Source organism: Balaenoptera musculus, chromosome 15 (assembly GCF_009873245.2).
Source record: "Balaenoptera musculus isolate JJ_BM4_2016_0621 chromosome 15, mBalMus1.pri.v3, whole genome shotgun sequence".
Classification (NCBI taxonomy): Eukaryota; Metazoa; Chordata; class Mammalia; order Artiodactyla; family Balaenopteridae; genus Balaenoptera; species Balaenoptera musculus.
This window is the reverse complement of record NC_045799.1, coordinates 36,038,135-36,501,250: the sequence shown is the minus strand read 5'-3', so window position 1 is coordinate 36,501,250 and position 463,116 is coordinate 36,038,135. Positions and strand designations below refer to the sequence as shown.

Below are 463,116 nucleotides of genomic sequence, written 5' to 3'. Positions count from 1 at the left end.
ATCAAAGAAACGGTAATGAGATTCCAGGCAGATAAACGATTGATTTGGTCTGAAGCAGCTACGAAATGTACAAGCAGGAGCAGTTCTGTGAAAGTGACACGATACAGTACAAATCCAAATTGTGCAGCAAACCCATCAACGTAAGCCTTGAAATGTGTGCATTTTGAGTTAAGTGAATAGATGACCTTAGTGTGGGTTCTGCCAAAAGGAGAACCTAAGACAGACACACAAGTACTTCCTGGAAGATGATCCCAGGAAGCTCATTCAACATTGCAGAGTAGAGACATGAGACCAAGAGGGACAGAAATTTGAAAAAAAAGGTGGGTATTAATGAATGGGTCACCACTATGGGTGCCTGGGGCTCAGTCCCACTGGAGACCTTCTGGGAGAGATGCTCCAGAATCGTCCTTCTAGCAGTGAAGTGGCTGGGGCATTTATCCACAATCTCCTATCCCTGGTTTGTTGAGAGCTGCTCCTAGGGCATCATCCCCCAGAAGGTCCATCTTGCCCTGTACATGGGCAAAGTTTGTTCCCTCCAACTAAGAGGGAGGGAAACACGGGGAGCCGTGGGCATGTACAGAAACTGTCAGCAAATGAGCTCCAGGAAGGACCGAGGGAACATGGGTGGGACCCCAGCAACGTCTCCTATATAAATAAATCTGACGAAGGATAAAAAGGGGACTTGACAAAGTCTGAGGGTTCCTGATTTCTGAATCAAAATATACTATTTTAAAAGCAAAGGGATTCCTTATCCTGAAAGGTTTGCCCACATAGCAACTGCTTTGATAATTATGCTTCATCATCATTGGCAGCATTTTGAAAAAAAATTAAAGCTAAAAAGGACTTCAAGGTCACATATGGTCCACTTTAACTGAGCCTAGCCAAGTCCCCAACAACTTGTTCAATGACAGCACATGAATCATGATACCTGAATACACCACACACACACACACACACACACACGCACACACACAGAGTTCTCTTCCATGAGGGCAGGGATTCTTACCTATTTCATTCACTGATGTGTCCCCAGCACCCAGACCAGGGTCTATAAAACACAAGATCGGTGCTAACAAATACTTATCTCATTTGTCACATAAGCCTTTGTGACCTTCCCCAGAAGACAACCTGACAGGTTCCGTCACTTTAAATGACAACTGAAGTAGCCATCAGCCCTGGAGTTCTTAGCCTAATTTTGCACCCTGGACCCTCTTGGCTGTCTGACGCCTATGGAGTCCTCAGAAAAATGTTTTAAAATGCGTAAAGTAAAATACATAGGCTTACAAAGGAAACCAATTAAAGCATAGTTATCAAAAGATATATTTTAATGTTATGGTTATAATGCATTAAATAACAAGATCTGTGATGGGTCTAATAACTGCCATAATTTCAAATAAGGAATATAAATGATTTTTGGAGGTAACTCCAACAAGTATAATGTGGTAATTTCTGCTGATGACCTATACGTAGGTCCTACTTATACTATGGTGGTTTGGTGTCTATGTTCATAATTGAAGGAGATGCTACCTTTCATTTGAGGTTAGTAAAATTGAAGGTGTAGTTTTTTCTCATCCAAATTCATGGACTCCAACCGTCTCCCCGACACCCCCAAACTGACAACCTCCTGAGCAGTTCACTGGGCTGGGGATGGAAAGAATCCTTGCATAGAAACATACTCTGAATTCAAAATAAGCTGACACAGAAAACTGGATCCCAGATTAAACAAACAAATGAACAAACCCTGCATTAGTCTTTTTGGGTCTTTCATGAACATGTATGGCAGGTAAAATTTGAACACACATTTTAAGAAGGATGCTAGAAAAATATCATTAGTAATACCTCTTATGGAGCATTTCCAGTGTGCCAGGCACTGTGCTAGAGACTTAAATGTACTATCATGCATCCTCAAATAACTTTGCAAGGAGAGGGCAGTGAACTCCATTTTCAGATGAGAAAATGAGCACAGAGAAGCCCAGTAATTTGGCTAATGTTGCAGGTAGGCTGATAGCAAAGGCTTTTTTAACCAGAAGTTGTCATACTGCTAAATCAGAATTACCTGGAGAGAGCAAGTAGTCAGAATACCAATTCTAGGGTCTCACCATAGAGATTCTCAATCATTGGGTTGATGCCCTAGAACTGACATTTTTCAACGACCTCCTGAGATGATTCTGATACAGGCTGCTTGCAAACTGCACTTTGAGACACACATTGAAAGCTGTGTCTGTCTGGTTCAGGTTGCTTGGGTGTTTGTTCCAGGGAGGTGTCTGTGCCCAGTGCTGGTTTGGACTACCCTCCCCTGTAAACAACCCCAGTGCACGCACTGCCTGCTACCTCCACCAGGCGCTGCAGGTCATTCCTTCCATCTTCCTCCCACTTCTCCATTCTCTTATCTCTGCTGTCTCCCCCATCCATGTGGCTTTGCCAAGCTTTTGTTAATGGAAAGATTAGAATTGGTGAGAAAAGAGTGGTTATAGTTTAGAGGGCTTTCTTGGGCTGGGGAACAGTCTTCCCTGTTCCCTGAGGCAGCTTCACCGGGAGCTATTTGCCGAGAATGGGGGAACCCTGCAAAGAACCACGCTCAGAATTGAAATCAAACTCCTCCTTCCCCCAAAGAAACATGCATATGGTTCATCCAGCCTGGCTTTTCCAGGCCAGCAGAGCAGCAACCAGAAACAGCATCCTTTTGTGCCCAGAGACGTTTGTGTTTAAAACTCCAGTAAAAAAGAAAAATGACAGTTAAAGGGGTAATTGAGCATCTGTGGATTATCTGTTTGTTTTCTTTCCCATCTCTGAGCTTGGGAAACAATGCAAATAGACGAGCCACCCCCCAGCTTGTTCCTGCTGCAGGAGCCTCCGTGAAATGCAGGACAATGGCAATGAACATGAATCATCCCTCTGGGCACCTTGCCTTGTCCACCCATAGACCACTGGCCCTGCCCTCATCAGGAGGCCCCCTTTTATTCTGCTTAGTTGATGATGACGATAAAAAGGGGCTAAGAAAAAATAAGGCAAGGTTCATAGAAATAAGGCTGAACTTGAGACCTAATTTTAGGACTGCTAAATAAAGATGCCGCAATTAATAATAACAATAACAGCCGTAGTAATAAGGCATTTTATACGTACTGCATATCACAGGTGAAAAAAAAATCACTCTTAATTTTGAGAATTAAGAAATTTGGATTCTAGAAAGATTTAGTTAGCTTAGACACAGGTACGTGGCCATATGGCAACACTTTGTAAAGCGCCAAGGCACTTTGTTCTGTTTAGAATGACGTGTGTGTATGCGTGTGTGTTTTCTTGTCTGTTCTCCCACTATAGACTCCCAGTTGTCGTTTACTACTGTAACCCAGCACTGAGCCTGCACTCAATAGGTGCTTAAAAACTGTTTGTTGAATGAATGAATGACAATTCCAAAAATAGTAATGAGTCCTGTCTTGTGAAAGCAAAATTTTTAAAAAATATGAATTTACTTTTGTAAAAGTAGATTAAATTAAGTAAAGATGGAGTTTTCAGAAGTACGACTCAGAAAGCCTAAAAATGTTTTCTAAAGGGGATACATCTAAGTGTCTGTTTCTCCCCAGATCCTTGGATGGTTCCAGATAAATAGGAAGTTTCCTAAAAATACATGAGATGCTAAAAAGGAAAAGGCTTGTCATATTTGGGGCGTGGGGGGTGAGATGATCACAGATGACAGAAGGGTGGAGGACACGTGGGTGGGGTGGGGGTTGTCTGCCTCCGCTGGCACCAAAGACGTCTCTTTTTTCTTGTGCAACAGGCAACTTTCATGAGGAATCAGGGCTTGTTCCTCACTGACCAGGCAGACACTGAGAATAAGTCATGCAGGGAAAGACTGAGGTTGCCAGAGCAGCAAACAAATGGATAATAGGAGAGCAACTGGCTGATAGTTATCAAGATTTGCTGGTATAATGAACTTCGAAGGATGTGCTACTGTCAACAATTGAAGACTTGGGGAGATAACTCATGAGCTTCCTCTCATATGGTGATGATTTTACAGGGGTAAGGGGATTCCCACCCTAACACCAAAGAAAAGGATTTCCCCTAACCCTGCTCAGATCTTCTGAAAAATGACTATGTAGAGAGTGAAATCCAAACTATGTACATTTCTCTAGGGAATTTCAGTAAATTACATTTTATCACAAATAAAACTCAACCTAAGCTATTATGTTCAGTCTAGCTTTTTAATCCAAAGTGAAATGCCAGACTCAAGGCCAAGAAGCACCAGAAGCTATATTAGACCAATCGTTCAAGAGGTGCCATTATTAAAACTACTTATACTTGCCAAAATAAATCCATGTTTTTTCACCTGGAAAAGCCAACTCCCCACCCCCACCCCCACATTGTTTCCTTGCTCTTTCTTTGCTTTTCCTCTTGCAGAAATGAAATCCCGTCTTCATCATTCCCCTCTCTCCTCTGGATGCCCCAGAAACCATTTTAGTTTGTTTTCTTGTTTCAAGAAAGCATTCAAATGTTAGACAGTAGTGTGTTTTAATTCATTTTGAAAAACAAACTCACATGGATTGATTCTTCAGGTCCCCTTACTTGGACCTGACACACTATGAAGTCCAAACAACTCTGCATAGTTACATTAAACAGGTTCTTGTGCTGTGAATTCACTGGGTGCAGGTAGCAGTGAAACACTCCCAAGACAATCACTAGACATGCAAAACGCCAGCCAGAAGCATGGATCACTTTCAGGGGTCTTGCTGCAGCGAGCATGAGGCTGTATTTTGTGTACGTTGACAACAGTATAGGGTAAGCCATCTGTGTTCAAGGGAGCAAAGCCTCCAATATTCCTCTTGAACCTTAAGGGGTGTCTTTCCGAACGAAGTGTGGTTTCAGTCTCTAAACTTCAGAGTCAGATACCCCTCCGAGTTTTATGAGTTGCTCCTTGGAGAGTCAAAGCCAAGCCACCATGAGTGTGAAAGCTGGCTGACCCCTCCCTCCCATTCCCCAGCAACTGTCCTTCACCCCATGAATTTGAAAGAATCCCCCCATCCCGGGGTTTAAGCATGGATGCAGGCCAAGCAAGCCTTGAATACCCAGATCTGTTTGATTGCAGCTATGTTGGTATACCCCATGTACAGGTGGAAAGTGCTTTTGTTTCTCTACCTGATCCAGCCAGTGGAGGGGGGCCGGGGGCTGTCTGCCTAATAGTTTCTAGCCCATGTGCTTATATTGGGATCGGTCCCTAGGGATCTGGACCTGGTTGGCAGTCATTTTGTGGTGGAGATGGTAAATCACCAGTGTTACCACAATGACGAGGCCCAAGATGAGCCCCAAAATCAGAGGCAAGGTTTCCTCCAACTGCTCCCGCTCATCCACTGGGCATTTATGCTCTGAAATGGGAAAGAAGAAGAAAAGCAATGAGCTCCTGCCAAAATATTCTGAATCATAAGTCTGCTCAAGAAAACTAAAAGGCAGATAGAGATGAGAAGATTTCTCAAGGAAACTTCAGAGATATTTTCTTTTTCAGAAACAATATTTCCCAACCAAACTTAAGGCCTAATCCCTTAAAATTTCTGCATAGTGTAAAATAAAAATACATCAGTTAAATAGGGCAACATTCAGGTTATTGGATTCCTGGCTGATGTCAATACAACTTCCAAACGATTTATGCAAATTTTCAGAGTTTGGGCATCAGGCACAACCACCATCATTTTTATTGTTTATTTAATTTTTTAAACTTTTTATTGGTGTATAATGTACATAGAATCGCAGACAAAATACACCTTTTAGAAAGTCTGAAATTACCAAGTGTTGTCAATGATACAGAGCAATTGGAGCTCTCGTCCACCGTTGGTGGGAAATGGTACAATCACTTTGTAATAAGGTAAGGGTAAATATACACCTACCTTATAACCCAGCATTCCACTCCTAGGAATTTACCCAAGAACAATGAAAACATATGGACACAAAAAGCCTTGAACATAAATGTTCACAGAAGCTTTATTCATAATAGCTTAAAACCAGAAACAACCAAAATGTCCATCAGAGTAGAATGGATAAATAAACTGTGGTATATTCATACAATGGAATATTAATCAACAATACAAAGGAATGAACTATGGCTGCACATAACAAGATGGATGCATCTCAAAAATATTATGTTGAGTGAAAACTGTCAGACACAAAAGGGTACATGTTGTATGACTCCATTTATATGAAGTTCAAGAGCAGGCAAAACTAAGCCTATGGTGATTGAAGTCAGAGAAGTGGGGAACAGTGTGTCTTGGAGAACAGGACACAAGAGAACTTCAGGTGTGATGGAAATGTTCTGAATGTTGATTTAGGTGAGGGTTATGTGGCTGCAAGTATAGGTAAAAACATATTGAGTTAACACTTCAGATTTGTGCATTTTGATGTATGTAAATTATACCACCATTTAAAAAAGAAAGTGTAGAGTTTATGGATTTACACCACACACATCAGAAGTGGTATCAGAATTGTGGTGCCAAAATTATTAGCTTTAATAACTAATAAATAATAACTTTGGTATAGTTATGGGGAATAATATCTAATACACCATCCTTTAAAGAAGATAGAGGAGAAAAGCATGGTGTATTTTGGCAAAAAATTATGGTTAAAATATTATTAGAGTTTATTTCTTTAAAAATTGTTTTGTTGCCTTAGGAGAAAACCTGAACTAAACACACCACTGGAAGAAGAATATAAAGGGAGTATTAAACTATGGACAAGTCCAAAGTAATTATGGGAAAATAAGGGGATGTCAAAAATTATCATGAAAAATACTGAATCCCCTTCCCCACCCATCCCCATTCATTAAGTGGTCAAAGAAAGGGGAATTCCTGAGTTCTCTTTCCCTTACCCACCATTCCAAAATCCACAAAGCTCTAGAAACCACAAGTACTTTGTATCTTCATTTGGCAGCAAAAGCTGGCTGCTCTGATTCTCATTTCTCCTCCTTAGCATGAAGATTCATGTGTTTCACTGCAGGAAACAGATCCATTAATCTGTTTGATTACAGGAGCTTCCCTGAGTCTTCTGGGTCTTGTATAATATATGGACAATGCACTGTATTATCTTCCTGAAGTCCAAAATTATTCTGAATTCTGAAAAACATCTAGCCCCAAGTGTTTTAGGTGAGAGATTGTGAACCCATAAAAAAAAAGACACACATTCCCCTCTCAGGCTTAAGCCACTGTCTTCAAACTCTGCCTTTGACCCGCAGGAAAAACAATATTTTACATTACAACCCAGGACATACGTATACATACATAACTAAAACCAAAGTTTTATAAAACAATGGTTTTCCTTACTTTGTGCCTCTAATAATTTATCCTCTATTCTATTCTCTTTCATTTAAAATAGTGCTGGTCATGACCCACTAAAGCAGAGGTTATAATCTTTTTAGTGTCAGTGTGATGAAACTGTCCACCCTTCTCAGAATACTTATAATTGCATAAAAATAAAATACATAAGATTACAAAGAAAGCAAACTACACTGAAGTTCAGCTATTAAAATATTTTAAAATAATGTGAGGGACAGTTATATATATATTTATTAGTACACAGGTATACTGGCTGTGATTGCAAAGTAGGGAGAAGCATAATTGTTACTTTGCAAGCTCTGGACAAACATGTGGGAAGAGAAAGACTATTATTTCTATTGGTGACAAAGTCATAGGTATGACTAATACTACTGTGGGTTGTTACCTTTATTTATAATCAAAGGAAATGTTAAACATTAATTAGAAATTAATGAAAATAAAGATGTAAATGTTTCCCATTGAAATTTACAGACCCCCTGAATTCTATACACAAACCCTATGGACTCCAGGGTTAAGATCCTGTGCAATAAACTGATTATACAACCCACAGATTATAGAACAAGGATGGCTGGCCTGGATCTCTGCCTGGGAGAAGAGCATCCCTTGGCTTAGCCCAGCTCAGCATCTGGCTTTGGGTGCTCGGAGACCCCTGACTCCCTGTTCATCTCCACAGGTCTTGGGGTCCCTCACACCTCTGCCCTGGCTGTACTTACAGTTCTAGAGAACACAAAACAGAGGCCCAGGGTGGATGGCCCATGATTGGAAAAAGCAACAACCAGCCCAGTCATTGCAAAGAACCAGATGAAGACAGATCAGACAAAATTGTGTAACTGCCAGCTGCCAGCTCAAGTCCCCTCGACCATAAACCTGGTGTGCCCATTGCAATCCTGAATCATCTTAGGTTCTGTTTGCTAGACATGTGTTCTATTTTGTTTTGTTTGATGACCACAGCATTTTAAAGTTGTATTTACTCCCTGAGGCAAACAAACTGTAAAAGCTCTTAACGAAAAGCAGCTCCAAACGAACAGCACTGAGATGGGCCACGGACCAGGAGGCAAGCTGATTGCTTTCTCCAGCTCTGCTAGTGCCACAGAATTTTCTTGTTGGAGAAGATGGGCAAGACTTTTGCTGGCCGTGCTTCCCTCTGCTGTATGATAGGGCAACTGGAGGGAGGGGTTTGCCCCTCTTTCCATATCTTCTCTGGACTGGCTTGGGACTCCTGTAACCTCAGCAAAATGTATTTTGCGTACTGAGAAGCTGTTAAGATGAGTGGGCTTTGGAGATCTTTGGCTGGAGACAAGCAGATACTCTCACCAAGATGTAAGCACAACAGTAGATAAGAAAACAATTACTGATTGATGCCACTGTGTGCCAGGAACAACCCTGCGCACAAGGAAGAACTGTATAAACTCTTTCCCACTAGCCTGTAAGCTCCACCAGGGCAGGGAAAGTTCCTATATCCCAGTACTGGGTGTACTGGTGTACAGACACCAACAGGGTCCTATGACCTTGGTATTCACCATTCCCACCCATTCCAATGGGCTTTGACTACAAGGCAGGTTAGACATCCTGGAAAGTCAACGCCCCCCCTTCCCCACCCCAGCAGCCATCAGTGGCGGATGGGAGTTGGAGGGTAACTCAGGTGGGTACCACACTCTTTCCCAGAAGTTCCAGCAGTGTGAGCCCCGGTGCCCACAGTGGTAACCTGCTCACTTACACACCTGTACCAGCTTCCTTGCCTTCCCACCTCACTTCCCCACTCCCCTAGCAGTGCCTTCTAGAACCACCTAAATAAACTACTTGCCCTTACATACTTATAGAGGATGTGCTTCTTGGGGAACCCCACCTAAAACACTAGGCTCCAGGGCAGTAGCAAGAACACAGAATTCTACGACTGGCTGGCTACGCGGCCCTGCGCTGGGCCTCCGTATTCCAGCCCTCGACACAGTTCTCTGTGGTGTTAATAACAGGATTGTCTCCCTCTGGATGCTTCCCCAGGAGGCTCTGAGAAGGAGCAACTACTCAGGTGGTATGTTTCCTGGCTAGGAGGTGCCATGCAAACCACAGGTGTACACGGCACTCTGGATCAGCATCGGCACACCACGCCCTGGTTTGCAAGCACGGCAGCCAGTCTTGGGGCGCTCAGCTGGGGGCGATGTACATTCATTTCCACTAAAACACAGATCATTTGTCCTATAGATCTGGGAAAAATACAGATCAGGTGGTATCTCCCAAACACACTGCTAGAAACAATGATAAGTTCATGAATTCAGAGCACCCGACAACCTTTCTGAAGATGGCCCCCTGCATTCACATGTTTGGTACAGTTGCTCAGCTGCAGCAGCTGAGGTTCGGAGAGGCTACGAGCACAGGATCTGATACCCAAAGACAGGTTTCTGTCCCAGCCCTGGCAGCCACAAGGAGCACAGTCTTGGCCAGCAATGTCACCCCTAAGCCTAAGCTTCTCCACTGTAAACAGGGATCTGAGTACCTTCTTCACAGGTCTCTTTATTTGTTTGTTTCCCTCCCTTGAGAATTAAGACGGGCCCAGTCTATATGTGGCAACTTAAATGCCCATTAAACCTGAGTGTTTAACAAAGGGCCACAGAGGCACCTTCGTGTTCTATTATGTTTCGTTTGTCTTTATGCGTGAGAGTCGCCTTTAATTCAAGCCATTAAAATACTCAGGCTGCTCTGTTCCCTCCCAGTGATGCATCCTCCATGCTATCACAGAATTCTCCTGGGGCTTCAAAGGGAGGAAGTGGAAGGACAAGTTACCCAACACCAGCTGAGACACATGGGCTGCCTTGAGCTGCAGGCTGAGAGTTGCCACACCAAGTGTACCTGTTATAGAAATAAGCTGGCCTCCACGGATTGGCCCCTCGGTGGTTTATATTTTCACTGCAGGCTGAGACCCACATCCAATTATTTTAAAAAAAAACAGCCCAAACAGACACGTTTAGCCATTTAGGGCCTGTCTGCTTTGCATACAGATCTCACCCAACAGCTGTTACCCACTGATAGGATAGATAAGGCCCTAAGCTTCTGCTCCCCACCCCCGAGCTCTCTGACCCAAAGACTCCTCCCCGTGCTGCTGAGTGACATCACCTAGACCCATAAGCCCCCTCCTGACACCCCTCTCCCTGCCAGGAGATCCCTTATCCTCCTTTCCCTTGGGATAGTGGTCCCCAGGGTGCTGTAAGCCTTCTTCTGGACAGTCCCATGCTGTGAGGGGCTTTCCTTACACAACCTGCCCAAGTGCCACCCAATGAAGCTTGTGTGTTTCTGCCTCTCATGGTCATATCATATTCCTTGATCAGCTCAAAATCCCTCAAATCCCCCTACCGACAGTTTGCCATGGACCAGCGGTATCAGCAAGGAGCTTGCTAGAAATGGATCCTCTTGGGCGCCGCCCCCAGACCTGTGGAACCAGACTTGACTTGGCATGTTAACAAGATCACCAGAGCTGTGCACAGTGATCTGGGGCCTCTGGGCTACTTTCACTGGGGATCAGTGTAGTAGCCAAGCCCAACGGTCTAAAGGGATTTGTGTGATAAAGATGTCATCCCCATCTGGGCTGCTCTCAGCCTCTATGAGTGTCCACTAACCCATTTCACTGACCCTTCCTTGCTTTTCTCAGAATCTATGAAGGAGGCAGGTGGGAGACTGCAGACTGCCAGGCATGACCCCCTTACACAGGGAATAAGCTCTTCATTGGAAGCCCTTATGCTGCAGGTCCTGCTTGCACATGACAGAACGCATGTACACAGCCCTGCAGTGGGCGTCAGACATATGACCAGATGCCCTCCCCACCACCACACAGGCAGGCTTCACTCACCCACACGGGCATTAGCAACACATCAGAGTCTCTTTCTAATCTGGGGAGTGGGGTCCAAGTTCCAGGTCCCGAAAAGGCACTCCAAACGGAATCTTTCAGATTCCACCAAATTAAATAAAATGATCTCTTACAAAACACACTGGGGGCAGGTGCTGAGAGGCACAGACAGGAGGAACCAGGAACAAAAGGAGCCCTGCCACACAAAGGCACATTGATTCAGTGAGTGATCCTGAATGAGGCTTGCCTCCTCCCAGGAGTGTCAAGGCTTGCGCCCCAGGGCACCATACAGGAGGCAACACCCTAATTATTCCCTAGAAAAGCCTGGGTGAGACAAGTGCAATTTACTTGTGCTTAATATATCTGCATTTAGGAAGTTATACATGCTTACAAACTGTCTAAATCTATCCATTTAAGCCCTGGAAGTGGATAAAAACTGCTTTTTATGCAAAAACATCATTAAATCTATGCCAAGAATATCACTGATTTTTAGGAAAATAGCTCTGGTCCTTATTCAGTACTCATTTACTCTTATTTTGTACACAATTCTAACATCTATGAGATCTGCTTTCTCCATTCATAAATGACTATAAGCAACAACTTAGAAATAACCCAGAGAGGGTTAGGGTGAGATTGTGATAAGGAACTAGTAAAAGCAGCAATTATAGCACCAGTGGTACCAAGAAGTGAAGAAGTGTCTAAAAACAGTTGACCAGAGAAACACAAAGAGTAACTAGAGACTACTGAAAGTACCTATACAAACTCAAAAGTATCTATGGTAGGAACCCTGGGGACTACGTGATCCAATATTTTCAAAATGAATTCTGGGCCATCCATAATCATAAGTCCAATTACTTTTAATTACATTTAATATTTTCAGTTTAAGAAAGACACTGTTACATTTTATAAATACTTTCATAATCAACAGTATCTTTTAGTGTTAAGATCTTGGCATTTAGTTTAGTTTCAATTTTGTAGAAAACACATTAAGATGGAATAGCCCATACAGGTAAGAGCCATACAGGTAGGTATAGCACTGCTGTACTAAATCTATTAAATTCTGATTTGCTTGGCTTTGAAGCATTTGCAAGTCTCTATTAATTGAGCCCACAGCTTCGGAATATCAATTCAGCCAAAGTTAACAGGGCATCTGCAATGTGCCAAGCACTGTATTTGGTGTTAAAAATACATAGATGAATAAGAAGGAGGCCTTTCTCTTAAGGACAGTTTAACTTAGGAATTCCCAAATGCCTTCTGAATAAATCATGGGGGGAGGGATTCTATTCCATATACTTTGAATGGGAGGGGCATTTAATGAAAGCTGGACTCCTTGGGACTGATTTAATGATTTGTGTGTGACCCAGGTGGGGATTCCCTAATATCCTACACATTCGAATGGTTTTATTCACCTGGGGATCGCCAGACCAAAGGTAGGCATCCATAAAGCAGTCAGAATCTCTCCCCATTTCTTAACCACAAGGAATAAATGAGAATATCAAACTGCCTTTAACAACCTCCTCCAGACAATAGAGAGAGGGAGAGAAAAAAAAATGAATGGAAGAATTCACTTACTCCACTTGCCCAGAGTAAATTGTTGCTAGATTTGGACAAATTGCAGAATGTGAGTTCCTCTCCTGCCCTTCTTCTGGGATGCAGAGAACCAGGAGGATATGGATGCCCTGAACCTGCCCCAGCTGGATCCTGCCTGATCCCCTTCCAGGGCTCGCACAGACTGAGAAGAAGCCTTCTTGTATGCCCCAGAGGGAGCAGATCAGGGACCTTGCCTCCTTGGAACCACATGGGTGTCTCTCCACACAAAGGTGAGAGCTGGACAGAGGCAGGTCTTCATGAGTCTATGTAACCTGTACACACACACACACACACACACACACACACATACACACACTCACCTCTATTGCATTCTGGTCACACAAAAACTTAGACTCACAGTGGTAGAACCTAGGGCTGGAAGTGTCTAGAGACCATGGTGAAACTGAGGCCCACACAAGCAAAAGTCCTTCTCCAATCCATGGCTCTCTCGATAGCTGCTTGGGATTTTTAGCTGTCTTTTCCTTGGGAAACTTGCATCAAAATTATATATTTTTTTCAGCTGACTTTCTTATCTTTCTCCCTATCCAGTTTCCTTTTTTGGCAAAGGAGGGGAGGAAGGGAAAGATGAAAAAATAAGGGAAAAAAGGAAGAGAGGGAGGAAGGAAGAAAACAGAGAAAAAGAAGGGAGAGAGAGAAAGAGAGAGGAAAAGAAGGAAGTGAAGGAGGAAGAGAGAGAGGGAAGATGAAAGGGAAAGCCATTGAAGTTGATACAATTCAGTTTGTTGCCTTTAGTCTTTGAAAAATATTATAGAGGGAGGCAGCGCCATGATATCCTAGAGAAAGTCCAAGTGGTAACAGCCTGGTACCCTGGCAGGTTGCCTTCCACATCCATCTTGAGGCCAGCCTTTGCTTCCTTCCTCTCCCTCTCCTCCTGCCTCCCCACCGACCTACCTTCACTGAAGACAAAATCAGAGATGATGTCAAAGGGCTGGATGTGGACCGCAGACAGGATCATGGTGACTGTCTTCTGCGGATCACTGGAGGCTAGTGAAATGGTCTGCTGAGCTTGACATTCATAGGACTTTCCAGCTGGGGTGACCAAGGCAGAGAGATGATGCGAGTTGGCTGTGTGCTTCCCGGCTGCAGGGAAGTCCCAAAGCAATGGTTAGGCCCCTAGGGCTGGCAGAACTCTCCTATGGTGATCCAGATAGTTGACCTTTGCCTCTTAGCCCAGACCCCCCACTCTGATCCTCTGCTGACATGCCCCGTTGCCTTGCCCGGCTGGGGCTATGCAAATGTGAATGCACCCATTCTTTCATGAGCATGGATTTCTTAAATATTAATTTGGAATTTCCTTTTGGAAGAATAAAGTGATACATAAAACCCCAACCCTTTTACTATATAAGACCTAACAACAGAGATTCCAAAGATCCACAAAGAACAGTGACTTGGTATCCTACACCTCACACTGGCCTGCAAAATATAAAATATCTTCCTCAGCAAAGCATGTCTGCTCTGAGCAGATGCCCTTGTACGCATACATATTCTTTGGAAGCCTGCCTCACCCCTTTTCCTCCTTTTCTGGATTAAAGTTTTTTTGTTTTTGTTTTTGTTTTCCTTTTTTTGGTCTAATTTAACTGTGGGAAATGTTTGAATATGAATTTTGATGAAGAAACAAAATTGCGCTTTTTACTGCGATGATAAGGGGTGAAATGGAAAAGATGACATATGTATTCTTGTACATGTTCAATAAAAGCCTTTTCCCAACTCAGGTGCCCAGGTGATGGAAGGCTTCATTATGAGTAGATCAGACAATTTACAAAATAAATACATAAATTTAAATGTGGTCTTTGATGGTGCCTGCAGATCCCAGCATTGTTATTTGGAGCCTGGATATCCCTTGCCACAGTATTTTTGGAGGATCTGGGTAGTTGTTGGAGTGATGGGCATGAAAAGCTAATAAATAAGGGCATGGTTCAGAATCCACTCTGGGGTGGCTGCAGTGGATGACTGAAGATTGCGGTGAGGCCTGAGCAATGCACCAAAAGATCTGAAGGCCATCAGATTCTGAGCCAAAATGAAAGTCATACTGTCCCCCTTGAGGTTTTAGCGCATAAGAATAAAAACCGGGGTGCAGAAGAAAATAAAAATACAGCTTTGTCCTTCTCCGTGCTTCTTTAAAGGACAAATCATAAGAAAGCCATCCTGAAGCAGCCACAGGAAGACAGTCCCTCAAGAGACATCTCATCCAGGATCAGGTGATGGGTGACAGGCTGGTCCTCAGGCCCTGGGTTTCTTGCGCATCTACAAGGCCTGAAGGCCAGAGGACCCACCCGCACTCCCGCTTGCTTCCTCCACCTTGCAGAGCAAGCCCAGGGCTAACCTGGCCTGGGAGCGCAAGGCCCTGACCCTGAGGAATTCGGCCTCCAAGCCTGAGATCCCTGCAGTGTCTGCGCTTCCCGAGCTCCTTCCCCAGCCCTGCTGTTCTCTACTCACCACTGACCGCGTCTTTAAAATGGGTCTTCTCCGAGGAGTCATAGACAAACTGGACCTTGCTCAGCCTCCACGTTGCCTCGGGTCCCTTGGACGTGTTGTGACTTTCCTGCCGAGCAGGGGAGGCGCGCGTTAACCGCCCGAGCAGATCTGGGTGGGGAAACGGAGGGGAGGACCCTACCCACACCCACCCGGAGTCTGCAACCCCTCTGAGCGCCCCACTAGCAGTTACCTTTACAAACAGCATTTTGAGCGCGTACGCGCGATCCACCCAGAACACCTGCAGCTCCGACTCGTTGTGGCCACAATGGCCCTTCACCTCAGCTCCCCGGGTCAGTGAGATATCAGCCTGTTCCGTGATTAGCTGGGAACACAGACGCCCCGCACCCCCTCAGCGCGAGAGCCCCAGTGGGGGCTGTAAAGGGCAGCGCGTCCAAACTCCGGGTCGCACGCCTGGGCACTCCTTTGAGCGCGCGCTCCCAGGTCCAGGAACATGCGGTTAGATGCTCTGCGTGCAGACCCGGCCGTTAGGGAAGCAGAGAGAGGGATTTACTTTCAAAGCAGGCGGGGCGAACAGAAGGCATTACAAGCCGGAACCCCCATGCAGCATTTGGGAGCAGCCTGCAGGGTGCTGGGGGGAAGGCGGGTGACCCAGGTCTTCACAGGGTCTTGAGGGAAGGTGCCCTTCGTCCCTGGAGCCCTAGGAGCAAGCTGGGAGGGAAAAAGTGCCTTACATCTACATAATTGCTGGCCCACACATCATAAGGGACAATAAATTTGGCTGCAAACTCTGCCATGAGACACGTCGTCCCATTTTCCCGCACCACAAATATATCTTTTTCAGGGTTAGTGGAAAGGCCTGAGAGATTCTCCACTTCTTGTTCTGCCATGATTCGAGCCATTGTATCTGCAGAAAACAAACAAAAAATCCTATCGGTTAGGGGCTCAGCGAGCCCACGCGTCTCGGGCACAAGGGTGGAGAGACATCGTGGTCTGCGGGCTTTGGGCTGACAAAGTTCCTTGCCGGCTGCAGGGCGCTCTGCGAGCCATTTCGCTGACCTAGCGCCGACAAATTCGACTTCGTTGCTGTTAATTTATAATAAAAATAAAATTAAAAAACATTTAAAGCCTTACTAGTTTGTAATCCGACTGGCCTTTTTCTTCATCTTAGGCTTTTAAACCAAAGCTTTCTCGCCCGTGCTCCGAGTCCACGAAGCAGGCCTGTGCAGCATCGTGTCTGGGATTGGCATACAGGTGTGTGGCTCTCTGGGGAATTCCCTGCCACTGAAGGGAAGGTCCTCCCCTCCTCCGCCCAAAAAAGAACAAACCCGCTAAACATTAGGGCCATGTTTTGACCTTAAGCTAATGGCTTTACTGTGCCAGTTCTATTCTCTGCAAAGAGTGCACCCTGCTCTGGCGGTTGCCTAAACGCTACTCACGGAAGAGCATCAGAAGAACTCGAAGTCTATTCACGCCGAGAACGGCTCTTCCTCGGAGATCCATCCTCGCGGAGCAGCGAATAAGGCCAGTGGTGCTGCTGCAGAGGCCGCCTGAGAGGGAATCCCTCAAAGTCGCCGCTGGAGTGAGCCGGAGTGAGCGAGGGGCGGGGGCACCGAGAGGGCGGAGGGAGGGAGCGCGCGTTCCGTACGCGCTGGCGGACTTGGTGTGGATGGAGTACCGCACCGACCCGGGCAGGGTGAACGCGAGTGTGCTCACTGCAGAGGAAAGGACCGCGTGGCGAGGGAGCTGTCCACGGCTGCGAGTGCTGAAAGGATTCGGTTGTATTGCTGGAGTGATTGTGGCTGGGCTTGTGCAGAGCTCCAATGAGATTTGGGAAGGCTAAAATTCTCCCTGAGTCTGTTTCCTGCGCTGCAATTGCATCCGCAAAGATGATTCTATCCTGAGAAACTTAATAGCACCCTCTGACTTATTCAATATCCCTACCAGTACAGTGATTAGGTGGTGAAGACATCACACCACTGGAGTCCTGGCTTCTGAAAATGCATCCAGTTCCTGAAGGAAAACGGTGGAGCACAAATTGTTGCTGCTTTGGGGGAGGAGGCGTAGGCAGGAATAGAGAAGGAAAATGCTATGGCAACAGCTTCCTGCATTTGGAGACATCCCCTTCTCTCCCCTGCTCTCACGAGCTCAGGGTTTAAAGTTAAACTGATGCCTCCTCAAACGAGGCCGTTAGTCAATGCAGTATGTCTATTTGGGCTTGTTTCTTGTGAGTTCTGTTCTCTGACTGCATGAGGACTTTGAACTCTGGGGTCACCTACCCTCGCTCATTATATTGTGACTACTCTGCTAAGAGGAATGTAAGTGAACCCGAAGTTTGTGAGGGTTATGTAGCATATTTTAGGACAGTCATAATTATATACACACACACACGCATGCACACATATATTACTCTACAGCCTCTAGTGGGACAGAAAAAACAAATACTACTGGGCTAATTCCTATATTTACACTTTTAGTAGCTTGATTGATTTTTAAATTTTTTGCTCCATAAATCAGAATACAGCACTTTCAGCAATAGGCATACTGTCCTAATCAATTGTAGTGATGTCCAAATATTTTATTTCTTAGTGGCTATTTCATTATATGAAAAATCAACAATATAATGTCATAAAACAAACAATGTCATAATAAGGGGCAAATTGCAAAGTATTTTCATGTGCACTGTCAAATTTTATCCTCCTTACAACCTTAGAAGGTAGGCAAGGGAAGATATACCTTATTGTGGTTGTACATACCCCAAAATTGAGGCTCAGAGAAATTAAATGACCTTCCTCAATGTCACATGTTAGTAAAATTAAAATAGAAAAATCACATGATTTCACTTCATAGGGATCATTTTCATTTTTCCTTATATAATACTTTGACTCTAAAATATACCATATGTTGATTTCCATTAAAAAATCTTTATTCAGTGACCAAATAACAAGCTAACACCTAAGATTTCTAGCTCACATTCCTGAAATGTATAGAGTGTTGTCTTAAGTGTAATAATATTCTGACATTATGCTTGCCACAAAGTGTTTATACAATTATTTTTTCAAACCTATTCCTATATCAATAATTAGATCAATAGCAGTTCAAATTATGAAGTAATGTTTAAATCAATACTATATTTTTACATCTTTATTTTTATCTCTGTATTTTGATATTTCATCCAAACATTTCTCAATAACTTTACATAACTGAATATATATAGAAGCACTGAGGCAAAATTGTGATTGATACAAAGGCAATTATTATCAGTTGAGAGTGGAATTTGTAAAATTTATATATGCCTAATGATTTGTCATGTTAGCAATTGTTAATAAACACTTATTTTCCTGTAGCACTGTAAAAATTAGAAAGCAATGAGATATAGGTAATGGAACATTTATATATTCTCTTTCCCTCTCTCCCTTTAGTAGTTAAATGAGGAAAGAAATGAATGGGTTTCAGTCCAGGATTCACTATTTATTTTTTATGACGTTGTACAGATTTTAGTGTTCCTCACCTAAGAAGCTGGGATAATAGCTCAGGGGATGTCTGGTTAGGCAAAGTGAGCCAATGATTATAAAAGCATTTTAAAAAAAAAGACAAATTAATTTAGACCATAAGCATTAACTGAGTACCCACTACTTGCACTATGTTTGGTAATTTGGAAACCCAAAGATAAACAAATACCATTATAAAGTAGAAGAGATATCTGTAAAAGTTAGGACACTTTCTCTTGTGACACATTATTGCAGATATCTTAAATTATAAGTTGTTAAAAGAGCAACTGAATTAATTGATGATTAGCTGCTTTAATAATAAAATATTAGATGGGACATAGCATTGGTCATGAATCTTAAGTTGTTGTAGCTGATTTACAAATCAAATGGTGGTTCCTTTGGAAAATGGTTTCTTTCCATACCTGACATAAATGATCTCTTTGTTGACCAGCACTTGAATGAGTCAAAAGAAAAAAAAAGGAAGCAATTTTAACTCCTCTTCTTGGGAGAATCATCTTCAAAGCATAATTAATTTAAAATCCCTTTAGGTATTTAATCTCAAACATAGCTTTACAAACACCCATTAACTTATTTGTCTATCTGTAGTGACTCTTACGTTGCAATAGGATTCGGGTCATTATACCTACAACTTGCACCAACATTAATTAAATACTTTCTAATCATCCTTAAAAAAACTTCAGTTCTTTTAAATTACTAAAGAGATAATAAAGGAGAAAAACTTACCATTAAATCATAGTAACAAAGTTTTCCAGGATCCATTCCATTCTTCATTTCTTGAGTGGGAGAGAAAGTAGGAGAAAAAATGACATAAACATGTACACTCATGTGGATGATAGCTGGGTCAATTTTCATCAATGCTGCTGGCAGTCAATACAAATGTCACCCAAGTGCACTGGCTTTTGAATCTCTTCTAGATCCTCTAAGTCCTTCAAAGGATTCTCTTCAATTCTTGTATTTGCTTATTGAATTAGTCTTTATGAATCTCATGCAGTCATTGAGTGGTTACTGTTTCATGGATGTGGAAGAAAAGACCCACTGCATGTATAGAACTTTTAGTTTGGATGAAAGAAAATGAGAAGAAACATGAAGATGTATGGTTGCCTGGCACAATGTGTGCACAGATGTTTAAGGAAAGAAAAAGTAAGATAGCCACCCCAGGGCGGCGTGGAATTGACCAAGGAGGCCTCTTGGAGAAGGAGATCTTAAAGAAGGGAACAAATTGATCTAAGGTAAAAGATAAAGAAGGGCCATGCAGATGGAAGAAACATATATTAAGTAGGAGAGTCAGTGCAAAGATGTAACTCTTCATTCCTCCATATTTATCAATTTGCAATAAAGAAGAAATTAGACCCCCAAATCCACAGTGTCTTATAGCATTGATACATAACCTTTATTTAACTTCCTTATTTGGTAATTTACACATATATGGTATATGCAAAAGAATGGCATATGCAAAACATTCTAAATAAAATTAAATATTCAAATTATTAGGTGTATCTCTTTATACTTGGTTGCACAAGCAATTGACTTGTATCTGTAGAATCAAAAGTGGAAAGTGGAAAGCTAAGCTTTGTTGCAGCTGAAATTTGGCTTGTTGATGTTTTAATCCACTTTACAGTGAAATGTAAAAATGTACTCTGGTGCTGCTTTTCCCACCACCACTAGTGCTCTCCCCTGACCCAGCACACACACACACACACACACACACACACACACACAGATAAGGAAGCACACATGGATAAAAGAAGCAGGGATAACTGAACTGGACAAGACGCACACAGCACTTAAGCCCAAATTACTAGTTACCAAAACCTTTTCTGTGTTCAACTTAATCACTGAACAATTATTTCATTTAATTTAATCACTGCCTTTGAAAACCTTTGAAATCCTTTTGGGATAGGAACTGAAAAATAAGTAAACATAAGAATATTTTGTGCATATATTGGCAAACCCTAGAATATGTGGAAAGAATCAGAAAATTAAGTTTGGCCCTCTGATGTACTCAGCTTGCATGACCTTGATGAAATTTCCCTCATCCTTTCTGTCATTGGTCTCTCCTGCAGTTACTTTAAAGAAACCAAGCTATTTCTGCAATGACGGTAACCAGTGGAGAAGACAAGGCACCAGAATAATAGCCCTTTCACTGGCAATGTATCTTCTTGCTAAGTTCTTAGAAAATGTCCTTTTATGAGCTCATTTAGGATAAGTGCCTTCACATAGGAGGGAATGCAGGGGACAAAGTCTCTCTTAAAAAAATACCTGAATGAGCAGATGGTGAGGCCAGGTAATCATTCCTGAAAGGTTCAAGAGCAAAGGAATTATTTTTATCTCTTGAGCCAGTAATTAGTTAACTGTTTTTAAAACAGTTTATGATAGCTACCACTAGCTTCAATGTGTAAAATTTTAGGCTACTGAGTACAATCAGTCCTCTTGGCTTTCCTGGCAGTGAGGAAAGTCTTAACACAGGGCGGACCCGGGACTTTTCTGTAAAAGACAAGAGTCAATTGAGAATTTTTAAAAGTCCTTTAAGAAGTTTTTTTCTCCAAGAAATACTAACAGCTATCCCAGTGGGCTTAAGGTTAGACAAGCTGTGGCTCATTTACAACAGTTTGCTATGTGAGTTCTGAGATAATGCACTTCTTTAAAATTTCTTTTATCGTGTATCACAGGGGTTCCTTATTCCTAGTTAACTACTCTTTAAGTTCTCTATTTGCAGTTTTCTGCATATTCACCTGAAGATGTGTTGGAACTAAGGGAAATTTATATTAATTGCCATGAGGGGGAGGGGGAGAGTGGGGGCGGCCAGTCAGCTGAGCTTGGAAGGAAGCTTTGCTGGTGCAGACCTGGAGCCCCGGAGTTGCCCTGGGGTGTTCTGATGTTGTAAGTTTGGGATATTTCTATGGCTGTTTATTTGAAACCATTGCAAGACGCTCCCTCTGGTAACCAAGAAAGGGAAAGAGGAAAGAGTCTTCAGTGTATTGGAAAGACGACTGGTGTGGGAATCTAGGAAGCAATATGTTAGCTTTATTACTCCACTAACAAAAACTTCTGGGAGGACTGGCTTCACCTCTCTGGTCTTCAACATGCCTTTCCTACAGGATCCTTCCAGGACTGCATGTCCCGCTTCTATGGGTGACCTTAGTTAGGAAGTGATCTGAGCAATTCTTTCTAGGAAAAACAAAAAAACAAAAGCAAAACCAAAAAACCAACCAAACAAACAAACAAAGAAACCGCTGAGGATTTCCATTACTAAAGCTTTCTATCCCAACGTGCAAGAAGCCTGCACAGATCTAGACTCACGGATTGAGGCCCTCGGCGTTACCTTTGGGTGACACCGAGGCACATGGGCCCGGTTGCTCGCGGTCTGGAGCTTGGCGGGACTGGGGCTGCGGACTCCAGACCTGTCTGCTTCTGCCCGAGAGACAAGAGATGCGCGCTGCGGCGGTGCGCCCAGCGGCCCGCACGCGGAGTTCGCGGCAACCTCAGCAGGGGAAGACGTCGGCGCCAGGCACCCGGGTTGGACTTCACCTTACGTTCGCGAAGCTGCTCCCGGTGTGCAGGTGAGAGAGGAACCTTGCAGATGTGTGGTCCAAGCCGGCTCCAAAGCCGGGTAAGAAGGATCAATTCCGAGGGTGCTGGAGTTGGGCGAGTTCGGGCCTCGGCTGCTGGACAGAAGCTCCGGGCTCTTTTGTGTTCTGGTGTCGAGGGGAATTAGGACTAGAAAGGGAGGAAGTAAGTTCCTGGCAGAGAGTGTTCTCTGGCTCCCCGCGACTTTCTTTGGAGCTTCCAAGGCCGGGAAGCGTTGGCAAACCCCACGCTGGGGCGGGGAGGTTGGGCTGTGAGACCCCGGCGCTCTGCCGGCCTCGCGCCTCTCGGGTCCCTCCCCGCCCGGAGGAAAGCCGGCGGTGGGGGGGGGGGGTTTGAGCCGGGGGGGCGGTGTTACACAGAGGAGGGGGAAGAGGCCAGGTTGCAGAGGCTTCGCGTCTCTTCTTTTCTCTTCTTTTTTCTTTTCCTTTCTAACCCTCCAGGGTGGCATCCGCATTGGAGGGAAATGCCCCCGATGGGCCCCAGAGGTCCAGCTTCCAGGGCAGAAGTCGGGAGGACGCTGCGCCGCAGGGCCAGGGGCGCTCGGGCATCCTCGCAGCGCGCGGTCCTTGGACCACTCTGAGACGTGGGCAAGGTTTTGAGACTCTGCCGAGAGGAGATCGAGGCTGAGGTGGCCGAAGAGGCTCAGAGGGCGCGCACTCAGGGGGAAACGGCTCTGCCTGAGGGGCTGGCGGCCTGGGAACCGGGCGGGTCCGGGCCCGGGGACAGGACGGTGGGAGGGTGGACTGACCCACTGGGGCCTTCTGCTAGGGTCCCTGGTCGCTAAGTGAGGCTCCTGACCTGGTGGAGAAGTGGGACCGAAACGCTCTCCTCCTCCCACGCACGAGTCTTCTGCCCCCTCGGGGCGTCCCGGGCTGCTGGAGGCCCAGGCCTGTGAGGTTAGGGTGAGAGATTTTTTGTTTGTTTGTTTTTGTTTTCCAATCTGGGGCTGGGAGCGGGAGCGGAGGTTATTCTGTACTCTAGGTCGCAAATGAGAGAAAACGTCCAGGGACAAACCAGGGGCCGCCTCTCTGCGGAAAGCCCCAGTTTCCGAGACTGATCCCGCGACCCCGGGGATGCGGTGCCACGCAGCTGGCAGAACGCGGAGCCGGGGACCTGCGGCTCTGCTCTTCTCCGGTGACAAGACCAGATACGGACTCTGGGAGGCCCCACCCCTGAGAAACACTGTGGGGACCCTCCCGATATTCCCTTTGAAATAAAAATAACATTAAATCCAAGATTCAAAGAACACTAAATCTCGCATTCTAACACTAAAAAAACCCCACTAACGCTCGGGATTTTTCTCCATGACGGCTCCATGGTTACTTTTTAGCTCAAAAGCAAATTTGTGGGTGCAGGCCTCTGCTGCCCCAGGTCTGTCTGCCAGAGGTGTCCCCGGCCCAGCCGCCCCGGTGGCACCTGCACGAGCGGTCTAGGCCCAAATCTATCTCACTGCCGCGCCCCCATCCCCGCCCCCGGATGTTCTTTGTGTTTCTAATTCTCCCCCCACACCCCCTTTTTTTTTTTTGCTTGTCAGCAAAACAGCAGGGCCTGTAGAGGTGGTAGCCCCCGCCTCGTCCAGTCTCCGGAGTCACAACCCAAGTCACACGGGCGTTCGAGCTTAGGGCGCTGAAGCCACCGCGAGCAGCGCACCCCAACCCCTGTCACCCGGAGGTCAGGAGCCTGGGTACCGCCGCCGCTACGCGCTTCATCGCCGGTGACTTTGTGGGGAGGCGCACAGATGGGGAACGCCTCGGGCCGGCACTCAGGGCCAGCTGATGGATCATCTCATTTCCTGACTTGATGGGCCGGAACCTGGGCTGGCCGGGCTGGCCGGGGGGAGCGGGGGGGGGGGGCGTAGGGACCCAGCCAGACGCACGGGCGCATAGGCGTGTGTGTGTGTGTGTGTGTGTGTGTATGTGTGTGTGTATGTGTGATACATATCTTAGAGAAAGACCCCCAATACCCTCCCTCCCCCAACGCGAAGTTATCCCTCCTCCGGTTTTCTGTTCTGGACACAAGCGCCTTGGCCCCGGTCTCCGAGGACCGCGGGGCTGTGAGTGCAGTGGCGGTTGTCAGAGCTCCAGGTGTCCCCTCGCACCGTGCTGGCAGCATCCTTTTCCGCGGGAAGCTGAGGAGAGCAGGACTTGGCCTTCAGTCCAGTCCCCGGAAAGGGCTGTGGGTGGGGGAACAGGTCATGAAAGCCGCAGTGTGGAGGGGGTGGGGAAGCCTCCATTCTGGGTCCATCTAAGGTCCGCCTCTCTGGGAAACTTGGAGGGAGACAGGGGACTGGCCTTGAGAGTCAGGCAGCGGTGAGGAATGCTGTAGAAAGGTGGGTGGGAAAATGCACATTGGAACGCTCGCTTCCGGGGCGGTTGGACACCCCAGCGAGTACAACAAAGCCGTGTGTGCCCCTGGGGTGGGCAAGGTTGCTGGTCCCTGTCCCAGCACCTCGCCCTCAACTCAGGAAGGAGCTGGGAGGAGGAGAGAAACCCAGGAGGGAGCCAGAGGCTGAGCTCAGATGAGAGGACAGCTGAACCAAAGAAGGGTCAGACACTGGGGTTCCTGTTTCTAGGCCATAAGTGTGGGGTTTTCTTTTTCAGCTTCCGGGAATCCAGAATCTTCCTCCAGGTCTCTGGGAACTTGAACTCTGACTCTACTTGGAAGCATTCATCCTAGGCTGGGCCTTGGAGAGGCCTGAGAGGATCAGGCCTGGGATCTCAAGGAGTCCCCAGCCGGGTGTGCACCTGGGCAAAGTAGCCCACCCACTACCCGACTGCCTTCTGGGAAAGTGGCCACTCTCTAGGGAGCCAGGAAAGCATCACAAGGGTCAGGGCATCTAGACAGTGCACTGCCCAGAGACTGAAGTGTGGTCCATGGACCAGTAACGTCACCCTCACCTGGCTACTGCAGAATCTCAGGCCCCACCCAGGCCTCCTGCATCAGAAGCTCCATTGAAAAAGGGGGTCTAGGGGGCTTAACGAACATCTAAGCTGGAGAAGCCTAATTTATAGAACCTCAGTTTAGCCACTGCCCAGTTCTTCCACCTTTTGTCTCCCAGCCTCATCTCCATCACCTGTCAAATGGGAGTTGTTTCTGAGGTCCTGGGGTACTCTTAAGCACCCCTGGAGCCACTTCAGACCAGTGAAATTAGAATCTCTAGTTGGGGGAGTCCAGGCAGGAATATGGTTTTAAGCGTCCTCAGATGATTTTAACAGCAGCCAGGAATAACTAGCATAGAAGTACCCACTTTACAGATTAGCTGAGATAGGTCTGGGCTCTATGCAAGACAGTTAAGGCCCCTGGGCTCTGTAGCCCGATTCATTCTGGCTCCAGCAAGTGTGGCCTTGAGGCAGCTAATTAATCTCTCTGTGCCTCAATTTCCTTACCTGGAAAATGGAGTTAATAATGCCTTCCACAAAGGGTGTGGGGCAGATTTAGAATCAAATGTTTAGGATCAAAGTCAATAAATGTTCACTTATAGGCCAAGTCCCTCAATCTTGTTTTAACCCAGAATGGCAGAAAACTTATCTCACTCCTTTTCCTGCCTGCCACAAGCAGTCCTCTTGTAGAGCTTGTTTTTGCTTAAATATTCATGTTTATTTTGCAACATTTTCAACGTGAAAACCAATACTTTTAATTGCTTAGCAATTTAGTAAACCTGACCCTATGCAAAGATAGGTCCATTCCTAAGCCATTAGTTCTAGAAACACTAGTGAAGTGTGCTTCTAGTTCCATGTCTCGCCAAGGCAGCCACAGAATTAAGATACCTGGAGGGCTTGTTAAGACACAGAGGAAGGGTCCTGCCCAGAGATGCTGCTTCTGTAGGTTTGGGAAGGGGCAGAGTAATTGCATATATGACAAGTCCCCCAGTAGTGTGGATGCTTCTGGTCAAAGGGAACCTCTTTGAGAACCACAGTAATGGTCTGCTCAGAGCATCACAGAAATCTCAACAGCAGCACTGTCCAATAGAAATGAAAAGCAAATCACAATTGTAATTTTAAATATTCTGGTAGCCACATTTTATTTACTTATTTTTATGTATATATTTTTATTGAAATATATCTGACATATAACATGGTGCACATTTAAGGAGTAGAGCATGTTGATTTGATAATTTATTTATTGTAATGTGATTGCTATTGTAGTGATAGCATCTCTATCACATCACACAATTATCATTTCTTTCTTTCTTTTTTTTTTTTCTTTTTGGTGGAGATAGTTAAGATCTAGTCTCTTCGCAAGTTTGATGATTATAATACAATATTGTTGTCTATATTCACTACATATTCCATTAGATCAACGAGACATTTACCTAACAGTTGCAAGTTTGTACCCTTAAACGATATCTTTCCTATTCCTCCAGCCTCTGGTAACACCATTTTACTCTCTGTTTTAATGAGTTTGGTAGCACATTCTTAAAAAGTAAGAAGAAATGGGTAAAATTAATGTTAATAATAAATTTTATTTAACCTAATATATTCAGCATATTAATATTTCAACATTTAATCAGTAACAAAAAGTGATTAGCTATTGAACATTTTGTATTAAATCTTTGAAATCTGGTCATTTTAACCTGGGATAGCCACATTTCAACTGCTTAAGAGCCACAAATGTCTGGTGGCTTCCGTAGTACATGGTGCAGGTCTAGAGAATTCTTTCAACTGGAAAGTAGAAGACATGAATTTCATTGTTCCCTTGGAAATGGCCCAGAGATGCACAAAAGCCAGAATGTCCAAATAGTTTTGTCTTTGTATGGTGTTTCTTTGTGTGTAGATGGGACACAGGGGTTTTAAGGAGAAGGAAGAAGGGATACTAGGGTAGGAGTCATTTGGGAGCTGTGAGGTATGGGGCCATCACCCTAACTGGTGTGATGATCAATCCGGTTCATGCTTTGAAAGAAAGTTTAGTGGACATGTCTTGCTTTGCTCCACCCACCCCCAGCACCCACTTCTACTTCCTGTAACTATACCCGGTTTTCCTTGGAGGAAACCCTATGTCCAGTTCTTTGACCATAGAACTCTTGCAATATTGAATCTGCTGTTGATCCTTGATTTAGGGATCAATATCTGACCTTATGAGGCAGGATGAGGTGTTTCCTAGGTCTTGCAGGAAAGGTATTCTTGCTCTTCACTGGACTTGGCTAAGAGGATGTAAGGTCTGGAGCTACTAGAAGGTGAAAACTTCAACTTCCACCATGAGGAAACAGACTTTCTGGTAACATGGAGAAGATCAGAACTGAGAGAGAGGGAAGCCAGAACCACAGGGCTTGGGTCGCTGACTCAGGTACACTTAAAGGCAGCTGTGAATCAGCCTGAATCCCTTACCTCTTAAAAGATGGGAGAGGAGGAGATCCATTTCATGGGTTAGTAGGTATCACAAGTCAGACCAGAGTGGCAATTTGCATTTGTTGGACAGCTTGTTCTAGCATTCAAGCTTTTTGATGCATTATTATTTTTAAACAACATTGGTAGCAGGACACATAACTTTTACAGTAGCAGCCCATTTTTTGGATCTCATTTTTTAAGATTGTCCTGCAACCTATAGTACTTTGACATTGGAGACTTGATAAAAGGTCAGGATCTACAAACAGTATGGTAGATGTACTTCTCACAGCAAATAGTTCAACCCAAGTGCTGCTAAAAGGCTGGTCTTAACTTCCCTCCAAGAGCATGAAATATGAAATAGACCTTGACGGGAGTATGAATGAACACAGATATTGCTCCTTCTTAAGTGGCTATAACAACACATTTCACACTCCTCTGACTATACCTTAATAGCATTATTTTGTGGTTATTTTTCTGTTTTCCCTGCTAGTGGAGGACTCCTTGAGGGCAAGGGTCACATTTTTAAAAATTAATTAATTATTTTATTATTATTTTTTTGGCTGTGTTGCATCTTCGTTGCTGCTCCCGGGCTTTCTCTAGTTGCGGTGAGCTGGGGCTACTCTTCGTTCTGGTGCGCAGGCTTCTCATTGTGGTGGCTTCTTTTGTTGCGGAGCACAGGCTCTAGGCGCGTGGGCTTCAGTAGTTGTGGCATGCGGGCCTCAGTACTTGTGGCTTGTGGGCTCTAGAGCGCAGGCTCAGTAGTTGTGGCGCATGGGCTTAGTTGCTCCACGGCATGTGGGATCTTTCCGGACCAGGGCTCAAACCCATGTCCTCTGCGTTGGCAGGAGGATTCTTATCCACTGTGCTACACAGGGAAGCCCAAGGGTCACATTTAATATGTCTGTATTTTTTTTTTTTTTTTTTTTTTTGGCTGTGTTGGGTCTTCGTTTCTGTGCGAGGGCTTTCTCTAGTTGCGGCGAGCAAGGGCCACTCTTCATCGTGGTGCGCGGGCCTCTCACTATCGCGGCCTCTCTTGTTGCGGAGCACAGGCTCCAGACGCGCAGGCTCAGTAGTTGTGGCTCACGGGCCTATTTGCTCCGCGGCATGTGGGATCTTCCCAGGCCAGGGCTCGAACCCGGGTCTCCTGCATTGACAGGCAGATTCTCAACCACTGTGCCACCAGAGAAGCCCTATGTCTGTATTTTTATATGTCTCCCAAACACCTATCATGAGGTTTGGAACACCACCAATGCAAAGTAAGGTTTCCTTTCCCGAATTTACACCTACTTGTTAAGGCTTTGTTATTTCCAGGAGTCACTATTGCCCACATGTGCATGAAGTTAAAATATTTTGTAATCATCATGTCTACAGGTATCCATACATTACCAATGGTTGAGGTTCGTTATATCAATATAAACAAATGTTTATGGGTATTTATCAGACACTGTTCTAAGCTCTGTTCTAAATAGATTGAGACACCAGGCATTTTCCTGTCCTTAGAACTTTGCCCCTGCTGTTCCTTCTGCCTGGAAGACTTTTCCTACCCCCTCCATATCCCCACCTCCCTCAAGTCTGTCTTCACATGTCATCTTCTCAATGAGATCTTCCCTGGGCATCCTATTTCTAAAGATACCCTCTCTGCCCTCATAGTTACATTCCCCATCCTTTCTCCTTGTTTGATTTTTTTTCCCCCTTTATAACATATCATGTTTTTAACCTTTCTGTATTTCATCAAATCTAAGGTGCCACCTTATTGTAAGACACACCATTATTTTATGTACTACTAAGGAAGGAAAAAATGCTGCCCATTAAGCCATGATATGGCATCAACTAAGACTCATTTTGACTTCAGAATACTAAAAGTGGGAGAAAAAAAAGCCATACCTGGGGCTTCCCTGGTGGCGCAGTGGTTGAGAGTCTGCCTGCCAGTGCAGGGGACGCGGGTTCGAGCCCTGGTCTGGGAAGATCCCACATGCCGCAGAGCGGCTAGGCCCGTGAGCCACAACTACTGAGCCTGCGCGTCTGGAGCCCGTGCTCCGCAACAAGAGAGGCCGCGACAGTGAGAGGCCCGCGCACCGCGATGAAGAGTGGACCCCGCTCGCTGGAACTGGAGAAAGCCCTCGCACAGAAACGAAGACCCAACACACCCAAAAATAAATAAATAAATAAATTTTAAAAAAAAAGCCATACCTGGCTTAGAATGAACACTATAATACTATAAAATGCATTCATTTATGTTATTTATTGTCTGGCCCCTTTCAGTAGAGAAAAAGATTTCAATCTTTTTTTTAAACTTCTAATTCCTCAGGGTCTTGAATACTCCATGAAATATAACAGACATTTAAAATTTTGTTGAATGTGGAGGATAAAATTCATGTCTTCAGGAATGAGACCAGAGATCCAGTAAATAGTTATTAAACAATATAATAAATGCTTAAATAGAAGGTGGTAGGAAATTTTCTTTGCAAGCTGAGAGGGGCGTATGTCCCTTCTCCTGGTGGGAGGCCTCCCAGGGAGATGATGGCCAAGATGGTCTAGAGGGAGTGAGAGGCAGGCACTGTAAGGGGCAATTTTCCAAGCAGAAGGAACAGCATCGAGGCCCAGGGATATGAGTATGAAAAGTTAGGAGAACCGGATATTATGTCTGAAGCTGCGATTCTCAAACTTCAGCATGCATCAGGATCACCTTGGGGAAGGGACAGGGATTCTGATTCAGTAGGTCTGAGCAGCAGCAAGAGAATTGTGTTTCTACTGGGTTCCTAGGTGATCCTGATGCTGCAGGTCCAGGGACCACACTTTAAGACCCGCTGGTCTAGGGAGATGAGGTTGGATGGTTAGAGAGGGGATCAGCATTTCAGCTCGTGTATATTGTGGGCTCAGCCTTGGAGGGATGACGTAAGCTGACACAAGGCTTAGAGGTGATTGGGGGTGAGGAGAGGACAGCAAGGGGCTTTTAATTTCCTGAATATAGCTTTCTAAGATGTGAATGAAATAGAATACAGAAACTTTTATATAGCTACATAAGCCCAGGGGAAAGTAAACACATTTTCTATCTAAGGCTGCTCTCTCTTTCCTTAGAGGAGCCTGGGGTAGACAAAATGTACTAGGTTTGTTCTTTCAGTCTTGTCATGGGAAGAGGCCAAGATGGGGTTAAATGTGATTTTGACAAAGGCCAAGGAGTTTAAAAAAGTAAATGTTCTGAGAACCAAATGTTTATGCCAAACAAAAGTTATGGAACTGTTTTAAAGGCTGATTTAGAATCATGAGGTCACACAGCTGGAAGGAAGAATTTCTCTAGCCAAATTGTCATTCCCATGAGGAAACCGAGGTCTGTAAGAATTAAATGCTGGGGCAAACTCCCATGCTTCCAGCTTTTACATCCCCATCAGTAAAGGTGAGACCAAGGCACTGGGACTGTTACCAAGTCCAAGCTCATACTGCTCACTGCACGACAAGCCAGTAAATCTGAGAGATGAATTGTTGGGGCAAGGAATAGTGACTTTATTCAGAAAGCCAGCAGACCAAGAAGATGGTGGACTAGTGTCCCAAAGAACCATCTTGCCCGGGTTTGGATGCTAGTTTCTTTTATAGCACAAAGGGTGGGGGAGGTGAGGAGGTAAAGTAAAAAACCAAGAAGTTGTTGCAAATACTTCCTGGTTCTGGCCGGCCTCCAGAGGGGATGTGTTAATTTCTTCTCTCCTGCAGCCTCCGCCCATGGCTGAGAGTTCCAGCTTGTCCTACCTGGTGGCCTAGCTAGCCAAGCTCCACAATTACATTAGCCAGTTCTTTTCTATAAATCTCTTAATATATATTGCCTACCAGTTCTGCTTCTCTGGTTAAACCTTAACTCATACATGAGGTTATTCATGATTTCCAAGTTGCCAAATCCAAAGATGAATTCCTAGATTCTTTGACACAGTGATCTTTTCCTCATCTTGGAAGCACTTTGTTCCTTGGCTCTCCTGGTGACTCTAATGGATCACTGGCTACTTCCCAGTTCCCTTTTGTGGTTCCTCCTCACCTGTCCTTACTCCTTTTTTTTTTTAAATCTAGGTAACATTGGTTTATAACATTATATGTTTCATGTGTACAACATTGTATTTCTACAACATCATATTTCTGAATACACTACAGCAGGCTCACCACTAAAAATTTGGTTTCAATCTATCACCATACAGTTGATCCCCTTTACCCATTTTGTCCCCCTCCCCCTTTCTGGTAACCACTACGCTGTTCTCTGTATCTGTGTTTGTTTTTGTGTCAATGGTGTTTTGTATGTTTTCCACATATGAATGAAATCATATGGTATTTGTCTTTCTCTGTCTGACTTATTTCACTTAGCACAATACCCTCAAGGTCCATCCATGCTGTTACGAATGGCAAGATATTATTGTTTTTTAATGGCTGAGTAGTACTGTCTTAACCCTTAAAGTTAGAATGCCCAGTTCTCAAACCTCTTCTCTTCTCTTCCTGAACTTGATTAAATCATTTAGTCTTGTTTCTTTAAATGAACTGCATATGTTGATTATCCAAAATTCTCCCCTCAAATAAATCAACTGCTTAGTATCTCCACTGGGATATATAAAGATATTTCCAACTTAACAAGTCCATGATTGTTAATTTTATGTATCAACTTGGCTAGGCTATGGTGCCCAAATTTTTGGTCAAAACCAGGTTAGATGTTGCTGTGGAGGTGTTTTTAAAATGTGATCAACTTTTAAATCAGTAGACTTTGAGTAAATAGGTTACCCTTCATTAATGTGGGTGATCCTCATCCAATCAGTTGAGGCACTTAAGAGAAAAGACTGAGGTCCTCCAAGAAAGGAAGGAGTCTACCTTCAGACTGCCTTCAGACTTGAGCAGCAAAATCAACTCTTTCTTGGATGTCCCACCTGCCAGCCTGCTCTGCAGAATGCAGACTTGCCAGCGTCCATAATCACATGAGCCAGTTCCTTAAAATAAATCTCTCTCTACACACATTCCATTGGTTCTGTTTCTCTGGATAACCTTGATTAATACAATGTCCAAAACCAAACTTCTCATTTATCCCCTGCCTCCACCTCCCAAAACCCTGCTTCTTTTCAGCCGTTACAGTTAGCAGAAATTCCAGTTGTTCAGACCAAGAGCTTCTAAACCACCACTGACTTCTCCCATCCCCTCATGCCCCACATCTAATTCATCAGAAAATCCTGCCATCCTTCCCTTTAAACCAGATCCATGATCTGACAACTTCTCATCATCCTTATTGCTCTCACCCTGGTTTTTGCTCCTCTTATCTAGTTAAAAAACTTCTAGTTAGTCTTCTGTTTCTTCCTTGGCCCTCTTGTGGCTTTTTCTTCACATGCAGTCAAGAGTGATTCCACAGTGTAGATAAGACCATGTCAGTCACTCCTTCCTCCAGACTCTGCAGTGGTTTCCTCTTTCATTCAGATGAAAAAGCCAAGCCTGTAAGGCTGTCTATGTTGTGGCAACTGTTACATCTTCTACAATCCCTTACCCCCTTCACTCTGCTCACATTCTGGACATGCTGCTGCCTCAGGCCCTTTGCTCTAGCTGATCCCTTTGCTGGGAGCTAATTAAGGATTACATTTGGCTGTGAAGAATGGAAAACCCAAAATAACAGTGACTTAAACAAGATAGCAGTACATTTTTCTCAAAGAAAAGTCCAGGAGCCATTGCTCCAGGGTTGGTAGGCTGTTCCATGGTCTCAGAGATTCAGACTTCTCCAACCTGGAAAGGCCTTCATTCTCAATGACCCCTCATAGTCCAACCAGTAAGGAGCAAAAGACACAGGAAGAAAATTGGTCAAGGTCAAAGGAGAGACAACTGTTGTCTTTTAAGAAGATGCACTAAAACTTCCCCTGGGCTCCTGACATTCTGTTGCCAAGGATGTAATCACGTGGTCCTACCTTGCTGCAAAGGAACCTGGGAAATGCAATATTTATTCTGGGAAGTCATGCACCTTGCTCAAATTCATAAGTTCTATTTCTGAAGAAGATGGGCAGAAGGATATTAGAAAGAATGACAGCAGTCTCTATCTCAGCATCTATTACAAAGACAAAGATGTCCAGTGTGGCTTGGGCAGACTGAAAAAAGTGCAGAGTGGTTGTCTGGAGAGATAGGAAGGTGTGGAAGATTATTTCAAAGATGGTTGCCCCAAATTCCTCCCATTGTTGAACATTTATATCCCTCTGATCAAGAGGCAGGTCTATCTTCTTCTCCCTTGAGTCTGGGCTACCCTTGTGACTTGCTTTGATCAGTAGAATGTGGTGAAAGTGATGTTGTGTGTTTTGGCTTAGGCTTTAAAAATACTGGCAACTTCCTCTGATGTACTCTGGAGATTCAGCTTCCAGGAAAAGAAGCTTAAACTTGACCGCTAAATGCTGAGAGACCATGGGGAGAGGGAGAGGCCCAGGTAGCCATCCTGGCTGAGGCACCAGACATGTGAGTAAAGCATATTAGACATTTCAGCCTCAGTTGGGTTCCCAACCAAACGCAGCCATACAAGTGACCTCAGCCAATACCAAATGGAGCAGAACTGGCCAGCTGTTCTGCTGAACATCATGAGGAATAATACACTGTTGTTGCTTCAAGCATTGTTTTAGGATGGTTTGTTATGCAACCATAGATAAATTAACTAGCAGGGGCCAGATCATGGGAAGGTATATAGGCTCAGGAAAGAAATATGGCTTTTATTTTTAATGCAGAGGGAAGAATTAGAGGATTTTAAGCAGATGAGTTACACCATCTGATTTACACTTCAAGAGGCTCACTCTGCTAATGTGTGGAGAAAGGGCTGTAGGGGCTCAAGAGTGAATGGAAATGAAACCAGGAGGCTGTAACAGTTGTCAAAGTGAGGGGTGATGGAGGCTACAACCAGGATGGTTTTCCCAGTAGTGTTGAGAAGTAGTTCCATTCCAGAAATAGCTTGCAGAAAGAGCCAATAATACTTATTGATTAGACCAAGTGGATGAGAAAAATAGATAATCAAAAATTATTCTTAGAATTTTAACCTGAGCCTGAGAAGGTGGAGATATCATTAGTAACTGAAAAGTGGGTTAAAAAAAACAGCAACAGGAATTCTGTTTTGAATGAGCTAACTTTGAAATGCCTATTATATACCCAATGGCAGGTTTATGTGGGGATCAATGAGGAGGAACTGCCAGACATATAAACTTGTGAGTCTGATTACTAGGGATCATTTTTGCTACTTCGAGGGAGGGCTGTGTTGCTTTGCCCCGCCCTCTTGTGCAAGGTCCACCTTCTCATACAAATGCAAAATATTAGTGAACCCAAATAGTAGTCTTTCACACTGAAAAGTAAATTTAGAAAAGCACACCGTCTTTGAGACAGTCTCATGGCTTCCTTGGCACCTGGCATGCACATGCCGCGGACCTGGGGTGATTAATGGATGAGACTGTTCGTGACCCACTTATGGGCTGTTGCTTCCATTATAAACCCTTTGAAATCTGGAAGGCTGGCTGGATTCCATTCCAACTGGACACACTGTCATCTTTTGTATTTATTTTTAAATCATAAGATGAAACAAAACAAAACAAAAAATACCCCTCACGACACACCCACTCATATCTCTAGAGATTTGTTGCTACTAAAATATAGTGCATATGATAGCATCTGTGTACCTGTCATGTTTTTTGTCCTATTTGTTAAAACATTCGAGATTAGATCCAGTGCTGATTAGTTCTCACCGGTTTTGGTGATCAACATTGATCATTTAAGAATAACATATTGCAGGCTATTCATGACTTTCATCGTTATTATTGTTGTTTACATTTCTCAGCAGTCGCCTCCATACCAGAATACAGGCAGTGAAAGAGAAAAGACAAAGCAAAACCTTCTTAATATTTTTTCTTGATTGACTAATCCATTAAGCAAAGGTCAAGACTCATCTTTTGCATGACATTGAGGACTTTGCTGTCTCATAATAAAGTTGACACATACGTGGGCATCTGGCACACTCTGGCAGCTGGAAGTACCATTTCTTTATTTTTTAAAATCAAAACAATTCTAATCTGAATGTCCTCCCGCAATCCCATAAACTTTCCAAGGTTGAGGGGAAGTCTAGTGCAGCAGATACTCTTGGTGTCCGTTTATTCCCCTGTGGCCCCCGGCAGCTTAAGGACATGGTGGTGTTCGTGCCTCCTGCCTCAAGAACCCGTGGCTTTTTCCTGAGGGCTTTCTCTGGCCCCTGGAACTTGCTCAGCTCACAAGGGGCAGGCTGGAATTGTGAGGAGTTACTACCCTCAGGAACAACTGTCACCCAACAAGACGAGAAAGAGGATGAATAGCCTCGTCTTCACCCATGGTGGGACAATCCTGAGAGGAGTGCTACACTCTCTCCATCACAGAGTCCCCAGCGGGATGGAGCCCCAGTTGCCCACAGCAGTAACAGTGACCATTATTATACCGCTAGTGTTCTATCCACCCCCACTCCAATCTCTTATTATGTTTCCTGAGATCACCTCCAAAATAGAATACTTGTACCCAAATTCTTGTCTGAGGGCCTACTTTTTGGAGACCTCAAGTTGAGACATCCAGCATCACCTAATTGCCTTTTTCCCCTTCTTTTGAACAATGCAAAGATACTGGGAGGCCCTGAGGAGTAAGGGAGGCACCCACTCCTCAGTCCCAGAGGGCACTGCTGCCATTGTTTCTTGTCCCAGCCAACATGGACTGGACTACATGTCCAAGGCAGCCATCTTTCTTGTTAGCTCCTTTCCTTCTATAAAGGCTGGCAAAGCAGTCAGGTAGCCTTCCCATCTGAGGTTCTGCCCCTGCCCAGACCCTAGGTTTCAAAAAGCCTGTTCTTTGGGGGCTCCAAGGGCCCTTTATTGCTTCTCTTCTCCAAAAGCTAGAGAGCTGTGTTTTCACCACTCTGCTCCTCAACTCTGGGGTACTTCAATCCCCTTCCCTCTTGTTTACTCAGCTCCAGTGGGCTACATCAAGGGCTGGCAAATTTCCTCTGTAAAGGAGAAGATGGTAACTCTTGTAGACTTTGTGGGCTATGCAGTCTCTGTTTAAACTTGCTGTTTTATGTAGCATGAGAGCAGCCATAGGTCATACATAAATTGACAAGTGTGGCTGTGTTCCAATACAACTTTATTTATGGACCCAGAAATTTTCATTTCATATAATTTTTGCAAGTCAAAAATAGTTTTCTTTAATTTTTTCCCCCAACCACTTAGAAATGTAAAAGCATTCTTAGCTCGTAGATCATCCAAAATCAGGTAGCAGACTGGATTTGGCTAGTTTGGCCAGGGGCATAGTTTGCTGGCTTGTAGGCTAGACTTTCAAAGAAAAAACCTGTTTAGATTTTTTTATGCAGCTAAGCTCCTTTTTGATTGATATTATTTGAATCTAATTAAGGTTAGGAATGCATTGGATTTATTGGATTTATCAAGCTTTGATGTATTATCAACAAATAAATCCTTCTAGGTCAGGGAAATATCCTTTGCATTTTTCCCAGAGCACCCCTTGTGGTTGTATACATAAATTAATTTATAATAGCACCAAAGCAGAGAGCTTATTATTTGTTCTTTATTGTGCTATACACTGTGCTGTGGGACTCACTCAATCATTTTCTCATTTGAAGAAAAGATGATAAAACCCACAGTAATAGGTTGCCATGACAATTAAATGACATTGTGTCTGTGGCAACGCTTTGTTAATTGTAATTGTAAAATGTCAGGTGGTATTGTGATCATGCTTTTTAGGTATAAGATATGATGATCTCTGTTACAGGGTGGTGATTCTGTAGGCAAGAGGAATTTGGAAGCTGGAGAATAAATGTATTTTATTCCTTAATCTCCCATTATGTGGCTTTGTGACCTTGGATTCAATAATTTCTCCATCTGTGCAATGGTGATAATGTTCTTGATTTGCCTGTAACATGGCAATTAAATGAGAGATTGTTAAATGCTATAAACATGTAAGATTTAACTTTACCATTTGGTTTCAGACCCCTTTAAATTTTTAAGAAACTCAAAGGATTTTTATTTATGTGAATTAAATGTCAATATTACCATGTTAGAAAGGGAAACAGAGAAAAGTCAAAATAAAAATAATAAAGCCATCATATATTAAGATATAACTAAAGTATTATTAAAATAGCATATTTCAATAAAAATAACTATGTTTTCTAAATATTGGTGGGAAGGGTGACATTGTTTTACATTATTGCAAATCTCTTTAATGTCCGGCTTCATAGAAGTTATCTGAGTTCTGGTGTCTTTTTCTTCATTCAGTCTGTTGTGATTTGCCGTTTTCATTGAAGTATATGAAGAAAATTTGGTTTCCCACAGAGATGGGTTTGATACAAGATGACCTGCCAGACCCTCTGAAGGGCTCTTGGGGACACACTGGTCCACAAAGAGGTCCTTGATGCACACTTTAAGAACTAGTTGTAGAGACTATTCCCATCATTCCAGAAGGTTCCCACAGGAACCACTATCCTGGCCTTCAAGATAGGGATTACCTCTTCTTGAGTTTCATATACATGGAATCACAATGTGAGCACTTTTGTGCATTCCACTGTGCATCAGATATACCAGATTTTACTGATCCATTCTCCTATTGGTGCACATTTGAATTGTTTCTAGTCTTTTACTATTATGAGTGAAGAACATATTTTTTGGTGAACATATGCACTCATTTCTCTTGGAGCAGAATTGCTGAAACATAAGATGAGCAGGTGGATGTTTAGCTTAATAGATTTCCAAGCCATAGAAAATATTTTTATTTGTTGAATTTTATTTCAGTATATATCATTTAACATAAATTATTTCATAATTTTCCTATTAATATATAATCTATTCTTCTATATCTTTCTTTTAAAATGTTGCTTTAAAAATCCATGTAATTTCCCAATACTATACAATTCCATTGCTAGACTATTAAATAAAAAAAAAAAAAACTGTTTCCTTTATTTTATGGACAAGGTTATGTAGTAAAGTAGCTCCCCATTTACCTGAATGTCTTCCATTTTTCTGGAAACTTTAGGATTCATAACTCAGACAACATATCTAAAAACAACTAATGAATATCAGTAGCTAGGGTTGTTCACATGATATAATTTTATTGACCGAGGAGCCCAAAGGAAAGAAAAAGAAGGTTTAAAAACAAACAACAAAAAATAAGAAAAGAAGGAGGGGGAAGTAAAAGAAGAAGAAAGAGGTGTATGTTAAATGACAAGGTTGAAAGCATCAGCAGTCCAAGTTAGAAGAAGTGAACAACAGACCCTCAGAACGTTCCAAAAGAAAATAGACCCAGACACAATGAGATGTGAGACACCAAACATGGCGGCTTAATAGATGGCATGGTTCAGTGGAAGAGAAAACTATGTCCCACTCACATCAGTGATTCCAGTGGCTTTATTTATGTGCAGTCTCTGGAATTCTGAGATGACACTTTTATCATCTTCATATTCCCAAGACTTGGATGTATTAACTATTGCCACATAACAGACTAACCCCAAATAACATCTGTTTACTGTTTCTCATGAGTTTGTAGGCTGGCTGGGTGGTTCTACCGGTTTGGGAAAAGTTTGGCTGGTCTTAGATGCAAGCTCACGCATCAGCTGTCATCTAGTAAGGTAGACAAGATGACTCAACTCTCTGTGCGTCTCCCCCACCACCAGCAGGCCAGCCTGCATTTGTTCTCATGACAGTGGAAGAGATCCAAGGGAAGAAACAAAAATGTGCCTCTGCTTTGACAAGTTTGCTGCCATCCCAGTGACGGAAGCAAATTACATGACCAAGCCCAAAGTCAGTGCAGCAGGGTGCTACCAAAGGCAGGGATACAGGAAGGCATGACAAATTGGGGCCATTAATGCAACCCATCTGTCATACTGGCATGGCCTAAAACTATAATTACAGATAATTAAAAAAATAGTATATTACTAGTTAAAAACTATTGGATTGGCCAAAAATATCATTCAGGGTTTTCTGCAACATCTTATGGAAAACCTGAACGAACTTTTTGGCCAATCCAATATTTGAACATATAGAGGACTACAGTGGGCTCCTAATAAATATTTGATCGATGAATAAAATTAGTTCAATGCTGAGAATGTGTCCACTACAACCATTCATGTGTCAGTCAAGGTATATAAGAATTCATAATTTAGTCTTATAGTCTATAGGGTTCAATATGCTGCATTATGAGCACCACTCTCTAACACAAACACCAAATTTTTTCTACGGAGAAGCAAAAGGTAGAGTTTAAAAGCTGTGTGTGAGAAAATTAAGCATATATATTGCTTGAAAAGGGTAAACAATAAGTATTTTGAGCAATAAGTATAACATTTCCTCATTCAAGTTATATAAGTTTAGAAACAATCAAGGGTCAAATTCTTTTATCTCCCTTGTTATGTTTTAAATACATTCGACTCACCTAAAGCTATTGGGTCATGGTGCGAGTGATTAGGTATACAATATTAAACTGGCCTCCTTTGGAAAAGTTTTCCAAATTTTATCTTGGTGGAGACTTTAAGGAGTCTCAAAAATTTCCAGGACGAAGTAGCTTGGGGACTGTCCCTTGCCCCAAATTTCCAAGGAAATATCATGAGGAGAGGAGAGGAAGAGGCATTGCTTCATTAATCAAGTAAAGTGCTGCCACCTATTTTTTCTTTTAATGTAAAAGCAATAATACTGCTATTTTTAATCATCTCCCTGCTCCCTTCCTAATATTTTTGCATTATTCTAACCTATGGAGCAGAACGCTTTTCATGATATATTATTAAAGAAGATGGCTCATAAAAATTCATCCCAGAGGCACTACCCAGGATTTATTATGACATTAAAGTTGTGCTTAGGATTCTGTTAAATGCCAAGCATCAAGGGAAAGTTGTACGGAAGAGTGGTCTTCTGCTAAACTTTCACATGTGATGATAAAGAGAAGCTACTGAGGGCTTGGAATGAGGCATCTCTAAGACAACCTCAGCACTGAAATAATGCAGGGTGTTCCCTCTTCACTTTCCATAATCACACAGTGTTGATAGAGCCACGTTGCCTGTTAACTATTGTAAGAGTCCTACTGCTTTGAAAGGATGCTAACAATATGAACTGAGGAGAATTGTTTTTCTTGAAATTGTGAAGGAAACTTACTTTAGCCTTTCATTGAAAGACATTGCACAAGAGGCCAAACAGATAGTTACAAACCCTTCATTCATAGAAAACAACTTAAATGGTCATTGGGTAGTTACTGACTACCTGGTCTCTGCAAATCAAATAAACAAAGCCTGAAAAGAAATTAGTCTGGGCTGGTGGAAAAGTCTATGCTTAAACAACTTTTAAAGTATAAATGGAGGGCTTCCCTGGTGGCGCAGTGGTTGAGAGTCTGCCTGCCAATGCGGGGGACACGGGTTCGAGCCCTGGTCTGGGAAGATCCCACATGCCACGGAGCGACTGGGCCCGTGAGCCACAACTACTGAGCCTGCGCGTCTGGAGCCTGTGCTCCGCAACAAGAGAGGCCGCGATAGTGAGAGGCCCGCGCACTGCGATGAAGAGTGGTCCCCGCTTGCCGCAACTGGAGAAGGCCCTCGCGCCGAAACGAAGACCCAACACAGCCAAAAAAAAAAATAAATAAATAAATAAATTAATTAATTAATTAATTTAATAAGAAAAGTATAAATGGATACATTCAGAAGGGCAGATGATTTCTTGCTTGGGGGAATGAGGGAAGTTTTGGAGGTGGCATTTTTGGAGGTTGCTTTTAAGAATTGATAGAACATCATCATGTGACGTGACTAGAAAGGAGGTGTGCTACGTGTGTGAACAGAGAATAGTGATAATCCAGATTGGCTAAGTGAGGGTGCAGGCTGGGGCCAAAGCTGAATGCTGATATCAGTAATCTCAACATTATTCTTTAGGTAGTGGATAGGAACTCAGGCTTTACCAGCCAGATAGTAACATGATCAGAGCTGCTGTTGGGGAAAATTAACCTAGGTGTAGAAGAGATTTGAGGGGCAAAGAAATTCAATAGGAAGTTACTAAAAATTCTGGGCGTTGAAGAATGAGAAAAGTTGTAAGGGAGAAGGCAACTTCCAAGACAGGGTAGAATTCATGCGTTTTATAAACAGATAGAGTGTGGAAGCACCCAAGGTTTAGCGCCTGTTATGGACTGTTAAACAGGGAGGACAGATGGAGGGAGGATCTCTTTTTTGATTAATTACATACAATGTGCATGTGGGCCACTTGTTTAACTGAAAATCTAAGAGGAAGAACCAGAGCTTAGGAAAAGTAAGAATTATGTGCAGAGAAGTAGAAATTGAAGGCATGTGACTGAATGAAACAGCTAAGGGAAAATACACATAAAGAACATTCTTTGAATTGATGGTGAGAAATAGATTTCTTTCCACTTTTGAACTGCTTTCCAGGAAGCTCACTGCTAAAGTTCAAACCCAATAGTGTAAGTGCCCTTTAGTTTAGGTTTTCTGATATAAGGTTTCTCTTGTGCTCTATCTTTAAAATTAAGAAGTCTCCCCCGACCCCCATTAAGACTTGGGATTTGAGTAGCTTGTACAGTATTTTTTGAAATACTATATATTTCATGGATTCCAAGCTTCACATATTTTCTACATTTTAACATCCCTGAAATTGAGATGTGTCTTATAATCACTGGATGGTGTGTCATAGTTTAACTGGCAGCATGCTTTCATTCTTTGTGGAATATAAAATAGTAATGGGCATGTTCTAATCAAAGATGTCTTGGATTTGATGAAATATGGTACTTCCCGATGGGTTTCCCTATCTTGTCAATCTGCTTTTTTTTCCATGAAGCCTTTTATCCCCCCAAAAGGGGAAGAACAATCTACTTAGGGAAGAAGTCCAGTCCAGTATGAGCATTCCAATCAATCATCCATGAGCGGCTGAATATCCTTTCAGGGCTGATAGGAGGGAGAAAGGTAAGAATTGAGTCAAGTGCCTTGATCCCCAGATTGGGACAAAAAATCCTGGAGGTGGTTGAAGGAAGATGTAGTAGAACCTCTATAGGCTTGCTTCTTGCTTCTTGTGGCATAGCTCTAGAAAATTACAAGCCTCCTGGAGAAACCCCCGTGGTATTGGAACAGCATGGCGTTAGCAGCTGACAATGGCCAAAGGAGGTATTTAAATGGATGGACCTGAGCTAGCACCTCTGGTTCCCACTCCCAACAAAATCCAGAAGTTTCTGTGTATCCCTGAAGAATGTTGGAAAAACTGAGCCCCGGGTGAAAACTCCTCAGAGCAGAAACCTTGAGACACTGGGATGGAAGGGCCCAACTTGCAGGCAGTTAGGACCACCCAACAGAGGAGACCAGATGCTCCTCCCCATTGTCAGAAGGACACACAAGAGGCCACCTGGGGAAAGAAGCAGGGAGACCTCCTTAATGGGGAGGGAACTCTAACTGCGGGTTTGACTTTGAAGTAATTTAATATGCCTCTGAAATAGGCGTTTGTTTTTTATTTTTAAGTTGGAAGAGACTGAGTAACTGTAATTGGCAAGATTTTTTTTCCTTCATAATAAGTGAGAATGCAGGATTTGAGTGCAGTATGAACTTACAATGGAAAATAAACACATCTTTTTGTTGTACATTTGAGCTGTGTGTACATTTTCATCCTATTACAATGGATCCTTTCAGGGAGTAAGATGTCTCAAATACTGAAAGTAATCTGGGTTAAAGAAAAAACTGGCTCTGGATTTAAGCTGGACCACAGAAATATTTATGGCAGTGTAGGAGGATGAAAAGCCAGAGAAGAAATAATCAGAAAAATGGGAAAAGTAGGAGTTTGCTCCTACTTTTTCTGCTTCTCTCTCAGAAGCAAAGAGCAGGGGAGTGATGGATTCAGTCAAGTGCTACAGAATGGTGAGCTCAGCTGAGCGCTGGGAAGAAGCTATTTGATTTGATGAGGGAGCCATTTGGAATCTCTGAAAACTGGCCATCCAAATGTGGTACCATTTTAATAGCCATCATTTTTCATGGGATGTTAGTGTTGAAAGATACATAGTCTAATTCCACTGTCTTACAGATAAGGAAATTTGGAACCAGAGAATTTCACAGAAGCCAGTTCAAAGGATAAATATGAGAAAAAGAAAAAACAAGTACTTTACATTGGGAGTCAACTAGAATCAGCCTGTTTTGTGTCAGGAGCAAAATGTGTTGGGTCATGCATAAGCCCCCTTCAATGAAGAGATCTTTTATGAAACAGGAAAAGTACACTGGAAAGCATCCTTGGGAGCAAATACTCTGACGGGTGTTAGATGTGTTTTCATTTTTTTATTAGAGAAGTTGGAAGTTTAATTTCAATATTGATGGTAACATAATTTTCTCTGCTTTATTCAGAGGAACACACAGAATCAATCTGTACAAGCATATACAACAATTCAGTCGGTGGTTTGTGCCCTATAATCAGTAATCTGATTAGCTCTAGATTACGGTTTCCATGCACTCCTCTGGGCTTTGGGGCATGGCTCCATTCCCAGGGGGGACTTCTTCATGCACTCTCTGCAACACAACTACAGCAGGCTTAAAGACCATGCAGATTAACACTGTAGCAAATTGTTTTGATATTTAACAGACATAAAAAGGTTATTTCCTGATATGAAATTCTGAAAATCTGCATAAATATTTTTGTGTAAAATTAAATTAGTTATGTATTTTTTTTGAAACTAGAACTTGAAGTATCAAGAATGCCCACATAATTCATATACACATATATATAGACTTCTTCATTATGCTAAAAGTCTTGAGAGTCAAATTATATTCTGTGCCATACATTTACTTAACCGGTATTTATTTGCATTAGTTAACCGTGTACGGATTAGTCGTAATTGGTGCTTGTGTATCATGCAAACATAGTTCTAGTATTCCTGTTTACTAATCTTGTCATGTGGCAATACTTAGATGATTTTGCTCTCTGACAGTGAGAATTAGGAGTATAAATACTTTATACACGGTCACATTTACAAACGTTTGCCAATAACCACTTCACAATCTTTATGGTGTAAGAGTGAGCTGTAATAATCTGGAATTGGCAGAAGCAATTCTTAGAAAGCAATGTCAGATGTCAACTTTCTTAAAGGTGCCTGACAGAGTTCTCCTTTTGAGCACTGATGGGTTTTGGCACAGGGACACTGTTCTTTTTTTATTTTTTTCTATTGTTCTAATAATTTCCACAACTGTTACAGGAAGTTAGCTTCTTATGGCATGGTGGAGACATGGCACTTACTGATGAGGTAACTTAGATGTAGAAAAATTCCCCCAAATTATTTGTCTAGCAGATCACCACTTCTGCTGATAAATTTGTAGACAGAGATTTTTTTCCCCCTAGCGCATGCACTTACTATCATCACATGGCTAATACACTATTTTTGCTGTTGCTCAAACATGTCCTAATGCATCACAAAGCAGAGGTGTTAACACCAAGCTCATTTATTTGTGATGGTACTTTATAGCAAACATGTTTAAGTGGTATGATCAATGGGTAAACTCTGCCTTATTGGAATCGTAATTTTTGGGGATTTGTAGCTACTTTTGGTTGGCCAAGGAAATTCAGTATTCAAAACATTTAAGAGAAGTACGTAAGTCTCTGTGGTTTCAGGTGACATCTTGTCTACACATAAAGGAAACGCAAAAGACATCAGCTTTCTTCTGCGGAATTTGTGTTCAGAACTTTGGGAGTGCTCTTTTGATGTGGTGGTTCTGCGGTTTCAGTTTGCATCCTGCAGTTTCACACAACTGTTGCTGGTCTGCGGTCCATCTCGGCTTCCAATTTCACCATCTGCTGCATCTCCTTCGCCTGTAACATCAGAAACGTGACCTTACATGTTGAAATCCTCTCCTGAAGCCATAGAGCAAAACCCAACCTCTCTTCTCCCGTAAATTTGATGCTTGTCACTATGTCCTGGCTACTTAAGTGTGGTCCATGGACCAGCAGCATCAGCATCGCCTGGGATCTTGTGAGAAATGCGGGATCTTGGACTCCACCCCAGACCTACTGACCCAGAATCTGCATTTTAATAAGATCCCCAGGAAATTTTTATGCACGTTAAAGTCTGAGGAGGACTGGTCCACACAGTACCAGAAAAACAACTTGAGAAGAGGCTACGCCTGTTACTCATAGATTATGTCATGTCTAACTGTTTGATTTCGTTTCTACAGATTGACATGCCTTGACTGTGTGTAGATAATTTGATCACTTTTAGAATAAGCATTGCTTATGCACGATTTATTCCCCAAATAGCCTGAAATTTAATTAAAAGTAGTTGCCTAAGAATTTCACTGATGGGGAAGTTCAGGTGGGAGCATATCACATTGGTTTGGTTGGAGTATGCTGCAAACAGAACGTTACAGGAATATGTAGGGTTCCTGGAATGCTATTGTCCAAAAACTATCCTTATAGGCTCTCACTTCTCTGGAGTAATTCTTTTTTTTATAGTCCACCCCAGGAAGTAAGCCACGGTGAACTCAATTTCATGAATTAAGACTGTCAAGAAGACAACCAGCTGATTTGGGAGGTGGAAAGGCGTCATATGGGGACAGGTTCTGATGACAAATCATTGCCTGGCAAAATAGGGAAAATCAATTGGTTCATTTTATATTTTACTTTCCAACCGTATGCTTTTTTCCAACCCAATACACGGATCTTTCAGAGGAACAATAAAGCACCCTGTCCTCTTTTAGTGACACATCATTTTGAAATAAAGGGCATTTAAGAATGGAAACATGGATATAGAAAGATATAACTCAAGAGGAGGACTCTCATGAGCTCTGATGTTACTATTCATGTCTACTTAGGTATTCCAACCAAATGGAAGGTCAGTGGGAGAATTTGGTCAACTCTGCAGATCATACTATGAGCATCTAAATGTCCCAAATGAAGTCCTGCTACAAAATTAGTTTAACCCACAGACCATAGAGTGATTTCCTTCTTATCGTTATTTTTATATTGTGGCTTTAAATTTCATTTTGGTGAGGATGGATATAATAACATCAAAGATGATAACTTTCTGCTTACATTTGGGATGGATGGTTCCCCCTCCCCAGATTTTTTTTATGCCTGAAATATAATAATGCTCTAATAGAGAAATGAAGAAATGGAGAAAAATATACAAACATGAAACTATGACACAAACAGTATTCATAAGAGATGACAGTGAAACATTATCAGCACTGGAAATTAAATACGTTTATATTCACTAAGTAGTAATAAAGGATTCCCTATGCTTCTCCCCCTCTAGCATTTAAAGACAATATTGAACACTGTTTAGAAAGGAGGATTATATTAACACTAAAAAAGGATTCCAAGAGCCAGCTTCTCGTATGAGCAGGGTGACCATTCATGCCCACTTGTCAGGGACGGTTCCAATTTATGCCCATGGTCTTGGCTATTATGAACAGCTTCCCCTTTCACTTTCAAAACTATCTTGTTCAAACAATAAATTATATGGTCACTTATAAGGGGTGATTAAGGTCCCTGGCAGATTGGATCTAACACAAAGCATGCCAAGAGTCATTGTATAATGACATTGTATAATGTTTCTGCAGGCAGACCATAACTCTTTGTCATTAAAAACCACCAATGAATTTTTACCGGGGTGCTTTAAAAATTAATGGCAGTCATATTAATGTTTGTGAGAGATCTGACTCTGTGACCCAGTCTTAGCTGTGGTCTGTCCAAACAACAACCATATATCACTGTTTTTGATGCCTGGGTACATCTTCATTAGCATGACTTGAGTTTCCCAGGTCTGCAACTGGAAAGGCTACTAAAACTCCATCAGAAATAATTCTCTCAAGATGTTGGCCATTTTGGTTTGAATGTTACATCAGAAATCCAAGCATCAAATAGTCAAACTTTTAAATCAAACCCTTGCGATCTTAACTAGTCATGAGCAGATGTGAATCATCAAAGCACCAAGAATACAGATGTAGTTGAGCAGGAAGGCAATGTCTTGCTTATCAGAGTTTTCAGTCCTACCTTGAGTTTGGGACACTGCATGACAGGATTTCAAAAGCTGTTTGTACAAAAATAGTAATGTCAAAATTGAGTCATACATACAAAACAAAGAAAATAAATGAATACTGAGGTGACTTTGAAAAATGAATGCAAAACCATACACAGAAAAGCAAAAAGCTAAGAGTAAAACATGTATACAACTGTCAGTGACAAACTTCCCCCAAGTTGATCTCAACAGAAAAAAAAAGAACAAAACAAACGACCGATGCCTATTAGCCCAGACTGTGCTTCTCTTGTGGGGCAGTGAGTGGGGGAACCCTCCCTTGAGCAAGACCCCCTCACCTCTCTTTATTAAATGATAGGATTGATGGCAAAAATCAATTTTTAAAACTTGGGTGTGACAGTAATGGAGCATTTCATGTTTGAAATGGTGCATGTCAAGATGGATGAGCTCCTGTGTGGCTGGGACGTCGATGGGAAATAGCAGCAAAAACCCTTTGGAGTTTTAAATGAATAACTGGCTGACCAAGTAGACATGGCCATTAGAAGGCTTTAAAAGGCCATATGAAGTCAGGATCCAGAGTCAGGACCCAAATATATTAAAACTTGAGTTGTTTCTACCAATGCCCTCAACACTGTCTAGCTAATGAAGTAGATTGATTCCAGGCTTTTCTTTGGGAGTGACTGGGAGAATTTAGGCGATTAGGGTCACAGGAAAGCAGGTAAGAAACCTTAAAGGGAGATATTATGGGAGAATGTTAAAATTCATTTATTTTTGGCTTAGAAACAGAAAAAAGTCTTGGGGTTTAATAGTAGTTTGGGAGATTGTTATACAAGTTTGGGATTGCCTGGAGACAGGAAACTGTTTTCTGCCAATGAAATATTGGTTATAAAGGGAGCTCTCCAAATGGTTCCAGACCTCGCCTATTATGAGGGAAGAAACAGAGTCACTATGTCTTTTGCCCTGTGTCTATGACAGTGTTGAAACACACCGAGTAACTGAATTGAGAGATCTCTGACCTTTAAATTCCAAAAAAAAAAAAGTATACCAGAAATACCTGAGATTGAATTTGCTATAGAATAGGCCATATTTGTAAAGCAAAGCTTAACAAAGAAATTCAAGTCCACATTCTACATTTGCTGGAAGTGTCACTATATCTTGAATTTCTTTTCATGGAATCTCATAAAATCTTCATTAAATCTCAAGCCTTCTCATGTTCTTTCCTAAGCTTCTGTGACTCAAAGTATCAGGTGTGGGTGGTGGACATTACCTGTGACCCATTGAAAGGCATTATATGAATTTTTGGAACAAAAAGTCACTATTCTCCCAATATGATCCAATCAATACAGTTATCACTAATCCAGTATTTCAATGCAAGAACTCTGGTGTGATTTGAGTTACACGTGTATTAGGATAAAAGCCCAAAGTGATTTTTAAATTATGCACTTTAGCTCTCAAACTTAAAACACTAGGTAACTGTATTCTCTAGCTCTGATATACACCACTATTGTAGTGATGAGTAATTTTTAGCACATTTATATTCTTTAGTCAAACTTGTTGCCAAGCAACACAATGATTTCTAAGTAGTTTCTTAATTTAGCTAACTGAAACATAACTGCATCTCACCTCCATTGTGCCTTCTTCTAAGGCATCCTTATCCCCACCCAGTCCTGATTCACTAAAGTGGATTCTATTGTTTTGGAGATGGTGGCTCTACCCTTACCCACTGTCCCATTTCCCCCTGCCAGGAGCACTTTCTGAGAAATGCTTTAGGAGCAAAATCATTAGTAACTTGTACCAGAAGGTGATGAATCTATGAGTTGGTCAAATGAGTTGGACCCGTGGGACAATAAACACTTATTGTCCCCCTTAGGGATCTGTGGACTGTTCATGAATAGAAGCATTTAGCTGGAAAGGAAATGGGAAACATAACTCAGAAGTATGCCCATGAGTAAAACTTCTATCAACCAAAAAGTAAAGAATCTGAAACCAGAAGTTGGATTTATTTGTTACCCAATTGCAATACAAAAAAAAAAAAAAAAAAAAAGATTTTATGGTTTTGTTTTACTTTCTCAAAGGTAGTTTTCAGTGTAATTTCCACTTACGTGTTCTTCAACGGAAGCCGTTTACTCTTAAAAAATATACCTTAAATAGGATTACTTTATATATGAAAGGAAATAGGAAAGAATAATGTAGTACACGTACGTATTTCAGCAAAACCTCTTTACAGCTTCTATATTGAAGTAAATTATCTAGAAAATTCCAAACCAGCTACACCTAAAGAGATGTATTTGGACTGAGACAGACTGAAATTTTAACTGCTGCTGAGGGTCATTTTGCCACATAAGCTAGAAGTATTTCCATCAAATTGAAATGAGAGTGTGGATGGCCGATGGGCTATAGCCCATCTATCTGTACTGCTCGAGGTAAACACACATTTATCCTGGCGTTGGTATATGCCTGATAGCTACTAAATAGTTGGATTTTGGATAACTCTTTTTATTTGTGTATATTTTTTGTGTTTATTTTTATTTGTGTACATTTAGCGTTTAGCACCAAGAGTATGGTATCCATTCACTTTCAGTGGTTTGTAGAATTATGGTGGCTCATGCCTCTAGGTTTCACTTGTAAGGCCTAAGAAGGTTCTATAACTTCATTTTTAGATTGAGGTTGAAAGTAGGTGGTCTCTCTCATTTGCTTTTAAATACAACCTCACTTGTCTCTAGGGTACAAGTGATAAAACTCTACGTGAAAATGAAGAAACAATTTGTAACCTGTTTTCTCCTCCTCTCAGTAATGTCCTTCTTAGAATCCCCATAATCTAATCAAAACATGACTTTTGATTCTTTTCTCCCCACAGCCACATTCCTCTCCCACTCCTAAAAAGAATACTTTTTGTTCTTGGTGGATGAAATGGGGAAAGTACAGTAGGCACCAAATTTTTCTAGCTATCTTTCCGTGCCACTACTCAGGCCACGGGCTTTAGCAGAAGGGTGACTCTGGCCCACGGCATTTGCCTCCCGAAGCTGGTTGGCTGCCTACAACTTTTTATGCTTTTTAGGTGAAATACCTGCTCGTTCTGTTTCTCTAGGAATTCGAGGTGCTCAAGTTGGACTTTTTTCAACTGGTCCATTTCTTTGGACTGCTTCATTGCGAGCTGCAAAAAAAAAATCTGATCAACTTTGGGTTGTAATCTTAAAACTTATGGATGAAGGTTGGTAGTTTGCAATTTAAGTGACGGATATAAAAAAAATAAAGAAAAAAGAAAAAAGAAAAATAGCCTGAAAACTGGGAGAGTTTAAACCCGTAATTTTTACTGGCAAGATAGTTCCTGCCAAAATCTTAGAAAACAAAAGAGTACTTGTGCACGATTAAAATCTGGCTTCATTTTCTGTATAAAATGGCGCAAATAATTACCTTAAAGATTTTAGTGAGAGATTAATTTAGCTTTCAGGGAGCAGAGAAGCTAGAATGTTTAACGTACAGAAAAATCAATTAAGCAAATTAGCTAGTAGTCTGATTTCTAAGCATGAGCTACTGTTTATAGTTTTTTAAAGGAAAAGTGTCAAGGAAATTATAAAATACTTACTCGCTTTCTTTCTTCCAGAAACTTTTTAGTGTTGCTGCTGTTTAACTCCCTGACCCGCCTAAAAGCAACAGGTACAAACAACAGTTGGTATGACGTCGGTTGGGATTACATGATATTAAATAAGAAAGGGTCATATTCCATTTAATTATTTGGATGGGATTATCACTTCCTTTTCCTAATTTTTATTGAGGAATTTTGAAATGTACAATGTACAGAGAAAAAGACAAAAAACATCTGTGTACCCATCACTCAGATTAGTCAACATTAATTATGTTTTACCATGCTTGTCTCATATTTTTAAAGGAAATAAAGCATTGTAGATATAAATAAACCCCCCTTTGTATTCTTCCTCACTCCACTTCCCTCCTTTCTCTCTCTCCAGAGGTAACCACTATTCTGAATTTGGTGTGGACCTTCCTATCTGTGTTTTAATATTTTTATTACATATGGATGTATCCATATGTAATATACACAAATGTTTCTCAAACTTTCACATGCACACAAATCACATGGAGATACTATCAAAAACACAGATTTCTGAACCCACCCCCAGAGGGTCTGATTCAGTGGGTCTGGGGTGGACCTGAGATTCTGCATTTCTAATAAGTTCCCAGGTGATGCTGATGCTTCTGGACTACACATATACTGTTTTGTATGGTTTCCAAATTAACCTAAATGCTAACATACTCTGGGTTTCTTTCTATAACTTAAAACTTAGCCTTATGATTAAGAGATACAGCTATGTTTCAAACGATTCCATTATTTTCATCTGCTGCATGGATTTTTCTGTTTATGAGTAGATTACAGTATTTTCATTTTGCCATTAATAGAAAGTAGGTTATTTCCCAACAATGCACAATGGTTTGGTGCATAGGGTCCTGAAATGCTTGGCACACCATCTGTTGGCTAAATAAATGAAGTGTAGGACGTATCCTCTTGTGCGTATGAGCAAAGGTTTCTCCAGGGTGTAAACCTAGACTTGCAGGTTGGTAGGGAGTGAACAACTTCATCTTTACTCCAAAGTACCTGTCCCAGTTTGCACTCCCACCCATGGTGTCTGGGTGTTACCCTTTCTCCATATCTTTGCCTACTCTTGTTACTATCAGACATTTCCTTTTCTGTCAATTGCTGGTTTTTTGAAATGGCATCATGCTGTTGTTTTAACTCACATTTCCCCTGATTATTGGTGAGGTGAAGTGTTTTTCATGACTGAATAGACGTATAACTGATTGAATTTCTATAATAGTTATAGGTCTATTCAGGTCTTCTCTTTCTTTTACAGTCAGTTTTAGATATTTTAGTTTTTCTAAGCAATTGTCCATTCCATCTAGGTTTTCAAGTTCATTAGTAGTATTGTTTATAGTAGTCTTGGTTTCCAAAAATATTTAATGTATTTGTAGTTATTTCCCTTTTCATCCCCAATATTACTAATTTGTGGTATTTCTTTCTTCTTTATCGGTGTTGCTGGAGGTTCACTGATTTTTTTTTTTTTTTTTCAAATAACAAGCTTTCGCTTTTGCTTTTTTCACTTTTTTACTTCCATTGATTTTTGTTTTCTATTTTAATATTTTTTGCTTCTTAAATTTTTATTTCTTCCCATCTGACATCTTTGGATTCAGTTTATTTTTCTAATTTTATGTCCTCTTTGAGCATTTTCTTATTAATTTTCATTTCTTTAAAAAAATATATGCATCTAGGCTATAATTTTCACTGTAAATATCACTTTAAGATCTAGGGGCAGGAAAGGAATAAAGACGCAGACATAGAGAATGGACTTGAGGACACGGGGAGGGGGAAGGGTAAGCTGGGACAAAGTGAGAGAGTAGCACTGACATATATACACTACCAAATGTAAAACAGATCACTAGTGGGAAGCAGCCGCATAGCACAGGGAGATCAGCTCGGTGCTTTGTGACCACCTAGAGGGGTGGGATAGGGAGGGTAGGAGGGAGACGCAAGAGGGAGGGGATATGGGGATATATGTATACGTATAGCTAATTCACTTTGTTATACAGCAGCAACTAACACAGCAATGTAAAGCAATTATACTCCAATAAAGATGTTAAAAAAAAAAAAAAGATCTACTCTCTTAGCAACTTTCAAGTAATATACAGTGTGAGCTACAGTCACCATGCTGAAATTAGATGTCTAAAACTTATTAATCTTATAATTTCAAGTTGGTATCTTTTAATCAATGTCTCCCCATTGACTCCCCTACCGTCAGCCCCTGGCAATCACCATTCCACCCTGTTTCTATGAATTTGGCTTTTTTTTAGACTCCACAAATATACAGTATTTTTCTCTGTCCGATTTAGTTCACTTAGGATAATGTTCTCAAAGTTCATCCATGTTGTCCCAAATGGCAGGATTTCCTTCTTTTTATGGCTAAATAATATTTTATTGAATAGACATCTCAAATTTTCTTTAACCATTCATCTGTTCATAGACACTTAAGTTGTTTCCATGTCTTGGCTATTGCAAATAATACTGTGATGAACATGGGGATGTAGGCATCTCTTCTAGATAGTGTTTTCATTTCCTTCAGATATATACCCAGAAGTGGAATTGCTGGATCATATGGTAGTTCTATTTTTAATGTTTTGAGGAACTTCCTCCATACTGTTCTCCATAGTGGCTGCACCACCAATTTACAAACCCACCAAGAGTACACAAGGGTTCCTTTTTCTCCACATCCTTGCCAAAATTTATTATCTCTTGTTTTTTTGATAATTGCCATTCTAACAGATGTGAGGTGATATCTTATTGTGGTTTTGATTTGCATTCCCTGATGATTAGTAATGTTGAGCATCTTTTCATATACTGTTGGCCATTTGCATGTCTTCTTTAGAAAAATGTCTATTCAGGTCCTCTGCCCACATTTAAAATCAGACTATTTGTTTTATGCTATTGATTTGTTGATTTGCTTATGTATTTTGGATATTAATCCCTTACCTGATATATGTTTGCAAACATTTTCACGCATTTGGTAGGTTGCTTCTTTATTTTGCTGATTATTTCTCTTCCTGTGTACTTCAGCTAACTCTGACACATTGATCAACAGTGTTTATGTTGTCATTCAGTTATAAATATCATGTCATTTATGTTGAAATGTCTTCTTTGACCCAAGAAGAGAAGTATTTTTCAGCTTCTGCATGTCTTTCTTAGCTCTCTGATTATAAATTTTTAATTTTATTTCTCAGTAGTTTGATAAGGTGGATACACACAGCATGTGTTTAAAAAGGTAACCATTTGGCATAAATTATTTTTCAAGAGACCAGCCATTTGTAGATGTTTGAGAGTCACCTAACCACTGGATACTGAGTTATAATAAATAAGTATAAGAAGTCAAAATAAGGAAATTAAATAAAAAACTTTTCTGGTTATCAGTAACTCATAATTTAAGATAACTTGATCTCAACTGGGTTAAAGTCCATTTTGCAACATAATTAAAAAAATATGATAAAGAGCTATTTAATAATTAGCACATTTATCATGTTGAATTCTATATTTCAGTTTGGACAGTCTAAGATAGTTTAACGAGGTTTTATCATGGCATGAATATTTTGTGTTTTTCAGCTAAAGTGGACAATGTCATTTCCATGTACACAAGGCCATTAAGCAAAGTTCCTTGTCTGAGAATAACGTCCAGAGGGTGGCACTTTGTTAAAATAAACAAGAACCAGATAACTACCCCAAAATGATGGTGTAAATGAGCATTGATTAAATTGAGTAATAATCTCCCTAGAGAGACACAAATGACACTCCATGTTTAGTGGGAAATTTCTTGGCCAAAGTGTTGAAAAGGCAATTCATTTCCAGGTCAAATTACTGTGGAATTCCAAATCCTATTGCTGGCTAGTTAATTCCAAACCATATTTAATCTAACAAAACTTCAGCATAAAAATGCACTGGATGGTATTATGCTTTATATTTTGTCCTATTTCAAGTTTAACTTTAATTATGGTTAATCAATGAGATGCATTTTAAAAATCAACAGTATTGAAGTAGTTGGACAGCAGTTACTGCTGTGTTCAAGACAAGGAGGAAACATCAGGTATCAACTAAGCGTCCGAAAAACCCCGTGTAGACAGGGGAATTGAAACAGGGGTACTTTGCTTGTAGCTGCAAAGTCTCCTAACAGCTCAGCCTATGGTCAACAGCTGAATGACGTGAAGCCCTAAACTTCATGCTCACGTTTTAATCCCCAAAGCTATCTTCACTTTGCTCTGAATTTTGTTGAGCATAAAACACAGCCTTTGTGTGGGTGGTGAACTCAGCTGGCAGCCACATTCTATCCAAGTCTATTTCTCCGAGAGACGCAATCCTGCCATGCTTGACCACTGTTGTATGAACCTAGTTCTCAGTTCTGGAGTAACCAGCATCTGTGTTCTTAGAGGCTTTCGGGGCAGCCATGAACATCACAGGTGAAGATGCTTTTTGGGATCACTGGGAATCAAGTGCTGCTAACTTCCTCTCTTGGATACTATGACTACTGATGCCCTCTCAGATCCCCTTTACCAGCTTTGGCTAAAAGGCTTGCACCTGGGATCTTCTCTGGAGGTTACACAAACCTTCCCCCAACTCTATGTGGCCAATGACTGATTAACATAGAAGTACAAAAGCCAGACACCTGTGGTTCAAAGGGACAGATCATGGTACAGTTTACAATCCAGAGCTTGGGATCAGGCTGAAGAGGAACTCCAGCCGAGACCATATCCTTACTTATTCCCTGCCCTGGCCCCCTCCTGCTTCCTCCTCTCCCCTTCGCTGAAGATCCTTTCCTCAGTAAATCATATGCACCCAAATTCCTGTTTTTGTTTCTAGAAACCCATTCTAAGACAAGGATGAACCAGAAAACCTGTGTGTGTGTGTGGGGGGGGGGGGGGGTTTGAGATGATGCCTGGTGTCAAGGACAGCACAAGCCCAGTCAGGGGAAGAAGACTATCCTACATGCTGTTATATAGACTGTAAGTCCATTCAGAATGGGCTTAACACCTGAGCAGATGAGATGCTTAAGGATGACCCAATGGGATGTGGGAAGGATATCTTGCCATATTTTATATAATTTTGTTTGTAAATTAGCACACATATATTGACTGTAAATCTGTTTTACTAGTGGTAGTAAACAATCAGAAGATGTTTTACAGCAATAATAATACATCTTCTAGCAGTTATAATAGCAGGATTCTAAACCAGAACTCACAGGTTTTTTTATATCTCAAATGTGAGTATGTGTATACACACAGAAATATTGTCGAGTCTGTGTCTTCAAGTCAATGTTATATTCTGGCAGTGAGCGTTCTGACTCACCTTTCCCGTTCTGCTTTATTCTTGATAGATTTATCTTGGCTGATGGCTTTGCTATTTTCCATAGAAATCTTAGCCTGGTGTGCTCGCATTTCCTTGCTTTCCCTATGTATTAAAAATAAACAAACAGGTGGTGATCATTTTGTAATGTATAGAAATATTGAATCACTATGTTGTGTACTAACATAGGAACTAACATAGTGTTGTAGATCAATTATACTTCAAAAAACAAAAAACGAAAAACAAACCTAACCAAACTCCTAGAAAAAGAGACCAGATTTCTGGTTACCAGAGGCAGGGGTGGGAGGAGGGGGAATTGGAGGAAGGTGGTTAAAAGGTACCAACTTCCAGTTATAAGATTAATAAGTCCTAGGGATGTAACGTACAACATGATAAATATAATGAACACTGCTGTACGTTATATATGAAAGTTGTTAAGAGAGTAAACCCTAAGAGTTCTCATCACAAGGAAAACATATTTTTTCTTTTTCTTTTCTTTTATATCTATATGAGATGATGAATGTCCACTAAACTTTCTGTGGTAATCGTTTCATGACGTACGTAAAGCCAAAGCACTATGCTGTACACCTGAAACCATACAGTGCTGTATGTCAATTACAACTTAGTAAAACTGGAAAGAAGAAAAATAAATTAGGGGAGTGGAGAGCTAGTGTTTAGTGGGTATAGAGCTTCAGCTGGGGAAGATGAAAAAGTTCTGGAGATGGATGGTGGTGACGGTTACACAACAGTGTGAATATACTTCATGCCACACATTTTAAAAATGGTTAAATGGTAAATTTCATGTTATGGATATTTAACTCTAATTAAAAAAAAATGAAAACGTAAACAGAAAACACATGTAACAACGGGACTAGGTTCACTTTTTATTTCATTATTGGGCCCATCAAGTTGTTTTGTACTCTGTGGAAAGGAGGGCAGGAGCCCCGATCCACGAGGATGCTTCTCCTGGGGGCAGTGGGTCACTGTGAAGTAACAGTGGTGGGCTGGGAAGAAGTGACATTATGTGTGTCTAAGCTAACCCTAACCACACAGTGATCTTATTCAGCTGCCCAGGGTAGGACACTGTCATTAACATGCCATAAGAATTCTGAAGAATAAAAGCTACAAATCCTAAGTTATATACAAATATCTCAGGCAATCATGTTTACCAACCTATATACAATTTTAAAAAAGTAAAGAGTGAATACAGCATGAGAGTAATCAAAGAATGCACAGGGACAACCACTTATGGTCAGTAAAATATAAGGATTTTTTAGCTTTGCCCCACGTTTTTTGGGATCAGATGGCTTGGAAGAGAAAGGATGTTCTAACACTCACAAGTGACCATCCTGTTTTCTGACAGCCCAGGGGAAGGAAGGGGATGAAATGGTTTCAAATAAGCATAGGAGATAGGGGGGAAAAAGGATGTTTACAGGTGACTGATCACTGTGTGTGTGAATGAGTGTGTGTACCACAAAAACTCATATCTTTAGATTATTGATGAGTAAATTAAAAGCATACAATTTAGAATACTAAAATGAATATTATTAACAAAGAATCTTCCCTGGAACCTGTGGCGATCTCCTTGAAGCACTGCCTGGAAATGAGGGACCAAGGAGTGAGGTTGTTTAAGTAGTGTTTGTACTTCAGGGAAAGGGATGGACAAAGCTGAAACAGAGAGTTCTTCAGTCAGAGACCTTAGGGCCCCAGAGGCTGGAATATGTATAGAAACTCCGGGGCCCAAGAAAATGGCTCTCAAAATTTTTCATAACTTGTTATTAAATTGACCATCTCTTCTTTCATTCAACAAGCACTTATCAATAACCAAATAATGCTGCTGAATGTTAAGAAGGCAAGATTTTTTAACCGAGAGCAACAGCTGTGATGGTGACAAAGAAACACAACCATAGGATGCTTGAGAAAAAGCTTCGACGCTGCTGTTTTTTTGAAAAATACCCCTGCCATCGATCTATTTTTTAAGGTAAGTTAGTAATAAGGTTATGGTTCCTTCAAATGACTTCCTAAGTCATGCAAGAATTCATTTCCTTTTTTTTTTTTTTTTTTTTTTAGACAATGCCTGCTGTTGTGGGCTAATTTTTTCCCTTTATTCAACTTCAAAAAAAATTAGAATAGAGTACTTTATTCTTTGAAGTATCTTTGAATAAGGGTGGACACCTAAAATCTGGTATTGTAGCAATGGTCAAAGGGAGGATAATGAACAGACCTTTCTGTGTACTAAATCAAGAGCATTTCTAAGGGAAAAAAGACAACTTTTAATCCTATACAAATAAGTAGAATACTTGAAAATGGATAGGGTCTGGAGCCTTAGCCCACAGGAAACTCAGCGTAGTATACCTCATTTAGCTGATTCATGTGAGAATCAGAAACTATGGCAAAAATACTTCATGTTCTTATGGCCGTATATCACTCCAAAATAAAGTTGGAAATCTGAGAATGTGCCTAGATAATTCATGCAGTTAGATTTTAAAAGGTTTTTTTGATTTGTTTGTAAAATGTTTCTGTTTTCCACTTTTTTGTGTGTATCATCAGACCATAACTGTGGCATACAGTTGGCACTAAGGAAGATGCAGGCGAGCTGCAACAAAGCTGTGATAAAAAGACATAACTGACCTAAACACTCTTCTAACCTGGGAAAAAGTCCAGCTCATCATCTGCAGTATGCAATTTGCTGAAATGGGGTGAGACCAAAATAAACAGATACTTTTTGCTGTTTCTTGATCATGCCTGCTTTTCTAGAATTCATAGAAGTCCAGACAATGGAAAGAAGGGTCTTTCCTCAGGTACCTCTGAGTGATCAGAACCAATCCCTCTAGGAGCTCAACTGCTTGGTCTTTATCTCCTTCTATGTCTTCTCTTCTAAGAGGCTCCAGATCATTTTTCAAAGGCCACCTCCAGCTCTATCATTCTGTGAAGCATCTGGGACCACTTGGAGGCGGTAGAGCCTGTGACACTTTTTAGTATGTATCATACTCTACTTGTAATGTGACTTAATTTGTCATGGGAGTGTGAGATCTTGCCAACGCTTGGAAGCCCTTTGATGGCAGAGGCCATTTCTTATAGTTCCTCTTGCTCATGTCAACTGTACAATAGGATATATGTAAAAGCTCAATGTTGTATGTCAAGTTGACTTTCCTTACTACCTTGACAGGTGCACACACACACACACACACACACTACACAAAACTAGTCTTTTTTAAAAATTAGGAGTTTCTTCTGGAGCTAACTCTCCCACCTGTCATGGGACAGTTTCAACTGCTGGGTCTGCTGCTCGTGGGCGTTGATCAGGAGCTTTTTGAGCAGCTCGCACTGCTGGCTGAGGTGCAGGTCCCGGATCTCCTGCTCCTCCGCACTGTGGGTGTTGATCATGTCTGACCACTCTTTTGTGTGCTGCGCCACGATCTCCTTGACCTGCGTGGGGAAAGGGGGTGGTGCCACCTGGAATTCTCACAGGTCAGGTAGGAACTGAAAGCACAATATTAGCCATGCATTTCAGATCCCTCCCACCAATTTACTTGGTCAATCAGTAGACACCCATATAACCTGCAAAAATATGTACTAATCAGTGGGAATCAAGAAGTCATTGCTTATTAAAATAGAGTAATCACTTTGGCTCTAAATACTTAATCATGACCCGTTATTTCAACTGCCTAACTCGCCCACACTCTGGTTTGTCTGGGCTTTGGGCTCCTTTGCCAATTCTATCAGAATTCTCTTCATCACCTCATAATTTTCCAGTTTCACTTCCACAAGGCCACAGATCTGAATAGAGAGCTGTGTGCTCTCTTATTCCTGGATCATGACTTATTGTGTCATTTTAACAGACGCTGGGGTAGAAAGTCGTCCCCTGCAAAGAGTATCCATGCTCTTCACACTGTGGTTTTACAGCTCATCAATAGCTAGAGTCTCTTTCTCCACCTCCTTGAATCTGGTTGACCTGTGACTTGCTTTAGCCACAAGACAGTAGCAAATGTGATGCAAGCAGAAGCTTGGAAAGTACTTATCCTTTTCTATGCCTGGAACCCTGAGGCTAACCTGTGGTAAAGCCTGTGCTAGTCTGCTGGAGGATGAGAGGTCATGTAGGAAAAAACAACCAGTAGTCAGCTACCCACCAGAGAGCTGAGTGAGGCCATCAATCCCAGCTGACTTTTGACACACACATAAGCCCAGCCAAAATCAGTAGAACTGTCCAGTGGAGTATAGTCCAAATTCTAACCTACTGAACTGTGAGCTAATACATGGTAGTTGTCTCACACCACTAAATTTCGGCATGGTGTTTCATGCAGCAAAAGCAAATTGATACAGTGGCCAACGTTTCTGCTTTCCTATTTATGCAAAGCATTTAAAAATCATGGCATGTTGCATAGTTGTTAATTCTCAAATATTCCAGCTAAGAAGAGAGAAAGAGAGAGTGGGGAACAACTCTCAAAGATACACAGCTTACTGTCTCTACAGACTGCATGGCAGAGTGGACACAAAATACACAGCACCAAAGAGAACTTCGGCTTAGATGCCTGGCTGGCCCAGGTGTGTGGCAGGGTCGCTGGCTGGATGACAGAGCTGCATGTAGACATACGGAGGCTGGCTGGTTTGACCAAAAGCTATAGTTGGAAACTTTCTTTCACAGTTTCTTTTCTTTCATAATTATTATAATTATTTATGTTCTTGATGGCAACTTGGTGCTCAGTTCTCCAAAATGTCCATAATCTTAATTAATGTCCCCTAAACTATTTCTTGTGTCTTTGGGGGAATCCAAGTAATTAGCTCATCTCCTAGAATCTCAGCTCTGGATTTTTTCCCATCCCAAACTTCCACAGCAAAGTTAGGACGGAATAAGTATCAAAGAGCTACTGAACCCTCAAGGTGGGTGGTTTTCTGTCCTATGAGCAATGTTACTTCTATAGGGAATCATATTCTGTATTTTATACACTATTTCCTTTTAGTCCATTTATTGTTTCCCTTGATGCCTCTGAGGCAGACAACATAGATATTGTGAGCATATGTTTACAAATTAAGGAAAAGGTATTCCATGAAATGGCTCTTCTCCAAGCCAGTGAGCCCAGACCAGCCCCAGGCTACTGTTATTTCTGATTTAAACTGGGTGCAGCTTCTAAAAAATTACAGAGTATCTTCTGTAGTTGCTGCTGTAAAAATAGGCATTTTCTTACCTTAGATTTGTGATCTGATGTCAGCGTCTGAATTTTAATTTCTGTTTCTTTCTTCATTTCGAGACAATTACTTCCCCTGAAAATGGAAAACCACAAATGCATGCCAGGCATTAGATATCTTTCCTCTCCCAGGAACCTTTGCTCCAAAGCCTCCCAATGAAGACAATTTGTTCATCAAACATGAGACGCCATGGCTCACTGGGCAACCTCGGTTCTTCCAGTAATAGATGCACACCTTACAAAATATCTGTATCGTGATTACTCAATTCAACCACTACACAAAGAGACATTTCAGACCTAACAATTATTTCATTGTTAAAGGTTTGTTGTCAGAGTTTCCATTTTGGTTCCTGCTTTTCTTCAAGCTATTTTTTATTTATTCAATAATACACTATTTAGGATGAGAACTGAAAAATAGGACCTCAGCCTTGAAGCGAGTTTTCAATTCTTCCACTTTGGTTGTAAAGCCAGATTTTTGTCTTTGACACATGCCAGCAAGGGAGAAAAATAGCATTTCTTGGCAGTGCAGGGTAATTTTTGCTTCTTACTCTATTGTGAGTAGGAAATATATACTAGGCAATTGCCCAGCAACTATTACTGCTTATTTCAGTGATTAATTTTTCCTTTTGGAATATCCATATCATTGCTGAAACCAGAATAGGCCCTGAGCTTCTGTCTTCAGCGTATATGCTCTGATTTATTATGGCCTAAGTCAGAGTGCTTCATCATATTATTAATAGAGAGTGTCTCTGAGAGGCACATTCTAAACATCCAACTTATCAATTCTCCATGGCTGGCACTGAGTGTGTTTCCCTCCTACTCTGTTATTCAGTGAACTTGCAGCATCACAGAAACATTCCCCTAGCTTAATTCTATCAATAGATAAAATCTTTCAAGGTAAATGCAGTGATAGGTTTTATTCAACAGTTTCATCTGTTGGCATAAGCTAAGGATTCTTGTAATATTAAACATCAAAATTGCATTTTTTTTCCTTGAGTGTATCAACCTTATTATTTATTACCTGGCAATGCAAAATTATTTCTGGAATTTTTCCAACTGTAATTTGTCCTTCCTTCTCCCCCTCGACCCCCATTCACCTTAAAGGTACCATGAAAGACAGAGTTATTATTTCATTAACCAACAGCCTGCAGAACTTGAATAAAGCTCCTCTTTTCCACTTCAGTCACTCCCTTCAGCTGAGTGAGTCGCTTATTTTCCAGGAATCATTGTTAATGATGAAAACACAGTTAAGACTAAGTTCTTCCTTGGCCTAAACAGGCAGTTGAACTGTGGGAAAAGACAAAACATAAAAAGGCAAAAAGCCTCCAGAAGGACATAAACAGCATTTACCCCTTCTTCTTCATTGCCTTCTCTAGGATTTTCTCATGAGTTGACTTCTCCTTGTCATACTGCGCCACAATTTTGTCAACTTGTGTGCAATGTAGCTTCTGCATGGTACTGTGCTCCTGAACAAGAAGAATTTGTAATGACAAGTTAGACTTGTAGTGTAGCTGATAAACTTTATCCCATGTTGGGCTGGCATAATTTTCACCAGCTCTTTCAGAGTCCTGGTTTGAAAATCAAGGAGTAACTGAGTCTGGGAGCTGGAAAGACTTCCAATCTCCCACCCAACCCAAGAGTTTCTTGTATTCCCATAAGGTCTCTCCAACAAGGGGGTTTCCAGCCTCAGTCTATTGAACATGCCCACCTCAAAAGGCAGCCCTGCCACTGCTGAGCAACACCAATCATCCCAAAGTTCTTTCTTCTGCACATAGATGTCTCCATAGAACTTCCACCCATCCATCTTTGTTCTGCTGAGTCATCTAATTAGTCCACTGCCCCTTCCACAACCTAGTCCCAAAAACCCAAGTTCAGCTGCCATATTTATTCTCTTTTACATGTTAAATATAACTATTCATTATGTGGAATGGCTTCTAAACACCGGGCACATTTTGGAAGGTCTTGAATACCATCATTACACAATGAGAACCTCCACTGTGGTTGTCAACATCAACTCATTTTGAATCCCCATCAATTGATATTTTTGCCAGCTTCCTAATCTAGATGCACTCACAAGGATGACAGAATGTTCAGGAACCCTGGTCTTCAGCTTTACAGATAGTTAAAATATTTCTCCATCTGCTTCCTTCAATCACTGAAAATGGGGCTGCAATGCTTTGAAAATAAGTATTTCTTTATAAACATTATTTTTCCTGATAATTTGGCCACAGCCAGGGACTTAACTGAAATCAGATTTCTTTAGCTGCTCAGCCCCTAATCATAGAGGAAAACAGTTCAATCAGTAATATCCACTCTAAGATGATGCTTAATGTTATACCCTAGTCTTACTCTTGAGAAACTTAGAGAAATGAGATGATACTAAAGTCTGGAATGGATAGACTTTGTTCAGGTTATATAACTACCCTCATGGTCATGTTTCCTTTTGCTTATTTTTTTAAGTGAGTAACAAAAGTGAGTGACTTATTTTTTAAAAATTAATTTTCTTCCTAAGGTAGGCTCACCTTTAACCTAATTCATGAATATCTTAAAAGATTTCATAAAATATAAATGGGGGAGGGATTTTGAAATTTCCCAAGATTTTCCTAATTTCCCAGTGCTGTTAGCAGGTTAACACAGGACTTGATCTACAGTTCATTTATATATAAATTCTTCAGAAACACATCTGTGCACATGGTCTCAGCATTCCTGTCCAGTGAATAAATGCCTCTGGGAGAAGGCATGGAGGAAGGTGGTGCTAGGCAGGAAGGTTCTCGGAATAGGACCTGATAACAGGGACAATGAGTGCTCCAAGGTGATGTTACCTTGCTCTGGATTTGGGGTTAGGGAATTATATGTAACAATGTCCTGCTTATTTGTGATAACCTGGAACACCTCATAAATCCAGTCCTGTTACCAATATCTGTGCCCTTTTTTGTTATAAACTAGGGGTTCTTCATTGGGTTAAGGACGTGGACAGTCTCAGGTCTTAGGACAAGCTACTTACCCTCTCAGTCTGTCCATCTTTATAATTGGGAGAGTGATACCTTCTTCAATCTTTATAATTGGGAGATTGTTGCCTACTTCATAGGGTTGTTAGGATTAAATACAAGAGAAATCATATTTCAAATGCCTATTATACCTTATTTAAAATACAATGACATACAAACCTACTTATATTATTCAGTACTCATGAAAACATGCAGGGAGTAACTTGGGAGAAGGGAGAACAGCCTGAGAAGTTAAATCAATAAACTTTTCCTCCAAGCTTAACCTACTGCCGCAGGAATGGATTGACACATTGATGTATCCTTATTTAAATGGATTTAGCTACTCTTGCATTGTTATGGGGGAAAAAACCCACTAAATCACCCTACTACTAGCCTTCCTTCTAAGATTTAGTAATCATCATGCCTGTCTGGCACACGTATTAATTTTCCTGGACAAATAAGGGGCTCTACGCAAGTCTAGAATAAAACATTTCAGAGGTGCCACATTCCTATGTCTTTTGCAAATATCATTGAAAGGAGGGTGGAGAAGATTGTTTCTTTAAATATTCTAGTGCAGCACAAGAAAAAGAAAAAAAAAAAGAGGCTCTGAGGATTGGAAGTAAGCTGACATAGACTATTGCTTAAGGAAGTATTCTGGTGAACCTTAATTAACCCAATTAGATATGAGGAATGAGGGTGATTGTACCATAAAGGCATAAAGTTCACGATGGCTTCAAGTATATAAGATATGTTCTACAAGGGCAGGGAAAACCTCTTTTTTTCACCACTACATGGCCCAATGCTTGGTACAAAGTAGATTCAATAAATATTTGTTGCATGAATTAAAAAAAATTAGCATGGGAAAACAGTAAGAGGACTTGGATTCCGGTCCCAGCTCATCTTAGTGGCCTTGTGCAACATACATAAATCTTTCCAGGCTTCAATTTCTTTATTAGAAAACTGAACAGGACCTTGTTTGCCCAACCTAATTCATGGTTATGAGCTGCAAGTTACCTAATGTATATAGAATTTAAAAAATTAGAAGCATATTGAATTAAAATGATTACAATGAATACACATATCAAGAAAGTTCACCTTGAAAAATTATCTCTTGTGTTTCTCTCTGTGCTCAAAACTATTCCTGCGTGGTAGGTAGCAGGTATTGAAGTTTTGGGATAATCTGGTTCCCAGACACCACTTCCCCTTTCACAAAGGAATGGGGACCTAATTACTGATCCTCACGTGATGGGCGTGGCAGTGTGCTCAAGCCTCAGCTTCCTGTTGTACAAACCAGAGGAGCCAGGAAATGATCTCTAAGCCTATTTATACTAAAAAAAAAAAAAAAAAATCTATCATTGATTTTATTCTTTTGGTCCTTAACTGAGTCATGAGACCCTATGGAAGAGGTAAGTCCTTTTTCATTCTTTCAGGTCAAGAGAACCAAAATTAAATATATTGACTTAAAAGTCTATCTTAATTGGGACATTTTGGGGAAATAAATGTATGGCTTTTAGCAGGATTTGTATATGTTTCTATCAAAGTTAAGAGTACCTGCTGTATATATGTATATATATAATTGATTCACTTTGCTGTACACCTGAAGCTAACACAACATTGTAAATCAACTATACTCCAATAAAAAAAGAGAACTGTCCACCACCATCAACTGCTAAAGGAAAAAAAATCAATAGTAACCTCAAAAACTACAGTATATCTATTTGCTCGTGGAAAAAAAAAAAAAGTTAAGAGTAAATTCAGCTTCTTCTGGGAAAAACTTCTGCTGCAATTCATTCTTGTGGCTGATGTGACTCTGGGCATAAATTCTCACCCCACAGATGATGCTGAAACATCTGAGTAAATCGCGTTTGCTCAGCATGCACCTCTGAGATTACCAGTAAGCTGCCTTTGTGGGTGGTTGCTATGTCTCTGCCCATTTCTACTTCATGACAGAGTTGTAGGTCTGTTACTGACTTCTTACCACGAATTACATTTGATGAGTTTAACAGTAGTCTTGGTGTTTGTTATCAGCAAAACTGCTTGCATAGCAAAAAGCATATTTTCCATTAGCAGCTTTACTGAAATGCCAAATTTTAGTCAGATTCTCAGGCATTTTATTTGACTCATCTAGCAGTGATGCTGCAAACTGGTGGTCCAAGGGATGCATCCAGTTTTTGTTATTTTTTTTTTTTTTTGCCTACACGGTGTTTCAGAAAAAGACTGAATTATTGGCCAATATTAAAAGAAGAGGAAATTCATGTAAGATTTCAGGTTCTGTGATTCTGCTTTAGAGAATGAAGCTGGCCCACAGACTCTCAAGGCACCAATGGTGGGAACTGAGTCTGACTTGCCCTTTGGACAAGAATGAGTGCTCCCTGTTTTCTACATGGGGCCAACTTCCTTCATTTACTTCTTTTACCTCATTTGAGTTGGAATTCTTCTGCTGATGTGTTATCGGGGATATTTACTTAACTTTGGGTTTAAATTTTTTGCTCTAAGGATTGGACCACATCTGATAATTGAAAAGCATGCTTGTCTCTTAATGAAAGCAACCCTAGCTCTGGACCCAGATGAGCCCTGTGCTAGTGTGGGATCACAGTTGCTTAGTTCTGCTCTTTCTGTGTCTCATCTAATGGACACTTGAAAAATAGTCCACTAGTTTCCATTTCAAATTGAGAAAGTGAGAGACAAGTAGCAGTTTGACTGTCAACCGCATTCAGAGGATCAAAAGCAATTGACCATTGCCATTTTCTGAAAACTAGCCATGTTAGCTAGCATCTCGATCCCATTTGGGGCTCAAATGGTCATTACCTATCTTTTCTTCCCACTGTCCTAACAGCAAATCTCACAACTATTTCTTTAGGTCTCTTTCATATATGGTAGATCCTCATTGTCACAACACTATTCCTTCGCCATCCTGCAGCTAACCTTTAAGTTTGGAAATAAGCTCTCTTATGGACCATACATTTCTTAAGCCACTAGGTTAAGTAAACCACATTTTCTGCTTCCCTTTCTGAGAAGTGGCATGATTTACTCAGGCTGGTATGTAATAGCTGAGAGTGCCCTAAAGTCACTGATCATGGACTAAGTACTGGTCTCTGCTCTTGGCTACCATGTGCCATGGTTGACCCATGGGTGCTGTGATTGGAAGGTACAGCATAGGCCACCTTCCCTCCTCTGTAGGTTATTTTATAACCCAAAGCTTTGAGGTAGCAAACCTTAGCCCCATCTTAGGTAGCACCATAACTGTTAGAAAGGGTTATATAAATGTTGTTTCACAGAAAGGCTGGGGTAGTTAATCCTTACTATTGCTTGACAACAGGGCAAAACCCATTTTTCAGGGAGGCCTGCTCTGCATCTTGCAGGCCTTTAGTGGGGTTTTCACTGAGGGACAGTAAAGAGTGCTAAATAATATTCGTAAAGAAACAGTTTTCAAAATTTAGTGTGCATAGGAGAGGAGCTTATTTAAAATGTATTTCCTAGACTTCTCCTTGGAGATGATAACAAAGTCTCCAGTGGGCACAAGAGTATGCAGTTTTATGAAGCCTCCAGTTCTTGGCCCAAGGATCATGTGTTGAAAAAGAAATCCTAAAGGATGCCAAGATATCTGTGCCCTGCAGACTCATGACTGCTCTTAAAAACCTTTTACTAAGACCATCAAGATGTGTGGAAATAAAAACTAATGTGGGAAAACTCAGAGGCAGCCCAATATAGTGATGAAGAGCTTGAGTTCTGGAGTCAGATAGAATTTGGTCCAAAGCTTAGCTCCACCATTTAAAAGCTGGGTGATTTATTCAAGCTGTGTTTCTTTGAAGTGTAAATTATCTCATCTGGCAAATGGTTGGTAGACTGTTTGCAAAAAGGGCCACAATGGTTTCTCTTTCTGTATCCAATCCCCTCTGCAATCTGACTTTGTGGTTCCTCCTGCCAAGAAATAGTGTCATCATCCCTTGAACCTGGGACAGCCTCGTGACCTGCTGTAGCCAAGAGAAGGAGGTGGAAGTGATGCTGTGCCAGTTCTGAGCTTGGTCTCTTGGGACCCCTACCATGTGAACAAGCCTGGACTACTGCTGAAGATGAGAGACCACAGAAAGCAGAGGACTTCCAAAGTCTGCCAGCCCCCCACATCTGCCCACCACCTGACAAACTGGTAGTGACAGCAGATGTACAAGTGAACCCAGATGAGACCAGGAACATCATCCAGCTGAGCTACAAAATTGTGGGCTAAATAAACAGTGGCTGGTTTTAGTCACTACATTTGGGGATAGTTTGTTACTCAGCAAAAGCTAACTGCTACAAGTTAATATAATTATAATACTCCTTTACATAATTGTTATAAGAATACCAAATAATAAATGCTTATGTATATATTAGCTAGTTTTACCTTTTGAAAAGTATTGACAGATAGAAAAACAAGTGTTAGGATAAATAAGATCAAATGGGATCAGGCACTAAGTGGGTCCAGTGGTAATAGATTCACCACATCCTCTCACCTCCTTCACCAGTGTTTCTGTTTTTCAGTTTTAAAGACAAGTGCATTAGTTGAGTAGACCTCAGTATATATTGGGCAAGTAAATATTCCAATATATGCTTAATCTTAAAAGTTGGCTCAGATGAGACAGTGGAAAGAATTAGGGAAGTACTATAGACTGAAAAATTACAGAAACTTTATAGAGAGAAAGGTCTAACTGTTTGAAAATAATTATTTGCAAAGCCTTTGGACAGTTCAAATAGATGAAAAGCACTTTAATTATAACCAGCATAATGAGTTATATTGCTCTAGGCACTTCTCTGAATTTCATTTTATTCATGTCTAAAATGTGGATAGTACCATTTGGGTTTCAGGGATATTGTGAGAATTTAAGAATGTATATACAATGTGTAACACAAAAGTGGCACTAAATAAATGTCAGCCTTATTAGTAGTAGTAGTTCTATATAAAAAGATTATGGAATTAAGAGTTTGTAAATTATACTGCCAAAGCAGGCTGAATAGAAAAGTGGGCCCCCTGTGTATTTAATGTGGGAGAAGGAATTCATCATAAGCTTATAATCATACATTTGTGACTTGAACTTCTGAAGTACATGAGGATATGGAAAACAAGCCATGAAATGTATTTGCCTGCTAAGAAATGCTTTCAAAAAGCATCTGAAAAGCAACAGGCAAGCACTGTATATTTTACTGTGCAATTTGGCTCTGTTACTTGACCGAAGGCATTTTGAAGGCTTCCTCCAAAAAATGTACACTAAAGCTGTTACGAAAGTCCACACAAATTTAGATGGTAGGATTCAGAGAGATTTAAAATCTCCTTTTAAGTTTTGGTTCTATTAGAATGTGGGGCTCCAAGAAGCTTGAAGTTGTTTCTGCAAATGAAGGCAACTTGGATTCTAGTCAGCCATATAGGATTTATTTGTTACTAAATATTAATATTTCCTCACCAATAAGCATGAAGAAAATGGAAGGAATAAAGGTCAGTGGCATCATAGGTGGAGGGGAAGAGTTATCAAAGCTACCTCTAAATTCTCTCATGGAAAAATAATTTTTCACTTGCTATTGACTGAATATTTGTATCCCTCCCCACTCTGAATTCATACATGGAAGCCCTAATCCCCAGTGTGTTTGAAGGGGGTGCCTTTGGGAGGTGGTGAGGTCATGAGGGTGGAGCTTTCATGAATGGGATTAGTGCCCTTATAAGAAGATACAGGAGAGAAATAAAAGTTCTCCACACCATGTAAGGAGCAGTAAGAAGGAGGCTGTCTGTAAACCAGGAAGGGGGCCCTCATCAGACACTGAATCTGGTGCACCCTGACCTTGGACTTCCAGCCTCCAGTACTATGAGAAAGAAATTGTTGTTTAAGCCACCTGGTCTATGGTAATCTGTCATAGCAGCCCAAACTGACTAAGACACCATCTTTGCCACTTTTCCGATTAAGCAGATAGGCCTGTTAATAGAACTGAGACAGTCTGAACTCGAAGGTTTAGATAGGGAACCAACAGACAATTCTGATTAGTGTTATATAGGTCAAGTTCTAAAGAACCAAGGAGCAACCTTCCTCAGCAGCTGTCCAGGTAACTAGTATATTGACACTGTCCAAACTAGATGGAGATTTACATATTGTCCCATGTGCTGTCACTGCCTTTGATGCAACGGGGGAACTTGTTTACTTACTGAAGCATCCAATATCCTTCACAGAATAATGCAATAAGAGTATGGGTTCCAGACTCAAGACAATTTGGGTTCAAATATTGGCTCTGCTACCCTCTAATGCTGGGGCATTAGTTACATGGCTTCACCTCCCTGATCTTAACTTCCACATGTGCACAATGGGGACTTAGAATTTATCTTATAGGGTAGAGAGTATAATATGAGGTAATAAATATAAAGTGCTGAGCACAGCATCTGGAAAATACTTCACATACAAAACTCCTAGATGGTATATTATTCTTATTATTATCAGACATGGTATATTTCCTGGTCATGCCTCAAGGAAATATTAAATGAGACTCAGGCCAAAATGTTTAAATTTCCAATCAGTCCAAAGGCCATTGAGATGCCTACCTCAATAACAGAGATCCAACTTAAACAGAAGGAAAATCTGGTGGATGACGCCTTGACATATGGCTACCAATGCCATTCCTAATAACCAAAGTCATTGAAAGTGAATTTGAATTTCCTTTTCTCTCCCTTTTCTGTTCCCTTTCCATATTCCAGCTTGTTGCCAATGACCAAGAAAATGGAAATCCTTACTTGAGCTCTGTCTCCATACTTATAAACATCTGTGGTGAGTTTCCCACGTGGGCAATGAAAGGAATTCCATTGAATAGAATTGCAATTCGAGCAGTCTTTGAAGTGACCTCTATATCAGCAAGTCCATGAAGCCAATAATACAGGGACTATTACTAGGCCAAGATTAGGCCAAATTTCTCAAAGGAGCACAAACCATTAAAGAGATGACAGAGTTCCAGGCTGCACTCTTTGCATCTTCGTATTTGAAGTGACTCAGAGGTTCATCACTCAAGTCCAGCTCTGCAGGCTGTGCCTTGGTTTGAGGCTGGGGTCAGGGTATAAAGAAGTGGGATGGCAACATGAGCTTAAAAGAATTCAGAAGTCCTTTCAAGTTAAGAAATTAAAATTTCTCTTGCTCTCCTTACCCGTAATGGAAGAGGATATATTTACCCTTCCAGCAGCAGCAGCTGTTGTGATACATCTTAGGAAGGAAAAAGATATCACGTTTGTCTCTTTTCCCTGTGAGGGGAGACTTGAAAGCAGGATGGTGTCTGGGTGCTGTGAAGTTTTTCAACCTACATGAGAATTCCTGCTATTCTCTTAAATTTGTAGCTAACTTAGAATTTCTCATGATCACTGTTCAAAGACCTCTTCTTATGGGTAAGTAGGAACAACAACTATATTCCATAAGTAGGCCAGCAAGCAGAGTTTACATAATGGGGGAAAGGTGAGACAAGATCTTTCTCTAGGTGGCTTGGGTGAGAAGTTTGGAGCTGGCCAGCATCTCCCCTGACACACCGTGTATGGCAAACTATTTGCCAGTGACTAAGGGAATTTCGATACCCAGAGACTAAGACTATGTGCTGGTTTTCAATAGTCAGATGACAGCCCACTCGTTTAGATAAAGTCAAATTATGAAACAATTTTGAAATGGGTGAAGCTTTGTTATGCTTTTGAAATAAATGTTAGAAACACAGATCACAAATCAGTGACAACCAATCCCAAATGGATTCTATTTTTAAATTTCATTTCTAACCAGTTAAAATGAAGGTCCTTCTGCCCAGTTGGCTGGTATCAGTTTCTAAGTAGTGTTTTTGGCTGTGAGGTTTCATCAGAGAGCTAAAAGGAAAAAAACACACAAACAAGCAAACAAAACTACACACACATATTGCTTGCCTACACAAAACACTGTACCTTTGCATGTTTCTTCTTTAAAGAATTGAGCTCCTTCTGTTGTTTCTTTAAGTGCTTCAAGTAAGCCTGTGGGGGGAGGGGATAAAGAAAAACAGGATCCCAAATAAGTTTGTGTAGTACTACCACAATGATTACAGTTGGTGAGAAACAAAAATAAGTCAGTTTCACCAACAGGCAGAACACAAGAGTGCTGGCAAAATGATGTAGTAATTTTACCTTCATCTGCTTTAAATCTTCTATCCTCACTTGAGGGATCAGTTCAATACCTGAAATAAAAAGTCACTGTGTATATTAAAAATGAGAGAATAAGTGATCATATCAAATTCACAGTTTTGAAATCGCATCTAAAGATGCTGACGCAGCTTTCCATGTAATGTTATGGATATAAACATCTTAGTTTCCTATTACAGAGCAATTAATTAGACACTTACCCAAAACGTTTATTGTCTTAGGTCAGGTTCCCTACTATCAGAGCCTGAAAAGGGGATTTGTGTACACACGATTTATCAAGGGAAGGCTCTCAGGAGAAACCCCTTAGAGGGTGGGAGAGAAGCAGGATAGGGCAGAGGAAGAAGCTTGAGTGTCTTTCTAGCTGAAATCCAGCCTCGGTCTGATCCTACAGGAAATTCTTTAGCATAAATGGCCCTCTGGTGTTGTTCTATCTTGAGGTAAGGAGACTGGGCTTTTGTAACCCCATATCACTCAGGTAAGGGTGTCAGAGGTTTTACAGAACCTTCCTTTTCGAGGCAAGAGAACTCCCATGGTCTGAGGGCAACTCTAGGGAGAAAAGTGCAGCTGTGATTTGCAGTCAGGCAGTATTCCTAGACACCGAGTGTTGCAGCACCAACCCCATAGAGGAGATCAGACCAGGCACAGCAGAATCTATTACAATTACCTTTATCTTTGTATTTGAAGGCTCATCCTATCAGTCCACTAACTACCAGCTCTATTCCCAGCTTAACCATCATCAAAGAACAAAACATTTTTTCAGCCCCTTTCTTTAATTGAATTTAATTTTAGCATTTAAGTGATATGCTACTGAGCCCAAGAACGCCTTTAACAGACAGAAAATAATGAAAATAATGAAATCAAACCATCTTAGAACAGGATACTGTCATGAGGACCTAGAGTAATGTACTAAGTCATCCTGTTACTGGAGTGATGCTAAGCCAGGTGTTGTCATGGCAACCACATTTATAGGCGAATCCCAAAACATGTTCTGTTTGACTGCAGATTTTCATCTTAGGCAAACAAGACGAATGTGCACTCTGTACTATAATTGATTTCCATTAGAATTCCAAAGGCTAGGTATGAAATATTCAAGAAAGATAGGTGTCAAGTTCTAGGCTCTTGTTTTTCAGCTGTACTCATTTTAAGAAGATGTGCACATCCAGTGTGAGCGTGGTAAGGACAGAAAAAAGGAGAGTCATGGCGGAGAGAAATCAGTCTTCTGATTTATAACATTTTGTGATAGGGATGTCAAGGGATCATGGGGCTACTCTCTAATCTCTTAGATCTGACATCACAAGCTAATTCCCTGCTTTACTGCAGGGCAGAGGAGTCTATCCTGGCATCACTAAGAGCTCCCTATCTTTGGGTCTCTTTTCTCTCTTCTATAAAATGAACACACAGAATTGGGGGGCATGCAAGGTCCTCTGGAGATCTAACAAATACTAAGAGTTTGACCTAGTCTGATGAGACTCTTTTTTGGTGTTTGTTCAATGAAATCTTGATTAACAGGACCCTGTGAAAACATAAACATTTTGCCTTTTTTGGAGAAAGACACATTGAAAAAATGTTAGTTCCTATGAATGATTTAGTTAGTTAGGAAAAAAACACACTCTACAGAACAGGAACTGGTACATGCCTGGTTCCATCTATATGTCCAAAGCAGCTTGTCTAATAGGACTTCCAACAAGAGTGGATATATTCCATCTGTGAGCTGTCCAGTGGATGGCCACGAGTTACATGTGGCTCTTGAGCACCTGAAATGTGGCCAGTGTACCTGAGGAACTCAAGTTTTGATTTTTAAGCCTAAATAGCCACATGTGGCCAGTGGTTTCTATATTGGATAGTGTAGGTCTCCAGGCTTCTGGTGTGAGAGTAGGGGTGAATTTGTACATTTTGGGCCCCAAAGATTTTGACTAGTTGAAGGTTCCGTATATAAATTTTTTGTTTCTATCAATGCAGCTCATTAAAAATGACTTGTTTTCTCTCAAACCGTAATTTGGAGATCAACTAGTTGAGTTTCCTTAATTCTTTATCCTTAAAATTAAAGAGAAAATCAAGCAGCATTGGTGCAGTTATTGCTATTTGGCTGTGTGTCTAAGAGAAATCATGTAGAACTTCAGGACTCCTCTCCTTTACAGATGTTCACAGCAAATTCTGTCGGGTTCCACCCTGATGGCTTCCTTTCCACCCTGAAAATTCTCTTCTTGGCTCAGACAGGACACCTCTCTTCCCTCTTTATGCAGCAGGATCGTTTCCTTTCTCTTGATTCAGCTCTTCCTCAGAGCCTGTTTCACTATATGCCTCTCTCTTGCATTTTCCTTCTCTTTCTCTTCACTGGTTCCTACCAACATGCTACTGTTCTCCACAACAACCATTTTATATCTTAAATCATCAATTTTTCTAACCTGGTTTCCATTCTCATCACCCAGGCATCCCTGATTACACGGTAATTATGCAGTCTTAACTTCTCTGGACTGTTTATATTACCTTCCAAAACTCATTCTTCTTATAATATAGATCTCTCTCTCTCTGTTTTTCTTTGTTTTCATTCCTGCTATCTTTCTAAGCATTCTCACATTCGCTCTATCTCTCTCTTTCTCTCCCTTCTCCCTCTTCTTTACCTACCACAGCTCTGCTGTTGCACGTTTCCACCCAGATGTACCACCAACAGCTTGAACTTGATGATGTCCAGGACCAGAATCATCTTACTCAAAGCTTTTCTTCCTCTTGAGTTCTCTACTTCGCTCAATGGCACCATCTCTCTCTGTGACCTGACCCTGAAGTTGCTGAGTTACCTCCTAAGTCCCATATCCAAGCCACCAACTGATTTCCATCCTTCCTTTCCCTCTGAGTACTTCCAGCCTAATTCAGGCCCTCCTCGCCATTAGTATGGCTCATTCGTTCATCAGCCATTTACTTCCTAAGAGAAGAGACTTTAGATCTTTACTAGGCATCATTCCAGGGACACATTGAATGACAGAGGGGTGGTCTTGTCGGCAATAACCACTTTCTCTGGTTGTTATCACGTCATATAAATATAATGTGAATAAATATATAATATAAATATAAGGTGATAAGTGTTATAGTAGAGGCACAAATACCCTAATTCTTCACTTGCCCTTAGCATCTATTCCTTCCTTTTAAAGAATATTTCTGCCAAGACTGTTTTAATCTTCTTTAAAAAATCCTCTAATGTCATTTCCCATTCTCAGGTGGTCCCAGATCCTTTCCAGACCAGGACTGGCCCTGCCCCCTTTCCTACCCCTGGCTGCTTCCTATGTGGTCTCCTCCTGGGCTCCTCCACCTTCTCTTCCTGTTCACATCAGACCTTCGTTTCAAGGCCCAGCTCAGTTAGGAGGTCATCCTTAAGTCTCCTCTGAGCGCCAGCTGGAAGGGGCCCTCTCCTTCTTGTTTCTGAGAGGTCAGCGCTCGTGAACACTGCCTGGCCGAGGGGTGGTAACCTGTCCCATCTTACCCCCCGGGCCATGTGAGGTCCCCGAAGGTGCGAAGGCATTTCTCGTAGAACCGAGTACTGCCACTTAGAGAAGGCTCCCAAGTCTCTTGAACAAAAGGTCAAAATGAAAGTGTGTAGACCCTCTTCCTCAGGGCGTCTGCCGAGGGGACGAGGGAAAGGGAGAGCTTTCTTCCAGTGGCTCCTTCCTGTGTAACCTCATTTGGAACCAGGAGTGAAACAGTTCAAAACACAAACATGGTCCCTTCTAGAACTAGGATCACTTCTATCCTCTGAAAGCTAGTCACACTGCTTTTGCAGGCCACTTAACTCACTATAATTACTAATGTCTTTATGTGCTGGTAGGCACGACACAAGAACTTTAACTAAACAAAAACTCTCCCATTTTCCACTCTCTATCTCTATCTGGGTGAGTGATGTTAAGAACGACCAGTGCTGGACAGAATGCCCAAATCCTGTATCATTACCTTGTTCCGTGTTCTTTCCAGGGAGAAACAGACATAAGTTGCAAAGTACAACTGGGGCTACTTTTGTGCCATCTCATTCTCTAATTTGTTTCACAAAGCTCAGTGCACACTTAGTTTCCTGCTAAATTACAATGCTGCTTTGGTTAAGGAAAGTCTGTCATTTCTTACCTTTAACTGCAGCACTGTATGTATTTAAGTACAGAGACAACTTGATCTTCTTACACCAAAGATGCTGAATTCATATATAAATGGGAGATATATATACTGAGTAGAAAACCATTAGGAAAAGCAGAAATTCTTCTTAAAGAAGAGCGAATTTAGTAAATGATTCAGGTCAAGGAGAATATTTAAAATATTTAATTATCATATGGGATGGGGACCATCTAATCAGAATGGAGGCCTGGACAATAAGAATGGAAGTTCCCTTTATATCAGTACAATTGCTCCCCCTACACACCAGCACACAGGACACATAATTCTTTGCAATGCCACCTCTAATGATCTTTCGTTTCATTCATAGGTAACCACACAGAACTGGCCTTCAGATGCCCGTCTGATAATTTTACAAATAAATAGTCACGGATGCTAAATATCTACAGATGGGGGGAAATTATCAATAAAGGAATCCAGGAATGTCAGAACAATCATGATTCTGTTGGTTCATAAGCTCACTGCCCATCCCTATGGTAGTATCTGGAGGAGAGAGGGGATGAGTTCGCTAAGTTCACTCTGTGAATGTTTTTTCCATAAAGGACACCGAATGTAAGCATTTCTAGGTCTATGAATATTGTACGCAGTATGACTACAGTGCAGGGGATCTAGCAGATGAAACACTGACTTCCTGTTAACCACTCAGGGAAATTAAGCTGTTTGTTCAACCCACAAGAAAACCTGCTGCTCTTGAGATTTATGGAACCATAAAAATTGGCAAAATTAACAATTCTAAATACCTGCATCAAAGATTCTAAAATTGCCAGAAGAGACAAGGAGCCCAGACAACTCTCCTTTACCTTTCTTGGCCTCCAGGCCAGCTCCTAGGGCGGCCGTGGTGGTGGGCCTGAGCTCTGAGCTGCTCTGAGGGGTCACACTTGCTTTCGCCGTGTTGGCTTTCCCTTTCTTGTCATTCTTCGACGTGTCACTGGGTACGTCGGCAATGTCACTCTGGAACAGAAATGTTTATACTGACCCAAATGAATGCCACCTTGAGATCAAATGTCTTGCACATTCTTCCTTTTACTGAATCCAGTCTGTACCATCAACTTCTCCCCTTCTGCATCCTAGCCTCTACTCCTTAAATAAATCTTTGCTTGGCTGGAGTAAACACATGGTTTCCTCAGGCTTGAGCCAAATGATGAAGCCAAGGAAAGCAGATGTAGCTCCTTTACAAGCAGGGTATACCTTCTTTTTGTCCAGCTACTGGAGAGATTTCCGTTTCCATTCTAAACTGAGGAGTAATGGGAGCTTTAAAAACAAAGAAGCAAACACCACAACTGTGCACTGAAATTGAAGGTTGGATGCAAGACTAGTAAAAAATAAATGATAGTAAATGCCAATTTCATTAATACACTGAATAAGGGTAGCTGGTATTTCAGTGTCTCACAAAAGCATCCTATATTCTAAATGTTCCTAAAAGCATCATGAATGTTTTCCATTTCATTTCTAATGGGGCCAGGATCCCCGGATGTGAGTGAAGCCACAGTGAGGAAGTGGGCCACATTTTATTAAATATGCTACGCCCTCATAGACTTTTGAAACTCTTTTGTTGAATTGATAAGTTCAGTTTCAAAAACCACTTCTGAACTTGTTCTATTAATTTATTACTTTGTCTTGCTCTTGTAATCATTGTTAGACAACCAAACTTCCCCAACTCGGCTGTCTTTAATTGACCATTGTTACTTACGGTTTCAATGCCCATAGCTCTCATTTGGTCTGCTCTCTTTTCCGTAATGGAAAGAAATTTCTTTGGATCTGATAAAGCATCCACAATATCTGGGGGAAAAAAAAAATATCACTGAGCTGTGAATTCTCTGTTTTACTGAAAACATCTATGAAAATTCAGCTAACAAACTGTTTATAATCTCCGACCCCTGTGATGCCTTCTGTTAAGTACCTTCTCCTAGGACATAAGACAAGGTTAGAAAAGCACAGCTAGTTGCTGAAAATCAGAAATAAGAAAAGGCTAGAATAAAAGGCCAGATGATTTTCTCTTAGTTTCCCTTTATTTTTTTTTTCCCAAATAAAGAAGATGGGGAGGCAGGTCAAGCTAAGCGAATTGCCTTGGGGTCTCTTTACTTGTGTGACTTTTAACAAGTTGATCAATATTTCCAGCCTCAGTTTCTTCATAGAAAATTAGAACTGATACCACCCACCCTGCAGAGGCACTATGAGCATTCAATGAAAAAGTACCTGGAGCACAGTAGACGCCACTAGCACTAGCCTTATTTTTAGATACAGAAGGAAAACGCATATTTAAAGCCAATTTTGGTACCATGTAGATAAAGTGGGTGCAAATTACAGCTGAGAAAACACTGGAGAAATATTTCAAGATTTCATCTTTTAGGGAATTCCTTGGCAGTCCAGTGGTTAGGACTTGGTGGTGGCCCAGGTTCAATCCCTGGTCAGGGAACTAAGATCCCATGAGCCTCCCGGTGTGGCCAAAAAAAAAAAAAAGAAAATCGTCTTTTACATAACATCAATTGAAGAGTTCCAAGTACTTTCAAATGGAATTTCATACAATTTTGTATAATTTATCAAAATTACAGAAGGAATCATTATTCTCATACCCTTAAAGCAGTACATAATTTACAACTTTTAAACGTTGTATGTTTTTAAGTTTACCCCTAGCAGAATCACCTTCCTAAATACATTCATATGATTTTTAAATTTTTTCTTAATTTTTTTCTCTTTTATAATAGAAAATAATATATGCACATGATAAACATTCAAATGTATAAAATGAAAAGTAAACATCTCCTCTTCTGCCCATCCCAGACAAAATTCAACACCCATTTATGATAAAAACTCTCCAGAAAGTGGGCATAGAGGGAACCTACCTCAACATAATAAAGGCCATATACGACAAACCCACAGCAAACATCATTCTCAATGGTGAAAAACTGAAAGCATTTCCTCTAAGATCAGGAACAAGACAAGGATGTCCACTCTCACCACTATTATTCAACATAGTTTTGGAAGTCCTAGCCATGGCAATCAGGGAAGAAAAAGAAATAAAAGGAATACAAATTGGAAAAGAAGTAAAACTGTCACTGTTTGCAAATGACATGATACTATACACAGAGAATCCTAAAGATGCCACCAGAAAACTACTAGAGCTTATCAATGAATTTGGTAAAGTTGCAGGATACAAAATTAATGCACAGAAATCTCTTGCATTCCTATACACTAATGATGAAAAATCTGAAAGAGAAATTAAGGAAACACTCACATTTACCACTGCAACAAAAAGAATAAAATACCTAGGAATAAACCTACCTAGGGAGACAAAAGACCTGTATGCAGAAAAGTATAAGACACTGATGAAAGAAATTAAAGATGATACAAACAGATGGAGAGAAACACCATGTTTTTGGATTGGAAGAATCAATATTGTGAAAATGACTATACTACCCAAAGCAATCTATAGATTCAATGCAATCCCTATCAAATTACCAATGGCAGTTTTTACAGACTAGAACAAAAAATCTTAAAATTTGTATGGAGATACAAAAGACTCCGCATAGCCAAAGCAGTCTTGAGGGAAAAAAACGGAGCTGGAGGAATCAGACTCCCTGACTTCAGACTATACTACAAAGCTATAGTAATCAAGACAATATGGTACTGGCACAAAAACAGAAATATGGATCAATGGAAAAGGATGGAAAGCCCAGAGATAAACCCACGCACCTATGGTCAACTAATCTATGACAAAGGAGGCAAGGATATACAATGGAGAAAAGACAGTCTCTTCAATAAGTGGTACTGGGAAAACTGGACAGCTACATGTAGAAGAATGAAATTAGAACACTCCCTAAAACCATACACAAAAATAAACTCAAAATGGATTTGAGACCTAAATGTAAGACCCGACACTATAAAACTCTTAGAGGAAAACATAGGAAGAACACTCTTTGACATAAATCACAGCAAGGTCTTTTTTGATCTACCTCCTATAGTATGGAAATAAAAACAAAAAGAAACAAATGGGACCTAATGAAACTTAAAAGCTTTTGCACAGCAAAGGAAACCATAAACAAGACGAAAAGACAACCCCCAGAATGGGAGAAAATATTTGCAAATGAATCAATGGACAAAGGATTAATCTCCAAAATATATAAATAGCTCATGCAGCTCAATATTAAAAAAACAAACAACCCAATCCAAAAATGGGCAGAAGACCTAAAGAGACATTTCTCCAAAGAAGACATACAGATGGCCAAGAAGCACATGAAAAGCTGATCAACATCGCTAATTATTAGAGAAATGCAAATCAAAACTACAATGAGGCATCACCTCACACCGGTTAGAATGGGCATCATCAGAAAATCTACAAACAACAAATGCTGGAGAGGGTGTGGAGAAAAGGCAACCCTCTTGCACTGTTGGTGGGAATGTAAATTGTTACAGCCACTATGGAGAACAGTATGGATGTTCTTTAAAAAACTAAAAATAGAATTACCTTATGACCCAGCAATCCCACTACTGGGCATATACCCAGAGAAAACCATAATTCAAAAAGACACATGCACCCCAATGTTCATTGCAGCACCATTTACAATAACCAGGTCATGGAAGCAACCTAAATGTCCATCGACAGACAACTGGATAAAGAAGATGTGGTATATATATATATACAATGGAATATTACTCAGCCATAAAAAGGAACGAAATTGGGTCATTTGTAGAGACGTGGATGAATCTAGAGACTGTCACACAGAGTGAAGTAAGTCAGAAAGAGAAAAGGAAATATCGTATATTAACGCATATATGTGGAACCTAGAAAAATTGTACAGATGAACCGGCTTGCTGGGCAGAAATTGAGACACAGATGTAGAGGACAAATGTATGGACACCAAGGGGAGAAAGCAGCAGGGGGTGGTGGTGGTGGTGTGATGAACAGGGAGATTGTGATTGACATATATACACTAATATGTATAAAATGGATAACTAATAAGAACCTGCTGTATAAAAAATAAATAAAATAAAATTTTAAAAAAGTAACATGATCATCTCAATAGATGCAGAAAAAACATTTCACAAAATTCAACATCCATTTATGATTATAAACCTTCAACAAACTGGGTATAGAGGGAACATACCTCAACATAATAAAGACCTTATATGACAAGCACACAGCCAGCATCATACTCAATAGTGAAAAGCTGAAAACATTTCCTCTCAGATCAGGAACAAGACAAGGATGCCCACTCTTGCCATTTTTATTCAAAACAATATGGGAAGTCCTAGCCACATCAATCAGACAGGAAAAAGAAATAAAAGGAATCAAAATTGCAAAGGAAGAATTAAAATTGTCACTGTTTTCAGATGACATGATACTATGCATAGAAAATTCTAAAGATGCCACCAAAAAACACCAGAACTCATTAATGAATTCAGTAACATTGCAGGATACAAAATTAATATACATAAATCTGTTGCTTTTCTGTACACTAACAACAAACTATCAGAAAGAGAAAGCAGGAAAACAATCTATTTACAATCACATCAAAAAAAAAAAAAAAACCTAGAAATAAACCTAACTAAGTAGGTAAAAGACCTATACTTGGAAAAGTAAAGACACTGATGAAAGAAATTGAAGATGACACAAACAGATGGAAAGATATACTGTGTTCATGGATTGGAAGAATTAATATTGATAAAATTGACCATACTACCCAAGGCAATCTACAGATACAATGTAATTCTTATAAAAATACCAATGACATTCTTCACAGAATTAGAACAAATTATTCTAAAATTCATATGGAGACACAAAAGACCCTGAATAGTCAAAACAATCTTAAAGAACAAAGCTGGAGGTATCACACTCCCTGATTTCAAACTATACTAAAAGCTACAGTAATCAAAATAGTATGGTACTGACACCAAAACAGATACATAGATCAATGGAACAGAATAGAGAGCCTAGAAATGAGCCTGCACTTATATGGGCAATTAATCTGTGACAAAAGAGGCAAGAATATACAATGCAGAAAAGACAGACTTCAATAAATGGTATTGGGAAAACTGGGCAGCTACATACAGAAGAATGAAACTAGATTACTCTCTCACATTATGCACAAAAATAAATTCAAAATGGATTAAAGACTTAAATGTAAGACCTGAAACCAAAAAACTTCTAGAAGAAAACATAGGCAGTAAGCTCTTTGACATCAGTCTTAATAATATTTTTTCGGATATGACTCCTCACATAAGGGAAACAAAAGCAAAAATAAACAAATGGGAGTACATCAAACTAAAGACTTTTGCACAGTGAAGGAAACCATCAACAAAACAAAAATACTATCTACTGAGTGGGAGAAGATATTTGCAAACGATAAATCTGACAAGGGATTAATATCCAAAATATACAAAGAACTCATACAACTCAACATCAAAAAAACAAACAACCTGATTTAAAAAAAAAGGGCAAAGGATCTGAATAGACAGTTTTCCAAAGAAGACATACAAATGGCCAACAGACACATGAAAAGATGCTCAACATCATGACTCATCAGGGAAATGCAAATCAAAGCCACAGTGACATATCACCTCACACCTATCAGAGTGGCTATACAAAAGGTACAAACTTCTAGTTATAAGATTAATAAGTACCAGGGACGTATGTACAACATGATAAACATAATTAACAGTGCTGTATGTTAAATATGAAAGTTGTTAACAGAATAAATCCTAAGAGTTTTCATCACAAGGAAAAGGTTTTTTTCCTATTTCTTTAATTTTGTATCTATATGAGATGATGGATGTTCACTAAACTTACTGTGATAATCATTTCATGATGTATATAAATCAAATCATTATGCTGTACACCTTAAACTTACATAGCGCTGTACGTCAATTATATCTCAATACAACTGGAAGAAAAAATTATATAATATGCTTTTTAGATGTATTAGTTTATATCTGTAGAACTCTGAAAATTATCTTTAGTGAGTAGACAATGTTCCATTGAGTTTATGTATAAAACTACTCCCCACTGCTAGACATTTAGATGGACTTTCAATTTTTCTATAAAAGATGACTTTGCAAGGAATATGTTAGTGCAAAAAATGATTTCTTCATCATTTTTAAATCAGAAATTAGCAGTTCAGATATATAATATAACAACCTATATGCCTGATGGGCATTCCTAACAAACTTTGTTCCTAATAAGCTTTAAAATAGTTATTGAAGAATAATTAATGGAAAAAATGAGTATCGAGAAAATAAAGCAGAATCAAGAGGGCTCATTGGGTTGAACACTGCCTCCAAAAATTCATGTCTGCCCAGAACCTCAGAATGTGACCTTATTTATAAACAGGGCCTTTGCACATGTAATTAGTGAAGGTCTGAGATGAAACCATCCTGGATTAAGGCTGGCCCTAAATCCCATGACTAGTATGTTTATAAGAAGAGGACAGGACACACAGAGACAAAGAGAAGAAAGGCCAGGTGATGATGGAGGCAGATTGCAGTGATACAGCTACAAGCCAAGGAACACTAAGGGCTGCGGGCAGCCACCAGGAGGGTCTGGGAAGAGGAAAGGAAGGATTTTCCTAAGAGTCTCCAGAGGGAGCATGGTCCTGCTGACTGCTTGATTTCAAACTTTTAGCTTTCAGAACTGTGAGAGAACAAAAGTTTCTGTTGTTTCAAGTCTACCAGTCTTACTTATTTATACTTTTTAAAAATACCAACTATTTTGGGGTTTAGTGCCATTTCCAAAATGCTGGGCTCCTGATGAAGAATTTCCATGTATATTCCTGTTTTTCTCCTCCCTCCTTCCTGCCCGTGTTTTCTCACTTCCATATAGAGTTGAAAGCATCAATTTAGGTATCCCCAAGAACTGCAAAGAAGATGGCGGTTCCTTAGTACAGACTTCCAGATACTTATTGGCTTTTTAGGAGAACTCTGGGTTTTGTTTGTTTGCTTGTTTGTTTAACCACTGTTTTTCAAGGCACGTGGGTGCCTCAGTGGTGAGCACCAACCATGGCACCTGTGACACCCTCCCCTCCCTCCATGTGCTCACTCCTGGCCCAGGTTCCCTTCCATTCCCCACTCTACTGTTTCTACTTCATCAACAGGTAAAGGCAGCAGAAAAATACATGTTCCCTGTTGGCTTCCAAGTGATGCTAGTAAAGATCAACGAATTCTATAACTATGATTTTGGATTAGCTTCTACCAAATGATTGATCATTTCCCAAACTGCATTTCCAGGAATGCTAGAAGATACAGAAGGTTCAGAGGCCAGAAGATCTTGTGGTTGAATAAGATTGGGAAATGCTCATGTCTCCCCTTTTCTCAGACATTCACAGAGCATCTCAAGGAACTATGCAATAAATACATGTATAAATTCACTTAGCCTAGCAACTCCCAATGTATTTCACCATAATCCATCCTGCTCCCTTCCCACTAGAGCTTTTCTTCTTGGTGTTCTAACTAATATTTTCTGTAGTTCAGAAGAGGTCATAAAAATGGATATCACTGCTATGTGAATCGCTTTTTCAACAAATATTTGATATAAATAATGAGACATTTTAGCATCCACGAAGGACAGGACAAAATGGTAAATCTTTAAATTGTATTGGGAAATTCTGAGGTCATACCCCACAAATGGCATATTAATAAAGGTTGCTCCTCCTCTGGAACCATCTGATGTAAGAAATGGCCAGTTATCTTTGCAAAGAGGTTGGAAAGCAACCCTGTGAAGATACTGGGCAAGTGAACAAGAAACACCCCCACCCCATGCTGTATCTTTAATCATAAGGGGGGCAGAAAGGGGAATTGGGCGAATAAACAAAGAACCACTTCGTCTTTGCTGACATAAAATTAGCCTAGTTGTAGAAGAGAGAGAATTTACAGCTGTGGAAGCAGTGATAAGCATTGCTCAAGGGACAAGGGACAAGTGGCTCATGAAACACAGCTTGTAGTGACACAAATACCACACTGGTGATCCATGAACTCTGGAAGCATGGCTTTGACTCTCTTATTTGTTCTCCTCACTACCACTCAGTAATGATAAAAGAAATACAAACAATAAAAACCATCAAAGCAACAGTGGGCGGGAAAAAAAGAAATACTGACACTCATTTAATTGTCATCAGCTTTGGAACTGTCTCCCATCACCAACAGCAGTGGCTAACAGTGGCAAAGTTGCTGCAAAAGGTAAAAGCCATTGTCAGTGGTGTCTGCACCTACGGAAAAAGCAGCAAAGACAACCCACCACACTGAGTCTCACTGGATTTGACAAATGAAAATGCACCTTAGCACCCAACCTAGTACTTCTACTGTGTGTGTGTGTGTGTGTGGAAGTGAACGAGAGGACTGTTTTACTCTATGTTCAATAGAAAACTAATATTACAAAAAATTAAACTCAGGCTTGATTCATGCCTAGTCATTCTTCTTCTAAATGTTACCATTTTTTTTTTTCACGTTCAAGTTTAGTTTCTGAGAGCTGAGAGACTTCATCTCTGTTCTTCAGCCCAGAGATACTTTACATCTAGGCAGCTCAGGAACAGAAAGATCTATGAAGAGTTCAGAATCTTCCAGAATCATCTTTGTTTGCTTATCTCTTTGTGTATCTTGGGAGTTGTTATAGTAACGAGAAGGAAAAGTGGAATTCCCTGCCTCTGTCTCCCGAGGGGGTGAGGAATGAAAACAGGGAACTCACAGGAGTGCAAGAGGGTCAGGGTGGAAAATACTGGTTCTGGACCTATCTCCCGTTCCAGAGGGAATGGGTCAGCTCAGAGTTCAAGGCATCTAAAGAGTACTGCATGCAAGAAAGTAGAAGTATTTTGAGTAATTGCAGAAGTACCTAGTTGCCTCATCAGTAGAGATTCATCATCATATGGTGACCTCATAGCACAGAAGCCCAATAAATAAGTGACCAGAGGCTCCTGCAAAAGCCCAAGCCCTCCCTAAAGAACTGCCTTAACTTGGAAAAGCCATTTAAGGACATTTTTCTTATTGCTATAAAATGATACCACCCACCTGACATTACTGAGATTTAAAATACCTTTAAAAATCATGTAGAATACAGAGTTGCTGGTGCTTAAAGACAATCATGGTAACATTACTAATACATTAGAATTCTGAAGCTTCTTAGTAAGCCCAGGATTAAGAGATTTTTCCTAGGATGATGAATTACTTATGACAAAATAACTTACTGCAGCCAATTAAAGGGTAAAGTTAGGGAGAAGAAAATAGAACCAACTGAGTTTTCTTTAACTCATTAGAAATAAATAAAATGAAAAAAAAAATTAATGGAGGGCTGCTATGGTCAGGTACTATTCCAAGAGCTCATTTGATCTTCACTTATGAGGAGGGTACTACTGTTATCCCTGAGCTGCAATGAGGACACTAAAACAAAATGTTATGCTAAGTCATCCAAGGTTAGACAGCAACGGGGCTCTGTCAGTGTTCTTACGTACCTGTTATGTGGCCTCAATGAAATAGCATTCTATCGGGCCAAGAAAAATAGACAGTCTTTGAATCTCCAACCATTACATTCATAGAACTTTATCTAGACATTAAAATGTATATGAGACCACTTTGGAAATTAATAGGAAGAGATCTTATGAGTAAATTAAAATTTGATTTAAACAATTACTTAAGAAAAAGAGGAACAGCCCAATTTAAAACAAAATAAAACCAAACCAAAGGCACTAGAGTATTTTGCAGGCACAGGAATATGTGACAAAAAAAAAATACAAAATGAGCTCAATCTGACTCATAATTGTAAATACGTGATTTGAAATGATGAGATGCCACTACCACAGTCCAGAAGTAATAAGTGGAGTCCTGCCACACTGGACAGGGAATTCTCTGTGATGTTCCTGGATGCTGTCCAATATCATGGGGAAGCTCCACTAAACCTTCACTCCTACTCTCAGATAGTGGTTACACTATTAATGTTAGGTATGTATCCTTCTAGAATTTTTTATGCATTTTATGTACAAGTATAAACAGAGAGTTATAAGGCTTTTTGTAAATAATAATGAGATTGTTTTGCAATTTATTTTTTCACGCAGCAATATATCACTGTCATATTCCTATGTTCAAATACTGAGAGCCAAGTTATTATTTTTAATGGCTATTAACACAGTATTCTATAGAATGGCTGTAATGTATTTAACCAATCCCTAGCGATGGATTAGGCTGTTTCTAATCTTCTTTATACAAATAATGCTGTATGCCACTGCAGTATAATTTAAAAAATTGTTTGCTTTTAACAATCTGATTAAAAAAATAATTCCTAGGGTAAGTATTTGGTGGACTCTAAAAGCTGGGACTTACTTAGCTTGGTTAGGCCTAAGAGGTCTTACTTCTGTAACTGGATCTAAAATTATGGAGTGATTTTAGACAAATTGACCCACCTAAAAGCCGAGAAGACATAATTTACCAAATTACTTAGTGCCCTGACAATGAGAATATTTTCCTAAAGGTGCCCAAACTATTCAAAAGGAACAGCACACTGTTCTTGCTGACTAACACTAGGTTTTGAGGACACATCCTCAAACAGGAACCAGATCTTTTCAGTTTTAACGCCAAACACACTGTATATCAGCTTCTTCAGAATGAATCAGTAAGTCCAGCACTTTCCTTATCAAAGCCTTGGCCTGGGCTGCTTCCCTATCTGGAGAGAAATCCAGTCTACCTCTCTGCTGTGATGTATTATGCATCTTTCAAGGCCCAGACAGCTACTGAAACCTCCCTACTCTGATTAATCACTCCTTGGTTCAATGCTCCAAATACCATCTGGCTACTGCCCTTGGGGCATTTATAGAACAGGTTACACTTATCTATGTATACATATATGCCTGCTTACGAAAATGTATATGAGTACAAGGTTGGAAAATTCTTGAGGTTAAGTGTACATGACTTTTTCAACTTTACATCTCTTACTCAGGCTATTCATAGAGTAGGTACTAAATAATTGTTGAAAATATCTATTCCTTTGAGAAAAAATATCTTAAATGAATACATGAATGGTATACCATTTTTACTTTTTAAACTAGTAAATGCTAACAAAAGTTATGGCTCATACACTGCTGATGGGTTATTTGTCAACCTGTATCTAAAGCTTTAAATATGCATACACACTTTGATGCAACAAATCCATTTCAAAGAATTCTTCTTCAGGAAACAATCACGAATATTTCCAAAGCTTTACATTTAGGGTTCTTAGATGCAATATTGTTTATAAGAAAGAAAAATAGAAATGACTTCAATATTTCAATAACATGATAAATTATAGAATACATAAAATGGAATCTCATCTAGCCAATAAGAATAATTCATGACATGGAGAAAATACTCTCCATTATGTGAAAAAAAATTAAGTCTCTGAAATATGAATCCAACTGAGTATGCATAGTAAGATTCAATTTTATTAAAAATAAAGAGAAGAAATGAGATTGGAGGTAAAGGGACCAATATGGTAACAGAGTTCCCTCTGGGCAGTGGATTTATGAATGACCCTTTAAAAATTTTTTATGTTGTCAGAATCTTTTTCTGATACATATTGTACCTACTTTGCCTTTTACAGAATAAAACCTGCTAAACACATTTGTGGAATGAATATGAATTCATATTATCTCTCTTTAGCCACATAAAAATCTGATGATGTATATCGACCACTTTCTTCTTTTTTCCCCAGAAAATGCTGGAGTGCAGTGGTGTAGAATTTCATTTTGAACTCTTTCCTGTAGAATCAACAAATATCAATGTTCTAGGCAACAGAGACTCTGTAGATTTCCTAATGTGCTGGCTCAGTACATAAATGTTCAGATCTGAATGTGGTTGGTTAGTTAAGCAGATAAAATACAAATGCATTTTGGAAATCAAGAGGCTGTAAAGAAGATCAGAAATGTGGAAAAAGTTCTCATATTCTTATTTTGTTACTTTCAGGTAAGTCCCTTAAATAAACCCTCATAATGTCTGCCCTCGGTTTCTTCACATATAAAAGAAATGACTGATAATTCTGAAAAAAACAGTCTTCGAATGTCACATCTGAGGTTAAGATGTCAACTGCAGAATCCCATCAAGGATAACGTAGTAGAGAAATTTCTGATGCTTCTGATAGAAATACTACAATGACATTGTTAGGAAAGAACACTTGCAAGATGATTTTTGGAGATTTGAATCAATACTTACATAAATATTGACACTAGTAATAAGCCACATGATAAACACAGATATTTCTTCAGCATACACCTACATATGTTCACATCCATTCTGAACAGTTTCACATTTCTGGACTCTATGTAACGTGCTTGGCACAAAGTAGGAGCTCAACAAACTATACCTTTTCCTTTTCTATTCAAACAGCCCATTTCCCTGGAATAAATTAGAGTTTCATTTGAAAAGGAACACATGTAAAGGCAAAACCTTTAAATCTTCCAACATATTTGTTTATACAACTATCTTTAAAATGTATTAGGTATTACGCACTGCCTGCTTCCTAAGTGCAAGTATGTGGAACCTGATTTAATCCATCTGCTGATGCCCCGTGGCCATCACATGCTCCTCAACACCCACGCAGATCTCCCTGGCTCTTTTCTGACCCGTTTACCCAGCCCCACAGCACCCCGTCCCAGACTCCTCCATGTGCTCATATCTGTTACTCTGTGTTGCAGTTTCTAATAGACTTCCTTTTCCACGAAAAACAAAGGGAAGGAGGAAGGAATCTTTACTCTTGATTTCGCAACTGAAAAATCCTCGTGGCTGACTTTACTTTTTGAACCTGCAATCAGGTTGTTAACGTTGAGCGTTAGTTGCAGAAAATCTGCCCTCCAGAGAAGTCTGCATTGTTAAAAACACACAACAAAATAACCTAAAGTTCCCCAAACAAGACTGTGATGTGTTCCAGTATAGCATAGAAACTAGATCTTCATCTAGAGCCAGATACATGTGTGTGCATATATGCCTTGTTATGTTATATACTGTAATGATGAGCACACACTTCATAAGGATGCTATGAGGGAGACAGTAGTGGTACCTTTACTCTACAGGCCAGGAAATGAGGGGTTTGAAAGGTGATGTCACTGTCTCATGGTCACTCAGCTAGCAGTGGAGAGTCAGGACTTGAACCCTTGTTAATTTGATGTACTTTGTGTACTGTTTCCTGGTTCAATAGACTCTGAAAATATAGAGGATCTTTGTTTTCTTTTAATGTTCTTGGCACACTTGGGGGTTATAAAAAATTAATATGTTTGGGTTTAAGCAAAATCCTATGACTTTGTCCAACTTTTGATTCTTGCCATTGATTTCCTTAGTATAACCAAAGGTGGTCTTTTATGGACTGATGACTGGATTTTGTGCGAAGATGAACTCTCCTGTGATTCGGAAAAAAAAAAATCCAGGCATGTTGATAGTTGAGTTCAATTTAAATCTTTTTAGTGAAACCAATTGACAAGATATCTAAGGTTTTACATCATTCATGTCTTTCTCCACTTTGAGTGATGGTGTAAATATATTTTTCACAAATGTATTTGTGAAAATTGAAAAACAACATAAAATTACAGTATTTTAAAATAAGAAAGAACCTTAAAGATAATCTAGACTTGCCCTTTCATTTCTTACTAGGAAACCTGAGGTTACTAATTATCCCTGATTTCTTCAATACTATAGGAGTTGGCAGCATTGTCAGCAAAAGACTTTTTTAAACAATTGTTGAAATAGCTTATAATCGTGCAATTTAGGGGGAAATATATATATATATACACACACACACAAAAAAAAAAATTCTAAAAGTTTAACTTACCTCCAAATCCATCAGGCACATATGTTTTAAGAACAATATTGCAGAAAATTGTTGGCAGTGATAAAGGTTTATTTCCCTCATTTCGAAGAGAAATGTGTCGATAGCCTGCCTGGAGGCCATCCAGTGGCAGAATCCTCTGGCCAATCAGCTTGTTGTTGTCATCATACACTGCAATTCTCAAGACTGCCAGGTCAGGGAGGATCACCTGCAAACAAGAAATGGTACTTTTCGTTGCTTTTTGGAACACAGCTCCCAAGAATTACAACTCTAGGAATCTGTAGTATATTCATACTGTTCTGAAAGGCTCCTTTATGGTGAAAATAAGCCAATGGTCAATTTGCATTCTTAAAGCATACTGTATAAGCTACAATGCCCAAACCATTGAGAAAGGCAATTGGAACAGGTTGGAATTCATTTCCTGGAAATCATTTCCTGAAAATTTTAGATGGAATGAATGGATGTGAAAGATGACTACTCCAACCCTTGGCATCTTTCCCCGTCCCACCCATGTAATGGATGAGCAAAAGGAGACCCTGAGAAATAAACTGACTTTCCTTTATGTCAGAGTTGGTCAGTGACAGCTGGGCCTGGATACTGGGGTTCCTGATTTCTAATCCTGTGATCTCTCTACTACCTGGGCTGCTTCTGACATCAAGCTCTGTTTTTAAGTATATGGAAAGTATCTTTGAAGAAACACCTCATGTGTAAAAGACAATCTAGATATAAATTTAGATTTCCCCTTTTCCTTGCACACCTCAGTTTTTAACACATTTTGGGATATTAAATAGAGTAAGATGGGGCAGCTAGAAGCATTAACATAGGGAATTCCCTGGCAGTCCAGTGGTTTGCACTCTGTGCTCTCACTGCCAAGGGCCCAGGTTCGATCCCTGGTCAGGGAACTAAGATCCTGCAAGCTGTGCAGCACAACAAACAAAACAAAACAAACAAACAAAAACAAAACAAAACAACAAAACAACAAAACAAAAACAACATTAACATATATCCAAGACATCTACTCTTGCCATCCCCAAACCGAATACATGGCCATAACATCTGAGTTCAGATAGCAGAAGCCCTATTCAGATATTAAAGAGCAACATGACAAAAAAAAAAAATCTGATGTTTTTTAATCAAGAATGCCTATTTATTGGCTATGAGCTGCTAAGATATCTCATCTGATTTGAGCACTATGTCTAAAGCTAGACAATGAACTGGCTGCTTATTTATGCCTAGAGGTTATAATTTAATTCCAACTTCATGAAGATGAACAGGAGAAACCAAGATGAAATGCATCCAACTTCAGTCACTATGTTGTTCCTCACGTGGTGAATGGGGGCTTACCTTGTGAGATTAGCGCAATGAACAAAAACAATACCAGCAAGAAGGAAAATAAAGTTAAAGCACTTGGTATCAATGAAAGGCAATGTATTGTAACTTCTGAAGAACAGGGAAGGACCCAAAATTGGCATCTTGTTTCTGGGGCCAGTAATACTGCATGAAAAACCAAGTTTGATATTTCCCTATGCATCTAAAACAATGCCTGAAGCCAACTTTCTGAATTTCTAGAAATGTGTGTAGGGATTATTCATTATGCTCCAAAACACTGACCATACTGACAACAGATCCAGCTATAACAAATTGAAAAACATGGGAAGAAAAAGAAGACGCATCACAGCTGTGTATGCAATTCACACTACACTCTGATTGTAGAAGAGAAGGTGAAAATGCGGGGAGGGTGTTTCATGGATAATGGTATTCACATAACAGGGAGTGCCTACATGTCAAAATGGCTTGATTTATTGAACTATATTGATCTTCTGTAATATGCTTTCTGTAAACAGGTTAGCCAACTCTGAAGTTGATAATCCCTATTTTTGTTAAGATAAAAAGCTGATTATCTGTGTTGCATGACATACGTATGTCATGCAACACTTGGAGAACCTGTGCCTGAAGAAGAAGCAAGAAAGCATTTTGGTTGGATGACAGAACAAGTGAGAAAGAAACACAGGCATTTTTGAGATAACACTGCCAATGCATGGATTTTTCAACACATCTTCCATTGATGAAAGAGAAACAACTGGAAAAAAATGGTTACAAGATTAAGGGCCTCCCCGATGGTTCACTGGTTAAGAATCCACTTGCCAATGCAGGGGACACGGGTTCAAGCCCTGGTCCAGGAAGATCTCACATGCCGCGGAGCAACTAAGCCCATGCACCACAACTACCGAGCCTGCGCTCTAGAGCCTGTGAGCCACAACTACTGAAGCCCGCGTGCCTAGAGCCCGTGCTCCACAACAAGAGAAGCCATTGCAATGAGAAGCCTGCGCACCGTAACAAAGAGTAGACCCCAGTCGCCGCAAATAGAGAAAGCCTGTACGTAGAAAAGAAGACCCAACACAGCCAAAAAAAATAAATAAAACAAATTAAAAGAAAATGGTTACAAGATTAAAAACTGCATCATTACAGAGAATGACTGATTGGTCTTAGGATCAAGGTATAATAAGGAGATAAAAACCAAAAAGACAAAAACAGCACATGACACACAGGACCTGTGGGTAGCAATGGGGACCACACTTTCTGGAGGCACAGGACAATACCAACTGACCCATTTAAGGACATTTATTGGCCTCAGTCTAGGTGCAACATCCTACCCATCCTCTTGGCTAAAGGAACAGTGCAAGTCACCAGCTGCCACCAGGGCAGAGAAGAGCTCTCCCACATGTGATGCTGCCCACCTGTGGGGCTCCCTCTGAGTAGCCTGCTAACCTGGAGCTTGGGCACTGCCATGTGGGAAGTGGGCTCCTCCAAGGAGGAAGGAGAGCCAAGAGGAGGACAGGGACAAACTGAAACAACAATCATATGATGGCTGCAGAACTCATGCATTAGAAGAAGACATCTAGCATTGAATAACTGTCCCTATATCATGTAGTACCTCTACACTAAAATGTGGTTCCCAACTTAGCAGAGTGAGTCTGACACAGTGAAAATACCCTACCTTCCGAAATACAAATGATTCTTCATTGTAAACTGGATTGAGTCCATTGTTCATCACCATGCGTGTTCGGAATTCCTTCCGGATAGTGTCGGTGGGCAACCCATACATATCCACTTCTACGTATGTGCCAATTTTTTTATCTGATAAGAACTGACCTGATATGACCTATAGAAATAGGATGAGAGAGAAGTAAAGTCAGTGTAATCATCAGTAGCAAAGAATAATCTGGAAGGAAGAGATTCTCTGTTCATCTTTAGAAATTTTAATTATCTATGGAAATAATGTATTCATTCCTTATTAAACTAAAACATGGTTGAGCAAGCACTATATGCAAAAAACTATTCTATTCTATCAGTTTTGCCTCTGAGAACTGCCTAGAAAAAGAAAGAGAGAACTATACATGAATCATCTATTACAAAAAAATACTGTCCACAGCATCTTCACCTAAGTGCCCACACCTATGAAGTGAAGCAATGGATTCAAATATGCCCTAAGGTCACTTCATAGCTCTGAAATTCTGTCACGCCACACTTTTACTGAATTCTTTCAAAAGTCTTGAGACACACAGAAAGAAAAGCAATGCTAAACTGATGTTGACAATCTTCATATAAGACAGTGTTATTTTTTGTAAAGACCAGTATTAAATTTTATCTATTTTAAAGCTATGGAGAGACTATTTGTCATTTATTTTCCAAATGACTACAGCCATTTATTAGGTTTTTTCACGTTATCTAATAGCTAATAATTGTGAAACAGTTTTTCGAGGTATAACTGACATAAAATAAACTGTACATGTTTAAAGTGTACAATGAGATCAGTTTTTACACATGAGCACATCTGTAAAACTATCACCACAATTAAGACAATAAATATTTCCAACAACTCCCAAAGTTCCTTTGTGCCCTTTTGTAATCCATCCCTTCTTCCATCTCTGTCTAGAGGAAACAACTGATTTACTTTCTGTTACTATACATTAGTTTGCATTTTCTAGAATTTAGTATAAGTGAAATCATATAGTAGATATCTTTTCATTAATAAGCTTTATTTTTTATAGCTGTTTTTGTTTCACAGCAAAGTTGAGAAGAAAGTACAGAGTTCTCATATAACCCTGTCCCCACACCCACCACTTCCCCCACTATGTGTATCGCACCACAGTAGTATACTCGTTACAATCAGTGAACCTACATTGACACTTCGTTATCACCCAAAGTCCATAGTTTACATTTAGGGTTTACTCTTGGTGTTGTACATTCTATGGATTTGGAAAAATGTATAATGACACGTATCTACCATTGTAGTATCTTACAGAATAGTTTCACTGCCCTAAAATCCCTTGTGCTCTGCCTGCTAATCCCTCCCCCCAACTCCTGATCTTTTTTACCATCTCCATAGTTTTGCCTTTTTCTGGAATGTCATATAGTTGCAATCATACAGTGTGTCACTTTTTCAGACTGGCTTCTTTCACTTAGTAAGGTACATTTAAATTTCATCCATGTTTTTTCATGACTCAGTAGCTCATTTCTTTTTAGAGCTAAATAATATTCCACTGTCTGGATGTGCCACTGATTATTTATCCATTCATCTACTAAATGGCACCTCGGTTACTTTCAAAATTTTGTCAAGTATGAATAAAGCTGCTAAAAACATCCCTGTTAAGTTTTTGTGTGGACATAAGTTTTCAATTCATTTGGATAAATAACAAGGAATACAACTTGCTGGATCATATGGTAAGAGTATGTTGAGTTTTGTAAGAAACTGCCAAACTGTTTTCCAAAGTGGTTTTATCATTTTGCATTCCCACCATCAATGGCCAAGAGTTCCCGTTGCTCCACAGCCTCTCCTAGATACTTTTTGATCTGGTGTTTTTCATTAAAAGCAGCTAATAATGTCACTAGTAGAAAAACATGTTTCTCAAGAAAAAAAGTAAGAATTTAAAATCAAAGTTGAGAGCCACACACGGATCTTGCAACTTGACATTAATTTTTTTTGTTTGTTTTAATTTGGCTGCACCGGGTCTTAGTGGGCATGCGGGTTCTTAGTTGCGGCATGTGGGATCTAGTTCCAGGCATTGGGAGCATGGAGTCTTAACCACTGGACCACCAGGGAAGTCCCAACATTAAACATTTTAGTTGTAATTTCTTAAGACTTTTCCAAGACCACCTGCATATACATTTATACTATTCTGTGAAAAGCAAGCACCTTACCTGCACTGAGCAAGTGGCTGCAATAACCCCATCAACAGGCGTTTCAGAGAAGGGATCAAATGTTCGATCAGGCCGTCTCATGAAATCTGGTTTGAGAAGGTACCTGATGGGACAAAAGTGCAGAAGGAGTTTATTTTGTTAGTTACTTTTATAAAGACTAAGAAAACCACTATTCAAGATACTGAATACTTATTTATCCCCATTTCTAACTTAGGAGCTAGGCTGTTAGGTAGAGGATCTCAAGGACTGAAGAGAATATCCCTGCCCTCTGGATAATCCTAATGAGGAGCAAGGAAGAGCAAATGTTCTCTAGATTCCAGGCTCTGGGACATCTATGACTTCCTGACACTACCATCTTCTCTGGAAATTGTTTATGTTCTTACATGCACAAAATAATAATGAAAAATCAACTAAATGAGCTATAGTTATCAAAATATAGGAAATATGTGATATTATTTATTGTTTGAATTAATGTATTAAATTATGGGATATAATGGCAAGTTTGATAACTACATAGTTTCAAAGTGCTGATAATCATAAAAATATTTTGAGAGATCTCTAACAAAATTAATGAGATATCTGTGATTTATATTGGTGTCAGAGTCAGAGGTACCACTAACATTACTGTAGATTGTTATCTATTTTCATAATCGAAGGAAATGTAAAGTTTCAGTTAGAGGTAGGTGAAGATAAAGATGTTATTATTTCTCCAATTCTAGCCAGGTTAATTAGGTAAGAAAATGAAATAAAAAGGCATCCAGACTGGAAAGAAGTATTTAATACTATTTCTATTCTCAGATGATATGATCTTATATATAGAAAATCCTAAAGAATCCACTAAAAAGCTATTTGAACTAATAAACGAGTTCAGCAAGCTTACAGGGTACAAAATCAATATATAAAAATCAATTTTATTTCTATGCACCAAGCAATGAACAATCCAAAAATGAAATTAAGTAAACAATTCCATTTATAACAGAACCTAAAAGAATAAAATACTTAGGAATACATTTAACAAAATAAGTACATATACTTGGAAAACCACAAAACATTGTTGAAGAAAATTTTAAAAGAACTAAATAAATGGAAAGATATCTTGTGTTCATGGATCAGAAGGCTTAATATTGTTAAGATGACGCTAGTCCCCAAACTGATATACAGATTCAATACAATCCCTATCAAAATCCCAGCTGGCTTCTTTATAGAAATTGACAAGTTGATCCTAAAATTCAATTGGAAACTCAAGGACCAAGAATTCCCCAAACATTCTTGATAAAGAAGAACAAAGTAGGAGGTCTCATACTTCTCAACTTCAAAACTTTCTACAAATCAACAATAACCTAAGCATCTTGGTGCTGGCAAAAAGATATATAAATCAATGAGATAAAATTGGGAGTCCAAAAATAAATTCATATCTATGCTCAACTGATTTTTGACAAGGATGCCAAGACTAATCAGTGAGGGAAAGAATAGTCTTTAAACAAATGATGCTAGGACAACTGGATAGCCACATGCAAAAGAATAAAATTAGTCCCTTCTTTTACGTCATAAACAAAAATTAACTCAAAATGGATCAAAGACCTAAAAGTAAAAGCTATAACTATAAAACTCTTAGAAGAAGACTTAGGGATAAATCTTTGTGACTTGGAATTTGACAATGGATTCTTAGACATAACAACAAAAGCACAAGCAACAAGCAAAAATATCAATACATAAACTTCACTTCATCATAAAGACTTTTACACTTCAAAGAACACTCTCAAGAAAGTGAAAAGACTAGTCATAGAATGAGGAAAATATTTGCAAATCATTTACCTGATAAGAGGCTTGTATCTAAAATATATGAAGAACAAATAACCCAGTTAAAAAATGGGCAAATTATTTGAATAGACAGTTCTCCAAATAAGATATACAAATGGCCGGCAAGCACTTGAAAAGATGCTTAATATCATGAGTCATCAGAGAAACGCAAACCAGTACCACAATAAGATACCACTGCACACACACTAGGTTGGCTACAATAAAAAAAAAAAAGTCAGATAATAGTAACTACGGACGAGGAGATGGAAAAATTGGAGCCTTCATACGACATTGCTGGTGGGAATGTAAAATGTTGCAGCCACTTTGGAAAACAGTCTGTAGTTTCTCAAACAGTTAAACATAGAGCTACCATATGACCCAGCGATTCTACACTTAGGTATATACCCAAGAAAAGTGAAAACATCTGTCCATACAGAAACTTGTACATGAATGTTCATAGTGGCATTATCTGTAATAACCAAAAGATAGAAACAATCCAAATGTCCATCAAAAGATGAATGGATATACAATATGAGGTATATCCATATAATGGAAAATTATTCAGAAATAAAAAGAAATAAAGTACTGATACACACTACAACATAGGTGAACCTTGAAACCATTATGCTAAGTGAAACAAGACAGTCATAAAAGGTCACTTATTATATGAATCCATTTACATGAAATGTGCAGAACAGGCAAAAATATAGTGACTGTGTAGATTAGTGGTTGCTTAATGCTGGGATGGGGGCAGGGGATGTTGGAAGGTGATAGCTAAAGGGTATGAGTTTTCTTTTTTGTATGACTAAAATGTTTTAAAATTGATCTCCAGCACTGTCTGCCCCTTATCCCCACTGTGTATGGTCACAGAATCACACCTTGGCTAGATTCCATAACTTTCCTGAAACTTGTGTTAAAGAACTTCATCTCTCTAAAAGAAATATTTTTTGTTAGGAATGACTATAACCATAGATAAGAAAATTCCACACTAATGTGATCAGTATATAAAGGAAAATAAGAACACTTTCCCCAAAACTCTAGGTTTGCTTTTAGATGTAAAAGAATCACAATTTGGGATCAAATCTTTTGTATTCCTTAGGAGTATAACTTTTACTAGTTTCAACTCTAGATGATGTCAAATTTATTACTATCTTTTAAAATACAACCAAAAAGGAATCCCAAGGCATACTATTTTTCCTTAAAGGAAAGTTTAAAGTCATGTTTTTTTGGTTTTGACAAAGTTGCCATTCTTTGCTATCTTCAAAGTCTGAACAAAAAAGTGTTAAAAAACAAGCCCACATTCCACTTGGATATAATAATCAATAAAAAACCCGAGGACAACACTGACTTTTAAATCAAGGATATAGAGAGTTTATAGAATAGTTCAAATATTAAAGATGACTTTGAACATTTACCTGTCTCCAATAGAATGCAACCCATAATATTAATATATCAATACAAGGTCTCTGCATAGAAGATATTGTTTTCTATGATTATAGAGTTTTAGACTTGGACCTTTTTTGTGGCAAGTGTTAACCATTGGAAAATAAGATGATACAGCAAAAACTCAAGACTTAGGATGGGAAGTAGATGAGTGAATACAATTCTACACACACTTCTCCAAGGGAAGCCTACTAGCTTTGCCTGGCCAAGCATCAGACATCAGCTGTGAGGTGAGGTCATGGATCATGGCTCTGGCTTTCACATGGAGGCAGTATTTGGATTCCAGTTGTGTGAAATGAGGGAATCTGCCTTCTGCTAAAGGTGTGACTCAGGGTCCATAAAGGACTGTAGTCATACGTCCTAGGGCAGTGGCTGTAGAGATTCAGGACTCCCTGTGGTGCCCCTCAGTCATTTCTGAAGGGTCAGGAGCCCCTTCTCACCAAAAACAGAGAAATGTCCTATTGATGATGTTTCAGTACCAAAAACATTCTTCCACATTCCCTGCTGCTCTCAGACCTGCTTAGAAAAAAACTAATCTGTGAGAGCGTGATCCAAAATAAAAAATGTCAGGAGAAAACGGCAAGAAATCCAAGTCCGATTCCCCAAAGTTGGCAGCTTGCTAGTGTAATGTGTTCATTTATATACTTAAAAAATAAAAGAGACTGTGTAGAAGTGATACCGAGCAGGACCCTGTGGGGCTCCTGGGCACAAAAGCCTTTCTGTGCCCCCCATTTTTTGTTTGTAGGAAATAGGCTTCATTCAGCCTCCACCACCTTTCCTGAGTTCCAATGAGCAGGTTCAAACAGTTGCTAATCAGGGAAGGGAGGAAATGCGGAGACAAAGGAAGAACAGTCAAGAAACAATAGTGCAGCCTTGGGGCAAGGTCCTGATCCTCCCTCAAGGGATACACAAAACAATATCTTTGAGCTGTTTTGCAGTTACTGAACCCGCACCAGGTGGGAGAAGTTAACTGTATGCTGCCCGCAAGTACCAGACCCCAGACCGGTTGGAACCAAGAGGTTGATGATGCTGACTCCCAATTACCACCAATCAATCAGAAGAATATCCACGAGCTGATCACACCCTCTTTGAACCATTTCTATAAAACTCCTCACTACCCCCTCTGGGTTAGGACACACAATTTTGAGGGCATTAGCCCAGTGTGGCCCCCTTTGCCTGGCAAAGCAATAAAGCTACTCTTTTCTACTTCACCCAAAACTCCGCCTCGAGATTTAATTCGGTGTCAGGGTACAGAGGCTGGATTTGGCTACAGAAGTCTGACAGGATCCCTGGCTTGGGGGTGACACTTAGCCAGCTTGTCTTGAACAAGTGTCTATTTTGGGCCTAAGGTGGCAGAGACTGTCACTCACAGACCTGGAGGCTGTGTAGGTCCAGGGACCCTGGGCATAGATGGGGAAGCAGAAGCTGGAGCCCTGGCTTTATGGGGGTGGGGTTTGTGCCACTGCAGGCCTAAAAGGCACAGAATGTCTCTGTACAGAAACACAGCCCTCAGACACAGCCCACAAGGATTTTTAAATTTTTTATTTATTTTAATTTTTTTAACATCTTTATTGGAGTATAATTGCTTTACAATGGTATGTTAGTTTCTGCTGTTTAACAAAGTGAATCAACTATACATAAACATATATCCCCATATCTCTTCCCTCTTGCATCTTCCTCCCACCCTCCCTATCCCGCCCCTCTAGGTGGTCACAAAGCACTGAGCTGATCTCCCTGTGCTATGCGGCTGCTTCCCACTAGCTACCTATTTTACATTTGGTAGTGTATGTATGTCCATGCCACTCTCTGACTTTGTCCCAGCTTACCCTTCCCCCTCCTCGTGTCCTCAAGTCCATTGTCTACATCTGCGTCTCTATTCCTGTCCTGCCCCTAGGTTCTTCAGAACCATTTTTTCTTTTTTAGATTCCATATATATGTGTTAGCATATGGTATTTGTTTTTCTCTTTATGACTTACTTCACTCTGTATAACAGACTCTAGGTCCATCCAGCTCACTACAAGTAACTCAATCCACAAGGATTTTTTAAAAGTCCTTACAGGTGGGCAGGAGAATGACAAGGGTAGTGCAGTGAAAGCCATCGGGTGCCTCAGATGCCCTTGCTCAGTGGTTGGCCCATCTCCACCAGCTATGACTCCTCAGGGGCACAGCACACTCTTGAGAAAGATTGCCTCTCTCTGCCCTGTTGGTGACAACCTCTTCCTCCAGGCTGGGTGTGGGGAAAAGGGAAGGGGCTGGGGGACACGAGACTGAACAATACTGTTAACGTCTCTTGTAGTCAGGCTGCCCCAAGGAACAATTATATTTTTTAGTCCCCCTGATGGGACTTCGGCTTTTGGTCACATCACCTCAAACACATGAGCACAGAATTCAGGCTAATGTAGCACCATCCTTGCTCATGAACATATTTTAAAATACACAGTGGTGTGGAAGGTGAGACACTGAGCATGTGAACTATGGCAAATCAGAAACTCCTGAAAAGAAACATAGTGAAGGCGTAGAACTCCTGTTGGTGTAACAGAGCAGGACCCTATGGGGCCTTCTTGGGACAGACTTCTCCGCTACATCCTCTGCCTTATCTCCTCTCTGAAGTACCTAGATAATAGTATCTGATGCATATTTCCTGAGTTTTTCAGATGCTAAAACCACCACCAAATGGAAGAAATTAATTACTTGCACGTGGCCCCCAGACCTACTGGAGCCTAAGGATTGATAATATGAACCCCTGTGACACTGCCCTGTTACCTCACCATCAACCAATCAGAGAACTGTGCACAAGCCCAATTGTGTGTGCCCTGTGACACCCTCCCCCCGCCCATCATCTGGCCTTTGAAAATGCTTTGCTGAAACCCTTCAGGGAGTTCAGGGGTTTTAGAGCACTAGCCACCCGTTCTCCTTGTATAGGGCCTTACAATAAACGCTGCACTTTCCTTCACCACAACGTGGTGTCAGTAGACTGACTTTACTGCGTGTGGGCGAGCAGACCCAAGTTTGGCTCAGTAACACTGGGACCCCTTTTACGTGGAAACAACTCCCCTCCCCATGTCAGGGCAGGACAAGCCATCAAACAGCTGAGGGGAAAGGCAAAGCTCCTTTGGCATCTGTGAGCCACAGGAAGTTTCAGGAAGTGAGCACAGCCAGGTGTGAACCATGAGGGCTGTCTCTTGGGCTCCTTACAGGCCTGGTGTGAGCAGACCGCTCAGTTAATCTTGTGTGATTCCTGCCTGTGATCGGCCACATGGGCTTAAGTGTTTTTGCAACCTCACTTTTTCGCAGAAATCTGAAGTTCATGAAGTACTTCAAATAGACTCAGTTCAAACCCACTGAGCTGTCACAGCAAACCCAGGGTGGCAGACATTACCAGCTTCATTTTATCAGCAGGAAATTGAGGTTTAGGGTCTGACACACCTGCCCAGGGCAACAACAGCATGTGGCGCACCCAGGGCTCAAACCCGGGTCAGGCTGGAGCCGAGGGCTTTTACCCCCTGCGTCACAGCTGTCCCTGGGGTCTCATTGCCTAAGCCTCCACTGGGGGTCCACCCATCAATTTACCTACACAATCTTCTGGTTCTGAACACTTTGCACTAAATAACAAAGTAGCTTATAAAAAAAAAAAAAACAAAAAAAAAAAAAACCTCTGAAATGTCTATTTAGCTGTTTTCTTCTGACCCATAATTTTCTTTTTCCCCCTGTTTTATTGAGATATAATTGAAATATAAAATTGTATTAGTTTAAGGTGTACAGTTTTTATTTCTTTCAAAATACACAGTAGAGGCAAATATCCTGTAAGCTGCAATATCCTGATTTGGGTAACAGTGTTGTCACCCGTGGGTGTAGGTGAACTGGCGGGCAGGAAGAGGTGGGAGTGGGCATTTTGAAACTGTACTTGCTGAAAATTTTATCTTGACTGTTTTTAGTGCTGGAAATTAAATATCCAACCAGGGAAGCCACGAACATCCTGACAGTAGCATGTTGGGATGAGACAGTACTCTATTGGATTAGTCTAGAGGTCTCTGGGCAGTGGTTTGTGATTATTTACCTGCAGTGCTGCTTGGGGACATTTGCGTGGAGAAAAAAAATGGCCACACAGTTTTTTTTCATGTGTATAGAATGTTAACTTCATATTTTCATTTAACCTTTCAGTGTTTCAATGAAATGAACATTTCCTATTTCACTACTTGGTTTGCAGATTTTAGGGAGCTCTATTTAAGTAACTGGAACAACATTTATAGTGTTATTTTTTGGTAACTGCTATTTACAAGACATGCAAAACATGTCCATAAAAAGAGGACAAAGCCTTCTTCCTAGCTGAAATAAATTCCACTTGACACCTAGGACTTCATAATATATTAAACCAACTTCATTCCTCTCTAGGTCATATGTAAAATACACATATTTAATGTCTTTGTCTACCACTGATGTCCAAATGAGCAGATTCATTATCTGTCCTAGCTATAAAAACCTCTGCTACTGAATTTAAAGTGAGAGCACTAAACTCTAGAGTGTGTATAATAAACTGCTTAACTAGTCGTTAATTTTTTTTTTAAATCTGCTTATTAAAACAGGGGTCCTGTGAAGAATGTATGTTGCAGATGTAATTTACCTGGGGATTTCATTTGTTTCTATCCCATCCCTCAAACCCAGCTTAAATTCAGCAGCTCCTAATTAAAAATGACACGGTTTCATTACAGCTGTAGTATGGAACACAGTGACCACAGTTTAAATCATATTACTTACCCGCACGATCCATTATACTCAAATTTTCCCTGATTCAATTGCATCGCTAAATCTGTTAAGAGACAAAAATAATTTAGCATCTCGTCTTCTCGGACAAAGAAGATCTTGATGGGGTGATTTCAAACAACGGAAATCAGATACTGATCCCTGGCTGAAAGGTCTTTTTTTAACACCACAAGGTATTTCTGGGTCTGTTTAAGGCATACAACTCTCTCTTCCATGTTGAAATGACCTTGTGTTTAAACTAAACAAAAAAATCTGTGTTCATAGAGATCATGTTGGCAATGCTTTAAAATTTGGATTCAATATATGCGTCATATGATTGTTGAATTAGTGTTGAGAGTACAGTTGTCCAAGCTGATAAATGGTTAGAGGAGATGTGCCTTACCACCCCAGAGGAAGGGTATGCTGGACATACCCAGTAGGGTCATGTGAATATAAAACTCGATTAAAATAAAAAATAAACTAAGTATCATGTAAAAATTGACTTAAGGTGACTTCAGGAGAATTCTTCTAGTGGGGTCTAGAGGCAGGGCATGGCTTATGGTTTTTCTCTTGCAGGCAAACACAATCTTCTTTCTTTTCATCCGCAAAAGAAATGGGTAGCTGATGGATTTTTTTTTCTTCTCAAAGTGCTGTGATTAAACCTAACATTATAGAATACAACATAAGCTGACCTAGATCATAAGCTGCCTTTGGATCCTTTAATCCGTATAACGGAGTCACTGACAACAAAGAATAAAACTTGACCCCTTTTTAAGTAAATAAAATCAGCAGTGCCTTTTAATCTTACTTTGCCTCTGTTAGAAACACTCCAGGGTTGTGCTGGTACCTGGTCATAGTTTAGCAGAGTGAGAACTGATAAGGATGTTGAGCAGAAATCTGAATCCAGCTCCTGATCACTGAGGTAGCGTCACCAAGGGGTGGGAAACACAGTTAGGTCACATTCATGCCAAAGGGATGCAAGTCATAGGACCTTTCGATCAGTACAGATCGTAGGTAGCAAGGTGGATTGAGATTCACAAAATATGGCGGATGGACTTGAAAAAGAAAATGCCTCCCAAATTGGGAAACATGGGAGGTACCGTCATAGAGCAAAGAACGGCACAAGAAAGGTGTTTTTTTGTTTTTTTAAAACAATATTAAGGACCATGCTGTGGCATTAACCACAGAAAGTGAATAGGTTTTGTGGCATATTTCTCACCTGCTTTAGGTGAGTAACTAGAGCCTATTATTTTTCTATTTTTAATTGTAATCCCAGGCCCTTAAGCAAACTTTGAAAACTTTACAAATTTTGTTTATGCATTCACAAAAATTGACTGGTCTTCTTGCAGGGAAAAAAAAAAAAAAGGATTATACACTGGAAACTTGCCTCAGAATACACTTTGGAGGAACAAGTTATACATTAGTACCTCTAAGGGTATAGAACTCCTTAAACACCATTTTAGCAGAATCTCCTCTATAATATTCTGCACTTTTATGGTGAGATGCCACTATTTTGCTGATCTCCTGCTGAATATTAACAGTGGGAAGGGTACTTTCCCAAGGAGAGATGAGTCATAGTTACAAAGATGCTCAAATACTTCTCATTTCATTCTGTCTCTGGACAAGAAGGTAAGTTTGATCCAAAAAGAAGAAAAATTAGACATATTTTGGAAAAAGGGACAATGTTTAGCAGATTAGTCATGGCATTTCCAAAAGGATATTCAATTGAAATCAAAATCTATTATCTTCTACCATTGTTTTATTGCTCTAGTTTGCATTTTTAATTTCTCACCATTCTATAAATCCAACAACACATTGTGTTGCCATATGTCTGCTTCCATGAAAAAAATGCCCACAGCCAACTGATGGCAACTGTTGGCACTGTCCTGTCAAAGCGTTCTCGTGGAATTCGAGGTCACTGGACATCAGATCCTACCTGGGGTTTGATAGTTCAGCGAAACCATCTGGCAGCCAGCGTTCCAGAAAATCTGAGGCATGTAATTACTGGAATCGACTCGGCCTCCCTTGGGGTAAATGCGACTCATTTGCCGTTTGTTATAACTGTGTAACATATTAAGGAAAATGGCAAAAAGAGTATTCCAGCAGTGACAAAGAGCTAAAACAATGAAGATCTAGATCAACAATGACACACATGTGACAACAGAGAACAAATTTCACATGTATAAAGGATGCTTAAGAGAAAAACCACAGTTCACCATGTGGATTATAAAAACAATCCACACTTGGGCAGGTTTTCCCAGCTGCTGTGGTCTTTCACATACATTATTTTATTAGTTCTACAACCACAATAATATATTAGCCATTTTTCTATTTTAGAGATTCCTGCCAAACCCAAAGTTCACCAACCACTTATTCCACTTAATACATAAGGATACTTCACAAATTCAATCGCATGTGTCTTCAAGTAGCCTAGACCAACTGACTCATTAAAAGAAGACATGTTATAATGAATATTGCGTTCTGTAAAAGAAAGCAAAGATGCACTTAGAAACCCTGCCATCAAACCCTCACAGAAAGACAAGCGATAAATATAATTACAACCTGAATCATGAGGCCTTGGAGGCAGATGTTTCCTTACTATATCAGTAGCTCCTAATTTCATTAACATCCTGTAGATGGAGATGGCTGACTTAAGAAAAGTGTGATGAATTAAATTTGGAGTTATTAAACCAATTATGTGTATACCAATTGCCATTCACAGCCACCCCTGAAATATGTATTTTCAATGAGGATGATAGCTTCTCCAGTCCAGAAATAATTATGAAAAGTCTGAAAATACTTGATACGTTTTTGGAGACCAGCTTTCGACAGAAAGCAGTCTTATAAAAGTATATCTAATGCAAGAGGCTAAGCTCTTGGATTGCTACCAAATCCATAGTCTGTCAGAGCCACCTTGTGGACGATGTGGGGAATGACAACAAAAGGCCCCTACATGCCAAGGACATGTCACTACGTGTTCTATGCAATGAAAATAAGGTGGAATGTAACAGTCCACGTGCCCAGAAAAGAAAATGGCAGCAAGTCAGATCACAGCTCACAGTATAATGTAAGAAAAGCAGACAAAAAAGGCAATAGCATTTAACCTTTGGTGTTACCTTCAGCCACATGGAAACCTTGAAACTTTACGGGCTGTGCATAGTTGATCATTGTGGACAAATATGGATGGATATTAGTGGTAGCACCTACATATTTATAAGATGCCATCCATGCCTGCTCATCTTCTATAGTAACCAGGCCCTACGAGCACAACAAAGGGAATACGCACATCAGTGACTTCAGCAGGACTCTCAGATTTATGCTTCAGACTGCCCCACTAGTGATAATTTGCACACACACAGATGGAAAGATAAAGACTTTTTTCTTCCTCAGTTATGTTAACTAAAGGATAACTTTAAAAGTTAATGTCCACTGTAGCTCCAAATAATGCAAATGGAGATAATAGTAAAATATGAAGTTTACCTTACATTTGGGGGACATTTTTTAGATTTTCAAAGGACTTTATTCTGGAAACTATACTGAAGTTCAGAGCAATGCTATGAAATATGTGTAGTAGGTATTATCATTCATAATTTCACAAATTGTGGCATAACGTCAAAAACAGTGGTCCTTCAATTTTAGTGTAAATCTAGGCTTGTTAAATCACAGATTCCAGGGCTCTACTCTCAGAGTTTCTGATAAAGTGAGTCTGGGGTGAGGCCCAATAATTGGCATTTCTAACTAGTTCCCAAGTGCTAATGATATGGGTGGTCTGGGGAACCACACTTTGTTTAACACTGCTTTGGAAACCAAGCCACATACATAAATGGTTTATGGTATTAAAAAAAATGTTTATTCTTAAACTAATGTGAGAACCCACTATACAGGACCTATTAAAACTGCATTGTTTTGCATAGAGGCAAAGAGAAACAACTTATTGTAGTTCATTTTGTAGTAAATCAGAACAAAAGCAACAAAATCAACAGCAAAAATAACGCCTTCAAAAGCGATCAACATTTAGTTGAGATTGATACTGAGGAATGAACTGCTGACTCATGAATCAATTCATTGGTTAAAAAAATGGCCAGGCCATTTGTTTATCTGATAACTTAACATTCTAGATCATCAAACTGATTGCACCAGTAAAAGTCTGAGATAAATAATCAAAGAACGTAACTTGGGATTTTTTAAAAATAAATTTTTCATATGTCCTGACTCCCCAAATAAGGTCAGAGGCATGTCTAATTCCTTTCTTGTGTGTTTAATGATAATAATTAACACCATACCATAAGCTAGGTACTGGGCTGAGTCCCTGCATGACAACCTCATTACTGTCAGTCATCATGTGTTACAAGGATTAGAGTCTAACCCACTGACCGCGTGAGAAGACTGAGTCCTTAAAGATTAAAATAACTTGGTCACAGGTACTTAGCTAATAAATATCAGTGATCACAGGTCAACCTGTCCTTTGTTGACCCCAATACCTTACGAAATTCTAGTAGGAGAAAATTTCACAAATATCTTGGGAGAAGACCGGGATCAGACTTAACCAGAATTATTCTAAACTTAATATTTAGACAGTAAGAAGATAGGGTTTTACTCCAAATAAGATAAGACCCCATACACAACAAGATAGTATTTTCTGAAGCTCTGAAGTGTGGGAATCAAATGACAAGGTAAATTTTTGCATCTCACTACTATAATAAACCACACACATTTACTAAAAAAGACCACTTTGATATCATGAACTGTGAAGAGGATAAAAGAAACTAAAAATGTAACTTTACGTTCCTTACAATAAAATCAACATCGAATAATGTTAGATAAAACTCCTAGAATGTGCACAATGTGAAACTGACAATTTTTCAGAATGTCAATATAGTCAGAACCAAGATCCCCTTCCCATTTTACTATACAATGAATTTGTTGACCTATAGGTCATTTTTATTTTAAAATTCAGTGTGTTGATGATTATGTTGACTCTTATTCTAGGAATGAAATCTCAAATTCCAACTACGAAAATGCCTAATTGCACTAAACACTTATTTTTAGGAAAATAATCTTATTTGCCTGCCCTCTGTTTTGTGATTTTATCAGGATATAATCATTTCATCACTGTGATTAATTATTTCTTTTGAAGACTCATATGTAGATGCATTGAGCATGTAAATATTATACCTATAATACCTATAAACAGTCTGATATTTCATGGGGCAGTGGGTGGGGGAAGATAGAGTAACAACACTTAGTACAAAATGTTCAATATTAGAGGCCCACGTACAGTGTCTTATAATTAAAACAAAATGCACAATGAAATTATTTTGTTACCTTTTTGTTGTTTTCATGTTCAAGGTCATCTGAAGCCTAAATTAGAGAAAGATAAAAATAATTTACTTCTCTAAAGGGCAAAATTCCAAATTTACTAGCCATACATATATAGATATTTAAATAAATTCATGTACACTTGTTATTCTATTTATTTGTTAAGATGGGAAATTACTGGTAACATAAAGCCATAGATAAAGTGAGAACTGAAAAGATATCATGGCATAGCTCTCTTTCACACCATAAAAGCTCATCTTAATGCTTATCTCCCTTCTTTGTTGATAGTCTTTGCCTATTTTGATGCTTCCTTATGGTAATTTAGTACATGATTTAGTGATGGGGCTTGGGAAATAATCCATGTGGCCACCTCCTCCGGTATGTAAAGGGTCACTCTTCAGCTATTCAACACTCATGTCTTGTGTTGATAAAGGCAGCATAAAGGTAAGCGCTGAGTCTTAGTATGTTATCTATTAGTCTGAAGGTAACTGCAATTCTCTATATTGGAAAAGGTAGGGGTAATGGCAATATTCCCTTGGCTTTGTTCGGCAGACAAATTTGCTTCCACTTTCTTAGCACCTAAGGCATACACCTACCCGCAACTGCATCCTCTGTCTTAATGATCAAGTACTGCTGCTCCCATCAAAGACCACACCCTCACATCACCATCCTCCCACCCACATCCAGGAATTCATTTATCACTCCAGATTCAATCATCCTAAAAATAATACTCCCTGGACTCCTCGGGTTCCCTTTAGCCACCAGTTCCCCTTTATAGCAAAACTGCCCAAAAGTATAGTGTCTCCTCACTCACATCTGTCTGCTACAGGGGTCCCAACCTCCGCACTGAAACTCCTTTCTTCAAGGTCGCCAATGACTCCTAGGCCAATGACTCTTGCATCTTCTTACTCAATCACTCAATAGTATTAAAAAAATCAACCACTTTGCCAGGGGATAGCAGGTGGGGGAAATGAGATGTTGATCAAAGGGTACAAACTTCCAGTTATAAGAGGAATAAGTTCCTGGGCTCTCATGTACAGCATGGTGACTACAGTTAGGAAGACTGTATTGTATACTCGAAAGGTGCTAAGAGAGCAGATCTCAAATGTTCTCAGTGCACACACACACACACACACACATCACTATACCCCACACACAAAGGTAATCATGTGAGGCTACACTGCCCCGTTTCTTTAAACTTTTTCAGTGGCTTCACATTTCACTTAAATTAACATTTGAGTGTCTCACCGTGCCCCGCCCCCGGTCACATCCTTCATTCTCTAGTTCCCACCTGCCTGTCTAATCTCATCTTGTTTCACTCGATCTCTCACTCAACCCACTCTGTTCACCCTGCCCTTGTTGTTGCTACTGCTGTGGTCCCTCTCTGGGCAAAGCAACACCTCTATTCCTGTGCATGGCCAGTTCCTCTTTATCCTTTGGGTTCTCATCTCCTTGTTTTATTCTCTCCGCCTCTTTTTTTTCCATCTGAGCACTCATTCTTAGTTTTGTAATAGCACCTATCACAAATTGTAATCATATAAATGACTGTTTACTTGTTTGTTGTCTGTTTCCCACCCCCTTCCAATAAACTCCCATCAGCCTATCAGCTCCATGAGGGCAAAAGCCAAGTGTGTTTTGACCCTTTGGGGTTGTTATGGCCTAGAAAGTGCCAGACACATAGTGGGTACACAGTTACTATTTTTTTGGCTGAATGGTTGGATGGATGGAAATATTTTTAGGCTTATTCTACATTAAGAGGGAGATGAGATATCAATGAGTATGACTGGTTTTCTAATGAGGGCTTGCTGGGGTGATCGGAGTCATTTTCCTGAGATATGAATAGGTTAACCTTTGCTGCTGGGGTGCTGCTGTTTTCTCACTGCTCACCGATAATAATGCAATAAATAACAACATCTGAAGGACATGGGCCAAAGAGGTAGGGGTCAACACTGGGCATGACTAATCAGTCACTTAAATGTCCTTTCTAACTTAGTATTGTGCATGCCTCGAGTTCGGGTACTGATTGTGGCCACCCAATTGAGAAGGGGAATTACAGGCTACTTATTCTCTTGTGGCTCTCACATTTCTGAAATGCTATAACTAACAGCTGCTACCTCTTGCAAGTCATGAAAGCAAAGGGAACCAAGACTCTGACCTTCTTAACACTATTGGCAATAGCTTCCTTGTGACCCAAGTCGTCTGCAGAAAGTTCATTTCCATATTTGTATTCAGGGTGAGCTTCCTCCTCTTGCTCAGCTGTGTGAAAGACAAAAGGAAAATCCATGAAGCCAACTTACCACCAAGGGGTCAGGCCTCCTCTATAATCTTGGGTAAAATATAAGCACTTTTAGAGAGGAAGGAAGCTAAATGAAAATGGGAACATTTAAATAAACAATTGTTTTTTCAAATAAAACTCTCACTAAACTCTTACCTACTCAAGGTCAAGGAACATATCTTGTTACTTCTCTTGCATCCAGCATGACTTTTTAAATTGAATATAGCTGATTTACATTGTGTTAGTTTCAGGTGTATAGCAAAGTGATTCGTTATATATATATATATATATATTTCTGATTATTTTCCATTATAGGTTATTACAAGATATCAAATATCGTTCTTGTGTTACACAGTAAATCATTGTTAGCATGGTTTTTACATGATTGATGCTTAACAAATTTTTCTTAAGTGAATGATTACTTCCATTGCAGTATACTAACCTTAAAAATTAAAGCCTCAAACACCTCAGGAAGATCTGTGACTCATAACAGTGTATTTTGATCCTCTATGACACCCAGAGGAAAAAAAAAAAGATACAAGAGAAGGAAAGTACATTTGATAATTCTGAAAAAGAGTCAAAAATGTCCACTTGAATTTTATGGGCATAATGACTTGTGGTCGGGAGTGGTGTGATATAAAAAAGATAGAGCTTGGAAGGACTTACTGCTCCCGTAAATCATTTGCCAAATCTGGCTGCTGTTTAAAAGACTCTGAAATCATTCCTTGGGCTCATGGTGGGAAGGGAGCAGGAAGTGGGTGCTAAATCAAGCTGGTGACCCAGAAGCCTGGCCTGGCTATATAGGGAGGCACAGATGCCATCACCCGGCCCACCAGTCCAGGAAATGACAAGAACCCTGGTATCCACCCAAGGCTGCAGGTGGAAAAAGGATTACCCGTTGGAAAATTAGGCACATGCTGGTGTGAGATCTGTATTCCCATGATGCCCATCCTGCAGGGGCTCCCAGGAATTTGCCTAAAAACTAGCCAGGATCAGGAGACACCCACAGGCCACAGGACAAGGCCAACACAAATCCACACTGTCACGATACTGGGCATGAGGGACCTTTACTATTTAAAAAAAAAACAGTGAAAATATTTCTGAGGGAGGTGTACAGACCCATAAGAATTAGACATTTTTTTGTTTTAAGTACCTTTAAAAGGTGGAAAGGAGAATTCAAGAACAGGAGTAAATGAAAAACTTTCACCGATTCTAAGGTGTATTTTTCCCCGTGTTGTAATATATCTAATATGGCAATGTATCCTTTAATCGATGGCATTTTATGATTCACTGGAAGCAGTTTTCTTTCTTAGTCAATAAAATAGTAGTGCCTTTCAACTGACGGTGTCTTAGATTCAGAATTTTAGATTGCTCTTTGCAAAGTGCTATTCCAGGGAAGGGATAAAGGTAAGGGAAACGAGTCAGACACCCTCCTCTTCTGGAACTGATATCCTGATGAGGGGGTATTCTGGAGGCAGATGATTTTTTTTTAAAGTAGGTCATATAGGCCTTGGGCAAGAAAAAAGGATTTGAGAAGCTGAAAGAGGTCTTAAAAGAATCTAGTCCAGTGTCTTCACTTTAAAGGAAATAGATTCACAGATATGATTTGACTTGTCTGAGGTCACAGAGTTAGAATATGAACCTAGATTTCTCAGGCTTCTTAGCCCAATGCTCTTAATGTGACGCTGGGTTTTCGTGACCTACAGCCTGTAACCAAGATTTTGAAACCTCCCACCATCACTACTGAATTTCAATTTTATATCTAGTCTAACATGCCTAGCCAGATATAAACTACTTGAATTTCCAGGCATATACCCCATAGAAGGGGGAGAGACTTAGTAACTGCTTTAAAAGGGTTGTATGACTAAAGGTTAGCATCTCCTGAGTGTGTATGTATGCATAGACACACCCGCAACCACACACAATGTTGCTATTCCCCACTGTTTGTCTGAATCTACATCCAGCCTAATGACTGGGTACACACTTCCACTGATGGAGAGCCTTTTCTATTTTCTACAGCCTCCAGGCAGGCCTGCCCTCTTGAACTATGCTTGGTTTCCTCTTGCCTGCTGTGTTGAAGTACTTAAATGAGAGACTCTAGTCATTCAGGTATAGTAGGATCATACTGTGATAGCAGGGTAATTACAGCCAACTGGTTGACCAGAGCTGAAGTCAAGTATGATTGAGGAAACGTGAGACTCACATATGTAACTGGTATAGTAGAAACCTCTATGGCCTTAGAGAGAAATTCAGGTGCATATGAATCCATATATTTCTGTTAGAACAATCAAAATTTTATCTCAAACTTTTTTGGAATAACATGGGAGTCACTAGAGGTAAATTTATTTTGTCTATAGGAATAATTAGCATTTGCATAAAAGTTGGGAAAGTACCCCTAAGGACAGTAAGTGGAATCCTGCTGACCCCTCATTTTAGATTAATGTGCGTGTGTTCAGGAAACTTCACATTTTTGACTCACATCATTTATATTTTTTCTCCTTTTTATAAAGAAAAATATTTTTACACATGATTTTGCATATTTATGTTCTCTTTATATTCCTATACATTAGAAGGACAATATTGTAAGGTACAGAAGGTCTTGACCCTGGACTCAAGGCAATTCTGGGATTGAATCTTAGTGGCATTGCTCATCAGCTGTGGGATTGCATGTAACATATGTTACCACTCTAAGCTTCAGTTTCCTCATCTGAAAAATTAGTATAATAATACCTATTTCTTTGGTTGCATAAAGATTAGATGAGGAATTGATGTAAAGTACCTAATCCACAGTTGGTACAAAAATCGTAGTTATTATTATTATTTTCTTAATGTATTCCATTATTCTGCAGTTTGTTTTACTGGATTAGAGTATCTAGTAACACCTTACATGTGTTTGACTATCATCTATGAAACTTAACCTAAGTTAAGGGACAGTTTTTATATAATATTCAGACTTTCAAATTTTAGAAGTATTTTATTGATGTTTTGAAATACTGGGTTGGCCAAATTTCCATAGGATGTTATGGAAAAACCTGAACGAACTTCTTGGCCAACTCAGTATATTCCTTTCAAGATTTTATTCTTAAATCTTGTTTGGGTTTATTATTTGCAAAAAATGTGAAATAATATAATAAGCAATGTGGCAGACTGTATTTTCCAAAGACAGCTGCAATAATATCAGCTTCCCACTGATTCTTCTACAATGTGATCTTGCCGCTCACCCACCCCCTGGAATGTGGGTGGGTCCTAACTAAGACTGCTTGGATGAATAAAATATAGAGGAAGTGATGATGTGCCAGTTCCAAGCACAGCTCTTAAACAGTTTAGCAGCTTCTGTTTTCTGCCTGTTGGAGAACTGGCTCTCAGGACGCTCTGTCAAGGAGCTTGGCCACCATGCTGTGAAAAGCTCAAGCCACGTGGGGAGGCCACATGGGGGTGCTTGTGTCAACTGAGCTCCCAACAGCCAGACAGCATCAACTGTCAGCCACGAGTGAGCCATCTCAGACACCCGGCCCAGTGGAACCTTCAGATGACTCTAGCCCCCGATGTCATCTGCCAGCAACCTCATGAGAAACCAAAGGGAGAGCCCTCAACCTGAGCCCAGGTGACCCATAGAACTAGGAGAGATAATAATAAAGTGTTTTGGGGTGGTTTGTTACACAGTAATAGATAACCACAACAGGCATTGATTAAATACTGTCAGGTATCTCTGGCCTCCCAGACCCTCCCTGACATATAAAACATATGGAAGTAAGTCATGTTCCCAGGCAACATAAATCATTCATAAAGTCTCTTCCATAGTCAGGAGTCTTTATTAAGGGGTTGTGAATACGATTAGTTGATTCTCACAGCTTTTAGGTTTTTACCTATAATGTCAAACTTTCCTAAAATCTACTCATCTATTTCAGATGTTTATATGAAAAACAGAGTTTCTACAAGTGTTTCTAAATTACTTAGCCCCAAGCCACTATCTAAATTCAAGGCACTAACCAACAGACACTCAATGCATGTCCAAACTATTCTGTTAATCAACTCTCATGTCATTTTGTTAATCAATTCTCATGATACATAATGAACAAATAATTTTCTAAAAACATTCCAAACTTTTCAAATGACCCATGTAAAACCAAAGATTATGGTTGTGGCTATATGGCCAAAGTAAAAATAGAAGCTAATAACAAATATTAAAATATTTTGAGCAAGGCTGCCTTTGCAAAAATTATCTACCTGTAAATATAGATATAGATATAGATATAGGCAATTCTGGTGAGCTGGTTATTTGAAGGAATTTGAACTTGAAAGTTTAATTCTGGCTTTGAGTTTCTAGTTCACTATAAGTGCACACAAATCAAGCATTTACTGAGGGTCTCTATCCAGGTTCCTTCCCTTTTAACTCGCCTTACTGCTGTCATCAGTAACAGCACTGATGTTCAAGTTTTGTTTATGGGAAAGAACTGCAGAAATGTTCTTTTTATTCCAAGCCCGGCCTTCTACAGCAAGTGCTTCAAGGATTCTCTGGCTGTGAGTTTCTGCTGAATAGCTGAATGCACAGCAGGAAAGGAGATGACTAAGCTACTAAAATCCAGTGTGCAGGTAAATTCTAAGTCATACTATTTGGAAAAATACCGCAAAATATCAAAAGATTAAGGTTGGTACATGTACCTGACTATTAGGAATTAGAATGTTGTGTTATATAAAAGGGTTCATTGAGACAAATTCATGTTTTTCTTATTTTAAAAAAGTATTTTTTTGTGATGTGTAAATTAAAAAAAAACAACTCACCACTTTCTATTTCCTCTTCATTGTCGTCCTCTAAGATGTTCACTGGGGCAGCGGATTCTCCTGCTTCCATCATACTTTTCAAAGCTTCAAGCTGTTCTTTTATGAAAAATAAACAAGAAGGAGATGGAGACAGGTGTTGGATCACTTATAAAATAGGCTTGAAGATCAACGTGGAGAAGGAAATGAAAAGGGAAGGGAAACCTATTGTCGAGGCTCCTGAGGCTCAGCCACGGCCATTGTCTCCCCAGTCCTGGTGGCCTTGAGTCCTTAAGGCAAGTACAACAACCCTCTTATCTATGCACACTGAGCCACTATTGGAACGTGAGGGAAATGCCCCATATCCTGGTCACCAGGTTGAGAAGTCACAGCTCAGTCCCTGTGAAGGATTGGAAGCTTGATAACAAAAGCCCAGAATTTGGAGCATCTGGCACAGACCAAGGTTTATGGACTGTTATGGTGAAGTGACAGAATAGAGACTGAAAAAGCTTCAGGAAAAAATATTTTTCTTTTAATAGTTGTGAACACATATAAAAGATGCCTAACAGCCAGCATTAAGAACATTGTTGGGGGGCTTCCCTGGTGGCGCCATGGTTAAGAATCTGCCTGCCAATGCAGGGGACACGGGTTTGAGCCCTGGTCCAGGAAGATCCCACATGCCGTGGAGAAGCTAGGCCCGCGCGCCACAACTACTGAGCCCGCGTGCTGCAACTACTGAAGCCCACGCACCTAGAGCCCATGCTCCTTGACAAGAGAAGCCACCGCAATGAGAAGCCCAAGCACTGCAATGAAGAATAGCCCCTGCTCGCCACAACTAGAGAAAGCCTGAGTGCAGCAACGAAGACCCAATGCAGCCAAAAAAAAAAAAAAAAAAAGAATATCGCTGGGAAACAGGCACTCTTCTTATATTATAGTGAGGGTATACACTGGTACAAATTTTCTGAAGGTCAGTATAACAAGATACATATGATATAAAATGTGTACATGCTTTGGCCAACCAACTCTAATTGTACCAAGGAGAAGGCTGCATAAATGTACAAAATGAACAGCCAAACATGTTTACCGTTGTTGTTTTCATAGCAATGAAAATCCATCAACTTGGATCTGGTTAAATTACACTATATGCCACATAATAAATTCTGTACAGTGTTTCATACACTAGAATCAAAAAAAAATTTTATACATAAGAATTAAAGTTAGTATGTAGATTTATATCCTACTGGATATGAGTATACTTCATTGGTTGAATTAAAATTGACTAAAAATCAGTATATTTAACATGATCCCAGTTTTGTTAAAAATGCGTGTATATGTTAAAAGTGTACGTGTGTACATGTGTCTCTAATACGCGTACATGTGTGTAAAATATATAATTTAGTGCTATTTTATTATTTTATTATATTTTTCTTTGTTGTTTTCATTTTCCTATAGCATTATTGCTTTTGCAATAAAAATAAACTGGAGCTAATATAGTTAAAAATTTTTAATTTAGAATGACCAAGGGGAAAACCACAATGCAATCATACCAGTATTTGATGCTATTCATTCACTGAACTAAGAGATTTGTTGGAAGAAAATATTTTCAAAGAAAATGTTCTGGGAAAACACAGTGGGGGCAATGTCTAGATAAAATCATCTCCCCCCACTCCCCAACCACACACACATTCACACTCGCGTATTACCTAGGATCCGTAGATATATATATATCACAGGGAAAAGTGCAAAGGGGAGCTTTTAAAGAAGGCTTTAGAGTGTATAAAATGATAAAGTGCTAGTTCCTTATATCTTGACAAATTCTAAAATGCTTCTTTCGTTTTCTTCTCATCTTTCCTTGGGACTCCTCCAAACTGTGATCTATGAATATATGAATATGTTTTCCCGCTGCAGGAAGGGGTTGATGTGGAACCTAAACTTGAATAAAAATGTGGCAACTTTGCTCTGCACAGTATATAGAACATCACCACTAGACCTGCTTCCTCCCCAATCTGTGGTGTTAAAGTATATTTCATTCTAGATAGCTGAATTGTCTCAACATGCAACATACGGATGCTTCTGCCATAGATGAGTGTATTTGACTTACTTTTTTCAACCTCAGGTTTCAGCCGTTTATTTTTGATGAGTATTTTTCTTTTGAGGTCATTTGGGGATGGCAAGGGCCTGCCTGGTTCCAGCTGGAGACAAAGAGAAAAGGTTGAATTCATCACGACAGGGTCGTACTTCTCCCTTCTCATTCCCAGCCCAGAATGAGCAGAAGGCCTGTGAGTTACACAACCAACATCCACTAGATGGCAGTCTGCACAGTTTTATACTTTCATTCCGCAACCCAAACTAGCCCGAGCTTTGCCTTACACTAAGGCAGCAAACTTGGCATCCACAGGGTCTCTAGAGGTTTGCAGAGCTGCCCCACCCTCCCCAGGCAGTGGGGTCTGACCTACAGTGGTCTTGGGGAAAGGGGTCCAGCTCAACCCCAGACCTTGCCCCCTTTAAGTACCTGGTAAAGTACAAGAGGTGACGGGGTCAGCTGGGGTCAGAGGTGCCCCCCCAGGCAAAGTCAAGAGGCTCCCTGAGCCCCCCACAAGTGTTGGGCTATACAGTAAGCTGGTCTACTCAGTAGGGTGATCCATCTTCAATGCTTGGGATTGTGGCTTTGTGGGTTCAATAAGAGAATTAAAAAGGAAGTGGTCCTAATTATTGAAATCTGAGCTCTACTATGGTTTCACTGGCTTGGATTAATGTCTGCAAAGGGGATGTTCCTTTATTCGATTACTTCTGATCCACAGAACTGTGTTATATCCGGTCACCCATTCCCCAACCCCCCACCATCCATCTATATACCCAGCTACCCTTCCACGTGTCCACTCATTTTCCAAACTAATTTTTATACTATTTGTACACACAAGGCACTGTGCCTTCCTATGTCAGTGCTGACTCAAATGAAACCCTCTGCCGAAATTCTGCTCCCTTTGGGAAGCCTGCTGTAACCAGTCCACTCCCAGTGATCTCTTTTGCACCTGGATATTGGCAATAAATATTCACCACACTATAGGCCATCTTTTTTAGTTACGGTTTTACATTTGTATCCTGTGCCCTCCTTCCAGGACTGAAAGTTCTGTCAGATCTTAATCTCATTTATATTGCCTATACTTCCCATAACCTCTCATGTATGTGCACATCACAAAGAATGCAGAGATATTTCCGTAAAAGCCAGCACCTTAGTCTAACAAAGAAAATAAAACAAACAAAGGGCTTAAGTAAAAAATAAAATAAATCAGCGATGTTTCTTAGTTTAGGTTCCCTTAGAATCAGTCTGAGACAAAGAGGAAAGCACCAGTAATTTATTTGGAGGGCAGCTCCAGGGAACTCCAGCAGAGGAGTAGGAAAGTGAGAAAAAGAAGACAGGTAGCCAATGAAGGGTGTGCTAGTAGGCAAGCTGTCACTGTGGACGGAAGCATGATCCCGCTGGGGAACTTGGGGGGAAAGTGGGGACCATGTGCCCGGAGTCATCCCTCCTGAGGAATGAGGAAACACGGGGCGGGGGGTGGTAATTCTCTGGTACTTCTGGCCTGACTTTCCTGTGTGGGCAGAGCTCCAGGGACCAGAGCGTCCCCCCAGGCAGCAGCTGCAGGTGCTGGCGGTGGAGATCAGGCCAGTGTGCAGGGAAGCAGGAAGCGCTGCCAGGATGTGGACGGGGCCCCTGCAGCCAAAGCTTCAGCAGGCTGCCAATATCCTCCTATATTTTTTTTCAGTTCCCAAAGATGTACTTCTGCAAAACTCACTGTTAAACTACCTGATGTGTTCCCAGGTAGCACAGAGCACCTTCCCCCTTTAGCCATGGTGATGTTCTATTGCTGCTTCGTGCTACCGTGTTTGGGCCTATCAGCTGCTCGTCAACAGTGGGGCAAAATATTTCACTACTGTAGAGTGTTTCATACTTTCACTCCAGTAGCTTTCTTGTTACTCCCAACATCTTGTGAGTGGATCTTAACCACTTGGGCGTTATGGATCCTGGTAAAAATCTGATGAACTCTCTGGAATGACTGTATACAAAACAGCAAACTGTATGCAATTAGAATGAGTTCACAGACCCCACAAAGCCTATCTGTGGGGAACAGGTTAAAAATTATTTGTTTGATGAAGGAATTAGTAAGTGTAAAAATGAAGCTCAAAAACGTGCATATAACATTGCCCAAGAGTTTATTTTGGACTTAGGAGCTTGAACTTCAGGCTTCTGTGACTTGATCCAGGGAGCTTCCCATAGCAACAGGCTCCCATGGGTGCTGAACCCTGGTTGTACATTTGATTTACCTGGAGAGCATTTAAAAAACACCATGATCCGGCTGACCTTGAATCAATTTCAGAATCTCTGAGTGGGGCTGTGGCAGAGGTATGTTTCACAGTTCCCCCAGGTGATTCTAACCTGTCACTGAACTTGAGAATGATCACCAACTCTAGACTCCTGGCCAGTGCACACTTTGTGAAATTTTAGGACAGAGGTCTCAGAAGCCATAAAGACCCCATGATCTTCTGAACTAAACTGAGCCAGATGTTTACTTTGTGCCTCTCTCTACACACCCCTCTGAAGCACAATGGAAGCTTCCCATACCAGAAAATTGAAACACACATGAAGATCTTTAACATTAGTCCTCCAGAACTACTTGACCCTTCAGAAATGAATTTCAAAACAGATCCATTCATGTTAGAAATATGGTTTGCTAAAAATACATACTGAGATGTGATTCAAGTGCTTGTTTCAACAGGAGATCTCCAAATAGATCTCGCAATATTTGGACATCTTGTACTGTTGATATTGCTAGAGGGAAAGACGGACATTTGTAAATTCAAACATCCATTAAACTGTCAGAATAAGAATAAGAAACATCCATTCCTAGTGATTAAAAACTCCCACTCTGCAAAATGTTTGATTGTCCTCTTGATGCTAATGGGTTAACCAGTGTAGTTTAAAAAGAAGTCGATTCTGCCCCCAAACTAAGAGCTGGTAAGCAGAATAAAAAGTGTCTTTCAAGTTCATCAGGTCTGACTACAAACATACTGCCAAGTCTTCCAACTCAATGGAACTTTGAGCAAGGTGTCCTGCTCTCTGACCTTTTGTTTAGAGGAAGCATTTCTAAAACACATTAACATGACTTTTTTCTTTCTTTTTTGGAAGTGTTGAGAGGCAGTGGTTTGAGTTTCTTCTCTTTTTTTTCCCCCATAAGACTATGTGTACTTACCACTTCACAAAAGAAACTATTCGGTTATTCAAAAAGATGTAGAGCAGGGGTGGGGAGTGGGGATTAGGAAACAACACTTAGAGACTTGGAGTAGAATGAATCATTATACCTGCAGTGATTTTCAAAGGAGAGAATTACAGGATATTCAGATGTGACAAATGCAGTTTCCTTGATGGCTTGAATAACATCCTTTAAAGATAAAGAGTGTTAATGAGAGAGGAGAGAAAAAAAATTAAGGTACCTGAAACCAATTGGAGACTATTAATTTGAGCTTTTCAGAAAGTCAGTTCTGGCAATTAAGACCCGGAGAACCCATTTACTGCTACAGACTGAGTCCCCTGTGGTTAGACCCAGGCACAGTTCATGGTTAATGACACTTTTTTTCAAAGCTACTTTTACTTCTCCAAAATTAGGGTGCTAGTAACTGACAAGATATTTCACCTAAATGGCAGTGCAGTTCCTTGCTCTATAATCTGCCAAGATGGGTTCAGAGCTCACCTTTCTCACTGAGGAGCAGGTGAGCTTTCTGCACAGAGATTTTCACAGCGGACCCCTCTCCTTCCCCTCTCGCCTCGAGGAGAAATGTGTTGGTAAAAACCTCAGGACTGTTAGAAAGCTTTTATGACTTCCTCTGCCTTTTGGCACCAGAGTGGGCTACATTTCATTAATTCAATGAAGACTCCTGTGAATTGATGTGACATTGCAATATCCCTTGTTTTGTATCACCCTGGTAGTTAACCATGGGGCAAGTTCCCATCATTCTGTTAGTTGGGAAAAATATTTGACAATAGCTATCTAGGGAAGTCCATTGGAAAGAATAATGGCCTAGGCTAGACAATCTTGGAGTATTTTACTGAGCATTCTCATGGCTCAGGTGGTCCTTTAGCTATTCTTGCTTGAAGTTTCTTCTTAGGCGAAAATGCCTTCAGTCACTTCCCAAGTGACCTTGATTATCTACTTGAGTGACCTAGAATTACTCCTTTAGGAGAATCTTGGCTCTGCCATGGTTTCTTCTTTGCTCAGCTCCAAGCTGAGAGGGAAGAACCTCCTTTAGAGCTTAAGCTTCCCTATTAGGCTCCTTAATTCTATAAAAAAAGATGTCAACCCTTGCTGTCAGTTTGGTGGCTATGCAAACTCATGGCTTCCCACTTGAACATACTCTTGGTACTTCTCAGGAAATGTAACCTTGAATTCATCGATGTTCAAAACTCACCAACATCTTGGCTAAGAGAAGTGATATGTATGGAGGGTCACGGGACTAGGGTCTAGGTGTCTGTTTTTAAAAACACTCCTGGTGGGACTTCCCTGGTGGCACAGTGGTTAAGAATCTGCCTGCCAATGCAGGAGACACAGGTTCGATCCCTGGTCCGGGAAGATCCCACATGCCACGGAGCAGCTAAGCCTGTGCACCGCAACTACTGAGCCTGTGCTCTAGAGCCTGTGAGCCACAACTACTGAAGCCCACGTGCCTAGAGCCTGTGCTCCGCAACAAAAGAAACCACCGCAATGAGAAGCCTGTGCACCGCAACAAAGAGTAGCCCCCACTCACTGCAACTAGAGAAAGCCTGCACGTAGCAACGAAGACCCAACACAGCCAAAAATAAGTAAATAAAATAAATAAATCTATTAAAAAACAAAACAAAACTACCCCAGTGATTTTCCACATGTTGGCAGAGTTGAGAACCATTGATCCAGAGGCTGAAATAACTCTCCTGAGTTATACAAAACTGACAGAGGTTGACGTATTTGACATAGTGTCCAACCACAGAATTTCATTTTTTCACTTGTCTTTTGGCAGGACATCACTGGAGCATACTGAGGAACTTGCTAAGAAACCAACCTTCATATTGTACATAGAGATCACCAAAAGGCCATGACTGAAATCCAATTTATAAAAGTGTAGATTACATTCTGTGAGGATCTTGCGGGGGGCGACTTCTATCTGGTGTCAGTACTGGAATAACTGTGCTTCTCTGGACTAACTACTCTGTAGTATTTTACAAATCCTGTGAATTATCATGTTTCTCCTCCTTGCACTGAATTCAAAAAAGTTTGGAGCCCAATTTGTCGTATGGCTTGAAAGTTCATAGGATTTCTTGACAAGCATTCATAAAACTCTAATCTCACTATCTTACTTTCTTACCCATATAGGCACTATTTATAATCTATTTTATTTCCTGTATTCTATTTATCTTTTTATTCCACTTTGAAAGTCCTTCAGAAAAAAATGCAAAGTAAGTAAGCACAAAAATAGATAAGAAAATGAAAGACTGTTTTTAAAGTAAGTGGAACAAGGGAGGTTCTGCCAGAGAAATCTCATTATATGGCACCGTCACCATTTGAAAGCAGAAAAAGTAGCATGAAGGAAATATTAAGTGGAGAAAACATTTTTCTTGACTTTCTCTGAAAACTGGAAGAAAGGAATATAAAGGTAAGATGCTTGAGAAGATGAATAATTCGTTTTCTCTACTCCATCTCTCTGTTTCCACAACAGTTTGGAAAAGGCAATGGTGAGGTAATTTTAAAACTTACCTTGGAACCCTCCTACACTGTGGTTGGGAATGTAAATTGGTGCAGTCACTATGGAAAACAGTATGGAGGTTCCTTAAAAAGCTAAAAATAGAGCTACCATATTATCCAGCAATGCCACTCCTGGGTATATATCCGGAAAAAACTCCAATTCAAAAAGATACATGCACCCCAATGTTCATAGCAGCACTATTAACAATAACCAAGACATGGAAGCAACCTAAATGTCCATCGACAGAGAAATGGATAAAGAAGATGTGGTACATATATACACAATGGAATACTACTCAGCCATAAAAAAAGAATGAAATCACACCATTTACAGCAACATGGATGGACCTAGAGATTATCATACTGAGTGAAGTAGGTCAGAAAGAGCAAGACAAATACCATATGATATCACTTATATGTGGAATCTAAAATAGACACAAATGAACTAACTATGAAACAGTTTTTTCTATGTCTGTGAGTCTGTTTCTAACAGTTACCAAAGGGGAAAGGGGGTGGGGAGGGATAAATTAGGAGGTTGGAACTAGCAGATATAAACTACTATATATAAAATAAACAACAAGGTCCTACTGTATGGCACAGGGAACTATATTTAATATCCTATAATAAACCACAATGCAAAAGAATATGAAAAAGATATGTATATATATGTATAACTGAATCACTTGCTGTATAGCAGAAACTAATACAACATTGTAAATCAACTATACTTCAATGAAAAAAAAAGAAAACACTTACCTTAAAAAGGATATCTGTGCACATTGCTTTTCCATGAGTTATTATTGGTTCTTGGTCCTCACCTTTTCCATCCCAACAGTCAAGTTCAACACATCTAGGAACATTGTGATTTACCAATATTGAACCTTTACAATAAAATAGCGTGTGTACAAATGAAAAGACATCAGAATACGTTGTTTTCTATAGAAGTAGAAAATGGAATGAAGGAAGTAACACGATTATTTTTTGGAGAATGCAGGTTAAAATCGCACCAGGTTGGTGTCATCAAAAAGGGACTATTGGAGATTAAGAGAGACAAGAGATGTAACAAGCAGTGAGGTTCTGGATGAAATCCTAGTTGTGACAAAGCTGTAATAAAGGACAATTTGGGGACAACTGGGAAAATTTAGATATGGGCTGGGTTTTAGAGGATGTTAAATAATACTGTAAAAATTTTGTAGGTGTGATGATGTTACTTTGGCCATAAATTAAAATGTTCTCATTGTTTCAGTGACTCATATTTAAGTATTCAGAAACAGCTGTAGTGATGTAGTTAAAGTCTTTTAACGTATTTCCATACATACAGAAAATAGTGAGTTGAAAAAGTAAGTATTGGTCATTGACAATCAAGAAAACAATCATAATGTAACTACATTTCTTATTTTTCACTTTCAGCATTTTCACCATATTTTAAACCTCAAATATTTTCCAATTTCTGTAAAATTAAAGCCATTTAAAATAATCTTTATTGTCTGAGAATGAAATTTTAGAACTTTGAACATTAAGTAAAGCTAAATTTGCAAGTGCCTAGGACCAACAGGAAACTTAGCATGACTTCTTAAAATATGCCATTTTTTTGGTAATGTTGGGGGAATATTTTAAATTTACAGTAAAAAAACATCTTTTGACCCATAGGAGGACTCTAGACCTTTCTGGAACAGATACCAATTTTCCTTTCTCAAGGTTAAATGGCCATCGTAATCCATTAAAGAGAAAGACAAATGTCCTTTTCACTCTGAATGCTACTTCTATTTTTCAGAGAAAACTAAATTCAATTGAAGAGCATCAAATCCAAAGAAGAAACAGTGTATTGAGTTTCTGACCTGCAACCAGCCAGGAGGACCTGTCTGTACATTTCTACTGAAGACTTCCCACCAAACTGTCTGCCAGTGAGATAGGTGTTGTGGGAAGAGCTGATGAAGTAGTGAGCCAGAGGGTGGTCCATTTCTTGGTAAAGCTCTAGGCGATCTAGGAAGACTGGGGCATTTTCATCTGACATCAGGTATCTGCAAAACCCATCACTTGATATTTGGCCTGGGGGGAAAAGGAATATCATGGAGACTTATGGCTCTGAAGATACACATCTCATGTTTTATTCATGACGTTTGAGGCAACTTAAACAGGAGGAGTAAAAAATTCTTCATAGTCTCTTTCCCAAGAACCTTCCTCTTTCAGAAGTTGAACGAAGTACCCACATTGCATAAGTAATCTAATGCTTTCCACAAATAGGAGGCATCTGCTTTCACATCCATGATGGCAAAACACTCAGTTCCCTAAGTTCAAAAGTGCAGCACCAGGAGCCAGATTCGAGAAGGGATGAGTGGCCTCTCTGGATTCAAATAGTTCCATTTTCCTATTTTATCTAAAAAATAGGATATGGGACCAGTGAGATGAGTATTCAGTGGTCATTGAAACGTGATCCCAAGAGCCACCACTCATCTCAGTCACACCTTTGTGACATGGGACAGGGCCGGTGTCAATATTTCTGCATCTTCTCCTACCCTGTCAACCATCAACAGCTTCAGCTTCTTGCATTTACTTAAGCATTTCCAAGTTACAAGCTGGTTTCAAGCTTACAGAAAAGTACAGATAATAGCAGGATAAACAGCCATGGATCTACACCACAGCCTTGTTAGATCTTAACCTTTCCTATATTTGCTTTACATTTTTTTAAAGAAATGCATAACTACAGATGCCCAAGAAGCACCCTGTGTGCCCCACTTCAATTCCATTCAATTCCATCTTTTTATTCCTAGGTAGACAGCCAATAATCTAGTTTTTGTGTTTAACATTCCCAAAATGGTTCTGTAACTTTATATGCATTTATCCAAAAAATAGGTAGTTTTGACTATTTTAAAATTTATATAAAAGTTACCCCATTATTTGCATTTGCAGCTTGCCATTTTTCCTGTTTTTTTGTGACCTATCTAGTTAATATAAGTAGCTCTTGTTCATTTATTTTTCACTGAGTAATGTATAGTAGAAGTATGCAGTGTGTAGAGTGTAAAGTAGTCCATATGTGAATATACCACAATTCATTATCCATCATTCTGTTGATGGATATTTAGGTCATTTCTACTTATAACTAAACGAACTGCAGTAAAAATTTGTGTGCCTATCTCCTTGGACACACACATTTATACTTTCCCAGGCACTGTGATAGATGCAGGATAGAAGAAACAGACAAGCCCTGCCTTCATGAAACTCATATATTATGGGTGAGAGAACAAATAAATTAACAAATAAATATAATGTTATGAAAATGCTAGAAGGAAATAGAAAGCAGGGTATCAAAGTGATCAAGAATGACCAGGATGTTGTGTTTGCTACATGGCCAGCAAAAGCCCTTCTGACGAGGTCACATTCACGCATGGGGAGCAAGCCCCATGCACCCCTGGGGCTGCCCCATCCTAGACAGAAAGATCAGCAAGTGCAGAGACCATGTGATGGAGGGGAAAGTAGCTAGAAATGAGGAATCCAAAGGCTACATCGGTTGGACTTTAGTCTTCATTAAGTACTTTGGATCTTATTCTAAGTGTGCTGGGAAGTCTTTGGAGCATTTTGAAGAGTGGAAGAACATGATTAGATTTGATTTTAAAAGGTTTACTCTGGCTGCTGTGTGGTACATAAATCGTAGGGCATTGAGGAAAGAAGAAGACTAGTTAGAAGTCAGCTGGCCTCATCTAGGGAGAGATGATGTAGGATCCGATAGTCCAGTAAGTGTGGAGACGGTGAGAAGTGATTTATTTTCAGGATAGATCTTGCAGGTTTTGTTGACGGATCAGAGGTGATGTGAAAGAATAAACAAGTCAAGGATGACTCCAAGAGTTTTGGCATGAAAAGCTGGGTGAGTCATGGTACCATTTTCTAGGCTGGGAAAGGGACAGGTCTGTGGATGGGGACAATCAAAGCATATTGTATATATATATATATATATTTGAAATGCCCACTCAGCATCCAAATGGAGAGGTCTACTATACAGGTCTGTAGTTTAAGAGACAGATTAGGAGTGGAGAGTTTAATCTGAAAGTCATGTGTGTATAGAAGAAACTTAAAGCCATTGGCTTGGATGAGCTCATTCAAGGAGTGAGGATAGAAGGAACAGAGATCTGAGGACTGAGCAGGGCCACTCTGACACCAGACTCGCGAAAGACACGGGACATTCTCTAGGGTACGTACTTGGAAGTGAAGAGGCTGGGCTGTAGGAGAGGCATATTTTCCACTTTATTATTGACAAAATATTCATCAAGGTGGTTGTTTGTACCCATTTACACACTCAGCATAGTTGATAAGAATGTCTTTGGCACCACATTCTCACCCATACTTGATAATGACAGACTATAACATTTCTGTCATATGTGAAATGGTGAAGCTATGCTTTTTAGATTGTCAGTGGTAATTTCATAGACTTTTAGGACCTGGGAGGACCTTATACAGAATAAAACACACCTCTATCATAACATTTATCAACCACCAAGGCACTACTGAGTCATAGGTCTTTCTCCTTCAGTAGATCACAACCGCCTTATTTCATTTTGAATACCCAGCACCTAGCACAGTGCTTGGCTGTGCCTATAAGGATTGAAAGCAGGGGACAGAAATACTAATTGAATGACTGCATGAACCCCACCATCTTACAAGCAGGGAAACTGAGGCCTACGAATACAGTTCCTTGCTCAAGGTCACACAGCAACAGGGGATGCAACAAAAATCACATCACCTCCCACCACTGCAAAGTACTAGATTTTCTGCCAAGCCACTCCTCCCTTCACTTAAATCACATGCCATGTGGACTTAATTATGATACTCAGGATATTGATAAAGAGATAAGTGATGAAGCAGTCTTGCTGAAAATAGATATTTGAGACCCTGCAGAAAAGTGTAAATGTATGACTATAACGAAGGGAAAACTCTGTTGGGCTTGGAAAAATATCAGGGGTAAGGCCACATGGTATGGTGGGCCAGGCATGTGTATAAACAGGTTCTATGTGGGTCCAGAGAACGTACAAATCTTTCAGCCACACTCACTGAGATACAAAAAAAAAAAAAAAGAACCTCTATTCTAAAGAGAAAGCCATGATACTCATGGGCAGATGGGACAGAAAGAACTTAACCTAGCTCTCCCTTCACTCTCCACTGAGACATAAGGCCAGAGGCTCCAGGTCAGTTATCTCCTGGCACTCCCTGGAGATACTATATTAGCATCATCACTCCCATCCTTTGCAGGTGTTTCTCATGGCTATAGAACGAATCAAATTTCCTCTCCATACCTTTCCTTTGTTAAATGTTGGAATGAACAACACATTGTTTCCAAAGTTTCACTGAAAGAGGCAAATGCTCAGAAACCCCAACAATTTGCTAAATTGATTCCTATTTAATTTCATGTCAATTGCATTTATCTTCCATACCAGAGGTCAAATGATGAGTAAAAAGGCTGCTTAAACCGTGTATTAAATTTAGTTAGCTTGCAAAACTAAAGGAAGAAGAAGAAGGTGTCAATTTTTGTAGCAAATGCCATTGTTTTCATAGATGGCAAACAGAGACTATAATTGGCATTTTTACATTTTAAGCACTATGCAATGCTAAAGATAAGAAAGTACATGGGGAAAATATCACTATAGTTTAATAATAAATTTATCATTACACTTCAGGCAGCACGAACAAATTTTGGTGTAAGGTAAAATTTATACTTAGAGCAAGGAAAAAAAAAAAAATCAGTCAGTTATCAATCCTTGCCTCTAGATAGCTCCAAAGCATTTAAAGATACCTTTAACTAAAAATTCAAGGACTTTAAAAGTTGTATATGTCCTTGATTTTTTTAAACAAAGAAAAATTCTCTCTTTTTTCCCTTTTCTTACCTTTTTTCTTCAAGTCTTCATCAGGCTCATACATCTCAATGATCTGCATTGCCCTTTTAGCATCATAAAATGGGAATAAAATTTCATTCAATCGAGGGTCTCGTTGATGCTATGATGAGAAAATAACTCCATTTAGGCTGACATTCACCCTTGGGCAAGTACACATCACTAAAGTATGTAATTTCTAATATAAGATATATCTAGAATATCATGTTTACAGTTACAAAGAGAAGATTTCACTTTTTTCCTGTCTTTCTTCCTAAAATAGACTTCAGAAACGTCCAAATTTGGTAGTAGTTTGTTGGTTCCCCTCACTGAACTGAAGAGGGAGAAAACAGAAGATACTTTCTTTCTTCAAAAGTTGACGGACAGAGAAAACGGTATGGCATTGCCATACCACAGGCAAGACATTTGGCATAAGTGCTTATAAAAAGTGAGATCAAAAATCTTTAAAAAAAAAAAAAGGATAAACAAAAGCAAAAATCCAAAAAAACCCCAAATATATAACATACCCATTTAAATGCCAAACCAAAAACAACAATAACAAAAAACCCCCTCCAAAACCTGAAGTTAGACAGGCAATATCACTTTATTTTCATTATGTCTTTCTACATGAATAAAAGATTTCTTGGGAACTGCAAACTTCATTCTCTTGAATCAATATTTATCAAAATGAACCCATTGTAATAGTTGAAAATTAATCAGCACAAGGATATTTACAAGCTCTAAACAATATGAAAATTTGTGTTTAAATATCAGTAGTTCAGAAATTCTATTTCACTATGAAATCTAACTTGGTTTGCCCCGAGGAAATTCTCTGGGCAAAAGTACATAAATAATTTGGAGGTTGGTGATGTCATTCTTTCAAATCAGCTCCTATAGGCTCCTGGTGTTATGTTATATGAGGCACCAGGAGCAAAGCTATTTCTGCAGTTCTGTCATCCTAACTTACAGGCAGTGATGAAAAAAGTCCAACTTACTAACTGACTCAGCTACAATCGTGTGTATGTGTGTCTATCTGACTATCTTTTCTGTACCTAGAGGTAGTGGGGCCGTTAAACTTCCTTATTGTTCGTGGTAGATTAGAGGACCAACACTGCATCCCTGGTCATCCATCAATAAATAAATAAGGAAACTTCAATGGAATAATGGCATATAAGCAGATGTGAGCAAAACTTGGTCAGTATGTAGGACACCGGCAACAACTCTTTACCCAAATATATGCACAGACTTTGAAAAGCACTATTGAAAAAGTATTGAAGAAACAATTGTTAAAAGTTCATATGGATCTCCCTTCCCCATTTGTTTTGAAATGATCATTTGAAGAGTGGGGCACACAGAATGAATGCCTTTGGCCAACAGAACACTTGATGTAATTTCCTCAAGCACTTGTGGCCTAGCCTGCTCTGATCCTCCCACCTCCCCACCGAGTTAAGAGTGTTAACTCCTAAGGAATCAATATCTCTTTGTCAATTTATCCCAATGAAGCATGCTTCTGTTGGAATCTAAGAAATTACGGCTCACAACAGCTCACATCCATGCATGTGCTAGAGCAGAAACTGTTATATGAGCAACAGGCCTCGAGACCACAAAGAAGAAAAGTCCTGGGGTATGCAGAGAGATGGTGCAGTGGACCACAGAACGCCAAGCAGGTGAAGGCATGCTACAAGACATCTTGTTTAGGAAATGGATGCTGTCATGCAACTCCAGAGCCCCTACCCAAGGGAATGACAAGCAGAGCTCTCTGGTGAGAAAGCATTGTTTTCAAAACAAACAAACAAACAAACAGTACATTTTCTAGGCACTTTCCTTTTCAGTCTCTGAAAATAATACCATGGAAGAAGATGGATGTGGCAGGAAAAGGGCCTTTTGAGACCCCACTGCAGTTATGTTCATGGTTGGCCACTATACTAATAAGGTTTTCTGTCTTATTATAATTAAGTCTTTTAATCTAAAGATATGCTTTTGGTAAGTGTTCTGGACTCATGGAGATCATGGGGCAAATCCATATGAATTTAAAAGTGAGAGAAAGAAGAGACTCAGCTAAAGAAGAAAGAGGCAAAGTTGGGAAAGGAAGAGAGGGAATCCAGGTATTCTTAGGTGCTTTTTATGTACAGAGGTATGTGGGTTCTAACCCGGTGCCCCCTGTAGTGTGACCTGTGGATGGCAGCAGTGACATCACCCTCACCTGGGAGCTTGTTAGAAATGCACATTCTTGGGCCCCACTCCAAATTTACGAAACCTGACTCTCTGGGGTGGAACCCATGAATCTGTATTTTCACAAGCTTCTCAGGTGATTCTGATGTGCTCAAATTTAAGAAGCACTACTCTAATATGTAAAGGTTTGCATTTCAATATATTTGCATATCCGTAGAAAAAAAAAAGTACCTAAGTTCTGCAAAGGATAGAAGAATGCTAAATGTTTGAGATGTCCTCCCAATTAACCCCCATCAAAATTTATCAGAGGGCATGATATTCACTAGAAGAACATCCCCCTATCAGAAGCAATAGCCAGGAAAACCGAGTACTTAAAATGGATGTATCATAATCCCCTATTCTACTTTTGCAGCAAATAAGCATTAAGAGAAGACAATATGAAATTTCACTTGTCTTCACATCTGCTCCACCAGATAACTTAACCTTTTACTTTCCTGAAAATGTCCACGTTTCAAAAAGGAAGCACAGTGTAATCTGGATAACCCAAAGGCAAGGAAAAAATGGTAAAACTTGTATTGAGTCACAAAAATATAATTTTATATGAGAAAACAAAGAGGAGAAAGATCATTTCCACGTAATCTCAGAGTAATAAGGTTGCAGAAGATTTCCACATGGACATAAGGACAGTGGGGCAAGTGCTTCACAGCTCTGAGGGAGAGACCTGGGTTTTCAGTTGGGATTTGGGGTAGCAATGTACAGAGGGCATCCACCCCGTGATGGCCAGGGCTTTGTAAAATACGATACTGAACAGCTTCCGAAAATAGTTCACAGAACTGTGCCCAAGTGAACAAGAAGATAATGAACACGCCTCCTTTATTATGTCCTTACTTTTATTGAGAAAAGACTTCAACTGGCTTCAATCCAAGCAGCACTGGGAGAGAGATGTTGACATAAATAATATTCAAAAGAGATACAAAAAGATAAGGGAATAATTGGTAAGGTTTATAGCACCAAATACTTCCGCTTCCGTCTCTCTTTGCTCATGCATTAAAGAATAAAGATATTGTAAATGGAAAGCAATCTTGAGCCCTTTATTACATTCTTTCAACTGCAAAATAAAAAATAAAATAACAAATCAGGTTTAGCTCTAACGTGATCCTATGATATATGTGAGGCGGGGGAAAGATTACCAGCAACAAGAAAATAAAGCTAATTCTTGATTGTTGTGGTTATCTAAAATATCTTCCTCTCTTTCTTAATTTGACCTCTTTCTCCAGCTCTTCATGCATCTCTCAATTCTGCCAGCCCTCAGTTGCTGTCATCTTTGTAAGAAGTCATATGGAGAGTGAAGGCAAAACTAAAATCAATTTAGCTTCTCATTAGGAACAGGGAAAGAGAGGTGAAACTAACTGAAGCCAAGAAGCTTTAATTAGCCCTGATACATAGAGAACTGAGTTGGTGGCAGTTTCCAACCATGTGCCAGCTCATAGTGACGGCCCCCACCAGCTCTCCTGGACTCCAGTTTGCTATTTCCATAATATAGGCAAAGAAAGTTTCCCTCAGCCCACTGGATGGGACCAAGAGACATAGCTGTGGCAAAATTTTAGATCCGAGTGGAGGATTTCCATGACTAAGTTCATTATGGAGAATAATAGGTTTATGCTGCTCTCACATTCTTTCCATTCACACTAAGCATTCCAAGGAGGAATCCAGCACTTCACAAACTCTAATGTGCAGACAAATCACCTGGAGATAATGTTAAATGCAGATTCCAACTCAGCAGGTCTGGGTGGGACCTGAGATTCTGCATTTCTAACAAGCTCCCTGGTGATGCCGATGCTGCTGGTCCCCAGATCACACTCTGGGGAGCAATGAACACGGATGTACGGAGAAGCAAATGAGCAGATCTAAAGCTACTAGTGAAAAGCTAGTAAGTGGTGACGGCATGGGTAGAGAGCAGGTGGTACAAACCCCCACACGGCGACCAAGGCAGTAAATGATAGTCTCTCCTCACCTTCCAAATTCCTGGAGATACACATTAGTACACTGAACAGAAAATTTCATATAAGGAATAAAGGGATTTACAAGCTGGAGGGTGGTGGGTGGCAGCATGGCTTTTGCTAATATAAATGGCATTTTTTTCCTGTTACCTATTCTAATTGGTTAATGCTAGTGTACGTGTGTGTATTGACTTTTCTTTGTTGATCACTTATTTGGTTACCTTGTTGAACTCTCTATCTGTTCAAAGAGTTTTTCAGTTGATAGTTTTTGATATTCAGGTTACATAATCATCATCTGCAAATAATGAATAGGGCCTTGTCCTTTTGTGTTCCTGGGATTCATTTATTTTTTCTTGTCTAATTGCATGATCCAGGTCTTCTAATATAATGTTGAATTCCAGCTTGTTGAGACTATATGGCTAAGGCATTTTGAAAATGTTTAGGTCTAAGCTTTTCAAGTCAGAGACCCTTACATTCCAATGCCTGCTCCCTTCCTGAGTGAACTCTGTCTCCTTTCATTATGGGTTTTGACGGTGCTCTGCCCAAGGGGTGCTTTCGACTTTGGAGCAATGAGAGGGACAATGGTAGGACTCAAAGAGAGGGTGCAAGGCGCTGGCAGAACGTTCTCTAAGTTTGACAGCCTTCTTCAAGGAGACATTCAGATATCTGTCTAGTTCTTCCAGCTGAGTTCACTAGGACAGAAAAGGAAGAGATTCAGGGCAGACACTGTGATTAAAAATAAAGGCTGTACACTTTCCTGGACTGTCTTGTAGTTTCTGTGACCTAAAGAAATCTAGAATCACACTGATTCCATGAGTCCCACCCCCCCAAATTAAAGGTGCCACCTTACTGTTAATGAGAAGCCAAACAGAAGGAAACATAAGTAAATGAACACTACTGGCCAGTGTAATAGTGATAGATAAAAGCTTACCAAAGAGTAAGTATTTTGAGAAAGAATTTGGATGTCAGAGCCAGAAAGTATGGGTGATCATACCTTTTAAAAATTAAATTTTTTGTCATAAGACTCATAAGAATGACAAGAGTAGTTATCGGGTAGGTCTACAGAAACCACCCAAAAAAGAAAAGGCATGAGATAAGCACCCATGAATGCAGCACCTATTCTGAGGACTTCAGAACTGTTTCCTCATTTGAACAGTACAATGCATATTAAGTCTCTGTCATGTTTAATAGATGGCTGGGTACCAGCTTCATCCCAGAGCGCCCAAGAGGCCTTTTTCTAGGCAAACTGATGAGGTGGTACATCTTCTCTCCACTAAAGCACCTTCCCTCTTTAGTAGAAAGCAAGATTTTTGCCCGTCTCACCAAAACATAAGGTGACCAATGACCCAAAGTACATGAAGAAGCTGAGGGAGATAACACAATACATTTTTTAAAAGAAGCAGAAGATGGGGAAAGGGTTAAGGAGGCAAAGCAAGGCAACTTAACTTCCAAGCAACGGTGGCGTAAGAATGTGGATAATATCTGGGTAAAGATTATGAACATAGTATTCGCATGATCAAAAACTAGTGGAGTGAAAAACTTGAAATGTTTTCAAGTAAAATAAATATTGCAATGTACTGAAAGGATTATTTAAAAGTGGAGGCATCTGCACTGCTATATGGGGGAACTTTTCTCTCCTGCATCGGTGCTTCTAGGCTCTGGTTACCATAGCTTCTCAAGTGCAACCCTACAAATTGGGAGCTACTGAGCCCTGACAGGGAAAGAAAAGAGAAGCCCTTTGGCAAAGATGTGATCTGTGTCTGCAAACTGGCAAATCACAGTCTACCTGTGGTCTTTTCTTGAGGCAATACCTCATATCTGGCATGATACTGCCTTTCCTAAAGTTTTCTCTTTATAAGGTATAATGGCTAACATCAATTGTTTTGAAACAAAAATATACTGTCCATTCCTCACTTAAAGTCTTCTTATTATTAATGTGTTAGACAAAAAGTGAGTTTCCCTTTTTGGATTAACAAGAGCTTCAATGGGTTTCACTGAAGAGAAAACACTTTTTTGAACGTGTAGAGGAAAAAAGAAGTTAATTTTAGTTGTAATAAAAATTGCAACCTTTACGTGTTCTGAAATATCTTTCTCTTGGGCTTAAGCAAATTTTGTCAATCAGTTTTGGTTGTTAAGTGAATCACGTTCTAAAATTAGCTCTGAGCTTGTTATAAAAATAAAAAGGAAAAATTTAACCTGCCGTCTCATTGGCCTAATATGCACTATATTTTCACCCAGGAAGTCCATGTTGTGCTTGTTGTCTAAATATTCTATTCGAACCTACATATTTTTCTTACATGCAATCCATTAAAAGACAAAAATAAAGCTTTTCTAGTCCATGCAAAGGTATGAGGAAAAGTTAGCAATGGAGAATCCAACTATAGTGTGGTAAACTCAATCCATTCTCTTTCTATTTCTTATAAGTAAATAGAAAAAAATAAGTACCTTAAATATCACCTTGCAAAAACATAGACACATTTAATTAAATAAATATATTATCAAATTCACACGCACACACAGAACCGGAGCTACACATCACAGCAAGAAACCAGCAAAAAAGCAGTGTGCAAAGCCAATGAAGAAGTGCATGGACACACGAAGGCAGCAGCTGATTTTTGCACCTGGAAAAGCCATCATGGAAAGATCAGCAGGTCAGAAGCAAAGCGAATGAAGGTGTAGGATGCAGGCATGCAATGAGGATGCTGGAGGAGGGCAAGCCACTGCACACAGACTGATGGAGTTAATGTATGAAAAAGCTTACTTCATTTAGAAAGCTCACTAATTGGTCTACCGTTAAATAATCAGTTTTGTCTCCATTGCTGAAAAGAAATTTATTAGAAAAAGTAAGTTTTGGTATATGATGCTACAGGAGGTACGATTTACATGTTGACATTTGTTGATGATAATTCTACACTTATTTTCTAACCCTGAAGTAGTGGTGAACTCTTAAAATGGCCAGAGACTGTTTGTGAGGGGGAAAAGAAAATAACCCAACAACAACAACAAAGGAAAGAAATCATTCCCACTAGCTTACAGAAAATGTCTGCAATCCCTCTTTTGCATTATCCACAGGCATTATTATAAAAACAACATGTAAGTCATCCATTTGAAATAATTGGAATGAATGGACTTTTCAACAACATAATAACATTCCAAATCGAATCTTGTTAGTTCACATAACGGGTTAATACCTAAAGGAGCAAGTTAACATTGTAGGTAGTTAGTAAAGCCAATGCAGGGAGGGGAGGGGGGGAAGTTCCAGGTGTTACAACTAACTTACGTAAAAGTTTCTCAAAAAATCAGAGCGAACTTTTACACCAAATAAACTAAGGGGTGAAAATGTAACCCTGGCTAGATATTCCTAGATACTATCAACATACTATTTGAAAATATTAGGACAAAAATGTTTTTAAAATCTAAAAATACAAGGATAACATTGATGTGACACTTTCTCATAAATGGAACTTACATTTTTTTAAAAAGATCCTCTATATCTGTCCGAGGACAAATCTTTTGTGTCAGTTCATAGAACTTTTCATAAGTAAATGCTGCAGGTTCAATTTCATCATTCTGGAAAGAATAGAAGCGTGTCATAAATCAGGGCACATTTTTCTCTCCTTGGAGGATCTACAGAATCTACAGGTTCATAAAGCAAAGTGATGACACTTGGAACTCCAGAGCCTTCATCTCTGATTCTTGCTGATAGGAGCCAGGAGGTCCAGCCGTTGGCCAGGCCTCTAGAAGGTGGCATGTGTAAATGAGCATTTCTAGTTACCATGCATCCATGGTTTGCATGTTCAAACACTGGCCACAGCTGGGCTTGCTCTGGGAGACACTCCACAGAACAAATACAAAGAAACATTTTTTCCTTCTCTCCTTGAAGGAGAAAAGCAAGTGCCTGCCTAAAGGATGCTGACTAAACCAAGCCCAATGTTTTCTTATGCTTATTTTGTGAATTTTCACAAGACCACGTGAAGGGGATCCTATAAGAGTTTACTTTTCATACTGAACTTCATATTTCAAATCGGATTTGTTAAGGCAGCAACAGGCTTAAATCTTTCTTGCAGTTAACACGTTAATTGCAATTATTTTAAATCCAAAGGGCCACAAACACAAATGGTATGTTTGGGGAGAGGTGCTTCATAAAATATCGCACAGCCATCCTGAAGAACTGAATTTATGAGCCATTTTTCATGCTGACATTGTACATGGTCCAGGCAATGTTGATGGGTTTCTGTAAAATAAGCTTTCCATAAGCTGTGTGAAAGAGCAGGCTGGCTGTCATTTCCTTTTCTTAATAAAGTTGACAACAACATTTGGAAGTACACTATTTGAATACTAAAACATTTAGGTTAAAATGCCCAGAAAACAAAAGGAAGGAAGGACAGAAGGAAAGAGAATAAAGGAAAAATTGACTGTACTATGTGTGACTGAATCTAATTCTGAATCTAATTGAATCAGTTTAATACAATCTTGTTTATTACATGAAAACATAAATACACAAAGTGGTTTTAGAAACACATTATTAGATTAATGAATACCTTTCCACTGGGAAGACCTAGCTCCTTGAGTGCTTGAAAGATAACCTTTTCTGTTTTCCCCGATGCAAAGGTTCTGGTAATACTAGGGCAGAAAGAAAAAGAAATAAAGTTACTATTAATTCTGTTTCCTCTGATGCAAAGATCCCATTAAAACTAGGAATGGTGGGATAGGGGAGAAGAAAAAGGCAAATAAAATTACTTTTCATTTTTAGGTATTTTTCACTTCCCAAACTAGCTCCTGCAATGTCCCTCTGGTTATCAGAGCTGGTTGTGCCAGTGTGGTGACTTGATTCTAAGACAGGCGGTCTCTCTGGCTACTTGTGAATGTAAGATGCACCAGGGATACAGACCATTGGACAATCACAATAATAAATTTCGATCCTATCAAACTGCTTTCTTAGGAAAAAGGAATGTGGCAGATGGAACAGCATGTCTAGAATAAAACCTCATGGTGACAATATCTTGACTTGGGGAAAGGAAAAAGGTCCCTTAGGACACAGCATGTGCCTGCGATTGCCCTTACCTGGCTTCATACTACAGCTGACATGCATTATCAGACATATATATATATATATATATATTTTGAGCTAAGCACCCTTTAGCTACTCTGACATGTCAGCTGCCTCAAGGATTGGGGACTTTATTATGAAAGTGACAGGTGTCAGGGAGAGGGGAGGCAGGGGAACAATTATTCAATGTTTCAGCAGAATCTTGCCATTCCCCTGAGACACAGTATTTTTGAATAATGGTGGTGCCTTTGAATTAGTACTGTGTTCATCAAGGCTAGTAAGATGGATAACACCTTAAGGAGCATATTTCCGGATGATGATAAAAGTAGGAGAGAGACTCCTGATAAATGAATTGGTGACACTCAGAACGAACACTATTGAGGAGACGACTTGACCCTGAATCCATACTTGACTCTGGGCCATGTCTTGGCCACCCAAAGAGCCTTCATTCACTCCCTGAATGGAGGCCCAGGTGATTTGTCACCATAATAACTTAAAGTCTAAATCAGAAGTCCAGCCTCCGCTGGAAGACAGAGCTTACTTTCATCTGTGAAGCTTGGCTTTGGACCGCCTTCCCTGTGAGCACAGGAGGATCTGTACCAGCACCTCCCATGCCCAACCTTGTCATGCACTCCACTGTTTGCGTTTAAGTGGAAGGCAAGCTCTCAATGTAAGCAGTGACCGCCATTTAATCTTGATGAGTGGGAGAAAGCACCACTTCAACTGCAGAGTACAACTTCCCAGAAGAGATTGGGAAGAACTAGCTGTAGGTAAGCGAATTGCTATGTGTTCATTTCAAAGCTTTATTGTTTCATACGTGGTCTAAGAATACTTCAAGAAGTACAGTTTTAAAAAGGTTTGAGACAGTTGTATTCAAATATAGGGAGACCTATGAATTCTCTTTAACAAATCTGCAGACATGGTACAGCATATATGTATGACATTAAGTAAACCAGCTTCTAGGGTCAAGGGTGCTATGCCCACATTTTCCCACTTCTCTAGAGTTCATGGAATTTTCATACATTGGACTGAGTTGAGAAGCACTTTATCTGCTCTTTATAATAGAGGAAAGTGGCTATTCAGTGTGTCTTTTTTTTGAAACAGAGTATGTATGTGTTAATGTGAGGGCTGCAGGTTCCAGCAGGATTTGGGATGTCTGGCACCTGTAACCAGGAGGAAACTCTCTGAATAGCAATCTCAGGGGAATCTCAGCTAACTCGAGCTTGTGTTAGGTTTCAACAGGCCTCATAAAGGAGATGAAAACTGATGAACATGGTCATGAATGTAGCAGGTGTAGGGCCTGAGCCTTTCTGGTGAAACAACCTGGTGTTGGGGAGGGGGTGGAGTGGGGAGGAAAGGGAGAGTTCGTGGAATAGAATCTTGGCTGGGGCTTGGGGAAATGCCAAGAAATAGGAAGCAGAACAAGGACATCTTTTGGGAGTAGTCTGTCCAAGCATTTGTGGGAGATAGAGAAACTGAGAGAAGGAGAAAATAGGGTGTCCAGGGCCAGGAAGGAGGGAAATCCACATGGGAATATATCAGTGAGGGCAAAGTCAGAGCCCAGAGACATGACAGAAGATAATAAAGGAAAGAGGTGGGACTTCCCTGGCAGTCCAATTGTTAGGACTCCGTGCTTCCACTGCAGGGGGCACGGCTTCGATCCCTGGTCAGGGCACTAAGATCCCACCTGCTGAGGGGCCAAAATAAATAAATAAATAAAGGCAAGAGGTGGTATGATGGTCAGAAGGGCTCGTTCTCAGGCCCATCTTTTCACGAGGGGCTCGGGCTGGGCAACCTCAACACAGATTTGCCCCCCTCATTCTAAGAGAAAATAGGAGCAAGGAAGGAGAAGAGACCATTTCCCTGGAGGTGGGGAGGAGCGGGGATGGGGTTCCTTTATTGCCTTCTCTCCAGGCAGCTTTCAGAGTCATTCTTGGGCCTCAAAATGGATTCGGCTTAGGGGTGAGTGGGTTGTGGTGCAAAGGTGAATTCTCTGAGTTTCCACTTGCATCGGAGGCCCAGCATTTAACCAGGGTCCTGAGAGAAAGAAACACACTTATCACAGGCTGGGGGCATTTCAGACACCATCGAGGGCGTTTCATGGGCACCTAGAGTGTGTATAAGGGACTGCAATTTATTCAACCCTTTATACACAGCCCCAAAGAGTACAGCTTAGTGCTTCGTAGCTACAGGTGCTCAGAGTTTCTATTGAAGCAAAACACACTACCTACCCCAAAGGAAATGCCAGAAAAGCAAATACCCTTAAGTGGTACCCAGTCCATCTGATTAAATTCCCTGTTCCAGCAGACCTTACAGGTAACCAAGACAGCAATGACCCTAGAAACTCAGGGAGTCTCACTCTGCCCTCAAAGGGTCTACAATCTATCCAATGGTTTTAATACCATCTTCTGAAACAGTCAAGGAGTGTTCATGAAGTGAAGCCCCCTGCAGAACCAGACCCTCGTCATAGGCAGGCTGGGCCTTCAGGATGTGGATGGATTATGAGGGAGTTGGGCTGCTATGACCACCCCTGAGGTCTTAGCCCTCTTAACACATCTGTCTCCCTTGGGACTCCTTCTACTCATAGCCGTTGGTTCCAACTCCGTGTTACAAGGAATGGGAAATGGCAATTAAAAAAAAAAAAAAAAAGAGTGACCTTCAAAGCTTTGGTCTGAGTGGATAGGTAAATTGAGTGTGAGTTTGTAAGTTTGGGAGAAAGGCAGACTGCATAAGATGATGTACAAAGAAAGAAAAGAGAAGAGGGAGGTAAAGACTTTCTTCCCTTATTCTTCCTGCAGCTTCCTGGACATTAAATTTTGGTTACAGCTCACAAGGAGGGGCCACTCTCAAGCTGATCTAATGACCCTGAAGCCAGATCCCCTCTAATATTACACACACACTACACTAATAGTTTCCATTTTAAAAACTCCAGAATGATAGTGATGAAATGACATTTTAAAGTGTTTATTCTTCATATCCATTAAAACATTCAGAACAATTTCCACCTCGCCCTTGGCAGCTCATCCACATAAAGATTTATCCACTTTTTGCTGACTTGGTATCAATTCTCCATCAACTCTGACAAGCTGCCCCTGGATCACAGATGTCTTGTGTCAAACACCTGTTAATGCTGGCAGGCACCAAAGAGTTCACGTCAGAGAAAGCTAAAGAAGAAGACAAAATATCTAGGCTATTTCTACAAAAAAGGGGGTAATAATTTTGTATGTGAACATGCTGCACAAAGATCTTTGGAATCAGCAAAGGCTTCCAAGCTTGTGTAACAATGGCTTGATTCATAGGATGTGTACAGATGACACCAGAACTGCTCGTTAGGAGTGCTTTGATTACAATCTATGTGTTTCTATTTTGTCCATTTCCTGAACCTTATCTTGGGAGAAAAATCAGGAGAGCAAGTTATGTAAAAACCGATTCAACCTACATTTCTGGTCTTCACACTGCTATCTGTGCTAAGTTTGGACTTATTACTTCAATACTGATTTTTAAATAAATATGCACTATATATCTGGCAATAGCTGTAGGATGCTGAGATACATTAAAATAATTGTCCTGCTATTCTCAACAGAGCAAAGGGCTTTAAATAAAATAATGATCAGTGTTAAGTGACTTTGCCAACAACCATCAGTCAAGGGTGTTAGTGGGGCTTTTTTTAAGCTTCTAAAGTAAACGCAAAATTGACTTGCTAGTAAGTTATTAAATAAAAAGCAGAGAATCCTACATATAGATTTGTAAAGACCACAACAGATGCATGAGGTCAATAACCCTGGAAGCCCTCAATAAAATGTTAAATAAAAAGAATATTGCCATGGTCTTCTTTATGATGTGTATGCTTTTCGTTTGCCCATTGATACATCAGTGTCACATGGATACCTTAGTCCATGAATGTTACAATACATGGAGTTAAGGAAAATGATGACCTCTAGGATAGTTCTGACAAATATGAAAAGAATGACATTGAAGGAGTATGGAGATACTCTCAGAGGGATGCAGAATGGAAGCTTCAAGTCTGGGCAGAGACAGAGGGAAAGGAGAGGCAGAAAGGGCTGAGTGTAATCAGTGGGTCTTGGCTCCAGTGCATTCCCTCAAATGCTGTGCAGCTGGTGACCTGTCCACCTCATCTCTGAAAGATAGAGCGGTTCTTAGACACGACTCCACCCAGTAGTTCTGGGTTTTGTCTGTTATTTGTTGTTGGCCTCTTTGCTAAAGTTCCCAGGAAGAGGTCAACGTGAATGCGAGTTGGGAGAATTCTATAAGAGTGGGTCGGTATCTGGGGGACTCATGTTTAATTCAGGTTCCTGAATCCTAATATACCCCTGGTTTCATGTGGGCAGCAGATGCTCTGGGGCCCAGTTCAGCTTCTGGAATTTTCATGAAATGCTTACACAAACACCAACGAAAAAAAAAAAAACTTGGGAAGCTGAGCAAAGAATTCCCATCACTACTGTCACAAGAGCTTCCAACTGGACCCACAGACCACGACCCTAACGCTGGAAGGAGTGGAGAGGCAGAAAAAAGGGGAGTGTGAGAAATCCTCAGAGGGTGAAGCACATCAGCTTAAGTACTGAAGCACAGGTGTGAAGGCCGTTTCTGGTTCATCTTCCCTTCATTCTTGACTCCACCCAGGCTTTCCTGCCATTTTCTTCCTTGTCTCTGTTACCTTGGGCAGGGTGAGGAGGGAAGTGACATGGGCACTGAAGGTCATGTGGTGTCAATGATAGCATACCCAGACACCATGTCCACTCGTCCTGGGCACCAGAGGACCAGCGAAGCCCAGAATGAGATGCACTGTCTAGAGGCATCACACTTCCTAAGACATGTCCATACACTTCCACTGTAGGTGCACAATATAAACTTCTTTAATTGTAGTTAAAGGTTGTTCAGGGCAAGTAGGTGAAATATACCTGAATCCTGAAAACCCACTTAGTTGAAGATTAAAAAATACTGCTACATTTTCAGATGTTCTTTAATTTATCAGAGTTAATGCTACCCGTTCGGAGGAAAAATGCAACTTTACGTCCATAAGTGGTTTTTACAAACTGAACACAGCCTTTGATGATGTGATTCAAACTAAGCTTCCAGAAATATCTTTAGTTAAAGAAATTAACAAGTCCTTGTGGGGGGCTCTCTCTGTGGGCTGGTATCACAAGGGCTGACCCAGGCTGTGCAGAGCAGACAAGAATAACTGACTTACCTCCTAACTGGAATTTTCCCATTTGTGTTGGTCATAAATGCCAATTTCATCCAGCTGGAAAACAACAGTAACAACTGTTTTAATGTTTCTCAGGAGAAACAGCTTCAATCTGGTTAAGAACTTTAAAAGAAAGTTCATTCAAACAAAGAACATTTATTTGGAAAACCAGAGGCAATTTACACACTGTGAGATGAATTTACTGTTGTCAGATTTAGCAAACAGAAATATAGGACTCTGTTAGATCTGAATTTCAGATAAACAACAAATAATTTTTTACTACAAGTATGTTCCAAATATTGCATAGGACGTACTTATACTAAAACATTATTTGTTACTTATCTGAAATTCAAATTTCACTGAGAGTCCCATATTTTATCTGGCAATCCTAGATGAATCAGAAAATTGGGAATTTGCATGAGCAAAGCAAATTGTAGGCACTTATTTGGTGACTGGTTTCGTCCTTGATTGTTGCTTTTTAATAATCTACTAAGGGGGTAAGAAATGCAAGTGCATGGTAACACCAGCCAGCCTAGTCTTGAGGACAGTGGGGACCCCCTCCGCCCCAGCCCCAGAGGCTGCTCTCAGTGTAGTGAAGTACAGATGGAGAAGCAGGCAGGTGTGAGCCCTTAGTGACCTAATCCTCACAGCAACTGGTGGATGGGTGGACACCAGCTCCATAAAGGGATCTGGATCCTTAATTTGTAATAGTCAGAGAAGTTCATCAACTCAAACTGATGGTGAAAAATGCCTTGCTTTCCCCAGGGGTTCATGACACATGGAGACCCAGAACATATATTTGTCCTTTGGTGCTTGGACTATTCTTAGCTACTGACTCCCATTCTCACTGTTTCCAGTTAATAACATTCTAACAATCTGCAGAACATGATGATTTGGTAAAGTTTCTGTCTTAAGTCAAGCTTCCTAGAAGCACACGTGACTACTTTTAAGGGGATGGTTTCAGGACCACAGGAGTGAGGGAAGCAGACAGGCAGGGAGGAAGTTACACAAAGCTGGGCTCTCAGCTGGAGCTTTGTCCTGACGCCACAGGGAGCTCTGGAGTGTGATCTGCACCAGGCTTGGTGGCAAGGGGGCTGGCCTCTTGTATACTGTCTCAGCCTGTCATTGGCCATGGGCTTCCTTCCAGAAGAAGGGAGGAGTCTAGGGTCAGCCCTCCTTATCCGTGGGTTCTGTATCCGTGGACACGAAGGGTCAACTCTAAGGGACACGCATCGGTGGATTCTGGTATCAGCAGGGTTCCTGGAACCAATCCTGCAGAGACGCCAATGGAGGACAGTGATCTCCCGGGCTCGGTGACTCCCCGTAGGCAGAGGGCAATTCTCTGGAGAAGCAGGCAGGTGTGAGCCCTTAGTGACCTAACCCTCCCAGCAGCTGGCGGATGGGTGAACACCAGCAACAGAAAGGGCTCTGAGCAGGACACCGATGAAGGCAGATAAGATCTGGTGTCCAGATACAAGGACTTGGGTCACTCAGGCATAAGTGGGCATGCCAAAAGTCTGACGCTCTATAACTTCAAAGTATCTGTTGGGTTGCTCTTTATTTTTAAGAAAACATGCCACAGCAACTGCAGAGGACAAGGAGAAGCAGCTGCACAAAAAAATAGGAATGTACAAGACTAAATAACTCCCCTCTGATAAGACAATGGGAAAAACACCGGAGGGATGATATCAAAATCAAAATAACTAATACTGAACGAGGAGGGATGGGGAGCCAGGCACCGGGGTAGGTGCTCCCCATGACCTTATTTCTTCTGCGTGGAATCTTATGAGTGGTGTCACCACCTCCATTCACAGATGAGGACAGTGAAGCACAAGGTTAAGAATTTGCCAAGAGGGACCCAGCAACGAAGTGGCCAACCTGGGATTTACAGCACAGAGTCCATGCTGTTAAAGCACCTGCCAAAGGGACCAGAAGTAAAAAGCAAAATGCCCGAAGGACTGATCTCTCCTCCCATCGCCCAGAAGTCCAAGGAATCCCACCCTTGGTGCCGGACCTGGGCCTGGCTAAGAGATGCAGGCTTATCCCTGCAGATTCTCAGTGTGGTTCTCTCCTGCACCTCATAACTGCCTGCCAAGGGCCCTGTCATAACAGGTGGCCCCACTCCTCCATGGATCACTGCTTTTCAAACAGGCTGATTTGGGCTTTAGCTAGAATTTCTACTCGAGTAACTTTCTTGTCACCTGGAAAGAATAACTTCGTAGGGTTAAAACCCACCATGTCATGCAGGTCCTCTCTGAATTTTGAATACAGTGAGCTGGAGTAAGGAAGGCCTGCTTTCTGAATTTCAGAAGTACCTTTGGATCCCTGATTGGGTGCTAAACAGTCCCTGGGGCCAGTGCTCCTTTTCCACTGGAGCCATCGGTGCTTTTGCAAAAGTGCTTCTCTTGGCCACACTCCCCATTTCTCAGTGTCGTGCAACAGAGACTCCAGCTACATCAGCACCCAAATATGGCCCCAGGCATGCAGAGCTATTTATCAGTAGACTCAGTCTCGGGACACAAAGGACAGGGCCCACAACCCAGAGGATACTGGGGAGCTGAGGTTCCAGCACCTTTCTGCCATCAACTATTCCTTTCAAATAGGTTTCAGGCTGTGGGCTTATCACACATGCCCTGCCAGGTGGCATGAGGAGTACAGGTGCGTATTGGTCAACATCTTCTCCAAGGTCAGGAGCATAGAGGTGAAGGCAAGGAAGATGCTGCCTGGTCCATATACATAGACTTCATCTCCTAATCTGACTGTTTGTTTGATAACCGCCAAGAACAAAGGATCATGCAAACAAAACTCACTGTTTCTTGAGGCATGTCATGGGACTGACATTGTTGGCCCTGAAGTTGTGTATGATGGATCTCAGGCCTTCGACCCATTGCTGAAAGAGAAAGAAAAAAGTTTTCTTGGTGAGCAAATCTGCCAGAGCTAAATTGGGTGTTTTTTATTAGACAGCTCGTATCCATTTTGTGTAAGAATAATATAAACTCTTCTTTATCTCCTTCCTGCCACTCAGCCGTCCTCATTCCACACGCTCATATTTTATGCTTTAATAAACAGCTTTCATTCTTTCCATGAAGATAAATGTGGCATCTACAGTGTCATTAAACACTGGGTTGTCACAAAGCAATGCTGCCCACTGATTGACTTGTTAAGCCTTCTATTTGCAGCCTGTTTAAATATAAGCCCCTTTCAGTTGCTGGCAATATTAATTATTTCTAAAGCAACATTATACAGTACATGATGACATACTTAGCTACTCTCATTTTAGAGGATGAAGGCATTCGAGGTTCACCCATTTTATTGTGTGATTCTATTTCAATGTAAGAATTTGTTACCTATCTTACCTGTCTGTGTTTTCCAGCAAAGCCTCAAAAAGTAAAACAGGCATCGATGCCAGGGTACCCAGAGCAAAGAGCAATGTGCTTGCATGATTTCTGTATAAGGACTTGGACTTCGGTTTTAGTTCATAACATCACTCCATGGATTTACAAGGAAACGTGAAGAAGACTGTGCGTGGCAGTAAAGGAATTGGGGTTTCCAAAGGGCATTTTACTAGAAAAGGCTGGCCCATGAATTAAGGCCCACTCTGCCCTTGGGTCCAATAACTGATGGCAGTGAATGCCATACCAAATTGCTAAAAATGAGAGTCATACTCTTGGCAAAATGCTTTGAAGCAAATTGATACTGAGGGTTCAAACAGAACTTGAACCCACACACAAGCCAGCACCTTACCTTCTTAGGTTTTTAGTCTAACTGCTGTAGCTCTGTGCTGAGGAAGGGAAACTATTTTGGAATAGACAGTAATGTAGACGTACAGTCTTCCTGCCCTGTCCAGCATGGCAGCCACTAGCCGCGTGTGGCTAAATTAAACTGAATAAAGATTAATTAAATTAAATTAATTAAATTTAAACCTAATAAAAATAAAATTCAGTGCATCTGTCGCACTCATCACACTTCAAGTGCTCAAACCCAACATGGGCTTAGCGCCTAACATATCAGACGGTGCAAATAAAAAACATTTCTGTCATCACCGAAGTTTCCATTGGACACCACTGCATAGTATTACCAGCTTTAACATGGTCAAGGGATTAAGTCACTTGCGAGGGCCAGAGGTGATGACTGGGTTCTATACGTGTGTGTGGTTTTAATTTTAATTGTGATATAATACATATAACATAAAATTTATCATTGTAACCATTTTTAAGTGATTGGTTCAGTGGCATTAAGTAACAGTCACATCGTTGTGCAAGCATCACCACCATCCATCTCCAGAACTCTTTTCATCTTGCAGAAATGAAACTTTGTTCCCATTAAACAACCACTCTGCATTTCCCTCTCCCCACAACCCATGGCAACCATCATTCTACTTTGTTTCTCTGAATTTAACTACTCAAGGTACCTCATGTAAGTGGAATCATGCAGTATTTGTCCTTTGTGACTGGCTTATTTAACTTAATTTAATGTCCTCCTCAAGGTTTATCTGTGTTGTAGCAGGTGTCAGAATTTCCTTCCTTTTTAAGGCTGAATAATAATCCATTGTATGTATAGGCCACATTTGGTTTATCTGTTCATCTATCAATGGATCCTTGTGTTGCTATTATGACTCATGCTGCTATGAACACGGGTGCTCCAGTATCTCTTCAAGAGTCTGCTTTAGATTCTTTTGGATATATACCCAGAAGTGGAATTGCTGGATTGTATGGTAATTTTATTTTTAAGTTTTTGAGGAGCCGTCATACTGTTTTCCACAGCACTTGCACCGTTTTACAATCTCACTAACAGTGCACAAGGTTTCCAGTTTCTCCACAGCCTCACCAAACTCCTTATTTTCTGTTTTGCTTGCGTTTTGATAGTAGCCACCCTAATGGATGTGAGTCTACCAGCGAGTTTGTGCTTTCCTCTTTGAGCCCCAGTCATACCTAACAGAATTCTGAAGGGGGACTTGGGAGTGATAAGAGGAAAATTTCCTTTCACAAAGAGAAAAGGCCATTTTCTGAGGACAGTAAATAGCACTGAAAGCCTCAGCAAGCCTGATGGTGAAGTCAGGGTTCTGAGGGAGGAGGAAGAAATGAAATAGCAGCCTTGAAGAAATGCCTCAATTATTTTCCTCATCAGACCTCACTTCCTCTGTCAGGATAAATATGGGACTCTAACCCCTGGGGACAATCAAATATCCTGTGATTGGCCTAACAAACCACAGGCCCACACAGAGTTTCCCAAGAAGAGACAGAAGAAGCACAAATAATTTGGTTGGCATGAACTGGGAAGCACCGAAGCCTTGTTACGTGTTCCAAAACACAAAACGAAGTCCATGGTTTCCTGGGGCAAAAAAGTGGATCATTTCTGAGACTGTTTGCTGGTTCTTTCTGATCATTCTGATTTAGTTGTTTCTAAAATAAATTACAGAGATATCAGGCTTTGAGGGGGCTTCAACAACATTCATCCATCTTTTGAAAATACAGTGTGGAAAATAATTTGTTTGTTTATTGTGATGGAACAGTCCTTGAGTGTGACCTTTAAGGTCATCACACCAGTGACTTGGCTTATGCTTTCGTTAGTAGAAAGGCCCCCGAATCCCCACAACCTCTAAAGGGCATGGGGAGGGACCTGAAGCTTCTCCTCTTGGTGATGCTGAAAGTGAGGTAAACAGCCTTGTCCAAGGTCACTGAGCAGCCGGCCTCTGCCCTTTGTGTCTGGGAAATTTGTATTCAGGGCTCGTCCAAATGTCTCCTTCCCATCAGACCTTTCCTTCTGTCTGTTATCTTAGTGTACACCTGGCATAATAAGGCCAAAAGACTGTGGGAAATATGTTAAGCATTTTGTTTTGTTTTTAACATAAAATAGATGAAATGCCAGAAGGTGTCAGTAGAACCCTAGAATTTAGTCGGAAAGTTGTGCCAGAAGTGAGCTACATACATATCAACTTCTTTGATTGTTTCCAGATTAACAAAATCAGAAAAAACTGACTTAGATTTTTTTTTTTTTGAATTGCTGAATAGAAGCACATACGTTAATAGTCTACGTAACGCCCCATGAGGTGTGTCTTCAAGCCCCAGGATGCGTGTTTCTAGATCATTCCCCGACACACGTTGAGCTCACACACTGTTCCATGGTGACACAGGGTATGGTTCCTACTACACTGGGTGTCTTCCCTCTGGTCGGCTGTCCTGAGTGGGCACACGCAGCCTGGATGCAGGGGAACCAGCCCACAGGATCAATTCGGTTCCAGTGTCCAAATGGGCAGTTTCTGCACCTCCCCAGGAGGCTGTAATGGTTATTGTTCTCTCATTTTTCAATATTTTCCAATTCTGTCTAAATTAACTTAAAGCTTATTTCAGCCCTTCTAAGAAAAGGTCCTTTGAGGAACTCTTGGGGGCTTGTGCTGGATGGTTCGAGGGGAAAGGAGTGAGGAATGGGAGCTGCCCCTAACTCTCTCCTGGGAACTTTCACCCTCTCCTCTGGGATTCCTTAAACTTATTTTCATCATGCAGGTGGTGTCCATTTTCCAGGTAAAGGGCTGGGCCTCACCCTTAAACACTAGGACTCTCATAGACAAAATAATCCCTTTCCTGTTAAAAAGCAAACATATAGAGTAACACAAAAGAAGCCGACACACAGACATAGAGAACAAACCAGTGATTACCAGTGGGGAGGGGGGAGGGGCAACATGGGGTTGGGGAGTGGGAGGTACAAACTACTGGGTGTAAGATAGGCTCAAGGATGAGTTGTACAACACGGGGCATACAGCCAATATTCTGCAATCACTGTAAATGGAAAGTAACCTTTAAAAATTGCATAAAAAATAAAAACAATAAAAAAATTAAATTAAAAAATACTCTCTACAGAAAAAAAACAAAAAAACAAACAAAAAACTCCCCAAGTGTATAGAGACACAGACATAACAAAACTTAACTGAAAAATATGTGAATTTACAGAGCACATATCTTGCTTTTTCCTTTAAAAACATTTGGAAATTTTTTTAAGGTTATGAAAGCAATATTTAAATGCCCTGTGTAGAAAAAGGTAAAGCAAAAAAGCATAAAGCAAAAAGTCAACATCACCCCATATTCCATTACCGATATTCAGAGCTGACAACACTTTGCTATCTGCACCTCTAGCCTTTTTCTATGCACATAGATTTGTCCTCCTAAAATAACTAGTTCTGTTGTTTTCCAGTCAACACCACTTCAAGCAGAGTTGTTTTTCCTTCAACTCAATCTTATCTCTAGATTTTGTTCCAGAAGCATGCTTCTTAGTTTTTAGTCAAAGTAGCATACTGTCAAAGCAAAGAATAACAGAAACTCAGTGACACTCTCTAAATCTGCTGTGTAATTTTCTCTAAAGGGAAGACTCAGTAGCAACCTCCCTAATCATCTGGTGTTTCTTTTCAAAGAGGAGGCTACGGTGGAGCCAGTGGAGGCATCTTCAACTAAGTTGGCTCAGAAGTTAGAGACTTGCCACCTAAGGTGTAGTCCAGTGACCAGCAGTCAGGCCCTCCTGGGATCTTTTACAATGCAAATCATCAGGCCCCATCTATGAAATCTGACCCTGGGGAACAGAAACTTGTGTTGAAATGAGCTTTCCAAGTGATTGTTTTGCAAACTCACTTTTAAGAAGCTCTGCTCTAGACTCAGGCCACTCAGAGGAGTGGCTAACTTCATCAAGATGTCCAGGAAGCATCTTCGGGCTCACCCCAGTCCCACAGGGTTAGAACCTGCATTTGGTAAGATCCCCATGTGAGTTGTATGCACGGTCCAGTCTGAGAAGCACAGGGCTATGAGGGGGCCTTCCCAGCTTGAGCACCTCTTCCCACTGCCCACTGAGGAAGAGCTGATATGGTTTCCTAAGGGAACTGAAGTTTTTGCACGTGCCCTCAGCTGGGATATCCGATCTTCTAGTGAGGGCCTTACAGAGCCCAATCACTATTTGGTTTTGCCAATGCCCTCCCAATCTGGGCTGAACAAATCTGCACTCACTAGAATAGAAGTTCTGACCTGAACGTTTAGGGGACTGAAGTGAAAGGGTAGAAACAAGATGAGGTGAGATGCTGTAGGTAGTGACTTTCATCTTCCCCCTGTCTGAGCTGTGAAAATCATCAATGGATGGGCCATCTGAAATACCTACAACATGGGAACGTCGTGGGACCTGTAACTCATAAGCCTTGATCCATACAGGGTTTGTTTGTTTATGTAAATGGAGACAAAAAGTCAGGGCATATTTCAATTGGTTATTCTCAAGGTGCCTAATTGCTTTACTAATTACAGTCAACCCTTGAACAACACGGGTTTGCACTGCATAGGACAACTTATAGGTAGATTTTTTTTCTACAGTACATATGACAGCACTACATGATCTGTAGTTGGCTGAATCCACGGATGCTGAATTGTGGATACTGAGGATCCGTGAATAAGGAGGAAATATGGATTTGGAGGACGAATTATAAATTATACATGGATGTTTTTCGATTGCAGAGAGGATTGGCGCCCTTAACTCCTGCATTCTTCAAGGGTCAACTGTGATTAGTTTTCATCTGCTCAAACAACATAAGCCAGGAATTGATATAATTCAAAAATACATCTTTTGATCCCTTTGTACTGTGAATTCTTGTAAGACTACAGGGCATTGAAGAAGGGCAATAAGACTCATTTACATGTACTTGGGGTATACTATGAGGCTTTTCAAGTGAAGATTTCCTTCCACAGGGTCTTAGGGTGTAAAGTTGCAACATTTCACAAATCTCCAGATTAATAATATTCAATGTATAAAGATATCTTTATATGAAACTAGAAACTGAGTTTTAGGACAGTATTTGGGCTTTAGACTGCCACTGAATATAGGCAGTGGCTCAGATTCTAAAGTAAGGATACTGTAGGTATCTCTTATGGGTCTATATAACTGAGGCAAATGATATCATTTCATTTTGGTTAGGATAAGGTATTAGTTGGCATTAAATTGTCAGCATTTAACTTAGAGGGCAGGCCAAGGGGAGGACACTTTGAGCTGGTACACTGTTGAAAGCAAACTATGTGGATGGCATGCAGAGACTAGATTAGCAGTTCCCAGAGGCTGTTGTACAGTAGAATCCCCCAGGGAATACTTCAGAAGCCTCAACATCAACCACAGAGATTCTAATTAACCATCTGAGTGTGGCTGGGCCACCAATTTACTTTTTTAGACAATGTAGATAATTCTAGTATGAACCTACAACTGAGGACCATTAAACTAGACCATCTGCACTAAATTTGGCTCAGGTCAGTAATTTTCAAATTTTAATGTGCATTTAGACTACTTCAGATTTTGTTAATGTACAGATTCAGATTCAGTAGGTCTACTGTCTGCTGGAGATTCTGCATTTCTTACAAATTTCCAAGAGATAGCATGTAGGCATCTGGGATTGCTCAAGTTTTGTGCCCTGTTCACACAAGGGTAGCAGTGCTGGTACATTATTTCTAGACAAATTGTAGAAACTGACACCACTAAGAAATTCATCAGTGGAAAAATAGTTCTACTCTCCATTATGCTAGCTTTTATCAAGTGGTCCCCCATCAGCAGAAATAGCATTTATTAGAAATGCCAATTCTCAGGCCCCACCCAAAACTTGTAGAATTAGCCACACTGAGGGGGGGGGGGCCAGCAATCTGAATTTTAACAGGTCCTCCAGGTGACTCTAATTTATCAGAGCATTTGGTACTAAAATCAGAGATAAAGAGCCTTGAAGAAGGTATAGAGGGGGCCACTGGAGAAAAGACTTGTCTGGTTTTGTTTTTAATCAATTTTATTGAGGTATAATTTATATATAATGAATGGCCTATGGACTTTTGAAACTGAGCAGGACCCTGTGAGGCTCCTGGGCACAGAAGCTTTTCTAATTCCCCTATTTCTTGTTTGTAGGGAATAGATTCCAGCCTCCATGATCTGCACGGAGTTCTAAGGGCAGATTTGCATAGTTGCTAAACAGGGAAGGGAGGGGATACAGAGACAAGGGAGGAGCAGCCAAGAAACAATAGTGCAGCCTTGGGGCAGGGTTGTGGCTCCCTTCAAGGGATATGCATAACAATGCCTTTGAGCTCTTTACAGAACCATAACCCCCAACAAATGGAAGATGCTAACATTCTTCATTCCAGACTAAAGGAACCATAGAAGCTCATTAGGAGACCACCTGAGGCCAGATTAAAGGAGTGCAGGCCCTGTACACACCCTAATCCTTATTAGCAACCCCACCTTTGAACAACTGCTATAAAACTCCTCACCAAATCCTCCCAGGAGAAGACACACAGTTTTGAGATTCATGAGCCCACTGTGTTCCCCCCTTTGCCTGTTAAAGCAATAAAGCTATTCTTTTCTACTTCACCCAAAACTCTGTCTCAGAGATTCAGTTCTGCGCTGGTGCACAGAGGCCAAGTTTTTGGCATCACTTTGGATTCAAGCTTTTCAAATGCTAACTAACCACCTTGAGGGTGAGTACTACCAATTGAGACACTTCAAATTTTAAATTCTCATTCTTCTATTTTGGATTAAAATTCACACACACATATCACTGTAGATGCTAAAGTATTTTGAAGAAAGTTACAAGCATTATAAAAGCAATGCCAGCCACCATAGGGAGATGGGCTAAAAGGATGTTCCACAGACACTGGAAACTTGGGAGTGGGTGAAGCTCCAGGATCTCATCAGGCAGCAGTAGATGGCCCCACAGAAACCTGCCAGAAGTAGCAGCACCCCACCCCCTGGTTCTGAGAGAGGTGAGCACAACATCAGGACAGACCTGGTCTGAAGGGTCTGGGCTTCTTGGGAGAACATTTACTAGATAATCTGGTACAAAAACAAGAGAGAGGTCTGATTCCCAGAAATGGGGTACGTGATGATAGCACAACTCAGGGCACCAAATGTCAGTGATCAGACCTCAGCCTCAAGGCTGGAGCCAACACAGTGGGCAGGAATGATGAGAGGCTAAGTGCCCCTGTCTTTAACGTCTTGGTCCCTGTACTATCCAACCCTGGACTGAGGCAGGGCCTGGCTCAGGAATTAGAAAACCCCAGGGGTAGAAGCAGGAGAGTGAAGAGGCTGGCGATTTAGGCAGGACTTGACAAAAAAATTTAACATTTTACCCTTTGAATGTGCTCATAGGGGATGGGATGCTAAAGCCATTCTAAAATTAAGTAGCAGATCTACCGATGTTTGTTTATATATCACAGACTGACTTCTATATCATGTTAAAAAGAAAAAATAAAACAAATTTTCTCTTTCATGTCAACTACTTTCTCCTGGCCCTAATAAGGAGAGAAAGAAGTAGAGGTAAAATGTACTAAGTGTCAGCCTGGCAAGAGATCAATGTCAACATTGAAAACTCCCTCATGGCCATGGGACAGAAGGCCAACAGGGAGGCAATGACAGTGGTGACAATGAGAACAAATCAGGCAAAGAAACCTGAAGGTCACCTTAACCGCTGCCTCAGAGAAAGAGGGCAAGGTAACAGAGACAGAACAGAACTGCATGCATAATAAAGGAGCTATGCTTGCAGTCCTAGACAAAGTCAGTTGATAAACCCAGGATGGAAGGTTAAATTAATGAGCCTGTGATAATCACACAGTAGCAAACTATTGAAGTAGGTGGCCAAACAGCAATGTGGGTTTTGTAAAAAAAAAAAAAAAAAAATCAGCAGACAGACAACCCAATAGTGATCTCAAAGCCCTTAGGAAGTCAATAATAGTTCTCATGAAATTTTCAAATCTAAAAGAGAATTAGGGGAGAAAAAAGGAGCGATGGGAGCCTTTTTTCCTTGACGTAGTCTGAGTGTCCTCCAGAAAATACGTGTTTTTCATCTGCTGTGCTCTGCTCACAAAGAATACTAAGTCGCTGATAAAGGGAATGCATTAAGCATTAAGTGCCACCTGATTCTTAACTCACCTTCACAGCACAGCGAACCAGTGTTTGGGCAGGAAACGAGCTGCCAAGTATGAGTACGGGTGGCTGTGTTTGAAAGATTGATTTTGATGGGCCTGGATAATATTTATAACTTCCCTAGTCAAAATTAGTTTAGTCACTCACAGATAGTCAAAACAGTCTGTCAGCCTGGCTGGTTATCTTGACAACACTAGGTCAAAAAGAATCTCTAAATAGTCACAGCAAGGAGGGGACACTGTGCTATTTTTGGTCATTACCCAGAAGCTGAAGTGTCAAATTCCCATTCCAAATGGGTTTCTGTTCACTATCATTTCTAAGAGACAATTTTTTGCATCGCCCAAGCCTCACTCAACCTGTGACAACCTGGTACCTTGTAACAATGTTCTTTTGGACCTATAGAATCTTGCCCCAAATAACCACATCTAATTCCAAATACTTACTCCAATAAATATACTGTTGAAGAGAATCAGGATATGACACCCCAAAATATGCCACTTTGGCATAAGAATTATTTGGAGCTGAAGGCATCTGAATTCCTGAAATTCCTTATCTGCCTAAAAGCAGAGCCTCCCAACAGAACTCAGTTGTCATAAATCCTCTCCCCAGAAGCAACACTAATCTCCTCTTCTGGAAAATGAAAAGTTGGCACCACACCCAAATAGAAATTGTCACAAGACAATCATACCTCCTCCTGTCTATTCTCCTAAGGGCCCATTTACCTTCCTTAAAAACCATCTACCCTTCGCCCCCTCTCCTTCCGCTATTAACGTGCTATATAAACTCTAAAATCTCACTGCTCCTTTGGGTATTCACTTCTTTCTGTGATGCCCCTGTTCACATAAAATGAAAACTTAATTAATTTGTGTGCCTTTTCTCCTGTTAATTTGTCTGTTATCAGTTTATTTCACAGACCCAGCCTAAGAAATCATACATACATATATACATTCAGAATACATTTATGCCTTGTGTTCACTTGTGTTCACTCTACATAAACAATAAACAGTAAGCAATAAGTGATGTTCTTTAATGCCTCAAAGTTCACAGAGCAGCTCCATTCCTACAAACCCCAGAAATCATTTAAAAAGAAAATGAGATATTTGGTTTATTTTATGTAACACGTATTTGACATCCATATAGAGAACTCTAAAATAATTGAAGAATTTTAAGAGTTTAAGAAAACCAAGAGCATCATTTTATGCTGGTCAGAAACTACCAGTTTTGTAAGAGTGCATTTTTGGTCTCGACTGTCAAATTTGCAAAACCCTGATGGTAAGGGATGAGTGAACAGCTGGTGAATTAAAAGGTGTTCATGAAGTTGTTTCTTTGGCTGACTCCTGTACTTAAGATCCCCGAGGTCACTTTCCTCCTGACATGTGTCCGTTGACAACGCTGGCAAATTAAGCCATGCCAAAATGAGCAGAACTCAACATGCAGACAAAGCCGCCTGCTGAGGGTCTGGGATAAGCATCATCAATCAAGGAGCCGCTGGCTGCCCTTTTCTAGGCAGCACCACCTATCAGCTCAGGCAAATCAAATCTATAGGTAATCCTACAAACTAAACATGACTTTCAAGATACGAGGTACTAAAAAGAATCTAAGTCAATGGGTTTGAGTTTCACTGTCTAATTTCCTATCATTTATGGAAAAGATTCCACACTTCCCCTGTTCTTGCCCCCCAAAAAAGGGGGAGGGAAGGAAGAAACATGGCAGCAGGAAAACAAGGACAATAAAAAGAATGTTAATGGCAAAGATGAATAAATGAAGGTCTAGATTACATGGTTTTGATACATCTGGAAAAATATTGGGCTGAACAATGCCTCTATGACATCATTGCTGACTTTTTTTCTGTAAAGTAGTAGTTCTGAAAGATTTTGTGTCCCTTCAGTAGGCATAAATGAATGAATGAATGAATGTATGTATGCTTGGGAAATAGCTGAATATCCCCCCTCCTTGCTGAGACTGGTATGAGAATAATTCTGCTTCTGAGAGTGCTATAGTAAAGAAACCCAACTAAACAAGGCTTTCTCGTGCTCATTTGACCAGAGAACCCCTTTTATATGTGGACTTTTTTTGAGGAATCCATTTTGTGGGCCACCAATTTGGGAAGTGCTGCTCTATGACTATACCTTCCAGAAATAATGACATTAAACATTTACCTGAAAAGTACAGTAAAATCATGCAGTGTTACAGGTGGAAGAGGCTATTCCTCAACTTGTGAGCTGCAGCAGAGGGTGTGATAGAACACAGGATCTGGAGTGGCCCAATGCCTGGGTTCAAGACACCAGCTGGCCACCTACTGGCTGTGTGACCTTGGGCAAGTTTCTCAACCCCTCTGGACCTATTTCTTTCTCTGTAAATGAGAATAATCCACCTCACAGGACGTTGTGAGAATTAAATAAGATAATGCAGGCCAAGCACTTTGAACAGTGTCTGGCATTCAATATAAAATAAAAAGTTCACTGCTGCTGCTCTTATTATCATTATTAGGGGCCAGCAAACTTTTTCTGTAAAGGGCCAGGCAATGAATACTTTAAGATTTGGGGGCCACATATGGTTCTCTGTTGCACAGTTTTTATGTTTTGTTTTGTTTTAATAATCCTTTAAAAATTTAAAAGCTATTCTTAGCTCACTGGCCCCACAAAATCAGGCTGAGGGCTGGATCTGGCCTGTGGGCTGCACTATTATGATTATGATTATTAAATGATTTGCTCCAGATCACAGCGCTCAGAGGCAAGAGTCTCATCTCAGGCAAGGTGTCTGACCCACCGCCTCATGTGTCCCATCTTTCAATTATACCCCAAAGATTAGAAAACATACAAACACATGTAGCCCCATGTTACACATACATTATGTTCACAATGACATTTTTTGCTAGCAGTAAAAACTGGAGCTATGTGGTAAATGGAGAAGCAATTTAAAGCTAGTGACATTTTTCTGTCCCAGGGGCCAAAAGGTGAAATCCAAACTTCTGGTGCAATTAGAGTAATTCATTCTGCATTCCCTTGATGGAGTCATTTGATAACACTTGCAATTAGGGCAAACCGAGCAGCTGTGGACTGGGCCCAGAGTGGAGTCTCTGCTTAGGAAACCTTCAGGTTCATGAAACCCTCAGCAGTGAGAACATGTCCCCTGTGAAGATCACAGCATTCTGAAAGAAGTACCTAAGAGGCTGGGAGGTTTCTAAAGAAGCAAGAGTGGGTAACAACCAAAAATGCCCACCTCAAAGGTCATGGGGACTTGCACTGAAGCCCAAGAAAACTTTTAAAGACCAAGAAAATGCACATGATAAAAACTATTAATGATAAAATACAGTACTCTATTAAACTCTATAAACAGCATGAGCCCAACTTCGTATAAAAGAAAACTGTGTGCGCATTAAAAAGACACATTAGAGAGGGGGTGGGGGTTTTAGGAAGGGGAAAAGGGGGACACGGGGCTTCCTTTCTTTTCACTCTTCCATGCTTTCAACCAGCATGTGGTGGAAGTGCATGCCTTACCATGAGCAACACTCCTTTTGCATTCAGGAAACACTGGAGAACTGTATAAACGTGCATGGGCCGCGCAAACGTTGAAGACGACTTCAGCCTGCTCAGTGTGGCTGCGGACAAGGTCACCACGCCTCACTCAAGGCTTCTTTCTCACTTTGCTCCTCCCCCACCCCAAGGAAACCTACCTGATGAAGGTGACAAAGGTCCTGAGAACCACAGCGAAACCTCCTTTAGCTCCAGGGACGGGCTCCTGCACATGCATTTTGATAAGGAGCTTTACTAAGGAAAAATGGCACTAAAAACCCACATATGACTACTTAAGAAAGTCCGGGGTTTTGAAAGAAAATAAAGATAGTCGTCTTGGAATGTCAAGGGGTTTAGAGATGGGGAACACAGAGACAGGTGGCCAGGGCCAGTCCCCAGAAGAGCCCCCAAGGGCCCCTGAGTAACAGGTGATGTCCTTCGCACTGCGTGACCACAGCAGATCTCATGACACGCACACTCTTCAGAGAACATATTTTAAATTCACTATCCCTTCCCCTCTCGCCCCAGAGTAACTAGGCCCTCAATTTCTGATAACTAGCATCATACTCTCAGTTAATCAGACTTAAAATCTCTTCTAACTTCACTCAGGAACAAAGCCTCTTGATTTCAAATGTTTCTCAGGTCTTCCTCCTTGTGTAACTAGTTGAAGCCAAGAACAACTGATTTTCTTGTATCCTATCGCAGTACAGTTGGCCCTCTGAGTCTGCTGATGTGGAACCCACAGATGTGAGGGCTGACTGTACTATGCCATTTTATACAAGGGACTTGAGCATAGGCGGATTTTGGTATCTTCAGGGGTCGGGGTTGGTTCCTAGAACAAATCCCCTGTGAATATTGAGGTACAATTGTACTTGTTAAATTTTAATGTGTAAAGGAAGTACCTAGGGATCTTGTCCAAATGTAGACTTTGACTCAGCAGGTCTGAGAATGGGCCTGAGATCCTGCATTTCTAAAAAGTTCCCAGGTCATGATGACCCTGCTGGTCCAGACCATACTTTGAGAAGCAGTGCTCTGGGCCACATGTCATTACCATATTACCATCCTTTTAGAATGTCAAGATCATGTTGCATCCGCCCTACAACTCAACTCATGACCTTCCTTACATCCATAGAACCTTCAGAATAGATTCTACAAGGATCTCAGTCTGGCACTCAAAGCAGGCTACAGTCCAAGCCTCGCTCTCCGAGTTTCCGATAAAAAAGTGTCCTTTCCAGTCTTCTCACTGGACCAACATGGCAGGCCCAACATTCCTCTGCTTCTGAATCTCTGCTCACGTCCCAACTCCCAACTGCAGAGCCTTCTCTCTGGTGGACTGTGCACTGTGGACGCCACCATAATGTGACCAGCCAGCCCTCCTTCTCCCGGGTACAATATTCTGCTTCTTTTATGGAAGTACTTCCCTCTCCTCTCCAACCACAGCGCCCCCTAGCTTAGCAATCTGACGACTGACCCAGGTTAGGCTTCTGTGTATTCAAGTGTCCTGTCCAAGCAACTAACCTGTACCCTCCTTAGTGTCTAGTACATGTTTTTTTGCAAAGAAATTCTGTCTTTATAGGAGCAAGTAACTTCAAGGGTTATTCAGTACAACTCCCTTTTACAAATGAGGATAAGAAAGCCCTTTCTACGCAGGCCTGCTGAGTAGAGGAAATGATTTGTCCAAGTTTATAATTCACCCAAAAATAATTCTTGGATAAAAAGCTGAATGAAGGAAGGAAAAAAGGTAAAAATGGGCATCTTCACTTAAAATGTCAGTGAGGTGAACACGTTAACTAAATATTAGTGTTCACCTTAGTGTAAATACATTCATGCTGCATGCTGGTTGATGTCTAGGGCTGAGGTTCTAAATGACCCACAGACATGTTTGTCGCATGGCACACACAGCGTGTACAAAAATGAATATATTTGTCAACATTTTAACATCAGGAAATTTCATACAAAAAATCCAGATGTCCAGTATCTCATGGAAAAAACACCACCACCACCAACAATCTAGCAACCTCATGGTCATGCTCTGATGGTTGGAAAACTGGCAGGAAATAAGTGCCCCCAGATGGCCACCACCAACAATCTAGCAACCTCAGGGCCATACTCTGATGGTTGGAAAACTGGCAGGAAGTAAGTGCTCCCAGATGGTATATGCACACCCCACTTCACTAAATTCCACTCCATCCCTATCTGTCTCCTGCCACCTTTTATTATTCACATCATCTCCCTGGCTCCTGCAGGCATCTCTGAGTCCACAACTTCTGGTCTAAGGGAACTACAGTTTTTGGAAATACAGAGATAAAGAAATAATTCCGGAGTGCAGAGAGCGCCACCATGGGTCAGACACTGAAGTACTGGATCCTGGGACAAATGATCTGGCAAGAGCAGCATGAGAACTGAAGGAGGAAGGAAGAGAGAGCAAGAGAGATGACAGGTGGTCGTGGGAGGCCCCAGGAGACAAGTGCCCCCCGCTCCACAGATTCACTGATGAACCAGAGTTTGATGGCCTCCACGTTCAACCCAGCAATTAAACAAATGAACCCCATTATCTTTATTTGGCAAGAAGAAAACACCTAGGTGAGATGGGGACATTTAAAGCTCACAAATACGTACCCACGCATCTGCTCTGATTCACAGCTCTGTCCTTAAGATGGCTTTTTACTGCCCCTCACTGATTCCTTTCCCATGCATTCCGGAAGGTTTAAAGAAGAAACAAAACAAGAACGTGCCAACTTTCAGTCTTGGAAACATGAAACACACACACACACACACACACACACCATCCCAGACATGAGCCTCAAAACACCATGAGGCAGTGTGGTGAAGAACTTAAATCAATTAGTATACTGGGGCTTGGACTCTGGGTAGAAAGTTCAGATTTACAATTTAGCTCCTTTAGCATTCAGCAGGCATTGGCTCAGGTGAGTCTGGGCAGCAGAGCAGTTAATGTAAGTTCTTCAAGACTTCTGAAAGAGAAGCAGGATATAATCGCTCCTTATGGAGCTTCTCTGCAGGGCAGTAGTTCTCACCTTGAGCCTTTATCTGGAGGGCTATTTAAAACACGGGGTACTGATCCCGCAGGCCTGGGGCAGGGCCTGAGAATCTGCATCTCAGATTAAGTTCCCAGGTACTGCTGGAGCTGCTGGTCTGGGGACCACACTTTAAGAATCACTGGCATATATAATACAATTAAAACTGCATTTTAAGAAATAGCTTTTTTTCTAGAGTCATAGAAACGAATTCATTTTAATCGTGCTTTCTGTGTTCTCAGTGAATTCTAACCAGTGATCGATAGGTCTACAGATTTACCTGCATGCTGCAGTCAATCAATTTGGTAAAAACTTGTTTGGGTTCAAAATCACTATGATTTTTGGACCAAGTCCATTTGTATGCTAAACCAACGGGACTCAAAACTTCAACCAGCATCAGAATCACCTGGGAGGCTAGTTAAACTATTACTATCAAAATACTGAATCACTATGTTGTATCTCTGAAACCAATATAACATTGTAAATCAACTATACTTCAAGTAACAAAAACAGAAGCAAAAACAGATAACTGGGCTCCATCCTGAGAATTTCAGGTTCATTAGGCTGGCATCAGGCGCAAGAATTTGCATTTTTAAGAAGGTCCCAGGTGAGGCTTCTAGTTTGATCCCCTGAGTAGGTCTGTGCCTGACTAGGGGTAGAGGAACTAGTTGAGGGGAGCGGGGCTCTGCAGGGTGTTAGCAAAGCCAGTAGGAGGGACTGACTAAACATGAACTTGATTTTTTTTCCCCATCAAAATGAAGAATAAATCCTTTCTCCAAGAACCTTTGCATAAATTCTTCTACTCAACATAATTCAAGTTCAGCAGAGCGATTGTGACATTCAACTCAATTGACTAAAATAAGATTTTATCCCCTGTAATAAACTACCTGACCTTATCTTTTTTGTCTACAAGAATAACACATAACATTTTTGTAATTTAATTTCTATAGTACCCGGTCATGAGCTTATTTGTTTACTTGGTTACAAAGCATAATTTATGGAGTGTGCCAAATATTTGCAACCCGCAGAAAGTATAATGAGCAGTCTGGAAATTGTCTGAACTTAAATCCAAATCTTTGCATTTTGAACTTCATAGTAACAGCTTATTTTTGTAATCAAAGTAAAATTCAACTTGGTATAAAATAACAGACTTATTTGTGGAGATTTTCAATGATGGTTGCCTTTCAATCTGATGTACAGTGACTGTGTTTGCAGTTTGCTGTGTAGCGCCAGCTGTAGCTTAATGAAAGACATCTGAACTGCCTTCAACACACCAGGGACAAAATCCTCCCCAACTAGTTGTATCCCAAGAGAGAAAAAAATACATCAGAGAGACTGAGTTGCTTTTCTAACTAAAGAAGGTTGTTACAATAGTTGGTATTATTTGTAGAGTTTATGGTAAAACAGTGGGCAGAGAGATGAGTAGGATTCAGAGAAAAAGCTGTATTACACACAGTTTAGAAAAAATTGGGAAATATCTCCTTCATGTGGCTGCTTTTTCATAGATGTTTTAAGTTATGTGACCAATCAGACGCACCTATTACCCAAAGGCACACTGGGTTTGAGCGAAAAGTGCCAGCAATTTGTTAGCAATTTCTTTTCACAGAAGGTTTTTAAGGAGAGGAAATGAAAGCTGAATTTTCTAACTGGAATGACAGGAGGGATTTAGGGAAGCAGAAAATAATGATCTAAATTGGAAAGACGCCAAGACACTGGGGTTACAACCTCCAGGCTTGTCATGGATTCTTAGCAACAGTCCCATTACATCCTGAAAAGTGACTCTAAAAATAACGCCATGGAATCCCAGACCTTTTGGACTATCACTGAATCACATTTTCTTGGGCTTCTCGTCCAAAGATAATTCTCTTAGCTTTTCTTTGAGCAAAACTGTAAAAAACTTGAGGGTTATACCTATTTATCGCCTAGGTTAGAATTTATGGCTTCGGTCAACATAAAGACCTCAATAAAACAAGTATGTATTGAGCATCTACTAAATGTCAGGCACTGAATGTTCTAGATGTCGGGGATGCAGCAGTGAGCAGGATGTTGCCTTCAAGTACAGGGAGGAAGGCAATAAATGAATGTATGGCATGAAAATAGTGGTAAGTGCAATGAAGATAAATACAGCAAGATAAGGAGCTAGGATGTGCTGAGGGGAGATGATGCAGGAAGCTAAGGTGATGTTCCAGCAGAGATTTGAGAAATGTGAGGGAGAACGCGCTGCATGTAACTGGGGAAAGAGTATGTTCCAGGCAAAAGGAACGGCACATGCAAAGTCCCTGAGGCTGGAAGGAAATACAAAGGAGGGAAGAGGGAGATGAAGGCAACATGAGGAAGGGAAGTGAGAAGGGATTCTTGTTGGGCCCTGTGAGCCTTGCAGGATTCTGAGCAGCAAAGTGATGTGATCTGAATTACATTTCAGAAACATCCCTTCAGCTACAGACTGCAAGGGGCAAGGCCAAGGCACAGATGCCAATTAGGGGGGGAAATGGTATTGGCCTGGAGAATGCTGTAGTGATGCTGGTGGTAGAAGCAGCTAGATCCTAGATACAAGAGTGTTTGTTAATGGACCGATCAGGACACTGGAGGCGGGTGTTTGTGGACTCAGCAACTGGAAAGATGTGGGTGAAATGTTTAGATACTGTTAGACATTTATTTTGTAGGGAAGAAAGGTCTATAGACTTGAGCTCAAATCTTGTAAAGAGGTAGAGTGGCAAGGCAAGCTTATTTACTCTTTAAGCAGAGGGGGTGATTGAAGAAAAGACAAGCTGAGCTACAAAGATGTCTTTTATACTGGTGACATCTTATATTGAAAAAAAGTAAAAGCACAATCATTTTACTGTCCTGTGTGCTGTGAAAACATTTTGTATTTATTTGAAAGCTTAACTCTAAGAAAGTCAGATTTCATGTCAAATTTTATTGATTCTTAACACGCCTCCTTGAAATAAGAAGAAAAAATACCAGAGAACCCTTTTAGGAAGTGGATGAACAAACAAAGTAAGATGGCTTTCTCAGAGTCAGGAAAGATTCCACGTGTAAAAGTTGGTCCTCCATGGAGAGGACATGAATTGAAGGTTGGCCCATCTGCTTGGATTAAATGTTTAGTTAAGTGAATTTTTCAGAATCATTGGACTGTAAGTATCATAAAAGCCTGGGAATTAAGAACAGACTCAAGAATCTCAAATAAATACTCCTAAGCAAGTGCTGTACTAGAAACCCTCTTAAAATTTCTATTTCACTGGTCAGACCAAGACTTGTCAGATGGCATAAAAAAACCAAAACACTCTGACCACCCAGGGAATGCCAAACCCTTACAGTTAATAAGCTATTTTCCAACATGTTGTACCTTTTTGCTCTCGCCCTGCATGCTTACCATGAGTTACTTACATTTGTTTCCATACCTGTCTACGTATGTAATAAAAATTACATGAACCAGTGAAATAAGCTTGTGGAAAGAAAGAGGGTTGTTGTTTCTTTCGGTGAATATTTGGGAAGATTTCTTTAAAGGCAAGTTGCTAAAATTTTTTTCTCAAGCTCAATGTAAATAAGACAACTAAAGGATTAGGGAAAGAAGTCATGCAGTTGTAGGATTCTGTATTTTGATTGCTCCATGAGTGTCTTTAAAGTCTCACTTGTACTTTAAAGAAACCAAACTGGATTATTTCAGGCAATGCATTATGGGTAAAGTATGGGCAAAAAATACATCAACCCCTGTGGTACATATCTACAATGGAATACTACTCAGCCATAAAAAAGAATGAAATAATGCCATTTGCAGCAACATGGATGGAACTAGAGACGATTATACTAAGTGAAGTAAGTCAGAAAGAGAAAGACAAATACCATATGATATCACTTATATGTGGAATCTAAAATATGACACAAATGAACCTATCTAAGAAACAGAAACAGAATCACAGACATAGAGAACAGACTGGTGGTTGCCAAGGGGGAGGGCGTTGGGGGAGGGGTGGCATGGGAGTTTGGGGTTAGCAGATGGACGCTTTTATGTATAGAATGGATAAACAACAAGGTCCTACTGTATAGCACAGAGAACTATATTCAATATCCTGTGATAAACCATAATGGAAAAGAATATTAAAAAAAGAATGTATATATATGTATAACTGAATCACTTTTCTGTACAGCAGTAATTAACACAACATTGTAAATCAACTATACGTACTTCAATTAAAAAGAAAAAAATACATCAACCCCAACCTACAGACCCATACTGAATGCAAAGACCTCGGCCCTAACATTAAAAGACGGGTCAACAATTAAACCACATTTATGTGCTTCAAGTTAAAATAAAGCGTTTAAGGTCTGTAAGCGTTATTTTTAAAAATGATGACTTGCTTGAAATAGAGACACAGATGTAGAGAACAAACGTATGGATACCAAGGGGGAAGTGGGGGTGAGATGAACTGGGAGATTGGGATTGACGTATATACACTATTGGTACTAAGTATAAAATACATAACTAATGAGAGCCTACTGTATAGCACAGGGAACTCTGCTCAATGCTCTGTGGTGACCTAAATGGGAAGGAAATCCAAAAAAGAGGGGATATATGTATAGATGATTCACTTTGCTGTACAGTACAGACTAACAACATTGTAAAGCAACTATACTCCGATAAAAATATTAAAAAAAAAATGACTTGCGTTAACTGACTTTTGTTATAAAGGGACCAGAATACAGTTAGCTAAGAGGACAGATAGCATATTCCATGGTCCCATAATTCTATTCTAGGCTCCTAAGCTGTACTCAGGTGAAAGTGATACCACAGGCTGAGTCCCAAACACCATTTCAGGCACACTGGGAAATCTTTACATTTCTCACTTGACCTGATGTAATTTATGAATTCTGCCATCATTTTGATCTGCGGTAATTACATCTGTATTTTATATAAATCCTCTCACTTTGATGGCTTGTGTGTTCTGTTAGGGGTAGTAACATATATAGAGGCATAGGAATAAGGCAGTGGTGATGGGGAAAATGTCAGTGCTGGAGGTGGTAAGTATTATGATCTGGATGCAGACAGTTAAGTTTTGAAATCAGGAAGTAGGCAAGATTATCCACACACATGTATACATAAGTGAAAAATTTGTTCAATATCTTCCAAATATCAATTAACCAAAAGGACATGCTCTAATAAGCATGGGCTGTCTAGTTTGGACAGTGAGATTAATATTTACATATTACACTATTAATGAATTATAAAATTGTAACTAATAGTTCCCAGAAGCTGAAACATTTAGTTTATTTAATAAGAGCAGGCTCAAATAGTATTGAGTTTGAATTAAAAATCCAGTACAGAATTATTTTATAGTCCTACTTGTTTGGCCAGCTAATCTTAAATTCATTGGAAATGCTACTGCAAAAACACCCCAAATCTTATCTTTAAGTATAAACTTCCGCCTGGAACATACACATATATACCATGTACTCATGAGTATAGGTTTCACACCATGACTTTTAAACAAAAGGAACCAAGACTGACAACAATCAAACCATGGAAAGTAAGAACATTATGGGCTTACTGATCTGAGCCACCTTCCCAGGACTGTACTTGCTCAGGGATGGGGGGTGGTGGACAGCATCACTCGGGAAATCAGAAGGCCTGAGCTTTAGGCTGGACTCTGGCCTAGCCTGTTGTGTAACTGCTTGGCTTCATTTGCCACATCTGACCAATGAGGTGGTGGGAAGCTCTGCTTAAGTTCCATCTCCAGCTCTAAAATTCTAGGACCCTGTGATCAGAATAGCAGGCACACATTGAGGGCTTTGGATGAGAAAGGCCGTGCACTAAGCACTTTCCATGTAACAACTCGTAATCTATACAACAATCCGAAGAGCAGGCATTTTGGTATTGTTCTTATTTTATGGATGCAGAAGGTGACGCTCAGAGAGGCCAGTTGCATGTCTCAGTCACACAGCTGGGAAGAGAAAGAGCAAGGATTTAAGCCCAGGCAACCTGGTCCCAAGCCCAGGTTCTTAGGCTCATAGGAGTCATACTGTTTCTTGTAATATGACGCACTGACAAAACCCAGGGCATACCGGTCTACAGAACTGTGTTTTTCCAAAACTTCAGGCAGCTAAATATCTCTGTCCAATTAACAAGTCTTTTTCTTCCCAGGTGGTCAGCATGGACCTCTGGGATTGAACGTTGTTATTGCAAATAGCAACCAGAAAGACCTCTGTAGCAAATAACGTAAGCATGAACTCTAAGAAACGATGCTTGTTTAGATCAGCAGGGTTCAAGAAACCATTCAAACAAGGTGTTGATCTGAGCACAATAATGAAGGAACTTGAAGGCAAAATCTGTTTCCCCAAAGTGAGGTGATCTGGGAAAACAGCATGAAACCAACCAAACCACCACAAGGACAGAAGCAACGGCTCTCATGTCACATGGAATATCCATTCCTGGACCCAAAGCCACAGCTGGGAGCTTCTCAAACTTAACTGCACATGAGTCACTGGGGGGCCTTGTTAGAAATGAAGATTCTGAATCAGTAGGTCTGGGTGGACCCAAGACTCTGATGTGTAAGGAGCTTGCAGGTGAGGCCTATGCAGCTGGAATGTGGACCACACTTTGTGAGTGAGGGTGAAAGAAAGACGGTCTTGGAATCTGCAGAATTCAATTCCGTACCCATTAGCTCTGGGCCCAGGGTTAAATCTTCTCATCTCCGTTTCATCAAATAATCTTACCTATATATTCCCTTCAGGCTCTAAATTTCAATATTTCTAATGATGGCCTTTCTCATTTGACCCTGCACTGAGCTTCTACTTGCAGGATCAATGGGAAAATAAAATGCTCCCCCTCCCAAACCCCTAAAGCCAGGTTTCTGCAATGGTAGAGCAAAGGCTCAGGCCTCTTCAAACATATTATGCAAAGATAATGGGTGCTCCATCCACAGGTAAAACCACCCTGAAGACAAATGACTTGCAGGAAAGTGATTTGAATTTGAAGCTTTCTACTTTGGCCAAAATCTCTTTGAGACTCACTTGCCAGGGCAATAGTAGGCTGGTTACGGTATTATGATGGATTATAACCCAATACTTTAATAGCTTATGGTGGGGGGTTAGATATCTTAATCATGCAGACCTGCACTGTCCAACAGGGTAGCCATTAGCCATATGCAGCCACTGAAATGTGGCCCATCTGAATTGAAAATACACATCAGATTTTGAAGGCTTTGTATAAACAGAAGAATGTAAAATATGTTAACTGATTTTGTATTGATTTCATGTTAAAATGACCTATTGGGTTAAAATATGATATATTGGAATTCGAAAAGGTACATGCACCCCTATGCTCATAGCAGCACTGTTTACAATAGCCAAGACATGGAAACAATCTAAATGTCCATCGACAGATGAATTGATAAAGAAGATGTGGTAGATATATACAATGGGATACTACTCAGCCATAAAAAAGAATGAAATCCTGCCATTTGCAGAAACATGGACGAACCTAGAGATTATCATACAAAGTGAAGTAAGCCAGAGAGAGAGAGACAAATATCATATGATATCGCTTATATGTGGAATCTAAAATACTGAAATTAATTCTACCTGTGGCTACTGGAAAGATTTAAACTACATCTGTGGCTTGCATTATTTTTCTACTGGGCAGTGCTGCTACTCAAAGTGTGGTTCTCAGACCAGCAACATCAGTACCAACTGGGAACTCGTTAGGAAGGGAGAATTTGTCCTCACCTCAGACCTACTGAATCAGAATCTGCATTTTTACAAAATCCCAGGTGATTCCTGTGTACATTCCAGTTTGAGAGGCTCCTACAACATAATATAGTAGGTGTTCGGGCTGTTGGCATACGTGAGGGGCATGCTAAAAGGGTACTGTGCTTGCTGAATTTTCGAGACCAACATTCCAGCAAGGCAAAGGAATCATTTTTTAAAATTTAAATTAAATTATTTTACAATGTAAAATATCTATTACAATTATATTATACATGAAAAATTATGTGCACCACATATGTACATATGGGGGGAAGGGAAGGAGGCTGTTTCACAGAGGATACCTTAGTTACTTCTGAATTTTCAGCCACCATGTATGTGAAACTGATGTTCACCAGATCTGTACCACTGCAGACACAAACTACCCGCCCTTCCAGGTCATTTTCTGATTTTCCAATAGCTTCAAGAGCAGCCAAAATTTTGGGATCCTATTGAGGTAGACAAATAGGAAAAAATACATTAGATCACAGAGCATTGCAGAAAGATGGTAAAAAGAAACTATGTTTGATGTAAAAAACATACATTAGGGCAATTTTTTTTTTTTCTATCTAAAAATGCCCAGATATCTGGCGTTATTCTAAAGCTCCTGGAGGTAAAATCTGTAACACTACCCATGACTGAAACTCATTTGGTAAGAAAAGTATTATAAAATTGTCGGTTTAGAAGACTGGGAGGGAGGGTCTTTCTTTCGATTTCTGGTTGCAGTTATCGGAGGACCCGGACTATGGCAACAGGACAGAAAGGCTCTGACTGGGACCTGCTTGCATCCACAAAGGTCAAAGGGATCTCTCACAGAGAACAGTCACTGAGGATTCAGGCAACTATGCAGGGCATTGCCACAGCCAGCAACCACAAGTTACTCAAAAATGAAATTAAGTCTTTCAAATAGTCTAGACACAAAGAGTGAGTATGTGCACCTCTAGGAGCCCTGGCATCCTCATCTGGAATGAAAACTGTGTAAGTTTACCCTAATTAGCAAATAAAATAGTGGTTTTGTCCTCCACAAGAACTCAGGAGGAAATGCCAACATGGTTACACAGAGATTGTAACTAACATAAAAGAGGGTCACTAAAGAACAAAAAACAAAAACAAAGTGAGGAACATAATTTCGTTTTGAACATTTAAAAACTTGCAGGGCTATTATGGAAAAGGGGATAAATACTGTGCTAGAATATTCTAGGAAAAAACATCTTTTAAATTCCTAGCACCACTATGCAAACAGCTTCTTATTCAAACAAATCAATCACTGTGAAGAAGGCTGATTTATGCGCTCTTTCCTTCTTTTTTCTCTCAGAGGCAAACTGAGCCTTCAAGGTGAGCTAATGTCTGCGTGCACAGGTGCACAAATATGCAACTACCTGAACCATTTAAATTTCCACATCAGCCACAGACCAGAAGTGACTCACTGTTTGCTGAAAAAGAAGGTGGGGGTGGGGGGAATGGGTGCTTGTCAGATTAATTTCTGAGTTAAGGCAACTATTTATTTCAATGCTCATATCACACAAGGGTCATCATTTTCAGAAGTTAATAACAATTTCTAATGTAACTAAACCCGATGCAATCCAAATCACCCAACCATTATAGATGAGATTTCTAAACTGTGTCTGTTCTTCATTCCCAGCTGATGATTGGGGGGCAGTAATGGGTTAAACAACGTTCTGTGTTTAGAAGAACAGCAAACACCAATCGCAGGTACCTTTGGTGTGGCTCCCAGTCGAACACTGTTGATGAGAGAACATTCTAGAACTTGCCCTTCCTGCAAAGAGAGAATTTAGCACAGCAGTGAGACTAAATTCTGCCAGACCTATGGCACAGACAAGGTGATTGACAAATGTTTGTGATGATGAAGGCAATGCTGACTAGAGTAAGGCAGAAGCAGGATTAAAAACAAATAATAATAATAATAATAATTTCCAACAGTCAGAAAGTCAAGGCCCCAAACATTCCATTTCAAATATATGTATGAATGCCACTTTGAATAATTATTTATAAAATGTTTATAAAATGTTACTTTTATACATGTAGTAACATTAATACTGTATGTATATTATTAAATATATGTGTGTACCTGAAATAGTAAGTGGGACTATGCTAACTTTTATATAACTCTGATACTACTTTTTGTAAATTTTACCCAAAGGTTCATGAAATGTGTCATTGTGCCATGTGTTAAGTCCTGGGGTATAACCAGATGAAAATGCCCTTAAATGCACCCCTGAGACTTCAGCTTGAACATCTCTCTTCTGGGAAACCTTTCTAACTCCCAAGACTTAAATCAGACTTGCCTGTTTAAGCTCTTGTAACAACCTGAACTTCTCTTTCACAATTCTCAATGACTTGTAACTTTTTTCTTTTTTTTTGGATGTGCGACTTTGATCCTAGGCTGGAATCTATAAGGATCACATCCTTGACCATCACTGTATCCCCAACGCCTAGCACACGTTTTTAAAAGTCTTGAATGAATGAATAAGCGTAGGGTCCATGCCCTCAAGAGGCACTCCATCACTTGTTGAAAAATGAAATGCCTTCATCCTGACAGAAAGAAGAAACAGCTTGCTCTTTCTGAGCCATACCTTGCCTTCACTTCTCCAGGTCAGAAAGAAGCCAAATTCATCCACTTTGAAGAGGCAGTTGGGTTCAAACACAAAGGATTCCTGTGAAAAAGAAATGTGTTGATCTGCATGACTCACACCATTTTGAATCTAATAAAAATGCAAATATCTTTTAGCCTCTAAACAAAAGAAAAATGCATCCTGAATCTAATGACCACATTTCTTATTATATTATGTAATGTTTTCATTTTGAAAATTTCTTGCATTCATTTTTGCATTGAAAGACTGATCAATTTTATACAGCATCTTCCTTTAGGGTAGTTTTAAGAACAAAACACACCAATGTTCTGAAGGTCACAGAGGAGAAATTTGCTCTAAGATCTTGGAAAAGAGCTCCTGGAAAGAAGGACTCCCAGGTTCCAGCCAACTGGTATCCCTCCATACAAGAGGAATTGTTGCTGGTCTCTAACAAAATGTCAGAAATCAGGAGATAATTTTTTTAAGTCACTGATTTTTTTTTTTTTTTTTGTCTATACAATTCAGCATTCAGAGGTTTACTCAGATAATTCCTGTGTTTTTTGATTTTATATTCAACCTCACTTGGTGTCCCATAAACCAGGAATTAAGCAAGATTTTAAGCTACTCAAAGTATAGTCCTGGGACCAGCAGTTTTAACCTCACCTGGGAGACTGACTGAATTGGCAGAATCTAGGGCTCCAGGCCAGACAGACTGAATCAGAGTCTCTGGGGTGGGAACCAGAAATCTGTGTTCCAAAAGGCCCTCCAGGTGATTCTAATGCTCACTAAAATCTGAGAACCACTGCTGTGGACATCAGGAACTCTGTTGAAAACTACAGAATCAAAATTCAAATCAAGATGGAATGTTAGCCAAATGCAGGGGCCCCAGAGCAGCTAAGTTGTATTTGCCAAAGGATTCCTGGTCTTTATTTTAGCAAGAAAGCAACACTTTTCTTAAGAACGCCAGGAAAGTTCTATGTCAATGGAAGTGAAAGGGCATTCAGGGAATGAATCCAGATACCTTCTGCCCTCTGTTTGCATTACATCAAGACTTGGCACCCACGTGTCAACAAATCCACATGTTCTTCTCGTGATCTAAAGAACTTGTCCTCCTAGATAATTACAACACTGCTATAGAGAACCTGCCTGGCAAACAGGAGCAGGGTGTGACTTCAAACAAAGAGCAATTACTGGATTAAGATTTTAACTGTAGTCCAGACTCTCAGTTTCACCTACCAAAACATATCTTTCCAAATTCCAAGGAAGCAGCAACATTCATCAAGGTAAATCCAATGTCAAGAGACTTGACCACCTTGACGTGTCAGAATTTAGAGTCCCAGGGGCCCTGAACAAAGCCAACTTTTACATTTGTTTGGGTAGTTTTCTGACAGATGAAGAATTATCATAGGTATTTCAACTCCTTACCAGGCTCGTGCTTAGCACTGTAGTCACAGAGATGAGTAAGACAAAGGAAGGGGCATAATGTGACCTTTGCTTTTGGAATCAAAACCCAGTTCTGCCACTTATTATTTACCTTCTCTTACAAAGACCCTTTTTAAGTCTCAGAATCCTTATCTAATAAAAGGAAGTATTTACACCTACCTTTTAGGGAATGAAATGAGATGATAAATTTAAAGTACTTTTACATTTTTACCATGAATGTGAATCACATAGTAACAGTTCAGCAACTGGTAGCTACCATCCCTCATGTCTAGTTCAGGTTTATATTTGTGGTAGCAAATTATGAACAACATGAAATTGCCAATATGTGATGTCTTTGACCCACAAAAATACACTTTTAGATGGTTCAACTTTTTAGAAAAGGCTTGACCCAGAAGTTGACATTTCAGATGGGTCTTAGAGGATGAGCAGAAGTTATCCAGGTGAAGCAGCATGGCAGGCATGTAGGCTTGACCTGCCAGTGGGGACTTCTGAGGAGCTGGTGTGGTTAGAACATCTTAAGGAGATGGTAGGGGATGAGACTAGACACATAAATAAGGCTAGATAACAAAGGTGTTGTATGTCATACAAAAAGGTATTGAACTTGAACCAAAATGTCTTATATCATTACTGATTGAGAAACAAGAATAATCAATTAAACTATGAGAATGAACACATTTTAGAATACTTCCCAAGTAATATCCTAATGGTAATAAAGAATTTCAGTGTTCAGAAGTATGACCTAAAGTGGTGTTTACAGAGTAGATCCACAATGAATCAGCTACCATCATTATTATTTACCCATATGCACCCTATCCAATTCCAAATAAGGATTTGAGATGATCCAGGAAATATACATGATAAATAAGAATGATTTTCCAGCTTATTTTGAGGTGGAACTTTCAGTTCCTTGGCCTTCTTAACTGCAAGGAGTTTTTTCTTTCTTCCTCTCTCAATTACTTAGTACCCTCAGACCTTACTATCGCCACCTGGAAATTTGGATTCCTAAACATCCCACTCTTGGACCCTTCCATCTGATGCTTTTTAGCCCCTAGCTCTACAGTCCTCACTCTCCTGTATTAATTTGACTTCTTGAAACTTCCTCTTCATTAACCCTGCCAATCTCTCACTAACCACCAGACTTCTCCTCCTTTTACTTCCATACTTGTCTAGCTTATTTCCATGGTCCAATATTACAATCACTCCTTCACAGACATCCTCAACTCCTATGTCTCATTTTCTGTTTTCTTGGCCAAAAAACTAAGTCCACCCTGTCTATTTTTTTTATTGCTGAACTTGATGAAAGAAAATCACAAAACTGGATTATCTGGCTTTGGTTTAAATTCAAGATTATCAACTTCAAAAGGATAGTCAACATGACTTTCAACCTTGTAATTCTTTCTTAAAAGGTTCCCCACTCTTTGAAAGGCTTATCTCATTGTTTCTTCTCATACCCCTTTACTCCCAGCCAAGTACTGGGCTTCACTGATTAAAGGAAACTCTTCAGATGAGAACTTTCTCCATCCTTCCTCCTAATAAAGCACACTTTCTCCCATCAAAGGTCAATCCCCCCACTTCTGCTCCAGATTCAGTCTTCTTCCAGGTTCCATCCTCTTTCACCTACACAAGGATTTCAGTCTCCTGTTTATCACCACCCAATACTCAATTCTTTTCTCTATTAGATCATTCCTATCAGCACACAAATATGTTCTAGCTGTCAACACTTCCTCCTTCATTTACTCCCTCATGTCTCTGATCCCCTTTCAGGGCATAATATCTTGAAGAGTCTTTCTCTAGCCACTGTCTCTACTATCTCCCTTCCTTACCATCTCTGACAAATTCCATCTGCCCTCTATTTCTATCACTTGCTAACATTTCTCTGCCAGGTCCACCATGACTTATGTTCACGCTGCCAAATGCACTGCACGCATTCCTTTTCTCCTTTGATTTGATCTCTGAGCGGCTGACTATTCTCTCCTTTTGGAAACTCTGGAATCTTGATATTCTGACTGTGTTCTGTTCCTTTAAGTTATTTTCCTTCTACACCCAACTTCTACATGTTCCACAGGAATTGGCTCTGGGAATTCTCATTTCCACTACGTTCCTAGACCTCCTTTAACCCCAGGGGTTTAATACCATCTACTTCTTGATGACTCCCAAATTTATAACAGCAGCCCAGTCTTCTCTGAGTTCCCAATTCAGACATCTCTCTACTTGACATCTCCACACAGATGTCTCAAAACTAACACATCCATAGCTGAATTCTTTACTCCTCACCCTTATCTCTCTAAGCCTCTCCATCACAAGACTTTCTGGGCTCAATAAATGTCACTATTATCTATCCATTTACTGAAACTAAGAGTCATCCTTTTTTTTTTTTCTTTTTGGCCACACTGCTCGGCTGGCAGGATCTTAGTTCCCTGACCAGGGATTGAGCCTGGGTCCTCGGCAGTGAGAGCATGGAGTCCTAACCACTGGACCTCCGGGGAATTCCCCTAAGAGTCATCCTTGACTTTCTATTCCTGATTTCATTTTCATAGCATTTTTCATATATATCTATTTTGCTCCATCTCCACCACCACCACCTTGGTCCAAAGCATCACCATCTCCCATGGACTGATCTTCCCACTTCTACTCTTTTTTTCCACAGCAGCCATGTTGATTCTCCAAAGTTTTAATCATTAAAATCATTTAGTAGATCCCCATCATATTTAGGATAAAATCCCAACGCCTAGCATATTTAGGATAAAATCCCAACTCATAGCATCTCCCATGGACTGATCTTCCTACTTCTACTCTTTCTTTCCACAGCAGCCATATTGATTCTCCAAACTATTAATCAGTTCACTAAAGTCATTTAATAGATCCTCATCATATTTAGGATAAAATCCCAACTCCTAGCATGGCCTAAAACGTCCTGCATAATCTGGGTCCTAGAGACCTGATCTCATACCACTTTCTGCCTTTGTGTTCCCTCTTGTTCATTACAACCATCAGTACTCTTTTCCTTAAACTTCTTAAATTCTTCTAGCCTCAGGGTCTTTGCACTTGCTGTTCCTCCTGCCCAGAAGTCTCTTCCTACTGTCCTTAGCTCCTCTTCATCCTACAGGTCTTGTCTTAATTATCCCCTCTTCAGAGAGGTTTTCCCTTACCTCCCTAATATTTTATTTTCTATTTTTATTTTCTATTACAGTATCCTGATTATTTCCTTGCTTGTAACAAAACACAGTTTGCAATTATTTCACTATTTATTGATTTATTGCCTGGCTCCCACATCAGAATATAACCTCTGTGAGGGCAGAGTCCTTGAAACTTTCTTGTTCACATTTGTGCTCCAAGCACCTAGCACATCAAAGGCACACCAAAACTAAATTCATGGACTTAAAAAAATAAAAAAAGAATTTTTTTTCAAATGAAATATATCACAGTAGGCCAATATATGAAACATAAACAAGAAGTTACTCAAGTTGAGGGGGCTGCACCAGGCCCAGAGCCCATCAGTGTCAGTCCCTGGAGGGCTGCCACGGACAGACATACAAATACCAGGGCACCACCCTGAGGCTGTCTGCCTAGAGGAAGCAGCACCTTTTTCTAAGTCATACAAGCTCATCTTAGAGGTTGGGTGTGGCTTTGGGGTACCTCCTAGGAATCCCTGTTGGACCAGGAGCACTGTTCAAATGCCCCTGCAAAGAGATTCTTTGCAAAATGGGATAAGAACTCTAAGGAAGGAGAAGAAAAATAAGGCAAATTTGCAAAATAAGGACAGAGTAAAAGAGCTTTTAGAAATACTTGTTAAAAGGTCCTACACAATGAGAATTAGGTGCCTATTTGGCACTGGGCTCCCTAGCAACAAAAGCAAAAAGGGAAAAAATATCATTTACCAGGTGTCCATATAGTTCATAGATAAAAAACATCAGATGTTAGGAGAATCAACTGCCAGAATAGAAATTCTCCAGTGAGACCTCTAAGGAGCTGCAATAGATGCTAATGACAAGGTTTCCAACAAAGCCCACAATAAACTTGTCGACTGTGACCAGAAAATTCTCAGACCAAGTGGATTCAAACTACCCATGAAAATCAGAGAGCAGACCTGAGGGGTATGTGACAATCAGCTGAAAGGAACTGAAACCCAACCTATTTAGATTTCTCTGTACCTCCCACACATACTCTATTCTTTTCCCCTAATAGCAGTTTTAAATTTCACCCAGGTACCTACTGACCAGAACTTGGACTGTGGCCTCATGACCACACTGAGGCAATAATATCCCCAGTTCCCTTGTCAGGAAAATCTTCCTCCAGACTTGAGCGTGGCAGGGGAGATGTCAAAGGAAGCTGGGCCCTTGCTCCTTCACAAATCTCTTTGTTTGCAATTAACAGATGGTAGTGGGATCCTCTGGTAAGGATGCAAACCATAATGGAACTTCTTCCAGGCTGCTCAGAATTTCACTTCTCATAGGACTTGGTTAAAACTCATTAGTCACGCTTTAGAGCTCAAGGACTAGTTAACATCCAGCCCAAACCAGCTCTTTCCTTTGGCCATTGGGAGAGACGGTGTGAAAGGAACAGGAACTCCTGTGAAAGCGGACAAGCTGGTAATCAGGGGGCATTCTGTTTGGAAGAAGCAAGAAGCATCAGTTTTGCTGGAATCACTACAGTTAGAAGCTGTTCCTGCCTCAAGGATCCCTGTTCTGAGGGGCTTTTGCCCCTAGGGGCTTCCAGAGATGCTGCCCCCATTTCATCAAGGATAGAGTATATTTAAAAGCTGTGGTCTCTTGGGGCTTCCCTGGTGGCACAGTGGTTGAGAATCTGCCTGCCAATGCAGGGGACATGGGTTCGAGCCCTGGTCTGAGAAGATTCCCACATGCCGCGGAGCAACTAAGCCCGTGTGCCACAACTACTGAGCCTGCACGTCTGGAGCCTGTGCTCCACAACAAGAGAAGCCACGATAGTGAGAGGCTCGCGCACCGCGATGAAGAGTGGCCCCCGCTTGCCGCAACTAGAGAAAGCCCTCGCACAGAAACGAAGACCCAACACAGTCAAAAATAAATAAATACAATTTTTTTAAAAAGCTGTGGTCTCAGCATTATCTTTAGTGTATTTTTCCCCTAACACTTGCTATTTCAACATTATTCAATATCACAATTTATCTTTCAAAGATTCAAGTTACTTTCAAAATGATTTAGATTAAAAATATTTTTCCTTTATTTCAATTTTAGAAGTGATTTGGTTAAACGACATTTCATACCATTTCTTTGCATAAGGAGGGGTAGAGATCTCAGCAGGCCAAATACTCTAAAGAGGAGGAAAGTATTTGGGTGGGGTTTCTAGATAACAGGTGGTAACAGGTGGTTGATTTTATTTTAACTGTGATTTGTGGTTATTTCTTACCTTTCCCTCTCCTGCTCTCTCACCCACCATTACTACTTAAGTTAACTGTGAATGACTATATCTTTCTACTGTGGGGTCTGCATCATCAAATAGGGAATAGTCAAGTCTCACTACTGGGAAGGGATAGTGATTTGGGGCTGGTTAATAAACATGTTAACTTCACATTATTTCAATTAAACATTAGCTGTTCTGGGCCTCTTTTGTGCTTGTGATGGGATGGGTAGATTAGAATATAGAAGGAGTGAAATGAGTGAGGACTTCCACATTCCATCATGAGACTCCTGATTTCTGAGAAAGTGAACCCCTAGGAGGTGCACTGGGGCCCAGACCTTGTAGCTTATCCTTCCTGGGTTTGACTGTCAGCCTCCTCACCAGGCATCTGCCAGAGAATCTTGCACTGGTGCCATTTCATCTCTCCAAGCTTCACTTTTCTCACCTGTAACTTGAGAAAACTGATACCAACTTCACATGGCTCTCAAAGCTGAGAAAGCCCAAGTGCCTGGGATGAGGTCAGTGCCGAATAACTGGTAATAGTTAGGAGAAAACTACTGTGTAATTCAGGGCTACTGTCCAACACTGTTCAATAGATTTTCTGTGATGATGCATACGTGCCAGATGAACACAGCCCAACGTGGAGGCCAGGAAGGCTATGTGGGGCTATGAAGCCCTTGAAATGTAGCTAGTGTGACAGGGGCACTGAGCTTTTCATTTTCGTTTAAACAGCCAGGTATGATTAGTGGTTACCTTATCAAGACATGCAGTGTTTAGAAATAAGGGGGAAAATGTTTGAAGGAGAGTCAATTCTTTAAAGCTACAGTAGATAAATAACAGACCTGGGATTCAAACTGGTTTCTCTGATTCCAAAGCCTGTGTCTCTTCTACCCTGTCAACCCTGCTGAGCAGGTCCCACTCTGCCTGAAATCAGTGGGAGTTTGGGTTGTCAGTGAATCAACACTGCCTTGGAGGCTCCACCTTTGGGTAAACATGGTTTGATCAACACTGGAGGAAGAGAAAAGGGCTTTGTTAAGGCTGAAGAGGGACAAGGGAAGTCTGAGTTAGAGAAAGGCCACGAAGGGTCTAACCAAATATAAATAACATTATAAACCACTACCACCGAAACAATGTTAACTAAGCACCAGGCAATGGTCTGAGCTTTGTACACATTAACTTATTAACCGCCCAACTTCCCATGAGGGAGGTACTATTATTATTCCCATTTTACGGAGGAGGAGGCCATTGAGGCATGGAAATTAAGCGTCTTGCCCAGTGTCATGTAGCTGGTGGGGCAGAGCTGAGATTGATGGCTACACCGAAGCACGCATTTGCATCACACCTGCTTTGAGACCTGTAAGTGAGAAAGGGACATTGTCAGGGAGTGGGCCCAGGGAACTGCTCAGCATCACATCTGAAGGAGGCTTTGCTGTTCTCCTTGTCACTGAAGGCCAGTAAACATCACTCAGGTCAGAAGGGCTTCGGAAATATTTCAGTTCTAGTTACATCATTTTTAAGGATTCTCTTGTGAACTCCACCAACTGTACAGACTGTAGTTATTACCGGGTTGTTGTAGAAAGCTATCAGAATTTTTTCTTGGATCCTGGTATATAGAAAAATTATTTTTCCTAATCTGTTGCTTTCCTTGTAATCTGACAGACACTTTGAATCCTATAACTGTTTTTCTTTCCTGCATTACTCTGGCCACCATGATCAAAAGTAGCAAATCTGCAGCTCACTTCTTTCAATTTTGTGGGACATTTTTGCTGCCCATAGAGTGGCTGCCTGCTAATTTTACCCCTAATTTGATGTACTTTCCCATTTTTTTTCTGTCTTCAACTTAAATCCCTAATGCATTTTATCTAGTGGCACCTACTTCTGCACTACAGCTGACTTCGGGATGTGGAAGAAACATGTGTAAATAAGCACGAAGCCCATTTCATGAACACCTGAAACTACTGGGCATGTTACATTGGTTTTAGGGTCCAACAGACCTGATCCAAACGTGGCTGGACACTTACAGGCTTATTTGAGCTTTGTCTCTTCATCTCCAAAAGCAGGGATGGCAACATGAACAATAACACATCTTACAGGCCACCTGTGGGCACTGCAGGGCTTGATGCATAACCTGCACCCATTACATTATTACCGATTATCAATATAAGAACACAGTGGCAGTGACTATGACTCACATTGCTAGTATTGTTTATGATGAATCATCCAAGAAACAAATGTGGTAAATGCCACATCCCCTACCTTACAGATTTTCTCTGAGGTTAGCAAGTCGCCCAAGAGGACACAGATAATATGTGGCAGAATTATATCTATCAATACATCATGGTGGGGAGAGCATCTCTGTCACGTGGGTCTTCATGATAAGCAATGGTACCGTGAGTGCTTATTTCCACTGATCCAGAATGCAGATCGGGAGGTCTACACGTGAGGATAACCCAGAGCTTGTAAATTACTGTGGAGCTAGACTCGCTAAAGTATCGTTTCTGCACAGAGAGGTCAGGCTTTGTTCTGTGCCCCAGCCAGCCTCAGTCCACATCAGGCACAGAGGGCAAGCCATCAGAACAAGGTTTTAGTTCTTCCTTCTTCAAGGGCATGTCAGGGAGTAGTGACCAGAGGAGACCGTCCCTGGGTTGGGAGCCCCTGCCTTGCACCTCCTTGATTACACTCTCAGATAGTGAGGGGCAATCAAGAGATTGTTAAGCAAGTTTTACAGGTGCTGGACCTGCTGTCTATCTTGGGTTCTCAATTCCACAGAAGCAGAAATGAAAAGTTCTCCTTCTCAGTAGCCAACCGTGAGCATTTAGAGAGCTGATTTCAGCAATGATGGTGAAATACAGTGAACGCTTATTCTGTTAAAAAGTAGAAGGATTTAATTCACTCATTTCATTTTATTCTGACCTCAGAATTGAAGGACATCATCACCTTTCAAAGTGTCCTGGCTTGGGAGAGTCGAAGAAGGCTGCTGAAAACGATCAAGAGGAAGGCACAGCACCTTTTCTGACTTTTTATGTCATCTTTTAAAAATAAACAGAATGTGGGCCTGATGGTGTTTATTATTAACAAGGGCTCTGACATATCCTTGGCTCTGTGAGAAGCTGATCAGCTCAATTAGGATCTGAATTTGGGAAGAAGAAGGAATTGCTCAAATGATCCACCTGAAAGAGTCAAACTCTGTATTTCTGTCTGCTCACTTTATGGTCCTCAATATTTAGGAATCTCCATTTTCTCTTTTACTTCCAGATAAAGATGTTGAATCTTTGGGTCTTAACTTTTAAGGTCTGCCAGTTTGAGATGTCAAACTCTGTATCTGTCTCTCTTTGTCTTTCCCTCTCCCAGAAGCATCTCTGTTGTGGGCATTTTGAGGCCAAGTATGAACACTCAGACTCTGCGAGGGCTCTTGTCTTGTAGCAGGGCTCTGGGACAGGCTCCCTGATTCTTGCCAGACAACACTTGAAGAAATTATTCCTAAGATATTCGGCAATTACCTCTCAGAGTGCAAAAAGAAGAAGAAAGTCAACAAAACATGCCTTTCGATGGAGTGTGTGGTCATTCAAGAAAGTAACTTTCTTGGGCAGGAAAACAGTCATGTTAGTCAAAACAGTTGCTGTAGCAACTAAAATGAGAAAAATGAAAGAAGACCAGCTTACTCAGAGCCAGGGAGGAAAAGAAATGTTTTTTGTAACAAACATTCACAACAAATGTTAAAAACATATGTCATCACCACCGCCACACACACATCCCACCCCAAAGATTCTCTCCTTGAGGCAACTTTAGTCAGGCTCCTCTGAATCTTATTCCCAAATAGGCCTTGACTTTGGGACTTCTGTGTCTGTCTTTGCATTGCCCAGTGTTAGCAAGAATCCTGCTAATAAGTTGATTTAGCCAGAATCCTCCACCCTCAGTATCTGATCACCCTTGGTATCTGATCTGGTTCTTCAACCTCCACCATCTCCCAGGTGATGTCTGATCACCCTGGCTTGCCTTCAGCAAGAATCCTATTAGGATGGTTTAGCCCAAATCTCTCCTTACCCCTGATGTTTCCTCTTAGTAATTCTCCATCCACTGACCCACCCCCCAACCTGCTCCTTGGCTATAAATCTTTTTTTCCTTATTGTATTCAAAGTTGAGCTCAACTTCTCTCCCTTCCTGCAAAACTCCCATTGTAGTAGTCTCCTGAACACAGTCTACCTTATTTTTAATGAGTGTCATGAATAATGTTTTCTTTAACATCCTCCCCATCCAAAAAAATTCTAAGAACATCAGAAGATGTGCTTTGCCTAACTGCTTGAAACAGGACCATAAGCTAGTAAATCCTTCTTTTCAGTAAACCACTTCTAGTAAAAAAACATTCAGTTCCAGAATAATAAATTACAACGAGCAAGGGATTATACATATAGCAACACAGAAGACATACATCTGAAGAGGCTGATCAAAGAAATAACATTTTGAACTATGGCCAAATGGAGATGACAGTCTGTGTTGAATAGAGTCACTAAAAGGGAAGGAATCTCAAATAACTTTCACGGAATTTCCCTTTGAATATCAGCATTGCCCACTTAAATAGTCCAGCTTGTAAAAATGCTTTTTCTTAACATTAGCTGCATGAGATGTCACTCCCTTTCCACTTTTATCTTCTGAAATAGCTTATGTTTAGGCTTCAAAGATACACAGTCCCAACTGGCTCTAAGGACCAATCCTGGTTCTATCACTTTTTACTGTGTCTAAAAGAGGTGCAGAAATCACTGGCACATGCACAGGAGGACCACTGCTACCAACCTAGAGAATTCTGAGCACAGACTTGGCTTCAGAAAATTGCAGTCCACAGGTTTAGCACATGACTCTTCTACCCTGAGGGAAGGGCTGTTTCATGAGTTGGGTCATCTAGGAACAGACACCAAGATGAACTTGACTGATTACGGGGAATTGATTGATTGATTACGGGAAATGCGTATGAAAGAGAAAGGGGACAAGAAACAGGAGTAGGCAGGGAGAGCCTTCAAACCACACGGCAGGACTAATGACTGTGAAAGCAGAGGAGGGAGGAAGGATGAGCGGGTAGGAAGGGTCTCAGACTGCAGGGCAGCTCTGAGAGCGTCTCCGCCAGGTGGATCGGAGCCACAGAGCAACAACCACCCACCAGAGGAGCCTCACCCGGGGCAGGAAAGGGCCGGCTCCAGTCTCTGCCACGTCACTCATTGGCTGGGAGCCTTGGCTGAACGTCGCAGGGGTGAGGATGCTGCAGCGGAGGCCGTCCCACTGACTGCACTCCTAGTGACAGTTTTGTCTTGGAGGGAGATGTAAATGGCACAGCTCCATGGCTGCCACAGATGGGATCTCTTGCTAACCCTTCTCCAGATCGCCCTAAAGGAGCTCCAGTTCCAGTTTCTTAGGACCCTTAGAAGTCCTTACAAATTAGGAACCATTTAAATAACAATCCATTTGAGTCCCAGATATGTAACCAAGGAATTGCTGGATCATCAGAGATGCTTATTAAATATCTGTGAGGTGATGAATGAATTCCCTGCTGGGTACATAGCAGTAAACAAAAACAATGTATCTGTCTCTTGGTTTATATTCTACGTGTGACTTTGACAATGAACAACAAGCAAATAAATAATATATCAGGAATTGATAAATGCGAAGATAAAAAAATCTAAAGGGTAAGGTGTGTGTGTGCGTGTGTGCACGGGCACATGCGTTTTTTAAGTAAGATGATGATGAAGACCTCTTTAGATGAGGTGACTTTGAGGAAAACTGGAAAGAAGTGAGGAAGTAAACCAGGAGAACTGATGATACATGGAGAAGAGCAGTCAGAGCAGAAGCTGCAAGTGCAAAAGCCCTGAGGTTTGTGTCTAATACTTCCAGGGAAAATCAATGGGACAATGAAGTGATGGGTTGTGGAAGGGATTTGTAAGGGGACAAGGAAAACTCTGGAAATTATTTGGAATGAGGTAGGAAGCCACTGAAGGTTTAAAGTAGAAGAGGAGTATACTCCAACTTACACTGTAAAAAGATCCATCTTACTTATTCCTCATCATGGCTCTGTGAGGTAGGTATTATCACCCCCATTTTCCTGACAAGGAAGCTGTGGCTTAGTGCCTAGTGGGTTTAAGACTGGCTCATGGTCACATCTCTTGAGCAGCAAAGCCCAAGTGGAAGCTATTTCTGTTTAACTCCAAACCCATGCCCTTAACCAACTATGTGTACTTCAAACTCTTCAAGAAAGAGTTCTCTGGCAAAGATTTTACCCTAAATACCACTTAGTACAAACCCTTTATTTGCAAACAATATCCTGGCAACTTGGCTCTGCTGAGCATCCAAAAACTAGGCTCCTTTTTGCATCTCACCAAAGTTGAGAGAATCATCTGCCCTTTTAGGTACTTGGAAGAAGACAATCCACAGTAGGAAAGCACTGGAGGCAGCAGCAAAGCTGTCCTCAGGGTGACTCTTTAGTAGAAAGAGTATATTGGCTTACATTCCTGGGAAGCTATTCTAGCTCAACCCATCCGCTTCATTAAATGTTTTGATGAGGCAGGATTTCAGAGCAATTGCCTACTATTTATGGTTTTAAGAATAAGCAGTTTAAAAACCATGTGTTTCTTATTAATTTATCAGAATCAATATTCAGTATTAAAAGACAGGTTTCCCTGCTGAGGATATTTTATGTCTATTTCTATTGATTGAATGGAAATATAATAGCACAGGGAACTCTATTCAATATTCTGTAATAACCTATATGGGAAAAGAATCTGAAAAAGAATGGAAATATGTGTATGTATAACTGAATCACTTAGCTGTACACCTGAAACTAACACAGCATTGTAAGTCAACTATACTCCAATAGAAAATAAAAATTAAAGTAAAAACATAAGTTCATCACATTGTAAATCAACTATACTTCAATAAAAAATTTTATAAGTAGGTAAATAAAAATTAAAAATTAAAAGTAAATAAAAGATTTCATTAAAAAAAGGAAATGTAAAAAAAAAAAAGAAAGGAAATGTTATATTCCTTTCATATAGTACATTTTATCTAGCTGTGTGGGGTCTTCTCCCCCCAAAATGTAAAGACTAAAAAAGTCCTGCTTAGTACTTTTTTATCCTTAAATGCTGATTTTCACTGATTCTAAGGTAGAGGTATTAGTGTTTTTAGGGTTGCTTATTAGGCAATTATTTGCTCTTAGGGGCAAATAAATGAAAAATAATCTTTTGCCCATCCTCATTTCTTTAGCAGAATCCAATTAAGAACTCCTGGCTGTAGTAATATAATAATTATGGCCTTAAATAGATAAAGCAAATCGGTGACTAAAAGAGTTAAACAGCCTTCATTAAGGAACTTCAGAAAGTTTTTTTTCAATAGGTAGTTTGGTTTTTTTTTTTTTCAATCATACATATTTCCCCAAAAAATGTTTCTTTGTGTAGGGGAGGAATAAGATTTCCTTGACCTACTTAGGGTCCCTGGCTGGGTCTGAAAATTAAACTGACAAAACAGATCAGCAGGAGAAAAGCATATAAATGTATTTAATATAAGTTTTAGGTGACCTGGGAGCCTTCATAAGAAAACGAGGACTAGAACAGTTAAGCTTGAGTATTTTTGCGCTGGGTTTGCGGAAGAGTAGACAGTTGTGGAGAAATATGAGAGTCAAGGAGTATGAGGTAAGTGTAATAAACTGGGAGGGGGGGAATTCAGAAGGCCTGTTTGTTCAAATTCTTCTCAGAGCCCCTTTTTCTTCAGAAGATAAGGATGTCCCTTTTGTCCAGGAGTAGGAAGCACACCTCTCACATGTGGGTTTTAGGACCTGTTTCAGAGGAGAGGAGGGGAGTAGATGGGAAGGTCAGACTGACCTTCCTGCTTCTGCTGTTTTCTCAAACTCCCTCACCTTAAAGTATTCAATATACTAAAGGTGCCATATTTGGGGCTGGCATATTCTGAACCCCATCATTTGCAAATGGCAGCCATTCCAAGATGTCAAGTCATCGTACTGATAGCTGTGCTTCCTGTGTGTTCTCTTCATCAATACATCAGTTCTGGAGACTGGCTCTGTCCGTGATTACATGTTGGGTAGCAGGCAATTTCTTAACTGATTTAAGCTTCTCTTTCCCCACCTGTATAACGTGGAAAACAATCTCATTTAATCCTCGCAACCACCTGCGGGTTTAAAGAGATGACTGACGTCAAGTGCTTAGCACTGTGCCTGGCACCTAGAAGAGCTCAATAAAATCTAATAGGTTCAAGTCCTCTGGAAAAAGAAAAGTCTCTTTTAGTGAACAGTCTTCCCCTGTTTATCTGAATTGCCTGTTTGGGGAGACTAGTTGTGAAGAACTTTAAATGGATTTAATTTTTTTTTTTCTTTTTCCTTCTAAGGAAGTCTAAAACTCCTTCCCTTGCCCTATGCCTAGTGGTTCTTAAATTCGAGCTGCATCAGGATCACCCAGAGGGCTCTTAAAACACAAACTGTGGGAGGGAGACGCAAGAGGGAGGGGATATGGGGATATATGTATATGTATAACTGATTCACTTTGTTATAAAGCAGAAACTAACACACCATTGTAAAGCAATTATACTCCAATAAAGATGTTAAAAAACAAACAGACAAACAAACACAAACTGTTGGAGTCCACCTGCAGTTTCCATTCCCGATTCAGTAGGTCTGGGGTGGAGCCTGTCATTGGCACTTCTAACAAGTTCTGCATGTGCAGCTAAGGCTGCTGCAGGGATCACACATTGAGAACCACTTCAGGCTAGCTAGCATGGCATCTTTCAGCTCAGCCTGTGAACAGTTATGTCACCTCAGGTGAGGTGTTTAACCATGTTAAGCCTTGATTTTGTAATCTGTAAAATGAGGTCACAAAGACCCACCTAACAACAGGGTTCTTAGGAGGCTTGAATGAAATAATGTCTGTAGAGCATTTACACAATGATACCATTTGCAGAGCACCTGGTGAGGGTTCACAGTGGCAGATATTTCTACTGCAAGTGAGGTAGGAGGTAGATGGGCCCTGGCTGGACAGCTGGTATTTACCAAGTGAAGTAAAATTAGAGCTTTGTTTTCCTTAGACACGCCAAGGACAAAGTTAATGGCAGGAGCTGAGCTCTGCTGGAATAAAGAGATAAGATGACCACTCCTGAGGTCAAGAACTCCCTGGACTGCACACGCGCAGAAAGGCTCCTCCAGGGCCAAAAGGGAGAGGGCGCCACCCCATAATAGGTGATCTCAAACCTCCCACAGGCCTCTGTGCTGGAATCCATCTTGGCAAAAACACGCGCATGCATGTTGCAGAGGGTCCTAGGACAGGTGAGGTGTGGAAAAGAAACGAGATGATTGGCCCAAGGTAAACAACGACCTGGAAAAACTGCCCTATATAAACGATTTAACTGCCTCTTTACTGCACTCCTCCTCATTAGGGAGGACGCCCACACCCTTTCTCTTGGGGTGTGCGTCTCTGCCTTGCTTCTGCCTTAAATAAAGTTTCCCTGTGTGCTCTCCCACAGGTTGTGCTGTGCTAATAATAATAAATTTTGTACCTGATTTTACAGTTTTTTGTCTCCTTGAAACATTCTTGTTTTCAAATGGGGCAAGAGCCAGGGCCTCTTTGCTTTTAGCCTTTAGCCCCTGGGGGACTAGTGGCTAGAATTCCTAGTTTACATCCAGGCTACTCAGGTTCAATTTCTGGGCAGGGAACTAAAACCCTGCTTTTCAAGACCACTTGCTGCAGTCTCTCTGAGAACATAAGGACTGAAAAGCATCCTCCCTAAAAAGAACCAAAACCAGTAACAACGAAAACATTTATCATCATTTTTAGGAGCAGGGAATTCATTCACATGAAACTGAGTTTTAAAAAATGCCATTTTCTTACTTGAGAAGGGACTTCAAAATGATTCACTTTAAAATATGCTGTATATTTCATTTGACTGTTCATTTGTTCACACTTGAATGAACTCCATTAATTCAATGGCCAGGCCACACGCGTGAACAGAGTGTGATCCCAAACAGAATGCAGCCAAGATGTTCTCTGGGCCCCATCGCCACCAGGCTGGAGATCTGCAAGGCTGCACTCATCAACCCTAATTAAAGGATGCCTGACCACAGCCACTGAGCTCCTGCTCCCCTGCAGCTATAGACAAGATTTGAAGGAGCAGATATTGTGCATTTTCCTATTTACACTCAGGTAGAACAAAAGTAATAAAAAACTAGCACTGTCCACCTGAAACTAACATGATATTGTAAATCAACTATATTTCAATTAAAAACAAATGTTAAAGACAAAAAAAACAAGCACTGTCATTTTAGCCACTGAATTTTAACTAAATTCTTTAGCATAGCAGTAATACTCCAGAGACCTAAGTACTCCTCAGCTAGCCCCTTATATTTGATTTATTCATTATTTATACACTTTCTTTTTGTGTGTATTGCTTCATTTTGTTTTCACCAGCTCCTTGTAAATCGAACGCCAGCCCGGATTTCCTTCTCTAGCTTCCTAGTGGATGCATGTCTCATCTTCCCACAAATAAGTCCTTCCTGCACCCTTGAACAGCATGAATCTCAAGTATTAGAGTTTTCCATGAGACTGACTCAGACACCATTTCATGGGTGAGATGCTTCTATTCCTCCAGGGAATAGAGTTATCTTCTACCTTTGTGAAGAAATGAAAATGTAAACCCAAAGAAACTTCACAGAGAGGGAAAAAACATAAAAGTGAGAAGAGTAAGCAGAAACAAACAAACAAAACTGGAGCATCTTAGACAAGAGTAACTGATTATGCAGCAAAAGCCAATACAGTTATAGAGAAAAGGGAACAAAATTGAGGATGACTAAACTGAAAATTTAACAATATATTCATAAGGGAAAATGACTGAGCTAAAAGTAATTACCTGAAAGTATCATCATCACCATCCAAACTAATTTGTTATTCATTTCTATGTATCATTATTCGTCTTCTAAACTAGGTGTCTGCAGACCACAGCCCTGTTTTTGAAAATAAAATTTTCTTGGAACACAGCCCATTCATTCATTTACGGATTGTTGAATGTTGTATGACTGCTTTTGCGCTACAAAGTTAAGTAGTTGTGACAGAGACCCTATGGCTTGCAAAACCTAAAATATTTAATATCTGGTCCTTTACAGAAAAAGTGTGTTGACCCCTGTTCTGTGCCTTTTCAATGCAAGATGATTGATTACATAAAGAGTACCTACAATAACCGTGGTTGATTGCAGAGAGGGACACACTCCTTCACCCCTCCCTGAATCTCGCTGCTCGCAAGGTGACCTTGCAGCCCCTCCCAATGTCCCCACTTACTTTGGTCTAGAGCATGCAGCAGAAACTCAGCTGTGTGCAGGAAAGGACAAGCTCCATCTGCTTGCAGGAGGATGACAGACCAGGTAGGATGGAGACGAGAGGGTCCTGCTAAGACCATCTTAAATCAGCCAGTCCCCAGTTGGACCAGCAAACACTTGAGTGTGCCCATTCCAGCCCAGATGGCTGACCCACAGATTGAAAGACTACATAAATGGTTGCTGTCCTAAACCACTGAAGGGAATTAGAACATGCCATCCAATATATGCCACTTTGCATATGGATTATTCTGAGCCGAAGGCAATTGAGAATTAACAAATGCAGAAAGAAACCTGGTCAGAGCTTCCCTTATCTAATTAAAGCAGAAACTTCTGAGAAATAAAGACTTCCATATAGCCCCCCTCCAGGGAGTGTTGTGGCCATGAAGAAGAAAGTCAGCACCAAGATGTGTCTGCACAAACCTTACTTAAAATAACCCTGATCTTCCATTAGTTTCACCATGTATTTACCATCCCACAATTTTCTGCCCCTAGAAGCCCACTAAGCTCACTAAGGCAGGTGAAAGGACTTGCTCAAGGTCATAACTTGTAAATGTCAGGGTCAAGGCTCAAATCAAAGTCTTTTGTCTTCAAGTCCACTTACTTCCCAGAATTTTGCAAACCATACAGACCTTTCCTTAAACACCTCCTGCTTGGACGACAATGGGCTCTAAGCTTTGGGGGTCTGAGAGTACAGATAACGTTATTAGCACTGTTATTTCAAAGGCTGGTCTAGAGGAAGGAACAGGCCCAGGAGTTCTTGTAAAACCCCGGCTGATACTAGCTCTTGCAGCTTTGGATTGTTTCAACGTGATTAAGTGATTAAGTGCTCAGGCTCTGGCCACACCTTTCTTACCATATGAGGAAGAAGTCACAAGATGATGATGAAGAAAGAGGTAACTGAAGGTAGGTGGGTGTAGAATCATAGGATCCTTAGACGAAATATAATACATACTCTTCAGACCCACCTACCTTCCTAGCTCCCCTTTTCTAGCACAGAGATATTAAGAAAATTGCCTGTAGAGATACACCAAGAAAAAGGAAGGACTAAGATTCCAGCTCACCTTCCTTAAATTAAACTTCTGGTGTTCTCTAACCGTACTCTGTACCTCCGGTGTGCACTTTGCACCCCGCCCCGTACAAATCCATTCTCTGCACAGCTACCAAAGTAACTGTCACCAGAACGTAAACCAGATCACATCAGTCCCTGTTGAAAATGGCTTCCCATAACACTCAGAAAGAAATCCAAGCTCCCCATCCCGGTCCTATGACCACTGAGTCTCATACTCAAATGTGCATCCAAGTCTCTTAGAGGACTAGTTAAAATGTACACTGCTGGGCCCATTCTCGGAGTTTCTGATTCATCTATGAGATGGGCCTGAGAACCTGCATTTCTGATAAAGTTCTAGGTGATGCTGTTGATGCTGGTTTGGGGACCACACTTTCAGAACTGCTGCTGTACGCGATGAGGCTTCCGCCTACTTCTCAGACTTCTGTTCATACCATGCCCCTGCTCACGACGCCCACCCCAGCCAGGATGCCAACAGCAGCCCTGGGAGTGGAGGACGGAGGAAGGAACAAAATACATCCCTTTGTTCATCCTCTTGGGTAGTTTACTATGTTTGTCAATTCTCTTTTTGCGCAGTTTATTTTTAACTAAAACTTATGTGATTTCTGTATATGCAAAATGCTTCTGGGGTACAACAGAACATACAATGATAAGTACCGTTCATTTCATGAAGAAGAACCACATAAGCACATCCATAAATTACCCCTTCTCTGACATTCTCTTTGCCAGCATCAGAGCCCACCCAGCTTCCTGGGCTGGAAATCCCAACCTTGTTTTACACTTCTTACTCTCCCTCACCTTCTACATCCACCAGGTTAGAAAATCCTCTAATTCATTTCCATCCTCCACCCCTCCTCTTATTTCCCATGTGCCTGAATGACTGTCTATCCAGCCATTCAATCCCACCTCTACCCTCCCAGACACAACTAATCAGCCAGACCCACTTTCCAGTCATATTCAGACCTCACTCTTTCCTGCTAAAAAATATCCATCGAAGGATCCCTATAGCCTTCAGGATCTAGTGCCAATGCTTGGGCTGGAAAGTAAAGCATTTATGGTGGGACACTGCTCATCTCTGCAGCTGCAGCTCCTGCCTTCACCACCTGCCCTCCTACCCCAGCCAGACAAGCCACTCCCCCCATCCCACACCCATGCCCTTGCAGGAGCTCGGACTGTCCCCTCATCCTAGCTGTGCTTTGATCCGCTAATGGACTCACCCACCAAGACCCAGACCGAAGGGGGCTTGCTCTCTGAGGCCTCCTCAGTCAGTCCCCTGGACCCACTGCCCACCCTGGTCTCCTCACCCCACAAGGGTTACAATCTGCCACTTTCCTCATTGCAATGTGACTGTGGGGGGAAAGCACAGGGGTGAGGGTGGTAGGACATCTGGGGCCACATGCTGAGGGCCTGCAGTATCAAACCAAGACATCTGGATGTAATTGGTGGACAATAAAGTGATATAACACATTTTTTGTTTTGTTTTAAATGTCGAGTTCTAGTAGGGACTGGAGCTTGAAGAAAGCAGGACTCATGGCAATACAGCGAATAACTGAACTAATTATCCACCAGGCACACGTAGTAATATTGATAGGTTCCTTAGGATAACAACTCAGAAATGGAACTCCATTTAACTCATTTCCCTACTTTTCCTCCTCTCCCTTCCAAATGTGAAATCACATTATTTTTGGTTTTGTGATTGGCTTTAAATAATAGACAGAAGCCTCTATTTCATGCACCGTCAACTAACTATCAACATTTCCTCCCACTGAGAATATTAAGCCTCTGGTTTTTCCTCTGTGTCTCCAACTAGTTCTCCTTTCCAAGATCTGTCTGTACCCTTACTTTGCACTGACAAAGTTAATAGATTTTTCATTCTGTTTTGTCAATAATAATTAAATATTTTGTCTACCATTAGGTTGACTCTAAACATTGAAAGACTAATAAATATGATCATAATTATTATCATTATGATGACTCTGTAAGTATCTTTCACTGTAAATACAAATAATGTGCTACAATTCAACTTTCTACTTTTTGAGCTGGATATCCTAATTCTGTGGGTACAATTGAGTTTAAATTACCTAAAACTGGGAATGAGATAAAAAGATGGCTATGTATCCTTTCCACGTTATACAGGAACACTGTCTAGAGACCCATCCAAGGATGATTTATTTCTCTAGAAGAATGCCCCTTTGTTTGACTTATTATTAACTGTAGTTTAGGGCCCAGATTTTCTGAAGTTAGCTAGATAAGTTGCAGCCATTTTTTGTTCTATAAGGGATGCATGTGATTTGTGTCTGGTAGAAAAGACAACCTCAGGGGTTACGGTTTTATTACCCTCCAGGGCAGTAACTGGTTTTGTATCTAACTGACAAAGCTTGTTGCAGCTTTCCTCTCCTCTTTTCCTCCAGTGCTCTTACAACTAGACTTATCATCCTGCTGGTGTCCTCACTGAGGAGCTAAATAAATCTTTCAGTCAAAATACTTTCTATGAGGATGTGTTTTTAGTTTTTTGCAAATTACACTTGTTAAATTGTTTGCTTCACTGATGTGCAGCCTGGGGTATGTAGGGTGCCTGGGCCTTTTGGAGCTTCACTGAGTGCCCTACAGTTTGGTTTCAGAACTGCCTTGGAAAGAGGCCAAGTTCGGCCTGTCCCACTTGGCCTCACTTTAGCTTTTATTGATGCTGTACTTCCATATTCCTCTGGGATTGGCAACTACCATAACTGTTTCTGTTTTCCTGGCGGCAGTTGTGAGCACCAAGGGGCTCCGTTTATGTGTGTGTGCAGAGGAGAGGTTTGGGGATGGCGAGTTTGGGGGGGGTGGTTAGTAATAAAGACCAAGGCTTTGCCAGAAAAGGGCACTCCAACCCGGCAGCCTGCCTCAGATACAAAATTCCACAGGTGAGGAAAAGGGGCAGCCCAACCCAAGCTGGGACTTGGGATGTGGGGTGGGGGGGAGGGGAGTCAGCTATAAAACATTCAAATCTCTGCTCTGGCTGCCACTAAGAAGACGTGGCTGATGAAACTGCAGACCCCAGTTAAGCAAACTGAGAGCTCTTTCTGCGTGCTGGGGAAAGAGGATGGTATTCTAAAATCTGGTTGTAATTTAAGCTAATTGTCTAGAAAACTGTGCTGTCCAATAAGAGAGCCACCAGCCACATGTTGCTATGTAAGCTTTAATTAAAATTAATTAAGATAAAACCTCAGTTCCTCAGTCACACTGGCCACTTTTGTTGTTGTTGTTGTTTTGTTTGTTTGTTTTCCAAATGCCAAACTGAATTAATTTTGCTAAAGAGAAACTCTTGCACTCTAAGAAAAATAAGTGCAGGCTAGATTTTGTGCACAGGTGGGGGAAAAAGCCCTGAGATTACCAACTGTGCATCACAATCCTCTTCACATGTGGTAACAGGCAGCCCAGATACAGACCATGTCCATCACTGCAAAGTTCTGCTGGTGACCACTTCTCTAGAAGGACGACAAACCACTTTTTCTTTCAAGGGAGAAAGGTCTTTAAAATTTTTGTGTGTTTAAGTATATCCGTTGCCCTTCAAAGTTACGCAAAAGCAGAGGTCTCAGGAGAGTCTGGACGGGAGAGTTTCAGCTGGACAAGGAACCACACTGCTCAGGATGAGAAGGGACCAGAATTTCCCATTTTCCTCCTTGGTTTGAGAGGGAGTTTTTTTTTTTTTTGTCTGTTTGTTTTTAATTGGAATAAGAGGCATATGGGAAAAAGGAAAAGGGTGTATTAGAAAAGGATTCTGAGGGAGAGATCAAAAAAGAAAAGAAACAGCAACATGCTTCTTGGTGGAAGAGTGGGGCAAAAAAGAAGGCAATGAGAGAGACACCTGTTGCCCCGGCTGACCTCTGAAATTTATTCCTCATGATATCTATTGTCTCCTGTTGCACGCTGTAATTCTCCTCTGCTACCAACAAATTTTTAATAAAAGCCTATTTCACACAACATCCTTTTTCCTGAGGTTCGGTGATATAATGGGTTTAGGCAGAGAAATAAACTAGAGCAGGGAACAGTCCTGGGAACAGAGAAGTAAGAAGGCATTGAGGAGCTGAGTGATCACAAGGCAGCTGTAGGCACCTAGGAATTCTAGGAAAGGCTGGGGAGAGCCCTGAATAGCCAGGGGATGGGGTCTTCAGCCCTTTAATAAGGACATGAAAGGCAAATCAGGATGCCAGTTGAGTTAGAGGCATTTGGGCTGCATGTGTGTTAAAAAGCATTGCTGTTTCTCTCCTCTGTGATAGAAAAATGTCTAAAGATTTTTACATCACTTGTTGTACCACTTAGGAAACTAAATATATTTTTCATGTAAGTAACTTAAAAGTCAAGTGAAGTTAGATAAAAACAGCTTTCAAAGTGGCAGGAGAATACAATCAGAGTCTACAATGCAGGCTGCAGTTCCTGAAATTTTGGGCTACCTCAAAAGAAATCCCTCAGCAGAAATAATAAAATAATGCTTAAATACAGTTGCACTAGTTGCATTTATTGGCAAAATAATACATATTTTTAAAACAGTGGCTAGTAAATACTATTTTTTTCTGACCTAGTGAATGCTCACCCACTGATTAAAACACTTCCTTGCCTTCTTTAAACCAATACGTGGAACACAATTTAATGTTTACCCAATCCTTCAGACCGTCATGATAATGTTAGTTGCCATATGGTGCTGAAGGTGTTTATGCCCCTTCACAAATGGTCCCTTTGCTGTGGCACTTTTGGGATGATCAGGTTGTGTTTTCTATAACTCCTGTTCCTCCCACTTGCTGTCAGCTGTCATTTCTCCCTGCTGTTCAGGCAAAAAACTGTAGAAACAAACCTTCTCTGCTTATATTTGGTGCCTTGAATGTTTTAATGGCCGTGACTCCAAAGTACTAAATCTTACAGGATAGGGAAATACAGTTGAACCTTGAACAACGTGAAGTTTTAGGGCTGCCAACCCCAGTGCAGTTGAAAATCTGAATATAACTTTTACAGTCAACCCTCCATATCCGTGGTTCCGCATCTGCTGATTCAGCCAACTGCGGATTGTGTGGTACTGTGGTAGGTATTTATTGAAAAAAATCCGTATAAAAGTGGACCACGCAGTTTAAACCTGTGTTGTACAAAGGTCAACTGTAATAAGAACAACTGGCTACAGCCCCATTTGAAACACTATTTGGCTTTCTGGTTTGAAAATTAATAAAGGGAAACCTTACTAAAATGGAGTCAGGAAGACAGAAGGAGGAGCTCTCACAAGGTACCACTGGACATCAACTATGGGAAGAATTGTCAGCTGAAGACCTCAGAGAAGAATCATCAATAGGAAAGAATCATCAATTACAGGCCCCCAAAAGGAAAAGATGTGCATGGCATCTCCCACAAGATACTGACTAGCCCAGCAACTCAGCCTCTGAGTAACCTGCCAGCTCCCTGAACTCACACTTTTCTCCAACGGATTTTTGTTCAAAACAACCCCTCCTGACTTCCTCCTTTTTCTCTCTACAATAATGTTCCTCTCCTTTGTTCTATGGACTTGTCTATGGCTTTTGCTATAGCTTGCTTGTCACAAATTGCAACTCCTCTGCTATTCCTAAATAAACCCATTTTTGCTGATAAAATAACTGTTTTATTTTTAAGGTCAACACCAGTTTGATATGTTTTATGAAGAGACATTATTTACTTTATGAAGCTAAAAATTTTTTGCTTATAATCCTAGTAAAACAGCACTTAAGAAAGTTGAAAGCTTAGCGAGATTGTATTTAATACTTGTTAAGATTTCTTTCCTTCTAGCTTTACCTCATTTTCAGAGGAACCTGGAAGAAAAGTAAATGCCTTTAGAAGTGCAAGTCATCAGTATTTTCTAAATATAAGTGAGTTATGATGATTAATAACCAAAAAAAATCATGAGAAATAAAAATGATTCAATGATGATAAACTTCCAGTTCATCAAATCACATTTCACTTTATCAAAAAAAAGTACTCTTTCTCTAATTGGTTTCTGCTTATATGACAGCAGAAGAGATACTCAGCCAGTGATTACATTTAATGTCTTCAAAATGACCTTCTCTGAGGAACTGGAAGCCAGGAAGTATTTTTTAATTATCCTATAGATTTCCAGAGCCTGGGAAACTGCCTCAGAAAACCGCAAATCTTTTGGGATACTCTAGCAGATTCAGGGAGAGATGTCACTCGCCAGCTTATAATGAAGGGCAATGGCCATCATCGTGGTGGCGCTGGTACTCAACCTAGACCTGACTTACCTGGGAGAAAAGGCTTGGAAATGCCTCTAAGTTAGCCCTTGGCCTTCTTCACCAAGTTGTGTAAAGTGGACAAAAGTAGTCAAGCACACTTTCTTTGCATTTGGCTTGAACTCTATCAAGTTGTTGATATTGATAATTTTTAATTTAAAAGATGAAAATTTGATATGATTTACCCTAATATTTTGAATGTGTTGAAGTACAGATTTCCACACATGTCTCAAGGACCTCTCACCATTTCAATTATCAAGAAAATGAACAAACTATAATAAAACCAAACTGAGTTGGAATCAATTGTATCTAAAATCCCCCCCTTTTTTTTAACAACATCTTTATTTGAGTATAATTGCTTTACAATGGTGTGTTAGTTTCTGCTTTATAACAAGGTGAATCAGTTATACATATATCCCCATATCTCCTCCCTCTTGCGTCTCCCTCCCATCCTCTCTATCCCACCCCTCTAGGTGGTCACAAAGCATGGAGCTGATCTCCCTGTGCTATTTGGCTGCTTCCCACTAGCTATCTATTTACATTTGGTAGTGTATATATGTCCATGCCACTCTCTCACTTCACCCCAGCTTACCCTTCCCCCTCTCCCTGTCCTCAATTCCATTCTCTACATCTGCGTCTTTATTCCTGTCCTCCCCCTAGGTTCTTCAGAACCATTTTTTTTTTTATTCTATATATATGTGTTAGCATACGGTATTTGTTTTTCTCTTCCTGACTTACTTCACTCTGTATGACAGACTCTAGGTCTCTCCACCTCACTACAAATAACTCAATTTCATTTCTTTTTATGACTGAGTAATATTCCATTGTATATACGTGCCACATCTTCTTTATCCATTCATCTGTTGATGGACACTTAGGTTGCTTCCATGTCCTTTAAAATCCCTTTTGATACTAGATATTTACAGTGAATTTGGCAATTGTAGGCATTCTGCTAGTCCCTGGAGAGAAAAAGATAAGTAAAATATGGTCCTTGACCTCAAGAAACTCAGAGTATACTAGGAAAGACAAAAACATTAAATAAAATGTGAGTGCAGTGTAGTATGTGCAAGGGTAGTTTAGTGGTAGCACAAAGGAGTGATCAATTCTTATCAAATGGGTCAAGGGAGATATCAAAGAGTAAAGATTTCTCATCTGGGTTCTGAAGGATAAATAGGAGTTTTCCTGTCAAACAAGGAGGGATAAGTGCCTTTCAGGAAAAGGCAGCAGTAAGCACAAAGCATGAAATAGAATAGTTTATTGGGGGAATTTTAAGTGTATCCTTAGGGTTAAAGCAGAGAGTGTTTGTAGAAAACTGGTGGAAAATGAGGCTGTAGAATTAGGCAGGAGCCAAATTATGGAAGACCTTGTATTTCATTCTGATGAGTCGCCTTTATCCTACATGAGGGAGTCATGGAAGCATTTTAAATAGAGGAAGAAGAGGTTCTGATTTGTATTTTCAAGATTACTCTATGACGACAACTATGGAAGAGGAAAAACAATTAGAAAAAAGACTAGAAGAACTGCAAAAGAGTTAACAGCGGTTGCCTCCAGGTGGTAGAAAATTGTTTTGTTTCTTCTTATAGCAGAATGCTGTTCTTTCAGGGAAGCAGTAAAGTTTCAGTAGTATAGATAGCTGTCACCACAATACTTTAACTCAATATGAAGAATACTGACCACATTTGGGTCCATCCTTTGCCTTTCTCAATTCTGTTTACACAAAACAACTATGGTATAAATCTAGAGAGTATTATGATACATATTTTGGAAAAACCAAGTCAACCAGTTAGTGAGTTGTGTCAGCCCACAGACCTCACGAAAAGGCCTGATGATCTGAACACCTGGGAGGCCACCACGATGAGCCACATACATTCCACTGATTTTGAAAGGAACCAACTGTGACTCTGCATGAAGTCTGAACAAGTTTTGCATCTTACTTCGCCTTAGAGGCAACACACACCCCTCCACAAGTCACCTCAAATTCAAGTAAACTCTTAAGAAAAACAACACGTTAACAATGTAAAGGAGGATTCCACTCTCCGTCCTAAACCTTCTGAATAGACTGGTGGCCCCAAATCCCTGGTTTCTAGAAAGCCAGGAGCCATCGCCACCTTGCAAGGCCACACGCAATAAATAATAGAAGCAGAGGCACGCAAAGCTTTGGTCAAACTGATGTCTATAAACGAGACGAGCAAAGCACGTGACCAGCACAAAGTCCAATCACTACTACATTTATGACAAATAGAAAGTGTTATGAGGAAAGCCTGCCAGAAGCACTTCATTAAGCAAAAACTATTATTCCATGAAACTCATCTGTAAAACAAGCATAATAATGGCAACAATCTTATAAGGTTATTATAAGGAATTGAACAAATAATACACAGGAAGTGCTTAGAAAGTTGTCTGGCACACAGTAAGCACATAATAATTTATAGTATCATCATTATTATTATATCTGGCACAGGGAGAGTGCTCAGTAAATTATAGTATCATTATCATTATTATTATATCTCATAACTTTGACTCTTTCCAACTACTCCAACTTATAAATCTCCAGGATGTTCTTACTTATGTCAAAGACTATTTACTCAATACTGTGATTAAAATGAAATAATTATAAGAATGTTTTGAGAGAAACGATTAATAATACTTCTTTACCTCTTCATATCTGTCAAAAACTGCTCCTTCTTGCAAAAACGAAGGAACTTCCTTCTGCCAATTAAATTCATAAGGTTTGGCCATGATTATATTTAAGACCTGAAAATGAAAAAGGGTATCTCATTAGTGAACACAATTAAAAAACAAGTGAAGATCAAAGGTTAGTCATTTGATATTTACGTGTTTGCAAAAGCTTTTCTTCATACACATGGACTAAGTCCATAAATTGTCTTTTTTTTTTCTTCTTCCCTTCATCTGACCCTGAATTCCCTTCTCCTGGTTGTTTGGTGATCATTTGGTGATTGTTTGGGAAGCTTCCCCCTTCCTCTTCAAATCCTATAAAATAATTATGTATATATAAAATCTGATGTCATCAGATAAAAGAAAGAAACCACACACCTAAACCTACATATAGCAGAGGACTGTTGCAAAGAGCGAGAGGTTCTACAAGCCTCCACTACAAGATGAGCTTATGGCCAGGGGGAGTCGACAGGTGATGGGGCTGTAGAATCAAGTAGGAGTAGCTGTAATTTTTATTTCTCTTGGTCCTCTCTTTAGCCCTCTCTCACCCCCTCCTCCCTTGGGCCATGCAGTGAACAACAGAATGTCTGCTTTGTAGCATAGGCAGTGAGTATGACATTGAAGGGAGACTGGCATTGTCCAGAGTAGCTGCCTACACTTAGGAAGAACTGGGTGTTCCTTTTACCCACCCTTCTTAGCATGCTGCACCATGGTGTGCATGCAATAACTGTAAACAGGGCGTCTTAAATGAAAAAGATCACCAATTAGAATCACCAAATATTTGAGCAATGCAAAGAACATGGAAGGCAGACACCAAACACAGTAAATAGAAGAACTTACACCCAAGAATATAGAGTTAACAGGACAAACAGAATCTGACTTTGACTTAAGGATGGCTGATATCCTCAGAGGGAGGAAAGAGTGCATTCTTGTCCCAAAACACAATTAACTACAGATTCTAGAAATTTTAAAAAGATTGTTATAGTCAAACTCCTAATAAATAGGTGACCTGCACTGTAGAGAGAATTCATATGAAGTGCTGAGTCAAGGAATTCTCACAGAATACAACACAAAAAGAAACAGAAAGCATGACTGAAAAATTTAGAGAGATGGAAAATGGAAACAGAAGATTCAAAAACCACCTTATAGAAGGATGTCTTCTATTAGAAGGAGAGAAAGTAAAGCCAACGGAAAGATGGGAACAATTAAAGGAGTAGTAGAAGAACATTTCTGAAATCTAAATATTTGTGCTCTCAGTGTGAAAAAATCCAGTGATGCAGTAGGTATAAACGGGGGAAAAAGATACACACGCCTAAACATTCCTTGAGGTGACTAAGAACAAACAATATGAAGAGAAGTTATGAAATTTCTCAGAGATGCATGGAGAGAAGACAATTTAGAATTGAATGGAAATCAGCATGGAATCAGGCACACCATCAGAGTATTACACATGAGAAGACAGCGGAGCAATAACTGCAAAGTTTTGAGGGAAAGTAACTGTGGACTAGAAACTCTGTGACCAATGGAATAATGGTTTAATTGTTAGGAGAAGATATATTTACAGACTTTCAAGGTATCAAAAAGGTTTAATAACCTACTCTGAAAGAGTTAATGCATTATATATTCTGTCAAGAAGAAAAAGAAATATAGAAAAATAAGAGATATGGCAAGTAAGGTTGGAAGGAAAGAAGGAAGGAAGGAAGGAAGGGGAAAGGAAGGAAGAAAGGAAGGAAGAAAGAAAGAAGAAAAAAGTTTTAAAAAGAGACAAATTTTACTCTTAAGTCTTATGTATTATACAAAAAGAAAAAAATGAAAAGAAAAATATATAGAAATTACAATCTAGCATCCAAATTCCAGATTATATCAACACAGGTAGGTGCTGGAGGGAAGGAAATATGGAACAAAGGGAGGTAAAAAACATTTTAGGAAGTGCAATATAGGTAGTTAAAACTCTAGATATTGGCAGAAAAATAGAAGATCAATTATGAGTGTTAAAAATTTAAGAATTTTCCTAATAGAAAATTTTAAATGGAAAGTATAACTTGCAAATAAATGAGGGAAAAAATAGAATGAAGAAATGTGAGCCTCCTTTAAAAAGGAAACAGATAAAAGATGCGGGAAGGGAGGGGAAAAAACGAAGAACACACAATAACTGGAAAACACAAAGTAAAATGACAATATATTACTAACTATAATAAATATGATTTGGCTAAATCCACTTATAAAAGACAGAGGCTGTCAAATTAGGCAACATTATAGTTGTTTACCAGAAATATTTATAAAATAAAAACTATATAGGAAGTTTGAAAATGAAGGGATGAAAAGAAGAGATAACAGGCACACGCTGGGAAAGGAACAGATGTAACACTAATAATATTAGACAAAATAGACATCAAGGAAAAAAGCAAGAGACAGTGATAAGTCATATTAAGAGAAGGGGTGATCAAAATTATTTAAGTCATTAACATTAGATATGTGACCACACAGCATCAAAACATAGATTGAAAAACTGAAAATACAAAGAGAAACAGGCAAAATCACAAACATATTAGGAGATAATGATTCTCAGAAATTAATGGAAGAATACTGAGGATTTGAAAATCACACAAATTTAACCAAAACAATTTAAATGACTCAAGTTAACATAATTTAAATATATTATTTAATGAGTTTAGCATCCCCCCACACACATATATCTTTCCTTCATTCTCTCTTTGTACCCGGCTTCCCCAAACACATAAAACAACCTCAAAATCTGATCACGATTAGGCCACAGAGAAAATCTCAGTACTTTTCAAGAGTCAGAAATTACAGTGGCCATGCTTACTGACCATGACTAGGCCAACTTATAAATTAACGACAGAGAGTGTGTAAAACCTACACACATAGGAATTAAACATAAACATACACACTTCTAAATAATTCTTGACTTGAGCAGAATAGTCAAAGCAGAAATTATAAACTTCTTAGAAACGAAAGATGGGAGTACTATATATACATTAAAACCTAACCCCAAATAGTAAAACAATGACTGGTAAAAGTTAATTATTTTCTGAATATGCATATATTAGATAAAATTTGGCAGGTGTTGGGGAGAGAGACAGAGAGAGAGTTGGGGTAGGAAGGAGGATGAGGAAGAACCATAAACTCACAATATCCATGATGAAAGGTGGCGTGTAAATACAGAGAGAAGGTGAACACCATAAGAGATACTATGTATAACTTTAACCAAAATATTTGAAAACTTAAAGTGGATGTTTTTCAAAGTTAAAATAAATTTGGCTCAACAAATGAGCAGGATGCTTAAACAGACCAGTGATCTTGGGAGAAATTGAAAAAAATCGTAAAAGGTTAGGCCCAGATGGTTTTACAGGTGAGTTCTACCAAATCTTCTAGGAAAAGGTAAATCCTGTGTACCTACATTTTTCTAGGACATAAAAAAATAAAATAAAATAATAAAATAAAATAAAGTTACTACCCAACTCATTTCACAAGTCCCTTATCAGACCCTGACAACGACACCACAAAGGGTTAATAAGAAACCAACCAACCAACCAACCAACCAACCCTAGAGCTTATTCTCACAGAGAAAAACCTCTGGTAAAATATAAACCAATCTATTCCAGAAAGTTACTGAAAGAATAATTTGGGATGTTTCCACACTGAAAACAATCAATGTGATTCACTAAGGAGCAAAGTCTAATACGTGCACACATTACAAGATGATGTGAAGCTGAATGTGAAAAGTCTCTAACACATACCATTACATGAAAACCACGTTTTTGCAGCAAGCCATGTAATGATATGGAATAGGAACAGTGTGACACCACTTACCTAAATACACAGCCACAGAATGACATGAACAGTGTAGTAAAAACACACACACACACAAGGCAAAACTATATATTTTTCTAGGTAAATATTCATACATACAAATAAATTGTTAAAAAGTTTGGAAAGAACCTTGAAAATTTATGACTCTGCTTACTTCTGGGGAGGGAACAAAGCTTGGGGCTGAAAGTCAAGATATCTTTCCTGTTATCTCTGTCCTGGACTTTTTTATTATGGGAATATATTCCTGCATTCATGTGCTGCTTGTGTAAATAAAAAAGAATGCAAATTTCAAAAGGGGAAAAAAAAAGTTGAAATCACACAGATAGGCAAAGGCATGAATCTTTAGTCCCAAATAATTTAAAGCAGACGAAGAGCACATTAGGACACGTTTCAAGATAGCTTCTTCACAATGGCAACCATTGGTGTTTGAAGGAGAAACTCATCCAATATTTATTCCTGACCAGGCTAAAAACTGATGAAAGCATGAAGGGCATTCTAACCAGCCCAGACTGAGGCAGGAAGGGCCCTCCATTCATCAGTACCAAGGCCTCGCATGGAAAGCCAAGGCAGACAAGCCATGCCAGTGGGAGAAGAGAGTCCATCCGTGAGTAGGCTGGTCCATGTCTCAGTCTCCCACAATGGCTGTGACTGGGTCTCTCTTCCTCTCTCTCTCTGCTTCTCTGTTCCTCTTCATCTGCCTCGCTCTGTGTCTTTCCATGCCTATTTCTCAGTGTCCACACACACAGTCCCTCCACCCAAGGCGGTGTCAAAGCAAGCTTCTAGTGCAATGATATGCATTCCTGCCTTCTATGGCGTAAAACAGGTCTGCAGAGAAAAACGGACCTGCAGACCCCCCTCAGGCTGTCATGGGTGTGTTGTTCAGTTATCTATAATAAGATGAGTCAACTACAGGGACCTAAGTGTTAGCATTAAAGAAGGATGAAGAAACAACATGGTGGCTTCCCCGGTGGGCGAAACACCTCTCCTCTGCAGGCCTTTATGTGTTCTATGATCTTTCCACTCCTGCCAACCATCCTTTTCAATATTTCCTTTAGTTTTATTTTAAAGGGAATAGCAACAAGGGGCTTGCGATATGAAATGCTCATACCAAAAATGAAATTAAAAGACAGCTTATATCAACTTGTATCATCTTTCATTGGTTTAACTCCGGTTCTCCCAGGATCTTTTCAGTAAAAGGACACATGGCAGATGTCCTCAGTACATGATGTTTCTCCGATTTCACTACTATCCTTACTACTAAAATATTCATTCTACCTTGGGTACTAATTCCATCATAATGGTCTAATTATGTGAAGGATGTTGGTGGGGGCTAATGCAAAGAGGAGGGTAATTGTGACCTTAATCTCTAAAGAGGTTGACAGTGTAGGTAGGAGCTCATCTCACTGCTTACTTTTCCTGAGCTCTGGATTTCTGAACAAGTTAGTAGCATTTCAGAAAAATGACATTGGAGTATCCTGAATTTTCCCAATTTTAAACAGGATTGGGGGAAGGGGGACTGCTCCTTGAACTGTCTCGGAAATACTTCCTCAGATCTGGCATTAGGGCCAGCGGCTGGCTTATTTTACGTAGATGGTTCAACTATGACCTGCAGAGCAGAAAACACTGGCCCAGCCAGTCATGTTTAATAGCAGTTTGATCGAGGTAATTGATTATTAAACGGGAATAAATGAGGTATGTGTCACAATCCAAATGACTCCAGAAAAAATTAAAGGGACAAATAGTTACTTCTTTTAAAAGTCAGGGAGCGGGGAACTGGCTACTCTTTTTGCAATGATCTCAAAGCTCCACCCACAGCTAACTGATAAAAAACCAAAAAGCAAACAAAAAACAAAACGCTTTCACTGCCATGCCAAAGTCTCCTCTCCTCAAATTCTCTGGTTGGCCTTCTAAGGTCTCATTTACAAGATACTTCATGGTTCAGTTGTCTCCTGGAAGAACATTACCTCACCCCACAGAGCCCACAGGAAAGGGTCCTTCTTAAGGAACACGGCAAGTAAAGGAGAATTTACACAAAGAATGGATATAGAACTCAGTACCTTTTCCAGAGTAAACACCTTGAGCGGCTACTGGAGGGAGGCCAGTGGGCTTTTAAATAGTCTCATTGTTTCTAAATTCTTACGCAACTGGAATGGATTAGCTGTTACATTGGCTACAGAGGAAAAACTCCCAGGGTTGCAGGGAGGGGACGAGAGAGAGGGGGAGTCCCTAGAAGACCTTGTTTCAGAGCAAGTGGCAAAAAGCTCCTTTTAAAGATGATGAGGGACTGAAAGCGTTAGTGGGGAGGACCACCAGGGAGCTCAGGTCGGCTGTGGAGTTCCAAATACTCAAGGAGGATGTGCCCATCACCCAAGAAGATGGCTTTCCATCCACTCACCCATTCAGTTGGGGTGAACCGAGGAAGGGCAGCTCTTTGTTTGCTGGTCTGCTCTGCCCCACATCTTTAGATCTGCTGTCTGGTCTCCCTGGCTAGAGGGTGGTCTTCAAAGCTTACCAGACTACCTATCCCAGATATGCTAGCTCAATTATGGAGTCAACTCTTCTCCCAGGCAAGTTGGGTCAAAACTTTGGCAAATAATTTTTTGTTTCTGGACCTATGCCTCATGTTCTGGTAGAGAGCAGACAGGGGGATGTACACGAGATCAGGTATATTTAAGGTCCTGGGTATCGCAGGCTGAATCACGGCCCCCAGAAGATACCTATATCCTAATATCTGAAACCTATAGGCATTACCTTATATAGCAAAAAAGGACTTTGCAGATGTGATTAAGTTAAGGATCTTGAAGATGGAGAGATTCTCTTGGATCTTCCCAGGGGGCCCGAAATGCTATCACAAGTGTCCTTATAAAAGGGAGGCAGGGGGAGATTTGACACAGATGAAAGGGGAGGCAATGTGACCACTGAGGCAGAGATTGGAGTGATGCGGCCACAAGTCAAGGAGTGTTGGCAGTCACCAGAAGCTGGAAGAGGCAAGGCACGGGTTCTTCTCTCCAGCCTGGAGGACGTGTGGTCTTGAAGACACCTTGATTTCAGACTTCTGGCCTCCAGAACTATGAGAGAATAAACTTCTGCTTTCAGCCACTAGTTTGTGGTAACTTTTTTAACAGCAGCTCAAGGAAACAAATACAGTGGGCCCACTGAAGCTGGGCATAGCAAGTTGCCAAATCAATCTGAAAAGGAGAAGGGACAGCTCTACCTTGAGGGATGGGCATTCAACATGTGTTTGTTCAACTGAATCGAAGAAAGACAGAAAGAAAAGTAGAATAGAATGTCATCTAGAAATGAACTCAGATAACTCCTGTCCTATTCCAATGCCCCTTTGAAAAGTAATTTCTATAGTATATCTTTCCCCTGGATCCAAATGCTATTTAACAGTTTTGCACCTCAGCAATAAATACGAACTTTAAATAAACCCTGCAGCTTCCCCCAAGCCAACCAAGACATTCTCCACTTTTTGTTTCTATTTGTGAACAAATGAATTCGTTTGAAAAAGTGCTTGCTTCCACTTGATAACATACAGCTCTCAAGTAAACAAACAGGCACCATGGGTCAGTTATGGATTTTCTTAAGTGAAACTTTTACCTTTTACCTTCCACCTTACAACAAAAAAGTTCCATAAAGAATTAATCCCTTCCCTATCCAACCATATAAATCCCATTAAACCAAATAACTCATGGCCTTAAATGACCCCATGTTGAGAACAACCAACATTTTTTCCCAGAACACAGAGGGTTGGGATAAAAATTCCACTGACGAAAAGTCAATTAGTTGACTCCATCAAGCACATTTCAACGTCTTGCTCCTCAATCTTTAAATAAGGTAATCCTTATATTTCTAAAAACAGAAGTACAGCTACAGCAGATGATCCAGAGCCTTTAAATAAATGGCTTTACTTCAAGTAAGAATTTAATTTGACACTGATATATTGCATCATTAATGACAATTTCTCCATTTGCTAAAAATAACTCCATTTTAATCAAGCCATTAAATAACCTTTTTAAAAAGCATATAAAGGGTGCAGGACTAAGAAAATGATAATAGGCAATGTCCAGGGTTGGAGGTAAGGGCATTCTTGTATAGTTTGATGAAAAAGAATTTTGCAATACATTTCTATAGCCTTGAAAATGTATACAAAATCTATGTACAAAGATACTTTCTCACTGCTGTGCTGTTTATGGGAGAAAAAAGTCATCTTTATATAAGCAACAGTAAGCAATTGGTTACATATACGATAGTATTTAAATATTCTGTGCCCATTAAAAATAATGCTTTCAATGAATAGTTCTTTGCTGAACAAGAGCAAATTTAGAATAGTTTCTAAAAATATTCACAACTCTTGTCAAGCAAATACAAATGCTCTCAATATATTATTAAGCAAGTAAAAAAGCTGGTTACAAAATTGTTTGCAAGTATGATCCAAACTTTTTATGTTATGTACACGTTCCTTACACACACACAAACACACACACACACTTTTTAATAGAGGAAAAAGACAAGAAAAATATACAGCAAAATGTTGTACAAACAGTAGTTACATTGTGGTGACATAATTTTAGGTGATTTTAATTTTTTTAACACTTTCTGTATTTTAACATTTACAGTGATTATAATTTTTATATTCAAGAAAAATGCTGTTGAAAGTAAAGAGAAGATGACATTAAAATTATTTTTTTCACATAAATCAATTTTTATGTCCATGTTTTCCACCAGAATTCCTGGCAAGAACAAATACCAGGAAGAGACTAATACATAAAGCTCTAACATGTTCTTTTCCTTTCAAGATTTAAAATCTTGACTGTACATCAGGAATCTCACACACACCAGTTATAACTGATTCTTAGGAAGGAGTTACTTAATAATACTGACTAAAACTTGGGTATTAACTCTGAAACTTCTAGTATGCTTATGTTTAGAAATAAAACAGATTATGGTGGTGCTGGATTTAGTCTTTAAGGAATTCTGAACTAAAGAAACTTAAGGCCTTTGCCATGATTCATCTATTAAATTCATCATAAATACATAATAAGTATATTTATTTATTAATAAAACACCACTTGATTCAAAATAATTTCCTGGAGTTTATAAAAGACACAAATTAAATAGGAATAAAATAAAAACAACAAACATCTACTCTTTGACTCTATCTCCCCTGGTCAACATTAATCATACTTAAGAGGTAAACATAATATTCTTAAAACTTAATAATTACAAAATAGATGAGTAAAAATATTAAAATGAATTGCCTTTATAAATTTATTAGGTATAATTATGATTATATTACAGGGTTCATTATATCAGAATTTTACAAAACATGTCTAAAAGATGCTTGACTATCCGGGATATTTAGGATCAGCTTCATTTGAAGATAATGAATAACTGTTAACATATAATTCAGTCTGTAATGACCAGTTTTTAAAGAAACTGGAATATGATGAAGTATATAGTTTCCCAAGAAAAGAACTGATTTGTTTCAAAACATTGTTTGGCTGTTCATGTCCACCTGCAGCAATTCCCTTGGAAATGACTTCTGGGGATACATGGCAGCCCTCCAAGATGCTGAAATTGTGTTAAAAGTAATTGTCTATGACTATGGTTCTCTGACCTGATAGTGCCTTGCTATTCACCTCTTCCCTCTCAGTTAAGTTTCTCTGAAGGACTCAGGTAGAGACCCGGGTTTAGGGACCAAGATTGGTGAAGGAGGATTCCGTGTCAGATGTTCAGAGCAGCAAGTATGAAGCTTTCTGAGGTTCCATTTCCTCAATATTTAGTAAGTCCTTGGCTTAACAGTATTACGGGGAGAGACCTTCAAGATGGTGGAAGAGTAAGATGTGGAGATCACCTTCCTCCCCACAAATACATCAGAAGTACATCTACATGTGGAACAACTCCTACAGAACACCTACTGAACGCTGGAAGAAGACCTCAGACTTCCCAAAAGGCAAGAAACTCCCCCACGTACCTGGGAAAGGCGAAAGAAAAGAGAAAAAACAGAGACAAAAGAATAGGGACGGGATCTGCACCTCTGGGAGGGAGATGTGAACGAGGAAAGGTTTCCACACACTAGGAAGGCCCTTTGCGGGCGGAGACAGGGTGTGGCAGAGGGGGGGAAAGCTTCGGAGCCACGGGGGAGAGCGCAGCAACAAGGGTGCGGAAGGCAAAGCAGAGAGATTCCCGCACAGAGAATCGGAGCCAACCAGCACTCACCAGCCCAAGAGGCTTGTCTGCTCACCTGCTGGGACGGGCAGGGACTGGGAGTTGAGGCTCCAGCTTGGGAGGTCAGATCCCAGGGAGAGGACTGGGGTTGGCTGTGTGAACACAGCCTGAAGGGGGCTGGTGCGCCACAGCTAGCCGGGAGGGAGTCCAGGAAAAAGTCTGGAGCTGCCGAAGAGGCAAGAGACCATTGTTTCGTGGTGCCTGAGGAGAGAGGATTCAGAGCACCACCTAAACGAGGTCCAGAGTCGGGCATGAGCCGCGGCTAACAGCGTGGACACCAGAGACGGGCATGAGACGCTAAGGCTGCTGCTGCAGCTACCCAGAAGCCTGTGTGCAAGCACAGGTCACTATCCACACCTCCCTTCCTGGGAGCCTGTGCAGCCTGCTACTGCCAGGGTCCCGTGATCCAGGGACAACATCCCTCGGAGAACACACGGCACACCTCAGGCTGCTGCAATGTTACGCCGGCCTCTGCCACTGCAGGCTTGCTCCACATTCCGTACCCCTCCCTCCCCTGGACCTAAGTGAGCCAGAGCCCACTGATCAGCTGCTACTTTAACCCTGTCCTGTCTGAGCGAAGAACAGACGCCCTCAGGCAACCTACAGGCAGAGGCGGGGCCAAATCCAAAGATGAACCCCAGGAGCTGTGCGAACAAAGAAGAGAAGGGAAATCTCTCCAGCAGCCTCAGGAGCAGCGGATTAAATCTCCACAATCAACTTGATGTACCTTGCATCTGTGGAATACCTGAATAGACAATGCATAATCCCAAAATTGAGGCGGTGGGCTTTGGGAGCAACAATATATATATATATATATAAATTTCTTTTTTTTTTCTTTTTCTCTTTTTGTGAGTGTGTATTTGTATGCTTCTTTGTGTGATTTTGTCCGTACAGCTTTGCTTTTACATTTGTCCTAGGGTTCTGTCTGTCCATGTTTTTTGTTTGTTTTGTTTTTTGTTTTTGTTTTTTTTTAGTAATTAGCACTTCTTATCATTGGTGGATTTGTTTTTTGGTTTGGTTGTTCTTTCTTTCTTTCTTTCTTTTTCTTTTTTTATTACTTTTAAAATATTTTATTTTTAATAATAATTGTTTATTTTTTATTTTAATAACTTTATTTATTTATTTATTTATTTTCATTACAGGAAAAAATCTGTAAAAAATACAAATACATGCAGGCAAAACAATACACTACTTAATAACCAAGAGACCACTGAAGAAATAAAAAAGGAAATCAAAATTACCTAGAAACAAATGACAATGAAAGCATGACAACCCAAAACCTATGGGATGCAGCAAAAGCAGTTCTAAGAGGGAAGTTTATAGCAATACAATCCTACCTCAGGAAACAAGAAACATCTTAAATAAACAACTTAACCTTACACCTAAAGCAATTAGAGAAAGAAGAACAAAAAAACCCCAAAGTTAGCAGAAGGAAAGAAATCATAAAGATCAGATCAGAAATAAATGAAAAAGAAATGAAGGAGACAATAGCGAAGATCAATAAAACTAAAAGCTGGTTCTTTGAGAAGATAAACAAAATTGATAAGCCATTAGCCAGACTCATCAAGAAAAAAGGGAGAAGAGTCAAATCAATAGAATTAGAAATGGAAAAGGAGAAGTAACAACTGACACTGCAAAAATACAAAGGATCATGAGAGATTACTACAAGCAACTCTATGCCAATAAAATGGGCAACCTGGAAGAAATGGACAAATTCTTAGAAAAGAACAACCTTCCGAGACTGAAGCAGGAAGAAACAGAAAATATAAACAGACCAATCACAAGCACTGAAATTGAGACTGTGATTAAAAATCTTCCAACAAACAAAAGCCCAGGAATAGATGGTTTCACAGGTGAATTCTATCAAACATTTAGAGAAGAGCTAACACCTATACTTCTCAAACTCTTCCAAAATATAGCAGAGGGAGGAACACTCCGAAACTCATTCTACAAGCCCACCATCACCCTGATGCCAAAATCAGGCAAGATGTCACAAGAAAGAAAACTACAAGGTCAATATCACTGATGAACATAGATGCAAAAATCCTCACAAAATACAGCAAAAGAATCCAACAGCACATTAAAGGATCATACACCATGATCAAGTGGGCTTTATGCGAGAATGTAAGATTCTTCAATATATGCAAATCAATCAATGTATACACCATATAATAAATTGAAGGGATAAAAACAACCCATTTACAATAAAAACCCTCCAGAAAGCAGCATAGAGGGAACTTATCTCAAACATAATAAAGGCCATATATGACAAACCCAAAGCCAACATCGTTCTAAATGGTGAAAACGAAACCATTTCCACTAAGATCAGGAACAAGACAAGGTTGCCCACTCTCACCCACTATATTCAACATAGTTTTGGAAGTTTTAGCCACAGCAAACAGAGAAGAAAAAGAAATAAAACGAATCCAAATCGGAAAAGAAGAAGTAAAGCTGTCACTCTTTGCAGATGACATGATGCAATACGTACAGAATCCTAAAGACTACCAGAAAACTACTAGAACTAAACAATGAATTTGGTAAAGTAGCAGGATGCAAAATTAATGCACAGAAATCTCTTGCATTCCTATACATTAATGATGACAAATCTGAAAGAGAAATTAAGGAAACACTCCCATTTACCACTGCAACAAAAAGAATAAAATACCTAGGAATAAACTTACTAATTAAAGATAATACAAACAGATGGAGAGATATATCATGTTCTTGCATTGGAAGACTCAACATTGTGAAAATGACTATACTACCCAAAGCAACCTACAGATTCAACGCAATCTCTATCAAACTACCAATGGCATTTTTCACAGAACTAGAACAAAAAATTTCACAATATGTATGGAAACACAAAGGACTCCGAATAGCCAAAGCAATCTTGAGAAAGAGAAACAGAGCTGGACGAATGAGGCTGCCTGACTTCAGACTATACTACAAAGCTACAGTAATCAAGACAGTATGGTACTGGCACAAAAACAGAAATATAGATCAATGGAACAGGATAGAAAGCCCAGCGATAAACCCACACACATATGGTCACCTTATTTTTGATAAAGGAGGCAAGAATATACAATGGAGAAAAGACAGCCTCTTCAATAAGTGGTGCTGGGGAAACTGGACAGCTACATGTAAAAGAATGAAATTAGAATACTCGCTAACACCATACACAAAAATAAACTCAAAATGGATTAGAGACCTAAATGTAAGGCCAGACACTATAAAATTCTTAGAGGAAAAAATGGGCAGAACACTCTATGACAAAAATCACAGCAAGATCCTTTTTGACCCACTTCCTAATTTAAGGGAAATAAAAACAAAAATAAACAAGTGGGACCTAATGAAAATAAAAGCTTTTGCACAGCAAAGGAAAATATAAACAAGATGAAAAGACAACCCTCAGAATGGGAGAAAATATTTGCAAATGAAGCAACTGACAAAGGATTAATCTCCAAAATTTACAAGCAGCTCATGTAACTCAATATCAAAAAACCAAACAACCCAATCCAAAAATGGGCAGAAGACCTAAACAGACATTTCTCCAAAGAAGATATACAGATTGCCCAGAAACACATGAAAGAATGCTCAACATCACTACTCATTAGAGAAATGCAAATCAAAACTACATTGAGGTATCATCTCACACCAGTCAGAAAGGCCATCATCAAAAAATCTAGAAACAATAAATGCTGGAGAGGGTGTGGAGAAAAGGGAATCCTCTTGCACCATTGGTGGGAATGTAAATTGATAGAGCTACTATGGAGAAGAGTATGGAGGTTTCTTAAAAAACTAAAAATAGAACTACTATAAGATGCAGGAACCTCACTACTGGGCATATACCCTGAGAAAACCATAATACAAAAAGAGTCATGTACCAAAATGTTCATTGCAGCTCTATTTACAATAGGCAGGACATGGAAGCAACCTAAGTGTCCATCATCAGATGAATGGATAAAGAAGATGTGGCACATATATACAATGGAATATTACTCAGCCATAAAAAGAAATGAAATGGAGGTATTTGTAGTGAGGTGGATGGAGTTAGAGTCTGTCATACAGAGTGAAGTCAGAAAGAGAAAAACAAATACAGTATGCTAACACATCTCCTGTTATCCAAATGCACGTGTTGGTACCCTTTTTGTATGTACCTGCTTTCCCCTCCAGGATCTTGAAATGCTGTTCCCAACTCATACCATGCTGACCCCCTGCTGCCTGGCTGGGACCCAGCCTGAGAACAAGTTTCCATATTCACCTGGTTCTGTAGCCTGGTGGGGCCCATACATGACTTTTGGGCTGTACATCCCAACCTCCCATCTGCTGTGTCCCACCCTTAGCTCAGACCTCTGACCACCGATTCCCCTTGAGGGCTGCTCAGATTGGTTTCTGGGTCCTCCAACGTGGGACCACGCCCTGGGTATATACTCATGGGGTGCGTGGTTTTCTTATCCACAGAGACTCCCTCTTTAGAGAAGGCCTCCTGGGCTGTTCATAAGGTCTTCTCTCTGGTGCCCAGCCCTCCATACTTTGCCCTTCATTTGCCCTGGGACTCGCAAATTATTATCTGCCACAATTATTAGGCAAAACATCACCAACATGAATCACATGTATCAAGGGAGAAGAAAGCTCTCTTTAGAGGCCTGATTTTGCCTTAATTATCTGCATATTTCAAAGGAAAGATTTTTATTTTATCTTCACTTGAACAATCTATTGAATGTTGCCTTGGGCGTGTGTATGGAATAAGTCTGAAGACTGCAAGACAGGACTTCACAAAAAACAGGGACACTGTTTTGGACTAGGACCAGGCACACATTCAAGAGCTTGAAGAATCCTTTATTGTAAAAATGATTTTCTTATTAAGATAAACATACACAGACAATGGGTTCAAATTTAATCAAGATTCCTGGTATTTAAACATTCTCCAAGTGATTTTATTACTAGGTCTTTGCTGTTATTATACAAGAGTCATAAGATGAGAATAAAGTATAAGGCCATGCATATTGGAACTGAGTCCAGACCATAAAAGGAGAAAATCAAATAATTTCCTTAGGTTGTGAGCTAAAAGGTATCCAAAATTAACCAGCTTTTATATGTTCATACACACAGGTGTACCACATGACCTGAAAATAAACTGTGGTCAAAGAGTTGTAACCTAAATAATCCTCAAAATCTCACACAAATTCAATTATCTCCTTACATGTTCAAAATTGTTCTACCTCCATTCTCAAAAGCTTAAAACTAAGGCTAGAGATGGAACTAATAAAACAGAGACAGTGAGAAAAAATTTCATGAAATTTAAGGTTTTAGGAGGTTGACTTTATTTTTTTCTATTCGTGCAAATTCTTTCCAAAGTCCCCAAACCTTTCTCTTTTTTTGTTTTTTTGTTTTTTTTGTTCGTTTGTTTGTTTTTATGCACAAAAGTACAATTAGTCTGAAAGGAAAAAGAAGCAAAATCTTTAACCTCAGTTCATTTATGGAAAAAGTGTTAAAGGTCTTTGTGTTTTTGTTTTTGTTTTTTTTTTCCCCAGGTGTGGCATCATATAATTAACCATTATTTCCAACAAGGCAGGGAACTTACTGCGTACATTGGTTTATGTACATGAGAATGCACAGAAAAACCAGATTCGTGTGTTAGAAAATGTGCCGTCTTTGGCTTTGTCCAATAGACCAGCAGGACACTGAACATTTCACCTGCTTCACTACCATTTGCCTAATAAATACCAGTACCAATGGTCACACGATTTGAAATAGGTCTTCTAAGGTGACATTAGAAAAGTGAATTAGAATGATCCAAATTTTATGGCTCTATAAATAATTTGGTCACACCCTAAAAAAGGGTCTGACTTTAATTATATATTATTGGTTCCACAATTAATATTAAATTAATATGACCTATGCAGCTGGCTGGAATGGAAACGGCAGGACAATCAGAGATGGATGACCTGGATTCCAGTCCCAGCTCTGTCCCAAGTACTTGTGGGACCTTGAGGAAGCCCCTTAAGTTCTTGGAGCCTTAGTTTCCTTGTTCGTAGAAACTAGAGGCTGAAATAGTCATGTTTCTGATTCCTTCTAGTCTCGGTGAGTGTGATTAAACATTATTTGGGCTGCAAATAAATGTAGATGTTATTTAAGAACCATATATGTCCTTCCTGAAATATATTTTATTTCCTAAAAGGAAAGCCACATTGAGACAGCTTCAAGTAAGATGAAAAACAACGCATTACTATTGTGTATTGAGGAGCAACTGACAAGGTGATGACATGGTGACATTTCTAGAACAGCTCTCCAGTATCAAAGCAGACTTTCAAGATGCCAGACGCTTGCCCAATGCTGGTAAGGTCAACAGCCTTCAAATAATTGTTCCTTTCATACCATGTGTGCTTTTGCGGGGTTATTTTGAAATGTGTCTGCTTCCATTGCTTATATAGAAACTGAAAAACATCCCTCAAGGCCCAGAGGCATGGGAAGGATATCGGGGGTCAGAGAAGTCGGATGTGAAGCAATTCCCAAGAGTTCACATCGTATTTTATTTTAGCAAATGTCGCTAACTTCTAATTCAAGCCATATCAGCAGGCTGGGAAATGAGAGCCAAAACAGAGCTTTTGTAACTAAATTCCCTGCCCCTTTGTCAGACAAGCCCTTGGTTCCCCCAAGTGTCAGCACTAATAAGCAAAGTTATTGAAAATCGCTTGGGTCCCTGTGTCTGCAATCAATTATTTTGTTTCTTAAGGGGTAAAGTTTGACCCAGTCTATTCTGAAATGCTACAAGATTGCAGGCATGCTTTTAAAGAAAGAAGTCAGCGACCTGACCTGGAGACTAGGAGGAAGACTCTCTCATTAGGCAAGAGAGGCTGGATTTCTTGCCATAACGAGAAATCAAAGTGGCTGCTGTCACCACTCAGCCCTGATGGAGTAGTTGGGGGCTCATCACCGCCGACCCTCCAAGCTTCACACAGCTCTTCCAGCCAGGGTACCCAGTATCGATGTAACAGCTTACATTTTATCAAGTATTTTCACAGACTCTCTTTAAGTGAGAAATCATAACGCAACTGCAAAATGTGCAAAGCAGAGCTCAGAAAGCTAAGCCTCCCTCAAATGATGGTAGAACCAGAACTGAAACCTTTTAACTTTAAACTCTCTGTCTGACCTTGGTTCTCATGATGAAAGTTCCTTATATTCAGTAAAAACAATAAAGATATAGCCTCCGACCAAGATAAGGGGAAGTCATCTTTTCCTGGGATTGTATTTAAGCTGCTTTAATGAGAGATAGTTAAACCAAAAATGAGGATTGCCTCCACGGAGGAGACGCCTAAGTTACGATCACTATCCAATTTCCTACTTTGAACTTAGCTAAGGACAGAAATCCTTGTTACCCAGCTTCAAAATCAGGAAATACAAACATTATTCAAAAGAAAAATGAATTTGTTTCTTATATTTTTAATGCTCTCATAAAATAATTTTCACTCTAAAAAGATCACTGTGTCTTTAATTCTTAGCTTTGTTTTTAGAGTAGTGTTCTAAATGTGATGGAGAAAACTTAGTTTCATCAAAACATCAGGATCTAGTCACTGGGTGCCTGACGTGCTGGCCTACGATGTTATTTTGGAATATTTGTAGTGGGCATTTTAACAAAATTAATGTGGTTGCCTGCATTTAACTTGGATGAAATCACAAGTGTTGAGTAAGCCATTACATATATTTTTATTTTTATTTTTATTCTGCCCCAATTAAAAACAACCCCCAAGGTGAAACAGGAAAGGAAATGGGATTCAATTATGACCCTTACATGAATGTAAGTTAAATCAGGCTCTGTGCACAAAATATCTACTGTCACTAAATCAATTATCATGCCCTGAAGTTTTAAAGAGAGAAAGGCTTACAATTAAGGTATATTTTGACTACCTATGTCACACCCTCCCACGGCCAACTTTCCTTAAATAATAAAAAGCAGCTTTGCTCAATATCACCATTTCCTACGTATAGACTCAATAAATGTCTTAAAATATGGAATCTACCTCACCTATTCTGTTCAAAATGCCATTTTGAGTAGTTGGACCTCTTAGTCTTCAAACTCAATGTCCTTATCTTGGCCCTGGTCTTTCTTAACCTCCCACCTTCACCCTATACTCTACTGATCCTCTTTCCACCTGTCTGTTTCATCCACCCCTTTGTCCCCGTCTTTTTTGCTCTTTGGATTCTCCTTCCCATGGCAATCCTGTGGTATCACCATCCTTTTCTCCTCTCCAGGACTTCATTCCTTGTTTTCAGTGGCCTCCTAAGATAAGACCCCATCCCTACTGGTGCTCTTCTAGCACTTCAGACATCCAAACATGTCCTGAGCAGAGGTCACTGCTACGAAATGACTGCTTGGAAGGATGGGTCAAGCTATCAAGAGACATATAAAAGTGAGCAACACAAAGATCTCCAAGAAGGTTTTGTTTTTGTTTTTGTTTATAAAGCAACTATGAGGCCAAAAAGAAAAAACTGGCTTTTTTAATATGAAAAACATCTGACCTTTATGTGAACTCCAACCTTAGTGAACTAATGGTGGTGAAGTAATTGTTTAAACCTTAATGCAGTCTCAGGGAGGACTTCAATCAAGGGACATAACCATCTCAGCAAACTCTTTTGGATCCCACCATTGCTTGGATTATTTTGTACATTCTGTGCCACAATTTTAAGAAGCATATCGACAAAACAGAGAACTGGTGAAGGAAGTCATACTATTTAAGCAACAAATTATAAAAGAAAGTTCCAAGGATTTCAGAGTTAATTTGAGCTCTTCTGTAACTGGATGGACATAGAGGTCAAAAACGGGTGAACTGAGCCCTCAGCCCTACTGGGGGAGCTGTGATAGAACTGATACAGTTGAACTGCCCATCCAATACCCATCCTATCCTCTTTCTGACTCATGGCATGTAATGAAAATCACCCGAAAATCACCCACATGGAAAAGGGAGTAATGTAAACATTCTGTGTTCATTCAGAGGAAAACCTCTGTACCAAAGATCAGTGGTCTCAGGAATGTCTATTTTAAATCAACATCAGGAAAATAAGAATTATTTTACAATGAAGTTGTACAGTTTCAGAACAGATACTTCTAATCACTTAAGGATTTAGATGTTTCTCTGTTCTTGGAGATTATAAAGGGATTGTTGCACTGGATGAGATGAGGTTAAATGTCCCTCTAACATCTTTTCAGAGATAAAGCTGGGTTAGTCCATGTCACTAGGGCACTATCAGCCTCTTTCCAAATTCCTCTGACCCAAAGAAGTCTAAATACTATCTCACTTCAAGTTTGCAATGAAATGATTTTTGGTGTTTATCCTGTATAAGAATATTGGTTAAAGTTTACGCAGTAAACAGTTAGATACACAGGGATTGATTGGGGAAATGTTCATCCAATATTGCATTTGCAAATAGTCTTGGAGCTAATAAAAAGCAAAACTTTCTACTCCTTAAAAGCCATCGTTTTGCCTTTGCTTTGTGGACTGTAAAAGAGATTCTTGGGTCAAGCCATCAAGGAGACCACAAAAAGCAGTTTACAAAACAACGATTCATACTGACTATACTAATTAAGACTTTTTTTTCCACCTTAAACTATAACTAGCAAAAAATATGAAATCAAAGCTGTGGGCTTCAGACTTCGGTCATTTTTGGTCACCTGTTTGCCAGTCTCTGGAAAACAAAGAGTTTCAATTTCAGAATACCAGGCCAATATTTTAATTTTGGGAAGTTACAGTTAGTTTGCCATATATTCATCATTTTAATTTTATTAACTGGATACAGTATCCTTATTCAACACTTGTCAGAAACCCTTGTACACTGCTTTGCTGCTAAACAGCTGTGACATGCCACCCCCAAATGGTATTTTTAATATTAAATAACTGAAGTTTATGGGTGGAATTTTCTATGTTGTTAACTTCTTTTAACAACATGGAGACTAAGAGAATTATTAAGACAACAGGCACTTCAGCAGCAGTTAAATGACACTGGTGCAAAGAAAGGGAAAACATGTCTGAAATTTCTGTGTTCTGTTCTCTGTTTAAATTATGGAAATTATTGTTGTTTGGCTTAAGAGAAAGAAAAACACAAGAGATCTGAAGAAATGAGATATAAGATAAACCATGAGATACAGATAAATCACGCATACTCTTATTCAAGAAAGTTCCCATCTCTTCTTCAGTTTATATCACAAAGTAATTTTATTAAGGTTTTATAGAAAGGTCACTATTGCATTTCTTTAATACTAAAATCTATCTCAGCATACAGAAATCCCCCGTGAGCCTGAAATATTAGTTCAAGACTAAGTTTATTAAGGTTTTGGCATGACTCAATATTAACTTTCTCCAAACATGACAAGCATTTTCAAATCAGATAAGCTGTGGGATATAAAACTGTGGCTCACAAAAATAAAATCAGGAAAATGGCATCATTGCATATTAGTTCTTAGGGATTAACTTTAAATATACTCTAAAATTGTGAGGGGGCTTATCAAAACAGTTCATTCTCTATTGGCATTTTCATTTCACAAAGGATCAGATAGAAACATGGTTAAGGTCTGTGTAGCATGCTTCGAAGCAAACTGATATTTTTAAGACAAATTCTAATTCAAGTGCCAATACTAACTTTAGCATCACAATCCCTTCTGTCTCCTAATACCTTCATCTATGAGTTGAGTAATGATTAAACAGAGAAATGTCTGGTCTCTCTGTACCTGAGTCTGCTGAATCTGCTATCTTAAGTTTTCAAACTCACATATTCCAGGAAAGGTGTAAAGTTTATCTGATATAATGAATAGCAGAAACCTGTTATTTGGCAATGTATGACATCACTGTCTTGGTTTTTAAAAATAAAATCTTCATTGATAACAAACATGTTGGAAAGTTACAATGCTCCCTGATGAATGAAAAGCATGACCTGACGTTTACAGAGCACCTACCCACAATCTTACCAGATGCCCACAAGCAGTCATCCTTTGATTCAGATGAGAGACTGAAGAAGTTGCTTGGTCCACAGCCCTGAGCCCAGGAAGACGCCATGAAGCCCCCCTGGTTAGATGACGATAGAGATCCCAGGAAATAGAAAGTCTATGTGCAGATACTGATGGCTCGGGAAAAGTCTCTCCTACTGGACCTCAGGCCTTCTTTCCCTTACTTAGTTCTTTGTAGATTTTAATAGTTGATTTGGATCCTCTCTCCATGAAGTTATGACTCATGACCTCCTAGGCATGGTCTTAGATTTTTGACTCCTACTGAATATTGCAGCTGTGTTTTAAACTAGATGTAGTACCTCAAGATACATTCCTACTTCTCTGCATAGTATGTAGTATATTACATTCCAAAGCTTAAGTGATTGGCTGCAGAACTGGTATTTCCTCTCTTGGCCTCAAGAATTAAATGCTGGTTCTATCTTCTTAGGCAATAAACATAAAAGCTTTAAGCCCACAGAACTGTATGCTAAGGATGCAAAACCAGAAACCAAGGGGGTCCTCCCTAATTGTTACCTTCCAAACTTAAATCAATTCTTTTCCACTATAGCCATGAGGACCTCCTCATATGCTAAATAAGGACATTTCTTCAGCAAAACTTTTACAAGAAGGTGTGAAGGCTTATGGGTGGAGACATAGCCCAAATGTGTTTATAGGTTAATTCTACTTTCAGCCTACTTGATTATTAATAAACCCCACTGTAGGCATTTACATCCAAGAAATACACAGTAAATAAGGAAAAAACAAAAACAAAAACAAACCCAAAACCCTAAACTCTAGGCTAATTTCAAATATCCACCAACACACACATCTCTACAGGATAGCTCATGATTACAGAAGACTCATGGACTCAGTCTAGTGGCAAAGTGCACTCAGAGTGGGAAGGGCTAATTTCAAGAGCTGTTCAACCAATTACTGTGAAACCAAAAGAGAATCCCACGAACGCTGTTTCAAGGAATTTCCCTCTGAAAATGAACATGCCTATAATCTCACTTTGAAGGAGGCTCCCCAGGTAGAAGAGATGACATATGTAGAATGCTCTCGCTCTCTGAACAATGCAGCTCCCTACACATTGAAGGAATGGTTCTATATCACAACAGAAACTGATGCTATTAACAGCTGTAGAGCATTCTAACCTCTGCTGAACTCTAGATTTCCTATGATTTCTGGTACTGGGAGGACTGCATTATGCAAACAGGGGCGAGAATCAGGCTTTATTTACTGAGGGCCACAGCAAGTAAAATGATAATTCAGTTTTTTCTTTGACTGAACAATGCACATAATAGCCCAATATTAGTCATAAGAAACCAATAACTTGGCTATAACCAAATTACCTTGGAAATAAATGAATGTGTTCATAACAAGTTTGGTTTGGCTTGATTAAAAAAATGCCACTATAAATTGACTATAACTACATTTCTAAGAACTCTAAAAATTTCTATATTGTTTACATTTATTACAATATATTATTTTTGTAATACATTAAAAATATATGCATTCTCACCACACTTAACAGAGAATGCTCTCTGCCCTTGACGGTTTTCTTTTCAGAAAATGTGTTTGTGAAAAAAAGAAAAAAACTTTTTACACAGGTTGTTTTTTCATGCAGAAAGTCAATACTCACCCTTGTGCATCATCCCATGCACAGTCATATGACATCAAGGCCATTTTAAGTTAAATAACCACTTATTTATTTTTATTTATAATATATAGTTTGTTGGGTCCTACTGAAACTATTTAAGCAGAGCTATGTAGACTTGGTCTAACAACCAATCTTTTTGAGAACATAAATTACAATAAAAGCAGTACATAAATATGGGACTAACTTTTAATAGGATTATATCTAGTAAAATGGCAAGAATTACCAACAACAGCTATCCAGTCTATTTGTCTTTGATCTATTTATCTATTTCTGGTGGAAGAAGATATTTCTACATGTGGTCAAATATTATTATACACGTTTTCATAGATACTGATTTGCTAGCACTCAGTCAATCTTGAAAGTAGATTTTTTTTCACAGGACGGAGCAGGGTGAAAAACCTGTTCGATGTTGGAGGAAAGGGAGAAAAGAGATCGTAGGGCAGACACACACATTTTCCCCCTCTCTCATGTCTCTCTCCAGACACATATAATTCTCAAAGCCTTTGGTTCTTTATCCTTTACTGACATGACTCCCCATCTACCTCAGAATACAAGCCAGTCTATGTCATGTGCCATAAGGCCCTACACAATCTAGCCTCATACCTTCTCCCCCCATCTCCTATTCCTTTCCCACACTCACTGGACTCCAGTCATATGGACTTTCTTCCAGTTCCTCAGAGAGGCCATTCATAATTCTGCCTCAGGGCCTTTGCATATACCATTCCCTCAGTTTAGACTGTTCTTCCCTAAATATCTGCAGATCACTGTTCACTTGCCACCGTATTCGAGAGGCCCCTCCTTGCTACTCATCACAAAATAGCTTACCACCACCACTAGGATTTCTTTCCTCACCTGTTCTATTTTCCTACATCAATATCTGACATCTAATATTTTATATATATATACTTTTTTTTATATCCCTCCATCGAAGTAGCAACTTTATGTATTTTTGTTTCCTTTTTTTTTAATTAATTAATTTATTTATTTTTGGCTGCATTGGGTCTTCGTTGCTGTGCACGGGCTTTCTCTAATTGTGGTGAGTGGGGGCTACTCTGTTGCGGTGCTCGGGCTTCTCATTGCAGTGGCTTCTCTTGTTGCGGAGCACAGGATCTAGGAATGTGAGCTTCAGTAGTTGTGGCACATGGGCTCAGTAGTTGTGGTGCACGGGCTTAGTTGCTCCGTGGCATGTGGGATCTTCCCGGACCAGGGATCGAACCCATGTCCCTGCATTGGCAGGCGGATTCTTAACCACTGAGCCACCAGGGAAGCCCTGTATTTTTGTTTCTACTGTATCTCTGTCATACAAAACATGTGTGACACAGAGTTGGTATTCAATATATACTGTGCAGAATGAATGCCTCTCTCTTTGACTTTTCTGCAATGAAGGAATTAACAGAGGAATCCATACATGACCGTGGCCTGACGTGTTGATGACTTGAGGAGAGAAAATGAAATGGAACATTTACATTAACAATACAAAGGGAATAGACTAGGGCACCAGGGTTAAATATTGCTTCCTCCTTCTTCCCCAAGGGATTATCTGTTAGTTATATCATGTCCCTGGTAGACTAGACATTATCTTGAATTTGACAGTGGATAAGGCACAGGTCCCACACTAAGGAACCCAAATCCTGCAGAGTAAAAGAGGTTGGTAGATAATTCAACACAACCACTATAATATTTTACAGGAATTTAGAGACAGGCAAGATGACCCCTACCCAGGGGAGACAAAGGCAGGAAGGTTTCCTGGAGAGAACATTTAGAACTGGGCCTTAAAGGATAAGGATACTTATTAAGTGAAATGGGCAAGGGGGACCCCAGGATTAGGAAATAGGACAGGTAATGCTTGAGAGGTTGGAAGACTGCATGACAGGTGACATGCAAATCACCATTTTGCTTGTGAAAATGTAAACCACTTCCTACAACCCTCCTCCCTCCCTCAAATCCATAGCTATTAGAAGACCCACCTCCAACCACTGAAAGGCTAAAGATGGAAACTCATGGTGTTTGACTATGACTCTCTAAGGCTCAAATGAATTTTGTTAAGAGTAAATTAAGTAAGGTATAACTCATTTGTCATTTGAGACAAATGTGACATCTAACTGCTCAGAAGCCTTTACTGTCTGTTGTTCTTTGCAACCATCCTCAGTGGGGGCTAGGTGACTAGTTCCAGACAACAGACTCTGGCTGAAGAGGAGGGGTGTCCCTCCTGGGCTGCTCCTTCTCTGGGCATGGCAGACCATTTGCAAAAAGAGCCACAAAGTCTTTCCCTCCCTGTATTGTGCCCCTTTGCATTGTGACTCTGTAGCTTCTCCACCAAGGTGCAGAGACTATTTTTCCACGTGGATCTTGGATCTGGGTTTGGGCATGTGACTTGCTTTGATGCAAATCAGATGCATGAAATCATTTGCATATTGGGGTTCCCTTTCTTATTTCTCTTTGGAACCCTGAAACTACCACATTAGAAAGACTGAGAAAGACTGCTGGAAGATGAGAGGCTACATGGCAGGAAGCTTCCATCAACTCAGTCATCCCAGCTGAGGCCTCAAATACGTGAGAAAGACCATCCTAGATCATCCAGTCCCAGCCCAGACTAGTAAACCTGCCCAACCAGCACACTGAATTATGAAAAATAAAACGTGATTGTTTTTTAAATCCATAAAAATTTGGGGTGGTTTGTTACCCAGCAAAAACTAACCAATACATCTGCTAAAATAAGGATGAATAGGATGGGAGTTTTCTACATGACTCTAGTGAGTCACTGGGCATCCTGATTATGTTATATAAAAGATGCTATTAAAGAGGACTAATGAGATCCAGGGAAGAAAAAGGGATCCGGGGAAAAAAAGGGAGTAATTAGAAACTAGGAAAGCAATCCAGGGCGTGAGTATGAGAGTACAACAAAACTAAAGTCAACTATCTGTGACTACTTAAAGCAAGAACTTAAAACTGTAACATTACTTTTCTGGATGACACTAATTATTATGAACACAATTTGTCCACTTGACTGCAAGCAACTTGACACAGAAAGGTCTGTTTCTTATTTGGCTTTGAATCTCCCACACCTGCTTCTCTAAACCTTGTGCCTAGCAGAGTGACTGGTATTTTCACAGGTGATTAGAGAATCTTTGAAAGAGGAGTGAATAATAGAATGAGGAAAGAAATGACCTGGTGATTAGCCATGTGATAACAAAATTATGTGTCTACATTTTACTCCATATCTCTTTTGATGTCAGGCTTTGCTTTCTCCCAAATTTTTCTTATTTACGGCTCCTATTCTGTTCAGAAGAATAAGTAAGGCAAAGATAATGTGATAAATATGAATGAGGAAGGCTCTGAGTGAGGGCATCTGAATTTTATAATAACATTTTATAGCAGGGATTGTATAACAGCCATTTTATAACATTTAGATATATTTTTCACTCCTGGGTGTTTTACTTTCTGTTTAACTCAGATGGCTGACATTGTTTGTAAATTTACATATAGATAAATAAAGCAGTCATGTAATACTTATTGAAATTTTAGAGTGTGTTTAATGCACCAATACCCACTTTTTTTCCAGTTAAACTAAATGGAAGGGAACTATAGCCATCTAACCATAGACAGTTTTCCTGGGAACCTAAAATTGAACTCATCCCCAATTTAATTTTACAAAATCATTCAGCTTCACATTTCAAAGTAAATATATACTATCATTTAAATATAAGAACTACACCTTTAGAGCAAACTTGGGTAATAAAATATTATGTGATAAACATAAGTGTAAAAAAAATTAGAATTCAATTGTGTTTATATACCTATTTAGCTTCACAGATCAGTTGAATTACTTTGAAACTCTCCTACTCTGGAGTGTTTTCATTTCATCCTTTTAATCTAATATACCATGAATTATTTTGAATGTACTAATGTGCCTAGCCCTATAGACCTGGCTCATAGTAAGAACAATATTGTTCCAAATTTCATTTTACATGCGTAATATCTCTTGCATAATAACTGACAGATTATTTTTATATTTTAATATATATTTATATTACAGTCACAGTTTTAAGTTTTGAATCTTATTTCATATTCTGTAGTCTAAAATGTTTTCACACATCAAATCTGTATAAATACTTTATGCCATAGGTGCTATTCTTGTGTGTGTTTTGCAGATAGGGAAATGAAGGCCTTGAGCAGTTCAATCATTTGTCCAAAGTCACAAAGCTATTAAATGATGGAGCCAAGATTTGAATGAAGGCAGCCTCATCTCAGAGTTAGTAGACTTTTAAGAAATTCTGCTTTCTCTCAAAAAATTAATAGAATGGTTCTTTTAAAAAGTGAACTTCCTGGGACTTCCCTGGTGGCACAGTGGTTAAGAATCCACTTGCCAATGCAGGGGACACAGGTTCGATCCCTGGCCCTGAAAGATCCCACATGCTGCGGAGCAACTAAACCCGTGCGCCACAACTACTGAGCCTGTGCTGTAGAGCCCACGAGCCACAACTACTGAAGCTCATGTGCCTAGAGCCCATGCTCCGCAACAAGAGAAGTCACCGCAATGAGAAGCCCATGCACTGCAATGAACAGTAGCCCCCGCTCACCCCAACTAGAGAAAGTCAGAAAGCCCGCATGTAGCAATGAAGACCCAACGCAGCCAAAAAAAATAAAAATAAAAAGGCGGGGGGGAGTTCCTAAGAAAGTTTGAAGCATGATTTAATATGGGAAATTAATTCCAGAGAAAGTTTCAAAACAGCATCTATTATGTAAAATGTGGTATACCTCTTTTTTTTTTTTTTTTGGTCCCATGGAGCAGATGTTTCTTTGCCCTAAGCTAACAGTCTCCTTCCTGTCTCCTTCCTTTGTTGAACCATAACACGAGTAGGCCTCCAGGCACTGTTATTATGACCACACATTCATCATACAGAACCACACTGCTGATACACCGCCATCTGCCGGGATTTACGATGGATTTAATAGCTGAACTGACTGCAGCATGCTCTGTGAGAACCTGTGCCTCCCTCCAATGCAGTTATCTGCTCTTAGAGTGAACGGTCATAAAGGAAAGATGGGGCCAAAGATAAGAAGGGTCCATGAAAAGCAAGCCAGGCTCACAGCACACAATGAATAAGTAACAAACACGGGTATGCGGCAACATTAAAAATCCAAGCAAGACAGGTATGAGTTTTCTCGTCATGTTTCTTCCTAAAGAGAATGCTTTTCTGGTTGCCAACTCCAACTAACAGGTGATGAGAAACCCACTCAATTTAGGGCAGACTCCCACCTTCCTTTCTGCCTCTTCCATCTTTCAGGTCAAAGAGGGTGAGCAGAACATCTTTGTCCTTTGATAGGTCTTCCTGCCTCCTCTTCCCAACTTGGAAATCCAATATGAAGAGCCAATGGTTTGGTCCTTTCCTAACAATCCAAACCACCCTGGGAAATGGGAGGAGTAACCAAATGGCTTTGAGCCTGACAGTCAATGGAATCTCCTTCCTGGGAGTCAGAAGGTCAGTGGCCCACTTAGGCCAAACTTCTCAGAACATGAACTTCAATAGCTAATTAAGCTTTATCCCCAGAACCTCTAGTAACAGGGCTGAGCTTTGTGTACTGAGTCTTTGGGTTCCTTCTGGCTCCTAGCAACCAAACAAGTAGTCCCCCCACCTCATCTTCTTAAAGTGCCTTGGCTTTACCATCTGCAAAATACAAAAGTAGTAGAGAACACGGAACACCCTAAACGTCTAACAATAGGGTGGGGTAAAGTCAACTGTGACAAACCCAGGCAATGGTACAAGGCCATTCAATGTGACGGTTTCCAAGAGCTTCTTCATAACACAGGTAAATGCTGGTATTATTTAAAATGAAAAGGTAGAATGTAATACATGATTTCAACTATTCACAAAGATGTATAGAAACAAAATACGAAAGACTTGAAGGAAAATATTCAAATGTTAGTCAGTGGCTTCATTCGGGTGAAGGTTTCTTGCTGAGTTTTTCTTTTCATAATTTTATGTACTTTCTAAATTTTTTAGATGATCATTTCTTATTTAGATTTTTTAAATTCTCCAGTCTCCGTAAGAGATTATCAACATGATGATGAGCCCTAGGAAGTTGCTAGTAAGTCAATCATTAATACCCTCTGAAGTATCTCTCATATCTCAAAGTTCAGGTTAATTTCTTGCTAGTCCCTCTTCTCTGTACTTTCCTTTCTACAGTTCTCTCTGCCTCAAATTAACCTGCACCCCACCGGTCTCCCCATCTTATAATCCAGTCTATCCTTTGAAGTCTGGTTCAAATGTCACTTCCCCCTAGAAGTTTTCTCTAATTTTCTCTTGCCTTGAATCGCATAGCACTTCATACGTACCTCTCCAAGGCAACAAACCTTTCCATCTAGCACTATCATTATTTCAAGCTCAGGTCTAAGCCTGAAAGAAATTTTAGATGCATGGGAAACTGAATTTATCTTTGCATACAATACCTTACACATCAGAAGCATCAATTCTTGCAGATAAAGGAATACAGATGAAACATATAGGAAAAAGGATAAATTAGTAAGCAAATTATTTACTTTTAGGTTTAATTTTGCAATCTGTCCTTAGAGAGTTTCCCATTCTCTAGCCAAATGCCACATCCTAAATTTTGGTGCTCACAGTTTCATAAAGTTATTAGCCATCTTGCTTAATTGAAGCCATCCAGCATACAACATATCTGTGTTACATAAATGCAAACACCAAGGAAGAAAATACAATACAACTTTTAATAAAATACTAGGTGGGGAACTCCATGAGGGCAGGACCTGTGAATCTTTCTCATTTTGGTGTCCTCCTGGTGCATGGCAAGTTCTCAATACATGTTTGTTAAACAAATGAAAAGAAATAAATGAGTGAATGAACAGGTATTGCATGAATGAGCTGAGTGGCTGTAGTCATGGCACATATGGATGATGTTCATTTTGCTCGCCAGCTGCCATTGGAAACCCACAGTGATTACTACATTAGATGACACTGGAACCCCAGCTCACCTTTCTGTGAGCTGTGAGATCCTGGCAGCCCCCTCAAGCTGTAAGCTAGAGGCAATATCTACCTGATAAGTCCTTGTTAGGGTGGTATTAGGTAAGTGCACACAGAGGACTAAGCACAGTGCTCAGCAATGCGTAAAGCATGTCATGAAGGTCGCTATGAATGTGAAGAGAGAGCCTGTTGGAATAACCATGGATGAAGTAGCAAGCAAACGTCTTCGTTCAAACCTTTCCTAAAATGCAATTTTGGAACATCATAAACAAAGAAATTTTCCATGCTTCCCTTAAGTAAAACTACTTGAAAACTTAAGACAGAATAACTTAGTTTCTGGATGTCCCATGTAAGCAATGTACACCCTCATGCATGACACTGTTCTTGTAAATCAAATCCTGCCTGGAAATCTTGCCAATGGAACATCAATACCAACTCTTTTTCAATTTGACTGTAATGAAATACACTAGTATGAGAACGGCAGACACCTTCCTTGATTTACAGAGCATTTAAGTTTATAAGAGAAGGTCACTGATATGTATTAAAGTCTTACAGTTTGCAAGCCACCCCTCCTACCCACCGTGAATTGAGAGGTAAGAGTTGTAACTGGGAGATTCCATGTAGCTGGAATTCTACTTGCTCTGACCTTAAGCAAGTTGCTGTTCTCCATGTCCAAATCTCCAAGTAAACAAGATGCAAACATTTGCTCTGAGTGGCCTGTGAGATTTAATTGAATAAAAATAGCCTAAAGTTACCTTCTAAGGCAATAGGCATGTAGTTGTGGCTGCAGGCAGTCATACACTAGAGCAGTGGGACTGTTCCTGACTTGTTTGTTTTATGTAAAAATCACATACACAGAGTAAAATTATCAAGGTTGTAAAACCTCTGGAAAAGTTTTATTTTATTGTTTCAAAACAGTAGTGCCTGGGTGCGTGTCCCTTCAGCCGTGGACTTCAGACTTCATTCCTCCTGGATAGGAAGGCCGTCCGGTCATCTATCCTGGCATTTGGGGCCCTTGGGTGCTTACCTCCCTTCTCCCCCTCCTCTGCAGTGAATGGGGCTATAAGGAAATGATTATCATAAGACTCAAGGGGAACGGGTCTGACCACAAGAAAGACCCTCCTTGACACTCATCAGCCATTAACAATCCAACCAGCAGTGGCCTTTTTGTAACCGTAGGGCAAGGCTAACAGCTGATGCACTAGGAACGGGACTGCCCTGGGAAATGTGGAATCAGAGGTCAGATGGTTTGAGAGTGTGTGTCTTTAATCTGTTTGGGCCCTAACTGTAAACTGCAGTGGGAAAACTAGGGGCTCAGTACTCCTACCTTCTCAGGAAAAGGAAAAAAGCTGCTCTCTTCAGAAAATCAAATTGTTGTCCACTAACCCAAAGAGACAAGTTCTCTTTTCTTCTGTTTTGTTCGGGCCTGTTTGGCTTATCTATGGAGACAGCTCATGCTTTTCAAAAATTGGGCTAAGCGGTCATTCAATATTACGTTGCTAAGATGTCCTTTCTAGGTTAAACATGTTTACTCCGCATAAAGGCTGAAATTCTACTCAACTGGTTATATCCTGTGACTAACAGAGGGAACCCACCTCTTCCCAGGCACAGATGAAAGATGAGAGTCAGACAGCAGGATGGGGTTGGGAAGCTGTCTTGCAGGAGCCCAGGCTTCCCCCTGCATCCAGATCACCTGAGGAGCCTGTTGGAATGACTGGATTAGTCAGCAGGTCTGGGGTAGAGACTGAAATTGCGCATTTCAAACAAGCTCCCTGGTGATCGTGATGTTGCTGGGGGACCGTATTTTGAGAATCATAGAATTAATTGGGATTTGAATCTTGCTTTCTGGAATTGCTTCCTATCAAAGGACTAGACCGGGGCAGGGAGTGAGAGACCGAATAACATGTGTGGTGTGAAGGGAAGAAAGAGCAGAGGCCCAGGGATAGCATGGAACCAGACTGGGGCTCCAGCTCTACCGTTTATTTAATAGCCACATGACCTTGGGCAACTCCCGGGGTCTCCATTATTTGCTTTGTAAAATGAGACAAATAATCCCTCTCTCACAAAGCATGGGAGAACACAAAATATAAATGTGTACACGGAGACTTGATTCTTACAGGATCTCGTGACTGATTATTGGTTCCTGACAAATCAGCCAAATCCATGCATTCCTCAGCTTCTAGGGTCCACACCTGGCTACATTTACCTGCCTCCCCTGCAGTCAGGTAGAGCCGTGTGACTGAGTCCTGGCCTGTGAGTATGTTAGTGACATGTGTCATAACTAGGCATGCCCATTAAATCCTCCCCCACACACTCATGCACTCTGCCCCCCTCGGGGAGGACAGACAGCATCATTCCCCCGGGGGAACTTGAAAGCTACAAGTTAACAATGACAGAGCTGTCATCAGCCTGGATCCCTGAAAAACTGAAAACATGTGGCGGCACCACCAACCGCTTCATCTGCCCAGTATTGTCAGATGAGCAAAAAATAAACTTGTACCATATTTGAGCCATTATCTATTTGCGGCCCTCTTTGTTACAGAGGCTAGCTTACCTATGCAATGCCTTTCCCATTCTTTTCCTTCCCTCCTTCCTCTCCCCTACCTCCCTACCATGTTCTCCCCTGAAATAGCCCCACGTGTATCTTAAATTACAGTGTATTGATTAAAAGCATAAACTCTGAAATCGGAAAGGCTAGGTCCAAATTCATCTCCATCCTTCCCTTGTGCAACACTGGATAAGTGTGCCTAGATAAATTTCCCAACCTCACTTCCCTCAACTGTGGAAGAAATAAGTATATTTCTCACCTTTTGGGAAGGTCACATGAGATAATGTCTGTAAAGCAGTTAGCACCTTATCTGGACAGACTTAGCACTCCATAAATAGCTAGCTATCTTTCTTCTAAGTCTAGTCTGATATAAATATGGTCCCATTTAATATTATGCCACCTGCTTCCTCCCCTACCCCAGTAATGCTGTCTCATAAGAAATATCAGAAAACATTGTTCCTGTGGTTATTGACACAGCATTTCCCACCGTATGGTAAAATTCTAAAGAGCCTCCATTGCATTCAAAGAATTCCAAACTGGAAAAAAAAATTTCAAGCATCTTAAGCATGGTTATATCTTTTTTTCATTTGAATGAATGAGTATTACAAAGCTAAAAGGGAGAAGGAGGAAATGGACCAAAAAATTAGCACAGATTTTAAAAATATTACATGAGTCAAGAATTTTACCATTTGAAAACCTGGATTGTACATAAAAAGCAAGACCCTCAGATAAGGAGGGATATTTATATAATACATTTATTTGCTCTCTTGAGCCATGAATAAAACCTATCAGCCAGAAGAGAAATCCTCAAATGAAACACGGCTTCTGTTGCCCAGATGGGTATTCCAGAAACAAGGCATAGGGGAAAAGAACAAGGCATAGTTTTCATAGGACAAATTATATTCTTCTCTTTAACACTGTGGTATGTTTAAGGATAGAATTTCCCATTATAAAAACACATTACCCAAGGCTGATGGAAATAAATTTGTTGTTCCCAACCATACACATGAAGGCTCATATATATATGCAATTTCAAACATGTGTTTGCATGTATAAAAATAGAACAAAGTCAGAATATGATTACTTGCAGGTAAAAGACATGTTCAATCTTAACATCTAAGGAGTATTATGTAGAGAAGACTAGTATAATTCCTTTCATCTTAATTTTACATTTCATTCTTCTTCTAATGGCATATTAACGGGATTAGCACTCCTGTTCATAAGAGGCTGCATGCATCAAAAGTTTATTGAGGGGGAAAGCGGGGGTGGTGGGGATGAATTGGGAGATTGGGATTGACATATATACACTAATATGTATAAAATAGATAACTAATGAGAACCTGCTTCATAAAAAAAATAAATAAATAAAATAAAATTCAAGAATAAAAGAAAAAGTTTAGTGAAAGAATCTGCCACAAGTATTCAAGAAACATTCTAAAGGAAAACCAAATAGACCAGAAGTCCATAGAAAACCATGTACACCCATTCCTCTAACAATTAACTTGTCCTTCCTACAAGGAAATGAACTATGAGAACAACACAATGCTGGCCTAGAACAGTAACTGTGAAATTCACATTTTATTCTTTAAAATACTCTAAATGCAACTCTTCCCTCTAACACTTCTTTCCTGCCCATGAAGTCCTGTTGATTCTACCCCTTGGATCTCCCTTTAATCTGCCCCCTTCTCACCCCCAGCCTAGGCTAAGTGCCCATCACTCTTTTTCTGGGCTGCTGCAAAGCTTCCTAGTTAATCTTTCTGTCTGCAGTCCATCCCCTACCCTTCCCTCTATTCTCTAGACAGAAGGCCAACTAACTTTTCTAAAACTGCAAGTTTTATCAAAAAGTGGGCACAAGACCTAAGCAGACATTTCTCCAAAGAAGACATACAGATGGCCAACAGGCACATGAAAAGATGCTAACATCCCTAATTATAAGAGAAACACAAATCAAAACTATGATGACTCAAACGGGTCAGAATGGCCATCATCCAAAAGTCTACAAATAATAAGTGCTGGAGAGGCTGTGGAGAAAAGGGAACCCTCCTACACTGTTGGTGGGAATGTAAATTGGCGCAGCCACTATGGAAAACAATATGGAGCTTCCTTAAAAAACTAAAAATAGAGTTGCCATACGGCCCAGCATTCCCACTCCTGGGCATATATCTGGAAAAGACGAAAGCTCTAATTTGAAAAGATACATGCACCCTAGTCTTCATAGCAGCACTATTTATAATAGTCAAGACACGGAAGCAACCTAAATGTCCGTTGACAGATGAATAGATAAAGAAGATGTGGTACATATATACAATGGAATATTACTCAGCTATAAAAAGGAACGAAATAATGTCATTTGCAACAACACAGATGGGCCTAGAGATTATCATACTAAGTGAAGTAAGTCAGAGAAAGACAAATATCATATGATACCACTAATATGTGGAATCTAAAAGAATGATACAAATGAATTTATTTGCAAAACAGAAACAGACTCACAGACATAGAAAACAAACTTATGGTTACAAAAGGGGAAAGCGGGGGAGGAAAGGATAAAGTAGGAGTTTGGGATTAACAGATACATGCTACTATATATAAAAAAGATAACAAGAACTTACTGTATAGCTCAGGGAACTATATTCAATGTCTTGTAATAACCTGTTATGGAAAAGATTCTGAGAAAGAATATATATATATATATATATATATATATATATATATATACACACAACTGAATCACTCTGCTGTACACCTGAAAGTAACATAATATTGTAAATCAATTACACATCAATAAAAAAATGCAAGTTTTATTATGTCAGCTGATTAAACACTTCAATGGCCCATTACCAGCTACAAGATAAAAATCCATTTAACAACACAGCTTTAAGAAGACTTACATAACCTGTCTCTCCAATCATACTTTTATCATCCACCCCAAACACACACACATACTCCCCAACCACAGTGCCCAATTCTGTATATGACATACCATCCAAACACAATACTCTTACACTATCTGCTTCCCCCTTCTTCACTTGGCTAATCCCTGTCCATTATCCATGACTTAACACAGATGTCAAGGATTCTGGGAGGCCTTCTCTAACCCACAACTTGGGGGGGGGGTCCTTATTTGTGATCCCCTTCTTCTCCCGTCTGGTCTCCCAGATCAGTAGACTCTAGTACATATAAGTTGAGGGTCTGGAGTCAGACTGCCTGGATTCAAATCCCAACTACACGTTTTACGGCTGTGTGATCTTCCGCAAGTTACTTAATGTCTCTGAGCCTCAGATGCCTCATTTGTAAAATGGAGATAATCATAATGCCTACTTCAATAGGACTGTTTTGAGGATTAAATGAGTTAATACAGAAACGACTTAGAAGGAGTCTGACATCTAATTATTGCTCAATAAATGTTAGGCAGGACTAATAATAAACGTAGTAGTAGAATCATGCTAGGCTCCATCTGCAGGTCTTTCACCCTTGATTGTATACTTTGCAAAAACAAGTATATCATTATCCCTCCTGCAAAACACTTATCTATGTCAAATATTCAATACATTGTTCTTTAATAAATATATGCCAACTGAGGATTCGAAGCAATCAAAGATTTCCATTCCCCGAAGAGTTCTCAGTCTCCCCTGAATCACATGGGATTTCCTCCCATGTAACTTTGAAGTATTTTACACTCATACACACATACTATATATATATAAGTACCTGCTGTGTATCAGATACTGTACTATGTACCAAGAGGCAAAACGAAATGAGAAAAATAATTCCTGTAACCAGAAGCTCACAAGCTAAGTCAAGTTAACTGCTCCAGTGAACAAACTGTGAGGACCTTTTCATTAGACACAAGAGCAAGTTGACCTTGTCTGGTATCAACCTAGACCATCTTTTAGTTTTAAGGGTGTGCTCACAGTGAAACGTGTCACACCTACTCACCCTTAGAAGTGGAATACACTCTAAAACAATTTGATTAACGGCCTCTCCTGTAGCTTATTAGCTTTGCACAGAAGAACCTAGAAAGCACATGACTTGCCACAATGAAATGTATGTAGAACATGCTAAAACAATCTTGTCCAGGCTTATGTTTGACTGGGGGGTCAGGTGGCTTGATCATCTAAGTTGGAGCCCTTTGTAAACACTTTACGATGATAACCATGGCAGCGTGTAGGGCATTAGTCACGTTCCACCTTGAATTTCTGATCGCCCATCAGCATCCTCCTTAGCAGAGCATTTTTTAATGTCTACTAAAGTGCCTAGAATGCTTTAGCTACAAGTCCCTGATCTGATTTAGTTTCATCAAATTATTTTTAAATGATATAGCAGAATCCCACTGCAACAAAGTTCTGTTATTAAGAAGGTTTTTATACATCAGGTCAAAACATATCCCTCTAAAATACAATAAGCACACACTCTAAAAGCCCCAACTAATGTGGTTAGCCTGGACATTAAATGTGACTTCTGACTCCAGGCCCAAGTGCTGTAGGAAACTCCACTAAAGTTGCACGTGGGCAACCCTTCTTGGAAGAAGCTCAGGATTACTAATTAGTCATCTCACTGGGCCACAAATATTTTATGCAGGCTGTATTACTTACTCATACTTCACATTGTTCAAAAATGATTGAGGGAGGTAAGTAATCTGGATAAGCAGGTACATCTTAACAATAAATGCACATAATTAGATATATACAAAATAGCTTAACTGCAGCGGAAAAGCTAAAACTTAGTGGTTAAAAGCATAGACTTTGTTACCAGGCAGCCCTGGGTTCAAGTTCTTCTTGATGAGCTATGTGAATCTTGGGAAAGGTACCTAACTTCTTTTAACCTCAGCTTTCTTAACACTTAAATGTTGATAATAATACTACCTACCTGATAAGGTCATGAGACAATGAATGTAACATACAGGATGTTTGGGGTATTGTAATTATAAGAAAACTTCTTGGTTTCTTCACCCCTGACTGTTCAACTGAGCCTAAGAAAGCACAGTGCCGTCAGGGTTCTGCTTTTCAAATAAGATTTAAAATGCAAAACCAAAAAACTTGAGATAATGAATGATCACAAAACCCTTCAGAAAAGAGATGGGGGATAAGTCCTCAAACTGGATGAATCCAAAGCTGGTTAATTACATTCTGCCCACTAATGCCTTTAGGAACCTGAAACTGAATGATGTAACCTTTTCTCCTTTTCTTAGCTGTTAGCTGGTAATTCTATCTCCTACTGTAACTGATAAACACATTTCTACAATGAATCATCAAAATATGCTGAAATCTGTCTACAGGAAAGGCTCTCTGTGAATAAAGCCAAAAATGATTCTACTTTTTCAAATAAGAATTTAGGTGGCCTTCACTGGCCTTTCAGTTCTAATCTGGCACCAATTAACAAATAATTCATTTAAAAAGTATTTCATCTTTCGGAAAACTCATTGAAGTGATAAGAATGGGCACCGAATACATTCTAGGCACTTGGTCTAACTATTAGAATAGAAAAAATTCAATTTCTTGAGATTTGTCTAATTATCGTGTTCCTATTCAGGAATCATAATTAGACTATATAACTTGATGAACCGTCGTGATGAACACCTCGTTTGAAGTCATCCAGGAAAGGGAAAACATTTGTCTTCCTCATTTCTTTGTCATGATTAAGAGGCAAAGTAGAGCTATTTAAAAATATATAAGGAGATTTTAAATAAAAGGATACTCTCAAAACTTTGATACTCTCAAAATGAAAGTCAGGAATGGTAAATACATATAATGGAATACCATTCAGCAATAATAAATGGAGTATCTATATCAGCAACAACGGAGAAGAAACTCAAATACACTGTCCTAATGTGGGATTCAACACAAATTGTATGGTTCCGTTTCTATGCTATTCTGGAAAAGGCAAAGCTATTAATGATGGAGGGCAGATCAGTGGTTGCTAGGGGTAAAGGATGGAGAAAGGGCTTAACTACAAACAGGCAGCAGAAGAGTATTTTTCCGGAGTGATGGAAATGCTCTGTGTCCTAATTATGTCAGTGGTTACATGACTCAATGCATTTGGCAAAACTCACATAACTCAAACCAAAAATGTGAATTGTACTGTCTGTAAATTCAAATGTAAAGTTTAAAAAGAAGAAAACATACAGTTCACTGTTTACTGAGGCCTAATCTTAACACTATTTAAAATCGTAGTAGATAGGTGGTTTCTCTTGAACAAAAAATGGGATTTCATTATAAAATCCCAGGAAAACCCATTTTTTTCCAGCTTTACTGAGGTATAATTGACAAATAAAAATTGTATATATTTAAGGTGTATAATATGATGTTTTGATATATATATACATTGTGAATGATTACCACAATCAAGCTAATTAACATCTACCACCTCACAGTCACCATTTTTTCTGGTACTTTCATGTGTGTGGTGGAAACACGTAAAATCTACTCTCAGTAAATTCCAAGTATACAATACAGTATTATGAATTATAGTTGCCATGCTGTACATTAGGTCTCCAGAAGGTATTTATCCTACATAACTGGAACTTTGTACTCTCTAACATCTCTCCATTTCCCCCACCCCTCTGCCCCTAGCAAACACCATTCTACTGTTTTTACGAGTTTGACTTTTTCAGATTCCACATATAAGTGAGATCATGCAGTATTTATCTTTCTGTGTCTGGCTTATTTCACTTAGCATAATGTCCTCTAAGTTTATCCATGTTGTAAATGGCAGGGTTTCCTTCTATTTTAAGGCTGAATAACATTCCAGTGTGTGTGTCTGTGTGTCTGTGTGTGTGTGTCTGTGTGTGTGTATCATGTTTCCTTTACCCACTTATCTGCTGACAGACATTTAGGTTGTTTCCGTATCTTGACTACTCTGAATAATGCTGCAATGAACACAGAAATGCAGATATCTCTTTGAGAAACTGATTGCATTTTTAAAAGCTGTAGTATATACTGTAGATTGTCTGTGAACTCCATTCCACCCTTTTTCGGTTGGGGAGGCCAGAAAGCTAAACATTACATTTCTAAGACTTCTTTGCAGCTGGGTTCCAGTTAGAATTGGAGCCAATTAGAAGCACTAATTAAATATCTGAAAGACAGTGGCCATTTTCCTGCTGCTCTGCTCCTAGCAAGAAAGGTCTGAAAGATACAGGTTTTAGAGGAAGTTGTGGCAGCAACAGCAACAGTGGCATGCCTTTGAACTCAAAAGTCCAGGGGTGGACACACATTCCTCATTCTTCAGTCTTTCATGCCATTTTGTAAGCACTCAGTCCCCTGTATTAAATCTCTTCTGCTTGAAACACCTGGAGTGGTTTCCATTTCCTGACTTCATCTCTGCTGATATAAAAGGCCAATTTATTTATAAAATAGTCCCATCTCATGGTCTTTAAAGATGGGATTATTTAGACGTTCCAGAAAGGTCCCATTAAATCCAGCAATCCATGGCCAAAGTAAAGCTACCATTGTTTTGCAGAGTTTTCAGTATCACTCAGCCCTCTTTAACTGTGTTGGAATGATGATAGATGTTAAACAAATTATCTCTTATAGGTGACAGCTCCAGGCTGATATCTGATAGTATCAAACCTAGCAGAAGACAGACTCTACTTCCCAGGTATCTCAAATAAAGTTTCAGAATTGAGCTTAATCCCAACTGGTCAGATCCAGGTATTCTGTCCATTCCAATCCTAGCTATCAGTCCCATGACTGACAAATGAAGAGAGAACATAAATCCTTTTACCTTCTGACAACTGTTAGCATGTCCCTCATAGGTTTTCTGTTGTTCACTACTTGCAGATTTTAAATGTATCTTTCATTTCCTGTTAACAATGAACCACATTAGTCAAGCCAAAAATAAATACTGCAGACTTGTTTAAAGACAAACTTCCCATGAGGCTTGGCAAACATAGCCTGAAGTATTAGGAATAAGTTTGGATGCTTAGGGACTGAGATACCTGCATTTTTACACCTCTAGGGAAGATACTTGAGGAAATACAATGTGCTTACCCACCTTGCTCAAATGCTAACACAAGCACAGCATTTTAGACAAGGTATGTGATGACAAGTTCAAAAAAATGTATCTGTGAGGATAAGGGTCATGGATGCATGGTTGAAAATATACATGTACAGAAGGTGCACCGTACATTTTTATTAAAGGAATGAATAAGATGTGCATGCATTTTGGGCTCTACAGGAGTAAAAAAAAGGTTGGCTTGAGCTAATTAGATGGTTTCTTTATCTCTAAAGCAGGAGTTGCTCATGGCAGTGGCTTCTGGTTGCCTTTGCCCCTTAACACCACTCCCCGTTCCATTGATAAGAGTGTCTTAATAATGTTCATCTTGAAGTCCTCCCCTCTCCTGCTCTCCATTCCTGAGGTCCCAGCGATAATGACTCCAGAAGTGCAGCTTGTGACCTGGGCTCGGATCTCCCATGGCGAGGGATGGAATGCGCCTGGCTCAGGAATGGACAGAATATTGGATCTGACCAATCGGGATTAACAAGTTCACTTGTGATATATGTGATATATTTGATATCTGATATATCTGAGATAGCTGGGAAGTAGAGTCTTTCTTCTGCTAGGTTTCATGCTAGAGCTATCAATGACTAACATGTAAAGTCAGAGAACTGTCCAAACATAGGAGAAGGCACATCAGAGGGACCAAGGAAGCCAAGTCCAGTACAATTAGACTAATGAGACCCTGGAACCAGCTGTATCTGAAGCACCTTTCCAGCTACGTGAACCAAAAAGTTATCCTTTCCTTGCTTAAAACTCCGAAAGTCAACATATTAGTTAATTTTATTTGTTGGTTTGTTTTACTAATTTTTGTCATCCAAAGAGCCTTTACTGAAACATTAACCTTCAGCCCCAAATGTATATTTTCGTGCATACTTTCATGTTTCTAGAGCAGTTTCTTTAGCTTTCATGAGATCCTCAAATGAGTTAATTCCCCAAAAGATCAAGAATCGCTTTTCTAGAAAAAGCAATCCCGCAAAACTTGACTAAAAATTGCCCTTTTATGGCACATTTTTATTTTTACCAAAAACAAACAAACAAAAAACCCTGACCAATTTCTATTTCTAAATAGGAAAGTAGATATGGAATAATCATAGAAAAGAAGAAAGGAAGTAATTAACCATGGCAGGTCAGGGTTTTAAGATCTTTGTTGTTCTACAAATTCTTATTTTTTAGCATCACCCCAAATCATATCAAACACACTGATGGCACTCACAGCAGATGTAGTTGGTATATAAGTCCACGAGGATGATTTAAGTTACAAGTTGAGATAATGTCATGGTTGATAAAATAGTTGACAATGAAATGTCTTATTTGGGAGATATTTAATGACACAGTCATTTTGTTATAGTTTTCATCTTATATTTTGGAGCCAATAAAATTTTTTCAGAACTCACTTATTTTTTGAGAAGGCCGAAAATATCCTGGAACCTAGGAGCTATACTAGCACACTTAAATGATAAAATGATTAAAAATTATTTTTAAAAGTTGCCACACAAGAATATGCACACAGTGTGCTGGGCTCCATTTCCATCTATTTTACACCCAATCTGCCCTGTTCTGATTGTGAAATCTCAAGTTGCCTCTGCCTATCCAAAGGTGATCACTGCACAGGGCTGGTTCTTCTTTATTGGTAATGTAGAAGGCTCTACTGCTGGAATTAATGGATCCTTAATGAATTTTTCCATTTCAAAAGGAAATTCTGCAATTCAGTGTTAATCTTCTAATTTATAATTTGTTATACTTTCATGTTAATCTTCAAACTTATAATTTTATTGAGAACACTACAGACATAGCAATGAATCACAATACACAACAAAACAAAATAAAAAACAACTCAGCAATACTCTGCCCATCCTCCATCTTAGAGAAGTGGGCCAGATATCAGAAAAATAAGTTTAAAAAATATTCTCGAGTAATATAGGGATCCAGCCTGAGATGGCAGCTTCAAAAGAAAAAAAAAAAAACAAAGGAAGAAAAAGTAAAAGTGTTAAGTAACTTTCTTCAAGGAAGAATGGGAAAAAAGGTTTAAATGCCTCAAAATACAAGGAAGACAACACCTACGAATTATTAAGTTGAAACAAGTGCAGAACAAACTTAAAAGAAAAAATTTTTTTTTTCCTAGATTTGCCTACAGGTGTGTGGGAGGAACTGATTACTGATAGGTGTATAAATAATATTTTGAAGGTAAGGAAACCTGTCATTACAGTTTTAACATCTTTATCTAGAGCAGTGTTTCTCAGACTTTTACCTGCAAATAAATTATCCGATTTTCTTGAGCAAAAAAAAAATGCAAATTCTGATTCAGTATGTCTGGGGTGGAGCCAGAGATTCTGCAATTCTCACAAATTCTCAGGTGATAATGATGTTGACAGTTAGGAGACCACACTTTGTGTATCAAGGCTCTAGAGTTCAGTATTTTTTAAGAGCTCCCCTTCAATTTGAATCAGCTTGCCAACATAGATATTGTAACATTTTTAAACAGTGTTAAAAGTTCATACTTATAGAGGTGATTTTCCTTCACTGTAGATAAAAAGAACACTTCTCAACTTTATTTTTTCCAAGTACTATTTTTGGAGAAGTGGCCCTCACTCTCAAAGATTCAGCTTCAGCAAGTCTGGGGCAGGGCTCAAGACTTTGCATTTCTTGAGCCCAGGTGATGGAGAAGCTACTATGCTTGTTGCCCCACTGTTTTAGGGCAAATATCAAGAGTCCTGCTGGAAATTTCTGTAAGAATTCATGAGAACAGAAAGTCTTTACTATCAGAAACTCATCAAGTATTGGAGCTTCAGGTGACCTGAGATTAATATTTCCCAAGGTCCTCATTTGAGAGGCAAAGAGCTTGGGTACCAGAGAAACTGGGTGTCTTACCTGGAGCCACAGAACTGGTTAGAGAAGCAAAATGAGGCCCAGAACTCCACTCTTTCATCGTTACACAAGGAGTCTTGTCCCTATATCACACTACTGTTTTTTCATCTTTTTAAAATATTCCTGAATCACTTGCTGATGGATCCCTAACAACCCAACACTGAACACATTTCAGTTCTTCCAGTCACTCTCTTTTTAGAAATAATCTCCAATAAAGTGTTTCTAAGTGTGGCCCAAGGGCCTCCTCTATTGGAATCTCAACAGAGCTTGGCTTGCTTAAAGATTCAGATTCTTAAAGTTGTCCCCAAACTATTGAATTTGATTCTCTTGGGCTGGTAGCTGGGAGTCTGCATTCTGACAAGCGTACCTACAAATGCCCCCCAGTGGGACTGTTTGAGGAACAGGTCCATAAGATGATGGTTCAACCTTGCATGGTTCTCCTTGGAGGAGAGGGTTTAAAAATCCCCATGCTCAGGCTGCATGCAATTACATCGGAATCTCCAGAGGTGCGGCTCAGGCATCAGTAGTTGTCAAAGCTCTCCAGTGATTCCAATGTGCAGCCAAGGATGAGAAACAGTACTCAGAGATTTCCAGATACCTCTATATTTCTATCTAATATAAGGATGTTAAACCTTCAGACAAAATGATATTTTCTTTTAATGAATATAGAAATTTGGTCACCTGGAATACCAAGGGTATTAGAGCAGTTGGCTTCAAAAATTTCAGTCTGATCCAGTAAACCCAAATGCTTCTATTCCAACAAAATAAGTTGGAAAAAAAGTTCTGAATTGGTGTCAGCAGGGTCCCACTGAGGTGGGGTTTCCTGTTTGCCTGGAGAACTAGAAATTCTTGTTATTTCTATCTGGTCACTTCTGGCAGTTTACAAAGCAAGGATTTTTATAAGAAAATATTTTTTTATGGATTTCTGGTTAAGTTACTAAATAATAAATGCTTCCCTGCAAATGAGCAGTTTGATTTAACAGCAACGGCAGGTTAAAGTGACCCACGTCAGTTCCCAGGACTCTTTTAAGGAGTAAACAAGAGAAAAGTAGGAAAATAGAATTCCTGAAAAGTAGAGTGTCTGAAATTCATCTTTTTAGACTTCAAAGTCCAAAACGCTAATGGCATGAATTTCTGAATTGCTGCCAAAGATGTTCTACCTAGTAAGTTTCTTGAGGGTATCTGTATTCTAAACAATCAATCTAGTAATTTCTCCATAATCAAAAGTTGTTGGCTTAGCTGAAAAAGAGCTTAAGCTTTATGAAAAGATGCCATTTTAGGGACTTTAAAAACTTGCAGAGCTGGACATAAGAACAGAGGTAGGTTAGTGACAATATATGTGACATTTATTAACTTCAAGATAATGACTACCTAATTAAAAGCAGGCTTGCCAATACTTCCATTTTGGCGATAATATTAACACCTTTATTGCTTTTCTCTTTCCTTTTTTCACCCCACAGATCACCCCTCAGTGCCAAAACAGAACAGCATACACTATGGTTCCCACATCAGACACCGGCATCTCTCTCCATCCTCGTCCTGAACTCTGAATTTCCAGCAGAAATGCACTCAAAAGGAAGCTTGGGTGAGGGTAGGGGAAGGCTCTCAGCTGAAGTTCAGACAAAACAATTGGGATGCCACCCCTCTCTGGAAGAAGCCCTTTTAACAGCCCTAATCTGTGGTTCCTAATTCGCTCCTCTGCCTAATCCGCATTTCTCAAATATTTATGTCCTACAATTGTTGGGAGATCTCGTGAACTGTCAGATTCTGATTCAGTAGGTCTGGGGTAGGGCCTAAGAGTCTGCATTTCTAGGTTCCCATGTGATGTTAATGCTGCAGGTTCATGGACCACATTTTCAAGTGCAAGGAACTAGATATTATTTTGGGTGGAAAAGAAAACACAGTGATGGTGAGAGGCTATGTCCCCTGCCCCACATCTACTAAGGTGTCAGTGGTGGTCAATTTTGGAGAGCCCATCAAGCCCACAACTTCTTTGAGAATTATTATCTGACCCATTTCCATGGCATATCAATGGCACCCATATTTGTGCTAGGACCTTACCACTGGCCAGAGTTGACTGGACCAAGGATGGACATACATGTCCTCAATCTGAGCCAATCAGCTTCTTCCTCTCTTGAGAATTTGGGGTCAGACTTCAGAGGGCCAGCCATGAGTTGCTTGAACCAGGAGATGTAAACATCTGGAACCGTCATTGTACCTCATGTGGAAAGAGAATTGGGGACAGAGAAAAATAGCACTGGAGGAGCAGAGATGAGAGAGAACCTGAAAATCAATTGCTGCCTGGATTCTTGAAAGTTTAGTTCCTATTTTCAGTTTCTTACCATGGGATCCCTGGAAACAGCCCTGCATCCTTTTGATAAATTCCCCTTTTTCTTGCTTAAACTAGCTTGAGAGGGAGCCTACAAATCCTAATGCAAAGGGAAGGTAGTTTTACTTTTCATCAGAGAATACACTGTCTGTCCCAGAGGTCAGGATCTTAGAGGAATAAAGAGTTCACATCCATATCCAGTAGTGGTGGGCAACTTCCTGGGGCTACCTGTGAGCAATCCTATGACCTTCTGTGAGTCATTTAAAAGGAGCCTTTAATTCCTCTTGAAATGTCAGACAATGTCAACTCTTCAAACTCTTTTAATAATTAAGGCTCTGTTTACTTCAATCTATGTCCTTCTTTCCCATTTCCTTCAACCTTATTATCCTTACATGCCAAGTAAAAAGAAACCCAGCCTATTCCTCCATCACTCCCCCCTAAGCAGGTGACTCGCATTCCACCCACAGGAGACAAGTGGCTGGCCCACAGAATGCATCCGGAAGGTGGGAGCTATGATTTTTATAAGTTCCTCTCTCCACTCTCTCATTCACCTGACTACCTGTTTGATCCTCCCCTCTTGCCGTATCACACTCTTCCTTATTATAATCCTTGTAAATGTCTTTGATCTTCCACTTAAAATAAAAATCCAGTGGTTCTCCTCAGGTGGTACCAGCTCCTAGATTCCTACCTATCCTAAAGACAATTCCTTCCCCCACCCATCCAACCCCGTTCATCCACTTGACCTCAGAAGATACAATTCCACACACACCCCCTTCCATAACCACCAACACATCCCATCTTTCATGATATGTATTAGACTTGGTACCGGTGCAATTCACCTTGACAAGGCTAGCTTATGCCAAATGAGTCATCCATTAGGGGTAAACAGCCTGGCAAAAATAAGCCTTTAATCTTCTGCCTCCTTGAGACAAGAACAGAATCTAGATTCATTTTTGTCCTGAGATGCATGGTTACAGCTCCAAGCCACTTTGCATTAATGAAGTTTCCACCTTTTCATCTATTGGTGGGTACGGAAGTGTACAACCATCTGTTTTCATTCAAGATGTGTCTTTGGACATGTCTTCCACATCCATAAAGACTTCCATTCACCTAATAACAGCTAAGAAAATTGTTATTGATTATGACAAGGTAAACATTTCATTATCTTTTCACTTATGGTATCAATTGTATACTAAAACTCCCCTAGAAGAACAAATATGTTCAATCCCAACCTCAATAAAAATGCAATATATTCATTTCCAATTTAAACTCATATTTTTCATTGATTTCTCTAAAATGATCTATTCCAAAGTTATTAAAACTATGCCTATGAAGAATATTCAATGCCATGAAAAAGCACTCCAAATATAATGGTTTTGGGGAAAAAAACAGAAGACATACACATAATATGTCCAAAGTTTCAAAGTATAGTTTATGTTTATGTCTAGAAATACTAGAAATAATTATAACAAAATATTATTAGTGGTTATGTCTGGATGATAGGATTGAAGTAAATAGTTCATTTCTTCTTTGTAGTTTTATGAAGTAAAAAAGATCTTTTCAGGGAATTCCCTGGCAGTGCAGTGGTTAGGACTCGGTGCTTTCACTGCAGTGGCCTAGGTTCAATCCCTGGTGGGGGAACTAAGATCACACAAGCTGCGTGGCGCTCTGCCCCCCACCCCACAAAAAAGATTCTTTTCAGTGCTCATGAACACGTATAATTAGAGAAAAAGTAAACATTACCTATATATCATGGCCTACATTCAGAAAATTAAAATGATTCATGCATCTCCTTTGCTTTGACTGTCCTGCGGGAAGTACAGTTCACTACATTAATGTGATTTGCTGACAGGCTTCTGACATTTTGTGTTGGAAAGGAAGCACTGGAGGAAGACGGCTATGTTCTTTCCAAGTGCCTTAGACTGAAAGGATGAGATAAGGAATCAGCTTTAGGGTTGGTTTGAAAGTGATAACACCTGCCTCTTGGACTAATACACTTGGGGTGGGGGAGAAGAAAAATGATGGCTTTAATACTTTTTGTGTAACTTAACCTTTTTTTAAAAAAATTCCAAACATATTGCTTCTTACCTTCTAAGGCAATATGTTCTCTTCCAAAAAAGCCCTAACTGTTCAAACATATTTAAATATTTATTTTATTTCTTCAAGTATTTTCATGAGGAAAAATATAGAAAATGATCACCACTAAGTAAATAAAATTATAATTGCATGATCATCTGCCTCTGAAAATGTATAAAACAAGAAAATACCCTTCCAATCAGACTTATGAGAGATAAGCAATGTTACCAGGTACTGACTATGCATACGTTCGTGTGTATACATACATATATCATGTCTATGTGTATGGCAGCATATACATGTATATGTACGTGTACATGCATAGTTATAAAGTAGATATACAAACATACATGTTTTTAAGAAAAATTAAAATGACATCAAGTTTTACATACTTCTTTGCAGTTTGCATTTTTTGGAACACATAAAACACATTTCTCAAAGGGAACAATTAATTCCAATAGCATAGCCATTTTAAAATTTAATACTGCCAAATTACCCAAACAAACAAACAAAAAAAACTATACAAGATATCCTGCCTTTCGGCCGGAACCGCCATCTTCCAGTAATTCACCAAAATGACCAACACAAAGGGAAAGAAGAGGGGCACCCGCTACATGTTCTCTAGGCCTTTTAAAGAACATGGAGTTGTTCCTTTGGCCACATACATGCGAATCTACAAGAAAGGTGATATTGTAGATATCAAGGGAATGGGCACTGTTCAAAAAGGAATGCCCCACAAATGTTACCACGGCAAAACTGGGAGAGTCTACAATGTTACCCAGCAGGCTGTTGGCATCATTGTAAACAAACAAGTTAAGGGCAAGATTCTTGCCAAGAGAATTAACGTGTGTATCAGGCATATTAAGCACTCTAAGAGCTGAGATAGATTCCTGAAACGGGTGAAGGAAAATGATCAGAAAAAGAAGGAAGCCAAAGAGAAAGGTACTTGGGTTCAACTGAAGTGCCAGCCTGCCCCACCCAGAGAAGCACACTTCATGAGAACCAATGGAAAAGAGCCTGACTGTTGGAGCCCAATCCCTATGAATTCATGGTATGATGGATGTAAAGAAAATAAAAGACCTGGACTGTAAAAAAAAAAGATATCCTCCACTTAAAAACTTTCTTGAAAGGCATATGATTATTTTTATTATGAGGACAATAGTAAAAATTAAAATTAAAACAGTCCAGGAGCTTGGGGTGGGAGGGAGAAATGCCTTCAATGTAAATGGTGGGTTGTTTTTGCTTCTTTGTTTCCTTAAACTGGGTGGTGATTAAGAATATTTATTATCTCGTTCTTCCTCATGCTTTTCATATATTTTACAGATATCCTTTTGAAACTGCTCAATATTTAATAAAAATAATTTTCTAAAAGATATAAAAGTATAAGACAAAAAGGCTTCCTTTCCCATCACACCAGTCCACTCCCACAATGGTACAAATAAATTGATCATTTCTGATTTCAACTTTTCTAGTCTACCTCTATACCTCTCTAGAGGCAGGACTATTCAATAGAACTCTAGCAAACCACATATGTAATTTTAAATTTTCTAGTAATACTCACATTAAAAACAACAACAAGAAAATGGTAAAATTAATTTTAGCAATATATTATTTAAATAGACTGAAAATACTATCAGTTCAACATTATTCAATATTAAAAATGACTGAGGGGGCTTCCCTGGTGGCGCGGTGGTTGAGAATCTGCCTGCCAATGCAGGGGACACGGGTTCGAGCCCTGGTCTGGGAAGATCCCACATGCCGCGGAGCAACTGGGCCCGTGAGCCACAACGACTGAGCCTGCGCGTCTGGAGCCTGTGCTCCGCAACAAGAGAGGCTGTGATAATGAGAGGCCCGCACACCGTGATGAAGAGTGGCCCCCACTTGCCACAACTAGAGAAAGACCTCGCACAGAAACGAAGACCCAACACAGCCATAAATAAATAAATAAATAATAAAATTTTTAAAAAAATGACTGAGGTATTTTAACATTCGTTTTTTTCATACTAAGTCTTGGGAATCTGATGTGTATTTTCCTTACAGCACATCTCAATTTGGATGAGCTGCATTTCAATGGCTCAATAACCCCGCCTGGCCAGTAGCTACTGAATTGGAAAGTGTACCTCCAGATAGTATGCTCAAACCCCTATTTCTTGATTTGTTAACTTGAAAATTATCATTTGACTCCACAGTATGCTATTCCCTTTTTTTTCCCTCTCTTCACCACCACTAATATTATATAATATTTTGTTTTTCAATTGATCTGTAGACAGTTTAAACCTCTCTTCTTAACTCACCAAATTGAGGCAGTGTTATCTCGCTCTCTTTGTAAAATGAGGGATTAGGGTCCCTCTGTCTCCTTCCACCTTCTTCCCCTTTCCACCTCCCAAATTTTCTCTAGCAAACTACTACTCTCACATTGTCAAAGTTTTATCATTTATACCATGTTCTGTACTATAACTTTTTTACACAGTGATGTTGGTAAATTGCAAAATGAACAGCATTTACAATATGAAAATTACATGGTAACTACTCTCTGCAGAAACAAATTGTGCGTGTGAAGGAAGAGAAGGCCATACAACACTGCTCTAATCGGTGCTGCTCCAAGAAGCAGAACAAAAACTGAGTCGAGAAGGGCCCGACTTAAATACTCTGTTAACTGAGAACATGCAGCTTTATCACACTTTCTCTTATAGAAATTTCATTTGCTTTTAGGATTTTAGAGCTCCCTAAAGATCCTATTCTGCTTTTGACAGCATTTTTTTTTTTTTTTTCTTTTAAACATTTGCCAAAGAGCTACTGTCTTGGGGTTTCTTGTTTTTTGTATTAGTTTAGTTTATCCACCTATCCTTGGAACCCACATTTCTCTCTTTTATTTTGCTGCATTAATTCTTTTAGGAATGGCCTGGGGATGAGCAAATGTTTTAGTTCTTACTTGTCTTAAAATGCTTTTATTTTCCCTTCATACTGAATTTGCAGTTTGTTGGGAACAGAATCAAAATTCCTACCAAACCAAGAAGGTATCATTCTCTTGTCCTCTAGAAATCATCTCTGTGGTCAATTCCCTATCCCACTCCCATTTCTGGAATCTTTTAGCATCCTCTCCTGCTCCTTGGTGTTCTGAAATATCAGGAAAATGTGTTTAATTACCGATCCACTCATACGCTTACTCAACCTACTTTGCACTCAGAGGGCCTTTGTTGTCTGAAGATTTGGAAAAGTTAAAAATGTGTGTGTGTATGTGTCTTTTATTTCCTCCAATTTTTTTTCAATTTTCTCTTTCCAGACCCTCTATAAGAAAATGTAGGACCACTATCATGTCTCATCTCTTCACTCATATTTTCCAACTCTTTGTTCTTTTGCTCCGTTTTTCTGGAAGGTTTCTTCATCTTTTCACTATACTATTATTTTTTAAGTCAACAATTACACTTTAATTTCCAATAATCCCTTCTTGGTCTTGAACTACTCCTCTTCCATAGGAGTCTGTTCTTAACTATCCCTCATGATAAAATTTGGAATTATTTTAAGGATTTATCTCTTCTCATTTATTTCTGTTTCTTCTGGCTCAGTTGGTAGGTTTGTTCACATTGATCCTTCTCTTTTAGCTGTCTGTTTCTCATCAGTATCTGCTGATTCTAGTTTGTTTGATCATGTTAATGAATGATCTGGACGTCACAGAGTAATCCAGATTCAAATAGTACCAACATGGCTTCTTCTTCATTTCTCCTCATCAAATTGCAGACCATTCCATTTCTGGTCACTTCTGAAATAGTTCTTGCTGGTCACTTAATTCTGGATTCCCTAAGAACCATGAACTATTTGGGCTAAAAACTGGATTTTCTTGCTGCAGTTTTCAAAAGTACAGCACATGAGGGTCTGATGGGCATTATTTCAAAATTAGGCTTTATCTGACAGATCAAAGGTCATTGTTTTAACTTAGTCATAATGGCTACATTGAAACAGATTCTAGAATTAATTCAGTGTTACAGAACTTAGTTGAAGAAAAATTAATTTCACTTACATTTAAGGTCTAAACAAATCAATAAAGGAATATATTTATTTTCATGCTATTCCCAATTGTACCATTTTAGGATAGCCTACTAAAGCGAAGAGACATTTGAAATTGTGTGGGTACCTCTATCCTTTCTTATTACAGTAACTTATGCCAAAAAAAAAAAAAAAAAAAAAAACGAACAAGTAAGTGCCCTGTGTCCAGAAAGACAATAAATACCACCTCAGACAGGAGGGTAAATATCCCAAGACACTCTGTATGATGGACTCTAGGTCCATCCACCTCACTACAAATAACTCAGTTTTGTTTCTTTTTATGGCTGAGTAATATTCCATTGTATATATGCATCACATCTTCTTTATCCATTCATCTGTCGATGGACACTTACATTGCTTCCGTGTCCTGGCTATTGTAAATAGTGCTGCAATGAACACTGTGGTACATGACTCTTTTTGAATTATGGTTTTCTCAGGGTATAGGCCCAGTAGTGGTAAGTCAGAAAGAGAAAAACAAATACCATATGCTAACACATATATATGGAATATAAAAAAAAAAATGGTTCTGAGGAACCTAGGATCAGGACAGGAATAAAGACACAGACATAGAGAATGGACTTGAGGACACGGGGAGGGGGAAGGGTAAGCTGGGACGAAGTAAGAGAGTAACATTGACATATATACACTGCCAAATGTAAAATAGATAGCTAGTGAGAAGCAGCTGCATAGCACAGGGAGATCAGCTCAGTGCTTTGTGACCACCTAGAGGGATGGGATAGGGAGGGTGGGAGGAAGACGCAAGAGGGAGGGGATATGGGGGTATATGTATACATATAGCTGATTCACTTTGTTATACAGCAGAAACTAACACAACATTGTAAAGCAATTATACTCCAATAAAGATGTTAAAAAAAAAAAATCCCAAGACACACAAGTAAAAACTAAAATGGTCTCCATGTGCTTATCTAATTGCTTTTCTCTCAGACTTGTAGCAGAGCCATAGTTAAGAAAGTTACTGAGTGGCTGTTCTATCTTAAAGCTCTCTGAGTTCACCATGCAGTGCCATGAAATTCTGCTCTACTGTGCAATCGTCCCCCATGAGAACAAAGACTTGCTTACAAGGCTGAATGTGTAAGCTGCCTTCCACTGATTTCAACCTCAGTCTTTCCTCAAACCTTGCAAACACACATACTAAGGGTCCCATCTAAACAAAATCCTCCAACACTAAAATCCTCAGGAAAGTTTATTTCTGAAAAATCCATTCTCAAGTGATTATACATTCATATTACACAACATTTACATTTTAAAAATGTGAATCATGTTATTTAATTTTCCAACTCAGATGGAAAACACTGCTAACACTGGTGATACTTAAAAAGATATGTTGCCCAGGAGAGAAGACTATAAAATGTTAAATATCTGTAATGAAATGTAACAGCTACCAAAACAAGAACAGATGCCTCAGCAGATGGTGCAACTTGTCCACCCAATATCTTTTCTCCCTATTTCAGTGGGTAATGAAAACGAACCCAACTAAAAATACTTGCTTCCAGAGGCTTCCTTACAATTAGTGGTAGCTTTGTGACCCTGTTTAGTCCAGTGATAGATTAAATGTTGAGACTTGGGGATAAGTTTCTGCTTTTCTAATATAGATACAATGTTCCCCACTTCCTTTTTTTGCTTTCTGCTGGGAGTGTGTATGTGACACCCGGAGGTACAGCACCCATTTTGCAACCATGAGGCAATGATCATCAAGATGAAGGCATATCAACTAAGGATGGTAGAGAATGAATATGGAGAGAGGCTGGATTTCTGAGGGAACCACTTAGCTTGAACCAGCCCTGTACTACCTACCACTGAACTTACTGTTATGTGGGGCAGATATGAACCTATGTGTTTAAATACTTTCTGGTTCACAGCACTCATTCTTGACTAAGGCACTGGCAATACCTGAACTTTAGTTGGCCCTCCAGTCATGCGTATACGAAGACTTTAGTGCTTGACCAAAACAGAGATGATTTTCTCTTCTGTAATATTTCCTTTAAATCTTAGATACAGGCCCATGACCCCTTACCAAAATCCTTTGGGGTCTGATATGTTTCAATGTCAGAAAGGTAATATGGTGCATATATAATACATTATGCAATAGTCCCATCAAATCTAGCCATCACCCTTAAGCCCAGGGGTTGACAGACTATGGACAGTGGTCAAAGTCCAACCTGCCCTCTATTTTTGTAAATAAAATTTTATTGGAACACAGCCATGACTTCATTTACATACTGTCTCTGGCTGCTTTTGTGCCAGTCACGACGGCAGAGTTGAGTAGTTGACAAAGAGACAGTATGATTCACAAAGCCTAAAATATTTACTATCTAGATCTTTAGAGAAAAAGTTTGTGGATCCCTAGCAAATACACCAGTATTTATGCAGTGAGACCTATAGCTATTCATCCAAAGTGGGATAAATAAAGACTATATATAACCTCCTGTTGGTTTAGGCATAATTTTGCCACTAAATTTATGCCAAACTTATGGGAAAACTAAATTTCAAAGCTTTAATGCTTTCAGAATTATGGAAAAAGGGACTGAGGAGCAATTTGTCAGGCTGATCGAATCCACCATGGAGCGGTCAGCTCGCTGGCCAGTCCTTTAACGTCTCATAGCCCAGAAAGCTTAAAAAGTCCTATTGCCTGAGGGCCCTAAGAAATAAAGAGGCAGCATACTACAGTGAAAAGAACACCAGCTGTTGAGTAAGATGAATGATTTCTAATCTTACATTCTGGTGATTTGGAGTATATATTGTTCTTCTCTGAGTCCCCATTTTCAAATCTGTGGAATGGAACCAAAATGTTACTGACTCTGCCCAGGGCCACAGAGGATGGTAAGATTATTTGTCAAAGTGCTATGAACAAGGCAAAACACAACACACCCATGTGTTACATATATTATTGGGCAAATTGGATATACTTCATTATATATGCTGGCATAAATGTGTATTTTATTAGATATAATGTATATTTAATTATTAGCTTTTCCTCTTTCACTGAACAGAGTGTTTGATTGCAGAAAAGTCAAAGTTTTTCCAGTCCTCCAAAATGTCTGGGGTTCCTCATGATATTTCTTAATTCTAATACAAGGAAGCTAACATTATACTTTTAATATTTTGCTGTTCTATACATAATTTGAGTCATATGGACCATATTTCTCAGGGAGCTTCTTTGAATAGTTCATTTCTAACGACTATTCAAAAATTTCATGGGGACTTTACCATATTAATTTTTTATGCAATATAAATATTAGAAAAAATACATAAATGTGATAGATTTTTAAATGACTTTTAAAAATATTTTTGATCTTACAATTTTAAATTTCAAAAATCAGATTTTTCTAAACTAAGACTTTTTAAATCATGGAGTTTACACAGTTAAAATACTGATTTACTTTCAAATGTAACAGTAAGAATTGCTATTATTGCTTAACTCCTATATTTCTCCAAGTGCTCAGTCTTCACATACTTGTTTACACAATCTCGAATAAAAACATTTATACTTTAATAATAATTTCCAGAAGCTGATAGGATTCTCTTAATATTTAAATAAATAAATACTACCTAATACATAGCTGTTTTATTACATAGCCTAAATGCTACATGGCCTAAATTTTGGAGAAGTCCTTTTGTTAGATTTGACAGCAATTACTCATCGTGGAAATGTATCCTGTACAGAAGCTTTTCTACCAAGAAACGGGTTAGATTTCAAAAGGCTGTCAATCAGCCCCTTTGTTCATGAGTCCACATGACCACGACAGTGCCTCTTAGAGCTGGGCAAGCTGAATATGCTTTTGTTTTAAAGTGGCTTTGTCTGTACTAATGAGAGCCTCCCAGGTGAAGGTTCCTAGTAGAGAAGCACCTATTTTTTTCCAAGTCTGTGCTGCTAAAGTTACCTCCTCAGAAGACAAGCTCAGGTGGTATAGTTTGCAATGGAGGCATGTAAATATGCAAGCCTATGTTTTGAGGTCTGTGTATATTTTGAGTCTCCAGGAACCCAGAGAAGGGTACATGAGCAGCTTACAAGGTACCCAAATATGGCCAAAAAAATCACATCTCAGTTAGAGCTCATAGATTCAGAGCTGCTTTAAATGAGTAGACTTCATACCCATCTCATTTGAGCTCATCATCAACGGGAAGGCAAAACATAATCAATGAAACAAAGGCGGAATTATGAGCACCTAAAGGAAATTAATTCTGGAAATGTATAAGGTGGGAAGTGTAAGAACTAAGAAAAGGACACTGTGGATGAAACACTGAGGCAGAGGCAATGAATAACACGACAACAAAGAAGCAAGATGCATCTTCACTAGGGCTGGAGCAGAGGTAAGGAGCTGGAAGAAAAGGCAGCCCTTGATGGGCTTCCAGATCAGGTTTGAATACGGATCAGCACAGCCTAATGTGTCAGCTACCTGGGAGAATAAGGAAGGTAAGCTATGGTGAAACTGTTGACTGGGAAACAGAGGAAAGAGTTAGCCAGATTGAATGGAGAAAAGAGACTAAGAGAGTGTGACCCAAGCAAGTATAGCAGATACCAGCCAGACACCAATCCATACAGAAAATATCCACAGAACAAGGGAAGCAAATATGGAAACCACTCTTGGTTACTTAAGAACTTCCACTACCATAGTGCTGGGGTTGCAATGTGTCTGAATTGAGGGGATGAATCAGGATTGGTCAAGACCAGTAGTTCTCAAACTTGGCTGCATATTGGAATAACCCGGAAAGCTTCAATAAAATATTGATGTCTGGACCCCATAGAAAGTCTGATTCCAAGGTTCTCGTGTGGGGTGTAAGCAACAGTATTTTCTAAAGTTCCCACAGTCATTTAAAATCCTAGCCAAAGTTGAGAACAGCTTAAGCTTTAATGTGCATTAAATTAAATTAAAATATAGATTTTGACTGAATAGATCTAGGGTGGGACCCAAGATTCAGCAGTTCTAACAAGCTCTCAGAAAATGCTGTCACTGCTGGTCGCTGGACCATGTTTTGCGTAGCGAGGGCCTAGTCCTGCCTTGTCCAGTACAACAGAGACCAGCCACTTGAAACGTGACTGATGTGACTGAGGAACCAAATTTTTAATTTAATTTAAATTAAATTAAATTTAAAATCTGAAACATGATTTGATTATTGGAAAATATTTAATTATGCATTAAGCAATTTGGTGAACACCTTTTCAATTGATATCTAAATACAGATCAAACATCTCTAATGAAAATTTAGCGTCTGAATTGAAATGTAGTATAAGCATAAAATATGGACTCGATTTCAAAGATTTAGTATGAAATAAAGAAAATAAAATATCTCATTGGCAATTTTTTTATATTGCTTACATGTTGAAATGATAATGGCCTAGATATACTGGGTTAAATAAAACATTATTAAAATTAATTTTACCTGTTTTTCTTTTCTTTTTTTAAAAATGTGGCTACTAGAAAATTTTAAATTATATATATGGCTAGCTTTATATTTTTTTTGGACAGCACTGGTCAAGAACAAAGGCGATTGAGGCTTTCCTGTTACATGTTGTCAGTAATTGATCTAATGCATGAATATGTGACACAGATCTAGCTGATGAGAACCAAGGGGAAGCTGTAGCAGGCTTCCTGAGGAAGAAATTATTTCTTAATAAAAAAAGAAAGCCTGGGAGTTCCCTGGTGGTCTAGTGGTTAGGATTCAGTGCTTTCACTGACATGCACCGGGTTCAATCCCTGGTCAGGGAACTGAGATCCCGCAAGACTTGCGGGGCAGCCAAAATTTAAAAAAAAAAGCCACATAAGAAAAAGTCCTTTGTCCCTGCCTCCTTCCATGCCTACTTTGCCCCTGTCTCCTTCTAGCTGTATTTCAATGCAGCTAAGAGAGGATAAAATGCATAGAGTTGGCAGCCATTTTACCACCATGAGGAAACAGGACCCTGGGTCCTAAATACTCCTTAGGGTTGCAAATCAAAATAGGACCCTCCATATTTGAATTTATTATTAGATTAAAAAAATAATGCCCTTATTGTTTAAATCAGTGCTCCTTAAATGTTACTGTGCATTTGAATTACCTGAGGATCTTATTAAAATATAGATTCCCTTTCAGCAAATCTAGGGTAGGACCTGAAAGTTCAGGTTTCTAACAGGCTCCCAGGTGGCATCTATATAGCTGATACAAGGACTGCACTTTCATTAGCAAGAGCTCAAACCGAAATTACTTAGATACTCTAGTACTTGCTGATGAAAGCATTCCTAATGGACACAGGAGGCAAAGCCAATTTCTGCCCATTAACAACAGCTCCATTTACACACTGGCTGGCAGCATAATGATGTCAGACCAACTGGGGACAGAGGATCTAGGAATTTTGTAGCTTTCCCAAAAAACAATAACTATTATGGGAGCATGAGGGCAGAGAGCAAGGGTCCTGTGGTCATGTGAGTTTGGAAGATGCTGGGGTAAAAGAAGTTAAGACATTTCTCTACTATTGGGCTTTGCATGCATAGTCACTGCTATGGCAGTACATGCTTTAATTTTGAAAGTACTGTTAATTACACTTGATTACAAAATACTTTCTTTTCACAGGGAATATCATTAGAGTAACATACCACAGAAAACACTTTGTGAATTGCTGCATTATTCAGATCATGAGTTAAAAGAAACAGCAAGGCCTATAAGCCTTGATGCCTGAGAAAATGTAGTTTGTGTGGTACTAAATGTATAAGAAGCATGGAGTTTGGAGTGAAGTAATCTAGATTCAAATCACTCACTGTATCACACACATTACAAGTCAGCTGTGTGAGGATGGACAAGTTTGTTATACTCTGTGGCTAGACTTCTTCACCCATAAGACAGGAGAAGAATGCCTGCCTACATCATAGGACTATGGTAAGAATAATGCATGTTCACACTTTTCAAAATGACACTTCTTGGATGTGGAACAGCATTAAAACTTTACATATATATATATATATATATATATATATATATATATATAAAACGTTATATATATATGTATATATATATAATATATTTAGAAATACACAAATACATCATGAAGTAGAATATATAACTCACATGTAGGCTAAAGGTATCTGGGAGAAAATCTAGGCTACCTGGACATGTTGGGGAAATCATTCACTCTCCTCTACTCTTAAGTGTATTTCATAGACTAGCTGCACATGTTCGAAAGTACTTTAAAGCCAAAGCTCTTAGAGCTTGAGGAAGCCTTGGGTACCACTTGGCCAGTGCAAGCTAGCTACTCAGCAGGTCTCCCCACAAGGGCATCCATCCCACAGTTTGGCCACCACTTTCCAAAATTTGCAGGTTCAGATGTGAGAGGTTAGGATGCCCAGAGTTCATAAGGCCTCAAAGAACTGATTCTGTTTAAAAAACTAAAAGACATTAAAGGATTTTTTAATGCCAAAATATTAGAGTGAGAAAAATTGTAATAACTCTTAAGTGGATCATATCCTTTGACCAGTGATATTATTTAATGCTTAGAGACAATGATGTGTTTGAAGAAACTGTTCTTTGCAAGTAGTACTGATGATAATCTGTCCATTTTTGCCTGTTTCCTTTCTCTATACTTCTATAATTGACTTCCTCCCTTCTAATCATTTTTGAATAAAGTTTTACACAGAATCATTCATTTGCTCAAAAAATATTTACCTGGTTCTTTCAATGTTGCTGTGTGCTGAGAACACAATATGATGTAGACATAGTCCTGTCTAGTCCAGGGGTAAAAAGACAGAGGAGAGATAAAGTATGTATATGAATAATAGCAAGTTGAGACAGTGTGTCACTGAAACCTTACGAAAAGCACATGGATCATTTCTGGTTTAGGGAATGTGGTAGGCAGGATAATAGCTTCTTCCTAATGCTCAGAATCTGTGAATATGTTATGTCATAGGCAAAGGAGAATTATAGGCAAAGGTTGCAGTGTCATTAAGATTGCTATTCCACTGATCGTAACATAAAGAGACTATCCTAGATTATCCAGGTGGACCTAATATAATCACAAAGGTCCTTAAATGAGGAAGAAGGAGGCAGAAGAGTAAGAAACACATGACACTGTGAGAAAGACTCCACAGGCCATTGACGATTTTGAAGATGGAAGGGGGCCACCAGCCAAGGAATGCAGGCGACCTCTAGAAGCTGGAAAAGGCAAGGAACAGATCCTCCCCAGAGCCTTCAGAAGGCACAGTCAGCCAACACCTTGATTTTAGCACATTGAGACCCATTTTAGACTTCTGACCTCCAAAATTGATAAGATAAGAATAAGTCTGTGTTGTTTTAAGCCACTAACTTCGTGGGTAATATTCTACAATAGCAATAAGAAATAATACATGGAATTTGAGAAAACTCTGTGAAGGAACCAGCCTGGTAGGTTGTAAGAAATTTGAAGACATAGTTGTGATTCTTAACAAATTAAAAATAAAATATATAGTTCTCAAAGTGTTAAAGGATTCACTAGGTCAGATTTAAATTTTCCACCCAATGAAACAGAAAACAAAAGTAAATAACACAAACGCATTATACCACTTTTACTTAGTCTAACATAAAAGACAGCCCTTTTTATATTTAATGACACGCACAAGAGATGCCAAAATTAATCATCAAAAAACTACGTACTCTGAAATCTTCAAGTGATTACCAAACTTTATCCCTAACGTTGCAAACTATCCCCTTATCTCACCTATATTCGAGAAACTATTCAAGTTAACACGGTATATTAAAAGATTTCCAAATTTGGTATTAGTTTCAACCAAATCAGAAAGGCTCAAGGTCACATAGCCTCATCCACCAGAGGGCAGACAGCAGAAGCAAGAAGAACTACAATCCTGCAGCCTGTGGAATAAAAACCACATTCACAGAAAGATAGACAAGATAAAGAGGCAAAGGGCTATGTACCAGATGAAGGAATAAGATAAAACCCCAGAAAAACAACTAAATGAAGTGGAGATAGGCAACCTTCCAGAAAAAAGAATTCAGAATAATGATAGTGAAGATGATCCAGGACCTCAGAAAAAGAATGGAGGCAAAGATCAAGAAGATGCAAGAAATGTTTAACAAAGACCTAGAAGAATTAAAGAACAAACAAACAGAGAGGAACAATACAATAACTGAAATGAAAAATACACTAGAAGGAATCATTAGCAGAATAACTGAGGCAGAAGAACAGATAAGTGACCTGGAAGATAGAATGGTGGAATTCACTGCTGCAGAACAGAATAAAGAAAAAAGAACAAAAAGAAATGAAGACACACTAAGAGACCTCTGGGACAACATTAAACACAACAATATTCGCATTATAGGGGTCCCAGAAGGAGAAGAGAGAGAGAAAGGACATGAGAAAATATTTGAAGAGGTTACAGTCGAAAACTTCCCTAACATGATAAAGGAAATAGCCTCCCATGTCCAGGAAGCGCATAGAGCCCCATACAGGATAAACCCAAGGAGAAATACGCCCGGACACATAGTAATCAAATTGGCAAAAATTAAAGACAAAAAATTATTGAAAGCAGCGAGGGAAAAACGAAAAATAACATACAAGGGAACTCCCATAAGGTTAAAAGCTGATTTCACAGCAGAAACTCTACAAGCCAGAAGGGAGTGGCATGATATACTTAAAGTGATGAAAGGGAAGAAGCTACAACCAAGATTACTCTACCCGGCAAGGATCTCATTCAGATTCGATGGAGAAATCAAAAGCTTTACAGACAAGCAAAAGCTAAGAGAATTCAGCACCACCAAACCAGCTCTACAACAAATGATGAAGGAACTTCTCTAAGTGGGAAACACAAGAGAAGAAAAGGACCTACAAAAACAACCCGGAAACAATTAAGAAAATGGTAATAGAAACATACATATTGATAATTACCTTAAACGTGAATGGATTAAATGCTCCAAGAAAAAGGCAGAGGCTTGCTGAGTGGATACAAAAACAGGACCCATATATATGCTGTCTACAAGAGACCCACTTCAGACCTAGGGACATATACAGACTGAAAGTGAGGGGATGGAAAAAGATATTCCATGCAAATGGAAATCAAAAGAAAACTGGAGTAGCAATACGCATATCAGATAAAATAGACTTTAAAATACAGAATGTTACAGAATGTTACAAGAGACAAGGAAGGACACTACATAATGATCAAGAAGAAGATATAACAATTATAAATATGTATGTACCCAACATAGGAGCACCTCAATACATAAGGCAACGGCTAACAGCTATAAAAGAGGAAATCGACAGTAACACAATAATAATGGGGGATTTTAATAACTCACTTACACCAATGGACAGATCATCCAAACAGAAAATTAATACGGAAACACAAGCTTTAAATGACACAATAGACCAGATAGATTTAATTGATATTTATAGGACATTCCATCCAAAATCAGCAAATTACACTTTCTTCTCAAGTGCGCACGGAACATTCTCCAGGATAGATCACATCTTGAGTCACAAATCAAGCCTCAGTAAATTTAAGAAAATTGAAATCATATCAAGCATCTTTTCTGACCACAATGCTATGAGATTAGAAATCAATTACAGGGAAAAAAATGTAAAAGCCACAAACACATGGAGGTTAAACAATACATTACTAAATAACCAAGAGATCACTGAAGAAATCAAAGAGGAAATCAAAAAATACCTAGAGACAAATGACAATGAAAACAAAACAATCCAAAACCTATGGGATGCAACAAAAGCAGTTCTAAGAGGGAAGTTTATAGCTATACAAGGCTACCTCAAGAGACAAGAAAAATCTCAAAAAAATCTAACCTTACACCTTCAGGAACTAGAGAAAGAAGAACAAACAAAACCTAAAGTTAGCAGAAGGAAAGAAATCATAAAGATCAGAGCAGAAATAAATGAAATAGAAACAAAGAAAACAATAGCAAAGATCAATAAAACTAAAAGCTGGTTCTTAGAGAAGATAAATAAAATTGATAAACCATTAGCCAGACTCATGAAGAAAAAGAGGGAGAGGACTCAAATCAATAAAAATAGAAATGGAAAAGGAGAAGTAACAACAGACACTGCAGAAATACAAAGCATCCTAAGAGACTACTACAAGCAACTCTATGCCAATAAAATGGACAAACTGGAAGAAATGGACAAATTCTTAGAAAGGTATAAGCTTCCAAGACTGAACCAGGAAGAAATAGAAAATATGAACAGACCAATCACAAGTAATGAAATTGGAACTGTGATTAAAAATCTTCCAACAAACAAAAGTCCAGGACCAGATAGCTTCACAGGTGAATTCTATCAAACATTTAGAGAAGAGCTAACACCCATCCTTCTCAAACTCTTCCAAAAAAGTGCAGAGGAAGGAACACTCCCAAACTCATTCTATGAGGCCACCATCACCCTGATACCAAAACCAGACAAAGATACGACAAAAACAGAAAATTACAGACCAATATCACTGATGAATATAGATGCGAAACTCCTCAACAAAATACTAGCAAACAGAATCCAACAGCGCATTAAAAGGACCATACACCATGATCAAGTGGGATTTATCGCAGGGATGCAAGCATTCTTCAGTATATGCAAATCAATCAATGTGATACACCATATCAACAAACTGAACAATAAAAACCATATGATCATCTCAATAGATGCAGAAAAAGCTTTTGATAAAATTCCACACCTATTTATGATAAAAACTCTCCAGAAAGTGGGCATAGAGGGAACCTACCTCAACATAATAAAGGTCATATACGAACAACCCACAGCAAACATCATTCTCAATGGTGAAAAACTGAAAGCATTTCCTCTAAGATCAGGAACAAGACAAGGATGTCCACTCTCACCACTATTATTCAACATAGTTTTGGAAGGCTTAGCCACAGCAATCAGAGAAGAAAAAGAAATAAAAGGAATCCAAATTGGAAAAGAAGAAGTAAAACTGTCACTGTTTGCAGATTACATGATACTATACGTAGAGAATCCTAAAGATGCCACCAGAAAACTCCTAGAGCTAATCAATGAATTTGGTAAAGTTGCAGGATACAAAATTAATGCACAGAAATCTCTTGCATACTTATATACTAATCATGAATAATCTGAAAGAGAAATTAAGGAAACACTCCCATTTACCCAGCAACAAAAAGAATAAAATACCTAGGAATAAACCTACCTAGGGAGACAAAAGACCTGTATGCAGAAAACTATAAGACACTGATGAAAGAAATTAAAGATGATACAAACAGATGGAGAGATACACCATGTTCTTGGATTGGAAGAATCAACATTGTGAAAATGACTATACTCCCCAAAGCAATCTACAGATTCAATGCAATCCCTGGTAATCAAATTTGGTAATCAAATTACCAATGGCATTTTTTACAGACTAGAACAAAAAATCTTAAAATTTGTATGGGAGACACAAAAGACCTTGAATAGCCAAAGCAGTCTTTGAGGGAAAAATGGAGCTGGAGGAATCAGGCTCCCAGACTTCAGGACTCTACTACAAAGCTACAGTAATCAAGGACAGTATGGTACTGGCACAAAAACAGAAAAATAGATTCAATGGATAAGATAGAAAGCCCAGAGATAAACCCACACAGCCATGGGCCAACTAATCTATGATAAGGAGGCAAGGATATATAATGGAGACAAGATTAGTCTCTTCAGTACGTGGTGCTGAGAAAACTGGGACAGTTACATGTAAAAGAATGAAATTAGAACACTCCCATAACACCATACACAAAAATAAACTCAAAATGCATTAGAGACCTAAATGTAAGGCCCAACACTATAAAACTCTTAGAGGAAAACATAGGAAGAACACTCTTTGACATAAATCACAGCAAGGTCTTTTTTGATCCACCTCCTAGAGTAATGGAAATAAAAACAAAAATAAACAAATGGGACCTAATGAAACTTAAAAGCTTTTGCACAGCAAAGGAAACCATAAACAAGACCAAAAGACAATCCTCAGAATGGGAGAAAATGTTTGCAAATGAATCAATGGGCAGAGGATTAATCTCCAAAATATATAAACAGTTCATTCAGTTCAATATTAAAAAAAAAAAAACCCAACCCAAAAATGGGCAGAAGACCTAAATAGACATTTCTCCAAAGAAGACATACAGATGGCCAAGAAGCACATGAAAATCTGCTCAACATCACTAATTATTAGAGAAATGCAAATCAAAACTACAATGAGGTATCACCTCAAACCAGTGAGAATGGGCATCATCAGAAAATCTACAAACAACAAATGCTGGAGAGGGTGTGGAGAAAAGGGAACCCTCTTGCACTGTTGGTGGGAATGTAAATTGATACAGCCACTATGGAGAACAGTATGGACGTTCCTTAAAAAACAAAAAATAGAATTACCATATTACCCAGCAATCCCACTACTGGGCATATACTCAGAGAAAACCATAATTCAAAAAGACACATGCACCCCAATGTTCATTGCAGCCATATTTACAATAGCCAAGTCGTGGAAGCAACCTAAATGCCCATCGACTGACGAATGGATAAAGAAGATGTGGCACATATATACAATGGAACATTACTCAGCCATAAAAAGGAACGGAATTGGGTCATTTGTAGAGACGTGGATTGGTCTAGAGACTGTCATACAGAGTGAAGTAAGTCAGAAAGAGAAAAACAAATATCGTATATTAACGCATATATGTAGAGCCTAGAAAAATGGTACAGGTGAACCAGTTTGCAGGGCAGAAATTGAGACACAGATGTAGAGAACAAACTTATGGACACCAAGGGGGGAAAGCGGCGGGGGGGTGGGAGTGGTGGGATGATTTGGGAGATTGGGATTGACATGTATACACTGATGTGTATAAAATGGATGACTAATAAGAACCTGCTGTACAAAAAAAATAAATAAAATATAATGCAAAAAAAAAAGGAATTAAAAAGGAGAAGTAATTATTAAAAAAGAAAAAGAAAGCCTCAAGATCAAGAGGATTTAGGTGGTTTGGAAGATAGAAAAATGCAAATGTCAATGCAAATGTAAATGTCAGTCACATGAAGACCTCCAGTATTCAAATAAAGATAATTCTACATTAGCTACAATCACAGTATATACATATACATATGTATATGTGTTTGTTTATACTGGGATTAACACACATCCATATATATTTAAAATACCTATACACACGTTGTGTGTGTATATGCATATATAGATACAGACATGAATAGTGATATAGAAGTATGTAATATATATATGTCAATAAAGGCATTCATCTTATTTTCATAATTAATAGTGCTGACAGGTAACTGACACAATTAGAAACATCGTTCACAATCCTGCAGTTCTCAGTGTTATAAGAACCCCCGCCCTGATTCAGCTTGACTCCAGAGACAAATATTGATACATTGCTGCTGTAAGCCACTGCCTTGTACAACAAAGGATTGTATTATGAGGTACTTTAATTTTTTTTTTTAAGAAATGAACAAAATATATTTTTTTATAATTTATATTGAGAGAAAACAGAAGCTGCATTAACAACATGCTTCCTAGTTTCTCTCAGCCCACAGAAATCAGACCACAGCGTATCCGCCAGGACTGGCAATCCAATCACCTAGTGCCTGGAGCACCTGTCACCTCAGCCCCTCCAGGAGGCCCTGGGGAGTGTTTATCATAATCACTCTGTTCTGCACTTTGCTGCAGGTCGCATGCTGCCCCCAAGCCCCTCTGGAAGTAGATGGAGGGAGTAAGTTCGACAAGTAAATATCAAAGTACAAACCTATCAATCCAGTACCATTAGGGAGACATTCAACCCAACAACTCGGTTCAACTAAACAACTGCCCAGGAGGGTCAGAAACAGAAAGGTGTCCCAGTGCGGGGCCCGGGCCACAAGGTGATGGCACTTTTAAAGCTGAAGGACGCCTCTGTTCTCACAAGACAGGCGGGAGCATCTGCACTGGAAGGTTGTGTTATTATACAAAAAGGGTTTATACAGTGTCTACAAGATCTTAGGTGCTACAGTAGACATACAAATGTTCTAAAATTTCTTGCCTAACTACTTGCATGAACGACTTTAACATGCCTAATGCAGGCTCACCCACTGGACAACAACAGAGCTACACAGACTTGTCTTACAGCTCTTCCTAAAACAAGCCTTTCAGGCCCTCTCAATCTGGGGTCTAGCGAATTCAGGGCCGGGGTTGGGGGGATGGGGTGGTCTGTGAACTAAGATGGGAATAAAGTTACATCTTTACTTACACTAACTTCTCATTAAAATCCAGACTCTTCTTCAATTATGGGCATAGGCAACAAACCACAATAGTATTAGCAGGATCTGTGATTCTGTCATCAATAGAAACCACAGATATTTTAATATCACATTACGGTTGCCATAGGATCTTGAAATGCTGTGTACCATCACCACCACTTTGAAATTATAGTAGCTAATAGGGCTACAACTAGATATTAGTTTATCCATTAAAGATGAACACATTACTATAGCACAATTCATAAAACTTCGATAGCTCTAATGCAATATAACTCATTTCCTTGGTAATCTTATGTATTTTATTTGATGCATTAATAACCTTTCTTTCTGCAAAAAAATCCACAGGCTTCCCCAGATGCCAAATGGGTCCATGACACAAAAATATTAAGACCCCTCCCCAAGCTAGAACAACAATTCTAGTTCCCAAATTCTAGTTGACTCACCCAATCAATTTCAAATTCAGTCAAATTGAATGACTGGGATCATACAGGAAAAGACAAGGCAATTAGAAGTATTTTCCCTTTGAATTCATTTATTCATGCATGCAGCAGATACCAGAGCAAACCATACCTTCAAAGCACCATGGCAGGTGATGGGGGGGGTAGAAAGATAGAGAAAGCAATACTGTTCTTAAGGAGCCCAAAGGCTCACAGAATAAAGGACTCTACAGATAACTGTACACAGATAACTTTACTCCAAGGGAATAAGTGTTGGATTAAAGAACTAACATTTGCAACTGAACATCATCGAGAGCTTTTAGCCAGAGGTGACTTGAACTGAGATTTTTCTTTAGAAAACTAATCTGGTTGAGCAGTTTGTAAAGTGGGTTGGAGGGAAGTTAAGATCATCAAGGAGATCATTCTAGTAATTCCAACAAGAGATACCATGGGCCTAATGGAGGAAAGTACCAAGAGGAAAAGTGAACGGTGATGCAGGGCATAGAGCCCTTGTCTTGTGTACATGGCTTCATCTGAAAAACTCAAAGAATTTAATTGCCAATAACAAAGAAATGTTTAGCTAAACTAATTTAATATACATTGTGTACTATCATGCTATTATTTGTGCATTGTATTATATATATACATATATATGCATATTGTATCATGTAATTATTTAAAACTGTTTTCAACAACTTTATAATAGCGTGGGGAAATGTTTTGCTACTTTAAGTGAAAAAGCACTATACAGAATTATATAATTTAGAAGTATATGTGGGTTATTACAAAAATGTCTTCAATTTGTTCTCACCTGTATCCACACCTGTATTAGTTTCCCATGTCTGCCATAGAAAAACTACCACAAACCAGGTAACTTAACATAATAGAAATGTATTCTCTCACCGTTGAGGTCAAAAGTCTGAAATCAAGGCGTTGGCCCGGCCACATTTCCTTCAGAGGCTCTGGGGAGATTCCATTTCTGTCTATTCCCACTTCTGCTGGTGAAGCACTCCTTGGCTTGAGGCTGCATCAGTCCAGTCTCTGCCTCTGTCTTCACATCAGCTTCTCCTCTTCTGTGGGCCTCTCTCAAACCACCTCTGCCTCTCTCTTACAAGGAAGCACTTAGCGTCCACTTATCCAGGATAAGTGTTTCCGCTCAAATTCTTTTAATCACCTCTCTTGCCACATAAGGGAACAATCATAGGTTCCACCGATAGGACATGGATTTCAGGGGCCATTTCCAGCCAACCACAGCATGCTTTGTCATGTGGTTCTGTGGCTCCTCCCACCAAGAGGAGGAGTCAATTTCCTCACTTCCTCCATCTGGACTGACCTTGGGACTTGCTTAAGCCAACAGAATGCAGCAGAAGTGATCTTGTGCCAGCTCCTAGCCTAGGTCTCAAGAGACCTTACTGACCGCCAGTCTCTCTGTTTCTCTCTCTCACGAAATCCTGCCTCTCCTGCATGAACAGGCCTAGGCTAGCCTTCCTGATGAGGACGGGCACATGGTCTAGTCAACCCACCCTTAGCCTACAGCTGGCAAACTCCCAGAGGTGTGAGCAAGGCCATTCTTGACTAAACAGACACCAGCTAATGCCAAGATATGACTGAGCCATGCTGAGGTCAATCAAGCCTGGACCACTTCCTCATAAATGCCCCCTGTACCCGTAAAACAATAAAGGCTTAATGTTTTAAGTCACTGATATTGGTACCATAACACATTTTCTTTACTGAAAGAAAAATAACAACTATCACTCACTGCTAGAATTAGAGCACTGCAAGACTGAGTGCATGTTATTTTGCAAATTCAAAACGGAACTTCATTTAAAGAACAAATTTAAACTTCTCAGCAAAACAATAACAACAAAAGATGTTTAACTCTAGACACTCCTTATTTTATTGATCATTAGGTATGTACAGTAGAATCCTGAGTAGACTGACAAAACTGTTTTTCTAACAGAGCCTTGGGATTTATCATCTGACACTTCAACCACAGGTAGACTAAAATTATACCATGTATGAGGCTGGTATTACCTATTTATTTTTTTCTTCAGGAGTTAAGAAAGAGATCAGCTGATTTTCATCTTCAAAATTAAGTCTGTAAAAATAACTAATCTCAACTGGATCCATAATTCTGATAAAAGCTAGTCATCAGATTAAAATGTTTCCATGACTAACTCTGTATCCTTACCAGCAGAACTAAATTGATTTAGAGTTCAAGTTTCTCAAAAATATTTTGGAAATGTAACATTATGTTCTCCATGACATTCTATGGCATTCTTTTACAGCTTTTTAATTGAATTCAATTTGCAATGGGAAAGGAAACCTAATTCTCTTGGGAGGGTTTCAGGAAGATGTGGGAGGGTTTCAGGAAGATATGGGAAAGTTCATCTGGGTAAAGAAAAAGAAATGATTCATGACTAAGATGCAGTAATACTGCCAAACACCACCCCTGAGAGCCAAAACCAACACCTGAAGATCAGGGGTCACCTAGAGGGACAAGACTTTGCTCAGAAGGGACAACTCCTCTCCCATACATGACAATGAACTGACCATTCAACACCAGCTTTTGGCTAAAACAACCTCTGAATACCCAGGATCCATAGAGAGATTCAAGTCCTTAATAATGTAAAATAACATTTAATGAGGGCTCACTGTGTTCCAGGAACAGTTCGTATGTTTTACATAAATAAGCTCAGTTAAGTCCTACAACAACCCATGAGATGTCAATTAATTAACAATTAATAATAATTCCCATTTTACAGATGAGAAAGCCGAGGAACAAAGACCAGCCTAAGACTGCACAGCAAGGAAGTGGGAGAGCTAGGATTTGAGTCCCATGTATCTGGTTCTAAAGTATCTTTTTAACAACTCTGCTTTCCTGCCTCACCTTCATAACCATGTTCTGAAAAACCAACCTTCCAGATAAGCTCACGTTTAAAAATCAATCAAAAGACTATGAACTTCTCAAAATAAAATAAGGAGCAAAAACTGTAAATTCAAACAGTCTTTTTTTAAACATTTTATTGGAGTGTAGTTGCTTTAAAATGTTGTGTTAGTTTCCGCAAACAGTCTTAAGAGAAGCCATAAAGGACCTTGAGAAATCATCTGCTCCTGCCCCCTGTTGGCACATGCCTCTCTAAGTTGCTCCTTCACAAACACGGGTTGGAGGACTGGCTGCATCATGGTCGCATGAAATTTCCAAATGCATCTGACTTCCATGGAGAATCACAAAATCACTCAGAGCCCCCAGTGAAGTCATTTATTGACAGAGAAATGTATTCCTTTATTGCTAAGAGAAATCTCTTCTGGGTTATTTCGAGCAGCCATGAAGAATACCTCAGCAGCATCCCCTTTAAATAAAACCCTCCACCAGTATCCTCCTCTCTGGGTTCACCAAGTCAATTTCTTTAACTTTTTTTTCTAGAGCTTCTATTCTAATGATCTTGATTGTTTTTTGAACCCTCTAACAATTTTTCTCTACTCTTTTTTTTAGGGTTGCCGGATAAAATATAGGACACCCAATTAAATTTGATTTCAGATCAACAACAAATAATATTTTAGTATAAGTATGTCCCATGTATAACTATGTCCCAAATATTACATGGGACATACCTACACTAAAAAATGACTCATTAATGATCTGAGTTGCAAATATGAGTGGAGGTTGTGAATCTATATTTACTATATCTGGCTATTTTCTTTTAAACCTGTCAAAACCACATACAGTTGTCTAACTCAGTTGTCTCAAACTTGAGCATGCATCAGAATCACCTGGAGAGCTGTTAAAACATAGACTCCTGGATCCCACCTCCAGAGGTTCTGATTCAGAAATCTCTTGCAATTAGGAAACCGCATTTCTACCAGGTTGCCAGGTGATACTGATGCTGCTGGTCTGAGGACCACACTTTTTGAGAATCAGTACTCGAATTCCCTGAATTAAGTACAGTGTGGGGAAGGAGCATGTCCGGGTCTGTAAAAGCCCCAGCTAAACTGCATAAGCCCAGGGGAGAGCATGGGGTCTCCTCTATGCCCACGGAGCATTCAAGTCCCCTTTCCCCAGTCCTACTAGGAAATCAGAAAGTGCCTAAAATTAAGACGGTCCAGCCCCTGCTCATTCATACTGGATTAGATTCCCGGAGATGGAAAGGACCTCTTTAAGGCTCAGATGACTGCTCCTGAGGCAAGTTTGTCCCAAAGGAGAAATCTGCAGGGGGCTCCAACCCAATCCCCCTTCTTAAAAGCTGATCTTCTCATAATGACTGTTTCCGTTTTATTTTCTGACCTTTGTGCCCTGTAAACCTCCCCCAGGTCCAATATTTGGTACAAGAGGCTGTGGCATGTGGCAGATTGCTTGATGCCTCCAATTAACAGCCTCCCTGTATCATTTTCCTTTGTCTGCTAACTTTGAAGTCTCTTCCCATTCTGACTCTGGGGTTGGCCTTGGACCTCATTTTGGCCAACAGAATGAAGCAGAAGTGCCATATGCCAGTTCTAAATCTAGACTTCAAGAAGCCTTGCAAGTTTCTGTTCCTTCTCTTGGGATCCTGCTCAGTCATCATGAACAAGGCCAGGCTAACCCAACAGAGCATGAGAGACCACGTGGAACAGAGCTACGTCAGCCCAACTGAGGTCATTCACAACTGGCCAGTCCCCAATTGACCCACTAGCTGACCACAAATGCATGAGTAAGCCCAGATGAGCCTAGCCCAAACCAGCAAAAATGCCCAGCTGGCCCATAAGTTTGTGGTCCAAAATAAATGTTTATTATTACAAACTGAGGTTCTGGGGTAATAACTGTTCAGCATTACTGTAGCCATAGATAACTGATGAAGTGTCTGACATTCTGGTCATGCTCAGCTCAACTCTCTGATTCCAATGACTTTGTCAGGACTCCTCCCCGGAGAGGGAGCTCTCTTCATTTCGGCGTCTCCAGGTTATGCCCTTGGCTGAAAGCCTCCCATGTCGTTGATACTCTGGGCATAGCCCTTGAATGAATCTGCTGATTCACCGCACAACTATCCTGAATTGGACAATCATATTCAGTGTTGGTCAACACTAACCATGGTTCTTTCTTTTCCTTTTCTTTTATGCTTGGCCAATTTTATTTTCCATCCTGCTTTTGGCTCACTGGTTTCTCATATGGGGTTTTTGGGTGTGTGTGCTGTTACCGTTTTGCCATGAGATGAATAAAAGAATGACTGAGACTGATTCTCCAATCTCTGCTTCTCTAAGAAGAAGAGCTGCAAAGGAGGTGTATGAATGAACAAGATAAATGGGGACAAGGGGAGAGAGGCAACAGTATTTACCCCAACCATAAAATCATTACCCGCATCAAAGAAATTAGAGAAGCCTTCTCCATTCAAGTGAGAAGTTCCTTTGTAGTTAAACAATAAAACTAATCCCACTGGAAATTTTTTCAACTTACTTTTTTAAAAATTTACTTCCTGTCTTGCTTATATTTCAAAGAAAACTAAGCCTGAATATTTCTTGCATAGGTACTATCTTCCATTCCATAACCTTAAGACAAGAAGGGAAAAGGAAGAAGGGATTTAACTGATTCAGTGGGCTAGATGAGATTTCTGTAACTCAAAACAAATCTTTGCTACTATGGGGAAATGCAGTAGCAAAGATCTGACACCACGGGCCATCAGAGCAGACATCAGAAGTACAACCTAAGCAGATAGGGTGGTTGGACTAAAGTTGAGTGCTCATCACCCCTCCCTCCCTCTCTCCTTTCCTCCATAGATTCGTCTGAGCCCTGCAATGAAATGAAAGTAAAGGAATAAAGAAGAGAACTTACTGATAACTGAAGAGAAGAGAAAGTGTCAAGAGCAAACAAGATTAGAAGTTAGAGACAAACAAGCAGGCATAAACCTATGATCTGAGATCGAATTAGGGAAAGCTGTGGCCCAGAATATGGCAGAAGGGGATTGCAGTGGGCGTGGCTTGCAGCTGGCTGGTGCAGAGGATAGGAGGGAGATTCAAGCTTAGACACAGCACAGAAGACGACTTAAAAATAATTTAAAAAGATACATGCATCCCTGTGTTCACAGCAGCACTATTCATGATAGCCAAGACATGGAAACAACCTAAATGTCAATTGAACAGATGAATGGATAAAGAAGATGTGGTATATATATACACAATGGAATATTACTCAGCCATTAAAAAGAATGAAATCATGCCATTTGCAGTGACATGGATGGACCTGGAGATTATCATGATAAGTGAAGTAAGCCAGACAGGGAAAGAAATACCAATGTGGAATCTAAAATACGACACAAATGAACTTACTTACAAAACAGAAACAGAGTCACAGAGAACAGACTTGTGGTTGCCAAGGGGCAGGGGGAGTGGGGGATGGATTGGGAGTTTGGGATTAGCAGATGCAAACTATTATATATAGAATGGATAAACAACAAGGTCTTACTGTATAGCACAGGGTATAACATCCTGTGATACACCATAATGAAAAAAGGATATGAAAAAGAATATATATGTATAACTGAATCACTTTGCTGTACAGCAGAAATTAACACAACATTGTAAATCAACTGTATTTCAATGAAATAAATTTTTAAAAAATTAAAAAATAAAAATGATTACATAAAAAGCACATGCTAAAAGGCTGAGGATATAGTTATTTACAGTGAACTGTTGTTGCAGAGAGAACGGAAGGGAAAACTGAGCAGCAGGGGAACAGGGAAATAGTATGGTTAAGGAAATTATGAGACTTAACACTCAATGCTACACATCCATTAAAATCCAGTTCGTAATGAATGTATAACAGCCTAGGGAAACTATGGTGATATAAGATGTGAAAAAAGAACAACGGAAATGTTCTAATATTTGAAAATGCAAAAGTGAGAGGATTGTTTAAAGAAGTGGGAGTGAAAGGAAGAAAATTCCAGAGAAGGACAGTGGATCAAACATCATCACCCTACATGGTGGGGGAAGTTAAGAGAGGCTTTCAAATGTTGAAGGAATAAGAAACAGAGGCTCAAGAATGCTAGGTAAACTAACACAGGCCACGAACAGAAGGACTATACATAGTAATGTAATTATTTAAAAAATCGAGGTTGTCATTGATGTGGGTTAAATCTGTATTCATTAAATAAGTTAATAAATAACATCCGAAACTGATCAATTGAGTCTGAAGGACAAGGACTTTAGGTCAGAGCAATAACCAGGATATGATTTAAAAACAGAAATGGTTATAACAATTGCCTCCAAAGAACTTGGGGGGGGGGGGCAGTGGTGGAAATTGATCCAGTTCACATGTCTTTCTTCATATTTTTAAAATATATATACACATACATTATTCTTATCAAAAACACAACTAAAATGTTACACTTACCCTACTGAATAACTATTCAACACAGATGACCCAGTTGGCAATCAAGAGGAACAGGAGGGTATTTTGTGAGATAAGTCAGAAAGTCCCTCAAATATAATCCGATTGTCTTTGAGCACCATCATTTATAGCATGGAAAACTGCACTAAGAACCTCAGTAATGAGGAACTGCTGATGATTTCCACTTTCCTTTTAAGCCCTGGAAAATCACAGGGAGAGTTATTGCTATATCAAAATCAGTCGAGGCAGCAGCTGCCCAGAAATGTGGTGTTGCCCGGAGACAGTGTCATGTGTAGAAAGAACTCGAATGGTAAGACCAAATTGGGAAATCAAAGGCTGTACTGTTTCCCAGCTCTCCTACTCTGTGCTGAAGGACAGCTATGCCTACGTCCGGATGAGGTGTCCCTCTGAAGTGTCGAGTCCACCTCCTCCTCCACAGCACACATGGAGCAGCCCACGTCCATCAATCTGGCAGTCCCTTAGGCTCTTAGCACAGGACCACTTCTGCATCTAGAAACCATCTTTGTGGACCATGCCATGTTTGCTTGTAGTGAAGTGACAGCAGAACGTCTTCATGGTTGAATGTGAAAATGGTATATGCTAGTGGTATGTCCACAGGCTCCAAGTCCCTCCTACAATATCTGTACCCCTACACCTCAGAGCATCACCATTCTAATCTGCCTGTTCTCGTGCTCTCACCCGGACTAGCCTTATTGCTGCGCAAGCTTATCATTTCCTTCTTCTCCAATCCCCAGCCCCTGCTTCCAGGCCCCCAACCAACCCAGTCATCTCAACCAGCAGGCTGCTATGTGATGATTCACAAAGCACGGCTCCTTTCACGCTAGTCCCTTCCTTTCCTGATGAAAAACTTCCCTTAGCTCATCACTGCCCACCACAGTGTGACCCCCAAGAGTGTCCCAAGCAATACTAATGCCCCCATTAGTTCTTATAAAAATACTAAGAAAAGAAAGGGAAAGAACAGATTCCACGGAGAAACAATTTGGAATATACTGCGTACTCTAACTCCCATTGGAAGATTCACGATCTATATTAGAATGTTCTGGGTTCTAGGAATCCCGTGCCCAGCTTCGTTTAATTCAGCATTTCACTTCTATACAAAACATAGATTAACACAACCTGGAATTCCTCTTCTGTTGAGCAAACTTTGGCAACGCTACTGGTTTGTGTTCCAAGGAGCTGTGGTCTAGCATGGTGCTTCTCAAACATGAACGCACAGAAGGCCCACACGGAGGGCTTGTGAACACCCAGATGCTGGGCCCCATCCCAGAGATGCTGAGGCAGTAAATGGCGGCTCCCAGATTCAGCAGCACTAACAAGCTCCCGGGTGATGCTGCTGGTCTCTCAACAACAACATGAGTAAGAAATTCCTATGGGAAAAAAATCTAAACTCCTTATCATGACATTCAGGGTCCTTCTTATTTTAATCAGAACTTCTCCACCCTCCTTTTCTCCTATAACTTCCCTTTGGTTATCTTATGCTGCAGCCCAGAGAACTACCTCCTTTTTCCTGTATCCTAGTTGTTCTTTCCGGCCTCCATTATCTCCCTCTGCCCAAACCCTTCTCCCTTCAAGATCTGGAACAAACATATGCTTGGCTGGCTTGTCTTTTCTTTACACACTTTAGAACTTCCTGTACTGATTTGTAATTGTTTACCTGCATTGCTTAACTTCTGTAGCCCATAAGCTATAGGAAGGCATATTCTGCATCTGACTTACGTTTGGAGATGATGATACCTGGGAGAATGTTATATAAATAGTAAGGGCTCAGTCAGCATTTGATGAGTAAATAATGCATGGCTAGCAATGGCTGCTGATCTGAATTAGGAGAGATCCTTATTAACTCCAAATTGTAAGATGGGTATGCAAACGTATGAGGGCTTAGAAATGAGGCTGCCCCCAAAGAGTTTTGTAGATTCTTTACTACAGGACATGAGAAATTGTAAATGGTGACCCTTGTTAGAAATATGAGAGAATGACCCTTAGCTGTGCAGAGCTAATAAAGACGATGATAAGACATGTGTGTGTATACAGAGACTACAGGTCACTTAAGCATACACCCACACCCACACTCACACATATATGTCTTGATCTGGGAAGTGGTTATATGGATATATATACATATAAACACACAAAAAGTCTTGAACTATGATTTATGCATTTTCCAGTATGTAAGTTATACTCCAATAAATAAAACACAGTAGAGAAAAGTGAGAAAAAATAATATAATACAGAAAAGACCATGTTTTAAAGTTCTTATCTTGTCTTTTTTTATTCACTCTCTTAGAGTATGTGGGAGAGTAACCCATTATTCCACAATCTGTATTTTTCTGACACAGTAAATGCATCATTAAGGAATTATTTAGGGAAGGTACTAGAATAAAAACTATCACATAGGTATCATGATGACATACATGTGGCAGTAGGTAACGAGAAATCTGTATGCTGTTGTCCTTCCCTATGAAAGAAAGCATCTTAGTCTTTTGTTTCTTCCAGGCCAAGTTTTATCCAAAATTCTATAACCTAAGTCACCTTTGGAGGAAACAGCATTCAGCCACCGTTGATCTCATCTGACATTGTTAGTTTCCATAGAAACTCCTGTAGAATGCTCCCACTTGTCTGGACTAAGTGCCTCTCCCATCCATTCAAAACGAGGCCAGGAAAACCCTGCCTCAGAGTCTGACATCTCCCAGCCCTGCTCTGTTGCAGAAGGACACAAGAGCACTTAACTCAGCATCTGTTACCTTTATCAGAAGAGCTGTCTCCCTTATGGACACACAAATGAAAGATTAAACACTGCCTTGTCCAATTAGCCTGGGTCTAAATAGGCTGTTCTCTGCAGGACTCTCGTAGGAAATGTTCCTGAGGCTCATGTTTGAAAAAAGTGAACAAAAAACAAAGCGAAAGGAAAAACCTGGATACTAGAAAAGGAACCCTGTGTCCTATCAGTTTATATCATTACATAATTACCAGCAGTCTTTGAGGGTAATATCGGTTTTTATCCTGGAAGGTTATTCCTCCTTGCTTTGGGAGGGGGAGGAAAATAGCAGTAAGAATTTCAGGCCTTGGAAGGACGTACAGACCTATGGGCCATTTAAACATTCTTAGTTTTATCCAGCATATATGCTCACCATAACCAGGCTGTCCTGTGAAAACGTCAAGACATTAAAAGACAAAATTAATCTACAGTGTAAGAAGTCAGGAGAGAGGTTACCCTCAGGGAAGGGAAGGAATAGTGACCAGAACGGATCATGAGGGGGGCATCCTGGGGTGTTGGGAATCGCTGTTTCTTTTTCAGGTTACCTCGGTGCATTAACCTCATTAAAATCCAAGGAGCTGTGCACTTATAATTTGTGCACTTTTCTAATTGTATGTTAGTTATACTTCAATAAAGAGATTTTATAAACAAACAAATGAGAGACAAACCAAGGCATCTAGGCAATGGAGATATTTGGTCTGGAGTAGATAGAGGCAATCACAGCCTGCTAAATTTCCTGCTGAACTAAACTAGAAAGGTACGTTAGGAACAAGCTCCAGACCACTCGTAAAAGATGCCCAAAACAGTGACTGTGGTGGCTAAATTACCTTCGTTCTTCTTCAATGAGAGTTTGTCCATGAACAGGCTGGACACATCCAGCCTGAGCCTTCCTTACCCACTGAATGATGTAAGCCAACTGGTATCTGTAGGTGGCATTTATGGGATCATGAGCCCTACAACCTGCCTCTACATCTGGGAACTCTGTCAACCAAGGCTGACTGGTCCTGTGTAAGCCCCAGGATCGATGTTAGGCCATTCATTGACTTCCAGGGATTTTTGAAAACAGAATTGGGAAAGTGGTCCATTTTTCTGGATGCCTGAGGCTATAATATGTATAGTTTTTTGGCTGTTGGAAGTCATGTTTCCATTAAAGGGAGAAGTCTGGTCTACAGAAATAGAGTTGGTTTATATCAGTTGGTTAGACACTATTATAATTTTTCTGTAAAATATAGATCAATACCTTTTAACATTTACAGGCTAACAACAACAACAAAAAAAGTGAGGCCAAGATTTTTTAACGTTAGATGGTATCTTCAACCACCACTGATATCTTCAGTCACCCACGTGTAAGGGCATTTGCTTGACCTTGAAATCATCAGCAACAATACCTCCTTTAAAAGTCATGTGCCACATCCTTCTCTGCCCAATAAACTGTTCTCTTCTCAACTATTATAACCCCAAGTCCAAGGATTCTAAATCTCACTGAGACCTACCATCTGTTGACTCTACCACTCTTTCATTATCCATCACAGTCCCCAGGCCTCCCTTCCCTTCTTTCCTATCCTAAATTCCATTGTCACACCCAATTCTCTACTAAGCAGTGCAGTCATGGAATTGAACTAGGCTGAAGAAAAACTCACAGCCAAACTGACCAGTCTTCACCTTACACTCATGACCACAGACCTCTAATGAACATTCAAAGGTTGTCCAATAATCCTTCTTCAGTGTGTTTTCTCCTTTACTCTCTAAAATGATTTTTCCTACAGTCTCCTCAAGTCTGAGTCTCCTGTTCGTGCCTCTTTTCAATGATAATGTTGCATCAAACCCAGCATCTTAAAAGAGTCACATACACAGACTTCAGTTTCTCACCTCTCTCTTTCCTCAGACCACTCCAATTAGAATCCTCCCCTCTTGTAAAGGTCCTCAGTGACCTTCCTATTGGGAAATCTGACAGTCATCTTTCTGTCCCCATCAACCATCTCAACAGTTTTGACCCAAGTAACCACTCTCTCCTTCTTGAAACATTTTCTTCTCTTGGAGACAGCAATTCCACACTCTCCTAGTTTACCTTGATCTCACAAACTACTTGTCCTCAATCATGACCTCTTTTGCTTTGCTTAACTTCTATATGTTAGAGTGACCCAGGGCTCTTCTCTGTGTATCTTCTCTTCCTAGGTCATCCCATGTGGGCTCAAAGCTTTACATAACACCTATATTTCCATTCCTAGTTCTCATATATGCAACTGCTCCAGACTCATATATCCAACTGCTTACTTGACATTTCCACTTGAATACTTACTAAGCATATTAAACTTTAAAATTTAAAGCAGAACACTTGATTTTTTTTAAAATCCATATTTTTCCTTTATTTTTTCCCATATCAGTAAATTTCTCACCTATTCTTCAATCTGGTACCTTAGGAGTCATCTTCAATGCCTCCTTTCCTTGAAATATCCATACCCAATTCATCTGCTGCTGGCATCGCTTCCAAAATAATTCCCAAATCAGCCTACTTCTCTCCACCACCATCTCTGGCATTAACATCTAAACAATCATAGTCTTTTTTCTTATGTTAATCCAATAGCCTCCTAACTGGCTTCTCTGCTTCCAATCTTGTCTGCAACTCCACACCCCAATTTATTGTCCACTATAAGAGTGATTTTCTAAAATATAAATCGGATCACGTCTATCCTATTTCTTAAAAAAATATATATGTATATAATCTATAATATATACGTGTATATTATATATAAAGTAAAAATCCCCTTACCAAGGTTTAAAGGGGATGATGCCATCTGGCTGCTGCCCATCACTCTGACTTCCTCCACCATTTGCTCCTGACTGGCCGCTGTTATTTGGACACACCGAGTTCATCTCTACCACAGGACCTTTCAACTTGCTGTTCCTTTTGTCTAAAACACTGTGCCCCTGTTTCTTCACATAGCTGTCTCCTACTTAACTCTGGGGTCTCAGCTTAAATGTTACTTTCATAGTACGACCTTCCTTGACTAGAAATCCAAATGACTCACCTCCCCACCTAACTCAGCCTCTATCATAAAATCTCATTTTATTTTCTTAATACCTATCATTCATAAAATTTCTTGTTCTTTCATTTGTTTACTTCTTTTTGTTTTGTTTTTGTTGCCGTATTTTACCTTTTTTATTGAGTTATAATTAACATACAATATTATCTTAGTTTCAAGTGTACAACATAGTGATTCAATATTTTTACACATTATGAAATGATCACATCAATAAGATCAGTTTCCATCTGTCACCATACAAAGCTGTTACAATATTATTGACTATATTCCCTATGTGTACATTACATCCCAAGACTTATGTATTTTATAGCTGGGAGTTTATATCTCTTAATCCTCTTCATCTATTTTCTCTGTCCCACTGCCCCCACTCCCCTGTGGCAACCACCCATTTCTTCTCTGTATCTATGAGTCTGCTTCTCACAGAGAAAGCAAAATTCTTTCGTTTTGTTTGTTCATTTGTTTTGTTTTCTAGACTTCATATAAGTGAAATAATATGGTATTTGTTTTTCTCTATTTCACTTAGCATAATACGCTACAGGTCTATCCATGTTGCTGCATATGGCAAGATTTCATTCTTTTTTAATGGCTGAGTAATATTCCATTGTGTATATATATCACATCTTCTTTACCCATTCATCTATGCTTCCATAGATGCTTCCATAGCTTGGCTATTGTAAATCATGCTACAGTGAACATAGGGATACATATATCTTTTCAAATTAGTGTTTTCATTGTCTTTGGATAAAAGTGGAATTGCTGGATGATATGGTAGTTCTATTTTTAGTTTTTTGAGAAACCTCTACACTGTTTTCCATAGTGGCTGAACCAATTTACGTTCCTATCAACAGTGCACAAGTGTGCCCTTTTCTCCATACCCGTGTCAACACTTGCTGTTTCTTGTCTTTTTGATAATAGTTATTCTGAGGTGGAATCTCATAGTGGTTTTGATTTACATTTCCCTGATGACTAGTAATGTTAAGCACCTTTTCATGTGCCTGTTGGCCATCTGTATGTATTCTTTGGAAAAATGTCTATTCAGGTATTCTGCCCATTTTTTAATCAGATTGTTTTCTTGATATTGAGTTGTATGAGTATTCTATTTATTTGGACATCAACCCCCTTACTGGATATATTGTATGCAAATCTTTTCCCATTCAGTAGATAGCCTTTTCATTTTGTTGATAGTTTCCTTCACTGTGCAAAAACTTCTTAATTTGATGTAGTCCCACTTATTTTTGCTTTTGTTTCCCTTGCCAAAGGAAACATATCCAAAAAATACTGCTAAGACCAATGTCAAAGAGATTACCGCCTATGTTTTCTTCCAGCATTTTTATGGTTTCAAGTCTTACAGTTAAGTCTTTAATACACTTGGAGTTTATTTCTGTATATGGAGTAAGAAAGTGATCCAGTTTTATTCTCTTTTGTATAGCTGTCCAGTTTTCTGAATACTGTTTATTGAAAAGACTATTTTTCCCCATTGTTTATTATTGCCACCTTTGTCATAGGTTAATTGACCATATGAATGTGGGTTTATTCCTGGATTCACTATTCTGTTCCAATTGATCTGTGTGTCTGTTTTGTGTCAGTATCATACTGTTTTGATTACTATAACTTCATAGTATAGTTTCAAGTCTGGGAGCATGATTCCTGCATTTCTATTTTTCTTTCTCAAAACTGCCTTGACTATTCAGGGTCTTTTGTGGCTCCCTACAAATTTTAGCAATTATTTGTTCTAGTTCTGTGAAAAATGTCATTCATATTTTGACAGGGATTGCACTGAATCTGTAGATTATTTTGGGTAGCATGGACATTTTAATGATATTTGATTCTTCCAATCCATGAGAACAACATATCTTTCCACTTATTTGTGTCATCTTCAATTTCTTTCCTAAATGTCCTATAGTTTCCCCACTGTCCTAAAGTCTTTTGCCTCCTGGGTTAAATTTATTCCTAGGTATTTTATTCTTTTTGGTGCAATTGTAAATGGGTTGTCTTCTTAATTTCTCTTTCTGATAATTTGTTATTAGTGTATAGAAATGTAACAGGTTTCTGTGTATTAATTTTGTATCCTGCAATTTTATTTAGTTCATTTATTAGTTCTAACAGAACTAGATTTAATAAATGGATTTCCTTCTAGTATAGTCTGGGTGCCCTTTATATTGCTGCTTTTTCACTGTGTCCCAGGGTGGGGGGTGGGGGGGGTGAGTCTGCACTTGGGCCCCTCAGCAATATCCCTCCCTACTGCAGGTTGCTGCTTCAGGGGAGGTGTTCTTATGGATACTGTGTCTCCATCTTTCCTACCTATTTCTCTGTGTCCTTCTACGTGCAGTAAGTGTTCAGTCAGCCCTCGGATCTTCTTCAAGAGAATTGCTCTGTTTGTAGGTGTAGACTCAACATGTCTGTGGGAGGAAGTGAGCTTAAGGTCTTCCTCAACTTGGACCGCTCTCCTATTCACTTCTTTATTATCTCTCTTCCTCTCTACCAGAAAGTATTCCTCTCTAAGATCACTGCTTTCTTCCAAGTGCTTAGAAAAATGTTTGGTACATGTTAGACATTTGATAAATACCTGATGAATGAATTAATTAATCACAGACATAAAACGCCAAAAAAATGACCATTTAGAAAACACTAATCAGGAGGGAATTAAAAAGTTTTTCTGGGTCAGCTTCTTTATCATTTAATATTATGCTATTAAAAATATGAAATCTGAAACCCATTTCTGAATTATCAAAACAAAACTAAAATGAAATACATTTTAGTCAATCCAAACAGACTACAATCTGACTAAGAAGCAAAACAAAAACTGCTTCCATTTTAGTATCACCAGCCTTTGACAACATAAATCACTGTCTCTAGCACTCTGGGGCATGAGTGACATCTGGGAATTTAAAAATCCTTTGATGGTAAAAGAAAAGAAGTTGCTCTTACTAAGTTACATCCAGCATTGAAGCCAAATAAACATATGACAAACATATTTTTCTCTCAGCTCTATCTTTTAAACAATCAGAGAGTGAACAAGCCAAAACAGGATTTTAACAGCAGGTTCTGCATGGTTAGATTGGACACTTCCACATGATTTTAAGGGACTGTTTGACTCTTGTACTTATATTCTTTTTTCCACGCTGGAACTTGTATAGTACACATAAAACATTTACCCACTTTTAAAGCACTCTGTTTTCATCAAACAATGAGAACTGATTGACATGAACATATGATCTATGAAACATAAACCCGATCTTTATTCCTCTGCACTGCATCAAACATTGAAAATGACTTATTAACTTCACCCAGCAGTAGCTAACATAGCTCAACTGTATAAATGAATTTCCCACACTTCTGGTAAAGAATTTCAAAAATCTGGTCCAATTAAAAAGATTTTGGCTTAGTCACATGGGCCAGATCTACATATGATGAGAAGTCTAAGCAGTTTACTTGTTCTTACCCTCTGTTTCTAACAATGGACAATTTAGAGACAACTAAATCTAAGAAAAAGCCTAGGCTAATGGTAACTTCTAGAAAGCTTTAATCTTTAACCTTTTCAAACATATGTCCCCTTTTGTTGATCAAAAAATTTTTCATGATATTGCCCTAATGTCATATATGTATTGAGAAACATGGACAACCCCCTCCCCCCCAAATAGCTCAATTTATTGAGGGCTACATTATATATAGTACAATGCACCCACGTAACTAGCACCACACTCAAGATATTGGAACCTTTTCCATCAACCCAAAAGTTCCTCCAGGCCCCTCTGCCATCCTCAACCCCACACCCTACCCAACATACATGCCAGCCACAAGCAATCATCTATCTACTTCCTGTCATGACAGATTAGATTGGCCTGTTTTGAACATCCTATAAAGGAAATAATACAGCATGTATCCTTTTATGTATCACTTCTTTACACAGCAGGATGTTTCTGAGATTCACTCAAGTTGTTGTTTGTACCAGTAACTTGCTCCTTTTTCATTACTAAGCAGTATTCCATTGTATGCATACTTCATAATTTGTTTATCCATTAATGTGGTGGATACTTGTTTTCTTTCCAGTTTCTGTTATTATAACTAAAGCTGCTATGAACATTCATTTACAATCTTTGTGTGGATATATTTTCATTCTCTCAGGGAAAAAAACCTAGGAATGAAAATGCTAGAGGCATATGGTAAGTGTATGCTGAACTTTGTAAGAATCTGCCAAACAGTTCTGTGTGAATGCACTAAAAATATGTTTATTTTCCAGATATAAAACTTTAATATTGAACATTTCAGACTTTATACACCAGTTTCCTTTCTCTGCCCCACAAGATACCATCATGTTCTTCTGCATCTCCATGGAATTCAGTGTACGGAGCCATCTCACAATGGGCTAAGGAACAGCTGCTATACACAGCATGATTTTTTAATATGAAATACGGAACTAATTAGAAAGAGGATTCCCTTAACAGAGCCCCATGTGGGTACAAAGGACTAGTAAGTCGCGTGACAAGGAGATAACTCTCTTCTATGAGAGTTTATATGAAGCATATTCTTCCATATAAGGTGTTAGGTTTGAATTTTCTCAACAGTCTCTCTACATAAGACCCCAGAGATCCTGTTCTCCCGTTACAGCTTCATGAGGCCTGTCTCCATGAGATAACAGCTGGAGGTTTCCACTAGATTACCTTATTTCCAGAGGCTACATTCTAAGTAGGATAAGAGAAGAAAATTGAGCTATCGCTCTGCATTCTCCTGACTGGGATCTCTCCCAGTGAACTGGCTGGACCAAGCCATGCAGGAAAGTAAGACACCCATGGTTGAAATAAATATTCTGATTAAACTATTCATCCCAACTTGGGAATAAAGAACCACCACTCATAAATAAATGCCCTAGTGATTCCTTTCCAGGTTGTTATTTTCTGATTATGAACACAGGCAAGTCTATTATGAATATAAAATATAATAGGCCACAGAATTTGCATAGTTAAATAATCCTTCTCTCAAAGCCATTCACCCGAAAGGGTACATTTCCCCATCTCTTAAATCTGGGCTGGTCTGTGACTTCCTTTGACAAACAGAGTGTGGAAGAAATGATGGTATGGCTTTTGTACTCATTCACACTCTCTCCTTTGCTCTTTCTCTCTCTCTTTGAAACCCAAACTGGCCTGCTAGAAGGCAAGAAACACATAGAGGAGAAATAAGCCATCCCAGCTAAGGCCATTCTTGACCAGCCAGCCCTCAGTATACCCAACAGTTGACCAGAGATACTTAAGTGAGCTCAGTTGAGATCGGTAGAACTTTCCAGCTAAGGGCAGTCCAAACTGACAATCCACTCAATTGTGAGCTAAATAAATGGTTGGTGGTTTAAGCCAGGACATTTCTGGGGTAGTCTGTTATACAGCAGAAGCTAACTGATACACTAATCAGCTAGGGAAATAGTTTCTTTCCCATTAGCAGTGCATAGAGTCCCCTCCTACAACTTCTCCTTATTCCCCATGGCCCTGACTTTTGACCCACTTTTCTGGCTCTTATTTCCTACTTATCTATGTTCTCCTTTACCCCTATTCTGCCTGGTATGGGCTGAACTGTGTCTCCTCCAAAATTCGTATGTTGAAGCCTTAACTCCCAGTACCTCACAATGTGACTGTATTTGGAGATAAGGCCTTTAAAGAGGTAATTAAATTAGAAATAGGCTCTTAGGATGGGCCCTCATCCAATCTGACTGGTATCCTTATAAGAAGAGAAAATTTGGACACACAGACACACACCAGGGATGTGTGTGCACAGAGAAAAGATTACATGAGGATACAGCAAAAAAGTGGCCATCTTCAAGCAAAGGAGAAAAGCCTTAGTAGAAACCATACCTGATGACACCTTGATCTTGGACTCTCAGCCTCCAGAACTGTAAGAAAGTAAATTTCTGTTGTTAAAGCCACCCAGTCTGTGATATTTTGTTATGGCAGATCTAGCAGACTAACACACTGCCTATGGGAGAAAAGTGTACAATAAATTTCCCAGCTTTTTTCCCTGACAATCACTCTGATAATTCCTGTCTTAAGCAAGGCAGGAAACCCTTCAAAAGAAGTCTTGACCCACTCCTGGCACATATCCAAAGAAAATGAAAACACTAATTCAAAAAGATACATGCACCCCAATGTTCATAGCAGCATTATCTACACTAGCTAAGATATGGAAGCAACCTAAGTGTCCATTGACAGATGAATGGATAAAGAAGATGTGGGGTGTGTGTGTGTGTGTGTGTGTGTGTGTATACAATCAACTACTACTCAGCCATAAAAAAGAAATTTTGCCATTTGCAACAACATGGATGAACCTGGAGGGTATTACACTTGGTGAAATAAGTCAGAGAAAGAAAAATACTGTGTGTTATCACTTACATGTGGAATCTAAAAAATAAAACAAATGAATGAACTATCAAAACAGAAACAGACTCACAGATATAGAGAAAAAACTAGTTGCTACCAGCGGAGAGAGGAGTAGAGGGAGGGGCAAGACAGGTAAAGGGGTACAAACTACTATGTACAAAATTAAAAAGCTGAAAGGATATATTGCACAGAACAGGGAATATAGCCAATATTTTACAATAACGTTATTTTTTTAATTAAAAGAAATGTTTTTTTTTTTTGGCTGCATTGGGTCTTCGTTGCTGCGCGCAGGCTTTTCTCTGGTTACAGAGAGCAGGGGCTACTCTTCGTTGAGGTGCGTAGGCTTCTCACTGCAGTGGCTTCTCTTGTTGCAGAGCATGGGCTCTAGGCACGTGGGCTTCAGTAGTTGTGGTACACAGGCTCAGTAGTTGTGGCTCGCAGGCTCTAGAGGTCAGGCTCCATAGCTGTAGCGCACAGGTTTAGTTGCTCCGCAGCATGTGGGATCTTCCCAGACCAGGGCTCGAACCTGTGTCCCCTGCATTGGCAGGTGGATTCTTAACCACTGCACCACCAGGGAAGCCCTACAACAACTTTAAATGGAGTATAATCTATAAAGACTTGAATCACTGTGCTGTACACCTGAAACTAATATAATATCACAAATCAACTATACTTCAATTTTTTAAAAAATTAGGTAAACAGAAATTTTAAAAGAAAAAAGTTTTAAACATGAAGAATCCATATTTGTTGTAAAATAAACTTTTTAGATAACAAATAAAGTAACATATAAGCTCGCCACTTTGGGGGGAGAAATATAAAATAAATTAAGGAAGTAACATTTCCACCTCCATGCCATTCTGAGAGGGGATCCCTGCTGACATCTGGTAGGTCTTCTTGCAGTGTGAACTTTAGCTCCTGCACTTCCCCACCGAATGGTAACCTCCCTGAAAGGCAGTGAGCACAGGCAGGGGACATAGGCCCTTTTGCAGGTGGCACAGCATCCTAAAGTCCTTCCTTTGTTTGCAGAATTTCTGGGTCTGTTTTAGCAGCTGAAAATGGCAGACAGTTACTCTCATAACTGATTTGAAAGCACACATCTAAGTAGAGAAGTTTATTGTTGTACCTGTTTAATGGGATTTTACTATTGCTAGCCCTTCCGCTCCCATAGGAAATGCAGGATCACAGTGGATGCATCAGACAGCAGGCGACAGTCTACACTTACCCTAGAAATCCTAGCCAAGGGCTTCTCCATGGAGCAAACTGTCAGAACCACCCTTTGGTATATTTAATAAAAATAATGACTCTCAATAATTGAGCACTTATTGTGTGTCAGGCACCCTGTAAGAGCATGGGGTAGGTGTTGGTGGTAGTTTGTTTGTCTGTATCAGATGAGAACTGTATCCTCACAGCAATGCTATAAGCTCCTGCCAAACCCTGAAGACCAAGCTATACTGACCACAGTCAGTGATGAGTTCTGGTTGGTCCCAGAGTCAGGTCTGGTGACACTTGTTGCCCCTCAAGGATTGGCTTCTCAGTTCTCACAGACAAGGGCTCCCACCTGGTCCTCTACCCAGGGGTGACTATACTTCTAGATGTTCCTGTTCAGTGCATAAAGGTCCCAGGAGCCCTAGTATACATGTGTCCCCAAACTTCTTCTCCTAACCTAGCTGGGAAGGTAAGAAAAGCCCTTGTTTCACCTACACAGAAAAAAGCCTCTTTCAGGAGGCCCTGCCCAGGCCCAGAAGTTATCTCCTACACTCATAGGTGGCCCTGGGTCCTTTGCCTTAATCAATTTCCTGCTACTTGTTTAATCAGTCTCATCTAAGTAGTTCTCCCTGTACAGTTATTTGGATGTTTTCATTCACTGCTCAAGTGTTTAATACATATACACACATATACACAAACACATATGTAGCTGCTTCCTACTCTGTCAGGTAATGAGGTCAGGTAGAAAACACATGTGTCTCTTCCCATCCTCAAAGTGTCTAGGGGCTAAAGCAACTTGCTCTCACCTCCCAGTAACCATCTTTCAGCTTGAATTAGATGAGGACTCTAAGGCCATCTGGAAATGGTTAAAGAATAGTTGCTAAGGATTTACAGATAAGAGTTATTTACAAAAGGAAAAACCTACACAGTCCCAAATACTCTCAAAGGAATGGACCAGAGGTCAAATATATTGGAAAAAAAAAATGTGACTTATCCTAGCAACCAATCCCGGCAAAATCACCTGTCTTCCTCCTCACTCTCTCTCCACCTTCTGACTTCTTCCTGATTTTGATGCCTATGTCACAGCTTTCCCTTATATAAGAGAAGGGTTTGTTTTTTGTTTTTTTTTAATTGTCTACATAATTGAAGACAATGACTAACACAACTGAACACACGCATAAACCAGAGAACAGTACTAGTCATCACAACAAATGGGGAAGGTCACATGTTTGCTCTTTCCCGAAAGGCTCCCTTGGAATTCTTTTGTTTTCATTTGTTACATGAATAAACTCAGTATATATTTATTTAATAAAAAAGAATCTATTAAATAATACATTATACACTGCAATATTCAGCTTCTTTTTAAAAAAATAACCAAGGTATCCTTATATGATGCTTACAATATCCACTTTTTCTTAGGTGTTCAAAGGTAAACTTCACCTTTGCAGTTGTGTAGGTCACAATCTAGGACGGTTGACTGGTTTCTCTGCTCAGTGTCCACAAGGCTAAGATCAGGATGCTGGCAGGGCTGAATTCCTTTTCAGAGTCTCTAGGGGAACATTCACTTCTAAGCTCATTCAGTTTGCTGGCAGAATTTGGTTCTCTGTGCTTGTAGGACTGAGGTCCTGATTTCCTTGCATGCTGTTGGCTGGGGTTGTTCTAGGCTTCTAGAGGCCATCCCTATCCCTTGGCTCATCTTTCTCCATCTTCAAAGCCAGCAATGACACGTGGAGTCTTTCTCATTCTTCTACTCTCTCTGACCTCTCACTCCCTTGGAATTCTAACAAGTGGCTTTAACCCAACAGCCTGTGCAGTGGCTTTGCTTTGAATACCACAACACTGTTCTCATCACGGTTCCGAGGGAGTGACCTTAAGCAAGAGAAGTGTTTGGAGTCCAGTGCACCTATAATAAACTACCATGCAACTATATGATTATTCACTGGGTTGCTGCTTTCTCTTGAGGTGCAGTACCACAGCTCCAGAATCACTACAGGACAAAACGATAATAAAAGCAAAAGGAGGAGGAGCACTGAATAGCCAAAATAATACTAGAAAAGAAGAACAAAGTTGAAAGACTCATACTTGATGATTTTAAAACTTACTACAAAGACATGGGAATCCAAACAATGTGGTACTGGCAAAAGGACAGGCATATAGAACAATGGAGTAGAATTGAGAGTCAAGAAATAAACTTATACATCATGGCCAATTGATTGACAAGGATGCCAAGACCATTCAATGGGGAAAGAACAATTTCTTCAATAAATGGTGCTGGGACAACTGGATATCCACATGCAAAAGAATGAAGTTGAATCCCTACCTCACACCAAATTCAAAAATTAACTCAAAATGAATTAATACATAAATATGAGCTTAAAACCACAAAACTTTTAGAAGAAAATATAGGGGTAAATCTTCCTAACTTTGGGTTTGGCAATGGATTCTTATATTTGACATGCAAGCAAAAGCAACAATAATAAAAAATAGGGAAATTCAACTTAATCAAAATTAAAAACTTGTGTGTATTAAAAGACATTATCAAGAAAGTGAAAAGACAATCTATAAAATGAGAGGTCTCTGCCAGTCATATACCTGATAAAGATCAAGTATCCAGAATATATTAAAAAAAAAAAAAACTTTTCCAATATAATAACAAAAGGCAATCAACCCACTTAAAAAATGGGTAAACAACTTGAACGGACATTTCTCCAAAGAAGGTATACAAACAGCCAACAACCACATGAAGAGATGCACATCATTAGTCAACAGGGAATGCAAATCAAAACCACATGTTGTACCATTTCATACTCATTAGACAGCTTTAATAAAAAGAAAAAGAAAATACGTGTTGGCAAGGATGTGGAGAAACTGGAACTCAAGTACATTGCTGGTGGGAATGAAAAATGGTGCAGCTACTGTGGAGAACAGTTTTGTAATTCATCAAAAAGTTAAACATAGGGACTTACCTGGTGGCACAGTGGTTAAGAATCCACCTGCCAATGCAGGAGACATGGGTTTGAGCCCTGGTCCAGGAAGATCCCACATGTCATGGAGCAACTAAGCCCATGTGCCACAACTACTGAGCCTGCATGCCACAACTACTGAAGCCTGCACACCTAGAGCCTGTGCTCCGCAACAAGAGAAGCCACCGCAGTGAGAAGCCCGGGCACCACAATGAAGAGTAGCCCTCACTCACCTCAACTAGAGAAAGCCCGCACGCAGCAACAAAGACCCAACACAGCTAAAAATAAAAAAAATAAAATAAAATAAATTTATCAAAAAAAAAAGTTAAACATAGAATTAGTATATGACCCAGCAATTCCACTCCTAGGTACATCCTGAAACAACTGAAAAGAAGGACTCAAATACATGTATACACATGTTCATAGCAGCACTATTCACAATAGCCAAAAGATGAAAACAGCCCAAATGTCCATTAATGGATGAATGGATAAATGAATTGTGGTATACACATACAATGGACATTATTATTCAGCTATAAAAAGGGATGAAACACTGATACATGCTATAACATGGAAGACTCTTAAAAACATTACGCCTAGTGAAAAAAAGCAAAGGTCAAGGGTTGTATGGTTCCATTTATATGAAATATCCAAAATAGGTAAATCCATAGAGATGGAAAGCAGATTGGCTGTTGCCACGGGTTGAGGAAGGGTAAAGTGGGGAGCAACTGCTTAATGGGTAGGGGCTTCTTTGGGGGTGATGAAAATTTTTAGAATTAGGTAGAGGTAGTGGTTGCACAAGTTTGTGAATATGCTAAATGACACTGCATGGCTCACTTTAAAATGGTTAATTTTTGTTATGTGAATTTCACTTCATGTTTTTTAAAAAGGCAGAAGGAAGAAGAAAGACAAGGCAGGCAAAGCAACGCAGGTTTTTAGCTAAGACCAAAGCCTTGGGAACAGCAGAAATAAGCACCAGGAGGGGCACGGGTGCCAGCAGATGTGCTCAGAGGAAAGACGCAGAGATGGTGTGAACAAAGGAAAAGGAGGTGGTTCAATCCGGGGATGGTGTCCTAACAGAAGAGTCTAGAATCCACAGAAATGGCCTTTTGTAAAGTCCCTGAAGGCAGGGCACCATGAGGACCACGAGGTAGAAGTTCCTTAAAGGAAGGACAATGTGGTACCTGAAGCTCCTCAAGGTCAATCCTTTGCAGACTCTTCATTCCTTTACATTTGTACAAGAGAAAGAGCAGAGGGTTATCGAGGAGAAGAAAGAGGCGAATTAACATCTCCAATGCCAGGGAGTTAAATTGGATTTGCTTTTTTTTTTTTTTTCTCGCTTTTACAGAAACAGACAAAACAACAGGAACATTTTCATTGTAAGGGGAAAAGATCCACATTTCAGGTCTGAAAAAGATTCAGGGTGCCCAATTCAAAATAGGAGAGTATGTAACATGTGTGGGGACATGAAATTCTATCTTTGGAATAAGTTCTTGCTGTCACAACCACACAAAGGCTCTTGGGAAATGTCATACAAAGAAGAAAGTAGTTTGAAGCCTCACAAACATCCCTGGGAAAGAAAAATGGGAAGGTACATATTATCTACAGTAAGACAGGTCCTACGTATGCAACATCTCCTTGTAAAGACTTCCAAAATTCAGTGAAATTGGTGACGCTGTGCTCATTTTCCAGACGGGAAAACCAAGCCCCGGGCTTCAGAGCTCACATTCTTCCTCCTACACCATAATGCATTGAGCCAGGTGAGAAATTATAAAAGTCACCAGGAGCAACCTCCAGTTTTCCAGTAAACTTCTAATTGCTTGGAGAAGTGGGTGTGACTTTTATTTTTCTATTAGCTCAGTAAGGGCTCTCAAACATCTCCAATGAGAAAATGCACTGCATCTATCCAAATTCCATACTGCTGTATTATCATTCGAGGAGTATACAAAATACTACCATTGCATCAGTTTCTTGCTGCTTATTTTTTATAAGAGTAGTGCCTTCTCTCTGCTCCCTGCATGCCCACTGTAAAAGCACATCGCCTGCAGCCATACGGGAAGGGTCAGTAGATCATGTCAGCACTTTTACCGGCAGAGCCACTGGAGTCCTACTCAAACTGCTCTCTTCCTGCGTGTGTGACACTTGATTTCCCCCACAGGCTACAAAGTATGGCAAGGAACGAAGCAGCTGATCTGCAAGGTGGTCACTGCCCAAGGTCACCGGCTGGTTCCTTTCCTGGGAGGCTTTATTTTAGCCCTCAGGCCTCAGCAAGCTGCCCTTTCCCACCTGAGGACAGTGAAGACGCGATGCCTGCTCCTCTGTTCATTTCAAAAGAGTAGACAAGGACTTTTCAAATGCAACAATTTCAACATTTTATTGATAAATCCAAAAAAAAAAAGATAAAATAAAAAGGATCCGGGAACTAAACTGGATTTATTTTTTTCTCCCTTTTATAGAAACAGACCAAACAACGCAAACCTTTCCATTGTATGGGGAAAAAAAATCCACGTTTCAGATCTGGAAAAGATTCAGGCTGCCCAATTCAAAATAGGGGAGTGTGGAACACATGTGGAGACGAGAAATTCTGTCTTTGGAATAAGAAGTTCCTGCTGACACGACCACACAAGGGCTCTTGGGAAATGTCACACAAAAGCAATTTTAATGTCATGATGATTTCAAAAATAGCATACTCACAAGCTTCATGTGAAAAGCCTGGTCAAAGAAACTAAAAAATATAAGGGCAACAGCTAAAATTTTCTACACTGGACTGTTAGAACTTTTCCAGTTTCTTCAAATCTTTCAGGAAACAAGAAAGGACAAATAACTTTGCTAATATAAACTTCTGAAATTTTCTTTGGCCTGAAAAACAGGATAAGCCTTCAGCATCTACTGAAGTAGAAAACTGACATTATTTTCCCAAAGGTATCACACTATAATTGCATGGTTTATGCTTTTCTTCTCTAGTATTTTATTTTAAAAATAAAGAAAAGTTGAAAGTTTTTTTTTTTTTTTTTACAGTGAACAACCATATTCCCATCACCTAGCTTTTTTGAATATCTAGCCTTTTATCCAGCTCTCTCTCCATCAATTCTTTTTTTTTTTTTTTATGTATTTCACAGTAAATACGTTGCAGAGTTCAATACACTTTACCTCTAAACTCTTATACTGCTGGCATTTTAAATCTTTTCTAGTTAAAAGTTGTGACTTAGCAAGAGGAAAGAGGGAGAAGAAAGTAAGTGAAAGCTCATCACACGCCTAGTTTCAAGCCCCACATTCAGATAAATTTGAGATTCTGGCAAAGGATGGAGATCTTCCTATGAAAACCGGGAGGAACAGGATTTGGCAGAATACTGGCCTTGGCAATGGTTAGGAAAGTTATCTTACAAAAGTCATGGTGCTAGCCCCATACCCTTCTTCCATCCTTCTAATCACCTCGGGAAAAGAAGTCCAGATGGCCATGGAGACCAAGAAATGGAGCAACAGAGAGCCACCCTAGAAATGGAAAGATTGTGAGAAAAACCCTGCCGTTGTCCCAGGTGGAAAATTCCCTCTTATGGAGAGGACATCCCTACGTGGTAGAGGGGTGTCCTTCTGGCAAAGGGAGTAAAGGGTTAGAAAATTCTTCCTTCTCTTTGGTTTTGCTCTCATCTCTCAATTATTCCACAAATCAAGAAAAGGAGGAGAACATTTGAGGCTGGGCCATGCCCACACCTTGGGGATGCCTCTAACAGTAAAGATTAAGTGAAGATAATAAAAAGTGGATGGCAGGCCAGTACTGACCAGTCACTGTCTAAACAGAAGACTTCAGATTGTCTTAAGGGCTGCCCAGTCTAGCTTACCAGGTAAGGGAGGGAAAAGGAGCCACTGTGCAGAAGTGTACCCAGGAATGAATGGTGTGTTCACGCGAGAACATGCCCAGAGTATGGCTACAGGGGGCAAGATCCGTACAGCAGTGGCATTGGAGAGGGCCCCTGTGGCAGAAGTTCTTCCAACATTCTCTTCATACAATGTGACTTTAACACTCCCCCACTGGGAGGTGGGCATTTATGTCTCCTTCCCTTGAAACTGGACAGACTTGTGACTCACCAGTAACCAAATAATGTGATGGAAATGATGCAGCATGATTGTTAAGGCTACGCCATAAAGAAGATCTGCATCTCACTTGTCAGGAGGAATAATCACACTGGAGCCCACGTAAGCAGTCCAGCTGCCCTGAAGCCGCCATGCTGTGAGGAAGCCCACAGTTTCCCATGAAGAGAGACGTTATGGAGAATCCTGAGACTATATGGAGAGAGAGCGCCCAGCCAGCTTCCAGCTGCTCCAGGCTCTTGTTCTTTCAGCTTCAGATGCCATTTGAATGCAACTATCTGAGGGACCCCAAGCCGGAACAGCACAACGAAGCCCTTCTGGAACCCCTGACCCACAGAAAATGTGAGACGTGAAAAGGTGGCTGCTTTTGTTTCAAGCCACTACATTTTGGAGTGATTCCTTACACCACAATAAATAACTAAAACAGACCCCAGCATATAAACTGGGTCATGATGATACCTCACTTCATACGCTGCACAATCCAAGTCTTCAAACCTGGTATCAAACTAGCCACTACCTACCTTTCTTATTGTGTAGTTAGTACTTCAGCCTCATCAGTTTACATGCAAGTACCCAAACTCTTCCAGAACCTTCTCCCGCAACACACATTATATACATATATATATAACTTTTTTCCATTGCCTAAGATGCCCTCTTTTCCTTTTCAAAATGTTTCTACATTCTACCCTTGATTCAAGACTGTTTCTTCCAAAAAGTGACCCTATAATTCTGCACTCCTTAAGGTTATCAGTGATATCATAGCTGCCAAACCCAATCATTTTAATCATAATTCATGCCTACAGGGCATTAAGTCCCAAATGGAAGCAGCAATGGCTCATCAAGGACAGATCAGCTCACTTTCTTTGGACAACAATGCCACCTCACTTCTTTATTGAATGGGGTTACCAAGCTGGGAGATTCAAAAGTGCTGACAAAAAGTCTTATCTAAAGGAAGTAAGCCTCTTACTAGAGTTTTTCTATAACATTCTGAAGTTGCACTGTCCAATACAGTGCCATTGGCCAAAGGTGGTTTTGAGCACCTGAAATAAGGCTAGTCTGAATTGAGATCTGTTGTAAATATGAAATATACACAGATGAAAATTCTTAAAAATAAAAGGTAAAATATAATTAATAATGTTGAATGTTGAAATGATAAGAATTAGGATATGCTGGGCTAAAATATATATTGTTAAAATTAATTTCAAGTGTGATCTTGGACTTCCCAGCCTCCAGTTCAGCCTGTTATTACAACCTCTTTTTTTTTCTTTTTAAATGAGGCTATAGGAAAATTTAAAATTTTTCATGCTGCTCACATGCTGTTTCTATTGGACCAAACTTTTGTGCTATACTGAGTTGAAGGTGCCCAAGGAAACACCATATATTTCCATAAAAGTTTTAGGAAAATACTTTTAAGGCAAAGGTGAAATGTTTGGATATAAAATTTAAAAGGATGGTTAAAAGAGGTGAGAATGAAAAATAACAGAGTTAATATTTATGCTTGGAAATGTTTCTAGCAAGAATAAGTGCCAACCATACAGTCACACAGTATCCTTGCCTCTTTTTCAGGGCACTGAAATCATTATCCATGATGAAATTCATATAAGGAAAGCTTTGAAATTTCATATTTTATTTATTTTTTAACTCTAATATATGTAGCAATTCTACTAACTGAAAATTACCTAGGTGTCTCACTCACTGAAAATTACCTAGGTGCAACCACTTTAGGACTTAGATATTTGAAGCAGTAACTTAGGACCTATTCAAGGGAAGAAAATGAATTTATACAGCTTCCGAAAGTATGTAAACTTGCACCGGGAAAAGGCCTAAGGGATGAAAAATGTGCCTGCATGAGTGAGGAAGTGAGTGAGAGAACACGTGTCTAGGTAGAGAAGACACTCCAATGTCTTGTTCAGATATCACTGGGTACCTTTTAACTGTCCTGCGTGCCCACCTCCCAGCTTTTGTGTGTTTTGCTTCTAAAGATGGCACTTGCAAATTTCTTAAGAGGAACAGCCTTCAACTTCTAGAGCTGCTTCACCTGCAGATGCAGAGTCAAGTGCTCCCCAGTTTACAGCCCCTCTCCCACCAGCCCACAGCCAATGCTGAGGCAGGGATGGGAAAGCCCAGCTCCTGACCTTGAGCACAAGGAACAGATTCTCAGGAGCAATTACACTCCAGAGCTCCCCCAGGGATCAGGCTGAGGCAGAGACATTGCCTGAACCACCCCTCTGCTTGGCTCCCTCCTTCTCCCTTACCTTCCCCAACTCCCTAGTTCTCTTGGGAACACTGCCTTAATGAAATACTTGTGTAAAAATCCCACCTCAGATCTGCTTAGGGAAGCCCAAGCCAAGAATTTTGTGATGTATGAATGGGCCCTAAGAAAATGTGAAACCGGATTCTTACTGTTGTTTTTGTACCTCAGATAAGAGTTTCTATAACACTTAAGTATTTAAAATAACTGCACAGTTTAATAAGCAAGAAGTATCTTTGTTCCTAAAGAACATTGCAGCCACCCTAGAACAGAGGTCTTAGCCCTAGAAAAAAGATGTTAATAACTGGCACAGCATATATATCTCCAGGTGTGAAAGAAGTTAAGGGTAGCGTGTAAGGCTCCAAAATAGAAGTAAAAATAAAGAGAAGTCATCTTAAAGTTTGGTGAGCTTCATAACTGACACTGATGTTATCAATTCTGTACATAATCAATATTTAATAAAAACAATTTCAAGTCATTCAGAAAGCAAGAAAGCACCCCAACATTAGGTAAATTTCCCCCCCAAAAAAAGTATACCTTCCAAACTGAAATAAAACAGGGCAGTAGGTATCAAACTTGAAGACAGCCTTTGGTTTAACTAAGCTAATAAATTCCTCTTTATGAAGAGTCATTCTGAAGCTAGAAATTTAAGAGTGAAGATAATTCATCTCATTTTGTTTTCTATAAATATTTCCTATTTTAACACTGATAAAAGCCAAGTTGAATGTAACATAAATAAGAGAAATCTAAAATACACCTTTTGCCATTACAGGGATTAAAATATATTCTGAATGCCTACTGTGGATGTAATAGTCCTAAAAACAAAAAAAAAACAAAAAAAAAACCCACTTAGAACTAATGTACAGCCCACTGTTGGAATCATGGCAAAATAAAGCAGGCTTTCAAGATGAAACCAGAAAGGTTCAGATGCCAGGGTCTAGATAGTCCCTATTTTAAATACGGGAAGACATTATAAAAGAACATGATTTCACTTCAATATAAAAAAAAACTCATCATAAAAGGTATCCAACAATTGAATGTTGCTAGAGTGGGATGTTTTTAGTTTTAGGAGAGGATAGCACGAAATACACAAGAATTCTATCTTTGGGAAAGGGGCAAGCCTAACACAAAGATAACAAACAACCTGGTGACATGTGAGACACCAGGTCCAATCAAGTCCTAACAGGTGTGGGGATGGAAGAGTAGCCCACATACTACGTTAGCTGTCCCAGGACCCAATGCCATCTAAAGTCTTTGTAAAATCAAATGCATGGCATTTATACCACTTAATACAGAGGAAATCATTCTTGGAACTTACAATATAGAACAAATAACTTCTAAGCTCTGTTCTTTTTTTTTCTTTTGGACTCTTAAATCAAGTGTTTATTTTCACTAAGTACTTAATTCTTCATAGGGACAATTTATAATCCAGCTGATAAACAATGACTTATTTTTTAAGGATAATACAACTATTGTACAGAGAAAGTGGATAGTCCAGAAAAACATTTTTTTAAAAAAGAGTAAAAAGCAGACATTGTGTCTACACTGATTTAAAGTCCCTACTGAATTATTCAGCACCCCTTACTCCGATTTGCCTGCTAAGACATGGTTTATGAGTCATCCATGGGGAACAGTAAAATATACTGCACTTGACTAAAAATAAGTAGGAACATTTAATAATAAATCTACTTTCTTGATAGCCTTGGGTCATCATTAAATACTGATCACTTGGAGAAGTGTTGGATTGTGTGATTCTTCCCTCCCCTCACAGAAAGTCCAGAAGAAAATCAGCCACGGGCCCTGCCAGAAGATCATGGAATATCTGACATGACGTGAAACACAGAGAAGAAAATAATATTGATTTTAAATGCCTGGAACCTGGAGTTCACTTATCGAGATGAACAGCAAAGTTGCTGGTTATCTTTTCCACTATATCTTTTCCACTATATAAAATTTTCCAAATTTTTTACTTATAACACCAAGTAGAAAATAGCAATTTGACAAAGGGGTCAGAAAAGAACATTTGCTAGGATTCTGGCTCTTGAATAAAGCATAGGCAAGTTATTGTTTATAAATAAAAAGAACTGTGCATATATATTTTCAATTTCCATTTTAGCGTTTCTTTAAAGATTTGTAAAATGGAACTTTAGAGGAACATTGGAAGGATTTAATTACATCATCCTTATAGGTAGTTGCCATAAAATGGAGGGTGGACTCCAACTGACAATGATTTTTCCCATCTGTGAGAATCTTCTTAAACAAAATGTGCATAAGATTAAAAACAAGTCGCATACATTTCTCCTCAGAAAGAATTACAGAAAACAGTAACTTAATATCTGATGCTTACTAAATGCAGGCAATACTCCCACAGACGGCAAACAGAAAATCCAGCAGAAAATGAAGTACCCAAGGTTGGTGGAATGAATAAACTTGAATCTAGAAAATGCCAGGAGTTGAACACTCCACCACATCAAGGAAAACATCTGTGAATCAGTTTTGAGAGGCATTTCAGATGGGACATCAGTGTGAATGAAGGGATTCATTTTACAGACCGAAAGTTCTAGAACCCCACATCTAGCAACTTACCCACTGTGTGCAGAGTACTTACCAGATGGCTGGGGACTGACTGAAGGTGACGTCCACTTAGTCAAATCACGGCGCTGTCCTCTGTGGAGGAAGGACACAGATCAGAGAAAAATCAATGTGAAGGAAATTTAGAATTCTCATGGAAAGAAACAGTCCTTTGCACTTCAAAATCAAAACCTAGAATATTCTTTAAAACACATGAGAAAGAGACATTAATAAATTAGTGACATTAGTTTCTAAATGGATGACAAAAACAGACAATCATCAGATCAGAAATCTTAGTGCTACACCCAGCCTATAGGGTTTATACACTCTCTCTACTAAGCTGCTGATCTACAATTCAACCCCTTAACCTATAAAAATAATTAAGCAGCAGTTGAACAACAATGATATCCAAAATGTTCTAGAAGTAGATATAATGATATTTCCCTGATTGATAGTGAAACTGATAGTAATTTTAAGAAATCTTTCAAAGAAGAGCAGTGCTGAATAGGAAAGATTTACAATGAAATTGCATCTATGTACAAATAGTCATTATTTTTGATGTGTGTTTTTGTATTGCCTTCATTAACAAGTTGTTATGTAGTTTTGGACTTGACATTGAATTTAGATTTCAAGATCTTTCCAAGATTTTGTGTTGGGTGGGGGAGTGGCATAGTTCCAGGTGGTGTCAGAAGTACATAGAAATAAGAGGAAGCCCATCTGCATTTAGAAAGAAGGTAGAGGCAGAAAAATTGGCAATTGAAATATGGGAAAATGATGTCTGTAAAATCTGAACTGGGATTTTCCCAAGGTCATCATCTATTTATGGAGATGTCTACAGTAAAGTCCCGGGTAGAAAGGTACATCCACAAATGAAAAATACGTCATTACAAAAAAAGCAGACTTGGGTCTACATAGACAGACGTGGAAAAAAATTCTCAGGTCATAGTATTAATTTTTAAAAACTCAAGTAAGGTAGTAATACGTGTACTATGACCCCAGTGTGTTAAAACAAACCTCACTAATCTAGGTGTAAAAACACAGACATGAATATTGTTATATGCAGAGAACATGTTTGAAGGGATAACAAGAAACTCAACTGTGCTGCCTCTGGAGAACTGGTACTGTATGGAGGTAAAAAGGGCCTTTGCATTTTAACCTAACATTGAACAATTATGCAATATTTTATCACAAAACATATTACTTTTACAATTAAAATTGAAAATACAAGAATCCAATTCATCTAAACTTCCTATGGAAATAAACATTCCATTTTAAGTATATAGAAATAGAGAATATACAGCATCATCTACACATACTTCACTGATTTATTTATTTATTTCATTATTATTATTTTTTTGGCCATGCCGTGAGACTTGTGGGATCTTAGTTCCCCAACCAGAAATCAAATCCAGGCTTCTCGCGGTGGAAGCATGGAGTCCTAACCACTGGACTGCCAGGGAATTCCCAATACTTCACTGTTTAGTAAATATGTACTATGACCCAGCTCTAAGCATGGATTGCATCATCATATTTAATCGACATAAAAACTCTAAAATGTTTGTACTGTGATTATTTCATTTTATAGAAGAGAAAACTGAGGAGTTGGGTGTCTATTCAAGAATTACACAAAGCTGGCATTCAAACCCAGGCACCCTGACCAATGTTTAGCTTCCATGGTACTGCCCCCTCCATGGCATTTACCATAGTTTCAATATTACATTTATACTTGTAGTGATGTATTAATATGAGACTGTAAATTCCATGCAGACAGGGATCATGTGTGTATTAGAACCATGATGTATATCCCCAGCACCGAGATAGTGCCTCCCCACAACTTCGTTGAAAAGGTAAATAATTAAGTGCCCCGCCTAGAGCTGGGAAGTTAAAAATGTTTTATGTCTCTTGGGACTGTAAAACAAGACGAGTTCCAAAAAAGGTCACTGATTAATAACCCTGCTATACCATGCGCTTCGTTTTGAGAAACCACTTGCTACCCATGTCCTTCTGTAACCAGAGATTTAAATACTGGACACATTTCGCTTTCCTTCTATAATTCCCTAAGTGACTAACCAGCATAAAACTGATGCATTGTTCCATAAGCCTTTCTGCTTCATGGCTAGGATATTGCAACATTTGGGAAAGCCAGTGTTGAAATACTTAACTACATGGGACTTCCCTGGTGGTGCAGTGGATAAGAATCCGCCTGCCAACACAGGGGACACAGGTTTAATCCCTGGTCCGGAAAGATCTCACATGCTGTGGAGCAACTAAGCCCGTGCACCACAACTACTGAGCCTGTGCTCTAGAGCCCGCGAACCACAACTACTGAGCATGTGTTCCGCAACTACTGAAGCCCTTGTGCCGAGAGCCTGTGCTCCACAACAAGAGAAGCTACCACAGTGAGAAGCCCGCACACTGCAATGAAGAGTAGCCCCCGCTCGCCACAACTAGAACTATTATAACTTAACAATAAAAAGACAAATAACTCAATTTAAAAATGGGTAAATAATCTGAATAGACATTTCCTCCCAGAAGATATACAAATACATAAAGAGATGTTCAACCATAAGAGAAAATTAAGTCAAAACCACAATGAGATACTACTTCACACCCACTAGGATAACTATAATCAGAAGACAGATTAGAAAAAGTGTTAATGAGAATTTGGAGAAATCAGAACCCTCCTACATTGCTTGTGGGAATATAAAATGCTTCAGCTGCTTTGGAAAACAGCCTGGCAATTCCTCAACTGGTTAAACATAGAATTACCATATGGCTCAGTAATTCTGTTCCTAGTTATGTACCGAAGAGAAATGAAAATACGTGTCCACAAACAAAAAATTTTTATGTACTTTTTTCGTGGCAGCATTATTTATAATAGCCAGAAGGTGGAAATAATCCCAATGTCCATCAACTGATGAATGGATTAAAAAATGTGATATATCCATACAATAGACTGTTATTCAGCAATAAAAAGAATGCAGCATGGATACATGTGACAACATGGACGAACCTTAAAAAAAATTATACTAAATGAAAGAAGCCACACACAAAGGCCACATATTATATGACTCCATGTATATGAAATGTGCAGAATAAGCAAATCCACAGAGATAGAGAGCAGATTAGTGGTTGTGCAGGACTGGAGGGGCAGAGAAGGCGGGGAGTGGACGCTCAGGGGTGTGGGATTTCTCTTTGGGGTGATGAAAATGTTCTGAGATTAGACTGTAGAAACGGTTGCACAACTTTGTGAATATACTAAAAACCACTAAATCATACATTGTGAGTGGGTGAATTTTATGTTTTGTAAATGATATTTCATTAAAGCAGTTTATAAAAAAGGTTATCTTTCAGTAAGTTTGCCAGTAAATATTAGTTGGCTTCTTTCCAAAATGACAAAATACTTACTTACACTCTCCAAGAAAACAGTAAGTAGTGAACATTTACATTTTTAAGAGACAAACTATTGTAATTCTCCATGGGATTTCTTGTGATGGGAAATACATACAATTATATTTTACCTTTGCCAAAGAAGAGCGTATGCCTGCAAAGTACCATTAATGACAGATGCCACAGTGCTTGAGATATAGTCTTATTTCAAAGCAATGGGGAGCTTTAGCCAAGTGTGAAGTTTTTGTTTCTTAGTGGAGGGAAAAAAAACCCTACAAATATCTGAGGCTTACATTACGAGGTCTAATTTTGAGAATCTATATACTGAACACAAAGGACTAGCATTCAATGCTCTTCCCAAGATATTCAATATTGAAATTTTGTTTTCAGGTGAAGAATAACTGGGCAAGACAATCAAAACAGAGATCATTTCACTGTGATCTGCTACTGAACATGGAAAATTATTGTTTTGCAAACAAACAGAATGTTAGAGAACAGTTATGTCAGTGAGTTTGTGCAGTGTAACCAACCACCTCAAACCTGTGTGGCTTAAATCAGTAAATATTTATTTTGGTTCACAAAATGATCTCAAGTTGGTGAGAATGGCAAGAGTGTAGATCCCACTGCACAAGCACCTCTCAAGCCTCTGCTGTGTCACATGTGCTAACGTAGCATTGGGCAAAGCAAGCCACGTGGTCAGGCCCAGATTCAAAGGGTGGAGAGAGAGCCCCACTTCTTGATGGGAATTTGCACCCTTTAAGGGCATGGATACAGGGAGGGAAAGACTTGGTGGCCATCTTTACAATCTACCATAGTATCGTTTCCAAATGGGACACACTCCCACTGATGGCCCACAGATATTTTACAGTTTATTACAGTACAGTTTTTATTCATGGTACAGCTTACATGTAAAATATATGTATTTTACCACAGTACATGGAGAGAGAATGTACAGTGCATATACATTAATGCAACTTCTATTTATGGAAAATGATATCAGGTCTCTATTGAAATTAATCATATCACTATAAATATACAAATGGCTATTTACTATAGTAACGTTATCATGTTACCAGTTATTTATCAGTTATCTTTTCTTTCTAAGTGAATATATTTAAGTGGAAAAGATGAGTAATAAGTTCAGGTGAAAGACAGATTTTGCCAAATCCATAGAAGTGGCTCAGGAATAACCCAAGTTTAGAAACCCATGGGGTAGGACAATGCTTCTGAAACTTAACATACATACAAATCGCCCAAGTTATCGGCAGATTCTGGTTGAGACCAGAGATTCTGCAGCTCTAACAAGCTCCCGGGAGGTGTTGATGTTGCTGGTTCTAGAGCACACCCTGAGCAGCAAGCACGTAGAAGGGCAGAAGCCTGGCTATCAGAGAAAGCCGAGAACAGTCATTTACCAGCCGTGTGGTCTTCAAGCAGCTGACTTCACCTCTCTGAGATCATTCCTCATCTGTAAGATGTAGGTAACGTTAACACCCATCTCAGAATCTCTCTCTCTCTCTCTCTCTCTCTCTCTCTCTATATATATATATATATATATATATATATATATATATATATAAATCACCTTGCTGTACCCTGAAACTAACACTATATTGTAAATCAACTATAGTTATATTTTAAAAAAAAAAGCAATAGGATCTTTGAAACTCATTTTGCCAAAGCAATCACATTTGATACTTTCACATAGAGTATGGACACGTTGACATCTCCTCAGAGCCACTCCACAAGCATATATTGAGCACCCCCTGTGGCCTGACACTGTCCTTGGCTCTGAGGACATGACAGTGACCAAGCAAGAGAAACCACTGTCCAAGCTGAGCTCACACCCCAAACCCTAAACTGCTCACATAACTCTCTCCTCTGAGTTGCACTGAAAGAGAGGCTGCCAAGGGCCTGACGTGGCCACATACATGTTTACACTTCCCTATGGTGACCTTTGAACATTTGAGCTGATTGTTAACACTTACATAATGGGAGATTTCATATAAAACATTGGAACCCCAGCGTCTCTTGGAAATCTGGAAGACTGGGCAACAGGGACCCAGAGAGCCGCCTGTACGCCAGTCACAGCTGAGAGGTGGCCGTCGCTCCTGAGAAGGTCTGGGTCTGCCAGGTCCCCCCAGCGCCCCCTCCTGATCACTTCCACCAGATGGCCCCTCACCCATGTTCTCTGGCTCTTCTCCCTGCACTGGGTTAGCGACCCCCCCAAGATGAAATCACAGTCAGCAATGCTGACGAGCATGGAAAGAAGGGGAGTCCACCTTCCTAGTCTGTGTATTTTCCCTTTACCATCGTGCAATACATGTCTAGCAAGGGAGCAATTTCATCATTCCTCTGCCCCTCCCTAAAGTCTAAAACTGCCAGTTTGAGAAACCATTCATTCTAAGCTCTGCCCAGAAAAGTTATAGCTCCTGGATCTGTCATTTACTGTGGCTAACTGGATCTAAAATGGTTAACTGGGGGCTCTTTATAGGAGTTTATTATGAGTCATTTTATGAGTGTTATTTTTTTTCTCTAAATAATGGCGATGGCTTTGCAATAACCTAGCTACCTTCTTTTGCCTGGTTTCCCTCGTGCATTGGTTTTCTGTGGCTGCATCACAAAACTGCCACAAACTTCACAGCTTAAAACAACACAAATTTAGTAGCTCTTGGTACTTGGTCAGAAGTCTGGGTCCAGCTGCTGGGCTCTCTGTTGAACATCTTACAAGGCTAAAATCAAGGTCTCTGTAGGCTTCCTTCCTTTCTGGAGCCTGAGGAATGATCCACTTCCAAGTTCAGGCAGGTTGTTGGCCAGTTTCACTTCCTTACAGTCATAGGACTGGGGGCCGTTCCCGGCTGACTGTCAGCAGGGGGCCAAGCCAAGCACCCAGATGCCACCTACACTCCTTGCCTCACAGCCCCACCTCTTCCAGGCCAGCAGCGGACAATCTCCCCTGCATGGAATCCCGCTCTCTCCTTGAATCTTTCTTTAGTCCCTACTAGAGACTCAGCTGACTAGGACAGGCCCACCAAAGAAAAGCTCATTCTGAAAGTCAGCTGCACCATCTAACATAACCTCATCACAGGAGTGACATCCATCAAGGTCATAGTCGCCGGGGTAGGAGTCCTGGGCCCATACGAGAATTCTGCCTGCTATACCTAGTACCTAATTGCTGCATGCATTTGTTGTCTGTATGCATTTATTTTTTTTTCTCAGGTTGGGAACTGACATCATGTCACAAGGAGGGCTAACTGGCCAACAGACAGGATGCATGGAAGTTAAACCCAGCGAGTAGCTTTGTAACAGTTCTCCCATTCATCACTAGAGTAGCTAATGCTCTAACCCTAAGAATACATGTACTCTGCCAACTTCCAGATGTATATGAGATGTTTCCCTTCTTGAACTTAAACTGACCTTATGAAATTAGATGTGTAGAAAATTGATATTCTGAAGGAGAAGGAGGGGGAGAAGAAGGAGAAGAAGGAAAAGAAGAAGAAACAGATACATAACTAGTACCTAGAAGGACCAAAAAAAAATTTTTAAGTATCCAAATACCATCATGCGCTAAAAATTTTTTAATTAAATTGTTATATTTTCTACATGGTCTCAACCAATTTAACAGCTTTTCACTCAACAGACTTGGCTATTTGGAAATTACATAGAGGCACTGTATACATAACCACACTAACAGTTGAAGGAAAAGGATAAAAATAATTAAAATCATGCTTAATACAGTCACTCGCTCATGGCATAATAATCAATTAATGAGAAATTACTAAGCCCAGGTACTGCTCTCAGTGTTTCATGTATATTAACTCATTAAATCTCACCAAACTCCATGTAGCAGAAACTTTCTACAGATGAGGAGACTGAGTCACAGGGTAGTTATATTACTGATCCAGAGTCATGTGGTGAGTAAGAAAAGGCATGTGAATTCAAACCGTGGACCCTTCCTCTTAAAACCATAGCTGTCTGTGCACTCATCTGTGTTTCCATGTTGTGAAATAGGGGTGCTTCCTGCGCCTAATACACAGCACAAGGTGGTGGCCAAGCACCTATGCACTGCACTCAAATAGATCTGGTTCACATCCAAGGCCAAGGGGTGAGAGTTGGGGCTGCAGCCTTGCCAACGGGTGTGATTCTATAATTTGCGTAAAGACACCCCATGTGCCAGCAGCAGCCTTGTCCAAGCAAGCCTATGAAGTCTTCTTAAAAAAGAAAATAATCCAGGCATTCCTTAACCCCCTATATCCTTATTTGGAAGAGGAGAGATGAAAACTGTGATTGATTCCTTCTTTCTCTTTTTCATTCCTTCCAAACCCTTTTCCATTGTCCTACATTTGAAATTGAGAGATTATGAAAAGATGGCAACAAAGCGAAAGCTAACACTAGAAGCAAAGAATAGAAACCACTGGCTCCCTTTCCTACTATAGAGAAGAAAGTGAGCCTTTCTTTAGGTAATGAGAAAGGAAAAACCTGTAGTTCAATACCCTCCAACCTTTTCCATCAGTTCCACCCAGCCAAAGCAGGGGCATCATGGCACTGGGTGCCATCAGCAGCACAGACCCCAAGAAACACAGGCTTAGCAGTTGTAATAATAGGTCACTAGAGGCGGAGATGGAGGTGGAGGTGGAAGTGGATTGGGGGTGGGGGGCACATCCTGATATCTGTATTAAAGGAACTCTTGATTTCCGAGGGGGAGGGGAGTGGGGGAGGGATGGATTAAGAGTTTGGGGTTAGCAGATGCAAACTATTATATATAGGATAGATAAACAACAAGGTCCTACTGTATAGCACAGGGAACTATATTCAATATCATGTGATAAGCCATAATGGAAAAGAACATGAAAAATTATATGTATATATATATATATATACACACACAATTGAATCACTTTTCTGTACACCAGAAACTAACATTGTAAATCAACTATACTTCAATTAAAAAAAATAAATAGAAAAGGAACACTTGCTTTCAACGATGCATTTCCACAACTAGGTTGGACAAGCCCACGTGTCAGGTGGCATTTACTCAGTGATTGCTCCTGGTACCGGCAAGACGCTGACCAAGGACTGTTACCACCCAGGGTCCTCTCTGTGAGGAGGTGAGTGATTAGAACTATTCTTTAATCAGTCCTCTTTATGTTCTCCAATGGTTCCATCTTGGTTCCATTGCCCTGGTGGGCACAGAGCAGAAATTACAGAAGTATAAATGTATTTTGTCAGAGAAACCTCCCTTTAATCTGATGCTTTCTGGAGTTGCTTATTTGGGGGAGGTCTTAGTTTTTCCCAAGTTTTATTTGGTAGAATTTCTCAAGCCACATAATTTGACTTAAAATTGCTATGCACTGCAGCCAGAACACCCAAATAGGTTTGAGATCAGACATAATTCTCAAGGTCCTTGGCTGCCTGTGGTCGTCAGTGATCCCTCAGAACATTCAAACAGGGTCTTAGTTTCAGAGACTTGGATGTGTGCCAACCCAGGTAATTATTCTCTGCCTACCTTATTTCCCCAGGCAATTTTAATTGAAAATGGTATTATCCTTTACCTCAGTTCTAATCTGCTCTGAAGTGTCCCTGTGTCCTGCTTCTTCCTTCCATCATAAGCTAACTGAGCTGGTTTCTTTTTGAAGCTTAAGTTAAAAAAAAAGAAATGTTTCTGAGTCTCCCAAGGGGGAAAATATCAGATAAATATGAGCCATTTAATTAGTCTCAAACCAGTGCACCGAATACTACTGGCAGCAGCTGCAAGAAACCCCTCTTTGATGCCTAACCTTATGAAAAGTTTCTTTTGTGGATAGAAATACAAAGGTTTTCTTACTGAAAACTGACCAAAAAAAAAAAAAAAAAAGGGTGGGAGGAAGGGAGTGGGAGAGACAATGAGATGACTTTACTCTCCTGAAATGATTTTAAAAGGTACTGTTGCCTTGATTCAGAGTTGGCAGAACAAAATGCACCATTTAACACAGGATGCCCGAAATTCAATGAAAATGCAACAGAAATGTGCTTTTTGGTTACTTCCAACAAGCATGCACTTAAACCAGTAATGTCCAATAGAAATATGATGAAAACCGCAATTGTGAGTTACATATGTAATTTTAGTTTCCAGAAGCACTATTAAAAAGGTAAAAAGAAACAGAATACTACTCAGCAATAAAAAGGGAAAGAACTCTTGATAACATAATTTGCGTAGATCTCAAGGGAACTTTGCTGAGCAAAAAAAGCTAATCTCAAAAGGTTACAAACTATATAGTTCCATTTGTATGGCATTCTTGAAATGACACAAGTACACAAATGGATAACAGATTACTGATTTCCAGTAGTTAGGGAGGAGAGGAGGTAGGCTATGGCTACAGTATCTGGCAAACATGATCCTTGCGATAGAATTCTTATGTATTTTGACAGTGGTGGTGGTCATATGAATCTACACAGGTGAATAAATTGCATAGAACTAAACACACACACACAGAGACACACAAACACCAGTACATGTAAATCTGGTAAAATCTGAATAAGGTCAGTGGGCTGTATCCATATAAATTTTGTGGTTGTGATGCTATACCTAGGTTGTGTAAGACGGTACCAACTGCATGTGGATCTATGATAGTCTGAGAATTAAAAGTTTAAAAATGTGAATTTAATGTTAATAAGAGTTAACCCAGTATTTGCAGAATTTTCTTATATAATTGAGGTACATGTAATTGATAGAAAAATTATTGAGATAGTTTAAAATTCCTCTTTTTTTTTTTTTTTTTTCTTCTTGCATTCTAAGTCTTTGGAATCCAGTGTGTAGTTTACACTTAGAGAACATTTCAACTCCCACGTGTGGCTCCGACTCCAGGTACTGGGTAGCAACAATGCTTCAAACTGAGCCTAATATCCATTTCCCAACCTCCTCCAGTGACAAAAACTAACATTGAAACACCTTTGCTTTCTGGAAGTCTCTCCTAGGGCAGGTTTATAACGAAACCCTTAGAGTTAGACAGTCACTGGAAAATATGATTGGCTGGGAGAGAAAATTTCATCACTGGTACCAACCTGAATTTGTTTTGGACCACAGATCCAAGACACAAATGAATAACTAATCCCTATTAAGGAGACTTCTAGTATCTTCTAAGAAATAATTCCTAAGAAGAATTTCAAGAGCTATAACACATAGACTGGGCTCAAGGATTAAGATTTTAAACTATTTTTGAATCTTTGTAACTTTTCCTGTTGGGTTTTTTCTCTCTCTCTTTGCTTTCCTATTTCCCCGTGGTGATTAGAAGTGGGATGATTTAAATAAGAAAGCCTTGTGGGTTTGTGCTTCAGAGCCATGAAACTCGGAGATTCAATTTTCCTCTTCAGGCAGTCATGGAGGAGAAAGAAACAGGTGATAAGTGTGTGATGGCAACTTTGAAAAATACATAAAATTAGGCCAAATCTCTTGGGACTCTGAAAAGTAAAACAGAGAGCAGACTTGGTTCTCAGACCAGGTGTGATAAGAAGCCCAGGGCTCAATCTCAAAAGACCAGTGCAGTCTCCATCCTCCAGAGAAAGTGGAAACGAGATGAGGAAATACTATTCCCAAATGGAGCCTTGAGGTATAAAAAGAGTGGGTTTTGGAATGAGAGAGACCTATCTTTGAGAATACAAGTCAATTAACCTCTGTTGGCCCTGGCTTCCTTGTTTGTAAAGCAGCAAAATTATCTACCTGACTCATTGTTGTGAAGTTAAACGGAATAATACACGAAAAGTGTTTATCACATTCCCCAATCCAAGGTGGGTGATCAATTACTGTCCTCTCCCTCCTCCTCTATTTCTGCACTCAAGTAACGAGGCACACAGAGAAAATGATGTGTGCAAATTATGCTAAGAATAGTAACAGCAGAAACTCCAGTTGTTGCTCTAGAGTAATGCCAGAGAGAAAAATATTTCATTTTAATCTGTTGTGCTTCACTTCTAATCTGCTGGTAGGAAGCTGGTTTCAGGATCAATCTAGATTTATAGCACTCTTGAGACAGCTAAGTATGAGAGAAGCAGGTACCCCTAAGGCAGAGGACACAAAAGAGTCTAGAAAAATGGAAACAGGGCTGGTTTGACCAGAGAATCATGACCTCAAAAACCTTTATGTAGTCACATCCTTCATAAACATAAAATGCATCCTCCAGTCAGCAAGTGAAAATAGAAAAAATAAATAAATAAAGAGTATGGCACAGCTTACAAGAACCACTCAATGCCTTAAGTTTTCTTGTTATGAATTATGTAAATTTGAGACTGGTATTTATGTTTGTCAGATAGTTACTTTGGTCACAGACAACTGGTCAACCACTTGTCCTATGAGAAATTACATCACCAGCTGGCCCACTGGAGCCCAATACACTGAGATATGGAAACAAGTTGGGTTTTTATTGATGGAACTGAACCCTACAAACTCTTCAAGACCCAGAACATGGCTGCTGAGCCAAGGCACTGACACAGGTACCATATTGAATAGACGGGCTCCAAATGCACAGTCTAGAATAATCTGTATGGACAACAGCCTGCTCTGATTCTGTTTCCTGTTCATCTGCATTTGATTTTATGAACAAACTGAAGCAGCTGATTTATCTACAACTCTAACAAGTTCTCCATCTTTGTCAGCACCACCACTGGCACCAAACTAGGCTAACCAGCTAGCAGGATCCCTCTGAAACAGCTTCTGGGAGAATGTGGGATGGTTTTCTGCCATTGCTACTTCTGACCTCAGAATCAAAGTCTACGAGTACTACCTGAGGCAAGACTGGTCTCGCAAGGAAACCCCAGCAACTGAAGTAAAATGAAATAAGGAACTAAGACACAGATGTGCACACTCTCCTAGGACATTCAGGCTTCATCAGTGGCTGGACTCAGAGGCAGAGCTGGTTTTATTAATCAAGAGGATTAATTTCCTGTTTTTTATTTGCATATAGTAAAATTCACTCTTTCTGGTATACAGTTCTATGAGTTTTGACAAATGCATACAATCACATTACCAACACACAAATCAAGACATAAAACAGTTCCATTACCCCCAAATCTCTCTCACGCTGCCCCTCAGCAGTCAGCCCCTCCTCTCAATCCCACCCAACTTCTGGGTGTTAAGGAATCATACACAACATAGCCTTTTGAGTCTGACTCTGACTTCCTTCACTTAGCATGATGCAGTTTGTGATCCATCTATGCTGATGTGTTCATCAGTAGTTTGTTCCTTTTTACTGCTGAGTAGTATTTCAATGTATGGGTATACCACAGTTTGTTTTTTCATCCCCCAGCTGGAAGGACATCTGGGTTGTTTCCAGTTTCTGATGGTTATAAATAAAGTTACTACAAATATTAGTGTACAGATTTTAGTGTGAAAATAAGTTTTCATTTCACTTAGTTAAGTACCCGGGCGTGGGATTGCTGGGTCACATGAAACTGTATGTTTAACACTATACAAAACTGCCAATCTATCTTCCAAAGTGGCTGTTCCATTTTACATTTTCACCAACAATGAATGTATGAGAATCACAACTGCTCTGCAACCTCACTCACTTAGTACTGCCCATTTTTTTCTTCTTATTTTAGCTATTTTAATGGGTGTGGAGATATTGTGATTTTAAAATAATGAATCTTCAAGAGCAATCACATTTCAGAGTTCCATATGTCGTACCTTTAAGTCAGTAGCATATATTATCTTCCTTTTGGAGATAAGGCAACAAGCCCAGACAATTAAGTAAATTCACACATTTACAACATGCAGAAGAAGATATTCTGGTTAAAGAAGAAATGTTCCGGGGCTTCCCTGGTAGCACAGTGGTTAAGAATCCACCTGCCAATGCAGGGGACACAGGTTCCCCTGGTCCAGGAAGATCCCACATGCCGTGGAACAACTAAGCCCATGAGCCACAACTACTGAACCAGTGCTCTAGAACCCACGAGCCACAACTACTGAGCCCACGTGCCACAACTACTGAAGCCCGTGCACCTAGAGCCCATGCTCTGCAACAGAAGCCACCACAATGAGAAACCTGCACACCACAACAAAGAATAGCCCCTGCTCGCTGCAACTACAGAAAGCCCACGCGCAGCAACGAAGACCCAATGCAGCCAAAATAAAAACAATGTTCCTTCTACAAGTTTGCAAGTATGTATTTAATACCTACAAATAATAATATATCAATAATAATAATCATAACAGAGTCCCATTTAACAATAGGAAATAACTCTCTGATGCATCATAACTTTCATTAGTTTAAAAATTCATGAACCATTGATAATTCAATCATATATATGTATATATAGTTGTATACATACTACACACACAGAGACACATTTTACTACAAAAGAAAGTTTGTCAAGCATATTGGAAGTTTAAATCTGATCACAAAAGGGGAAGTATTTACTATTTTAGAAAAAAGAAACTCAAAATTATACCAGCAATATTACATATTTGCATAATGATCCGGTTACAAATGTTAGCTATTCCAAGAAATATCTCCATTTTTCAAAAATGTATTGACTCTTTGTTTTGTTACTGTTTGTACTTTAAGAAAACTAAAGATATGGTTTTGAATTTTTAACATGTCTTATTTTTTACCACTTTGTTGTAATATTTACATGTCCTCTTCTGCTCAGGATCATTTTATGCGTTCCTTATCTATTCCCATAAATAGAACAGGAAATTAAATGTGTTCCATGAAAAATAGTTGTTTCACTCATTCAAAAAATATTTATTGGATTCCTATTGGGGGGAGGGGAAGAGAAGGGTGATGTTTTTATTGTAGATAGGGGCCCCCAGTGGGGTCTCATTAATGAAGTGACATATGAGCAAAGACTTAAGAGAAGTGAGAGAGTAAGCCTTGTGAAGACCTGGAGGGAAAGGATTCCAGGAAGAGGGTCTAGCAGGTGCAAAGGCCCTAAGGGGAGTGCGTGTTTTACAAGGCTGAAAAGATCCGTGTGGCTGGAGCACAGCAAGGTGAGCAGGAGGACACTCAAAGGGGGTGAAATCAGCGAAAGGAAGCCAGATCATTCAAAGACATTGATCAAACCTGGTTCTCGGTTAAATGAGAAGCCAACAGAGCACTTTTAAGCAGCAGAGTTACATAGTCTGACCTAAGTTTTAAAGGAAACTTCGCTATTTGGAGAAACGACTGTAGCAAGGCAAGAGTGAAACAGAGAAAGCAATTAACAGGCTTGGGCAATGCTGGTTAACAGTTGACACTGGGGAAAGTGGTCAATTCGGTACATATTTTGAATGTAGAGGCTGATGGATTGCGTGTATAGTGTAAGAAAAGGAAATGACTTCGAAGCTGAAAACTAGCATCGGAAAGGTTAAAGAAACAAAATCGTTTAGTCTGAAAAATAATGAATAGTTTCATTTCGACAAGGATTTTTAAGAACCTGAAACACAGTAACTGTATTGACTACCTGACATCCAACTTTTGAGAGTCAGGAGTGAAGACAGGAAACTGAGACTGCCATTTCCAATAAGTAGCTTTTGGAACACTTGCTGCCATCAGTCGCTGAGGGAGAGTCATTGAGAATTCTGAATAAAGATCAAAATCAGAATACCATTCTTTCTATTCTGCCCTTAATGACTTTTATGTAATATATTCCATATCAGCTATTGTAGCTGAGTTTGACAGGAATTATCCAGATGAATGGATTAAATAACGGATAAACAAAATGACTGAAATGTAAATAGATGAAGATTAACGCAATGGAGAGCATGAACCAACATGCAGGAAGAGATAAGACTCAAAATAGTAAATTATAATTTCAAAAGTTTCATATACTGCATCAATTGTCTAGAATAATAAAAATCTGGAAGACCTGGGGTTTAGCATAGAAATTTTTTTCATTCCTCTCAGAAAGTTAAGGATACTGTCAAGATGAAAACCACTTGTTATAAAGATAACCTAATGTTTCAAGACTGAGAATAATACTTTTAAAGAAATTCAAGATAGTTTTGAAAGAACAGAGAGATTGAAATTATAAATAGCACTGCATAACTTTCCCCTAGATTTCAGGGTCTCTACCATCTAAGATTCAAGAGTGAGAGAAGCAGTCAATGCCATTCTAACTAATTTGTTTCTCAGGACACCCCCAGAGATAGGGGTCACTGAAAAAGCCAACTGTCCTTTAGGTTTGTTCTCATTACCTTATACAATGTTTCTACACCTTAAGTGTTTAATAAATGCTTACTGAATGAATGAATGAACGAATGAATGAAGAATGAATGAAACTTTCTACCACCATTACCCAAGGAAACCCTTAGGATGGGGATTAATACATTGTCACAGTAGGAAGGTAAACACAATTCCATTTTTATAATACTTCTTTTCCCAAGGCAGATCCAGTGTACTTCCCTAGTTATGATTCTGGGGGTTTGTGAAGATGACTTGGTGTTATGATCCTGATCCTGAAAACTATAGCATGAAAAGAAACAGACAGAAAAAGAGTAGAGACTATTTTGACATTTCCTAAGAAAGCTAAAGCGCTTCAACATTTAGTAATGCTAGTGACTAGAGTCCCACTGGTAATATATGTTCTTGTCCCCACACCACATAAGAGGACAGACCAACCTTACCAAGCACCTTGGAAATCTTAAAGTTCTCCCGTGGAATTAATTACAGGCTACATGATGCCCCTCTCAACCTGGAGGATTCATCAGAGGTTGCATAAGGGTTAAAAAAGCTCTCTAGTGTTTCCATAGATGGCCTTCAAGAAAGAGAAATAAAACGTTAAATCAAAAATCCGGGAACACAGTGATACACTAGTGAAAGAATTCATAAGCCGTTCTTCAATTCCAATTTATCGACATGCCATCCCTCCTACTCCTCGTGATTAGAGTGCAATGTTAATCATTCCCGTCTCCGGAGCTGAGGTAATCTAAGGACAAATGAGTGACCAAAAATATCCCATTAATAGGACTACTCAGCCACATCACAATATTTCTTCTGAGTTGAAAACCATAACTCTATTTAATAGCACAAAGCCCTACATTTATTTGCATCTTACAAGTGATCATTCAGGGCACTGAAGCAGCTGGCTAAACCATCGTGCCCTTATTTAATTTACCATTCTCCTCTCACATTAGCTCTGCTGCAGAAATAGGACTTCAGCTCCCTCTCAATAACTCCCTGACAACTTCGAACCAGAAAGAATAAATTTACTTTGTTGATTTCTGACTCCATGAAGAAAGAGAACCAGTAACTGTGATACAATTTAATTGATGCAAACCTACATTCTTCTCTTCCTTCTCTTTTTACAGCAAGATAAATGTTGACCAAAAGTGCACCAAGTGATTTTTCCTTTGTTTCAATACTCTTTTATTGTGTTTGTTTCAAGAGGAAGGGAATGTGTTTTAGAGACAGACACCCTCAGAAAAAACACTGCCTTTTCGATAAGAGTTGTCGAATGCTGACTGAGAACAACATTAAGAAAAATCTGAATATAAATGATATAAAAACTTTGAGACTATATGTGTACAGACCTAATATGCCTAGGAAGATGGTTCACTTGCACCAATTCGGGTTCCTTTTCCTGAGAAAGGACAACAGAGCTTCAGATCAGGAAGCTCCCCTAAGTCAGCACAAGGTTTGGTTTTGTTTCTGTTTTGGGACAGGGGAGCTTGATGATGTAAGCCTCTCCAGGAAATTCCTATACAAGTGCCAGTGCAGGCTAGACCCGCACTGTCCAATAGAAATAAAATGCCAGCCATGTGTGTAATTTAAAATTTTCTAGTTGCCTCATTAGAAAAGTAAAAACAGGCCACATTAATTTAAATAATATATTTTAACCCAATGTATCCAAAATATTGTCATTTTTAGATGTATTCCTTATATAAAAATTATTAATGAGATATTTTCCATTCTTTTTTTTTTCATACTAAGCCTTTGAAATTCAGAGAGTATTTAAATCTTGCAAGCACATCTCAACTTGGACTGCCCATATGTCACGTGTTCAACAGCCCGGTGGGGCAAGTGGCTCTAATACTGGAGAGCACAAGTCCAAGGCAGGTCCTAGAGAGAATCTGTGGGATGGATTAATGGGCAGTCAGTGAGCTGTGGGGTGGCAAAGTCTCTCTGCTACAAGGTGGTTAGAAGAAAAAGAATTAGAGGGGCTTATAAAGTCCTTGGGCTGGAAGCACCTAAGACTTCTGTTAAGTTCTTATAATAATCAGAACTTAACTCTCCTCTAATAATTACAGCCCCAGGTATTTCACTTACTACCTCAATATGCCAAGAGCTCTGTAAGCTAATTATTTTGTCACATTCATAAAAAATACTAATTTACCGGTTGTCTTACTACTCTGAGCATCTTACTTTCTTGACATATTGTATTCTCTGCAACCCCTGTTCTTGGTTGCTCTACCCAGTTGATGAAATTCCAGTTTAAACTCCAGTCAGAACTCCAGCTCTCATCCTGAAATCTAATCATAAGCTATATCTCAAGATATTTTCTAAAATAACTCTTCCACTTACTGAAAACCTATGTACCAAATATTCTGCTAGACACTATGAGCATTATCTCCAAACCACCGACTGGAGGCATTATTAGCATCATTACAGGAGAGTAAACTGATGCTAGAAGAGGATCATAATCTGCACAAGGTCACAGGAGTAGTTCTGTCCAGCCCTCACCTCTATGACTTTCCACAGCCCTTCTTCACCTTGGTTTAATCATAACAGCCAATGTCCTTTTGTTTCTAAATGGCCCACCTGAATGTAAGCATCTTTGCATAGGCTGAATTCTGAACACCAAGTCCTATTTTATTCCTATGGGAACAGTAACCAGCAAGAAAATGAGAACCATCTGTCACTACTTGAGCTTGCAAGAAGCAGAGGGAAGACTTTCTTCATCCAAAGTCCAAGATAAAGAAATTCACCGAGTACCACCCACATTATACAATCCTCCCACCCAGGTGTCCGTTTACATGCCCAACAGTCATTTGAATTGTAAATTAGAGGTCACCCCTGATAATAAAGCCCTTCTCTTCCATTCTTGGGGCACTCTGGTCCCCAAAGTCATTAGTGCAAACTTGTTTCAATTGGTTTTGATTCTGTCTGCACACAGATTTCTCTGTAGGGACTGCTACTATTCCAAGCTTTTGCTCCCCTTGCAAAGACTGTTGCTAAGGAGAAGAGAGTTCTCCTTTGTAATTACTGCCTGAAATGCTTCCGGAACTTCTACCAGTTCTTTCCTTAGCATCAAGGCCCCTCCCTTCCTGCTCAAAACCGTAACCTAGATTTTTGTACCCCTGAGCAAGGCTTCCATTTGCAGTCATAAACGTTTGATGCCCTCTGCCAGGACTGCAAATTCAGTGACATGAGGAGCCTCCAAGCCTTGAGGAACCCTCCCTGGATAAAGAGAAGCAGTTTAGATGTTTTCCAGCCAGAGTCAAAAAGCCAAGAACTCCCTCCTTCACCACAGCGCTCCATTTCATCTGATTCTGGGAAGGCAGCCACGCAAGTCGTCGTGTCAGTATGAAAATGGTTTTCTGCATCAGAAAAATTTTCAGGCTAACTTTACCTCCAAAAATCTCCTTCCTTCCCCAAAGCAGTCAATCCCTCCCCCAGGCATAGCTTTGCCCACCCCCAGCCAAGCAAGGTGGATCCTAGAGCAAGTTGTCCCAAACCTGGCTCCCCAAAGGGTGCCCAGTGACCAGCAGCAGCATCAGCACCATCTGGAAGCTTGCTAGAAATGCAGAATCTGCATTTAACACGATCGCAGGTGATTCACACCCACATTGAAGTGTGAGAACTCAGTCCAAGACACAGCTGAAAAGAAGCTGACGATTTCATTAAAAAATGGACAGTTGATGGAAACTGGAATGTTTCATTTAATTCTCATTATGCTAGGAATTGTTAGGTTTTGTTTTTAAGTCTGTTTTTCTAACCTAAATCTGAGCTGAAAATAAAATAGTTTCCAGAGAAAAACCAGCTTTCTTAATATGACCCTAGAATCAGGCCATCTCTTTACTGACCGAAGTGAAAGTTGACACTCTGTGACACTGTATGTGCAGAGACACACTAACCACTAAGAGATTTTTGTAAAGGAGCTTGAGGACAATGCACGAAATAACTGCCCAGCAAGCAAAGGTGTTCTCCTGATGAACAAGCCCCACAAATGTCCCTTCTATGATCACTGCCAATCCCACTGGGATGACTTACAAGGGAGACAGGTTTTTTAAATAACTGCATCAATCCTTAAATGAAGTAAGGAAATGAGAAAACTATGTTGATTTTAAAGCTATATGAAACTGTGTTTTACAGAAAAGCGTAGCTAAAATTTCCTGAATTCAGCGGTTTTGTGCAGAGGTACATTTGTAAAATATAAACATTTTAATAACAATGCCTATAGAGCTGGCCCTCCATATCTGTGGGTTCCGCATCGGTGGAATCAACCAAGAGCAGATCAAAACTATATATTTTTTTTAATTCCAGAAAGTTCCAAAGAGCAAAACTTGGATTTGTCGTGCATTGGCAACCATATACGTAGCATTTACATTGCATTAAGTATTATAAGTAATCTAGACATGATTTAAAGTATACAGGAGAGTGTGCATAGGTTACATGCAAACATTATGCCATTCTACATAAGGGACTTGAGCATCTGTGGATTTGGGTACCCTCCTTCTCTGCCCAAGCGCTTGAGAGAGGGTGAGGCTGGCAGAGCAGGAAAGCCATCAGCAGTGCCTTTGTCTAATGATGCTCCAACATCAGACACATCAGATTATCATAACTCGCAGCTGCCATAGTCCATGATGCAGGCAGCCAACTGAGCAAACTTCCCCTGAGAAGAGAATGAGGAATTTGGTTGCATGAATCGTTTTGCTACAAATAAGACATCCAAAAAAAACTCAGCCACAATACACTGAAGGATGAAAGTCAGCAAAGCAGCTCAAATGCACATGTTACAGCGAAACCGTGAATGCCCGTCGGGTGCACCCGTGACTGCAGATCACACAGTCACCGTGCGCCGGGCCAGGGTGAGGGGAAGGGCGAGGGAGCCAGAGAAAGGCAGTGATTCGGGAAAAGGGCACAGCAGTCTGAGGTGCCAGACTGAAGTGATGGGAAGAGCTAAGGCCAAATGGTCCTGAGAAGGAAGGAGAGGAGGCAAAGACCCCCGTCATGAACAGGAGCTATGAAGTAGGCTCCTTAGAGCCAAGAAAAATCAAGAGCTGTGGACGCAGGCTGGAATGTAGAACCAACTCTGGGTGAGCTGCTTGGGCTGGAAACATACACTGTGGTCCTGATGGAGCATGTTCCGCTGGTCCTCCTGTCAAGAAACCATAGACCTCTTGACCTCTGAACTCTGGTTTGACAGCATCATCTTCCTTCTACTCTGCACCTCCACCTTCACCCCCAGTCTGTCCTCTACCCAGAAGGCAGGGCTTTCCTTTATAAGACAAGAATCTGATCGTGTCACTCCTCTGCTCAGAATCCTCCAGTAGATTCCTGATATGCTCCGCATCCACTCCCCAGCCCTTACCCCAGCCCCTGGGTACTCTGTGGCCCTCCTGTCCTACCTCTCCTCTCGTTGACGGTTCCGCTCCATCCATCCAGCCTCCTTGTCCTTCACAAAACCCCACGCAGGCTCCTGTCCAGGGCCTTTGCCCTGCTGTTCCCTTCATCTTGGATATTTAAATGATCTCTTACTTCATTCAGGTCTCTGCTCAAATGTCACCTCTTCAGAAAGGTCTTCTCTACTAATCTATCTGCAACGGCAGCCTCAGTTCTGTCACTCTTCATCCCCTTGCCCTCAGCACTTGCTCATCTCATACTTTACCACAGCTTTCTACTGCAAGTGCTTGGGATTCTTTGCCTAAAAGCCTTCTCTGGCCCAAAGGCTGTGTTCATCCTTGCAGGAGGGGCATCCCTCAACCAAAGGCAGGTGGGAGTTAGTGGATAAATAGCCCAGCTCCACATCCTTCCATGGGACACTTCTGAGGCCTGTTCTACACTCCCTCCAAAGGTCCCCACGGGGACTGCACCCAGGATGCCTGCAGGGGCACCTCCTCGATAACACACCCTTTACTGCCTTCCTTCATTTCTTTGTCTCACTTCTCTCCTCTCCTGCTGGTATTTCGTGGGATCACCTCCCGGATAAACCACTCCCATTCAAATCTTTTGTCACAGAATCTGCTTTGGAGGGAACTCAGATTAAGGCACCACCCGTCCCCTCCTCCTAGCACAGTGACCAGTACATTGTAGGTGACTAATGAATATTTGTTGAATGAATAAATGAATGAACTGCCATAGTTAACCTTCACCTTGGCAATGCTGCTGATCAGGAAGCATGTTGTGTCTCATCTGGAAACTTGTTTTACATACAGATGATTAGCCCTTGTTTCAGCTTTCTAGCTGAGAAGGGCCTGGGATGCACAGAGCTTCCTTTTGAGCAACAGTGCTACTTAGGACAGCTACTGTTGACATCCCAGAACGGTCTTCTATCTGGAAATACGTTCCTTCCTTCAAGTCAAGTTGGGGATAAACACCCCAACTCTTTTTTTTTTTTTTAATCTTATTGAAGTATAGTTGATTTACAATGTTGTGTTAATTTCCTCTGTACAGCAAAGTGACTCAGTTATACGTATACATATTTGTGTGTGTGTGTGTATATATGTATATATCCTTTTTTGTATTCTTTTCCATTATGGTTCGTCACAGGATATTGAATTTAGTTCCCTGTGCTATACACATATAATAGTTCATCCATCCTATATATAATAGTTTGCCTCTGCTAATCCCAAACCCCCAATCATTCCCTCCCCTACCCCTCCTCCCCCTTGGCAACCACAAGTCTGTTCTCTATTAGATATCCCAACTCTTGAATCCTAAACTGTGGCATTTAAAGAACAAGCGTGGGAGTACCCTTAAAAGTCACCCTCAAATGCTTCCCTTGCTCCTCTGTGGCTTCCCCTGGAAGCTCTGAAGTCAAGAACTGGGGCCAGCTCCTAGGATCAGGACCAGCCTATATCATTTGCAGGGCTCACAGCCAAAGGAAGGCATGGGTCCCCTTGTTGTTAAGGTTTTCAAGACAGTGACAGCAGAACATTAAACCAAATGTCCAGGCCCCTGCGTAACTGCACAGGTCACATGGCCATGAGCTGCCTTTGCCAAGAACTCAACAAGAAGAAAGTGCAAGGGACCCCCTAAGACAGCTCCCTGGGCACTGATTATTCTCGCAGAAAAGAGAAACAGCAGTGTTCTGTTTTATTTTAGGTTAAGCTACCACAGGACTACACAGCTCGTAACAGCAAAGAGGCCTGTGGACAGCTCTGCAGAGCACCCCGGCTCACATCACCTCCAGGCTTCCCGAACACCCTCAGAAATCAATCATGGTGCACAGCTCCCCGCGGCCAGCTCAGTAGTTCCAGCTGCTGACAACTCTGAGGTTGCCATGACTCTGTTGAGCCCCACAGTTTAAACACACAATTTCGTAACTGAAAGAGATAGAGAACCTGCTTTTAGATGCCAGAGGATGCAAAAGGCCTCAGGATCTATTTCAGGAAAATCCATTCGGGTCCATGGCTCAGGGTGTTGGTGGGGGCAAAGCTGAAAGGTCAGAAGGGTTTGGCAGAAAAATGAAAGGGGAAGAAAATGGCCCACTGGTATCATACCCAAGCTTCAGGGACATGTATATTTTGGGGAACATACAGACCAAGGTGATACCAAGACACAGCTGTGACTACAGCAGACCCTTAGAAATAAGTCCAAGATGGGAAAAATGGTTTAACGCCGCCTGTGCCTGTGGGATGTTTAGCACATTTTGGGGGGAGGAGAAGCAGTCTGCTGATGGGTATGTAGATCCCCAAGAAAAGGACCCAGGATATGCTTCCCAACGCAACTGACCACAGAGCCTTTGAGCAGCCAGGCAACTAACCGGTAAGGCTAGGTAGGAGAAATGGTGACTTCCAGTGTTTAAAATCCAATTAACTACAAACCCTACTTCCTGATATGCCAGGTGATTTGTTTTACTACACAGAATCCTTTCTAAAGTTTCTGCTTCTTTTCAGTTCTGCTAATAAAATGCAAATGAAATGACTGTCTCTTTTTGAAATGTTAGCATTTAGCAGAATTTGATTTCATGAACAATTACTCTGCTAAATTAACCTCTGGAGGGTATAAGATACTGTACCTGACCTCATCTTGGGGACTTCGGGAACCATCCAAAATTACTTTGAGGTGTATCCAGGAGCAGGGGGTTAGTAGTCAGACATCTCTGGATTGAAATCCTGCTTCTGTTCTGTATGGGTTGTGTAACTTTGGGCATTCACTCACCTCCGTGGGCTTTTATGCTACAAGGAGAGAATGCCCACCTCTCAGGGGTGTTGTCAGGGAGAAGTCAGAGAATGGTCAATGTTCTCAAATACATGTTCAAACCAAACTCTTGCTGTTTCCCAGAAACCTGCGTCTCACCTGCAACCTCCGTACTCAGGCCCATGTCCTTGTGGCTATTTTTGATTTCTCTTTTACAACTAATACCTAGTCTGTCACAAATCCTGACGGCTCATCATTCAAAATATCCCAAGTCTGATCACTCCTCGCCTACCTCAGCCCACCCCAGTCTGGTTCCAGGTGCTCTCCACTCCCACCTGGACTTCTGCCAATTCCCCCCTGACCCCAGCTCCCATGCTCCTGCCTCTGTCCCCTTTCAACTTATTCTCAGCACAGTGCCAGAGGAGTCTTATAAATCAAAGACCCACTCGGAATAACAAAGTCCTTATTTGGTTCTAAAGCAGCGGCTCTCAACCTGGTATGACTCTGCACCTCTGCGGACACCTGGCAACATCTGGAGACATTTTTAGTTGTCACAACTTGGGAGGCGGGGGTGGTGGGGATGCTACGGGCACCTAGTGGGTTGAGTTCAGGGATGCTGTTAAATATCCTACAATGCACAGGACAGCCCACCAAGGCAAAGACGGATCCAGCCCAAAATGTAAGTAGTGCCGGAGGGAGAAACCCTCTCTTAAAGGACTGAAGGACTCGGAAGCCCTCGACCTTGACCTCCGAGCTCATCTGGTCCTCTTCCCCACCCTCTGTACTGCAGAATGGCATTCTTGTGATTTCTCACACACAAGGAGCCACTCCCAAACAGAGCCATTGTTCTTTCTGCCTAGAGTGTTCTTCCCATAGGGCTCATTACTTCACCGCTTTTGGGCCTCTGCTAATCACCCTATTTTACTTTATTTATTTATTGTTTTTTCGTTTTTTATTTAACATCTTTATTGGAGTATAATTGCTTTAAAAAGGTGTGTTAGTTTCTGCTTTATAACAAAGTGAATCAGCTATACATATACATATATCCCCATATCTCCTCCCTTGTGCGTCTCCCTCCCGCCCTCCCTATCCCACCCCTCTAGGTGGTCACAAAGCACTGAGCTGATCTCCCTGTGCTATGCGGCTGCTTTCCACTAGCTACATGTTTTACATTTGGTAGTGTCTATAAGTCCATGCCACTCTCTCACTTCGTCCCAGCTTACCCTTCCCCCTCCCCTTGTCCTCAAGTCCATTCTCTACACTTGAGTCTTTATACCTGTCATGCCCCTAGGTTCTTCATAACCATTTTTTTTTAGATTCCATATATATGTGTTAGCATACAGTATTTGTTTTTCTCCTTCTGACTTACTTCACTTTGTATGACAGACTCTAGGTCCCTCCACCTCACTACAAATAACACAATTTCATTTCTTTTTATGACTGAGTAATATTCCATTGTATATATGTGCCACATCTTCTTTATCCATTCGTCTGTCAAAGGACACTTAGGTTGCTTCCATGTCCTGGCTACTGTAAACAGAGCTGCAATGAACATTGTGGTTCATGACTCTTTTGGAATTATGGTTTGCTCAGGGTATATGCCCAGTAGTGGGGTTCCTGCATCTTATAGTTCTATTTTTAGTTTTTTAAGGAACCTACATACTGTTCTCCATAGTGGCTCTATCAATTTACATTCCCACCAACAGTGCAAGAGGGTTCCCTTTCCTCCACACCCTCTCCAGCATTTATTGTTTCTAGAATTTTTGATGATGTCCATTCTGACTGGTGTGAGGGGATACCTCATTGTAGTTTTGAGTTGCATTTCTCTAATGATTAGTGATGTTGAGCATCCTTTCATGTGTTTGTTGGCAATCTGTATATCTTCTTTGGAGAAATGTCTATTTAGGTCTTCTGCCCATTTTTGGATTGCGTTGTTTGTTTTTTTGATATTGAGCTGCATGAGCTCCTTGTAAATTTTGGAGATTAATCCTTTGTCAGTTGCTTCATTTCCAAATATTTTCTGCCATTCTGAGGGTTGTCTTTTCGTATTGTTTATGGTTTCCTTTGCTGTGCAAAAGCTTTTAAGTTTCGTTAGGTTCCATTTGTTTATTTTTGTTTTTATTTCCATTTCTCTAGGAGGTGAGTGAAAAACAATCTTGCTGTGATTTATGTCATAGAGTGTTCTGCCTATTTTTTCCTCTAAGAGTTTGATAGTGTCTGGCCTTACATTTAGGTCTTTAATCCATTTTGAGTTTATTTTTGTGTATGGTGTTAGTGAGTGTTCTAATTTCATTCTTTTACATGTAGCTGTCCAGTTTTCCCAGCACCACTTATTCAAGAGGCTGTCTTTTCTCCATTGTATATTCTTGCCTCCTTTATCAAAAATAAGGTGGCCATATGTACGTGGGTTTATCTCTGGGCTTTCTATCCTGTTCCATTGATCTATATTTCTGTTTCTGTGCCAGTACCAGACTGTCTTGATTACTGTAGCTTTGTAGAAGAGTCTGAAGTCTGGGAGCCTGATTCCTCCAGCTCCATTTTTCTTTCTCAAGACTGCTTTGGCTATTCGGAGTCCTCTGTGTTTCCATACAAATTGTGAAATTTTTTGTTCTAGTTCTGTGAAAAATGCCATTGGTAGTTTGATAGGCATTGCATTGAATCTGTAGATTGCTTTGGGTAGTAGAGTTATTTTTACAATGTTGATTCTTCCAATCCAAGAACATTGTATTTCTCTCCATCTGTTTGTATCATCTTTAATTTCTTTCATCAGTGTCTTATACATTTCTGCATACAGGTCTTTTGTCTCCTTAGGTAGGTTTATTCCTAGGTATTTTATTTTTTGTGTTGCAATGGTAAATGGGAGTGTTTCCTTAATTTCTCTTTCAGATTTTTCATCATTACTGTATAGGAATGCAACAGATTTCTGTGCATTAATTTTGTATCCTGCAACTTTACCAAATTCATTGATTAGCTCTAGTAGTTTTCTGGTAGAGTCTTTAGGATTCTCTATGTATAGTATCATGTCATCTGCAAACAGTGACAGCTTTATTTCTTCTTTTCCAATTTGGATTCTTTTTATTTCTTTTTCTTCTCTGATTGCTGTGGCTAAAACTTCCAAAACTATGTTGAATTACAGTGGTGAGAGTGGGCAACTTTGTCTTCTTCCTGATCTTAGTGGAAATGGTTTCAGGTTTTCACCATTGAGAATGATGTTGGCTGTGGGTTTGTCATATACGGCCTTTATTATGTTGATGTAAGTTCCCTCTATGCCTACTTTCTGGAGAGTTTTTTTATCATAAATGGGTGTTGAATTTTGTTGAAAGCTTTTTCTGCATCTATTGAGATGATCATATGGTTTTTATCCTTCAGTTTGCTAATATGGTGTATTACATTGACTGATTTGCATACACTTAAGAATCCTTGCATTCCTGGGATAAACCTCACTTGATCATGGTGTATGATCCTTTTAATGTGCTGTTGGATTCTGTTTGCTAGTATTTTGTTGAGGATTTTTGCATCTATGTTCATCAGTGATATTGGCCTGTAGTTTTCTTTCTTTGTGACATCTTTGTCTGGTTTTGGTATCAGGGGGATGGTGGTCTCATAGAATGAGTTTGGGAGTGTTCCTCCATCTGCTATATTTTGGAAGAGTTTGAGAAGGATAGGTGTTAGCTCTTCTAAATGTTTGATAGAATTCGCCTGTGAAGCCATCTATTCTTGGGCTTTTGTTTGTTGGAGGATTTTTAATCACAGTCTCAATTTCAGTGTTTGTGACTGGTCTGTTTATATTTTCTATTTCTCCCTGGTTCAGTCTCAGAAGGTTGTGCTTTTCTAAGAATTTGTCCATTTCTTCCAGGTTGTCCTTTTTTTTTTTTTTTTTAATCTGTAATAACTGCCAGTTTTATTCCTCTGGCTAAGAGATCCAGAGGTAATTTGAGGTTTACATTTTTTTTAATAGTTCTTTCATCAAGAATTTAGGTGCCCCCATTGCCCTTATAAGCTGGTTGCAAATTATTTGATTGACTCTTAATTATAAAAAAAATTTAATTCTTTTTGTATGTGTGACGTGTTCATTAAAAAATACATATAAGCAAAAAGAAAAAAAACTCACACCACAGAAATAAGCACAGTTAAATTTTTGATATATATATGTATGTATACACACGCACACGCACACACACACAATTTGAGATTTTCTCCTACATATGTGAGCTGATACTACATATGCTGCTTTGTAACCTGTTATGTTTTACTTTACAATATGGAATGAACATATTTTCATGCATATGTGTGAAACTTCCCAATTGAAAAACAGACCTGGAGAATGTGTCAAAATACAAAATCCAGATGCTGGTAGTAAGGACACTACCTAAAACAAAACTCCACCAGATGATTAAAAATAAAACAAAAGTCAAAGATACATCAGAAAATGCTAACAGAAAGAAAGCAGGGGCCAGATTTTAATATCAGACAGAAAAAAAAAAAAGAATTCAAGGCCTAAAGCACACAGGATAAGGATGGCTGCGTGAATGTCTTTGTTTCCAATGCATCATCACAAACTTGTTTCTTACTCTTCTTATCTCTTCCCTAAGCCTTTCCAACTCATCTACTCCTCTTATCATTTCTTCTGGGTCCAAATGCCTAACCGGAGTGTCCTCTTTATATCCCTGACCAGGCTGAGTCAGCCCTCCTCTAAGGTTTCCTTCTGCTTCCTGGCTTACACCTTCTTCAGAAGGTAGAGGATTTCTTTCTGCCTCCTGTGGTACAGCTTCCATAGGGCGGTCTTCCTCAGCCTTTGGCATGTTCTGTGCTTTTCCTTCATTTTCTTCACAAGACTTTTGCATGTTGAGTATTTTTCTCTTATTTCCTTCCTGAATAAATTAATCCTGCAGGGATCCAGGGGATTTTCCTCCCTCTTCCCTCACTTGATTTGGGTCGCTCCCAAAAGACCAAGAGTCCTGAAAGGATCCGGGGCACTTTTCTCCTCCAGCAATAGGGAGCTGCTACAGGGAAACAGGCCCTGGACTATAAGGACTTCTGCACATGTCGACTCCTGGTCACGTGAGGGTCGCGTCATCAATGAGCTCCAGGTTGTCCACTTTATTGGCATATAGTTGCTTGTAGTAATCTCTCATGATCCCTTGTATTTCTGCAGTGTCAGTTGTTACTTCTCCTTTTTCATTTCTAATTCTATTGAGTGTTCTCCCTTTTTTTCTTGATGAGTCTCACTAGTGGTTTATCAATTTTGTTTATCTTCTAAAATAACCAGCTTTTAGTTTTATTGATCTTTGCTATTGTTTCATTCATTTCTCTTTCATTTATTTCTGATCTGATCTTTATGATTTCTTTCCTTCTGCTACCTTTCGGGTTTTTTTGTCTTTCTTTCTCTAATTGCTTTAGGTGTAAGGTTAGGTTGTTTATTTGAGAAGTTTCTTGTTTCTTGAGGTAGGATTGTATTACTATAAACCTCCTTCTTAGAACTGCTTTTGCTGCATCCCATAGGTTTTGGGTTGTCGTCTTTTCATTGTCACTTGTTTCTAGGTATTTTTTGATTTCCTCTTTTATTTCTTCAGTGATCTCTTGGTTATTAAGTAGTGTATTGTTTAGCCTGCATGTATTTGTATTTTTTACAGATTTTTTCCAGTAATTGATATCTAGCCTCATAGCGTTGTGGTCAGAAAAGATACTTGATATGATTTCAATTTTCGTAAATTTACCAAGGCTTGATTTGTGACCCAAGATATCATCTATCCTGGGGAATGTTCCAAGAGCACTTGAGAAGAAAGTGTATTCTGTTGTTTTTGGATGGAATGTCCTATAAATATCAATTAAGTCCATCTTGTTTAATGTATCATTTAAAGCTTGTGTTTCCTTATTTATTTTCATTTTGGATGATCTGTCCATTGGTGAAAGTGGGGTGTTCAAGTCCCCTACTATGATTGTGTTACTGTCGATTTCCCCTTTTAACATTAACAGCTAAATGGCTGTTAGCATTTGTCTTATGTATTGAGGTGCTCCTATGTTGGGTGCATAAATATTTACAATTGTTGTATCTTCTTCTTGGATTGATCCCTTGATCATTATGTAGTGTCCTTCTTTGTCTCTTGTAATGGTCTTTATTTTCAAGTCTATTTTGTCTGATATGAGAATTGCTACTCCAGCTTTCTTTTGATTTCCATTTGCATGGAATATCTTTTTCCATCCCCTCACTTTCAGTCTGTATGTGTCCCTAGGTCTGAAGTGGGTCTCTTATAGACAGCATATATACAGGTCTTGTTTTTGTACCCATTCAGCCAGTCTATGTCTTTTGGTGGGAGCATTTAATCCATTTACATTTAAGGTAATTATCTATATGTATGTTCCTATTCCCATTTTCTTAATTGTTTTGGGTTTGTTATTGTAGATCTTGTCCTTTTCTTGTGCTTCCTGTCTACAGAAGTTCCTTTAGCATTTGTTTTACAGCTGGGTTGGTGGTGCTGAATTCTCTTAGCTTTTGCTTGTCTATAAAGGTTTTAATTTCTCTGTCGATCTCAATGAGATCCTTGCTGGGTAGAGTAATCTTGGTTGTAGGTTTTTCCCTTGGCTCACTTTAAATAAGTCCGGCCATTCCCTCCTGACTTGCAGAGTTTCTGCTGAAAGATCTGCTGTTAACCTTATGGGGATTCCCTTATATGTTATTTGTTGTTTTTCCCTAGCTGCTTTTAATATTTTTTGTTTGTATTTAATTTTTGATACTTTAATTAATATTTTTTGGTGTGTTTCTCCTTGGATTTATCCTGTATGGGACTCTCTGCGCTTCCTGGACTTGACTGACTATTTCCTTTCCCATATTAGGGAAGTTTTCAACTATAATCTCTTTAAATATTTTCTCAGTCCCTTTGTTTTTCTCTTCTTCTTCTGGGACCCCTATAATTCGAATGTTGGTGCATTTAATGTTGTCCCAGAGGTCTCTGAGACTGTCCTCAATTCTTTTCATTCTTCTTTCTTTATTCTGCTCTGCAGTAGTTATTTCCACTATTTTTTCTTCCAGATCACTTATTCGTTCTTCTGCCTCAGTTATTCTGCTATTGATTCCTTCTAGAGAATTTTTTAATTTCATTTTTTGTGTTGTTCATCATTGTTTGTTTGCTCTTTAGTTCTTCTAGGTCCTTGTTAAACGTTTCTTGTATTTTTTCCATTCTATTTCCAAGATTTTGCCTCATCTTTACTATCATTACTCTGAATTGTTTTTCAGATAGACTGCCTATTTCCTCTTCATTTGTTTGGTTTGGTGGGTTTTTACCTTGCTCCTTCATCTGCTGTGTGTTTCTCTGTCTTCTCATTTTGCTTAACTTACTGTGTTTGTGGTCTCCTTTTCGCAGGCTGCAGGTTCATAGTTCCCATTGTTTTTGGTGTCTTCCCCCAGTGGCTAAGTTTGGTTCAGTGGGTTGTGTAGGCTTCCTGGTGGAGGGGACTGGTGCCTGTGCTCTGGAGGATGAGGCTGGATCTTGTCTTTCTAGTGGGCAGGACAGTGTCCAGTGGTGTGTTTTGGGGTCTCTGTGACTTTTTTATGATTTTAGGCAGCCTCTCTGCTAATGGGTGGGGTTGTGTTCCTGTCTTGCTAGTTGTTTGGCATAGGGTGTCCAGCACTGTAGCTTGCTGGTCATTGAGTGGAGCTGGGCCTTAGCATTGAGATGGAGATCTCTGGAAAAGCTTTCGCTGTTTGATATTACATGGAACCGGGAGGTCTCTGGTGGACCAATGTCCTGAACTCGGCTCTCCCACCTCAGAGGCAGAGGCCTAACACCCAGCTGGAGAACCAAAACCAAAAAGAGAAAAAGGAAAAAAATATATATATATATCGTTTCTCCCAAAGTCTACCACCTCAATTTTGGGATGATTCATTGTCTATTCAGGTATTCCACAGATGCAGGGTACATCAAGTTGACTGTGGAGATTTAATCCACTGCTCCTGAGGCTGCTGAGAGAGATTTCTCTTTCTCCTTTGTTCGCATAGCTCTTGGGGTTCAGCTTTGGATTTGGCCTGTCCCTGTGTGTAAGTCACCTGAGAGTGTCTGTTCTTTGATCAGACAGGACGGGGTTAAAGGAGTAGCTGCTTCGGGGGCTCTCGCTCACTCAGGCCAGCGGGAGAGAGGAGTATGGAATGCGGGGCAAGCCTGCGGCAGCAGAGGCCACTGTGATGTTGCACCAGCCTGAGGAGTGCCGTGCGTTCTCCCGGGGAAGTTGTCCCTGGATCATGGGGCCCTGGCAGTGGCGGGCTGCCCAGGCTCCCGGGAGGGGAGGTGTGGATAGTGACCTGTGCTTGCTCACAGGCCTTTTGGTGGCTGCAGCAGCAGTCTTAGTGTCTCATGCCCGTCTCTGCTGTTCACGCTGATAGCCGCAGCTCACGCCCTTCTCTGGAGCTCCTTTAGGTGGTGCTCTGAATCCCCTCTCCTTGTGCACCCTGAAACAATGGTCTCTTGACTCTTAGGCAGGTCCAGACTTTTTCCCGGACTCCCTCCGGCTGGCTGTGGTGCACTAGACCTCTTCAGGCTGTGTTCACGCAGCGAACCCCAGTCCTCTCCCTGGGATCCGACCTCCGAAGCCCGAGCCTCAGCTCCCAGCCCCAGCCCGCCCCGGCGGGTGAGCAGACAGGCCTCTCGGGCTGGTGAGTGCTGGTTGGCACTGATCCTCTCTGCGGGAATCTCTCTGCTTTGCCCTCCACACCCCTGTTGCTGCGCTCTCTGTGGCTCCGAAGCTCCCCCCTCTGCCACCCGCAGTATCCGCCCGCGAAGGGGCTTCCTAGTGTGTGGAAACCTTTCCTCCTTTACAGCTCCCTCCCAGAGGTGCAGGTCCTGTCCTTATTCTTTTGTCTGTTTTTCCTTTTTTCTTTTGCCCTACCCAGGTACGTGGGGAGTTTCTTGCCTTTTGGGAATTCGGAGGTCTTCTGCCAGTGTTCAGTAGGTGTTCTGTAGGAGCTGTTCCACATGTAGATGTATTTCTGATGTATTTGTGGGGAGGAAGGTGATCTCCACATCTCACTCCTCCACCATCTTGAAGGTCTCTATCAATCACCCTAAATTGCAATTTCCCTCACTCCTGCCCCAGCATTCTCCACCCCCTTTTTCTCCCCAGCCCTTACCATCATCTGGCACACCTCTTATCTGACTTGTTTTTTTGTCTTCTTCCACATCCTGGAATGTAAGCTCCATTAAAGTACTGACTTTTGCCTGATTTATTCATATTATGTACCTGGCACATAGCAGGAACTCAATAAATATTTGCTGAAATGAATGAATAGATGCACCTGAGCTGTGGGTGGAAGAAAGCTTCTAGTTTGAAGGACTGTGAAAAAGTATGTACTCTGATTTATTACCAAGGCCATATTCATAACCCATTTTGTTTCAGAACAGAGAGAGCTATGGGAATAATTCCCTTTTATGGACTTCATAAAACTATCAATCATGAAAAATGCAGGGAGGATAGTGAAGGGAGCCTAGTAACCCACCCTTGAAGCTTCTTTAATCACAATACATGTGACAGGGTGAACTACTGGCTGATGTTTGCCTCTGGTGACTGTAGTGTTCCAAACTAAAGATCAGTGTGTGTTGTTGGGAAAATACAACTATATTTATGGAAGATACAAGGGGATAAAATATTTAAAAATCAGGGCAGTTCTAGAAACTCCAAACTAAACAATTTTTTATTTCCAGAGACCCTCCAAGCAGTAATATTCCATGGTTCTATGAAATACTTATGGAGCCCCTACACAGCTACATATGACACGTGGAATCAGAACAATAAAGAACTTCCAGGCCTCACCCTCAGAGGGTTTACAGCTTGGCATGGAAGTTAAGATAATTGTGTTGTTGAAATGAACTGAAGCACACGGTGAAAACAGAAGGCACACTCAGGGTTAAAAGAGGAACACGGGTGTAACTGGGGTCCTCAGCAGATCGGGGGTCAGGAAAGATCTGGAGCAGGAGGTGACCTTGGTGTCTCTTAGAGAGCCAGCATGGGGAGGGCAAGGCTGTGTTTGGAGATGGCATCTCCCCATTTGGCTGGAACAGAGGTCACCTATAAGGAAGTGGCAGGAAGCAAGTAAAGGGTGGCAGAAACCAGAGCACTGAGGGCTGAGTGCCAGAGGCAATGGGCTCTGGTTCAACAGAAAAGGATAGGCAGGAGGCTGACACCCAAAGCCCAGGGAAGCCGTAATTGTTTTACGCCCTGGGTTTCCCTGTACCTTCCCAGGAGGCAGCATGGCCAGAAGGAAAGGAACTGATCTAGATAAGCAGGTTGGGAAGAGAAGTATAAGATTAGTAAATAGTCCTAGCTGGGTGTAGAAAGAACCTGGCACAGAGAAGAGAGAGCCAGGTCTGTGCAAGGGGCCTGAATCATCCCATGGGAAGCAGGAGAGGCAGCTGTTGAAGCGCCTGAGTTTTCCCACATCCAGAAGAAACAAAAATGACCAGACAGGAAGGCGAATAAAGGGAGTTCAAAGGATGCCATGACTCAAGGAATATTCAAAGCCATCATAAAATTACAATGCCCAATGTTTTTATTTAGTTTATCAGTTGGTTTCAGAGATTTGGAATCAAAAGCACAAAATTATTTTCCATTTAAGAGTGGCCCTTTCCTGAAAAGAGCCTCACCCCAATCAAAAACCTCTAAAAATCAGATGTAAGATTCTAGATTGTGTTGGCAGAGGCTAATCTGCCATTATCAGAACAGAACAATCAGAATGGGTTATACCAATTATTATTTTTAAAATAACTTTCTTTGGACTCATCTCAATAGTAGATATGTAAAATGTGAAGTCTGAAACCAATGCAATATAAATGGCTCTAGAATTTGTTAAATTTGATTTTTTAAAAAGAGGCACCTGTGGTCACAGGACAAAAAGGGTCCATCCATCACCCTTGTGTGAGCATTCATTTATCTGACAGATATTTACTGAGCCCCTACTCTGCCTCAGGCACTATTCTAGTTGCCTGGGACACATCAATAAACAAACAAAACCCCACCATCAGGACACAGACATTCTAGTGAGGGGAGAGAGAGAGAAACACTATACCCAATAAAAAGTTAAATTATATAATAAGTTGGAAGGTAGGAAGTGCTATGGGGAGAAAAAAGCAGAGGACAAAGTAGGGGCTAGTAAGAAAGGGAGGTTTATCATATGATATCACTTATATGTGGAAGATAAAATATGGTACAAATGAACTTATCTACGAAGCAGAAACAGACTCACAGACATAGAGAACAGACCTGTAGTTGTCAAGGGTGAGGGAGGGAGGGAAAGGAATGGATTGGGAGTTTGGGGTTAGCAGATGTAAACCATTACATATAGAATGGATAAACAACAAGGTCCTACTGTAGAGCACAGGGAACTATAGTCAATGTCCTGGGATAAACCATAAAGGGAAAGAACGTATACATATATGCATAACTGAGTCACTTTGCTGTACAGCAGAAAATATAACACAACATTGTAAATCAACTATACTTCAATTTTTTTCAAAAAGGAAGGTTTATAATTAAGCAAAGACTTGAAGGAGGTAAGGGACTAGCCAGGTAGATGAGCAGGGAAGGAGGAGCATTTCTGAGACAGGAAGCAGCCCAGGCCAAGACCCTGAGGTGAGAGCATGCCTATGTGTTCATGGAACAGCAAGGAGGCCAGAGTGGCTGAGCAGAGAGAGCTGGGTGAGATGAGGTGATGGAGGTAATCAGGGATCAGATGGTGCAGGCCTGGGAGGCCACCGCTAAGACCTCGGCTTGTACTCAGTGTGAGATGAGGACCCTCTGGAGGATTCTGGGCAGGGAGGGGCAGAGACTGACTTAGGCTCAACAGGTCACTCTGGCTGCTGAGTGGAGAACAGACTATGTTGGGAGGGGGACAAGCCAGGAAGAAAGAGCCCAGTAATCCAGGCAAAGGAGAACGTGGCTCAGGCCAGGGTGACAGCACCAGCAATAGGGGAAAGAAGGTGGGTACATTTTGAAGGTAGAGCAGACAGGATTTACCAACATACCATGTGTGGGTGTGAGAAAGAAAGGAGTCATGGGTGATTCTAAGAACAAGACGAAGTAATACACCCTTGCTGCATCTCAGTACAAATACCCCAAAAATGTCTAGAAAAGGTTATTATTCAGTCCAACACTAGGTTTCAATTTAGCACCTGCTATTTGAAGAGGGATTCCATCCCAGGAAGTCTGGCCACAAAGAAGCAAAGTATTCATGGTCGGCAAGTTTCACCAATGTATGGTTCTGTTCCAGCAGCAGGGCAAGCATTACATAAATGAACACGTGTGGCTGTCAAGATCCCACTTTTGCTAAAAAAAAAAGCAGGGCCTAGAGGTATGTGTAATATGTATACAACAATACATAAAAGTACATTACAGCCCATCAGTCAGTTCACGGTGGCAATGTTTTCTTTCTTTAAGAGTCAACTAGTTACATAAAAATGTTGTATCCTAATTATAAAAATCAGGGGGATTGTTTTGGTTTTTGGGTTTTGATTTGGGGTTTTTTTTGTTTTTTTTTTTTGAAGGAAGATGCTGGATCATGACTCTCAAATGGTTTCTTTTGATACTAATTTAAATTTCAAAACACAACCTAAAATCCATGGTCAGAATGATGCTATCAATCTGAACCATTTTTAGGACTAAAGAGACTATGGATGGCTTCCCAAAGATAGCACATTCGATGACTCACGGCATGGTATCCACCCCGCTGGGAGGGTTTCACCTAGAACTTTAAAGGAAGTGCTTTCTAAGATGAAGAAAACAAGCACAAAGAAACCCACCCTGAGCTCATTCTGAGCCAAACAAAGCAACCTCTTCAAATGAAATAGGAAAAACCAAGATGAAATAAAACCAAGAAAGAATATAGAGCGTGTTGATCCCTTTCCCATTTTTTTTTTTTTTCTTTTCTGCAACTAGCTGATCTTAGACAAAGGATTTCCTTCAAAATCATTGCTGGGAGTTTAAGAGTCACTGCATGGAATAGGATGCCTTCTACCTTCAATTTCATTCCTTCTTGAAAGTTCCCATATTCTAGTACATTCCAGTTACTTCAGATTTTTTAAAATTAATTCTGACTCTTTTAAAGGAAACCCAGGAAAACAAAATCAGAACATGCAAAAATGATAGAGCAGGGAGGGCAGCTCCTGCTGAAGCAGATTCCTCAGTTTATTAACATATTTAGTACAGAGCAATAGCTTCATAGATTAATTTTCTAGATTCTAGAGAAAAGGACCAAGAGTATAACTATATTAGAATGAACGACATAAAATTATTAATATTTAATCATTTTAACCAACAAAAACACCATTTCATGTGGTTCAGCCTAAGACTTACCAATAATATATCAGATATCCAATTTGAAGTTAAGATGTTTCTCAATAACACACGTGAACAAGGAAGTGAGATTCCATGTTCTCTAATTTAGTTTGCATACAACTTTAAACTTCTGTATATAATATTTCCAAAAACCATAAACACTTAAAACATTACCCATCACTCTCTAACTGCAATTACAAACAAGAGGACTTAAAAATAAAAATAAATTAGACATTTTTATCTAAATGTAGATCAGCATTTTTATCCAAATACATATCTCTAGCTTGCTGGTGCCTTTGTTATTGCTCTAAAACTTAATTTTAAAAATCTATCAGATCTTTCTTCTCTCTTACCTGTGGTCACGAGAAAGAATTACCACCTCCTCTGAGATATCACAGCCCACGCTACCTGCTCTATCTGGTTTTAGAATTGCCACTCCTATCTCATCCTGGAAGAGCCCCACCAGCCCATTCATTCTTTTATCCTCAACAGCACTAACTGTAGGAGGGAGAGAAATGTGGCCGAGGAAAACGGTTCCTGCCACTATGTGGTAGGAGGTGGGCTCAGTGATCCAATCTGGAGTCACGCTGGTACACTCAGGGACACCTTGGCCAGGACACACACAACAGCACATTCCTATGGGATGGGGGAGCCCCAGCTCCACTGCGTTGTACAAGGCACCTGGACTGGAGAGTAGAGAAAACTCAGGAGACCACTTGTGTTTGGACAACATCCTCCAGGGTCAGGAGAGGGTCTGAACCACATTCTCAGCATAATTTAACAGACACACACTGACTCTTCCTGGCGTTACAAAGACATGTTGGGTCCTGAAGTCCCCACTGAATGAAAGTTTCGGGTCCCATTAAACATATTCGTCCTTATAAATAGGATTTGAAATGAGCAATTGCATGTGACTAAAATTGAGTAGTTGTCTTTGACTTTTCCTTCACATGTGTCCCCAAACTGTCCCCCTGACGGCACCTTGGAGCACAGACAGGACTCAGGAGAGACAGCTGAGCAAGGACAGCAGCACGGGTGTTGGGCTGCACCCCACAGGCCTTTAAGCCTTGCGACTGCCCAGCTGCAAGACCGAAGAAAGAGCCCAGAGACAGTGGCAGAGACATCAGTACTTTAATGGATGGGGGAGCTTACATTTTTGAAGCAAAAAGGGTCCTGGAGAGACACCCCACTGGGGACAGCAGATAGCAGTAGGACATGGCAGGAGTCTTCACTACCAGGGGAAGAGGGAGGTTACCAATTATAGGAGGAATTGATGTCAGGCTGGCTCATCGGTTACCAGGGAAACCAGCAGAGGAGCCCACCCCTCACTGACCCTTTGATGAAGGGGAGTGAGACATTCCAATCTAAAGATTAGGACAATTGCTAGCTGGGGCCTGGGGCAAGTACCAGGCTCTATGACTAAGAAGGAATGTCTGTCAGGGGAGTTGGGTATAGGTGAAGCAGGGACTGGTCGAGCAGGGAACATGCAGAGACCAAGAGACCAGCTATCCTGAGTGGCCTGATCATACAACGACCACCTACCAGTGGAGGGGCAGGGGTTTCAGTGCCAGGTGACCAACTAGTCCCAGATTGAAAACTGAAAATCCTGAGTCCAGGAGCCTCTCTGTCTCAGGCAATTGTGATGGTTGGCCACTGTGTAATGAGAGCTTGTTTCTCCAGTTATGACAGACCAAGCCCGGTGCCTTTCAATCTCTAGCTCTGCCAGAAGTTTCCTGTCACTCATTATTATAGCCAAGCCAGTAAACAGCCCAAGAATGCACTCAATAAATACCACAGACACACCTCCTATTATGATCACGGGTTTGGAGACACAGTCTTGGGTTAGGCCCACAATAACTGAGCAAATTCCTATCAACCTTCACTTATAGACAAAAAAGGAACAAGCCTCCCTCAGGTACTTCAGTCGGGCCTGATGGGTTGTTTCCAGTGCAGACAACTGTAAGAAGCTCCTTTAACTGTGGGATTCCCAGATGCAGGTGACTGATCTCATAAGGATGAGAAGGAAGCCTTAAACCATCACTCACGTGACGTGGACAAAACAAGAGTCAGCAGTCAGCTCCTAGTGCTGAGCCCAAAGCTAAGTGACTTTTAAAGACAAGAAGAATCAACTCTTCAACAAGGCAGTTTTTATTGCTGTAAAATTACTTCAGTTAATGATCACTTCATTTATTGATACACAAGCTAGACCATGGGTGAGATGCTGTGACAAAAGAACATGAAAACAGAAGAAGACCTCCCCCACCCCACCTCACCCCAGCACTAAGGACTGTTCTTAAAATCGATTACTTACTCTGCCCTTCCTTTCCTCAAAATCATTTCAAAGAGTGAGTCCAAGATCTGAAAGTAATTCCCAAGTCTCACTACCTCGCTAATATTGATCTTAATCTTTCTTTAGCCAAAAAAAAAAAAAAAAAATGATGAATGGGTACCCTTTTGCAGTACTGTATTAGTGTTATTCTAAGAGACTCTATAACAATTATTATTTGTTCCATTTTGTTGTCCTAGTGAGACTGTCATGGACTAAATGTCTGTGTTCCCCAAAACACATATGTTGAAGCCCTAATCCCTAAGGTGATGGTATTTGGATGTGAGACCTTTGGGAGGTGATTAGGGTTTAGATTAGGTCATGAGGGTGGAGCCCTCGTGATGGGATTAGTGCCCTTATAAAGACACAAGATCTCTGTCCCTCTCTAGGTGCAAGCACCTGAGAAAGGCCATATAAGGACACAGCCAGAAGGCCATCTACAAATTAGGAAGAGGGTTTTCATCAGACACCAAATCTGTTCTCAGCCTCTAGAACTGTGAGAAATAAATGTTTGTTGTTTAAGCCACCAAGTCTACGATATTTTGTTAGAGCAGCCCAAAATGATTAAAACATAGACCCAGAAGGTGTAGGGAAAAATCATATAATCACACAGTCCTCAAGGAAACACTTTTGATTGACATTATCAACACTTACACTGAGATACACACTGAATGGTAAGAGAAAACAATGATTGTCACCCTGAGTCTCCTACAGCAGACTCCCGTGACACTGGCAGTCTGCTCACAGAAATTAAGTGGATCAGTGCCAGTCTTCCTTGAAAAGACTTATATCATGAACACAATGTCAGTAACAGTGTATGAGGCTAAAGACGTTTGACGGCCCTCGATTAAGGGCAACTGTTGAGACATCTCTGACAGCTACATCTTGATCAGCTATTCAAAGTTTGGTCAAGGTCACAATTTCCAAGGAACTTTGCCCAGCAACATAATCAAGCACAGCATATGGGCCCTGCAGCTTAACTGCCTCACTCACACTGGACTTCTCATCTCCACAAGTCTCACCATAGCATTTGGCAAGCCCACGTCTGGATAACGAGTCCAAGAACATTTGTTCAATTATTGCGCAAGTGCTTACATAATTTTGTTTGAACCAAGTTTTCCAGGGTCTGATAGCAACAACTGATCCAGATGGAAACACATTACAAAGCCCCTCTCAGTGAGGTAATTCTTAGATCTATAGCCTTTTTTCCTGCAGAATTTGCATCTGGAATCCTTAAATGGGTGAGAGTGTGTATGAACGTGATCTTCAGCCAGGGAAAGGGTTAACAACACCAAAGTGATCTGGATATAGTCTTCATGACACCACTGACTGCAGTCCACAACTCAGATTAGCAGGAATGCCCATCTTTGTATTAAAGACATCAGTTACATTAGAAATCACACTTTTTTCCCCACATGGAAGGGGATTTTCAGTTGGAGCACTACTCATGCTAAATCAAGTTTAGGCAAGAGGCAGCCCTAAAGGACTGAGTTGAGCACGCATTCCTTTTTTTGTTTTATAACATCTTTATTGGAGTATAATTGCTTTACAATGGTGTGTTAGTTTCTGCTTTATAACAAAGTGAATCAGCTATACATATACATATATCTCCATATCTCTTCCCTCTTGTGTCTCCCTCCCTCACACCCTCCCTATCCCACCCCTCTAGGTGGTCACAAAGCACAGAGCTGATCTCCCTGTGCTATGCGGCTGCTTCCCACTAGCTATTTTACATTTGGTAGTGTATATATGTCCATGACACTCTCTCACTTCGTCCCAGCTTACCCTTCCCTCTCCCCGTGTCCTCAAGTCCATTCTCTAGTAGGTCTGCATCTTTATTCCTGTCTTGCCCCTAGGTTCTTCATGACCATTTTTTTTTTTATTCCATAAATATGTGTTAGCATACGGTATTTGTTTTTCTCTGTCTGACTTACTTCACTCTGTATGACAGACTCTAGGTCCATCCACCTCACTACAAATAACTCAATTTCATTTCTTTTTATGGCTGAGTAATATTCCATTGTGTGTATGTGCCACATCTTCTTTATCCATTCATCTGTCGATGGACACTTAGGTTGCTTCCATGTCCTGGCTATTGTAAATAGAGCTGCAATGAACATTGTGGTACATGACTCTTTTTGAATTATGGTTTTCTCAGGGTATATGCCCAGTAGTGGGATTTCAGCATGCATTCTTCCCTGCAGCAGTCCTATACAATCACTACCTGGCAGATGCCCCAGCTTGCAAAATTCAAACAGTAGGACCAGGTTTACAATCGAAAAATTCTCCATCAAGTGGCTGATTCTACTGGTGAGATTTAAATCTCTGAACAATGAGTATTAGTGTTCATGAGAAGAATGCTTTCAACAACACAGATTATTTTATGTAATAATCCACAGTGAGGCCAAGACACAGATTTTTATGATGATGAATTTTTTGCCCACAATATTGTTAGGACAATAAATGCTTCTGTTCGGAAACTTCTATTTCACTTACACCTTGATGCAAAATGAGGAACTTCAGCCCAGAAATTCCAGGGCATATGCTGATTTATCTCTAGTGTTCAGGAACGTTCCTAAACATGGCACTGGGAATGCAGTCTGTACTCAACGTTTTATAATGAATGTTCAATTCCTATGTTCACCAATAATTCCTGCATGTGCTTCTCCATTTTTTTTCCTCATCCTCACCAGAGAAGAGACTGTACTGGGTAGTGATTTGTTTTATCTAAGGCAAGTAATCTCAGATTTTTCAAGCTAAAGGGAACCTGAGATTATCTATCCCAACCCCTAACTTGGAGGAAGAGGACATCGATGGGCAGAGAATTGAAAACAAATAAGCTTCAAATAAAACACTCCTTCATAACCACTTTCTCTCATTTGTTCCAGCAAGCATGTCCTCAAAGAGACTAAAATGCCCCTGACACTGGACTGCAAACCTCTGGCATATCTAATGCAATATCAAGAGAAAAAATATCCATCTCCTTCCTCAGTGAAGAACCTGGGCAAACCTGCTGTATTAGTTTTCTGTTGCTCCCATAACAAAACCCACAAACACAGTGGCTTGAAAGAACACAAATTCATTATCTTACAGTTCTGTGGGTCAGAAGTACAACACAGGTCTCACTGACTAAAATCAAGGTGTCTGCAGGGCTGTGCTCCTTTCTGGAGGGTCTGGGAGAAAAGCTGTTTCCTTGCCATTCCCAGGTTGTAGTGGCCACTTACATTCCTTGGCTCATGGCTTCCTTCCTCCATCTTCAAAGCCAGTAATGTGAGTCAAGTCCCAGTTCCTTTCATGCTTTGGATTTCTCATACCATTTCCTCTAATATCCAAGAGCGCGTGCTGTCTCTCTCTCTCTCTCTCTCTCTCTCTTTCTCCCTCTCTCTCTCTCTCCGTCTCTCTCTCTCTGACAAAAGTTAAGGTTCTCTACTTTTAAGAACTCATAAGATTACCCTGGACCCACGCAAATTATCCAAGATAATCTAGCTACCTCAAGGTCCATTCTCTTAATCATATCTGCAACCTCCTTTTTGCCACGGAGGTAATATTTACAAGTTCAAGAAATTAGGACTTGCACATCTTTGGGGAGCCATTCTGCCTACAGTACCTGCCCATCCTTCTGACCCTCGCTTCATTAAATGGCCCCAAAACATCTGGTGACCAGGTCAGAAATCTGGGAGACGTGCCTGGATTAATCTCATGCATCTACATTCCACGTCCAGTTAAGAACTAAATCCCATCGACTCCAAGTCCTAACTCTGTCAATACTGGCCCCTGCTTCTTACACTCTCAGCTACATCCAAGGCTGAGCCCTCCCCAGAATTCTTCGCTTCTTTTCCTTCTTCTGGCACCAGTCTCATTTTTTTTTTTTTTTTCAGTTCTTCAGTGTCCTTCTGAGGCCATGTGCTTCAGGCAAGGTGTCTCCAGTCCCAGTTCCAGGGGATGGGACTAGATTGGTCTCAGCAAGTCATGGTGGCCTCATGTCCTCTGCCAGTCATTTTTCAACATGAGGGGAACACAGAGTCCTAATGAATTCATTGAGCCACTGAATTAACCAACACAGGAGTCACTTGAGACTTCCTGTTAGGTCACCTAAGTCAAATTGAGTTGAGTGTTTCTATTGCTTGATGCTAAAAACATCCTGAATGGTACATTGCTGATTAAAATAACTGCAAAATTTTGCTCACTGTTCTACTTATTCCTGGCCTCCCATGACCTCCAGCCTCTGTGCTTCACCCTATACATCATCTACTTGGAAGCAAAATACCTTTTTTTTTTTAATTTTAGTTTTATTGGAGTATAGTTGATTTACAATGTTGTGTTAGTTTCAGGTGTAAAGCAAAGTGATTCAGTTATACATATATACATTCATTCTTTTTTAGATTCTTTTCTCTTATAGGTTATTACAGAATATTGAGTAGAGTTCCCTGTGCTATACAGTAGGTTCTTGTTGGTTGTCTATCTTGTATATGGTAGTGTGTGTATGTTCATCCCAAGCTCTGATCTAATTTTTTTTTTAAATGATACAAATGAACTTATTTACAAAACAGAAACAGACTTACAGATATCAAAAACAAACTTATGGTTACCAAACGGGAAAGGTAGGAGGGAGGGATAAATCGAAAACAGAATACCTTTCAAAGCCACCAATCTTATCAGGTGTCCCTCTATTCAAAATGCTTTCGTGATGTCCCATTATCCATAACTGGTTCTCCAAAATCTGTGCTTATATCCCTCTAAAGAATCTAGAAACACTATGCAACCAAAAGTCAATTTTAAGTTGATATCTTAATTTTTGTCATCATACATTCAAAAATGTTGCTAAAGATGTAAAGTTCTGGCATGTTGTAAATGGTGACATTTTAAGTAAAACTCTTATATCACTCAAATAAATCCACAAGAATCTAAACAGCATAGTGATTTGGTACCCATGATCATTCATTTAAAAATAAATAAGCTCTTCTTTTACATGTATGTTTTATCATATTCTTCTCATATTTCCATTCTACTTCCCCTGCAAAATTTTATCTTAGTGAATATATTCTGATGATTCTAAGTGTTTTATTGATTGACCTATCATATACATTCCTACACACACCAAAAATAGGCATGTAATTTAGAATTTTAAGTATTAATTTACTTTGAATTTAGCCCCTAAGGGTGAAATAATTTCTTCTGAGTTATACAACAACATTTACATGTAAACAACTGAAAAAAAAACACACAAATATGGTCAATAATTATTAAATATAAAAAAGTAAAACTTTATTTTAAATGTCTCTCTTGATAAGATGGATAGGGCTTTAAAAAATTAACCCAGGCATCTATAGGTGAATATTCCTTATGCTAAAGTAAAAATGGTTTAGCATCAATTTTATTTTAATTTTTCATATTTCTATGCATAATTGCTGATAAATCCTTTTGGCCTAAGACAGGAGATGAGTAAGAGTTTTGCCGTAGCCACATCACTCAACTCTCTGAACTCCTTTTGAGTTTGAGGCCATCAAAGACAGTCATGCATCATCAACATTATCTTTAATTACCTCTCAACTGATGACCCAATTATGCCTTCAATTTTGTTAGAAGCAAAGTGCCCTTTTGTTTAGGCCTTGGAATGTTTTCGCATCACAGGACAATGTACCATATTAAGATTCTGGAAAGATGAGAGGAATGCCTCGTTTCTGTAAAAAGGTAGAAGGGAGAGCAGATGCATTCCCAGGCAGATCAATTTTAGGAAAGAGTGCACATAAAAGTTGAAAACCTGGACAGCTACTCCCTTAAGAGTTTCCGAGCCCTTGCATGTACCCCATTAGAATGTCTTCATTGATGCTCAAAGGTATGTCTAAAGGCATTTTGAAAATGGCTGATCTGTAGGATAAAATCAAAATGACTTTGCATAAAACACAATGCCTTTCCTGATCTGATGCAGGCTCGGTGTCTCATTTCCCACCCTTATCCCTCTACCCCCCATTCCCTACACCAGCCTGAGAAAGCTGAATTACGTATACTGGTTGTAAGTTCGCTTTCAAGAGGAACATGTGTCAAAAGGACTTCCTTCCTTTACTACGATTTGACCCCCAGCCTGCTGCTATTTTAGACACAAGGGGTGATTCACTAATATTTCTACCAGCATCTTGCCCCTGGCTCAGTCTAGTTGTGGGGACTCTGCTTGCTGTATGAATAAATTAACAGTAGCAGTTTAAATAGTCCCCATACCTTTAGGATAAAATTCTGTATAATAAACCACCCAACCGTATATTCCCACACTCTAGGAACACCATTCAACAGTTCCAGCACTTCACATATATATCCAACTATATCTATCTATATATCTATCTATATATATATATATATATATATATACATATATGAATATATAATTTCATATATATAGTCAACAATTCCAGCATTTCACATATACAAATGTTCTTTTTACTACTCTGTTCTCCTGTCCCTTCTGCTCTCGCTGCAGCTTTCCCTAATTTTCCCTTCTCCATCCCAGGTATAAAATTAGTCACTCTCTTCCCTGACTGCATGTCGCTTTTACTTCTATTGGATATTTTTCACATTCTGCTTGGTGCCATGATGGTGATGTGTGTAAGTCTGGTCTCCATGGCAGCCACATCCATTGGGTTCTATCCTCATGTGATCCCTGGGTCCTGACCACCTCTCCTTGAAAATCTCTCTTTCCTCATGGCCAGTCCATTCCTCTCACCCCGTACGTGATCCTTCTTCCTCAACTTCCTTCACCTGCTCCCCCACTCTGCCCACTGCTTATCTCAGAGGTTCTTACGCTCTTCGTGGTGCAATAGCAGAGGTCTCAGGCTAGACCAAAGTGAGCTAACACCAAACTCATATGACAGGTAACTTTTCCCAAGTTGGAAGGGGAAAAAAAGTAATAACAATTTCCTCATGTTAGGGTTTTTATCATTTTTCTTAAAAGTTTGCCACTTAACTGTGAGTAATGATCAGCAGGTGACAAGAGTAAACAAATATTAAGGGAAAACACAGAAAATCAATCACATATAAGTAATTTAAGAGTTTTGTGTATATGCTCATGGGTTAGAATTTTATATTATGTATAAAACAAGATCTAGTATTTTATTAGCAAAATTGGTGTTGTGCTTCTTCATGACATAATGAAACATATCCACATTTCTATGTGCATGTGTATGTATACACTTGTAATGTAAATTACACATATTAGTTATCAATATAAAATTAAGTTCCTTTCTATTTGTCTGACATCACAACATGTAAAAGTAGCCCAATGGAACTCTCAGGCACTGCTGGTGTGAATGCAAAACTACCCAAACATTTTGGAAACCAACTTGGCAATTTCTCATGCAACTGATTATGCACATGGCCCAGCCATTCCAGCCTTATTTACTCAAGAAAACCAAAAACATGTCCACACAAAGACGTGTACACAAAAGTTCATGGTAACTTTAATAGCCCCAAACTAGAAAAATATACATGTCCATCAATAGGTGAACAAACTGTGATACATCCACACAATTGCCCAGCAATTTAAAAACTATTTATAAAACATAACAACATGGAAGAATCTCAAAAACATTATGCTAAAAGAAAAAAACTAGACAAAAAAACATATGATTCCTTTTGTAAGAAATCCTAGAAACGGGCTTCCCTGGTGGCGCAGTGGTTGAGAATCTGCCTGCCAATGCAGGGGACACGGGTTCGAGCCCTGGTCTGGGAAGATCCCACATGCCGCGGAGCGGCTAGGCCCGTGAGCCGCAATTACTGAGCCTGCGCGTCTGGAGCCTGTGCTCCGCAACAAGAGAGGCCACGATAGTGAGAGGCCCGCGCACCGCGATGAAGAGTGGCCCCCGCTTGCCACAACTAGAGAAAGCCCTCGCACAGAAACGAAGACCCAACAGCTAAAAATAAATAAATAAATAAATAAATAAATAAATTTAAAAAAAAAAAAAAAAAAAAAGAAATCCTAGAAAAAGCAAAAAGAATCTAGAGAGATAGAAAACAGACCAGTGGTTGCCTGGGGCCTAGGGGTTGGGAAGGGATAAACTGCAAAAGGGCTAAAACAAACTTTTTTGGAGTAGCAGAAAGGTTCCATATCATGATTGAGGCAATGGTGACACTGGCTGGACACATCTGTCAACACTCACTGAAATGAGTAATGGACACTAATAATGATGCATATTTTTGCACATAAATTATAGTTCAATAAAGCTAATGATTTTCATTTGGCCCAGTGGCCTTTCCACCAAATTTGGAGGCAATGTTAAGGATGATCTGACTTACCATGAATGCAGGCTTACGTGATTGATAGATATGAAATTTACTTTATAGGGGGAAAGGGGTAGAATTTTTTCTTTCATATGGAGTAAGTCAGTGATTTGCTTTAAAGATTTCAGTGAGTTGAAACAGTAACACTTACTGAAACTGCCATAATTTTGTAGGTGGGAAGCAGGCCTATCTGAGATGGGAATGAGTTAGTGAGTTTCAGGAATGAGATTTGTGTTCAGTTTGGTACAACTTGAGCTTTAAGCCCTGTGGGGTAGACTCTTCAACTAAGAACTATTTCTTCCTGGTGCCAAACCCCAGATTACTATTTCTGAGCTAAAATAAGTTGACTTTGGACAGCTTATTGGAATTGAAAATATTCAGAGAATATAGTTTATTAGAAGTGACATCCCTGGAGAATGGGGCTAGTGAATGCAGAAACTGATTCAGAGAATAAGACCAAGAAGAGTGAATCCCTGGTGTGACAATAAAATATACCAGTGGTTCTTAACCTTGACTGTGCATCAGAATCTCCTGAGAGCTTGTAAGAACATAGATTTCTGTGCCCCACCTTCAGAGCTTCTGATCCAGTAGGTCTGGAGTGGGGCCTGGTAGCTGGCGTTTCTAGCAAGTTCTCGGTGATGCTGATGCTACTGGTCTGGGGACCACACTTGGGGAACCACTGCTGTAAACCATGGTCTTCTGGAACCTTATATAGTTCTAAAACAGCCTTACCCATGAATTAAGTAAAAAGAAGTCTAATTTATTTCACTAGCTACACTCTCAGCACTAACAGTAATGAGAAAGGTCAAAAGAAAAAAATTCATAGTTCTTGGACTAGATGGACAAATTGTTCCTGCTTCAGGTACCTTTCTGTATGGATGAGTTTTTCTCAATTTTTAGTTTACTAAGTAGCTTCTGCATTTCTGACATTAATTTTGCCACTCTCTTATCAGTAAAAGTGGATATTATACTATGTTCTTGCTGATAAATGACAATGTCAAAGGTTCAAAATGTACATCATTTTCCACTGTCAGATGAAAAAGACAGAGATAAGAGAATTGTGAGGGCAGGATTATAGGGTGAGAAGAAGAAGAAATACATGAAAAAATGGAGAAACGGGGAAGATACAAATCACAATGGAATCAGAAATTCCCCAGGGGAAAAGAACCAGGGTTGGAGAGATTAATAATCAAGGGACCAAGGAGGGAAGAAATGGCTTAATGAGTGGGAAGTTTACTCTAGAGATGAAAACAAAACCACAATGGAAAAAGGACTTGAAATATAATATAATGTTGGGTAACATAAAAACAAAACAAAAACAGAAGAAAGCCAAGAGAGAGGAAGAGCTGTTTATTTTTTAAATTATTTAAATATAACATTTAGAAAACAAGATATACCAATATACAATGATTTCTGAAGAGAGGAGGGAAAGTATCAATTTTTAAAATATCCCCATCTTATTCATTAGATAAATATCCAACTCCAGGTTAATGGAAATCAATTGTAGTTGTTCAATACTTTAGCGGTCATAGCCCGAAGCGGTCAGATATGTCGCTGAGGGGCGTGGGTGGATTTGGGGTGTGGTGAGCAGAACGGTGCCACCCCTGCACCCCATGGAAGATGTCCACATCCTAAACCCTGGAACCTGTGAATATGTTGTCTTACATGGCAAAAGGGACTTTGCAGACATGATTAAATTAAAGATCTTGTGACGGAGAGATGGGTGGGCCCCCATGAGAATCACAAGGGTTCTTATAAAACAGAAGAGGGAGGCAAGGGGATCAAAGAAGGAGATATGACAATAGGACTAGAAATCAGAGTGATGCAGCCATGAGCTACAAAATGTGGGTGACCTCCAGAAACCAGACAAGACAAAGAACAGATTCTCTCCTACAGTCTTCAGAAAAAGCACAGCCCTGCATACCTTTTTTAGACTTCTGACCTCTAGAACTATGAGATGATAAACTTTTGTTGTTTTAAGCCACAAAGTTTATGGCAATTTGTTATAGTAGTAACAGGAAACTAATACAGGGTTCTTGGGGACACTGACTTGAACTGGAGAGCACGTGCCTCCTCTAATGCAGAGAACATGAGTCTGGGTTTTGCCAGATCTCCCAATCTGTTAGGAGATGCAGAAAATCTGTTTGCATAAAGTTAGCAACTAGTAATACTGTGCAGGATCATGTATGGCCACAACATTGACTGTTGATCCTTATTTTCTTTATTGAATATGTCCCCTCATGTGATGCAGCTAAACTAAAAACAGGATGGATAAACTGATGGAAGAGACTTTTCAGGCTCAGTGCTCCACTCCAGACCATCGCCCACATCAAAATTTGCTGGGGCAAAGAGCTCAGCTCACAAAACTCCTATATTTCTGGTCAGAATGCACTGAAAGCAACATGTGGTCCATCTTCTGCCCCCAAGTAATTTGGAAGCTGTACTTCAGAGTGTTAGATTTTCCTTACATTCTAGACAACCACTGGGGCCAACATGCTTTATAGAGTCATTCTGGAAAACAAAATTATTTTAGAAAAACATTTTGTTCTCTGTAGATGAAAGGAATTATTAAAGCGTTAAATGTTAAGACTAACACTGAAACATGGTCAGATACATGAGAATAACTTTTAAAAGTCAAGGGAAAAGAAACATAAAACTTCAAATTATTTGCCTAAAAGTAATCCTTCTGTTAATTCTATCCTTAGGGCAAGTTGCTAGAAGAGGGGAGACATGAAGTTAATCACGCGTTCAGAGACAAGTGGCCTCTCTTAATATTCAGGCAATGAGCCAAGAGAATTTACTGAGTGAAGGCTCTCCAAAGCACTAAGCAAGAAAAAAATAGGATCTGCAAAAGAAGTGTAAGATAGTGTTCTCACACAGAGGAATTCTCATGGAGGAATTCTGTGAGATCCCTGGGAAGATGAGGCTAATACATAAAATAATTAGAGAGTAATTAACAGTCTTTATCTACACTGAAGATGATGCCAAAAGGTTGATAAGTCAATGCAATAGGTACTCAAGCAAGGGAGAGATGGTTGGAGATCTGACTTCCCGCAGGCAGGAAAGCTTCAGGATGGTTGGCTTTTATGCTGACCCTTCAAGGCTAGGCAGGATGTATGCAGGAAAAGAGTAAGATATGCCACTCGATAGAAACTGGCTTGGTGACTTCTGTCCTAGAATCTTAAGGTTTTAATTGAAGCTGAAAATACAATAAAACCTGAATAAATGGTGGCTCTTTATTATAAGATGAACTTAAAACAAATGCAAATGCTGTGCAAGATATAGGAGAAGATAATTGCTATTACTTTCTATTCCATTGGGGCTTGACATTGTAAGAGGAGGAAATAGTGATCATTTCCCACAATTCTCTACTTTATGTTACATGATTATACAAATAAATGCAGGTATATGTCTCTAGTGCCCCAATTACATAAGATAAAATATTTAAATAAGAAGAAGTCTGATACTGTTGTAACTGAGTAGAAAGTTGCTTAGATTTATAACCTGAATTTATGTTTTTCTTAAAACACGGTTCTCCAAGTTAGTTTATCAGAAGTGACTTCAGCAAGTGTTTGCAAATATTATTCTGTCCTTTCATCTCAGAGAAAAGCAACTTTAAATAGCTTGGAAAACAAGAACAGAGTAAATATGCATGTAGGGATTTTCTTTTTTTTTTTCAGCCTATAGGTAGCTAACTGTATGTTAGCCCTAACAAGATAGAACCAGTCTCTGGTTTGAAATTTTGAATAGATAACTGTTGAATTACTTGATCAGTTTGGTTATAAGGATCACACACTGTGCTTTTAAAAACTGCTGGGCTATTTTCTTGCATTCCTTTATGAGAGAGAAAACATAAACTTTCTATCCAATGATGTACTTTAAAAATCACTATAAATTTCTACATAGTATTCTGGAGAAAGACTGTAAAAGAAGCTTCTGAGCACCTACCATATAGTACTTCTAACTCTGAGTTAGACTCTACGGATTTTTCTCACTGAAAATAGCCGAATACAACCATTGCTTAGAATTCAGGATTTCCTGGAAAAGCAAAATCCATCTCTATGTAAGTAACAGTTGAAGGAGCTGGGTGGGTTTTCAGAAGGTGAGTCTCATGTTCCATTAAAGTGTTAAAGTGACTAGCAAAAACGAACAAATCAAAAATGTGAGTTTTCCGGCACTTTCAAAGAATTCAAATTAAGTACTTTATAGCCCCGGAACAACTTTATGAACTTTTTCGTTTTGACCATACTCTTTCTGCTATGCTACTTTCTTGCTAGGTATTTAAAAACTGCTTCTTTGTGACCAAAGACATTGCTGGACATTTTTACTTTCTGGCTACAGGTCATTCTGAGAGCCTGGAGTTTCAAGCTAGTTGCTGTCTGGTTAGTGTAGGTTTTACACAGCTCTGTGAATCCGTATCAGGGCGGATCCGAATCAATTACTTGAGGGCAAAGTTGACACAAACCGCTGAATGCAAACATGGAATATCTCGGGAATAAAGATCATCACAGGGAACAGAGCTTCCTTTTCCTAGAGAAGCAGTGTGAACCAACATACATTTCAGGCTCAGTCATGAAGTGAAGGCATCCTTGAATAAAATTTTCACAGGAAACAGCTGGCCTGAAAAAGGATTTTCTTGTCTCTGTATCCAGAGAAACCAGGTGCATTGGCCCCAAGAACCTCTTAAAACACGGTCACCCCCAGGTCTCTGCATCTCTATTGATATAAGAATCAACCAAGTCACTGGCAAGTAATCTGAGCCAAGGAAAAACCAGGTATTCTAAGTGACTGTTGTTAAAACTGATTTGTCAGGAATAAGAACACCATGAGTTAGTCCAAACCAAATACTAACTTGTTAGAAAGTGTTGTACAATATGTATTGCTAAGTATGAAAGTAACCTGCATGAAATAAAACTGATCAAAGTTTAGTTTCAAGAAATAAACTAATCACAAACCACCTATTTGTGATCAATGAGTCCTCGTTTGGGAAGATTCACAGAAGAACATAAGAGACGAAAAGGGGCATGAGGGAACTTTCTCAGGTGATGGTAATGTTCTGTATCCTGACAGGGATTTACACCGGGGCATCCATTTGTCGAAGCTCAACTTACGTACAATGTGTGCATTTCATTGTATGCAAATTTCATATGAAACACTGTCAACAAATACTGAGCTCTAGTTAATAATGAGAATGCTGCAATATGCAAACTGATGCCCGGGGCTTATTTTTAAGTGCATCAAAAATAAGATGGTGAGAGACGGACAAAGGGATAGGTAGATAGACGTGATGAAATAAAATGTTAATGATGGAATCTAGGTGGTAGATATACAGCTGTTCACTATAAAACTTTCAAATTACCATATGTGTGAAATTTTCATTAAAAAGGGTTGGAGAAGAAAATACAATGGGAATAAAATTACTGAAGCATTTGGAGTATCACACCACTTGCCCCACTGCCCACTTCTTCCCTACAAGCGTTCATAGGGTATCTAGGACCCTGACCGAATATTGATGTTGAAAACTCAAAGCACAAATTTAACAAGCTGAGACATGGAAGGTTTTTTTTTTTTAAAAAATCAACTGCCCAAGACTGGTTGATTACATTGGAAAATTGCGTGTTACGTGGAAGGGAGAGAAGTAGCTCCCCACGGACAATGTTTCTATATTTAAATTCCCACTGAGCTGTAGTGGGGCACCTGCAAGCCAGGTTGGGCAGAGGATGCTGTTAGAAGACTCAGGAGCAAGATGCATAGAAGGCTCCTGAAGGGCAGAGGGAGGGAGCGGATAGTTGTGGCAACTCGAGCGAGATTGTCCTGAGAGGCAAGGGGCAGGTCCCGGAAAGGACAGCTGTGGAGGCTCGTCAGAGGTTATGGTACCGCACATTCCTTCCCCAGAAAACAGCGGGTGACCTGTTACATCACCTGCGAAGGGCCGGTGTCTAAGGCTAGTCAGTTCACCTCAATCACATTCTCTGTCATTTGCTTCACAAACTCATTGCTTGGCATTGACTAGACAGTGTCCATTAGGTTCAAAATAATCGTCTGGGAGGTGTTTGGTAGTCAAAGAGTGGTCCCTGAACCTGCAGCATCGACAGTCCCTGGGAGTTTATTAGAAATGCAGAGTCACAAGCCTCATCCCACACCTGCTGTATTAGAATTTGCTGTTTAACCAAATCACAGATGATTCATACACACATTCAAGTGTGAAAAGAAGTGGCATGATCTTATGATGAGCCTGTAGGTCCAGCCTCAGGGACCTAGGTCTTCCCAGTAGCAGCTTTAACTTCAGACACAGAGGACAAGTGTAGGTACACAGATGAGTCATACGAAGCCTTGTTGGCCCCTTGTCTCCTGTAAGCACATTCCCCTGACGACTGCTTCCTCCCTGCAATGCTGCGACCTCACCCCCACCTGGGAAAGGGAGCTGCTGGACCCCTGACACCCTGGAGGGTCTATCACAATAAACACATCGGGGAACCTGCTGCGAGCACCTTTGAAAGTTTCATATTTTCCAACGGGTCTAGAAATATTCCATATATCTTTGGAGAGGGGATCACTTCACATGTAATTGCTCTTTAATGTAAAAAGGGTATAAAATGTTCTCTCCAACAGGTAACTATCAGAGGAGTTCTCAGGCTACCACCCCTCTTTCGGCTGTAAGACAGCTGGGAAGATTCTTCATCCCCCTTAAAAACAGCCACGGAATGTGGAATGCTGCATTTATCATGTATCACATATACATCTGTCTAGAATAAGTGTATTTTAATGACCATGTTTTTTTATTTCAGCCATTGTAATAGAACCTGTTTCATGCTCAAATATCTGTGGCTAGTCAATTGTTCACACAAAACTAAAGGTTTTACTTTTCTTCATAATAACATGTCTTGAAAGATACTAAGAGGTTCCTAACAAAACAAAGTACACAAATATGAAAGATTTTCTAAATCATCTGAAGCCAATTACTCCGTACTCACTGCGAGTTCATACTTTCAACATCATTTCGTTGTCTGTAAATATATGCAACTATGTGAAAAATGGTTTTTAAAATATGATTACCAAATACCAAAAACCCAACTTTCTAAGTTATTGATTCCCACTTTTATTTCAGGATGAATTTACATATTGTCCAGTAACTTTCCAAGACAATAGTTACAAAGTATATTTTCATTCTCACTTCTTATTTAGGAAGAGAATTTTTTAAATAATCATTTTGCCTATCTATTATAGTTTTTTAAAAATGGCAATCAAATATAAGACATTGAAATCTGTCCCACACTTTCATTACTAATTATGAAAACAAAAGTAATTCAGTTTTTTTAAATAATTCATGCATAATGGAAAAATGTTTAACATTGTGCTATATTGCATCATATTTAGGTATTCACAGAAAACATTTTCAAGAGACAGGTTGATTTTTTTTTTGCTAGACTTAATTTTTTCGAGTAGTTTTACATTCAAAGCAAAACTAGGCAGAAGGTACAGAGATTTCTCATATACCCCTATAAAGGTGGTTAATCTTTAAATATGCAAAAATGCTAAATGACAGACACACAAAACTCCTACCAGCCAATCAAATCATATAGACAAATGCCTTATTGAAAAATCTATTCGAGATTCCAGTCAAGTTAGGAAAATTTTATAAAAAGAGACATCGAAATAAATCTGTATCTAATTAATGCCAGAATTACCACAAAACAATAGTGTCTAATACACTTGTTATCTTATTTTGTCTTAGGTTTCGCCCTTATTAGAAAATCTAAAGAAAAAAATCAGTAATGACTAAATAATAATCTTCATGGAAAGTCTGAATGGTCTAAGAAATTTAAAACAACAAGTATTTTCTTTTAAGTAGTTCTGCCACTTTCATAAACCGGTACCTGCTTACCTTCAGGGACCACAAAAATAAACTGTGACAGCCCTACTACAAGCTATAAAAAAACATAAAATTACCAAAATGACCTCCCTGGTAAACTTAACTTCGCTCTCATAAAGCCAGTTTTCAGTATGGTTCTCTTACCTGAAAAGCAGTAAGTAGGCTTTAAACTTCACCCAGTCAGAAACAGGCTCTTGAGAGCTTGCTGGTTCAGCTGAGAACTGCAGGGCAATCACAGGTCTGGGATAAGCTCACTCTTTCCAGAAGGGGAGGAGGGGGCAAGAGACTCAGGATGAATAAGCCCCAGGCAGCCAGCACATGTAAGGATACTGGTCCTCCCTGCAGAGTCCCACCCACGGCCACAAAGTGAGAGGCTGGGCAAACAGTGCCCACAGCCACAACAAAATATCCAGACACAGTGGCCGAGAAAGACTCTTTTCACTATTCCAAGCACAACGACAAATATAGCAAATGCTTTTGACTGGCATCTTGCCAAATAACTGCCCGGGAATGAGTAAGAGGCCTCACACCCAACAAGAAGTGCCACTTGATCAGAGGCAGGGGTTTCTCGACAGGAAGAGGAAAATTTGAAACCTACACCTGAACTCGTCCTTAAAATAAATCTTTGGTTCTTCTACAATGAAGGCTATGAAAATTCAAGCTATAAACCTAAAGGAAGGCCCAAATGATTAACCACATTCAGGAACTGTAATAACTTGTGAGCTGCTGAGAATCTTTGTTTCAACTTCCCCATCTGGCTGCCACCTTTTGCCTATTTTCCTCCTCCGTAACACCTTCAGTGTCCAAGAAAGAAAACTTTTTACGCTTTTAAATTACAAGTAATGCTGATCTAAAGAAAAATAAATAAGAACTAATATCTAAAGTGAGATCTGGAGATCATATCCTTTGCAAAGATAGTAAAATGTGGAGACTTTGGCCCTAGAAATATATCTCAAGAGTATTTTAATTCTACATCAAATTAAGGTACTAACACACACAACACACACACACACACACATACACACACACTTATACATGTCTCCTGATTATATTCCGCCCGCAAGTGCTAGCACGGCTAAAAATAAAACAAAATAAAATGAAAATCAGCTTTTCCCAAATGTGCCAGAGAATGTAAAATGTTTTACCAAACAGGTTCAAGAGTACGATTCAGGGTGGTCAACCTATATTAATGTCAACAGACTCCTACACAGCAGAATTTCTGTTTTTAATACGCTCATGTTCGTCATCCATATATTAAAAGAAACATTTTATGCATTTTTTTTTCCCAATTATTTAACCATGGGACCCTTTATTTGAGGGGCATCCAGAGGGAATCGTATTTTGTGAGACAGGTTTGGGAAGTGCTAATAACTTTAGATTCCACTTGCCAATTCTTAAGCAACACACCTGACATTATGATGAGTTTTCAAAGCACTTAGAAAAGCCATTACATATTAGGCTTCCTGTCTACCTCCAAATTATACTAACCTCTATGAAATTCCAGTGTGATCAGTTTCTAGATTACGCAATATTATTAAACGGTAAATGTGTTTTCCAAAGAGAAACATGAGGAACAGAAGCAGACTATCCGTGTATTTAATGGGCATCTCCTTCTTTCCACTCATATGCTAGAAAACGAGCGACAGCACGGTATCCGCCCTCAAGCAGTCGGACGCTTTGTTGGAGCCCCTGCAGCTGCTCTGGTGGGCACACGGCTGTACCAGGTCACCCATTTGCCCTCCAAAGTTGAACGTCAGACCTCAGGGATGAACATTCAGCCAATGTATCCTACAGAGTGGGCACCCCAGCCAAAATACCGATGCCAAGGCAGGAGTAACCACCACCTAAACGCCATACCAACCGCACCCATATGTGCACATTTCAACCACTTTACACGTGATTCAAGAGGAAGAAACTGAGTTGTATGCCTCCAGCAAAGCAGGTGTAAAACCTGACTACCTCTCCCCCGCAACGCCTCCTCTCCCCTCAAATCCCGGAGCCCTGCGCGCTCCCAGCAATCCCTGGACATCCATCCTGCCGTTCTCATTTAGGTGAAAAAGCAGGTTTTCAGGATAGACTGGCAGTTCACAGCTGCTCCACTGAGATAATTGTCACAATGACCCCTCATTCATCCGCCCTGACTACTCCAGAACAAACTACGGCACACAAGTTATTTTTCCAAATCATGTCCCTTTAAAGACGGACTTCTTTCTAAAATGAGGTATATTCCCCTAATGCTTCTAATAAGAAGATATTTAACATAATTTAAAAACTATGTCTTTCGTTCATAAATACAGATTCTACTGAATAAACGCAGTCATAAGTATAATACTCTACTGAAGAGACCAGTATAATAGGTTGAGAAAAATATTTTACTTAAGAAGTGATCCAGAAGACATGGGATGGTATTTCTACATCTGTAAAATAGCAATAAAATTGCTTATAAAAAAAATTATGTCACAAGGTTGCATTAGAAAAATACAAACTCCAACCACTGAGTTAGAGTATATATATATATATATATATATATATATATATATATATATATCTGAATCACTTTGCTGTACACCTGAAACTAACACAACATAGTAAATCAACTAAATTTCAATTAAAAAAAAAGGTAATGCTGTGAGGTGATGAATGTGCTAACCTTACTGTAGTAATCATTTCACAATATATATGTATATCAAATCATCATGTCATACTCATATACCTTAAATTTACACAATGTTATATGTCAATTATATCTCGATAAAGCTGGAAAAAACAAAGGTACAGTAACTATTAAAAAAAGAAAATATTATAAATCTTGATAATATAAAAATAATAAGTAATATAATTTATTACCACAAGCAAGTAAAGATCACAATATAAACCTAAATTATAGAAGGAAAAAAAAGAAGAAACATGGAGGATATTGCATAATCAAGAAACAAAGAAAACATCAAACCAGGAACAAGGGTTGCATCCCCGGAGACGCACCTGTACCTCCAAGCTTTCTTCCAAGTAAAGGCTTTCTGCCTTGGTCTTACAGAGCCTCTGCCTCCTGGGGCTTTAAGAGAGACATACTTTGATATTCCTTGGATTTGCTCCAAAGGTCACCAAATTTGGCACATATTCTTCAGTCTTTTGGCCTACAGCCATTTCCTACTTTTAGTATAGTTTTCCCCCACTGTTAGTAATTTTTTTTTTTTTTCATCTCCACCGTTTCAGGGAAAAGAATAGACACTTATACGCAAAGTCCTTTAACAGAACCCTGCACCTCCCAACTTGCTCTAAGTTTCTTACTGTTTTCTACATGCTTTAGTTTTCCTGTCTGTCCTCTGTCTCCCTCTAACTGCCTCTTCCCTTTCAAATCTCCTGGTGCTTAAATCACTGGTGTGCTGAGCCGACTTGCACCTCCTGCAGGAGACAGCTGGGTGTATTTCTTCCCATCTCCGGTCACAGTGGGAGTATTTACACCACAGCAATCAGCAGACAATACAAAACAAGCTTCTTCTCCCTCCCCCTTCTCGGAGCCAGCTGTTAAACATTTACCAACACACTACTGGAAAGGTCTGGAATTTACAAAACAGGCCTTTTTGAATGGTAAAGTAAGGATATAAAAATTTTTACTGAGAACGAGAAAAGGCTTATATTTTAGCTTTTTTTTTTTTTTTTAATTAGTTGGTACAGACAGCTTTATATACTTGACACTGCCAGGTAAGCAACCTCAACAAGATACACCAGTGTTACTACAATGAAATACTATAGGAGCAGTGAACATGAATAAAGGTTGTGTTTCCAAAGTAAATGCCATCCTTTCCAATTGCCTTTAATATACTTCTATAGCATCTTTCCTCCTAGTAGGTCTTAATGGTATATTAAATCTATTTATGATTATATAGAAATTTAAGAAAGGATTAGCATATTCTTTTACTGCGACATGATAAACAAGAAAATGTTTAGGTTCAGGCAGATCTGCCTCCTTCCGTTCTTCCTCTCCCCCAAATCCCGAAAACACACAAAAATCACATTTCTTGCATCTTTTTTTTTCCCAAAAGTCTATGGATCGAAGACCAAAACAACAGTGCCTTTGGTCCTCCCAACCTTGTTAAAGAGAAAGTTTAAAGCCCACAACCCAGTAAACTCACGGCAGTCAGCTCACTGTTCCAGGGAACAAAGGACAAATTAGCAGAGAACATTACTTTAAAGCATAGTAATGACATTCTAACAAACACTGCCAATTCAGTCCACATGCATCATCCACCTAGGGAATCATGAAACAAAAAGATCTGACAAAAACAAAAAAAAGGAGCACTCTGTGAAGAAATAAACAACAAAAACTATCACATAAACTTATGCACTCAACAATGTTCCTCTAACTCTTCATGCTAGCTGCGTTCAACATCTTTTACTGCATTACTGATTATCAGTATTAAGTCAGTCTATCAACATGGTTAGGACTATTGAATCGTATCTTATTAATAATTATCAGTAAAAAGTAAAAAAGGTAGTTGTCTTTAAAGTTAGAACAGAATCCACAGAACAATAAAAATTCTTCCTAAGTTCTTTTGTCTAAAATTTATTCTACTCCAAGAAAAATAAAATAGACAACACATGGCATAAGCAATGTCAGATATTATTCAAGAAAGATAACCTTACTTTTGTCTTACCATTTAGAGTCAATAAAGTAAAATTCATTTCACGGAACTCGATTTGTAAACTGGCAGTGTTCTGTGCTGTAATTCAAACTTCCCTATCATCACCAGTCAGACACCAGTGATCAGGGGCTCCTGGTTTGTAGTTAAGCTGGACAGCAACAGGTTGGGATCGGACACACCGGAGTTGCCATCAGAGTTATTTAATTTTGGACAAGTTACTTAACCTCCGTATGGTTTAGATTTCTCATCTCTAAAAGAGGAACAAAAATCACCACTACACAGGTTAATGAAATTTTTTAAATAAGAAAATCTACATAAAACTCTTAACGTATCATCTGGTATACAGTAAGGACTCAATAAACTGGGATAATAACTTATTACTGTCACTATCTAGTATCATTGCTTTCACATAATATGCCAACCACTCAGCTGCTTTGGAATCACAGTAATTTCAACCAGAGCTCCTCAAACTTTTACATGCACACAGATCACCTGGGGATTTTGTTGAAAAATGCAGACTGTGATTTGAGAGGTTGGCTGTGGGGCCTGAGACCCTATATTTTAACAGGCTCCCAGGTGATGCTGCTGCGGCTGGTCCCGGGGGCATGCTTTGAATATCAAGGATTTGGACCACCTGGATATTCCCCCAACCATCACCACGACTCCTCCTGGCCCCGAGGCATAGCTGGCTGAAAACCCAAACACTGAGTCCGCAATCCAACATTACCTTCCCAATAAAAATAGAACTCTTCCTTTAAAATTGGTAAAAGCTATGAACCACTTGAGATAATTGCTAAATATAGAATACAATTATAAGAAAGGCAAGGAATGGCTTCACCTGGGAAAAGAACTTGGATTTTTGAATCAGACAGGTCTGGGTTCAAACCTTAGCCCCATTACACATACTAGCTGTTAATGTGTCTCTGGACTGATCATAGACCTCCTTATAAATTTCAGATTACTTACGTGTAAAATGGGGATAATAGCAAGTATCTGAAAAATATAAGACATCTCAAATAACAGCTGTCTCAAAATAGTTAATATTTATATGTATATCCCACAGCCTGATGCATAGTAGGTGCTAAGAACATGGGGGCTGCCTTTCTGCTCCAGGCTGCGTTGTTTTAACTACTCACTAACATAACATGACTTTCCTTCTGCTTTCACTCAACTTGGGCCCCTCTTCTCTCCAGCGAACTATCTGAAGACCTGCCACTACTGAAACTCTTTTTCATGCTATTTCAAGCTGCCAGCATTAGTAATTTCCCAAGAGAAAGAACCTTATTTCCTCGTATATTCTACTAATCCTCGAGACCCACAGTCTAGAAGAAAACTATTTGTTTTCCACATGGCTTCTCTCTGTTCTAAATCCTGGCAGGCTCTTTCTTCCTGCACAGACACAAAAAGGAAAGGGACAGGAGTCATCAGTTATCTCTTTCTCTGTCTCTGAAAGAGCTTGGAGATATCTTTTTCAATCAGGGAAACTTATTGTGGGAAACCAGCCACTCACTCCAAGATAACTCTCTGTATTCTTTTTCCGTTCCAAAAACTGAAATTGATTTTATTTCTTAAGGAAGCTCTAACACACACACACACACACACACACACACCAGTTTTGTTGTGGTTTCCTGTCCCCAAGCAAAAATGATATGATGCCAGAAACATCAGTTGCCCAATTTAACTCTGTTCCCTCATTGATTCGACATGTTATTTAAATCCTGAGTGCCTGCCATGCACCCAGTACTGTGTCAGATGCCAGGTGTACACTGGTGAGTAAACAGACGTGGTCCATGCCCTTGAGAATCTAACTACCCCGACCCTCACTAATCTTATTCCTGAAACCAGGACATATTTCCAGAGCTAGTTCTGGTTTCTAAAACCTAGCCACAGGCTGCATCTAAATAAGAACAAAATAATGCCATTTGCAGCATCATGGATGCAACCAGAGATTATCATACCAAGTGAAGTAAGTCAGAAAGAGAAAGACAAATACCATATGATATCACTTATATGTGGAATCTAAAACATGACACAAATGAACTTATCTGCAAAACAGTAACAGACTCACAGACATAGAGAACAGACTGGTGGTTGCCAAGGGGAACTGGGGGAGGGATGGACCGGGAGGTTGCGGTTAGCAGATGTAAGCCTCTATATAGAGAATGGATAAACAACAAGGTCCTACTGTATAGCACAGGGAACTATATTCAATATCTACGATAAATCATAATGGAAAAGAATATTAAAAAAGAATTTATATATTTATAAATATAATTGAATCCCTTTGCTGTACAGCAGAAATTAACACAACATTGTAAATCAACTATACTTCAATAAAATATATCTATAGATATAGATAGATAGATAGATAGATAGATAGATAGATAGATAGATAGATAGATAAACCCCAGTACAACTGTTAGAGATCCGCCCTGGCCACAATTTACTGATCAGATGAAGCCCATCACAGGCAACCACCAGAATAAACCTGCAAATGAAGGTGTTCTCTATTTTGCCACCGAACAGCAGCCCATCCAGCCCACCACACTGTCCTGGCTGGACTGGAGTAGCAGTCCCCTTGGAGACACAATCCATAGCAGCTTTAGTTGCAGGTAGATGCTCACCTGTCCTTCCCAAGCTGTCCACCTCTGCTCCCTCACCCTGAGCAGCTAACCAGGCCTAACATCCATCAGAAGCTTTCTGAAGTTCACCAGCACACTGAACAGCAAACAGTTGTAATAGTTCACCAGCCACATAAGTTATGTTTAATATCATGCTGCCCATTTGCAGCTATATTAATATTTAAAAATGGAAATAGGGATGCTGGGCAAGATGAAGCCAGTTTCATTCACCATCTTCTGCTAAACCTTTCGTCAAGCTGCACTCTCTCCGTGAGAAGGCTCACCTTATATAGAAAGGGCACTGCTTATAGAATCATCTTGATTAAGAATTCATATGATGTGTAAAGCATCTGAAAAATGTAATCAGAATATGTGGAAATTATGTGATCAGATAATCAGTAAAAACTTCAGATGCAGGGGCTTCCCTGGTGGCGCAGTGGTTGAGAGTCTGCCTGCTAATGCAGGGGACGCGGGTTCGAGCCCTGGTCTGGGAGGATCCCGCGTGCCGCGGAGCGGCTGGGCCCGTGAGCCACAGCTGCTGAGCCCTGCTCTTGTCTGGAGCCTGTGCCCCGCAGCGGGAGGGGCCGCGATGGTGAGGGGCCCGCGCACCGCGATGAAGAGCGGTCCCCGCACCGCGATGAAGAGTGGCCCCCACTTGCCGCAACTGGAGAAAGCCCTCGCACGAACAGAAAACCCAGCAGAGCAAAAAATAAATAAATAAATAAAAATAAAAGTGGCTATAAAATAAAAAAAAAAAAAACTTCAGATGCAGATTAATTTATTGTTAACATTGATGAGTCTTGCTGATGTCTATGAATTGCTTTTACAGAGGTCCGTGAATTAAAAGGAAGATCCCTCTTCATTACATGAAAACACAGAGTCTCAACATGTATGTTAAACTGGGAGATGAAAAGATCCCTTCTGCTTTTCTCACCATAATCAAAATATAACCCTAAATTAATGATGGAGAGCATATATATATATATATATATATATATATATATATATATATGCTCTTGATATATATATATATAAAGAGAATGTTATCCTACTAACAAAGAAAGGGACACCATTCCAATGATCTCCAGTATGTCCTTGAAAGAGACCTAAGATTCTCTAAAGTTTCAAACCACTAGGTATGTGTCAAGGTTGAAGCAAGGCTTAATTTAAGGCCATTTTCTAAGTATTAATAGTTTGGTTTAAAACTCAGGGGTAACTAGACCTTCTTCTATAGATAATAACTTTGGTAAAAACTACCCATAGTCCTTTCCACAAAGCAACCTGAAAGGATCGTCTAGGGACCAGATGAACTAGTGAGTGACTTTAGGGTTAGTAATTCAGACAATACTGTTGTCTGCATTGGCTGAACTGTTAGAGGCCTGAATTCATCAAAACATCCTCCGCTTCACTTTCCCTAATTCTGAAGATAGCACCATATCTTCATATTTTAGACAAGTGATTCCCAGAGTGTAACACGGAATCAAGAAAGCTGGCTCTCCATCTCTCTCTCTCTCACACACACACACACACACACACACACACACACACCCCTTGTGATAACATCAAAGAGAGCCTCAGGACCTCCTGGTGGCACAGTGGTTAAGAATCCGCCTGCCAATGCAGGGGACAAGGGTTCGAGCCCTGGTCCCGGAAGATCCCACGTGCTGCGGAACAACTAAGCCCGTGAGCCCCAGCTACTGAGCCTGCGCTCTAGAGCCCGCGTGCCACAACTACTGAAGCCTGCGCGCCTAGAGCCTATGCTCCACAACAAGAGAAGCCACCGCAATGAGAAGCCTGCGCACCGCAAAGAAGAATAGCCCCCACTCACGCAACTAGAGAAAGCCCACGTGCAGCAACGAAGACCCAACGCAGCCAAAAATAAATAAGTATATATTAAAAAAAAAGAGAGAGACAGCCTCAACTTTGTCTTCAAACTCACTCTAACCTTTGCTTTTCTCTCTCCTCTTTCTCTCTCTCAGTACAGTGAAGGCAGGTCTCTGCCTTGGGTTTCAGCAGGCATTGGCATCTACTTAGGACTGAATGACACTATTTGGTTTTCATTTTTTAATTTTTATTGGCTATCTCTACTATTTGTGGCACAGGATAGTTTTCCATTTAAGGTAATGATTGAAGATTTCCTTTTTAAATACAGTTATATTTGCAGTTAAATAAAAGTGGAAAACATGAAATAATAATAGAAGGAGAATACAATCATGGCAAAAAGCATGAAGGTGGTATGTGAATGACTGATACTTGCGGAATGCTGTAGGGTACCGATTAAAACGGCTTGGGTTTGAATCTTAGCTTTGCAACTCCCTTGCTGTGTAACTTTAGGCAAGTTACTTAAGATCTCTGTGCCTTGGTTTCCTCATTTGTAAAATAGTGGTAATGATGGTATCTATTTCAAAGGGTTATTGTGAGGATAAAGGGGTTATTACAAGTAAAACGCTAAAATGGTACACGGCATATAGCAAGAATTCCATATAAATTAGTTATTACTAGTGAAATTACTAGTATTTTATAAACACATCTGGGTAAATAATGATCTATTCAAACTTGATCCTCTGGCCTGTGAATTACAAGATAAGGTAGAGATTTCTTCATGGGATCTTGTATAGGTGAAAGGAAAAGCTCCTTCTGTTTTCCTATAATTAAAAATGCAGCCAATTAAGGAGTGTTTTAAACCCATGTGATCCCCTGGAAGCCAGAAAATCAAGTGCAATGTCTTGAATTCCATTATAGTTTCCTTTCCTCTCTACTTAAAGATGCCAATATTTCAATATACTAAGAGTTAAAAAAGAGGCTGCCATTCCTTATCCATATGACACCAACCAAAATGTAATTACAACCAGGCACGTGGGTCCTCCAACCAACATTTTAACATTCTGCATCATTATGCAGCATCCCAAGAACTGCTCTCTTTTCATAAATATTGCTCCAATAAATGACTTTTTGTTTAAATTATAACCACTCTACATGCAATGACTTTTTAAAAATCTGCTTGAATATTGCTATGATCTGAATGTTTGTGTCCCTCCAATATTCATGAAATACCAAAGATGTCGGTATAGAGGTAGGGCGTTTGGTAGGTGTCTTAGGTCCTGAGGGTGGAGGATAGGATTACTGCTCTTATAAAAGAGGTTCCAGAGAGCTCCTGAGCCCTTTCTATCATGTGAGGATCAAGGAATGTCTGCACCAAGGAGAGGACCCTCACTGGACCCTGCTGGCACCCTGATCTCAGACTTCCAGCCTCCAGAACTGTGAGAAATAAACGTCTGTTGTTTATAAACCACCATGTTCGTGGTATGTTGTATAGCAGCCTGAACGGAATAAGACAAATAGAAAGCAATGGACATCACTTATCTTTTTCTTCATATGATTTTCTCTGACCCTTGGCTTCCAGGGAATTCCTCCCTTTTGTTCATGTAGTTTAGCGGACTCCCTCGAGTGAATCATAAATATAGTGGGAGAATCACTCTCAATTAAACGTCCTGTGCTTCTTCACCCACTCCATCCAGTTCAAGGGGCCATATTGGACTAAAATGGGGAAGAACAGAGCACACTGCTCTGTGACACTAGATTTAGAACAACCCACACGGTTCAGCCGAGCTCTGAGTTCATTCTCTGCAGCTAATACGGCTTTCTTGAACAATGAACTTGAGTGAGTTGTCCCCACCTATCTCTCCACAACTTATCATCTACACTAGAACCCCAACTAGTCTTAAAAAAAGAAGAAAAACGAAAAGAAAAAGAAAGGACCCTGTAACTAAGGTGAAGGAAAATGCTTAACAATGAATTTAATGCTGATTGCAAATGTAACCTTCAAGATGCACAGAACCCAGTAATCCCTCAAAGAACAGAGAATACAAATCTGATTGCTTTTGAATGTCAAATGTACCTGCAAGAAATAGGTATGTAAATTGTCAGGGCAGGCTCTGTACTAAGAGTCCAAACTTAATTTTAAAAAACCTAAGTCATGTTCCCATCCTCTCTCAATTCTGTCAAAATTAGACCTTTATTATTTCTCTCATTTTTAAGTGACTCACACTTCAGAGGCAATTTTTCAGCCTGACTGTGAGATAGGACCAGCCGCCTGGTGCCTGGGTGCAAACCTCGGGTCGCATCACCTTGGTTTGTTACTTAACCTTTTCATGCCTCAGTAGCATTAACTATAATGGGATCATCAGAGCACGTATATCACAGGTTTGTGGAGAAATACACCCAGCACAGGTTAGTACCCACGTCAGCGTTAGGTATTAGAGCAATGGTCGTATGCGACTTTCAGATAATTTTTGAATACACTGAGAGAGGGATCACCATGCACCCTTTTAATGGATGAGTGACCTGCACGTTTCAGACGGTTGTAACATGCCCAACATTACAGAATGTATCGTCAAGAAAGTAGCATCAGATCTGCCCCTCTGCAACACCTGAAACAAACTGAAGATTAAGAACAAAAGGACCCATGGCAGAGCCCACCTACTCCAAAGTCTTACCCACCAGCTGGTGACTGAGCTTTGGGACTTCAACACAGTGAGGCAGGCAAAGACAACTGATTTAATATCCATTTTGACTGGGTGTGTTAGGGTGAAAAGAGCAAAGGAGAAAAGTACAGAAAGGATCAGGTATCCTACAGGCTCAAACTTCTCCTCCCTGGGACACTAGCAGATTGATTGTTGAAATGGCTCCATTTCTCTCCTTCTTTAGCTCTCCACACCCTTTGCAATATGACCTTACGGCTCCTTTCAACAAAAGATGGAGCCTATATCCCCAACTTAATCTGGGCCAATCCTGTGATTTGTTTTGGCAGAAGTCAGGCTGTGTTAATCAGAACCTTGGCCTCAAGGGGCTTCATGCAGTTCTACTCTTTCTCTTGGACCATTGACCACCATGAGAAATTTGGGACAGCCAGCTGCAGATGAAGAGACCACGTGGAGGAAATCCCAGGGTCCCAACCGATGTCCTCTGAGACCAGCCAGTCCCCAGCTGCACCCAAACAAGTGATCACAGATGTGCTCCCAGTGACCCCAGCCAAGGCCACAAGAACCACCCAGCCAACCCATGAATTTGTGAGCAATAATAAAAGTGTATCATTTTAAGGTACTGAACTTTGAGGTGGGTTTTACCCAGCAATAGGTAACTGATACAGACATGTGTCTCTTTCAATCCCTGTGCTGGGCACGAAGGTTTCCCCTACAATGAGCACCTCCGGGTAAATATTTAGCAAACTAGTTCCTCCTTGAGGTATTAATAAGCTTTACATTGCGGGGGTGGGGTGGCGGGGAGTAGAGGAGGTGGTGATCAAATAAATTTGGGAAATGTAGGTCCCAGACACTGGTAAGGGCTGGCACAGTGCATGGCACACAATAGTTGATCAGTATTTATTGAATGACATGAAGAAAGTGTGCTTCTCAAATACTATTTCCTCCAGAAAAGGGGGCCAGAGTCAAGCACATTTCGGAGTTCTGTATGTTCTGATGCACATCAGCCCACTAAAGACGCTGAGGATTATGCGGATGACACACATCAACAAAAGTCACCTTTTAATGTTAACTCCGACATGTCTAAATTTTTGGTGAAGGCATTTGTACTGCAGTCCAAAATGTAGCACAAATTGCTTGTCATTACTCAATATCCATTCTCTTCATCATCAGTAAGACAGCTTCAAGTGTGCTCAACTAAACACTACATTTCCTGGCTCTCTTGCAGCTAGGTCTGATCATGTGACCACATACTGGCCAATGAAATATAAATGGAAGTGTTCTATGGAATTTCCAGGAAGGCTGCAGAAACTGAGGGAGCTGCCTCCACAAAGAGGTCTCCCTTCTGTCGCCCATCTGGACTGCAGACATGGTGGCCAAAACTAAACTGGCCTCCGAGTGACCTTGAAAATGGAAGCCACAGGATTAGGAGGATGGGACAGAAAGATAGGAGCCTGGACTCTTGACAATACTGTGAAATCACGGAGGGCCTAACTCTGAATTTTTTTGCATGAATTTTCACCGTTATGTTATATTTTATGTCACAGTCACTTTACATTTTTGCTATAGATGGTCCAAACCATCCTAACTGATATATCCAAGAAATAGAGATCCTCAGAACACACTTTTAGAAATCCCTGACCTTACAGCTCCCTAGACTTCTCATTAGTACCATACACCCAATTTTGAAAAAGTATTTTTTTCTACAGAAAAAGAGGCATTACTTCTATTCAGATGTAAAGAAATGTGACCTAACTTGCTGTTCTCCAACAACAATGATGAACACCCACTTTCCTAAACACCCACCTTGCTTGTGGGGCTTTAGATGATTATAATAATCATTTCTTGATGAAAAGCAGAGAGCCAGATATTAGGAAGTAAAACTACCTAGTGAATTCTACCCATGCATTTACCCCCCTCCCCGTCCCTGCCCTGCTCACTGCATCACTCAGTGAATGAAAACGTACCTGGCTTCCCATCATGACTTTCCCACGTGGCTCCTCTTTAAACATCCAATTACAAAGAAATTTATTTGTTACAAACAAGCTTTTCCTCAGGGAAATCCAGAATTAATCACTCACTTCGCCAACAGGGCCAGGAAAACAAATCATTTGTGTTGTGGCTGAGCCATAAGGCTCGCTTCTTAAACACAAGCAGAGTCTGCCCAGCTTTGCTCTCACAGAGCCATTTGGGAGACGAGTTTTATGGCAGCAGCTGAAATGTTTCTACCAAAACAACACCTACACTGTGCTAGAGTTATTTTCAGAGGAGAAGGTTTCCCCTACTGCTGTTTAAATTGTGAAAATGTGTAGTTGAAAGCGTAGGCGCATGTGAGTCTGGGGCTGCAGCCCTGGTGGGGGAACTTAGCTGCCACTCCTTGAATGGGTGACCTCGGGCGGATCATTTAACCTCCTTGACCTCGGGTCCTCACCGTTAAGCGGGAATCTCAGCACCCAGAGAGTTGTCCTGAGAACTGATGAGATAATGCATGCTTAGCCCCATGGCTACATCATAAGTGTTCAAAAAGCAAGGGCCGTATTAATGCCTATCGAATTTGATGCTAAATACCTGAATACCTCGGAAAATAAAGATATAAGAACCTATGGGGCACTTCCCTGGTGGTGCAGTGGTTAAGAACCCGCCTGCCAATGCAGGGTACATGGGTTCGAGCCCTGGTCCAGGAAGATCCCACATGCCGCGGAGCAACTGGGCCCGTGCGCCACAACTACTGAGCCTGCGCTCTAGAGCCTGTGAGCCACAACTACTGAAGCCCGCACACCTAGAGCCTGTGCTCCACGACAAGAGAAGCCACCGCAATGAGAAGCCTGCGCACCGCAACAAAGAGTAGCCCACACTCTCTGCAACTAGAGAAAAGCCCACACGCAGCAACGAAGACCCAATGCAGCCAAAAGTAAATAAATAAATAAATTTATTTAAAAAAAAAAGAACCTATGGGTAAGCCATATTTAAAGATACCACATTAACATTAGTATAAAAATATAAATGTGTTTAATAGTGTATGTGTAGAAGCCACAGCACCTTAGTTACCCACAGACCACTTATGCAGCTTTTCCTGGACTCTCTAGGATGGGGTCATGGACAGGAAGTCAGGAAAAACTCTCCAAATACCTACCACTTATTGGACTTCTATATTTAATCCATCAATAATGATACCTACTATTGTTGAGCCTTCACCAAGTACTAGGCACCAAGCAACACACTTCTCATGGATTAGCCATTTATCTTTCACAACTGCACACGTGGAAACGTGTGATGGACACGGTGATGCAATGACCAGACCCCTCTGGGGACTGAAGAACTGATTCCCCTGCTACTCCGAGAGCTGTGGCATAATGTAAAAAACTGCCCTCAACTGAAGAAAGCTGCTCCGCCCAAGGTCAAGCACCATCCCCTGTCAGCGGCCTCCAGTAGTCAACATCAGTGAATAAAGGCCCGACCCGCTTTAGAGCTCCCTGCGGTGTTGACTGAGGCTGCTGTTAAGACTGCATCGCAGCCCAGCTTCTCCCCCTGCCCAATCCCACATCCTTCCTTTCCCCTCCATAGGTGTTGCCTTCAAGAGACAGCATAGGTACTGCAATTACTTTCATCTTTCAGATGAAAAGAGTGAGTCTCAGAAAGGTTAAGAAAGTTGCCCAGTCACACAGCCAATGAGTGGTCTGGCTGGGATTGGAACCCAAACATTGTGCTGCCGGAGTCCAGGCTCTAGATTATTCTGCTCTAGTGCTCAGTCAGGTTTGCATATTTATGTCCAATAAAGTAAACTGGTTAAGCTGGCTGGCTGGTGTCCTCAGAGTAGATGGCAAGAAGCAAATTAGAATGAGAGAAAGAGCTGCAAGAGAAGGCAACCTCTGTTATCGGTCAAAGACAATCAGAAAACAGAAACTACTCCAGACCTTTCAAGCCAAGAGCATGGTTACAGAGTGATGGAATGGCTGAGAGGCCACAGAGGGAACAGGGAGGCAGCCCAGAAATCAGCACCCATGGAGAACTGCTAGCTTGCCTAGGCAGGAGGGATGATGGAAGGAAGAGGTGTTATCAGAGCCCAGAGACTGGGGACAACCAGCGAGACTAGAACAGGATAGGCTGCTGTGGAAAAAGAAGAAGTTTGGTGGGAGCAGAAGCTATGGAAGAGACACAGCTGTTCCTAGAGATACCAAAGAAAGCAGAAAGGGGCCCGAAGAGATACCCTTACGTCTCCCCTTGGACACCAGAGGGCAAGAGACCCTGGGAAATGTGGTTCCTTGCAACACGGAGAGGAACAGGAAACAGTCAAGAATGGATCTGAGAACAAATCTATCTGAGCAGCCCCAAAATGCAGCTAATCAACTGACAATAAGGAAGTATGGAGAAACACTCTGAAAATAAAATACAAAAATTTAAAAAGTCGGACTTCCCTAGCGGTCCAGTAGTTAGGACTCCACGCTCCCACTGCAGGGGGCCTGGGTTCCATCGATCCCTGGTGGGGGAACTAAGATCCTGCAAGCCTCCTGGCATCGCCAAAAAAAAAAAAAAAAAAAAGAATTTAAAAAGTATGTCTGTCAAAACTCAGTTTGATGGCAAGTAGTCCAAGATACTCCAGCAGTCCTTAAGCAAACGCAAATAATAACGATAGAAAATGCCTTTCACTACATGGCTCTTTACAAGGCACGTTGCTGTATTACCACACAGTTCAATAACTGATGTCTAAATGGGTGCGAAGTTTCCGTTGTTTTCTGTTTAGTAAATCAGGGGAATATACGTAATATTTGTGGAAGTATTTCCATCATAAAAATATCTAGTTTATTTGATAATGCTTAACTGGGTAAAATTTCATGAGCAAAATTTGATTTATATAGAATAAATTGTTCCCCACCCCTGTCGGCTAAATTAGGTGTTAATGTAGCTCCTATTCTGGAAGGCTAGATCTGCCTTCATGATTCTATCTGCTGTTTGACAAAGGAGGAGCTAGAACACAAATTCTTTCCTCTCTTCTCGGAAGTCCTCTGCAGCAGAAATCCTTGGGAGTGTGGAGGGAGCGGAGGAGAGAAAACCCCGAAAACAAAAACATATCACCAAGGATTTCCCGTCAGTGCTTGCTTCAGCAGCACAGATACTAAAACGAGAACAATACAAAGGTTAGCATGGCCCCTGTGCAAAGACCACGTGCCAATTTGTGAAGCAGTCCTCATTTTGCTTTCTTTTTCTAATGTTCACAGATGGGGAAACAAACGCTGTAGTAAGTGAAATGACTTACCCAACCGAGGGCCCTTCCCACTTCAAACCACACCCCACTTTTCCTCTGAAAAAAAAAAAACTCCAGTCACAGTATTCAGCAACTCAATTTTTAACTATCTATTTTGTCCTTCCAAAAACATCTATCATCTACTTTAAAAATTACTTTTATTATAGTCTCTCCAGAAGGAATGTGATTTGTTCATATACAATGATTGCAAACACAATTTCAGTCCCTTCCACCGCCTCCCCTTCACCCCAAACACAGTTTCTTTGAGGTTATTAAAACCCAATGAGATTGAGAGAACATCTGGGTTCCAGGCTCAGCCTGGCTTCTAGCTAGCTGAGTGTTTTTAGGCTGGCCAGTTAACCTCTCTGGGCCTCTGTTTATTCACTGCCAACATAATGCAACTAGAACTAGCTGATGACCACAATCCTTTCAGCCTTGAAATGATTCCACAGAAAGATAATAGAAGTCCTGTGGGGAACCAGATGAACTCTCTCTCACTTGACCTGGCCCAGACATCTATCTGTGAGATTGCTTATCAGAACTAAAAGTACAGTCTGTGGCCATGGCATACTGAAAAGTCTGACTTCATTCCTCACTCTCAGTTGACTGTGATCTCAACAGGCAATTCTCAAGTTGGGTTCCAGGGTTCTGACTGCAAACAGAGCCTGAGTCTTCTCCTTCCCTGTATCTACATTCTGTTATGTAACCTTGCAGTGTCCTCCTACTCTGACTGGCCTGTGACTCCCTTGACCAATGAGATATTAACACGATACAAGCAAATGCTGAAAAATACATGCACTGGTGGCTCCACTCTCATTCTTGCTCCTCTGTCATGGCCAGGAGAACATGCTAGGTCTAGCGTGCCTCAGAATGAAAGCCATATATAGCAGAGACAAGTGACCCCAGTCTTCCTAGCTAAAGCTATCCTAGATCATCCAACAGCCAGCTGAACTCCCGGACATGTGAGCAAACCCAGCCCAGATCAGAAGAGCTGCCTGCCCAATCCACACCTGACCAGAGAGAGACACGTGAGTGAGATTAGCTGGAATCAGCCAAGTCCAGATCAAGATCAGCTGAACCCCCCAAACTTGCAAGCTAAATACATTTTTATTATTGTATTCCACTGAGATGTTATAGTTGCTTGTTATGCAGCATTACTGTGGCAATAGATAACAAGCTCTCAGCCAGACTATAATGTCTATTTCCAGAGTGAAGCTTCCTTAGTGGTGAAACAAGTGTGGCACACGCTGCATGCCTTAATCATAGAGGTTCACAACAGACATGAATGCTTTCAAGGCTCTAAGAAGTCCCACAGAAAAGAAATTTAACCTTGTCTAACTCATGTTTTCCTTAACCTATTTTACCAGGGACCCCCAAGTATGATTCGCTAATCAAAGTCTCCCCCAACCTTAGATCCCAAGTCTGGGTTTAGCCTCTACCCAATCTTTTTGGGGTTAAGCCATGTATTTTATTGTCTCTTCCAAGGTACTTAGTGGACCCTTCAAAAACAAACAAATAAACAAAACAAAAAACTTAAAAGTATTTTGAAACTATGAAAGCTTATATTGTTTACAACCGAAGTCTAATTAGAAATAAAGGGGAATATTCTGCAAATATCCAAAACCCATACATAGCCTCAGTCTAATTCCAACTTTCTCTATTAAAACTTGAAGAAAAGCCTAAGGCTGACCTTGCCATTCCCTCCTTAACATTCTTGACAGGCAACCCACTGCAATCTTCTTGTGGTTCACAGCCTTTGATGATCAGGGCCTTTGATTATCCATCTCCTCTCCCGCTATTCTTCCTTCTCTCCATCTCCTTCCTAACCTATTACTACTCTCTGGTCTATATGCTACCCATGCTGAACTACTTTCAATTCCATCAAATGGCCATGAGCTAAACTCTCCAGAATTTGGTCCTATTTGATGTGAACGTGAATTATGCAGCTTTGAAATAATATGATATTAAAAACATTAATATGGTCTCACATTAATTTGAATGTTAAACCCGCCCAAAATGTTAAAATTCTTCAAGAATTGTAGTTTCGAAGCTGGCCCAGCCGAGGGAACGCTAAACTCTGTTTACGGAGTGGCCACAGGGTGGCGCCATATTAGCTGATAAAAGGAAATGTCCACCATCTTTTGTCAGAATTATTCTTCAATTAGGGAAGTTCTGAATTTGCAAGGACTTCAGAAACACAACTCTTCTTCTGGAAACTCTTCTTCACCTCTTAACCATACCCAAGACCAAAGACACAGTGTTCATCCAGCCAAACTTCAATTCATCCTTCCTATATCAGTTGAGACAGTACTTCTTCCCTGAAACTTTCCCTGAAACCCCTAAAAACAGGTGATAACATCGTCCCATGATTGAATTTGCCTGATTTTAACATTTTTCTACTATAAATGCCTATCATTTGGTCTACTCTCCTTCATGGGAGAGATCCTAGCTTGCCTGGTTCATAGTATGTGATCAACGAATATAAGATGGGTTCGTGTGTGGACAGATGGAATGGATGGATAGATGAATGGATGGATGGATGGATATATGGATGGATGGGTGGATGTATGGATGGATGGGTGGATGTATGGATGGATGGATAGATGGACAGATGTATGTATGTATGGATGGATGGATAGATGGATGGGTGGATGGATGGAGGGATGGAGAAATCAACAAACAGGATGGGCCACTGAATAAAATATGACTGATTTTTGCTGTATATTCTCTCCTTATCCCCTCCCCTGTCCAACATCAAGGAAAGATAATTACAAACACTAAGTAACAGCAGAGGAAAAAGAAAAAAAGAACGTTGATAATCTTATCAGTTGGATAAGAGAGATATTATGAATTTAGAATTAAAACACAGACTTTTTGAAGTGAGGGCACTTGTCAAAAATACAACAGACAATCAGGAAAAAAATGGTAGGACACAGTAGTGTCTTTCTTTTCCTAATCAAAGAAACTCTGCTGAAAATACACCTTTTATTTTTTGGATATAAACATTTTACTCATTTGTTGAAAGCGAAGGACTCCAAGAACTGTGCTATGTAATGAATGTGACCTCTTCGATGGAAAAAAGAAAGATGTAGGAAGGACTTTAGAGCTTCATGGGGTCAGATTTCCTGCTTCTCATCACAAAACTCACCAGAGAAATATTTTTGTTTCTCATTCACTTTCACCTTGGACACCAAAGTTCACTCTCTTGGTTACCGCATGAGTTGTCCTTTTCAATTAGGACAGAAATGAGTTCAAACACAGATAAGACAATTTAAAACCAAAAAAGGTTTGTCTCTGATGTTTCTTTCTTCTCGCATGCCTTTTGACCCCAGACCAAACACCCAGTATATCTCTGGCACTTTTAGGCAGAGATAGGAAAATAGCTCTGCCATTGACTTAAACATCCTGCCAAATGACGCCAGGCAATAGCCTTAGGGAATGTCACATGGACGAACTTTGGGCTATGTGTGTGTACAGCCTCGTTCTCTAGGCTTTAATTTTATTTGAACTTTCTTTTGACCCTTTATAGACAGTGCATTTGAAAACAAGGGCTGTACAGTGTTTTCACCAGCCAGAAAAACCCCAAACAATTTTCTACGGATTGTTTTAACCCTCGAGTTAAGCAAAGGCATAATCTGCTGCTGCTGTTCTCCAGGTCACTGTGTGTTATATTTCCCTACTGTCTGAACTCCCTTAAAAAGCCCCACCTAAAAATATAAATAAGAACCTGGCCCTTTAGTCATATCATCAACAAACCACATGAATGTTGGCAGCAGGGGACACCATCACTGGTTCTCCCAAATCTCAACCTTCAAGATGCAGTAACAGCCCAGCTTCTTGGAGCGGCTCTGTCCTTCAGAAGCTTGTTAAACTTTCAAGAATTCATTCGGGCCTCCTACAGCCTATTTTTCTGCCTGCATTCCTTGCAAAGACATATGCATCCCCTGGGAAGAGATGAAAGTGATACCAAATAAAACAAAAGCAAACTTCAGAGGGACCTCTCAAGTAAATGCTCCCAAATAAAGAACAAGTTCTGCACATTGTTCTTCCCTTTCTCTCTTTAACCCCCTTCAGTCTCTCAAGGTTGTTTATTTTCTTTATTTATAAAAAGCACCCACCAGGTAACAAAATCAAGATCCCTTTTGCGGAAGGAAGCCCAGGCAGCTGTTTCCCAAAGACCACGAACCATCGTCACTAGGTCTCCCAGAGGCACAACTGAATCCACCCTATGCTTCTTGCCTATGCTGTTCCTTACTTGGCCATGAACAGTTGCAGTCAGCCCCAGCAATTTCTGCACCCTGTATAGTATAATCTCCTAAAACATCAGCTGAGAGTTTAGGGGCCAAATTTTAAAATAGCATCCAATTAATAATCCTAGTAATAATGAAAGAATTGCCAAACTGCTATGTTAATTCTGAAGCACAAGTGGAAGCTCAGCTAAATGAAGCGAAACTATTCCTCCACACCCCTCCCCACATCACCATTTAAAGGTTCCATTTAGTAATGGAAATTTCTGGAACTAGATAATGCAACATGTTAGCATTTTTACTTTTTAGGTTCTATTCACTTATTCAACATTTACTGAGTGCTGACTATCCCTGGATATGAAGATAAAAATTATTGACAGCTGATCTCAAAGATGTCACAAAAATGCCACTCGAAAAAGAAGCTTCTAACAGAATTTTGTTCATTCACCTAACAAGTGATCACTGAGTCCCTGGTGCGGTGCAGGCACTGAGGTTGCCACAGTGAGTGATACAGACAGAAATCCCTGCTGTCATGGAACCTCCCTTCTGGAGAGGCAGACTGGCACACAGATAAGTAAATAGTCTGGGTATTAGAAGACACTAAAGGCTGTGGAGGGAAAAGGGTAAAGTAGGGCAGCAAGCCCAGAGTGAAAGTCAGGGGGATGGCCATGTTAAACAGGAGGGTAAAGAAAGTCCCGACTGGCAAAGATTTGGAGGAGGCGAGGGAACAAGTCCTACAGACACTGGGAAGAAGAGTGTTCCAAGCAAACGGAGAACGTGCAAAGGTCCTGGGGGCAGTGTGCCTATGTGTGTGAGGAGCAGCAGTTGGCAAGGGTGGCAGCACAGAGTGAGAGAGGGAAAGCAGTGACAGATGAAGGGGCTGGGCCAGGCCCCATAGGCCCTTTGAAGGGCTTCAGCTTATGTTCTGAATGAGGTAGGAAGTCACTGCAGACCAGAAGCAGAGCCACAGGATCTGACTTACACGAAAAGGATCACCTGGGCTGCTGTGTGGAGCTGAGACTGCAGGCGGCTGAGGACATCATAAGCAAGGCCAGCCAGATGGTCACTGCAGCACTTGGGCAGAGGACAGTGGTGAGTGGACCAGAGGTAGTGAGGAAGGTGATGCAAACTGGTAAACTGGGGATGTTTTCTATACCAACAAATAACTTACTGATCGACTACACGTCTGTATTTGAAGGTTATACAAGTTCTTTATTTTCCTACTTAAATGCCCAGTAAAACTCCAAATTTGTGTTCATTGGGTTTATTTAGTTCACCAGGTTCTGATGATGCGTTAATTTATATCCCCAGCCTTTATCTTTCTACTGACCCCCAGTTATCCACCATTGCTTTAAGATACCTCGTTCCTCTGGTCCACTCCACCTGGGCATCCATTCCCAACCTTGGTCCTGGTGATCGTGGAACTAAGTTTCCATTCACCCAGGCTTCATATCCCTTTGTTTCTTCCTTTGTCTTCTCCACTGTGAATCCAGACATGGAACTACCAGTTCTTCCTCTGAACCCTATTTTTTTGGTAAGAGTACAGTATTGTCCGTTTTTTATTTTATTGAAGTATAGTTGATTTACAATGTTTCAGGTGTACTGCAAAGTGCTTCAGTTACACATACATATATATGTGTGTATACAGATGTGTGTGTGTATATATATATATATATGTATATATATATATATATATATATATTCTTTTTCAGATTCTTTTCCATTGTAGGTTATTATAAGATGTTGAATATAGTTCCCTGTGCTTTACAGTAGGTCCTTGTTATCTATTTTATATATAGTAGTATACTATAGTATATATAGTATCTGCTAATCCCAAACTCCTAATTTATCCCTCTCTCCTTTTCCCCTTTGGTAACCATAAGTTTGTTTCCTATGTCTGTGAATCTGTTTCTGTTTTGCAAATAAGTTGATTTGTATCATTTTTTGTAGATTTCACATATAAGTGATATCATACAATATTTGTCTTTCTTTTTCTGACTTACTTCACTTAGTATGATAATCTCCAGGTCCATCGATATTGGTGCAAACAACATTATTTCATTCTTTTTTATGCCTGAGTAATATTCCGCTATATATATATATGTACCACATCTTCTTTATCCATTCATCCGTTGATGGGCATTTAGGTTGCTTCCATGTCTTGGCTATTGTGAATAGTGCTGCTATGAACACTAGGGTACATGTATCTTTTTGAATTAGAGTTTTCTTCTTTTCTGGATATATGCCCAGGAGTGGGATTGCTGGATCATATGGTAGTTCTATTTTTAGTTTTTTAAGGAGCCTCCATACTGTTCTCCATAGTGGCTGCACCAATTTACATTCCCACCAACAGTGCAGGAGGTGAACCCTATTTTGTTCACCTCCCTCCCTCTCAGTTTCTCCTGCCACCACTGTGGTGTCAGCCACTACAACCTTCCAGGCAGTCTCACTGGCTCCAACCTCTCCCTCATCAAAACCCCCTTGCTAACTGTGATCGAAATAACATTCTGAAAGCAGAGGTTTTATGATGCGACTTCCCCTGCTTGCAAGCATTCAGCGCCTGCAACCTGGCCTCCAAGGGTCTCACCCAAAGGCTAGGGGTCTCTTCATAGCCCTCCATTCTCTAACTTCTCACCCTTACCCTACAAGGCCTTCACTCCCTCTGGAGTGTGAAAAGAGCCTTCTTGCTCTTTCTGTCACTTTAACTTTCACACATGGGGCTTTCTCAGCCTGTAAAGCCCTTTCTCTCTCTCCCTTCTGTGCAAACTTTCCTAAATCAACTCATCCATGGGGGCTAGCTCAAATTATGCTCTCCCTATAAAAACACCCCGTAACTACTCCAGCCTCTATTCAGGTCCTGTTATGGCCCTCTTTATCTCTCATTATTAGGACCTCATGGCACAGGTGCATGCCATATTTCCTGGGTAGGTACAAACTTCATGGTCATGGACCAACTTGTATTTCTTTACACCTTTCACTGAGATACAAAATTCAATACGTATTTACTGAATTAAATTATTTCAGTGAAACAGATTAACTGAAACAATGTTACCCTCCATCTTAGTCTCTGAAAGTGTGGAATTGAAAACCTCTAGAATTCAAAAGGATACAGAATCTTTGAATAAAACAGAATCTGAGTTATTTCTTACTCTATTTCTCTTCTTCCATTTTTATTCTTTGACTCACTTTGTTTTTAGATAGTGTGCAACAGAAGAATTGGACAAAAAGTTACGGCTGGGGTTATCTCGAGATTATGCTCCCGCATATCACATCCCAAATTGTAATCTAACTGATATTTGACTTACAAACAAGACACTGGCCTAATGGGAGAGTAAGCAGGAATGGAATGCACAGCTCTGGCCCCACAAAGTTTGGCCATCACTGAGATCTCTGAGTACAGAACTGGGGCCACATGGTGCTAGAAGCAAAAAGAAAAAGAAGTTGGCTTTTAACCAGGCACTTATGAATCAATTTCGAGGCAGGAATTCCTGCTACATGTCAGAAACTACCACACAGCCTCCACCAATATGTCTTAACAATAGGACTTCACTGACTCCTAAATCACCATGGGGGGGGGGGCGGGGGGGCACTCCCTGAGAAATGCTGTCCTTGTAGTCCCCAAAACAGGCTGCTCTTAACTTCTCTCATCAAGACAAAGATTCTCTCCACTTACTCCTTCTTCAGGGCAACTACCTCCAATTTTTAATTCATGCAAACAAATAGTTGCCAGCACCTAACCTGAGCCACACACAGTCACTGATGCCCTGAGGACAGACACGTGCCTTTGCCTCTAAAGCCCACAGTGGGAGGCAGATGGTGATCAAGCAGACACACAGGCACACAATTACAAACTCTGATTAGTGTGATGAAGGAAACTGAGATGGAACAGGGCATGAGACTTAATCCAAAGAGTTCCACACTCCCCTGAGGAAGTGACACTTGAGCTGAGATTTGAAGACTAAGTTAGAAGTTAAATGACAGATGGGGAGAGAGAAGAGAGGCTTCTTGTCCAGGGCCACGGAAGGACAGAGGGCAGGAGGGAGAACAGTGCACAGGAGTAACTTAAAAAATAAAACAAAGCAGGGAGGGGATGACTCAAGAAGTCAGAAGGCAGGTCAAGAAGAACTTTGTGGAACATAGAAAGAAAAGAACTCTCTAGCCTCGGAGGGACGGGCAGGACCTAAGAATTCCTTCAAATCCCCCTAATGTTCTCATATGCCATTGCCTACTCTGACCGCAGTTCCCGTGACATAACCCATCCCACCTCAGCCCTTCAAAGAAAATCCTCAGTAGCACAAGAGTTGGCCCTCTCAACCCACCGATGAGCGGACAGCCAGCAACCAATATGAGTGTCTCTTGGAAGCATCTGAACTTGGGAGCATTTGAACCTGGGAGCTCTGCAGACACAGAGGCTATAGCCAGTTGGTGATGAACACTGAACTAAAAAGCTTCCATGCAGTAGGGCCTGAGGGACACGTTGGTCATATTGAGTCCCATACAAAAGAAAAACAAAAGTATTTGTAAATTGTTCATCACTCTTCCCAAGTCTATTTCCCCTTTCTGGGAAGCTAGCCTTGTGACTGCTTTGACCAACAGAACACAGTGGGAATGGTCACCCAGGATTTCTGAGTCCTGGCCTTCAGGGCTCCGGTAACTTCTGCTTTTGCACGTATGTAATGTTCCCTCTTGTCATCCGGCCCCCAGGCTGAGAGAAGCCCAAGCCACGTGGACAGGGGCCTCATGGAAGAGCACTCAGGTGTTCCATTGGCATCCCAGCTGGACTCCCATTCTACAGCCAGCATCAACTGCCTGCCATGTGGGAGTGTCAGGGTGAGTATTTGACTCATTTGAGCCCCCAGATAACTAAAGCCCCAGCAACACCATGTGAAGCAGAAGAACCACCCAGCTGAGCCCAGTCAGCCTCCTGAGGGATACTAAACAGTGGTGGTTGTTTTAAGCCAATAAGTTTTGAGGTAGTTAAAGCAAGAGACAACTAAAGCAGAAATAGAGCAAGGTAGCAAATAAAATTAGGAAAGAATAAAGCAGAGATGCAGCCCCTGAATGACAGGGGAGTTCAAGCTTAATTCTGGGCTTTCCCACTCTAGTTCCATGACACTTGATCAGACTCTGTTCCTGTCTCTGTAATCCACAAACCTCAACTTCTTGACATTAAATGGCCTTTAACATGACCAGCTTAAGGGCTTTCTGTTCATAAGGGCTTTAGCTATAATACCCCCGTATTACAGTCACCGTTTTGTTCGTGCCTCTGCAGAGGAATTCTTATTTATCAGTGTCCCATGAAGTAACCAGCACTCGTTACTGGTTCACTGTCTACAACTATGGGATTGATAAAACAGTCTTCACCAATTCCCTGCCTTGGGATATCAAGATTACTAATCCTAAAGGTTTAGGAACAAGAATAATTAGAAGGAATAAGGCTCAAGTATCTCTTATGGCAGGGGTGTCAGATATGTTCTACTAAATGGGTGATCGTGAAATATGGATGCTAAAATAATCATTAGTAATTGAAAAGGTAATCCACCATATTTCCATATTTTAGGTAATTCTAAAGTGATACAAGGTAATTCTGTCATGGTAAATTTGGTGTAAGGGCGCACAAATCTGAGCAAAGGTATGTATTGATAGAAGACACCACTGGCTCTATCTCCCTCCTTTGAAACGCTCATGAATTAGAAACATGCATTGCTCAGTATTTAGAACATGTGCTCCATGAGGTCTAGCAATATGCTAACACCCAAAGATTCTTAACTACATTGTTTTTGTTTTGTCTTCATACCTAATATGTTTAGAGTATATGTGCCATCTATATTATTTTAAGTGATTAGATTACTATTCTATCCCTTGGTCTCAAGTCCAAGCACTCCTCCAAAGGCTACCAGCATTTTGGCCAAATCATCATATGCCTCATTGATTCTCCAGCCCATGAGGAAATTCCACACCTTCTTCCATACCATCTCCCCTTCTCTCCCTGGGAATCTCACTGTCATGCTTCAAAACCCAACTCAATGTCACTGGTTCTATGAAGCATTATCTGACACTCCCAAGCTTAACTACACCCTCACTGAGATACACATAACACTTTGTAGACGCCTATACTACTTAAAATATTTATCATAATTATTTGTTTGAACGTCTATTTTCCCAACTACATTGTGATTTCCTTGAAAGCAGTGATCAAATACTATTCATTACTGACTCCATGGTGCTTAGCAAAGGGCCGGAATCACAGGAGGCCCTCTGTAAACATGTACAGAATGAGTGCTTTCTGTTGCTATAGTGCCTTACTCTACGCTGCTTGAAATGCCTTTCACACCAGCTTTTAAAAAAAAATTTCCAAAAAGTGGATTATAACTCATTAGAGGGATGAGAAATAGAAGGAAGTAGGAGGAAATGACTTACTTATCTAACATTAAAATACACGAGGGGTCGCGGGGCGGAGGGAAGAGCGGGCGGGGGCGGGAGGCACCGTCTCCAGACGCGGAGGAAGGAGCTGCGAGCAGCCGCCGAGAGGCCGCGGAGCCCGCGACGACCGAGCCGGCCGAGTAGCCGCCGCCGCCGCGCCTATGGCGGCCCCCAAGGACACCCACGAGGACCCCCACACCTCCGCCGAGAATGCCGACGAGTCCAACCGTGACCCCCAGTTTGAGTCAATAGTTTCTCTCCCCGAGCGAGAAATTAAAACGCTGGAAAAAGATGAAGAGGAACTTTTAAAAATGCGGGCCAAGCTGTTTCGGTTAGCTTCGGAGAACGACCTCCCGGGGTGGGAGGAGAGGGGCACCGGGGACGTCAAGCTGCTGAAGCACAAGGAGAAGGGGACCATCCGCCTCCTCAGGCGCAGGGACAAGACCCTCAAGATCTGCGCCAACCACTACATCACGCCGATGGCCGAGCTGAAGCCGAACGCGAGCAGAGACAGCGCCTGGGTCTGGAATACCCACGCCGGCTGCGCCGACGAGTGACCCAAGCAGGGGCCATTAACGCCGAGAATGCACAGAAATTCAAAACGAAGTTTGAAGAATGCAGGAAAGAGACTGAAGAGAGAGAAAAGAAAGGATCTGGCAAAAATGAGAGTGCCGAGAAAGTAGCTGAGAAGCTAAGAAGCCTCTTTAGGTGAAGGAGGGCAAGGAGCCGGAGGACGAGACCAAGGAGGCCGCTGAGGAGGAGCAATGAGTCGGCTCCCGTTGTGTCCTTTGTCCCTGTCTTTTCCCTTTTTCTTTTTTTTTTTAAGTTGCCCTGCCCCTTCTTTTTGGTTTGTTTTTATTCTGTTTTGTTTTCACAAGTGACTTTATATAAAGAACTGACTTCCAACAACAACAAAAATACATGAGAGAAATCTCTGAAATTTCCAGATGGGTAGATCCACTTCACCATTCTGTTTCTATGAATTACCTATTATTCCATCTTATAGAGTCAGATACATTATAATTAACTGCATGCATGGTCATAATAAGGCAGAGCTTCTGATTTTCAACTCACTACTCAAACAAAGGAGACCAAAAAAAAAAAAAAAGTTCACCAATTACAACGTAAGGCAGCCCTCCAAAAAGTCTTCTTTAATAAGCACCGCTTCTTTTGTTAATGCATCCTACATGCTGAGTGTCCTTAGGGCTCAAGTACAATTTACACTTCATTATCTTATATCTTCATACCGTCTCTAGCTGTTTCAGCTCATCCAATTCTGTCTGGAGAGCAAACTCTTCAAAATGGTGTCTCAGCCAAGGTCCCAGCAGGAAACAGATGGAACACATACAGGAGACAGCTGAGGGCATTTAATAAGGGATTATTTACCAGGTGTGGGCGGGGCTTGAGGAAGACAACCAGGGAATCTGAAGAGCCCTAGGCCAGAGGGGCCAGAGGACAGAGCCACGGGAACCCGGTGAAAGTGCTGTGGCCACAGGAGGGGTCGCCCGACAGACTCTGTGGCTTCCGGGAGGGCGACGGAGACAACCATCAGCCCAGTGGCAAGAAGAAACCTGGGGGAATAGAGGCTGACCTCGTGTTCCTCCTCCATCCAATCTTCTGTTATAGCCTCCCACTGCCTGAATCCGTCCAGACGCCTGAGGGCAAGGAAGCCCAGCAACACAGCATCTAACGCTCCATCTGCAGACATGAGCACATGCAGACGGTGGAGTGTGGATCTGGAGGGGCAAACAGAGACTATCCAATACTGATGGTATCACAGGCAGTACCTACTTCTCAGCCCCATCTACCCCCTACTAGGGCACTAGGCGTGCAGATGGTAAGAACAGAAAAGAGCCAACACGGGACGTTTGTCGGAATTGCACTGTGTGTAGGAATCTCCACTTACACCCATTTCCATTTCCCTGTGAGCCTGCAGAAGTGACCCCTCCACAGCCCCTCGGCACTCAGCTCCCACACACACCCATGAGGCCTTACTCTAGGACCCGAGATTCTGATGGTGGGCTTTTCATCAAGTGCCTATAAGTAAGACCTCCAACAAATAGCCCAGCTCCTCACCCCTGCAGAAGACTGCTGTGAAGCCTATTCTACACCGCCTGCAAAAGACAGTGCTCTGCAGACAGCACTCCGTTGCCCCCAGTGAGATCAACCTGGGGTCCACACACCCTATATTGGCTGCATTTCCTTCCTTATCTCACATCCCCACTCCCCTACTGGGGCTTCCTGCGACCGTCTGACAAGTAAGCTATTTGCACCCCAATCCTGATCTCGGGCCAGCTTTGGGAGAAGACAATCCACAACCCATGCCTCTGAAAACAGACTTATGAAGAATGTGTGAGAGTGTGGGCACGTGTGCATGTGTGGTACTGGCCCTGCCGGTGGTTACTCTGCGCCCAAGGAAAAATGTACTGAACTTGAAGTCAAACAATGTGACTTCTAAGTCTCCGACTTGGCCTTGAACTTGCTCTGTGAACCTTAGCAAATAACCTCCCCAGGCCTTGATTTCCTCATCTGTCCAATGAACTCAGATAAGAGGACCTTTAAGTTTCTCATCCAGCTTTAAAGTTTGCTAAAAATTTTGAGCAGTAAAAGGGATATAAATCATACAGCCCAACAGTGGACTGACACAAAATTCCGCTCTTTGGTGTGTTTTCTTAAACTTAGGTAATTCAGAAAAAGCAAAAAGCACTTTTTTATTACCATAAAAAACTTTTTTTTTTAAATCTTTTTTATTGAGGTATCGCTGATTTACAATGTGTTTCTGATGTACAGCAAAGTTATTCAGTTATACATACATAAGAAAATAACTTTTAGAAATTAAGAACTGAACCTATCAACCAAATGGCCATTAGATATTAATTTAAGTCAAATTTCCTAGCTTTGACAGCATACGTATAGTCAATTATTCTTAAACTTATAAATCTTGTATAAACATCTATTGACCACCGTCTGACTCCATTATAGGAAAAACCTATAAAAAATCAAGACTGGAAATTTTTTATAAAGTAAGCACCTCAAGAAATGGAGACCTGCTTTGTAGTTGTGATTCTGCCAAAACTTTGTCTCACTGAGCAAATCATTTCACTTCCTCATTCCCCACACCCAGTAGCATCTCCAAGAGGGGGACCTAGGGGCTTTCCATAAACAGTGATCAACTGGTGAATTAAAGAAGGGCCCTCGGCTTTAGTTTTATTAAATGGAAAAAAAAAAAGGCATAATAGGGTTACACTATCTATCTCAACAAACTCTTCCTACTCTAACGTTCCCTCTTGAAATGAAACAGAATATAGTGACCTAAAATTCTGCAGCTCAGAATGATTCTATTCTTCTCTTGAAAGCTATTGCCTCTGCCCAGAGTGGCCACCCTAGAGCAGTGCTTACCTACTTAGTGGCAGAAGCCACTGGATCCCAAATTCCATAAACTGAATATTAAGGGAAAAAACAAAAACAAAAATGCAGTGCTGGGCATGCAGTGCCATGGAATGAATGTTGTTTCTAGCTCTCATATTTAAGATAATGGCAAAAATCAGTCCAACCACTGGTCATGAGCAACACCGTTCTGACAGGCGATCAAGACCTTGTCTCACTAATATCTGGAAACATATGACAAGCAAACAAAATGCCTGGAAGCAGGGTAGAAGGGAGCAGAGGAGGACATGGAGGGAGGAAGATGATAAGACAGCATTCAAAGGCTCTTTCAGGACTTCCCTGCTGGTGCAGTGGTTAAGAATCCACCTGCCAATGCAGGGACACGGGTTCGAGCCCTGGTCCAGGAAGATCCCACATGCCGCAGAGCAACTAAGCCTGTGCGCTGCAACTACTGAGCCTGCACTCTAGAGCCAGTGAGCCACAACTACTGAGCCCACGTGCCACAACTAATGAAGCCCGTGTGCCTAGAGCCCGTGCTCCACAACAAGAGAAGCCACTGCAATGAGAAGCCTGCACACCAGAACGAAGAGTAGCCCCCGCTCACCGCAATTAGAGAAAGCCCGGGAGCAGCAACGAAGACCCAATGCAGCCAAAAATAAATAAATGAAATAAATAAAATTTTTAAAAATAAAATATATAAGGAACTCAAATAACTCAGTAACAAAAAATAACCCAACTTGAAAAAAAAAAAAAAAGGCTCTTTCACTTCTTTTTCTTACCCAGCATATTCATAACAAATGCACCACCTGTAATAAAATGCAGAACCTGAGAGTACAGTAAGCCTCTTAGAAGGACTATTAGGCCGATGGAGGGGTCTTCCTAGTTTTTCTCTTAGGCACAAAGAATTCAGAGTATGTGGGTATGGGAAACAGAAGAGGGAGGATACAAACCAAAAGGGAAGTTCTAATTTTGCATCTTTGTGGGCAGACTATCTAAAAAATGGTTTCCTTCCAATTTCCGCCAACACAAAGAATGGTCAGCTGCTTCTCTATGATATTTCACTGAGTTTCAAGGTAAAGGAGGAAAGGAGGAGTTTCAAGAGGGAAGAGGAAAGAAGAAAATGAAGTTACACAATGTCAATTACTAAAAAGGAAGATATTAAATTATCTTACAGCAATTATAAATTTAAACAAAGTTATAAATACTAATTTATTATTTATACAAAAATTATAAAATTGTTAAGAAATATTAAATTACCAAAAAGAAAAATTTAAATTACTTTGGAAATATTAGCATGAAGAGCTATAATCTACCTAATTGTCTACATCAGTGATTCTCAAAGATAATACATTTACCTAGAAAACTTTGAGAAATTCTGAAGCCCAGGATATACCAAAAACCAATTATATCAACATCTCTGGGGGGCTGGACAACCAACGACAGCATTTTTTGAAGCTATACAGGTGACAGTGACAGGCATACAAGTTTGAGAACAACTGGTCTACATCATGCTGAGTTAATGTTGATGTAACTTAAGGCAAAAGACAGGGGCCTGAATCAATCCTTCACTTCTCCAAAACCTTCCCTGCCCTGGTTCTTACAGGTGGGCATCTGGGGCACAAAGCTTAATCTCCCCACTCCTCACATGCCTGAGGTTACCTCTCTACTCCCTCAAGCCACCTGAAATCAGATACTGATGCCTGTTATGGGGCTTATGGGGCAAAGAAGCCTGAGGAAGACCCACAGGGAAGTGCAGTGACATTGAAATCATGTGCAGTGGGAACTGGTGACCACAGTGCCTTTGCAGGAAGGAGTCACACCTGCTGGCAAAGAAAACTTGCTGAGGGTGAGCCATGTACTGTTCTCAACATGTGCAGCTCCACCCTCTTTTTCACTGGTTTTATTCAAACATTCATTCATTCACCCAAATGTTTACTAGACATGTGGTTTGGTCCTAGCTCACCTTGAATTCACAGCTTGAAGGGAAAACAGATTTCAAAAAGTAACTGCATCTCAGCGTAGTCAGAAGAATGGAAGTGAGCAGAGGCATAGTGTTAAAATACACGAAGAACAAATTACCTCTGGGGAAAGGGTTTTCCAGACTGCGGGAAAGAGTCACAGGGTGAGACGATATGAAAGCATAAATCTATTTAGTACTGCATATGGAAAATGCACAAGAGATAAAAGGTCAGAGGTCAGTGGTGAAGTCAGAAAGGGCACAACTATTTTGGCCTTACCCTAGAGCCAGTGGCCACACTACTGACATTTTGGGCTGGATAATTCCTTATTGTGGGGGCCTGTCCTGTGATTGTGGGATGTTTAGCAGCATCCCTGGCCTCTACTCACTAGATAATAGCAACACCTAACACCCCCAATACAGTCAGTAATGTCTCCAGACATTGCCAGATGTTCCCCAGAAGCAAAATCACCCCTATTTGAGACCCACCGTCCTAGAGGCAGTGTGGACCTACTGCATAGGCAGAACAAAGTCAGAAATTTGCCTTTTAGGAAAAGCAGTCTGACAGCAGCATGGAGAATGAAGTGGAGTGAGGGGACATAACAAACTATAAATCCAGCACGCGAACCTGAAGATTTGTGTGCACATTTATAACCACTTTTATAAGGATATCAGAGAGTCCACCCTCTCAATGGACCTACTTTATACAATAGACTTTCAAAGAAGAATCAAGTAAAGTTTTTTGTTATGTTAACTGTTGTTACAATATGAAAACTTCCCAAAGTTAGCCTCTGGGTGGTGGGATTCTGGGTGATGGCTTTTCTTTATACTTTTCAGTATCTTCCACAACCTGAATGAATAAAAGAGCAATTATTTTTCAAGGTACCTTCCTCAGGTATACCCTTCGTGGAAATAAAAATATTGCATGGCTAACACTCAGCTGCAATGGTAGAAGAAAGGATCCCACAATATCTAACTCACACACACATGCACACACACACAAACACACACACACATACACACACAAACACACACACACATACATACACACACATACATGCACATGCATGCCTACCCTTGCTCACTGTACTTCTAAAGACATCACAGCATCACAGCATTATGAAATGCAGTTTTCTACAAACCAAATGGACAAGGTATCTTTGCAGAATAATGTCCCTTTGCACACACTTTTTTGAAGTAGGGCATAATTTCCATTATCTATTGCTATGTAACTAACCACTGCAAAACTTAGTGACTTAAAACAGCAATAATTGATTATTTCTTACAATTCACTGGCTTGGCTGGGCTCTGCTGAGCAGTTCTATTCCACGTGGTATAGCTGAGGTCACTCCATAGGCTGCATTCAGTCAGAAGCTTGACTGGGGCTGGAACATTCAAGATGGCCTCTCATCCTCAGGGTCTCTCTCTCCACATGGCCGATCAGTTAAGAGTCTAGCCTAAGCTTTTCTATAGCACCAAGGCTGGCTTCCAAGAAGGAGCATTCCCAGAGGACAAGCCCTAATGTGCCAGTGCTTACCAAGCCTCTGCTTGCATCATGATTGCTAATGTCCCATTGACCAAAGCAAGCTGTAGGGTCAAGTCTAAAGTCAATGAGGAGGGGAATATACAAGGGCCTGAGTGATGGGAGGCAGAGTTCACTGGGGTCACCAAGGTATCAATCTTCCACAGTTGGAACAGGGTTTCCTTGTAGACCACGTCTTTTTTGCCCAGACCTTCTGAACATCAACAGATTTATTAAAAAACAATGATTGTAGACATGAAATGATCCATACCAAATTAAAACTGAAGCTACCACACCTTCGTGCCTTCCTTAAACCAGCTCTCAGTATAGAAATAGAAATCATTCAGTCTCATCATTTCATAATGAAAAAGGCATTTCAGAGGAAAATCCTATTTTTTTCCCTAAAGGACAGAAATACCAATGATGAAAGATTCCCTCACTAAAGATTAAGTACTAGCCTTCAGGTGAATTTGAAGATTTCATTTTTATAATACACTCACTGGACTAAAACAAACTGATCCAAATCTACTGTCAACTCCCTTCTTCCCAATTTTCCTCTTAGAGGAATCAATCTCTTCTGAAGAACTAGGTACAATCTAGGTACAAAACTTAGTTTTCATTGAAGACTAAGAAAAATCACACATCAATTGCCATATGTAAAAATTATAATGTGCTTTAAACTAGTAGAAGGTCACTTCAAGATTGTTTTAATGCATACTGTTACATTATTTTACTATTTTGGCACACAGGAATTATGAAAATGCATGCTCCAGAGGGGAAAGGCATCTCCATCATGACAACCTTCTAGTAGAGCAGTAAACACAACCCCCAAAGTGGCAGGGATGCCCAGGAAGATACTGGTTGTCCCCTGGAATGGGTTTATCTTGTGGGTGGGGGCCCTGTTTTCCAAATGACCTACCTTCAGATATGACCAATGAGGAGGGCATTTCTGATTCTAATCTCACAGAGGAAGGATGCCCATACCAGGGTGAGTGAAGACTGAACAGAGCTCCTAAATGAATCTGATGAGTTTGAAACAACAGCAAATTTGAAAGATTAACTTCTGCCATTCATTATTAAGAGAGGTCAGAAGATGTAGAACTAGCAGAAAACCTATTTAATAAGAATTACAAATAAGAAGTATTTGCAGGCCATTTTCAAATAGTTCTAATCAATTTTTAGTGAATTTGGTGCAAGAACAGCACGTAGAATTGTGCCAAGCTCAGTATTTGTCAAATGAATAAAATATAACCCAATGGAAAAATGGCCTTGGAAATCTAGCCCAATAGTTTTCCACATGTTCTTGGTAAAAATGGTGGAGGACAAGAGATATGGAGGAGGCAAGGAGCTGACTACTGCTTTATACCTTGGGCTTTCACGTGAATAAAGTTACTTCTACTATTAAAAAAAAAAAATTCTACTACTACTACTACTGATCTATCCCAACATCCCTGTTTTATGAATAAAAAAACAGAGATCCAGAGTAGTGAAACCACTAAACCAAGGTCAGACACAAAGAGTGGCAGTGTCACAACTAGACCTCAGGTCCAGAGAGAAATATTACATATATGGTCAATTCCCAATATTGCAAATTCACCTACTCGCCAAAATTTATGTGTAACTGCAAAATCAATACAGGCAGCACGTTGGTGGTCCTTAGTGGACATGTGCAGAGAGGCAAAAAATTTGACCCACTGATGCCCACGATTCCAGCTGAGGTCAAACAAGGCTCTGCTCTACCTTCTTGATTCAGCTCTCATACCGTAAACAAGTGTTCTTTCTACAGTCTATTTAGTGCCATAGTTTTCGAAATTTTCTGCTTTTTGTTGATGATTTCACTCTTTAAAAGGCCCCCGAGCATCGTGCTGAAGTGCTGTCTAGTGCTCCTAAGCTCAAGAAGGCTGTGATGTGCCTTACCGAGAAAATACACGTGTTAGACAAGCTTCATTCAGGCATGAGTTTTAGTGCTGCAGGCCATGAATTCAATGTCAATGAATCAACAATACATATTAAGTAAGATTTTTTTTTTAAACAAGGTTATATATTGATCAGCTGATCAAAATGTGACCAGAGGCTCACGGGAACCTATCCCCACAAGTCCACTAAGAGCAATGGATCAGTATTCACTAAGTCAACGTTCATGGAGACTTTATGGAACCTAACTATTATAAATGAGGTCAACTGCACAACCAACACCTCTGTAGTTGTTGTTACCGAGGGCCTTGAACAATGGCTACTAGCACTCTTGGACCAGACACCGGTAAAATACCATAGATAAAAGTTCCCCTTGTGCCCCCTGAGCACTTTGGTTTTTCTCATAACCAATGACGTGAGCTTTACCAATTATATGGGAATTTTAACATTTTTCACTTATTTGGAAATTGAGTATTATGCAGATTATCACATCATTTGATAGCCAAAGAATCAGCAAAGGAAATATCCTAGAAGTCATCTAGTCCAAGGATCACTAACCTGAGTTCCATGGACCACCCAACAGGTCCACAGATATAACCCGAGGCTCCATAAACTGGGATGGGAAAAATAATTACATGATTATTTTCACTCAACTCTAACTGAAGTATGGCATTTCCTCTAATTATAAATATAAATCACAAACCATACTGGTATTAACAACACCTATGACTTGGTTTTCAATATAAATTCCAGATATTTTTTTAACACATTAGAATTATTTCAGATATTACAAAATATCATTTGTGTTCATCAATAATTCAAAATTACAGTAGCTATTATGCCATTTAATGTGTTAATAAGATCTACATATATTATCATGCCACAGATGTATTTACTATTTTTATATCTTTATTTCAATGTAATGGTTTCCTTTGTAGTTCTGTGTATTTCATTTGATGCATTTAAAAAGTTATTTAGAGAAGGGGCTCCTAGAGGCTTCACCGAACTGCCAAAGGGGTGCATAAGAACCCCCAAAGCACTTCTCTTATCCCACAGATAAAGAAACATGACCTAGAGAAGGAAAGTGGCTTTTAAGGTCCCACCACTGGTTAGAAGCAAATCCAGGCCTGAAGCCTCACAATACCCAACGTGGGGCTCTGTGCTATGCTGAGCTGCTTAGCTATTAAATCAGTAGCGTAAAAACTGGGGCTCGTTATCCCCCAAAGTTTGGCCAATGGATAAGTGAGCCCTGAGATTATATTACATCAGTGTGAAGAAAAAGAGAAGCATGTATCCCCAGGGGGAAAATAGTGAGGGGTTCATAATGCATACATGAGTTTCTCACGGCCTCTCCAAGATTCAGACCCCACCCCTTAGGGAATCACGGGTGCCCCACCCCAACGGAGGGGAATCACTGTGGTGGAGAGCCAGTGTCTCTGGTGGGACTGTGTGTCCCTCTGTATGTTGATGCAGGATCACATTTCCCTCCATCACCCCACAAGCATCCTCCACGCCAGCCACAACTGAGCGCTATACACCAAGCCTGCTGAGTTCTTTCCCACCTCCTAACACAGTTCCCTCTGCCCACGATGGCCCCCTGTCTTCTCTCCCTGGCAAACCCCTTCTCATCCTCTAATACCCAATTACAGGTCATCTTCTTCCTCTGTTTTTGCCAGGTAATTACACTTGTCTCAATACTAGACGATGAGCTTTGTGAAGATGGACAGGAGAAGAAAACTGGGAGACAGGAAAGGAGGTCGAGCATCTATGGTACACAAACAAGAGAGATAATGGTAGTAATGATAACAAGGTTAATGTTTGTTGAGCATTTAATATGCACCACACACTGTTCTAAGCAATTTACACAGATCACCTCATTTGATCTTCCAAACAGCTGGTAAGTAAAATTAGGATCCTAATTTCACAGATGAGGAAACTGAGGCACAGTAAGATTAAATAAATTGCCCAAGGTCACACAGACAGGAAGTGGTAAAGCCGGGACCAAAACAGAGGCAGATCCAGAAGCTACAAATGCCCGAAACTGCCAACTGCACTGGAAGGCACTGATCTCAGCCCTTCATTCAATAGGTGAGGAAGTTTCAGGTCACAGAGAGCAGGTGTTATCTTATCAGTCAGGACCCAAGGTAAGATTAGAATTCGGAGCTCAACTGCCGGGAGACTGCCTGATTCTAGCTTTGTTTAGATTTTAGTTTGGAAGAAGAGAGGTCACGAAGGGAGGGAGGGAGGGCAGGCGGGCAGGAAGGAAAGAAGATCAACAGATCATTTAGTTGATTGGTTGATATATCAAATGATCGGTCAACAGATGGATAGAAAGATTAACAGACAGATAGAAAGAACTGCTCCAGCACAAAGCAGATCTGGCTTACAGTAGATAATCAGTTATTGCTCCTTGAGCCATGAAAAAATGTCAAGACATGCTATTAATACCACCTGAGTGTTCTCTAATTTAATGTAATTTCACGAGATTCTGTTATGTGCCAGCCCAGAGGCCCACAGTGAAGGAAAGGCAAGAGGCTTAGAGGGGATGAGCTGCCTTGCCAGGAAACCCTTAGAGGAGGGTTGACTTTATTTTTTCAGTCTCAATTAGCCCTCCTATATTTTGATGGGCATAATGAATATAATGTTCTATGTTAATACAGAGAAACTAGTTTGCTTTGCTTGTGCTTGATGTTAATTTCTTGCTGACATGACCACAACTTCAATTTATCCCACTAAGAAAAAGACGATTTCTTTCCAAATAGCTGCCACTGTGCAAAGTCAACACAGAAGATGTCCAGTCTCCAACACATGAGATCAGATAAGTTTGCTCCTGACCTAGGGAACTGTGCTGTCACGTGCAAACATCATTCATGGGTTTCCCAGGAAAACAATCCAAACACAGAAAACATCTGCTAAAGGACTCTTTCAACGACTTTAAGGGGAAACACTTGCAGTGAAAATACCATCTATTTTCTGTGGCTGAAACTGCTTTCTACTTTGAAAGTGATTTATGTGCTAGAAACTGGCTAGACGACACATCAATTAAAGTAATTTATCTTTTAAATTCAAAAAAGGAGGATGCAAGCAGACGTTCTGAAGTATGCATGTATCTCCCACCAAATCCACTGCATTGTCATACAGATGGTTAGAGATTTATTGTTGATTTGAGGCAGGTGCTAGGTGGCTGCAGTCTTCAAAAAGATGCGCATTTTCCCTCTGTAATCACAAGTCTAGGACTCACTCTCTGTGGTTTTGCGGTAACTGCCTAAAGAGGGTTGGCCTGTAAGTGCTCTAACGAGGTATGACATTAACAAGTCCCAAGGATCAGTGAAAGTTCAAACCTCCTCACCTCACTAGAAGCCTCAATCCCCAAAGACAATGAAGCAGGGCTCTGACTGACTTACACCCCTGGCTGCATTTTTTTCATTTTGAGCAGCAACTCTGGTATGAGAAACTTCTCAATCTGTTTCCAAGCTTGTCACTAATTTTATATTAAAAATACAATACACAGAGAATGTCAAAATGAGCCAAAAACAACGGGGTTTAGAGCTGCTAACCCTCTAGTACCTTGGTGTTAAAGTTTCCACTTTCTCTTGTGCAAAATAATCCCCCTGAAAAATATCATATGACATCACTCATATGTGAAATCTAATATAAAAAATGATATAAATGAACTTATTTACAAAACAGAAACAGACTCATAGATTTCTAAAACAAATTTACAGTTACCAAAGGGGAAACATGGCGGGGAGGGATAAATTAGGAGCTTGGGATTAACACACACACACTCCACTATATATAAGATAGATAACCAACAAGGACCTACTGTATAGCACAGGGAATGACTCAATATTCTATAATAACCTATATGGGAAAAGAATCTGAAAAAGAATGAATATATGTATATGTATAACTGAATCACTATGTTGTACACCTGCAACTAACAACATTATGAATCAACTATACTCCAATAAAATTAATACAAAAAAAGAAAAGAAAAGAAAAGAATCCCTCTATCTAGCTTTAAAATGAGGTAATCCAGTATTTGGCACAGAGTAGATGCTATGTAGGTGTACGCCAATATTGTTAGCATTAGTATTACATAGATGGTCACCTGAAAGAAAACCAGTGGAAGGTGATGGTAAATTAGAAATTTTCATCTAAAATAATAAATTTTATTTTATTGTGATAAAAAAACTATCCTAAGGCTAGTTGAAAAAAAATAAAATGGTCTTCTCCCAAGACTGAATTCTTCTTTTGTAATGCAGTTCAATATTCTTAGAATTTCATCAGACCTTAAAAATAAAAGCAAATGAAATGACATGTTGAAACTTGCAATGACCCTCTTGCATTTCCAAAGCTGCTGGCTTGTTGTGCTTAACATTTTTTTCTCTTTGTTTCATACCAACTTTGTAAGCAACAAATAGGACTTTGTTAGCTTGTGCAATGATGCAATTATAAGTGCACTAGCCTTCCCACCCACAATACGAATCTGATTTCAGAAACAAAAAAATTCACCACTAAAGTAGTATATCACAGTACCAAGTTCTTTAAGTTCTTTAAATCCTTTGCTTGGATTTGAAACTTTGAAATGTGGAGGGAAGAGTAAAGAGGAAAGGAAAACGAATTACGAAGTAGCCGTATGATATTTTTAATCATACTGGGCACATAACCAAAGTCTTAACAAAAGATTATTCTTTGACCCAATAATTCTGCTATTAGGAATTTATCTTAAGAGTGTGCAAAAAAAGCTTATCTTCAGGAAATAATATTTCTTATAGCCTTGCTCATAAAAAGCAAATTTTTAAAAAAGCAAAAACTGTTGTATAATATTGGGCAACCAGTTAAATAAAACTCATTCATTCATATCAGTAGAGTATGCCATTCAGAATAATGCTTATTTAGAAGTATGTCTACTGACACAGAAAATGTTCATGCTGTATTTTTAATTTCAAAATGCAAGTTACAAAAGTGCATGGGTAGTATAACCCTTACCATGTTTACTCTAACCCTTACACATACACACACAACCTAGACCTTCTTTGTCCCTCTTCCTGTTCTTAATGTTCTTCACATCACACACCATCACCAGATACACAGTAACCTGTTGGTTATGGCCTATCTCCCCCAACTAGAACAAAGTGAACTTCAGGAAAAGAGGGGATTGTTCAGTTCACCTCTGTGCCCACAATGCCTCACACTGTGTCAGGCACATGGTAGACAAGTAACAAATAGGACCAAAGAAATAAATATAAGTATATGCACATATGTGTATAGAGAGAGACACAAGATACTGAAAGGTATTCCCAAAATTATTAATAGCGGTTATGGCTGGGTAGTATTCCCAAAATTATTAATAGCGGTTATGGCTGGGTAGTAAAAATACACACACTTTTATATTCTTCTTTACACTGATGTATAGTTTCTCACTTTTATACAAAGAACTTCAAAAATATATACATATAACCCCTTTTCATATATGCTTGTGTGCATTTGTATGCATGTATGTGTGTGTATTTTGACACCTGTATTTGGTTATCTAGTAAGAATATCCTTCATTCCTCAAATTGCCAAATTAGACTATAGAAAAAAATGAAACACTATTTTATTCTCTACTTCAGATGAACTAAGTGAAATACGGGACAAGTGGTTAAAAAAAAACACACACACAATAAATTTATTTTTACTTTTTACCACACATTTTCATTAAGCCACATATCAAGCATATAAAATCAGATAGTATAAATCCTTAATCAACTGTTCCTTATTTCATGATAAAAAGTTTTTGTTTTATGAATTACATGTTGTATTTTGCAATTATGGTGGAAAATAACAATTTCACAGGTATCACAATAGGTGTCCTATTGTTTTATTTTACAATGTTAAAACTAGCAATTACTCCACAAGGCAGCAAAACTGGATCACAGTGTTCTCATTGGTGTGAAAGCAGAATTGCCATCAAGAGACACACCTGGTAAATGGATCAAATCAAGAGCATCAGAGGCATTTGGAGAGCATCCTTGAAATAAATTAATGGGACGGCCTTAACATTATAAAGCATCTATCTGGGGAGGCTTAAAAGGTAACATATTTCCTGGGTAACCTTCAATGTTTCTATTTTACATTCTTATAAGTAATACAAAACTTCACAATTAATAAACTTTTAAAAATCCACTGCAGGGTGTGTAAAAAAAATTGTCAATTACAAAGATGATACTTGTCAACTAACACTACAAAACAAAGTTCATATAAAAAGATGATACAGGCAAATACAGGTTTCCATGTGAAGCAGAAGTTCATACTAATGCTGTGCTTCAAAAACAGGATTGGGGATACTTCTCTCTGGGGAAGTGCTGAGGGAGTTTGTGAATTGGTCATAACACCAAAACCCCCTTTGACCCTCCAGCACTTGAGGCCCCACGTAAGTCTGCTCTCAGCCCTTCTCTGATTTGCTTGCTTCTTAAATACTTCCTTTCATTCACTATCTGTAAAGTGTCAGGTGAGTATTCTATAAAAGAAGTGTTTTCTTTGTTTATTTGCCTTTATTAATCTCACTATGATATTTAACTCTGAAAAAAAAGTATGATTTAATTTTGTAAATGAATTTATCTTTTTTTTTACTCTAGACCAAAGGTAGGCAAAGTACAGCTCATGGACCAATCTGGCCTGCCATCCATCTGCTTTTATAGAGCCCATGAGCTAAGTTTGGTTTCTACTTTCAAATGGTTGAACAAAATCAAAAGGATAATATTTCATGACACATGATAATTATATGAAATCCAACTTTTGGTGTTCATGAATACAGTTTTGTTAGGACACAGCCACCACACCCATTCATTTAGGTATTGTCTGTGGCTATTTTGTGCTACAACACTGAAGAGTCGCAATAAAAAGTGTGGAGCCCATAGTCAAAAATACCTTCTGGCCTTTTTCAGTAAAAGTATGCTGACCTCTATTCTAATCTGTATGATATCAACACATAACATAGATCGTAGACTCCTATTTGATCACTTTATGTAAACTATTTGAAAGAACTGGGTAATTTACATAGGAAAATCTGCATATCATCTGTGTATCATCATCTATCTACCGACCTAGCTTGGTAAAAACTTAGACGAAAAGTCTGGAAGAAAACTCACCAAACTGCTAATGATGGTCACTTCTAATGAAGACAGAGAGTGGAATTGAATAAAATCTTTGCTTTTTACTCACCTATATTGTTTTATTCTAACAAGGAGGTACTACATTTGTGTTAAAAAAAGTAAAAGAAAGAAACAAATTTCAAGGGGAAATTTTCACGTACCAAATATTGACCTTTCAAAACAGGATAAAATTAAACAGTTGAAATGTCAAAAGAAAAAAAAAATTTTTTTTCAAGAGTTTCTTAACTGTGTGATCATTTAGAATTTGTACACTCAAAGCAAAGGGCATCTTAACCATGAAAAAAATGTGAAATGTAATCCAGTTATGCCATACTAACTTTTAAAAGTGGAGTAGCTACTTTTAAAGTGCACAGATTTTGAAAAGGCAAACATTGTTCAGAAACAAATGATAAAACAGGTAACACAGAATATACATTATTAGAGACTATAGCTTTATTGAGTCACCTATAAAGAAAAAGTACATTTAAATATTTCCAATTTCCATCTTTCTCACTCCAAACTATCAGCTGAAACTAATTCATCGCATGCCTAATAAAGAAATACTGATTCATAACTCTTGATTAAAATTTTTTTCCCAAAATATATCATAAGGAACATAAAAATCATGTAGCCATATGCTCAAGTGCACAATATTTTCACTGTTTCTTATTTTTAAATGAACACAAAATCTTCCAGAGACCAGACAATGCATCCAGACGGGCATGATGCAGTAGAGCCTCACTTGAACCACCACATTTATAATTCAATTCCTGCACATTTATAAATGCTGGCTTTTAAAGTGCAAGCCCAACGGTCCCTTTAACTACACTTAGATGCACAACAATTGACAGCTCATTATGACAAGTGGTCTCAAGAGTGAACTATTACAGTTAATGGTCTGTAAATGCTTTAGTCTCCAAACCTGGGCCAACATTAAAGCAAGCAAAACTGGGCCTTTCCTTAAACGCATCTGGTTTTTAAATGCCTGTATGATATAACATTACTCAAAATTAATCTCCTTATTTCTAATTCCTGAAATACTACACATTTAAATCAAGAGTACACACCTAATTAATCTTATGGGGTTTTTTTTGTAAAGAAATACACTATACACTATAATATGCCAATTTGTAACTATCTACATCTTGAAGAGGAATAGAAATGATTTTAAAGCAATGGAACAAAAATACCTAACTATCCAGTAATAGAATATTCCTGAAATGCTATAGTCCTTCGTGATTTAAAAGTATACAACCATTACAGCTATGTTTAATACAAAATTATGTAGGAAGTAATCACAATGCAATGTTAAGAGAAAACAGGATAAAAATCGTATGTCCAATATAATCCTAATTTTATAAAAAATAGAATAGATGTTATATGGGACATATAACATTAAGAGTTATAGTGATTGTTTTTTTGCGGGTGGTAGAATAATGGTGATCTTCATTTTTATGTTTTCTTGAATTTTTGAATTTATCTACAATAAGCACCATTTTTACAACTAGAAAAAAATTTTTTAATAAAAATAATGTTCCTTTGTGTCTATTCCTATTAGTATACATGAAAAATTACCACTAGAGATTAATCTGGTTAGTCTGCGAATCTGGGAGATTCAAGAATATATTTCATGGGCTTCCCTGGTGGCGCAGTGGTTGAGAATCTGCCTGCCAATGCAGGGGATACGGGTTCAAGCCCTGGTCTGGGAAGATCCCACATGCCGCGGAGCAACTGGGCCCGTGAGCCACAATTACTGAGCCTGCGCGTCTGGAGCCTGTGCTCCAAAACAAGAGAGGCCGTGATAGTGAGAGGCCCGCGCACAGCAAGAGCGGCCCCCGCTTGCCGCAGCTAGAGAAAGCCCTCGCACAGAAATGAAGACCCAACACAACCAAAAATAAATAAATAAATAAAAATTTAAAAAAAAAAAAAAAAGAATATATTTCATGTTTAATTTTACCTTCAAGGGCAAACACTGGCCCCAAAATGAAATATTTAAATAAGTAACATTTCTATAAGATAGCCCTGAGGAAAACAAAGTGGACAGGAATGCTGCCAGTAATAATTAAAATTGAAAACTGTAATATTTTGTAACTATTCTTGTCAAGTTTTAGACCTAACAGACATAAATTCTGTGTCAGGAATAAACCTTAAATATGATCAACTTAATATAAGTAACTGGAAAAAACTGAAATAATTAGCATCATTACAAACATGGCTTTTCTAAGACTGATGTCCTTTAACCTCATTGGTCAGAGCTGCCTGTTTTGGACACATTTCATTCAAAAATCTGCATTAAAGTGCTGTTTCCACTAACGACATCTTTGCTTTTCACAGGAAAACAACTCTCCAGAAAGAATTTCAGAACATTCTAGCAGCAGACTCTGTAACAGTGTGTTCAACACCAGCCGACTTGTCCTAGGAAATTATAAACAAACCACTTCCTACACTTCCACCAGATAGTAGCTGCCCGGCCTTTGGAAACAGGCATCATGACGGGCACGATTAAAGCTAAAGGGAACAGAACCAGCAGGAACCGTTCACGGAAATGATGAGAAACTAGGCCAAAAACCAGGGAGCAGGTGGAGGGACGCATGAGAGCAGCCCAGAGCCCTGTGGAGAAGCCAGAAGCCGGGAGAGAATCTGATAATTGCGGGTGGTGGTTACTAAGCAAAAACAAACAGCGAAGCGCATTTACGGAGGAATGGGGGAAATGGATGCAAAGGTCCAAGCCAGGGAGTATGGAAGCTGAAGAAGCTTTGTTCACTAGTTAAAAGAATGCCAAGCGCTCAGTGGATGCTTCGCAGGGAGCGGGGACAAAAAGGTAGGCTGATGCCACGCTGCCTTCTGGAAACTGACAGGCAGGGTCTCGGATGATGAGTGGATGAATCACCACAAAGAGAAAAGCTTCGAGGACTTTCAGGGAGAGAGAGAGAGAGAGAGGCAGGGGCTGCACAGGTGCGGGGCCCAGGTGCGGGGGGTGCTCCTTCTGCTTAGGGTTTGGGGGAGGCAGACAAGGTGAGGAAGGGTGGAGGCATCCCCCCTCGCAGGAGCCTGGCTCTCAGTGAGGACTTTATTCCCAGGCAATGGGAAACCACGGAAGACGTCAGCGGAGAGCTGTGGGATCCGTCCCCAGGAGAAGGGTGAGTGAGATGAGCTTGGGATGAGGGAGGGCAGGAGAATGGGGGAGGGCAGGAGAATGGGGGGAACCAGTAAGGGATCAAACGACACTCTGCAGGTGAGAAATAACACTGACTCTGAAAATGGAGCCAAGAGGATGGAGGTGAGAGAGATTTGGGAACTGGAATGGGGAGCCCCTGGCAATTACTGGCTTTGAGGAGGGACAGAAAGGCAGATGGCAAGTGGATGCTGAGAGAGAGAAAGGAAGAGCTTAGAAAAGGAGCGTGTTAAGGGAGTTCAGATGAAATGGGATTGAAACAAGATGTTCAAAGGGGGTCTTGAATCCCTTCTAAGGCCTCCCTTTTTAATCTAAGTTCTGCATCATCGATCGATAACAGAGGCTGCACACAGTAGGTCTGCTCGCTCGCATCCATTGTGCACGTCAGCCTTCACAAAAGGAGAGCATGGAGGGCATCCTTCTTGGGGCAGTGCCCACAGCTCTGCGGCCGAGGCAAGAATAATTAGCACAGATACCAGTGGCAGACAGACTTCCAAAGTACATTGCTGAAGGGAAGAGGAGCCGCCAGGTCATGTGTCTGCCCATCTGGCATCATCCCACTCTCAACAGTGTCTGCAAACACACCCTGGACTTCTTAGAGGTACATCATCTGATCTCCCTAACAGGCTGTCATGTGCTGAAAGATTAAGGAACAGAATTCTTACATTGCCTAAGGCAGCAGCATGGTTTGAGTTTTAAAAATTGGTTCCATGGCAAAGAAATCTCCTTTGGAAGCATGACAAGAAGAGCTATAAAACTTACTACAGTGAGTAAACACTAACAGATGGATGCTAGCGAATCTTTATCTTCAACTCATTATGCAGACATTAACCTTGACAAATTAATAAAGGTGAATTAATAGACTTGTGGGCTTACGTACTTTAAATAGTTCCAAATCACAGGGAATGTATAGAGATAGATGTTGATAAAAGCATTTAAATAAGCTCTTTTTCTTCCTTCTTAAAACTATACAGTAAAAGAGCTATTGAGTGAATAGGTTTGTTTTTTTTTTCTCTCCTTTTTACTCTGTCAGGGAGACTAAGATAGGTTCCAAGCTATTAAACTCTCCGTGATGTACAAGTCATCATAATTGGGGGCACACTTTCTTTTGACCTTTACAAAACTTTCATTTCCCAAATGTGACAGATAAGGAGTGCTTTTATAGCACCAATAATGATTTTTTCCTATGGGAACTTGCCAATTATAAGCTGAAAACGAAGGAAAGACCATACTAGATACACATTTAGAATCTCAATGTGCCCAAAATATAGCTGAAATACTTAAGAATCACGCTTAGAGGTCAGTTCAGGTGAGTTAAGAATCCAGCCTAGAGAAATACATGTTGAAACAGTGCAAGGGCAAAGACACACTCCCTGAGCACCTTACCATAATGCTAAGTACCCTGAAATGTGTTCAGTAAAAAGTGGCTGGATGATCCACAATTATGTCTGCAACTATAAAGTCTGAATCTAAGTTTTTAAATATTAATAAAACGTAGAGTGGGGAAATGTAATCCATGATACACTTATCTGTTTCATCCACACACACAACCTACAAGAGCATCAATAGAATCAAGTTCTTACCAACTCACCAGACATCAGACATCTTAAGGACCTTGTCTTACTCACCTCAGGATCCCAGTGCCTAGTATGATGCTTAGCGGGTGACACAACTGAAATTGTTTGGGTACCACAATAGTGTTTCAGTAAGGGACATGTGCTTTCCTTTAACAATAAATCACCCTTTATGGAAACTTGATTTTACTTTTAATTTGACTCAGGTTTTCATTACTTACACACACTGAAGTTAAATTCATTCATTCATTCACTTGTTCATCCATTCAGCAAATATTTATTGATTTCTTCCTGTGTGTCAGGCACTGTTCTACCCTCCACTATTCCACATGTTAGCCACCAGCCACATGTGGCCAGTGAGCATTGGAAATGTGGCCAGCCCAATCTGAGATGTGCTTATGTGTAAATTACATCTTAACCCAAAAAAACAAAGAGAATGTAAAATATCTCATTGATAATTTTTATACTGATTACATGCAGAAATATATTTTAGATATACTGGGTTAAAAAAGCATTATGAATATTAAATTGACCTTTTTCCTTTTGCTTTTTTAATATGCTACTAGAAATTTTGGTATATGATGAGAATCAAGACTTTAGACAAAGCCCTGTTTCCAAGGACCTGATATTCTAGTGGAAGAAATCCATGGTAAACAAAAAAAATAACTAATAAGCAATATTATGTAATTTCAGATAATGAAAAATATATGAAGAAAATAGGGCAGAGTAAGAGGAAAGAGAGTGATTAAAAAAGGATATTTTAGACAGGGTGGCCATGGAGGTCTCTGGGGAGGTGACATTTGAGCAGGAAACATGAATGAGAAGAAGAGGTAGTCATACAAAGATCCAGGGAGTGTCCTCGGCAGGGGGAACAGCAGGTGCAAAGGCCCTGAGGCAGAATGAGGTATGAAAGTCTGAACAACAGCACCAAGACTGGTGTGGCTGGGGCACAGCGGGAACAACAGGAGAGGAGGGTAGACGGGAGCAAGGGGCCAGGGTACAGAAGTCCGGCGACAAGTTTACACCCACAGAACCATTATATTCCACGTGATTCAAGTCAAAAATTCCTTTCAGGTTTTTCATGGAACTGGACAAGCTGTTTCTTTAAATTCATTCGATAAGTAAAGGGACCAAGAATAGGCAAGATTTTAACCTACCAAATACCCAGTTACTATGAAACTATAGTGAGGGATGAGATAGAGTGAGGCAAGTGAGGTACAGCCTAAGGGTAAATGTCCCCATAAATCCTGTGACCTGGGTGCCTTGTGTGCCTCACCCTCTTCTTAGCAATGTGACACTGGCTTTAGGATAGATGAAACAAAAATAACAGAGTGGAACTGAGCAGCCAAAACACATCCAGACGTGTAAATTTCTAGAATATACAACAGTACTGTATGTGTGCATATATACACACATATATAATTATACATATACACACTATGTATATGTATGTGTGTATGTATGTGTATCCATGTGTGTATATGTATATGTATAACGTATATGTGTATTTGTATGTGTATCTGTATAACATGTCTGTATGTGTATACACACATCCCATACATACCCACATATGTACATGAGTCAAGAGTACAAAAATATAAATGGAAAAGAAAAATAGCACCCTAAGGAGAGGAGTTACTTCTAGGAAGTGAGAGAAACAGAGTGGACTGAGGGGAATTGGGCACTGATATATTCACAATTTTTAATTCTCTTTCATAAAAGATTTGAAGCCCTACAAAAACACACATACAAGTGGAGCACAACATTGGAAATGCTAATTTTGTAATTTTGAGTGAGGAAGGATACAAAATTGTATATATAGTCACATTTTTAACTATAAATATGCATGGTCCACATGGGGGATTGGAAATGCACAAAAATGATATTGGTTATTGTTAATAGGAGTTCCAAACTCCTATTACATTACTTTACAAGTCGTATTTAATATTTAGTAAAGAAAACATACTCTAAATCAGAAAAAGACCAGATTTAGAGCTTAAAATTATACTTAAAATACATAATTCAGGGTAAATTTTATCAATGCAGAACAGCAATATGTGTCTGCAAGTATTACCTAGGATGAAGGAGAGTACAGCCAATAATTCAAATAACTGAATAAATTCATGTTAATTACACTACAGTTACATATTAATTATACTGTAAGTTTTGAAATTCTTCTATTATTCATATAGCACTAGGGTATGAAGGTGTTTTTATTATTAAATAAGTTGTAATTTGGGGGGAATTGTATATGTATTATGCCTGGAAATACCAATTTACCTAATTTTTTACAAGAATGTTCACACTTCGATTTCTCTGAGAACCATCAGGCACTGTTGTGGTTTTGATTTATTACTTGAAGATTTAAAAAATGCATAAAATAAGATTTATGGAAATTTTAAAGTAGTCCATAGACTCATTGCCTCTGCATAGGAACTAATGTTTAGAATAAGGTTCACTACTCAAAATAAAAAAGGAACTAGAGCAGAAAAATACATAAAGTCCTTCACCTTTCTTCAAACAAAATAAGGTCCACATAGGATACTATTTGCAGAAGGAATGCCTCAGCAAGTATGAGAGTAAGGAAGAGGCCAGTGAGACCAGTATTGTGTGAAGTTCACAGTCAATCGGGGTGAATTTGTGGCCAAACATCAGCAACCAAAGGCTGGTGTCACAGCTCACCTTCTCCAGGTAACCGTCCCTTGAATGTGAGGTCAGTCAAGGCCATCAGAAGGAATCCAGTCCTTTCACAGCAGCGTGCTTGGACAGGAAGAAATGTCATTACTCGGGCACCTCAGGAAACTATGTTCATTCTCCCCGAGTGCCACAGAATGGTTCCAGAAAGCGGCCTTTAACTGGGGAAGCAGGCAGCCGAAACATGCAGTGAGGATTCCGGTTGACATCAGGAGAAGGCCTGTGCCACCCAGGCCTGTGAAAATCTCCACCGGCCACTGCTCTAAGCTGCTCCTCTGTGATGCACAAACAGAACTTGATACTCTTCCTCCCCTGGCTCAGCTCGCCTGAAAGCCATCACTCGTTCATTTCCTCGCTGAATAGTAGAGGGAGAAAGGGGAAGGCTGAGAGTCTGCAACCAGCTTCAGTTTTAGTATTTACCGCCTCCTCGTAGTGCAGTGAGCTCAGACTAAGTGATCATTACCCTCCCTGACACGGTCAATATGCACCCTCACCTCTGACCCTCCAGCTGTACTGTTTCTTTCATTTTCTAACTTCACCTTCAAATGCTACACAAGTCAGTCACTGCTTAGCTCAAAAGTCAACAATCTGGTTATCCCCTGTTCCCTTCTCTGCCCCCAGCATCTGCACTACCCATCTGAACATCTTATGAAGCACGGTCCTCGGTCAAGCCCAGATTATCAGAAATCTGAGCCTGCAACAGGACTAAGCCCTCCAGATAAGGAAGACATCACATCGTGAGCAAAAGTCACGTTGTGAGCTTGATTCCAGCCCTCCCCCTAGTCACCTGCCACAGGCCACACGATGCAATGCTGCTAAATCCCCCCACTCCATCTGTCTGGAATTCTATTAACAGGGACCCCCAACTACTAGAATTCTACATTAATACCATACTGATAATGACCCAGGGACACAAATTTATTCAGAATCAAATGAAAGTTTAATTATTTTGGTAGTACTTTAGGAGTCTGGTGTGTTAGATTATTTAGCAATTTCACGACTTGGGTTATTAGAAAACAAATAAAATTTAATATTTTAACAATTTTGGCTATTAGAAAGCAAATTATCCACAAAGGTAATTAAAGTGTCTCTAGTAATATGTGATTTTCCCCAATACACCAATTCCCTGACTTTCCTGACCAAGATACAGCTGTTTATAAGGATGTCCCACCTAGGGCATATCTGAAGAAAATAATAAAATTATACACTTTACACGGACGACAACAAGCAACCTTAGAATGGAGACTACACACCCTGCCTGCACTCTGCACAGCCAGAACGTGAAGTTCCCTTTCCCAATTGCCAGTGAGGTCCTCAAAGAATGTTCTCCTGGAGGGCTGCCAGGGTTTTGTATCGCTATCTGAGGGAGCATTCTGGGAGGCGCCCATGAGCTAAAGCAGCAGAGAATTCCAACTCGCAAACATTTCAGGCATTTTAATTTTTATTACAATTTAAACTATGTAAGCACAGCCCTCAGGAAAAGGAAAACTTGATGACCAAACCTTTTTTTCCCCTTTAATGACTCCATTAATTTATTCTTCCAACTACAAACGATCAGACGGCACCTTGCATGCACACATATATATGATGTTCAAGGCACACGGGACCAAGACTCTCTGTCCCCCACACTGTGCATTTCAAACCTTATGATGTCTCATTTTAGCTACTTTAGGGAGCTGGCATGAGGCTTTTCAGCAGCCAGTGTCTGCAGCAAGACGTGTCTTGGTGGGAAGGAGAAAACCTTATACTTAGCATGCTGAGAAGCTGACTTAAAAAAAAGAGGAAATTGTTATAATTACAGTGAGAATTTTTGCATGCAAATTCAGTTTTCCTTGGGGGAAATTTGCATACTCTACAAGGAATCCCCATGCCAAAAGTAAATGCGAGGCTTTTTAGCTCCAGTCTTTAAAAGCGATGCACATGCCCAGGAATTGCATAGTCTGTGAATGTGTTCCAGGCCTGGCCCAGATATGCTGTTTATAAAAGAAAGGACTTTACAATGAAGTTTATAATATTTAAAAGGTACAACATTTATGCTGGAAGAAGTGACAGTTATCAATCAGGCTGAGACAACCAATAAAGAGTAGGACAGTGTTTCAGCATGGCTCCAAAACTTACCTAAACCCTTTTTCATAAAGATAAATACATTTTAAAAGATTCATTTCTCCTCTGATTCTTTTTTTTTAACATCTTTATTGGAGTATAGTTGCTTTACAACGGTGTGCTAGTTTCTGCTGTAGAACAAAGTGAATCAGCTATACATATACATATATCCCCATATCTCCTCCCTCGTGCGTCTCCCTCCCACCCTCCCTATCCCACCACTCTAGGTGGTCACAAAGCACTGAGCTGATCTCCCTGTGCTATGCGGCTGCTTCCCACTAGCTATCTATTTTACATTTGGTAGTGTATATGTGTCCATGACACTCTCTCACTTGGTCCCAGCTTACCCTTCCCCCTCCCCGTGTCCTCAAGTGCATTCTCTACATCTGCGTGTTTATTCCTATGCTGGTCTTAGGTTCTTCAGAACCCTTTTTTTTTTTTAGATTCCATATATATGTGTTAGCATACGGTATTTGTTTTTCTCTTCCTGACTTACTTCACTCTGTATGACAGTCTCAAGGTCCATCCACTTCACTACAAAAAACTCAATTTCATTTCTTTTTATGGCTAAGTAATATTCCATTGTAAATATGTGCCACATCTTCTTTATCCATTCATCTGTTGATGGACACTTAGGTTGCTTCCATGTCCTGGCTATTGTAAATAGAGCTGCAGTGAACATTGTGGTACATGACTCTTTTTGAATTATGGTTTTCTCAGGGTATATGCCCAGTAGTGGGGTTGCTGGGTCGTATGGTAGTTCTATTTTTAGTTTTTTTAAGGAACTTCCATACTGTTCTCCATAGTGGCTGTATCAATTTACATTACCATCAACAGTGAAAGAGGATTCCCTTATCTCCACACAGTCTCCAGCATTTATTGTTTGTAGATTTTTTGATGATGACCATTCTGACTGGTGTGAGGTGATACCTCACTGTAGTTTTGATTTGCATTTCTCTGATGATTAGTGATATTGAGCATCCTTTCATGTGTTTGTTGGCAATGTGTATATCTTCTTTGGAGAAATGGCTATTTAGGTCTTCCACCCATTTTTGGATTGGGTTGTTTGTTTTTTTGATATTGAGCTGCATGAGCTGCTTGTATATTTTGGAGATTAATCCTTTGTCAGTTGCTTCGTTTGTAAATATTTTTTCCCATTCTGAGGGTTGTCTTTTCATTTTGTTTATGGTTTCCTTGGCTGTGCAAAAGCTTTTAAATTTCATTAGGTTCCATTTGTTTATTTTTGTTTTTATTTTCATTTCTCTAGGAGGTGGGTCAAAAAGGATCTTGCTGTGATTTATGTCATAGAGTGTTCTGCCTATGTTTTCCTCTAAGAGTTTTATAGTGTCTGATCTTACATTTATGTCTCTAATCCATTTTGAGTTTATTTTTGTGTATGGTGTTAGGGAGTGTTCTAATTTCATTCTTGTACATGTAGCTGGCCAGTTTTCCCAGCAACACTTATTGAAGAGGCTGTCTTTTCTCCACTGTATATACTTGCTTTCTTTATCAAAGATAAGGTAACCATATGTGCATGGGTTTATCTCTGGGCTTTCTATCCTGTTCCATTGATCTATATTTCTGTTTTTTGTGCCAGTACCATACTGTCTTGATTACTGTAGCTTTGTAGTATAGTCTGAAGTCAGTCTCCTCTGATTCTTAACACTTCCAACTACACAATAAAAAAAATGGTCACAGTTGTTGTTAAATGCTAAGATTCAAGGATATTTTTGTGATAAAGGAAATAAAGAATGGGTGAAGGGAACAAATGGGAACCCATTTGTATTGATAATTTGGGCTAAACTAGAGGCAAATACGTGTCTCCCTATAACTATAGAAAAATATTTTAGATAATCAACCATGGAGGAAAGGTACTAGTAATACTAGTAAAGGTACTGGTGACCTTTAAGAAACATTAAATACACATTACTATTTTGTAGTGGAAAAAAGACTTGGGGAAGGCAATAAACTACTCTAAATCAAAGCAGTCATTTCTATATGGAAGAAAAGCCAATCTGGGAGAATTACCCAGAACCATCTATTCTTCTAGGCTATTTTTACAATACAGTAAATAAGACGCTATTCTTAAATGAACTGCCCACCAACAGGAGAAAATGAGCCATTTGCATTAAAAGCAGCCTATTTTTATCAGGACTTCCCAAAGCAAACAAGTTAGTCTTGGCTTTGGGAACTGTGAATCCACACGCTTCAACAGCAGTAGTCCAAAATTAAAGGTTTGTTCAGAGCGGATGGGTGGAAGGCAAAACCAAAAGGAGTATAAACACTTTATACCTCAGAACCTTTCAAGACAATCACCAAGGGCTGAAATGATCTGTCACCTGGGTTAGGCCCCAGCTTTCTACACAGAATCTTTATACATGAACATTTTGAAAAATCACAAGGAGGGAAAGCAATCTGGAGGAAAAAAAAATTTTAAGTGCAAAACATTCATACTATGTTAAGTGTGAAAAGCAGGTTACAAAAACATGAGAACTCAATTTTACAAAACGAACAGAAACAAAAGGTGCTGCTCAGTACCGGCTGCAGGACACACCTGTGTAGTGTTAGCAGGTGCATTGCCAACTCGGGGCTGTGCCCAGTTAGTACTTCCAGGGTTGTCCCCGCCATTCCTCACAGGTGGAGGAGAGTCCTGAGGGGGTACACCCTGGGGAGGGCATGTATGACAAAGCTAAGTCTAACATGATTCAACCTGACATTTTCCAAACACATGTGACCATGGAAAGCATTTTTTTTTTTTCCCCAGAACATCTATTAACATTCTTGCCAGCTCCCCTTGGAAACAGTTTGTTAAACACAGAAGAACTTATTACTTAATAAATACAGGTAGATCTAGAGAAAAAGACTAAAATACCAAGCGTGGTGACCTGTGGGTTGTGAGATTTCAGGTTATAATACTTTCCCAAATTTTCTACAACAAACATGTATTACTATCATCGTTCAAAAAAAAAAAAATGCAATGCCTTAGGATGATGAAAGTGCTACACTGTTGCACTTTGTTTTAAACCATTCACTGATGAAAAGTACATTTGGTCCTTCGGATGCCAATATACTAACTTGGAGAAAAGGAGAAAGATCGGGCAATCTGTAGATTGCCATGTGTACACCAGCTATAAAAGAACTGTGGTCAGCTTAAACACCACTCTCAGGTTTCTGCTGTTCTATGAAAATAAATGAAGCAGGGAGTCCAGCCCTGGCGGGAGATGAAGGGGAACGTTTGTGCCTCTAATTTCCTGTTTATTCTCTCAGATGCCAACCATTACACGCAGCCATTGGGAGAAATTTTAAACGTGTAGCGATAATCTAAACACTGTTCTGTTTATTTCCCCCCCACAAAAAATAGTGTAAATAGAAGAGAAATCACAGCTTGAGAGACATTTCTATGTATGTGTGACAATAATGCCTATATTAGTAACAATGGAAAGACATTTAAATCCCATATTTTAGAGACCCAAGTTTTGTTGAAATAAATGCTCACTGGTGTAAATAATCTTTTCAATCAAAAATACATTTTTTTTGCCTATCTTCAACTATAATGTTTACTGAAAAACTTTTTAAAAATACCACAATTCCAAGCAAAATAGTTGAAAAGTGTACATTAGCCTTGATAGTGAACTCACTTTTTAGGCTGGGTTTCAAAATGTTCTATATATCAACACACAGCAAAAATTAGTTAAGTGTTATTGAGTAAAATATCCATTTATTAAAAATAGAAATGCTGCTAAGCTTCTCTGTTGAAAATTGTCCATAAACTTGAATAACGGATGCACAGAACATAAAACCTGGAAGCAAGAGGTGAGCCTGCCCCTCCACACTCATCACTACCAATACCGAGGCCTACACTGGTTGAATGGCCCATTGAAGGTCACACTGATAGGGCAACATGAAGCCAGAGGACGCTTTCCAGAAGACTAAGGTCTTGGAGCCATAACTGAGAACTCTCTGGGTTAATTAAGACAATAACTGCATCTCAGCTCTGACAAGAACAAAGAGATAATATTTACGTGAGAAAGAACTAAGTGCATCTGTGGCTGGCACACAAATCTTTCCCTTCACTTTAACTTGTTCTGCCTGTTTTCCAAATAACTCTTGGCTAAGGCCAAAAAAATCCTCCTGCTATTTTATCTGAACCCAGCTTTCACAATTTGATAAGCACTAGAATATGTGTATTGTGTGTGTGCTGCAGTGGGGGGGCGGGTGGGTAGGGGAGGTTTCAAAATGTTTATTATATCAGGAAGCAATCATTTTTGTCTGTTACCAAAAAAAAAAAAAAAAAAATCATTCTATTTCCCAAACTTATACAGTCAGACCCCACATGAATTCCCTACCAGTGAAAATGGTCAGATTTCCCCTTCCAAGTCGTAACGTATATTTTATTGAAATATAATTGATTTACAATTAAAATTACATTTTAAAGTTTTATTTTAAGATTTTATCAATATTTTCTAGAGAAAGTAACCAAAAATGTGGTCATTTTTTAATCAAATCAATGCCTAGAGAAGAAAATCTGGCACAACTACTGTCACTTTTTTAGTAGCATCATTTTATGAACTTCTATTGTATTCAGCGTCAGAGACATGAATTCACACCTCTTTCCCTGAAGGAGATCACGGCATATTGTTTTAAGTACCAGGAAAACTATTCATCTATGACAAATGTACACCTTTCAAATCTATCCAAGCTAAAGCTATTGTTAAAGGCAGCTAACATTTTTCTGGTGTCATATTTCTGGAGACTCAACAAAGTTTACCAGGCAACTGGTTTCTATTCCCTATACATCATACATCTCCCACAACCAGCAGCTTCAAGCACTCTTTCCGATCCTCCTAGGTTGGTTTTCCATTTCTAACTTCTCCTTTCTTTCTTTCTCTCTCTCTCTCTCTCTCTCTCTTTCTCCCCCAATTCACTTTCTCAGCAGGCTTTTCCCCCAGGGATGTTCCCTGCCAATGTGTAATCCAAGTTTGGGCAGCTGCATCTGCATTAACCAGCTTTATAATTAGTTCAAACAATCTGACAGGACATGGAAAACCTGTCTTTCAGTAATTTTAGTTTCTTTCTCTTTCTTTTTTGGCTGCGATATCCAATTTTAATGGTAGGGTATATATTTGACATTCCTGACAAAGAAACAAGAAGACACTGTTCCTTTTGAATTCTCAAAATAACAATAATTAGTATCATCATCATCACCTCCATGCTTCACAATTCACACATCAATAAGGAAATTCACGCTGATGCTTTCTGTTGGTTGGACTTTCATCGCAGCATCCTGTTCGGTCAAGTCACGGTCTCTTCCTTGCAGCCCTCTGATTATTCCTCCCTCCTTATGACACTTGTTGGTTGGCCTCCAAGACACCCCATGCCCTTGGTGTTCCTCCTACTTCATTAGCTCTCTCTTATCCCTGATCTCAATATTAATTCTTCCTGATCTCCCTGCCCTTTAAGGGTGAGCGCCCTTGGGCTTAGTGCTCAGACCTCTTAGTTTTCCATACGCATTTACCTCTTTATTGACCTCACCCAGACTCACACTCGCACACTTACACACCTTCAGCCCAGACTGCTCCCTGAATTCCAGACCCTTCTATCCAACCATCTGCTAGTCATCTTCTCTTGGATGTCTAATGGGAATCTCAAATTTAACATATCCAAAGCCACCTTCTGATCTTCCCCATTCAAACCTCATGTAATGCAGTCTTCTTCATTCTAGTAAACAGCAACTCCATCCTTCCAGGAGCCCAGGTCCAAAACCTCAGAATCACCATTACCACCTACCTCTCCCTTTCTCATACCTACATGGAATCCATGAGCAGATCCTAGTGATTCAAAGCAGATCAAGACCCTGACCCCTTCAAACCACCTCTACCCTTCCCACTCTCATCCAAGTTAATATCATCCAGGTCTTCCCTGGTTATCACAATAACCTGGTATCTGATTTTTTCCCTTCTGGACTTGTCCCCTTATAGTCTATTCTGAATTCAGCAGTTGAAAGATGTAGGAGAATTTTACACAGTAATTTTATAGCTGATGAACAGTTTATAGAAATACATAAGATACATATAAATATATATTCTATACACATAGAATACATATGTAAATATATAGAAAGCAATGTATAAATACATAGAAATGCATTTGAGATTTTATTTTGAATATTTTTCATTTTCTTTTCCTGACTATTTATTTTTATTGTATTTCATAAGTGTTTCAGTCACAGACTGGGAAAAAATGGTCCTTCACCAGATATATTTTTTTTATTTTTATCATTTCAATTATTAAGATATACCCATGTTGGTTTAATTGGCACTTTGATTGCATACTTTTTCATGTGTTTGCTGGCTCCATATTCATTATCTTATGAATTACCTGTTAATATTTTTCCCCACAATTCTATAAAGATGTTCTATCTTATTGATAAAATCATAATAACTGTTTGTACATTAAAGATATCAGCCCTTTGTTGATCATATACTATGCAAATATTTCCCCAGAACATTGTCTCTGAAACAAATTTAGATGGTTTTCCACTACACTAAAATAAAATAATAAAGACTTAAAATGTGGTATGTAGTTTCATTTTCTTTATCCTTTCCTTCATGGTTTCTACTTAGAGATGCCTTTCCTACCACAAGATTGTAAAAGTAATCATCCATATATTTTGCTCATACATTTATAGCTTACCTTGTTCCATGTATTATTTTTGTCCCCTAGAATTATTTTTGCATGAATTGTTTGGTAGGGATTCTGCTTTATTTTTCCAGATGACTAGGCAGGTGTCCCAACACCTTTTATTGAATAATTCATCTTTTTCCTTCCAATCAGAAATACCAACCTTATGACATACTAAATTACCATATATACTAATCCAAAAATAGACTCTCTGTATTTTATTCATTGAAGTATTCTTTTACCAATACCACTGTTCAATCATCACTGACATAGTATTCTTTAATATTTGAGACGGCAAGTACCCCTGATAAATATTTCTTATAATTTTGGAAGTATTTTATAGGTTCATTCTTCCAGAAGAACTTCAGAATTTTTTTAGCAAGTTCCCCAGTTTTGATAAGGATGGTATTATGTAGTTTAATTGAACAAAAGTGAAATGTATGCATTATTGTAGTGAATCTTACTTTACAAGAACAAAGTATCTCTCTCCACTTATTTTAAACTTATTTTATGTCCTACAATTGAGTTTTATAGCTTTCCTCACTTAGTTACTACACATTTCTAAGTAAGTTACTTCCAACATTGTACAGCTGGATTGTTATTGTAAATGGAATCTCTTTTTAACAATATTTTCTAACATTCATGTTGGTGGTTAAGTCATCAATCTATTTTTACTTATTTACTTTATACCCAACCAGCAACTGTAGTCAACAACCACAGTGCTTCTAATAGGTTTTCAAGTGAGTCTAAACATATTCTGTTAATTCTAGTCACACTTTCAATTCATTTGTTAAAAAAAAAATTCAAAAAAAAAAAAAAATTCAGGCACTTATTACATGTATCTCAAGGTATCACTGCAATTGAATATTAATATTGTATAAAAAATATGGACCCCTCCAAGGGACATAAAATCTACTAGAGATTATAAAACACATATATATGCATATATTATTGTCTAAGAAACTGGGAGGTCTTTAAATGGGATACAGTTAAAACGTACTATGGGAGACTACAGAAGGATACATTACAGTAGGATGGAGAGTTTAAGGAAATCTTCATGAGAGGCTAACATTTATTTTAAGCACAGAATGTCAAGATGCGAAAAGATCAGAGGGATAATATTCTAGAAAGAGAAAAAAAATACATATGATCAAAGGCAAAAGAAGAAATATCCCCAACTTTGGCCAGAGCACAGGGTATGCTAAAAAGAGATTAGAGTAACTTGCTTCTTGTTCGGTAGAAAATGGGGAACTACTGGATGAATACAGCTATGCTTTTAGGAAGATGAATCTGGGGCAGGATGCAAACATGGGCAATTTTGGGGAGAGAAGCACTGACACAGAGTATGCTGGTTTTAAAATACAGGTCCAAAATCCTTTGACACCCCTTCCATTGAGAGGTGGGGTCTATGTCCCCTCCCCCTAAATCTGGACTTTGTGACTGCTTGACTGATATAATCCAGTAAAAGTGACACTGGGCTAGTTCCCAGGCCCACACCTTAAGAAACTGGCAACTTTCACATCCTATCTCTTGGGACACTAACTCTTGCAACTCAGCCACCATGCTATGAGGAAGCCCAAGCAGTCTGTGGAGAACTCACATGGAGATAAACTCAAGTTCCTGGTCTTTAGAACGAACTTAGCAGGCATGTGAGTGAATTATCTCAGAAGTGGATCCTCTAGCACCCAGTCAAAATACTCCAGCTGATGCCACAAGGAACAGAGACAAACCCTCTCTGCTGGACCCTGCCCTAACTGCGGATTCAAGATTGTTGTTGTTTTAAGCACTTAATTTTGGGGTGGTTTGTTGCATAGCAATCGTAACAGGACAGAGACCAATTTAGAGGCTCTCACAATAGTTCAGATCAATAAGATTAAGAAACAACTTGAAAAGCAGTGTGAGAATGGGGGAATAGAGCTAGACACCAGCAATATTCTGAAGATACAAACAATAGAAGGACTGCAGCCTAAAATTACAATTAAAATCTAGGCCCTTAATTATTCACTGAACAAGAATTAAGTAAGTAGACACTATTCTTTACTAATATTTTGCAATTGCACATTGTGGTAGATTAGAGTATTTTAAAGCCAAAAGCCACTCCCTCTCCCCACCCACCCCAACACTCCCCAATGGAAGAGTATACTTTCCTGCCACATTGATATCAAGCTTAGCCATGTAACTTGCTTTATTTATCAATGGTATGTGAGCTGAAATGACAGTGGGTCAGGTCCAGGTAGAGGCCTTAAGAGACACTGCGAGTTTCTGCTTGATCTTTACACTTCTGCCATCACAGAGGAACATGTCCCATGCAAGTCTTGGAGAGATACATGCAGAGCAATTCTGAACCCAACCCATGGTCTGGAGCCCAGCCCAGGTAAGTCAAATCCCAGCCAAGCTACAGATGCACAAGCAAGAAACACTTATTGTCACACATAAGTAACAAAATATAAATAGTAATTGTAATAGATAAATAATTGAGTATTGTTGTATGCCACTGGTTTATCATATAGAAATCACTGTGTCTGACAAATATACTTACTAATCTTTGGGAATTGCCCACTGCCACCAACTTATCAGAAATGTATAAGATCATAATCCTAATTACCAACACTTAGAGATATGCCTCTCACTTAGAGAAATATGTATAGATATATATACACTGATATTTTAAATGCTTCCATTTGGTTGAATTAAGAGGCAAAGCTTTCTGTAGATGGAACCAAACGAGAATTTTTTAATAAAGTATGCAATTTTTTTTTTCTAATCTTTGATTTCTTACTATAACCACCCACTCACTGGATGGGAAGGGGATTTTCTGGTACAAAGTAGTAAATGTGGCAAAATGGAGATACTCTAAAAACAACCTTTATGGGTTAGTATACACAGCAGTTCTCGAAGTGTGGTACCCAAAGGGATCTGGGAGGTCAAAAGTATTTTCATAATGATACAAGGACATGATTTGCCTTTTTCACTCTCATTCTCTCACAAGCTGGAGTTTTCCAGGGGCCTCAGCATGTTTTATATCTCAACAGACTGACTGCAGAAGCAAATAAGAGAATCCAGCTATCTTCTATTAAGCCAGAAATTAGAGATTTGCAAAAATTAAAAATTTTTTTTTAAAAAACACTGCCATTCTTCTCACCAAGCTTGTTTTGAAAAATATAGCAATTTTTTATTTAAAAATTGTTTTTATGTTAGCATAAAATGAGTTTGTTATTATTAATTAAAATTAATTAATAAAGATAAATTTTTAAGTGTCCCAAAATGGGGACATTTCCTTTCTAATATAGCAAATATTTATGATATAAGCCACATGAACTAAAGCTGTTCAGAACCCTGAAAAATTTTTAAGAGTATAAGGGGCCTGAGACCAAAAGGTTCAAGATACATGCTATACTATGGCCCAGAGTACACACCAATGTGTTAAAAAGTACAATGGAAAAGCAGACTTTAAGAAGAGCTTTGGGGGCTCCTATAAGAACAAGTCCTAGACTTAAATATCATCACCTTCATAATTTAGACAGAAGTGACAGCCATGTGGCTCCTTTGTGCAAACTTTTTACTTTGTTCATAATAATCCTGCTGAATTGTGCCTTTAAATGTTAGAGAGTATGTCAAGGGTTACAGAGTGTTGACACTAAATAGTCTTATTTTTGCTCAAGCTGCTACACAGAGCTTATAAGATGCTCTGGCATTATTATGGGGGAAAAATGGAAGTGTATTAAGTAAACAGAAATGAACTGTCAATAGAAGTAGTTATTTGTGTTTATTAAGTACTTTTCCCCCAAAGGACTCAAAACATTTCAAATATATGAGCATACATAAAATCTCTGTTAATAACCTCACAGGTACACAGTTGCTTTTACCACATTTTAGAAGAGGAAAATGTTATTAGTTCATATACAGTAAACTACAAAGCAGAAACATCAAATCCCTAATACCTCCTCTCTGCCAAGCAGTCATTTATACATCATGGCAAATGCAAAATGGATAATCTCTTGAACCACCACATTTGAGACTTCTGAATGAGCATCAAATAATTTTTTCCCTCTGTTTTAATATAAGATGATTTCATAGCATCCTTTCCACCTTCGTTGTCTGCCTATACAGCCTACATGAACCCATTAAGCCTGGAAAACGTTTTCTAATAAGCCTATCAAAGATTTTCTATACATTTCTATATATGAAGTGAAAATTAGCCACTGAACTTGGATACTAAGGCACCACAATCTTCATGATGATCCAAGAAGATTAAAAAGTCACTCAGGGCTTCCCTGGTGGCGCAGTGGTTGAGAGTCTGCCTGCTAATGCAGGGGACACGGGTTCGAGCCCTGGTCCGGGAAGATCCCACATGCCACGGAGCAACTGGGCCCGTGAGCCACAACTACTGAGCCTGCGCATCTGGAGCCTGTGCTCTGCAACAAGAGAGGCCACGATAGTGAGAGGCCCGTGCACCACGATGAAGAGTGGCTCCCGCTTGCCACAACTAGAGAAAGCCCTCGCACAGAAACGAAGACCCGACACAGCCAAAAATAAATAAATAAATTAATTAATTAATTATTTTTAAAAAAGCGTGTATTCACTAACCACACCCTTACTACAGCTGCAAGTTAGCCTTTAAAAAAAAAAAAAAAGTCACTCAAAATGATAAATCTACATTTTACAAAACTAGCAAATTGTTTTTCCATGAGTCATTAAGCTCTCCTTTATCTTAGGCCTATCTGTAAACAATATGAGGTAATATAGGGTAATATGTGCACCAGCTTTTCCAATAGTTTCATCATAATTCTGTATAACTCATACTACTATTCAGTGAGGAAAAAGGTTCCAGATAATCAGCAACTAAAAAAAGAAAAATGTCAGCTACCACCTGTTAAGAAGAAATGATGAGTTTATATGGTTGAATGAGGGTGTACAAGAGTAATGTCAGCTTCTGGAACAAATAGGTCCAAAAATATATAAGGCCTCAACACAACAGAAATTTATTTCTCTCTCTCTCGTGTTCATATCTTTTTTTCATTGCATAGTTATTACTGGGAAAGACTGCAAATATTGATCAAAGATTTTTCTCTTCAGGAATATGTGGGTGTTCTGGCTAGTGAAGAGCCCTCTTTCACACAATGATGGAGACCCAGGTGTCTTCAATCCTGTCTCCCCACCATCCACTATTGGCTTCACAGCCATCTACATCCAACCAGAAGAAGAAGGGAGACAGAGCACAGAATCCTTGTCCCAGATTTGACACACATGATGACACAATGGTTACACAGCTGCTATGTGTGCCAAAGTAGGGAAGCAGCACACAGGAAGAACAGACAATGTGTTTAAACATAATGTAAAACAATATGCCAGAAGATTGGTTCAAGATGGCAGAGTAGAAGGACGTGCGCTCACACCCTCTTGCGAGAGCACTGGAATCACAACTAACTGCTGAACAGTCATCGACAGGAAGACACTGGAACTCACCAAAAAAGATAACCCACATCCAAAGACAAAGGAGAAACCACAATGAGACAGTAGGAGGGGCACAATCACAATAAAATCAAATCCCATAACTGCTGGGTGGGTGACTCACAAACTTGAGAACAAGTATACCACAGAAGTCCACCCACTGGAGTGAAGGTTCTGAGCCCCACGTCAGGCTTCCCAACGTGGGGGGGTGCAGCAATGGGAGGAGGAATTCCTAGACAACCAGACTTTGAAGCCTAGCGGGATTTGATTGCAGGACTTTGATAGGACTGGGGGAAACAGAGACTCCACTCTTGGAGGGCACACACAAAGTAGTGTGTGCATCGGGACCCAGGGGAAGGAGCAGTGACCCCACAGAAGACTGAACCGGACTTACCTGCTAGTGTTGGAGGGTCTCCTGCAGAGGCGGGGGATGGCTGTGGCTCACCGTGAGGACAAGGACACAAGCAACAGAAGTTCTGGGAAGTACTCCTTGGCATAAGCCCTCCCAGAGTCTGCCATTAGCCCCACCAAACAGCCAGGTAGGCTCCAGCGTTGGGTTGCCTCAGGCCAAACAAGCAACAGGGAGGGAACCCAGCCCCACCCATCAGCAGACAAGCGGATTAAAGTTTTACTGAGCTCTGCCCACCACAGCAAGACCCAGCTCTATCCACCACCAGTCCCTCCCATTAGGAAACTTGCACAAGCCTCTTAGATAGCTTCATCCACCAGAGGGCAGACAGCAGAAGCAAGAATAACTACAATCCTGCAGCCTGTGGAACAAAAACCACATTCACAGAAAGATAGACAAGATGAAAAGGCAGAGGGCTATGTACCAGATGAAGGAACAAAATAAAACCCCAGAAAAACAACTAAATGAAGCAGAGATAGGAAACCTTCAAGAAGAATAATTCAGAATAATGATAGTGAAGATGATCCAGGACCTCAGAAAAAGAATGTAGGCAAAGATCAAGAAGATGCAAGAAATGTTTAACAAAGACCTAGAAGAATTAAAGAACAAACACCTAGAAGAATGAAAGAACAAACAAACAGAGATGCGCAATACAATAACTGAAATAAAAAATGCACTAGAAGGAATCAATAGCAGAATAACTGAGGCAGAAGAACGGATAAGTGAACTGGAAGACAGAATGGTGGAATTCACTGTGTGGAACAGAATAAAGAAAAAAGAATGAAAACAAATGAAGACAGCCTAAGAGACCTCTAGGACAAAATTAAATGCACCAACATTCACATTATAGGGGTCCCAGAAGGAGAAGAGAGAGAGAAAGGACCCGAGAAAATATTTGAAGGGATTATAGTTGAAAACTTCCCTAACGTGGGAAAGGAAACAGCCACCCAAGTCCAGGAAGCGCAGAGAGTCCCATACAGGATAAACCCAAGGAGAAACATGCCGAGACACATAGTAATCAAATTGGCAAAAATTAAAGACAAAGAAAAATTATTGAGAGCAACAAGGGAAAAATGACACATAACATACAAGGGAACTCCCATAAGGTTAACAGCTGATTTCTCAGCAGAAACTCTACAAGCCAGGAGGGAGTGGCATGATATATTTAAAGTGATGAAAGGGAAGAACCTACAACGAAGATGACTCTACTGGGCAAGGATCTCATTCAGATTCAATGGAGAAATCAAAAGCTTTACAGACAAGCAAAAGCTACGAGAATTCAGCATCACCAAACCAGCTTTACAACAAATGCTAAAGGAACTTCTCTATGTGGGAAACACAAGAGAAGAAAAGGACCTACAAAAACAAACACATAAAGATTAAGAAAATGGTAATAGGAACATACATATCTATAATTACCTTAAACGTGAATGGATTAAATGCTCCAACCAAAAGTCACAGGCTCGCTGAATGGATACGAAAACAAGAGCCATATATATGCTGTCTAAAAGAGACCCACTTCAGACCTAGGGACACATATAGACTGAAAGTAAGGTGATGGATAAAGATATTCCATGAAAATGGAAATCAAAAGAAAGCTGGAGTAGCAATACTCATATCAGATAAAATAGACTTTAAAATAAAGAATGTTACAAGAGACAAGGAAGGACACTACATAATGATCAAGGGATCAATCCAAGAAGAAGACATAACAATTATAAATATATATGCACCCAACATAGGAGCACCTCAATACATAAGGCAACTGCTAACAGCTATACAAGAGGAAATTGACAGTAACACAATAATAGTGGGGGACTTTAACACCTCACTTACACCAATGGACAGATCATTCAAACAGAATATTAATAAGGAAACACAAGCTTTGAATGACACAATAGATCAGATAGATTTAATTGATATTTATAGGACATTCCATCCGAAAACAGCAGATTAAGTGCACACGGAACATTCTCCAGGATAGATCACATCTTGGGTCACAAATCAAGCCTCAGTAAATTTAAGAAAATTGAAATAATATCAAGCATCTTTTCTGACCACAACACTATGAGATTAGAAATCAATTACAGGGGAAAAAACGTAAAAAACACAAACACATGTAAGCTAAACAATACGTTACTAAATAACCAAGCGACAACTGCAGAAATCAAAGAGGAAATCAAAAAATACCTAGAGACAAATGACAATGAAAACACGACAATCCAAAGCCTATGGGATGCAGCAAAAGCGGTTCTAAGAGGGAAGTTTAGAGCAATACAAGCCTACCTCAAGAAACAAGAAAAATCTCAAATAAACAATCTAACCTTACACCTAAAGGAACTAGAGAAAGAAGAACAAACAAAACCCAAAATTAGTACAAGGAAAGAAATTATAAAGATCAGTGCAGAAATAAATGAAATGGAAACAAATAAAACAATAGCAAAGATCAACACAACTAAAAGGTGGTTCTTTGAGAAGATAAACAAAATTGATAAACCATTAGCCAGACTCATCAAGAAAAGGGGGAGAGGACTCAAATCAATAAAATTAGAAATGAAAAAGGAGAAGTTACAACAGACACTGCAGAAATACAAAGCATCCTAAGAGACTACTACAAGCAACTCTATGCCAAAAAAATGGACAACCTGGAAGAAATGGACAAATTCTTAGAAAGGCATAACCTTCTAAGACTGAAGAAGGAAGAAATAGAAAATATGAACAGACCAATCACAAGTAATGAAATTGAAACTGTGATTAAAAATCTTCCAACAAACTAAAGTCCAGGACCAGATGGCTTCACAGGTGAATTCTATCAAACATTTAGAGAAGAGCTAACACCCCTCCTTCTCATACTCTTCCAAAATTTGCAGAGGAAGGAACACACCCAAACTCATTCTATGAGGCCACCATCACCTTGATACCAAAACCAGGCAGAGATACTACAAAAAAAGAAAATTACAGACCAATATCACTGATGAATAGAGATGCAAAAATCTCAATGAAGTACTAGCAAACAGAATCCAACAACACATTAAAAAGATCATACACCATGATCAAGTGAGATTTATCCCAGGAATGCAAGGATTCTTCAATATACACAAATCAATCAGTGTGATACACCATATTAACGAATTGAAGAAGAAAAACCATATGATCATCTCAATAGATGCAGAAAAAGCTTTTGACAAAATTCAACACCCATTTATGATAAAAACTCTCCAGAACGTGGACATAGAGGGAAGCTACCTCAGCATAATAAAGTCCATATATGACAAACCCACAGAAAACCTCATTTTCAATGGTGAAACACTGAAAGCATTTCCTCTAAGATCAGGAACAAGACAAGAATGTCCACTCTCGCCACTATTATTCAACATAGTTTTGGAATTCCTAGCCACAGCAATCAGAGAAGAAAAAGAAATAAAAGGAATCCAAACTGGAAAAGAAGAAGTAAAACTGTCATTGTTTGCAGATGACATGATACCATACGTATAGAATCCTAAAGATGCCACCAGAAAACTACTAGAGCTAATCAATGAATTTGGTAAAGTTGCAGGATAAAAAATTATTGCACAGAAATCTCTTGCATTCCTATACACTAATGATGAAAAATCTGAAAGAGAAATTAAGGAAACACACCTATTTACCACTGCAACAAAAATAATAAAATACCTAGGAATAAACCTACTTAGGGAGACAAAAGACCTGTATGCAGAAAAGTGTAAGACACTGATGAAAGAAATTAAAGAGGATACAAACAGATGGAGAGACACACCATGTTCTTGGATTGGAAGAATTAATATTGTGAAAATGACTATACTACCCAAAGCAACCTACAGATTCAATGCAATCACTATCAAATTACCAATGGCATTTTTTACAGAACTAGAAAAAAAAATCTTAAAATTTGTATGGAGACACAAAAGACCCCAAATAGCCAAAGCAGTCTTGAGGGAAAAAAACAGAGCTGGAGGAATCAGACTCCCTGACTTCAGACTATACTACAAAACTACAGTAATCAAGACAATATGGTACTGGCACAAAAATAGAAATATAGATCAATGGAACAGGATGGAAAGCCCGGAGATAAACCCACACACCTATGGTCAACTAATCTATGACAAAGGAGGCAGGGATATACAATGGAGACAAGACAGCCTCTTCAATAAGTGGTGCTGGGAAAACTGGCCAGCTACATGTACAAGAATGAAATTAGAACACTCCTTAACACCATACAGAAAAATAAACTCAAAATGGATTAGAGACCTAAATGTAAGATCAGACACTATAAAACTCTTAGAGGAAAACATAGGAAGAACACTCTTTGACATAAATCACAGCAAGATCTTTTTTGATTCACCTCCTAGAGTAATGGAAATAAAAACAAAAATAAACAAATGGGACCTAATGAACTTAAAACCTTTTGTAAAGCAAAGGAAACTACAAACAAGACAAAAAGACAACCCTCAGAATGGGAGAAAATATTTGCAAACGAATCAATGGACAAAGGATTAATCTCCAAAATATATAAACAGCTCATGCAGCTCAATTTAAAAAAAACAAACAACCCAATCAAAAACTGTGCAGAAGACCTAAATAGACATTTCTTCAAAGAAGACATACAGATGGTTAAAAACACATGAAAAGATGCTCAACATCACTAATTATTTGAGAAATGCAAATCAAAGCTACAATGAGGTATCACCTCACACCACTTAGAATGGGCATCATCAGAAAATCTACAAACAATAGATGCTGGAGAGGGTGTGGAGAAAAGGGAACTCTCTTGCACTGTTGGTGGGAATGTAAATTGATACAGCCACTATGGAAAACAGTATGGAGGTTCCTTAAAAAACTGAAAATAGAATTACCATATGACCCAGCAATCCCACTACTGGGCATATACCCAGAGAAAACCATAATTCAAAAAGACACATGTACCCCAATGTTCATTGCAGTACTATTTTCAATAGCCAGGTCATGGAAGCAATCTAAATGCCCATCGACAGACGAATGGATAAAGAAGATGTGGTACATATGTACAATGGAATATTACTCAGCCATAAAAAGGAATGAAATTGGGTCATTTGTAGAGACGTGGATGGATCTAGAGACTGTCATACAGAGTGAAGTAAGTCAGAAAGAGAAAAACAAATATTGTATATTAACACATATATGTGGAACCTAGAAAAATGGTACAGTTGAACCGGTTATAGAGAAATAACAGAAATAACAGAAATAGAGACACAGATGTAGAGAACAAACGTATGGACACCAAGGGGGGAAAGTGGCAGGAGGGGTGGTGGTGTGATGAATTGGGAGATTGGGATTGACATATATACACTAATATGTATAAAATGGATAACTAATAAGAACATGCTGTATAAAAAAATAAAGTAAAATTCAAAAATTCAAAAAAACAACAATATGCCACAGTCTACTTGTTCTAGAAAACAAATAAAACTGCCTAATCCATCTAGCTGGTAGGAATCAGATATGGTGTAATTGTTCACAGGCAACAGTTTTGATTAGACTCTGAGTGTAAGAAACAGAATTATAAACACCAATCTCTAAAAAAAAAACAGAGTCATTCCATTATTAACCAAAGTGGGATGTTTATAATTCTGAGATATGTATTCTTTCATTAAAGGATAATGAGAGGCTTTCTTTCCATTACAGAATATTGGGATATCTTACTTGTGTTATGACTAATTTAAGGGAACACTGATGTCTGGTTCTCTTGATGTTCTTTAATTATCCTGTTATTATTACTCCACGTAGAGGAGGATGTCAGTAAGAATACGCAAAGCTAGTCTGGGCTCCTTACATACTTAGAAAGGCTGATTTCCTTAGTATTTCTCTTTTGTTCTCAACAGCTGACTCAACGGGTATAGACACAGACCTGCTATCAAAGCTGCCGGCCCTGGTAACACAGCTGGCTCCTGTCCATGGCCACTGATGCTGCTTTGTGCACCAGTGATGGGCAGAATTCTAAACCATCTTCTGCATCTCTGAGTCCTCACTCCAGAGGCACAGTCCCAGCTTTGGCAGGCCTGAAGTCCTGTGCTCCTTCTAGCTGGCAGAACTCAGGGAAAACAAAAGTAGGCATTTCTACTTGGAAATCTAAGAGGAACAGGGCTGTCTCACCCACCCACCTTCAAAAATGATGGATTCCCCCAAATTCAGGAAAAGGATCCAGATGCTAGACAGCCCAAATTGTGACAAATGTCTACTACAGACATGATAAAATGTTAACAACTTTAATAGACACAGACTCCTGTCACCTGTCATGAGATGTGGGCTGTTATCAGAGGGAGAAAACCTGGAAGAAGATTATGGGGGAAACGATTTTCTACTCATGCCCTAGGGTTTCAAGTCCATAAAATCTCCGAAGACTCTACCAGGCAAACCAGGCTTTGTCTTCTCCATTCAATGCCAAGACCTCAGGATAAAGCTACTAAAAGTGGTAGGGAATAGTCCTAGTGATGACAGTCATTCCCAGCACTGTCTAAAAGAACTTTCTGTGATGATGAAAATGTTCTATGTGTTGTCCGGTATGCGGCCTCTAGCCACATGTGGCCATTGAGCACTGAAATTGTTGCTAGTGTGAATGATAAACTCAATTTTTAATTTTCTTAATTTAAATTTAGATTTCAATAACCACATGTGACTAATGGCTATCACAGTGGACAGTGCAGGTCTACCCTTCCTGGTGGTATTGAACCAACCCAGTGTATAAGAAAGGAGACTGAAGTCTTTTAGAAGGAAGTTGCTTCATTGCCCTCAGCAACCCAATCTAATATTGTAGAAAAATATATGTGGGTATTTCTTTCCTGAAACTGTTTAAATACATTCTGGCTCTGTTTTGGCTGGATCATGGGTTCAGTCCTAACCTGATTTAAATATCTTCACAAAGTTCTAGAGCAACAATTCTAAACTTCTCTGATTATGAGAACCCATATTTTTATTTCATTGAAGTAGAGCTGATTTACAATGTTGTGTTAATTTCTGCTGTACAGCAAAGTGATTCAGTTACACATATATATATTCTTTTTCATATTCTTTTCCATTATGGTTTATCACAGGATATTGAATATAGTTCCCTGTGCTATACAGTAGGACCTTGTTGTTTATCCATCCTATATGTAATAGTTTGCATCTGCTAATCCCAAACTCCCAATACTTCCTTCCCCCTCCCCTCCTCCCCCTTGGCAACCACAAGTCTGTTCTCTATGTCTGTCAGTCTGTTCCTCTTTTGTAGATATGTTCATTTGTATTGTATTTTAGATTGTACATATAAATTTTGTCTTTCTCTTTCTGACTTACTTTGCTTGGTATGATAATCTCTAGGTCCATCCACATTGCTGCAAACGGCATTATTTCATTCTTTTTTATGGCTGAGTAATATTCTATTGTATATATGTACCACATCTTCTTTACCCATTCATCTATCGATGGACATGTAGGTTGTCTTAGCTATTGTAAATAGTGCTGCTATGAACACAGGGGTGCACGTATCTTTTCAAATTATAGTTTTGTCTGGGTATATGCCCAGGAGTGGGGTTGCTGGATCATATGGCAACTCTATTTTTAGTTTTTTGGGGAACCTCCATACTGTTTTCCATAGTGGCTGTATCAACTTACATTCCCATCAACAGTGCAAGAGGGTTCACTTTTTTCCACACCTTCTCCAGCATTTATTATTTGTAGACTTTTTAATGATGACCATTCTAACCTGTGTGAGGTGGTGAGGACCCATTTTTAAAGTCAAAATGAGTTATTAACTGTTTGTAGTAGTTGTGCTTTACCTCCTGTTAAGAAAATCTATTATAGTAAAGAGCTCCTCTTAATTCAATAGCACTTATATTCATGTATATTTCCTCATAACAGCAGCAACGATATAGGGTTTTCAAATAGTCATACACATAAACACAGGATACATTATTTATTTAATATACGAGCAATCCTTGATATTATCATGGATTCTAGGACCTCTTACAATCTCCCACTGTCTCCTGGGCTCTGTGCACACAGGTTAGGAGCCCTCTTTTAAAGACCATGTTCCCAAGTATCCACCAGATATGTGATATATGTTGTACAGATGTAGGTCTTTGTTCACAAGAGGGAGTTTGGATTGGTATTAGAGAAATGAGAAAATGCAACTTTTCTAATGCTTGGAAGTCAAATTTTTTCAATGTATATCTGGTAGCAGATGTACAATATAAATTATTTATGCTGCAGTGAAGCTCAATTATCATTCTAGCTGCAAAGAAGATCAAGGTCTAACAATTTGGATTTCCTAAAAGTGTACTTTTATAACTCAACTTTTATATAATGTTCATCAGCTCTCTGCCTGTGATTAACTCATGTTTCTCTGTGTCATCTTTGAAGACAAAAACCTGAAGAAATAATTTCCGGAAAAAATAAAATAAAGCAAACATTTACTTAGTAACTCTGCAGTCACTTCACTGTAAGTAATCTGCATAGAGCAGATTTCTGAAGTCCATTTGTGCAGCAAATTAGCTGCAATTTCTCCATTTAATATCTCTATTTACAATCTCTATTTACAAATACACTCCTGTAGTATTTATGTCCAAATGCTAAGTATACACTGGTGTTTCAATTTATCTTAAATAGGACAAATATTTCATCTCAGTTTCACCTCCTCTATTTCCAATTCAGAGATAAGAAAGCATGTTTGTTCTCCACCCCACATTTCCAAAGATCTAGTCCATGTCATAATTCTCCCTTTTTGCTATCTAGAGGTAGGTGATGTTTTATAAGTGATATATGGGTAACTAAATTTGGGAGCTCTGGCAGAGAGGAGAACTGAGCCATCCCCTGGCTGGAGATGGCCATGAGCTGGACAAGGTCCTTGAAAGCTGGAGGTGAAAAGCCACTTTTATGAAGCTGACAGAAGAATGAAGACAGACCCCATCAGCTTCACAAATCTGTGATTATAAAATGGGGAAAAATGTTTCCACACCATAACTTCTCTGCCCAAAGATCTAAGAGCTAATCTCCTAAAATCTGAGAGGAGACTGGAGGGACACATTGAAGGATAGTGGTCCAAGGTCAAGTTTGACTGCTGGGATCTTGGAACATCCCAAAATCTCAGAGGTAATCCTGTGGTTTGGGGTGATGGCCACATCAGACCCACCACAGCACTTGTGTCTACAGCTTTCCCAGCATCTATACGGACTTCTGGACACACCACTCTCATCAGAATCAAAGTCCCCAAGCATATCTTTCAGAACAGAAGAGCCAACAGATGTTGGTCCATATGACAGAGTAAAGGTTACCAGGAAAACAAACCAACTGCTAGGCTAGGAGCTCCATCCATGAAATTTAGTAACCTCTTGGAGACTCTGTATAGATTACCAAAAGGCTCCATATACCTAGAGTGGCCACGACCTTGTTATAGCTGATAAAGTATCAAGCAAATCACAATCCATGCTCTGAGAAAGAAATCTCATAGAAAAAATGGAAGATGTGACAACTTTGGCCACAGACCATTGTTTATTTCCAAACTCTCTGGGCTTCCCAGAATGATGTCACCCACTGAAAAAATAGGAACATATTTCATCCACATAGGTTGAAATTGTCTATTTCAATAAAAAATGTGCCTAGTGAGAGACATTCACTTATTACACATCACATGCATTGACTACTGTAGATAACAGCTATTCACTCAAAATAGTCATTCTTTAAAAAGCCTGGAAAACTCAATATTGAATTTAGAAAGCTGAATCTGAGGTTTTAATTCAACTTACAATGGCATGCATTAGCTGCCTAAAATTGGCTCCTCAGTTAAATAGCTTGGGTTGTAATTTATTCAAGATAACAAAATTTTTTAAAAGTCATAATAAGTTAATTTTAAAAGCACAGACACCTACCTTTTTAAGAAAGATCATGTTTCAGGATTCCATAGCATAGAGAAACCATCTTTTCCTGTGGGGAAAAAAGAAGAAAGACTATCCACTAATAACAGAAAGTAGCAAAGGTGAACTTTTAAGACCGGCTATAATTTCCTCATGTTACGGTTTCAGTTACAACATTCACAACTGCAATCTATCATCTTAGACTTAAAATATTTCTCAATTTCTACCTAAATGAAATATGTTAAAGATTTTGATTCCAAAGACTTGATTTCTGGGAATTCCTGGTGGTCCAGTGGTTAAGATTCCACACTTTCACTGCCTTGGGCCCGGGTTCAATCCCTGGTGGGAGAACTAAGATTCTGCAAGCCACACACACACACAAAAAAAATGATTTCTTAGGAGCAAATGGGAAAAATAAATGGGAATTTTTCAAAATTAGAATTTGAATATTCACTTCACATCTATCCCAATGTCATATCCTCAAACATTTTAATTTCACGAAGTAAATGTATAAATGAAGAAGTAAATGTATAAAACTCCACTCCTGTTTCAATATCCCAGTGGGAAATGATGTGAGGAGATTGTAATAGCCTGTGCAGGTAACGTAATGTAACAGAATCATAAGCTACTATCTCCTTCTGTTAAAGCATTTTTTATTGTCCAGACCAATAAGCCATTTAAGGGCTCTGTTTTTCTTAGCTTAGACTTTTGGATTAAGAAAAACATATAAAGGAAAGTAAAGCAAAATAGGATCCCTCAACCTAAAATATGACACAAATGAACTTTTATGAAACAGAAACAGACTCACAGTCATAGAGAACAGAGTTGTGGTTGCCAAGAGGGAGGGTAGGATGGGGGGTGGATTAGGAGTTTGGGATTAGCAGATGCAAACTATTATATATACAATGGATAAACAACAAGGTCCTACTGTAGAGCACAGGGAACTAAATTCAGTATCCTGTGGTAAACCATAATGGAAAAGAATATGAAAAAGAATGTATATATATATATATGTGTGTGTGTGTGTGTGTGTGTGTGTGTGTATAACTGAATCACCTTGCTGTATAGTAGAAATTAACACAACATTGTACATCAACTATACTTCAATAAATTTTTTAAAAGGATACCTCTGGTTTTATTTTACATTTACTATTTACAATAAATAGTTGACATAAAAACCTATTAGTCACTAATAAATACTAACTTTTCTATTCAAAATTACTTTTTGTTGTACATTAAATTATTCTAATATTTTGACCTTATACATTCAAGCCCAAATAAGGAAGGGAATGGTTTAATTTAATGCAAGTTAATCATTTACTACTATTAACAATTTCCACCAAATCTAAGTAAAACAGCTAATGGAATAATGTTCACAAGAATGTAATTCTGACTCTGACCCTGATGCGTTAGGTTCCATGTGAAAAGTAATTTAACTTCCAGTGGGGGATGTGTAGATTCAGAAACAATGACCATGATTTCTGAACCAAAAGAGCTCCAACGATTTGAAATGACCACCAAGGCATAAATTCAAGGCAATCACAGCCCAGAGGACTCATACACACACACACACACACACACACACACGCTCACACACACACACACAAACATCCAATGGGGACTCCTAGATTAGCCTGTGTTTTTTTAGGCTGCCCCTTCTTTTCAGACAATCAAAATCCTTTCTAAACTTTAAATAAGAAATTCTCCCAACATCTTACCTTAAGGAGCATGAATCCTGCAACCACACCCATGCCTGCAAAGAGCCAAGGCTGAATACGACCCTCTTGGCTACATTTAGCTCCAGAACCTCTTTGCTTTAAAGCAACACCAATTCCCCACATGGAATCCCTAGATTAAACGAGCATCTGGGACCTCTTCTCTCCTGCTTCCTTAACTTAGACATCAGCCAGCATTACTCTCTCACTGCCAGTGTAGTATTAAGTGTCATAGCTGCCCATTCTATTTTCTGAAATCGCAGATGCAGATAAGTCCTGCTAACAAAAGAAAGCCAAGACAGATTGATGACTAATCTAGAAACATGGGTCAACATGCACACACTGAGCCAAACCCTAATCTCTGGCTTAGTAACCACTGGGATGGGGCTCCTTGCAGATCTTTAATTCATAATTGGCTGTCCAGAAAAAAATATGATATCTAGGATTTGTCTCCAAACAATCCAGTTGGGGTCGTAGATGGGAAGTGAGAGATGAAACAAAAGCGAACATGAGTTTGCTGTAGTTTAACGATGAACACATGAAGGTTCATTATAATATTTGTACTACTTTTAAATTTAAAATTTTCCATGACAAAAAGTTAAAACGAATGATCACCCAACGAAACTCATGTGTGAAAATATGAGAAAGAGAGGAATACACAGACCATAAATACCATAACCTTGTTTTCCAAACACCCTTCACCAAAAATGGAAAATCTAGGGAAATAAGCAAAAACATTTTTAATTGAATATCACACTAGGAAAAAAGGAACAGCCTGCAGTTATGGTTTTATAAATGAAGTAATAATGGCCTTAAAGCTTCCTTTCAATATTTCAAAAGCCAAATTAGAGGTATGTGTTTAACTATAATAAAGCTTCTTTTTTTTTTTTTATTTTAAGTATCTCTGATTTGAAATAAGTGATATCAACATAGAAACACTGGTTATCTCATGCTTGTCAGAAATTGTTGGTAGTTAATATGCCTTTGATTAATATAAGTGGGAAAATGGATGACCTACAACTAATATCAACATGATCTGTGTCATGAACAAATATCCTATTAAATAAGAGATCTGAGAGGACACCATTAAAAAAAAAAAAAAAGCGTCCTTTATTGGTGCAAACTTCGGGACCACAGATATAAACCATCATATCTCCAAACCACTTATGCTACCTGAGAGATCTGTCACTGGAAATCAGCCAAAATATGGGCACTTTATATATGAAAACCACTGATTTAGCCAGAATTTGGAAGAAACTAGAAGGGGTTATACAAGGCCAGAGTCCAGTTTCCACAATAAACGGGGAAAGTCACATACCAAGTAAAATCATCCTCACAGCCTTGGGATTTGACTGACTGACCCTTCCAGACACCACTACTGGAAATCTAATTCTGGACATAAGTTAAAAAGCAGATTTATGTCATGGTTTTGGGAGAGACCATGTGTCAAGATGTGCCACGCCTGCTTCAAAGATGAACCGGGACAAGAACAAACTTTGGTTCCCTCTGACCAGAGTATGCACAAGACCCAACACTGAAAATCCTAACATGGGATTTGATGATTTGAAAAAAAAAAAAAAAAAAAAGTAGTTGACGGTTTTCTTTTTCAAGTTTTCCAGGCCTAAAACAACCTGTTTCCTTTCCAGTAAAGAAACAATGCCAAATTCTGAAAAGGAAATTTGTCTGACTTAATGGATAAGCACATAAAAGCTGGAAAAGGGAGTATTAGGGGAAAACCAGTGCAACTTGGCCTTAGGAGGCAGACCTCCAAATTTATTGGTATAAAAGGACTGAGGGTCAGAGAAGGGAGTGTGGGGGTAATAATTACGAACGAGTTGCGCGATGGAGGTCAGCTAAACAAAACTGAGTTTTTGTCAATTTGAAAATCACGGTTCCAGCAATCTACTACATGAGCTAAGAGAAACTTCCATTAGCTTACACCCATACTCACATATTTTTCATTCAAGCAGCCATAATTCGAGGCCTAGTTTTATTAAATTTGGAATAGTATAATACAAAGTCTTATGCATTTAATAAATATTTGTCAGATAAAAGAATGAATGAGGTGGTTACTTATACCACATCATGAAATCTAAATCAAAGGTCATTAGAAATGACAAAAATAAAATCCCCAGGTACAGTGGTCATGGCTATTTGTCTAACCAACATTCATAACCTTAATTTTCTTCTGGAGGGAGAGGCAATATGTCAGGCTAAAATGGTCTGTTCCCCAGACACCCTTAGGAAAATGAAGGGGAAGCCATGTGACACAGTTTTGACCAATGAGATGCAAGAAAGAAGGCTCTGAGAAAGTCTGCCATCAAGATATGAAGACATCCCCTTCCCACTTTCTTGGGAATAGCTTCTGGATGGTGCAGAGCCATCTCATCACCATGGGGACAAAAGCCAGATGATAAAGAGTGAAAGACAGAAAGAGCCTGGTTCTCAGTGGCATTGCTGAGATGCTGCCCCTCCCAAAATGTCTGGATTCCTAACCTCGCACTTCATGTTAGGTGTGACTTCTTTGAGTTTAAGCTGCTGTTTTCTATAATTCACAGGCAGAAATATTCTAACAAACACCAGATATAATTTATCTTCCCCCCTGTGTTCTCAGAAGCTGCTTCTACTTCCAGTGGCTGTGATGCTCCAAATAACTGTCCAATAACAGGGTTATGTAATCATCGCTGACCTCATCAACAGTTCCCACTTGTCAAGAGGATCCCTCACACTAAAATGCCAACAAGCTTAAGGGCAGGCAGCCATCAGGAAAAGAGAGCAGTACTATCCCAATGATCAAGAAATGGAGGATCTTCTAACGCAAGACAGTCTTCAAAACATGTATGTCTCAACAAAGGAGGAAAGGGAATATTTAGAGGTCTGGCTAAACTAAACATCAGAAATGAAACATCTCTGAAAAACAGAAAACAAGAACAGGAGGGCACCTCTTGAGGGCTTGAAGGGTATCCTGGTTCAGAGGCCCCTACTTCGGGCTTCTACGGGGCCCTCAGCAATGTACCTCCTGTGGAACGTAAAATTCTACAGTCATTTCTCTCTTAATTGTTGATGTCTCTTGATGGAACATAAAATCCTAGAGCTCAGGGAAGCTGGCGTGTAACAAGTACTGACAACCGCTGAATGAAGAAATGAGCAAAGCAACGTACAGATTCCTTTTCCAAGAGATTTTATGAAAAGCATGCAATCCCCAAAAAATAAAATCAAATCTGGGATCATGATTTTTCTAGAAATATAATGAGTTGTATGAACTGTTCAAGTGACCCAACATAACATATTTAATTCAAATGTCTACGAGAAGAAAAGAAAAGAAAAGGGGAAAGACCTACACTTAGGAAGAAACTATTTTAAGCCAGGTGATGTGTTAGGGACTTTACGTCCAGTATTTCATTAATCTCCACAACACACCCCCACATCCCAGTTAGTCACTAGGGTCTCCCCTTTCAGACCAGGACAAGTTCAGAGGGTGCTAGAGAGCTAAACCAGGGTCACATACACGCTAAAAGGCAGACCTGATATTCAAACCCAGGAATGTCAGCTCTCACTTTTCTGCTTTATCACGCTGACTCCTCACTTTGGTCTTTACTAAAATATTGTTTATAAACTGTATACGTTAGCTGATATAACATTCACGAGAACCTTCAGTTTATGGCCTCAAAATCATATATGCAGGGTAAGGGTCCACTGTAACCTCAAGAACAATTACTGTTTGCCCATGTCACTAATCAGACATGGTTTGGCATGACACAGACACTAACCTCTAGCTCATTTGACAGCTGTAAGGAATTACAAAGGAGCTACATACCTACAGCATGTTTCCCCCCCCCCAAAAAAAGTCACTGTGTACTTATATGACCTAGAAATGATGCAAAATAAACCTATGTGCCAAGGGCTTCAGTTTCTCTTAGAAATCAACAGCCCTCCCCGCCCCATCCATGTATAGTAAACACACGCATGGCAGCTTGCATGTATGTGCCTTGGAGATGTCGATGGGTGGGCTTACAATAAAACCCACGGCTTCTGTGCACACAAGATACCAGATCTATTGAAGCAGTTTAAAGTAAGAGACTCATTTGAACCAAACGGGGAAAAAATCCACTGTTGAGGAAAAAAAAAAAAAAAAAAGGATGTATTTTGCAACAGACTGCTAACACTTTTCATTGAATAAATAATACCTCTTCGAAACTGATGAAAATTTAGTGGAAATATTTATCCAGTAAACATCTTAATGAAATAAATTGTTATGACTCCGAAGAAACCTAATTTAACAACTTCATAAATTCTCATGGAGAAGAAATAGACTCACCACCCCTGAAACATTTGGTAATCATTTTGACACAATACGTGCACAGTCTGTGAGATACGCGCAAAGATGAAAAACATAACTGTATTAGCCTAATCACAAGCTTCTTTGCTCTGCTATTTCAGGTTAACTCTTCCACCAATTTTTAAACAATACAGAGTATTTTGCAAGTCACCATTTCTATCAGGACAGCTATCTAATACCCATTTTTTTTTAAACCTAAAAAATGTGTTAGGAGCCAAACTTACTGTGGGATGGTTCTTATGTGATAAAACATGTTTCCATTTTTTCCTCCCCCTTTTATTAGTTATCTATCATTTTCAAATGTTCCATACACAGATCTTTGGTGAAAAAAAAAAAATCATTAGTATAAGGACCTGGGGTCTTCTTCTAAATAATGACTGAATTATCTTTAGGAAGGTAAACTACTCTTTTTTTTTCAGCTAACCCATTTCAATACTTTCCCATGATAAAGAAAAAGTGTATTCTCAGTTAAATACCACTATTGCACACACAGTTTTTCCTCTACAAAATTATTTTTCAAAGTGTTCAATCTTCACCAAAGGCTAATCATTTTCAAAGACGGGCCTTATAATAAAAGAAACGGGGTAAAGATACTTTTACCCCTTTGCTTAAAGATGCTTAAAGTAGATCTCTGTACAAAACTTCTCCTTTTAAATCTCTTGCCCAAAACTCCAAGCTTTCTAGCAAATTGACTCCCTTCACAATTGCTTACTTTGCTTAAAGTACACCCAGAAAAATAGGCCAAAAGCATTCATATTCCCCCTTGCATTTGACCCCACCAGCAGCCAGACACTGCCCCATTTACAGAAAAAAAAAATATCGAGGTTCACATTAAATTAACTGCCATAAGAAGTTCCAGAGCTTGAACTAAAAAAAGGCTTAAACATTAAAATACCTCTTTTCTTAGGCACCAGCTCACTTTCCTTACTTCTTTTTTTTTGCACCTTAAAGTAATTCATAACAACTGACTAAGGCTCAAAAATTTACACGAAAATCTACTCTACAAATAAAGTTTGAGAAGTTATATTTAGCAGATTTCTGATGATACTGGACACAATCTTGGTGCAGCTTCCTGGCCATGAAAGGGAATTCTTATTAGTCTTTAACAGAAAAATAATTGAGCTGATTAAATATAGATCAAAGGAAGTTCTGCCATGAAAAGGCCAATTTTATATAACTTGTGGAAAAAAATGTATCAATAAACAAGAAGCAATCTGGTGTTTCTCATTCTGGCCTATAATGGTTGTCTGTTTATGATTAGATTAAAAGCAAGCACTTTTGATGCCTTTTTTGTGTTCTTCAGTTATTCTCCAATATTTTTAGCATGATCATGTATTATTGTTACAAGCTCCAAAGTTACTTCTTTAATCTTAGACACTACTGATATATAATCTCCTTTTTATTCACATAAATCACTACTGTGGAATAAATAATGCAAGTTAATATATTTAGAAAATATATTGATAATTAAATTTATACCTTTAAAATAACTTCTTATCATATTGTCACCTATAGATTCTAGTACAAAACCATATTAAATGTTTTAAGGTTATTTTCTACTTCAAAATAAGCTAACTAATGAACTGATAAATACATTTTTATATTTATCTGTATCTGCTCCAAAAATTTAGAAAATTACCTGTTTCCTGTTCCAACCATTCTCCTTCAACTGTGCTATTTATTCTTTGCCAACTCTTAAAATCTATTTGGGGTGACCCCACCATATGTCAACTCTTTCTCTGACAGCTTTATCAGGACTATAAAAATATATATCTATGTTATATACATATGTTATATACATGTTATATACATATACAGTATATAAACATATACACTTATATACACATATTACATATACATACATCTTTTATATATACATATATGTATAAATATATATATGAACTGCACGGTTTAAAGATTTCCACCAGAGAAGCCTGTCAACCCAGTTTCAGGTTTTAGCTACCTTAGCCAACCTGACCAACTAGTTTGATTGAGCTAACAATAGTTTTGATTTTTTTTTTCCACTTAAGTGACCAACTGTTTAACCAAATTAGTAAAGAGCGTTGCAGATTAGAAACCTCATTCCTCTTATTACACTGGTCACCCTTACCTTCCCCAGAGACCAATAACCCCAAATCACCATGAGTCGATTCATTAAGCATTTATTTTGTACTTAGTATTTCTCATTACTGTGAAGGGAAAAGATTAGAGTGTGGTAGTTCACAAGTTCTAAACGTAACTGAAGGTATAACGCTTCTCTGTGTATCTTGCCAGTTAAGCCAATAACTTTTACATTCTTTTCAACAGAAGTTGGATGGAAAGTTTCCTATCATTTCAAATTTTCATCTAAAGTCTCAATGCTAAAGACAATAGGTGATGAGTTCTGGTCACAGGGCCAGACCACAGGACTTGCTACACATGGTCAAACCAGTCCAGAGGTCACCCCCAGAGTCTATGTATGAGAACTTGCATTGCAGAAGTCACTTCTTCAAAGAAAATTCTCGGGAGCAGACAGTGGTTCCCTTTTTTTTCCCTCTCGACCTGCTCAGATCAAGTGCCCAAAACAACCCTTATACCTTGGGGTTCTCTGCAGTGAAGGAGGTTGATCATCTATTCCCTGGCTGGAAGCTTGCCTCAGTGCAGAAACTCACAGCCTGCTTGGTGGCACATGTGTGAGGATGGAGCCCTCAAGCCTGGCGGATGCTGCCTGCAATCGTAGGGCAAGGCAACAGAGCCTCAGAGAAAGTGGAACTGAGTTTGATGGTGCTAACATGTGAGTTTTCCTGTGGACCAAGTGGATCCCATGGAGGTAATGAGGTTTGAGTGATCCTGATAGGTCTCTACCCAAGTGGGCTGCCTAGACAGGCACTCAGGGATACTCCAGTGATACCACTGGAGGACAGGAGCTGCACGGCATAAGTGGTCACTCAGGAGCTGCACTGCCCACATCCAAAAATGGCATGGTAGAGATGGACCCTACATAAGCTCTCCCAAGGACACATTAGACTGCATATGAGAAAGCACTGGCCATGAAAACAATAGCACCAGCTAACTGCAACAGCCTTGGCCCCTTTTCTGCCCCTGCCAACTCTGGAGGAGCCAGAGACAGTGGGCAGAAAGAAGTACAGAAGGAGAAATGACCCTTCTTCCTTGTTGATGATCATCACCAAGCTGGGGTTCAGGCCTGAGTATGGAAAAGGGGAGAAGCTATAAACTGGACAAGAAAATGGAAATTTTATTTACATTGTACTACATTTTCTAATATTTTAAATTAGATTTTCCAACACTTTTAAAAGAAGAATAAAGCTATTTTCTGTTTGTGTCTTATTAAGAGTGACATATTCGACAAACCAGCTACACTAATAAGTATTCAACCTACTAAAGATTATTTTTCATAAAATTAAAAGAGAAAGAAAAGTAAGACTATATAGAAAATCAAAATGTAAATTTAATATAACTCTTAAGACTTTAACTCAAGAATATAACCATATTAATAACAACTTTAAGTGTAAATGGAGGGGCTTCCCTGGTGGCACAGTAGTTAAGAATCCGCCTGCCAGTTCAGGGGACACGGGTTTGAGTCCTGGTCCGGGTATATCCCACATGCCTTGGAGCAACTAAGCCCGTGCACCACAACTACTGAGCCTGTGCTCTAGAGCCCGCGAGCCACACTACTGAAGCTTGCATGCCACAACTACTGAAGCCCAGGTGCCTAGAGCCCGTGCTCCGCAACAAGAGAAGCCACTGCAATGAGAAGCCCGCGCACCATAACGAAGAGTAGTCCCCGCTCACCGCAACTAAAGAAAGCTCGCGTACGGCAATGAAGACCCAAAGCAGCCATAAATAAATAAATAAATTTATAAAAAAATTAAAAATATATATAAATGGACTAAACATTCCATTCAAATGGCAAAGATTGTCAGAATGGATAAAATAATAATAATAATAATAATAAAGCTAGAATCAACTATACATCAACTATGCACTCTCTGCAAAGAAACAGTTTAAACAGAAACACAGATAGATTAGAAAAAAAAAGTTATACCATGCATGCAAACACTGAGCATAAAACAGCTGAACCAGCTATATTAATATAAGACAGACTTCAACACAAGGGGGTATTACTAGAGACAAAGACTAACACTTCATGATGATAAAACAGTAAATCTGAAAGAATGGTACAAGAGATAAGAAAACTGAGACAGACGACTTGCTCAAGGTCACTTAGCTAAGAGAATGGTCACCTACAAGTCACTTCTCCCAATTTCTTTTTCAGAGCCTTTTTCATATAACCAGTGCCCCAAATCTGAGCTCATTTGACATGAAAGCAACCAGCCTACTTGGTCAAAACCATTAACTCATTAGCTACCCAGAAACAGCCTTAGTGGGGGAAGGGGGGAAGGGTAGAGGGGTGGGGGGGTGCCTGAGCTGGGTCTGGTTCCAGATTCAAGCACTGCAACTTGCTAGTTGTGTAGCCCTGAACAAATTACTTAAATGGGCCTCAGTCTCCTTATCTACAGAATGGGAATACCGTCACCTCTCTCACAGGATTTATGGAAAAGATGACGATGAGGAAGAAGAGGACAGTAACTTACCCAGCTAGTCAGTGACAAAGCTAGGACCCCACAATACACACTCACAACCATTTTGTTAAGCTGTCTCCCAGATGCGTTATGCCCAATTGTAAGTACCTGGTGGAATGCGTGACCTTTACTAAGCACTTGAAAAATGTTGGTTCCCTTCCCAATACACTGATGCTATCTACACTTGAGAGTAAGTCTAGGAAGGTATTTTCTGTATGGGATCCTCAACTATAAAACACATTCTTTTCAATCTAGATAAAATGTGTTTCAGATAATCACTTTTTCTTCTGCCATGTTAGCTTTGCCTGACTCTGTAAGGTCATATTGTCTAAGTGAGTAAAGCAGACAGGGTAGAAATTTCAATGATAATTTTATTCATATCATTTTTTACACTACAAAATGAGTCATCCAATGGACACAATTTAACACATTCCTCCAAAAAAAAAACCAAAATGTTTAAACATATCATCTTGTTCAAAGAAGAAAGAGACATTCCTCCAGATGACCAGAGAGTCACAGCCTCAGGACTGTAAGGCCAACCTTCAGTTTGGTGAAAGATTATTCAGAAAAGGAACTCTTTCTCATGGGTAAGTCTGTACTGTATAAGGTGAATCCCTGTATATAATGTTCAAGAAACTTGACAACTTTCTGGATTATTTTTATTACATAATTGAGCATGTTATAGGAGTAGGCATTTACAATCACACTGGGCTTCATGTTTTCAGAGTCTAGGCAACTCTCCTAAACTCTCTTATAGTCAAGGTTATAGTCAAGGTCAACATATTTTCAACCCAGGAAAGTGGGTGTCAGCAAGGTAAACAGTTGCCCACAGTGCCGCCTCACAAACCACATGAAATTTAAAAGTAAGACAAAACTTGATAATTAATGTTAAAAAATGCATCACTTGGCTACCAATTTTAGAAATAGCAGAATGCATACAAATCCAAAATAAGACGTACAAAACCATCAAATAAGGAAGAGAAGTGGAAAAACAGTATGCAGTCAATGTCCGCATCTTTCATACTAATTTTAGGAGACACTTAAGAGCCTACTGTGTGTTAGGTCCTGCACAAATCTAATTTTAAAATTGAGAATAATTATGAACACTTGAAAGCACCAAAGGGCTCAAAATTAGTTTATTCAAATAAGTTCAAATGAATTCATGTGGTCACTGAAACTTAATGCACATAAATGAGTCAAGACATCATATTATCTTGACCCCATTCTATGTTGTAGCTATGTCAGGTTCTGGGTAGAGTATTTTAAACAAAATATTGAATATATCATATGTAAACTATGAAATTTCTGCATGATTTAAGAAAATAGCACTAGATACTGTTTAAAAAGTACCAAATCCAGCAAAATACTACATTACACTTACTGAAAGTTCACATAATTTATTCTCCACAAAAGAATATTAGAAAAGAAAAGCACCAACTACCTAAAGAGAAATTAAAATATTTCCTGGACTACTCAAAAGTTAAGTTAGAAGAAGCAAACCATTTTTATTTTGCTTAAAAAAACTTACCCCAGGACTGAGATTGATAGCAGAGAAATTCCATAATTACACATTACCTATCAAATTGTAAGTTAGGCAATGATTCAAGTTCCTAATTATGGAAAGTTTAACGTGAAATGTTTCAACCCTAAGATACCTTAAAGAAGGATGGGAAATTCACAGAGGAAAAATAGATGATGGATAGATATATAGGTAAACAGACTAAAGGAAATACATGATTTATCTAATCCTTTCCCGTAAACAAACTGACTCATGAAAGTTCAGGGAAAGCAAACACCCTGTAAACTAAGCCAAGTCGAGACAAAAATCACCTTTTGAAATTAGGAATATATGTTCCAATACCAAAATTATTATTTTGAAATGATAAAAGAGCAGATGTGTTTTTTATCATTATTCTAATTTGATCATTCTGTTTTCCTAAATATTATCAAGTTCATTGTTTTAAATAATTTATTTAACAGACTATGTGAGTGCTAAACATTGTGCTAGGTGAATGAGGAAACAGAAATAGGCAACCTCAGCCTAAGGAAGCTCTGTGTGTGTGTGTACGCGCATGCACACGCGTGTGTGTGTGTGCGCGTGTGCGTGCGTGTGTGTGCATGTGTGCGTGTGTGTGTAGGGCTGGGACGCTGGAAGTTAAACAAGTAAACAGACAGAGCATAGTGCCATGAGTGCTATGGAGACAGCATTCATAAAAAAGAAAGAGTGGAATAATTCAAATCAGTTATATTATTTTGGTCTGTAATACTTTATTTGTTTGGTTTCTATATCAGTAGGACTGCTTTCAGCTGCATGTAAAAGAAACCCCACTGTATTCCTTTGCTAGGGCTGCCATAACAACAAAATACCAGACTAGGTGGATTAAACAACAGAAATTATTTTTTTAACAGTTCTGAAGGCTGGAGGTCTAAGATCGAGGGTTGTTTTCTGGGAACGTTCCTTGGCGTGAAGACAGCCACATCCTCACCGCGTCCTCACATGGCCTTCCCTCTGTAGGCATGCACACGCCCCTGCCTTCTCTCCTGCGTCCTAACATCTCTGCTTATAAGGATACCAGTCAGATTGGATTAGGTCTAACAGCTTCATTTTAACCTTATTTATCTCTTTTAAGGCCTTATCTCCAAATACAGTCACATTCTGAGGTACTGAGGGGTAGGGCTTCAACCTATGAATTTTGGAGGGACACAGTTCAGTCCACAACAGCCTTCAAAGTGACTTAACCAAAGAGTCACTTACTTTTCTCAGTTAACAGGAAATTCATAGGGAAGTTGATCAGGGTTGATAAAGCCACTCAAGTAAGGCATCCAGAAACTGGACACCTCCATTTCCTGTCCTGCCAACCTCAGTGTATGGTTCTTACTGTCACAACCACAAGACAGCAGCTACAAGTGTCCAGGAAGGAAAGGAAAGAATCAGGAGGAAGAAGCCTATGTCTCCCTGGTCAGAACTGGGTGAGCCCTCCTGGCTGCAGGGAGGCCAAGGAGAGGAGTATTTTCAAGTGGACACATTGCTACCCTGAAACAAAAAAACAGCTCCATCAGAAAGAAGGGAGAGAGAACTGTGTCCCATGCACCTCACTGACTACAGATGTACCATGTAGACTTGGGTCTATACTACTGATCAACCTTGTGACCTTAAGTAAATGCTTTCATCATTCCGTTCTCTGAGTATGGAGGGGTGGGAATGGTACCCAGCCTGCAAAATCGCTGAGAGAATGAAATAGGGTTGCATGAATCAGAAAGCCCAGGGCACACTACCTAAGCCCTAATGGACCTGGGTCTGAGGCCTGGTCTTTAGGTGTCCTGGGGAGTCACAAGATTCTAAAATATCACAGAGCACCCAGTCAAGACTCAAAAACACCAAAGAACTGACTATTTCTTTACTGTGTGACTTTTCATGTATTCCAGTCCACAGCGTGGCCAGAGAGCCTGCAGTCTCTGAGTCTCGTGTGTGTGTGTGTGTGTGTGTGTGTGTGTGTGTGTGTGTGTGTGAACGCACACACACGTTTGCTGGGGGGAAGGGGGGGACTTCCTTTCTGATGGTCTTACACCTTTCGTGAGGGTAGGAAGCACCGATTTACTAGTACTTGTGTTCCTTGCATCACATCCTTCCTCATCCTTTCGCAATCAAAAGGCTGCTTTCAGGAATTTCTCTTGAGATATTCTAGACCAGAAACCTATTTAGCAGTGAGGTATACCTTCCAGGGAATTTATGCCTTCATCTCTCCAACAAAGCTGGGAGAGCCTTACACGGAGGGGATGAAGAAGGAAAGGAAAGTTGTGCGTGTGTGGGTGTGTGAGAGATGACATACTTTAACTTCTGTAACAGGAGGTGTTTAGAAAATATTTAACATAGATCAAGAAACAGCAGTACAATCCTTTAAAAATATGTCAATAATTACTAGTAGAAATAGCAAAAAAGTTGAAAGTGGTTCCCACTGGAGTTGGGGTCGGGGAACAGGACTGCAGACCAGGCAAGGGAGTGTAGTTTTTACTAAAGCCTTTTAGTATTAGTTGAATATTTAAAACTTACATGCAAATATTGGATACAAATCAGGTATACATTATAACTTTTCAAAATATATTGTACATATACTTCAATTAAAAAACTAAAAAAAAAAAAAAAAAAAAAAAAGCTGGGACGGCTTTGGTTTGATAAAAAGTGGAACTTTTCCAGGAGGTTTTTCAAACGCATTTGCTGCTCTGAATTGAGGAGTGGATTCCTTCTGGTTGTTAACCTTGATGTAAAACCTGTTGGTGTGTCATGTTTATAAATTCAAGCTGAGAAAATAAAAATTAACATGTGACAGAACGGTTCAAGAGAGCTTGGTTCAAGCAGAGTCACTTTCAGGACAGGTATTAATACCCAAATCATCTGTGCTTTTAAATTTCCTCCTTTTCCTCTGATAGCTGTACAAAAAAATCTCTGTGTGTTACTTATGACAGATGGGAGAGGAACTTTACCCAGTTACTTTGAAATTCTTTCAAAGGGAATGAAAAATGGACAGAATGAGGCCAGACCTGAGATTCTCGGAGGGCCTCACAGGTCCAAAAAGGCTCTAAATAAAAGGAAATATTCATCTGTATTTCCACAAGGCTATCGTGAAAAAATTTTCCCAGCAGCTGCAATAACTAAACTGTCACCCTTCTACATGTTGTCTCCATTCAAATCTGAAAAGTCATATATCTAATAATTAACATACTTAGCCAGCACTTTTTCAACACAAAGCTAAAAGAAACTTGCTAAATCCCAAAACGATGCCAATTGTGAAAAAGGAACCTCATAAACGCTACTGACACCACAGGCTTGGGGAGGGGAGAAGGTGAAGACTGTCAAAGCCACACTTTTCATAAGATTCAAACCGATGTCCTGAATAATGAGTTCCCTCCTGATTTGGAAAAGATGCTCTCCTAAAAACAACATTCAGCAGAATATTTTCCTTCAATTAAGTAATAGCTCTCCTGCTTTCTCTCTTTGGCACTGGTTCGTTCACAGGTCATTTGGAAAATAAAATGCTACAAGAAAATAAATACAAAGCATTTTAGATTACCAAGAGTCCCACTTAATAAAAATAATCTGATTAAATAAATGTTTTTTCCTCTAAGTTTTCAGCCAAGTTTGAAATAAGAGAACTTCTCTGATTTGGGGTTTAACACACTGTAAGAAAATTAAGCATAACTTGATTAAAATCGAACCCATAAAATAGAAAAAACTATATGAGAGTGTACTCACAAGGAATAAGTGATAAACTATCTTCAGGGAAGTGCCTCCTCTGGTTCTAGTATACTAAGAAATTGAAATATCCGAATCCCTGTTAGCAGAAATCATGAATATAGACTTTTCAAGTTACTGATCATCTTTCCAAATGAATCGTTGTGGTATTTCTCAGCCACCAGTGTAAACAATAATGGAATACTTTTTACCCTCTGTAATAAGTCTGCAGATGACTTCAATTTATTAAACATGGCACCTCTTCTGCTTATTCATCAGATCGGTCTCCTAACTTGGCAATAATGTCAGTTCATTATTCATTCATTGAAGAGACGCTGAATTAGTCTCTAATATGCAGATTCTTCCCTTCCCCAAGAAAGTCATGCTGTGGCTAAAATTTGCAAACCATTCAACAGAAGAACTGAGGGCGGGCACCAACCTAGAGCTGAAATCAATGAAGGCTTTGTGGAAAAGATGGCAACTGTGCGAGGTGTGTAAGGGCCTGTAGGATTCGCCAGTTGAAGAAGGGGGTTTAGTGCAAAGTCAGCACAAGCACTGTGGCCACAGACTTTATGTTCCTGGGATTTTAATATAGTTCAGTATTGTTGACCCAAACAAAGGTGTTAAAACTTCACTGCAGAGGTTTAGCCATGGATGGTTTGTATTTGGCAAATTAGGGGAATAAAGTTAAGTCCTGAAAGCAACAGGGCACTGTAAAAGCATTTTAGAGGTAATGCTATAATAAGATTTGCTGTGTGCAAATGAATTTAGCTGAGTATAGAGAGTGGAGTAAAGGGGTAAAAATGTAAACTTATAAAGTAGTTGTTTATTTGTCTCTCTCCTCCAGGGAACTGCAAACCCCTGAGGGCAGGAGCTGCAGCTTGCTCACTGTTACAGTACCTGCTACTCACTTAATAGCTAATAGAAAACATGAAAGATTGAATGAATGAGAGAGAAGGCAATAGGAAATTGATTGAAAGGTTATTGGAACAACCAAGGCATGAAAGCTGAGGACAGAAACTTAGGCAGCATCAATAAGAGTGGAGGAATGGACAGAAATGCAAGATATTAATGGTAAACTCAAACAATTGGTGACTGTTGGATTCACGAAGATTTAGAACCTAAGATGAGACATAGATCTGGAGTGAAGTTGAGGACTTCTGTTTTGGGCACACTGATTTGAAAGTAGCCGTTAAGACTTCAATGTCAAGATCTCCAGCAGACAACGGGATATAACTGAAGCTCAGACAAGTCAGGGATATGGGAGTCATCAGTGAATAAGTGGTTGTAAAAAAGGTAGAAGTGGGTGAGTTGTCTTGTACTGAAAGAATCTGTACCATAAGAAGAGTCGAGAGCAATGCAGAGACCTCCAGAGAATACCATTTTAAGGGCTGGGTGGTGGAAGAGGTGCTCAAGAAGGCCTGCCTCTGATATATGAAAACAGTATCGAATGGCCAAGCAAGGCCTAGGAATCAGGAACTTCAGGAATCTACAAGGGTAACAGCAAAAATGAATTCATCTAGTGCAATTCCTTCAGAGTGAAGGGATGCGACTTCCCCAGTCACCAACTTGGGGAATTTGCACAGCAGCAGTTGTTAATAGTGTCTTGGTTTTTTGTATCATAAAATGTGGAGAGAAGAAGAGATGAATTCTGTCATTCCTTCCAGCAGTCTGACTTTATGATTCTAACCAATTCATTCCTTGTTCATTCAGGACAAGTACACAAACTAAACAGAGTCCAGAGCCCAGAGTCTTCACCTTTTCAAACAACGGCACCAAGAAAACAAGGGAACCTATGAGCCTGAAATCTCAGAGTCTTACTGTCATGCTGAACAAATGGGAAAATACAGCTTGTTCATTTCTCCTCGGTGATGCTAATGATTCAGTTACATTGACTTCTTTGAAGGAAAATTACTGTTAATAACCTTAATTTCCTCCTCATCTCTTTCCCCAGGTACCTGACATTTTAGATAAAATGTTTTCATAAAATATTAAAAGCAAAGGAATTATATCTTAGGTATCTAACTCCATGTTGTTTATGGACTTTATGAATCCCTTCTGTCTCTTCTTTCTAGAGCCTACACTTTTGGTTCTTCAGGTAAATACATAAAGTTTCCCATTCTGTTCATTTCCCAAGAAGCACAATCCATTCCAAGTGAACTAAAACAAAAAAAAAAAAAAAGAATTTAAGTGTTACTCTAAGGCCCACCACACATCTTAGTGATATCAGCCATGTGATGTTATGGGACATTTCCCGACTTCCATTTAAAGTTAGTCCTTGTGGCTACAGTTTTCTTTTCTTTGGCCACAAAACCAGACCACAGGCTTCCCAGCCTGGCCTGACCCACGCACACCTCTGCTCTAGAACAGCAGGCAGGTAGAGCATGCAGTTTGCCAGCCCAGACCCATTCACCATCCTTGTTCACCCCTGCCTCTTCGCTTCTGCCCTCTAGTTTCTAGCTGAATCAGCTAATGGAAGGCAACAGCCAGAGTCTGGGGGACAAGAGGAGAGTGATGTAGGCATATTTATGCCCCTGCCGTCTTCCCGCAGGGACATTACAGGTTGACTGTGTCCCTCTACAACAGGACACATCTCTTGTAGGACAGCTTTTCTTGCCCCTTTACTTAGAGTAGGAAAGCTTCCCATCGTTGCTAAGTCCCTCTTCAGCCCTCACCCTGGTCGTGGTTTTGTTCCCTACACCTGCCCATACCTCCTAAAGGGTCTCCTTATGAAGCCTTCTTCAAAGGACTCAGTCTACACCCACGATCTGTTCCCCGGCAGGCCCTGAATGACACAAGATTAAAGAGTGACCAGGTGGGGCCCTCCACTGAGGCTTTCACAGATATTATCAAAGGAAATTGTCTGTAAATTGTAAAACGCTATAACATTTCCATGAACAAAACCTAGTACAGACTTTCCTGAATATGCAAGGTTTTAATGCCAAGGAAACATGACTGAATCCTACCATATTTCTACAATTCACTGTGTGTTATAAAAATAAACACGCAGAAAGCATACAATCAGAATCCAAATATCATTGCCAACCTCGCCAGAATTTTTCTTAAAAACGGGTATCTGGAGAAACAGATGAAAGAACTGAATCCATCTTTGAAAACAGAAACAATATTTCATTTCCTGCTATTTATCCACATCCAGATTTACTAACTCTGATAATATGATACTTTAGGGTGATTCCAAGTCTTTCAAGGGATGTCATAAAATTCTAAAAATAAACTAACAATTCACTTCATATTATTGAAAACAACTATAATTACTGAAGTTAACTTCTGAAAGAAGTTGAGAATCAGTGACCTAGATTTTCTGTATTTTTCCTAATGTCTCTAAATGAAAATACAGTGTAGTTTCTAATTTATACAGCCCTTTGTCTATATATCACTTCTAAATAGCATGGAAATTAACTTCAGGTATCTATTAAATAATAAAACTCAATAAAATAAATTTATCTCTGAATCTTCTAATTCTCAAAGTAGAAAGTAGAAGGTAAAAGAGATTCTTAAATAATTAAGTACTTGAAAGTCTAAAGCTATAAATACACCTGGATAGAATTTTTAGCAATGAAATTAATTTGATTTTCCCAGGTCAATATCAACCTCTGTTGTCTGTGCAGCACCTCACTTTTTTGACCATATATTCAAGGGTGTTTATGACATGTCCCTGGTCTGAGGAATTTAGAGTTTCACAGCTAACCAAATTGATCAGAATATAGATTTTCAACTCGGATTCTACTCAATATCTCTTTACTAACAACTTTTTTAATTGGCCTATTAATTGGTAAATTCTTTTTGATTAAGTATTGTATTTTCAAGGAATTTTAAGGACATAGACTATTTCTAAAGTCATTTCCTGGTGTACTGTATATAACTGAGATCCGACTGAACTAGTAAAGCAATGAAACTATGTGGGGCATGCTTCAATTAGAGACCATATTCATAATTTGAGGTTCCATGAGATAGAAATTCCATGCGGACCTTTGTTAAAGGCAATTTGGCAGTGCCCCCTCAAAATGTAAAATGTGCATACCTTTTTGACCAAATAGTTCTATTTCTAGGAATTTATCTACAAGAAATTCTCACACATGCATGTGCATGAAGACATAGGTACAAAGATTTTGCGTCTTTCAGTTTGCAACAGTGATAACAGGAGAATGGTTAAAATAAAACATGGTACACCCATAGTTTATTTATGGTACTACTAGAGTTTATGTAATGTTAGAAAGAAAAATATAAAGTATATGGACATGGAAAGATCACCACAACATACACTTAAGTGGCAAGTAAGCAAGTTGCAGAAAAACATACACAGTACGATCCAGTTTATGTAGTAAGAAAAAGGCATGTATATGTACTTATATATGTAAATGCATAGAAAAAGGAGAGGAGAGAGGTGCTCTAAACTGTTGCCAATGGTTATATCCGGTATGCGTGTAGGTGGGAAAGGTTGTTTTACATTTTGTTTCTGCGCTTCTGCATTATCACTGCAATTGGAACGTATTAATGTATCACATCCATCATTTTAAAAACCAATGAAAACAAAAAATTAATAGAAATTCTAGAGGGGGCTCTGGCGATTTATCCAATGATAGTGCATCAGCAGACATCCTATCTCAAAGGACTTCAGTTTCGTTTGATCCACTGGGATTCCTCCTTTAAGAGCCAAAAGGAAAATGAGGGCTGTTAAGTAGATTGCACGTTGAAACACTGACCTGCAGAAACAGATCTACATTCTGTATGTCCAGGACAAATCCAGCAACTACCAAATAGCAGGGGGGACATTTTGGTCACTGGTTAGAGTTCAGATCAGTGATGTACACAAGAGACCCTCCACGTCCCCATAAATGGAGTCACGCATTTCTCCACACTTAGGTGGTCTTATTTCAAAGAAGCCCGCAAAATAGGAGAGAAAGCCCTGGCCTTCCTCCTTCAACTCTGCAGACTTGCTAACATCTTAGAAAAATGAGGGAGGGGAAAAACAGGCAGAAATTCCGACTCTGAAACCAACGTCCACTGGAAACAAATGGTCATAACCACCTTTGTAAGAAATTTAACAGGGGGGAAAAAAGAAAAGCATGAATAAAGAAGGCACCGTGCTTACTTAATCAAGACAACACTAGTTCACAAGGTTTCCAAGCACTTACAGTTGACAAAAGCTCAAAGTGGGAGCTCATGAGACGAATATGTTCCACAAACGTGTTTTGTTTGGCCAGCCCATGGGCTGACGTGTTTGTTTCTACTGTAATTATTTCTAAAGTTTTTGCAATGATATCTCATGCTTTAAAGAAATCTGTATTTCATGCTTCTCTTGAAAATGGAGAGGTGTTGGCAACCCTGAGCCCCACGCCCACCTGGCAGAAATCTAATAGACCTGCCCCCCCAGGAAGGGTCAGGGCAGAGCTCCCGATGCACACGGCCTCCCCATCCCCTAAGGGGGCTGACAGCTGGGCAGCCCCATGATGCTTACCTGGCCCTCAGAGGAATCAGAGTGGGTCACACCTGATTGAAACCATGAGGACCCTCACCCAGGAAGAGCTGGCCCTTCAGAAAACTAAATTAGTTGTTAGGCTACCCTGGAGCAGCATTTAGTAACCTCCCTCTCAGACTTCTGGCCTATGTATCTGTGGAAACAAAAGCATCTAGGATTAGATAAGGGCACGTGGCTTTATCTTCAACTTCCCATTTCAATTCCGTGGTCAAGGCAGGGTTGCCAGAAGCTTCTCTGTCATACCTCAGCCCCGTCACTTAAAATAATGGTCTCAAAAGTTTTCACTGTAGCAAACCTCTTGGCAGCATGTACCTGAGTGGCAGGTAACACAGCACAGTGGTTAGAAGTTGGAGTTCTGGTGTCAGCCTACATGGGTTTGACTTCCCATCTCTAACTTTCACTCCCTGAAGTGAATAACTTCACCTTTCCCAGCCTCAGTTTCCCCATATGTAAAATGGAGATACTATTAGGAACCGCCAAGAAAAGCTGTAGGGAGAGTTAAATAAGGTGGCACATTTTAAGTGCTTAACCAACATCTGTGGTTTTGTTACTGTTGTCGCCATCAGCATGCCCACGGAAGCCCGTGGGGAAACAGGAGTCACGACACCTCCCCGTAAACATCACAGATCCCCAAATTATTCTGGCAGATGCCCCTCTCCTTCCAGGTCTAACTGGCTTCATATGGTCTTTTTTCAAAGCCTGGCTGGGAGACACACATGCCCTGGGGATAGCTTCTGGCTCACTGAGTTCTTCGAAACCCCCCAGTCACAGAACTTCTAGGCAGTTAGGGCTGAGTTAACATGAGGCCCCTCTGTCCAACTGCAGTCACAGAGTCAGGCAAGTCCAGAGGAAGATCTGGCATTCACAGTGGCCCTAAAAGGTAACTAGAGCTTCTGTGCTAGTAGAGGGGCAGGGCAAGTGTCCCTTATTAAAAGTTTTATAGGAATTGGCACAGCCTGCTTTGTATGGATAGGCCACTGGCCTTTGCCCCCTATGGAGGAGGAGAACAAGGGGGTGAATAGTCATACTAGTACCAAGAGCATTTGTAGCAATAGCAGCAGTAACACAACAGCTGGCATCGTTCACACTACACTGCAGGGCACTTTTGCCTTATAGGGTTATCCTCCTCATTTACAGATGGGGCAACGGACACTCAAGAGTCACACACTAACACATGACATAGTCAGGATTCAAGCTTGGGTCCGCCTGATTCCAATACCCGAAGGCCACAGCAACTTTACACTGTTGAAAGCAAACCCCAATTTACCGCCCCCTGCCGCCACCAGCTGCCTCCAAGAGGAAGCATCTCGAGAGCAGTGGTCCTTTAACTTGAGTGGGTCGCAGACCCCCTTTCAATGTGATGAATCCTACAGACCCTTCTCAGCAAAATATTTTGAAATGTATAAAATTAAGTCCAGAAGAAACCAATTATATTGAAATATACTTACCAAAAAAAAAATTTTAAGGCACACATAGTAATGTACGTGCTTCTTTTTTCAACCCATTAAATGCCGAGACTCATCAGTGACTCTAATATCTGCCCTAATTGTCATTTGGAAGTAAGTGAAAATAAAGATGTATTTGCCAGCTAGATGGACCTACCAAATGCCATCATTAGGCCATTAGAGGGTGGTCCTGAGGTGAAGAGCTCCTTTCCTGGGGAAGACAGCAAAGATGTCAAGCGTAAATCTAGTTGTCTGTGCTCTCTTCTCTCTGGACGAGCTGCTTATAATTAGTTCCTTCAAGTTACTGCCTTCCTCCTGTTCTGAGGAAATGGCTACTTCATTCATATCAGGGAGCCAACCACCTCCTCTAATTGTTCAGGAAGAGAAGAGTGCCATAAGAAGGGCACTGTATCTTAAAGCAATGATTTGACTGCCCCCAGGGTGGCTCGGTGGCCAGAGGTGGAATTTCCCAGCCCTCTGCACACCAAAGGATTAGGGGACAAGGGCCCTAAAGGAGACTCCTGGTCAAGGGGATAAGATAACACTATCTTGCAGTCACATGGTATGCGACCTTCTCACTGAAGGTTTTCTAGGTAGTAGGCAAAGGGGTGTGCAGAGAAAAACCGTCTTCTGATTTATGTCCCTTTCATCTATTTTTGATTCCGCAAAGAAAAGGAAAGTAGATGGAGTTCACACAGAGAAAACAAAACCTCTGCTGGCCTTTCATCCTCTTGAACATAAGGATCTCCCAGTGACTCTGGGGTGATTTTTAAAAGCAGGCTTCATGCCAGTAAGGACAATGCAAACTCATCTATTTGGTGATGCATTTTCACCCAGCTCTCCTTCCCCAGGGGTGAAGTAAACCCATTTATAAATCTGGTGAGCTAAAGAGTCCCAGCCTATGAATGCGCAAAAACTTATCTCTTTCTAAGGCATAACTAGATAAGTAATATTACACCTTGAGGAAGTATTTCTACTTCCAAGGAGGAGGCTTGATCAAAAGAAAAACTATGAAACAGAAAAGCAAATATTGAGGAATGAAAGAATGACCTACACAGGGTTATTATAGTTCCTAAATATTACAGAGAAATAGAAAAGTGCAGAATGGACAGTACTGAGAATTACTGAGTGTCCTCACAGATAGTAAAACCACAGAAACTCAGCGATGAAGAGCTGCATTGATTTCCTGATAGGTGGGTAAGTCTTTTTGGCCGGCACTAATAAGACCCACAAGTTCACATTACATGGTGAACAGCAACTATTTTAGAAACTTCAGTCTGGACATGAAATATAGTAACTGTGGTCATTAAAGCATCTCCATTAGTCCTTGACCTCATTCTGCATATCAAACACACAAGTTCTTGGTTTTACAGGACTCACTGTGATAGATGGCTTATTAAAGACCTGGGTCCTTCGTGCTAATAAACACGCTGTTTCATCCTTACTTTACGAGTGGTCAAAAACGACGAAAATTCAGTCATGGTCTGCAAAATAACTTTAAGTTTCAAAGAATATTTTTACCTCCCCCAAAATACTTGAGCTCACTATTAAAGACATTTGTGGAGAACATAAGAAATACATAACTCTTCTTTCCTGTGACTATATTACATAAGGGCTGTGATCCACAAAGATCAAATTTATTCTCAACACAAGGTTTTTAAAGTAAAAAATAAACTCGGCAGCTAATTACTAATGTATTTTTTAAAAAAATAATCCACAGAAATAATTGATAGAATGAAGGAATTAGATAATTTAAGTTTGCCAGCTACATCTGAAAGTTTGGGGAAAAAAATGCAGACACAAAATCCAGAAGCAGACTTATCTATCACATCTTTTCGCGAATTGGCATGCCAACTGATGGGTTCAAGGAAAACAACACAACAGCACTAAAGCTCAATTTTACCTCAATTTTAACTTGGAAGATGGGTTATGGCTGAATATTAGGCAAGCCTTAGACATCATTTCAATTCTTAACAAATCAAACCCCAAAGTGAATTTACTAGTATCCTAGGAAAATACCATGTTCATTTGGATTGCCAAATATAACTGTCCCACGTTGCCAAAATCAGCAGTACGCATTAATCTAAAGATGTTGGATTTGTTCTTAAGAAAGACAAAATAGCAGGGACAAAAGCACTGGCTAAGTCTCTGCTGGGGATGAAATATTTCAAAGAGGTGATACAGATTTAAAAATCCATTTCTGCAAAACCATTCTGGTAACCCTTAACACTTTTTAAACTTCCCTATTTCACTATCTCATTAGGCAAAAACACACCTCCTCAAGATTCCAGGGCGTAGAAGTAGTTTAACATCAATCACATTTTTCAGGCACACCAATTTTAAACTTGCAAAAGAGTATTTTAGAACAAATCTCTCTGTGTGGGTGTACATTTGTAAAATAAAGGTAGCATTATCCCAACACATATCAATGTGTACCCAGTGATCAAATGGAGTCTTAGAAATTCTGTTTTGACAGTTACGTGTAGAAGAGCATTTTCACCAGCGATTAATTCAGAGCTAGGTAGTGATATCAAAGCTAAATCAAAACTAACTTGGGATGGTTGAATAATATTATAGTTGGAGGAAAGTGTAATCAGTAATCTAATATGGGCTACCGTAGATGTGTTATAATAAGTTACACTCAAAGGGTTACTAGTTATGGCAGCAAAGTCTCCTGTTCATAAAAATGCCAATAAAAAATGTTATTCTGCCTAAATAGTGAATTTTTATGAAAACAGGTGTTCTTTCAAGATGGCCATCATTTATTAAACTTCAAAAGGAAGATGACATAATAGATAAAAACACCAGCTGAAAAATATGCAAGACTGTCCTATCAAAACACAGCACTCTAGATTACATAACACGGATAATGGCAGATTAAATCACATGCCCCTGCCCAGCTAAATTTTTATTCTTCTGCATGATTCTAATAACTTAGGCCACTGAAGTTTGAAGAACACAAAATATTAGGTTCTTGGTTCAAGCATGTATTTTTGAAACCAAGAATCTTGAAAAAACAAAAAGGATAAAGTTAAAATTTTACACACACACACGTGTTTTTTTCTGAAGAATACAGTTCCTCAGACACCTTATTAACCTTGTAGATAGACTGCACAGATAAAGTCACTAGTTGCTTTTACTGGTCAGTCTACTTTATGAACCTGATTTCTCTTCAAAGGGGAAATAACTCTATTTTAGATGTTATATAGCTAAAGTTTGAATGACATTATTGCCAACGAAACAGAATTATTAAACAGCTATCTCCACACACTCATAACTTAATTTACAGGCCACCACGTATCACATTTACGGTAAAAATGGTGACCTTCCATGGACGTTTTGGCCAGAATTAAATTTCAAACATGTGCTTTAGAACAATAGGTAGAATCACCTAAAGAGTCATAAAGAAAAAAAAAAAAAAAGACAGAGGGTCATCTCCCAAACACATGCACATTTATGAAACTATAATGTGCATTTGCATTTTTCTCTAGAAAAAAAATGCTAGTTTTATGATTCTAGATAAAGTTGCACTGAGACACACTGGGAAATTGAAGAACTCCGTATTTCCATACTTCTGTAACAGTACTACCTACAAAGTCTACAGTCAGAAGTATTGTACTATGTAGACAGGGTCTAATTAGTTAAGGAAAAGGCAACTTCAAAATTCTGAAAATAAGACAACCTTTAGTCTCCATCATTTGTATGCTCTTAGGAGGCTGGAACACTGCCCCCAAAGAGTGCCGGCCTGTCAGTGTTGTCTTAAGTGGAAATGGTCAATCATTTCTATTATTTCCCCAAAAGAGGTAAGAAGAGTCACACGCATACACATTTACATGCGTTGCACGGTGCCAACTATTTCCAACCAAAATAATCATATTCACGTCGAGCCGAGCTATTTCTAGCCAGAAGCGGCGAACGTCTGGACTGAGTCTAAGGAAACCCAGCGGGCGATGACTACAGGGGAAGGGGGTGGCGGCGGGGACCCCCGCCTCCCGCGCGCGCCGGGCGCCTGGCACCGGCACCTGCACCGGCTCCGGGGCTGGGCATCTGGGTGCGCGCGCGCGCGGGCGCGCGTCCGGGACGCACCCGCCGGGAGCAAACAAGCCCAGCGGGCCCGGGCGGGCCGGAGCATCCTCGGGCGGGACCCGGAAAGCCTTCTCCTACCTGTCACTTCGCCTGGAGCTGCTGCCGCGGATGCGGCCACGGCCGCCGCCTGGAGACCCAGTGGGTGCGCGCGCGACTGTGCGCGCGCGTGTGTGTGTGAGCTCTTGTTTGCGGTGCGGCTCACTAACTGCTCCCGGCGCCACCAACCCCCTCCCCCCAGAAAGCGCCGGCCGCCGAGCCCCCTCCTGGCGCGCGGACCCGCCCCCCGCCCCGCCCCCGCCCCGCCCCCGCCCCCTGCCTCCAGGGCGCTAGGTTCTCACCTCAGCCCCCGGCGGGGGTCTCCGCGGGCGCGCCTTGGACAAGCAGCGGGGCACCGCCGGCCCGCTGCGCCCGCCCGCCCGCCGGACTCGGCGTGTCCCGGCTCCGGGCCTCGCGGCCGGCCGCTCCCTCCTTCCCAGCCCCCGAGTCTCCCTCCTCGTTCTCGCCTCCCGGCTCTGGAGCCCGAGCTGTCGCCTCGCAGCCCCAACCTGCCCGGGCTACGGAGCATGCCCAGTGCGGCGCGCCCGGCCGGGCTGGGGGTGGGCAGGGGCCGGGCCGGCCGCGAACCAGCGGGGCGGGGAGGGGGCGCCAGGGGTGGCGGCCGGGCTGGGTGGAGGGCTGCGCCGGGAAATGGTAGGTGGGGCGCCCGGGGAAGCCGCCCCGCAGCGCGCTCCTCGGGGGTCTCTCCGGCCGCCCCCTGGGGTCCCGGCGCCCCCGCGCGTGGCCCGCGCCTGGGGTCGGAGGACGCACAGCGTGGCGCCTCGCGAGCAGCACCTGTAAGGAGTGGGGGACACCCCCCCTCCGATGCGAGACGCTCAGCCGGCTGTGGGCCCTGGGGCGAGGGTGGGGGATAAAGAGTGGAGAGGGGTCAGGACTGGCGAAAGCTGACAACCCAAAGCCTTTGGTGGGGGTGGGGTGTTTATTAGTTTATATTTTGTTTAATAAACACATAAAGCGCTTACAGTGCTTCAGGCACTGTCATAAACGCTTTTTATTCCTTTAATCCTTAAAACAGTCTTCCAAAGCAGGTACTACTATCTCCCCCCTCCAGCCCCGGAGGCTTAAACTGAGCCACAGAAAGATTAAGTGGTTCCAAAAAGTCTTCCCCCATGTGCAACCTAAGAGACGCAAACCCCCCAGACTTTGGTCCCTGGGATGCTGGGGCGCAGCTCCAGCCAGTTTTCGGCCCTAACTCGCCCCCAGGTGACTCCGAGTCACCCACGCATTTAGACCCTAATGGTGTTCCCTTTAGCATCACCCTTTGTGTGGACCCTCATAACGTGAGGCTCGAGGACTCCCTCCAGGGAGGGGTCCCTCCTCCCCGAAGCCACTCCGCCTCCTCCTCCGGGCCGGCGGCCACCAAAACCCGGAGACGTGGCACCTGCGCATTGGGGACTGGGGCCACGCTAGCAGCTGAACTGGGCATGCTCAGCCACAGGAGCTGGTCCGGCTGGCCAGGAGGAAAGAGCGAGCCTGGCCGCTACTGAGCGGTGGGGAGTGGAGGGGGGAAGTGGGCTCAAACAATAGCCAGGCCCCGAGGACTAGAGGCAGATGTAGATGCAAAAGGCTCATTCTCCTGACACATCCTGGCCTTTTTCAGGCAGAGCAAAGAGGAGGGTGATCAAAAGTTTACCAACTGGGCATCCTTCAGTGGGAGGGGGCTGAGGGCCCGCTGACAACTCCTCAGCTAAATCGCTAAACTGCAATCTTCACTGACCCCTAAGAAAAGCTGGAAGCCACCGAGCCTTTTGAAGAAGCCAGGAAAAATAGCCTGGACTGAGTTTCCCTGCAAGATCCCAGGGAAAAGCTGTGGGGCTCTTCTCTGTTGGAGTCTTCAAGATGTGGTGATCTTGAGTGATGACAGGGTACTATGACCGCTCTCCTCAAACTGTAATGTGCACACAACTCACCTGGAGATCTTGTTAAAGTGCGGATTTTGATTCAGCAGGTCTGGGGTGGGACCTGAGATTCTGCATTTCTGACAAGCTCGAGTGCCATGCATCAGCATGGTCCTCAGATCAGACTTTGAGGTTGGGTCAGTATTTTAGGCCTGTTCTCTATTTTATATTTAACTAACGTTTAGAAGGGCTAAGCAGTTTGCCCCAGCCAACTGCTCACACAGCCAATAAGTAATGTAGCTAGTTTCGAACCCAGTTCTGGAGGACTTCCTGTGTAAGTTCCTGTATTCTCTGCATACCACCCGTAGACAGATGAGCTAGAAGCCGTCGTCTATGGCTCTTGACTGTTTTAACGGTGGAACTTAATTTAGTACATAGTACTTCCAAATATAGTATATCAGTTAGCCCTTGCTGTGTAAAAACTACACCAAACTTAGTGGCCTAAAGCAACAACTATTCGTGCAATCAGCAGAGCAGTTGTCTGCTGTTTTCTGCTGGCTCCACTCATGCAGATGGACATGTGGAGTTTGGATCCTCATCCCGATGGCTAGGATGACAGGGTGTTTTCTCCATATGGCTTTTTTATATGGTGAGCTCCTGGCTCCCAAGAGCAAAGGAAGGCAAGCCCTAGTTTAAAACAGCATTTCATACCTCCGTTTGCTAATGTCCTATTGACCAAAGAAAGCCACGTGGTCATGTCCAGACTCAAAGTATGGAGAAATAGTGAACTTCAATTTCTGATGGGAGGAGAACAAAATAGAGAGGTTTTATTTTTTGGTGTTTGGTTTTTTTTTCCCCAATCTACTACATACACCATCTTCCATAAAAGTAACACCCCTGCCGTAGGGTTCACTCAGAGTGTTATAGATTAAGCCTATCTTTAGTTTTACATATTGGTAAACCAAATCACAGCAGTCATTTTCTGTTTTGCTAGGTCTTTAATATTGAGTTTATTAAGGAATCTCAATTTAGAGGGTTTAAATAGTTAAATGTTATTTTGAAGTACAAAGTTCAATTCGATTCTTTTGAAGTTGTCTTTTCTTCCCTTTAATAACATTTCAGACAGTCATTCACTCAACAAACATTTTTGAAACCTTTTATGTGCCAGGCTCTTTTTTTTTGCCCAGGATACTGAGATAAACAAAAGAGACAAAATCATTGCCCCTATCAAGCTAGATATTATAAGCGGAGACAAACAATAAATAGCATATTAAAAGTGTATGCCATCA

At 40.0% G+C, this 463,116-nt stretch overlaps 3 protein-coding genes, 1 non-coding gene and 2 pseudogenes across 6 annotated transcripts; 3 read left to right on the top strand and 3 right to left on the bottom strand.

Moving 5' to 3' along the window:
- Positions 1-4,489: 4,489 nt before the first annotated feature.
- LAMP5 (lysosomal associated membrane protein family member 5) lies at positions 4,490-22,111 on the bottom strand. 3 transcript variants are annotated; one of them, XM_036824320.1, is made up of 8 exons: positions 22,024-22,111; positions 19,425-19,474; positions 16,629-16,954; positions 15,924-16,096; positions 15,422-15,553; positions 15,193-15,298; positions 13,648-13,836; positions 4,490-5,357 (listed from the first exon to the last, which is right to left on the bottom strand). In XM_036824320.1, exons 3-8 carry the CDS (start codon positions 16,690-16,692, stop codon positions 5,179-5,181), a joined length of 843 nt encoding a protein of 280 aa, XP_036680215.1. In that variant the 5' UTR covers positions 16,693-16,954; positions 19,425-19,474; positions 22,024-22,111; the 3' UTR covers positions 4,490-5,178. The 3 variants fall into 3 exon arrangements, with proteins under 3 accessions (XP_036680215.1, XP_036680216.1, XP_036680217.1); XM_036824321.1 differs by having other exon boundaries at positions 22,002-22,083; XM_036824322.1 differs by having other exon boundaries at positions 4,496-5,357; positions 16,014-16,096.
- A 22,389-nt stretch (positions 22,112-44,500) lies between these two features.
- On the bottom strand, positions 44,501-460,387 carry PLCB4 (phospholipase C beta 4). The gene is given in 44 exon segments (XM_036826365.1): positions 44,501-45,408; positions 47,590-47,626; positions 50,640-50,726; positions 51,159-51,216; positions 56,469-56,570; positions 59,719-59,894; positions 61,652-61,727; positions 63,002-63,117; positions 72,557-72,622; positions 72,773-72,822; positions 77,737-77,887; positions 78,627-78,715; positions 91,704-91,908; positions 94,699-94,863; positions 96,903-97,005; positions 104,901-104,952; positions 106,822-106,946; positions 107,282-107,366; positions 108,002-108,143; positions 110,211-110,246; positions 112,360-112,460; positions 117,262-117,357; positions 119,339-119,429; positions 119,634-119,638; positions 121,985-122,035; positions 122,038-122,068; position 122,565; positions 122,599-122,678; positions 125,766-125,859; positions 126,848-127,058; positions 130,883-130,991; positions 137,801-137,858; positions 138,509-138,609; positions 139,581-139,662; positions 145,299-145,352; positions 148,106-148,185; positions 171,804-171,947; positions 173,216-173,275; positions 174,093-174,173; positions 202,222-202,320; positions 202,402-202,557; positions 302,102-302,160; positions 433,050-433,104; positions 460,271-460,387. Coding segments are annotated over 41 exon segments (3,669 nt in total). The 5' UTR covers positions 202,432-202,557; positions 302,102-302,160; positions 433,050-433,104; positions 460,271-460,387; the 3' UTR covers positions 44,501-45,319.
- Positions 250,320-250,801, top strand: LOC118881607 (annotated as a pseudogene).
- Positions 330,132-330,752, bottom strand: LOC118881431 (transcription elongation factor A protein-like 8). Its single transcript, XM_036826364.1, has 2 exons — positions 330,662-330,752; positions 330,132-330,589 (listed from the first exon to the last, which is right to left on the bottom strand). The coding sequence occupies exon 2, from the start codon at positions 330,545-330,547 to the stop codon at positions 330,194-330,196; it is 354 nt and encodes a 117-aa protein (XP_036682259.1). The 5' UTR covers positions 330,548-330,589; positions 330,662-330,752; the 3' UTR covers positions 330,132-330,193.
- LOC118882157 lies at positions 374,322-374,425 on the top strand. Its single transcript, XR_005016706.1, has one exon. It is a non-coding gene; the product is annotated as a U6 spliceosomal RNA (small nuclear RNA).
- Positions 385,240-385,912, top strand: LOC118881430 (annotated as a pseudogene).
- Positions 460,388-463,116: the final 2,729 nt, after the last annotated feature.

Excerpts from the sequence above, each read along its gene's own strand:
- LAMP5 (XM_036824320.1), bottom strand. The coding sequence starts at position 16,692 with ATGGATCTCCGAGGAAGAGCCGTTCTCGGCGTGAATAGACTTCGAGTT. Across the intron at positions 15,554-15,923 it reads GGGCCAGCAATTATGTAGAT|CTAATCACGGAACAGGCTGA; the intron begins GTAAGGCACTTT and ends CTGTGTTCCCAG. Across the intron at positions 5,358-13,647 it reads TGATTTTGTCTTCAGTGAAG|AGCATAAATGCCCAGTGGAT; the intron begins GTAGGTCGGTGG and ends TTCCCATTTCAG.
- LOC118881431 (XM_036826364.1), bottom strand. The coding sequence starts at position 330,547 with ATGCAAAAGTCTTGTGAAGAAAATGAAGGAAAAGCACAGAACATGCCA.